This window comes from Ovis aries, chromosome 6 (assembly GCF_016772045.2).
Source record: "Ovis aries strain OAR_USU_Benz2616 breed Rambouillet chromosome 6, ARS-UI_Ramb_v3.0, whole genome shotgun sequence".
Taxonomy (NCBI): domain Eukaryota; kingdom Metazoa; phylum Chordata; class Mammalia; order Artiodactyla; family Bovidae; genus Ovis; species Ovis aries.
In genome coordinates, this window is record NC_056059.1 from 91,933,091 (window position 1) to 92,509,806 (window position 576,716).

At 42.8% G+C, this 576,716-nt stretch overlaps 5 protein-coding genes, 1 long non-coding RNA gene and 3 other non-coding genes across 45 annotated transcripts; 5 read left to right on the top strand and 4 right to left on the bottom strand.

Moving 5' to 3' along the window:
• The first annotated feature begins 18,173 nt into the window (after positions 1-18,173).
• Positions 18,174-26,534, top strand: STBD1 (starch binding domain 1). Its single transcript, XM_004009927.6, has 2 exons — positions 18,174-18,440; positions 21,190-26,534. Exons 1-2 carry the CDS (start codon positions 18,245-18,247, stop codon positions 21,996-21,998), a joined length of 1,005 nt encoding a protein of 334 aa, XP_004009976.1. The 5' UTR covers positions 18,174-18,244; the 3' UTR covers positions 21,999-26,534.
• On the bottom strand, positions 25,616-104,044 carry CCDC158 (coiled-coil domain containing 158). 30 transcript variants are annotated; one of them, XM_060417286.1, is made up of 26 exons: positions 103,962-104,044; positions 98,393-98,435; positions 92,837-92,907; positions 92,420-92,602; positions 89,227-89,370; positions 84,842-85,059; positions 80,252-80,361; positions 79,811-80,138; positions 78,916-78,992; positions 77,888-77,998; positions 76,359-76,473; positions 70,351-70,470; positions 69,250-69,447; positions 67,242-67,724; positions 65,086-65,275; positions 63,103-63,255; positions 60,965-61,077; positions 57,803-57,931; positions 56,722-56,802; positions 55,619-55,744; positions 43,199-43,356; positions 40,046-40,105; positions 37,457-37,524; positions 31,413-31,571; positions 28,005-28,112; positions 25,616-25,823 (listed from the first exon to the last, which is right to left on the bottom strand). In XM_060417286.1, exons 5-26 carry the CDS (start codon positions 89,294-89,296, stop codon positions 25,747-25,749), a joined length of 3,252 nt encoding a protein of 1,083 aa, XP_060273269.1. In that variant the 5' UTR covers positions 89,297-89,370; positions 92,420-92,602; positions 92,837-92,907; positions 98,393-98,435; positions 103,962-104,044; the 3' UTR covers positions 25,616-25,746. The 30 variants fall into 30 exon arrangements, with proteins under 30 accessions (XP_060273269.1, XP_060273266.1, XP_060273262.1 ...); XM_060417283.1 differs by having other exon boundaries at positions 56,722-56,814; XM_060417279.1 differs by having other exon boundaries at positions 57,773-57,931.
• LOC132659971 (uncharacterized) lies at positions 52,487-55,698 on the top strand. The gene is made up of 3 exons (XR_009601085.1): positions 52,487-52,645; positions 55,442-55,483; positions 55,606-55,698. It is a non-coding gene; the product is annotated as an uncharacterized LOC132659971 (long non-coding RNA).
• Positions 62,329-62,435, bottom strand: LOC114115503 (U6 spliceosomal RNA). The gene has a single exon (XR_003589838.1). It is a non-coding gene; the product is annotated as a U6 spliceosomal RNA (small nuclear RNA).
• Positions 104,045-111,301: 7,257 nt separating the features above from the next.
• On the top strand, positions 111,302-442,621 carry SHROOM3 (shroom family member 3). Of its 8 annotated transcripts, XM_060417298.1 has the most exons (12): positions 267,061-267,296; positions 318,556-318,750; positions 320,008-320,112; positions 385,367-385,498; positions 401,727-401,858; positions 408,326-411,530; positions 419,051-419,124; positions 422,672-423,481; positions 424,704-425,210; positions 427,229-427,379; positions 437,428-437,700; positions 441,631-442,621. In XM_060417298.1, exons 5-12 carry the CDS (start codon positions 401,800-401,802, stop codon positions 441,997-441,999), a joined length of 5,448 nt encoding a protein of 1,815 aa, XP_060273281.1. In that variant the 5' UTR covers positions 267,061-267,296; positions 318,556-318,750; positions 320,008-320,112; positions 385,367-385,498; positions 401,727-401,799; the 3' UTR covers positions 442,000-442,621. The 8 variants fall into 8 exon arrangements, with proteins under 8 accessions (XP_042107468.1, XP_060273281.1, XP_060273283.1 ...); XM_042251534.1 differs by lacking the exons at positions 267,061-267,296; positions 318,556-318,750; positions 320,008-320,112 and adding exons at positions 111,302-111,707; positions 231,114-231,268; XM_060417300.1 differs by lacking the exon at positions 320,008-320,112.
• TRNAC-GCA (transfer RNA cysteine (anticodon GCA)) lies at positions 144,399-144,470 on the top strand. The gene has a single exon. It is a non-coding gene; the product is annotated as a tRNA-Cys (tRNA).
• LOC114115333 (large ribosomal subunit protein eL37-like) lies at positions 342,684-343,005 on the bottom strand. The gene is given in 1 exon segment (XM_042251537.1): positions 342,684-343,005. A coding segment is annotated over 1 exon segment (294 nt). The 5' UTR covers positions 342,978-343,005.
• Positions 442,622-513,097: 70,476 nt separating the features above from the next.
• TRNAA-UGC (transfer RNA alanine (anticodon UGC)) lies at positions 513,098-513,169 on the top strand. The gene has a single exon. It is a non-coding gene; the product is annotated as a tRNA-Ala (tRNA).
• A 22,457-nt stretch (positions 513,170-535,626) lies between these two features.
• SOWAHB (sosondowah ankyrin repeat domain family member B) lies at positions 535,627-539,687 on the bottom strand. Its single transcript, XM_027971108.3, has one exon. The coding sequence runs from the start codon at positions 539,411-539,413 to the stop codon at positions 537,077-537,079; it is 2,337 nt and encodes a 778-aa protein (XP_027826909.1). The 5' UTR covers positions 539,414-539,687; the 3' UTR covers positions 535,627-537,076.
• Positions 539,688-576,716: the final 37,029 nt, after the last annotated feature.

Consider the following 576,716-nt stretch of genomic DNA (forward strand, 5'->3'; position numbering starts at 1 on the left):
CAATACAGGGGGCTTGAGTTCGATCCCCGGTTGGGGATCTCCTGCAAGCCACGTGGTGTGGTCAAAAAAAACCAAAATGCAAAAAGGATATTGGTTCCCAAAGTTTTATCAGTTACTGTATGTGTCTTCAAATCCAAAATCTCTGGCTGATGGATGACCTTTCATCCTCTGGGACTGTCATGGTCCCATTTCAATAACCTGTAGCTGTAAATGAGTCTTTATGTGTCCAGACATGTTAGGGTGATGGAGTACATGAGAGAAGCAGTGAGCCCATAGTGTCAGCCTATTGCTGTGAAATGAGTTTCAGTGTTGAGTGGGATACCACAGTGGTGAATAAGCATTCAGGAAGTCTGTGAATGTTGGTGTGGGCAGAAGTTTGTTAATCAGGAAAGCAAATCCAATTCCAGAATTAGTTGCTTTTCTAGCAAGGCCACTTTTCCCAGACTCCCTTGATGTTTCAGCTCATCATACATTCCCACATCATAGCCCATAGGAGCCACGAAGGGAGAGCTGCTCAGCCTGCAAGCCCAGAGGAGGAGGCATCCAGTTGTACTAGGCAAGCTGGGGCAGGATTTTGGCATTCAGTCCCATAATTCTGACTTTCACGTGTTGAGTGGAGGAGGTGTTGGGGGTGGTCTGGAGAGAATTCACTTATTTCCTTGGACACATTGTTCTTGGCTTTGTTACATTCAAGCCTAATTTATATCAGGGACTCAAGTTTGGTTTTAATTGCCAGACAACTATTCTGCAGAAGCTGTAGCTAGATCAACCTTGCTGCTGCTGCTGCTAAGTCGCTTCAGTCATGTCCGACTCGTGCGACCCCATAGATGGCAGCCCACCAGGCTCCCCTGTCTCTGGGATTCTCCAGGCAAGAACACTGGAGTGGGTTGCCATTTCCTTCTCCAATGCATGAAAGTGAAAAGTGAAAGTGAAGTCTCTCAGTCATGTCCGACTCTTAGCGACCCCCTGGACTGCAGCCTACCGGGCTCCTCCATCCATGGGATTCTCCAGGCAAGAGTACTGGAGTGGGGTGCCATCACCTTCTCCGAGATCAACCTTAGTGAATGGGATTTAAGATATTGCATCCAGAGCCCGAATTTCTGCCTCCATGCCCACTTTGCTTATGACATCTCTGGGCAACATTGGTGCTCCTGGAGAAAGAGGGGACTGGCATGCAGAGGCTAGATTTTTCCCTTGATTATTGAGTGCTTCCTCTATAGTGGAGTACTTTGGGTGCATATTCACAAAGAACCAAATCCCCTCATACTCTGATCCATTCTGTGCAATCCCCCGTATACCTCTTCTCCCAAACCTCCTTGTCACCAGCCCTGCATTCATGATCATTCCAAGTCTCTGGCTTCTAAGCTAAGCCATCAGCTGCCGACCATTAATTGGTGACACATGCTCCTCAGGCCATTTCTCCTTTCAGACAAACTGGTCAACAGGATGAAACGCTTACGTTTCTGTCTGCTCGAAAATTCCTCTTCTCAGCTGTTCTTCAGGGCCACCCTTGAGTTGGGCTAGAGTATCAAGGCAGTCCACTTGTGGCTGCTGCCATCATATTGTGGAGGCTGTCTGTTTCATTCCCCGGACTTAAAGAACATCCCCAGGTGAGGCATATAGGCTGAGGAAGATGGCAGTATGGTAGGAGTAGGCACACCGTGTCTTCAATTTCTGGTCAAACCCAGTCCTAAATAGAAAACTGTCACCTGATTATGAGAAGCAAGATAATTTGGTAATTAAATCTGTGGACTTTGGAGCTGGAGAGCCTCAATTCAAACCCAGCTCATTCCTTATTAGCTGTATGACTATGGGGCAAATTGCTTATCCCGTCTCTGCTTCAGTGTTCTCGTCTAACATAGGGATGGTAGCAATAATAACAGTACCATCTCCCAGAATTGGGATGGGGATTAAAAGGAATGTTAGCAGTAAAGTGCTTAGAGCAGAGCCTGGCACACAGTGCGCACGCACTAAATGTTAGCTGACTTTATGGCTTAGGGGATCAGATGACCCCCAGTTGACGATGAGCACCAGTCACTTGGTTACCTAAGGTCTCATGATCAGGCTGCTGTATGAGCCAGTGCCAAGCAACAAGCTGACATTGGTTCTTCTAAAGGAGAGTGGTTACGTGCCACAGAGCTCACAGCTCAGCAGCAAAGCCCTGGGAGCCTGAGCTCTGATTTGTCTTTCTGGCCATGCCAAAGCTCCATTCAGCAGCTCTCTGTGCCACAGGTGCTTCAAGCATTCTGGCTTCTCTGGGTCAGAGGGCAGAGATTTCTGGACCATCTGAAAGCCTCCTCTCACTTCAGGCCACCCTCCAAGCTGGCAGCCTCTCAGATTACTAAAGAAATGAGCTGAAACAGCACATCTAAACCTGGCCTCCAAAATCAAGAGTAGTGTGTGTAGCACGTCATTATATGTTATTTCCAACTCCCAAGTGTAATAGATGTAAATAACCTCAGGAGCGCAGATACTAACAAAGAAGGGGTCAATAGCCAGGAAGTAATGAATTTTTGTGTTTTATTCCATTTGGCTTTAATATAATTTATTTTTATTGTAAGTGTATTTAAGTTTTTAAAATTTATTTAATTTTTGGCTGCGTCGGGTCTTAGTTGCAGCACATGGGATCTCTGTTGCATCATGCAGAACTTTCATCTTGGCCCATGAACTCCCTAGTTATGACATGTGAGCTTAGCTGCTCTGCCCAATGTGGGAATCTTAGTTCCCTGACCAGGGATGGAACCCAAGTCCCTTGCATTGCAAGGTAGATTCTTAACCACTGGACCACCACGGCAGTCCCCTTAAGTCTTAATGATGACTGTGTTTAACAACCAGCTCACTAAATTCTTGAAAATTTAATGATTGGCTTTTGTGAGCTGGGATAAACTGTCTCCTACTGATGGTAGGATTCAAGTCAGTGGCCGGGGGTGGGGGGAAGGTGTTAGGGGTGAAGAATAAAAAGAATTGTCTACCCCAACCTCCTTCTGGGTTATTTCCACAAAAACCAGTTTAGGAGTCTTCATGCAACGTGGGAAAAACCTCACCACAGAGGGAAGTAGGGAGAAATTTTCTGACAAGGAAGGCTGCATTCGTTTGGGTCTTTATTGCTGTTCAGTCACCAAATCGTGTCCGACTCTTTGCGACCCCGTGGACTGCAGCATGCCAGGCTTCCCTGTCCTTCACTATCTCCCAGGGTTTGCTTAAAGCCTTGTCCATGGGATCTACCAAGGAGCAAATGACAAAATGGCATTAGACGTTTGAGAGATTTACTGGGGTTGGGAGCAGGAGAACATAGGGAGTCTTTAGATTCTGATGCATCTGTGTTCCCTGTGGAAGGAAGTGAGTGAGTGAGTGAGTGTCGCTCATTCGTGTCCGACTCTTTGCGACCCCATGAACTGTATAGCCCACCAGGCTCCTCCATCCATGGGATTTTCCAGGCAAGAATACTGGAGTGGGTTGTCATTTCTTTCTCCAGGAGATCTTCCTGACCCAGGGATTGAACCCAGGTCTCCCGCATTGTAGGCAGACGCTTTACCGTCTGAGCCACCAGGGAAGTCCAAAGAGGGAAGGAAAAAGAAGACTTGAGTAGGAAGAATTTTGACCCCGGCACAATTCAAGTAAAGGTTTGGCCAGGCCAATGGGAAGACCTCAAGTCAAGACTGACAAGAGGAGGCGTCTCACATTTTGCTAAAATAGGCCTGCCTTGGTAGGTCGGCATGCTCAGTCATTGGCTGGGAGCAGCCAAAGAGAGCACGACCTTGGTGAGAGGGTGAAAGATCCTGAGGGGTAGCAGCTGGGTCCATCAGTCACTTGTACTCCCTGCAACAGGAGATCCGAGGAACATATTTTCATAGGGTTGGGAGGTGAGGGAACATGAAGCCATCTGAACATTCCCATATGGTCACAGTTTAGCATTTAGGGCCTCACTGCTTCCCATCATTACTCTGCCTTCACATAAGAGACTTTGCAAAGCTGTGAATTCAAATGGTATTATAAATTTTTTTAAAAATTTGCTTTATGAAGATACAGTTTACATATAATAAAAGTCATTTGTGTTAACTGTATAATTCTTCTATATTTAACAACATATGAAATCATGTGACCATCACCACCACCATCAAAATACAGAATATTTCCAACAACATTAAAGGTTCCCTCTCACTCCTTTGCTCTCAGTCTCCTTTCCTTCAACCCTGATCTCTGTCTTTCTCTGGCTCTTAGTAATTCTTTATTACAAGATAATTTCAGCATCCCAGAATACATAAAGAAGTGTAGCTCTTTCGCTCAGGCCCATGGCACCAGCAGGGCGGGTAAGTGTCACGGTCTTCATACTGCCAGGAAGCTCTGTAGCCACCAACAAGTCCAGAAGTAGCATGATAAACAGTACAAGAAAGCCCATTTGGGCACAACCCTGAAGGCCAACTCTTTTGGTGGTGCCAAGGGAACTGTGCTGGAAAAAGTAGGGGTTGAAACCAAACAGCCAAATTCTGCCATCAGGAAGTGTGCCAGGGTTCAGCTAATCATGAATGGCAAAAAAAAAAAAAAAAAAAAACCACACACACACACACACAAAAAACACTCCTTTGGTACCCAATGATGGTTGTTTGAATTTTATTGAGGAAAATGATGAAGTTCTGGTTGCTGGATTTTGTCACAAAGGTCATGCTGTTGGTGACATTCCTGGAGTCCGCTTTAAGGTTGTCAAAGTAGCCAATGTCTGTCTTTTGGCTTTATACAAAGGCAAGAAAGAAGACCGAGATCATGCATTTTGATGATGAAAGCACAATAGTAATCAAGTGTCATATACAAAAAAAAAAAAAAAATGTAAAACCTTGCTCATAAATCATTGCCTGGCTTCATCAGCCTTAGCAACAAATGGTATTTTAATTCAGCAAATTAAAGGATCATTTCTTTTCTTTCTCTCAGTTCATCAGCTCTAAGACATGAGATTTTTATAGAAAAATCCCAAGGACTCTCTGATTTGGCGGGATTGTGTCTGTTTCAAAAAAGGTCCACAAATTATTTGATACCCTCTCTTCAAAATACATTGTCTAATTTCTTTTCCCTTGAGTGTGGGCTGTGTAGACTTGATTTTAAGGAATAGATTGTGGGAGAAGTGATAAATTGTCACTTCTGAGACTAAATCATAAAAGACATTGTGGCTTTCTCCTTGTTCTCCCTTGAGTCATTTGCTCTAGGATAAACTAGCTACCATGTTGTGAGGAAAGGCCCGCATGGCAAGGAAATGAAGCCTTTTGCAAATAGCCGTCTTGTGATCCTCCAGCCCCATTAAAGCCTTCAGATGCAACTGCAACCCCTTCTGACACCCTGACTGCAACCATCCGAGAGATACTGAGCCAGAATCACCCAGTCAAGAGGTTTCTGAATTCCTAACCCATAAAAATGACTCTAATGCTTGTTGTTTTTAACCGATAAACTTAGGGATTATTTGTTATGCAGCAACAGATAACTAATAGATTTTTGTCCTTGGAAGTAGGATGCTATAACAAGAATGTAAAATGTGGAAGGGAAAAGAATTGAGAAATAGGTACAAGCTAGAAGAATTTTGAAGAAATGGTTAGCAGAAGCCCCACAGACTTTGAGGAGGTTGTGGGTGAAGACTAGCAAGAAAATGAGGCAAATGCAATTGGAAATTGGGAGAACTGGTCTCCTTTTTCTGCGGTGGTGGTTTAATCACCAAGTTGTGTCTGACTCTTTGTGACCCCATGGACTGTAGCCCACCAGGCTTCTCTGTCCAAGGAATTTCCCAGGCAAGAATAATGAAGTGGGTTGCCATTTCCTTCTCCAGGGGATCTGCCTGACCCAAGGATCAGACCTGTGTCTCCTGCTTGGCAGGTGGATACTCTGCTACTGAGTCACCTGGGGAGCCCCTTGTAATGCAATTGGAGAAGGCAATGGCACCCCACAATAGCAGGAGGCTTATCCACACTGTCACCTGAAGTAACATGGAAAGTAGAATAGCACCTGATGAATGGTGATGTCTTAGGAATTTTTTATGCAGAGTGTTGAAGGTATTGCCTGCTCTCTTGCTGCTTATAGTAAAATGCAAATTAAGCCAAAAGGACAGTTAAAAGCAATCAGGACTTCATGGTTTTGAAAACTCCTGGCCTCTCACATGACAAGTGATCTTTAAATTAAGAAATGATTTGTAGCAAAGATTAAATCCAAAAGGACACATAAAGGACACAGCTAGGAAAACATGGTCTAAAGATAAATCCAAGGATGTTAAGTCAAATCCCTTGTTAAGATCTCATAAAGATCAAAGATGACGCTTCAGAGGACATTTAGGCAGACAAAATTCTAATTAAATTTTTAGTGTGCCTCACAGTTTTAATCAAACAATGAAGCATCTAAGAAATTGAAGAATGTTGTTCTTCAGCAGACTCTCAAGGTTGAGAAGGGCTTATTGTAGAGAGATTTGCGGATTTGGCTCTTGAATAATGATGTGGACGGAATAAGATTCATAGGAGACCTGCAAAGTTTTTTGAAGAACTGGATTGGAATAACCATTGCCAGCTTGGACTAAAAGTGGGTATGTCTGAAAGGGGGTGAGTGTGTTTTGCAGGTGAGATCAACATATATAACTTGTATCTGAAGGACAGGCTATGCTGGTCTTACACTATGTCCACAAATTATTTGATTTTCTTTCCTGCAAAGGAAATTTGGAGGAGTTAAGCTCTCTTCTTGAAGGTGGGCTGTACTTAGCTGCTTACTTTTTTTTTTTTTTTTGACTGTGTGGTCTAAATAGTTGCAGTATGTGGGCTCTCTAGTTGTGGTTTGTGGGCTTAATTCTGTGGGATCTTAGTTCCCCAACCAGGGATGGAACCTGTGTCTCCTGCATTGGAAGGAGGGTTCTTAACCACCAGAGATGTCCCTACCTGCTTACTTCTAATGAATAAAATGTGTCAGAAGTGGCAAAGTACGGTTTCTAAGACGAGATTATAAAAGGCATTGTACTTCCTCCCTGCCTTCTCTTGCATCACATGTCATAAGGCAGTTTTTCAACCTCAGCCCAACTGATGTTTTGGACATGGTTATTTTTTGTTTTGAGGGGCTGCTGGTGCATTATAGGATGTTTAGCACCATCTCTGATCTCTACTCACTCAAAATTCCCCTAAATTGAATTGTTTTGTCAAAGTTCATGCACACACACACACACACACACACACACACACATTTCCTTATTTATTCTGGCTTTTTTTTAAGGCTTTGTATACCCAAATTGCCCTTCAGAAAGTTTGTATCTTTTCCCACTTTCACAAGTTGAATCTGTAGATTTTTTTTAAAACATTTTTGCCAGTATTGGTTTTGTCTTTCAGAAATCTTTGCCAATATAATAGACAAAAATTGGTATCTTGTTTTAATTTTTTTTATTATTGGTGACTTTGGCCATTTAAGAAATGATTTTGGTCTGTTGTATTTCTTTGTGACTTAGCCCATTTTTTTCCTGGTGCATGAGCAAAAACATAGGACTTTCTTTTTTTCAACTTTTTATTTTATTGGAGTATAGCCAATTAGCAATGTTGTAATAGTTTCAGGTACACAGCAGAGCAACTCCTCCATACATATCTAAGTATGTATGTCATAGTCTAAGGCCAGCAGCTCCCCAAACCCTCCTCCCACCCGGGCTGTCACATAGCACTGAGCAGACTTCCTCGTGCTGTGGGAGGATCTGCTTCCTAGGGCAGGCGGTTCTGCATATTTTGATGAGGAGGGCTGGAAAAGCCCCACTTCCCTCACTACCCCTCCTAGGCAGGTGCCCAGTGTACACAATTCTTCCTTGAAAAATTTATTCCTTTAGTTTGTTCTCCCTCTAGATTTTAAAATATCAAGCAAATCCACTGTTGGGTATCGATGACCCATCAACTTTCTTTTTGACACATTTTATCAGATACCAGTACATGAACAGTGCCATGGTTGGGTGGGACCAGGAGGCAGTTAGAGAAGAATACTGAAAAGAGGAAGAAGACAAGAAACCGGATAATGGTCGCTTCAAACTTTGCCCTAATCATGGTTTTGCTTAGGTATATTCTTTTCTAGAGCTTCCCTGGGGGCTCAGGCAGTAAAGAATCTGCCTGCAATGCAGGAGACCTGGGTTCAATCCCTGGGTTGGGAAGATCCCCTGGAGAAGGGAAAGGCTACCCACTCCAGTATTCTTGCCTGGAGAATCCCTATGGACAGAGAAACCTGGCAGGCTATAGTCCATGGAATCGCAGAGTCAAACACGAGTGAGCCACACACACACACACACACACACACACACACACACACCCTTTTCTAATCTACTTCACTCTCTCCCAAGAATATAACTGTTAATTCTTTAAAAACTTTTTTTCAGGACATTCATCTCTTATATTTTGGTAATACATTCTTGATGTTTCACTGTTTCTGATATTCATTCATTCAATAAATGTATAGTTTGAGGCCTGACTATGTAGGACTTTAGGCACTCTGTAGGACTCCTTAGGGAAAAGTCTATACATTCCCTGCTCATGAGCCTATTCTCTAGTGTGGGAGACACACCATTAACAAGTAATCAAAGAAGATAACATGGTGAGTGATGGATGATCTAACGGTGATCAGTGAGATTCCAGAACTGAGAATAACTGACAGCAGTTCTGCTGGGCTGGTGGTGCAGGCATGGCTTTGGAGGGGGAGGCTGAGGAAGATTCTGATCTATATTTACTTCCTTAACAGTTGGCACCTGGTGGGAGTGAGCATCTTTCATTCCCTACTACAATTATTTGAATTGTTCCCACTTGGGTGGAGGGTCGGCATGTGTGGCATGGCCTGACATGACTGATTAGAAGTGGCAGAGAGTGCCTACTGGCTCTTCCTCTTTTTGTGTTCTGGCCCTACTACCCTGCTCTGGGAGCCCCCAGTGAAAGTGAAAATGTTAGTAGCTCAGTTGTGTCTTTGCGACCCTATGGACTGTAGCCTGCCAGGCTCCTCTTTCTTGGTAGCCATTTCCTTCTCTAGGGGATCTTCCCAACCCAGGGATCAAACCTGGGTCTTCTGCAATTGTGGGCAGATTGTTTACCGTCTGAGCTGCCTGGGAAGCCTGGGTGCCCCAACACCACACTTAATGGTTTCTGTTTTTCCCTTCCTGATCGCCTCTCTTCCTCCTTAAAGCTTCTGAATTAACCTTACTCCTTAGTCTCTTTGCTGCTTAAACTGAAGTCTACACACCAGCAGCATCATTATCAATTGGCAGCTTGTTGCAAAGGCAGAATCCCAGACTTGCTGAATAGGAATCCGCACTTAGCAACATCGCCAGTGCTTTCTCCACTCACTCAAGTTTGAGAAATCCTCGTTCAGAGCTATGCTTCTCATTGGTCTGTGAAGGCCCTTCTCTGGTTATTTACTCATTTATTCCCCTTTATTCCAAAGCCCATTCCTACCCTTTCACCCAACAGAGATAGTCCCTTTAATCTGTTTAAGAACTGGCCTTAGCAGATGAACAACAAGGTCCTACACAGGAAACTATACTCAATATCCTATGATAAACCATAGTGGAAAAGAATATGTATAACTGAACATTTTGCTGTACAACAGAAATTAACACAACACTGTAAATCAACTACACTTCAATAAAATTTTTAAAAAAGAATTGGCCTTAAGCCTACACTTTTAAACCTAAAGACTGTTATTATGAGAGCATATATGTATTTTCAATGTACATAAATGTTATTGTACTAGAAATATTATCACTTCCTACATTTTAGTCACTAATATGTATTTAAGATTTAATTACATTGTTGTATAGATCAAGTTCACTGTCCTAATGATTTCATAGCATTTTATTAGCATCCACTATGTTTTACTTACTATTTGCCCATGATGGGCAGCTAGGTGGCCTTGAACTTACCATTACCCCAAATAACACATGTGTCCCCTTGCAGTCTTGTCCAAAGTTTCTCTGGGCCATACATGCTCAGGAGTGGGATTGCTGGGTCCTGGGGTATACATATACGTAATTTCACAAAATTCTTCCAGATTGTTCTCCAGATTATTTGTCCCTGTTTACCATAGCCACTGGGCTTCCCTGGTGGCTCAGCTGGTAAAGAATCCACCTGCAATGTGGGAGACCTGGGTTTGATCCCTGGGTTGGGAAGATCCCCTGGAGAAGGGAAAGGCTACCCACTCCAATATTCTGGCCTGGAGAATTCCATGGACTTTATAGTCCATGGGGTCACAAAGAGTTGGACACAACTGAGTGTCTTTCCCTTTCATCATTGCATCAATAGCATCACATCTCTCTAATAGCTGCCTTTCAGAGGGATGTAAGATGGTGTAATATCATAGCTTTAATTTGCATTTATCTGACTACTAGTAAATCTGAGCATTTTTGTGTCTTTTTGTTAGTCATTCATTTATTCAACCAAAAATTACCCTGAGTGCCTATTATGTTCCTGGCACCAAGGTAAAGCATCCCTTCTTGATTTTATACTGGATCTCATGTCTTTTTTTTTGGATCAGTTTGTATGAGTTCATCATATATATACATATTAATGCCTTGTCAGTTTTAACAACACAAAAACCTGCTCCCCACATGAATCTATCTGCTGTCTGCTGTCTGCTATCTCATTGACCAGATAGCCTTATTTTGATGAGGTCAAGAAATTTTCTGGCCTCTTCTATTAAGATTCTCTGGGCTTCCCAAGTGGCGCTAGTGGTAAAGAATCTGCCTGCCAATGCGGGAGACAGAAGAACCTCAAGTTTGATCTCTGGGTTGGGAAGATCCCCTGGAGGAGAGAGCATGGCTACCCATTCAAGTATTCTTGCCTGGAGAATCCATGGACAGCAGAGCCTGGAGGGCAACAGTCCATAGGGTTGCAAAAAGTTGGACACGACTGAAGTGACTTAGCACTCAGGCACACACATTACAACCTCTTGGAGAAGGAAATGGCAATCTACTCCAGTATTCTTGCCTGGAAAATCCCATGGACAGAGGAGCCTAGCAGGCTACAGTCCATGGGGTTGCAAAAAGTCAGACACGCCTGAGCAGGCACGCACACACATTATGCAATATTACAACGACAGTCTCTTGGATTTTGTTCTATTAGGAGTAGTTTTAGCATTTACATTTAGGACTTCATTCCATCTGGAGTCCACCATTCTACATGGTACAAAGTAGTAATCTAACTTTATTTTTCTCTATGTAGTGAACTTGTTCTCCTGACACAGGTTTTCCTTTGCTCGCAGGGTTTCATCATTCAACCTAAGAGATCTCAGCCTTGAATCTATTCTGGGAACCAAGATGAGTCAGAGGTTTGCAAACAGTTGCATTTAGAAAATGTCCCTGTGAAATCTGAAACTGGGCAACTCCAATGTTGACTGCTTTGCAGAAAGGTTTGACTTGTGGTTAATGTTATGTGGAGTAGCTGGAGCCAGAGGCTTGACAGCAACGGACAGGTGCTGGTGGAGAGATGTTTCTCCTACAAGGTGAGGGCTTGTGAAGAGGACTTACAAACCAAGAGCAAGGCTGAAATTTACCATAAATGTTGGAATACTACCAGGGGGATTGTCTAGTATCATACATCCAAATTTGCACACTCCTAAAATGTAAGCTTTGAAATTTGGACATGATTTAAAAGTATTAGGGGGCAATGTAGCTAGAGTTTCAAGCATGAGTCCTGGGAGGTCAAGAACACTGGGTTCAAATCCTGGCTTGGTCACTTACCAGCTGTTTGACCTTGGGCAGATTATTCCTCTCAGGGATTTAACATGAGATCATCCTTATAAAGCACTTAGCTCAGGGCCAATATGTACTAGGCATTCAATGAACAAAGACAATAGAAATGCTTATTACATAACAGACTCTGCATTCTGGGGAATACAAAGAATAAACAAACTCTGACCCCTCAGGGGTGTACGATCTAACACAGGGATGAGATAAACTACAAAAATAATTATACCATAAGAGAAAAGCTCAAAGTTTGCTCTAAGAGCATTACAATTTGTAATCAAAGAAAAGAATGGCATACAAATCTGGGGGCTGGGGCTGGGACTAGGATTAGGGGCTGGAAAAAAGTTTCATGGAAGGACTTGGCTTTGGGGAAATGTCTAGACCAATGAGCAAAGGCTCCTGCAACAGAGTGCCCATAGGGCTAGAGTATAGATTAACGGTAAGAGGAAGGCCTGTTGGGTTGTGTCATGGAGACCTTGAAGGCTGAAATGGGGTTGGATTTAACCTGGTAGACAGAGAAGATGCTCTGCTCTGAGCTGTGCATTGAGGATTAAACAGGAGTGGCTGCTGAGTGGATTGCAACCAGAGGGGAGTGTGGTGCGGGAGGATGGTATGGTCTGAATGGGGGCATGGGCACTGGGAGTGACAGGTAGGGAGCAAACAACAGGCCTATGATGGAAGAATCCACAGGACTCCTAAGGCAACCTCTTCCCCAACAGCCACTTTCTTCCTACCAGCTCTCCTTCCCTTAAAACTATGCCTGGATTTCCTTTCTCTCATTTAGCTGATAGATAACCTCACCTATGGCCCCCTTTGTATCTCAAAATGTTTCTTTTGTTCCTTCTTTTCTTTTTTCCTGCCTGTTTCCTCCCCTCCTTTCCTCCGAGGCCGCCCTTTCTACTGGTGTTCTTGACGCTGCCTTTCCTTCTTCACATGGAATTTCCACCAAGGACTTCCTGTCCCTCCTCCTCATGTCTTCCTGCAGGTCGCCCCTGGCTCACTCCTGCTTACAAATGTGCCAGGTGTCTCTCAGGCTGGAAGAGCTTCCCTTGGGTCTGTTTCTCTTCTCAAGTGATAACTTCAATTTCTCTCCTACCCTAAGCCTCCAGGTTTCTCCAGAGAGGGTTCCCTCCAAGTCAGCCTTCACCACCTTCACCCCTCAGCCTTCCAAAGCGAGCCCCCACCTCCACAAACACTGCAGAGCCACCAAGGACATCTTTGAGGCCAAATCCAATTTTTTTTTTCTCAGCCTTCTATCCACGAGGCTCTGCTGAGTGATAACCCCCTTTTCCCTATGCCACCTTCCCCCACTGTTCTCTGTACGTGACTTGGCAAACAAAGCTCCTGAACCTCTCTTTTCCTAGCTTTTCCCTCCCACCCTCTTTTATCCCTGCCCTGCAACAAGGCACTGGGAGTGAGCAATCTTTTCCTATACAAGTCAAAGGAGAAAATTTTATATAAACATGTATATGTTATCCACCCTCTGGAGTCAGGCCCCAGCTAGGATCCTCCTGCTCTGGGTGCTATAGGCCCACAGAATAAGATTGAAAGCTAGAGTCAGAAGCAAAGGGAAATTGTATTCTTTGATCAGAGCATGGGGAGGTAAGGGCTCCTGCTCCAGAGCACAGCTCTCCCGGTGGGCAAGGCAGTTTTATAGGGTCCTGACACTGGAGAGAGGAGAGGAGAGGTAGGGGTAGAGTTCTCATTAGGAAGGCACAGCTGTGCTGTTTCAGATTGCGGTGCTCACTTGGTGTCTCTGCACAAGCCCTGCCACCATCATGCACAGTGGTTCTGGGCTGTGCACTCCTATCGCGTGTGCCAGATGCAAGCTCTTTGTCTGTGGCCCTCCATAGGCAAGTGAAGCTAGGCTAAGCTAGCTTAAGTTAAAGAACAGGTTAGACAGTATCACCTAGATTCCATCTTGTTTTTCTTGGGGATTCCAGTGGGGTTTTGCTGGTGACAAGTATATTTATTTTATATAAACTTAAATATATATTTATGTATATAAAGGATTCCCTGTTGGCTCAGATGGTTTGCCTGCAAAGCGGGAGACAGGAGTTCGATCCCTGCATCAGGAAAATCACCTGGAGAAGGAAATGTCTACCCACTCCAGTATTCTTGCGTGGCAAATCCCAAGGATGGAGGAGCCCGGTAGGGCTACAGTCCATAGGGTTACAAAGAGTCGGACACAACTGAGTTTATATATAAATATATATATATAAACTTAAATATATAAATAACTTTAAAATATCCATCTCTGTCTATTTATACTCCATTTAATAGAATAATAATCAGTTAGAAAATGGGCACTTTATTATGGCCCCTAAAACATATCATCAAGACATAATTGCAAATAGGTAGCAATATGGAGGCAGCCTTTCAATCTTTCTTGCAATTATGCCAAGGGCTAAAGTTAGGCTCATTCTTTTGTTTTCCCTCTGAAACATTAGTGTCTAACCATGATTTAACTGCCACCTCCCTGTGAGGAATTTCCAATATCTCCACCCCTGACCCTCTTCTTAAACTATAGACCCCCCAGTCCCAATGTCCTGATAGTACCTCAAGCTGAACCTGTCTCAACAGAACTCATTCATCTTCCTCCCTCATCCTACTGAAACTGCCACTCTTTTTTCTTTCCATCTTCTTAGGCTTCAAGATCTGTGTAGCAGCAAAGAGCATTATTGTGAAATTATATAGTGATAAATACAGTATTGTTAGTGCTGTAAGAATGTTTTTAGAATATGTGGCTGTAGACTTTTAACAAATATGACAGTGAGTGGAATATATATTTTTTAAAACAGCAACACAGAAATTGATGAGTCATTTAAGTTTAGAAAATCCAAATAAATAATATTCTCTAAAAATAATGCATGATAAACCTAATACAATTCTTTTTACAATGTAAATAGAATTCTGATAAGTTGGGGAGAATTATGTCTTTCTTCCTTATATTTTTAATAAATGAAATAGTAATTGATGACAACAATCAACCTTGACTAAGAACCTTTTATGTATCAGAATTGAATAGCAGGCCTTCTTGCATTCTAGGATTTTATAGATCTTCTGGAATTTCATTCATTAGCACATTGATAAAAAAAAAAACTAAGTGATGAAGCAGTAGTTAAGTTATCAGTGAGAAAAAAAAGAGAAATGTTCAGGGATTTTCATATTATTTGTAAAGTCACTCTATTGGCTTGAGTTTATAAAATTTATAAACAGCCTATGTATGACATGTTTCACTTTGACAAAAGGAGATGAAATAATCCTAAATTATTCTATGAAATTCTATTAAAAGTTTGATCTATAATAGTCTTATAAGAAGCAATTAGTAAGAGTCCATAAAGAGTTCAGTTCATTTCAGTCACTCAGTCATGTCTGATTCTTGGTGACCCCATGGACTGCAGCACGCCAGTCCATCACCAACTCCGGGAGTTTACCCAAACTCATGTCCATTGAGTCAGTGATGCCATCCAACCATCTCATCCTCTGTCGTCCCCTTCTCCTCCTGCCCTCAATCTTTCCCAGCATCAGGGTCTTTTCCAATGAGTCAGCTCTCCGCATCAGATGGCCAAAGTATTGGAGTTTCAGCTTCAACATCAGTCCTTCCAATGAACACTCAGGACTGATTTCCTTTAGGATGGACTGGTTGGATCTCCTTGCAGTCCAAGGGACTCTCAAAAGTCTTCTCCAACACCACAGTTCAAAAGCATCAATTCTTCTGCGCTCAGCTTTCTTTATAATCCAACTCTCACATCCATACATGACTGCTGGAAAAACCAAAGCTTTGACTAGATGGTCCTTTGTTGGCAAAGTAATGTCTCTGCTTTTTAATATGCTATCTAGGTTGGCCATAACTTTCCTTCCAAGGAGTAAGCGTCTTTTAATTTCATGGCTCCAGTCACCATCTGCAGTGATTTTGGAGCCCCCCCCAAATAGTCAGCCACTGTTTCTATTGTTTCCCCATCTATTTGCCATGAAGTGATGGGAACGAATGCCATGATCTTAGCTTTCTGAATGTTGAGCTTTAAGCCAACTTTTTCACTCTCCTCTTTCACTTTCATCAAGAGGCTCTTTAGTTCTTCTTCACTTTCTGCCATAAGGGTGGTGTCATCTGCATATCTGAGATTATTGATATTTCTCCTGGCAATCTTGATTCCAGCTTGTGCTTCATCCAGCCCAGCGTTTCTCATGATGTACTCTGCATATAAGTTAAATAAGCAGAGTGACAATATACACCCTTGACATACTCCTTTTCCTATTTGGAACCAGTCTGTTGTTCCATGTCCAGTTCTAACTGTTGCTTCTTGACCTGCATACAGATTTCTCAGGAGGCAGGTCAGGTGATCTGGTATTCCCATCTGTTGGAGAATTTTCCCACAGTTTATTGTGATCCACACAGTCAAAGGCTTTGGCATAGTCAATGAAGCAGAAATAGATGTTTCTGGAACTCTCTTGCTTTTTCGATGATCCAGCGGATGTTGGCAATTTGATTTCTGGTTCCTCTGCCTTTTCTAAAACCAATTTGAACATCTGGAAGTTCACAGTTCACATATTGCTGAAGCCTTGCTTGGAGAATTTGGCGGGGGGTGGGGGGCGGTTGGGGGGATGGGAAGGGTGGCACTCACTTTGGAGAGAAGAATTTTGAAGGTGTTTTGAAGAAAGAAGCAGACTTTGCTACTGCCTTCTTTGAGAGGGGGTGAAAAGGAGAAATGCAGTTGCCATTTACCGAGATGAGGAAGTCAGGGCAAGTAGTGGGTCTAGGGGTGTTAGATTTGAGTGAACTGGGTTTGAGACGTCTGCTAGCATAGCATCCTGGGGGCTCCCCAGGTGGCCCTAGTGGTAAAGAACGGGTCTGCCAGTGCAGGAGGCATAAGGGACACTGGTTCGATCCCTGGGCGGGAAAGACCCCCTGGAGGAGGGCATGGCAACCCACTCCAGTATTCTTGCCTGGAGAATCCCATGGACAGAGGAGCCTGGCAGCTACAGTCCATAGGGTGGCAAGGAGTCGGACACAACTGAATGACAGCATGCAGCACTAGCGAGGAGCTTGGATTGGTGTGGCCCCCTTCCTCAGCTTTCCTCTCCCCTCTCCGTTTTGATGGCACGGGCTGTGATCTGTGTGCGCCAAGGCACCAGCACCTGTAACTACTAGCTGAGTCTCGCGGCCCTCAGGCGCTGCTATCGGCTTGAGCCTGGGGCGCGTTTGAATGATGTTTTATAAGAGCCACGTGTTAGTAATTATTTCAAGGCAGCTGTCTGCCAGCTGTAGCCTTGGTAGTTGGGTGTGGACTTGTGTGAAAAGTGAAAGTCACTCAGTCGTGTCCGACTCTTTGCAACCCCATGGACTGTACAGTCTATGGAATTCTCCAGGCCAGAATACTGGAATGGGTAGCCTTTCCCTTACTCCAGGGGATCTTCCCAACCCAGGGATCGAAGCCAGGCCTCTCGCATTGCAGGCAGAGTCCTTACCAGCTGAGCCACACTTGCGTAGGTCAAGGAAAAGGCTCACTCTGCAGATACAAACATGGGAACCAATGGCTTGTAGTCAGTGTGTGAAGCCATCAGGTCAGCAGAGGTGTGAATTTAGGAAGAAATGTGTATAACTTAGTTCCATGATCCTTGGTCTGTATGCATTTGTCTATGCATACATTAAATTTCTGGCACACCGACAGCGCTTAATAAAGACGGTTGCTTTTTTTTTTTTTTTAATTAATAAAGCCATCTGTAGAGGCTTGCCTCTGGGCAACCTCCCGTCCGGCCAGGAAGGCACGCATTTTGTGACAACCACGCACCCTAAAAGAAACCGGGTAAGAAAAAATGACTGGATGCCGTAGACGTGACGGGTATATATAATGGAAGGGTGTCAGTCCAACACTTTTCTTTTACAGGAGAGGAGGCGGAGGCTCGGGGAGGTGAAGCGCAGCTAACTGGAGGCAGAATGAAGCTTCCACCGCGCCCGCTGTACTCCGGGTCTTCCCCACCCCACCCGACCAAGCTGCCTCTTCCATCCTAGCCCCAGCCCCGCTGGTCCGAGACATAACACAGCCTCTCCCGATTCTAAGTTCCTGGAAGCGCCGGCCTCTATGCGGCCGCACTGCTACTGTTTGTGAGGAGATGCCCGGCTCAGAGAGTCGGGCCTGACCGCCGCGGGAGCCGGAAGGGAAAGCGGCGGGGCAGGCGCGGGTTTGCGCGCTGGAGCAGTGCGCCCTTGGGTTCTTTGCGCATGCAGGAGGCACTTGGAACTCGGCGCCGTGTGCTCCCAGCCGCCGGCAACTGGCGGGGTCGAAAGGCAGGGAGAAGGAGGGCGCTCGCGGGTCCGCCGCGCCGGAGCCTGGGCTGCAGCCCCGGGGCGGGGAGCGGGGCGGGGCTGGGAAAGTTGAGTCTTAGTGGCGGAGGGCTGGGCTCCGCGCGGCAGCGCCCGCCACCGGGGGGACCGTAAAAGGTTGGAGCGGGCTGGGGAGGTGTGGCTCTTCCTGCGTGACCTGAGCCCCCGTCTCGGTCGCCGTCGTCTCCCGCAGCCGCGGCCTCTCAGTCATGGGCGCCGTCTGGTCCGCCCTGCTGGTCGGAGGGGGTCTGGCCGGAGCGCTTTTCGTTTGGCTGCTGCGGGACTCGGGAAAGGAGGGGAATGCGGAGCAGAGGAAGGACGCCCCCCCAAGGGAGGCTGCGGCTCCGGGCGGAGATCAGGGCGGTGGCGGCGGCGGACTGAGCCCCGGACCTTCTGCCAAACCAGGTATTCTTCCTCCTGTGTCTCCTGGGCAGATCTGCCAGGGGGCTTTGAAGTTCCTCGGGGGAGCGGGAGGGATCCACCTGGAGCTTTTCTAGCAGTCCTTTTCCGGGGACTAGCTTCCTCTACTCGGATCGCGACCCTCGCCGCGCTCCGCATTTTCTCCGGCTGGTGCGCACGCTCGGGGCGGGGTGCTCGCCCCCGCCGAGGCCCTGAAGATGCCCAGACGGTTTGTCAAGGGGCGCGCCCCACCGAGTCGCTGCGCTTGGCTCCTGCCCCTGCTCCTCCGGCGAGGATGGGCTCCTCCGCTCGGCGGCGCTTGGTGCAGTGCAGACGGCTGCAGCGGCGGCGCCCCTTCCGGGCCTTCGGAAAGGGGTGCTTAGGGTTAAGAGATCCTCCGACCCTCCCGCGTCTATCTCAGCAGGGACACTGTCTCATCTCAGTCCCAATCCCATAGCCTCATGTCCTCCTATCCCTTACCCCAGGGAAGAACCGCGTTTGGGAACACCGGAGCACTGACCACCCCCACTCTCTGGACGCCTCTCTCAGGGAGGCAAAGTTCAGGCTGGAGTCTGGCCATGAAGGCCTCGGCTAAAACCCTGGGGCGGCTCGCTGGCAGCAGATTTCGGAGCCGTCCGCCCTCCCCCATGCTCACTGGAGCAGGGCACGATTGTCTAAAACCCCAGGGAAGAGGCACACTTAGTAGGGGCCCCAACTCCGAGGAACAGAATTGACATCTAGGTTTAGACGTCTGCGCTTTAGACCCCATGTGCTGGGCAAATAAGAGACTGGGCAGAAAAACTTACCTTCCAGCGCCCTCCCTTGGCAAGCTGCCCATCCCTGGATTCCAGCCTAGTGAAAATGACATCTGTAAACTTTATTTTTAGTGGAGTGGTGTTCATGTGTAGCCACTTGATAAATCTGCCTCTCTGTCTTTCCTGCAGAGAGCTCATTGGTCTTCTTTTCCCTGAAAGCCAGCTTCCTGTTTCAGGTAGAGAGATTGGGAATTCAGAGTAATTTTTGTTTATGCCTCACTTCCAACCCCACCATTCAGTTCAGTTCAGTTCAGTCGCTCAGTCATGTCTGACTCTTTGTGACCCCAGGAATTGCAGCACACCAGGCCTCCCTGTCCATCGCCAACTCCCGGAGTTCACTCAGACGCACGTCCATCAAGTCAGTGATGCCATCCAGCCATCTCATCCTCTTTAGCCCCCTTCTCCTCCTGCCCCCAACCCCTCGCAGCATCAGAGTCTTTTCCAATGAGTCAACTATTAAAAAGAGACAATTAAACAAGATCTCCCTCTTCCCATTCCCATCCCCCATCTACACTGATTGAATGGCTCTGGAGATCTTGTAGGAAGCTCTTTGGACTATCAATGAGGTGGCCAAGCAGTAAGCTGAGTTTTCGGCTGTGCCTCAGTCGTGTCCGACTCTTTGTGACATCCATGGACTGTAGCCAGCCAGCCAGCCTTCTCTGTCCATGGAACTTCCTAGGCAAGAATACTGGAGTGGCTTGCCGTTTCCTTCTCCAGGGGATCTTCTCAACCCAGGGATTGAACCTGGGTCTACCACATTGCTGGAGAAGGCAATGGCAACCCACTACAGTACTCTTGCCTGGAAAATCCCATGGACGGAGGAACCTGGTAGGCTACAGTCCATGGGGTCTGGAAGAGTTGGACACGACTGAGGGCCTTCACTTTCACTTTTCACTTTCACGCATTGGAAAAGGAAATGGCAACCCACTCCAGTATTCTTGCCAGGAGAATCCCAGGGACAGAGGAGCCTAGTGGGCTGCCGTCTGTGGGGTCGCACAGAGTCGGATACGACTGAAGCAACTTAGCAGCAGCAGGAGCTACCACATTGCAGGCAGATTCTTTACCTTCTGAGCCACCAGGGAAGTTACTTTAACTAAACAGCCTGTGTTTTGTTGAAGAGGCTCCTAATGTACACGGAGCTGGCAAGGAGAATCCAGTCCTGTCCCCCCACCTCCACCCCTTGCCCAGGGATGCACTGCTGTCCTTCATATTCTGCCAGAGTGACAGCTGCTGCTGGCCTGTCCACACTATGATCACCAATGCCTGACCCACATACAGTCCCTGGGAGGGAAGGCGTGCTCTTCTGGTTTGCAGGGTAACTGTGTAGCTCTTCATCACACAGGCTGGACAGCATTTTTTGATGATAGGAGCCAAACAACTTGACTTGAGTGCATGCCAGTATGGCCTGCACTGCAGAGATCCAGGACCACGACAGGGTTACACGTCCGCCTCTACAGCTTGCCATCTTGTTTACACTCTTGTGCTGGTATACTGGCACTCCTGGATACGCCGTTCATTATTGGATGTGCTTTGCCTAGTTGCTCAGTCACGTCTGATTCTTTGTGACCCCAGTGGACTGTAGCCTGCCAGGTTCCTCTGTCCAAGGGATTCTCCAGGCAAGAATACTGGAGTGGGTTGCCATGCCCTCCTCCAGGGGATCTTCCTCACCCAGGGATTGAACCTGGGTCTCTTGCATTGCAGGCAGATTCTTTACCATCTGAGCCACCAGGGAAGCCCCTTGTTATTGGATATGTGTGTTCTTAGAGCATGATGTTAGGAATGCACTAGGTAATTAAGTACTTGATTTTAATAGAGACAAATTTTGTGAACTGCAGATAGATTAGTAGTGGAGTCTTTAATAACTAAGCCTATTTCCTCAACCTAACTTACTAAACTGCCCAAACACTATTACATTTTTCCTTTTTTTTTTTTTTTTTAAGAGCATCTTCAAGAAAGCAACGGATGTTTGGTTTCTGAGACCAAAGGTCCCGGTGACCTGCCGGGAGCAGCATGGAGACAGCAGAGTCCTTCTGGAGAAGCTGGTAACCCTGACAGTTCAAGAGCGCATGTTCCTTCTGGCCCGTTTCCAGACACGGAATCTCTACCTACCTCTGAGACTGGTAACTCTGACGTTTCAAGACACGAAAGCCTTGGATCTCCTATAGGAGAACGGGGATTGCAAAAAGGCCAAGAGACACCTTCCAAAGCAGTTCCATGTTTGGCAGAGAAGTTTCCCTCCAGCAACCTGCTCCTGGGCAGAGCGAAAGAAGTGAGCCCTGCACAGCCGGACAGTCAGACCCGGGCTGACCATGAGGACTGGGAGATGGTGTCTCGGCACTCGTCCTGGGGAGATGTTGGTTTGGGTGATGGTCTTGGGTCTCCAGTGTTAAGCTCTAAGCAGGGAAAGGACTGGGACAGAAGCATGCTGGTGGAAACAAGAGGTCAGAAAGAGCGTCGTCAAGTTAGTGTCAGGTTCCAGGTCCATTATATCACAAGTGCGGGTGTGCAGTTCATCGCCATAACTGGAGACCACGAGAGTCTTGGGAGATGGAACGCTTACATCCCACTCCAGTGCGGCAGGGATGGGTTCTGGTCTCGTTCTGTGTCCCTGCCGGCAGACACGGTGGTGGAGTGGAAGTTTGTGGTGGTAGAGAATGGAGAAGTTGCTCGTTGGGAAGAATGCAGCAATAGATTCTTGGAGACTGGTCATGAGGATAAAGTGGTTCACAGGTGGTGGGGGATTCACTGAATCGCTTTGACAAACGGCCAAGGGGCTATGGGAGAACATGGAAGGGGCTAAGGTCATGGAGCACCTGGAATAGTTTAAAGTGAAGGAAGTCTAACTTCAAATCTAACCCCTCAGACTTGTTTCAAATTTGCTAGTGGCTTTTGTCTAATGTGTAGATAGTGCTTCCAGTGAGCATGGCATTTCCTGTGGCATTGCTGGATGGATTTATGCTGATCCATCATTACTTTAGGGCTTGGTTGTCTTGGGGAGTGGCTTGGCTAAGTGTGCAGTGGTCAGGGAGCACAGAAACCAACTTAACTGTGCAGGGTTTAGACTTGAGCCTTTCAGTGATTCTTAGACCAGGGGAGTAAAACAAGCCTTATTCAAAAAGAGCAGATTTCCTACTGGTACAGCTGGAGAAATGCTCTCTTACACATTTTATATTTAAAAATCATTAGCACCATATGGAACTGTGATGAGAAAATATCTGGTCACTAGATGTGATTAGCCAGAGTATGAAGCATTGCGTTAAGACTTCCCAATGGTTTTTTTTTTTTTTTTTTTTGCTTGGTTTTACTTGCCATGTATGGTTTGAAAGTAGCAAGTATGTTTTTGTCTTAATGATCAAAGGCTGGTGTAGAAACAGGGGCCTAATCAGTCTTTTACTGGGAGCAGTCCAAGAGGAAAGAGAAGAGGAAGGGGTTATGGTGGATGCTGAGCAAGGTGGCCTGATTGATGCCTCTTAGAGGGCTGGGGGCTATGGCACAGCCCACTCGAGGGTGGGGCGCCCCATCATTTCCTGGAAGGGCCTTTGGAGGACTGTCTTGCCCCATTGCTCGTCTCACAGCAGATTTGGGCTCACAGATGGATGGTCCCACAGCAATCATTTCACTGTCTTCCCTCTTCATGTCGGTGACGATCTTGGGTAACAAAGCTGTAACAGGAGAGTGATACAGAAATACATCTTTGCCCTGGGAAGAAACAACCTTTTAAACTTTGCCATTATAACTGAAAAAAAATAATAAAACCTGAGTTTAGTATCTTTATTAAATGTCTAAATTATTTGTATAAGTCTTGGTACCATAACCGATTAGATGTAAAATAAAATACTAATATTTTTCTTCACTGACGACACAGAAAAAAGGGCAAACATCAAGAGGCATATATACTGTTCTCTTCCCTTTAAAGCTTTAGAATATTTCTTTTAAAACTTTGCCTTTGTTTGGGAGGATATTATGCATGCCTGTACTTGAAAATTCTATGTTAAAACAACTTTTTATTAAGTGTAATATTTATTGGCAAAACAACATTTAATCCTGGATGGTCTTTGCTACAAAGAGCATAAACTCAACTGAAAATAGTGTTAGAAAGTGCTTCAGTAACTTTTTTGGCTCAGAATACTTTTCCTTTAATACACACACACACACACTTTTTTTTTTTTTTTTTTTTACAAACTTCATAATGGAACTTTATATTCCTTCCAGTCAGGTCTTCAGAAGACACTGACTTTTACTACATAGAATACCCAAGCATTTCTATTAGGTAAAGTTAAAAGTAGAACAATTTATAGTAAAAACCTGTTGAGAGTTCTGTCACTAGCTATTTTATCATTATCTGAAGTAAAAATCTTTCAGTAAAGCCAGTTGATTTAAGAGAGACATATTAATGCTAAATTTTACATTTTTGAAACTCATTTAAAATCAGATGTGCTTAGAGGCAGAAGTGGGAGGGCCGTGGGAAGACTTGGCATCTGCACTTATCAGGCTGATCCATCACAGGCCCCACAGCGCTTAAGCCCTGCTCACTAAACAGCAGTGGGCGCTCCTGGCTGGAGGGCTGCTTTCCCTGCAGATCATCACCCAGGCCTCTGTCCTGTGGCTCCTCTGTCCCCTTGGACCTCCCTCTCCTCTGTAACCAGTCCGTGGAAAGGGAAATAAAAGACTCCACTAGACCTCAGGGCCAGAAGCTGCCCCAGACAGCTGTGTCCTGGTGTCATTACTGAGGCCCGGTCAGGCGGCTCTGTGTAGATTGGAGGGGGCAGGGGGTTGCTGGGAACAGAGCCATTAGCAGGGCCGCAGTTTCTCAGGGACGTCTGTACTAGGGAAGGGGAACGCAGGCTTTGTTTTTTTTTTGGACAGGCTGGCTTCTGTAAATTGTTTCTGTTGTCCCTGACACAATTTAAACATTTTTGTATCTGTTCTGGTCTCCTTTCATTGGGTTCCCATCCTGTAGCATAATAAATACATTTGGTCTTTGTTCCTGATAATTTTGTTCCTGATAAATTTCTGGAGAGATGGCAGTATCTTCTGTTATTCATTATGCGGCCCCTTAGACAATGCCTGAGTTTCTGCTAGTGAGGTGACTTAGGTGGGGCCCCTAGACAGCCTCAGGTCAGGGCTGGCCACCAGAGAGACCAAGTGGGATCGCAGGCTTGCCACTTTCAGCCCTACACACCAACCTCCAGTCTGGGGAGGGGGCCAGAGATGAAGCTCTGGAGACACTCTTGAATGATGGCACTTAATGAGCTTCTGGGTGGGAGGATCCATCAAGGGGCTGGGAGCCCTGAGGGCACGGAAGTGCCACACCCCCATCCGTGTCTTGCTCTGTGCACCTGTCCTTTGCCTGTTCCTGAGTTACTCCTTTATAATAAACCATAATAGTTAAGTAAAGCAGTTTCCTGACTTCTGTGATCAGTTCTAGCAAATTATTGAAACTTTAGAGGGGGATGCAGGAACTCCCCAATTTATAGCCAGTCAAAAACTACAGGTGGCCCAGGACTTGCAATAAAGTGGGGGCCGTCTTGTAGGTTGTTGTTGGTTAGTTGCTGTGTTCAGCTCTTTTGCAACCTCATGGACTGTAGCCCACCAGGGTCCTCTGTCCATGGGATTTCCCAGGCAAGAATCCTGGAGTGGGTTGCCATTTCTTTCTCCAGGGCATCTTCCTGACCCAGGTATCGAACTCACATTTCCTGCACTGGCAGGCAGATTCTTTATTGCTGGGCCACCTGGGAAGCCCTAGTCTTGAGGGACTGGGCTCTTAAGTCTGTAGAATCGGACACTAACTCCAGGTAGTTAGTGTCAGAATTGAACTGACTCACAGACACCCAGTTGGTGTCCACAGAGAACTGGGTATTGGTGTTGGAAAATATTTCACATACAAACCCCACTCATTTATGAAACACTACTTAAAGCAGACTGAATCCATTCGATCTACAGAAGTTACCCACTGGCTGAAGAATAGCGAGCCTTTTCTCTCTTTCCTTCTAGTTATTAATATGCAAAAAGAAACTTCTCCAAAAGTTTTGATTACAGGCCCCAATGTTCTGTTCTGTGATAACACTCACTGATATTGACAGAACACCGAGTTCAGGGTCACAGAAGGAATCCAGTCAAGACCTTGGAGTTTGTCCTTCTGTCTGGGCATTATACCCCATCTTTTACTTTCATGTAAAAAGAAAATTTTAAGCTGAAAAAAATTGCCTCAGCACCTGTAAAGATAATAATTTAAAAAAAAAGGAATTATTTCAACACACTGGTATTAGCATGGATTGATACCTGTAAGGTACATTCACATCTAGCTAGTACTGCTTTAAGTTTTACTAAGAGAGCATTCAAGAATAGTTTATTTTAAAATAGAGCTTACAGGACAGGACAGGATATCTTTTATTAAATTTTCACATAAAAAGAAAAAAGTACACAGGGCATTAATTATAAGTAACACCACAATTAATTGGGCATCATCTCTCTGTAAAGAATAGGCAAGCAATGTATCATTTTAGTAACATTTTTTCCTGGTCTTTCACTTTCTGTATTCTCTTTTCTTGATTTCTGATCATTGAAGACATTGCTGAAAATGTTGATAAAACAACGTTAGAAAAGCAACATATACTCAGGCTTTAAATACACACTTCTATTATGTATTTCTTAAAAGGTCAGCTTGCTACCATAGAAAAGATACATGCGGAGCTCAAAAAGTTCTTAAAAACTGCAAAGTAGCGCATTTTTTAAAAAGACTTTAATTATGAAACAGAGCTGAGGGTAAATCTTTGCTCTTTTAGTTGTTTTCAATGAACATGATAGGGAATTCCCTGATGGTCCAATGGTTAGGATGCTGTGCTTTCACTGCCAAGGGTATGGGTTCAATTCCCGGTCAGGGAGGCAGCACTGTGTGGCCAAATAAATAATAACATGATAATTATTGTTCCAGAAGTAATACACACTAACTGTAAATAATCTGAACACCTCAGAAGGGTACATAGAGAGATAAAAATCATTCTTTGTTTTTATTCCCTCAGTGTATTGAACCTCCTTCTCCCTAGGTCATCACTATAAACATTTTAGTGAATATCTTCACAAGTACATACGCACACACACACACAGAAGTTTTCTTCTTTACAAAAATGGCAATGTGGTATAAATCATTCTGCAGCTTGTTTTCATTCACTTAAAATGTCAATATCTTTCCAGTTCAGCTCATGTTTTGTTATGACAGCACAGTATTACATTGTGTGGATGTACCAACATGTTAATAAATAAACTTTTTAAAGTTGCTTCCTTATTTTTGCTTATAAACACTGCTATAAGAAATACTTCTGTAAATAGACTTGTGTGTGTGCAACTTTTCTTGCAGAATAAATTGCTGGAAGTGGAGTTTCTGGGCCAGAGAATACATGTACTTTAAATTTTGATAAATGTTCCCCACATTCTCTCCAAAATATGTTTCATAATTTCCAAGAGACATGTCACCCAGACAATGCATCCAATAAAAAGATTAGAAAAAAATTTTTTAACAAATATGACATGTTTTCCACTTGGATTATTACATGGTAGGATTAGTCAGAGAGTCAGAAATATAAGTCAAAGTGTGAATAAAAATGGGGCCAATAAGATAAGGAATCTTCCTCTAAAAAGTTATGATAAACTTAAAATCAAATGTTTTTCTTTATGTTTATATACACAGACATCTGGAGTTATCAAAAAGAATTTGTTGATTTTCTTTAGTAACAATTTAGCTTTTAATACATTAAAAGTGTGAATTTTGGGGTCAAAAATTGCAGAGATACACTACTCATTGTGTGACTTAGAACTTATTGGCTGTGATCTTCAGCTTCCTCCTTACCTAATGACAAGATATTAGCATGCACCTCCCAGTGTTGTGAAGCTCACAAACAAGACACTGCATACAGGGCCTGGCACACAGCGCCTGGCACACAGCTGATAATTGCTCAATAAATGCTAATAACAACTATTATTATAATAAGGTTACATTTATTTTTACACGATTTTTTGAAAGTTATTATCTTCATCTGGCAAGATTGTATTATTTTCTAGAGATGAAATAAGAATAACATGTATACTCCAAAATTAATTTCTCTCTGACAAAAATCTCCTGGATTCATGGATTTATATCAGGAAATCATAAAACATGATCGCCTCCTGAATTCATAGGAATATCCACTTAGAATTCATGTCCCAAAAGTTGTCTATCATCTGTAGAATACAATTTCTCGTTCAAATAGCTCTAGTTTATGTAGATATATGGAAGTCCACATTTAGACATAGTTTATCTTTATTTATTTAGTGATTCATTGGGTGGCACAGTCTGCCCATGGTAATTCAAATCTTCTATAAGGGTAAATACTGTTGTTTTGTTTTCTGGCTATTAACTGCCACCTTATGCTCGCTACTGTCATACAAATGTTCATCTACAGACCTGAAAGGACAAGAAAGACAGTGTATGGTAAAGTGTCATGTGAACTCAGCCACTCAGAACATATGTCCTGCGGAGGGCTGGTCAGCAATATTAGCGTCCCTATTAGATGAAAGAGGAGGGCTAAAGCGACCTGTCCAAGGTCACACTGTTAATCCAGGCATTAGTCGTGGTGAAGACTCTTACATTCTGACTGAGGTTTCTGAATTGCCTGTTGTGTATCCTTTTCAGTGGATCTACAGTTAAGAGGCTTAACCTGAAAGGAAGGCTGAGTATTCTTTTGAGCTAGGATGATCTCTCCAAAAACGTGCCCCGTACCTTGGTTCTTCATCTGTAAATCTTCTACCAGAGTTTGCAAGCTTTCCAGTCTGGTTTGGAGCTTCCTGCATGTCTTTCCGGTTGTTTCTATTGGCTGAGACTGTGAAGCTGTTAGAAAATTGCTTAGATGTGATATTAAAAGTCTATCTGATATTTCATTTTAGAAATCTTCCAATGACGGGCTAAACAACCTTTCTTTTAATATAATGGAAGCTTTAAACCACTATTTTAAAAATAAAGAAATACTGTATCCAAATATTGCAATACTAGCTTACATGATTTTGTTTCAAACCAATCTGATTTACTAGTTTGTAACCACACAGCATTAAGCGGGACGAGCGGTAAGAACACTTCAAGTTTAATGATACGTCCTACATTTTAAATGACAGCTTTTCATTCCAAACCTGTGTAGTCCTAGTAACTTCAGTGTTTGGAAGAGTGAGATTTAATACCGGCGCTGGAAACATTTTTGAATGTGTGAGGCCAAGTGCCCGTTTCGGTTGTTGTCACCTGAATGAGGACAGTATTATATTGCAGGAGCAGTATGGACGCTGACACAGCCACAAGGAACCTAGGAGAAATGTGGCAGCAGCAACTGAGGAGGTGCTAGAAGCCTGGGAACTATTCTCAAATAAGTACGCTATGCTTTGTCAACCTCCAAAACATACTGGCTGTCAATCACAAGATTTTAATTTCGAGCTTAGTCTCTGACTTGCTGTATAATCTTGAAAATATTTTGATACCTCATTTTCCTATCAAGAAAACACCCTTTTACTTTTTAAAGATGATTTTAAAGGCAATCATCTAGGAATTATTTTTGTTCAAGAGAGTAAAAAATAATTTCTCATTGAGAGATTTTTAACGTAAACAACGTAAAACATGTTTAACAAATATCTGACAACAGGGAACGAAAAAGAAAATGCCATGGTATTGAAAGTGAAAGTGAAAGTTGCTCGGTCGTGTCCGAGACTCTTTGCGACCCCGTGGACTATACAGTCCATGGAATTCTCTAGGCCAGAATACTGGAGTGGGTAGCCATTCCCTTCTTCAGGGGATCTTCCATTATGTAACCACAAACCAATAGTGAGGTGCCCAGCAGCACTGTTCTGCTCCTGCAATAATCACTGTTGTCATCAGGATGTAACTGGGCTTCTCTGGTGGCTCAGGTGGTAAAGAATCCGCCTATAATGGGCAAGACCTGGGTTCAATCCCTGGGTTGGGAAGATCCCCTGGAGGAGGGCATGGCTACTCACTCCAGTATTCTTGCCTGGAGAATCCCATGGACAGAGGAGCCTGGCGGGCTACAGTCTGTGCTGTGCTGTGCTTAGTCGCTCAGTTGTGTCTGACTCTTTGGGACCCCATGATGGAATGTAGCCCGCCAGGCTCCTCTGTCCATGGGATTCTCCAGGCAAGAATACTGGAGTGGGTTGCCATGCCCTTCTCCAGGCTGCAGTCTATGGGGCGGCAGAGAGTTGTACAAGACTGAGCAACTTAAGCACAGCACAGCAAATTTTTTTTTTTAATTAAAGAATTTAGAAGTATAAGAGATGAAGGAGGACCCAGATGCAGAAAAAGATGACAAAAAAAGAAAATGTGCTAAAAGGTATGATTAAGTCCTGATTTTTTTTTTTTAAGGATCTAAAAATATGTTAGGCATAGAATTTCAAAAGACCAGGAACTGACTTAACAGTGATGCAACAACTTGGCTAATTTACCTCTTATCAAAGAGAATGATGCCAGAGAGCACTGATGTCAAATATGATGAAAAATATTTCAGGCTCAATTCAGCATTTATATATACTTAATGTCCACTTTCATTTTTTCAGGCTTATTCTAAAGCAAATCATTTTGTTCTTACCTGTCCTTATTAATAATAAATGAACTCAAAATTTTAGAAATGAGGACACTTTGGTAAGTTTGTATAACAGATACTTGCACTTACTGAGACAGAAAACAGACATAATTTGAAGCACAAGCTGGAATCAAGATTGCTGGAAGAAATACCAATAACCTCAGATATGCAGATGATACCACCCTTACGGCAGAAAGTGAAGAAGAACTAAAGAGCCTCTTGATGAAAGTGAAAAGAGGAGAGTGAAAAAGCTGGCTTAAAGCTCAACATTGAGAAAACTAAGATCATGGCATCTGGTCTCATAACTTCATGGCAAATAGATGGGGAAACAGTGGCTGACTTCATTTTTCTGGGCTCCAAAATCACTGCAGATGGTGACTGAAGCCATGAAATTAAAAGACGCTTGCTCCTTAGAAGGAAAGTTATGACCAACCTAGACAGCATATTCAGAGAAGGCAATGGCACCCCATTCCAGGACTCTTGCCTGGAGAATCCCATGGACAGAGGAGCCTGGTGGGCTGCAGTCCATGGGGTTGTGAAGAGTCAGACACGACTGAGCGACTTCCTTTTCACTTTTCACTTTCATGCATTGGAGAAGGAAATGGCAACCCACTCCAGTGATCCTGCCTGGAGAATCCCAGGGACGGGGGAGCCTGGTGGGCTGCCATCTATGGGGTCGCACAGAGTCGGACACGACTGAAGTGACTTAGCAGCAGCAGCAGACAGCATATTAAAAATCAGAGATATTACTTCATCAACAAAGGTCCATCTAGTCAAGGTTATGGTTTTTCCAGTAGTCATGTATGGATGTGAGAGTTGGACTATAAAGAAAGCTGAGCGCCAAAGAATTGATGCTTTTGAACTGGGGTGTTGGAGAAGACTCTTGAGAGTCCCTTGGACTGCAAGGAGATCCAACCAGTCCATCCTAAAGGAGATCAGTCCTGGGTGTTCACTGGTAGGACTGATGTTGAAGCTGAAACTCCAATACTTTGGCCATCTGATGTGAAGAGCTGACTCACTGGAAAAGACCCTGATGCTGGGAAAGATTGAGGGGAGGAGGAGAAGGGGACAATAGAGGATGAGATGGTTTGATGGCATCTCTGACTCAGTGGACATGGGTTTGGGTATACTCCGGGAGTTGGTGATGGACAGGGAGGCCTGCTGTGCTGCAGTTCATGGTGTCACAGAGAGTCGGACATGACTGAGCGACTGAACTGAAATAAGAAAAGGCATTCATTCTCAGCATTTACACCCAAAATCTTATAAAATAGAGAAAAAGATCATTATTCATGTCAGAGAGAGAGATATTTATCTCTAATATCTATGTTTATTTACTAAGGTATATGCATATGTGTGCATTAATAATTATTCTATTTAACTAAGACAAATAAATAAATAAATAAGACCCACTTAAACACACACCCACCAAACAGCATCAATTGGAGTGCACCTATAAGAACACCATGTGAAACTTTATTAAATCCAATTATGAAAAAGAACTTTTAAATCACCAGAGTAGGAAAACAATCTCATCAGTGAAATCAGGTCATTCTTACCTTTAACAGAATCAGGTGAATGAACAGGTTTGGTAGACCTATATTGTGGTGAGGAACCTATGGAATCCTCAACCGAACTAGTTAGGAGTGAGTGGACTGGAGACTTCTTAGGAGAAGAATGGAATGAACGGGAAGCTGAATTTTTCACAGATGGACTTCCTAAAATTTTATAAGGACAAAAGTTAAAGGACACAGTTATTAAAAATAGCATGTTACACCTCTCAAAAAATCAAACTCTCATGAGAAAATGTTTCCAATCATGTGGGTGTGGTGTGTTCTGGTAAAGCCCAAGACTTTGAATTGGAACTGAAATGGGGTACATCCTAGGAATAAGGAACTGAGCCTGCCCTTGTGGGTCCTGAGGTCTATTTTCTGCTGCTGCTGCTAAGTCGCTTCAGTCGTGTCTGATTCTGTGCGACCCCATAGACGGCAGCCCACCAGGCTCCCCCGTCCCTGGGATCCTCCAGGCAAGAACACTGGAGTGGGTTACCATTTCCTTCTCCAATGCACGAAAGTGAAAAGTGAAAGTGAAGTTGCTCAGTCGTGTCCGACTTCATGACCCCATGGACTGCAGCCCACCAGGCTCCTCTGTCCATGGGATTTTCCCGGCAAGAGTACTGGAGTGGGGTGCCATTGCCTTCTCCAGAGGTCTATCCTCAAATTAGCTTAATTCCTGATTAGATTAAATTGATCTGGGATTGCTGGTATGGTTGAGTACCAGAGGCTAGCATGAATTTTCTCTGGAAGAAGGCAATCTTATTCTAAGTCTGAAAGCATTGTCTAAGTCTGAAATAGTTTTTCGTATATGTTCGTATATGTTTGTCATACAATAAAAATAACCAAGCCTGTGAGGAGACCTCCTTCATGGATCACAGCCTTGTTGTAGCAAAAGGGCTTGCCTAACTCAGTGAAGCTGTGAGCCAAGCTGTGCAGGCCACCCAAGACAGATGGGTCATAGTGAAGAGTTCTGACAAACGTGGTCCACTGGAGGAGGAAATGGCAAACCACTCCAGTATTCCTGCCGTGAGAACCCCATGAACAGCATGAAAAGACAAAGAGATAAGACACTGGAAGATGAACCCCTCAGGTTTGAAGGTGTCTGATACACTACTGGGGAAGAGAAGAGGGCAATTACTAATAGCTTCAGAAAGAATGAAGTGTCTGGGCCCAAGTGGAAATAATGCTCAGCTGCAGATGTGGCTGGTGATGGAAGTGAAGTCTGATGCTATAGAGAACAATATCTCAAAGGAACCTGGAGTGTTAGGTCCGTGAATCAAGGTAAATTGGACATGGTGAAGCAGGAGCTGGCAAGAGTGAACATTGACATTTTAGGAATCAGTCAACTAAAATGGACTGGAATGGGCAAATTTAATTCAGATGACCATAATATCTACTACTGTGGGCAACAATCCCTTAGGAGAAATGGAGTAGCCCTCGTAGTCAACAAAAGAGTGTGAAATGCAGTACTTGGGTGTGATCTTAAAAATGACGGAATGATCCCGGTTCGTCTCCAAGGCAAACCATTCATCATCACAGTAATCCAAGTCTATTCCCCAACCACTGATGCCGAAGAAGCTGAAGTTGACCAGTTTTATGAAGACTTACAAGACCTTCGAGAACTAACACCAAAAAAAAGATGTCCTTTTCATCATAGGAGATTAGAATGCAAACGTGGGATGTCAAGAGATACCTGGAGTAACAGGCAAATTTGGGCTTAGAGTACAAAATGAAGCAGGGCAAAGGCTAACAGAGTTTAGACAAGAGAACACACTGCTCATAGCAAAAACCTTCTTCCAACAACACAAGAGAAGACTCTACACATGGATATCACCAGATGGTCAATACCAAAATCAGACTGATTATATTCTTTGCAGACAAAGATCGAGAAGCTTTATATAGTCAGCAAAAACAAGACCTGGAGCTGACTGTGGCTCAGACCACGAGCTCCTTATTGCAAAATTCAGGTTTAAATTGAAGAAAATAGGGGCAACCACTAATCTATTCAGGTATGACCTAAATCAAATCCCTTATGATTTTGTCCCTTACAGTGGACTTGATGAATAGACTCAAGGGATTAGATCTGGTAGACAGAGTGCCTGAAAAACTATGGACAGGGGTTTGTAACGCTGTATAGGAGGCAGTGACCAAAATCATTCCACCCAAAAAAAGAAATGCAAAAAGGCTAAGTAGTTGTCTGAGGAGGCTTTACAAATAGCTGAGGAAAGAAGAGAAGCAAAAGCAAGGGAGAAAGGGAAAGATGCATCCCACTGAATGCAGCATTCCAGAGAATAGCAAGGAGAGATAAGAAGGCCTTCCTCAGTGAACAATGCCAAGAAGTAGAAAAAAAAAAATAATAGAATGGGAAAGACTAGAGATTGCTTAAAGAAAATTGGAGAGATCAGGGGAACATTTCATGCAAGGATGGGCATGATAAAGGACAGAAATGGTAAGAACTTAACAAAAGCAGAAGATATTAAGAAGAGGTAGAGAGAATACACAGAAGAACTATACAAAAAAGGTCTTAATGACCTGACTAATCATGATGGTGTGGTCACTCACCTAGAGCCAGACATCCTGGAGTCTGAAGTCAAGTGGGCCTTAGGAAGTATGACTGCAAACAATGATAGTGGAGGTGATGGAATTCCAACTGAGCTATTTCAAATCCTAAAAGATGATGCTGTAAAAGTGCTACACTCAATATGTCAGCAAGTTTGGAAAACTCAGCAATGGCCACAGGACTGGAAAGGGTCAGTGTTTTCATTCCAATCCCAAAGAAGCGCAGTGTCAAAGAATACTCAAAGTATCATACAACTGCATTCATTTTGCATGCTAGTAAGGTTATGCTCAAAATCCTTCAAGCTAGGCTTCAGCAGTACGTGAACCAAGAACTTCTTGATGTACAAGCTGGGTTTAGAAAAAGCAGAAGAATCAGAGATCAAATTGCCAACATTTGTTCAATCACAGAGAAAGCAAGAGAATTTCATAAAAGCATTTACTTCTGCTTCACTGACTACACTAAAGCCTTTGACTGTGTGGATCATAATAAACAGTAGAAAATTCTTAAAGAGATGGGAATACCAGAACACCTTACTTGTCTCCTGAGAAACCTGTATGCAGGTAAAGAAGCAACAGTTAGAACTGGACATGGAACAACTGAGTGGTTTAAAATTAGGAAAGGACTATGACAAGCTGTATGTTGTCAATGTGCTTATTTAACTTATATGCAGAGTACATCGTATGAAACGCCATGCTGGATGAAGCACAAACTGGAATCAAAGTATCTGGGAGAAATATCAACAACCTCAGTTATGCAGATGATACCACTCTAGTGGCAGAAAGAGAAGAGAAACTAAGGAGCCTCCTGATAAGGGTGAAAGAGGAGAGAGAAAAAGTTGGCTTAAAACTCAACAAGATCCAAGATCACGGCATTCAGTCCCAGCACTTCTTGGCAAATATAAGGGGGAAAAGTGGAAACAGTGACAGATTTTATTTTCTTGGGCTCCAAAATCACTACAGACAGTGACTGCAGCCATGAAATTAAAAGACATTTGCTCTTTGGAAGGAAAGCTATGATAAACCTGCTGCTGCTGCTGCAAAGTTGCTTCAGTTGTGTCTGACTCTGTGCGACCCCATAGATGGCAGCCCACCAGGCTCCCCTGTCCCTGGGATCCTCCAGGCAAGAACACTGGAGTGGGTTGCCATTTCCTTCTCCAATGCATGAAAGTGAAAAGTGAAAGTGAAGTCGCTCAGTCGTGTCTGACTCTTAGTGACCCCATGGACTACAGCCTACCAGGCTCCTCCATCCATGGGATTTTCCAGGCAAAAATGCTGGAGTGGGGTGCCATTGCCTTCTCTGATGATAAACCTAGACAGCATATTAAAAAGCAGAGACATCACTTTGCTGACAAATGTCTGTATACTCAAAGCTATGGTTTTTTCCCCAGTAGTCATGTATGGATATAAGGGTTGGACCATAAAGAAGGCTGAGCACTGAAAAATTGATGCCTTCAAATTGTGGTATGGGGAAAGACTCTTTAGAGTCCCTTGAAGAGCAAGGAGATCAAACCAGTTAATCCCAAAGGAAATCAACTCTGAACATTCATTGGAAGGACGGATGCTGAAGTTAAAGCTCCAATACTTTGGCCACCTGATTCGAAGAGCTGACTCACTGGAAAAGACCCTGATGCTAGGAATGTTGAGGATAGGAGAAGAAGCGGGCAGCAGGGGATGAGATGGTTGGATAGCATCTCTGACTCTATTGACATGAATTTGAGCAAAGTCTGGTAGATGGGGAAGGACAAGCAAGCCTGGTGTGCTGCAAGTCCATGAGGTTACAAAGAGTCAGACACAAATTAGTGACTGAACAATAACAACACGAGGAGTGAAACTGACATGGCGGAAAACCAAGAGAAAAAAAATACAGGTAACAGGCACAGACCTGCAAGGTCTGGATGATGGAGGCACAGACCACCACAGATTCAACGGCATTTACTCCAAACCACAAACAAGTTCTTCTTATACAAAGAAAACCATACCTAGGCGTATCAGTAAAAACTGCCAGAAAATAAAACAAATCCAAACCCGAAGACAAAAAACAATCTTAAAGCTTCTAGGAGGGCAAAATGACAGGTTACACTGAAATCAGGAATAATTAAATTTAGAGCTGACTTCTTAGTGGAGATACTGGAAGCCAGAAAACAATGGAAAACTCTCAAAATGAAAAAAAAAAAAGTTAACCTAGAATTCTATACTTAGCAAAAATACTTCTCAAAAGTGGGGATAAAATAAAGACAAGTTTAGACAAACAGAAACTGGGAGAGTATGTTAAAGGAAACATTAAAGGCTGAAGTAAAATGACAGCAGATACAAGATAAAGTGTGAATATGTGTGTGCATCTAAATGAATTTTAATGGCACAACACAATGGAAATGACCCCTTATGGTATTTTATCTTTATAATTAAAATATGTGACAACGATTCTGTGTAAGCTGGAAGGAAAGTAAATGGAGTTAACATGCTCTAAGGTACTCACAAATTATGGAAAAAGGTAAAAGCATTCACTTATATTAATCTAATAAAGCAAGGATATATGCTGGGTAAATGGTAAAACAAAAGCATAAACATACAACTGAAGTAAAATCTAAGGAAACTGTTCAACTTCAAATAAATGTTCTCTTCTTCAAAATACAGTCTTAGTTCATAAAGATTCCTCACAAGTTGAAAATTTAAAAATTAAGAAGTAGAATTCATTTAAGAATATTGCTTTGATGTTAGATATACATTCACATTCTTCTACAAAAGACAAGAAAACCTGGAAACTTTCCTTCTATTTCACCTCACACCTCGATTTTCTCTACTTACATTACTGTCCAGATTTATGGTAAACTTTTGCTGAATAACCATCATTTTCAGTTTTGTTCTTTTCCGTTTATTTTGTTTTCTTCCATAGGAGGGCTGATTATGTGTCTGCTGGTTTGCCTTCGCCTTCCAAATGCAACCTATACTCTACCATTATCTTTCACATTTCTTAGTTTTAAAACTTCCTCTTCTGCAATTTTCCCTAGGGGTCTGTCATGTCCCTGATTATGATTTCAGCCCTTCCTATCCTAATTTTTATTGTTTTCCATTTCTAGTTTGAGTTGTGCCATTTTGTTTTTCAACAGATTCTGCTATCTTTCAATTTCTTCATTTGTCTTGTTTTATAGAGCACATTTTGTCTTTGCAAAGTGTATGGAGAACAACCTGTCTCGTATCTTTTTCTTTTCACTCATTCAGAAATTATTTACTGAATATTTTTACTGAATAATTTACTGAATTATTTATGGGCCTGCTATGTCCCGGGAAGGTTCTGGATACTGGGGTATTTCCCAACCACTAAAGTCATCTGCCCTTGTGCAGAGGTGTCTAGCAGGAGGTGACACCCAATCAACAACATACCTAGTAAGTTACATAGTATAAAAAATGAGGGGACTAGCAGTGAGTGAAAGGGAATCCACCGTAAGGTTTAAGTAGGCCCAATTTTTGTGCTTTCATTAAAAACTCACCTGCAGATTGGAATACAAAGCAACCAGGTGGCTCTTCCAACTCTCCTACGTGTAACGTGACTGGCTCTCTGGAAACATAAGAACGGTCATGCAAAAACATTCCATTTCCAAATTCAGTGCTAAGATTTATCAACAAGAACAAGCTGGAGAAGGCAAAAGTGATGGCTTAATGTATAAATCCAAGATGGCAGCCATGACCCTAAACTGCAGAAGTCCTAAAATACCCTATGAGGGAGAACCAGAGTTACGTCATCCTTATGTATTCAGTGCCCATGAACATTTTGCAGAATGAAAATGTAGTAACATATAATCTTGGTTGCAAAATTCTTTTTTGTAATAATAGCTATAAAAACCAGTATTTCCCTCATGGATTCTAAGAGATGCACTCTTAATGACTCATTTAAAATTTAAAAACCAAGGAAAAAACTAACCTCTCTTAGCAATAAGTGTCACTTTACAAAACTATCAGACCTATTTATATCAGTAAGCTGAACTAAACCACAAAGTTCTCTGTAGGTTGGATACCAGTCTGAAAACATTAAGACAGCAGTTCTCAAAGCGGTGCCCTTGAAAAGGGGGTTTGTGAGGTCAACACTAATTTTATTAGAATACTAAGATATTATTTTCTTTTTAACTCTTAGTCTCTCATAAGTATATAGTGGAGTTTCCCAGAGCCTCCATGATATCTGATATCACACCAGAAAAATGCAGAGGCAGGTATGAGAACACAGCTACCTTTTATTAAGCCATGAATTAACTGTAAAATGATGTTTTCTTAATGATTCTTGTTTGAAAAGTTATTTTTCATAATAAACTATTTTATTATAGTAACATGTAATATACTTACTTTGCTTATCTTTAAGTATCAAATTGTTTTAATTTTTTTAAAGATTAAAATTTAATTTTATTTTCCAATACTAAAAATAGAAATGACCTATGTAAACAAAAACTCTTTGGAATCCTCAGTGATATTTGTGAGTGCAAAGGGGTCCTGAGACCAAAAAGTTTGAGAATATTAGGAGGAAGCCTTAGAAAAAGTCATGGCTGTGTTGTGTAGTCTTCATTATCAGGGCAAGGTGTCTGTTCTGAGACCAAAACGTTTGAGAATATTAGGAGAAAAGCCTTGGACCAAAAGGTCGTGGCTGTGTTGTATAGTCTTCATTACCAGGGTAAGGAGTCTGTTCTTGCTGCACTAGGCAATAGGGAGCCTTAGAAGGTCTTGGGGCTGGGACCATACTCTGAGGTGTGCTTTAGGCAGAGCAATTTGAAACCGATGCACAGAAGTGACTGGAACTTACAAGAGACTGTAGAGATTTAAGACATCCACACTGAACACTGTAGAGGCTACCACAAAGGTAGAGTGGTAAAGTGGCTTTAAAAGCAGTGTGGTGGGATGAATAATGACTATCAAACATATCTGTCCAAATACCAACAGCCTACGAATGTTACCTTACATGGCACTAGAGACTCTGCACATGTGATGACATGAAGGGTCTTGAGATGGGGAGACTGTCCTGGAGTATGTGGAGATACAGGCTACATTATCTAAATGGCATCACAAATCTCTTTACAGGACGAAGGGAGGGGGAGATTTCACACAGAAGAGAGAAGGTGATGTGACAATCCCAGCAGAAGACGTGAGGATGCCAGGCCAGAAGCTGCGAAGACGGAGGAAGGAGCCACAAGGCAAAGGGTGCAAGAATGAAGCGCTAGAGGCCCAGCTCTAAAAGAGAAAGGGAAGGGAATACATTAATCCCAAGGGCTTCTAAAAGGATTGTAACCTTGCCAATATCCTGATTGTCCAGGTACCCAGAAGCAGAACACAGGAGTGGTTATAAGCCTGAACTCAGAAGCAGGCTACAACTGAGTTCAATTCTGGTTCCTTTATTTACAAGCTGTATGACCTTGGTAAATTTCTTGGCAAGCTGAGTCTTCATTTCTAACCTATATATGGAGATGATAATGCCTATATCATAGATTTGATTAGACAGACTAAAGGAGATAAGTCAAAAACACCCAGATAATAGATGGCTACAGATATTATTAACAGGATCAGTGAGTGTAATGATACACACCCAGGTTAGAAGACAATCAAAACTTCTTTTAGGCTAAGAGAAAGCTGTATTTACAAAGATTCAAGTTCACTGAATATTGATCAAACAGTAGGGACAGTAAGAAAGTATCTGCTTTAATTCATTCATGAACAAATATTTACTGAAAAGTAGGCAAAATGCTTGGTGCTAAAGATACAGTAATGAATAGGCCTTTCTTTGCCTAACTGGAATTTAAACACTAGAATTCATTTTCATATTCTATGATATAAAGAGGACTCTAATATTGCTATTTTTTCATAAGCAGTAAAGATAGAAAGATAAAAGTTTTTCCTGGCAGTCAGTCAATAAATAGACCCTACAACTATAAGCAACTTGAGGACAGGGACCATGTGTGTCTCACCTGCTGTTAACCATGGGCCTAGCACAGAACTCGGCACATCACAGGCAGTGAGCGATATTCTAATGAATGAGTGAATGAAAGACAGTAGCAAAGGGGACATTTTGAAAGTCAGGGGCCGGTCAGATGGTTTCTTACCTGCTAAAAGTTTCACTTGATTTGCTGCCTTCAGTGGATTCCCTTAATGAGTTGTTGCTTCTGTTGGCAGAGGGTGGGAGAAGTTAAAGACTATGTGATGTTATTTTAACTTAGCGACCAAACCAAATTGTTCCTCTGAATCCTGCTTTTAGACAGATGCAGATTCGAAAGAGTGAGACTGGGGTGCTGGCTCTTCCCAGTGGAGAGAATGTATGGAGAGAAGCTTGAAGACAGAAGGACGTGGACCCCTCTGGGAATCAGTAGTAGTCCATTTTGACCAGAGCTCAGTACAGGAGGAAAGCAGGCTGGCGACCAGCTAGGGAGATGCTTCAGTGTCAGTCTGAGAACCGTGTGTTGAATGCAGCAGATGCTGGGAGCTACTGAAGACCTGCAGGCAATGCCTTCTGTGTCTGACTAAGTAACAAACTAGTATTAGCTTTTCTCCTTTTTGGCTAAAGACAGTTCTCAGAAGTTGTTTTTGTTTAGGGGTTATGGATGTAATCTCTCTTTTTAATGGTATTTTAATGCTCTTTTTAATGGTTTCATTTAAACATTCAGCTATTAGATTATTGATAAAAATAGGACTGTTTTCAGTAAAGTTCTTATAACCTTATATTGAGGCTGTTGCAACTTCCTTTGAGACCACCTTCTTCTCGAACGTTATGTAAGCTATTGTAACTGTAGGAAAAGTATTCCATTTTTGGAATGGCATACCACATAAATATCTTCATCTGGGTAAACAGCAGCAAAAAAAAAAAAAAAGCCTATTAAGTTGACTTCTAGAAAGTAAGTTACTTTAGTATATTTCACTAAAATCCTTTTTTGTTTCAGTTAAACACTATTAAGGCTTTCCATCAATTCCCATTTAAACTATCCAGACTTCCCAAATTATCTGGTCACATGTACAATTCGTAGGCAATTAATAAGTTTCAGAATCTCAGATTCCTCTTACCTAAGGCATATGTCTAATCTCAGGCTTGACTCAATAATGGAATCTCTTACTCTACCATCTCTGTATACATAAATATAACTCAGTTAATTATACAAAGAATAATTTCCAGATTCCATGTATTTTTAGAATCAATTGCTCATATGTATTTAACTCTTCTTTAATGCACAAGAGTAGATTTTAGGTCTCCAAGCAAGTTTTGCAAGGGGCTACCCATGGAGTTTGTCAACCTAGAAATGCTTTTGTCCCTGAACCTTTAAAAGAATTAGGTTGAATTTAGGCTTTGGTGACAAGGTCATTTGTAGAACTATAGCAAATTAACATAAATTATCTAAAGGCAGGGGCCAAATATATTCATGTTCAGCAGAGTCCAATATAGTCAAGCACATCTGCAGCGGTTGAAGTGATGGAATTTGATCAGGGAAGTCATGGTGATCTTGTGGAATGAGTTCTGGAAGCCAGGGGCTCTAATGTTCACTTTGTTTACTTCTGACTTTGACTCTTTGACTCATAGGCGGCGGCAACTCAATCTATGTCAATGTAATCATTGGTCAAATGAGCTTCATAAATACTGCCCTAGCTTAGAAAGCACATTATAGAGTTAGGACAAAAACCAAAGTGCTCTGCTATCCATAATAGCCAAGACATGGCAACAACTTAACTGTCCTTTGACAGACGAGTGGATAAACAAGATGTGGCACATAGGTACAGTGGAATACTACTCTTTCAGCAAAAGAACAAAATAACGCCATCTGCAGCAACATGGATGCAACCAGAGATGATGATACGAAGTGAAACAAGTCAGAAAGGGAAGGACAAATGCCACGTGATATCACCTGTATCTGTAATCTAAACTACGACACAGGTTGGCCCATCTATGAAACAGAGACAGAATGACGGACACAGAGAGCAGGCTGCTGGTTGCCAAAGGACAAGGAGGGTGGAAAAGGGAAGGGGTGGGAGTCTGGGGTCAGCAGACGTAAGCGTTTATATACAAAACACATAAACAACAAGGCCCTACTGTATAGCACAGAGAACTATATTCAATATCCCATGATAAACCGTAATGGAAAAGAATATTTAAAACCGAATGTACATGTATCTACAAGTGAATCACTTTGCTATACAGCAGAAATTAAAACAACATTGTAAATCAACTATACTTCAACTTAGAAGTTGAAAAAAATAAGTAAAATGCATAAGAACATTTTTTTTTTTTAAAGTACTCTGCATATATAAGTGTTCTTGGATGGAGTGACAAGAGGATGTTTCTGACATGTGATTCAGAGAATGCAATGTTATGTTAGGTAACCAGACTATCACTAATATTTTACTACTACTATTAACAAATATTATTAGTAAAATAGACAAATCCAATTAATATTGTGCTACCTCAGGTTAATAAACACTATCTGAATATCTTAAAGAAACTGGAGATTGTTTACATATAAGTATTATGTCAGAGAGTATGATTTTGAGATATTTGCTATATAACCAGAAAACAAATGTTACAAAAGCGAGTTGTTATAATACTAACAACATATAACTAATATTGTAATGCTAATAATACAGTATATCTACTGTGCTAAAATGCTCTAAGTAAATTTAGTAATAGCACACATTAAAATTTTAAAACACTATTTGACTTCTGTAAGTACATGTAGGCAGTGGCTGGTAGACTGGTTGAATCGCTTTTTGGATCTGACTTTATAGTAATTTAAGTCACTGGCATGGATGCCTAGAGAGCCAAAGCTTTCCAATTAGTTTATATTTGAAGACTACATAGTTCTCAAGGTTCGTTTTAGCTCCACCATACGTGGCTGTAGGTAAGTCAACCTTTTGGAACTTGTGTTTTTCTTATTTTTAAAATGGGATAAATAAATCCTGCTCTGTCTTGTCTCAAACAGTTGCTGTGATAATCAAGTAAGATTATGAATGTGAAATTTGCTGGCAACTATAAATTACTATATGAATGTACTGTATGAATGTCACACTTTGCCCTAATTTCTGAATAGAACAAATAATATTTTCTCTCAATATCTAGTAGTTTCACTTCTGCTAACTCCTCGACTTTCACATCATTTCTCCTGGTAATGTTCAGATACCCCTCAAAGTTAATGTAACCTCAGCCTCCCATGTAGACAACGTGATGGCCAACCACTGTTGAGGGACACTTTCCCACTCTGAAGCACGTTCAGTCTTACACAGCCACAAAGGAGACCCCCAGAGACGGTGCTCTCCCGTCTTCCTCGCTCTTGCCCAGAGGCACGGCTGGCTCCTCGTTGATCACACTTCTCAACTCCTGGAGAAGCTGTTTCAAGTCCCTCGTTGGATCTTCCTTTGCATTAGGTTTCATAGAGTGCTGAATTAAAACAATTTACAAGACAAGGACACTTTGTTTTTTTCAGATTTGAATGCCATTTCCTATTATAACATTAATTCAACTGGTAAACAAATTATGGAGGAGAAAAAGAGGAAATAAAAAACCTGTAATCTTACCACTCAGAGATAAATCAGTAATATCCAATCAACACAGTGCTATATCTAATTCATAAATGCATATATCTACTTATGGGCTTCCCAGGTGGTGCTAGTGATAAAGAATCTGCCTGCCAAAGCAAGAGACTTAAGAGCTGCAGGTTCAGTTCCTGAGTCAGGAAGATCCCCTGGAGGACAGCACGACAACCCACTTCAATATTCTTGCCTGGAGAATCCCATGGACAGAGGAGCCTGGCAGGCTACAGTTCATAGGGTCACAAAGAGTCAAACATGACTGAAGTGACTTAGCATGCATGTACATACCTATTTATACATATATATATAAACTAAACTATACAGGATTAAACAATACACATCTATTTAAAAGTCTTTTCTTTTACAATTAGCAGGGACTTTATTTTTCAACATAATTAAGATTTATATAATTTTCACACAACAGTTACAAATTCTATTCAAGTTCCCATAGACTATAAACTAGGAGGCACTGGAACATATCCAGGGACATAAAACAATGTGGAAAAATTTCATGGTCTAAAGGTATTGAAACTATAGGGTCTATTCTCTTATCACTGTGGAATTATGGTTAGAAATCAACATCAAAAGGTATTTCAAAATAACTCACATATTTTCAAGTGCAATGTGACATTTACCAAGAGAGATCTTTGGTTTAGCCAAGAGAGATCTTTTGATTTAGATCTTTAATAAAGCAACTGATTGAGCCTTTATTACTCTCAATAAAGTTAGAGGACTGAAAAAACACAGAAGACGATTACAGAGAAGAAAGCATTTAAATGAGAAAGTAATATCAAAGATATTTTTAAAACCCTGTGCATGTGGAAATTAAATGTCCTCTTTTAAATGATGGGTATATCTAAGCAGCTGTAACAAGGAAAATTAGAAAATATTTGTAACAGAAAAAAGATGGAAAGAATTTACCAGAATTTGTTGCATATAGCTGAAGCTACTCAATGCAACTAAATACGATGTGGAATCTTGCATAAGATATGAAAACAAATAATGGACACTAGCATAAAATTTTGTGAAATCTGAACAAAATCTGTACTTTAGTTAATAACACTGTATCATATGTTAATCTCCTTTTTCTTTTTTTACAACATAGTGAAATCATTTAAAAAATTTTTTTAACTTCAACAATATGGTATGGACATCTTACCATGCCATTAAATATTTATAACTATATCCAGGTAAAATAATTTAAATAATTTGTTAAGGGAGTAACTAATTTTATAAAGCTATAGAATTTTAGAAGTAAGGAACCCTCTAGCAATGAGTCAATCTAGCCCCCCCGACCACCACTTTACTGATGAGGAAAGAGACATTTAATATTTTCAAACCATGTTGCTGCTGTTGCTGCTAAGTCACTTCAGTGGTGTCTGACTCTGTGTGACCCCATAGACAGCAGCCCACCAGGCTCCCCTGTCCCTGGGATTCTCCAGGCAAGAACACTGGAGTGGGTTGCCATTTCCTTCTCCAATGCATGAAAGTGAAAAGTGAAAGTGAAGTCGCTCAGTTGTGTCTGGGGAATAATATTAAAAGATTTTTCAGGTAGCTAGTGTTCCTCAATGAATATTTATAATATAAAAAGAAGCACAGATGTTCCCAATAGGCACAAAAAGAGAGGAAACCTGATAATAATCAGAGGTTGCCCTGGTGAGCAGGTGAACTTAGTTGGAGGATACTCATGGCTAGAGAGGCATCAAGCATCATAAAGGTATTTTAGCCAGAAGTGTCTGACCCAAGGCAGTATACCTGCCAGACATACAGGGTGTTGAAGGATGCTGCTAAGTCACTTCAGTCGTGTCCGACTCTGTGCAACCCCATAGACGGCAACCCACCAGGCTCCCACGTCCCTGGGATTCTGCAGGCAAGAACACTGGAGTAGGTTGGCATTTCCTTCTCCAGTGCATGAAAGTGAAAGTGAAGTCGCTCAGTCGTGTCCGACCCTCAGCAACCCCATGGACTGCAGCCCATCAGGCTCCTCGGTCCATGGGATTTTCCAGGCAAGAGTACTGGAATGGGGTGCCATTGCCTTCTCCATGTTGAAGGGTAAACACTGCAATATTTTTGCTCTTTAGGCTTTACTTTTCTAGGGTCCATGCCAATCAAGCGTTGATGCTATTGGTATAACCCTCACATTGTCCTTCCCTTCCTATTCCCACTGAGAAACCAGATAAAATATCCAGTTGAGGATGCCAAGGGTTCTAACTAACTGAATGTGTGGTAAGTATGATTTCACCAGTTTACTGACGGTCATCTTATCGAGAAATTACCATGATGAGTTCAGAGTTTCATAAATTAAGATTCCATTAATTTTGATTTCATTGATTTAAAATATACAAAGATGTGAATCATTTTTAATAGCCTTATTTTTTAGAGAAGTTTTAGGTTCACAGCAAAAGTGAGTAGAAGGTACAGAGAGTCCCATATACCGCACATGCTGAACCAGTTTCTTAATCATGAATAAAAGCATTTGTTGCTAAGCAGATCCAGTTTCACCAAACACAGGCTTTGTTCTTGTCCTAGCCCTGGTGGACCTCATATCTGATGAGGAACAGAACTTCAAAAGACTTATCCTATTGCAATATTCAGTCAGTTCAGTTCTAACCTTCAATATAACACCTGGACCTTCGTATCTTCTGCCCACTAGGAAGTTTACTTAATAAGCTTTGTTATTAAAAAATTTTAAGCCCATGACACTTATTATAAATTATCAGTGTAATAACCTACAAATTCATAAAGTTTATTTCATTATAACAAGGGAAATGCTTCTTTTAGTCTCCATTTCCTAATCTGTAAAAATGAGAAAAATAACTCTTACTTTATAAGGATGGCATAAGGAATGAGAAGTACTTAATGTATGCACAGTAAGTACTCAAAAAAGGCTGGTTTCCACTTCCTTCTTTCCTTAGCATAAAAACACATGAAGTATCTTATACGCTTCATATTTACAGATTTAGAGTAACCAGAAAGGTTAACGTGACAATGTATATAGTGTGTTAGTACCAGGACAGAGTCATGAAGATGTTATCAGGGTTAGCTGTGCAGTCTAGCTACAATGCTCCCCTTGATATATTGACAAACTGATTCTAAAGTGCATATGGGAAGGCAAAAACCTCAGAATAGGAAAGACAACCGTGAGGGCGAACAAAGTTGGAGAACTGACATTTCCCAGGTTCAAGATTTACTGTAATAAGACAGTGCAGTACTGGTGAAAGAATAGATAAATAGACTGATGGGACAGAATAAAATAAAGATCCCAGGAACAGTCCCATACAGATATAGTCAACTGGTCTTCAACAAAGGAGCAAAGGTATTTCAGTAGAGAAAAGGTAGTATTTTCAACAAATGGTACTGGAACAACCGGCCGTTCACATGCAGTAAAAAAATGAATCTAGATGCAGACCTTTTATCTTCCACAAAAATTAACACAAAGTGAATCATGGACCTAAATGTAAAATTCCAGACTATAAAACTCTAGAGGATAATACAGGAGAAAATTTAGATGATTTGGGGATTCATGATGACTTTTTAGATACAAATCAAAAGCATGATCCATGAAAGAAAAGCATCAGTAAGTTGGACTTTTTAATCTTAAAAACTTTTCCTTGAAAATGATAATTTTAAAAATGGAAATAAAAATCACAGATTGGCAGAAAATCTTTTCAAAACATATAAGTGACAAAAGACTGGTAGCTAAAATATATCTCCAGAAAGAACCTCTTAAAACTCAACAGTAAGAAAAAATTATAAACACCCATTAAAAAATAGGCAAAGATTTGGAACAGATATCTCACTATAAAAAATATGTAGAAGGCAAATAAGTATATGAAAATATGATCAACCATATTTCATTAAGGAATTTCAAATTAAAACTATAAGATATCACACTACACTTCTATTAGAACGGCTAAAATCCGAACACTGACAACACCAAATGTTGACAAGGATGGAGAGCAACAGGAACTCTCATTCACTGCTGGTGAGACTGCAAAATGGTACAGCCACTTTGAAAGACAGTTTGGTAGTTTCTTACAAAACTAAACATGCTCATACTATAAAATGCACCAACCATGCTCTGTAGCTTTTACCTAACAGAGTTGAAAACTTACGTCTATGCAAAACCTGCACATAGATGTTTATAGCAGGTTTATTCATAACTTGCCAAAACTTGGAAGCAATCAAGATATCCTTCAATAAGTGACTGGATAAACTGTAGTACCCCCAAACTATGAAATATTATTCAGTAAAAAAAAAGAAATTAACTATTAAAGGATAAAAAGATATGAAAAAATCTTGCAAGCATATTGCTAAGTGAAAGAAGCCAATCTGAAAAGACTATAACTAGATGACTCTGGTTGTATGACATTCCGGAAAAGATAAAAATATGAAGACAGTAAAAAGATCACTGGTTGCCAGGGGTTCAGGGGAAGGGAGCAACAGATGAAAAGGTGAAGCACATGGCATTTTTTGAGCAGTTAACCTATTCTGTATAATACTGCAATGGCGGATATATATCATCATACATATGTCAAAATGCACAAAATGTACAATATGAGGAGCACGTGATGTTCAGTAGTGTCTGACTCTTTGCTCTCCTCTGGACTGTAGCCTGCCAGGCTCCTCTGTCCATAGGATTTTTCAGGCAAGAACACTGGAGTGGGTAGCCATTTCCTACTCCAGGGGATCTTTCCTGACCCAGCAATCAAACTCACGTCTCCTGTGTCACCTGCACTGCAGGTACGTTCTTTACCCACTGAGCCCTCAGGGAAGCCCCACAATATAAGGAGTGAGCCCAATGAAAGCTATAGACTTTAAGCTAATAGCAATGTATTGATATTGGTTTAACAATTATAACAAACGTACCACATGAATGCAACATGCTGGTAATAGAGGAAGCTGCGGGGAGAGAGGAGGACAGCAAAGAGAATCTATGGGAACTCTCTATTTTCTGCAAGGCTAAAACCACTCTAAAAAAAGTCTATTAATTTTAAAACAAAAAGAAATCATGAACTTTGGAAGTAAAAGTGACAACATAAAGTCATATCAATTTATATGTTTATCAGTAGGGTGTGATAGAAGAGTGGCCATTGTACCACACCCTTCCCATTACCATTTGACCATTCTATACACAAAATTGTTTGTTTTATCTTTAATATGTAATAATTATTAACTGATTATAAATGAGCTTGAACATTCTTCATGTTTATGGACTATATGCATTTCTTTTGGACTATATACATGTCTTTTCTATGTTTTTCTTTTAGAATATATGCTATCTTTTTCTAGGTATGTAAAAACTCTTTATATTTTATATTAACCCTTTGTTTACTAGAAATATTTTTCTCGTTTGTGATTTCATTTTAGTTTATGGTGGCTTCTGAATTGAGTTTCATTTACTCAAAATAGTCAATTATTCCTTTTCATGTCTGTAAATCTTATAATACTTTCACTTGTAATACTTTTCATTAAAAAGTTTCTTTTTAATACTTTATTGTTTGATTCATATGGAACAAATTTTGATTCATAACATGAACAAAACACACTTAAAAAAGTAGAAAATAGCTAGGAAATGAATGATTTTAAAACATTCTTTACAAATAACTGGCTGGTTATGTATGGCTGGTTATGACTATCTTGTCTGGCTGGTAAAGAAACAGCTACTTACAAGTTCTTCATGAAGTTATGGAACCCATGAAAGAATCTTGCTCTCCCTCACTTCAATCCTTTGACCCTTAGGATATACATTAAGGCTATTTCTAGGGAACATACATTTTCAGGTTAAAACTTATACAAGCTTTTTGATTTCAAGGGATGAATATGAGCTTATACTGCTATTGTTAAAGTTTATTTTGTGATTTGATTAGCTTCCTATTACATTTCGACTCTGAAATTGTCTTATGTCAGACTTGTTTCCAAAATAAATTGCAAATTATATCTCAAATGCACCTCCATCTTCTCCAAATACTGTTCTCTCTAATGGCCTTGAGTCCATTACAGGCAAACATGAGTTATAACTTGAGATAAGTAATGTCTAGGAGACTGTGTGCTTCTCAACACATTCTATCTCCACTCTCCAAAGATAGAAGATAAATGAAAAAGCTAAAAATAAAAGCTTGATCTCATTCAGTTTGAATCAGACTATTCTATTTTAAGAATGCCTGACCAAATCCATCTCCTATAATACTTATATTCCTGTCAGAAGATTGTAATAAAAATGGAATATGAAATACCATTTAGAATATAAATATATTATTTATATTGTATATTAACAATGGGTGAATAGGAAACCAAAGTTATATAAAGTCTTACTGAAAATCTTGCTCACATCATGGGTACTTCAGTGGCCAAGATCAAGCACAGCTGGCACAAATTACAGTGCATGTGTATGGAATCTGATATATGAATAAAATAAATTATATTATCCTGGAATTATTCATTTTAAATGCTAAAATAATCTTTACCTAAAACTTTAATCTAGAGTGCTTCTGTGTCAGGCTACCAATTATGTGTATCTGTATGTATGTACATACACATACATACATACCTGTTCTTGGTTTCTGAGCTTGGATCAATCAGATAATAAAATTTTTCCAATTCTACCATTTTCTCTTCTATTATTAATAACACTAGGGCAACCAACTGGATAATTTTTAATGTTTTTGGACCTCTGAAATGGTATATAATCCTCAGTCACAAGTACCTAATGAAATACACAATTAGTTCAGGTAGAGTATTTATTTACAGCATCATCTAATTATTTTTTTTATAAACAGCATTCAACTGTGTGGTGTACATAATCAGTACAGCAAGCTAATTAAGACAAATTCTAGACTCAGGCCATCTTGGTTAAGTTTTGGCACAAGTGTATTTTTGGAGTGTGAACTCTGTATTCATTTAGCTTCTCCAAGCCTTAGTTTCTTTCTCTGAAAAATTGTTATAATAACAGCACTTACCTCGTGTGGGTAGTTGTGAGGAATAAATTATATAATGTATAGAAAGAATATCATACAGTGCCTGGTGTTCAGTAAATAATGACTATTGTTAGATTCATGGAACAAGAAGACTAAAATGAAATGAAATAAAGGGGCAATGCAGAACAATTCATGCAGTGATATTCTACTTTTGCTCTACTTTTAAACATTAGACTTGGCATTTATTCCACTTATTTTAGTGTCACTAAAATGACACTAAAGAAATTAACAAGGATAAAGAGGAAAAGAGAGATAATATTAGGTGAGTAATGATGATAAAATCTGGGGAGATGAAAAGCAAATGGGTAATTCACAGCTAATTCCGTGGAACAAAGAAGCTAAAACATTAAGGACCTGCATAGAAGTAGCCAAGAAACAGGGAACTGCTCTGCATCAGAGTATACCATCAAGAAAGATTCAAGTAATAGAGGCCTCGTGCATTTCTGAAGGTCAGGGGAAGGCACAAGGCAAGATGAGAGCACTGGCTAAAAGCTTATGGCAGAAGCTGTGAGAATACCAGATGTTCTCCCCATGTGGTTGGGTAATAATTCATTCTTTTCCTCTAAATAAAATTAGAGGCTTAATCACGGGGTAAGGTTGGACCAAAGGAATTTAAACTCTAAGAGGACACCTGGCACGGCAGAAGTAAGGCTGCAAACCGAAAATATAAGCATAATAAATAAGACTATACAGATACACATGTACCCCAGGCTCCTTGTCCCACTCACCTCTTCAGAACACTGGTAGATTTACATCAACAAGTCAGTAGTAAGAGATTCTCTCTGAAGTGGGATTGACAGGACCAAGAAAAAAGTAAGATGGTTTTGGGGTCCCTTAGTTAAAAAGTAATACCTAACCATCTACTAGTTGACAAGTCCTGTGAACCTTACCAAGTGCTTTTAATTGGTTTTTTAGGGCCTCAATTTAAAAAAAATTTTTAGGACCTCAATTTTAAATATGAATGGATGGCTAGTGATTAGCAAACAATGAAGGAAAAAGCTCCAACATCAAAGACAGACATCAAAACAAACAGAAAAAAATAAATTTGAAGAAACAGCAATAATTCAGGTAACAGAAGAGATTATTGAAAGACTGAAATTAATAGCCTTAAATGGAAATGAGAAAGTACCGCTGCATCCACTAAAGAATATGAAACTATATAAAGAGCAGATCTAAAAAACAAAAAAGTCTCCTGGAAATTTAAAAAAAAAATGATATTCAGGAAAAAAAAATTCAATAGGTATTTGGAAGACGGAATTGAGGAGTCTTCCCAAAAGCTGGGAATAAAATACGAGGAGATAGAAATTGAAAGCCAAAATTAAAGAAGATTTGAGACTAAATCCAGGAAGCCTAATAGGTGACTTAACAGGAATTCCAGAAAGAACTGTAAAAGCGGAGGGAGAAAAGTTATCAAATAAATAACACAAGAAAATTTCTGAGAGGAAAGAACATTACAGTGCCCATACAGTGAAGGGAAAAAGACTCCCAGCAGAGATCACCCTGAAATGAATACTAGGGGTAAAGAAAGGACTCCAAAAGCTTTGAGAAACAAACAGGTCACATACACAGGCCATGGAAGCAAAACAGCACAAGAGCAGTAGCATTTTGTGTATCAATGAAATATAAATGAAGAACAAAGGTATTTTCAGACATGCAAGGTTTTAAAACACTTACTAAATGAAATGCACCCTTTCACAGAAAACTACTGCATTATACAATCTCTGCCAAATGCTGGTGAGGCTGTGGAACAAGAGGAACTCTCACTCGCTGCTGGTGGGAGTATAAAATGGTACAGCCACCCTGGAAGACAGTTTGGTAGTTCCTTACAAAACTAAACAGATTCTTACCATATGACCCAGCAATCATGCTATCTATATTTGCCCACTGAAGTTTAAAACATATGTACACAAAAAAACTGCACGTGGATGTTGACAGGAGTTCTATTAATAATTACCAAACCTTGGAAGCAACCCCAGTACCTTCCAGTAGATGAACAGACAAACTGTGGTACAATGAATTACCATCCCATGCTAAAAATAAATGACTATCAAGCCATGAAGAGACATAGAGGAAGCTTAAATGCACACTGCTTAAATGAAAGAAGCCAATTTGAAAAAACAAGATATGGTATGATTCCAACTCAGCGGCATTCTGGAAAAGGTAAAACTAGGAGACAATAAAAGATCAGTGGTTGCCAGGGGTGGAAGGAGGATAAGGATCAGTAGGCAGAGCATAGAGAATTTTAGGATAGGAAAGTGAAAATGCTGTAAATGATAATAATGGATATATATCAGTAATGACACATTTATAAACACTGGTACAAATCCATAGAATGTACCACACCAAGAATAAACCCCAAGGTAAACCATGAATTTGGGGTGATTATGATGTGTCTATGTAGATTAATCCTGGATAACACACGTATCATTACAGTGAATGATGCTGATAACAGGGAGGCTGTGCATGTGTGGGGGCAAGAAGTATATGAGCAATCTCTGTATCCTCCTTTCAATTTTGGCGTGAATCTAAAACTGCTCTAAAAAATAAAGTCTTGAAAAAAAGAAAGCAGAAAGACCAGACAAAAATATGACTAGAAATCAAGAGAAACAATGGTTACAATTCCACAGGGGAATTCAAACAATGGAGCTATAACATAGCAATTAAAAAAGTAAAGTTATTTAATAGTACAAGTTTCAGAAGGAAACAAGAGAATGGAGCAGAAAAAAATAATCAAAAATATAAAAGACACAAATTTCTCCAAATCAATGAAAGATAGCAATCCACACATCCAGGGAGATCAGTGACCCACAAGCGACATAAAGAAGAACACAGATAGGCACATCACAGTTAAACTGCTTAAACCCAAAGCTTCACAACGGTCAGAGAAAAAAATTACCTTCAAAAAAGCGACAGTAAGACTTAAACCTGACTTGCCAGTAGAAACAATGAAAACCTGTACCCAATATTTTATCAGTACAAAGAATTCATTCATCCATTAGACAAATATGTACTGAATATCTACCACATGCTAGATACTTTTCTAGGTACTCAGAACACATCAGTGAATAGAACAAAGAATGTATGTTATATTTAATGTGTAAAATTATATAATAAACATATTTATAATAACATTTTTAAGGGAAGAAGTTAATTGTATAAAACAGACTTAACAATCTATTCAGAAAATACACTTCATTATTGCTGTTAGAATTATAACTCAAGTTTTTAATTTAACAGACTCATGACTAGTACTTTTTCAGTGATAGATGAGATTCTTTATAATCAAGTATAGTCTAGGTCGGAGAAGGCGATGGCATTCCACTCCTGCACTGTTGCCTGGAAAATCCCATGGACAGAGGAGCCTAGTAGGCTACAGTCCATGGGGTTGCGAAGAGTCGAATACGAATACGACTGAGCGACTTCACTTTCACTTTTCACTTTTATGCATTGGAGAAGGAAATGGCAACCCACTCCAGTGTTCTTGCCTGGAGAATCCCAGGGACAGAGGAGCCTGGTGGGCTGCCGTCTATGGAGTCACACAGAGTCGGACACAACTGAAGTGACTTAGCAGCAGCATAGTCTATGTATTAAAGAGCCGATCTTACTAAGCTCTTTAGGTAATCTTACTAGGCTTTTGGGTAATGAAAAGTCCATGAAAATTTAGAGCTGATCTTCTAGAAAACCCTAGAGATGATCCATAGTCCAGACCCTCATTAGAGATGAAAAGGCACAGTATTATTTAACTCAATTTCCAAGGTCACACAAAGAAGTTAGAGACACATCTTAAGTCCCAGTGACTCCTGGTCAAATATGCTTTGTTGTTGTTCTTTGTTTGTTGTTAAGTTCATGGAGAGATGGGTTTAATTTAATTTTTATTAATGTAACATGCATATAGTTTTAAAAGTAAAATGATTTATGAGACTTAAAAAGCAGCAATTTTCTTCCCTTCCTCTGCCCACCTCCAATTTCCAGTCTCCAGAAAGAACCATGTTTAACTTCTAGTATTAATAATACTGGGCTCCCTCGTAGCTCAGTCGGTAAAGAATCTGCCTGCAAAGGAGATGCCGGTTTGAATCCTGAGTTGGGAAGATCCCCTGGAGAAGGAAATGGCAACCCACTCTGATATTCTTGCCTGGAAGAGTCCCATGGACAGAGGAGCCTGGCAGGCTACAGTCCACGGGGTCACAAGAGGTGGACACGACTTAGCGACTAAACCACCACCCACCACCACCATTAATAATGTTCTTTTGTTTGACAGAATGTTATTGTGTGACAGCTTATCAGTCATATATACCACGTGTATGTGAAAGGAGTCCATTTCAACTTGCTCATTCTGCAGTGCATGTTTTATATTCAAGGCACAGGCAAAATAACTGGTAGGCTACCAGTGACCTTGTTGCTATACATACAATAGGACAATTAACTAATGAAATGGATTTTCATGAGTGATTTATGAAATATGTCTCATTTCTTTGGAGATGGAGCTGAATACTGGTTGCAAGGGATTAGTGGTACGATAAATACATATAACTTCAGAGGAGAGAAAATCTGAATTTTATACTCCGCATATTTTTTCCTAAGCTTTAATAGTACAAAAGGTTAAACTAAAAGAATTTCGAACTCTCTAATATTTTAACTAGAGAGAGTAACAATTTTAATATTAATAGAATCTTTATGATTATAAATAAGTCCACATATAGGTCATGAAGAGACAATATACAGCAAATCATTTTCATCTTAGTAGAGTACTATAATACAAATAATTTGCCTTTGGCATTTGAAGTGATGCCTATTTTAGCCATCTCAACATTGGCTTTGTACACTGAATGCTTATGATAGAAAAATATCAGTACAGGTTACTAAATAATTTACTTTATTTTTTTAAATAATAATGTACTTTAATAATTATTGTTTACATTAATATCACCGAGTATTTCATGTTTTGTTTTTTCCCAGAGAAAATGCCAAACAAGAAAGAAAAACCTTTCTGTTCACCTGGTGGGTATAAATTTAAATTCTAAAAACTGAAAATGTCATAACTATAGGCTTATTTTTTTAATGAAATTCTTCTCAACTTAAAATCATTTACCTATTACGCCATTTGCATCACAAACTATAAGACAAGTGACTCACATGAGACAGGAAGCTGGCTGTAGACTGGGAAGATGGCACGTTGGAATGAGAGCGAGCAGCAGACGATGGCTGTAGAAGGCGTGGCTTCACAGCAGAATTTGAGGTGTATCCAGGACCCTGCAGTTCCTGGAAGACAGTATATATGTGAGCAAAATAACTGTCAACCTACAGCTGGAATTGTGAAATCAAAATGTATTTTTGCAAATAAATTTCACTTACATGTTGAACCCCTACAAAGTTTGAAGCCAAAGTATTAAGCAAGATGCATGTTATTCTTTGGGGACTAATGTTGGGCTTAGCAAGAGGCTTTCACACTTGTGAATGATGTAAGCATTCCAGGTGGGAAGCGGCATCTCCAATCAGAGGCTACTACATTGGTTTTAACTTGGCCAAACACTCCACACCAGTTCTGACATACTACTGAGAAGATTCCTCTCCAGCTATGGGAAGGTATCCAGTACTGTGACTTTGAAGTATGGCCGCACTTTTAAAGTATATTCAAAAAACAAATATATTTTGGTGGAAAATGTCCTATTTTTAAAGCACACCTGATTTGTCATGCAAATTACCTCATTTTTGCTATTCTCCAAACAAGTCAAACATGTTTGACCTCCTCCTGTATGCAAACCTCTGGTTCCCCAAGGTAAGTACTTCTGTGTTTCCTTCACACAATATAAACCTAACATAAAGCATGGTGCTTCAACGTGTTACTATATAGGAAAAGGATAGGTACAGTAGGTACAATGTAAAGATTTTGTAATTGTTAATATCAGATAATGTTAAAAGTACACTTGAAAGCATCTAAGATACATGAAGAAAACCTAAAAGTATATCAGTGAAGTGAAGTAGCTCAGTCGTGTCCAACTCTTTGCGACCCCATGGACACCAGGCTCCTCCGTCCATGGGATTTTCTAGGCAAGAGTATTGGAGTGGGTTGCCATTTCCTTCTCCAGAGAACTTCCCGGCCCAGGGATCAAACCCAGGTCTCCCACATTGTAGACAGACGCTTTCCGTCTGAGCCACCACTTGATCTTAGCCAAAAGGCCAAGACCAAGGCTTAAGTTTTGCTTAAATTGCTATTTAATGAAAACCAAAGACCTTACTTTTACATCCAACGTGTGTTGAAGTTTTAGGCGCACAGATTCTTGTTCCTGACGCTGTATTATATCTTGACATTCTGCAAACTGCAAAGATGCCTACAATCAAGCAACCACATGTGGTTTATCTTCCATTCTTTGTGCAATTTTATTTTATTAATGTATATGTGCAGAGTCGCCATCTCTTCAAGGAAACTTCCCCCCATTCCTAGCACAGTGTATTACATTTATCTATTTACTTATCTGTTTTATTCAGAAAACTGAGAGTTATTGGAGGTCATGTCTTTGTAGCCCCAGCATCTATATAGCGTTTAGTAGGTGAAGGATACGCAAAAGAATGAATGAACTAAGGATGAAATGAGCAAACAGCTTTAGCAATGGTAAAAATATCTGCATAAAGATAACCACAACTGAAATTCGTTGCGCCCATATATCATATTCTAAGTCCTAAGTTTGCATAGGTGGGAACATAGACCATGTTTGTCACCACAGAGGCTCTGTTGTCTCAAGAAGCAAGGACTGGTTTGGGTATACAGTATTTTCAGGTTTCCAGAGTTTCCAGGTGACACAAAGAGATTCCTCCTCTACAACATATGGCAAGGACAAATGTGGTGTCATCACTGATCTTCGCAGTCATTAAGCTGCATTCTCTACCTGCACTTTCTGAACTCCACAAAGTGCCACACATTAGCATTACTTCATCTTTTTATTGATATTATTAACGGACTGTATTCTACCAAGTATTGAAGTCCTTCTTTGAAGGTAAATTAGACTGGTGGTATTTTAAATTATTCAGGCCACAAAGGATACCAGAAGCATCTCACATCTTGCATTACTGCTCTTATGTTCATGTAAGCAAAAAAAAACACAACACCATAATTTTGTAAAAAGTATGCATCATGATTTGTTCTTAAAGCTCAGCCTTCTCTACAGGATATATAGTTCTTCCTTGTGTGAAGTGACTGGGACACAATCCAATTCGACAGATTTGGTGTCTATCAACATGGAGCTTGCCTGTTTAGTTGTTAACTACTGTATTTATTTAGTTAATAACCACCTTATCGAGAGCAACTTCCATATTAGCAACCTTTTCTTTCAATCGGCGCTCCTGAGATCGCAGGACTTCTAGTTCTCCAGCCATCTTGTTTTTCTCTGTTGCAACAGTACTCAATTCCTGGCTTAATTTTGTCTTCTCTTCTTTTAGAAAATGTTTTTCCTACAATTATACAGGAGTGAATATCAGAAACAATATAGCGATGTAGATGCTGAAGCACATACATATCATTTCTCTTAGCCTAGATTTGTTCATTTTACTCTTTCATTATTTGCCTATTTGGAACTTAAGGCAGGAGGGGAGAAAAAAGTGGGAAATAACAAAGACACAGCAAGTAAGTCCATGTAACGAGTGTGTGTGCGTTCAGTTGCTTAGTCATGCCTGACTCTTTGTGACCCCATGGACTGTAGCCCACCAGGCTCCTCTGACCGTGGGATTTTCCCAAGCAAGAATACTGGAGTGGGTTGCCATTTCCTTCTCCCAGGATCTTCCTGACACAGGGATTGAACCCACGTATCTGGTGTCTCCTACACTGCAGGCAAACTCTTTACTGCTGAGCTACCAGGAAAGACCGGTGAGAGGTATAACAAATGTATATGCATATCTGTCAGTGTTTAGCCTCATTCTAAAAAAGCATTTCAGCATTCTGGAAAGGGGAAAAGCAACTGCTTGAGTTGCCCTCATTTTTTGCGTGTGCTGTTTTCCTTCTCATTGGCATTATGATCAGTTCTATTGTAACTCTTCTTCTGAAAGTGCAAGTCTACTCCAAAGACTGACTATTCCCTGACTGACGTTTAAGGGAATATTTGAGCACAACACAGATTTCACCTCTATTAATGCATGGTTTCAATCTATGAGAAATACTAGGTCAGTGCAGAAAACCGCACCCAGCTAAGGAGAGTTGCTCAGAAATACAAAACACAAACATACACACTCTTCAAACAATTAGCTCCCTCCGTTTACCTTGTGTTAATGAGCCACATCCTATGTCACAGAAAAACCTACCTTCTACCCCTTCTTAACAACTATCACACTGCAGTTCTTCAATGCACATGTTCACAAGCGAACTTCAGGTCATTTTTAAGATAAAGGACCATCCTAATTGTCGTATTTATGTGTCTCTTCAACATTTAACGTGCAAAACCGTGCCACCATTTTCATTGGGCACCTATTTCCTTTGTCAGTGATGAAGTTCGTCAGTGTCATGCTCCTAATCCCACTACTCCCACAAGTCCCGTGGTGGGTTTTGTTGCACAATTTTGTATAGCATGATTTTAGGAACACAGTTGTCATATTAGAGTGGAACTGAATATACTCTGCTTATAATCACTCTGTCTCTACCATGAGTATCTTCTTGCAGTTAAAATACTAGCTCTTGGACAGCTACATGTAAGAAAATGAAACCAGAACACTTTAACAGCACACATAAAAATACACTCAGAATGGGTTAAGGACCTAAATGTAAGACCGGACACTATAAAACATCAGCAGAACACTCTGACATAAATTAGAGCAATATCCTTTTCCATCTATCTCCCAGAGTAATGGAAATTAAAACAAATCAAAACTCCAATGGAATTAAATGAATGAGACCTAATTAAACCCAAAAGTTTTTGCACAGCAAAGGAAGTCATAAACAAAATGAAAAAACAACCCACGGAATGGAAGAAAATATTTGCAAATGATGCAATTGACAAAAGATTAGTCTCAAAAATGTACAAACAGCCCATGTGGCTTAATATCATAAAAAGAAACAATCCAATCAAAAAAATGGGCAGAAGACCTAAACAGACTTCTCTCCAGAGAGGACATACAGGTAGCAAGAGGCACATGAAAAGATGTTCAACATCTAATTAACAGAGAAATGCAAATTAAAACTATGACGAGGTAACACCTCACACCAGCAGAATGGCCATCATCAAAAAAATCCACAAACAATAAATGCCTTAGAAGGTGTGGAAAAAAGGGAACCACCTACATTCTTAGTGGGAGTGTAAACTGGTAACTGCCACTATGGAGAACAATATGGAGTTTCCTTAAAAAATTAAAATTAGACCTATCACACGATCCAACAATCCCACTCCTGGGCATATAGCCAGAGAAAACCATGGTTTGAAAGGATACATGCACCTCAGTGTTCACTGCAGCACTGATTTACAATTGCCAGGATATGGAAGTAATCTAAATGTCCATCAACAGATGAATGGATAAAGAAGATGTGATATATATATATGCAATGGAATATTACTCAGCCATTAAAAAGAATGAAATAATGCCATTTTGCAGGAACATGGATGGACCTGGAGATAGTCATACTAAGTGAAGTTAAGTCAGACAGAGAAAAACAAAGGTAGTATGATATCACTTACATGTGGATTCTAAAAAAATGATACAAATGGAATTATCTACAAAACAGAAACAGACTCACAGACATAGAGAACGAATTTATGGTTACTGGTGGGAAGGGTTGGGGGAGGGATAGATTGGAAATTTGAGATCGAATATACATACTACTTTCTTTTTTCTTTCTTTTTAGATTAATTTCTATTGGAGTAGAATTGCTTTGCAGTGTTGTATTGGTCTCTGCTGCACAGCAAAGTGAATCAGCTATATGTATCTACACATCCCCTCTTTTTTAGCTTTCCTTCCCATTTAGGTCACCACACAGCACTGAGCCGAGTTCCCTGTGCTCTACAGGATGTGCTCATTAGTTACCTATTTTATGCCTAGTATCAAAAGCGTATATACGTCAATTCCAAGCTTCCGATTCTTCCCACCCCACCCCTCCCCCTTGGAATCCGTATGTTTGGTCTCACTGATACATTTAAAATAGACAACCAACAAAGACCCACTCTACACACAGTGAATGCTGCTCAATATTATGTAATAATCTCAATGGAAAAAGAATTTGAAAAAGAACAGATACATGTAAAAAATAACAAAAGACGACCAAGGAAGAAAATCATAAAAGTAAAATTCATTCCAGAGTAGTTATTAAAAAAATAAACAAGAAACACTAGCTCTCTCTAGGTCCTGCTCAGATGTTCCCGTGGGAACCTTCTCCGCACGCTCTGTTAGGAGTGGCCTCCGGCCCTGTCCCCACTGAACTTTGCATCTCTGTGTGCCTCACTCTGTGCTGCAGCTCACTAACGGGTAAACACGCTGGTCTCCCCCACTCCAAGCACAGGCACTCACCTTGTTCGCGTTTGTCATTGCCTCTTCCAAAAATTGTATCTTGCTCTGAAGGGCATCTATCTGACCTCTTTTAGCTGTAATTTGTTTTTGCATCCCCATTGCCACTTTCATAGCTAAAAAAAAAAAAAAAAGGAACTAAACTGTATCTTAGTTTTTAAAGTTTCTAAATTTTGAGAGGTGACTCTAATTTTATGTTCAAACACCATGAAAATGTGTAAGATTCCTGGATCATTTCAAGAAAGTTTTCACAAAAGATGTTTTCAGATTTCCCAATATTGGGACATAACAATTTTCAGCAATTACTCAGGGGTTTTGAGCTGAGAAACATATATAAATGCTGATGTTTTGTGATTCCTTGCTAGAATTAACTTCATTGGCCATCGTAATTTGCCATATCTCCAATGGTAATAAATAATACTGACCAAATTCATACTTACACATATAGGAAATATATACACAAAATATACAGTCATACAACGAAAAATGTAACTAGAATTTTCACTAAAATAACTTTCTAGAAACTCATATATAAAATACCACACAAGACATCTACTATTATCGATCTTTTAAAAGATCCCAGTGATAACACAAACCATTCCATTTCCATTGTCATGGGTATTGCCATGTACTCAGAACTCACTATTGTTTCAAAAGTCAAACTGGCCACATAAGCATATATGTGATTATTTTACTGAAACTGGTAACAGGATGAGAATGTTCTAGACAGGAGGCAAGGCACTGAAGACTTAAGACATGGCAGGCCACTGAAAAGATAAGTAAAGCTCACCACTGTTTGGAAATTCAAAGATCCTATGTTGTTTCTTAGAACCAGCTAAGAAAAGAGGTTTGAAAATGCCACTGCTTTTGAGTTAGGTCCAGCTTAGAGGTTAAAAAGAAAAAGAAAATTGGCATTCTTTAAAAACAAACTATTGGAGGATGAAAGGTCTGACTTCTTGCTAACAAGATATAGTTCCTGCAGCTAAAGTGTCCAGACCAGGGTTAATACAGGCACAGTTCATTGGTTTGTTAATAGAGCAAAAGTCTGCTATCATTTGCTCACCACTGTGAAGAATTCTGGTCTGATTAAATGCATCACACTTGGCCTTCAAAGGAAATTTTCTTAATAAATTCTTTATTTTAAGGTGATCCTAATTCGAGAGTGAATTCAGGGTTACCTAGTTAATTTAACAACTGTAATGGGATGGGGGGAGCTGTGGAGAGGCCTGGAGCACATGAGGAGGAGACTGTCTAGTGGATGGGGCGGTGGGAACAGACCCCAGGTGGGCCTCTGGAGTGAGCTCTCCACGCCCCTCCATTTTCTTTACGTTTACCAGCAAAGACAGAGCTGAATCTCTGAGGACTGCACAAAATGTGGACACTTCAAGAATTTCTGTGCCATCTTTGGGCAAGGGCCATGGTAATCTTTTCAGTATCATTCCAATTTTGGTATATGTGCTGTTGAAGTGAGCACAAACATAAATCTCTTGACATGAAAATATATTGAGAAATAGAAAATGTAGTCTTTAGTTAAATCTTTATTCTTATAGTCAGCTAACACAGCCATACTAACAATGATAGGAATAATATGATTTAAACAGCAACTAACCTTCCCTCTGAATTAATATGGGCAGCAAGGTGAAAAGGGAACAGGTGTAAAGCGGTGAGAAGCGACCCCTCATCCTAGCAGGTCAATTCCCAGGGCACCCTCCCACCTTCAACTCAGAGGAGGAGTCAGGAATGGACAAATAGCCATAGGCACACAGTTTACGAAGATAAGTAAACATGTGAAAAATAGGCTGATGAATGAAAATTATTGGTGATCTGTATTTATATCAACACTTCCTCAAAAACAATTACTTGGCATTTATGGACATTGAGGTTTGTTAGAAATTATTGAAATAGCTAAAGAAAAAGAAAGATTCAGATACTTAAGGAATAAATTAAGCAAATGTCAATTTCCCTCAAAAACACTGGGAATTATAACAGCCATATAACAACCATCAGTGATATCTACTGTTGTAGGTCTCTCACACCATGCTTCACTGTGAAGAAGTGGAAGGCAACGAATCCAGTTTGTGTTTTATTAAATCTATACCAAGGGAATTAAAAACAAAAGGAAAAGGTCTTCTGAAGCATACCATGGCCATCAGATCCTTCCATTGACTTTAAAGTATTTCTTGTTTGCTCCAACTCAGACTGTGCAGATTTTAATTGCATTTTCAGCTTATTTGTAGTAGTTTCCATTTCTTCACTTTTGTTTCGAAAGTTCCTTTTTAAGACTTCATAGTCCTCTGTACAACATGATAAGCAATAATAGTTGGTTAATTTTTTTCTACTTCATTGTTATAAAGCTTATTTTATTTGTAATTAATGATCACAGAATTTTGGAGCTCAAAGAGACCCCACTTAGTTACATCATCATTTGTTACAGAAATGAGATGTACACACACTTTTTCAGGGATCTAACTCTTTTTAATCTGCTCGGGTGGGTGGCCCTCTTTTACTCTTATTATTCATTGCTTTTCTTCCAGCCAGTGTAATTGGCTCACATCTATTTCCTCTTAAACTTTCTTGGATAATCATACCCACCACAACAGATTCGGCCACCATGTGTAGGCAGATGGAGCTCATGACTCGGTAAGAAACCTGACACTGCCACGTGTTTTACCTGATTTTTTATCTCCAGTAACTATCAAAATACCTGGCATTCATCATTCATACACAAGAACACACACTCACACATTCAACTATCCATTTATTTACACGTGTCTATTAATATATGATAGATAGATTTACTTATAAAGGGAACCAGCAGAGTCAAGACCTCTCTGCTGAGATCTAACCCTGTCTCTCCAGATACTTTCACGTGGATGCCCTGGTGCCCGAAGACCAATGGTCTCACACTGATTGCCTCACCCTCCTGCCTGTAAGTTAACCCCCTTGATTTCATTTTCTCAGATGTTGGTATCATTGTTCTCCCAATACTACAAATTTAAAATCAGAAGCACACACACAACCGCTCTGATCATTTACTGTTGATTCAATCTCCAAAACCTTGCCTAAGTCTTCCCTCTCCTCTCATTCTCATTATACTGCCTCAGTTCAGGTTCTCATCGCCTTTCCCTGGGACCACTGCAAAATTCTCCTTAGCTGGCTGGCCTCTGTTCTAGGCTTGCCTTTCTCTTCTTACCTGCTGACTCTGTCCTTCTAAAATGTAAATTTGGTGACAACAATCTCTTACTCGGTATCTCTTGCCGGCTCCACGCTGTCTGGCTCTGCCTATCCATTCTGCCTCATTTCTTAGTTCTTGTTCCTTTGTACCTCTACTCCCATAAGTGTTTCTGAGGTTGCACTGTGTTACTTCATGCCTTCCTGCTTTTGCCCATAATGTTCTTTCCACCTGGACTGCCCTTCTACCTCCTTTTCACCTGCCAAATTCCTATTCCTCCATCGAACCCAGATGTCACCTGCGACAGGTGATTCCCTCCCTCTCCCGCATCTCTACCCACCACCCAGCCAGTGTGCTTCACCCACCGCACGTGATACATTCTACACAGGTCTGGCTTCCAACCAACGTGGAGCCTCACCGTTGTCCCCAGGGCCTGTCTCAGCATCTGGCATAGTAAATGCCCAGCCATCACTGACATACGCATGTGCGTGTGTGTGTGTATGCGTGTGAAGTAGATGTCACCTGTACCATACTAACAGTGAACTGAGGGTATTTTCATCTTAAAATTTAAAGCCTTGGAATTTTCCATTCCAAGAAACTTGCATAAGTCTATTTACATGTGTGGCTTCATTATTACACCTCTAATCAAGCTATCTGACTCAGAGGACTCGAGGTTTCCACTTCTCTCCCTCTCCCCTTGGAAACGCAGTGCAGAATTTCATGGACACTGAGGGCTGACTAAAGTTAATGGTTAATGAGTGCACGCTCTGGGAGCACTTCATGGGGAAGTGGCAGGGTTTCGGGTGATGAGGCGTGTGTGCAGGGACAGCATAATTATCCATGTCTGTATCACTGGACGAGGGCCCATCCTGTCACAACAGTCCTAGTATCCTCGTGGAACGCCACGGACAGCACTCCTATTTTCGGCAGAGTTTGAACTGGAGTCACGTACCGGTAAGGCTGTTTAACTCGTTCCTACTAGCTTTCACCTCACTTAATAAATGGTCTCTCTCTTGCTTGATGTCTTTCACTGCACGGAGCCTCTCGGAGCCTGCGTTCACCAGCTTCACCTTTTCCAATTCCAGGTCACTCACTCTGGCTTCAAGCTCCCGTACCTTTGCATCTTTTTTATCTTTCAAAATCTAAATGTAGGGATAAATACAAAGGACAGAGCAAGAAATAAAAAAATAACATATAAAGCAGCAATAAGAAGTGGGAAAACAAAACGAGTATTTTACCTTTCTTTTAACCATAGATACCAATTCCCAGTATCACTGGCTACAGCCCTCCATTATTCCTATTCTATATATTCATTCATTAAAAAAAAACAACAAAAACGTCCTGGGCACCTAACTGTGCGAGACTCCATTTTACACGCTGAGGACGGTGTGCAGGTGAGGCCCCAGGCGAGCACCTACTCGGGTTTTACCCCCACGGCCCCTCCCCCACCCGGCTCCCCCTGCCCTGACCGTGTATCGCAGTAAACAATGTCCTTGTCCTCATGGGACTTTTACATTCTCGTGAGAGGAGACAGACCGCAACAAATATTGAATAACCAGATGACAATGATGATGGGAAAAGAACTGAAAAGGTGAGAGGGTAGAGAATGAACACAGGGAGGGGGCTGCTACTGGAGCTAAGGTGGTGTGTGGAAGAGAGCCTGACCACTGCCCTGATGAAAGCTTCTAGTCAGGGTGGCTGTTGGCGGTACTGAAAACTTGGATTTGGGGAGGGGGTCCCATCAGTCTAACCCACTCTGCCTAAAAACTGTTCTTCAAGTGAAACAATTTATGCTGGACCCTTGCTTTCCTTTCAGAAGGCTGTATTCCCCTCCCTGGTAAGGACAGCCTATACGATCAGCTCCTAGTATAAAAACTCTGCCCACTGAGCCCCTGATGAACCCCCTGGGTTGGCAACATCTGACACATGTTGTCACAACATATTGCTGGCGGGGTTAAGCATCTTGTGCCTGACTGCAGGAGAGGAACCTTATGCTTGGTTTCCTCTGGGTGAATTTTCCCCTTTTCTGATTTTCAGATTCTTTGTCATAAATCATCATAAGGGAAAAAATATTGTTTTTTTTAATCTATATGAGATGATAGATGTTAACTTATTGTTGCACAATATGTGTAAATTAAGCCATTATGCTGTACCCCTTAAACTCAAACAGTATTGTATGTCAATTATATTCCAACAAAACCGAAAGAAAAAATTAATTACATGTGATTTGTTTCCTACTAGTTACCATGGCAGATAAAAGTAATATAAAGCTTGGGAAACTGAATTTTTAAAAATTCATTCAATAGTTTTAAATTCTGACAAACATTTACTGAGCACCTTCTGGGTACATGGCACAAAGTCAGGGGCAAGGGTACAAAGATGAAGATGTGTGCCCTGCTTGAAGAAGTCTTCAGTCTTACAGGGAAGAGGAGAAATTGCTATTTACACACACACACGCACACACCACATACCCACCCCCCACACACACACATGCACGTGCGCATACACAGTGCAATATAGAATGTGACCCAGGCTGTAACAAGTACAAACGCAGTACGATAAGGTTCAGGTGGAGAGTGGAATGGGGGAACGGAACTAATATTTTCTAAACGTCTTCCACAGACCAGGAACCAAGCTAAATCCTTGATATACACTTTCTCATTTAAGCCTCAAATAACCCAACAAGATTCGGGGGTGTTTTGTTTTGCATTCTGGTTTACAGACATAGAAGCCAACATTCAGCACACAGTCCAGGGCTTTACAGCTACTGAGCGGCGAGACGGGGCTCAAAGTTAGGTCTGTCTGAAGGGGGACAAAATGCTTTCTCAAACTACGGGATCATGACAGACTGCGTAAAGAAGCTGGATTTTCTGATTTTTCTCTTTTGTATCAGCACTTCTGAACCATTTGGGGGCCACTCCTTGTGGAATTTAAGAAAAGTGTGGGACCTTCCTCACAAAAGCACACATGCACACTGACAAAAACACTTGCAAACGATTTCGGAGTGTCTACAACTATCTTTACAGAACCTACTTCTGGTCAATTAGGTCAGACTTACGGGAGAAAAGAGATATTTCAGAAGCTAAACCACCAAAACACTCTACAGACCTTAACTTCCTGTAGCTCCAGCCTCCTGTCATTGATCTCCTTCTCCAGCTGAGCTTTCTCCACTTGCATAGCGCCGGCCGTGCGCCCGTGCTGGCCCACCAGCTGCGTCATGTTCTCGATCTGCTGACGCAGGATCTCGATCACTTTGTCCTTCTCTGCCATCTGCAGCCGGAGGGCCTCGCACTCTGTCTGCACGTTTCGGAGGTGATCCCCTTCATTCTTCAGGTGCTGCAGCTCCTGCAACTTCAAGTCCACCCGGGAGCGCAGCTTCGTGATTTCTGAGTTGGTGGCCTCGATGGCTCGCTCCTTTTCTTGGAGGGAAGCTGTCAGGTCCGACACGGTCCTCTCCGAGCTCTCCAGGGTCATCTTCTTGGCTGTCAACTCTTCCACCACTTTGCGGAGCATCTCTTTGGTGGATTCAAGCTGAGCAGTCAAGGAGGACACTTTTTCTAGACTTTCATTCTTTCCCTGAATGGCTGCCATCTGATTGTTAAAGAAGAATTGCATGGATTTAGGCAGACAGGCAGAGGTCTCAAGGGATCTGACAAGTTAGCTCAAGAAGATGAAATCATGAATATGACAGTACCTCAATTGTTTTGCTCTCAGAACTTCATACAGACAGCAGACTAACTTGTGTTAATTAGATCAAGGTGGAGAGGCCTTAATTAAACAACGCTCATCCAGAATGGTGTTGTAGGGTGGGGACGAGCTCGGCAAGTTTTCCACACCAATTTATATTAGGATGACACTGGCAACAGTGGAAAGTGGGTAAGAGTGAAGACAGCTATCCTTTGTTTCCCTCCTCCTTAATTCCACCTTTGAGGGAAAAGTGAATGATGGCTTTTATCCAATGTACATTCACATTCTCTGGTCCTTGTTTGGAAAAGAGTAAGATTCTAATTGGGCTTCCCTGGTGGCTCACACAGTAAAGAATCTGCCTGCAATACAGAAGACCCTGGTTTGATTCCTGTGTTGGGAAGATCCCCCGGAAAAGGGATTGGCGACCCACTCTAGTACCCTTCAGCTTCCCTGGTGGCTTAGATGGTAAAGAATCTGCCCACAATGTGGGAGACCTGGGTTCAGTCTCTGGGTCGGGGAGATCCCCTGGAGGAGGGCATGGCAACCCACTCTAGTGTTTTTGCCTGGAGAATCCCATGGACAGAGAAGCCTGGTGGGCTATGTAATCCATGGGATCTCAAAGAGTCAGACACGACTGAGCGACTGAGCACAGCACAGCGCAAGATTCTAACCGCCAGGTGCTCCTTGCAGCTTTCCTCCTGCCCGGGTTGGACCAGAGAATAGGAAGATGACTTTGCCTGGGTCTAGGCCAAGGCTGGTCCCTTTGGTTTGCTTTTTCATTTGAGGAAGCTCTTTTGGCAATTATGGCAGGCATTGAAACTATGTCCTTCCTGTCTTGAAGGTACACTGGTGCTCACACAGCACTCCACATGTCACTCCTGGGGTGCTGAACTGGAGTGCACCCAGCCTGCATATCTATCATTCCTAATCAGTTTGGGAGGAAAGGAGGGGAAAGCCTCTCTGGGGAAGGGGAAACAAAAAAATCCACTGGAAACCTTCAACCTTGCTTTTCCTTAGATCTCCCTATGCACTTAGTTGCTCAGTCGTGTCCGACTCTTTGCAACCCCATGAACTGTAGCCCACCAGGCTCCACTGTCCATGCGGATTCTCCAGGCAAGAATACTGGAGTGGGTTGCCATGGGATAGAACCCAGGCCCCCCACATTGCAGGCAGATTCTTTTCTGTTTGAGCCACAGATCTCAGATGAAGCCCAGATCTCCCTATGGTCTGATGTTTTTCTATTATTAGGATTATTAGGTTACCAATTTCCAGGTGAAATGAAAAGGCAACTGGATGAGAGTTTCATTACTCAACAATGGACAAAAGTGAGATGAAGTTTAACAAGAGGCCAGAACCACAGAAATAAACACCCAGGTTACATATCTTGCTCTCAGAGCCCACAGCTCTCCCCGGGGAGGCCCGGCCTCACCTGCCGCTCCATCTGGCCCTGACACTCGCTCTTCATGGCCTTGAGCAAGGCCTCCAGGCGCTGCACCTCCATGTTCCTGTCGTCCAGTTCTCTCCGCAGGTGGTCGATGGTGATGCTGTTGCCCGTGTCCCGGTCCCACAGCCTCTTGTTCTGCTCCTTCTCCAGACTCAGCTCCTTCTCTCGCTTATGTAGGTCGGCCTACAGGAAGGGACGTCAGCCTTCCCCCTCGTGTTACACATTGGTTTTCAAACTCTTTTTCTCCTTACATCATCTTTGGAGTTTCTATGTGATTTGACAAGACTTTGATCTTGGAATTGGATTCTTTTTTAATGATTTTAGATAAAGAACTATGATTTCCTAGAAAACTAACATTTTGTTGACTTATAATTTCTAGCATTGCAAGTAACTCTCAATGGACTAGAGCCCAGATTAGATATGAGGATTCTGGGAAACATGGAACAGGAGGGAGAGAAGTGAGGATTATCCCGCAGTTTAGAGTCAGCTCTCCCTTGAGCATGTGCTCATCAAGCCCCGGTTAGCCTGTGAAGGACACTCCGACAGCTGAGGGCCCTGTAGCCTGAGGTAAGGTTTGGTGGGGAGAGAATCCTGTTCTACAGGAACTCTAATAAAGTATCGCATGAAGGGGTACCAACATCACCTTTCCTAAATTTCTCAGCCTGTAGTACCCCTAATGGAGGGCAGAAACTGCTTCACTACCATCAGAATCCTCTTTTCTTCCTAAAAAAATTTTTTTTACCTAAATTTGCATTTAACTTTTCTTTATACATGATTTGTATGTGTTTTGAATGTTGTTTGGTTTTGAAATGAACATTCAACCCTACTTCAGTTTAGCAGAACACAATACCTAACAGAAAGACTATGGCTATTCAAAGATTACCTTCACCCAACTTGTAAGCCCTAAGAGTTGTGCTTATACAATATTATATTTCACACGTAAAACTTGAATAGTGTCCAGGATGCTGTGTTGTGTGTAAATGTACAGATATGTTGTAAAATTTGGAATTTGAAACTAGTTTTGTGAAATACGGTGGTAAAACTTCCCAGAATTAATCTCATTCATATTTCAGAGCACCTTCTTACCAAGAGCTTTTGAAGTTGGTCGTCCAGATTTCCAGATTCCTGACTGAACTGATCACGTTCCGTCCGTGCTTCAGTTAGCTCTGAGTTTGCGAGAACTAACTGCTTCTCCAGCTCTTCTATCTACAAGGAAAGCACAAATGAATCTGACTACGTCAATGAGTAATATAAAATAAATACAGTCTTTGGAAAACAAACAGTATTATTTGGGGCAATGGTATCATTTGGGGGGCAAGAATAAGAGTTCATTTTGTGATGTATTTTGTAGACAAAATTGTGATGTATTTTGCAAAGTTTTCCAAACTTAAAATCTATGTGGAAGTCAGCCAGACAAACTGACCAAAATGAAGTACTTGGTACTGTGAGATTCAGCCGTTGTCTGTAATACGCCACTCTCACCATCACACTACTCAAAATCCATCTTCTGTGAAAATGAGTTCTATAATTTGGTATTTAAGGAAGCTTTATGTGGCATAAAGAACATTCTACAAAGCCCACACAAATTAACTATATTATACTTAGAAGTGCTATTTTGTTTCAGAACATCAGTTTCAAAAATAAAGGCACTGACTATAAAACAATGCATGGTAACAAGCTTATAGTTATCGTCACTGTTAGTCACCCTATTTTGAAAGGATACACAAATTTTCAAATATATGTATATATATAAAATAATACAATCCTCATTTTTTTCCAACTATCAAGTGGGGTAAGAATACTAGTTTAAAGAACTGTATAGATGCAGTTCTCTCTTACAGACAGGCAGCTGTCAGATCTGTGTGACCATGCATTTCTATGACATACGCCAGAAGGGCCATCGCTGTAAACAGGATCTCTACAGCCCTTAACCTGGGGCTGCAGGCTAAGAGGTTAAGATCTCTAACAATGGAGATTCTGAGTTTGTATTTGAGCACAGCTACATAAACTCATTACGTAGACACAGATATTAAAATAATGAAAAACTACTGATACTGAGTGTTATATAGTGATACCTAACCTTTAATGTGATACCTATAATAACATTTCATCACCACTTTCCAATAACAAAAAATCTTTCATGTCTGCATAAATGCTACATATTCCTTACTTCTAAGGCATCTACTGAGTAGGCTTCTAAATCCACAGTCAAGAATAAAACTTAATGACTGGTTTGGATGCAACTGTGATTAAATCTTCTTAGAGAACATACGAGCAAACCTAACATTTTGTGATACTATTTTAAGTTGGTCTAAGTTCATTTAAGATCATCATTTATTAATTTGGTACGTGTATATTAATTTCATTACATATAAACATGTATATGCTACTATCTCTGATAAATGGTAAGGGTGAATACATAGATGGGTGTGTATACATATATATGTCTTTATTTACATATGTACATACATGACTTAAGAGCATACTAATACAGGACTATCAAATAGTTTCACATTTACCAACAGAGTAGTATCACAACCTACAGGAATTTGAATATAAATTTTAATATTTACATTGGATACATTTCAAAACTGACTTTGTAATCGATTCCATGTTTTATACAAAAAAGTATTTCACAGAAATTAGGTAAAACATTAGGTGACCGATAGAAATGAGCTCATAGATACTAATAATCCTATAAAAAAGTGCTTTCACTCTTGTGTTCCTATAACAATTCATCCTCAGGGACACAAGCAGCTTCCTAAGACAAATGAGTACTATCAGCTGAAACAATCTCTTCAGCTCTACTATTATTAGGAAAGACTAACTCAGCACACATAGTAAAGACATTAAAAATACTGAGGGAAAAAAACATCAACTCTTACTTTGGTTAGACAAATGTGATCAGAAAGGCAATATGATCTGGTTGAGAGTCAAACAGCCTGGTTCTGAACCAGCTTCTGTCACATAAGGTCTCTGAGTCTGTAATTTGAGTCTAAATTACACATCTATAATTTGAAAAAAGTATTATAGATGATCTTTCAAATTCCTTTCAATTCTGCTTCTAATATTTTTCCACATAAGATCAGCATTAATAAAGCTGAAATTCTATATTTTCAAAGGAACCATATTTGAGCTCTAAATTTAACAAGAATGCTTTCAATTTTAAAAGTTGCTCATGTGACTAACATGAACATTTTAGACTTCTAGTCTGGGGTAAAACCATTCCTATCTTTGAGCAAAGTATTTGTGTGGTTTAAAAGCTGAAATTAAGACTTGTTATTTTATGTCTGTTTTCACTTTTTAAGAAATTCTGGATAATCACTTAATGTTAAATTCTATGAGACCAAATTTTACAAAGAAAAAAATAAAAGAAAAAAGAAAAAGAATCAACTTGTATCTTTCCATCTAAGTATCAGACATCCCTCCAGACCCCTGCAGGAACATTAGTTTTGTAGTTGTCAGTACTGACTCAACTGCTATAGCTCTGCTTTTACCTTTCACTTTTTAAAAGTAAAAATATTTATATTAATTAATCAATCAAAAAGATAAATAGAGAGTGAAAGGGAAAACCATTGAGGTAGCAGCTGAGCTGATACAAACAGCTGTAAAAACATAAGATGAAGAAAAGCCTTTTAAAATGTCCAGAATAAATACTGACATCTGAGATGTATTAGTTTTTTTCTCTTTTCGTTTCTTTTTAAATAGCAGCACTGGTTTTCCCTTTCACCATCTATGAATCTACTTTTTGTTTTGGATCACTGGACAAATAAGTACTGGGATCTCATTATAATCGTACAGTGATTTTAGATATCACCAATTGTGCCAAATTGTTATCTCGCTTTCTGTGCTCAAAAATACACAGTTCTGGGATAATAAGGAATGCTGCTGGTCAGCATGGAGGTGCATTGGCAGAACTATGCAGAGATTTGCATAGAATCTCCCTGCACAGGGTACAGCTCCAGCCAGTGCTACTACAACTTCACTTTTTGAGTAAGAAATTCAGCCCCAAATGCTTTCAAAGTATGAAAAGTAAACTTAGAATCAAGATTGTGAGATATTTTTGTTATCAAAAAGCGAAAGTTAAGAGTAAAGCCAAATCTACAGAGCCAATAGTGACAGCTTCTACTGGTCCAAATTCGTAAAGGGGAATTCTGGAGGTTCTCCTAAAATGGAAAGAGAAGAATAGAAAAAATATTACAGTAAAACACTTTTGTATGTCTGAAAGCTATGTCTACAGTCTTCTTTGAAACATCACTTTTCATCAGTATGAAAATACTTTTGCTTATCTGAAGGGACACTTGTCTGGCTAAACAAGTTTTCTCTATACTTATGCATTCTAGTTGGGAAAGTTTTGTTCAGCCCTGTCATGCAATCAATTTTTAAAAATAATAAATATTTTTTTCTGAAGGAATCTGACCCTCAGGAGAAAATACTAACACTGCCTGCCTCTCATAAAATATGTTGATGTATAATATCAACATACTCTTAAATAATAAGTCTCTCTTCCCACAAATCTCACTTTTAATCATAGCTGTATTTTTTCCTTGTTATTTGGACAGTATATATTGTATATATTAAACGTACAGCAGCAGTGGAAAAATAAAATTTTAAGATTTTATTTAATTTTAAGATTTTAAGGTTTTAATAGGCTTTAGCCTATTAAATGTCAAGGTAAATGAAAATAAAAGAAATTAAACAAAAGAATCTGTGTTTTTTTAAAATTCTACATTCAATTTATCACAATGAAAATATTTTATAATGATAGAATTTTTCATGAACACAAAATAAAATACTTTCGTTAATGTGTTTGATCTTCTTTGCTTAGTTACACTATGTATTTTTTTTTTACACCATGTATGTTTAATGCTTTTCAGGTCAGAGACATTAAAATCTGTATTTACATAGCAGGATAATCATCTCTCAGTGTTCCTTGACTAAAGCGAGTTACTATAGAGATTCTAGGTGCCAACTCGATTAGGCTTACTACGCTTTACCAAAAGTCTCAGTGATCTGGATTAAAATTAATTAAACTAATATGGCCTCCTTTTTTCCAATAATGTTGACTCTTTAAGACTGTAAAAATTGTTCATGATCAATTGTTTACATTAAAGCAAGGTAAGACAATGATTTTAGTACTGTGTTTGTATCTACATGACCTCAAAACCCTCATATAAAAGGTTTCAGTCATTTATCTGAGGCTAATGCTTCTACAATGCGAAAGAGATAGGTGTTTATAAAAACAAAAATGATTTTTGTACTGTTAAGATGTCAATATTTGTTAAAATTTCCTACCATGCCCAAATTTAGGTTGATCAGCATGGTGTTATACATCAGACGACATGCATATTAGCAAACAACTGGGTGACAGCTTATGAAGAGGCTGTTTCCAAGCAACATTACAAATGGAAAGCTATATTAATTTCAAATGATGTAAGATAGATAGGTGAGTCAAGTCTTAGTATTTAATATTTTGTGGCTTTTCAAAGGGTCTGTCAATAAACAATGAAAATTAAATCTTTTCAGAATGGGTTGCGTATGATGAATATCAGTCATTGTATAGACTTGATCTGCCCAGAATGGGGTGGATATTCCTGTTATCCATCTTCAGGGGAAAAGTCCATCCTGAACTAGAACACAAAAGGCAGGCCTCAGAGAAGCCGGAAAGAACAAATATTTCTGTCTGGGCTTTTGTTTCTTGGATTTAGCCTTTAAGAAGTCTAAGGCTCCTTAAGGCTACTTCTAGGTGGCAGTGGTTGAAATGACCCTGACACAAGAATCAAGGCCAAGAGCTAAGGAAGAGGTTTTCGAGAGCAGTGCTGTTCACACTGCAACCCACCAGGAAAAAGTGAAATCAATTTAGTGGGCGTCAAATCAGTATCTGAAGAGAAGAAAAAGAGCCAGTGTCATATTATTTTGTGAAACATACTTGGATTGTATCTGTGTATACTAGATCATATGGAAAACTACATTTCTTGATGTGGGTAGTGATCAAAAATGTTTGAAAGCCCCTGTAGAGGATCCAAATCTCAAAACTGAGATTATACAGTTTCACGTTACTCTTTATTGTTTAGACCTTATAGCAAGATCATGTCTAAATTTTCTATCCTTTTAGCTGTGCAACAACTAACTAAAGTTGAAGTCTTGAACTAGAGAATCAAGGAGAAAGAGCCCCCTCCTGTGACCAGCATAGGGGTGACAGCGATAATGAAAGGAGGGGTTGCCCAAAGGCAGGAAAATATCTGGAAGAATTAGTGCTGCAATTTTTCAACTGCCTCTTCCCATAAGGAGCTTTTTCCCTTGTACCATTACCCTGTAGAACTAGATTATGTTATAAAGAAAATCTGTCAGCTTTCTTATACTCTATTTTTTCCCAATTAACTAAGGAGTAAAAAAATTGGCTACAAGTGGTTAGACCTGCAGGTTCTCTTATAGGTAGGATGACTATCTAAAGGATTTATCATCCAAACTAGGGCATTTTGGAGGTGAAAGGTGGTATTCACAAAACAGGATACTATTCTGCGTCCTTGAAATCAACAAAAACCTAAGCTCCAAAAAATTGGTTGATAATGAAAATAGTTTCTTTTTAGCTATGGAAACTGAGAAAACAGAATACTGTAGTAAATAATAATGTCTAGTTTTAATAGGAACAGTGTGATAAGAGATGAAGATTTAGCTTGCTAATTTTTTCTTATTCAGACTAATCTTGAAGTGAATTCAGTTTGTAAGCCTCACAATGATTAATAAGGAGGAGTTGAAGTAAGAAATAGCCTAAAGTATTCAGTGGGAGGGGGAGAACAGCTGGTGCCAAGTACTTGCAAAAGCTAAACCTTGTAGCAGTAATTTAAATGATGTTATCCTTTAATTTTTTAGAAACTTGCTTGAAGAATGCAGGAAACTTTTCTAAGAATGAATTGATTTGAGCAAACACTGTGTATAATTAAACATGTAGATATTTAGCACCCATCTTATAAACTGCTTTTAATTTTAAATGATTGCTTTGATTCCTCATTTTCAAATAAACCATTAAAAACTATCTAACTGATTCTGTGTATAACAGTCTCTGGAAGCAGAACAGCAAAATTTAAACTCACCTTGTCTTCATACATCCTTTTGGCTTCCCTTAATTCAGAACGTAGTTGAGAAACAGTAGATTCCAGGTCACTCAGTTGGCGCATGTACATTGAATTTTGGTTTCTTGCTTGCTCTCTAAGAAGGGTTTAAAGAGGGAATAAGAGAAAATAAGATCTAAGGTAGAAGGAAAAGAGCATGACAGAGGATGAGATGGTTGGATGGTGTCACTGATTCAATGGACATGAACTTTACCCAACTCTGGCAGATGGTGGCCTGGTGTGCTACAGTCCACAGGGTCGCAAAGAATTGGACATGACTTGGCAACTGAACTCTTGCCTGGAGAATCCCATGGACGGAGGAGCCTGGTGGGCTGCTGTCCATGGGGTGGCTAAGGGTCGGACACGACTGAGCGACTTCACTTTCACTTTTCACTTTCATGCATTGGAGAAGGAAATGGCAACCCACTCCAGTGTTCTTGCCTGGAGGATCCCAGGGACGGGGGAGCCTGGTGGGCTGCCATCTATAGGGTTGCACAGAGTCGGACACAACTGAAGTGACTTAACAGTAACAGTGGCAACTGAACAACAACAAGGGCAATTAGCAAATTAAGAGTAAGTGTGATACCTAAGGGCGCTCTAGCTTTTAGGCACTTTTCACTAATTATTTAATATAGCCACTAGTCTTTTATCTTTCAAATTGGTTACTAAAGACTTAAGTTCAAAAATGTTAACTGTTAAACATAGATGATGCATACACAGGAGTTCATTTTACAGTTTTCTCCCTGTATGACTGAAAATGTCCATATAAAAAGTTTCAACATGGGAATGCAAATTATAAAATTATTTGTATGTTGTTAGTCACTAAGTCATGTCTGACTCCTTGAAAACCCACTCACTGTATACTTATAATTTATATATATTTACACATATGTGCATGCTCAGTCACTCAGTCATATCTGACTCTTTGTGACCCCACAGACTATAGCCCTCTGGGACCCTCTGCCCATGGGATTTTCCAGGCAAGAATACTGGAATGGCTCGCCATTTCCTCCTCTAGTGGATCTTCCTGACCCAGGGATCGAACCCACATTTCCTGTGTCTCCTGCATTGGCAGGTGGATTCTTTACTACTGAGGCACCTGGGAAGCCCACACACACACACACACACACACACACACACACACACACACACACACACACACACACACACACACACACACACACACACACACACACACACACACACACACACACACACACACACACTGTGTGTGTGTTTTATCCAATTATCCAATTAGTTGAAATGTAGATAAAAATTAAAACATCCAAACCCCAAGAGGCCCAAATACTTGCCATAATACTTCTGATATGGTTATAAAGTATTATCCATATGTTAAATAATCTTTTCTGTTCACTTGAATGTTAGAAAAGTTTCACTTTCTTGTAGAATCAACTATTAAGCATTTTTTTAAAAAGACCTTAGAACAAAAATCAATAAAAAATAAAATGAAGATTAACAGCTATCAACTTCAAACCACCAGGCACACATACTGAATGATCTCCAATTGACTCTGGATACTGTTGGCTTGGCTCCGAGCACTGCTAGCTTTCTCGGTGAGTCCTGTTATTTCAGCTTCATGTTCACTTATTAACTGCTCAATCCTATAGAAAGAATATGGTGATCGTTATTTGATACAGACTTTGCCTGATAATGAATTATTCTAAAGATTAATTATTTCAATACTCACATTTGGTATTTTGTTTTAGCTTTGTCTATATTATTCATTTTATGACAAGTATCTAGCTCTGGGAGTTGGTGAGGGACAGGGAGGCCTAGTGTGCTGCAGTCCATGGTGTCGCAAGGAGTCGGACACGACTGAGCAACTGAACTGAACTGATGACAAGTATTTAAGTTAGATACAGAATCCTTTATCCAAATCCTTTGGGAGCCAGTCAGGCTTTGGAATTCAGAATTTTAAAAAAATGTTATGATGGTATTAAAGCATAGTACTAAGTATCATGTGACTTCCCCAGAGAGATCTATGGAAGTGTCTCAGAAGCCAGACATCACTAATGCAATGGTAGGTTTTTAAATATTCACAGTAAATCATGAAAAGACTATAAAAAGCTTAACATTAGCTCAGATTAGGTTTTGCCAACAAAACTGACATAGTATCTAACCTTGACCAAAGTGTAGTCAGATGCCTCTTGGCACTTAGGAGCCTAGGCTTAGTAAGAATTTTGCTAAGTCAGTTTAGTGAGAACTTCCCACCCCATGCCTCCTCCTAGTAATTTTCTACCTACTGACCCCCTCACCCTGCTTCTTGGCTATGAATCCCCATTTGCCCATGTTGGACTGGGAGTTGAGCCTCATCACTAATTCAATCACCTTTTGCAACAGTCTTGAATGACATCTTCCCTACTTTTCAAATAAGTGTCTTAACATGAGTTTCCTACAAATCTATGGGGGGAAAAAAATCTGTGTTTTAGAGCTTTTTAGATATTGGAATTGCTGATGAGAGATTGTAGACTTGTGCTATAGTTTCACTATGATCTTCTATACCTCAGCCGAAACCTACCTATCTTGATGTTGTTGAAGAAGTAGTTCCATTTTGTTTTGTGATTCAGATTTCAGTGCTTCAAGCTGATCCTCTACCTGTTTATAAAAAAGAAATATTGATTGAGGAACTGGTAAATCTAACCCTTGGAAAATTTAGAGATTTTCTAACTAAAGGAATGCTTTCAGTTCAGTTCAGTCACTCAGTTGTGTCCGACTCTGTGCGACCCCATGAATCACAGCACGCCAGGCCTACCTGTCCATCACCATCTCCCAGAGTTCACTCAGACTCACGTCCATCGAGTCAGTGATGCCATCCAGCTATCTCATCTTCGGTCGTCCCCTTCTCCTCCTGCCCCCAATCCCTCCCAGCATCAGAGTCTTTTCCAATGAGTCAACTCAGGACTGATTTCCTTTAGGATGGACTGGTTGGATCTCCTTGCAGTCCAAGGGACTCTTAAGAGTCTTTTCCAACACCACAGTTCAAAAGCATCAATTCTTCGGCACTCATCCTTCTTCACAGTCCAACTCTCACATCCATACATGACCACAGGAAAAACCATAGTCTTGACTAGATGGACCTTAGTTGGCAAAGTAATGTCTCTGCTTTTGAATATGCTATCTAGGTTGGTCATAACTTTTCTTCCAAGGAAAGATGCAAATAGAAGCAATACTAAAATCAGATACATTCTATCACTGTATTTTATTAAATCTTTTACAGTGGTTACACTCATGAAACTATACAGACAACTTAGCTCCCTTTATTAGGAAAGATCATTCTGGAAGTAACTTCCATTATTTTAGAGAACAAAAATGAGAACTTGGCTTACTTTGAAGAGTTTAAGAAAATTACATGCCTTATATTATTGTCTTAATGGATTTTAATATAAAATTGACATAGTGTTCTCACCACTTACTGGAAATATCCTCCCTTTAAGATAAGAAATCTCTGTGTCTAATTCTCTTAGGATTTTACTAATAGCTGAGGCCATGCTTCTGGAGTGGATGGTAGACATGCTGTCCTGTTCAAATACTTTCTTGCCTGAGGCTTCTTCAAAGTCAACTAGGACTGATCGGATTTCTTGAAGCACTCCCTCATGACTAAGCATCATCTTTCTTAGCTGCTCTATCTGTGTGCTGCTGTCTTTCAGCATATCGTCCTTAAGGCATTTGGCAGCTTCAAGTTCATGAACTGTATTTTGAAGCTGGTTTCGTAAATCCTCCTGGGACTGACTCTCCCTTCGTCTATGAAATAAATGAAAGAAAAGAAATAATATTGATAAAACTCAGATTCACACAAATGATTTTACTCTAGAAAAAGTAAAACTTTAAAATAATTTCAGGTAACGAAGCCCAACCTGATGTCAGCCATGGCATCTCTCTCCATCTGCATCTCTTGAAGTTTTGTTTGCAAATCAATGACTGATTGTCTTAAGTAAAACTTTTGTTTCTCATGCAATTCATTGCTCTGGAAAAAAACGGTCCTGCAAATTAGTCTTCATCAGAGGAACATATTTCCTTATAGCTAGTAATTTCTAAAAATCTATATACCAATTATTTAATTTAAAAAAAAATTGTGTGTCTTTTTAAAGAAATTATTAATATTTATTTGGCTGCACTGAGTCAGTTGTGGTACATGGGCTCTTTCACTGTGGTGGGTGAATTTCTCTCCAGAGCAGAGGCCTCAGTAGTTGCAGCTTGCCAGCTTAGTTGCCCCATAGCATGTGGGATCTTAGTTCTCTGACCAAAGATCAAACCCATGTGCCCTGCACTGAAAGGGAGATTCCTAACCACTGGATCACCAGGAAGTCCCTCAATTGTTTGTTCTTATGTGTACTTCCTTCCCCCTTCACCACTGTCCAGGGCCTAATTAATCATTTCTAACATAGATTTTTGAAATACTCCTTCAATCCACTTACTAAGGAAATGGCAACCCACTCCAGTACTCTTGCCTGGAAAATTCCATGGACTGAGGAGCCTGGTGGGCTACAGTCCATGGGGTTGCAAAGAGCTGGACATGACCAAGCGACTTCACTTTCACTTTCACTTTATAACCAAAACATCATTTCTAGAACAAATCTGACTTATAGCTCAAGAAAGAGATAGGAATAAACTCTATTCCTGAGGACAGAAGTGGTTGAAATTGGGTATACAGAAAAGTCAACCCCTACCTCCAACTGACTTAAAAACTGTCAACTGACTTGGCTGCAGACAACTACCATTAAAAAAATCAAGGTGTTCTGCTACAAGGAAATTCACAAAGATCTCTAAAATCAGGCACTGAGAGGTCTCCCAGAGTAACAGTTGACACCCCATCTAATTATCCCAAAGTAAAGCCATCAAGTTCTGCCCATAGACAGATTGACAACAGTTTTTTTTTTTTCCTACTGTTCATTCTTGAGTATGAACAAAAAGCCAAAAACCACTGAACACTTGAAGGAAGATTACAAAATAAAAAAGAGACCAAGATGAAACAAATGAGAAAATACCCAGAAAAAAAGATCCAAAGAAACAAAAAGTGATAATGCAACAGTGGAAGAGCATTTCCAAAAACTTGTACTAGAGAGAAATTTGAAAGACATTTTTGCTATAAAGGAAGAATAGGGCTATGTCAAATAAGCGATCAGAGGAGAAGAAAGGGTTCCTGGAAATTAAAAATATGGCTGCAAACTAAAAAGTTGCAATAGAAATGTTGGAAGTCAAGATGCCTCTTTAAGTAGAAAAAGTAGATAAAATTTTTGAAAGAAAAAAAGAGATTTAGAGGTTCAACCTAAACAACAGGAGCTTCAGAAAGAGAGAACTGAGAAAACAGAGAAAGAAACTGTCAAAGGAAAAAAAAAATTGAATTCCTCAAAGCCATGAAATTAAAAGATGCTTGCTCCTTGGAAGAAAAGTTATGACCAACCTAGACAGCATATTAAAAAGCAGAGACATTACTTTGCCAACAAAGGTCTGTCTAGCCAAAGCTACGGTTTTTCCAGTAGTCATGTATGGATGTGAGAGCTGGACTATAAAGAGAGCTGAGTGCCAAAGAATTGACGCTTTTGAACTGTGGTGTTGGAGAAGACTCTTAAGAGTCCCTTGGACTGCAAGGAGATCCAACCAGTCCATCCTAAAGGAAATCAGTCCTGAATATTTACTGGAAGGACTGATGCTGAAGCTGAAACTCCAATACTTGGGCGACCTGATACAAAGAACTGACTCATTGGTACAAAGACTCAGATGCTGGGAAGAATTGAAGGCAGGAAGAGAAGGGGATGACAGAAGATGAGATGATTGGATGGCATCACCAACTTGATGGACATGATTTTGAGCAAGCTCCGGGAGCTGGTGATGGACAGGGAAGCCTGGTGTGCTGTAGTCCATGAGGTTGCAAAGAGTTCGACATGACTGAGCGACTGAACTGAACTGAAAGGCACAAATCTACAGGCCAAAAGGGTCCATTGAGTCCCTTTTGGGACTAGCACAGTGAATGAAAAAAAAACAAAAAACCCAAAATCCACACCTATGCACATTACAGTGGAATTTCAGAGATAAAGAGAAGACCCTGAAGTTTCCAAAGATGAACCTCAACTAAGTAAAAAAATATCATCTACAAAGGAACAAGAATCAGATAGATATCTTCTCAGTCTCTGCAAGGGCACACAATATTTTCAAAGGACTGAAAGAAAATAACTTTCAACTTTATCCAGCTTAAGTTATTTTCAGAATGAAAAAAATTCATAAAATGTATGTCCCATATACTTTTTCTTGAAGTTTCTAAGATGTGTTCTGACTAAATGAAGAAACAAATCAAGAAAAAAGAAAATAATAAATCCTGGAAATCATGGCTCCAACCAGGAAAGCAGTGATAATAATCTCAAGAAAATAGTTTTTAAACATTTTTTATAGTTACACAACAGACCTAAGAAAAAACTCATCTAGACTAGACAAAAGAACTAAAGAGTCCTGGGTTAAAGGAAGGTATGATAGAAAACCTATATGATAACTTTTTTAATAAGGATATGATAAAGGTAAATAGTATAAAGGAAAAAGAAAGGCAATTGGGAACCACAGGAAAAACAAAAACTACACAGCAAAGGAAATATAAAAGGTTACTACCTGATTTTGCAGTTCACAATGTTTATATAGTCACTATAAGGGGGGACCCGCCATCTTTTTCTCTAATAGTCCAGGTGAAGGCTAGAGCAGTCTGAACTTTGGAATGTAACAGTGGAAATGAAAACATGTTTGAGAAATATATACAAGGTGCACTGGACGGACTTGGCAGTAAAGTGCATGTCAGGGAAAAGGCAGAGGTATCAAGAATGAGTCAGGTTTTTGCCCTCTGCAATTGTATAAACGTAGCACCACACAAAGCTAGAAGAAAGGTTTGGGGGAAATCAGGTGTGTGATTGGAAATGGTGAGTTTATGGAGCCTGAGAAAACTTTCAAGCAGAAATGTCCAGGAGGAACACGGGTACACTAACTGGGTGTAGAGACCAGTTAAGAGGTCTGACCAGATGTGTAAACTGAACAGGCACTGACATATACACGGCAACAGAAGCCACGGAAATCACGATTACAATCTATGGAGGGTTTTGCTGGAATAACAAAACTGAAAAAGACTGAGCTGGAGGAAAGTTAGGAGAGTGTGCTTCCAAGAGACCTAAGAGAAAAGAGTGCTTCAAGATGAAAAGAATTGCCATGTGTGTCACATGTTGTGGAAGAGGCAAGTAAGATGAAGCGTTGACTAGATTCAGCATCAGCGCTTACCCTACTGAGGCACATCCTGTTACTATCATTTCCCATTTTAAATACCTCAGCCATAAGACTGTAAACATGCACATAAAAACGAGGACATCTTTTCCAGCTTTATATATCCAGTACCTAGTATAATATCTGTTACATGGGAGGTTTGTGATAAATATTATGTCTCCAAATAACCCTGTTATTTACTAACTGATATAACTATTAATAGTTTATTTGGAGCCAGTCAAGTGTCACATACTCTGCCAGAGGACAGATGTGGAAAATTAATTAAGGCATTGTTTCTATTCCTCATTGGTATTTCTGTGCTTCACCCATCTATCTATCTGTCATCAATCCACCTCTATTAGTGTACTTATCATAAAGTATCATCATTGTTTATATGCCACCTCCCTTCGAGACTATGAACTTATGAGTCCTATCTTATTCATCTTTGCATCCTCTGTACATAACACAGTGATACATCTCTTTCAGCACTTAATAAACTTGTAGAATTCTTAACTGATGAGACAGAACAATGCACTGGTGGATACAATAAAAAGCACTAAACACCACAACAGACGTGTGCACAAGGAGTAATAACTGTACAGAGGAGATCACGCCTACCCGTGTCTAGAGGAAAGTTTTCAGAGAAAAATGCTTGAGCTCAGTCTTGATTGAGAGCAAGAACTGCCAGGCAGACAGTCAGAGAAGGGGGAATGATCTGGGCAAAAGCATGAGGGTCTAGAATTGTAGGTACATCTAGGGAAGAGCAGGTGGCTTGATACTGCTAGAATGGAGGATATATATATAAGAAGCAGGTAGCAGAAGAGGCTAAAATGCACAGGGAAAAGATTAGATTAGATTAGATTACAAAGGCATCTGTGTAAGTTTGACTCTAAGCTATAGACTGCTCAGATCCAACATGCAGTTGTAAAGCTGACTAAATCCAGCTTGATTCTACATAAGGTCCACTTGAAGTTTTTATGGATTAATTTCTAAACACTATTCAGCTGTCACGTATACACACACATCTAAAATCCAATCCCCTACCACTGCTTTGAAAAGAAAAACTTGCTATCATGATAGCAGCACAGCAGGCTTGAACCAATTATTAATTATAATTATAGCTGAATGTCATTAAGCATAACACTTTGAGCTATCCAAGTTTCACTAAGATTACACCAAGAGCACAGCAAAAGAATCAATTTGCAACTCACTTCATTTAGTCTTCTCTGCAAATCTTTGACTTGATGTGAATATTCTTCCAAAACACGCTCAATGTGTTCCTTTCCAGGGTAAGGAATGACTTTTCTGTGAGAATCAAGTTCCACTTCATATTTAGGGAAAAAAGGAATTTGTGTTATAGTCCCAGTTGAAGATGTGTTTTCAATTATTGCTCCACGAATAGACGACATAAAAAATGGACTTGAAGAACCTAAATATTAAAGACTTAATTAGCCAATTAATTAACTGAATAATAAAATCATTTTGTGGTGAACAATTATCCCAGCTGATGCCCTTACTGAACCCTGAAGGAGCTCAAGGTCTCATGGGGAAAAGAGACAAGTGATAGTCGCTCTGAGAGAGAAGGGTACAAGATAAATAGGAGGAGCAGGATAGGAAGAAGGCGGCAGTTTTACTTGCTAGTGATCAAGTGATACTTGCATTGAATGAGCCTTGAAGCATCTATGACTATGAAGTAACTAGCCTGTATTGTAACTCAGTATGTATGAAGTAACTAGTATGTATGGTAACTAGTTTATGTAGTAACTCTATGGTACTGTATCTGAATTTGAGTTTTCAGTATGAACTTAAAAAACAAAAAATCTAATTCCAAGTTTTCAGATACTGAACACTCCCAGACACAGTGTTACTTCACCAGCAATAGGCACACGAGATCCTGGTGTGTGATTACTATTTCCTACTAAAAGGAACCAGGGCTCCTTAGCAAACGGCTGATTCCAGGTTTGGTGGAACAGGAAAAGTACAGTGTGAGTTACAATTAAGAACCACTACCTTTATCAGGCAGAAAAAAATAAGTATTGTAGGAATAAGAGAGTGAGAGTGCTAGAAGTTAGCAGGCTGGATTCCAGAAGCCCAACTGTTCTTGGCAATAAGATCCAAGATAGCAAAGTGAGTAGCTGTTAGCAGTTCAGTCGCTTAGTCGTGACCAACTCTTTGAGACCACAAGAACTGCAGCACACCAGGCTTCTCTGTCCATCACCAACTCCCGCAGTTTGCTCAAAATCATGTCCATCAAGTCAGTGATACCATTTAACCATCTCATCCTCTGTTGTCCCCTTTGCCTCCTGCTTTCAATCTTTCCCAGTATCAGGGTCTTTTCCAAGGAGTCAGTTCTTCCATTCAGGTGGCCAAAGTATTGGAGCTTCAGCTTCAGCATCAGTCCTTCCAATGAATATTTAGGATTGATTTCCTTTAGGATGGACTGGGTGGATCTCCTTTCAGTCCAAGGGACTCTCAAGAGTCTTCTCCAACACCACAGTTCAAAAGCATCAATTATTTGGTGCTCAGTTTTATGGTCCAACTCTCACATCCATACAGGACCACTGGAAAAACCATAGCCTTGACCAGACAGACCTTTGTTGACAAAGTAATGTTTCTGCTTTTTAATATGCTGTCTAGGTTGGAGAAGGCAATGGCACTCCACTCCAGTACTCTTGCCTGGAAAATCCCATGGATGGAGGAGCCTGGTAGGCTGCAGTCCATGGGGTCGCTAAGAGTCGGACACGACTGAACAACTTCATTTTGACTTTTCACTTTCATGCATTGGAGAAGGAAATGGCAACCCACTTCAGTATTCTTGCCTAGAGAATCCCAGGGATGGGGGAGCCTGGTGGGCTGCCATCTCTGGGGTTGCACAGAGTCGGACAAGACTGAAGCGACTTAGCAGCAGCAGCAGCAGGTTGGTCATAGCTTTTCTTCCAAGGAGCAAGCGTCTTTTAATTTTCACGGCTGCAGTCACCATCGGCAGTGATTTTGGAGCTCCCAAAATAAAGTCTCACTGTTTCCCCATCTATTGGCTATGAAGTGATGGGACCGGATGCCATGATCTTAGTTTTTTGAATGTTGAGCTTTAAGCCAACTTTTTCACTCTCCTCTTTCACTTTCATCAAGAGGCTCTTTAATTCCTCTTTGCTTTCTGCCCTAAGGGTGGTGTAATCTGCCTATCTGAGGTTATTATTATTTTTTTTTATCTGAGGTTATTGATACTTCTCCCGGCAATCTTGATTCCAGTGTGTGCTTTATCCAGCCTGGCATTTTGCATGATACTCTGCACATAAGCTAAATAAGCAAGCTGACAATATACAGCCTTGACATACTCCTTTCCCAATTTGCAACCAGTCCGTTGTTCCATGTCTGGTTCTAACTGTTGCTTCTTGACCTGCATACAGAGATCTCAGGAGGCAGGTCAGGTGGTCTGGTATTCCCATCTCTTTAAGAATTTTCCACAGTTTGCTGTGATCCACGTAGTCAATGGCTTTGGTATAGTCAATAAAGCAGAAATAGATGTTTTTCTGAAACTCTCTTGCTTTTTCTACGCCCCAACGGATGTTGGCAATTTGATCTCTGGTTCCTCTACCTTTTCTAAATCCAGTTTGAACATCTGGAAATTCTTGGTTCCCGTACTATTGAAGCCTGGCTTGGAGAATTTTGAGCATAACTTTGCTACCATGTGAGATGAGTGCAACTGTATGGTAGTTTGAACATTTTTGGGCATTGCCTTTCTTTGGGACTGGAATGAAAACTGATCTTTTTCAGTTTGTGGCCACTGCTGAGTTTTCCAAATTTGCTGGCATATTGAGCACAGCACTTTCATAGCATCATCTTTCAGGATCTGAAATAGCTCAACTAGAATTCCATCACCTCCACTAGCTTTGTTTGTAGCTAGTGATACTTCCTAACCACTTGACTTCACATTCCAGGATGCCTGACTCTAGGTGAGTGATCACACCATCATGATTATCTGGGTCATTAAGATCTTTTTTGTATAGTTCTTCTGTGTATTGCTGCCACCTCTTCTTAATATCTTCTGCTTCTGTTAGGTCCACACAACTTCTGTCCTTTATTGTGCCCATCTTTGCATGAAATGTTCCCTTGGTATCTCTAATTTTCTTGAAGAGATCTGTAGTCTTTTCCATTCTATTGTTTTCCTGTATTTCTTTGCATTGATCACTGAGGAAGGCTTTCTTCTCTCTCTCTGGAATTCTTTGGAACTCGGCATTCAAATGGGTATACCTTTCCTTTTCTCCTTTGCCTTTTCTGTACAGATCAAAATAACTGAGTAACTAGAGTAGAGAGGCCATGCGTCTGAGACCTTAGATGGATCATCCATGAGGACAATGACACTGCAGGATGATGGTGTGCCTGGGGCGGGAGCGACAGTCCAGCAGCTAAGCGCCCATGCCCCCACTGGCTGAGGGATATCGTGCGGGTGGCGAGGTGAGCGAGGGGAATGAGCAGGGCGGATGGGTCCAGTACGATGGAGGTGCCAATGGCATGAGCATCCTAAGGAGCAGAAGCTTTTACAGAATAAGCATTGAAGATGAGAGTCTGTAAGCAGACAGTGGAACAGCAGGCCTGTAATCCAGACTGAACTCTGGCCGCGTTCTTTCAGACGAGAGACATGAAGGGAAGCAGGCAGGGCTGTATAGTCACCTGCCTGACTGCCAGAAAGCCCCTCTCCTGCCATGTGCTGTGGAGACCATCCTTCCAATACCCCATTCCCAGTGTGTTTCCTGGTAGGTTCGCAATGGAAGGTGCTGGCAAAAGACCAGAAGGCCGGAGGCGGGGAGACCTGAGGGACTCTCCTCTCTCCTGCTTCAGATGGGCTTCTGGCAGTGAGTGGTGGGTCCGTCTTCAGCAGGCAGCCCAGTCCGTGGTTCCAGCTCCTGCTTCTACCCAAGCCTTATAGCAGTTCCTATTCTCAGAGTCCTTTTGGCCCAGAAGCTGGTAGCAGCTTCCTGCTGTGGTTGATCTCTGCACTCTCTCATCTCCCATGAACCTTTTTGGCTCTTCCAACACCTGCGTTATCAATTCCCTGTATTAAGTGCCGCTTATTTATTCCACCTGTTTATGTCTTCTGTCTGCTGACTGACGTAATTTTCATCAGTCGATGGGAGGCCTGAACTAGAACAGTAGCCATGGGAATGGAGAGGTAAAATGCATTCAAGAGACATTTCTGATACTAGAGAAAGCAGGATGTTGTGCTTGACTGGATGTGGCAGGGAGAGGTGTAAGGGAAAAGAAGTCAAAACAATGCAGAATTGGGGCCTGGAGCAGAACAAGGAAGAGAAGGCATTTAGAGAAACGGCATGTGCGGAAGTGCCTCAACATGGAAACAGTCTTCAAACCAGAAAATAATGTAAACACATGCTAAAAAATAGACATGCTATTTTTAAAAGATTAAACAACTTCTTCCTTATAAAGCAGAATTATAAATAATCTGGTAAACATTCATGAACAAGGTCTGTACCCTGCACAGTTAAACCAAAACATACTAAAAAACAGCGGCTTGAATGAATATTATGAAGGCTGCTTAGTTCTAATTTTCTCCCATTTTTGTTTTATAAAAAACACATACCTGCATTGGATGGGATGCCACTGCTTGATAAAAGATGTTCATTTTTGGGTTCACAAGGTTTTTGTTCCATATTAAATATTTGCTACCTCTTCTTAGAGATCTTGAAATATGAATGCTTCCCTATTTAGTTCTTTGAGTTCTTATCTATAAAAGACAGGGATTTAGTCTTTGTTAATAAGGTACTATGTGAAAATAGTTTACAGAGGAGGAAATGACTATATTCACATTTGAAATTTAACAACAGGTTTTCACCAGGGAAATATTTATACAGAAATATTATTACATAAAATTAATAAGTGAACAGAATTTTATTGTAAAACTTATTGATTTTAATGGCCAAGTGGTTTATTAAAGATAACCCAAAATAAGATACACTTTTAATCACTACGATTATTAGCACTCTGATCTGGGGCAGACTTTTTTCTCTTCTTATGTCTCTCTCATCAGTTACATTGTCAAATAATGAAAGAAGGCACTTCCTCAGTAAAAAGTCACAATTAGAAATTCAAATTAGAAATCATTAATAAAAGGTAATGGAGGAGGGCATGGCAACTCATTCCAGTATTCTTTCCTGGAAAATCCCATGACAGGGGAGCCTGGTGGGCTACAGTCCATGGGGTCACAAACAGCTGGACACAACTGAGTGACTGAGCACAATAAATAGTAAAAACTTCTTGGACAGCAAACAGTGCTCGTAAGTTTAGATTAGGCCAAGAGGGGACTTTGGGGTTTGAAGAACACTGGTAGAGGCCTGATTCCAAATCTTCTCCTTATCCTCTGAATATCCATGAAATCAACAACAACAACAACAACAAATAAATAAATAAATAAAAGCACATGGGCTCCCCTGGAGATGTGGCCGTAAAGGGAAGAAGGAAATGCGAGGGGAAATTTTAGGAACCAGCAGAAGCAAAAAGAAGCAAGACATGCCAGTGCTCCTTCTGCCCCTCCCACCTAACATCCCCCACCATCCATAAAAGAGAACGCAGGAAGACTGCTCTCTCAGACCAATAGTCCTGTCCACTAAACAAACAGAAATAGTTAAAAATAGATCACATCCATACAAAACTTCCACAAAGTATCAGAAAATGTGGATAACATCTTTTCTGCTCATGAAAAGTCCACCGAACCCTCCCCAACAACAAACATGAACATGAACTCAAAGAAAGCTGTAACACAGCACTTCAAGCTGAACTGAATATTCTCAAACAAGCATCTGGGAATAATGAAAAGTCACCCTTGAATAAGAATTGTAAAGTGTAAGAACGGAAGTGGACAAGAAACAAAGAAAACAAGCCAGTCATCAGGAAGAAATGAAATGAGAGTTGACCAAAGTAAGGAAAGCGAGAGAAGAAAAACACAAAATTATATCAGAAATGAAGACCAAATTACAAAGACCAGAGAATAAACTGCAGTGTAAACTTAACAAAGGCATTGAAGGAAGTCTGGAAAACAACCAAGAGGATGAAAGTTGAGATAAAGAAGAAAAAAGGGTTGGAGAGGAAGTGAAAGAAACGGATGACAGGCAAAGGAGGTTGAATATAATTGGTGTCCCTGAAGAAAAAAAGTCCAAAAAATGAAATGGAACTATTATTTAAAACTGTAACCCAAGGAAGCTTCCTAGAAATAAAGGAAGATCCAAATCTATACATCTTTTGATACTAAGGAAAATCAGCCAAGAATGATTAACTTTGAAATACATCCTATTGAAACAATATTAAGATGTTAAAGATTATGAAAAAAATCCTTAGGGCCTTCAGGCAAAAAAAGATGAAGTAATTTATAAAGGCAAAAAGATTAGAATGGCATCAGATTATTCAAAAACAACATACAAAGCAAGACAACAGAAGACCAGCATTTTCAAGAAATATAAGGAAAAAGAAAGTACAAACCAAGCCTATTATATCCAGCCAAGATCAAAAGATACAAAGGCATGGAAAAGGAGTTTTGAATGTGCCAGAACACTGTACATAAGTGCCCCTTCTGAGCAACCGGCCAGAGGGAGTGAGGCTTCATCCAACCGATAGATGACCAGCAAATGTGGCAACACGGTAACAGCTGGTGTAAATCTTTGCTTTTTCCAGAGGTTTTAAATTTTTCAAAATAAAACTTGGGAAAAGGGAGGACTATTTAAAAAAAAAAAAAAAAAGATGACTGGGAACACTGAAAAAAAGATTTATGTGAACATTTTAAATATTCAATTGTAGAGCTGAGACTAAAATAAGAGGAGGGTAATGGCACTGAAAAATAATATATAAATATTATATGTGTGACAATAGAAAACAGATACAACTAAAGACGGGAAGAGAGAATAAAAGGGAAATAGAGGGCCACTGGTTGTAAAAGGTACCATTTAAAATGGACAAAAAGCAAAAGGCTAAACAAGAAAAAATGTTGAAGGGGTTATGGGTGTAGTATAGAAAGCATTAAGGCAAAGGGAACAACTGCTGCTAAGTCGCTTCAGTCGTGTCCGAATCTGTGCGACCCCAGAGACGGCAGCCCACCGGGCTCCTCCATCCCTGGGATTCTCCAGGCAAGAACACTGGAGTGGGTTGCCATTTCCTTCTCCAACGCATGAAAGTGAAAAGTGAAAGTGAAGTCCCCCAGTCGTGTCCGACTCCTAGCAACCCCATGGACTGCAGCCTACCAGGCTCCTCCGTCTATGGGATTTTCCAGGCAAGAGTACTGGAGTGGGTTGCCATTGCCTTCTCCAAAAATCTTAAATGCCAGAAGAATTTTTTTTTAAAAAAGAAGAAACACCAAATAAACACATTAATATAATACACACAGTAATTACACCACAAGATAATAATGTAATAACAATGAGACAGAATTTAGGCCAACACAACAGTCATGTCAGTAAGTCTGAAGGGACTTGAATATTTAAAGAAACTTCAAATTAGCTCTTAAAAAAAATTCAACTCTGTGCTGAAAAAATTCAACACCATGATCTGCTAGGTAAATGAATGCAATAAGAAAGCATGGGGTGTCCATACTATCCAAACCAATCTGCAGACTTAATGTGATCCCCATTAAAATTACCCTGGCATTTTTCACAGAACTAGGACAAATAATTCCAAATGTATCAGTTCTGTTCAGTCGCTCAGTTGTGTCCGACTCTTTGCGACCCCATGAATCGCAGCACACCAGGCCTCCCTGTCATCACCAACTCCCGGAGTTCACTCAGACTCACGTCCATAGAGTCAGTGATGCCATCCAGCCATCTCATCCTCCGTCGTCCCCTTCTCCTCCTGCCCCCAATCCCTCCCAGCATCGGAGTCTTTTCCAATGAGTCAACTCTTCACATGAGGTGGCCAAAGTACTGGAGTTTCAGCTTTAGCATCAGTCCTTCCAAAGAAATTCCAGGGCTGATCTCCTTCAGAATGGATATAGAACCATAAAAGACCCAGAACTGCCAAAGAAATCCTGAGGAAAATAAAACAAAGCAGGAGGCATACCCCTCCCAGACTTCAGACAATATTACAAAGGTACAGTAGTCAAAACAGCATGGTACTGGCTGCCCTCCCCCCCCCCCCCCCCCCCGCAACTCCCACCACAGGCATATGGATCAATGGTACAGAACAGAGAGCCCAGAAATAAGCCCACTCACCTATGGTCAATTAATCTTTGACAAAGGAGGCAAGACTATAAAATCGGAAAAAGTCTCTTCAGCAAGTGGTGCTGAAAAAAGTTAGACAACGGCATGTAAATCAATGAAGTTAGAAAACATCCTCATACTATATACAAAAGTAAACTCAAAATGAAAGACTTAAATATAAGACATGACCCCATAAAACTCCTAGACGAGAACGTATATAAAATATTTCTAATAAAAGTCATACCAATGTTTTCTTAGGTTAATCTCCCAAAGCAATAGAAATAAAAGCAAAAATAAACAACTGGGCCCTAATCAAACTTATAAGCTTTTGCATAGCAAATGAAACTATAAACAGAATGAAAAGACAACCTACAGACTGGGAGAAATTATTTGCAAATGATGTGGCTGACAAAGGATTAATTTTCAAAATATACAAAGAGCTCATACAACTCAATAACAAAAAAGCAAACAACCCAATCAAAAAATGGGCAGAAGACCTAAATAGACATTTCTCCAAAGAAGACATACAGATGGCCAACAGGCATATGAAAAGATGTTCATCACTAATTATTAGAGATTTACAAATAAAAACTACAATGAGATACCACTACACACCAATCAGAATAGCCATCAATAAAAAGTCTACAAATAATAAATGCTGGAGAGGATGCAAAGAAAAGGGAACCTTTTTACACTGATGGTGGGAATGTATATTGGTACAGCCATTATAAAAAACAGTATGAAGGGTCCTCAAAAAATTAGAGTAGCATATACCTAGACAAAACTAATTCAAAAAGAGATGAGCACCCCTGTGTTCACAGCAGCACTATTTACAGTAGCCAAGACATGGAAACAACTTAAATGTCCACTGACAGATAAATGGATGTGTGTGTGTGTGTGTGTGTGTGTATACAATTTAATACCATTTGCAGCAACATGAATGGACCTAGAGATTATCATAGTAAGCAAAGTAAGTCAGAAAGAAAAAGACAAATACCATATGATATCACTTATATGTCAAATCTAAAATATTACACAGATGAGCATATCAATGAAACAGAAACAGACTCACAGAAATAGAGAACAGGCTCACAGTGGCCAAGGGGAAGAGCACTGGGAGGGAAGGACTGGGAGTTTGGGATTAGCAGATGCACACTATTATATATTCAATGGATAAACAACAAGGTCCTATTGTATAGCACAAGGAACTATATTCAATACCCTGTAATAAGCCATAATAGAAAAGAATATGAATATATATGTATAATTTTGCTATACAGCAGAAATTAAGACAACACTATAAATCAAACATACATCAATATATTTTTTTTTAAAAAAAGCATAGGTTAAAATCCTGATAACCAGACCAAACAGTCTTCAAGCCAAAGAGGACCAAGGGCATTTAAGTTAAAAGCTTCATCCCACAATAACAATATAATGCCTCTGACTCTGCTACTGCTGCTAAGTCGCTTCAGTCGTGCCCGACTCTGTGCAACCCCATAGACAGCAGCCCACCAGGCTCTCCTGTCCCTGGGATTCTCCAGGCAAGAACACTGGAGTGGATTGCCATTTCCTTCTCCAATGCACGAAAGTGAAAAGTGAAAGTGAAGTCACTCAGTCATGTCCAACTCTTAGCCAGGCTCCTCTGTCCATGGGATTCTCCAGGCAAGAGTACTGGAGTGGGGTGCCATTGCCTTCTCTGCCTCTGACTCTATGTACCATTTTACACAGCAATCATTTAGATAAAACATAAATTACAGGAAATGCAATAAGAACTAGAAACAGTAATAATGACAGGCTTTAACACATCACTCAGCATGAGATAGATCAAGCAGCCAAAAAATAAGTATGAATATAAAAGATTTAGCAATAATCACTAAGGCAGACTTTGTGGATATACATTGAATACTATATTTTAATAATAGAGAAAACACCTTCCTGTCAAGTACACATAGAATATAATATTCACACATAGAATATTCACAAAACTTAATCATACTCTAGGACACAAATAATTGATTATCAGCTTCCATAAACAGAAATGACAAACATCCCCCTCTGGTCACAATGTAATATGAGAAAGTAAAAGTAAAACCCCCAAAGCAAAAAAGCCTTTCCACTTAAAAATTAAAAGGCTTTGTATTAAATAACTCTTATGTGATAAGAGAAATATAAACAGAAATTTTTAAATTTCTAAAAAAATGACAATGAAAGCACTACATATCAGAATCTGAGATACATTAAAGCAATGCAAAAAAGAAAATTCCCAGCCTTAAACACCTATTTTAATTAAAAAAAAACAACATGAAAATAAGTGAATTAGATCTGTAACACAAAAAGATTTCTAATACAAAAAGGGAGGGGGGAATATAACAAAAGCACATGGTAGGACATAATAAAGATAGAAGCAGAAATTAAGAAAACAGAAAAACAATAGATCACATTAATGAATCTGAACCCTAATTCTTTAAAAAATATTGTAAAGTAATTAACCTCCAATTAAAATAAATAAATTTATATTAAAAAAATAGATGTAGGTAAGAACGATCAAAATGGTAGAAAGAGGAATATTACACATACTTCTCATCATTTTTATAATGTAAGCATTGTGTTAAAAGTTATTTTTAAACACTTCTGAGCTAAAAAGAATTTTGCTGTTGAACAGAATTCGTTTTTATTACACTTACAGTTTTGCCTTTTAGATTACTGAGGTGACATCTGTCAAAACAATGATTGAATTCTACCTTAATACATTTGTACTATCATTTTCAGGAAATAAGTGGCAGGGAAACATTAAGGGAAACATTCCATAAAGAATTATAACAAATGGAATGTTACTCAAGATTGCCAGGCAATTTAAATGTTCTAAATAGAAAAAATTGCTATTTGGGGGGGAAAAGAAAAACACCTCTCATTTAAACAAATTTTATCATGAATGTTTGCTGTTTAACTTTGCTTACATATTAAAATGATATATTTGGGGATTCTTCAGGATGATAAAGGTAAGAAAATGTAAATTATTGAGTAACGTAATTATCATAAATTAGATATAGATCCAAAGCATGAAGGAATGAGTAGGGCAGGCGGAATCAAAGCCCAGGATTAGGAGATCATACACTAATCCACTCTGCTTGAAAGCGGACTTTGGGCTATCAAGAAAGAAACAGAATCTACGAGCAAGATAAGCACAACAGGTACGTCTACCTGCCAATGCTGTTAGTTATTTTATGTATATACCTTAGAGTAATGAAATGTCTTTTAAAAATTATTTGTAATCTAGATTTTCACTGTTTTAGACTGATCAAATCATTGAACTGGTCAAATCATTCAGTATTTATTTTCATTGCATTGTAAGAATTGTAACCTTATTCCTATATTCAGGCATAAAACTTATTAAATTACTAAGGATTTCTGGAAAAAGATTTTTTTTTTTTTGTCTCAGTAAGTCATGAAACTGAAAATGCTGCACTTTGTCGATTTGCGGATCAAAACATGAACAAAATCAAACATGTGTTTGATTTAAACCTCTGAGAAAAGCACACAGATGAGATCTTGGCCTCTTCTAGTATGCCCAAGATTTATTAAGAACAATTCTGCCTGGTTTAAAATTATGATCAGGTTCACACTGAAAGAAGCCTAAACTTCTGACAAATAATAGCTAGGTAAAGATTCTACTCTTGTTGTTAGAATGTTGCAGAAAAGGCCTTAAAAAGAGACCAAAGACCACAAAATGAGGACTTTTGGAGGAAAAGAAGGTTACAGGCTTTAGTTTTTGTTACACATCTGAGCTAAGGGACTTAAAACTATCTCCTGGGTTTTCACCTCTTCTCCTTGGCTTCCAAAAGCTGTGGTGACTGTACACCTATACTTTGCCTAAAGTGACCAGTCCTCACCTTGATTTCTTTCTGTATGGCTATGCCAGGTAGCCCTCTCCTGTGACTGTGATAGAATGTGACTGTCTCCATAGTAAGCTGATTCAGAATCCATGATCTATTTTCATTTGGAAAGATTACTTCAAGGGCTTCCCTGATAGCTTAGTTGGTAAAGAATCCACCTGCAATGCAGGAGACCCCGGTTTGATTCCTGGGCCAGGGAGATCCCCTGGAGAAGGGAAAGGCTACCCACTCCAATATTCTGGCCTGGAGAATTCCATGGACTGTATAGTCCATGGGATCACAAAGAGTTGGACAAGACTGAGCAACTTTCACTTTCACTTACAATGTATGTTACATTTAGATTGCTGGATTCATCAATTAATGACTCAAGCCCTTAGGGTGCTACCTTTCACAGAAGCCTGAGATTGGTGATTTTATAAAGCTGGTCCATACTCTTGCAGAACCAGTCTGCAGGTATGTTTTCCCAGGAAATCCTAAGGTACTCTAGTGTGTTAGTCAGTCAGTCATATCTGACTCTTTGAAACCCCATGGACTATACTCTGCCAGGCTCCTCTGTCCATGGGATTCTCCAGGCAAGAGTACTGGAGTGTGTTGCCATTTCTTTCTCCAGGGGAATCGTCCAAACCCAGGGATTGAACCCAGGTCTCTTGTATTGCAGGAAGACTCTTTACCATCTGAGCCACCAGGGAAGACTAAGACTAATCCATGTATCACATGTCCGGGCCAGTACAGTCTGAGAAACACAATGAAGAGAGCAGTTATTGCTCAATAAACCTATATTGCCTAAGTTATTGTTCTCACTACTAACTTCACATCACTCATGGGTTCAAATTCTAGCTCTGTGATCTACCACCTATGTGACCTTGAGAACAGTATTTAACCTCTGTAAGACTGTAAGATAGATACAGAGTATATACCGCAAAAGAATAAGAATTACCTGAGATAACTCATCAGACTTACTATCCTGTTGCCTCAATCTATAGGAAACTAGCACTACATAATGGAATAGTAAACCAAGAATACTGTTTTTGAAATTTAAGCAGTGTATACCAGCTCATTTCCTCATAATAAATGGCCATATCTTTCTGTTTATCTAGAAAGAAGGTACATTTCATATATGTCCTCTAAAGGAAAAAAAAGTGGGTTCAGAATGCACTGAGTAAACAGAGGGGCCATTATAATGTAATAGAGAATTAAGTTACATAAGATTCTATATCACCAGTATATGAGACCGTTTTGGAAGGAGGCAGCCCAGAAGAAAAACAAAACTTAGAATCGTAATTCTGCCTTTGGTCACCTGTGAAAGCATAGGCAAATCTATTCACATCTCTGAGCTTCAATTCCTACCATTACTAAATGAGGTTAGGGGTGTGTCTTCCAAACTTTTTTTAAGGAGTGGAAGCCTTTCGTTGAATCTTCAGACACCTGACTACACACCCTCCTCTCTGCCCTCCAAATACCTTTATGGAATACAGAAGGCTCCACTGAGCAGAGTTTGAAAACCACAGAGATAAACCCCTTATAACTTTATGATATTAGATATTCTAGCCTAGGCATATGATCAAGCTTAAGACCTCAGGCTCTAAAATTAGTTGCAGATATAATAAATTAGTGTTATCAGTTTTATTTAGTCACAATTCTTAAGTATAACCCAAAGCAAAATAAGAAATACCTTAAAATCTGGATATTCTTATTTTCACTTATCCTATTAACACCTGAAAAACAGAAAATATTTTAAAATCTGCTTATTAATATATATACTACTTCATTATCTAAAATTTATTATTTTCAAAAAGTTCAACTTGCAAGTTCATTTTCATCATTTAAGATCTTAACAACACCTAAAACACATACATACAATAGCAACAACAAAAGTTTGAATTCTTCCTTTGGGTTTATCTTGTATATGAAAGTATTGACATTTGACATTTATAGCACTTCAAACGGCACCTGTGGCACTTATCTACACTAAGTTTATACAACAGAACATGTTCAGCTATATGCGCCCTACTTTGCTGTGCTTAGTCGCTCAGTCGTTTCTGACTCTTTGTGACCCCAGGGACTGTAGCCCGCCAGGCCCCTCTGTCCACGGGATTCTCCAGGCAAGAATACTGGAGTGGGTTGCCATGTCCTCTTCCAGGGGATCTTCCCACCCCAAGGCCTGAAGCCAGGTCTCCTGCATTGCAGGTGGATTCTTTACCATCTGAGCCACCACGGAAGTCCATGCTCTCTGTTGGTCTAACGCTAATCTTGTTGTACAGGTCTCATTGACATGATCAAGATAAGGCAGCAAGTAAACCAACAGGCCCATTATCTACATTTCCAACCTTTCTCTGGGTACTTCCAAACTAACTTAAATAGATCCCCTAAACTGCTTTTCACTGCTTGGAGATGCTCTGACGAGGTAACAGCTCCTGCGCTTGGTTAGAAAAGTTACTGAGTAGAGGAAATTCTACCTATAAATTAGCAATAGTTCTATAAATCTTAAGCAATGTAGCTGAGAAAAATAGGAATTTCGGAATATCTCAGTGGAATCTAAGTGAGCAGCTGCCTTACTGGAAAAATGAATGACAACACAAATATTAAATCATAATGTAGTAACCTGAAACTAACTTAATGTTATATATCATTTAATCTCAAATGAAAAAAAGAATGATGACATTCTATGTGCAGAATGGGGACTAACGGACAGAAGTAAAGGGAGACAGGTTCTAGCTCAGAGCAGAGAGGGACATTCTAAAAACTGGAGCACCTTCAATATATACACAGTGGACCTCCTCGTGAGGTGTTCAAGCTGAAAATGGATGAGCATTTGTTGGAATGATAACCGCCACTGGCTTTCCTCTCTTGGCAGAGTGTTGAGCTAGAAGAATCGTAAAATCTTCTCCAATCTGGACATTCTATGATTTCTTTTTTTTTTTTTTTTTTTCATTCTATGATTTCGTATGGAGAAACTTCAGCAAAAAGATGACCCCAAATACAATGACTTCTCACAGGTGATTCCAGTCAGCAAAGCCAGACAGGGATAATTCCACTGCTTCCAGAAAATTTCATGCTTTGTTGTTAAAAAAATTGAGGGGGCTCTAGATTCATCTTTATCCCAAATCTGGTCTCTTTGCATTCCTACCTAACCTATTTCCTAGGATGCTCTCAGATAGTGATACCATAAAGCCAGCTTTCCAAGTCAGACATTTCAGTGTCTTCATCTGTTATTTATTCAAACTCCACCTTCTGTTGAGTAATACCTTTTAACTCAGTGAAGGAGACTTAAATGTGGTCCTAAGTTACAAGGAAGGAATCCTGGCACATGCAGCTTAAGTTAAGTTAAGTTGTATTCTTTCATGCTTTAACCAACTCTTACTAGACCTGCTACAAAATTCCTCACAATGGTCCTCCTAAGTTTCAGTTTCTTACAATCTTCCTTTAACATCAGAGCTATTCTGCCACAACTTGCTCAAATACAACAGCTTAAACTAAGACTAGCCCTCAAAGCCTTTACGATCTGGCCTAACCAACCTCTCAGCCTCATCTCCTTCATCTTCACTCTCCTGACACACACTGTCCATTCAGAGCTGTGTCCTGAGTATGCCCTCCTCTTTCAGGACCCTCCTTTATTTACACTCTTTTTCTTCCTCCTTTCTTCCCTGAAAACCCGTCTCCAGTTTGGTTTTCAGAGAAGTGGAGAAAGAGGTTCAAAACTATGGAGCTGGCAGGAAGGTACACTGATCCAGCCTTAAAATCAACGTTCTAATAATAAGGGAAAGAACACTACCCAATACCTCTGAAAGATATAATTTAATGTGGGGAACTGTATTTGGAGGACATGCTTTCCTCACTCTTCCCACATCAAAAGTAGTAAAATTTAATTAAATCATCCATGCATATAAAACACTTAGCACGGGGCCTGGTACACAGTAAGCCTCTGGTAATTATTAACTGCTGTTAGTAGCATTTTGATGGTTTACAGCGTATTGCCACTATGAATAGTGCCTCTGTAAATACTATAGACAGAGCTTTCGTAAGATCATGACTGATCAAGTTTCTGCCCTTGTGGATCTTATATTCTAACAGAGACAGACATTAACAAAATAAATCAAAAATATAATTTTGGAGAGTGGTCAAGTGCAATGATGAGGACAGTAGAGTAGTAACATACAGAGTTGAGGAGTTGAGGCTACTTAGTAGGTCAGGGAAGGACTTCCTGAAGTGACATGTGAGCTGAATGACAGAGTCAGCTTTGCAGAGGACTGGGGATGATCCTAAGGGGAAGTACCACGGGCAAAGGTCTGGAGATAAGAAAGACTACGTGTTCACTGACTGCCAGGGAGGAGGCTAGGGGAGCCTGCACATAGACCGGGGAGAACGGGAGGTCTGCTTACAGACAGCCGGCTGTGTACTGTGTCCACAGAAACCGTGCTTTTTAGGAGTTCCTTTCCTAAATTATCTTGAGAAGTTGCTGCTGAGGTTGGCTGGTTGTAGAGTTCATGGGAACTTGAAAAAGCTACACTAAGGACTTGGAGGTTTATTCTAATTGCAACAGAAAGCCACTGGAGCATTTTAACCAGAGGCATATGATCTTCCAGCGGCTGGGTGGGAAATATGCTGAGTAGAAGCAGTGGTCAGTTTTGAAGCCACTGGAGTAGTCCCTGCAGAGGAATTAAAACCTTAACTCTAAAGTAGGCCAGTGATCAAAAACAGATTGGTGCTGGGGTTGGGAATGGAGACTGACTACCAACGGGTACAAGTGATCTTTTTTTGGGTGATGGAAATGTTCTAAAACGGAATCATGGTGACTTAACAAAAATCATTGGATTTTATACTTAACATTGATGAATTTTATGGTAAGCAAATTAAACCTCAAGAAAGTAGTTCAAAAATAAAGCAGATTGGCTACTCTTTGTACATTTCTGTAATGCTTTGTGGAGTAAGAATAGGGATGCAAATTAGCTGCCTGGGACCCAGAAGTCAATCAATTAAATCTGAACACTTTTTTTTTTCCCCTGCATCCTAATCCTAAATATTGCAAAGTGTCTTAATTTCAAGATAACTAGAGACTGCTTTTAACTTCCTTATGGAAGCACTTTAGCGTTGCCTCTTTTCTCCTGGATTGAACCTAGAACTCAATTTGCAGGTGTCTGCAACTCTTATTTGATATACACATGATAGACATCCAACAACATCTTAGCTAAGGACCAAACCTAAGTCATTTTGTACCTATATTCTCTTAACCAGAGCAAATGCAGTGATATATTAATAGAAATACAAAGAAAGTTTAAAGAAATTGCTTTAGTACTAGACCATCTCTTTCTAATGCAACTAACTTATTTTCCCTTCTCACCAAATTCTGTTTAAATCTTTTCCTTAGGATGTACAGGGTTCAGGAAATACTCAGTGGTCTCCACTACAACACCTGCCACTGCCCCAGCTGGAAAGATTTAAAACATTCATCAATACAGGCCTGATTCTATGTGACTTATAAGCATAACTGTATGTATTAGTTTCCTATAATCGCCATAACAAGTTACCAAAAGCTTGGTGGTTTAAAACCATAGACATTTATTCTTTCACAGTTCTGGTGCCAGAAGTTCAAAATCAGTCTCACAGGGCTGAAATCCCAGTATTGGCAGGGCTGTGCTCCCTTCAAAGGTTCAAAGAAAGAATCCATTTCTTCCCTCCACCAGCTTCTGGTAGTTGCTGGCATTTCTTGGCTTGTGGCCACATCACTCTGACCTGTGTTCACAATGCAGTCTCCCCTTCCCTGTCTAATCTCTGCCTCCCTCAAGGATTCTACTGTTTGCATTTAGGATCCACTCAGATAACCTTTCTAGTTCAAGATCCTTGACTTAATCATATATGCAAAGACCTTCTTGGCTTATCACATTTATAATTCCAGGGATTAGGATCTGATATTTTTGGGTGGCCCTTATTTATCCTACTATATCAAATCATTTGAGGGCTTCTAGTGTGGGAACAGGTGGTTCACAGAGGCCCTATTTAATGAACTGTGGATGTGAGTGGCCCTAACATACTAAATAGACAACACCGAGTCCTCTTTGTAAATCATAATGGTAAGGAGTCTGCATATACAAAATAAATTGTCAATTTCTGCTCTCAATTCAGGAGTATAAAAATGTCTCCAGGGCATAAAAACCATTTTACCCACAAGACAAAGATAACTGTATAAATCTAAAAACAACAGAGCTGGGAGGACCAGGCATCTCCCACACTCCCCCACGTCCACCCCATGACTTTACACAGAGAAACAGTCCTGCCCCGCTGAGTTCTGGGACGGTGGAAGGTGCTGAGCCTTCCTTTCCTGAAAGGGCGGCTTCGGAGGAAGCAAGAAGTGGATGCCAATCAAAAGACCCTGGCATCCTAAGAAACAGCCAACTTCACTTTTCTTCTACTTTCCCTTGCTCCTAAAGTACACCAAGATGCATGAACACCACAGGGCTCTTAAGGTCTATTATATCTTTCTACTTTTCTGGCTATTCTACGTATTCATTCTATTAACTTTTGAGAGCTTGATGCTGAAACTCCGACTAAAAATCGTAACTTATTCACCTAAAAATAATTATAATATACAGTGGAACTATAGATTACATTTGTTCTGTATTGTCCACGTCTTCTGTAAATATGTTATCATACTTTCATAATTTAAAAAAGAAAAAAATAAAGATGCATGAACTCAGCCCGGAACAGCCTCAGTGGGGACAGGGAGCAGAGTTTTGGGGGGGAGGGTGGACTCATCTGAGAACTCACTGTTTCTGATACTGATATTGATGCAGAACCAGACTCCTCACTTAACAGACAGGGTTCCAGCTGAGAGGGCCCTTGCACAGCATTTAATACAATCTCATTTGGATTAGACTGTCCAAGGTTACACATTACTCATTACATCTCTGTCTTCCCTATTCCCCGCCCCGCCTCCCCCACCCCGAGTCTGCCAGAGAAGCTGGTAGGAACAGGAGTTAGCAGTAATGTTGGAACAACAAGATCCTGTTGTTTCTACCAAAACGAACACTGTAATCCTACAGTTCAGCCACCGTCCCCGGAAGTCTTGTGATTCCTGAAAACAACGGCAGTCCCTCCTGGTAAAGAAGCAATTTATTGGACATCCATCATGTGCAAAACAAACGCAAAGATCTGGAAGGTTCCAGAAAGAAAGGTGCGCAGCCTTGGGTCCTCTGGCAAATGACCCACCTCCTCACCCAGTCCCCAGGTCGCGCCCGCCCTTGTACCTGCTACCAACGCCTCATCCTAAGAGACCGGCCCCATCCCCGCGGGGGCGCCGGCGGGCGCGGCGGCCGCACCTGCGTCGACTGGGCGGCGGCGGTGGCGGCGGCGCAGGACCGAGCCCCGCCCACCCGTGCGCCAGCTCCCCGTGCGCTCCGGCTCGCGCCCTGCCTGCTCCACGCGAGCCTCGGGGGCAACCGTTGGGCACCTCGCCCGAGACGGGGGAGGGGGCGAGGGGGAATGCTGAACTAACCTTGTGGGGGCCGTCTCCGCCCCTAGACGCCGTCGCCCGGGTAACCGAGCGCCATTTCCGCCCCCTCCTCCCGCCCAGCGTCTCCATACTAGGAGCTCTGACCGAGGGGGCCGCTTGGCATCAAATCCTGCCAGCCCTACTCCACAAGCGACCCCGATTCGGGCTTCCAGTTTATACTCTGCCACTCACGGCCATTCTCTTTATCTGCGGCCTCCTAACCGGTATCCACGTCCTGCTCTGCCCCCATCACCCGAACGCCCCAGGCTATTCTCCAAGTTGTTCCGCAGAGGATCTTCCCCAATTCTTTACTGACCCGCATAAATCCTGTCTGTATTTACAATCTAAGAATCAAGCCAATATTGGCGTTGCCAGTCAGGCCTCCCCGCCCTCCTTCTAACAGTGGCCCCTCCCGCCCCAACCTACCTCTCAATTCCCTTTTGTCTATATGCCTTTGCTTATCCTGATCCTCTGTCTGGAATGTTTTGCAAGGTTCAGAAGTGTACTCGGAATAGCTGACCCTCTCGCCTCCGGAGAGTTTTCTTCCTCTGTGATTCAGTTGCTGTCTGTCGTCATCTCTGTAATATAGAACTAATATACTGTGGTGACACACTTAGACTTCTCCGTACTGCCTAAATTAGTGCTCGGATGGAAGAAATCCAGAAAGGGCCTGAGTGTGATGGATGCCACCTGTCAGCGTTAATGCTATTAGCAGTGGCACTATGAGGACACCTCCAGCGAGTAACTTTTTATGTGTGAGTTGATTGGAAATATTAATAAATCCTACATTACATAATGTAGTTTTAGATTTTCATAAAATTAGTATTAAATACCACTAAAGATCACTTTTTATTGTACCTATAATATAAATTTACTGACCTGGACAATCTTGCCTATAGAATCAAGTATTTTAATAGGGAATGAGAATATTTAATGGAAGGGTGAATGGTTTAAATTGTGTGGCTAGACAGAAAGCAATTTTTAATTCTTTTGTTTTAAACTTTTATTCTGTTAAAGCACAACTGTGTTCTTACGGCAAGAAAATGTTTTAGTTACCTAATATGTGATTTCCATTGATGTCTCATGTTTATATTTGGACCCTAAGAACCAAGAAAGTTCCTTTTTTAAAAATTCTTTTTGAAGTTGTTAATTGAAATATGTTTATTAGAACACTATAAAACTATTTAAACCCACATATATGTGTGAACATTATAATTTTATTATAAAATTATTTTCATTTGAAGTGCCTTACAGTTTTACTTCATGGTATGTCTCTGATACTGAATTTAAAAGAGATTCTTAGCTTTTAAAATAAAATATTTAGAGGTAAAGGAAGGGGTCCAGAGTTTCTATACCATTCATCCAGTCATTTGAACGTGTATTCATAGAGACCTGATATGCAATGTGCAAAGGTGTTGAAAATACAGCCATGAACCAAAAAAACTCCTATCCTCATGGAGTTTATACTCTTGTAGAAGATGAGCAATGAGCAGAGAGACAAGTTCAAATACATCAGATGGGGATAAGTGTAGATGAGATAGAGTATGGAGGGTAGAGAGAGTAGGTACCATTTCATGTGTGGTCTGAGAAGGCCTCGTTGATAAAGTTGGATAAGGCAATGGCAACCCACTCCAGTACTCTTGCTTGGAAAATCCCGTGGATGGAGGAGCCTGATAGGTTACAGTCCATGGGTTCTTGAAGAGTCGGACAGGACTGAGCGACTTCACTTTCACGCATTGGAGAAGGAAATGGCAACCCACTCCAGTGTTCTTGCCTGGAGAATCCCAGGGATGGGGGAGCCTGGTGGGCTGCTGTCTCTGGGGTCGCACAGAGTCATACACGACTGAAGTGACTTAGCAGCAGCAGCAGCACTCATTAAATTCTAATTCTCCATTCACCCTCTCTCCAGCCCCTGGCAACCGCTATTCTACTTTCTGACTCTACCAATTTGACTCTTATGAGAACTCATATAAGTGGAATAATACAGCATTTGCCCTACTGTGACTGGCTTATTTCACTTAGCATAATGTCCTCAAGTTTCATCCATGTATGTATCAAAATTGTTGTCTTTTTAAAGGCTGAATTAATGTTCCACTATTATGTGAGATGTGTATATATATATATATATATATATATAAATGATAGTATAAAACCTCACATTTTGTTTATCCATTCATTGATGGGATTCTTGTATTTTTAAAATTTTATTTTATCTTATTTATTATTTTTTTTACTGTGCCATGCAGAATGTGGGGTCTTAGTTTTCTAATCAGGGATTAAACCTGTGCCCCCTGCAGTGGAATCTTAACCACCAGTGGACCACCAAGGAAGTCCCTTGAGTTTTTTTTTAAGCTGACCTTTTGAGGTGTAATTTCTGTTCATTAAACTGCATTTATTTAAAGTGTACCATTTGATGTGGTTTCTAGCAGCAGCAGCAGTAGCATAGATACACATTCAACCCTTGAGCAATAAGGGTTTGATCTACTTTTACACAAGTCTACTTACACTCGGATTTTTTTTTAAATAAATAAATTCTACAGTACTACACAATCTGCAGTTGATTGACTCCTCGACACAAAATTGAGGGAACAGAGGGCTGACCATAAAGTTAAGTATTTTGATTTTTGACTGCATGGGTCAGGGGGAGGGGATTCTGTACCCCTAAACTTCATGTTGTTCAAGGACCAGCTGTACACCTGTGAAACTACAGCTTTGATCAAGACATGGCATTTTCATCATTCCCAAAAGATGTGAACTGATTGTGCTCTGGCAGTTTTGTGACAGCCCTCAGGATGGTGAGTGAAGCTGGTGCTGTAAACCACAAATCCAGCATCCATCGCCCCTCGCTCCTTTCTCAGGGAACCCCACTTTGAGTATCCACATTCTGTAGAGCTAGGACACTGCTTCAGGGGCAGTTCTAGCAGTTGATGATTTTTAACTACTCTTCGGGCTTCCAGTCCTCTCCCAGTCCTCGTTTCAAGTGACTCTTCAGCTGAGGCTTCTTGGCATTTAAGGGTGAGGGAAGGTCGGCTTGGAAGTTTTCCTCACCCTTAAGAAAGAGACACATGAAGAGATCTTTTTTTTTTTTTCATCTGAAAGGTTGCCTAGAGAGACTGTGCAAGGTTTAAAATAAGGTTGATTTTTGTTTATTTGGGATGGTTCTGAGACATTCTAAGAAAATCTAAATAACCTTCCAAAGGTACAATTTAATAACTATGTACGGTTCCTTTGGTGACTATTTAGTAAAAGCCAGAAGAGCCACTAGATGTCACTCTGAGTTTTTTATTTTCGGAGACAACCCAGTGAATTTTCAATCTTTGAAATACTAAATTTAAAGGCATTCAAAACACCCAATAATTTAAAAATTACACTTAAAATGCTAAAACAAAAGAGAAAGACACACAGGTTGCTATGAACAAATCAAGGAGTGAACATTTTGAAAAGAACATATTTTTCCCTTCAGTAATGTTAACAAATAGAGTGATGCATGATTTCTAAGAAATCAGAACAATGATTAGGCAAGTGACATTTAAAAGCACATTTGGAATAGGCGCTCCAGAAGAACAGGAGAGTCAATATGATTGAACTTTTTTGCTCTGGGGCCATATTACAGTAACAGCAAGATGAACAATTACAATATTGGGAATCTTTCATACAGAGATAGAAAGTTGTGAGATATGTGGAATCTATTTATTATGAAGGAAGAATTTGATAAGAAAGTAAAAGTAATTCTACTTTAGAGGCACAAAGAAGGAGAGAAGAAGTAGGAAAATAGAAAACAACATTCAAAGCTACCTCTGTGAGACAGCACTGTGTGTGTGTTCAGTCGTGTCTGACTCTTTGTGACCATAGAAATTTCCAGGCGAGAATACTATAGCGGGTTGTCATTTCCTACTCCAGAGGATCTTCCGCCCAAGGAACTGAACTCACATATCTTGAGTCAGGAGGGTTTTTACCATTGCGCCACCTGGGAAGCCCCCCCATGAGACAGCACTAAGCTTCCCTAAACCTTTTCCTAAACTAGGAAAAACCATGAAGGGTTTCATTGTGTTTACTTGAAACTCTTTCAGTTGCAAGTAACAGAAACCCAACTCCAGCTATTCAGGGAAAAACTACACATGTGTTTATAAGCTCACCAAACTGGTAAAAATGGGATAGCTTCAGGTATGGCTGTACTTGGTTGAGGCCAGCAATTCTCAAAATGTAGTCTGGGTATCCTGGGAAGTCCTGAGACCCTTTTGGGTCTGCAAGGTCAAAGACATTCATATTCACGGTTCCTTCCACTGTCAGCACCTTGAGACAATAGGGTTGTTTTTCTCTGTCTAGAGAGGGGTGAGGGTCCAATTTCATTCTCTAATTAGAGTTTGGGTCCAAGTCACATGCCTTAACAGAAGTTATCCTTATGAATTAGCAATGCTGGCCACATAAACAATTTCCCTTTAGCCATAAATGCAAATACCTACCTTAAACTGAGAGTCCATTCCTAAGGGTCTGACGATTTTAATTTTATGCCCAATTATGCTTTCAAACTGTAGTGCTGGAGAGGACTCTTGAGAGTCCCTTGGATTGCAAGGAGATCAACCCAGTCAATCCTAAAGGAAATCAGTCCTGACTATTCATTGGAAGAACTGATGCTAAAGCTGAAACTCCAATACTTTGGCCACCTGATGTAAAGACCAAACTCACTGGAAAAGATTCTGATGCTGGGAAAGATTGAGGGCAGGAGGAAAAGGGGGGTGACAGAGGATGAGATGGTTGGATGGCATCATTGATCCAATGGACATGAGTTTGAGTAAACTCTGGGATATAATGAAGGACAGGGAAGCCTGTCCACAAGGTCACAAAGAGCCAGACATGACTTAGTGACTGAACAATAAGAAGGCTGCTTGCAGGGATGCTGGTCAGATTATTTAGGCTTCTCATGGCCTCAATGCACTTACCTTTAAAACAAGTATACGTTCTTTGATTGTGAGCAATGGAAGAAGAGGGAAAAAATTATTCTAACCTTGATCTATCAGTTGCTACACTGTGTCCAACAAGTTCTATATGGTTTATTTTTCAAATTATTTATCAAGTTTCATTAAATATTTATGTCAAATACTTTTGGTGATTATATAAAATAGAGGTTTCATCAGTCCACAAGCCCTGAGTTCTTTCTTCACTGCTTAACGTGTTCTTACTTCCCCTCCATCTTGTTTTTGGTTTTATTACTTTTAATATTAAATGTTGATTCTCTGAAATCCCATATTTTACAAAATGAATCAGGAGCAAGACTGTAAATGCCACACACACAAAAATACTTTTCAGAAAGAAACTTCATTTACCTTGGTTTTTATTTAAATATTCTCTCTCTGTATACATATATATTTTAATAATGGAGTGAAAGAAAAGTCAAGATTTCACCTTCTATTCTTTATTTATAAATTAAGTTGTAAAAGGAAACCCCAATAAAAATTGCATAAATTACTCTTAAGACTCAAACAATGTTTACCATTTACTTTCATTTTGTACACCTTTTGTTTTCACTAAAATACTATCATTACATTAAAATGAGATTTTTCTTTATTTTGTCTTTGAGCCCTACAGATGAAATTACTACTGAAAAGCAAATAACACTTGTCATGTGTTGTTGTACATTAAACATCGTATAGACTTCTTTGCATATTATATCTGCTTCTTTATTATATTAACTTTTCATTAACTATAGGTACAAACACCAAATTAAACTGATATGAAAACGTCAGTATCCAACAGAATTCACATCACGTACTTTTAAACAAAAAAAATTTTAGCAAAATATCCCCTGGAAATAATTATAAGTTGTTCCAACTTAATAGCTGGGGCTTCTGGCTAAAACATACAGTTATCTTACACTATTTAAATTTTTAATGGAAAGTTTTGATGTCAAATTTTGTGTAACATTATTACAAAATTCCATTGCTAACCTGAAATCCAAACAACATTCCACCTTGAGTGCTTATTACTTGCCAGACACTAAGTATTTCTTTTCATTTAAAGAATGGATGACCAAGAGCCTTGGAGTAGATAACAATTACAATATAGAAGAAAGCCTGCGACCTGTTTGTACTGAATCAAACAAGGAGAAATTTGATTGGAGAGTCCTGTTTCAAGATGAGAAGCCATTTATAAATTTTACTTGGCATTTTCTTCTAATGAACAAAATAAAGCCCTTCTGCTACCACCTTGACACTTAAATGTTTACCAAAAAGCTCTGCAAACTTGGCCTCAGGGCAGAATTGCCCAGAGGTTTTTAAAAAAATGTCAATGCTTAGGTCTCGCTCCCAGGGATTCTGCTTTAATTGGAACAAGGTGGGGTTAGTCCGTCAACTATTTTACTACTTGCTGATTAGCCGTGAGTACTTTTAACTGTCTACGGTTTATCAAGTGAAAGACTGTTGTGATTGGTCAGGTCTTTGTGAGGAACTGAATTCCACATAGCAGCGCTTACTGTGCAGAAAGATTGTGGTCGCTCTGTTTGCCTTAATCCATTTTCCTCTTACGAACTGAACTCCTTACTCGTTCAGAAAAGGCAAGTACAGCCTTGGCTGCAGTAGTGGCTGCTCATCACTGAAAATACCAAAAGAAGGACTGAGCTGCCGCCTGGAAATTTTTTCCAGAGAAGGTTAATTTACCATGCTTTTTCCCATTTTTCTCTACATCCTGGAAAAACTTTTTTGTTTTCAAGAAACAGATTGAATTTATTGCTGAAAAACATAGACAAATAAGTTTCAGCACAGCTTATCTGTTTGGAACAAGTTAGAAACTTCTGAAGCTAGCAGAAGCATAGTAGCTTCTTTTAAAGCTACTTCTGGGAAGATGGGAGGCTATTGTAATGGTAAATTTCAGAGAGGAAGAAAGGGTTGATAATCAATCAAAATTGAGGTATGCAGTTGAGTTTTTGCAATTTTCTTACTATATTGTAAGAGGACTTTAAGTTTCTCTGTATAATCTACTGGAAAAAATTTGGCGTGGGTATGTGTGAAATAGAGGCGGTCTGGAGAGTGACAGTGAAAGAAGTTTTTTTTTTTTTTTTTTTTTAACGGAGTGGAGAGATATACACCCCTCCGGGGCTTTAGTGAGAACCGGGAATTCCAGGAGGAGAGTTGCATTCAGAAACGTTGAAGTGAAAAATCCTCCTGGCTCAGCATCTTGGAGTTAAGCTCACAAGAACCTTTTACATCTGAAAGAATTAGTTTCTGAAAACGTCTTTTTTGGCCAGCGTGGATTGTGAAGGATGGCATAATGCTAAACACCATTCTCCTGAAACTGCTTCAGGCGTTTAAAATTTAACTCGAGGCATCATGTGTTTGCCATGATGAGGACGACGGAGAACTTCGATGAGACCAGTGCCACACTAACCCCTAACAGGACCTCCAGGGGACGGTACATTTATCTGGAAGCGTTCCTGCAGGGAGGAGCTCCCTGGGGTTTTACTTTGAAAGGTGGTTTGGAGCATGGGGAACCATTAATCATCTCTAAGGTATGTTGCCTTTTCCAATATTTTTTTCCTTAATCAAACTGCTCTTTCAACTTGTCAGATCTCTCAAAAACACAGATAATGCTGAAGATTGTCTGATGCTTAATTTGCTGTTTCATACCCTTCTGATTATATCTGGAAATATTTTGCATAGCTTGGTGTTTAAAGAAAAATGTGTCTGGCGCCTTTATTCTGTGAAATTCCAGGGGAAAATGTGCTTGTCTAATGGATAATCTCTTTTTGTGAATGAAATAGTGTAAAACCAGCTGCCACATGATCTTTTCAGTTGTGAATCAGATTAAAGATTAACCCCATAGTTAAGGTGGTGGCATGGTATATATTTGTATATGTGCATCTTTATTTAACATGTAACACAGCAAACTCCAGGAGATAGTGAAGGACAGGGAAGCCTAGCACGCTGCAGTCCATAGAGTCATAGAGTCGGATACAACTGAGCAACTGGACAACAACAACAAATTTAACATATGGCTAGAGATATATCTGCTCTTTCTCCTTTCAACTGAAAGTGTTATATCTAGCATTCCAAAAGATTTTAGAATTTGTTTGAAATTCTGGATAATTGATTGCATAAAAATTATTTATTTTTCTTGCACACTTAGAATTATAGAATAAAATCAGCTTTCGGTATAATTCAAGAGCAAAACAGTATTTCTGCCTCTTCTATTTATCTATGATTTAAGCCCATTTTTAAACTTCAGTCATTCTGTAACATGCCTCAGTTCTTCATTTCTGTTTGGTGTGGCAAGGTATACCCATTGAATGAATCCTCTTAATGCATTAAGTTTAGTGCTTCTGCTTTTCTCCAAAGCTACAGAGATTAAGAAAGTTTACAGAGGATGCTTTACAGAATTTTACTGGTTTCTGCCAAACATTTCCTTCAATTAAAACATAAATTAAAAAAGAAAGATAACAGAAATTTATTTTACAATTTCAGAATATTAACAGTCTAAAACAACAGAAGTGCTTTACATATCAAAGCATTACAGAATAAATATTTATTTTTTTTAATAAATATTTCTAATTGAGGGGAAACTTCTTTTTAGTTTAAGCGTGGGAAAGAGATAAATATGCATTTTGCCTGAACTCTGTTACCTATTAAGGTCTGTTTTCCTATCTCACCAAAATAGGTGTTTAGAGAGAGACTGAAATGACTTTTGCTTCCCTAGTTCCTCAGCGGTAAAGAATCTGGACCGTGGGTTCGATCCCTAGGTCAGGAAAAGGAGAAGGAAATGGCAACCCACTCCATTATTCTTGCCTGGTTAATGCCATGGACAGAGGAGCCTGGCAGGCTGCGGTCCATGGGGTCACAAAAGAGTCAGACACGACTGATGAACTAAGCAACAGCAGCAAAACAGTTCTTACTGTGGGTGAGCCGGTGGAATTGGCTTCCAGCAGTCAGCCGAGAGTGTGCAAAATAGCACTGTAAGCTGTGTGACTTTTCCTTGTCTTTCCTAAGAAAACAAAAGATAGGTGTACATATATGTGTATCAGGAAGGCTTACAGCTGTAAGTAACTGGAAACCTGATTGATAGTGACCTAAGTAAATTGGGATTCGTTTTTTTCGTCTTATAAGAAGTCTGGAGTTAGGTTGTCCAGACAAGGAGAAGCTCAATAATGTCAAGAACTTCACTTAGCTTTCCACTCTGCCTTCTTCATTGTTGACTTTTATCATTAAAGTTGCAAGATGGGTGCCACACTTCCATCACTGCATCTTCATTCTGGGCAGACTTGTGGCTTTTTGTTTGGAAAGGGTCACCCTCCCTATCAAACTTGTGTTTACATCTCATTGATCCTTAGACCAATTACTGGCCAAGGGGAATGAAACTACTATTACTAGTTTAGACCAATCAGAATTTCTCTCCTGGGTTCTGCAGTGGAAACCTACTCTTCCTGATGTCAAAGAATCTCCACCCACTAGTTGAACAAATTGAGGTTCTGTTTTCAGGAAGAGGGAGGTAACGGGTGCTGGGTGGCTGAGAATGTCTGCCGCAGACATAAATGTCATCTCTGCATTTTAAAACTCTGATTTACAGTCAATTTTCCTGATCTTTAATGATAAGATATTATGTATGGGACTGCCCCGGTGGTCCAGTGGCTCAAACTCAGCACTCGCAATGCAGGGGGCCCAAGTTCTATCCCTGGTCAGGATGCTAGATCCCACACGCCTCAACGAAGTTTGAAGATCCTGTGTACTATGACCTGGCTCAGCCAAACAAACAAACAAATAAATAAGTTTTAAAGGAAGAGGAAATAAAGGTCAAGCTGATAAAAGCTGACTTGAACCTTAAAAAAGAAAAGATATTATGTATCTCTTTCCTAGAATATGGTTTGCTGTTAGATCTAATCCTACCACTAATGAGCCATTTTGGTAAGGCTTCATTTTATCTGCAGAATGGGAATAAACAAATTCTCCCTTATCATTATGTGTGGAGATTAAATGGGATGCAGGCACTTAGAACAGTTAGCACAGGGGCTTGTACACAGGAAAATCTCAAAAAAAAATCTTAGCAAGATTATGACTATTGCTTTTCATTATTGTAAGAGACATTGTGTTAGGATACAAATTTGTCTGCTGTATAAAGATCCAAAATAACAATAGCTTAAGCAATACAGAAATCGACGTCTCTTTCACATGAAAATGTGAGCTTACGCTAAACTGAAAGTTGGTCCTTTCTACTGTCTTACTTCCATCCCTGGGGTGATGTCCCATCTGCTGGTCTGAGGTGACTTGCCACAGCATCTGCTTTCCAGCCAGTAAGAAGTAGAAAAAGAGTAAAGAGAAGACAGTCTCCTTCCTCTTCAGGGGTATAGTCTGGTGCGATCCACTCTGTCCAGCGTGGTAGCCAAGAGCCACATGTGGCTATTTCCAGTTTAATTAAGAGGAACTAAAATGAAATGGGGCTTCCCAGGTGGCCCAGTGGTAAAGGCTCTGCTTACCAGTGCAGGAGACACAGGAGATGTAAGTTAGATTGCTGGGTCATGAATAATCTTTGGAGAAAGAAATGGCAACCCACTCCAGTATTCTTGACTGGGAAATCCCACAGACAGAAGAGTCTGACGGGCTGCAGTCTATGGAGTAGCAAAGAATCGGACATGACTGAACACACACACCTAAAATGAAATGCAATTTTAAATTCTGTTTCTCATATACACTAGCCAGATTGCAAGTGCCACATTGCTTCAAAGCTGTTGAATCTCTCTCTTTATTCTGTCTGTCTGGCAAACTCATATTCATCCAAGCCTCATTTTTTCCTCTCTCTCAAGTTTTCCTGACTTCATTAAGCTGGGTTAGATGGTCTCTCTTCTGTCCTCCTGTACCATACATTTATTACAACAAGTCATACTTTTAAAAAATTTATGTTGACTTCTCAGAAGTTTAACAGAGAAGGCAATGGCACCCTACTCCGGTACTCTTGCCTGGAAAATCCCATAGATGGAGGAGCCTGGTAGGCTGCAGTCCATGGGGTTGCGAAGAGTTGGGCACGACTGAGCAACTTCACTTTCACTTTTCACTTTCATGCATTGGAGAAGGAAATGGCAACCCACTCCAGTGTTCTTGCCTGAAGAATCCCAGGGACAGTGGGCCCCTGTCTATGGGGTCGCACAGAGTCGGACACGACCGAAGTGACTTAGCAGCAGCAGCAGCAGCAGCAGCAGCAGAAGTTTAAAAGCCTGTTGAAAGCCTGGGACTTTTTTTTTTTTCCTTCCATCTCTACCACATCTAACTCAGAGCCTGGGTACACAAATATTTGTTGAGTAAATGAAAAGGCTATGTCTTATTCATCTTGCATTTCCAAGACGTGCCTGGCACAGAGTAGGTATTCAATAACTTTTACTGAATGACTAATCAAAGACAGAACAGAGCAGGGAGCAGTGTGAGCAGGGAGGCAGAGTCCCATGAGGTGAGGATACTAGGCAGATCTCTGGAGATGGAATGTGTGTCAGTTTCCCATTGTTGTTCAGTCGCTCAGTCGTGTCTGATTCTTGGTGACCCTGTGCACTATAGCTGGCCAGGCTCCTTTGTCCATGAAGTTCTCCAGGCAAGAATACTGGAGTGGGTTGCCATGCCCTCCTCCAGGGGATCTTCGCAACATAGGGATCGAACTTGAGTCTCCTGCATTGGTAGGCAGATTCTTTACCACTGAACCAGAAAGGAAATCAAGGGAAGGGATAGTACACGTTAAATCCTCGATATGAAAGACACGTACACTTATATAATTATAAGCTGCACAGTATGACAATATAATGAATGAAGTATCATTTTTCTTTAGGTACAAATGAGATGGAAGGATGAATGGGGGAAGAGGAGCTACAAAAGGGTGGCAATAAAAGAAGTCATTTCCAAATTGCTTTCTTTGGGATTTAATGTCCTTGAAAAGGAAAGGTGGAGTTGAGGAAAGAGCCTCTGTAATCTGTGAACTTCAAAAAGAAAGGGTAGCTTTAAAGAAAAAAAAAAGGATTGTATGTAGAAGCTCAAGTAATTCAATAGTTCAGGAAGTTGGCAGCATGATTTTATTATGACTCAAGCAGTATTGTGGCTGAGAACGGTTCCACCTGCTGTGGGGAAGCACCTGCCCCTAGGATTCAGCATGTCAAGTAACAACCAGACAACAACAAACAACCACAACCAGTAAATGCTTGTACTTACTGAGCGCCCACTTGGTGCCAAGATCTATTCCAAGAGATCCACATGTTAATTCATTTAATTTTCACAACTGCATGAGGCAGGTGATATTATGAAGCTAGTTTTACACATGAGGACTGAGACACAGAATTTAAGCAGCTTTCTGAGCTCTCATGACTGGTAGAAAGTGCTAGAGTTGGAATTTGAATCCAGACATCCTGATTCTCCAGGGTCCTCTGCTCTTCAGTCACCATGGATACCAAATATTAATATCTGGCTCTGTCTAGATTCTAGAGCTATGATCTGGGTAAAATATGGGATTAATCTCTTTATTGTATATGTTTTAAAATGTATTAGAGGAAAACAAAAAATCTTAGTCCTGGAGCTTCCTTGGTGGCTTAGTGTTAAGGAATCCACTTGCTGTTGCAGGAGACACGGGTTCCGTCCCTGAGCCAGGAAGGTCCCACATGCGTGGAGCTACTAAGCCCATGTGCCGCAGCTATTGCGCCAATATGTCACGACTACTAAAGCACATGTGCTTTGCAACAAGAGAAGCCACTGCAATGAGTAGCCTCCACTCACCACAACTAGAGAAAAGCCCACATAGCAATGAAGACCCAGTAGAGCCAAAAATAAATAATAAAATTTTATATATAATGTCAGTCATATAAAGTCCCCTGAAAATAGGTATGGGCTTCCCTGGTAGCTCAGCTGATAAAGAATCCGCCTGATTCGATTCCTGGGTCAGGAAGTTCCCTTGGAGAAGGGATAGGCTGCTAACTCCAATACTCTTGGGCTTCCCTGGTGGCTCAGATGGTAAAGAATTTGCCTGCAACGCAGGAGACCCAGGTTCAATCCCTGGGTTGGGAAGATCCCTGAAGGAGGGCATGGTAACCCACTCCAGTGTTCTTGCTTGGGGAATTCCCATGGACAGAGGAACCTGGTGGGCTGCAGTCCATGGGATCACAAAGAGTTGGTCATGACTGAGCAACTAAGCACAAAATAGGTGTAGGAACTCCTGTAAGCAGTTTCAGAACCCTAAAAGGAGGGGTCACTTGACATTTCTTAGGAAGTGTTGTTGGGTGTCTTCACCTAGAGAGAGAGAGATGTTTTTGTGTGCACTGGTCCTGCTGCTGACAAGTGTTCAGTGGTTTCTGACTCTTTGCAACCCCATGGACTGTGCTGCTGCTGCTGCTGCTAAGTCGCTTCAGTCATGTCCGACTCTGTGCGACCCCATAGACGGGCAGCCCACCAGGCTCCCCCGTCCCTGGGATTCTCCAGGCAAGAACACTGGAGTGGTTGCCATTTCCTTCTCCAATGCATGAAAGTGAAAAGTGAAAGTGAAGTTGCTCAGTCGTGTCCGACTCTGTGCGACCCCATAGATGGGCAGCCCACCAGGCTCCCCCATCCCTGGGATTCTCCAGGCAAGAACACTGGAGTGGGTTGCCGTTTCCTTCTCTCATGTGTGAAAGTGAAGTTGCTCAGTCGTGCCCGACTCCTAGCGACCCCATGGACTGCAGCCCACCAGGCTCCTCCGTCCATGGGATTTTCTAGGCAAGAGTGCTGGAGTGGGGTATGGACTGTACTACAAAGGATTAAAACCTCCACATGTGCTTCGTGTGCTTACATGGCCTAAGACTGTCTAAGAAGACGAAAACATGTATCCCAACCAAAAGGAAGTATGAGCAGACCAGTTCAGCCTTGGGAAAGAAAAGGAGGGGAAAGGAAGCTTATTTTAGTTATGTGGGGAAATCCTAAAGGAAACACACCCTGACTTCAGTGGATCCTTGGGTCCTCTGGAGGATTGATAACTGAAACTGTGTGTGTGCCAAGTCACTTCAGTCGTGTCTGACTCTGTGTGACCCTACAGACTGTAGCCCGCCAGGCTCCTCTGTCCTTTGGATTCTCTAGGCAAGAGTACTGGAGTGGGTTTCCATGCCCTGCTTCAGGGGTTCTTCCCAACCCAGCGATCGAAACTGCTCTCTCACATCTCCTGCATTGGCAGGCAGGTTCTTTACCACTAGCACCACCTGGGGAGCCCCTGAAACAGATTAACCTGAAGGCCACTAGACTATCCTTCGACAAACACAGAAAAGCTGTCACCAGCAGAGAGCTCCTTGAGGCAGTCACACAGAGATCCTCTCAGAAGAGCCTGTGGATAAATGAAGTGTTTCTGAATGGCCCTGTTGTTGGAAATGATTCCACTTGTTCAAAAAAATTGGATACCTCAAAGGGCTGGGCTGGAGGACAGAGTATCTAAGAAGCTACCACAGGCAGGAGTCTTGGTGCTCAACACCTGTTATCCGGGTCCTCTGTTTTTAGCCTCTGATGTCACTTGTAGAAAACAAATAAAGGAAAAAAAGAAAAAAAGAAAAAAAAAAATAAAGGCATTTTTTTTTCATGTGTGTTAAAAGAGTCCTGGGCCTCAGGATTGAAGGTCAGCCATTGTCTCTTATGTCACTGATATGAGGAGCCCACGTTCCTGATTCCTACCCCTGAGAGGTATCTTTGGTCTGACTGGACTCTCTTATGTGCCAGCCACAGCTAGAACTTCTAGAAATGGCCCTGTTACTCTACCAGGCCAGCAGCTCTCATGAGTGACAGAACTGGGGGATCCCATCAACATATGCCCATTGTCAACCCCCTTGATCAGAGGGGTTGTTATGTAGGATCCTATTGAGGAGATCAAACACTTGTAAGCCCCCAAATATCAACGCTGACTGAAGGCTTATGGTTAGAATATGTGTCAGTTCCAGTCCAGAGGAACAGCTGCCCCTTCCAGAGTAAAAAGGTCCAGTGTCATCAACTTGCCACCAAGTAGTTAATTGGTTTCTATGAGGGATGTTGAAACAGGTAAGTTCAGCATTTGTCTCTGTTTGCTGGCCAGTTGAACCTTTGGCAGCATTGATAGCTTAATCAGGCTTGGTGATGGTGGTGCCCATGCTCCTGGGTCCGTACACAACCTCCATACCTGCCACCTGCCTCCTGGGTTCGCGAGCTCACTGTGCCAGTGCCAGGGTGGACTATGACACAGACTTCCTGATATCAACTGGCTGTTGGTTCCATCTTCCACACCATTAGCCCTCCCTCTCTGAAACTGCGTCTACCGCCTATACCACCATCATTCTCTTCCTCTCAATCTAAGTCGCAGCCTTCCTCTACCAAGGCTTGGCTCACTATCCCAGCTCAGCCCCATCTTTCCATTCATGATGTATAAGGGAGTGTGTTTGCTAGGTAACATCAGAGGATAACCTCAAACACATGTCCCCTGGCTTCCTGGTATCTGACACTACTCATATTAAAATGGATTCTTTCATTGGATTTTTCTAGCCTCAGTGATATGAGCTCATCCCTGAATCCTCTTCATAATTTCTTCTCTCAAGACAATCATCTGAAACACCCTAATCAACCTACCATTTTAAGATAAAATGAACTGCTTCACTGCATTGTGAGAAGCCTTGAAAATAGAAACAGTCCATAGGCTGGGAAATAATTCATTGGGAACATACTTAAATTGTCCGGATGAACATGTTGAGATTTCCTCATTGCTGGTTTTTCTATATCCATCTGTCTACGCTGAGCACTCTACCACCTTCTAGCTTCCTTAGTGATCCTCAGTTTCAACACACCATCAGCCAGACAATCTCTCTATGTCCATTTCTTCTGCATTAAAATAAGAATTATCTTATGAGTTTATGAGCCTTGGTTTCTGAATTCATTGTGAAATTGGCTTCTAGGCAGTTCCTCCAGGACCTTGGGCTGGTTGATTTAGTTCATCCCAAAGTCACCTTTTCCATCTTTTTCCAAGAACCAAGCTTGATTAGCTTGTTATTGATCTTTTAAAATAGCCAGTGTTTTCTGAGTTTCCTTCCCTACTGTTCTTGCTCTTTCCTTTAACACCCTTTACCCTTCATACCCTTCATACCCCTCATCTCTCTGCTATCCTTACAGCAGCTTGTCTGGTCTCTCATTGTTCCTTCCTGAATTTGTATCAAGTCCTGAATTTGTATCAAGTCTTCCTCTTGTGTCCCCAGCACCTTTATTCATGCCATCCTCTAGTACAGTTAGTTGTTTGCATTTGGCCAATAAATTGTAATCACTTTAAAGCCAAAAGAGTTTTACTCAGGCTATACATCTTGTTTCTTCTAGTTAAATACTTCCCATTTCACATGCAACAGTTGCTCAGTAAATGTTGAATGGCCTATAGGATGTTAGAGCTGTAAAGAATCTCAGCAATCATCTTATTCAACTTCCTCATTATACAGAGAGAAAACTGAGACACAATAAAGTTAATCTATTTGCCAAGGTAGTTTCTGCCATAGCAAATAGACTGTGTGTGTGTTTCTGGTTAGGCTGCTAACTTTTGGAAGCTGAGGACATTTCTTTCCTTTTCTTTCCTCCCTCCTTTTCTTCCTTCTTTCTTTCTCTTATCCACAGTGTTTAAACTATGCATAGCAATGATGAAAATGAAAATGTATTAATGGAGAAGACAAATGAATATTAAAAAGGATCTTCTTTAGAGTCTTTGTTAGAAAGATGTCAAGGGCAATGTGCAAACATGTTACTAGAACATGCTACTTTATGAGATAAATTGGTTGAGTTTAACATTCAATTTAATGATGTCTTGCACATATGTAATGTTTGGTTCAATGTCTGTTGAATTGACTGGGAGAAAATGGGAAAATTTGTATTTTTTATTTAAACATTTATAAACTATCTAAACTGCTTAAAGTGTTATGTGTTGTTAGACAAAGACCAAATTTGTGATCCTATCAATGTTGTTGGAAATGACTTTTCTTCAAGTAGTCTGCTGAGGTGGTTGTGCCAGATGGCTCTTTGCATCTGTGAGAACTCTGCTTTCCTTTAAAACTGTAGCTTCCCAAGGCACTGCCTCCTATGCCAAGAACACAAAATAAGAAATACTTGTCAGTTTCATCTTAGTGAATCCACAATGTGATTGGAAACACATAACGAGAGACTTTCTATCAATCTTCGAAAAGCAAAACCCCAAAGGACATTCTGGATCTTAACTAACCCACAGACAGATTTTTCCACTTCTCTCTTGAGGTACTTCCAAACATTGAACATCTTGATCTAAAGAGCTGCAGAGTCACTGTTCTTCCACTCCGTTCGTCCCATCCATCTCTCGTGCTCTGACATCCTGGGCCCTTATCAACAAAATGAAGTGACGCAAAGACTCTGCTAAATCTGAGCACTGTTTTTCCTGTCTTCTAATGATTATCCCTGCAAAAGAGAATTTGCATATCTCCATCTATAGAATGGAAGTGGCAGTTCCTTCCTGACTTCAGAGGAGGCTTTTCTAACTTCACAGACTAATGTGAAAAACTCTCTGTCCTGGGCACCTGAGCCTGAATTTCCTCTTACGTCATGTACGTTTCATTCCTCAGCCATTCATACATCTATTCATTATATCCTTCTCGAACTTGAACTGCATTTTACCTTAGAGATTTATGAGATCTAACTAAAGTCTTTATTTTTATTTATTTATTTATTTTTTTAAACTTTATTTTACTTTACAATACTGTATTGGTTTTGCCATACATTGACATGAATCCACCACGGGTGTATACAAGCTCTCAATCCTGAATCCCCCTCCCACCTCCCACCCCATATCATCTCTCTGGATCATCCCCATGCACCAGCCCCAAGCATCCTGTATCCTGTATCGAACATAGGCTGGCACTTCGTTTCTTACATGATAGTATACATGTTTCAATGCCATTCTCCCAAATCATCCCACCCTCTCCCTCTCCCTCAGAGTCCAAAAGTCCGTTCTATAAGTCTTTATTTTTAAATGCCTTTTGATATATCTGTATTGCTTTAGGGTTATAACTTCTATGTTATTTTTTTTCTTTTCATTTTAAGCAAGGCTGTCCAGTATAGCAAAATACACATCCCAGACACTGTAGGGCTTGGAGTGAAAATAAACAAATTTCATTTCTGCCACAGTCTTAAGTGGCTGTGTCACTGTGGCAAGTAACATAGCTTTCCTAAACCTGTGTCCTTATCTTTAAAAATGGAAATTCTCACCTAATGAAATTGTTATAAGTATTCAAAGGATTAAACTATACGACAGTGCTTTGAAATGACAAAACACTTCCAAAGTTTACTTATGATGTGATATTATGGACTGGTGGGAGAGTAGCAGATACTAAAGTTAGCAACTCACATAACAAAGATGATGCTTGACTGACTTTCTGTATCATGGCCTAAATGGATAATTGTTGATAGTTTCTACCTGAACAGATAATTCCCTGCCCCTGTAGAGCTTATAGTCTAGTAGAAATAGACTAGTGGGAAGCATGTTTATACGTGATAATTTCAGAATTGTTAAGTGTTTTTACCAAAAAAAAGAAAAAGGATGGATTCCAGAATGGTAGTGTCCATTGGGTAGAGAGGTATGGGGAACAGGGTTTACTTTAAATAGGGTAATTAGAGAAGAGTTTTCTGATAAGAGGACTTCTGAGTTAAAACCTGGTGGATGCGATACAAGAAATCAGATGTAAAAGAGGTTTATAAGTTAAGCTGAGGAAGGAAGGTCTTGGAATGTTTTAGAAACATAAAGAAAGGCATTTGGGGAGTAGAGTAGGTGTCTTCTTCTGTTTGGACTGTTATAACAGAATGTCATAGACGGGGTGACTTACAAACAGAAATTTGTTTCTCACAGTTCTGGAGGCTGGGAAGTCCAAGATCAAGGCACTGGCAGACTCAGTATCTGGGGAGGGCCCACTACCTGATCCATAGACGGCATCTTCCCACTGTGTCCTCATATGGTAGAAAGGGCAAGGGAGCTCTCTGAGGTTTCCTTTAAAATGGCACAAATTCCATTCATGAGGGCTCTACCCTCATGACCTAATCACCACCCAAAGAACCCACCCCTAAATACCATCACACTGGGGGAGTAGGTTTCAACATATGAATTTTGGAAGGGACATAGTTTTAGTATATAGTAATAGGCAAGAGCAGTACTCTCGCCTGGAAAATCCCACGGATGGAGGAGCCTGGTAGGCTGCAGTCCATGGGGTTGCAAAGAGTCGGACATGACTGAGAGACTTCACTTTCACGCATTGGAGAAGGAAACAGCAACCCACTTCAGTGTTCTTGCCTGGAGAATCCCAGGGATGGGGGAGTCTGGTGGGCTGGGAGCTGCTGTCTATGGGGTTGCAGAGTCAGACACTACTGAAGCAAATTAGCAGCAGCAGCAGCAGCAGCAGTAGGCAAGAGAGTAGTGTGACATCAAAACGCAAAGGAGTCAGGGGTCAGATCAAAGAGGACCTTGTAAGTTACAGAAAGGACCTTGGATGGAATTTAAATGCGGGGGCGTGAAGAGATGGTCTATCATACCATGATTCTGTCTCTACTTATGGTGGGATGGGCCAATTGCATTTAATTAAACTCCAGGTGATTTTTTTGTGCCAATTCCTTTTTTCCCTTCCATTTATTTATTTTTGGCTGCACTGGGTCTTGGTTGCCTTGCACAGGCTTTCTCTAGTTGTGGCAAGCAGGGATTACTCTTCGTTGTGTTGCTCCAGCTTCTCATTGTGGTAGCTTCTCCTGTCCTGGAGCACAGGCTGTAGGTGAGAAGAGAGAGAGATGCAAGCAGAGGTCAGACTGATGGAGGGCACAAGCCAAGGAATGCAGGTGACCTTGAGAAGCTGGAAAAAAGCAAGGGAGCAACTCTTCTCTGGAGCTTCTAAAGAGAACATGATACTGCTGAAATCTTATTTTACTCCAGTAAAACCCATCTGAGCTTGGACCTTCTGTACTGTTAGATGATACATTTCTGTTGTTTAAAGCCACCAATTCCAGGGTACTTTGTTACAAGCAGCAATAAGAAACTAATACAATATGTCATCTAGCCCACTGTTCTTTTCAGAAACATAGAGGATAAAAACATAACACTATAAAAACATATAAAAACATAATATAAAGGGAGAGTGAGAGGAAAGAGGCTGCAAAGGGTGAAAACTGGTGGAGGAAAGATGATGGCTTGACCCCAGGCGGGTCTATGAAAACACCTACATCTGAATCATGATCAGTTTTGAGTTTCAAACTGGTAGAGTGCTGATTTTCTGGGAGGTTTTAAGTTCATGCCACTGCAGCTTGGTAAAGAGACCTGATTATAAGCTCAGTAGCAAAACAGATGGTCTTTCATGAAGGACTATCCACCAAGTGGCCTTAACCCTCACCTGTTCTTGGCTCCTGGAAACCTGGTTTAGACAGATCCTAAGCTCTAAAGATCTCAACATTTTAAGAAGATCTCAAAACACAAGCTAATTAAGTGAAATAAGCATTCTTCAGGTTAGTTTGACTAAGTGCCTAGCACTTTGGGTATTGAATTATATCCTGAGTTACACGTTTGCTGGAAGGTAAGAAGAAAGATTGAACTCCTACAACTAGTGGACTTACTCTTTTCCTTTGAGAAGTTAAATTTTTTATGAAGAAAGTTGTACGGGTATAATTTAAGCTTTTATCATCTTGAGTGTCATCCTCTGAGAAGTTAACATTTTTCAGGGTTTGTTTCATGGAAATTGGGAAATGAGCTATTGGAATTCAGACCTGGGATCTTACTAGATACTTGAAAGAAATATACATGTTGAGTGCTGAGATAAAACCTTAAAAGAGTAGGAGAGTGAGTGAACTTTTGGGAATGAGAAAGCAGAAAATACCTGACGCTTTCTTCTTACTCCTTGATTTTTTTTTTTTCTTCATATTTTCACTTTGGAGTAATTACTGATGAGCAGCAGGTCAAAAAAAGGCAACCACTGACCTCAGTTGTGTCCGACTCTGTGCAACCCCATAGACAGCAGCCCGCCAGGCTCCCCTGTCCCTGGGATTCTCCAGGCAAGAACACTGGAGTGGGTTGCCATTTCCTTCTCCAATGCGTGAAAGTGAAAAGTGAAAGTGAAGTCGCTCAGGCGTGTCCAACCCTCAGCGACCCCATGGACTGCAGCCTTCCAGGCTCCTCCATCCATGGGATTTTCCAGGCAAGAGTAAGTATAAGCAGCAGTCACGTTAAAAGAGTTAGCCTCGATCTTCAAAATGCATTCATAGTTCCATAGTGGTGGTCTTGGCTCAAAACTAACAAGTGTTGGTTCTCTCTTGAAAGAATTGCTATCACAGCTTCCTCTATATATGAAAGTCAATGAATTAGACCTTTAGGAAGAAACCGTTTGTATGGGCCAAGATACACTGCAAATTTCAAAACTCAAGCACTATCAAGTGCTCCGGCCGCCTTTCATTTCTGTGAGAGAAAAGCAAAGCAAAGGAGGGAGGGCCACCAAAAAAGGAAGTGGATATATAATAACTATATTTCTATTTACTTGGTTCCCCCTCTGGGTCAGGCTCTATGTTAGGTTCTGTCATTTATTATTGATAATAGAAGGAGATTTATTTTTACCTATGAGAAAAGAGGTTTTCCAAAGATGATGGTGCTAGGATTAAAGCCGTTATTATCATGTATTCACTAATATGGTATTTATTGAGTGCCTAAAATGTGACACAATCAAGGAAACCACAGCAAACAAGGTCCCTGCACCCCAAGAGGGAATGTGTTCTCTGGTTACTTTCGTGTCACTTGCAGCTGACCCAGGCGCCACCACTCACATTCCCTCAGCCTTTCACTGCCCCCGCACAAAGGCTGGACTTCCCTCTGTGGAAGCTACATGGTGGCTCAGATGGTAAACAATCTGCCTGCCATGTGGGGGGACCTGGTTCAATCCCTGGGTTGGGAAGATCCCCTGGAGAAGGGAATGGCTGCCACTTCAGTATTCTTGCCTGGAGAATTCCGTGGACAGAGGAGCCTGGCAGGTTACAGTCCATGGGGTTGCGACGAGTCAGACAAGACCGAGCGACTAACACTTTCCTACTGTTAGCATCTTGATTTCTCTGCCTGTGGACTTTCTTTTGCCTCTTCCTTTGGTTAATGACTCTGGGAGCAACTCTCAACCCATGACTGAGTGAAGATGAACAGCTCAGCTTTTTCATCCCTTGAATGAGGTAAGAGGGAGGTGATGTTTCCGCTGGAGTTGCCCATGGTGATGCCTGGCTTGAAAATGGGACTGCTTTCCTTCTCTTATCTCTTTTGCCCACTTTTGCTCTGAGCTTTCTTTACTTCCCAAAGAAACTCTTTGCTTTTGAATTCTTTTGTTTTTAATTTTATTTTTTATTTATTTTTGTTTCTTGGCCATGCCGCATGGCATGTGGGATCTTAGTTCCCCCACCAGGGATCGAAACTGTGCCCCCTGCATTGGAAGAGTCTTAACCACTGGACCACCAGGGAAGCCCCTCATCTGAATTCCTGTCTCAGAGTCTGCTACTGGGGAAACCTAAACTAAAACAACCACTGTTTAGGAAATGCTTACTAATGTGAAAGCCAGAACTTAAAATCTAATGTAAATCTCTTTCCACTCTGCTCTGGAATTCAAGCAGGAGGAATCTCATACTTCCTTAGACGTAATATTGTCTTGGGTGCTAAGGAAAGGAGAAATTCATTCCTAGATGTTATGTTTTGCAAGTCTCCCTTTCATCTTCTGCCTGCTCCCCATGGGCCTGCCTTTCTCATTTTTCTCCATTGAATGGGTTGGTGAGCCTCACTGTTTTCATCCTGGCTTCTATTTTCTGTATCAATCAAGCAAGAGACTTTCCCCTCCCCTCTGAGAGGAAGATCCAGTCTGTCTTTTGTTCCATAGGTGCTTTTATTCTTCAGGTTCTATAGGTGAGTGGTTAAAGAAAATGTGGTTCTTGAGCAAAACAGACAGAGAAAATTAGATCTGATCTTTGTCTCTGAGCATAGAAGATTAGTTATGTTGCTTCTTTTCTTTCTCAATTCATTCTATACACACAGCACAAGAAGCAAGGTGAATGACATACTATTTTTCAGTCCAGAATATTTGACAGTATAATCTGTCAGTGGTATGAAGTTTGGCTCCTAAGCAAGCAATAAAATATAATTTCCAACCCACCCCAACCACAAAATATCAGAATAACTTTTCAACACTGAAATGTAGTTTCCTGGCATAACTTGTACCACTGCCAAATTCAGTACCAGAAGCTGCTTTTCTTTTGGAGCTGTGACTCCCTAGGTTGCCCATTCCCAATTTCCTTGTTTTTTGCTTGAGTTCACTGAAGACTGACAAACAGTAGCTCCATGTGACAACCATTAATCTGTCTTAAACCTCAACTTACTCTTGAATGGATAGAATAATGAATGCATTTTATGTCATATAATTCATGTTGTCAGCTATATGAAATTGGCAGCTCAAGATCAACTAAATATGCTTCCAGTCTTCTTTGCTCTGTGTTCCTATTTGAATATAATAATGCAGAAGGCATTGTTACTTCCTTCAGCTAAAGCACTTTTATAGTAGTCTGAACTCTGAGTAAGAGAGCAATAAATACATCATCTATCAAAAAAAAAAGAGAGAGAGAGAAGGTAAGGAAGATAAGTATTTCCTTCTTTGCAGTAGTGGAAATTAGCATGCATTTTAAAAAGTTGTGTTTGTGTGTGTGTGTGTGTGTGTGCACAGGGAGGGGATTTTCATCATAATGAAGGAGGTCTTGGCAAGTCAGTGTTCATTCTAACCCCATGGCATTGATTGCTGAGCCCATGCATGCCCACTCTAGCTCCAGGAAGCCTTGGAATAGAAAATAGATTCAGAAAGTAGTACAGAAGAAAATCAACTCCCAACCTTCCATCTCTCATGCAGGGGAAAAGATGCATCCTTCTTAGAATTCCTTGGTTTGTTCTGTTTATGCCGTCATTTCATAGAGGTTAAATATATACCTTTTCATTTATTGCTGGTAGGAATGTAAAATGGTTCCGTCACTTTGGAAAAACAGATGGCAGGTTCTTAAAATGTTAAACGTGGAGTTACTGTATCACCCAGTGATTAGATGTCTAAGTATTGGCTTGGCCAAAAAGTTCGTTTGAGTTTTCCCGTAAGCTGTTATGGAAAAACCCAAACTTCTTGGCCAACCCAGTATATACCCAGGAGGAATGAAAACATATGTCAATACAAAGACATACTCAGGGACTTCCCATTCTGCAACTGAAAAGATTCTACATGTCGCAATGAAGACCTGGCATGCAAATAAATAAAAATAAAATATAGTTTTGAAAAAAGACATACTCAGATGTTCATAGCTGCATTGTTTGCAACAGCTGTTAAGTGGAAAAAATCCAAATGCCCATGAACTGGATAAACAAAATGTGGTATAGCTATATGATAAAATATTGTTTAGCAATAAAAAAAGATTGAATATTGATACATGTTACAACTGGATTAACCTGAAAAATATTAGGCTCAGTTAAGCCAGGCACAATAAAGCACATATTATATAATTCCATCTATGTGCAACGTCCAGAAGAGGGAGATCTATAGAGACAGAAAGGAGATTAATGAGTGCCTAACCTAGGGGTGGAAATGGAGAGTAATTACAAATGGTATAAAGTTTCTTTTTGAGGTGATTAAATGTTCTGAAAGTAGATGGCAGTGATAGGTGTACAACTTTGCATTAAAAATCATTGAATTGTAAAGAAAAAAAACGCACTTATATTCTGGTTATAGAAAGGAAAAGAAATAAAAAAGGAGAAAGAGAATAAAGAAGAATCACAAAATAGATATTACCATGCTGAGCACTCAGTATTGATCTGATTAACACATTTAAAGTAGTAGAGGAAGACAACCAAATGAAGCTTTATCGAAAACACTGCAGTGCCCGAATTATTTAGGGAGTCAGGACAATCTAAAACGTTGTTTTTGAGACAGCTTAGGAAATGAGATCTAACACGGCATGTTCAGGCTGTGGATTCTAGGATCTTCTCCAAAGGCAGAGTGCCCTTCCTTGTAGTCAGATATCAGGATCTTAAATCTCTAATTCATTGGTTCACCGCGGAAAATGAAAATACATGTTTATAAAAAGACTTGCACAGGAATGTTTGTAGCAGTTGTATTCATAATAGCTCCAAACTAGGAGCAATCTAAATATGTACCAATAGGAAATGGGTAAAGAAATATGGCACATCCACACAAGGGAATTCACTCAACCATAAAAAGCAATAAACTACAGGTATGTGCAACAACATAAATCAACTACAGAAACATTGTGTTGAATGAAAGAAGGTAGAGCTCAGGCGGGTGCATACTGAGTTATTCCATGTCCAGCAATATTTAAAACAGGCAAAACTAAATGGTTGGGGACTGACTGAAGCACAAAGCATCTCTCTGGGTGATTGAAACATTTATATCTTAATAGTAGTGTGGGTTACATGCAAAATAATGAAATAAGTTTCTCCACATCCTTGCCAAGACTTGCTACTTTTCTTCTTCTCCTTCTCTCCTCCGCATCCTTTTAAAAAACAGCTCACCTAACTGGTGTGAAGTGGTGTCTCATTGTGGATTTGATTCCCTTCCTTAATGATTTGTGATGATGAATATTTTTTCATGAGCTTGTTAGCCATCTATATATCTTCTTTGGAGAAATGTCTGTTCAACTTCTTTGCCCATTTTTAAATTAGGTTGTTTTGCTATTGTTCTTCTATAGTTCTTTATGGACTATACAGTTCATGGAATTCTCCAGGCCAGAATACTGGAGTGGGTTCGATTCAGTTCAGTTCAGTCACTCAGCCGTGTCCAAGTCTTTGCAACCCAATGGAGGCACACCAGGCCTCCCTGTCCATCACCAACTCTCGGAGTTCACTCAAACTCATGTGCATCGAGTTGGTGATGCCATCCAGACATCTCATCCTCTGTTGTCCCCTTCTCCTTCCTGCCCCCAATCCTTCCCAGCATCAGGGTCTTTTCAAATGAGTCAGTCCTTCACATCAGGTGGCCAAAGTATTGGAGTTTCAGCCTCAGCATCAGTCCTTCCAATGAACACCCAAGACTGGTCTCCTTTAGGATGGACTGGTTGGATCTCCTTGCAGTCCAAGGGACTTTCAAGAGTCTTCTCCAACACCACAGTTCAAAAGCATCAATTCTTCAGTGCTCAGCTTTCTTCACAGTCCAACTCTCACATCCATATATGACCACTGGAAAAACCATAGTCTTGACCAGACAGACCTTAGCCTTTCCCTTCTCCAGCGGATCTTCCCAACCCAGGGATCGAACCCAGGTCTTCCACATTGCAGGAGGATTCTGTACCAGCTGAGCCACCAGGGAAGCCCAAGAATACTGGAGTGGGTAGCCTATCCCTTCTCCAGCGAATCTTCCCAACCCAGGAATCGAACCAGGGTCTCCTGCATTGCAGGTGGATTCTTTACCAGCTAAGCTACCAGGGAAGTCCTTATGTATTTTGAATACTAATCCCTTATCAGCTGTATGATTTGCAAATATTTTCTCCCATTCTATGGATTGCCTTTTTACCAGGTTGATAGTATCCTTTGATGAACAAAAGTTTTTAATTTTGATGAAGCACACAATTTTTTCTTTTGTTTCCTACACTTCTGGTGTTCTATCTAAGAAATCATGACCAAAGTTAATGTCATGAGGCTTTTCCTTTGTATCTTCTTTTAAGAGTTTTATAGTTTTAGCTCGTATATTATTTGATTCATTTTGAGTTAACTTCTGTGCGTAGTGTAAAGGCCCAACTTCATTCTTTTGCATGTGAATATTCAGCTTTTCCAGTACTATATCTTGAAAAGACTGTCTTTTGAATATTGAATGGTCTTAGACCCTTGCAGAAAATCATTTGGCTGTATTTGTCGTCTATTTCTAGGCTGTTTATTCTATTCCACTGGTCTATATGTTTGTCTGTATGCCAGGACAATACTATTTTGATTACTATAGTTTTTTAATAAGTTTTGAAATCTAGAAGTATGAGATCTATAATTTTGTTCTTTTTTTTAAAAAAAAGATTTTTTGGCCATTTGGGATCCCCTGAGATTACATATAAATTTTAGGTCGGACTTTTCTGCAAAAATTTCATTGGATTTTGATAGAGATTGCATCGAATGTATCAATCTCTTCAGGTAGTATTGACATTTTAACAAGACTAAGTCTTTCAGTAGACAAACATGGGCTGTTTTTCTATTTATTTATGTCTTTGTTAATCTTTCAGTAATGTTTTACAGGTTTCAGTGTATAGTCTTTAGCCCCCTTGGTTAAGTTTATTCCTAAAGAATTTTTCTTTTTAATGTTGTAACTGGAATTGTTTTCTTAATTTCCTTTTTGGGTTGTTCATTGTTAGGTTTAGAAACACAGCTAATTTTTGTGTGTTAATTTTTTATCCTGTAGTTTTGAATAATTTATTAATTCTGTGTGTATGTGTGCGTGTGTGTGTGTGTGAGACTTTTGGAGTTTTCTACATCTAAGGTCAGGTCAAATAGAGATAATTTTGTTTCTTCGTTTCCAGTTTGTATTTTTTTTATTCCTTTTCCTTGCCTACTTGCTCTGGCTAAAACTTCCAATGTTATGCTGAACAGAAGTAGTGAAAATTGGTGTCTTTTTAAAAAAAGCGTGCTGCAATTCATGGGATCGCAAAGAGTCGGACACTACTGAGCGACTGAACTGAACTGAGGTCTTCGTTGTGGTGTGTGGGCTTCTCCTTGTGGTGGCTTCTCTTGTTGCAGAACATGGGCCCTAGACACGCAGACTTCAGTAGTTGTGGCACACGGGCTTAGTTGCCCCGCAGCACGTGGGATCTTCCTGACCAGGGATGGAACCCATGTCCCCTCCATTGGCAGGTGGATTCTTAACCACCAGTCCACCAGAGAAGTCCCAAAAATGGGTGTCTTTGTCTTATTCCTGATCTTAGAGAAAAAGCTTTCAGGCTTTCACCATTGAGTGTGACATTAGTTATGAGTTTTTCAAATATGGTCTTTATTATGTCATGCTTGCTGCTGCTGCTAAGTCGCATCAGTCATGTCCGACTCTGTGCGACCCCACAGATGGCAGCCCAACAGGCTCCTCTGTCCCTGGGATTCTCCAGGCAAGAATACTGGAGTGGCTTGCCATTTCCTTTTCCAATGCATGAAAGAGAAAAGTGAAAGTGAAGTCACTCAGTCGTGTCCGACTCTTAGCAACCCCATGGACTGCAGCCTACCGGGCTCCTCCGTCCATGGGATTTCATATTTTAAAATAAAATATAGATAAATATTTATATAATTTGGAGGAAGGAAAGCATGATAGAAAAGGCAAATACTATAAGGGAGAGAAAAGATAATGCATTTGATTTGAAAATATTTATATGGCAAAAGCTCCATAAACTAAAATGATTTGATAAATGATATGACACAGGTAGGATTCTTAATATAAAAGAACTATTACATATAAATGAGGAAAAAATCCATATAAAAGCTAAACTGGCAAGGGACATGAACATGCAATTCCTAAAAAAAGAACAACGGAGAGTTGTGGCATATTTAGGAAAAACGTTTATTCCCCTTAGCATTTAAAGAAATAAAAATTTTAATGAGATAGAATTTTTGAAAATTGAAGTATAGTTGACTCACAATATTATATTAGTTTCAGACATAAAAAATAGTAATCCAGTATTTTTATAGATTATACAAAGTTATTATATTGACTATATTCTCTGTGCTATACGTTACAAACTTGTAACTTATTTATTTTATACCTGGTAGTTTGCATAAATTGTCTTTACCATTTTGCTCCCTTCCCCCACCCTATTCCCTTCTGTTAACCACTAGTTTGTCCATCTGTGAGTTTGTTTCTATTTTGTTGTATTTGTTCATTTGTTTTACTTTTTAGATTCCACATAAATGTGCAAATATACAGTATTTGTCTTTTTCTGTCTGACTTATTTCACTAAGAACTTTTTTTTTAACCTCTAATTCTGAAGAAAGATGAGACAGAGTAGTAATTTCACACATATCCATGGGAATACAAATTGGTTCAGACCATCTGAGACATCGGGGAAGCCCTTTCTGGAGAGCACCAAGGGCTAACTCGGAAAAATGTGCATCCTTAGCAATTATATAACTCTGCTGCTAAGCTGCTAAGTCACTTCAGTCGTGTCTGACTCTCTGCGACCCCACAGACAGCAGCCCACCACGCTCCTCTGTCCCTGGGATTCTCCAGGCAAGAACACTGGAGTGGGTTGCCATTTCCTTCTCCAATGCATGAAAGTGAAAAGTGAAAGTGAAGTCACTCAATTGTGTCCGACTCTTAGCGACCCCATGGACTGCAGCCTACCAGGCTCCTCCATCCATGGAATTTTCCAGGCAAGAGTACTGGAGTGGGGTGCCATTGCCTTCTCCAGCTGGGTTTATCCTAAAGATAAAATCATCTAAGATGTACGTACAAAGATGTTCACTGATACGTTATGTAAGATAGCAAAAAAAGAGGACTAACCTAAATGTCTAACAACTGTGGGGTCACTAGAAATGATGATTCAGATGTAGTGTGTACACCCACCCACCCACACACACAAATGGTCATCCCTCAGTATTTAAGCCCTTACCTGGTGGTTCAGATGGTAAAGCATCTGCCTACAATGCGGGAGACCCAGGTTCGATCCCTGGGTTGGGAAGATCCTCTGGAGAAGGAAATGGCAACCCACTCCAGTACTCTTGCCTGGAAAATCCCATGGACGGAGGAGCATGGTAGGCTACAGTTCATGGGGTTGCAAAGAGTCAGACACAACTGAGCGACTTCAATTCGCTTCACTTCAGTATTTAAGAGAGAACTGGTTCCAGCACCTTTCCTTGGAACGTTTGGAACCTCAAGTCCCTTATATTTACATATAACCTAAGTGCATCCTCTTGTATACTTTAAATTATCTCTGCTGCTGCCACCACTGCTGCTGCTAAGTCACTTCAGTCGTGTCCAACTCTGTGCAACCCCGTAGATGGCAGCCCACCAGGCTCCCCTGTCCCTGGGATTCTCCAAGCAAGAACACTGGAGTGGGTTGCCATTTCCTTCTCCAATGCATGGAAGTGAAAAGTGAAAGTGAAGTCACTCAGTCATGTCCGACTCTTAGCGACCCCATGGACTGCAGCCTACCAGGCTCCTCCGTCCATGGGATTTTCCAGGCAAGAGTGCTGGAGTGGGTTGCCATTGCCTTCTCCAGATTAATCATAATGCCTAATACAATGTACATGAGGTGTGAATATTATGTGTGCTGTGTGCTAAGTTGCTTCAGTCGTGTCTGACTCTGTGCAGCCCTATGAACTGTAGCCTGCCAAGCTTCTTGATTCTCCAGGCTAGAATACTGGAGAGGATTGCCATGCCCTCCTCTAGAGGATCTTCCCAATCCAGGGATCGAACCTGTGTCTCTGATGTCCCTTGCATTGGCAGGCGAGTTCTTTACCACCAGTGCCACCTGGGAAGCCCTGTGAATAGTTATAAGTACAATGTAAGCGCTAGCAACAAATAGTTGCCAGCATGCAGCAAATTCAAGTTTTGCTTTTTGGAACTTTCTGCAATCTTTTTTTCAAATATTTTGGATCCATGATTGGTTGAACCTGCATGTATGAAAGGCTAACTCTACCTGTAAATCTACTGATCTAAGCACGGAAAGATATATATATGTACTGAGTGAGAAGCAAATTGCTAAATAATACACCAAGTACTACCTGAGTTTTATTTATTTGTTTTTGACAAAATTTGGGAGGCTATTTATACAAAAGTATTAAAAATGGGTGTGTCTAGATAATAGTATTTTAAGTGATTTACATTTTCCTCTTTTTCCATTTCTTTCTCTGGATTTCTATGATAAACATGTAGTCTTGATGTAGTAATTTTTTTTTTACTTAAAATGATGACTTTTTCCTATGGTAAAATATGCCACACATATATTTACCATTGTAACCATTTTTCAAGTGTATAACTCAGGGGTGCTAAGTGCATTCATATGTACTTCAACCGTCACCACTGTCCATCCTCAGAACTTTTCATCTTCCCAAACTGAGATTATACCCATTAAGCAATAACTTCCCATTACCACTGCCCCGTCAGTGCAGGAGCATTCTATATTCAATCATATTTATCTCTCTCTCCCCTTCCCAACTACACATATGCTTAAAAACAAAAACAATTTTATTGAGATATAACTCACACATGAAATAAACCTCCCATCACACACACTTCTGAAGTGCATTTTAGCCTTCCTTGTCTGTCTGGTTTTTTTAAATTGGGAACATTTTAACCATGCATGCAGGACAGTGTTGGAAGTGAATGCTCTTGAATTGCTTTGGAAGAAACTGTAGAGGAAAAAAATATAAGTGAATTTTACCTGCCAGAACCCTGTGCTCTGTGTTTGAAAAGAGCCTCTGGGTACTTTCAAAAACTATTCAAACTGGTTTTAGGCCCAGCTCCCCTTGGAAAGCTGAGATAAACTCAAGAGCAGGAATCTATTAATAGGTCAACAGCAGGAGTAGAAGGGGGGTTTGGAGGAGTCTGAGGCAGCTGCGTCTCATTTGGGACTTGAAAATTGGCTTTTCTTTTATTCTTTTATAGAATCTAGGAAGAGAAGGGATGTTTTCTCCTGCACATTTGATTATTATAACAGGCCAAGATCTCTTTGAACATAACCGGTAAAGAAAAGAAGCCTCCGTGGCCATTGAACTGGCTAAAATAGTAACATAATCTCTGGTTTGTAGTTTGAATCCTATTAATGTTAATGGTGTAGAATTGTACAGTGAGAATGCGCTGGGAGTTTTTAAAGCTCGATTTTTCAAAGGCTGCATTCCTCATTAGACCTTCTCCATTAAAGCATGCTTGAATGATGCTACACAGCCGAATAGTTGGGATTTTTTTCCACTCTTGTCATAGTCTGAAGACAAAGGATTCTTCCGCTTGCCCAAGTTCCTGCGCGCCTAGGTTGAGCGGCTGTGACAGCGCGGCAGCAGGGAGCTTTTTATGCAGGCTTGGGTTTGCCGTCAGGCCTCATTCACTAGACAGGATCAAGCTGGAGCAGTGGATGGAGGAAAAAAAATCAATGGGGGAAAATCTCACGCAGCCAGATATGGTGCCATGATCCGCTTTTCCCTTTCACTGCTGCTGAGTCATGGTGCCGTCTAGGCCGTGGTACAGAAAACTCTAAAATCTCTTCCTACCTGCATTGTGTCTTCTCTGTGCTTTGGCTAAAGTGATGTCCAGACAGTTTAACAAACGCTAGCTTTCTTGACTACTCCTGTGAGTGGCATTAAGAGCGGTGGAGAGGAGCTGGGGGCCCTGTAGCGGGTACCCACAATCTTCCTCATGGTCTCACAGTGTAGCTTGTCCTCAGTGTCTCCTGGCTTCAATTTCCTTATCTGTAAAGCATGGATAATATACTTACTCCTTGTAATTCACAAGGTTTCTGTGAGGATCAAAGAGGGTTAACTAGTATGTTTGTTAGCAAATGGAGGCATACGTCTAATTCATTATCATTGTTGTGTGTATAATTCTTCTGGATTATGTGTGCATGGATTTCAGCCATTACCAAAAGTTTTTAACATTACCCAAGGATAAGCGTTGTGTGTGTGTGTGTGTGTGTGTGTGTGTGCTCAGTCATGTCTGACTCTTTGTGACCACATGCACCATGGCCCGCCAGGCTCCTCTGTCCATGGAATTTTCCAGGAGATTTTCCCAACCAAGGGATCGAACCCACATCTCTTGTGTCTCCAGCATGGCAGAAGGACTTTTTACTATTAGCACCACCTAGGAATCCCCAGGAAAGTGTTAAGGGCTAGATAAATTTAAAAGTGACTTTAGGGATGAGATATAAAATATAAATATCATTACTTTTAACTAGTTCATTGGAATAGAGTTTGGGGGGAGGAAGGAGAAAGAGAGGGTCAAATAAAAACCCCCTCCTTCACAACAAAACAAAACAAAGCAGGAATCATCAAAAGAGGGAAAGACAGTGAGGCATAGGGAGTAAAAACACAGATGCACTAAGGCACCAAAACAGAAACACGGGAAAGACACTGTCGCCCTTGTCTTGCGACCTTATGTCTCTTTCTATTGAAGGTTTTAAAAACCATATTACATCTTTACACCATAAGCTACATATTAGTTTGCTAGTGCTGCCATAACAAAATACCACACACAAGACTGGATGGCTTGAACAATTGAATTTTTCCCTCCAGTTCTGGAGACAAGAAGTCTAACATCAAGGTGGTGGCAGGTTGGGTTCTTGTGAGGCCGCCCCCGTCCTTGGTTTGCAGATGGTGGCCTTTTCACTGTGTCCTCAGGTGGTCTTGTGTGTGTGTGTGTGTGTGTGTGTGTGTGTGTGTGCGCGCGCGCGCACATCCCTGGTGTCTCTTTCTGTGTCCAAATTTCCTCTCCTTATAAGGCATCGGTCATATTGTACTGGGGGTGTCCTCAGTGGTTCAGTGGTAAAGAATCTGCCTGCAATGCAGGAGACACAAGTTTGATCCTTGGATTGGGAAGATCCTCTGAGGAGGACATCGCAACCCACTCCAATATTCTTGCCTAGAGAATCTCATGGACAGCGGAGCCTGGTGGGTGATAGTCCATGGGGACTTAAAGAGTCAGATATGACTGAAACGACTGAGCACTCACACACACAAGCACGCATATTGGATTAAGTGAAAGTGAAGTCGCTCAGTCGTGTCTGACTGTTTACAACCCTATGGAGAGTGTAGCCTACCAGGCTTCTCCGTCCATGGGATTTTCCAGGCAAGAATGGGTGGGTTGCCATTTCCTTCTCCAATCCAATATTGGATTAGGACCCATTCTAACAACTCATTTTAACTTAATCACCTCTTTAAAGATTCTGTGTTCAAATATGGTTATGCTCTGAAGTACTGGGAGTTAGAGCTTCACTATGAATGGGGGTCAGTACAATTCAGCCCACAACATGCTTTTTGCATCATAGACAATAAGAAATTAGTCAAAGGACCAGAATTTACTCCAGAATCATAGAAGGGGGCCAAAAGGAGTTGTGAAGCCAGTGGTAAAATTGGTTTGAATATCTCCTGTGATACTTATAGCAATCATACAAAAGATATCCGAGTTTATGGAGAAACTCAGACTTCCGTGGATAAATAATTGTTTGGTTTAAGCATTTGGTCCATAATTTTTGATTTGGGAAGTGGGATTGGAGTGTCAGATAGGGAACTAGAATCTACACTGGTTATGTCAGCAGAGAAAATTTAATACAGGGAAAAACGTGAAGAGATTTACTACTCTCTGCTCCTGAGGAGCAATTTAACATGGGATCATTCATAAGGGAGTCACATGTGATGTTCATGGGATGTTCTGTGGGATGTCAAGATGGTCAAGACTTCTGGGGACCGTGGAGAGATGATGTGGCACACAGCAGAAGGGTTGGCATAGCCTTGATGCAAGACAGTGAATGCATACTGTTGTCTCTCTTAGTAGAAAGAATCAGTAGAAAGCAAGAGACTTTGATCCTTGATAACTGTTTGAAGGGAAAAAATTAGATCAAGAGCCATGTACTAGATGCCAGATACTTGTGTTAATTTGCTCAGGTGAAGTTACCATGTCAGGAACAGCAATGACAATCAGCATTGCCTGATGAAGTTTAAAATAATCTATAAGCATTATCCAGCATGAGTACGTCTTCTGCACAGGCCAAACAGGAAAGTTAAATGGAACTGTTAGGAATTGCCACACCTGCTTCTTTTAAGTCTCTGATGTTGGCATTAATCTTGGCAATGGGTAGGAAGTCCTGTAAGGTAGATTTGAGCTCAAACCTCAAGTATCACCTGACTACTATAGGTCTTCTCTTTGAATGCTGATCTCCAGTGGTGTTTTAGGTCTTCAGGAATTAGCCTCCATTCAGAACTAGTATCTAGAACATTTCAAAAGATCTGTAGATTCTTTAATTTCCCTTGATAAAAGGCCAAGACTTTACTTAAATCTTATGAGCAGAGTTGATCCATATCACTTGCTTATCCAACCTAGCATGTGTATATATACTAGCTGATGCCTGTTGTTTGATGCCTGCTATGACAGTTGAGCTCTGCTCTGGGGGCTCCCCATCAGACCTTGTCAGAATTGCACTGCAGGCTGAAGCGCCTCCTACGCAGTCATCTTCCTTCCCTGTCTCCTTTCACGGGGGTCAGACCTGTACTGTGGTCAGAAGCCTCTCCCCTCCTACTCCTGACCCTTCTCCCCTTTATCTTCCATAGATGTTTCCCCCAGTGTGTGTCTATCACACCTTGTTCCACTTTGGCATCTGTTTCTCAGGGGATCTGAGCTGACACAGAAATCAACTAATCATGCAAAATAGCCTGAAGTCCATTGAATATTAGATTGCTGACAAGTATAAGACTCCTGGGCTTTGGTGAGCATAATTTTAGTTTTTCCTAATAACTGAAAAAATTTTTAAAATAAATAAATATATCATATATTAAAAAGCCTGAATAGAGTTGGTTTCTTTCTTCTGGAAAAACATCTATTCCTTAGGTAAGAAAATGTTGCTTTTGGAAATAAATTTTTAAAGTGGATCCAGAGAAGAGATTGAATTCAGAGAAGAGATTGGGAGCAGAAACTGGGAACCTGGGTAGCATCTGCCTGTCTCTGCTGTGTGTTTTGCTATTTTATATTAAAAAGTGTTAACCTAAGATCTAACTTGTCAAAAATGAAAAATGTGGGATTCATGTGGTACTCTCAACAGGCTCCTTGAAAAACATTTTTTCCTTCTGTCAAAGATCAGCTAAGTTGAATTTGGCATTGTTTGCCCTCTGTAACCCCTGCATTCAGTTCAGACTCTTGTCTGACCTAAGTGAGGCGGTGATGGACAGGTCTGTAGAGGGTATTATCACAGCCTAATCAGATAAACTGAAAGCAAAATTGTTTTTCTCTCATGGTCTGGCCTAACTTGCTCTGTGAATTTTCAAGGCACAGTACAATTGATTGTTAGGAATGAGACAGAGATTTTGGTCACAGCAGCAATTCTGGGAACCAACTGTCTTCTGCCTAGTAGACTGACTTCCTCAGCAACAGGGCAGCCTAAGCACCATGAAACCTGAAATATTTTTTAACTAATGCATAAAAGCAGCCCCTATTGTTTCCTGGATGCATTAGGCTTTCAGTCGAGGATAATGACACATTTAATCTTATGCTGTGCTAAGTTGCTTCAGATGTGTCTGACTCTGTGACCCTATGGACTGTAGCCCGCCAGGCTCCGCTGTCCATGGGATTCTCCAGGCAAGAATGCTGGAGTGGGTTGCCATGCCCTCCTCTAGGGGATCTTCCCCACCCAGGATCAAACCTGCATCTCTTACGTCTCCTGCATTGGTAGGTGGATTCTTTACCACGAGGGCCACCTGGGAAAGATCTAAAACATTCATTTTGTAATAGTAACAATAAGTCCAAGTCTAGAATCAGCAGAAGCCTTGCGAAAAATACTTAAACTAAATATAATGAACAGCAGCAACCAAAACTAAGTCCTAAAGGCACTAAAAGAATCTTATTAAAATATAATTAAACAAGCAAGCAGACAAAAAGATTCTTTTAGGGGCTGTAGAGGCAATGACAAATAGGCTTAAAGGAAAGTAAAATACTGTTAAAATAGTATTTTGCTTCTCTGCCAGGGGAGTAATAGAAGGAAATAATTATTTGTTACAATTATGCTTTATGATACACACACACACACACACACACACACACACACACACTCACTCTCTCAGTTGCTCAGTCCTGTCCAACTCTTTGTGACCCCACAGGCTGTAGCGCACCAGGCTCCTCTGTCCATGGGATTCTCCAGGCAAGAATACTGGAGTGGAGTGCTATTTCCTACTTCAGGGGATCTTCCTGACCCAGGGATCAAACCCTCATCTCTGGCATGCTACAGTCCATAGTCACGAGGAGTCAGACACGACTGAAGTGGCTTTAGAACCCGTGCTCGCACAGTTTGTGCCTCTTATTTCCCTGCCCCTCGATTCCCCCTCCCCTCTGCCCTCTCCCCACTAGTAACCATAGTTTGCTCTCTATGAGTCTGCTTCTTTTTTGTTGTATTCGCTGCTGCTGCTGCTGCTGCTAAGTCGCATCAGTCGTCAGTCGTGTCCAACTCTGTGCGACCCCATAGACGGCAGCCCTCCAGGCTCCCCCGTCCCTGGGATCCTCCAGGCAAGAATACTGGAGTGGGTTGCCATTTCCTTCTCCAATGCATGAAAGTGAAAAGTGAAAGGGAAGTCGCTCAGTCGTGTGCAACTCCTAGCGACCCCATGGACTGCAGCCTACTCAGGCTCCTCCGCCCATGGGATTTTCCAGACAAGAGTACTGGAGTGGGGTGCCATTGCCTTCTCCGGCTGTATTCACTAGTTTGTTATATTTTTTAGGTTCCACATATAAATGATATCACACAATATTTGTCTTTCTCTGTCTGACTTATTTCACTTAGCATAATGCCCTCTAAGTATATCTGTGCTCCTGCAAATGGCCAAATTTTTATTTTTTTAATAGCTGAATAGTATTCCCTTGTGTATATAAACCACTTCTTTATCCATTCATCTGTTGATGGACACTTAAGTTGCTTCCATATCTTGGCAATGGAAATAATACTGATATGAATATTGATAAATAACTTAACCTTCTACCTAAAGGAACTAGAGGAAGAAGAGCAACAGTTAGTAGAGGAAAGAAATCATAAAAATCAGAGCAGAAATAGCTGAAATAGAGACTAGAAAAAGAATTTAAAAGATCAATGAAAATAAAAGCTGGTTCTTTGAGAGGATAAATAAAATTTATAAAACTTCAGTTGAATTCATCAAGAAAAAAAGAGAAAGGGTCCAAATCAATAAAATAAAAAATGAAAAAGGAGACATTATGACCGACATCACAGAAATACAAAGGATCATAAGAGATTACTACGAACAACTATATGCCAATAAAATGGCCAACCTAGAGGAAGTGGACAAATTCTTAGAAAGAAGTATTCTCCCAAGACTGAACCAGAAATAGAAAACATGAACAGATCAATTCCCAGTAATGAAATTGAATCAGTAATTTTAAAGGGCCTAAGCCAATGCAGGAGATGTGTGTTCAATCCCTGGGTTGGGAAGATCCCTCGGAGAAGGAAATAGTAACTCATTCCAGGATTCTTGCCCAGGAAACCCCATGGATAGAGAAGCCTGGAGGGCTACAGTCAAACAAAACTTAGCGACTAAATAACAATGATAAACAAAAGACAAGGACAGGATGTCTTCATAGGTGACTTCTAGCATACATTTAGAGAAAAGTTAACACCTATCCTTCTCAACCTTTTTTAAAAAAAAGAAATCACAGAGGAAGGAACACTTCTCAGTTCATTCCATGAGACCAACATCACCTGCTAAGTTTCATCTAGTAAAATTCTTAAAAGATCTTGTTTAAACTTCACTCTTCATTGGCGCACATAGATTTTAAAACATTTTTTAAAACAAAAATTTTAGCTTACTTGTGCTTCCCTGGTGGCTCAGAGGTTAAAGCATCTACCTGCAATGTGGGAGACCTGGGTTCAATCCCTGGATTGGGAAGATCCCCTGGAGAAGGAAATGACAACCCACTCCAGTATTCTTGCCTGGAGAATCCCTTGGAGGGAGGGGCCTGGTAGGCTACAGTCCATGGGGTCACAAAGAGTCAGACACGACTGAACGACTTCACTTCAGACTTTATGCTCAGTATTAACTCATCTTTACAACACATCTATGCAGTAACTCCTATCATTAACCCCATTTTGCACCGAAGGAAAGAGATTTAGACTAAGTGATTTGACCCCAGACTCCAAGCTACCTATTGTGCTGTGTCTCTCTGTCTACTTCATTGGGTTTCCATGAGAATCAAGTGAGTTTCTGTGTGTGAAAGCGCTTTGAAAACCACAAGGCACCAGATACTTAAAAGCCAGTTTTTAAGAGATAGAAAAATCTCATTCTCTCTATGGAACAATCCTTTTAATACAATACTTAGAAAGCAAGTTACTGTCCAAACTAAAATAAAATTAACCATGGATTAGAGGAACACTTTTGGATGGCAAAGTAAGTGTTAAGAAAAACACAAAGATAAAAAGAAAAAATTGACATATAATCAAGATAAGTTGTAATTTTAAAAATGGCCTTTTTGAAGGAGTGAGAATTGTTTGCAGAGCTAAACAATGTGATTGCATTGCCACATTGTATAGAACAGTCTCTGTAACAGGTCTGACTTGCTCATAAGAGGATAACTGCATGGTCTAATAGATTGCTCCCACCTTCAGTGGCTACTGAAGCTCTTAGAAAATGTATCCCCACTTAATAAAGCTGAAAATGCCAAGAAGCCTTTTGCTAAAGGATGTGTTCTCTAGGCCCTGACTGAATTCATTATTTTGTTAGAGCACTGCCACCAAGCCAACCATGGGCAATTTAGCATGCCACATTTCAAGCTGAATTTAATTCATCTAATATGTTCGCTTTTATGTACCGTAAATGAGAAAAATTTACCCTATGATCAGGTGACCACTGGTCAGGAATGCCATGAGCAGAAAGTGTTAATTCTGCCGTAAACAGAAAGTCAAGTCTTGGTTGTCCACCTATGAAAAGCTGGTCCAAAAATTTGCCAAGGCTGTCAAGGTCCTATGTTGACAGGAAACATGTCTAAAAAGGCTGTGTCTGTGCCTTTTTAGGGGCTTCCCAGGTGGCACAGTGGTAAGAATCAGCCTGCCAATGCAGGAGATGCTAGAGATCCGGGTTCAATCGATGGGTCAGGAAGATCCTCTGAAGCAGGGAATGGCAACCCACTCCCAATATTCTTGCCTGGGAAATCCCTTGAACAGAGGAACCTGGTGGGCTACAATCCATGGGGTTGCAAGGAAGAAGTGAAAGAGTGTGCATGTGTGTGTGTGTGTGTGTGTGTGTGTTTGTGTGTGCATGTGTGTATGCTACTTTGTTATGGAACATCACTTATCTTCAAACCAAAAAAAAGAATGGGTAAATATCTTGATCGAAGAAAGCACATCTGAGTGACTGTTAATCTACTATGGGAATATTTTTTAAATCACACAGCTCTCAAGTTACCTTAAGATAGCTATCTCTTATAAGCACTAGCTCCTTCTCTCTTTATGGCCACATGCTTTCCCTTAAGTAGCAGATCCAAAAGTGGGGATCATTGGAATGTTATCCAAAGCTGGGGGCTTCCCTGGTGGCTCAGATGGTAAAGCATCTGCCTGCAATGCAGGAGACCTGGGTTCGATCCCTGGGTAGGGAAGATCTCCCAGAGAAGGGAATGGCAGCCCACTCCAGTATTCTTGCCTGGAGAATCCCATGGACAGAGGAGCCTGGTGGATTACAGTCCATGGGGTGCAAAGAGTTGGACATGACTGAGCGACTAACATTTTCACTTTTTACTCATAGTGCCTGATATCCCAGTCACAAAGTGACATGTGAATGGGTCCAAGATCACAGTAAGAAAGTGTGTTACAATACACACCATTTATCAAACACTTCCTTTTCCAAGGAGCTGTAAATCAGAGAGAAAATCTGAGAAAGACAGCAGGAATTCAGTGAGCATCTTTTTTTCTATCAGATTTAGGGCAATTCTCAGGATACTTTGGGACTCAGAATTACTTGGGAAGGGTTGAGGGTTGTATCACGTAGGCTCTGAAGTCAGATTGCCTCATTTTGCTTTCTTTCTCTGATAGCTATGTGACCTGGGGCAGGTTACTTAGTCACTGTAAGACCTGGTGCTCCTGTAGGTAAAAACAAAAGAATGGGGAGTGAAAGATAGGGAGAGTCACAGGGAGAGAGAAAAATACACATCTCACTTAAGAGTGCTGTAAAGACTGACGTGTTGCTTGGCATGGCTTCAGGCGTATGGTAAGCCTACAATAATTATCTATTGTCGTTGTTCGGTCACTCAGTCAAGTCCGACTCTCTACAACCCATTGACTGCAGCACGCCAGGCTTCTCTGTCCTTCACCATCTCCTGGAATTTGCTCGAACTCATTTCCATCGAGTCAGTGATGCCATCCAACCCTCTCATCCTCTGTCATCCGCCTCTCCTCTAGCCTTCAATCCTTCCCAGCATCAGGGTCTTTTCCAACGGGTCAAGTCTTCGCATCAGGTGGCCAAAATATTGGAGCTCCAGCTTCAGCATCAGTCCCTCCTATGTATATCCAGGGTTGGTTTCCTTTAAAATTGACTGGTTTGATCTCCTTGCAGTCCAAGGGACTCTCAAGAGTCTTTTCCAACACCACAGTTGGAAAGCATCAGTTCTTCAGTGCTCAGATTTCTTTATGGTCTGGTTCTTACATCCAGACACAACTACTGGAAAAAACCATAGCTTTAACTAGATGGCCCTTTGTTGGCAAAGTAATGTCTCTGCCTTTTAATACGCTGTCTAGAGGCTTAGTCTTCCCTAGTGACTCAGACAGTAAAGAGTCTGCCTGCAATGTGGGGGGCCCTGGGTTCAATCCCCAAGTTGGGAAGATCCCCTAGAGAAGGAATGGCAACCAACTCCAGTATTGTTGCCTGGAAAATCCCATGATGGGAGGAGCATGGAGGGCCCCAATCCATGGGATCACAAAGAGTTGGACACGACTGAGCGACTAACACACTCACACTCACTAGGTTGGTCATAGCTTTTCTTCCAAGGAGTAAGCGTCTTTTAATTTCATGGCTGCAGTCACCATCTGCAGTGATTTGGGAGCCCAAGAAAATAAAGTCTGTCACTGTTTCCATTGTTTCCCCATCTCTTTCCATGAAGTGATGGGACCAGATGCCATGATCTTAGTTTTTTGAATGTTGAGTTTTAAGTCAGCTTTTTCACTCTCCTCTTTCACTTTCATCAAGAGGCTCTTTAGTTTCTCTTTGCTTTCTGCCATAAGGGTGGTGTCATCTTCTTATCTGAGGTTATTGATATTTCTCCCGGCAGTCTTGATTCCAGCTTGTGCTTCATCCAACCTGGCATTTTGCATGATGTACTCTGCATATAAGTTAAATAATCAGGGTGACAGTATACAGCCTTGAGGTACTCTTTTCCTAATTTTGAATCAGCCCTTTGTTCTACCTCTGGTTCTAACTGTTGCTTCTTGACCTGCATACAGATTTCTCAGGAGGCAGGTAAGGTGGTCTGGTATTCCCATCTCTTTAAGAATTTTCCACAGCTACTTGTGATCTACACAAAGGCTTTAGTTTAGTCAATGAAGCAGAAGTAAGTGTTTTTCTGGAATTCTCTTGCTTTTTCTATGATCCAGTGGATGTTTGCAATTTGATCTCTGATTCTTCTGCCTTTTCTAAATCTAGCTTGAACATTAACTATTTTGTTTTATTATTTTGGATGTGCTGGGTCTTTGTTGTGGCGTGTGGGCCTAGTTGTGGCAAGCAGGGGCTACTCACTAGTTATGGTACGAGGAGGGTTTCTCTCTGTGGTGGCTTCTCTTGTTGCTGAGTGTGGGCTCCAGGCTTTCAGTTGCCACACAAGGGCTCAGTAGTTGTGGCACTCGGGATCCATTGCCCCACAACATGTGGGATCTTCCTGGACCAGGGATCGATCCTGTGCCCCCTGAATTGGCAGGCAGATTCTCAACCACTGGGTCACCGGTGAAGTCTTAACCATTTGATTTTTGATATTATTATTTTTCTTTCTCTACCTAGAGTCAGCCATTAATTGATCAAATGTATCATGTACCTAAAATGAATTGGGGGCAAAACAAAAGACAAAAACAGATCGAGAAACAAAGCTTTTTGCAATAGTTTAAATCTCTTCACCAATCAAAACTTCATAGGAGATGCTATTAGACAATAAGATAACTGACTTTCCATTTTTTTGCTAATTTACTCAGCAATACTTGCTGTCAAGCATTATAATGAATTCTGTTTGAATGCAAAGGTGAATCTGATTTGGGACTTACCTTCAAGAACCACAGTCTTGCCACGGTGTTAGGACTGGGAAGCAGAGGTGGGGCACGAGAAGGCCTTCTTGGGTGCTGGCAGTATTCTGTTTCTTGGCCTGGGGATGGTTCTATAATAATTAAACTATACATTTATGTTTAACTTTTTGGGGTACCGGTTAAATTCACAATAAAAAAGAGTCCCTAAGAATCGTATGTAAATTGCATCTCAATATGAAAAGATTATGAGATATTCCTGACCTTGGATTAGAGGCTGGTGTCTTAAATGGGCACACAAAGCACAAGTGAGCAAAAGGAAAAATAGATAAATTCATTTAACCAAAATTAAAAACTTTTGCTTTCACAAAATTAAAAAGTATCAAGAAACTGAAAAGACAACCCAAAGAGTGGGGGAAGTCTTTTCAAATCATGTGTCTGATAAGGGTCTAATACCTAGAATATGTAGGAAACTATTACATCTGTCAAGTGTATCTCAATAAAGCTGAAATTAAAATATGAAAGAAGGAAAAAAAAAGAACTATTAAAGCTCAACAATGGGGGCTTCCCAGGCAGCCCAGTGGTTAAGAATCCATCTGTCAATGCAGGGGACACGGATTTGATCCCTGGTCTGGGAACTAAGATCCCACATGCTGCAGGACATCTATGCCTGCGAGCCCAGTGTACCACAATGAAGACCCAGTGCAACCAAAGGGAAAAAAAAAACACATAACCTCAATAATGACAAGGAACAAATAACCCCATTAAAACTGAGCAAAAAATCTGGGCTTCCCTGGTGGCTCAGTGGTAAAGAATCTGCCTGCCAGTGCAGAAGACACGGGTTCGATTGCTGATCCAGGCAGATCCCACATGAGAAGCCCACACACCGAAACTAAAGAAAAGCCCATCAGCAACGAAGATCCAGCACAGCCAAAGATGAAGAAGTAATTTTTTTTAAAAAAAGAACAAAATGTTTGAAGACATTTCTCCAAGAAAAATATATAAATGGACAATAAGCACATGAAAAGATGCTTAACACCATTAATTATCAGATAAATTCAAATCAAACTCCCAAAGGTACCATTTCATACCCACCAGCATGGCCATCGGAGAAGGCAATGGCACCCCACTCCAGTACTCTTGCCTGGAAAATCCCATGGACGGAGGAACCTGGTGGGCTGCAGTCCATGGGGTTGCTAAGAGTCAGACACAACTGAGCGACTTCACTTTTACTTCTCACTTTCATGTACTGGAGAAGAAAATGGCAACCCACTCCAGTGTTCTTGCCTAGAGGATCCCAGGGATGGGGGCGCCTGGTCGGCTACTGTCTATGGAGTCGCGCAAAGTCAGACACGACTGAAGTGACTTAGCAGCAGCAGCAGCAGCATGGCCATAATGAAAAAGGCAGACAATAATAAGTGCTGGCAAAGATGTGAAGAAACTGAAGCAGTCATACATTGTTGATGGGATTGTAAAATGATGTAGCTACTTTGGAAAATAAGTGGGTATAGTGCCTCAAAAACAGTTACCACATGACCCAAAACTAGCTTAAAACATAACATTCAAAAAACTAAGATCAGGTATCTGGTCCCATCACTTCATTGACAAATGGATGGGGAAACAATGGAAACAGTGACAGACTTTATTTTCTTGGGCTCCAAATGCTGTGGATGGTGACCACAGTCATGAAATTAAAAAATGCTTGCTTCTTGGAAGAAAAATGATGACAAACCTAGACGTCATGTTAAAAAGAAGAGACGTTACTTTGCCGACAAAGGTGTGTATAGTCAAAGCTATAGGTTTTCCAGTGGTCATGTATGGATGTGAGAGTTGGACCATAAGGAAGGTTGAGTGCTGAAGAGTTGATGCTTTTGAACTGTGGTATTGGAGAAGACTCTTGAGAGTCCCTTGGACTGCAAGGAGATCAACCCAGTCACTCCTAAGGGAAATCAACCCTGAATAGTCATTGGAAGGACTGATGCTGAAGCTGAAGCTTCAGTACTTGGGCCACCTTATGCAAAGAGCCAACTCACTGGAAAAGAACCCGGTGCTGGGAAAGATTGAAGGCAGGAGGAGAATGGGACAACAAGAGGATGAGAAGGTTATATAGCATCACTGACTCAATGGACTTGAGCTTGACCAAACTCTGGGAGGTGGTTAGGACAGGGAAGCCTGATGTGCTGAAGTCCATGGGATCACAAAGAGTTGGACACAACAGAGCAACTGAACAACAACAACAATAGGTATTTACACAAGAGAAATGTAAACCTAAATCTACACAAGAATATGTACATGAAATTTTATAGCTGCACTGTTCAAAATAGTCAAAAGTAGGGGAAAAAACTCAACTGTTCACCAACTGATGGATAAACAGATTATGATGTGTTTACATAATCAATTATTATTCAATCATACAAAAGAATGAAGTACTGATATCAGCTACAACATGGCTGAACGTTGAAAATATGATGCTAAGTGAATGAAACTGATCACAAAAGATCACACTTTGTATGATTCCATTTGTATGGAAGGTCCAGATTAGAAACAGAAAGCAGGTTAGTGGTTGCTGGGGATGAGGGAAGAAAGGGACTAAGGAGTGATTGCTGATGAGTACAGGATTTCTTTGGGGGGTGATAAAAAATGTTATGGAATTAGATAGTGGTAACAGTAACAATATAAAGCATTATGAGTATATACATAATAAAGCATGACTTTCTTCCATAAGAAAGAAGTGATAAATAGAGGACAAAAGCAAGATTTTTGTCATGTTCACTAACACACATCCCTAATTTGAAGAACAGGAAAGGGAAAATAGTCTATTAATCTAGGTCTCAGCATGACATTTGTGTTATGATAATTTAGTGAGAGTTGTTGAGAACTGGGACGGATCTGAGAATTTACCCTACTAACAAGCTATCCTAATAGGTGTGAGGCTTTCCTTGTAGCTCAGTTGGTAAAGAATCTGCCTACAATGCAGGAGACCCAGGTTCAATTCCTGGGTTGGGAAGATCCCCTGGAGAAGGAAATGGCAACCCACTCCAGTATTCTTGCCTGGGGAATCCCATGAACTGTACCCTGCCAGGCTCCTCTGTCCATGGGGTCGCTAGAATTGGACTCAACTCAGCAACTAAACCACAAGGACATAAGACTCCTGGGTCAGAGACAAAGAACTTTTTTACTCTGCATTTTACCATAGTCAGTTGTGAAAGAGTTAACAGTTTATAGAATTTTAAAAAATATAATCAAATTAGTGTTTGGAAACTCTAAGAAATGTATTATAAAATAATATTAAATGCAGAAGGTGTATAAAATCTGTTTATCATATAACTTTTTGAGTATTTGCTTACTGGATGTTTTGGAAGCTTATAAAGTAAATATTAGCTTTTCGGATTAAAAACTACAAGCTAAAATAGAATGTGAAGGAATCCTCAGCAAATTGCTTGAACTTATACATAGCACTTAACTTTCCCAATGAAGTTTTTCAGAAGGACAGGTTCAGTAAAGTATGTTAACTGCAAATTCATTGTTCACCCCAGACGTCTTTCATCTAACAGTGCATGGTGGGAAAAAATTTTACAATAAATGAGAAAACATTCAGTAGTGAATTCTCCTTGTGTTTTCTACAATATTCCCTGCGATCCGTGTCGTTTAATCAACACAAAAAAAGTACTGGTCTTTAAAAAAACCAAAATCTTCATTCTAGAATTCACATGAAACAATCTTGCTTGTATTGCAATTATATTTTGTTTCACTTAAACCTGTTGAACTGCATGGGCATACAAAACAATCTTAGAGCCACTGTGCTAGCAGAGTGAGGCAGTATGCTGAGCACCAGCATATGGAGGAAAATGAGACTTTAGTGGGGACTCTGGGATCTGAATCTGAAGGCAGCAGTTTCTTAGAGTATTTCGGAAAACTTGGTTTTGAAGGAGTCAGTTACCTAAGTAGGTTAGAGAGTCAGTTACCTAATTAGATGTGTTTCATACACAAGGAGAGGTGATCTCTCTAGTCTTTTCCTAGACTCCCAAAGCCATTTCCTTCAATTATAGGACCTCCAACATACACACACAGGAGGTCTGGCCTAGGATCTGTTTCCTATAGTTTTCTAAAGGCTGATCCATCCATTATTAAAGAGACTTGGCCTCTGAGCATCAGATTACCACATTTCTTGTAAAACAGCTTAGTGGCAACAAAATCCATTTCATCTCTAGACATTGGGTTTTTTTTTTTTTTTCTTTGTAACTGAGCCCTTCTATTTTGTTTTGTTTCTTGGTTAAAGATGAGCTGCAAATAAGTCCATGGAACTTTTGGTTATCAGCTTTACTTACTTTCAAATGATCTAACTATATAATCCTTTGTCCTGTCTCAGATATTTGCTGTGTGTAGTTTTTGTTTCGCTTTACTGAGATGTCTTTCTTTTTCTTAAGCAGAAATAGCAGAAGATTAAGAGTTAGGATATGTAGCCTCGTCTTTCATCTCTTAATCCCCCGTGTATAACCTATTGCATCAAGATAATGCTTCTGGGAACATGCTATGAGTTTCTTCGGCATCACTGCTGATGAGCTGGGGTAGATTTGGCTATAGTTTCCGAGTCTGGAGTTCGGAAAAATAAGGATAAAAGAGAATGTTCATAAAATATATCTTAAATAGTTTGTGTGGCTGAAGAGACTGGGAGCGTCATCTCTGAAACTAAATAAGATTTGGTTTAACTTGATATGTGGAAAGATAAAAGGACAGCTCCCTTAGGAAACTCAGACTTGATGCAAGACTGTGCATCACTTGACCTTTTTCTGCCTTTGCCTTGAATTATCTGGAGGCTCAAAACTATTCTTAATGCTCACTGCCTGGTAGGCTACAGTGCATGGGGTCACAAGGAGTCAGACACGACTGAGCAACTTCACTTTCTTTCTTTCTATAGTTCCTTTTGGAGAAGGAAATGGCAACCCACTCCAGTGTTCTTGCCTGGAGAATCCCATGGATGGAGGGGCCTGGTGGGCTGCCATCTATGGGGTTGCAAAGAATCGGACATGACTAAGCAACTAACACATAGTGACTGTATTAAGTTAAAAAAATTTTTAAGTCATTACCATGATCTTTTCTTTCAACTTTATCATATCTTCCTACTCTAACATATATGTGTAAATAGTTGGTATAATTGATATATAGGTGAGTGCATGTGTGCTGTGCTTAGTTGCTCAGTTGCGTCTCTGCAACCCCATGGACTATATAGAGCCCACCAGGCTCCTCTGTCCTTAGGATTCTCCAGGCAAGAATACTGGAGCGGGTTGCCGTGCCCTCCTCCTGGGGATCTTCCCAACCCAGGGATTAAACCTGGGTCTCTCACATTGCAGGCAGATTCTTTACCATCTGAGCCACCAGGGAAGCCCGAGTGTGTGTGTGTGTGTGTGTGTGTATAAAACATATATGTGCATACATATTTTTTTCTTTCTTATGAAGTCATCTATAGTTGTTTTTGGAAAGAAATGAGAAATGAAAGCATAGCAAAGAACACATGAGGTATGAGGAATGATTCTTTCTGTCCATAGCCTTTAGTTAGCATGCTCTTTTATATCCAGGGAACACTGAACTCATTATGAACAGGGCACATAGAAAGATGACATAAATGGAAAGCAAACAAACCAACAAAAAAAGAAAAAAAAAAAAACCAGCTCTTGGGAGAGTTGATTATGATTGCACAGGAGCACCGCTTCAACTTTCCTTTCTATTACCAGGGGTTTTACTCAAACTGCAAAAATGTGGTTGAGCTGTAGTGACCTGGAGACTCAGCATTTGTTAGCAGAAAGTAAGAGGGCCATGATTACAACTGAAGTTTCAGAGCCTGGGCAATGGGCCTGATGTTTGAGAAAACAGGCAGGGCTAGTCCTTTTGTCTCCCTCCCTTACCACCACCCCACCACCACCACTTCCCCATCTAGGACCTAAGTTATGCTGCTCCACCAGGCCTGTCGTATCCAGAAAGTACTCAAGCCCTTGATCCCTTCTTCTCTATCCTCTGGCTAAAATCTAACCATCCAGTGTCCTGTTCCCTCAAGTCTGTTAAGAGAGAGAATCTAATGTGATAAATAAATTCACAGTAAATACTGAATAATAGAAGAACTCTCAGATCACATAGGACACCCACTGTGGTTGCCTTTCTATATTGTTTCAATGTCCTGTGTGTTCTCTGGATTTTGGAACTATGTTGAACTAGCAGTCAACCATCTCTTGCTCCCCTGACCTTGTATACTTCTCTTTTTCCTGCAAATATGGGGTTTTTTTTTGTTTTTGTTTTTGTTTTCCATTGAAAAGGAAGATTTAAACTCTCTTTGAGAGACTTCCCTGGTGGTCCAGTGGCTAAGACTCTGCACTCTCAATGCAGGGGGCCTGAGTTTGATCCCTGACCACAACTAACACCTGGCAGGGCCAAATAAATAAATATTAAAAAAAAAACAAAAACCAACAACTTCCTTTGACTTGAATTGGTAGATGGATTAGAAAGTAGATGAACTCCTAAATGAATATTTTGTTCCTAAAAATAAGTAGAAAAATTTATAGGCCATTTCTGAGAGAAGTGTTGTATGTTGGGAAAATTTCGTTTCAGAAATGAATATTCAGAGATAGAACCACTCATGGTGTTTTCATGGAGCTATCCACTGTGAATGGGAAGGGATGTCCATTCATCTCTGTATAGAAGCTTTGGTGTTTTAGCTTAAAAGAGAACATAGTGGTGAGCATTTGCGACATCCTGGCAGTGTGGATTCCAGGGAGTGGGTTTAACTTTGGACAGGTAATCCCTTTGTATCAGACTCTAAAGGGCAGTATCTTTATTGAATATCAGCTTGGCTGTCACTCATGTTTTGCCCTGCAGTTTCTGAATTATGCGTCACTTTTTTGTCCTTTCCCAACCATTTGAAAATCAAGAATGGAGATAATAATGTGGTCAGGGGCTCCACATGCATTATTGCTGTGGGGTAGTAGTAAGCAATGGGATGCTTCACGATCCTTTATACCTTATATGTCTGAGATGGATTATAATAATTAAATGACTGTAAAATCTAAATAGAGCAGGGACTTCCCTGGGGGCCCAGTAGTTAAGACTCTGTGCTTCCACTGCAGGGGGCGTGTGTTTGATTGCTGATCAGGAAACTAAGCTCACACGTGCCTCGTCGTGGTCAGAGAACAAAACAAAACAAACAAAAGAAACTAAATAGAACAAATGGTTTGGGGAAATTAGTCCTACATAGTCAAATGATTCATTTGCTTAGGTTCTAACAGAGCAGGAGTTGGGCCATTTCCATTTTTTCTGCTTCCCTACCCCTTATACAAACACAAATGGAATTTTCTGGATGTGACTAGTTACTTCCCACACTCAATGACTTACAGAAGAAAATATGTATGTACTGCCATTTGCTTAAAGGTCAGCAGCTTCCATCTCTATGGGTTATGGTGGAAGTGAGCACACAGGTGTTTGCTCAGTAAGCATAAGTATTTGCAATGCTAACTGTATCTACTGCAAAAGCACAGCAAATCGCATATTTAATTGGAAATTCAAAAAAGCCAGAGCAGACAGCAACTAGTATATTTTGAAAAGGATGGTTAAAATATGCAGAAAAAGATTATTTGCCTATAAATAAGATTGACAGTTCATAACTACATGTTGGAACCTTTTTTGTAAACATATGAATGAGATGGGATCAAGATGGAGGTGGGGGGTGGCGGGGGCGGGGGACTGATCATGGAACTCTAAGATCCTCATGAGTGCTGGCAATACCTGTTAAGAATAAACCATTGTCGCCTGGCTGACCAACCACTATCTGTATCCCAATCTGTTGACACATATTCAATAATTCTTGTAAAGTGGAAAAAGAAAAAAGAATTGCTTCTTTGGTGGTGCTGGGGTGGCAGGGGGAGATCCAGGGGAATAAAAGCACATGCTAGTGTCTTAATGGTCGGAGAAGGCAATGGCACCCCACTCCAGTACTCTTGCCTGGAAAATCCCATGGACAGAGGAGCCTGGTAGGCTGCAGTCCATGGGGTTGCTAAGAGTCGGACACAACTGAGCGACGTCACTTTCACTTTTCACTTTCATGCATTGGAGAAGGACATGGCAACCCACTCCAGTGTTCTTGCCTGGAGAATCCCAGGGACGGGGGAGCCTGGAGGGCTGCCGTCTATGGGATTGCACAGAGTCGGACACTACTGAAGTGACTTAGCAGCAGCAGCAGTAGTGTCTTAATGGTAGCCAGGACCACTGTATATGGCTATGCAGAGTTTGCTCTGCATGACTCCAGGAGTCACAATCCACGTAGATTCCAGAATGAATGACCCCTACTGCCACCCCCCCGGTCATAGTACAATACCTCAGCCCTAGTGGTAATCATTCATTTGGCAATTTGGAAATATTTCCAGAATATCACTTGCGAAGGACGAAGGTCTACTGTGTATGTTATATACTGTCTATGTAGTTAATATATACTTCACTATTAACCCTGTCACTTGTATTGAGTAATAAATATCTATTCAGTTAAAAAAAATGAGAGAAAAGCAACTTTAAAAGAGCAGCCTTTAAAAAAAAGGTACAAATGAATTTATTTATGAAACAGAAATGGAGTCACAAGAGGGGAAAAGCAAGGAGGGATAAACTGGGAGGTTGAGATTGACACATACTCACTACTATATATAAAACAGGTAAGTAACAAGGACCTAGGACTTCCCTGGTGGTCCAGTGGTTAAGAATCTGCCTCCCAGTTCAGGGGACAAGGGTTCCATCCCTGCTCCAGGAAGATCCCAGGTGCTGCAGGACAACTAAGCCTGTGTGCCACAACTACTGAGCCTGTGCTCTAGAGCCCAGGAGCCACCACTACTGAAGCCCACGCGCCCTGCAGCCTGTGCGCCACAACAGAAGAAGCCGCCAGAAAGAGAAACCTGCACACGGCAACTCGAGCAAGCCCACAGCAGCAAAAACATAAAAGACCCAGCGCAGCCATTAACAAATAGATAAAAATCAACTGGGAAATTTATTTTCATTATAAAATTAAGGACCTGATGTATAGCACAGGGAACTCTACTTAATACTCTGTAATGACTTATATGGGAAAAGAATCTAAAAAAGAGTGGACATATTTGTATGTAACCCTTATGGCAGAAATTGAAGAGGAATTTAAAGAGCCTTTTGATGAAAGTGAAAAAGGAGAGTGAAAAAGTTGGCTTAAAACTCAACATTCAGAAAACTAAGATCATGGTATCTGGTCCCATCACTTCATGGCAAATAGATGGGGAAACAGTGGAAACAGTGACAGACTTTATTTTCTTGGGCTCCAAAATCATTGCAGATGGTGACTGCAGCCATGAAATTAAAAGACACTTGCTCCTTGGAAAAGCTATGACCAACCTAGATAGCATATTAAAAAGCAGAGACATCACTTTGCCAACAAAGGTCCATTTAGTCAAAGCTATGGTTTTTCCAGTAGTCATGTATGGATGTGAGAGTTGGACCATAAAAAAGGCTGAGCACCAAAGAACTGATGCTTTTGAACCGTGGTATTGGAGAAGGCTCTTTAGAGTCCTTTGGACTTCAGGGAGATCAAAAAAGTTAATCACAAAGGAAATCAATCCTGGATATTCGTTGGAAGGACTGATGCTGAAGCTGAGGCTTCAACACTTTGGCTACCTGATGCAAAGAGCTGATTCATTAGAAAAGACCCTGATGCTGGGAAAGATCGAAGGCCAGAGAAGGGGACAACAGAGGATGAGATGGTTGGATGGCATCATTGACTCAATGAACATGAGTTTGAGCAAGCTTCCAGAAAATGGTGTAGGACAGGGAAGCCTGGCATGCTGCAGTCCATGGGGTTGCAAAGAGTCAGACACAACTGAGCAACTGAACAACAATTTACATATAAAACTGATTTACCTTGCTGTGCACCTGCAACTAACACAACATTGTAAATCAGTTATACGTCAATAAAAAAGTTTAAAAACGAACAGCTTTACTGAAATATAATTTTCATATCACAAAATTCACCCCTTTAATTTATTTATGCAGGAGTACAACCATCATAATCAATTTTAAAATGTTTCATTAATTTCATAGGATTTGGAGACCCCAAATCCTATGCCCATTATCACTTGCTCCCTTTTCTGGAGTTCTGCTTGTGACTTTCCCTGTTCCCTTCTTTTCCTAGCAACCACTAATCTGCCTTCTATCCTTATAAATTTGCTTATTCTGCACATTTCACATAAAGGGAATCATACATAGCTTGTCCTTTTGTGATTGGCTTCTTTCACTTAGCATGATGTTTTCAAGGTTCATCCATGTTTTAGCAGGTGTGACTACTTCATTTCTTTTTACTGTTAAGTTATATTCCATTGTATGGATAAGCCACATTTCATTTATCCATTCATCAGTTCATGGATATCTAAGTTATCTCCACTTTTTGGCTATGTTTGTGTGGACATATATTTTCAGTTCTCTTCGGTGTGTACCCTAGGAGTAGAATTGCTGGGGAGAAAGGCAGGTTTTTGTTTAGAAACCTCTCCATTTTCAAGTGTATTAAAGCCATCGTATTAATCGTATGTCTTTTTATTGAAGCATAGTTGATTTACAATGTGTTTCTTCCTGCTGTACAGCAAAATAACTCAGTCATACATATATATTTTTTCCATTATGTTTTATTATAGGATATTAAATATAGTTCCCTGTACTATATATTAGTACCTTGCAGTTTATTCATCCTATATATAATAGTTTGCATCTGTTAATCCCAAACTCCCAATCCATCCCTTCCAGTCCCCTGCCCCCTTGGCAATCACAAGTCTATTCTCCATGGCTGTGAGTCTGTTTTTTTTTTCCCTAGGTAAGTTCATTTGGGTCATATTTTAGATTTCACATATAAGTGATATTGTATGGTATTTGTCTTTCTCTTTTTATCTTACTTCACTTAGTAAAATAATCCCTAGATCCATTCATGCTGTATGTGAATACATATATACACATATATGTAAGTATAGATACACACACATATATATGCATACATACATGGGTTTCCCAGGTGGCGCTAATGGTGTGTGTGTGTGTGTGTGTGTGTGTACACACCACATCTTCTTGATCCATTCATCTTCCGATGGACATGTAGGTTGTTTCCATTCTTGGCTATTGTCGATAGCGCTGCTGTGAACTCAGGGAAGGGGTGCATGCATCCTTCGAATTATACTTTTGTTCAGATATATGCCCAGGAGTACGATTGCTGGATCATGTGGTAACTCTGTTTAGTTTTTACAGGAACCTCCATACTGGCCCCACCACTTTACATTCCCACCAACAGTGTAGGAGCGTCAGTGGTAGTGCTTCTAGGTCCCACATCAAGCTTCCAGGCCCCACGCTCACACATGTTACGAACCACAGGAAAGCGAATGCACTAAATGCTTAGTCTTTTCGAATAGGTCATACCTACGTTGAATTCACTCTGATTTATTATTTTGCTACTGCACTTGGAACACAGACAGTATTCATTAAGAACTGGACCTATAGAGTGGAAACAGAGGTTCCCTGTTTCCATTGGTCAACTCTCAAAGGATAGCTGGAGCCAATTTCAGATTATTCTAGGGTCTGTGCTTTCTTAGTTCTTTGCCATCCTTCTTTCTTTTGGTCTTTTTTGCTTTTCATTAGTGCCACTTGCTATGCTAAGAGAGCTGAAACACAGATAACTGAGCCAAAGTATTTTTATAGTCTTTAGGTGAAAAGAACTTTTAATAGGTTTGTCATCACGTATTTTATGTGCCTTGTAAATCGCATTGTTTATCCTGAAACTGTGAAGACATTACAGTCTGCTTCTTTCAACCTATTCTTGGTTTCTGGTGTTGGACTGTCAAACTTATTAAAGATGGAAAAAAGAACTTATAGTAAAGGAAGCAAATTGTTTAAGTGTATAAATTATAGTATTTATTTTTTAAGTGGTCACTAAGTGAGAAAAAGTGCCCCTAGAATGACTTTTTAAAATAGATTGTATTTTCATCATAGCAGTATATTTATACATAAGTGTTCCAGTTATGACTTTGATAAATGAACATTACCTTAGGATTGAGATCTTTGGATTAATGAGCTTGTCAGAAGTCTGGTTTTTATTGAGCCAAAGCTATTTGAACTGTGCAGACTTGAACGGTTTTCTTAGGGGCATGTCTATTTGAGTAGGAGGTTTTATAAAGAGTAGGCAGTGAGAGGAATGCTGCTTTACTCTTAAGGAGAACATTGTTTTATTGGAGAGAAATAAAATATGGATTCCCTCTAAGCAAAACAGTTTGCATTTCTGTTGTCCAGCCTTCTGAAGAACCTGATAAAGCATTAGCCCCACCGTATCCAGCATTCCCCAGTTTTCTTCTGGGACTCTTTTCTACAGAATGAAATTGGTTGATTCATAGGCTGGCCTGGAGTTTTGAATAGAGTGCTTTAGGGGAATGTTTAGGAAGTGTTCCAGCAAGCCATCAAGACTGTTGACGGGTGGCCAAGCCAAGGGAAAGAGTATTAGTAATAACAACAGTTCACACTTACGGAGCTCTTAATCATGTGTCAGGCAGTGCCCCAAGCACATTACATATATTAACTCATGTGATTCTCACAGCAATCCTCTGAGCTCACTCAGTTTTCGTTCTCAATGTAAAGGAAGGACTCAGGCACAGATAAGTTAAAGAATTCCCCAAGGTCACACAACCATGGTTTGAACCCAGGCGGTCTAGTTCCAGGGTCAGTGTCCTTAACCACTAAGTGTTCCTGCACAGCCTGGAGAAACAGAGAAACTCGCCTGCCTCTGGAGGCAAGAGGAAAGGCAGGGGCTCGGGTCCCTGCCTGCACTTTGCCACTAATGAACTTAGTGAACTGAGGCATTCTCCTGGACTTTCACTGCTTAGATCATTTCAGAGGGCAAGAGAAGCATTCATTGCATGGAATTCTTTTGTGGCCAGAATGTATAAGCAGGGCATAGGTCCAACTTATCGTTAAAGACATACCTTTAAAAAAAAACAACAACAGAGAATGAGACTGCAGTGTTGCTATTGTATGCAATATTGTCTTTTATTATGGCTGTTATGACAAAAGAGGTCAAATTAAGAGGAGCTGAGGGGGATGGGATAAATTGGGAGAATGGGACTGACATGTATACACTGTTGACATTGTGTATAAAATACATACGGAGAAGGCGATGGCAGCCCACTCCAGTACTCTTGCCTGGAAAATCCCATGGACAGAGGAGCCTGGTAGGCTGCAGTCCATGGGGTTGTGAAGAGTCAGACACGACTGAGCAACTTCACTTTCACTTTTCACTTTCATGCATTGGAGAAGGAAATGGCAACCCACTCCAGTGTTCTTGCCTGGAGAATCCCAGGGATAGGGGACCCTGGTGGGCTGCCGTCTCTGGGATCACACAGAGTTAGACACGACTGAAGTGACTTAGCAGCAGCAGCATAAAATATATAACTAATGAGAACCTACTGTATAGCTCAGGGAACTCTACTTGGTGCTCTGTGAGGACTTAAATGGGAAGGAAATCCAAAAAAGAGGGGATATATGTATATAATGTATAGCTGATTCACTTTGCTATACAGCAGAAACTAATATTGGAGAAGGCAATGGCACCCCACTCCAGTACTCTTGCCTGGAAAATCCCATGGATGGAGGAGCCTGGTAGGTAGGCTGCAGTCCATGGGGTCGCTGAGGGTCAGATACGACTGAGCGACTTCACTTTCACTTTTCACTTTCATGCATTGGAGAAGGAAATGGCAACCCACTCCAGTGTTCTTGCCTGGAGAATCCCAGGGGCGGGAGAGCCTGGTGGGCTGCCGTCTATGGGGTCACACAGAGTCAGAAACTAATATATCATTGTAAAGCAACTACACTCCAATAAAAATTTAAAAAACAAAAAGGGGACTTCCCTGGTGGCTCTGTGGTAAAGAATCCACCTGTTAATGTTGGAGACATGGGTTCGATCCCTGGTCCAGGAAGATCCCACATGTCACAGAGCAACTAAGCCCGTGTGCTGTAGCTACTGAGCCTGTGCTCTGGAGCCCTGGAATCACAACTCCTGAGAGTTGCTGCAACTACTGAAGCCTGCGCGCCCTACAGCCTGCGCTCTGCAGCCTGAGAAACCTCTACAGTGAGAAGCCTGCAAACAGCAACGAAGACTCAGCACAGCCAAAAATCAATACACACATTTTTTTAAAAAATAAGTAAAAAAACAGAAAAAAAAGGAGTTGAAATGTAAAGATGAAAATGCTAAGTCACAAGACCGTCACAAAGTGAGAAGAGTGTAAATTGTGTGTCCATTTAATCCCTGGTGTGACTTTTAATCGCTGATGCTTAAGATTTATGGAAACTAACTGTGGCCTAATAAAATAAAGAGACACCATGTCTTTTCATTTTAGTTTTTCAAAGTTGCATAGATACTGGAAAAAGATAAAGACATACTGTTAACAGCTTCTGAAGGAAGCATAAACTGCTTTGAAAGAATAAATCAAGACATGAGCCAGGGTTTATGGCCTCAGAGCAAATGAAGTTTTTCTTGAGGACAAATTGAAGTTTAGGGGTTTTATTTTATTTGGTGATAGTTAAGTCGCTAAGTCATGTCTGACTCTTGTGACCCCTTGGACTGTAGCCCGCCAGGCTGCTCTGTCCATGGGATTTTCCAGGGAAAAATACTGGAGTGAGTTGCCATTGGGGAGAAGGAAATTACTTTTTAAATTAATTAATTTATTTGGCTGTATCAGGTCCCAGCTTTGGCATGCAGACTCTGGATCTCAAGTGTTCAGTAGTTGTGGCCCTCAGGCCTGGTTGCTCCATAGCATATGGGATTTTTGTTCCCTGACCAGGGATTGAACACATGTTCCCTGCTCTGCAATGTAGATTCTTAACCACTGGTCTACCAGGGAAGTCCTAGTTTAGGGATTTTAGCAGAAGCTTTCTTGAAGAATGAGCTCAGCCCAAAATAGTGCTAACCTTGGTACTTTCCTTGCTGCTGCTGCTGCTAAGTCGCGTCAGTCGTGTCTGACTCGGTGAGACCCCATAGGCAGTAGCCCACCAGGCTCCCCCGTCCCTGGGATTCTCCAGGCAAGAACACTGGAGTGGGTTGCCATTTCCTTCTCCAGTGCATGAAAGCGAAAAGTGAAAGTGAAGTTGCCCAGTTGTGTCCAACTCTTCGCGACCCCATAGACTGTAGTCTCCCAGGCTCCTCTGTCCATGGGATTTTCCAGGCAAGAGTGCCTTAGTCAAGTAGAGAAAGACAAAGAATCCGTTTATAAAATGGCTGTTGAGTGGTGGATTAGAGGTACATTCAGCCAATGGAAGGGTTGAACTTTATTTCAGCAATTGAAATTGGCTCATTGAAGGCAGCCACTGTGTACTACCCACCCATCCATCCTAATTCAGAGTAGAGTGGCTGCTACTTAGTAACAACAAAAAAAATAGTAAAAATAATAGCTACCATTGTTTGACAGTTACCGTGTATGCTGTGTATTATCACCTCCATTTTATGAATGAAGAAACAGAACCTTAGACAGCTGTCAATAGCCAAATCTCACACAAATCATTTAACAGCAGAGTCAGTTTTCTTAACCACTGCAGCTGATCGTGGCTGACCTTAATGATTAGGCTAAATATTTTGTAATATCTTCTGTGGTTAATAGGGACTCCTTGAAAGTTTTCTGAACAAGAAACTTAGTTTTTTAAATGTGGTATATAGGATGAGGGCAGAATAGTCTTGTAGCTTCTGCACTTTAGTCTTGCTGTGAAGTGATAAGCATCTGAGTATTAGAACAAAAAGGAGAAAAGAGATAGAAGACTCTCTGTGAAGGGATGGATGATCCTTAAGACATGGAGACTGATTGGTTGTGGGAATTAGGGAAAGGAAGGAACCCCAAAGAATTGGTGGTCTCCAGAGCAGTGACAGAAAGATTGCTGGTGTCATGACTAAATATAGAGAACTCAGGAGATGAAGCAGTTTGCAAAGACTTTTAGGACTTGGGTGATGTTTGATGGCAGGACACTAGTGTGCAATGCATACCCCTTGATGATGTCAGAGCCTTCATCTCCCTACATAAAAGCTAAAAATTCTGGATTCTTGTTTTCCTAGACTCCCTTGCATGTGACCCAGCTTTGGTCACGGGACACAAGTGTATACCTGCTGGGGGTTTTGAAGAAAGATTTTTCTCTTTGATGATAAAAAAAATATCTAGTAAGGAAAATCTCTTTCTGCTTTGGATTTCAAGCACAAGGTTATCTTACAGGGAGCTGCTGTAGCCATCTTGTAGTATTGAGGCACAGGTGGAGAAAATAGGTGGAAAGTTGACCCAGAGCCCCAACACTGGGGAGGTCCTGAAACAACACCAGGACCATCCATCTCTCGACTTATCATGTGGGAAAACAAAAACAAAAACAAAAACATCGTTCAAGCCACTTTTAAGGGGGTGTTTTGTTTTTGATAGGCAAGTATCCAAACTGATACAGACTTTATGTAGGTCCTGGATGACCTTGGAATCCAAGCTTGGCTGTACTTTCTCGTTTGGACACTAATTTTAGGAAAACACCATATGGGAGTGAACATCAGAATTGTCCACTGAAGCCTTTAAAACTGCGGGAGTTCCTACAAAGGAGAACGCACTTTAGATCTCATTTCTAAAGAATGAGGGCTTTTTAACGAAAAGGTCTCTAAAGATCAAACAGCCTGGCCTAGATCTAGGACCCAGTTTGCTGCTAGGTGAGAGTCCCTGTTAGGTTTCAGCATTAAAATGTGCTTCTCAAATGACAACAGGACTCCTTAGTAAATGGAAGCATTCCCCCAGCCCCTAGATACACACTGGGCAAAGGAAACATTTTCCTTCTTCAGAGCTGCTGCCCTTTTCATTTGCTTCCTCCCACCTTCCTTGCGTTGGCTGGTGTCTGCTGGCAGGCAGGCATTTTCAGCCCAGTGATGGATGTGCTGAAGAGACTCAGCCTGTTTTGTGGAGCTTTTGAATTGGACCAAGTGTGCATTCGGAAGGTCTGGGTGACTGATTGAAAAGTAATTGATTGCAGACTTTCAAAATAAGATTCAAAAGGTACATTATAAAGTTAGATTTCACAAAGGCCTAACCCTTTCTTTATTATACTCTTTTTACTCATTTTATTTGTTTCAACTTTACAAAATTATTTTAGAATTTAGTATCCACTTCACCATTTAGCCCCTGAAGCTTTGTATGTTATATATAAAGTTTATGAAAATAAAATTCTTGTCAGAGAGGAAGGAGGGAGAAAAACAGGCCACATGGATTCTTGTCTTGATTCTGCATCCCAGGAGGGAATCTTGTTTAATGTTTCCAAGCTCCCATATTTGTCAATGAAGATACTGGGTTGGCCAAAAAGTTTGTTCGAGTTTTATGGCATGAACATTTTGGCCAACCCAATATTTGATTAAATCTTGTGTAAGGTCCTGTCCACAGGAGCTTAGGGTTTCTACTATTTAGGTCACGTTCTATGTAAGAATTTTGCTAGAAGTACTTATCAGGTGGCGCAGGTGGTAAAGAATTCGTCTGCCAGTGCAGGAGATGTAAGAGATGCAAGTTTGATCCCTGGGCCGGGAGGATCCCTTGGAGAAGGAAATGGCAATCCACTCCAGTATTACTGCCTGGAAAACCCCACAGATAGAGGAACCTGGTGGGCTACAGTCCATAGGGTTGCAAAGAGTCGGACACACCTGAAGCAACTTAGCCCGCATAATACCAATAAAGTTTGGTTCTGATGGTAGGATTCTGGGTAGAGATGCCAGATAAAACACGACACTTAAATCTGAATTTCAGGTAAACAAGAATTTTATTTCATTTTTTAGTATAAGTATGTCCCAATTATTACATGGGACATACTTCTGCTAAAAAATGCATCTATTATCTTATTTGAAATTCAAATTTAACTGGGAATCATATTTGGATTGTCTTAAATCTGGCAACCCGAATTCTGCAAAAGTCACTGATGGTAATGACATCAGCCTAAATTACTCCGGAGAGGATAAAGAAAGAGCTCCAGGAGAGCTCCAGTGGGTTTGATAGATCTGCTGTCCTGGCCGGGGGCTGAGTGGGTTCAGCCAAGGGTGAGGGGTGTGAAAAGACTGAGGTATATGTGTCCTCCTTCTCCTGGTTCTTCACTTGACCTTGAACATCTCTGCGACCTCCTTCTCCTTTTTCACCCTTAATTGGTTTTCACGAAAATGAAACTATTCACTTTTTTGTTACAGGCTGTAGTCATGTCATCCTTTTTATGGTCCTTGTTCTGAATTTTTGAAATGTGTGGGTGGACCTTGGTTTATTTTTCTCATTCTCTGTGCTCACCACCCCCTCCCTAATTAAATTGATTTCTGCTGGTGTGTGGTCCTGGATTGATTTTTTTCCTCCCTTGTGGACCAGCTCTTTCTCAATAGAAAAATGATTGCCAAATTTCTCAAGCCCACTTCTACATTTTGGGGCCTTTTTGAATTTTATTTATATTCATCCTTCAGTTGTCTGTGCACCTTTTACCCACATGGCGTGTCTCTTCACAACAGACAGACGAAGAGGATTGCAACTGGGGTAGTTTTTTTTGTTTGTTTGTTTTGGTTTTGACAGGTGGATGATCAGTCACTTTTCCCTGAAACACAGCACACATGCCAGGGCAAGTCCAAGGACATCTCTGGAGCAGGGGAAGACCCCACCCCCTCCCTACACATGTACGCTCAGGCACATGTGAGCCAGGGTCCCACGGAGTGTCTGGATCAGGCCTGCTGGTCTACGTGGGACCCTTCCAGGTACATCGCAGTACAGTAACACGACTCCAGTCGTGGTGGGGCCGGGCCATAGGCAGCACTGCCCCTTTCCACACGTGGCTGTGCCTAGTCCCAGCTGAGGGTCATCAGCCCCTCCTGGAGCGCAGCAGGGAGACCTGGATGGGAGATGTACGCACTGCCCTTGGGTTTTGATCCTGTGTGTGGCTGGCTGCCTGTAGCACTGCAGAGGCTGAATCAACGTTGTGAACTGCCGGTTTGTTCCAGTTTGTCAAGCAAGATCACTTAACGCCTCTGGGTCGGGTAACCATGCTTTCCCACGAAGTGAGAGGACCGCTGGGCTGGAGAAATGGAGGTGCCTTGTCCTAGATGGTAAGCATTTCAGGGCCCTGATGTTAAAAGTAGCAAGAGAATGAACAGGGAAAAGAACACGCTGAGACTGCCAGACACGTGGTGTGAGAAGTGGCTGGGGCGGGAGTCTCATGATGAGGGGATGTCCCCCATCGTGGCACAGGGGGAGCAGCCACAAACCCTGGCTTCTTGGTATTTTAGCCTGAGGCTGGGTGCTGCAGGGGCCCTTTGGGGTGCCCTCTGCGTGGTGCTCTCAGTGGTACTTGTGTTATGGCCTTTGAGGCCCAAAATGCCAGACAGGAAATTAGGCAAATGAAGGTCATGGCTCAAGGCCACTTCTTTCTTATTAACTGTTTATCTTATTTTGGAATATAGCTGATTAACAATGTTGTGACAGTTTCAGGTGCATAGCAAAGGGACTCTCAGCCTTACATATACATGTATCCGTTCTACCCCAAACTCTCCTCCCATCCAGGCTGCCACATAACATTGAACAGAATCCCCTGTGCTCTACAGAAAGTCCTGGTTCATTATCCATTTTAAATATAGCAGTGTGTACATGTCCATCCCAAACTCCCTATCTGAAGCGGCTGCTGAAGTTTGTCATCTATGCAATCTGATTGATGAAAGGCTCTTCTTTTTAAAAACAAAAAACACACAAAAAATGCAACAACAAACTCTTATCTGCCTACCTGATTGAAATGCCTCTTACTAGAACCACAAATGAGCCCAAAACCTTTGTTCAGGACAGCTTTCTTTTGTGTACTAGGCACCAGGGATCCTGAGAAGAATGGATGGCCCCCACTGTCTGGAAGCTTATCGAATGAGTTAGCTGATGGTTAAACTAGAGACTGACCATGTAATGAGTGCTATGGTGACAATTCATCTGGGTTAGACCTGTGTGGAGGGGTGGCTGACACAGGAATTCAGCAATGAGAAGACAATAGACATAGGTAAGGTTGTGGGCTTGGATGCTGGAGGAGCTGTGGTGGGTCCTGTGCCCAGGTCCCCTTGACTGGACTGGTGTTCCCCTACCCTGAGCTGCTGGGAGCATTGACTGTCGGGCTCCCTGCTGTAGTTTTCCAGGGTGAATTGCCTTCTGCTGAAAGGAGCAGAAAATGCCCAGGAGTGGCATTTTCAGCCTGAAGAATCAGGCTGAGCAGAGGTCAGAGTGAACCACATCTTAACATCTGTGCCATCCTGCCTCCCTCCCTCCCTTACAGGTTTCTCCCCAAAACAAGGTGTCAATGGACCAAAGATATGGTTCAGTTCAGTTCAGTTCAGTCGCTCAGTCGTGTCCGACTCTTTGCGACCCCATGAATCGCAGCACGCCAGGCCTCCCTGTCCATCACCAACTCCTGGAGTTCACTCAAACTCACATCCATTGAGTTGGTGATGCCATCCAGCCATCTCATCCTCTGTCGTCCCCTTCTCCTCCTGCCCCCAACCCCTCCCAGCATCAGAGTCTTTTCCAATGAGTCAACTCTTCGCATGAGGTGGCCAAAGTACTGGAGTTTCAGCTTCAGCATCATTCCCTCCAAAGAAATCCCAGGGCTGATCTCCTTCAGAATGGACTGGTTGGATCTCCTTGCAGTCCAAGGGACTCTCAAGAGTCTTCTCCAACACCACAGTTCAAAAGCATCAATTCTTCGGCACTCAGCCTTCTTCATAGTCCAGCTCTCACATCCATACATGACCTTAAGATTAAAGAATACATGTGATGAGCACAGCGTAGAGAACATGCGGCAAGATTAGGAGGTAAGGAGGGCGTGTTCAGAGTCTGGAATGCAAGAATTTAAGGTTTAGCGGTTAGAGCATTTCAACATAACAATAGGACAACAGGTCTAGATCTGCCATGAGCAGAAGTGTCTGAATCACGTGGATTCCTGCTAAAGAGATCAAAGCACTGCAACGTTAGGGAGCTGGATGAGGCATCCTCAGGGATGTTGTCAGCAATGAAGTGTGGTAGTGACCCCAGAAATCCACACTGATCAGTTCTTATCTGCCCCCCCCACCCCCCGCCCCAGAGATGTCATTACTTCTTGTACCTGAGCCTTTGTGTAGTAGGCAAACTTAATAAAGACACTGGACAAACACTGGCCAGTGAAGGCTACAGTGGAGTGTTGGAGGCACAGGAATTCCTAGTGAGACCCTTGCTCTTGGTGGTTTATAACCCAAACCCCTTGTTAGCAGCTTGAATAATTCCCACCTTTCAATATTCGTGGTGTCCCACCTCTTCTTGGACTAATTGGCCTTCCTGTTAAATCTCTCAGTTGAGAAAACTCCACTCTTACTTTATTTCTCTTTTTTTTTCTATGTAATTTCACTTGCTATTCTTATCTACTAATTATCTTGCTGACCCAGGCATTCAAGAATAGGGAACACCATGATACCTGAGAAGAGGTTGTAGGGGAAAGGACTCACACCTCCAGTTCTGCATGAAATGTTCCCATTCCCTTCAACATTCAGTGAATTTTCACTTGTCCTTTGGGTATCTCTAAACTGTCTCTTTCTGTTCTCCCCAGACTGTTTCAGAACCCCTCGCCATGATAGACTCTCAAAGTCACCTTATTCCCCTTCATGACTCTTATCACAGTTGTAACTAAACAAACCAAAAAAAAAAAAAAATTCATTGCTTAAGGTCTGTGTCGCCCAATGGAATGTAACCTCGCTAAGGACAAGGGCCATCTCTGTGTCCCTAGCTCCTGGCACAGTGCCATACATAAAGAATGTACTCAGTAAGTGTTCATAGAACAAATAAATAAACACATGGTGAGGTGACAGTTAGAAAAGCTCCAGCTCTCTTCCTAGATCTGGTCCTACTTACTCCGTGACCTTCAACAAGTCATTTCAGCTTTCTGAGCAAAATACGTTTTGATTCATTTTAGCACTCTCTGATTTCTGATTTCACAGCCTATCAGTCAAACTTAACCGCAGCACTATGCTTAGGCTAACTAACATTTCTCCTGGAACTTCTCAAAGTAGCTTACTTGTAGAGAAACTGTTTTTCCTTTGTGTTTCAGTAAGCTGTTGTGAAAGTGAAAGTGAAGTCACTCAGTCATGTCTGACTCTTTGCAACCCCATGGACTGTAGCCCGCCAGGCTCCTTCATCCATGGAATTTTCCAGGCAAGAACACTGGAGTGGGTTGCCATTTCCTTCTCCAGGGGATCTTCCCAATCCAGGGATCAAACCCAGGTCTCCCTCTTTGTAGCAGACGCTTTTACCGTCTGAGCCACCAGGGAAGCTATTACAAGCTATTGCTAAGTAACAAGTAAGTTCTACATTTAGTGGCTTAAACAGTAATTTATTATTTCAAAATAAGTAGGAAGAAAGGTAAGAGTAAAGACCAGAGTTTAAAAAATACAAGCAAACAATGACATAGACATAGAAAGACCAGGAGATAAGGCAGTGCGTGAGGCAGATGTTTGAGGAAAGAACATTCAAGGCAGAGGGTACTGTTAGTTCCAGGGTCCTCTAGTAGGACATGCCAGGAGATCAGGAAAGGGGCCCTGAGTGGGTGGAGCAGAGCAAGCAAGGAGGATGGAGGTGGGCAGCCAGACCACATTGGAACCTGTGGCCAACTCAAGGACTTGGACTTTGCCTCTGGGTGGTATAAAGAACCGCTCAGGGACTTGGAACAAAGTAGTATGATTTGCAGTCTTCAGTTCTTTCCTCTGGTTTGAATTCTAGTTTGTTCTCGTGACTCTGGTCATGCAGATATGTACCTGGGTCGTGAGACATAACAATCTAATATTATATGATCAGAGAGAGGCTGTTTCTTTGGGCAGGTTTTTATTTCACATTTGTACAATGAGTTAGTGGGCTTCCCTGGTGGCTAAGTAGTAAAGAATACACCTGCCAATGCAGAAGATGCGGGTTCGATCCCTGGGCCCAGAAGGTCCCCTGGAGATGGAAATAGCAATCCACTCTAGTATTCTTGCCTGGAGAATCTCATGAACAGAGGAGCCTGGCGGGCTACAGTCCATGGGGTCACAAAAGAGTCAGATACAACTTAGCGACTAAACGACAACAGATTGTGTTTGCACTTTCAGTTCCCAGGGAGTTCACACAGATAGGGGTGACTGCTTTGTACTAATGGCAATTTCCAGCTGTATGCCTACATTGTTTTTTGATGCGGTTGAAGGTTCAAATGGATAGATAGCTCAAGGAATATGGATAGATATATGTGGAAATGGATGGATGGGTGAATGGAGGGATAGGTGGATGGATGGATAGGTGGATGGATAGATAGACAGATATATAGTAGAGAGGAAGAGTAAGAAGGAGAAATCGTCCTTGTTTAGATAGCACTCAAGGAAGACTGGTGAACTTTTTCTTTCTTTGTGAACGACAAACACAGAGTTCAGAAATTGCATAGTTGAATTATTGTTCCCTTAATTTCACCTCCTTAATGATCAAATATATTCTAATTTAACCAAATAGTAATTAGGTTTCTGCTTATCTCCTGGAAGCAGAGGGAACATTAGAGAGATTTGGCGCTGGGATATTACCAGTGGATAAGAGGTATATTTGCTGAATTATGAGACTAACTAACAAAACTGAACTTTGCCCTTTCGGTATGGGAATGCTCAATAATGCCTGGATCTTTTCTTTTGTGTTCTGGTTTTATGCAAACACAAATTACACTCTTGTTGTCTGCACTGTAACCCATGAAACTGAAGAAGGGGAAATCTGAGTCCCATAGAAGGCAGTTTCAGCAAACCTACCTCATGCATTTGTGTGATGGAAATGGAGAACACCTGTACTTACTAACCAGTTTTATGCAGGAAGAAATGTCTCTGGCAGTAATCAGCGCTGGCACATGATATGAACAGACAAAGCTACTTCTTTAAAATCAGACATTTTAAGGACTTCCCTGACAGTCCAGTGGCTAAGACTCTGCGTTTCCAATGCAGGGGGCACAGGGTCAATCCCTAGTCAGGGAACTAAGGTCCTGCAGGTTGCGAGGCATGGCCAAAATAAATAAATAAAATCATACATTTTAGAACTGGAAGAAATCTAAGAAAGCATCCAAGCCTCTCTCATTGCACAAATGAACAAAGTAAAGCCGACAAATGCCTGTTCACAGCTGATATCAGTCTGTACTAATTGCAGGAGGCCACATGGCATCATAGAAACAGCACAGTCGTTGCAGAGGTCTGGGCAGAAATCAGAGCTTGACCACTTACTAGGTGCTGTGGCCTTGGGCAAATTATCTTTGAGACTTTCTTCCCTCATCTATCCCTTCTTCGTGGGCTGGTTGTAAGAATTACGTAACATAATATATAAAGCCCTGGCACAAAGTAGAAAATGGTAGTTATAATCTGCATATTTTGTAGGAATCAGTGTAGAGATCTTATACATATTTTGTTAGATTTATTCCTAGGTGCTTGATTTGCTATAACAAATAGTATTATTCTTAAAAATTGTTTTCTATAGCTTATATTCGTAGAAGGCAAAGGCAACCCACTCCAGCACTCTTTCCTGGAAAACCCCATGGACAGAGGGGCCTGGTGGGCTGCAGTCCACGGGGTTGCTAGGAGTCGGACACGACTGAGCAACTTCACTTTCACTTTTCACTTTCATGCATTGGAGAAGGAAATGGCAACCCACTCCAGTGTTCTTGCCTGGAGAATCCCAGGGATGGGGGAGCCTGGTGGGCTGCCGTCTATGGGGTCGCACAGAGTTGGACACGACTGAAGTGACTTAGCAGCAGCAGCAGCAGTAGCTTATATATATGTCTATATATATATTATACACATATAATTGATTTTTGTATATTGACTCTTTAGCTAGTGATCTTGCACTCAATATGCCAACAAATTTGGAAAACTCAGCAGTGGCCACAGGACTGGAAAAGGTTAGTTTTCATTCCAATCCCGAAAAAGGCAATGCCAAAGAATGCTCAAACTAACGCACAATTGCACTCATCTCACATGCTAGTAAGGTAATGCTCAAAATTCTCCAAGCCAGGCTTCAGCAATATGTGAACCGTGAACTTCCTGATGTTCAAGCTGGTTTTAGAAAAGGCAGAGGAACCTGAGATCAAATTGCCAACATCTGCTGGATCATGGAAAAGCAAGAGAATTCCAGAAAAACATCTATTTCTGCTTTTTTGACTATGCCTTTGACTGTGTGGATCACAATAAACTGTGGAAAATTCTGAAAGAGATGGGAATACAGACCACCTGACCTGCCTCTTGAGAAATCTGTATGCAGGTCAGGAAGCAGCAATTAGAACTGGACATGAAACAACAGACTGGTTCCAAATAGGAAAAGGAGTACGTCAAGGCTGTATATTGTCACCCTGCTCATTTAACTTATATGCAGAGTACATCATGAGAAACGCTGGACTGGAAGAAACACAAGCTGGAATCAAGATTGCCGGGAAAAAATATCAATAACCTCAGATATGCAGATGACACCACCCTTATGGCAGAAAGTGAAGAGGAACTAAAAGCCTCTTGATGAAGGTGAAAGAGGAGCGCGAAAAAGTTGGCTTAAAGCTCAACATTCAGAAAACTAAGATCATGGCATCTGGTCCCATCACTTCATGGGAAATAGATGGGGAAACGGTGGAAACAGTGTCAGACTTTATTTTTGGGGGCTCCAAAATCACTGCAGATGGTGACTGCAGCCATGAAATTAAAAGACGCTTACTCCTTGGAAGAAAAGTTATGACCAACCTAGATAGCATTTTCAAAAGCAGAGACATTACTTTGCCGACTAAGGTCCATCTAGTCAAGGCTATGGTTTTTCCAGTGGTCATGTATGGATGTGAGAGTTGGACTATGAAGAAGACTGAGCGCCGAAGAATTGATGCTTTTGAACTGTGGTGTTGGAGAAGACTCTTGAGAGTCCCTTGGACTGCAAGGAGATCCAACCAGTCCATTCTGAAGGAGATCAGCCCTGGGTGTTCTTTGGAAGGACTGATGCTAAAGCTGAAACTCCAGTGCTTGGCCACCTCATGTGAAGAGTTGACTCATTGGAGAAGACTTTGATGCTGGGAGGGATTGGGGGCAGGAGGAGAAGGGGACGACAGAGGATGAGATGGCTGGATGACATCCCTGACCTGATGGACGTGAATCTGAGTGAACTCCGGGAGTTGGTGATGGACAGGGAGGCCTGGCATGCTGTGATTCATGGGGTCGCAAAGAGTCGAACATGACTCTGTGACTGAACTGAACTGAACTGATGCTATTTATAAAGACTTCCCAGGTGGTGCCAGTGGTAAAGAACCCACCTGCCAGTGCAGGAGACTGAAAGATGTGGGTTCAAACCCTGGGTCGGGAAGATCCCCTGGAGGGATACATGGTGATCCACTCCAGTATTCTTGCCTGGAGAATCCCATGGACGGAGCAGCCTGGCCGGCTACAGTCCGTGTGGTCACAAAGAGTCGAACACAACTGAGCAACAGAGCACACACGTGATATTTATAGAATTTTTGTACATATCCTGTATTAGTTTAAAGAAGTACCTTTCTATTTCTAATTTCCTTACATTTTCTTTAAAACGAAGAGGGTGCTGACCTTTACCAAATGCTTTTTCTGCATCCCTGAAGACATTCACTTCTGTTCTGACTCAGCTTAGAACTCAGTACTAAAGTCTGTTCCCTGGGTTTGGCTCTATCCTACATTCAAAATAGAAACTGGCAAACAACAACTTGTGCCAGGAGAGTGGAAGTAGATGCAGAGAGGAGGAGATGAACAAGAGAAATCTTGATGCTCTGTAGCATAAAATATTGTGTTCAGTAGCCAATTGGTTTAAATAAGATGGAGCCCGACCTCAAATTTTTTAAAGGCAGAAGATAAATTTTATGTGTTTACATAGATAATGTTATTTATTTATTTGTTTTGGCTGTGCTGGGTCTTCCTTGCTGCACGGGCTCTTCTCTGGTTGCGGCAAGCAGGGGCTGCTCTCTAGGTGCTCAGGCGTCTCACCTGCTGGCTTCCTTATGTTGCAGAGCACATGGACTTCTTCAGTAGGTGCAGCTCCCAAGCTCTAGAGCACAGGTTCGGCAGTTGTGATGCCTGGGCTTAGTTGCTCTGCAGCATGTGGGATCTTGTGGGATCAGGCATCAAACCCGTGTCTCCTCGTTTGGCACGTGGATTCTTTACCAGGGAAGCCCTAGACCTCCAATTTCAAAATTCCTTTTGATAACAGGAAAAAGAAACCTCACCCCTTTGTATTATAGAAACAATAAGCAATTTTCCCAGTATAAAGTTTGATTGTATTTTTTTTCAAATTTTATACCCAATAATCCCCATACCCAAAGTCTGATCCATTCTCCCTCGAAGAGTACTCTTTCTCACCACTCTCTTCCTGTTGAAAATTATTAAAATAGCATCCATAGCACATCACTGCATAGAGGTGGTGCTAGTCAGCTGATTATGCAGGCTATCCTCTGTATGTTCTGAGTGCCCTGGACGGTTGGGGTAGGGAGAACTGTATGAAGGCCCTATTAGCAATGAGATTTTGTCACTGAAAGGCACAGAACTGGTCAGTTCTACCCCAGGGTACAAATGGACCCTGTAGAAGAGGGGTCCCCATCCTGTGGGATCTAATGCCTGATAATCTGAGGCAGAGCTGATGAATCGGTAGAATAAAGGGCACAGTGAATGTGATGTGCTTGAATCATCTAGAAACCATCCTCCAGCCTGGGTCAGTGGAAAAAATTGTCTTCCATGAACCGTCCCTGGTGCTAACGAGGTTGGGGACCGCTGCTGTAGAATACACACTTACGGATTTCCAGTTTTACTAATACTCAAACAGTTTGATATTATACAAATGCTTTGTTCTTTGAACACTGGAGTTGAATTGAAATCAGCCGTAGTGCCCTCTTCTGGACATGAGAGTATAATAGTCTTGTTCCATTAAATCTAAGGTGACCCTGATGGTATAAAGACCTCTTAAGTTGTGAAGCCAGGCAGTATGTCGCCACTTACAAGCTCTATGAACTTAAGACTCCTTAGTTGACAAATGGCAATATTAATAGTGTCCACCTTATTAAGGTTATCGAGCACATTCAGTCAGTTCAGCTCAGTCGCTGTCGTGTCCAACTCTTTGCGACCCCATGGACTGCAGCACACCAGGTTCCCCTGTCTATCACCAACTCCCGGAGCTTGTTCAAACTCATGTCCATTGAGTCAGTGATGCCATTCAACCATCTCACCTTCTGTCATCCCCTTCTCCTCCCGCCTTCAATCTTTCCCAGCATCAGGGCCTTTTTTAAGGTGTCAGTTCTTCTTATGAGGTGTCCAAAATATTTGAGCTTCAGCTTCAGCATCAGTCCTTCCAGTAAATATTCAGGACTGATTTCCTTTAGGATTGACTGGCTGGATCTCCTTGCCGTCCAAGGGACAATCAAGAGTCTTCTCCAACACCCCAGTTTGAAAGCATCAGTTCTTCAGCCCTCAGCCTTCTTTACGTCAAACTCTTACATCCATACATGACTACTGGAAAAACCATGGCTTTGACTAAACGGACCTTTGTTGGCAAAGTAATGTCTCTGCTTTTTAATATGCTGTCTAGGTTGTTCATAGCTTTTCTTCCAAGGAGCAAGAGGGAGCGATCCCACCTCTCATGTCTCCTGCATGGGCAGGCAGGTTCCTTACCTCTGGAGCCACCTTATGGAGTATGATGATTTAGTTTTCGCATGGTACTACCATACTCTCCATCTTCTCTGTGTGCGTATGCTACTCTTCCTCATTTATGATCCCATTTATGTAAAAATAATTTAATCACATATTTGTGTATTTTGCCTTCTCCACGAATAACAAAAGGACAGACAAACCTGAAACCATAAGAATACCCTGAGGGTGTGTTCCCCAGGCAGGCCCACTGGCAGGCTCAGCCTTTAGAGTTTCTAATTCAGCTGGGCAATTGCTGCCTGAGAATTAGCATTTCTAACCAGTGTGTGAAGAATCTGCCTGCAACACGGGAGACCTGGGTTCAGTCCCTGGGTTGGGAAGATTACCTGGAGAAGGAAATGGCAACCCACTCCAGTATTCTTGCCTGGAGAATCCCAAGGACTGAGGAGCCTGGTGGGCTGCAGCCCCTGGGGTCGCGAAGAGTCAGACACAAATGAGCAACTAACATACATTCAACATGCGTGTGTGTGAGGGGGAAGCTGCTGGTCTGGAGACCATGGGACCAGAGAGAGCAAAAGGAAGACCACAGGATGCAGACAAGGAAAGGTCGAGAGTAAACGGGCCCTTAGTTGGGGAATCTCTCCTAGTCTGAACTTTTCTTGTGAAGTAAAGCATATGGGGTGACATCAAGGTGATGGATAATGATAAGGAGTTGAAAGCATAGATTTTGTACTGTACAGATCTGAGTTTGAATTCGCTCTCTGCCAGATGTGGCTGTGTGACTGGGCAAATTTCTTAACCACTCTAAGCCTCAGTTTCCTTAAGTGTAAGATGGGGATAAAATTGTTGTGACTTCATAGGGTGACTGGAAGACTTGAGATCGTTGGCACAGGGCTTCACTCAGCTCCTGACCCACAGTGAGTGCCTCTTCAGTGTAACCTCTTATTACTGCTTAGGTGGCCCTGTCACACGTGACTGCAGTCCCTTGGGAATGATGCAGATTTGGACACACTGGTTTTTGCGGCCATGTACCCTGATGGTCTGAATTGTTGAGGTCTTGATCTGAATGCATGTACTGCGAGCGTAATCGTTCAGAGAAGTGGGGTGGCAAAAGGGAAGGAGCCAGGGGTTCTTGTTTCAGACTGAGTCTTATCTCAGACTGAATTTATCTCAGCTTCCTTATCTCTGAATTGAAGTGAGTCAGATTAGAAGATTTCTATGGGCTTGCCATGTGGCACTAGTGGTAGAGAACCAGCCTGCGAATGCAGGAGACGTGAGACACGTGGGTTTGATCCCTGGGTCGGGAGGGTCCCCTGGAGGAGGGCATGGCAACCCACTCCAGTATTCTTGCCTGGAGAATCCCATGGACAGAGGAGCCTAGTGGGCTATGTACAGTCCATAGCGTCACAAAGAGTTGGACATAACTGAAGCAGCTTAGCACTCATCCACACAAGGTCTCTTCTTGCTGGAAAATGCTCATTGCCAAGGTGACTCCATGAGTTTAGACTTTCTTCTCTTAAACACCAGGTGGCAGCAGAAGGCAAGAGTCTTGGCTGCACTTTGCTGTCACAGGTAGAATGTACTATCGCCCAATTTACACCGTGTTACAAGATAGAGGAGGCAAACAGCGTAAGATTACCCCTGCTTCTAGTGGTTTCTAAGAAGCCAAGGTTTAACTCTCCGACATAAATCACAGCAGGATCCTCTATGATCCACCTCCCAGAATACTGGAAATAAAAGCAAAAATAAACAAATGGGATCTAATTAAAATTAAAAGCGTCTGCACAACAAAGGAAACTGTAAGTAAGGTGAAAAGACAGCCTTCTGAATGGCAGAAAATAATAGCAAATGAAGCAACTGACAAACAACTAATCTCAAAAATATACAAGCAACTTACGCAGCTCAACTGCAGAAAAATAAACGACCCAATCAAAAAATGGGCCAAAGAACTAAATAGGCATTTCTCCAAAGAAGACATACGGATGGCTAACAAACACATGAAAAGATGCTCAACATCACTCATTATCAGAGAAATGCAAATCAAGACCACAATGAGGTACCACTTCACACCAGTCAGAAAGGCTGCGATCCAAAAGTCTACAAGCAATAAATGCTGGAGAGGATGTGGAGAAAAGGGAACCCTCTTACACTGTTGGTGGGAATGCAAACTAGTACAGCCACTATGGAGAACAGTGTGGAGATTCCTTAAAAAATTGCAAATAGAGCTGCCTTATGACCCATCAATCCCACTGCTGGGCATACACACCAAGGTAACCAGAATTGAAAGAGACACATGTACCCCAATGTTCATCGCAGCACTGTTTACAATAGCCAAGACATGGAAACAACCTAGATGTCCATCAGCAGATGAATGGATAAGAAAGCTGTGGTACATATACACAATGGAGTATTACTCAGCCATTAAAAAGAATACAGTTGAATCAGTTCTGATGAGATGGATGAAACTGGAGCCGATTATACAGAGTGAAGTAAGCCAGAAAGAAAAACACCCATACAGTATACTGACACATATATATGGAATTTAGAAAGATGGTAATGATGACCCTGTATGCAAGACAGCAAAAGAGACACAGATGTATAGAACGGACTTTTGGACTCAGAGGGAGAGGGTGGGATTGTTCGGGAGAATGGCATTGAAACATGTATACTATCATGTAAGAAATGAAGTGCCAGTCTATGTTCGATACAGGATACAGGATGCTTGGGGCTGGTGCATGGGGATGATCCAGAGAGATGATATAGGGTGGGAGGTGGGAGAGGGATTCAGGATTGGGAGCTTGTATATACCTATGGTGGATTCATGTCAATGTATGGCAAAACCAATACAGTATTGTAAAGTAAAATAAAATAAAAATAAAAAAGAAGCCTAGGTTTAATATCCCTAGAATGATGCTTATGCCTCTATGATCAGGATTTTCCTGTTTTTCCAATATGTACACAGAAGGTTTAGACCCACCATTCAGCACTGGCCTCCCCCATCCACTATCCACATAGACACAGTCAAACACACACACACACACACACACACACACACACACACCACCCTTCCCCAAGGCTCTATCTATCATGGCTGCAGCATCTCAGAAGAATACCTGCCAAGTTCTTGTCTGTGATAAGCTGAGGGCTGCATGGCAAAAAGGCAGCTGTGTGCTTTACAGAAACTTCTTTCTTCTGGGGTCTGAGAGGATTTGAGGTCTAGGGGCCCTGGCAGTACTCACCCAGGAAAATACATTTCAAATAAAACATCTTTTATTACCATTCTGTACCAGTGTGTCCTATTTACAGATAGTGGAAGGAGAGACAGATCCGGTGGTTAGGATACTGATCCTTGGTTGGCTGCTGGCCCCTGGCCAGGCGGGCTGGGAAGGGGTGGGAAGGAGACGGGAGGTGGACCATGGAGTGAGATAGCAACCCAGTTGCAGAAGCAGAATAAGAGATCTGTCTTCAGAATCTAGATAAGGCTCCTCCCAGGACCCCTAGGGGCAAAGGCCAGGGACCTGCTTCATGTGCAGGTTGGATGAACTCTAACAGAGGAATTTCACCCGTAGGCCTAGGGTGGTAGTGTGAGGCCTAAATAGGAAGATCACTGTTCTCCAAGGACCTAGAAGACATCACGACAGAGGTGGTCTGAGTGGGGCAGGTGGACAGAGACTGAACGGATAAAAAGGTAGAGTCAAGGGACTTCCCTGGTGGTCCAGTGGCTAAGACTCCACACTCCCAATGCAGCAGGGCCTGGGTTTGATCCCTGGTCAGGGAACTAGATCCCACATGCCTCAACTAAAGATCCTGCATGCCACAACAAAGATCTAAGATCTTGTGTGCCGCTGTTAGGATCTGGCTCAGCCAAATAAATAAAAATTAAAATTAAAAGGTATGGTCCAGCTAAAGTGTTGGCACATAGTGCTAGAAGGAAGTGGACACGTAAATACCAGGGTGGTTTAGGCATACGCCATATGCTTTGAGCAACTGGAAGCTGTGCTTACCCTCCCCTCTGGCACCAGTTCATTTCCTGAGATGCGCTCTACACGTCGGTGAGGAGTGACTGAAGTGGGGTTGGCCGTGAACTTGCACAGATGCTTGGGGGTGCTCTAGCTCGTCCTGGGGAGGGCGTCTCCAGATGAGAGAAAAGAGGGCAAGCCTTGAACTGGGTTTTGATTTTTCAGTGAAAATCCTTTTCCTTCTTTCCTATGCTTCCTGTTAAGTGGTAGGAACAGAATAAAGAAGGAAAGCAGCAGCTTTTGGAAACTGGTAGATTTGGAATGTGGGCTATTTTCTCAAAACTCTCTTGTTTTCCATCTTCATATGCTTGCTCTAATGGTTATACCCTTTACAGGATGCTTGGGGATCAAGGGACAAAGAGGGAAAATGCTTAACCTTTGAATTTGGTGGCCCTTGGGGGAGTCTCTACCCAGATTACCAAAATAAGTGGAAATGGGGAGGGGAAAGAAACTCTACTGTGGCCTAATGGGCTGGGTCCAAGGAGGCTGCCTTGAATGCTGCGTCACACATTTCTCTTACAAGTGGGTGAAGCATTTCAGGGAGCGAGAATTAGCAGAAAATTCAGTAAAGACCTATCACAGACCTGAACTGTTATTCACTGGGGAAAAATTTATGGAGGGGCTAAGATGAGAAATAGTTGATATTTGGCTAAAATGCAAGGAAGAAAGAAGGGGTATTGATCATGATTGACTTCACTGGCACCTCCTTAAAAGTACCCAAACAGTAACATCAGTGTGAACAAGTCCTATAAAAGGTACTGATGCTTTGCAGGGCATCACACTCCCCAGGCCAGCCTGGTGCTAAGTTACCTTAACGATGCTGAGCCCCCAGCTTCCATCTGGGGAGCTGGAGCAGGTGGGTTGGTTTGGTGTCAGAAACTCATCCTGGACTTCCATTGACCTCAGAGGACCCTCTGTGGGACTGTTGTACTGTAGGGTCTTTCATGGTTCCTTACTAGATGTTTTCATGTGTGCTATAGCCGTGAAAGGAGAGAACCCCCGCTAGATACAAGAGAAAGCTGTGCTGGAGGACTGTGGGAGAAGGGGAAGCTGGTTGCAATTCCAATTCTAACATTTGAGGGAAAGACAATATTTCTATTTCATTGATCACATTTACAGGTGGTTACTTCAAGAGGAACTAAAGAGCCTCTTGGTGAGGGTGAAAGAGGAGAGTGAAAAAGCTGGCTTAAAACTCAACATTCAAAAAGCTAAAATAATGGCATCCAGTCCCATCACTTCATGGCAAATAGATGGGGAAAGAGTGGAAAGAGTAACAGATTCCCTTATAAAAGGGCTCCAAAATCACTGCAGCTGGTGACTGCATCCATGAATTTAAAAGATACTTGCTCCTTGGAAGGAAAACTATGACAAACCTAGAGAGCATATTAAAAGCAGAGACACCACTTTGCCAACAAAGGTTCATACAGTCAAAGCTATGGTTTTTCCAGGAGTCGTGTACAGATATGAGAAATGGACCATAAAGAAGGCTGAGCACCAAAGAATTGATGCTTTCGAACTGTGGTGCTAGAGAAGATTCTTGAGAGTCCCCTGGACTGCAAGGAGATCCAAGCAGTCCATCCTAAAGAAAATCAGTCCTGGGTGTTCATTGAAAGGACTGATGCTGAAGCTAGAATTCCAATACTTTGGCTACCTGATATGAAGAGTCAACTCATTGGAAAAGACCCCACTGCTGGGAAAGATTGAAGGCAAAAGAAGAGGGTAGCAGAGGATGAGACGGTTAGATAGCATCACCAACTCAATGAGTTTGAGCAACTCCAGAGACAGTAAAGGACAAGGAAGCCTGGCATATCCATGGGATGGCAAAGAGTCAGACATGACTTAGCAACTGAGCAACAACAGCTTCAAGAGGGGAAAGAGAGCTGGGTAATTGCTGAAGCAAAGCCTTTAAAAGAAAATGACTTCATTGTCTTTAGCAAACATCCAGAGACAAATCTCTGACCTTACTTGGTAGGCCCTGAAAACGTGCTGAGGATTAGAGGGAAGTTTTGGAAGACTTGGGGACTTCGCTTTTTCTTATCTGGGTCAGACATTGGTCTTTGAAAAATGGTCCACTACTGTCTGGTCATTAACTGATCATTTACAAAGTTCTGCTTCTGCAGTTCCTGGAGCCAGAGAGAACACTAGAGTGGACTGAGGACCAATGACCCACATTAAAATCAACCAAAGAGTGGTGGGAAGCAAGAAGCAACTTAACTGACTTTTTAAAAAGTTTCTGAAAGCAATTCACTGACTAAGTATTTAAGGGGGGAATATGAAGCATAAATGGCCTTCCCAGGTGGTGCTAGCAGTAAAGAACCCGCCTGCCAATGCAGAGGACATGAGACTCAGGTTTGATTCCTGGGTGGGAAAATCCTCTGGAGAAGGAGATGACAACACATTCCAGTATTCTTGCCCAGAGAATTCCATGGACAGAGGAGCCAGGAGGTTCAGGGTTGCAGTCCACAGGGCCGCAAAGAGTCGGGCACGACTGAAGCAACTCAGCACACACATATGCATGAAGCATAATAGCATTTTGCAGCTACTTTGTAAAACTGTATGAAAGTTCCTCAGAAAGTTAATAGAGTTACCCGGAGACTAGGAATTCCACTCTTGGAAATGATATCTAAGAGAAATGAAGACATATATCCACACAAATGTTTGTATGAATGTTTATAGCAGCATTACTCATAATTCCCCAAAAGTGGGGAGGGAAACTCATTTGCCTGTTAGCTGCCTGTTGATGGATAACCTAAGGTTGCATGGCCATACAATGGAATGTTAATCAGCCATAAAATGGAATGAAGTACTGATATGTGCCACAACACAGATGAACCTTAAATACATTACTCCAATTGAAAGAAGCCAAACACCAAAGGTCACATATTGTATGACTCCATTTATATAAAATGTTCGGTAGAGGCAAATACAAAGAGATAGAGAGATTAGTGTTTGTCAAGGGATGGGTGTAAGGGAGCGTAGAGAATGACCAGTAGTGGATATTGGGTCTCTTTTTGGGGAGATGAAAATGTTCTGAAATTAGATAGTGATGATGATGGCATCCAATGTAAGTATACTGAATTGTGCAATTAAAAAGGATGAATTTTTGGTATTTAAAATTGTATGGTATGTAAATTATACCACAATAAAATATGAAGCATGAATTTTTTTTTTCAGGAAACCTGTAATAAATAACCCAATTACAATTAAAACAAAGCATAAGGAAAGACAGAAAAGGAAACACTAGGCAAAAGAAAGAAAATGAGAACCAACCTTTTCTCTCATTCATTCTCTGTTAATCTCTAGCTTGGTCAAATACAACAGCTTTGTAATAAATTTTCTAGTCTCTAATCATGCTCCCCTAAAATCCATCCTTCCTGTAAAGAAACTGTTATTTCTAAAGTCCACATCATGCTATGTCCTTGCCCAATTGCTTCCCTGTGTTGAGAGTAGATGAAGCTATAAGCTGAGATGTTCAAGGGTGAAGGACTTTGCAAGGCCATCAGATTTTGCTTTACCTGAGCCCAAACCTGGTCATTGGAAGAGATCCCTGCACTGAATGGCCTGGGTCAACTGACACTTTTGGGTAACAGTGCTTTGATCACTCTAGATGAAAAAAACAGGAATATTATTTTTTAAAAAAGAAAAAACCCAAACCATCAGCTAATAGACAGGAATTTGAGCAAATTTTGGGAGATGGTGAAGGACAGAGAAGTCTGGCGTCCATAGGGTCGCAAGAAGTCAGATACAACCTAGCGACTGAACAGCAACAATACACCTTATGAAGCAAGCACATCACAGAAATACAAAGCCGCAGAGTACATTCCCCGTGCCAGTCCCTGGGGAAAGTCCAGTTGATAAATGCATTTGAGTTTGATCTTTTCTCTGAGTTTCTGGCCCTGGTCCTTTCATGAATCACATCTGCTATCTCCAATGCCAGTCCCAGCCCCACAAATGAAAGCGAAGTCTATGAAACAAAGTTTTCCAGGGAGGCTTGGAACCTCCTCTGAGCTAGCCACCGCAGGGTTTTATTTCCAGCCAAACTGTCAGTGTATCCAGAATTCAATGATGGCTTATTGATGTTCTCACTGGAGGAAACTCTCTGCCCCCGACACCCTCATGAGACTTCTATTCATTTCATTATCATTATAACTGTCCTCAGGGGAGGGATGAATTGGGAGATTGAGATTGAGGTATATACGCTGTTGATACTATGTATAAATTAGATAACTAACGAGAACCTACTGTGTAGCACAGAGAACTCTACTCAATGCACTGTGGTGTGCTGTGTGTGTTAGCCACTCAGTCATGTCTGACTTTTTGCCACCCTATGGATTATAGCCCACCAGGTTCCTTTGTCCATGGGATTCTTCAGGCAAGAAGACTGGAGTGGGTTGCCATGCCTTCCTCCAGGGGATCGTCCCGACCCAGGGATCAAACCTGCATCTCCTGCAACTCCTGCATTGCAGGTGGATTCTTTACCCCTGAGCCATTGGTGAAGCTCAGATATATCTAGATGATAACTGGTTCACTTTGCTGTAGAGTAGAAACCAAAACATTGTAATGCAACTAAACTCCAATAAGAATTAATTTAAAAAAGATGCATACAACTGTCTTTAAACAGGTTTCCTGGTGATTCCTCACCCCTAATCTTATAAAGGGATTAGACACTTGTACCCAAAGGACCATTGCAACTGTATCAATCAGGTTTCTTCTAAGTGTCAACCACTGGTCCTTCCCTGTTATGAAAGGAGTCAGCTTCCATGAGTGAAAAATATCTGCCACGGGTGCAGGTGGAGAAGAGTTTGTCTGTTTGCCTGTTTTGTACCACACTCTTATTGTCTAGGGACTGGCAAATTACCCCAGTTTACTCGCAGTGGGCATTGAACAGGTGTAGGCAAATTAACTGGACTGTTAAAGACAAATGTCCAAAGAGGCCTCCTCCCTTTCCTCCCTCAGCCCCAGCAGGAAAACTGCATCCCAAGAACAGAACATCCCTAACCCCACATGCCTGGCTGACTGTTCTTGACTCTATTAGTCTAAGCCCTGACTGGGTGGCTTCTAGAATTCCTCTCTGGCTAAACTTATTGTTTCAGATGATGCGCTAGATAAGAAGATAAGACTTAGAACTCTGATTCATGCAAATGAAATTGAAAGCGTTTTTCTTGGTTGAGTTGCTGATTTACTAGAGAATTTTTAGGGTTTATTTTCAGACATTATGGCTGCAAGAGATCTCAGGATCCTAGGATGCTGGAAAGTTCCTTAATTCAGGTTTTTGTTTTTGAAATCCAGAAGGACAACTTTGAAAATGATTTACTTAAGTTACAAGGAAATATCTTCTTGAATAATTCTCAGAAATTGCAAGAGGGTAATTTTGCTATTGTGTGTACATGTGTTCCTACTGAACAGTGAGAGCTACACTCTTAGGAATCATATCAAATATCAAATTATCCCCATTTCTGATAAACAAGAGAAAAAGAACCAATGAACCTGTTAGAAGTAAAATTGGGAGAGTCTCAAACTCGAGAATCCTTTGGGTGCTGAGTCCCTTGAGAACAGGGTCTGTGTGCATTCATGCAGATGGTCTCCTCCATCCCACATGAGCATCTACACAGAATAGGCACCTGGGAAATGTTTGCTGTTGTTAAATGACAGCCTTTTTCTGAAGATTTTGAAAGACAGAGACAAAGGCAGAGTGTAGTTTCATTAATGCTCAGGGTGTCTTTCAGTTTTCCTTTCCTGCTTTCCTTTCTTCCATGGATTCAGTCCGTTCAGTTCAGTCGTTTAGTCATGTCTGACTCTTTGTGACTCCATGAATTGCAGCACGCCAGGCCTCCCTGTCTATCAGCAACTCCCAGAGTTCACCCAAACTCATGTCCCTTGAGTCGGTGATGCCATCCAGCCATCTCACCCTCTGTCGCCCCCTTCTCCTCTTGCCCCCAATCCCTCCCAGCATCAGAGTCTTTTCCAATGAGTCAACTCTTAGCATGAAGTGGCCAAAATATTGGAGTTTCAGCTTTAGCACCAGTCCTTCCAAAGAACACTGGAAAAACCATAGCCTTGACTAGACAGACCTTTGTTGGCAAAGTAATGTCTCTATTTTCGAATATGCTATCTAGGTTGGTCATAACTTTCCTTCCAAGGAATAAGCGTCTTTTAATTTCATGGCTGCAATCACCATCTGCAGTGATTCTGGAGCCCAAAAACATAAAGTCTGACACTGTTTCCCCATCTATTTGCCATGAAGTGATGGGACCAGATGCCATGACCTTCGTTTTCTGAATGTTGAGCTTTAAATCAACTTTTTTACTCTCCTCTTTCACTTTCATCAAAAGGCTTTTTAGTTCCTTTTCACTTTCTGCCATAAGGGTGGTGTCATCTGCATATCTGAGGTTATTGATATTTCTCCTGGCAATCTTGATTCCAGCTTGTGCTTCATCCAGCCCAGCGTTTCTCATGATGTACTCTGCATATAAGTTAAATAAGCAGGGTGACAATATACAGCCTTGACATACTCCTTTTCCTATTTGAACCCGTCTGTTGTTCCATGTCCAATTCTAACTGTTGCTTCCTGACCTGCATATAGGTTTCTCAAGAGGCAAGTCAGGTGGTCTGGTATTCCCATCTCTCTCAGAATTTTCCACAGATTATTGTGATCCACACAGTCAAAGGCTTTGGCATAATCAATAAAGCAGAAATAGATGTTTTTCTGGAATTCTCTTGCTTTTCCATGATCCAGCAGATGTTGGCAATTTGATCTCTGTTGCGGATGTGACTGGTGATAGAAGCAAGGTCCGATGTTGTAAAGAGCAATATTGCATAGGAACCTGGAATGTCAAGTCCATGCTGCTGCTACTGCTGCTTCTAAGTCATGTCAGTCGTGTCTGACTCTGTGTGACCCCATAGACGGCACCCAACAGACTCCTCTGTCCCTAGGATTCTCCAGGCAAGAACACTAGAGTGGGTTGCCATTTCCTTCTCCAGTGCATGAAAGTGAAAAGTGAAAGTGAAGTTGCTCAGTCATGTCCAACTCTTAGTGACCCCATGGACTGCAGCCTACCATGTTCCTCCATCCATGGGATTCTCCAGGCAAGAGTACTGGAGTGGGTTGCCATTGTGAATCAAGGCAAATTGGAAGTGGTCAAACAGGAGATGGCAAGAGTGAACTTCGACATTCTAGAAATCAGCGAACTAAAATAGATTGGAATGGGTGAATTTAACTCAGATGACCATTATATCTACTACTGTGGGCAGGACTCCCTTAGAAGAAATGGAGTAGCCATCATGGTCAACAAAAGAGTCTGAAATGCAGTACTTGGATGCAATCTCAAAAACGACAGAATGATCTCTGTTTGTTTCCAAGGCAAACCATTCAATATCACAGTAATCCAAAACTATGCCCTAACCTGTAATGCTGAAGAAGCTGAAGTTGAACAGTTCTATGAAGACCTACAAGACCTTTTAGAACTAACACCCAAAAGAGATGTCCTTTTCATTATAGGGGACTGGAATGCAAAAGTAGGAAGTCAAGGAACACCTGGGGTAACAGGCAAATTTGGCCTTGGAATATGGAATGAAGCAGGGCAAAGACTAATAGAGTTTTGCCAAGAGAATGCACTGGTCATAGCAAATACCCTCTTCCAACAACACAAGAGAAGACTCTACACATGGACATCACCAGATGGTCAACACGGAAATCAGATTGATTATATTCTTTGCAGCCAAAGATGGAGAAGCTCTATACAGTCAGCAAAAACAAGACCAGGAGCTCACTCTGGCTTACCTCATGAACTCCTTATTGCCAAATTCAGACTTAAATTGAAGAAAGTCACTAGACCATTCAGGTATGACATAAATCAAATTCCTTATGATTATACAGTGGAAGTGAGAAATAGATTTAAGGGACTAGATCTGATAGATAGAGTGCCTGATGAACTATGGACAGAGGTTCATGACATTGTACAGGAGACAGGGATCAAGACCATCCCCATGGAAAAGAAATGCAAAAAAGCAAAATGGCTGTCTGGGGAGGCCTTACAAATAGCTGTGAAAAGAAGAGAGGCGAAAAGCAAAGGAGAAAAGGAAAGATATAAGCATCTGAATGCAGAGTTCCAAAGAACAGCAAGAAGAGATAAGAAAGCCTTCTTCAGTGATCAATGCAAAGAAATAGAGGAAAACAACAGAATGGGAAGACTAGAGATCTGTTCAAGAAAATCAGAGATACCAAGGGAACATTTCATGCAAAGATGGGCTCGATAAAGGACAGAAATGGTATGGACCTAACAGAAGCAGAAGATATTAAGAAGAGGTGGTAAGAATACACAGAAGAACTGTACAAAAAAGATCTTCACGACACAGATAATCACGATGGTGTGATCACTCATCTAGAGCCAGACATCCTGGAATGTGAAGTCAAGTGGGCCTTAGAAAGCATCACTGTGAACAAAGCTAGTGGAGGTGATGGAATTCCAGTGGATCTCTTTCAAATCCTGGAAGATGACGCTGTGAAAGTGCTGCACTCAATATGCCAGCAAATTTGGAAAACTCAGCAGTGGCCACAGGACTGGAAAAGGTCAGTTTTCATTCCAATCCCAAAGAAAGGCAATGCCAAAGAATGCTCAAACTACCGCACAATTGCAGTCATCTCACATGCTAGTAAAGTAATGCTCAAAATTCTGTGGATTAGGTAATCTAAATAATTTGAAGGGATTTGAAACAATGCTTCCTATTTGGCAGAGCTCTATGGATCCTGCCTGAAAGTGAACATATCTCTGAACCCGTGCTATAACAAGTATGAGAGCAGGCATCCAGGCCTCTTTCTGTGGACTCTCTCATTTACCTAGAGAACATTGAGATCAGTTCAGATCAAGAAATCAAATTCCTGAGGGCTGTTTTGAAATGCCTTTAATTGAAAGTGTTTTAAACTCAATTAGCAAAATGAAGATTTCTATTGGGTCATCACAGGGAGGGCAGGATTTTGGTGCAGTTCAGTTACTCAGTCGAGTCCGACTGTTTGCGACCCCATGGACTGTAGTATGCCAGGCCTCCGTGTTCATCACTATTTCCTGGAGCTTGTTCAAACTCATATCCATCTAGGTGGTGATGGCATCCAACCATCTCATCCTCTGTAGACCCCTTCTCCTCCTGCCTTCAGTCCTTCCCAGCATCAGGGTCTTTTCCAACGAGTCAACTCTTTGCCATCAGGTGGCCAAAGTATTGGAGTTTCAGCTTCAGCATCAGTCTCTCCAAGGGATATTCAGGACTGATTTCCTTTCAGATTCACTGGTTTGATCTCCTAGCATTCCAAGGGACTCTCAAGAATCTTCTCCAACACCACAGTTCAAAAGCATCAATTCTTTGATACTCAGCTTCTTTATGGTCCAACTTTCACATCCCTTCATGACTATTGGAAAAACCGTACGTAGCTTTGACAATATGGACCTTTGTCGGCAAAGTAATGTCTCTGCTTTTTATGCTGTCTAATTCGTCATAGTTTTTCTTCCAAGGAGCAAGCATCTTTTAATTTCATGGGATTTTGGAGGCCAAGAAAATAAAAGTCTGTCACTGTTTCCATTGTTTCCCCATCTATTTGCCATGAAGTGATGGGACCAGATGCCATGATCTTTGTTTTATGAATGCTGAGTTTTAAGCCAGCTTTTTCACTCTCCTCTTCCACTTTCATCAAGAGGCTCTTTACTTTCTCTTCGCTTTCTGCCATAAGGGTGGTTTCATCTGCATAGAGGTTATTGATATTTCTCCCAGCAATCTTGATTCCAGTTTATGCCTCATCCCACCTGGCATTTCACATGATGTACTCTGCATATAAGTTAAATAAGCAGGGTGACAATATACAGGACTGTAGCAATTATCGGAACCAGCACAGGATTGGAGCCAGGAATGCTCTCTTCATCTCTCAACACTGCTTCTCTCTGCTTGTTTGTCTTCCTAAAACCTATATACTGAGAACTAGTCTCTGGTTGCAAGTGTAGAAATCCCAGGGGAGGCTTCTGTCTGGACTGTAAGTCACATGCTGCTCTGGTGGCGGCACCCTAGAATCACTGACTGCAGTGGGGGAAGGGCGAAACCCCTCAAAGAAAGGATGCCTTGGAACTTCCCTGGTGATTCAGTGGCTAAGAGTTCACATTCCCAATGCAGGGGGCCAGGGTTCAATCCCTGGTCAGGGAACTAGATCCCACATAGCTCAACTAAGACCCAGTACAGTCAGGTAAATAAAAAAAAAATTTTTTTTTAGAAAGGGATGCCTTTCCTGGAAGAAAGGGTGCTGGATAACCAGTTTGTTTCTAGGGCCCAGAGCATGGACTGAAAGAGAATGACTGCTGACTAGGAAGCCCTGGCTTGCTTCTAAATGTTCAGAGGAATGCACTTACCTTCAGCAACTGCTGCTCTGTGCACTTTGATGAGTAGAAAAAAGGTAAAGAAATAGAAAAATAGCAATATGAATGTTGCAACAAATTCAGCTTGACATTCCACTCACTGAGTATACATCCTAACGTGAGAGCACGTGGGTGACATGAACCTCACTGAATCTCCCCAAGGAACAAATATCTCTTCCCCCTGACTAAGTGAACTGTTTAAATACGTATTTTTTCATAGAACTTGGCACTTAAATTCAAGTCTTTTATTTAGTGCTTAGTCAGAAAAGCAGAGCCCAGTTCCAGCACAGCAGGGGAATACTGTGCGGGGCTTACAAAGAAGCAGTTGCTCAGGTGGTGTATCCCTAGATTTCTTAGCGCAGTTTTGCCTGTATGTAATGTTTGCCACGTATACAGACAGATTTTAGAAATTAAACTCTTATAAGATAGGGTACTTGTTTTTGTAGGTGCATCTGAATGTATTATTCGGTTGAAATTTCTTTACTGAAACTCTTTCCATTGTGTGAGTATCTGGTAGAAATGGGAAGAATGACTAGTAGATTTGGGAGATGCAAGGTGTGACATTGTTGCAACATAGGAGGCTTATTTTAAAATATTTACTTATTTATTTATTTGGCTGTGCTGGGTCTTAGTTGTGGCATGTGGGTTCTAGTTCCTGGACCAGGGATTGAACCCAGACTCCCTGCACTGAGAGCTCAGAGTCTTAGCCACTGGACCACCAGGGAAGTCTCTGAAACACTTTTTAATTTGTGTAGAGCTTCTTATATTTTACTCATTCTTTAAAATTCTGCTTGACGCTTTAATGGTATATTTAAGGATAGACCCACAGGCCTAGGTTCTTTGGGATCATCTGATTCAGTCTTCCAGTTAATTCTTAAATCCCAAAGGACCATCTGGGGTAGGATTGAATATCCTGGTAACCTAGGATACCTCTTAGATAGAGCAAGCCTCTGATCTTCAGACAACTGTAACCACTAAAACGATGTTCCCTGTGTATTGAGCCCGATTCTGAATCCCCGTAGCTTATACCCTTTGATGTAGTGTATGTGCTCCCAGAGCCACATGGAAATCATCTCATCCCTCTTCCTCTTGGCAGCATTTCAAGCCTTTGAAGAGACCAGTCATGTCCCTACATGTTTCTTTATACTGTCCCCTGCTTTCTTCTCACCAGCTGTTCCTGAAGATGATGGTGATAATGATGACACTAGAAATAATAAATAGTCAACATTTTTTGGTTTATATATATATATATATATGTTATATGCCAGATGTCATTTTAAGCAGCTATTAACTCATATAAATCTTATTACAACCCTATAAAATGAACAGTATCCCCGCTTTATAGGTGAGCCACAGAGAGGTTAAATAACATGCCCAGAGTTTGCAGCTAGTAAGTAACAAAGCCTGACTTGGAGCCAGGCGGTTTGGCCCCTAAGACTGCCGGCCTAACACCGTTGCGAGAGGAGACTCCTCTGACGTGATCCCGGCTGGCCGCAGTCTCTGTCAGAATGACGTCTAGTAGAGGATACAGTGCTTCACAGGCTGTCTATGGGCTGCTTTCTGCTCAGTACATTCCTATTAACGCCACCCAAGTGTCCCGAGCTGTACGCGGTACCTTGTAAACAATGAAGCAAAGCGGAGTTCGTCAGCATTCTTTACCCGCGTGGCTATGCCTCTGCCTCATTCAGTGTGTGATACTGACTCAGACTAAGCCAATTAGCAAAATTACTACCGGTTTTCCCCCGGTATCTGGGCGCCTGGAACTAGGAACCACAGATGATAGGAGAGCGTTCTCATTGGATGCGGGCCTTGACCACTTCTGTTAAGCAGCCAGGGTCCACCACTTTGGGATCTGGGGTAGCTTCCTGTAGCTGCTGTTCAACTCAGAAGAGTTGCCGTCACATGGCTTCATTAGTATTTAGTTCTATAACAAGAGCCTTTTATTTTTTAAATCATTCCTGATCGAATCTCTGACATTCCCTTTAGGATTTGATTAAAGTTGAGAATCTTTGTAAAAGTAGTGACCCATGATTAAATATAATGAACAGAAATGGACTTATAGCAGTAAGCCCTGGAAGTTTAAGCAAAGCTGAGTATGTATTGAAAGATAAACATACAATTTTTAGAGTTAAAATTGTATAATGTTGCTATTACAAGCATATTAACTAACTCTGGAAACTGGCCCGAATTGCTGGGACCTACTTAAAATATCTTCGAAGTAAATAATGTTTCTCAAGTCCGTAGGACATCATTTACTTTATTTTTGAGTGTCTCTTACAGCGTCCTAAGAGCTACACTCCAAGGCTCCTAAGCTCCCAGCTGAGTTCTAGATAAGCCAATATCACCCCATCTGCACAACAGGTTTCATGTTTTTGTGTAGAGCACAGCATTGCAGAAGTGGGGATGGCAAAGTCACTGCACCCCGGTGATGACCACAATTAGTAACAGGTGATACAGATGGTTGATAAGAAATTGCATATTTTGTCAAACCTTCAAATTTTCTAGTTTCAGTACAGACCACTGTAACTCACAAGTCTCACTCATTCCTTCAGTTAACAGCTAAGGGCTCACAGGCCTATTGATAACTTTTGGGAATCCAATAAGTCATAATCCTCCACCTTAACCAAGTGTCAAAGTGATAGTGGACATTGGTCATCAAATCAAATGTCACGATGTACCTCCTGATGTGATGCATGAGGAAGGACACAGTATTTCCCTGTTAGTTCCTGCCAAGCTTGTTTAACCTGAATTTAATCATGGGGAAATAGTCAGACAAATCCAGATTTGCGGGTGATACATGAAACTGACCTGGACAATCTAAAAATGTCAATATCAAGAAAAGAAGGAAGAAAAAGCCAGGGAACTCTTGCAGGATAAAGAGATTACAGAAGTGTGGTAATTAAATGCAATGAATGAAACCTGATTGAGTCCTGAATTTAAAAAAAGCTTTTAATGTCATCGTTAGGAAGTTTGGGAAGTTTGAATATCTACTCTATATTATGTTATTACATATTATATTATATATACGCTATGGGATCCCCAGGTGGCTCAATGGTAAATAATCCTCCTACAATGCAGGAGATGCAGGTTTGACCCCTGAGATGGGAAGATCCCCTGGAGAAGAAACTGGCTACCCACTCCTGTATTCTTGCCTGGGAAATTCCATGGACAGAGTAGTCTGGCAGGCTACAGTCAATGAACTTGGACTTAGCAAGTAAATAACAACGTACTCTATATCATATGTACTCTATAATTTATTGTATCAATGTTACTTTATATAAGAATGTCTTTTTTCTTAGGAGACACATATTATTAAAGTTTTTATTGTTCAGTAGCTAAGGACTGCAGCATGCCAGGCTCTTCTGTCCTTCACTATTTCCCAGAGTGTGCTCAAATTCATGTCCATTGAGTCAGTGATGCTATCTATTAAGAGATAAATGTCCTGATGCCTAAAGCTTTCAAATGTTTCATTAAAAAGATTTTGTATGTCTATTAAGAGGTATAATAATATCTATTTCATATTTTCTATTATACATTGATTTTATATTTTATATTAATAGGTATATCAATAGCAATAGTATGTGTGTGTATATATACATATGGTGGTGCTAGTGGTAAAGAACCTACCTGCCAGTGCAGGAGATGTGGGTTCAATCTCTGGGTCAGGAAGGTCCCCTGGAGGAGGAAACGGCAATCCACTCCAGTATTGCCTAGAAAATTCCATAGACAAAGGAGCCTGGAGGGCTCCAGTCCATGGAGTCACAAAGAGTCAAACATGACTTAGCGACTAAACAACAAGAGAAGCAAAACCATACTGTCAGCAAACAGCGATGGTTGCCAGGAAGGAGGGGTTGATTACAAAGGGCCCAGAGTAATTCTTGGGAGAGAGGAATCTGCTCTAAAACTTGCTTGTAATGGTAAGTATACAACTGCATGTGTTCGTCAAAACTTATGTAACTATACACCGAGAAGGGTAAATTTACTGTGTGTGTAAACTACTCTCTTATTTAAAATGGACAACAAGCATAGAAATCTTGGAAAACAGACATTACTTCCAAATTTAGTAATAACAACAGTAATAACAGTGAAGTTAGTCAAGATAATTACACATGGTGCTAACTCAGCCAGGACCCCTTGAAAAGGGTTTCCATGGGAAGTGACACCCAAGAGAATGAGCTTGAAGGCCAGAGTGGGAGTCAGCCGCAGAGTTAAGGCTGCACTCGGGGAACTGCTGGCGGACCAGAAGGGTTGGCACAGAGGGCCTGTGTGTGAAGACAGTGGAGCGGAGCCAGGAGAGACGCAGCAAGCACAGCCTCAAGAGAGCTGTTTTTCACTTGGAAGGCCAGGAAGACCTAGGCGAGATTTTCAGCGAGTATAACCAGACCAAGGCTAGGAGTGTGGAGAAGCCTGGGTACAAACCAGCTGGGAGACTGGTGGAACAAGCCAGATAACAAACAAGGGGCGTCAGAGCAGGGGAGGGTGTTGGGGAAGCTGAGAGAGCTAGCACCTGAAGGGCTTGGCTGCTGAGCGGATGGAGGTTGCAGAGAAGGAAGGAATGGGGAGGAAGAGGGAGCCCAGGGTGACTGGCTGGTTGTTGCTACTCTTCCCTGCAGGACATACAGGAGACAGAGAAGGAAGGGCTGCCGACAGAGGGTGGTGGAGGGGAGAAAGGCTCTGCTCAGTTTTGACGTGCTGAACTTGAAGGGCCAGAGGGAGGCCTTGTTGAAGTGTCTGAAGCCCAGGAAGCAGGCCTGGCCTGGTGACTTGTGGGCATCCTGGTGTTAAGTGAAATCACAGATTTTGAGATTTCCCAGTTACAGTGTAGAGACAAGTAGGAGGCAGGGCGTGGAACCTGAGAAGCAGGGCGAAAGAAAGGAGAAGGCAGTCAAAGAAACGAATGAGAGACAGAGAGGTGGGAGGAAGGCTAGGAGCCAGGCCAAAGGAGGTGTGTGTGCAGAGGAGCGACACACGCGAGACAGCGCTCAGGGCCTGAGGGCAGTGACGGACACGAGGAGGTGTGTGTGCAGAGGAGGTGTGTGGCAGAGGAGTGTGTGTGCAGAGGAGCGACACACGCGAGACAGCGCTCAGGGCCTGAGGGCAGTGACGGACACGAGTCCTTTCCATTCTGCAACTGGGACGTCCCAGGAGTTTCAGGAAGGCATGGGTCAGATGGCCAAGGACCAGGCATTTAACTAGAGGAAGCATAGAGCCAAATAGGGATGAATATTCTTAGCAGACATTTGGCCAGAAGAGTAGAGACATAGTCGTGTTACCAACTCAGCGATCAATGTTCTCCCTTAATTAATGAAACATGAGCTCTCTCTGCCTTGCCCCTCAGGTAACCAGGTTGGAGGTCTGGGTATCTGAGGTCTCAGCCTTATGGTTGCTTCAATAGATTTGTGGCCAGGATTTCCAGAGAACCGTTTCCAGGAATTCCACTCATATGACAGCAGCCCCTGAGAGTTTGTTTGTTTATGAAAGGGTGGAAGCATTTCTCTCCCTGTACCCCGTTAACTGTGAACTATCCAGGTGATAGGGTAAGCCACAAAGAGCTGCCTGCTCTCAAATTTATGAGACGTGTTGGCTCAGAAATGGAACTGTCCAAAGGACACCCACAGGCATGACTGGATGTGGGTGTCAAACAATTTTCTCGGAAATGGGTTTCCTTCTCCATTTCTCACTCACGCTTTCCAGGCTGAGGGGTATTGACAGCCCCCGTGTGTGGTTTCCAGACGTCAACCTTCCAGATCTGAGTCCAATGCAAAGAGCAGCCATCTCCACCCCAGCGCCAGGATAAGTCCAGAACGGCCTGGCTCAGGGGAGCATGCAGGCCCAGGTCACATGTTTTCATGGGAACTTTCTGGGCCGGGAGTGGCCAAAAGGGAAATGTGAGCACAGTGAACAGGAGACCATTGGTGAATGGGTATTGGGGAACCCAAACCACAGAATTCACAGCATCTGCCTCATCTGCCTACCAGAAATCGAGGTAGGGTTTCAAAAAATATATTTTAAAAGAAATGTAGATTCACAGGAAGTTACTAAAAATATTCCAAAGAGATCCATTGAACTCTTCGCCCAATTGCCCCAAACTACATAATTACAGCACGTTATCAAATCTGGGAAATTAACATTGGTACAAATGCATGAGTATAAATCCATCACATTTTACCACATATATAAAATCTGTACTCACCAGAGCAGTCAAGACACAGGGCTAGTCCATGACCACAAAGACCCCCCTCGTTCTATCATATCACTCCCCTCACCCCTAACTCCGGCAACCACTCACGTTTTCCATCGCTAATTCTGTCATCTTGAGAATGTTGTACGCAAGCTTTGTTGTTTTGTTGCTGTTTTGTTTTGTTTTGTTTTGCTGCTGAGTGGTATTTTATGGTATGGATTGTTGACCTTTGCTATATAGAAAAGTGACCTTTGCTATATAGAAAAGTGACTCAGTTATACGTATAGATTCTTTTTCGTACTCTTTCCCACTATGATTTATCACAGTATACCGAATATAGTTCCCTGTGCTATAAGTAGCCCAGTTATGGGCTATTACAAATAAAACTGCTGTGAACAATTGTGTGTACAGGTTATTATGTGGACATAGTTATCATTACTTTGGAGTAGATGCCCAGGAGTGTAATTGCTGGGTCATGTGGTAAGCGTATATTTAGTTTTAAAAGAAACTACCAGACTATTTTCCAGCATGGCTGAAGCATTTTAGATTCACCCCACTAGCCATGTATGTATATTTCTCCATATCTTCACCAGCAGTTGGCATTAGTACTATTTTTTTTTTTAGTTAGTTATATAACAGAGTCTCACTGTGGTCTCAATTTGCATTTCCCTAATGGCTAGCAATGTTGAACACCTTATCATGTGCTTATTTACCATCACATATCATCTTCGTCTGAGTGTCTCTTCATGTTTTTTGTTCATTTTCCAATTGGATCTTTTTTTTTAATGTAAAGTTTTGAGAGTTTTCTCAGTACAGTTTTTCAAGGTTCTTAAATATCATTTTTCCAAGCACAGAGCCTATTCTAATTTAGTTCTAACCAGCAGGGTGTTGACTCTGAACATCTTTGTTTCAATACAGATACTAAGATCCAATCTTTTATTATTCAACAGGGGCATTTTCCCCATAACACTGTTGAAAATACTCTCTAGCATCTTCTGCTCTTTCTGGCAGCCATGCCCTGAGCCTTAGTCCCGTGCTGCCTCCATAGCAAGCAGCCCTGGCTTTAGCCTCAGACATCCTCCGGACCTCATTGTCAGCTTCGTGATCTGAAACGAAGTCTGGACAACTGTACCTTTTTTCCAGGACCCACATGCCCCTTAGTTGTTGTTGTTCAGTTGCTCAGTTGTGTCTGACTCTGAAGTCTCATAACCTGCAGCATGACAGGCTTCCCTGTCCTTCACCAACTCCTAGAGCTTGCTCAGACTCATGTCTATTGAATCGGTGATGGCATCTAACCATCTTATCCTCTGTCACCCCATTCTTTTCCTGCCTTCAATCTTTCCCAGCATCAGGGTCTTTTCTAATGAATCAGCTCTTTGCAGCAGATGGCCAAAGTACTGGAGCTTCAGCATCAGTCCCTCCAATAAATATTCAGGACTGATTTCCTTTAGGACTGATGGTTTGATCTCCTTGCAGTCCAAGGGACTCTCAAGAGTCTTCTCCAACACCACAGTTCAAAAGCATCAATTCTTCAGTGCTCAGTCTTCTTTATGGTCCAACTCTCACATCTGTACTGGAAAAACCATACCTTTGACTATACGGACATTTGTTGGCAAAGTATTGTCTCTGCTTTTTAATATGCTGTCTAGGTTTGTCATAGCTTTTCTTCCAAGGAGCAAGCATCTTTTAATATCATGGCTGACTATGGAGAATGGTGTGGAGATGCCTTAAAAACTGGAAATAGAACTGCCATATGACCCAGCAAACCCACTGCTGGGCATACACACCAAGGAAACCAGAAGTGAAAGAGACACGTGTACCCCAATGTTCATCGCAGCACTGTTTACAATAGCCAGGACATGGAAGCAACCTAGATGTCCATCAGCAGATGAATGGATAAGAAAGCCATGGTACATATACATAGTGGAATATTACTTGGCCGTCAAAAGGATACATTTGAATCAGTTCTAATGAGGTGGATGAAACTGGGGCCTATTATACAGAGTGAATTAAGCCAAAAAGAAAAATACCAATACAGTATACTAACATATATATACAGTATACTAGCATATATATGGAATTTAGAAAGATGGTAATGATAACCCTGTATGCGAGACAGCAAAAGAGACACAGATGTATAGAACAGTCTTTTGGACTCTGTGGGAAAAGGCGAGGGTGGGATGATTTGAGAGAATAGCATTGAAACGTGTATATTATCATACGTGAAACAGACCACCAGTCCAGGTTCGTAGCATCAGACAGGGTGCTCAGGGCTAGTGCACTGGGATGACCCAGAGGGATGGGATGGGGAGGGAGGTGGGAGAGGGACTCAGGATGGGGAACACATGTACACCCATGGCTGATTCATGTCAATGTATCTTTGTCAATGGCAAAACCACTACAATATTGTAAAGTAAGTAGCCTCCAATTAAAATAAATAAAATTTTAAAAAAGAAAAAAAAAGAAATTTGTCCATTTCATCTAAATTGTCATATTGATGTTTATAAAGTTAGTCATAGTAAAAAAATAATAATAATAATAAAATCATGGCTACAGTCACCATCTGCAGTGATTTGGTGACCTCTAGATGCAAAAATAAAGATATGCTAGTAAATCAATCAATAAATAATGCTAGTAGGTTCCTGTGCATTACAACTCTGTGCACTAGACAGTCTGGGATTTATCTGCTATCCAGAAAAGCAAAGAATAATAGGGAAGGGCAGAAACTTAAAAATCTGACATCCTAAAGACAGTGGCCCCCCCTTTGAAGATTGTCAATTTGTAGCCACAGAAAGGAAATAGAAGAATGTGTTCTACCATGTGAAGCAAGCTGGAAAGAAAAAGACACATATCGTAAGATGTCACTTATATGTGGAATCTAAACCATGACACAAATGAACTTATTTACAAAACTTTCTTAAGAAACTTCTACCAAACTGACTCACAGACACAGAAAACAAATTTTTGGCTACCAAAGGGGGAATGAAGGTATGGAATTAATTAGGAGTTTGGGATTAGAAAACTATATATAAATAATTGTATTACATATTATATACTATATTAAAAACAATATTACATACTGTATTATAAACAATGATAAACAAACAACAGGGCCTACTGTATGGCACAAGGAATTATATTCAATATCATGTAATAAACCATAATGGGAAAGAATATGAAAAAGAATATATAAATATATATTATGTATAATTGAATCACTTTGCTGTACACTTTAACACAGCATAGTAAATCAAATATATTTCAATTAAAAAAAATCTGGGACTTTCCTGGCAGTCCAGTGGTTAAGACCCTTGCCTTCCAATGCAGGGGGCACAGGTTCCATTTGTGGTTAGGAAACTAAGATCTCACGTGCTGTGGGGTGTAGCCAAAAAAATTTTTTTTAATAGAGAAGAAGAAGAACGTGGGAGACGAGGCCTTGGGGAGGAAGTCTTGGGTATACCACACAGGACAATGGCCTTCCCTGACGCACTTGGGGCCTTTGGTAGGTTATTTTTAACTGCCACCTTGTAAAGTCAATGTTTGCACTTTGATAAGTGTCCCGCCCAGTGGCTTGTTCTAAACTCTGGCCTGGGAGGTGCCTGGAAGAGCCTAGGCGTGGTACGTGAGAGGGAAAGGAGTGAGTGAGATACAATAATCCTGTAGCTGCCAGCCCTGATATTCCTGAGGATCAAACAGTGTGCATTGAGCCCTGCCTGCATCACCTGGTCATGAGTTGTCGCTGGAATTTGTGGAATGGATTATTCCCTTGGAGTTACCCAATACCCCTGAACAATGGGCTCACACATCTTACTTTTACATAAGAGCTAATAAAGAACGTTCCATGCACATAATCAGAAGCAGAAAGCTGGTGCCTGACTGTCAGCTGGCCTGCCTTCCTCCTCTCTCCTTCCGTTTCTCCTTCTTCTCCCCCTCCCCATTCTGCCTTCTCCACCTCCCTGCCTTCTTGCCCTCCTCCTGTCTTTAAGAAAGAAAAGGAGAGGGAGAAAGGGAAAGCAAGATAGATCCATTATGCAGAGGTCCCTGAGAGAATGATGCCACAAGCTGGAGGGAAGATAAATATGGGAAATTAAGGGATATCCTGGGGTTTTCAAGGGCCTCCCTGGTGACTCAGATATTAAAGAATTTGCGTGCAATGAAGGAGACCCAGGTTCAATCCCCAGGTCAGGAAGATCCCCTGGAGTAGGAAATGGCTACCCACTCCAGTATTCTTGCCTGGAGAATTCCATGGACAGAGGAGCCTGGTGGGCTACAGTTCATGGGGTCCCAAAGAGTGGGACAGGACTGAGTGGCTAACACAAATACACACGCTCACAGTGGGGTTTTCACTTCATAGAATTTGCTTTTATTTCTTTGTTGTTTTTTCTCACTGAATATGCTTCTAAAGAAAAGACATGAAAATACAAGGTAATTGTTGTGAGGCCCTGGTTTACTCATACGTTCAGATTTAGGAGCTGAGAAAGTCCCCTCTCCAACCGCAACATTTCAGGGTTCTTTGGTTGCATGAGATACAAAGCCCAACTCAAACCGTGTCAAACAGAAAAACAGACGGATTGACTCAGCACTTGAAGGTCGGAAGCAGTCGGCTCAGAGTTGATTTGATTTAGTAACTTGTCAGACATCTTTCGGAGAAGGCAATGGCACCCCACTCCAGTACTCTTGCCTGGAAAATCCCATGGACAGAGGAGCCTGGTGGGCTGCAGTCCATGGGGTTGTGAAGAGTCGGACATGACTGAGCGACTTCCCTTTCACTTTTCACTTTCATGCATTGGAGAAGGAAATGGCAACCCACTCCAGTGTTCTTGCATGGAGAATCCCAGGGACGGGGGAGCCTGGTGGGCTGCCGTCTATGGGGTTGCACAGAGTCGGACACGACTGAAGTGACTAAGCAGCAGCAGCAGCAGCAGCAGACATCTTTTCTTTTTTAAAAAATAATTTTATTTATTTCTTTAGTTTTGGCTGTGCTGGGTCCTCAGTGCTGCGCAGGCTGTTTTCTCTAGTTGCGGGACAGCGAGCAGGGACGACTGTCTAGTTGCGGTACACAGGCTCCTCATTCCAGTGGCTTTTCTTATTGTGGAGCACGGGCTCTAGCGCCTGTGGGCATTAGTTGTTGTGGCATGTAGGCTCAGTAGCTGAGACTCCCATGCTCTAGATCATGGGCTTAGTAGCTGTGGCTCAGGGGCTTGGTTACTCTGAGGCATGTGGGATCTTCCTGGATCAGGGATTGAACCCTGTGTCCTGCACTGGCAGGTGGATCCTTTACCCCCGAGCCACCAGGGAAGCCCCAGGCATCTTTTCTTTACCTTCTATGGTGTCAATTTCAAACTTAGGCCAGCTCCCTGTTTCGACGTCTACCTGCAGAGAGAGGAGGCCAGTCCCCACCGCTGGCTGATAGCCCATAACCAACCCTCAGACTTGGGAAACGTCATGGGCTGGCTAGCTGGAGCTTGGCTTTCCTGACACGGTCCCTGCATCGTGGAGGTGGGTTCATTCGGAAATGTAGTCACCGTGGCTGCTTCACAGTGAACGGAGTGAAGGAAGGACGAAGCGGATGCTGAGGCGGCCGCTGTGATGCCCACCACTGCATCTCCTGACAAAGGTTCCTCTGATTCCTGTCCTGAGGATGAAAACTCCTTTAAGAGACCATCAAGCCTCTCAATCTGAAATTTGAGATAAAATCAAAATAGTAACAGTGAATTTACATTAAAACGTATCGAGAGAGAAAATTTTTACTAACACAAATGTCAGTGAGCTAAGAACTCATTTTCTTTCTCCATACTTGAATTAACTCATGAGCCCTAATTTCTACTTGGTAATAGAAATCAAAATTTTTCTAATTGAAGATGATTCAATTACTTCTGGTTTAAATCCTGATCCTTTTTTTAATTGTTATTTTCTGGAAAGCACAGGTTAGAATTTTTAAAATTTATTAATTTTTAATTGGAGGATAATCACTTTACAATATTATGTTAGTTTCTGCCGTACATTAATATGAATCAGCCTTAGGTACACATATGTCCCCTTCCTCTTAAACCTCCCTCCCATCTCCCAGCTCAGATGCTTCAGCTTCAGCAGATCCTATGGACTGCAGCATCCCAGGCTTCCCTGTCCTTCACCATCTCCTGAAGCTTGCTCAAACTCATGTCCATTGAGTCAGTAATGCCATCCAACCATCTCATCCTCTGAGATGCCCCCTTCTCATCCTACCTTCAGTCTTTCTCAGCATCAGGGTCTTTTCCAGTGAGTCAGCTCTTCCCATTAGGTGGCCAAAAGATTGGAGATTCAGAGTCAGCCTCAGTCCTTCCAATGAACATTCAGGGTTGATATCCTTTGGGATTGGTTAGTTTGATCTCCTTGCAATCCAAAGGATTCTCAAGAGTCTTCTCCAGCTGCTATCTATGGGCTACCCCTGTCCTGAGGCTTCCCGGTCCATCCACCATGAGGCTATAAGCCAGCCCACTGGCTTTTTCTCTGCCACACTCTTGCCCCATCTCAGGAAGGAAGAACGGAAACAATGAGGAGGTGTCTGCCTCTTTTCTGTGCTGCTCTGGTGCTGCAGGAAATGTGGAGGGGGGCATAGGGAGTCTGCCTCAGAGGGCTCTCTGGCTGGACCTGCCCTGTGGTCACTGCCACTCTGGTGTAGCCCTGCATGCTGGCACAGGACAGTCTGTGAGAATGTTTCCTTTCAGAATTCTCCAAGGAGAGTGGAGGGACAAGTCTTCCTGCTCCCGGATCCGCAGTTCTTCTGAGGGTTTTTTCCCCTTCTTTCCTGAAGGTTGAACTTTGCATCAGCCATCCTGACCAATGACTTGCTCTTTTGCTCTTTTTCTTGTTTTCCTTCCAGTCCAGCAAAAGCAAAGCTTTTTAAAAAAAAAAAAAAATCACCTCTCCTTCGAGTTTGGAGGAAGGGGGAAGGTTTACATAATTTTCCTTCTTCTAAATCTCTTGGTTATGGCTTGCTGCTGCTGCTAAGTTGCTTCAGTCATGTCCGACTCTGTGTGACCCTATAGATGGCAGCCCATCAGGCTCCCCGTCCCTGGGATTCTCCAGGCAAAAACACTGGAGTGGGTTGCCATTTCCTTCTCCAATGCATGAAAGTGAAAAGTGAAAGTGAAGTCTCTCAGTCATGCCCGACTCTTAGCGACCCCATGGACTGCAGCCCACCAGGCTCCTCCGTCCATGGGATTTTCCACTTATGGCATAAACCTTACTATTCAGTAGTTTTGATCTAGGTCTGGGCATTGACTACCGTCATCTGATTTGGAACCATTTGCCCAACTTTAATATTGAAATAGAACTTTCGTACAGATGAAACAGGACGATATACTCAAATGAATTTCTTATTGGTTTTGTTCTTGGAAACACATTTGGCACAATTTCTCTCTTACTAGGGCTCCTGGTCCAATTCTTTTGAGTTGAGTGATGATATATTGAGATCAAATATTCCCTTTTTTCTTCAGAGATTCACATTTCTTTTCTTTTTTATTACTTATATTTATAGAAATATATTTATTTATTTATTTCTCTTTTATTTGTTTTTGGCTGTGCTGGGTATTTGTTGCTGTGTTTGGGCCTTTCTCTAGTTGCAGTGAGGGCTGCGCTCTAGTTGCGGTGTTCTGGCTTCTCTTTTCAGTGGTTTCTCTCATGTGGAGCCCGGGCTCTCGGGCACATGAGCTTCAGTAGTTGTGGTTCTTGGGCTCTGGAGCTTGAGTTTGGTAGTTGTAGTGCACAGATTTAGTTGCCCTATAGCATGTGGAATCCTCCTGGACCAGGGATTGAACCTCTGTCCCCTACATTGGCAGGCAGATTCTTAACCACTGGGTGACCAGGGAAGTCCTCTTATTTTAATATTGAAAAAAAAAAAAAAAAAAGGTCTTGTCTGAAAAAGCTCCTGCTTGCAAAACAAATGGGAAGGCATTTAGTAGTAAATGAGAAGTATTTCAGCTGCCAGTAGTGGACTGGTTTTCTCAGGTACAGATTAAAGAGGTATTGGATTAACACTGGGTAAAATACTTTTAATAGGTAGTATTGCAACTTTGTGTCCATTCCCCTTTTTTCCCTGGGGAATCAGCTTCATAACAGTTCTAGGCTCCTGAAACAAACCCTGGACCAGCAGCCGTGATGCGCAGCTCACAGCCGCAGCTTACTCTCCATCCTCCATGGTCTTGTTAATAGATGTACACGTCTTGCTTCCTTCATTGCTTAGCTGAGAGTAATACCACTGAAATGGGGGGAGTTGCCATGGGATTAAAACTTGTGTATTGTTCTGTTATCCTTAATATATTTAGTTGCTTTTCCTTGTTTCTCAGTTGACACTGAACCTGACATTCTAGGTGAATAAGCAATAAGCACCCACAGGATGAATCCTAAAAGCTGAAGAAAATACAATCTACTGGGATAACCCAATAAAATGAGGGTGTGTCCAATGTTCCAACACCAGCATCATAGAGGGACTGAGCTATATTCACTCTGAAGATAAAGACAAATATAATTCATCTTTGGAGATATTTGTGAGAATTTGTAACACCGTACATATAATGTGATGATACAGTGTAGTATAAGATTAGGAGCCCAGTTTTTGTAGTCATAGCCTTGGGTTTAAAACAGCTCAGCCACTTTCTTACCCTAGGCAAGATACTTAACCCTGTTCAACTCAAGCTCTCCCTCCAGTGCACCATGAATAGCGTACATGTGGGACTTCCCAGGTGGTCCAGTGGTTAAGAATCCACCTTGCAATGCAGAGGATGCGGTCAATCCCTGGTCAGGGAACTAAGATCCTACATGTCATGGAGCAACTAATCCGTGTGCCTTAACTGAGCCGGCGTGTTCGGAGCCCACTCGCCACAATTAGAGAGCCTGGGCACTGCAAGGAAAGATCCTGCATGACACAATGAAGATCCCACATGCTGCAACCAAGACCCAGTGCAACCAAATAAATAAATGTTTAAAAAAAATAGTGTACATGTGTGCCAAGAGATTGGTCCTCTCAGCCCTGGAGGGGCTCGGAAACATCACCATAATCTGAGCTTTCACATCTGTTCATCATAACCATATTATCCTCATGAGGTCAGTTTAAGGATTAAATGCAGGCAATCTCCCCCCGCCCCAAAGTGTTCAGTAGAGAACTCAGGAAGCGACCACCAGATGATGGCATGCCCTAACCACATGGTCCTCTCCATCTATCCAATTTAGCCAGCATTTGAAAAATGTCTGAAAGGTAATTACTTCCCACTTCATTGCACACAAAGATTCCTGAAAGCCATTTTCAAGGCCGTCAAAGAAATCATTCCTTTCTAGGAAGGTCAGTGTTGATGGCCACTGGAACCAAACCCTGCTCTCTCTGCCAACTTGCTCTTGAAGGCTTCCTTTTTTTTTTTACAGTAAGTAGCTAGAAAGTATAAACACTTCATCCTCCAGTTCCATTGGGAATAAAATAATTTCCTCAAATATGAGAGCCTCCTGCAGTTGATTTTCCATACACAGGAAGCATTAGGGCCCAACTTTATCTTTCTTCATATAGCAGATCCTGATGGCTGTTTTGTTTTGTGTGTGTGTGTAGTCACTCCGTCATGATCCGACTCTTTGTGACCCCATGGACTTTAGCCCACCAGGCTCCTCTGTCCATGGAATTCTCCAGGCCAGAATACTGGAGTAGGTAGCTATTCCCTTCTCCAGGGAATCTTCCCAACCCAGGGATCGAACCCTAGTCTCCTGCATTGCAAGTGGATTCTTTACCATCTGAACCAGGATTTCAGACCTAGGTGGTGCTTTAGGGGTTATTACATCTCCTTCATTTTTCTTTACTTGTCTTTACTCTGACCCATTGTGCATTGATTTTTACAGATTAAACACTCATAAAATATTTCTTGCATTTCCAAGCTATTAGGGGTGGGGCACAACCCCTATTGGAGCTCTCAGGTTCAAATATATATGCTTACTCAGATCATAACACGTAGTGCGTAGCAGATGAATTGTCAGTTTAGCTGTCTGTTTCCCCCTAACTGAGAATTCCATGCCATGTCTCACTTTTGGAGTCCTGTCTCCCTGGGATCTGGCACAATGACTGATGCAAAGCAGACACTCGACAAGTCTTTATGGTTGTCATTGTCAATCGAAACATAAAGATGTAGCCCAAGCCAGTTGGATTTAGACTTGTTTGGAGACACAGTAAGTTGGCCGAAGAATGGTGTCCTCATGGAGCCGAGACTGTGACAGGACATCCAAGGGCAACTTGTCACCATTACCCAGCACGACTGGGATGGTCAGCATTTTTAGCCGGCAGCTTCTCACCATGGTCACAAGAGAAATGCAATCTCTGATGGGTGCTCTGCCCATTGTCCTCAGTCATCATGGCCCTAAGGCCAGTCCTGGTCCCTCCCCAAGGAGGCTGACCCCCATGGGTTTCACTTCTCAGTCTCCTCAATCAGCTGGCTTCCAGGAGGGTGTGGGCGATGGAAGATACCAGTACACAGTAGAAGGAAATTGATACTTTCATTGGATGTTGCCAGCCATAGGAAGGTGTGTTGCCTAATGGATTTGACCTTAAACTAAGTCTAAATTCCCCATAATTAATATTGGACATTGTGGCAAAGTCCAAATATTTCACATTTGTCCTTTGTAAAATGGGGTGCAATACTAATTGACCTCTCAAGATTTTTATTTGCATTAAATTGATTATCTTTAGACTAATTAGCACCTGGGAAATATTTCCAGCTGGAATTTATCATTATACTGATGGCAGTTAATAAGACTTAGAGGACTGCTCCATAGTATCCTGACTGCCATTTAATCCCTAAACTTCAACTATAGGAAGTAGAAACCGGAATGGATAATTTTAAATTAGCTTTTCTATTGAGTTGATTTACTGTTTATAGAAAACCAGCCTACAAGAGAAACCAGCCTCTTGTTGCTGGTTCATGGCCATTTAATGAGTAACTCATCGCTGTTAAATAAGAAGGGAGAGGTTGACCAGGAGGCCTGGTGCAAACAACTCCACCTAAGTCTCTTGGTCGTCACTGCTCCCCACATTCATCTCCCTCCTCACAGTGCAGGTTTTGAGTGACTGAAGTTAGTTTGAGTAAGGATTCCAGACAGGGAAAAGCAAATACTTAAGTCAGAGGTCAGGAGAGAAGAATAAGCCAAGGGGAGGAAGAAATGCCAAGCTGATAATTGAAAGATAATGAATGTGGGGGTGGGTTATGGCAGCATAGTTACAGGGGAGCCAGACACCCCGAGCTTCCTCAGGCATCTGCTGGAGGCCCAGGGTTGCCACTCATCTTCAAAGGCCTATGGAGCATGGATTTCTAAATATTTGGGCCACCCAGCATGGGCTATTAGAAATGGCATTGTGGAGTAAAGCCATTAACAAACTACTTTCCTTCCATTTACTTCATTGACAGGACCTTCTATTTATGCCTCCTTAGCAGCAACTGGAAGGAGTAAATTTGTGGCCAGAGTCCTCATGCAGTGAACCACTTGATGGAATTTTTATCATGCAAAAGTGATCCTAGATGATTAGTTGAGAGATTGCCAGGAATCTCTGGAATCTAATTAACCCACAGTTGAACACACAGAAGTTTCATTTTAGGGTAGAGTCAAGGTGAAGAATTTGTGAAAATAAGCCATATTGATTTCCTTACTATTGCAAATATTTGAATTCCATAATGGGCATCCATTCCCAACCTGTTCTCAACTACATAGGAAGCTGAATATCTGTGATGTTGTGGGCCAAGGAAAGGTTTTGAGGTTGGATTTTTGATTGGATACCAAGTTCCGGAGATTGACCAGAGATTTGTTAGGGTTCTGACATTATCCCTCTGTGTCTCTGTTATCTCATCTGTAAAAGGGATATATAACCATCTTCACCTTGCAGGTTGTGAATATTAAGTCAAATAATAAGTAACAAGACCTTGGCCTTTAGGAGAACCTCCTCAAAGTTTAAATATCCAGTTTCTGTTCTCTTCTTTTTCCTATTCCAACTTCTCCTTGCGGCCCCAGAAAGTTTCTGATTTGGAACAGTCTTTTCTAAGCTTCTGAAAAACACAGGAGACCTGAAGGAGGGGACGGAGTAAACCGTATGGCTGCCTGGGGGAAGGTTCCAAACAAAAGTCTATCAAGCACAAAGACCATGTAGTAGATGGGTCCTGGGTCAATTCATGGTATCTCAGCAAAGGCAAGCTGGCTGAAGTAGAGTAACCCCAAGGGAGAGTGATGGGAGAAAGGACAAGGAGATAGAGAGGGGTAGATTGTGTGATTGTGCAGGGCCTTGAAGGCCTTTAAGAGGACTTGTGCTTTTACTCTGAGTGGGCCGAGAAGGCATTAGATGTTTCTAAGCCAAACAGTGATGTGTTTGACTTAGTTTTTAAGTGATCTCTTTGGCTGCTATGCTGAAAACAACATTGTGGGATACCATATATTAAATCATCGCATTATGCACATTAAGCCATATAAGTCAATAATACCTCCATAAAGCTGGAAAAAATTAGAAAGATAGGATGAAAGAAAATACATTATGTCATAGGGATGTGGAGTAGATGGGGCATAAGGGCAGAAGCAGGAATGCCAGTTAGGATCCCACTAAATATCCAGATAAGGGATGGTGAAATGTCAGAGCTGGTCAGGAGCAGTGTCACTGGCAAGAAGTGCTGATAGAGTCAATGTGTAATGTGAGAGAGACTGCTTAAGCTTCTTGGTTTGAGAAATTGGAAGACAGTGCTGCTATTTGCCATAAAAGAGCTGGTTCAGGGGAACACCAAGAGTTTAATTTTAGACTTGTAATATTTGAGATGCTAAATTAATATCTAACAGCAGGCAATTAAACATGTGATCCTGAAGTTCAAGCTATAGAGAGAAAAGTGAATGTCCTACATCTTCCTCTAGAAAAGCTGGAGGAAGATGTAGGATTAGAAGATTTGCTTTTTTTTTTAAGATGGGAGAAATAATAGAAACTTTTTCAATAATGAAAATAATCCAGTTGAGTGGGAAAATGTGATCATGCCTGAGAGGGAACAGTTGCTGGAATAGAGTACATGAGTAGGTGATAAAGGATGAGATTTGGGGTACAAAAGGGCCTATCACTATTGCCAGTCCAACCCTAGTAACAGAAAGGATGATAAAGTAAATAGAGAAGTCCATGTGGTGGCAAAATTTGGGGGCATTGTCTTCTGATTGCATCTCTTTTTGTGGTGAAATAGGAAGCAAAGTCAGTGTGAGGATGGTGGTGCAGGATTGAAGTTGACAAAGCTATGAAATTAACCAGGGGAGAAGAAGAAAGAGTGACGTTGGGGATTGACAAGTGAATGGATTGAGCATTGCCAAGTAACATTAAGGGCTGACTTGAGGTTGAAGGTCATGGATTTAAACTGAGACCAGCTTCTTGCATCGGTGCAAATTAAAGTGTGACATTGATAGAGAGCTTGATTCAACCAAGCCTGGGGTTTTGGCAGATGAGTATGAGGATGAAAGAGAAGAGCAAAAAAGCTGAGAGTTTATACAAATAACTGATTATATAAATGGTCCATGGACGTTAAGATAGATAGGAAAGGAATTGAGCACTTCTTTGAAATGGGAGAGAAGCAGTGAAAACACCATAGGAAAAATGAATGGGATTAAAAAAAAAATTGTTGGAGTTAGAGTATTAGAACAAACAAGCTAAAAAGAGAGAAAAGGGAATGCAAATCGAAACCACAATGAGGTATCGTTTCATACCCAACAGGATGCCTGTAATAACTGGGATAGACACTAACAAGTGTTGAGGATTGTAGAGAAATTGGAATTCTCATTCACAGTTGATGGGATGATAAGGTGGTAGCAGAAAATTGGCTGTCCGGTAGCTTCTTAAAATGTCAAAATGTAAAGTGACCCTGCTGTGCTGTGCTCAGTCGCTTCAGTCGTGTCTGACCCTTTGTGACCTGTGGACTGTAGCCCGCCAGGCCCCTCTGTCAATGGAATTTTCCAGGCAAGAACACTGGAGTGGGTTGCCATGCCCTCCTCCATATCTCCAGCATCTCCTGCATTGCAGGCAAGTTCTTTACCCACTGAGCCACCTGGGAAGCACTAAAGTTACCATATGACCTGGCAATTCTACTCCTAGGCACAGACCCAAAAGAAAGGAAAGCTTTCATCGCATAAGATATATACACAATGTCCATCAACTAATAAATGGGTAAAAACTAACATATCCATATAATAAAGCATTATTTGGCAATAAAAGATAATAAAATTCTGATACTTCATTCTGCCACAATTTAGATAAACCTTGAAACATGCTAATGGAAAGAAATGAGGCACAAAAGGCCTTGTATTGTATGATATGAAATACTCAAAATAGTTAAATATATACACAGAGATGCCTAGACTGGGAGCAATGGGAGAATTGAGGGGGCATGAAAGCTAATAGGTGTGGTGTATTTTGTGGGGGTAGTGATTAAAATATTCTAAAGTTGATGGTGGTAATGGTTGAACAACTCTATGAATACATTAAAATCACTGAACTGATCACTTGAAAAGGCTGAATCTTATATGAGTGATGTCTCAATAAAACTGTTACAAAAACAAAGAAAGAAAGAGAGGAGGCAGTGGTCAGAGAGTGGGGTGCTTGGAGTTGGGTTATGGAGGGTTTGCAGATAGGTAATGACACAGTTAGAGACTAAGCGAGTGTCCACGATGGCTTGGAGGAGGGAGTGAGGAGGACAGAGGATCATCTGAAGTTGCAAGCATCACGTGTGCTGGCAGGAGTGACGCTGGTGAGAGGCTGACAGTGAGCCTGGGGCTAAAGGTCTAGGGGATGAGGAGGAGGGACCTGAGGTTTGCAGACAATTGTAACAGGGCAGCATCCTAGCAGGTGGGAATCTGGTAGCAGGCAGTTCAAAGCTGGAGTTGGCTAGGGTAGGGTTAGAAAGACTGTTCTGAAATTTGAGTATTTTGTGAAGAACAAAATATCCTATTTTCTTTTTCTTTCTTTTTTTTTTTAACGTGTACATGCATTAACTCAGTTCTCACAACCATCCTATGAAGGATGCTATTAACCTTATCTCACAGACAGAGAGACAGGCAGAGAGGTCAAATCTTAGAGTGTGGCATGCAGGATCTTAGTTCCTGGACCAGGAACTGAACCCATGTCTCCTGCCCTAGAACCGCAGAGTCCTAGTTGCTGGACTGCCAGGGAACTCTCTGTACTTCTCCTTCATTCACTTTTTCACTCAGGCAACACATATTCATATTTTTTCTGCACCGTTATCTATTCGTCTCGCCATCTCTGCGGATGCAGCCAAGCACGGTAGACTGACTCCTGGGAGGGCTGCAGTGCTCCAGCTGATGTTTGCTGGTCCTCCTTCAAGGACTTTCCCTAGAGTCTGTTGCTCACTAGTTGAGCCAAGGGCTATAGTTATCAGCATGTTACTCTCCTTAATCACTGATGTCACATTGGCCTTCTCTGTTGTTTAGCTATAGGAACACAAGTGGCTTTATTATTTTTTTGAAAGGGTGGGGGTGCTACCTGTTTTATAGTTGAGTGGGTGAATGTTTAATGGGTTTTGCATTGGACAGATGTGGGTTTGAACTTGGGCTCTGCTATTTAAAACTTTGTGACCTTGAGCAGCTTATTTTAACTTCTGGGACTTAGCTTTGTGGTGAGCAAAATATCTACCTCATAAGTATTGGTGAGCATTAAGTATTATACAGGGCAAGTTCCTAACAGATAGTAGGCAGACCAAAGATGTTCTTTTCCTTCTTTCTGTTTTTCCTTCTTTTGCCTTTATGCTGATGCTGCGTCTTCTGTTTTATTTCTAGCTTTTAGCAATTCTGGTGTCTGGATTCTAATCAGAAGCTTTCTTTTAGGGATGGTTAAAATTATTGAGCCAACTTCCAGATCAGCATAGAGTCACTCTAATAGTTTAGAGTACCGTGTCTCAAATGTTTTATAAACTTTTTCTAATCTTAACCTTTAAAGTAACCTGTGAGGCATATAAAAGAGGTATTTGTATTCCTAATATTTTGGAAGAGAATATAAGGTATGGAGAGAAATTAAGAATTACTGGGTATTTTCTAAATGGCGTTTTTCTAAACATTTACTTAATCCTGACAACCATCCTGTGACAGGTATTATCAACATTATCGCACAGACAGGGAGACAGGCACAGAGGTCAAATAACTTGTTGAAGGTCACATAGCTTCTAAGCATGGAGGCAGAATTTGAACCTGGGCAGTCTGGTTTTAGAGCTTAACCTCTATATGGCTATGGTAGATGATAAGTAAATAAGTCATTGTTCAGAACTCCTGGGTGAAGAAATTGTTTGGCTGGTTCCTGTTCAGGTATCTCTCTGCCCTCAGAATGTCATGCAGCTTGAAAATGTTTGTAAAAAAAAAAAAAGAAAAAAAAATTGAAAAAAAAAAAAGAAAAGGTTTGTAGTTCATAATAGTGACTAGTAGAATATTATTATTATCAGCATCTTGTACTAGAGGTGAACCTGTATGATTTTTATTACTCAGGGTCCTTCTAGATCAGCCACTCCTGAGAATTATTTTACAGAGACAAGTCAGTTCCTCTAAGATAACAGCAGTAAGAATAGCCACTCTGGTCACGCTACATTTCTGCTTGTTGCAAGCTAAAGCTTTCTTAATATCATAAATCTAAAAACCTAGGAGAAACTTTGAAAAACTTTGGGAAACAAAGTTCATAAGGTTAAATTTAAATGTTTTAAATAGGTTGAATACTGTTTTTTGATGCTGGGAAAGATTGAAGGCAAAAGGGGAAGGGGGCAACAAAGGATGAGATGGTTGGATGGCATCACCAACTCAATGGACATGAGTTTGAGCAAACTCTGGGAGATGGTAAAGGACAGGAAAGCCTGATGGGCTACAATCCATGGGGTTGCAAAGGGCTATTCAACAACTGAATAACAACTGTTTTTCTAATTCAGGTGGAATTTTCTTTGTTTCTTTTTCTTTATATGTGTATTTCCATGTAATAAACATATATACATGGACAAACATGTGAAACATATGAGCTTTATCTGGATATCTGGCCAAAGATTGAACCATTACATCCCCATGAAGCTCACCCTAAAACAGAGGAACTAAGGCATTTTACTAAGTGCTAGAGGTTTGATAGCTATGGCATTTTTTAAGGCATGGATTCTCAAACATTCGAATCATCTAGACATTAGTCATTTTTCTTCTTGCTGCCACAGATTTTTTTTTTAATTAATATATTTATTTGGCTGTGTCAGGTTTCAATTGTGACACATGGGATATTTTGTTGCAGTGACTCAGTAGTTGTGGCTCTCGGGCTTAGCTGCCCCACAGCATGTAGGATCTTATTTCCCTGACCAAGGATTGAATGGATATCCTCTGCATTGGAAGACAGATTCTTTTTTTTTTTTGGAAGGTGGATTCTCAACCACAGGACTAGCAGGGAAGTCCCCTGATTCTAGTTTTTGATCACTAAAATTTCTCCCAGAGCCAGGAGTAGGGAAAAAAAGATGAAACTAAAGCTTGATCATTTTAGTATGTCGGAAAGTTTGATACAAATTTGACAAAGGAATAGTTGGAAATTGTTATCTAAAATGAGACAGGAGACTTCTCTGGCGGTCTGGTGGTTAAGACTCCAAGACTCCAATCCCTGGTCAGGGAACTAAGAATCTACATGTCACACGGTGCCCCTCCCCCCGACAAAAAATTAAATAGAAAAAGAAAAAAGAAAGCAAAAGTAAAATGAGATAAAGCTTGTATGTTTCATATGTATGTCCATGTATATATATTTATTGGCCTTTGATTCTTATTCCTATCTTACTGATGATAAGAAGTGAACTTACTTTGTATACTTATGAAATATTAATACATGAAATACACATGTGATTTGTAGATTTTATTTATTTTCCAAAGATCCAAGCTCCTCATTTATGCGGTTAATGTGAAAAGTTCTCCTCTCATTTGTAAAGTGGTTTATATAAACATTCTCTGTATATGTGCATTTGATGCTAAAGCTGAAACTCCAGTACTTTGGCCACCTCATGCGAAGAGTTGACTCATTGGAAAAGACTGTTGCTGGGAGGGATTGGGGGCAGGAGGAGAAGGGGACGACAGAGGATGAGATGGCTGGATGGCATCACCAACTCGATGGACGTGAGTTTGAGTGAACTCTGGGAGTTGGTGATGGACAGAGAGGCCTGGCGTGTTGCAATTCATGGGGTCACAAAGAGTTGGACATGACTGAGCAACTGAACTGACTGACTGATATGTATGTGTATATTATATACAATATAGTATATTTCCATGAATAAATACAGCAGAATCAGTCTAATGAATGAAAACACTGTAGGTTGAATGTAAACAGATGGGGCAATTAAAAGAATCTTTCTTAGGAACATGGAATAACCATGCTAAGATTCCTGATACTATTTGAGAAATCAGGTAAAATAAAAATAAATGCCTTGAAGTTTAAGACAGTGCTTGCCCAAGTCTTTGATCTGAATGGAGCAGAAACAGGGGACTGAGGTCCAATTAGCCTTGGCCTCTTGTTCTCTGGACAGGCCCAGCGCCTCCCCTCTTTGAAGCTCCTTGGAGTTCATTGGGGTGTGACGCAAAATAACTGAAGGGGCTCAGGGACTTCACTGGGAGGGAGAACAAGCCGAGTGGACTTTCTGAGACGGCTCGGATTCACACGTAGGCACACAGACACCTGTCCCTTCAGGAACTGGAGAGCTTTGCTCTCGTTACAGCCCAGGGGCTCCCAGGGCTTCTCCATGCATTCAAGGGAAACTAGTTTGGGGCTAGAACGACTTCACAAGTCTCTTTCTAAGACGTGAGAGCTAGTTTAGTTCAAACACCGGAAGTTCAAAGGACTCTACTTGGAGGGTAGTAGTCCTTTTGTCGATTATGTTCGTGGTGCTTGCTCTTGCTTCACTTCCCTGAACTAGGAGAGGGCGAAGGAAGGATGGGAGAGAGGCAGGAGGCCAGGCCTCCGGTGTGGCTCATTCTACTGCACGCAATAAGGAGGGGAGGACTGATGTGCATAACCTCTTAACCTACTTCCCCCGTAAACGACGATGATGATGATAAAGGCCAACATTTATGGATCCCTTTTCATTCATTATCATAATTTACTCTTAGTCTCTCAGTAGTTCCTAATGCCATCATCATTACCTTCCCTATTTTTCCAGAAAGTAAACTGATATTTAGAGGAAAGGAATAATTTCGCCTACCATCACACAGCTAGTTAGTGGTTCTGATAGGCAGAATAATGCCCCTTTCCCAAAGTTGTCTACATCTTAAACCAGGGGATATAATACATGGCAAAGGGGGATTAAGATCACAGGTGGGTGGTGGGGCTTTCCTGGTGATCCGGCGATTAAGAATGCAGGAGACACAGGTTTGATCCCTGGTACAGGAGGATCCCACGTGCCACAGAGCAGCTAAGCCTGTGAGCCACAACTACCGAGCCTATGCGTGAGGGCCCAGGAACCGCAGCTCCTAAACCTGTGCGCCTAGAGCCACCGCAGTGAGAAGCCTGTACACAACTGGAGAGTAGCCCCCCGCTCACGGTAACTAGAGAAAGTCCGAGTACAGAAATGAAGACCCAGCACAGACGAATAAAAAAGATTGCAAACAGAATTAAGGTTACTATTCAGCTGAACTTGAGACTGGGGAGATTCTCCTAGGTTATCTGGGTGTGTGCGTGCTTGCTAAGTCGCTTCAGTCGTGTCTGATTCTTTGCAACCGTATGGACTGCAGCCAACCAGGCTTCTCTGTCCGTGGGATTCTCCAGGCAAGAATACTGGAGTGGGTTGCCATTTCCTCTCAGGTCTCCTGCATAGCAGGCGGATTCTTTATTGCTGAGCCACCTGGAAAGCCCCAGGTTATCTGGGTGGGCCCAGTGTAATCACAAGAGTCCTCATCAATGAAAGAGAGAAGCAGGAGAGTCAGTGTCAGAGCGAGACAGCATGGGAAAGACTCAACTTTGGCTAACGCTGGCTTTGGAAAACGGAGGAGAGGCCAAGAGCCACTAGGCAGCCTTTAGAAGCTAGAAAAGGCAAGAATATGGATTCTTCCCTAGAGGCCTCCACCCCTTGAAAGAACATAGCTATGACAACACCTTGGTCTTAGCGCAGTGAGACCCATTTTAGACTTCTGACCTCCACAACTGCAAGTTAATGATCCTTGAGAGGTTCAGGTGGCTTCAGTGAGGCTTGACTTATACCCTAACTTAGAAATCTGTTCTTTCTGCCCTGTGAGCAGTAAATCAAGAGTTGTGGGCACATCTAGGTTTTCAGGGGCTACATCTCATTTGTATGGTTCATAAGGTGTCACTGGGTAACTTCCTGCCCTGAGACCCTTCTCTGAAATAAAAGCTTCCCTCCAAAGGAAAGACTGTCTCCTATTTCACTTATAAATCAAGTTGACTCCTGTTCTTTGACTATAAGTAAATAACTTCTCTCCTCCTCCCAGCAAATGTCTTCCCCTTGGTCTCTGCAGTTGTAATTATATTCTTGTGGTGGAAATAATCAGAAAAGTATTAAACTTGTTAAATAAAAGCTCAAAACCCTATAATTCGGGAAACACTTTGATGTTGCCGTTGCTATGTGTAAGGACACCTCATTGTGTCAGTTCATGTGATCCTTACACTAACTCTGTGTGGTTTGTCTTCTTGCTTCCATTTTGAGCCTAAAGAGATGATGCATATTTTGCTTAGTGCCCATTATCAGGAGGTAAGATTCCTACCCATGTGGTCTACCTCTCGAGCCCCCAGTTCTTACACACCCTGCTTCTACCTTCCTTCCATCCAAGTGATGAACCTTGGAAAATAAAGGATATACCTTGTATTTAGGAAATAACAAAACATGGGGACTTCCCTGGCCGTCCAGAGGCCAAGATTCTGCACTCCCAATGCAAGGGGCCTGGGTTTGATCCCTAGTCAGGAACTATATCCCATATGCTGCAACTAAAGGTCAGAGATCCCACATCCTGCCACTTAAGACCCGGAGCAGCTGAATAAATTAAAAAAAAAAAAAAAGAACAGAAGAAAGTGATTATATAATTTTAAGTAGTAGCTGTTCTATCTGTGTGTGCTCAGTTGTGCCCGACTCTTCGGGATCTCATGGCCTGTAGCCTGCTAGTCTTTTCCCTCCATGGGATTTCCCAGGCAAGAATACTAGAGCAGGTTGCCCTTTCCTTCTCTATGGAATCTTCCCAACCCAGGGGTCAAACCTGAAGCTCCTGCATTGGCAGGCAGACTCTTTACCACAAATCTATCTGGGAAGCCGTTGTATATGTATTCCAATTTAAAATAAAACTGGAATTTTCCTTGTTGGTCATCTTAAGTGGAAATAGATGACCAACAGGTCATGTTATGGATAAGAGGCTCATCCAGGGCCCCACAGATTAAAGGCCAGAGTCTGGATTAGGGCACAGGATTCCTGACTCTTGGGCTTCCCGGGTGGTGCAGTGGTAAAGAATCCACCTGCCAATGCAGGAGACCCAAGAGATTCAGGTTCAATCCCTAGGTTGGGAAGATTCTCTGGAGTAGGGAATGGGTACCCAACTCCAGTATTCTTCCCTGGGAAATCCCACGGACAGAGGAGCCTTGCGGGCTACAGTCCATAGGGTTACAAAAGAGTCTGACACAACTGAGTGAGCACATTCCTGACTCTTAACCTAGTGTTCTTTCTTCTACTACCATACACAGCATTTTATAACTGGAAAAGGGAGATTTCAACAGTATAAACCTAATGATTTGGGGTTAGATGAGAAGCAGGTGATGAGAAAGGGAAGCATCATACGTGTACTCTCATGTCACCCAGGGCAACTCAAGGGGATGTTTCTCTGTTTTAAGTCCTGAGGTTAGTTCTGGGGTTCAAGAAGTGCTTGCTCATTTCATAGGACCTCAGAGCCCCATACAGTTCCTGGGAGGAACTTTTAAAATTTCACTTTATCTGATCGTTCCTATTTTATGTACAGTCTAAAACCAAGAATGTCCACCAAGTTATAACGATAATTCTAAGTGAATAAAAAAACAGTACTCCAACAGCTTTGTCTGAAAGATCCTCACCATATTTCTTTACTTATTTGTTAATCTTTCTGTAGTTTGTTATTCCTTTGATACAATTTTTCCACTTATGAAAAGTTTATGTCTTCTCACAAAACAGCAAACAAATTGTATATTTCACTGGATTGACTGTGAGTTATTGAAGTCCCCTGTTCTCCTCATACTCCTTCCTTGGCACCATCCAGGAATGAAAGTAGTCAGGAGAGGAAAAGAAATCACTTAAGAATTCAGACATTAGAATGCAGGTGAAATTCAACTGTGGCAGATGTCTACTAGAAGAGTTTGATTTTAATTAAAACCCCGGATAGAATTATAAATGGAAACCATTACATGTTCAGCTGCACTTGGCCAGGCCATCTCCCTGCGCTGGGGCACTACAATGCCAACTCTTTCTCCTGTGGAAGCTGTGAACCTGTGAGCTCATATTATAGCTCCAGAGTTCTTGGGATCCCTGAAAGAACGGTCAGGACACAGGAGTGTGGGCTGACTGTTTTCTTGGGCGCATGAAGGATCAGGCAGACAAATGAAGAAGTGTTAGCTTGGGGATAGAGACCTGGGAAATTCTCCTGGCAGCAGGCTGGCGAGTGTGGGCTCTGAATTTCAGCTCCAGCTCTGCTGTGTAACTGAGTCTGCAACCCTGAGCAGGTCATCTGACCCTTCTGAGTCTTTACTGTTTGCATTTATAACAAAAGGAGATCATAGTATCTTACAGAATCTTTGTGACTTTTTGGATGATGCAATAAAGTTACCAAAACACAGAAGGCATGCAACAGCTGATAGCAATGCTGATATTCCCTTATACAGTAAATACTGAGCAGCCCTATGTGCCCCATGCAGTCCTGAGCACTGGGGACATGGCAGTGAACAAAACAGACCCAAGTCCCTGCCCCCATGCAGCTGACATGGGGTACAGACAGTCAACAAGATACAGAAGTTAAAAGTAGAGTGAGTTGGATCATGACCGAAGTGCTGAAGAAAAAACGAAAGATGGGAAGGAAGAGGAGAGGCTGAAATTCCTCCAGAAGCTGAATTAGTGTAAAGACCTGGAGAAGGTGAGAGGATGGGCGAGGGATGACTCGAGGGAAAAGCATTCCAGGCTGAGGGAACAACAGGTACAAGAGCCTGCCTGAGCCAGGAGCTTGCCTGACAAACTGCACCTGCCTCAGGGGGCTTCGGGCTGGAGTTGAGTAAGCAGGAAGGAGAACCACAGGAGGCGGAGAGGTAAGGAGGCCAAATCCAGCAGGGGCTGTGGTTCACAGGGAGAGCTCTGGTTTCTGGTTTCTGGAGGCGAGGGTCTTGCAGAGGAGGGTGACCTGATCTAATTGAAGTTGTAAGAGGATCACCAGGTTGCTGCCCACGGTGTGCTTCTGATCCTAGTGAAGCTGTGGCTGATGCTGTTGTGATGAATAAGATGGAGAACAGGGCTGGGGGGCAGGGCATAGAGTCTCGGGATTTGTGTTTGGAGGGCACAAAGCCAGGAGAAGAAGAACACAGGACCCATCCCCAGAGGGCAGCTTCATGCCTGTGCATTTAGACTGGGCTGCAGGGGTTAGAGTCTTGGGGAGGGGAAAGGAAGGGCCTGACTTTTCTTTTTTAATTAATTAATTTTTGGCTGTGCTGGGTCTCCGTTGCTACGTGGGCTTCTCTCTGGTTGTGGCGAGCAGGGGCTATTCTCTCGTTTCAGTGCCCGGGCTTCTTTCCTGCTGCAGTGGCCTCTCTCGTTGTGGAGCACGGGTTCTAAGGCACGTGGGCTTAGTTGCTTCAGGGTGTGTGGGATTTGAGCTCCCTGACCAAGGATCAAACCTGTGTCTCCTGCGTTAGCAGGCTAATTCTTTTCATTATTATTTGTCTATTTTCTCTCTATATTTTTTTCGGCTGTGCTGAGCCTTCGTTGCTGAGCAGGCTTTTTTCTAGTTGCAACAAGCAGGGGCTACTCTCTAGTTGCGGTGCGCCGGCTTCTCATTGCGGTGGCTTCTCTTGTTGGAGAGCACAGGCTCTAGGGTGTGAGGGCTTCAGGAGTTGCGCGGTTCCCTGGCTCTAGAGCACAAGCTCGATAGTTGTGGCACCTGGGACTAGATGCGTGTGAAGAAGATCCCTTCTCGAATCAGAGATCAAACCCGTAATCTCCTGCACTGGCAGGCGGATTCTTTACCACTAAGTCACCAGAGAAGCCCCTGGAAGGTTAATTCTTTACCATTGGACCACCAGGGAAGTCCCCGGGTCTGACTTCTTGCTCCTCTGCAACACACGTCCAGTTGCTGACACGGACACACAACTCTCCCCTTTACCTATATTTTGCCTGTATCATGTTTTGAATGTGTGAATGTATCACCTGGTATTGTATTTATTTAAAATCAGCTTCTCCAGGTGTGCTCAACAAAGGCTTATTAATCACTTACTATGATTGGTGCTATATGCCTGCAAGTCGCTTCAGTCATGTCCGACTCTGCAACCCAATGGACTGTAGCCCACCAGGCTCCTCTGTCCATGGGATTCTCTAGGCAAGAATACTGGAACGGGTTGCCATGCTCTCCTCCAGGAGGTCTTCTTGACCCAGGGATCGAACACAAGTCTCTTTTGTCTCTTGCACTGGCAGGCAGATTCTTTACCTCTAGCGCCACCTGAGAAGCCCTGATTGGCACTACGTCAGGAGCTAAATGTATTGAAATGTAAAAGACTATAAATGTTTGAAAAACCAACTCCTTACACGGTCACAGGAGGAAAGTTACTTTAATCCTAAAGGTGTGGATGCATTTAGAATTTGAGAAGGGAAGAAGCCTACTAAATTTCCAAATGTATAATCGCCTTCTCCCCTTGTTAGCTTAGGGATTTCCAACCCAGTTGTACAAGGTACATTATCTGAAGTCATTTAACTTGTTGACCATCACATTCTTGGAATAAGTAAAGTCTCTGCAGGTGAAATTGAACAAACAGCGCCAGTGACCTTTTTAGCTGCTCCAGTATTGGTCCAAGGGTTTAAAATAATAAGCTTCATTTTTCACTGAGTCTTGCTGACAGTATCAGCAGGGCATGAGGTTAGAAGTATAATCCTCTTTGATGAATAGTTCAAGTGAATTATTGTTAAACCTTTTGTAAATATAAGTTTTTTTTTAAAAAGTCATAATAATGATTTTAGATAAACAGTATGACAACAAGGTCCTACTGTATAGCACAGGGAACTATATTCAATATCCTACAACAAACCATAATTGATAAGACTATAAAGAAAGAATGTATATTTGTGTATAACTGACTCATTTTGCTGTACAGCAGAGCTTGGACAACATAATTTAATAATATGTTATTAACCACTGTACTTTAATAATAATTTAAAAAATAGGCCAGGCTGTCCACCAACATCAGGTGACCACGATCTTCCCTTGAACCAGTTGCCACATCCTGAAAAAAATACAGGGAGGAGAGAAGTTTTGAATAGGATGGTTTTTAACCAAAATGCACAAAAAAATGATAGAAATGACTGACTTTCCCCCAGAAGTTAGTATCTGACTTAGAAATTGAACTCTATAAAAATAAGGTCTTGTTTTTTACATACCTGAAAAAATACTGTGAATAATTGATATAAATGTAAGATTTATGCATTTAGTCAGGCTCAGTAGATTAGAAATCAATTAGTTATTAGTGCATCAGAAAATGTTTCTCAGTATCTCCATTTCTCATTTGTGATAATAAATGGAGTCAATCATATTGATTAAGGTAATTCAGTCTTGTCTTAGCCAAGAATTTCCACTTTCTTGGCAATCAGGCTTACTACCTGAGTGACCAACAGGTAGAATATCCACTAACACTGATGCTACCAAATAGGAAGGTGGCAGAAGAACCAGCAGCAGACGAGGAAGAGGGGAACGTAGGGGTCCCAGGTAATCCACAGACTGATGATATGGCAGTCCTTAATGTGGTTAGTCAAAAGGCATTAGATGAGGGGGTATGCATTTCGTGCCCAGCTGGCTCAATTCCAGCCTCACTTGGACCAAGTGGGACTCGATTTTTTTTTTGGAATAGAACCCCTGGGTGAATCTTGGAATCAAGCAGAACTTGCTGAACTCCACTGACTCACTGCAAACTGCCTGACCTTCCAGGGAGAGTTATGTACGTAGATGAATTGAAGCACCCAAGGAACAGAGAGAACTCAGCCTTGTTTGGGTCACTATATGTTCTCTGAGGGGGCTTTTCTGGTGGCTCAGCAGGAAAGAATCTGCCTGCAATGCAGGAGGCCTGGGTTTGATGCTTGGGTTGGGAAGATCCTCTGGAGAAGGGAATGGCCGCCCACTCCAATATTCTTGCGTGGGAAATCCCATGGACGGAGGAGCCTGGCGGGCTACAGTCCACGGGGTCGCTAGACACGACTTAGTCACTAAACCACCATTATTACCATGTTCTCTGAACTGCCTCCGTGAAGGCATCAGGCTTTTAATGCAAAGATATGAACTATATTAAAAACTGGATGGACCTAGAGCCTGTCGTATAGAGTGAAGCAAGTCAGAGAAAAACGAATATCATATATGAATGCATAGAACGTGGAATATAGAAAAGTGGGACAAATGAACCTATTCGCAGGGCAGAAATAAGACACAGACGTGGCGAACAGACAAGTGCACATGGGGTGGGGGGGAAGAGGAGGGTGGGAAGAGGAGCTCAGCTCGGGGCTCTGTGATGACCTAGAGGGGTGGGATGGGGGTGAGGTGGGAGGGAGGGAGTGGATATATGTAGACATATAGCTGATTCACTGCCTTGTACAGCAGAAACTAACACAATATTGCAAAGCAATTATACTTCAATTAACAAAAGGAAAGAATATGCTAAAGTGTAAACTCCAGGAAAGGAGAACATAAAGTACGCTTCTTTCCTTAACTTTTCCCCAGGCCTAGAACAGTGCCTGGAGAAGGCAATGGCGACCCACTCCAGTACTCTTGCCTGGAAAACCCCATGGGTGGAGGAGCCTGATAGGCTGCAGTCCATGGGGTCGCTAAGCGTCTGGACACGACTGAGCGACTTCACTTTTACTCTTCACTTTCATGCATTGGAGAAGGACATGGCAACCCACTCCAGTGTTCTTGCCTGGAGAATCCCAGGGACAGAGGAGCCTGGTGCGCCGCCATCTCTGGGGTCGCACAGAATCGGACACGACTGAAGCGAATTAGCAGCAGCAGCAGCAGCAGAACAGTGCCTGACTCTTGGTACGTGCTCAAAAAGTAGCTGTGAACAGAAGTTTCTGACTTCCAGAGTTTAAAACCCAGAAGAAGGGACAGAGCATGGCCAGAAATACCTATGACAGAGGCAGTGCTGTGGCTTGCCTCCAGGCAGGCAGAAATGGTGTGGAGGAGAAAGAGAGCGATTCTATCTGGGTTGATAAGGCAGTTTCATGATGGAGGAGGGGTATTTGGAGGAAAAATGAGGAAGTGGAAAAAAACCTGAAAATATAGGGTGAAGGCTTATGCAAAAGATTAGTGTTAGAGGAAAGGTCCAAAAGTCATATCCAGTGAAAAATCTGAAGAGACCATGAATCAATCAGAGAATATGGAGAGATTTGAGAATCAAAACAAGTACCCAACTAATGCTTGGTAAAAAAAGTGAAAGTGAAAGCGTTAGTCCCTCAGTCATGTCCAACTCTTTGCAGCCACACAGACTGTGGCCTGCCAGGCTCTTCTGTGCATGAGATTTCCCAGCAAGGAGACTGGAGTGGGTTGCTATTTCCTTCTCTAGGGGATCTTCTCAAGACAGGCGTTGAACTCGCGTCTCTTATGTCTCCTGTCTCCTGTATTGCACGTGGATTCTGTTACCATCTGGGGTATAGAAATAGTTTATCAGAACAGTGAACAACAATGAGAGTCTTTAGGCCCTTTTTCTGGTAACACTTACTTTCACATTAAATCAGTCATGAGAAAAACATGATATAAACTGTACAAATGAGCTTTTCTTGACTTCCTTTTTAGTATAAGAAATTGGTTATTTCCTAGGCCTCATTTCATTCTCATCTTCCTGAAAATATTGGCAAATAGTAGAACAGCAGAGAGAGGATTTAATTCTACAAACTGGGACTTAAATAGGACTGTTGTGTTGTGGTGTTCATCACTGCCCCCTCAGCTTTTAGCTCCATACCTGGCGCACAGTAGATGCTTGTGAATCTCGGCTGAATGAATGAACCAGTACAAGGAGGTCCTGTGTGCAAACCTCTGGGGAGGCATTCTGGGCTAAGTAAAGATGGAGTCAGTTCCTCTCTTCAGAGTTCACAGCCCAAGCTGGGGATAAGGTGGGACTGTGGGCAGGGAATAGGCACAGACTTAAATAGCTGTGCCAAGAGTGTGATAACCACAAGCATTGTGTTCAAGTAGTAACACAATACTAAACTATCTGTTTGGTAAATTATCTATTTAGTTTATTATTGCTGTAATGTCATTTCGCAGTTTATGTAGTATTTTATTCATTTGGTTCTCCCACAATGAGGAGGGTGGGGTGGGGCACACTTCTTAAAGGACAGATTGCAGGTGCAAGAGAGTCAGGGGATATTTATGAGAGATCAGAAAAGGCTTAGAGGAGATGGGATTTGAACTTGGCCTCAAAGGATGGATAGTCGATAGACTTCAACTTTATTGAATACATACTATTGAACCCCTGGGTTGGGGAGATCTCCTGGAGGAGGGCATGGCAACCCACTCCAGTATTCTTGCCTGGAGAATTCCATGGACAGAAGAGTCTGATGGGCTACAGACCATGGAGATGCAGAGTCAGACACGACTGAGAGACTGACACACGCGCTGTGTGCCAAGCCCTTTTCTTGATGAACTCACTTGATCCTCATGACAGACTCTGTGGTAAACCCTATCATCTTACAGAAGAGGAAACTGAGGCACCGTAAGGTTAAATAAGCTGCTCAAAGTCACACAGCTGGGAAGCCTCAGAGCCAGACTATCTGGCTCCAGAGCCCCAGCTCTTAACCGTGAGGGAATATTGCAGTTTTTATAGGTGACCTCGGTGCTGCGAGTAGTGGGGAGTGATCCAGGTAGAGGGTGACTGAGCCACTGGGGTAGGGCTTGAGGTTAGAGTGTGCCTAGTATGTTTGAGGGGAAAGCGAATCTACAAGAGGTTGGCAGGGAAGTTTAGTGGGATGAAAAGGGTAGAAAGGCAGGGGGAAATGACCAACAAGAAAGGGTGGCTAAATGAATTGTACCAAAATGTTATAGCAGAATCTGGTATAAAAGGAAGTATCTTCAGGATATATAAGACTTCTAAAAACAATGGCTACTGCTTATAAAATCTTACCATAATCTGGGAGCTGGAACCATGTTCACCAATTCAGGCGGCTTATCTCGTTCATCCTCCCTGCAGAACTGCTATTGCTATCTCCTGTTTAACATGGGAGTCTGAAGACTCAAAAGAATAAGTGACTTCCTCTTACCTAAGTTACCTGTTTGATGCCTCAAACTCTTAACCACCTCAGTTTAATAGCTCTCTGTTAAAAGCCAAAAGATGGTTGAGGGGGTGGGTATAGCATGATGTCATTTTTGTGAAAAGAAAAAATACACACACATATATATATATATATATATATATATATATATATATATATATATATATATATATATACATACAGGTCTTCATTGACTTACATGAGGTTACATCCCAATATCCTCATTGTAAGTTGACAATATCATTAAGTCAAAAATACATTTGATACATCTAACCTATTGAACTTAGCTTCAGTTCAGTTCAGTTCAGTCACTCAGTTTTGTCCGACTCTTTGTGACCCCATGCATGAATCGCAGCACGCCAGGCCTCCTTGTCCATCACCAACTCCCGGAGTTCACCAAACCTCATGTCCATTGAATCGGTGATGCCACCCAGCCATCTCATCCTCTGTCGTCCCCTTCTCCTCCTGCCCCCAATCCCAGCATCAGGGTCTTTTCCAATGAGTCAACTCTTCACATGAGGTGGCCAAAGTACTGAAGTTTCAGCTTCAGCATCATTCCTTCCAAAAGAACACCCAGGGCTGATCTCCTTCAGAATGGACTGGTCGGATCTCCTTGCAGTCCAAGGAACTCTCAAGAGTCTTCTCCAACACCACAGTTCAAAAGCATCAATTCTTCGGTGCTCAGCCTTCTTCACAGTCCAACTCTCACATCCATACATGACCACTGGAAAAACCATAGCCTTGACTAGACGGACCTTAGTCGGCAAAGTAGTATCTCTGCTTTTGAATATGCTATCTAGGTTGGTCATAACTTTTCTTCCAAGGAGTAAGCGTCTTTTAATTTCATGGCTGCAGTCACCATCTGCAGTGATTTTGGAGCCCAAAAACATAAAGTCTGACACCGTTTCTACTGTTTCCCCATCTATTTCCCATGAAGTGATGGGACCAGATGCCATGATCTTCATTTTCTGAATGTTGAGCTTTAAGTTAACTTTTCACTCTCCTCTTTCACTTTCATCAGGAGGGTTTTTAGTTCCTCTTCACTTTCGGCCATAAGGGTGGTGTCATCTGCATATCTGAGGTGACTGGTATTTCTCCCGGCAATCTTGATTCCAACTTGTGCTTTTTCCAGTCCAGCGTTTCTCATGATGTACTCTGCATATAAGTTAAATAAGCAGGGTGACAATATACAGCCTTGATGTACTCCTTTTCCTCTTTGGAACCAGTCAGTTGTTCTATGTCCAGTTCTAACTGTTGCTTCCTAACCTGCATACAGATTTCTCAAGAGGCAGGTCAGGTGGTCTGGTATTCCCATCTCTTTCAGAATTTTCCACAGTTTATTGTGAACTTAGCTTAGCCCACCTTAAACAAGTTCAGAACACTTAACATCAGCCTGCTGCTGGTAAGTCACTTCAGTCGTGTCTGACTCTGTGCGACCCCATAGATGGCAGCCCACCAGGCTCCCCCATCCCTGGGATTCTCCAGGCAAGAACACTGGAGTGGGTTGCCATTTCCTTCTCCAATGCATGAAAGTGAAAAGTGAAAGTGAAATTGCTCAGTCGTGTCTGACTCTTAGCGACCCCATAGACTGCAGCCCACCAGGCTCCTCTGTCCATGGGATTTTCCAGGCAAGAGTACTGGAGTGGGATGCCATAACATTAGCCTACAGTTGGGCAAATCATCTAAAATGAAGAGTGTTTAATAACAGTGTTGAATATTTCATGTAATTTACTACTTGGACTGCAAGGAGATCCAACCAGTCCATCCTAAAGGAGATCAGTCCTGGGTGTTCATTGGAAGGACTGATGCTGAAGCTGAAACTCCAATACTTAGGCCACCTCGTGCAAAGAGTTGACTCATTGGAAAAGACTCTGATGCTGGGAGGGATTTGGGGCAGGAGAAGGGGACGACAGAGGATGAGATGGCTGGATCGCATCACCAACTCGATGGACGTGAGTTTGGGTAAACTCCAGGAGTTGGTGATGGACAGGGAGGCCTGGTGTGCTGTGATTCATGGGATCGCAAAGAGTCAGACATGACTGAGCAACTGAACTGAACTGAAACTGAAAGTGAAAGCAGGATGGTAGTAAGGACACAGAATGGTTTTAAGTGTATCAGTCTTTATCCTAGTGATCGCTTAGCTGACTGCAGACTGTGGCTGCTGCTACTGCCCAGCATCATGAGAGAGTATGCTGCTAGCCCAGGGAAAGCTCAAAATGGGAAGTACCGTTTTTACTGAATGAGTATCACTTTCACACCACTGTAAAGTAGAAAAATCTTACGTTGAACCACATTAAGTCAGGGACCATCTGTATATGACATTCATAAGCTAAACTGTAAATAGTAGTTGCCTTTATTTTTAAAAAAATAATAAATATTTATTAATATTTGTGTGTACTTTTGGCTGTGCTGGGTCTTTGTTGCTTCGAGAGGGCTTTCTCTGGTTGTGATGAGCAGGAGCTACTCTTCTTGCCGTGCTCGGGCTTCTCACTGCAGTGGCTTTCTCTTGTTGCAGAACAGGGGATCTAGGGTGCTCAGCTTTCTTTCCGTAGCTGCAGCACTTGGCTGAGTAGTTGTGTCTAGCAGGCTCCAGAGCACAGTTTCATTAGTTTCGGCACAGGGCTTAGCTGCCCCTTGGCATGTGGAATCTTCCTGGACTAAAGATCGAACTGGTGTCCCTCAAATTGCAAGGCAGATTTTTAACCACTGGACCAGCAGGGAAGGAAGCCCCAACAGTGGTTACCTTTAAAGAGTAAAATGGGATGAGCCAGGGTATAACTTACTTTTCCCTTTACATACTTTCTGTATTATTTTCATCCTTCATTATAAATTAATGAATATAATGATTTAATAATAAATTAATGAACACTATCTTAAAAATGAAGTATAAATTTTAGCATGCTGCTGCTGCTGCTGCTGCTGAAGTTGCTTCAGTCATGTCCGACTCTGTGTGACCCCACAGAGCTAAAACAAAAGTTAGCAAGGACACAATTTACAAAATTTTTATAGGAATTTGGTTTATTTTAAGGCCTACTGAAGGTTTTTGAACATATGGGCAATTCTGGAGAGCAATTATTGAAAAAAGAAAGCTATATGGGTCAGGCTTGTTTACTTGTTTTTGTTTTATTTTTGTCCCTTTTAGTTCTGTTTCATCATTATTGACATGCCATAGGATCAAGCATTCTTTTGCTCTGTTGGTTACCAAAGCACTTTGTCAATTTTTTTTTTAAACCTGCCTATCACTTATTTTATTTTTTAATGTGTGGCTGTGCGGGGTCTTTTGCTGCGCGGGCTTTTCTCCAGGTGCAGGAATCAGGCCCTACTCTCTAGTTGGGGTGTGTGCGCTTCTCACTCAGGGGTCTTCTTTTGTTGTGGAGCACCAGCTCTAGGGTGCGTGTGCTTGTGGCTCGCAAGCTTAGTTGCTGTAAGGTATGTGGAATCTTCCTGGACCTGGGATCAAACCTGTGTCTTCTTCATTGGCAGGCAGATTCTTAACCCCTGGACCACCAGGGAAGACAGCTTCATCAAAACATCATTTACTTGTTTACTCTGTTTAGTGTTTGCTTTCTGCCTCTGCCTTAAGCACCAGAAGAAAGTTTCTGTATGTTTTGCCCACTGTTACACCTTAGCTCCTGGAACAACTTCTGGCATAAAGCAAATGTTGAATTGCTTTGTTGAATGAATTAGGATTTTTAGTAGACTTCATTTATTTTATAAAAAATGCTTCCCTGGTGACTCAGACAGTAAGGAGTCTATCTGCAATGCAGGAGACCTGGGTTTGATCCCTGGGTTGGGAAGATCCCCTGGAGAAGGGAATGGCAACCCACTCCAGTATTCTTGCATGGAGAATTCCGTGGACAGAGTAGCCTGGCGGGCTACAGTCCATGGGGTCTCAAAAAGAGTCAAACACAACTGATGGACTAACACTACTCATGTTAACTCAGTTGCTGCAGTGAGGTAATTTTCTGTTTGGGCTTCCCTGGTGGCTCAGCTGGTAAAGAATCCACCTGCAATGTGGGAGACCTGGGTTTCATCCCTGGGTTGGGAAGATCTCTTGGAGAAGGGAACAGCTACCCACTCCAGTGTTCTGGCCTGGAGAATTCCATCAGTTTTAAAATTCACAGCAAAGTTGAGCAGAAAGTAGAGAGAGCGTCCACGTGTTCCCGCTCCTTGATTGCTTGCATAAGCTCGCCCATTGCCAATCTCCTTGTCCCAGTGGTGCATGTGTTACAGGTGATGAACCTACAACGACACATCCTTGTCACCCAAAGTCCATAGTTGATGTTAGGGTTCACTCTTGGTGTTGTACAGTCTCGGGTATAATGTCATGTAGCCAACCTTATAGTATCACACAGAATAGTTTCACGGTTCTAAACATCCTATGTGCTCTGTCTATTCTGCCCATCTATCTAACTACTGCTCTTTCTATTGTTTCCATAATTTTGTCTTTTCCAGAATGTCATAGAGTTGGAATCATCCCATATGTAACCTTTTGATTGGCTTCTTTCCCGTATTAACATGCATTGAAAGTTCTTCCATGCCTTTTCATGGCTTGTGAGTTCATTTCTTTTTAGTGCTAAGTAATATTCCATTGTCTGGATCTACCACTGTTTATTTATCCAGTGAGTTATAATTTTTTGTGTGTGAGCTAAGTCACTACAGTCGTGTCTGACTCTTTGCAACCCCATGGACCATAGCCCTCCAGGCTCCTCCGTTCATGGGATTCTCCAGGCAAGAATACTGGAGTGGGTTGCTATTCCTCCTCCAGGGGATCTTCCCACCCAGGGATGGAACCTGTCTTTTACATCTCTTCCATTGGCAGGCAGGTTCTTTACCACTAGCCCCACCTGGGAAGCCCCCAGATAGCAGAAGAGGGCTATTTTCATTATTTTATTATTTATTAATTTTAGACACCACCCTCAAAAAAAAAAAAATGAGGTAAGAAGGCAGCAACTTCTAAAGGAATAAAACAGTTGCTTTGAGGGACTTGGAGTGGGTGCTGAAGATGGAGGTTGTGAGTGGCTTTTGGATGGAAATCGAGTTCTTTCAGCCCTTCACCCTCTGTTTCTGAATGCCCTCTGTGGCTGGCTGGGTGCTGGGTGCTGGAAGGTGTGGAAACAGGAAGTCATCCCTGCCTTCTGGATGCAAACAGTGGGAATGGGCGTGGCCCCAGGCAGTGGGCGGGCTCTGCAGGAAACAGGCTGCTCACCTGTGGATCCTCCTCTCTCCAAGCAGATCAAAGAAGGGGGCAAAGCGGACCTGGTGAGCTCCAGACTGCGGGCTGGGGATGAGGTGGTGAACATCAACGAGGTGGCACTGAGCAGCTCCCGGAGGGAGGCCGTTTCCTTGGTGAAAGGATCCTACAAGACTCTGCGGCTGGTGGTGCGCAGGTAGGCAGGACGGGTGGGCGCCAGGTTCCTCCTGCGCCTCCCCCTCCCGTGAAGAGCCTGTTCCTTAATCCTCGCCATGTGAATTTTATGGTACCTCAGCACCCCCCCCCACCCCCATCACCAGGTAACTTTCCTTTTTTCTTGCCCATCTTGTGGCCTGTGAAGACATTTTAGATATGTCTGTCTTGTGAAACCCTAGTTTTCCCAGCAGGTGTTGGCTTGGCAGGGTTCACTGCACTTTCCACATTTCTGGGCCTGATGGAAAGTGACCCTGATCCCCGATATGGTCAGAGCTCTATGAGGTGTTGCCTCCCTGTGGGACCAGAGACAGCCCCAGGCTTGAAGACTTGGAGAGCATTCCACGTACCTGACCTACCCCCAGGGGTAGGGGATATCGTCAAAACAAGTGAATTCCTGCTTTTGTTTGGTTTGTTTTGTTTCTCTGGTTGTGATAGTGATGTTTCCTTTGTTGGAAAAGGTTTGCCTTGTGATTGGTTTATGATGCCTTGAAGTTAGAAGCTTCCTAGTTCCAGGAGAACACCTCTTAGTGGAGGGAATTACCTGTGGAAGGAAGTTAGAACATTTTTTGCAATCATTATGTCAAACCAAGTATTGCTGGAGATGTTTTATATTAACATATATAACTACGTTCATTTAGTCTGCGCAGAATCTGGTGAGATAGCTATCATTATCCTCATTGTATAGGCAAGATGGTTAAGCAGGTCACTGAAGGCTCGTAAGTGGACGAGCCACAGAGGAGTCTAGATGCTGCTGGTCCCAGTTCACCAGGCCACATGAGCCTTATTACCCTGACCTACTAAGTCCTGGGCTTACACATTTAGGTATTTCTTCATTAATCAGGTTTTGGCTACCTCACAAGGCAACTAAATGTTATAATATTTGAGGATGTTTAAGTTGGCTGGAACTTCAGGAGTCATTAATCAAGCCATGCCATTTTTAAGATGTTGACAGTAAGCTGGTCTTTTCATCAGGCCTCACATAGTCTCTTAAGTCAGAGGTCTACAATCTCTGGGCTTCTGAACAGTCAGTGGAGGCATAAGATTAGAAAGAAAGTGAAAGTCGCTCAGTTGTGTCCAACGCTTTGCGACCCCTTGGACTATACAGTCCATGGAAGTCTCTAGGCCAGAATACTGGAGTGGGTTGTCTTTCCTTTCTCCAGGGGATCTTCCCAACCCAGGGTTTGAACCCAGGTTTCCTGTATTGCAGGTGGATTCTTTACCAGCTGAGCCACAAGAGAAGCCCAAGAATACTGGAGTAGGTAGCCTATCTCTTCTCCAGCGGATCTTCCCGACCCAGGAATCGAACCAGAGTCTCCTGCATTGCAGGTGGATTCATTACCAACTAAGCTATGAGGGAAGCCCAAATTAGAAATAAAGTGCACAGTAAATGTTATGCACTTGAATCATCCCCAAACCATTTCTCCATCCCTGGTCCATGGAAAAATTGTCTTCCATGAAATTGGTCCCTGGTGCCAGGAAGGTTGGGGACTGCTGTCCTAGAGTTCCGTTCACTCCTGCATTCATTTATTCCTCTAAGTTCACTGTCTGAGGCTGTGCTGAGGAGAAAAGCAGCTCCTCCCAACCACAAAAAAATAACAGCTGTGGGTATGGTCCCACCGTGTCCCCAGGTTCCAGTGACTCTCTGCAATGTGCTGGGCTGGGTCTGGTTTCTCTTCAGGGCCTTCTAACTAGACCTTGCTTCTCTGGTGGACAGTGATGCAATGTGGCTCAAAGCATAGGCGCCAGAGTCAGATCAGACCTGGGTTCAAATTCTAAGGCTGTCATCTTCTACCCATGTGATCTTGGGAAATTACTTAGCCTGGTTGAAGATTCAGTTTCCTTATTTTTAAACAGGGATTAAAATAGCTACGTTATAAGGTGATTAGACCAATGTAATGAACTATTCTACATGGTTACTCATGGTAATAACAGATACCGCTGCTATTATTTTTATTATTTTTGGCCAACTCTAGGCATTAGTTAGGGCTTCCCTGGTGGCTCAGAGGTTAAAGCATCTGCCTGCAATGCAGGAGACCTGGGTTCGATCCCTGGGTTGGGAAGATCCCCTGGAGAAAGAAATGGCAACCCACTCCAGTATTCTTGCCTGGAGAATCCCATGGACGGAGGAGCCTGGAGGGCTACGGTCCACGGGGTCACAAAGAGTCAGACACGACTGAGCGACTTCACTTTCAGGCATTATTTGTGGGTCAGTATTTGAGTAAAGCAAGCATTCATTCTGAACACAGTGGCCGATTTCTCAAATAGATGGGTAGGAAGATTCAGAACCATTGGCCTATCCCATGCATCCAGAGAGTGTTGAAAGCTTTGAACTCACTTTGACATTGGAACCCAAAGTCAGTTTGAGAGCCCTAGCATGTATCTGTTGAGGATTGATGGCGGAATCCACACTCAGAATGTTTTGACAGGACTCTGGTTATCGATTAACCTCTGGAGAGGGTTGCCTTGTTTCCTGCTATGAACAGTAGTCACGCTGGCTTCCAGTTATGTCTTCTAGTTGATGGTGACACAAGGTCTGAATTATTTTGTCTAGCAGAACAGGCAACAGACAGTCCTGGGATTGAAATCAGGCTTTGTCGTTTGCAAATTGTGTGACCTCAGGCTCTCTTTTATAAAGTAATAATGGGAAATAATAATTCCTGCCTCACAAGGGAATTGTGAAGATTTAATGTACAAAATCTAAGTACATAGAAAATGTGCACTGTTTGCTCATTATTATTCTGAATTAGGTTAGAGGCCAACAGTGATATGGAGTATCGTCCTATTACTGAACATGTTGGGTGCCTGGTTGTCAAGAAGCCCCCACCCTCATCCTCTCATGGAATTTAGGAATGTTAATTCACATCACTGAAAGACATACACCAGAATGTCAACACATTAGCTCATTTTGAAGAACCCAACTCTAAGTGGAATAAATATACCAAGGTGACCAAGAATCAGTATAATTTATCCCCACAGGAAAACGAAATAGGAAGTCTGACCGTAACTAGGTCAGGAGGTTGCATGCTGATCTCAGGCTGAGGAGTGGGTCTGAGGCGCCAGAATGTGCTGGCCTCCCCGATGTTGGCCAGGTGGCCCATCTTTCCACGAGGAATGCGTCTGCCAGGCAGGCCAGATGCCCGTGCTGCTGAATCAGGGCCCTTTCCCCTCTGGACCGCAGGGAAGCGTCCTGCCAAAGTGCTCCTCTCCCATCTCATGACTTCTCTGCCCTCTGCTCCAAATCCCCTTTCTGACTGACACATTCTTTCTTTAGATATGTTAATAGGATCGATAAGGTTACTAAAGAGTCCGTGCACTCTGTGCTTTTGCTGTGGGAAACATTTTGTCTCTAAGATGCCTTTTGAATATGTCTTATCTCGTCTATTATGTGTTGGTTTTTAAAGTTGAACTCCCCGAAAGAAGGTAGTCTTTACTCCTCATACATCTTTACCAACTGAGCTCTCAGGGAAGCACATATTTGGAGATGGGGATTTATGAACGTGCTCTATAGATGTGGATGGACATTCCGCCCCTACATTGCAGAGAACTGAGTAGACGCCCTTATACTCTGGATTAATCCGACTTTGTATTTAGTAGAGCTGTTGCTTTCCTGACGTCTTACCTTTATATCTTGGCACGTGTCGTGTCCAGAAATGTCATCTCCTTTCACTTGATTCTGACAGAGAAACTTATGATATTTCATTTACTTGTGTCTGACTCTTTGCGATCCTATGGATTGTAGCCTACCAGGCTCCTCTGTCCATGGAATTCTCCAGGCAAGTATACTGGAGTGGGTTGCTATTTCCTTCTCCAAGGATCCTCCCGACACAAGGACCGAATCCAGGCCTCCCACATTGGAGACAGATTCTTTACCATTTGAGCTATCCAGGAAGCCCATATTATTGACTAGCCTTTGTTTTTTTCCTAAGTGATCTTTATATTTTTGAAGAAAAGATCTATGTGGCTTCCAGGAAATGTGATCAGGGAATCTGTTTCCTGGAGAAATCCTTTGTGTAGTGAAAATGTTTATTTGTCGGCATTTCCATCTGTACCTGCCTCCTTTTCTCTTAAAGTTAGTTTTGGGTGGACAAGGGCAACACCTCAGGTTGGCAGGCTTTCTCATCTATCATAAATATGTCAAGAATGCAGATCAGGGTAGTGGTGTTTATATAAGTTTTGAGAGTGTCTTACCCAGTGACCAGAAACAATCAAAAGTAAAAACACCTCCTTAAAAGGCTACAGTGACAAGAGAAATGCAGAGTTTCAAGTGAGTTGTGGGTCAGTGGCCTTAGGAGATCTGCTGACCCATAAAGAAGGCAGGGTTTAGTCCTCTGGGAAGAGGGAGTGAAGGCGTGACGTGGATGTTCGAGGACAGAGAATGTGTCTGCTGCTGAGTACACAGAGGTCTGCAGCTAGTGGTGGATAAATGGAGAAGAAATGATGCGATGTGAAGTGAGCCAAAGAAAAGACCTTCGAAAAGGAAAACAAACATCTCCCAGCTGAAGGGAAACTGAAGAAGGAAGGACACTACAAAGGATGTAAATTGGGAAAGCAGACAGGTACGCAAATAAGAGTCAGTACTCAAGACCCTCTCTAAAATCAATGGGGACTTTATTTGGCAGAGAGGTGTGATGCACGTCCTAGAGCCACTAACGGTTAGAATGAATGGAAAGCAAAGACAGAGGAAAGGGTCTTCCGGTTTCATTTAAACCCCTGGGGTGATGCAAGGTGCTTTCAGTACGGGAAGTACTCACTGCTGTTTGCAGATAACCTACATTTTAAATTAAAAAAATCAGAGGCTATATTTTCCTTTCAGAACAAACTGTTAAGTTTAACTGCTGGGGATGCATCTAATCTTGTGTTTTCACCCTGAGTTGGAACTCTGATTCCTGTCCTGAATCAGATCCTCAGAAAAGCCTTGTAACCATTAGATTTATAACCTCAGTAGAATGTCCCCCAACCCTCATTTTTCTTGGCAAATCCAACCTCCCAAACTTCTGCATTAAGGTGCTAACTTTGCCAAATATTATCCTACTCCTAAGTTTGGTATTCATGGTTGGTTTGGCAAAGAAAAGTTTTGGGGATATTTTTCATTGTAAATGTTTTGTAATTTTTTTACAAGGCTCATGTAAGCCATTGGGACGTAGAATGCATCCTTTCTAGGAGAAAGGACATGTGAGATGGTGATGCAGGGTTGATGCTGCCTGAAAAACAAGTCATTTAATTTATCTGATTCTCACCTTAAAGGATTGTAGTGAGAATTAAATGAGAAATATGTACGTTCACTATATAGTGTAGGTGATAGAAGAATGAACACATGAAAAGAAATTGTGTATTTGTTAAACAAATTGCCTCTTTTTTATATTTATTTTTTTTGCTGCCTCCCAATGTCTTTTAAAAAATTATTATTAAACTTTTTATTTTGTATCAGAGTATAGCTGATTAGCAATGTTATGACAGTGCAGGTGGACAGCAGAGAGACTCAGCCATACATATACATGTGTCCATTCTCCTCCAAACTCCTCATCCATCCAGGCTGCCACATAAGCAGAGTTCCCTGTGCTATATAGTAGGTCCCTGTTGGTTATCCACTTTAAATACAGCAGTGTGTACTGGTCCATCCCCAAGTCCCTAACTTTCCCTTCTCCCCATTCTTCCCTCCTGGCAACCATAAGTTCATCGTCTAAGTCTGTGAGTCTGTTTCTGTTTTGCTATAAATTGTCTGTTACAAGAAGCCCATCTTACTGTCTAGAACATAGCACATGATTAGAGGTTCCATTGAATGGGAAGGATTTGTGGGGAAGTGGCCTTTTTGGGCATAGGAGGCAGCATGTATGATTCGGAACAGTAGACCGAGGGTGGAGAAAAGTGAGCCCCTTTTAAAATGAAATCTCACTCCTGAATCTTCCTGCTATCCCTGCAAATTTAGAATAGCTTCTCCCCTTCCCATTCATTTAGTCTAGGAGCCTACATTATTTTACCAACAAAAGTCTGTCTAGTCAAAGCTATGGTTTTTCCAGTAGTCATGTATGGATGTGAGAGTCGGAATATAAAGAAAGCTGAGCACCGAAGAACTGAAGCTTTTGAACTGTGGTGTTGGAGAAGACTCTTGAGAGTCCCTTGGACTGCAAGGAGATCCAACCAGTTCATCCTAAAGGAAATCAGTCCTGAATATTCATTGGAAGGACTGATGCTGAAGCTGAAACTCCAATACTCTGGCCACCTGATGCGAAGAGCTGACTCATTGGAAAAGACCCTGATGCTGGGAAAGATTGAAGGTGGGAGGAGAAGGGGCCAACAGAGGATGAGATGGTTGGATGGCATCATCGGCTCAATGGACGAGTCTGAGTAAGCTCTGGGAGTTGGTGATAGACAGGGAAGCCTGGCATGCTGCAGTCCATGGGGTCGCCAAGAGTCAGACACGACTGAGTGACTGAACTGAACTGAACTGATGAGCTGACATGTTAGAAGAAAACTTTTTTTTGGCTGCGCCATGTGGCCTGTGGGATCTTAGTTCCCTGACCAGGGATTGAACCTGGGCCAGGAAACTCCTGGGACTGTTGATTTTTTATTTGACTGAATGTATATGTTTGAGGAGAAGAAGAAATAGTGAAAGAAGATCACATCTTACGAAAAAGTGAGATTGAGGAGAAAGGAGGGTGATTTTGTAAAACACAAGCAAACAACAGTCATTTGTCTAAAATACAAGTACTCCCAGGCTTTGTGACTTGCCCTGTATTTGGACTCAGATTCCTGTCCTGAATCGAATCATCAGAATTAGCAGGGTCCAGAGGGAAAATCTGGGTCTTGTCCCTTTCAGCCCACAGCGCTGCCTCGAGGTAGACATGATGGAATGCATCCAAAGATGTGCAGGGACTTGCCCGAGGCCACGTGCAAGTAGCCTAAAGGGGCATGGAGGTCTCTGAGGAGGAGGTTTTAGAGCTTTTGGCATCTCAAGCAGTGAGCTAGTGCTTTTCACCTGGCTGCCTTTTCCCTTGGAAATATTTGTGATGCTCAAAAAACAGGCAGTGAGACGTCCCTGGTGGCCCAATGGTTAAGGCTCCTCACTGCCAATGCAAGGCCACAGGTTTGATCCCTGGTCAGGGCATTGCGATGCCATTTGGCACCACCAAAAGATAAAAAGTAAAATAAAAGCCTTTGAGAGTTTAAAAAAAAAAAAGTTGCAAATTAAAAAAAAAAAAAAACACAGGCAAAAAACAAACCCAGAAAAACCAAATAAACTGATTTTTAACTCATCTAGGAAAAACTAGATTCCCTACTGACCTTGAACTTCCTGGGTAGTTCGGAGGAAATGCATTTCACTGCTCTGTGCACCCTGCTGGCTGGAGGCTCTCCATTAGCCTCTGGAAATAAAACTATGTGTTGCCTTACAGCTGCTACCTCCCTCCGAACAAAAATGGTGATGAAATTAAGTTCACCACCACCCTCGACCCACGCTTCCCAGAGCAGACCATCCCACATTTCTGAGGGTTAGCAGCATAATTCTTTTTATAATCAGGCGGATGACTTAATCGGAATGGAATGGGATGGGTGGCTCCCACACCTGCTACCTCCGTGTCAGGTTTCCATGACCTTTTTATGTCTGGATTGAATTGTGAGACTGTAACTCGCCAAGGATTTGCAAGTCAGTGATCTTGTAAGAAGAATCTGGTAATGAGCGCCATGCTTTAAAGGTCCTCTTAAAGAATACAAAATTAGTTCCAATAACTATTCATTAAAAAAGGAATTTTTGCAAATCAGTTCCTTTTCCAACTCATGGTTACATTTTATTTAAAACGAAAGAAAGAAACACTTTCTTCCATATTATCACTATCCCCTCCCCATGTTCTGCACACATTTTTGCCACCTGCCTGCCCCCACACCTGCCCTACTCTTTTCCCTTAAAAACATGGCTATATTCTTAAAGCATCTTAGTCTTACTTTGCTTAACCACCTAACATCTTTTCGAAACTAAAACAGTTTAAAGAAATAGTTCATTAAGAGCTTGGAAAAGCGAATTGAAAAGTAAATCCCTATTTTTAAAGCAACACAGTCTGAAGGGAGGGTGGAAACTTTTCCAGAGCATGAAAAACATCTGTTGTGTTTTTTTTTTTTCTTATATATTAGCTGTCTTTAAACTAGCCTGTGCCGCCTCAAGCTGCCAGTTCTCAGATATGAGATGACAAACAGCTCGGGAAGAGAAGTCCATGTCATGGGGATTCCAGTCGCAGCTCTGCTGTGTGCTGGTCATGGTACCGAGAGCTCAGATCAATCCCTCCGAGGTTAAGTTTCTTTTTCTTTTTTTGTAAATTTATTTATTTATTTATTTATTTTTGGCTGCCTTGGCTTCTCATTGCGGTGGTTTCTCTTGTTGCAGAGCACAGTCTCTAGGCACGTGAGCTTCAGTTAACTGTGGCTCCCAGGCTCTGAAGCACAGGCTCAATAGTTGTGGCGAACAGGATTAGTTGCTCTGAGTAATGTGGGACAACCCAGATCGGCAGGTGGATCTTCAACCAGTGGCCCACCTGAGAAATCCCCGACTGCATTTCCCTGCGTGTCAGTCATTCAGTCGTGTCCAACTGTTTTCGACCCCGTGGACTGTAGCTCACCAGGCTCCTCTGTCCATGGAATTCTCCAGGCAAGAATACTGGAGTGGGTTGCCATTCTCTTCTCCAGGGGCTCTTCCCAACCCAGGGATCAAACCTGGGTCTTCTGCTTTGCAGGCAGATTCTTAACTGCCTGAGCCACCAGAGAAATATTTTCTTATGATTGTCCTATTTAATGCACTAATTTGACTTGTTGGTGTAAATGAGGGCATAGGGATTTTAACTTTCTGATTATACCCTTTTTGCTCAGAGGAAATGTAGTTTGAAAGACAGTACCAACTGGGCCCAAGTTCAGAATGAGGATTCAAAGATAAAGACCATATTCTCTGGAGAGCTTGAGTAGGAAGTGTTCTGATTCCAAAACACATCAGAGCTCCTTGGTGGGAGGCTGAATACGAAAGAGGACCCTCAGACTGCAGAAGGGAGCTCTGAGACAAGTGTCTTTCATCTCCTGGTGTATGAAATTTTACAATGGCTAGTGTAGCACAGGAGTAATTTGAAAAGGTAGTGTTCTTAAGCACAAGGTGTGGCCTTTAGGGAAAATCATGATGTCAAAAGATAACTCTCGGGTGGATAGGCAGGAGCTGAGGACAAATAGAAACAGAACAATAATCTTTTTTAAAAAATTAATTAATTGACTTATTTACTTATTTTTTGGCCACACTGGGTCGTCATTGCTGCGAGCAGGCTTCCTCTAGTTGTGGCGAGCAGGGCTACTCTCTAGTTGTGGTGTGTGGGTTCCTTATTCTAGTGGCTTCTCTTGTTTCGGCACACAGGCTTAGCTGCCCCAAGGCACGCGGGATCTTCCCAGACCCAGGGATCAAACCTGTGTCCCCTGCCTTGGCAGGCAGATTCTTTACCCCTGGACCACCAGGGATGTCCAGGAACAGTAGTCTTTTGATAGACAGTTGCAAAATTGTTCTTAAAGCTCTAGGCACTCAGTGACAACAAATATGGCCTCTTCTATCTCACCTGGACCCAGAAGCCCCATGAGAAAGATTTTTGTCCCTTGTGCCTGTGTTAGTCGCTCAGTCGTGTCCATCTCTTTGAGATCCCATGAACGCCCCTGTCCATGGGATTTCCCAGGCAAGAATACTGGAGTGGGTTGCCATTCCCTCCTCCCTTGTAAGTTCCAAGAATTGTCTCAGGATATAAAAGGGGGCCTCATGCTGTGCTCTGTGGCTGAGTCTTCTGTGGAGGTGGGGGATTGCAAGAACCAGTGCCCCCTGAGGACATCCCTGGACAGCTGGGACAGCTCTGAGCTTCTTATATGCACCTCCAGCCTCCCTGCCTTGCGATGACCCTCTCGCTCTGCTGCCTAATCCCATACTTTACTTGTCCTTTCGCTCTTCTACACTCTGCTCTTTTTCACTTGGGCAAGGGCTGCAGATACCTGGGACATGAACACAAACTGCAAACTGCAGTATGGTTTGCATCCCCTCAGAGGAGCCAGGACTAGGCTTCCCTAGAGGTGGAGTTCGGAGAACTGAGAACTGTGGTAACTTACCCTCTAAGCATTTTTTCCACTTGAGCAAGTGGTTGAGAAGATGGGAAGGAGGCAGCTGCAGTGGCCTTCGACCCCCAGAAACTTTTCCAGGAGGCCTGGCATCATGGGAATTCGCTCAGTATGCTTTGAGGAGGTATTTCAATCCTGCTGGGACCAGACTCAGCGCAGTTTTTGGCTTGCCTGGAGTCTTAGGTTTGAATGTCACTGTCTAGAAGTCTAGTATTTGATTTCCTAACCAGTTGTCCCTTTCTGTGGAAAATTCATCTAACACATTATTAGGTTTCCTAAGAGGTATGCAATAAGACTCCCTTACTGTAATGAGAAAGGGACATTTTTCCTGTGGCACATAATGATAACTGCTATTTTTATTCATTGGGTTACATATGCTCACAGGCTATGCTCTGAACACTAGCCATGTGCAAAGGAATGCTGTATTGTTCCCTATGAAGGAGGTTTGATGATAAAAGACCATGTTTCATTCCTGGGATAACATGGTCTTACTTCTGACAAATGTATTCCAAACAGAAGTCACCCCTTCATCCCCAACTAGTAACTACTGGCACTCAAATATCTGTCTGAGCCTTTGTAAAGGGTATGAAGTCTCAGGCTGAGATCACACAAAAGTTATGGTGGAAATCCCTTCTTCCAGTTCTAAATGTGGGCACATTAGTTAGTACAAATAAGTTTGGATGATGCTGATTTAGAATATGAGCCAATTTGTAGTTCTGCATCCTTGCATCAAAATGGCTTAAAGTTGGGGCTTCCTTGGTGGTCCAGTAGTTAAGAGTCTGTGCTTCTAATGGAGGGGGCATGAGTTCAATCCCTGATCAGGGAACTAAGATCCCACAGGATGGGCAGCATGACCAAAAAACAAAACAAAACAAAAAATGGCTTAAATAGTCCATCTCAACTTGACTACACATTAAAATTACCTAAGGAGTTAATAGCAAATGAACTGATGCCTGGCTCCCCCAAAGATTCTAATTTAATTGATAAGAGAGTATATCTTGGTGTTGGACATTTTCATAGCTGCCCTCGTGATTCTAATGCGCAGTAAAGTTTGAGAACCACTGGCTTAAGCTGTAAATCAAAGTGATAAAGAGAAACAATGAGTAGCTAGAAACTGAGAGGGAGAAGAAAAATATGCAGATATGAAGGGGTCATGAGAATAGTAGCAGGAGGAGAATCAAGAAGGCAAATCAAGGGACTCTCTGGGGGTCCAGTGGTTAAGAATCTGCCTTCCAGTGCAAGGGATTCAGGTTTAATCCCTGGTCAGGGAGCTAAGATTCCACGTGCTGCACAGAGCCCCTAAGCCCAAGTGCCAAAACTAAGCAGAACCCCACATGCCGCAATTAAGACCCAGCACAGCCAAATAATAATAATAATAATAATATTAAACGTAACAAGTGTGATTCAAAAAAAAGAAAAAGTAAATCAAGAAGGGCAGCAAGTAGAGCAGAGCCTCAAGAATGGGGGCAGCAAATGGGGCGACAAAGGATGAAATGGTGGGATGGCATCACTGACTCAATGGATGGAAGTTGGAGCAAACTCCAGGGGATAGTGAAGGACAGGAAAGCCTGGTGTGCTGCAGTCCATGAGATCACAGAGTCGGACATGACTTAGTGACTGAACAACAACACGGTGCAAAAACAGAGCCCCTGCTGAGGTCTCTGGACCTCCCGGGACCCAGAGAGGCCGGCGGGGCATGGCTGCTCCAGCAGGCTCTTGCTGTTGCATTTCTGTGAGAGCTGTTTCTCATGACCGCCGTATGGAGTATCGCTTCTTAAAAAGCTCATCAAGTGACACGTGGGCGTGGGCAGGGGCACACTTGTCTGGCCCTCCTGGGAACACCTGTGGCCCAAGCTGTTATCACGTGCCATCGCCCTGGGAGTTCATTTTTACTGGCAGGTGTTGGGGCCACTGTTTTGAGCGGGTGGCACCATAGCCATCACACTGCAGTTGCTGTCTTCACTCTACATGCCATTTCTGGATGGTGCCCCGTGAAACCAACCGAGAAGGAAAGATGGCTTGATGCCATCAAACTGATTCTACCTAACGAGATTTACAATGCAAAGACAACATCTAGAGGTCCCTAGAGATGGTGCTCCGTGATGACCTAGAGGGGTGAGGTGGGAGGGGTAGGACGGAGGCTAAAGAGGGAGAGAATATATGTATACATACAGCTGATAGCTGTACAGCAGAAACTAACACATCACTGCAAAGCAATTATATTCCAATAATAAAATTCTTAGCAAAGAAGCCCTCAGTGAAACAAGCACTTGAGCTTGTTTTATTGATTTCATCCATCCCTGGTTCTTAAAAATCACGTTATATAGTCTTAGCACCAGTCCCCCGTTTCTTGGGACCCAGCGATAGAGAAATGGTTTCTGGAAAGGGTTGTTGAAAGCCAGTCACCACACATGTCCTTAATGGTACATCCGAGCTTTGAGGGTCCTGGCAGTTTTGTCCTGTTCGGGATAATTCCGCTGTTAGAATACTGTTATGTCTTGTGCCTATGTGCTCAGTTGATTTGGTCATGTCCACCTCTATGGACTGTAGCCCACCAGGCTCCCCCTGTCCATGGGATTCTCCAGGCAAGAATATTGGAGTGGGTTGCCGTGCCCTCCTCCAGTGGGTCTTCCCAACTCCCAAACCCACGTCTCTTATATCTCCTGCATTGGCAGGCAGGTTCTTGACCACTAGCATCATCTAGGAAGCCCAAATGCTAGGGAATTAAATAATGTTATTTCTTATTTAATTATAACTGCTTCAAGATCACACGTGGCCTAGTAAGGTCCTGGCAAGAGGTTTAAAGTATAGGTTTAGCAACACTAAAAACCCCACGCGGGTGTTTAGCTTTCAAAGGCTGGGAATCCCTGGGTCTGTCTGGCTAGACATGACCCCTAAGGTTCTTTCTTCTATAAGGCTTCCCTGGTGGCTCAGATGTTAAAGAACCTGCCTGCAATGCAAGAGACCCGGGTTCGATTCCTGGGTCAGGAAGATCACCTGGAGAAGGGAATGGCTACCCACTCCAGTATTCTTGCCTGGAGAATCCCCATGGACAGAATCCCCATCCTACAGTCCATGGGGTTGCAAAGAGTCGGACACGACTGAGCCACCTGTCTTCTCACGGTTCTGTCAAACCTCTGGCATCCTAGCATGTGGCAGTTTTGAGGAGCCTAGTGTGTCCTTAGTAAAGGGCTGTAAGACCAGCCTTACTCTGCTTCTGCTTCTGTCGCTGACATTTTTTGTTCTGCAGCCCACTGATCTAGAGCCCCCCGTCACTCTTTCCGCTTGCTGCCAGACTGTCTGTATAATTCATCACTGCATTTGAAAGATGCCTTTTCTCCACTCCCCCCTCATTTTGCTGTTAAACTCCTGGCTAATGCTATGTTGGCTTAGCAAGCAGGATGTGTGAAATTATCCCTGGGACGGTTGCTTGATCAGTGTGTTTATGGTTTATATATGGGAGGGTTGCTACACTGTGTTCATGAAGACTGTGACTCTGGCCTGTTTAAAAAATATTTTATTTTTGATTGTAGGATAATTACCTTACAACATTGTGATGGTTTCTGCCATATATCAGCATGAACCTGCCACAGGTATCCATATGTGCCCTCCCTCTTCTATCCCCCTCCCACCTCCCTCGCCTCCCACCCCTCTAGGTTGTCACAGAGCGCCGGCTTTGGGTTCCCTGCGTCATACAGCAAACTCTCACTGGCTGTCTATTTTGAAAGGATTTTTGGAATCTTTCCTTAAAGGTGTCTCTTGGGAATCAGCCATTGGTATTTATGATTATAAATGAGCGAGGTCGACAAATCCTTTGACACGGAAAATCCCCTTTCGTGGAGCTGTCGCTGGAGTGAGATGTTTTTGTAACCTTCCGTTCTTCACCCTCATGACTTTAAAGGAGCAAAAGATGAAAGAGAATCATTGTTTTTTACTAGCAGCTGAGTATTATTTACATTAAAAAAATAATAAGTTAAAAAAATTTTTTAAAATCAGTTTTACCCTTTGACTTATTTTCCCTTGCTTCCTTCAGGTATTTGCTCAAATGTCAGCCTTCCCTGTATAGCCAGTTAAAAATTGCAGCAGCAGCCCCCAAAATTATATTAAATTATTAAAAAAGGGGACTTACCTGGTATTCCAGTGGTTCAGTTCAGTTCAGTTCAGTTCAGTCGCTCAGTTGTGTCCGACTCTTTGCAACACCATGAATCGCAGCACGCCAGGCCTCCCTGTCCATCACCATCTCCCGGAGTTCACTCGGACTCATGTCCGAGTCCGTGATGCCATCTAGCCATCTCATCCTCTGTCGTCCCCTTCTCCTCCTGCCCCCAATCCCTCCCAGAATCAGAGTCTTTTCCAATGAGTCAACTCTTCGCATGAGGTGGTCAAAGTACTGGAGCTTCAGCTTTAGCATCATTCCTTCCAAAGAAATCCCAAGGTTGATCTCCTTCACAATGGACTGGTTGGATCTCCTTGCAGTCCAAGGCACTCTCAAGAGTCTTCTCCAACACCACAGTTCAAAAGCATCAACTCTTTGGCGCTCAGCCTTCTTCACAGTCCAACTCTCACATCCATACATGACCACTGGAAAACCATAGCCTTGACTAGACGGACCTTAGTCGGCAAAGTAATGTCTCTGCTTTTGAATATGCTATCTAGGTTGGTCATAACTTTTCTTCCAAGGAGTAAGCGTCTTTTAATTTCATGGATGCAGTTACCATCTGCAGTGATTTTGGAGCCCCCCAAAAATAAAGTCTGACACTGTTTCCACTGTCTCCCCATCTATTTCCCATGAATTGATGGGACCAGATGCCATGATCTTCATTTTCTGAACGTTGAGCTTTAAGCCAACTTTTTCACTCTCCTCTTTCACTTTCATCAAGAGGCTTTTAGCTCCTCTTCATTTTCTGCCATAAGGGTGGTGTCATCTGCATATCTGAGGTGACGGATATTTCTCCTGACAATCTTGATTCCAGCTTGTATTTCTTCCAGTCCAGTGTTTATCATGATGTACTCTGCATATAAGTTAAATAAGCAGGGTGACAATATACAGCCTTGACGTACTCCTTTTCCTATTTGGAACCAGTCTGTTGTTTCATGTCCAGTTCTAACTGTTGCTTCCTGACCTACATACAGATTTCTCAAGAGGCAGGTTAGGTGGTCTGGTATTCCCATCTCTCTCAGAATTTTCCAGTTTCTTGTGATCCACACAGTCAAAGGCTTTGGCATAGTCAATAAAGCAGAAATAGATGTTTTTCTGGAATTCTCTTGCTTTTTCCATGATCTAGCGGATGTTGGCAATTTGATCTCTGGTTCCTCTGCCTTTTCTAAAACCAGCTTGAACATCAGGGAGTTCACGGTTCATGTATTGCTGAAGCCTGGCTTGGAGAATTTTGAGCATTACTTTACTAGCACGTGAGATGAGTGCAGTTGTGCCGTAGTTTGAGCATTCTTTTGCATTGCCTTTCTTTGGGATTGGAATGAAAACTGACCTTTTCCAATCCTATGGCCACTGCTGAGTTTTCCAAATTTGTTGGCATATTGAGTGCAGCACTTTCACAGCATCATCTTTCAGGATTTGAAAGAGCTCAACTGGAATTCCATCACCTCCACTAGCTTTGTTCATAGTGATGCTTTCTAAGGCCCACTTGACTTCACATTCCAAGATGTCTGGCTCTAGATTAGTGATCACATCATCATGATTATGTGGGTCGTGAAGATCTTTTTTGTACAGTTCTTCCAGTATTCTTGCCACCTCTTCTTAATATCTTCTGCTTCTGTTAGGTCCATACCATTTTTGTCCTTTATCGAGCCCATCTTTGCATGAAATGTTCCCTTGGTATCTCTAATTTTCTTGAGGAGATCTCTAGTCTTTCCCATTCTGTTCTTTTCCTCTATTTCTTTGCATTGATCGACTTGCATTTCTTCTGCAGCAGGTATGGGTTCAATCCTCGGTCGGGGAACTAAGATCCTGCATGCTGCATGGCACAGCCAAAAAAAACCAAAAAGCAAGCTGCAGCTTTCTTCCTACATGTCTCCAACCCTTTTCATTTTCACTTATGAAACATAGACTCGTAAAGTTATTCATTCTGTCTCCTCTCATTGGATGATAAACTCCTCAGTGGCAGAGATTTTGTTCTGTGTGGTGTCTCCGGTGCCTGGAATGGTCCTTGGCACATGGTTTGTACTCAGTGAATGTCTGTGGAGGAAAACATACCCAATGAAAACAAAAATGTGCCCAGTAGCAGCTGTGCAGCCCAGTGGATGCGAGCACAGCTTCTGAGCCAGGTTGCTGGACTTTGAATCCCAGCTTTAGCATTTGCTGGTCGAGTGCCTTAACCTCTGACACAGTTTTATTATCAGTAAAATGGATGTAACTGCAATCTCTCCCTCACCGGTGTTGTAAGTTGCTATATAATCATTGACTGTTACGAATCTTGTCACTGGAGAGGGTGTGCACTCTCTCTCAACTGAAGGTTTCTTTTTTTTTTTTTTTGCCATACCTCACAGCAAGCCAGATCTTAGTTCCCAGACCAGGGATCAAACCTGTGCCCACTGCAATGGAAGGGCAGAGTCTTAATCCCTGGACTGCCAGGGGAGTCCCCAGCTGAGGCTTTTAAATCTCGTCAGCTGCAAGCTTGCCAGCCTCGAACCACCTTTACGGTCACACGGTGACTCACTATCTGGGAGTCAAGGCAACTCAGAGGGACCCCGAAACAAGGATGCAGATGGATTCCTCATGACTTTATTTGAGCCTCGGATCCAGACCAATCCAGTCAGCTGCTGCTGTTTAGTCGCTTCATTCGTGTCCGACTCTGCAACCCCATGGACTGGTAGCCCGCCAAGCTCCTCTGTCCATAGTAGTTTTCAGGCAAGGATACCAGAGTGGGTTGCCATTTCCCTGTCCAGGGGATCTTCCCCACCCAGGGGTTGAACTGGCATCTCCTGCTTGGCAGGTGGAATCTTTTACCACTGAGTCACCTGGGAAGCCCTGATCTAGTCAGATCCTAGCCTTTTGGTTGTGTGACCCAATTAAACCTCTATGCTAAAGAAAGGGCTTCCCAGGCGGCGCTAGTGGTAAAGAACCCGCCTGCCAATGCAGGTTTGATTCCTGGGTCAGGAAGATCCTCTGGAGAAGGGCATGGCAACCCACTCCAGTATTCTTGCTTTGAGAATCTCCTGGACAGAGGAGCCTGGCAGGCTATGGTCCATAGCATCACAAAGAGTTGGACCCAACTGAATCAACTTAGCACCTACACATGCATGCTTAAATCAAGAAAAAAAAAAGAGTTCAGTGCAATGGGCAGGCTGAGCTCCTTCTTGCTTCCATCCCTGTTCCCTTATGGTCAAGGGTCTCATCACCAAACTGACCACACCTTTCACCAAGGAAGGATCCTGTTTGAAGGCTTTCTCCCCTCTGTAAAATGGGATTGACCAGCTCCCTCCTCCCTTTGCGTGCACCCCCGAGTCCGTGCTTCTCTGGGTGAGGTAGCCCTTCTCCAGCCCTCCCTTGGGGTTCGGTCCTGGGAGCCCGACTTCGGGGACACTTCCTGTGTCCCCAGTGAAGCCTCACCGAGTCAGGGCCTCTGCTGTCACCTGTCACTTGGAGGCTGGGGCTCCTTTTTCAGTCCCCTGTTCCACAGCAGCGCTGTGCAGTGGTTATGGGCACTGGCTTCCAGTCGAGCAGGACTTGGTCAGCAACTTCCCCTTACTGGGAGGGCTGGGCCCATTGCCTTCACCCCCTGCTTTCCTTTTGTTTCCTCTGGGAAGTGAAGATGATCATCGTTGCTTTGTATGAAGGCTGGGATAATAAAGACCACACATATGAAGGAAAATCCTGGGCCCTGGGCTTGCCACACTTCCCTTCAGTCAGCCGGTGAGCCAGTGCCTATGAGAGGAGGCATTTGCATCCTTTACTAAGAGAAGTGCTTTCTTCCTTACACGTCTCGCTCAGTTTCCCTGCCCCAGAGTCCAGAAAATGTGGCGAAAGAGCGTGATTCAGGGAGCAGGGATGGGCTTATGTTTCCTGCCAGTGAAAGAAAAACCCAAACCGGACTGAAATCAGATTTGTCAGAAGAAGAAAGCAAGGGGAAAAGGTGACCTGCTGCTGACTGTAGATGGAAGAGAATTTTACGACGGTGGGGGGCCAGAGGTCACTGACAAAGCTCCTCTCCTGACCCCCTGAGGGATCTTTCTGGAGAAATTGCTGCCTGCTTTATGGAAGTCGAGGCACCCAGAAATGGAAGTGAGTGTGAAAGTCACTCGTGTCTGACTCTTTACGACTCCATGGTCTGTCCCTGGAATTCTCCAGGCCAGAATACTGGAGTGGGGTGCCGTGCCCTTCTCCAGAGGATCTTCCCTACCCAGGGATTGAACCACGGTCTCCTGTATTGCAGCTGGATTCTTTACCACCTAAGTCCCAGGACCAGAGACAGACAGTTAGGAAGAGAAGCCAAGCTTGCTCACACAAGTCAGCCGTGTCAGGGCCCCGGTGACAACTCCAACTTTCCTTTCATCTTATGGCTTTTCCTTCCTCGGTGCCAGGAACTGCTAATTTGGTGTGTTCCTGTTTTATGTGATGATTCTCCCCTCTCACTCTTCATCATCTTTCATGTATCATGTCATCTTCCTGTAACAATTCCTCAACATGTGAAACACGTTTAAACAGCTTGCATCAAAATCACCTGTGGTGCCTGTTTAACATGCAAATCCCTGCATCCCCCAGATCAGACTGTCTGGGGCAGGGGCAGGGGAGCCTGTTTTTGTAGCAAACTGGCCAAGTGATTCTAACGTCCGCTGAAGCACACAGCCTGCACTGCTGGGAGACGCACCGCAGCCTTCCTCTGGCTGCGAAGTCATTCCTGTGGATCTTGTTTTTGTCTCTTTGGCCCACACTGAACCTCAAATGATGGGATCAGTGTCAATTTGAGCGATTCCATGGTTATTCCTCAGGAGGAAAGACAAGCTCCATGCCTCTTCTTGGCCGTGGTGTGTAAGTGAAATTCAGAATTCAGATTTTCAGCCTTAAATAGAGACTGGAGATGATTTTTGTCTTCTCGGAGCTCTTTCACAAACATTTTTGAACACAACCCCAGTGCACAGTAATGTTCAAAAATAACAATAGTCTGCCTTCTGTCCAAGGGCATGATGGCTCGCAGCAGTTTCTAAAAATAGGTCTTCCTGGTCCAGGTCACTAAGCAGGAATGGCCTCTGCGTCACTCTGTTTACTCAATTTCCCATCTGACTCCTTCATAACAACAGTGCGGACTGGATGAGGCCTGGGGGCCCGCGGGGGTCTGTGGGAACTCTGGGTGACTGTAGCATCCCCATGAGTGTGTTTGGATTTGGGGCCCTTTCAACCTTTGCTTCATGACTTCTCATCCCCTTTCCATCACTGTCTCAAAGTCAGGGGCAGAGGTCAGAAACTGCAAGTCATTCCACAAGATCCTAACAAACAGAAAAATAAGCTCACGTTCAGAAATGTAAGACCCACAGCGTTTTCCTTTGTTTAATCTGTCTTTCATTTTTCCTCTCTGCACACTTGTGAGTTTACAAGACATCATAGAGTTGCAAATGTAACTTCCAGACCTTTCAGTAGAATGTTCAGAAAAGGCTTGTCTTTGATTTTGTTTTGGAACAGTCCTGCAATAGTGAGAGGTCTCCTCTTTTGTGTAATAGTTCATGGCACCGCTATCCTTTCCCCTAAATGCAGATGACATGAGTGGTATTAGAAGGAAAATTTCTTGGAATTAACATTTTAAAATTAAGGACATGGGATAAAAGTATGGGGACACTTGACACTGAATATACATAAGGTGACTGAACTGGCCCACCGAACTTTCACATTTGTAAGATTCTTAGTAAGTTCTGAAGAAGTGGGTTGCTGCTGCTGCTGCTGCTAAGTCGCTTCAGTCGTGCCCGACTCTGCGCAACCCCAGAGACAACAGCCCACCAGGCTCCCCTGTCCCTGGGATTCTCCAGGCAAGAACACTGGAGTGGGTTGCCATCTCCTTCTCCAATGCATGAAAGTGAAAAGTGAAAGTGAAGTCACTGAGTCATGTCCAACTCTCAGCAACCCCATGGACTGCAGCCTACCAGGCTCCTCCATCCATGGGATTTTCCAGGCAAGAGTACTGGAGTGGGGTGCCATTGCCTTCTCCAGAAGAAGTGGGTTAATTTGTGTCAGATGCAAAATGTTATCTCTAGGAATCAATTTTGATTTACTAGTTAGCCTGCCACCTCTAAAGAAATAATTCTTACAAGCTCTCACCTGTTAGCTTTGGATGTTCTAAGCTAGGGGTCCCCAGCCTCCAGGATCTAATGCCTGATGATCCAAGGTGGAGCTGATGTAATAATAATAGAAATAAAGTGCACAATAAATATAATGTGCTTGAAATAGGTATTATTATTACTCTATTCTATGGAAGAGGAAACAAACTTTTTAATAGGGTAGCTTGACCGAGGGAACACATTTTTTTTTTTAATTTATTTTTTTTTTAAATTTTAAAATCTTTAATTCTTACATGCATTCCCAAACATGAACCCCCTCCCACCTCCCTCCCCATAACATCTCTCTGGGTCATCCCCATGCACCAGCCCCAAGCATGCTGTATCCTGCGTCAGACATAGACTGGCGATTTGATTCTTACATGATAGTATACATCTTAGAATGCCATTCTCCCAAATCATCCCACCCTCTCCCTCTGAGTCCAAAAGTCCGTTGTACACATCTGTGTCTTTTTTGCTGTCTTGCATACAGGGTCGTCATTGCCATCTTTCTAAATTCCATATATATGTGTTAGTATACTGTATTGGTGTTTTTCTTTCTGGCTTACTTCACTCTGTATAATCGGCTCCAGTTTCATCCATCTCATCGGAACTGATTCAAATGAATTCTTTTTATCGGCTGAGTAATACTCCATTGTGTATATGTACCACAGCTTTCTTATCCATTCATCTGCTGATGGACATCTAGGTTGTTTCCATGTCCTGGCTATTATAAACAGTGCTGCGATGAACATTGGGGTACATGTGTCTCTTTCAATTCTGGAGGGAACACATTTTGAATTTGAGCTCCAGTCTGTCTTACGTGAACATCCAGGCTTTTGAGTCAGTAGGGTATTCAGAGGAGCGGGTGAGCTGGTTTGTGGTTGCTCAAACCCCCGTACCAGCATGAATTCTTCAGCCCCTGGGCAACCACGGTTGGGTTCCATCACTACTTTTATTTGTTTTATTTTAAAGACAGTACTCACTGGTGCCTTTTGTTTTCTCAGCATTGTTTATCCACATTCCTTTAAATAAATTAACCCTCCCATCTTGTCTAGCTCATTTGATGGGAGCAAGTCCACATGCCAATAAAAATAGAAACAACACAGCAAGAAGGGAGAAGTGACAGAGGTTTTATGGTTATTATGATATGAATACAGGCATATCATTTTTTACTCTTTCCAAACAAAGCAAAAGACCCCCGCAACTTGATTCTAATCACAGTTTGTTCTATTATATACATATATATATATACATATATATATATATATATATATATATAGGCTGCACAGGGTCTTCATGGCTGCACATGGGCTTTCTCTAGTGGCAGCAAGTGGGGGCTACTCATCATGCATGGCTTTCTCATTGCAGTGGCTTATCTAGTGGATCCTGGGCTCTAGGGCATTTGGGCTTCAGCAGTTGGGGTGCATGGGCTTAGTTACCTCACGGCTTGTGGAATCTTCCCGGACCAGGGATCAAACCTGTGTCCCCTGCATTGGCAGGTGGATTCTGAACCACTTGACTACCAGGAAAGTCTTGTTTTATACTTTTTCAATGGCTAAAATACATGATTAATATTGAGATGTTGGAACATCTACTGTTTTATAAGAGAATGTTTGCGATTTTTATCACCTCTCTCCCAAAATGCAGATGCTTGATAAATGCTGTCGAATGCAAGTGCTAAACTTGTGAGTACTTAGCCATAGCCCTAGAAGACTCTGTCCATTGCAGGGTAGACTAATCCAACTTCCAGAGAAGATGCAGTTTGTGTGTGTTCTCTGTTCTAGCCAGCACCCTAATGAAGCCCCCTGCTTCTCCCCATCTCAGTACCCACTGCTCTCTGCACACCCCACCCCATCTCTCTCAAATCGCTCCTCTTCTCGGAATCGTTGCTCCACACCTCTTTCCTGGCTTGTCATTCAAATTTGCCTTTCCGTTTCTTGCTCCCTCAGAACCTTACAGGGGGATGACTTGCAAAGCTCCAAAGACATAGAACAGTTGAGGTCCTTTGAGAGAACAATACCGTCTTACACTGATACAAAACAGCAGGGCTTCCCAGATGGCCCAGTGGTAAAGACTCTGCCTCTGATGCAGGAGATGCTGGTTGTATCTCTGGATTGGTTGGATCCCCTGGAGGAGGAAATGGAAACCCACTCCAGTATTCTTACCTGGAGAATCCCGTAGACGAGGAACTTGGCAGGCTACAGTCCATGGAATCGCAAAGAGTCAGACACAACTTAGCAACTGGGCACAGCACACAAATAAAGCCATTATTCATATTTTTTAAAGTGATCATGCAGATCATCAGTATCTTATCATAAAGGAATGTGTTCCCAAAGCTGTTATCTCTGTGACAATTGATTGGAACTTCCCTGGGCTTCCCTGATAGCTCAGTTGGTAAAGAATCTGCCTGCAATGCAGGAGACCTGGGTTCAATCCCTGAGTTGGAAAGATCCCCTGGAGAAGGGAAAGGCTACCCACTCCCAGATCGAAAAGAGTGGACACGACTGAGTGACTTTCACTTTCACACGGATAGGTGGGTCTTGTCATTAGAAGGTTTCTAATCATGGACAGAAGGTGACGTCATCCTTGTAAGGTTGATGCTGGCCCTTCAGCCTGTGTGGCTGACTTAGCCCCCTGAAGACTCCTGGTAGTCAGCAGGGAGCCTTGGTGGCCAGTGATGGTGGGCCTTGGGGGTGAGGGTTAGAAGATACATCAGCTCTCTTGACAGTATAATTAAAATGCTCATTTCATGAACTTGTGACAGCCTGGATGGGAGGGGAGTTTGGGGGAGAATGGATACATGTATATGTATGGCTGAATCCCTTTGCTGTTCACCGGAAACTATCTCAACATTGTTAATTGGCTATACCCCAAAACAAAATAAAATAAAATAAAAAGTTTAATAAAAACACTCATTTCACAACTTCGGAAATCATCCAAAAGGTGTATTGTGATAATTCAGATGTGAATATCCTCATTTGAATGTAGTGTAGAGAAAGAGATGGGGTATGTTTCAGGATGGATTTGCCTCTTTGTAGAATTGTCTGCAGGGTGGGTTTTATCCTAAACTTTTTTTCTCTGCTACTTGACTGTTCCTGAAATATTAACATGAGTATATGCAAGTCTGGATTTAGCTCTGTCAGTTGCCCTCAGTTGGCGCAGTAATAAGACTGTTAACGATTAGATTCCTGGGTTGATGTAGGCAGTGTGATGCAGGGACACTCTAATAACTTTATCCCCATATGTATACATGCAATGTTTGTGTGTGTGAGTGAGTCACTCAGTTGTGACTGACTCTTTTCAACCCCATGGTCTGTCCATGGAATTCTCTAGGCAAAAATACTAGCGTGGGTTGCCATTCCCTTCTCCAGGGGATCTTCCCGACCCAGAGATTGAACCCAGGTCTCCTGCATTGCAGGCAGGGTCTTTACCATCTGTGCTACTGGGGAAGTCGTATACATGCAATAGTATGTCCCATGTAGGGTTGGCCGATTGAGCACATCAATAAACAGGATGCCTACTTTATTTGAATTTCAGGGAGCAAATAATTTTTTAATGAAAGTATGTCCCTGATTTTATCTAACAACCCTAGTCACATTACAGCTTAGATATACAGGGGGAAAAAACAGGCAGGTTCTTTAAATTTTTTTTTAATTGAAGTCTAGTTAACTTACAGCAGTGTGCTAATTTCAGGTGTACAGCATAGTAATTCCATATTTTTGCAAACTGTATTGCATTACAGGTTAGTACAAGGTGATGCACATAGCTGCCTGTGCTATTCAGTGTATCCCTGTTGCTTATCTATTTTATGTATAGTAGTCTGTACTGTTGACCCTGCACTCCTACTTTGGTCTCTCCTCTTGTTTGGTAGCCACAAATTTGTTTTCTGTGAGTCTGCTTCTGTTTTGTGAATACATTCATTCATTGGGTTTTTTTTTTTTTTTTTTAGATTCCACTTATGTTCATGCATGCTCAGTGATGTCCAACTCTGTGATCCTATGGACTGTAGTCTGCTACATTCCTCTGTTCATGGGATCTTTCCAGGCAAAAATACTGGAGTGGGTTGCCATTGCCTAATTATTTGTCTTTGTCTGACTGACTTCACTAAGCATAATATTCTCTAGGTCAATTCACATTGCTGCAAATGGCAGAATTTCATTCTTTTTTGTAGCTGAGTAACTATATGTATCTATATCACATCATTTTAATCTAGTCATGTATTCACGTGTTGATGGGCACTTGGTTTGCTTCCATGTCTTGGTTATTTTGAATAGTGCTGCTGTGAACATGGGGATTGTGTGTTTCTTTTCAAATTAGTGTTTGCATTTTTTAATGGGTATATACCCAGGAGTGGAATTGCTGGGTCATCTGATAGTTCTATGTTTAGTTTTCTAATGAAACTCCATACTGTTTTCCATAGTCAGTTCAGTTCAGTTCAGTCACTCAGTCGTGTCCAACTCTTTGAAACCCCATGGGTTGTAGCACTCCAGACTTCCCTGTCCATCACCAACTCCCGGAGCTTGCTCAAACTCATGTCCATCTAGTTGGTATGCCATCCAGCCATCTTACCCTCTGTTGTCCCTTTCTCTTGCCTTCAATCTTTCCCAGCATCAGGGTCTTTTTCAGTGAGTCAATTCTTCACATCACATGGCCAAAGTATTGGAATTTCAGCTTCAACATCGGTCCTTCCAATGAATATTCAGGACTGATTTCCTTTAGGATGGACTGCTTGGATCTCCTTGCAGTCCAGGGGACTCTCAAGTGTCTTCTCCAACACCACAGTTCAAAAGCATCAATTCTTCGGCACTCAGCTTTCTTTACAGTCCAACTCTCACATCCATACATGACTACTGGAAAAGCCATAGCTTTGACTAGACGGACCTTTGTTGGCAAAGTAATGTCTCTGCTTTTTAATATGTTGTCTAGGTTGGTCATAGCTTTTCTTCCAAGGAGCAAGCATCTTTTAATTTCATGGCGGCAATCACCAATCACAGTGATTTTGGAGCCCAAAAAGATAAAGTCTGTCACTGTTTCCATTGTTTCCTCATCTATTTGTCATGAAGTAATGGGACTGGATGCCATGATCTTAGTTTTCTGAATGTTGAGTTTTAAGCCAACTTTTTCACTCTCCTCTTTCAGCTTCATCAAGAGGTTCTTTAGTTCTTCGCTTTCTGCCATAAGGGTGGTGTCATCTGCATATCTGAGGTTATTGATATTTCTCCTGGCAAGCTTGATTCCAGCTTGTGCTTCATCCTGCCTGGCATTTCACATGATGTACTCTGGATAGACGTTAAATAAGCAGGGTGACAATATACAGCCTTGATGTACTCCTTTCCCAATTTGGAACCAGTCTGTTTTCCATAGTAGCTGCACCAATTTACATTCCTACCAACAGTGTACAAGGATTGCCTTTTATTCTGACAAAACTTCATCTGATGTTCCTCACAATCTCACACTCGCTGGTTAGCAAGGAAACAATAAATTTTAGTCCTAGTTAAGTTAAAAGTTATCCTGATCTAATCATTTGAATAGTCAGTCCATTGAGGTACTGCTTTAACATAAAATGCTCCCTCTCTTCGATGTCATCCTCTGTCTTCACTGCCCAACTGTTTCACCAAAATACTGTCTAGGGGTCTGGCAGTGGCAAGTACAGGTCTTTGGACACACTGTAGCCTGCTTGCTCGGCTCTGTCTGCAGTCTTGCGTGTCACTGCTGAACTCCATGGCAGAATTCAGCTGGTGAATCCATCCATGGTCAGTGTTGGCCCTGGCAACCTCCCACTGGCATAGTCAGTCTTGCTTCCATTAGCTTCAAACACCTTAGCATCTGCTAAGTTCTCCATCACAACATCCCCTAGCCCAGGGGTCCACTCCAGCATCATCCCCCCCCATTTCATCCACCATAGCCTTCTCATTCCATACTGGAATGGCATCCAATATCCATCTAAATTGAGCTGAGCCAGGCTCCCTTTACAGTGACCTTCTCCTGGAGTCTCTAGTGGAGCAACGGAGGCAAGATTCCTTCACACCCTGGACATTCCCCTCTCTTTCTTCACATGAATGCTCTGTTCTCCCTGAGACCAGAGACATGAAACCTGAACTTGGTTCTGACAGTATGACCTACCGCCAATCTCTCCCACATTCCCACAATACCCTAGAATGGCAAGAGTTGGACTTTCTTGCTATTTCTTACTCTGCTCTATGCTTCCTTCCTTCTATAATTCCAAGTCTCGTGTCTAAGGCAGGAAAATGCTCATTCAAAAAGATGTATGTACCCAATTTTGTAGCAACACTGTTAATAGCAGCCATGACATGGAAGCAACCCAGTGCCCATCAACAGATGAATGGATTAAGGTAATGTGCCACTATGCTACTTCGTACTCTGGGAAGTCTTTGGTAATTGGAATCCTTCAGGCTCATTCCTGGGGGGATTACAGTGGTTCTCGAAAGTGTGGTCACTAGCCAGGACCTGCTATGCAATGCAAGATCTGGGGCCCTCCTCCAAAATGCTGGGGTTTTAACCTAGTAACTGATGGTTTATCAAGTTTTCCAGGTGGTTCTGATGTACCCTAAAGAACCACAGCTTTAAGATTTCAGCAAATTATCTCATTCCCTCTCTTACAGTTTCCAAGCCTAGAGGCTTATTCAGTGTACACACGTTGAAAGTACTCATGCATGTGTGCTAAGTCGCTTCATTTGTGTCCGACTCTTTGCGACCCTATGGACTGTGAAATGAAATTTGGACATACTACAACACTGAGGAATCTTGAGCATGTTGCGCTAAGTGAAATAAGCCAGTCACAAAAAGACAGATACTTATGATCCCATTTGTATGAGGTACCTAGAGTAGTCCGGTTCAGAGGCACGAAAAGTAGAATAGTGGTTGCCGGGGCCTGGGGGAGGGAGACGGGAGTTATTGTTTTATGGGCACAGAGTTTCAGTTTTGTAAGGTAAAAGGAGTTCTGGACAAGGGCGCTGGTGACGGTTGCATAGCAACATGATTGCACTTAAAACCACTGAACTGTACAGAGTTTAAAATGGCTCAAGTTCTTAAGTAACAGGTATTGATTTGAGGAAAGGTCACATGCCTGACTCAACTGGTTATCCGTGGAATGTAATCCTGGATGTTAGAGTTCAGGTCTCAATCTGGAAACAGATGTTCCTTGTAAATTTGGGTATTTCACCAGATGTTAGTTGAGTTTCTGAACTACCTTAAGTAGATGAAGAAACTGATCCAATCCATCTGACTCTGGAGTTTAAATACGATAGTCAGTCTCACTGTGGCTATTGAGGTAAAAGATTATATATATATATATATATATATATATATATATATATATATATGTATGTATGTATATATACACACACACACACATAGTGTTGGGAATGTTTGCATATAATATCATTCTACGTGAGAAGTAATGATGAACTGTCGGCTTTTCCCCATTTCCTGAAAAATGAGCCCCTGGGAGAGCTTTGTCTGATGATTTGAATAGGTAGCCTTCTAGCTCCCTTTATTGTTGCTACCCTTCCAGTCATTTGGCATCAAGTGAATGAGCCCATCCTCTCTAGAGGCAACAACTCGAGGGTGGTATTGGCAGACAGTGGAGCTTTAATTCCCCTTTCCACCTCCCAATAATTTGTATTAGTCGCCCACCCAATAAAATAATATTCCTTGCTACAAACCATTGATGTTTTCTCAATCTTGTTAAGGATGACTGAAAGGATCTTTAGAAAATGGCTCTGGTGTAAGTGAAAACAGTGAACTTACTATGCAGAACACAGCTTCAGATAAGTTCCATGCAACCTCTACACAATCCACTTGTCACCAGGGAGCCCACCCCCACGTAGCAAATTCTGTAGCTCCCACTGTTCTAATCCCATTTCCACGCTGCACAAATTTCCAAGGAGAGAGAAAAAGTCCAAATCCTAATTTCAACATCCAAATATGTCTCCTGTCTATATTCATACATGACAGTGTTCTCATAAGCCCAGGAAATTAGTTTAGGTAAATAAAGACAGATAAAGTGAAAGTGTCAGTCACTCAGTCATGTCCAGCTCTTTGCTACCCCATGAACTGTAGCCTGTCAGGTTCCTCTGTCCATGGGATTCTCCAGGCAAGAATACTGGAATGGGTTGTCATGCGCTCCTCCAGGGGATCTTCCTGATCCAGGAATCGAACCCATAACTCCTGTGGCTCCTACCTTGGAGGCAGATTCTTTTAACATTAAATTGTTTCAAAAATCGAAGAACCTAGATACTTAATGTCAGCCTTCAAAGCACCACCACCAGTCCTTATAATGCGAAGCATGAATGCCTAGTCAGATACTGAATTCAGTAAGTTTCATTTTGCTCCTGATTAAGAATTGAAATTTATCATATTCTTGCGGAAGAATTAAGAAGTCTTCCCTGGTGGACTCAGTGGTAAAGAATCTGCTTGCCAATACAGGAGACTTGGGTTTGATCTTGGGGTTGGGAAGATCCCCTGGAGAGGAAAATGGCTTCCCATTCCAGTATTCTTTCCTGGAGAATTTCATGGACAGAGAAGCCAGTGGGCTACAGTCCATGGGATTGAAAGGGTTGGACACTACTTAGTGATTAAACAACAAGAAAGCACATTGTTTGCTAATTTTTATGAGGAGGCCCTGTGGTCCAGTGGAAAGGTACCCAAGTAGACCGCACACTGTGCTGACTGCCTGCCTGTATGTGTCTCCTGTCACTTTTTTTTTTTTTAATCTTTTTTCTAGGAGGGTGGGTTGTCAGCCCCAGTGCAATTCAAACTGCCTTTTGAGACTGTAGACAAGATGGAGGGTTAGGAAAGAGAAAGGAAGAATGTTCTCCACACTGTCTGTTTAAATTATGATTTGAAGTAGGTTTTATTATACCAAATTATCATCAGGCTAATTGCTTGACAGCCTCTCTTGTTACTGCTGGCTGGCGCCATTCAACTGATATACTTGGCTGATATGTGGCTGGGGGAGGTATGGCATAGTCTCCCTAGGGAGAAATCTGGCAGCTGGAAAAATACCCCAAACTCCTCAACATTGTGCGTGCCATCCACATCCCACTTCTAAGTCACAACAGATCCAGCATAGACAGTAGTGTTTAAGAGCATGTTCCTTGAAATCAGGCTGCCCAGGTTCAAACCTTGTTATTACCACTTGTTTGTTTTGTGATCCTGGGCAAGTTTTTAATCTCTTGGTGCCTCAGATTCTTCCCCTATGAAGTGGGTATAAAAATAGTACCTCCCTAGTAGGGTTGTTGGAAGAGGTAAAATATGTCAAGTACTTAGTATTCTCCCTGATATAAAGTAAGCACCCTGCTACAAAACTGTTGATAAATACGTATATGTCTGTATTGTTGCCTGTTACTCATTGTTTTTATTTTAGCTGTGTAATTTTCCTGGAGATTTAAATCAGTCATTATGCATGCGGGCTCACGTGTGTCTGATTCTTGGTGACCCCATAGACTGCCAGGCTCCTCTGTCCATGGGATTTCCTAGGCAAGAATACTGGAGTGGGTTGCCAGTTCTTTCTCCAGGAGATCTTTCCAACCCAGGCATCCTGCACTGGCAGCCAGATTCTTTACCACTGAGCCACCTGGGAAGCCCATGATGAGTCTTTAAGGATACCATAATTTGGACTTAGAGAATGAACTTAAGTTACCAGGGGGAAAGGATGCAAGAAAGGGATAGTCAGGGAGTTTGGGATGGGCATGTACACACTGATGTATTTAAAATGGATAACCAACAAAGACCTACTATATAGTACAGGGAACTCTGCTCAATGTTATATGGCAATCTGGATGAGAGGGGAATTTGGGGGAGCACAGATACATGTATACATATGGCTGAGTCCCTTTACTGTTTACCTGAAGCTATCACAACATTGTTAACTGACTATACTACAATATGAAATAAAACATAAAAAATAAAATAAAAATAAAGAATACTGTAATTTGTGTTCAGCATGCTCTTTTCCCGAGTTTTCTTTTTATCCTTGAGGATAAAATGTGAACCCAAATGTAATTCCTCTGCCTGTTATTCTTAGTACTAAATGATAGCTTGGTATTCCCCATTGAGGATATTGGGACTTTGAAGGGATGACCAAACCCAATACCCTTATTTACTACCTTGTGACCGCTAATATTATTGTGATGAAATACCTTGGTTTCCCCCAAAGAATTAGAGAATGTGACGATAGGAGAAAGACTAAGGGTGATAGGATAACTTCAGGCCTGTTGGTCTCTGTGGTCAGAGGCAGCATAATAGGAAGGAGAGATTTAAATGAAAGAAAGGTGACTCTCATCAGTCGTGTTAGTAATGAGAAAACATTATGCTTTCTGTATCATAAATGATTTGTGTCCTGCAATTATTGCACAGGAAAGTATTGCGTTATAACACTTCAGACTTAACTGACATCTTTTAGGACACTCAGAGGCCTATGGGCATTACTCATCAACCTTGATGTCAACATTCGGTCAGATTGGGATTGAAAAATGTTCACTTGAACACAAAGTGAGCATGGCTCAGCTGCCCTGTGTTCACTTCCCTTGGCTTGTCCTTCAGGATCTGACTCCTTTAGACACACTTGGGAGTTTTCTCCACCAAATCCAATTTCCCATGAAGTTGAAGGAAAATGGACTAGAAAAAAGAAATGGAGCTTATTAAGTTTCTCCCTAGGCTCACTGCCCAGTTTTCTTTCAGTCTGGAATCTCTATGTGGGAATTTGCAGAATTGGACTAAACTGCTTCTGAACCCACATTTGTTCACTTTTCTCGCCTTAGCTGTGATATTTTGTATAATGCCTGTTCTTGCTGATGACACAGTGTGATTTCTAAAAAGTGAGATGTATAGAGCACAGTTTAACCTGAATCACTTCCATGATTTTACAAAGTTTATTTATTTATTGAGCATCTAACATATGACCAGTCATTGCTCTAGGTGCTTGGGACTCAGCCATGGTCTGACATAGCCCTGTCCTCATGGAGTTGACATACTTGTGAGCAGAGACAAGGAATAATGAACATTATACATATGCAAAGTATGCAGTATGTTAGGTGGTGAGTGCTCTGTGGAAAGGAAGCAGACCAGAGGACAAGTGTCTGCTTCCATTTCTTCCATTCATAAAATTCTTTCAATTCCTCCTGGGAGTATTGAGGATACATTTTGTGGTGGGGGTAGGAGGGGTAGATTATGGGAAATGCCTTTATTATTTATTTCATCTTATCTTTTATTGAAGTATAGTTCATTTACAATGTTGTGTTACTTTCTGCTGTATAGCATAATTCCATTATACATTTGTAGACATTCTTTTTCATTATGGTTTATCACAGGCTATTGAGGACAAACATCTAATTTTAAAAATCATACTCCGTGAAAAGAACTTTGAGCTTCTGGGCTGTGCCATGAAAGTATAGGCAAGTAAGTGCCCTACAGGGATCAAACCTACCTGACATAGTAGATGAGTCTACCTTGCAACTGCTGGAGAACAATGTAACTGTTACGCACAGACGCAGACACAAAGTTGAAAATAAGAAAACATTTTTTTTTCATTATTTAGTGAGGCTTTCTCTCCATAGACTCCCATCTCTAACCACGAACAAGTACCCTACAAGGACATGTGGGAATCATTAAGGACAAATACCATGGCAGTCTGGTGTTCTGAAATCAAGGCCATCTATTTAATATCTCAGGTCTGCAATTTATCAACAGAGTGATAGAAAACCTCCCTGCCTGTGGGTATTTAAAGGTAATCAGAAGGAAACAGGATGTGCCTGCGGAGGTGAGCTATTAGCTCTTAGAGAAAAGGAGAAAGAAAAACTCACGTTTGTTCAAAAACTCATCTAGTATATTCTTTTTTCCTCCTCACCACAGATACTAGTACTGGGAAGAAACTTGTGGATGTTCTAGGTTAGTGAAGACTAGAACCCAGAGATAATAAATGACTCGTTCAGGGTCACTTAGCAGGTCAGTGGCAGAGCCAGAAGTCAAGCCTCCCACCTCCCGGTCCAGTCCTGTGGGTTCTACAGCTGCGCATCCAGGTTGGATCATCAGTACTTTTCAGCATGGATTGCCTAGCCCTCCACAGCTGATTGCTAAAGAAGCTAAGAGAGGATAAATGAGAAGTCTAAGGTGTCGGTGAAAGTGTTTCAGATTCTCAGTAGAAATCTGAAGTAGAGGGAGCAGGAAATACAAGACGGGGCTGAGAGTCAGATCTGGGGGACCAGCATGGGGTGGAGAGTCTCTCTTCCAGATTGGGAGTGGTGGGGGGCTGCTGCACATTCCAGCGTGAAGGACTTCCTCTTTGCCAGAGTAACCATCACTGACTCTGAAGAGCGACGCTTCTAGATGCAAACACCAAGGCTGCAGTGTCCTTCTGCCCGTGAGTGGCCGCTGTGCCACCGAAAGGTGATGAGAACACGCCGTGCGCTGTCACTTCAGGTCCTGGTGAAGGTGGCAGTCACTGTCCTGTCCCTTCCACCATAAGGAGGCAACATTTGAGCTCTTCCTCTAGGCTATGTGCTTTGCTTACGTCAGCACGCTCTGTCCTCATATCCGCTAAGTTTGTTGTCAATCCCATTTCAGAGGAGAGAAAACTGAGTCTTGGAGTTTAGTAATAATCTGCCCAGAGTCACAAAGCTAGTGAATGCCACAGTCAGAATTCAAATTTTCCTTCGTAATGGGGAGATGGGGGTGGTTCAAAGTATAGGCTCTGTGAGCAGATTGTCAGGGTTTGAATTCCCACTCCAATGCTTGCTAGCTGTGAGGTGTTCAATGCCTTACTTAGCCTCCCCAAGCTTCCCTTGCCTCATCTGTAAAACTGTAACAGTAATCACAGTGTTACATTATAGAACTGTGGTGGTTAGAGAATACAACATAGCACCTGTTGACACATAATTAAGTCCTAGTTATATAGTTTTTGACTATTAGTTCAGCTACAGGTTGAATTACATGAAATTGCCATCATAGTCTACCAAAAATTGCCAAATACTGACAGTTTTGTATGGTTCAGTCTAATACTACACAGGTATTCATTCTTTGTAAATATAACAATGATTCCCTTATCCATCTCATAATTTGTGAACAGACCGGCGATTTGATTGCTTCAGTACGATCTTTCCTCTTTACTTGCCTGCTCTTTTTAGTTTCTCTGAAGAACTATGTAACGATATCGTCTCTCCTAACGCAACGTATCACCCAGGAGGACATATGCAATGACATAATTCCTGGCGCCACTAATCTGTTGAGCATATTGTCACAGGCAGCTTGAATGGAAGTAGATTTGAAGTGAGCTTAGGTTGTGTAGAACTAGACTAAAAAAATTACTGGCAAAATGAAGAGGGGTGGACTCCTGGGTCCTTTAAGCCAGTGGGAATGTCCCATTGGTGGAGGGCATGGCATTCCCATACTAGATGGCTGGTTGTGAAAAACGCATGTCAGGCACAGCCATTTGTCATGGGCACTGGAAAGACCAGCTCCTGGCCAGCAGTAGCAGGTTGTTAAATTTGACACATTCAAAATGAATTTTGTGGCCTGGCTGCCCTTGACCTCTGGTTTGGTGAGAGTAGCTGTGATAGAAGGACACACGAATTAGCTGTGGTATCTGGGGAGGCTGTGGGGTCGAGGAAGAAAACACAAAACTGGGATAAGAATTTTGCCTTCCTGGGGAAGAGGGAGAGTGTGGAAGGGACAGTTAGGGAGTTTGGGATGGACATGAACACCCTGCTACATTTAAAGGGGATAACCAACAAGGACCTACTATACAGCACAGGGAACTCTGCTCAGTGTTATGTGGCAACCTGTTGTGTGAGAGGTGATTTTGAAGGAGAATGGATACATGTATATGTATGGCTGAGTCCCTTTGCTGTCCACCTGAAATTATCACAACGTTGTTAATCGGCTATAGTCCAAAATAAAATTAAAGGCTTTTAAAGAAAATAAAAAGAATTTTGCCTTCTGCAAAGAAAAGAAGGTTACTTTCAAAGGAATGCATCCAGGGTGCAAGGTCTAGAGGAGCTTTCTCTCCTGAAAGAGGGTTCTCTGTTCCACTCCCACCTCTGTTCCGATCTCACACCTGCCTCAATCCTGCTTCCTTAGATTTCATATTACAGGAAGAGAAATAGCTCTGGAACTCAAGTGGAGCATTCTGGAGGGACAGTCCTGCTAGTTAATACAGGAACAATCTCTAAATAAAGTTAGTCTCACCTTCGAAATGTACTGACATCCTCAAGGATGCTTCAGACTTTCTTGGTGTCTGGAGTGGAAGTGACAACTGTATTTAGAGTATAATGCCCCCTGTGATGTCAGAATGGGGTGTGTGTGTGTGCTCCCTTTCCTTCTTTCTTTCCACATCTGAAAAAATAATCTGGAAGTCTTTTAAAGTTTCTGTAGCAAGGAGGTTTACAGATTACACGTGGATCCATGGTTTGTTTTTTCCCACCGTGTGGGCGGTAAACTAATGAAAATGTATTTGCATAACCAGGAATGCAGACACACTTGGAGGCCTTCTCTTTCTGTGTGCCCTTTTCCTTTTCTCTCTCTTTGTGGCTATGGTTACTGTTAAGCTGACCCCTACAGTCTGGGGCAAATACCGAAACTTGAATCAAGCACTGCTTCTCCATACAGCTGCAAAGGCCTGCTGCTTCAGAGGCTCAGATGATCTGTTTAAGTGAAATTCTTTTTGCCAAGATTGCACACACAAAGGTGAGCCGCGTGGCACTCCAGTGTACTGCATTTACTGTTTTTGCTTTGTTTTGTTTTGTTTTTTTTTTTTTTAATGAGAACGGCCTTTTATAAATTTTTGTCTGCCAGGGTTGAACAGTATTGAACATTATGCTTCGGAAACAATAACGGTAGAAAGATAGTCCTTTCTGTTGAGTCTCCTTCCGCTCCTCCTAGTTTCTGTGAGAAACTGTTGCTTACCAAAACTATAGCTAATTAAAAATTGAACTTATTCAGCTGCCCAGAAACCCGAGTGGGGACCGGCAAGGGGCGAGAGGAAGAGTGGACAGGGGCGCCCTGTGAGTGACGCCCCCAACCCCATTTATTCTATCGTCCTTCCCTTCCATTTAACCGTCTTCGCATCGTGGTTTTGTGAGTTGAAGGACCCTAGAGCGACCTGTGGGGACCGGCAGGAGAGGGCTTACCCGTTGCCACGAGCTCTGCTTGCAATAGTGAGCCAGCTTCTGCAGAGCGTGGGCCCCGGAGTGCGCGGGGCCGGCGTGCCCGCAGCCACTCCAGAAACCGGTTCTGTGCTCTGGCCGCGTGGCCTTCCCCTTACATCAGGGTGCCCGCCGCTGTCAGGCAGGCCGGCCGGCGATTGGCTGGGAGGAGGGCAGTAATCCGAACTGCCTTTTGTACTTGGCTAATCAGGGCAGCCGCCTGATTGCAGGTTCCCAGCGGAGGTGCCTGGGTGGTGTCTGACACCTGTGTCTTAGCTCTCGCATTCGCCTTCCTGGAGCTGCTTCCCCGGGATTCTTTCCGGACCGGATTCGTGTCTCTATGTCACCTCCCCCCAGCCCCTGAGCCCCCTCGGGCCGCCGGCTTGGCCCCGTGTCATGCTGGACGAAGATGTTCAACAGATAATCAAGGACAGTGGAAATGCCGGCTTAGACTTCCTTAAGGTAAGCCCTTTTTAAACCAGGTATTTCTCGACCGGATTTCTCCATTTAATTCGACATAAATGCTTGTATCGGGCAGGTAAACTAAAGAAGGTCTGGGGAGTTGTTTTAGTTTAGGGTTTTATGATGAAATTTGTAAGTGATTTGAGTGTCCGATGTGCTGGCAAAATGATACCAAGGCAGAAATAAAGATGTACATGGTGGGGGGTGGGTACTTGACAAACCACTGTCATCCTTGCAGGCAGCTGGGGCCTCACTGTGCACTCCTTCCTATTTGATGAGGAGCTCCAGAGATGGTGGAATAAAGTAACTTTTCATCAAGGCCAACAAATGTATATGCTTGTGCCATAGGCTCCTCCCAACCGTGCAATCCCGGGAGCTATCATTTAATTCTCATCCCATTTCTTTTTAAAGCTGTCTTTAACTTTTTCCTCTTGTGATAGGAAAGCAGTATTTTGTTTGTTTGTTTGTTTGTTTGTTTGTTTTTTTAAGGCTTGCTCAGCACGGAGGAGTTAGTGACTTTCACTCCAGCATGGGGTTTGATTGTACTGCTTGGCTCACTTCCCCTCACCTTTATTTTCCAGAGAAAGTCAGATTCTAGACAGAAGGACTTAACTTTGAGTCACAGTGAGATGCTTTGGAATATTAAGCCATGATTCTGATTAAGCTTAAGCTCTGCCATGACTTCATTTTATGTACTTTTAAGTTGATCGACAGATACTTTGGGGCCATCCTGTCTTCCTCTTGGATTGGTGTCAGCATATTCTTATTGTAGGGTTTAGTAATCCAAGGTTGGTAAAATGACTAGTGATATGGACAAATGCTTACACCCTTGCCTGCTTGTTGTGATAAGGAAGAAAAGTTTTATTTTTTTTAATGAAAACTTTCTGTATATGGGTGAAGATCCATTTATAAATCCAAAGAAGTTCTGAGGCTACTTTCCCCACTATATTAATTTCAAACATAGGAGGAAGCTGTTCCCCACTTCTAAATGATTCCATTTAACCAGTAAACAGGAATAGAACAAACAGAAGTGGTGAAAAGCAAGGCAATAAACATTCAGAAACCATGTACTCAAGATCTATGTTAATCATCCTGAAATATGTTTTTTTCTTTCATTATTTATAGGCAGTCGGAAGTCTCCATCTTTCTCAGCTGTTAGCTAAATATTCTTTATAAAGACATTTTCCTGTAATAAGATCAGCGTATTTGTAATACTAAATATAAATACTAAAAATGCTGCTCTGATGAATAGAAGCATCAGAAATGACATTGCCCACGGGTTGAAATGTGATCATAATGCAAGTCTACAGAAATCATTTAAAATATAATGTATGTGCCCCATAATACAGATGGTTGGTGTTGATTGAAAAATCAGATCAGTTGGTAGGTAGATATTAAGTGAATTATAAATATTGAGGAGATTAAAGGACAAGTAAATGTGGAAAGCTAAATAAATACTGAATATTTAGCATTGAGTTCAAGTTCAAAATGCTACCTTCACCTATGAATTACAAATTAGAGAATGTATAAATCAAAGTTGGTTTCCTGGTTTAAGAATAAGTCATTGCTGTATAGGGAGGGATAAATATCATCTCAACCCTAATCACTATCTTAAAAAAAAAATTTACAGTCCATAATAACCTCAGAGTCCTAAAAAGAAACAGAAAGGAAGAGAGAGCTAGTTTCAAAACCTCTCAGTCAGTTCACTCGCTCAGTCGCGTCTGACTCTTTTCGACCCCATGAAATGCAGCATGCCAGGCTTCCCTGTCCATCACCAACTCCCGGAGTCCACCCAAATCCATGTCCATCGAGTCAGTGATGCCATCCAACCATCTCATCCTCTGTTGTCTCCTTCTCCTGCCCTCAATCTTTCCCAGCATCAGGGTCTTTTCAAATGAGTCAGCTCTTCACATCAGGTGGCCAAAGTACTGGCGTTTCAGCTTGAGCATCAGTCCTTCCAATGAACACCCAGGACTGATTTCCTTTAGGATGGACTGGTTGGATCTCCTTGCAGTCCAAGAGACTCTCAAGAGTCTTCCCCAACACCACAGTTTAAAAGCATCAATTCTTCGGCACTCAGCTTTCTTTATAGTCCAACTCTCTCATCCATATATGACCACTGGAAAAACCATAGCCTTGACTAGACAGACCTTTGTTGGCAAAGTAATGTCTCTGCTTTTTAATAAGCTGTCTAGGTTGGTCATAACTTTCCTTCCAAGAAGTAAGCATCTTTTAATTTCATGCCTGCAATCACCATCTGCAGTGATTTTGGAGCCCAGAAAAATAAAGTCAGCCACTGTTTCCCCATCTATTTGCCATGAAGTGATGGGACCAGATGCCATGATCTTCGTTTTCTGAATGTTGAGCTTTAAGCCAACTTTTTCACTCTCCTCTTTCACATTCATCAAGAGGCTCTTTAGTTCTTCTTCACTTACTTTCTGCCATAAGGGTGGTGTCATCTCCATATCTGAGGTTATTGATATTTCTCCCGGCAATCTTGATTCCAGCTTATGCTTCCTCTAGCCCAGCGTTTCTCATGATGTACTCTGCATATAAGTTAAATAAGCAGGGTGACAATATACAGCCTTGACGTACTTCTTTTCCTGTTTGGAACCAGTCTGTTGTTCCATGTCCAGTTCTAACTGTTGCTTCCTGACCTGCTCTAATTAAAAAGGAAGTAAAGTCACAAAAACCTCACATTTCATATTGAGTGTAGAAAATCCTGTACCTATCTACAGAGTATAAGGGGACCCCTGAAGGTGTAATTTAACACAATGGTTAATAACTAGTATACACACGTGCACATTTCATCCCAAGAACAGCATTGTTAGAGTTAGTGGGACAGGGGATTAAGTATCTTGTATTTATTTTATTCCCCAGTGTCTCGTTTCTGGGGCTGTGGAATGACTGCCAGGCTCCCTCGTCCATGGGGACCATGGGGATGGACCCCTCTAGCATTCTGGAGAACACACAATGAGGCACAGTAGTGTTGCCTGCCAGACACACTGTGTGTGCCCCAGTGGCTCTGCTCAAGAAAGGGTCAGCTATGTAAATGAAGCCACGTCAGGCTCTGCCCTCCCCTCACCTCTCTCTCTCCTCCTCTCCTTCCTCAAAAGAGTTCCAGATTCCAGCCTTTACCCCAGGCTTTTCTGACTCGGGTGGGTGAGGATGAGGGCCCTGTGAGCTCAGAATCTGAACAACTGGGCCAGACCAGACAAATGGAAAAAGTCCTCATCTCCACCCCGCTATAGATGGCTTCATGTAAACGTCCCTGGTTAATAGGAAGGAGGTGCACTTCCTGTTAGGCTGAGCTTCTAAAAGGCATGTTTTGTTTTCTGTTTTTAAATTGCTTCCAGCAATCCTAATGTTCCCAACTTGGAGACGAGAGGAAAGCTTTATGTCTGAACAGATGGGTGATTTTGGAAGGTGGGAACCTAAGCAGTCTCAAGTCGTTTTGCTCCTAGTTGCAGATTGGATTTAAAAATCAACGTCAGATGATGGTGGCGGTGCGGTGTTTGTGGCCTGTCATCTGATATCACAGGGAGAAGTGCTCTTAACGAACGTCTGTGAAATGAAACTGGTAGGATGGCTCTGATGTCCTGTCAATTGATCCAGTGACTCTGGCTTCAGACACTTTGGTAGGACTTTGCTTGTACACTCCAGACATGGTTTTGTGACGACAACTCAGGAGATGGAATTTAAATGAGCCCCACCCTGAAAAGCTGTGACTGTTGAGAATCACTAGTTTTTTTCCAAGTCCCGAAGCTCCTTAGTGACCCATACAGGTACTGGGAGACCTTTTCCACCAAAACCTGTGGTCGGTAATCCAGACCAGCCGTCCAAGGGCGGTGGCCCCTACGATTAGACCCCCAAGTGCCGTCTCTAAGTTCCTTCCTTATCTTCTTCCCTGGAAGCACTGGAGGCTGGTCCTGTGATATTTATTCACTGATATTTATGCAATGGTTTCACAGTTGTTTATTAATCAGGTTCATCAGTTCCTCTCTCTGATGCATGTAGGTCAATATCATCATCCCAGTTTGGAAGAGCGAGAAAAGTGATGATGCAGAATGGTTTGTCCAGCAGCACCAAGAAGTTAGTGTGGATGTAGAATCTGCCCCGCCTTGGTTTTCTCCCTTCCTTTCTGTCCGAGGAGAAATCAGGAATACTTAAGCCTCTTCCTCAGCAACTCTAGAGACTAAAAAGGCTTCAGTCCAAAACTCTGCTGCTCACAACTGGACCACTGTGATGCGGAGGGGTCAGAGGCTTCCCAACAATGAACTGAAGTGGGTGTGGAGTGAGGTGCCTGTGCATGTGTGTGTGTGTGCACGTGCACATATGTTTGAATGTCTGCATACCCATGTGCGCCCACCTGCTCACCTGAAGGACTCAAAACCCCCAGGGGAGTGTGAGTAAAGTTTGTCCAAAGCCTCCGCTGACGGCAGCATCTGTGCTGTGCCCTTTTCCTAGAGAGGCCTGATCATTCATTTATAACAAATCTCAGCCCAGGCCCAGTGGCCAGGGAGGCCGGCCCAGGAGCTGCGGGTGAGCCAGTCTGAAGGCGGCTGGCCCGCATTTGCCTCCGAAAGTATTTCAGGAATGTTAATGGTATGCCTGAGTGGAGGGCTTCAGAGCCCAGAGCTGGGGCTGAGAACTGCTCTGTGGCCATCTGTTGAGGCCCAGGAAGTCTCATAGCAACAGCTTCTCAAGAATGGTGCCCCCCCCTTTTTTTAATTAAAATTAACTAACACAAAACCCCAAAACCAGCTCCACTGCTCAGAAAGACAGAGTTTGAATTCTTTCTACAGAGTGATGAGCTTTTAAGGAAGAAAAGCCCCCACATACTTAATTCCTGTTCTTTAAATGAGCAATTTGTACTTGGTTTGAGGTCTTAATTTTTTTCTCTCCCCTGGGGTGGAATTCTCTTTTGGGAAAGGGTAGAGGTGAAAACAAGCTTTCAAAGCTGTGGCGAAATCATTGGCAAAACTCCGGTTATGAAAAAAAAAGTGGTCAGACTTTTGAGATTTTCCTGGTATTTGCTGCTCTTAGAGATCCTGTCAGCAGCTGCCTTTTTTTCCCTCTGTAATAATGTGAGCCTTATAAAACTCGATGTTTAGTGAGTGAAATGAACTTCAGACAAAGACCATTACTGTGACGATGTAGGGGCTCCACTATGAGTCTCTAAAATCTGTTTGAAGAGTAGACTTTGGGAAAAGAGAGAGGAAAGTAATATATATAGCTTTTAGTTTTTCAGTCGGTGGGCTCTCAGTTAGCCATTTATAGTAACTGAGTTCCTTCCTCAGGATAGAAGCGCCTGTAAAATGTTAAATACCTGAAGCCTAGCCAGCAGCTGTGACTGCGGGAGTGGGCGTTCTAGATGGAGACAAAAGAATTATATTCCATTCTAAATTCTACCCTGTACTGGGCTATTTTAGGAAGGTGCACAACCTGTTAGAGCATAGTTCCTCGTCTGCAAATTGGCTTTCTGCATTATTAGGAAGGTTAAATATAATCACATAAAAGGAACTCCGGAAATGATCCCTGAATGAATGGCATCTATAATAAGCTGTCATTCTTGCTGTCGTACAACTCTGGGAAAATGTTTTCGTGAGAATGAATATATATATACATTTTCAAATCTTTATATATGTAAGCATTTAGACTTTCTTTTCTTAATTTTGATTGGAATATACTCGCTTTACAATGTTGTGTGAGTTTCTACTGTACAGCAGAGTGAATCAGCTTTATGTATACATGTGTCCCCTCTTTTTCATTTATTTCCCATTTAGATCACTACAGAGCCCTGAGGAGAGTCCCTGTCCTCTACAGTAGGTTCTCATTAGTTATCTGTTTTATCCATAAACTCAGGAGTCTATCTATGTCAATCCCAATCTCCCAATTCACTCCACCCTATCCCTTTTCCGTTTGGTAGCCATATTTTCTTTACATGTGTCTCTATTTCTGCTTTGCAAATAAGATCATCTATATCATTTTTCTATATTCTACATATATGTCTTAAGTATTTATATTTTCATTTTAAAACCTGGAGAGGATATAAATATATATCTCCTCAAATCCTGTCAAATAAAATGTTTCTGTAGAGTCAAAAAATATTCTAACAAGTGATTTTTCCTACACATATAGAACTCATGAATATAGTACACATGTGGAATACTTCTTTGCATTTTTGATTGCTAGTATTGTTTGCAAGTATTATTCAGATCTAACATATTGCCCCTGATGGTCAAAAATAATGTGACCAACTCTCGGGAAAAGGATGTATACTCTTGAGTTTAACTTAGTCTTTCTATGAAAAGCATGACCCCTTGCCCTTTCTGTACTGATTGCCTCATGTATAAAATTTAACCAGTAAGTATTTATGCAGTGTCTACCGCGTGCCAGCTGTGTTCCACATGCTGGGGGTTTAGGGTTGTGAACAAAAGTAGACAAAAATCCTTGCATACATTCTGGTCAAAACAGACAAACCCCTAAATAACTAGGTTATAAAATAACTGCTATGGAGAAACCTAAAGCAGGGAATGTAAGCAGAAGCGATACTTTCATTTTCTGAAGGGTGGTGAGAGAAGGCCTACGAGGAAGGTGATGCAGGAAGACGAAATAGGACTTGAAGGAGGTGAGACCCTAAGCCTGGGGATGAGCTGGGGAAGAAGATAGAAACCGAGAGCACAGCAAGTGCAAAGGCCCTGGGGGCAGCATAGATGGCATGTGAAAGGAATAACCAGAGGAGTGCAGTGGGGGCAAAGGTCAGGGCCCTCTGTACCACCACAGGCATTTGACTTTCTCTGAGTGAACCCTATGAGGACTTACTTCACAGAGCTGTCGCAGGGTTTAAATGAAATAACTTGTTTGAAGCCTTAAGTGCCTACCATATAAAAATTCTTCTATAATTGTTAGCCATTGTTCCTAACAATGGCTATTATTACCACCACCTAGGATTTAAAGATAGGATAATGTGAGCATATAGAAGAGAGTGTTGTTCTGATTAAAGCTGATCGTCATTATGAGAATTAAACTCCCACACTCGGCCCCTTAGCTGTTCAATTTTATCATCTAAGAGGGTCCCAATTCTATATCTTCAAACATATGAGGGCTTTTTAAAAACCTTATGACCCAGCAATCCCACTTCTGGGCATACACACAGAGGAAACCAGAATTGAAAGAGACACATGTACCCCAATGTTCATCGCAGCACTGTTTATAATAGCCAGGACATGGAAACAACCTAGATGTCCATCAGCAGATGAATGGATAAGAAAGCTGTGGTACATATACACAATGGAGTATTACTCAGCCATTAAAAAGAATTCATTTGAATCAGTTCTGATGAGATGGATGAAACTGGAGCCGATTATACAGAGTGAAGTAAGCCAGAAAGAAAAACACCAATACAGTATACTAACACATATATATGGAATTTAGGAAGATGGCAATGACGACCCTGTATGCAAGACAGGGAAAGAGACACAGATGTGTATAACGGACTTTTGGACTCAGAGGGAGAGGGAGAGGGTGGGATGATTTGGGAGAATGACATTCTAACATGTATACTATCATGTGAATTGAATCGCCAGTCTATGTCTGACGCAGGATGCAGCATGCTTGGGGCTGGTGCATGGGGATGACCCAGAAAGATGTTGTGGGGAGGGAGGTGGGAGGGGGGTTCATGTTTGGGAATGCATGTAAGAATTAAAGATTTTAAAATTTAAAAAAAAAAAAACTAAAAAAAAAAAAAACTAGCCTTTTAAACTATAGCATTATCTCTTTTAGGAAAACACTAAGTTTATAGTTTATACTCTCTAGGGACAGGTGTCTTTGGATACATTTGGTTTAAGTTTCAGCTACAAAAATCCTGTTGAATTCCACTGAATTCATATGCTCTTGCAATGTACTCATTTTTGAGTTCTGATAAGGATCCCTCCTTCAGGCCACAGGATCCCACATGGGGAGGAACTTGGTGCAGATGTAGTTAAAACAAGGAATCCATGTCTTTTCCTTCTTCCCTGAGCCCAGAAGCAAGACTGGTTTTCCTGGCTGCTTTGAGAACCCTCTTTCAAAATTATCTGCTTGGACACACCTCTGTGTCTCCTCCTTTGAACTTTTGAAGGATTTTGGTAGGAACTCAGGTCAAGTAGTGACTAGCTCAGAAACTAGAAGAGAGGGAATCTTCTTCTCCAAGCATTTGAAGGCCATCATTTAGAATCAGGGTTATCTTATCCTTGCTCCAGAATCAAGGAAAGTGGTTTTGGGGACAATAAAAGGAAATTCTTGATGGTAACTAGAGATGATGGGAAAGGAAGAAGCTAAAAATGTGTACCCTCGGCAGTGGGAACATTCCAGCGGAGGCTGGGTAACCAGTGGGCAGAGGGGTTCTCAAGCATTTGGATGGCAGCTTGGTTTCTTAAGTTTTCCAAATGTGTGATTCTGCTTTCTTTCAAGATATGCTTATTGAAAACTAAATTCTGCAGGGAAAGTCACTGTAAATTTTCTTTAACCGACCTCTTAAATTAAGGATTCTGAGAGCAAGAAATAGATGATTGTGGAACCTCTGCTCGACTTAGGGGTCAGATGGGTCATCCTCCTGCAGTGATGACCCTGGTCCTGCAGTGGTGACGCTGATCCGGGTGCCTGAAGCCCCTATTCTCCCAATGTCGACAGTCCTGTGCTCCCGTTTACAGAGTCAAATATCAGGGTGTGGTCATATCACTGCTACTTGTTACAGAGTTGCTTAGTCATGATCAGCGGGTAGGAATAGACTATAGCTTGCTTTTCCTTTTGAACAAATACTTGTATGAATTTATATTTTAAATAACTGATAAACATGCACTCCTAAAAAGCCTATGGACAAAGCTACAATTTTAATCCCCATTTATCAAATTCTTAAACAATTGTGATACCAGTTCAGGAACTATTCAAGGTCATATGGCGAGAGAGCAGTTGAGAGAGAGAGTTTGAACCCAGGCAGTCAGCCAGCAGGATCTGCGCCCTTAAATCCTATTTGAATGTGCCCCACAACTGCTTTATCTAGTCCTGTGAACCTTTTTCATTTGTGGTAGCACTCCTATTGATTTAGAGGGAAAAAAAAATGATCTGGCATATTATTATACTTTATTGCCCTCTATGAGGTCAGAGAACAAAAACTGTTGATACCTGTGCCTAGAATAGTGCCTGGGGCATGGCGGATACTCAAATATTTGTTGAATAAGTGAGGGAGTGAGGGTGTGACTTGAATAAATAGTAGTAGGGCCAAAGAAATGCCTTCTTAATCTCACAGAGGCACAGAGATGTATGTGAATGCAGGATGCCACTTAATGCAAAAACTTTGAAAAGTTACAAACCAGATAAAATTAGAGGTGAAGATATTAATAAGGCAGTGTCAACAGCTTCATCTTTTGTTAAGTCTCATTAATATTTTAATTAATAAGTCCTATCACACTAGAAACAGTGCCCCTAAAAGACCTCAAACTAATATTGGCCACAAGACAATTAGGGAGGGAGCAAACCAGGGAACCAAGAATCCCACTTAGTGAGGATTTTTAAAGTGGGGATTTGGACACTGAATATTTTACATTTAACACCTGGGGGGCTTTCCTGGTGGCTCAGTCTGTAAAGAACCTTCTTGCCAACGCAGATGTGGGTTCAATCCATGGGTTGGGAAGATCCCCTGGAGAAGGAAATGGTAACCCACTCCAGTATTCTTGCCTGGGAAATCCCATGGACAGAGGAGCCTGGCGAGCTAAAGTTCATGGTGTCTCGAGACTCGGACACAACTTAGGAACTAAACCACCACCACCGTTTAACATATAACAGTACATTTAACAAATGGACCCTGAGACTCACGGAGTTATTAAGGGGCAGAGAAAGGAAGCCCCAGTTTGGCCAATGCTGGTGCCTGGGGGAACATTTGGGTTCAGAAAGGGTAAACCCACTCAGACCAGCTCAAATGAAAAGATGTGTTTTTGGAAGGGTAGCAGTGAAGCTTGAGAAATCTGATTGTAACAAACCAGGAACACTTCCAAGTTTAATGTGATGATTAAGTCTGGAGGAGTCGAAAGTGTCAGTGATTTTCCCACCTTGGCATTACTGGATTTGTGATGTTGGACAAACTCCTCAATGTTTCTGGGCCTCGTTTTACCTATCTGAAAAGTAGAGAATAATTAATGTATCTATTGATATTTTGTTGAGTTGTTGCATAGATTAAATGAAGTAATACATATAAAGCACTTAGAACACTGCTTGACACATAGTAAGATGTGTAACCACCAGCCTTTATTATGATTCAGCAAGTAGGTAGCTCTTCACTCTCTCCTTGGACTATGTAGTCCCTCATTTCAGTTGACTTTGAACATTAGTTCCATTATTCTCCTTTCAGACGGGCTTCCTAATGGACGTGGTTCCAGGGTTAACTGAATGGCCTAGGATGTCATCGAGGTTCCAGCTTTACCTGTTTCCATTCTACAATCCTTTGCATGATGATTTTAATCCTCAGGTTCATCCTCATGATTACAAGATGGCTGCTGTGACTCCAAGCATCATGTCTTTGCACAACTTTGTCCAAAGGCAGGAAGGAGTCCCCGTTTGGTATATTTTAGCAAAACTGAGGAACACCTTCCCCAAAACTCTCCTACAAACTCTCCTTTGGGTCAGAGCTCATTTGCTAGGGTTGTCCTATACCCATGCCTGGAGTAGTCCTGACATGGGAGTCAGAGTACCATGATGAATGTAGATGAAGAATGATTTTTTAAAAATAAACTTTTTAAAGTCTTTATTGAATTTGCTACAATATTGCTTCTGTTTCATGTTTTGGTTCTTTGGCCCCGAGGCATGTGGGATCCTAGCTCCCTGACAAGGGATCCAAGTTACACCCTCTGCATTAAAAAGCTAAGTCTTAACCACTGGACCTCAAGGGAAGTCCTGATGAATGATTTACTTCTTGGGGATGTGGGAGCAACCATCTTTCTGAGCATAGGATCAGAATTATGTTTGTGAGGAAGAAGGACATAGTGACCATTGAATAAAGTCATAAAGACCTGTCTTAGGCAAGAGTGTATCCAAGCCAGGCAGCTCAGAATCTTCCCTGAGATTTTATACAGAATCTAAGAGAAGGCAGAGCTTTCTGTTTTTTGAAATGGTTAATTTGAAAAACATCTACTTCTGCTTCATCGACTACGCCGAAGCCTTTGACTGTGTGGATCACAACAAACTGGAAAATTTTAAAGAGATGGGAATACCAGACCACTTGACCTGCCTATGGAGAAATCTGTATGCAGGTCAAGAAGCAATGTGGAACAATGGACTGGTTCCAAACTGGGAAAGGAGTACGTCAAGGCTGTATATTGTTCACCCTGCTTATTTAACTTCTATCCAGAGTACATCATGAGAAATGCTGGGCTGGAGGAAGCATAAGCTGGCATCAAGATTGCCTGGAGAAATATCAATAACCTTAGATATGCAGATGACACCACCCTTAAGGCAGAAAGCGAAGAAGAACTAAAGAACCTCTTGATGAAAGTGAAAGAGGAGAGTGAAAAAGTTGGCTTAAAACTCAGCATTCAGAAAGCTAAGATCATGACATCTGGTCCCATTACTTCCTGGCAAATGGATGGCGAAACAATAGAAACAGTGACAGACTTTATCTTTTTGGGCTCCAAAATCTCTGCAGATGGTGACTGTAGCCATGAAATTAGAAGACACTTGCTCCTTGGAAGAAAAGCTATGACCAACCTAGACAGCATGTTAAAAGCAGAGACGTTACTTTGCCAACAAATGTCCATCTAGTCAAGGCTATGGCTTTTCTAGTAGTCACGTATGGATGTGAGAGTTGGACTGTAAAGAAAGCTGCATGCTGAAGAACTGATGCTTTTGAACTGTGGTGTTGGAGGAGACTCTTGAGAGTCCGTTGGACTGCAAGGAGATCCAACCAGTCCATCCTAAAGGAAATCAGTCCTGAATATTCATTGGAAGGACTGATGCTGAAGCTGAAACTTTGTCCACCTGATGTGAAGAACCTACTCATTGGAAAAGACTGTGATACTTGGAAAGACTGAAGACAGGAGAAGGGGACGACAGAGGATGAGATGATTGGATGGCATCACCGACTCTATGGACATGAGTTTGAGTTGGGGATGGACAGGGAAGCCTGGAGTGCTGCAGTCCATGGGGTCGCAGAGTTGGACACACTGAGTGACTGAACTGATATGGAATGAAGTAAAACTGAAGTTCTCTGCTCCATGCTTACTTCCTGCATCCATATCCACCCTCCTAGCACACACACACAAACACACTGAAGAAGAGTCCTATTTAGTGTAGAGAAAAGTATATACATGAAAAAGATAAAGAGAAAAACATTGAAATTAAGACAGACAGACAGACACACACACAGATATACACACGTCCAAAAAGATGAGCATGAGGGAGAACCTGAAAATATTTACAATCCCTGGGACTGTCTCCCTCCTTGACCTTCCTGAGAAATTCCCAGTTTTGCTTAAATTTCTCTGTAGGTTCAATGTCACTTGCAATGACAACCACCAAGTCCACCAAGCATTTCCCCCAACTTCCGGGTGTCTGTCCCCCCATATCCGCTCGTGTGTGGTGCTCGCTCACCACGCAGCCTTGGGTCCTGCACCACGTGTCCTCCAGCTCTCCAGCTTTCATCACCTTAGTAACTCAGGCCCTGGGCCCTGGGTCCACCTTCCACGGGCAACAACGTGAATGGCTCTGCTTATGGCCAAGGAAGAGCTGGGCCGGCCTCACACCTGCACAGGGGCTTGGTCAGGGCCATGCTCCATTAGAGGAGTTGTAAGCAGAAAGATAATAACACCTCGGAGTAAAACTGTGTGCTATCTGCCCAGTCCTTCTTAAAATGGCTCGCACCCTATTGAAAACTACATTTTTCACAAATAGAATAGCTAGATTTCAGATATACAAGTGCTTTTGCCAGACATTTTACATTTCCAGGTTCTGCTTCCTGTGGCCTGGCTTGAATAGAGAAGAGAATTCTGGACTTGTGTCAAGAAGGGATACATAAGGGGTTTGAGGAGAGTGTGGGCAGGAGAACTGAGCGGAGTCATACATGACGTCAGCCTGGCCATGAGGGACAGGCCAACTGGGAGAGCCACACAGGACCCATGGAGAAGATCCCAAGAAAGGCGGAAATACAAGAATCCAAGCCTGTGGTTCAGTGAGCATGGCTAACTATTTTTATTTTTTGCCCATATCATGTGGCACTTGGGATTCTTTTTTTTTTTTTTTCCCCTCCAACCCGCCCTCACATGGGATTCCAATTTCCTGACCAGGGATAGAACCTACGCCTCCTGCAGTGGAAACTTGGAGTCCCAACTGCTGGACTACCAGGGAAGCCCCTCTCTATTTAATTTTTAGTATTTATTTTCACTCACTTTTTATTACAGAAACATCCAAACACTAGAGAAAGTAGAAAGTACCACAAATTCCAATTCCCCTACCCTCCAGCACACCCACCCACCATCCAGCTGGATGGCTCTTTGTTAAGTCTGGGAGTGAAGTGAAAAGTTGCTCAGTCGTGTCTGACTTTTTGTGATCCTATGGACTGTAGCCCTCCAGGCTCCTCTGTCCTTGGGATTTTCCAGGCAAGAATACTGAAGTGGGTTGCCGTTCCCTTCTCCAGGGGATCTTCCCGACCCAGGGATCAAACCCAGGTCTCCCGCATTGCAGGCAGACGCTTTAACCTCTGAGCCATGTTGGTTAGAGGATAGGATTAGCAGTACAACATATATTGTGTGTCAGGAATTGAACTCAGGTATCCTGCATTGCAGGCAGATTCTTTACCATCCGAGCCACCAGAGCAGCCCAAAGTCTGGGAAGTGGATATGATAATGATGGTGGAGAATCCAGTAAAAGACATAATGGTGAAAGACAGATGTATTAGTTTACTCCACAGAGGGGACAGGAAGTTGAAATCTAAGATTCTTCTTAATCATAGGTTAATGAAATGATTGCTAAATGAGGTCTGGCTTCTGGTTATTTGAGTAGGGATTATGTAATCTGAGGAAGCAGACTCCCCCTGTAGCCTAATCTCCAAATTGCTGAGGGTCTTACTCGGTGACAAGACTAAGAAAACAAGAGGCATTGTTCATTTGACATTTGGCAGCTCTTGGTCTGCAGTCTCCCAGGCACTGTGCTAGGCTTTCTAGGCACAGAGATCTGAAAGATAGGGTTCTGGCTTTGTAAAATGCAGCTTCTACTGGAGGAAATGGATAGGAAAGTCTACAGGCACACTAGGACAAAATTATCCTGGTCGCATAGGATAGGTGAACGCTTCTTGGAAAAGGATAATTGTCTTGATTATCAGAACAGCAAACAAGAGCTAGGTAGAGAGATTTAGTAGGTAAAGGTGTTCTAAACAAAGTAAACTAAGAGGTGCTTGAAGAGACCCTTAGTCAGAGCTGCATGGCTGATCGTGCACTTGTGACCCGCAAAAGGGATGGGCAGAGATGGGGTGGGAGCAGGGCTGAAATCCCACCTGGGCTTTGCTCCCTGGAGAAGCTGCACTCCCTGGAGTTGGCAGGGACTTTGTCTACTTCGCAAAAGGTGCCTCGTGGGCTGTCTGAATGTATTTGCTGTTTTTTGACTGAAGGACATATGCAAGGACCCTCATAAGTTTTAACAGGACCCTGAAGGTGATGGGAAGCTAATGAGGAATTTAAAAGGTAGATCAGGGGAGATGAAATAATGTCATTTGCAGCAACATGGATGGATCTAGAGATAATCATAGTGAAGTTAGCAGAAATATAAATATCATGTGATCTCACTTATGTGTGGAATCTAAGACAATGATGTAAATGAACTTATATACAAAATGGAAACGACCGGCAGACCTAAAAAACAAATTGATGCTTACCAAAGGGAAAAGGCAGGGGGAGGGATAAATTGGGATTTTGGGATTAGCAGATACAAACTGCTATATATAAAATAGATAAACAACAAGGACTGACTATATAGTACAGGGAACTATATTCAGTATCTTGTAATAATCTATATTGGAAAGGAATATGAAAAAGAATATATATACACATATATATAACAATATAACTATCACTTTTCTATATACCTGAAATATTATAAGTCAACTATGTTTTAATTTTTTAAAAATGGTAGATAGGGGCAAAATCAGATTTGTGTTTGGGAGGGACCATTTTGGCTACATTTTGGAGGGTAGTTTTGAAGATGGCAAGTCTAGAGGAATAGAAACTAGTGGGCGAGGACTGATCCAGGTGAGAAATAGTGATGGCCTGTACTAAGGCTATGGCAAGGAGAGGGGAGGAAGTGGCAGGATGGACATCTAGAAGGTAGAACAGGTAGAGCAGGCAGCAGGCTGGCTCTCTAGATGAGGGAGGAGGAGAAGGTCAGAATCACTCTTAGCTTTTTAACTTCAGCAGCCCAGCAGAAGGTTCTGGCTTCCCAGCAAAGACTGATAAACTCGAGAACTTTGACACGGTGTATAGTAAGGTGTTAACTGTTGAATAACCATGAAAAGTTCCTTATATGAGCCTGTAGTTAAAGATTAAAAAGAAGGCTTTAAGAGTTGCTTTTGTGATTGAGGGAGAGCACACTGAGCTTGAGCTGGGTCCCTTCAGAGAACAATCAGCTGGTATCAGAGGAAATGGTTCCTCTTGTTTCAAGTACAGCACAGCCTCCTGCAGTGGATGGTCAGTCTTTACAAGAAAACAATGCCCAGCTGCAGACAGCTAGTTCATCACTTTTATTCTTTCAAGGGGCTTCCCTGGCGGCTCAGATGGAGAAGAATCTGCCTGCAGTGCAGGAGACCTGGGCGGAATCCCTGGGTTGGGGAGATCTCCTGGAGAAGGAAATGGCTACCCACTCCAGTATTCTTGCCTGGGGAATCCCACATACAGAGGAGTCTGGCAGGCTACAGTCCATGGAGTTGCAAAGAGTCGGACACGACTAAGCACACACACATTCCTTCTAAAGTAAAATGATATAAACCTAGGGTATCTCAAAACCTTTACCCGTTTTAAAAATTTTTTTTTGTTTTTAATATTTGTTTATTTATTTGGCTGCCCAGGTCTTGGTTATAGCATGTGGGATCTTTAGTTATGTCATGCAAATGCTTAGTGGTGGCATACAGGACCTAGTGTCTTGACCAGGGATTGAACCCAGGCCCTATGCATTGGGAGCCAAGAGTCTTAGCCACTGGACCACCAGGCAAGTTCCTCCCCATTCCTTTGGAGAAAGTATTTTTTGTTCTGTTCCTAAGAGTAGACAGGCAAGCAGGGTTCTTTCTGTCTCCCTATGCTTGTCACCATGGGATAATAGCTCAGGCTTTGGAGTTGAATGGTCCTGGGTTTGAATACCAGGTCAGTATTTTCTATCACATTGGGCAGGATACTTACCGTTATGAACCTCATCTGTAAAGTGGGGGAAATATGACTCAGCTCACAGAGCTGTTGTGAGGGTTAAGTGGTAATGAACACAAAGCCTGGCAGGCAGCATGCTGGTCACACGTGGTAGAAGTGGCCTTTGTTGCTGCTGCCATCCTTGTTGTTAATGCCAGTGTTCAAACATTAAGAAAAGATACAGTTTGCTTTTACAGACTTTGATTATTCCTTGGGCTGGCATCTGTTAGGTGGTGAATATATGCAATATTGCTTTCCTAATATTGGCCCAAGGAGTGGAAGGTGCGTGCTACGTGAATCAGAAGAAAGGTCCCAGACACCCCTGCTTGCTTCCTGAGGTGTCTTGGGAGATGAGGGTGACTACGCTGGGGATAGAGAAGCATACCATTAGTCTATAGGAGCCACTGGAAAGAAGGCCGAGCACCGTGGTACTCTTGGTTTTCACGTGACTGAGATGTTTTTCTAGGATATACAGTCAACTGTGAAGCTACGTTTGATATTTTACATTTATTGAATCAATGAAGAATATTTCCTACTAAGCATGTGGTTTTCTCATCCAGTTGCACCCAAAGAAGGTATGCTTCATTTTCCTTATCAAGAAACGGTCTCGATAAGATAGTGATTGTAACTCTGGTCATTGCTCTGGAATGTTCCTGATGGTCGTGCCAGTTTTCAGTGCACATAGGTGTGATATTTTTATAAATGCCTGTATGCTGTGCTTTCACAAATTAATAATGTTTTATGCTGCCCTGTAACTGAAAACAAACAACTAGTGTGCTTCTATTTCTCACCTGTAAAAAGGGGAGTGGTGAGAATTCATGAGTTAACATTGTTACCGTGCCTGGGATAAGAAATACACATTTAGGTGTGAGCTCTTATTGGGCTTCCCTTGTGGCTCAGATGGTAAAGCATCTGCCCACAATGCGGGAGACCCAGGTTCAGTCCCTGGGTTGGGAAGATCTCCTGGAGAAGGAAATGGCAGCCCACTCCAGTACTCTTGCCTGGAGAATCCCATGGACAGAGGAGCCTGGTAGGCTACAGTCCATGGGGTCGCAAAGAGTCAAACACGACTGAGCGACTTCACTTCACTTCACTTCTTATTGGGCTTCCCTTGTGGCTCAACTGGTAAAGAATCTGCCCGCAATGCGGGATATCTGGGTTTGATCCCTGGATTGGGAAGATCCCCTGAAGACGGGAAAGGCTACCCCCTCCAGTATTCTGCTCTGGAGAATTCCATGGACTGTATAGTCCATGGGGTCCCAAAATGTCGGACACGACTGAGCGACTTTCGCTTCACTTCACTTATTGTTCCTGGGCCTTTCCAGGTGGTGCTAGTGGTAAAGAACCCGGCTGCCAATGCAGGAAACCAAAAGATGCCGCTGCAGTCCCTGGGTCAGGAAGATCCTGGAGGAGGGCATGGCAACCACTCCAGTATTCTTGCCTGGAGAACCCCATGGACAGAGGAGCCTGGCAGCTACAGTCCATGGGGTCACAAAGAGTTGGATAGGACTGAGGCAACTTGGCACACCCACTCATTATTGTCCTCGATTGTCACTGAATCCCTGGGAAGCAACCATGAGAATCAGAAACGAGGAAAAGTGGAAAGTCTGTCTTTTGTACTACTCTGAAATCTACTATACCTTTGAGAAAGAAAGGAAAAAGCTTTTTTTAAAGCTACTTTTGTTTATTACTTTATTTATTAAATTTATTCATTGTCTTTTTGGCCACACGGCATGTGGGACTCAAGTTCCCTGACCAGGGATTAAACCCACTCCCCCTGAAATGGAAGTGCAGAGTCTTAACCACTGGACCTCCAGGGAAGTCCAAGAGAAGTTTTTAAAATGTTTAAAATGAACCATCCATAATTTGTTTGCTGTGACAGAGAAAGAAGAGAATTCGGTGGTAGTCACAAATTTAGTGGTTCTCACCTGGTGGCAGTAGTGTGCCCCACCCCGACCCTCAACACCACCCAGTCTGGACCTTTAACAAGGTCTGGAGGGGTTTTGGTTGTCACGCTGGGGTGCTACTGGCTCTAGTGGAGAGAGGTCAGGTCCTACAGGGCTCAGAACAGCCCCCACAACACAGAATTGTCTGGCCTACGTGGCACAAGTTGAGAAATCCTGAGTTAAATAATGCTGTTGGGAATATCAGGTGATTATTATCCAATACTGGACTGTCTCTTTCAGGGAGAAATTAGCCTTCCAATTGCTTTCTGAGAACTGAAATTATTTTCCTCTGCCTATATAGGGAAACAACTGCTAATCCTTTTAATAGGTTTCGTCTGGGCTGTCTTTTTTCTACACAACTCTCAAATTATCAGGCACCTCGGTCCAAAAAATCATCAGGCTGGTGGCTTGGAAGATTGTGGGTGGAAAAAAAACAACAACTGGATTAACTGAGTGTTCATTTTTCAACTAGTGAGGTTTAGCCCTCTGTGGTGATAAGGGAAGGAGCCGAAGAGGGAGGCTGGGTGAGGAAGTGCCGGCACGTTTCAGCACTGTTCTCCAGGGAGAGGGAGGGTGGGCCTTTCCAACTCTTGCCAAGTGTGGAGCCATCCAGGAGTAATCACAGAACTTTCCTTTTGTTCCTTCTTCTCTGCTTTCTTTGATTATCTTAATTTCACAAACTATTTTATCTATTGTTTAATAGTTTTATTTATTTATTTTTGGTTGAGCTCGGTCTTCGCTGTTGTGGGCTTTTTTTCTAGTAGCAGCAAGTGGGGGCTACTCTCTAGTTGCTATATCCAGGCTTCTCATTGCGGTGGCTTGAGAGGGCTCGAGGGCACCCTGAACGCCAGGGCTCTAGGGCGAGAGGGCTTCAGTAGTTGCAGCTCCCAGGCTCAGTAGCTGTGGCTCACGGGCTTAGTTGATCCTCGACACATGGGATCTTCCCAGATCAGGGATCGAACCTGTGTTTCCTGAATTGGCAGATAGATTCTTTACCACTGAACCTCCTGGGAAGCCCATTATTTCAAAAACTATTGATTGAGTATTTTCAAACTCAACTCCTGAGATAAGTGCTGCTCATGATACAAAAAGTCCTCAGTGAGTCTAAGATTAACTCAAAGAAAATTAAAAAGTGAAATAGGAATCATATCATCTCAAAAAAAAAAAAAAAAAGGTTGGACAAAGGGCTTTCCCTGCCATATTTTATTTTATTCATTTCTAAATTGCAAGATATAAAGTTAATCCACATTTTGCTATGAGTTTAACTGTGTTTATTGAAGGCTATAAAATTATATTAATTCATGATAAATGACTGCCACAGCCCTGTGTCAGCTTTCCTGCTTTTGTTCTCTGTCAAAAACTTTTGCTTTGTCTTTGAAAGATTACCTACTAGTATGTAGGCTTCCTGGTGGCAGTAAATTGGTAAATAGTAAGCAGAAGTAAGGAGAAGGCAATGGCACCCTACTCCAGTACTCTTGCTTGGAAAATCCCATGGACGGAGGAGCCTGGTAGGCTGCAGTCCATGGGGTCGCTAAGAGTCGGACACAACTGAGATACTTCACCTTCACTTTTCACTTTCATGCATTGGAGAAGGAAATGGCAACTCACTCCAGTGTTCTTGCCTGGAGAATCCCAGGGACAGGGGACCCTGGTGGGCTGCTGTCTATGGGGTCGCACAGAGTCAGACACGACTGAAGTGACTTAGCAGCAGCAAGCAAAAGTAAATTTAATTATAATAAATAAACTCAACCAATGATACAAAATGGTTTTTAAGTTGAATCCCTCTTGGTCCGGCTGCAGGAAAGCAAATTACTTTTCATGGCGATGAATGTTAGCACATCTTCAGTTAGGTCAGTGGAACTCATTGTGCAACTGTGATATGAGTTTGGAGAGAAGACTCTTAGAAAAGATTTATTTACTTATTTGACTGCGTATTAGTTGTGGCATGTGGGATCTAATTCCCCCAGCAGGGATCCAACCCAGGCTCCCTGCATTGGGAGCAGGGTTGAGTCTTAGCCACTGAACCACCAGGGAGGTCCCTGGAGAGAAGGCTCTTGAGCCAGACTGGCTGGATTCAGATCCTGGCTCTGCCACTGGCTCTGTGTGATTCTCGAACTTTGGACAGATCGCTTCTCTTCCAGCACCTCAGTTTCCTTATCTTCACAATGAGGATGATGGTTTTTTCCTCAGAGGGTGATTGTGAGGACTAAATGTGCCAATGCATGTCACTAGCACAAAGTAAGTGCTTGATGAATGGTAGGGTGTTTTTTTTTTCTGAACTTTTTGTATTGGCATGTAGCCTACTGAGACTGATGGATTGGAGCCACTGCAGCTTGCCTAAATCTAATGTAGTGGGAAAGTGCCTAATCTTGATCACCTCGTATTCCTTGAGACAGTCATCTTTTAAAGACACGTATTTTGTAATTAGCAGAACAGAGCTTTATTGATGTATCACTGAATCCTTGGCTTTCTATGCAGTATGACCATGTGAAATGCTGGAATAAGATCAACATCTTGGATTCCCAGGCCTTGGATGCATCCTGATCTTCAGGCAACATGGGACACATATTAGAATTTGAGTTTCCAGTTGCCTTGAAAGAGGATGCTTTCAACAGTTTTAGCTGGTGTAATACTTGCAGATGACAGTGCTCTAAGGGATGTTGGTATCAAATATATTCTGGCTCTATTTGTGCCAAGTTCCTGACATGTTATATTTATTGTCCCTAAAGCAGGATAGGATCAAAATGCTGTGCATAAACAGGTGGAGATGAGTTCACAGCTTTGGTGGATTTTTTTTTTTTTTTTTTGGCTTCATAAATTTTATTACCAGGTGTGACAGAGTCCTTCCCTCCCCAAAATGAATCACATGCTTCCCTGGAGAGATCTGGGAGAGTCTCCCACCATCCCCAGGGAAGAAGTGAGAAAGACAGGTGCTAGGGACAGGGAAGGCTCTGTAGTTCCTCAGCCTACTTTTTCTTCCCTTCTCAACAGAGGACTTTGGTTTTTCCATTTATTTCCTAGAAACATATCTCATTTGCCCTCCTACATAAAGACACATGATTGCTTTAGAGCCTGACTATATCATTTGGGTACATACTTCCTTATTAGTGAAATATCTATGTTGCCTGTGTGTTATTCCAGTAAACAGAAGCACTTGATCAAAATGATCTCTTAAAAGCCTAAATTTTCTTCTTAAAATGTTAAAATAAGAATGATTCATCTAAGGAATGCCTTGAACATATTAGAAGTCATTATTTTTCAAGGATTAATGTTAGTAATTGTTGGACAGTCTCTGAAACTTGAAATCATAACCACCTAAAATCAGTAGTGGGAAGGGAGATGAATAGAATGTAGAAACACTAAAATTGTAAGCTTTATAAGACAGAAGTGATATTATATTCAAAATAAAAAATCTGAGAATTCTGTTCTATTTGCTCTAGATTGAATTTCAGATTAATGACTAAATACTTGAAAATGTAATGATATGGATTTACTCATCTACAAATTAAAAATATAAACTAGTTGATGTCTCAGGTACATTTTGTCTCTAAAATGTCAAAATCAATGTAATGTGGCTTTGGAGTTGAATTCTCCAAGGGCAAAGTAGATACACATTTGATTCAATGTTCAACAAAGCTTTGCCAATAAACATTAAACTGATTTTGATTTAAGTACCCTCTTCTACAACTGAAACATGGGCTGTAAAAGTCATGTCCCCATGGTGATAAGAGCATCAGTATGAGGGAATGTGTGAAGGGATTGCTGTAGGAAGCTGGCACGGCCCTGTTTCATGCTGATTTCAGCAGTGTGGGTGCTGCCGTGGAGGTGATGGTCTGCATGGCATTATCAGAGTAAACCTTAATTAAAAGCATGAATGAAGCCATGGAGAGCCGAGATTTACCCAGGAAACAACAATGTGTCGGTGACATTCACCTCAGAAAAGGGGTTTTTGAAGCCCCATTTTATTGCCTGATGGTGGGAGAGAATAATTCTCCTTATCCAGTATTCTTGGGCTTCCTTTGTGACTCAGCTGGTAAAGAATCTGCCTGCAATGCAGGAAACCTGGGTTCGTTCCCTGGGTTGGGAAGATCCCCAAAGACTGTCCACTTCAGTATTCTGGCCTGGAAAATACTGTCCATGGGGTCACAAAGAGTTGGACATGACTGAGCGACTTTCACTTTATAGAAATTCTAAGAAGACTTTGAAAAATAATGAACACCATAAATTAGATTTGAATTTGATCAGAATCATAGCCTCAAATTCTGTATCTCATTAACTATGAGGCTACCCTGGTAACTCAGTGGTACGCTGGTGGGGCTACTCTCGTGGCTACCCCGGTGGCTCAGCTGTAAAGAATCCACCTGCCAGTGCAGCAGACCCGGGTTCGATTCCCTGGGTTGGGAAGATCCCCTGGAGGAGAAAAGGTCAACCCACTCTAGTATTCTTGCTGGGAAAATCCCCTGGACAGAGGAGCCTGCTGGGCTGCAGTCCATGGAGTCTCAAAAAGTCAGACATGACTGAGCAACTGAGCAGAGCATCCCATTAAACTATTAGTATGTTGACAGAGAGCAAGTGAGTGTAACCCATCTCTCTAACTTGGTTAAGCAGAAATGGTCACAATCTGATTTAAGATATAAGTAGCAAAAGGAAGGAATAATAAGGAAATGGTCAAACAGAACTGCCCACGTGGCTGAGGCATTGTGCAACTCAGCCAAGTGACACCAGTGAGAAAGCCTAATGGAATTGCTGAAGAAAGGAGCAATATATTTTCAGGGGCATAAATCCCAGAGCATAGAAAAAATAAGGAAACCATGTAGGCTTTTAAATAAATGGCGAATTCTTGTTTTCTGAAGTGTATCTTTAAAGACTGTGCTGTGCTGCGCTTAGTCACACAGTTGTGTCCAACTCTTTGCGACCCCACGGACTGCAGCCCGCTAAGCTCCTCTGCCCTTGGAATTCTCCTGGCAAGAATACTGGAGTGGGTTGCCATTTCCTCCTCCAGAGGATCTTCCCAACCCAGTGATCAAAACTAGGTCTCCCGTGTTGCAGGCAGATTTTTTACCATCTGAGCCACCAGGGAAGCCCGTCTTTAAAGACATTCAGTGGAAATTCTAATAGCTCCAGTTAAATTTCTTTCTAATAAATAACAGTTTAGATGCAGACTCATGCTTTATCATTTCAGATTTCCAAGAATTTGTCAAAAGGACGATACTATATATAAGTGAGTAAATTAAAAATTGAATTTATTCATTTTGGCCTGTGCTGGGTCTTCATTGCTACACCCAGGCTTTCTCTAGTAGCAGTGATCAGGGGCTACTCTCTAGTTGCAGTGAGTCCCATTGCCGGTGGCTTCTGGTTTCGGAGCACAGATTCTTGGGCTCCAGGGCTTCGACAGTTGTGGTGCATGGGCTTAGTTGCTCTGGGGCATGTGGAATCTTCCTGGACCAGGGATCAAGCCCATGTCACCTGCAGGCAAATTGGCAGGCAGAGTCTTAACCACTAGACCACCAAAGGAGTCCCAAATATTTTTAAGCATCATGCTTTCTACTGACTGCTGCTTACCAGTATGGTGCGAGATAACTGCTCCTAATCTTCTTATCTGTAAAATAGGGGTAAAAACTTTGCCTGCAGAGTTACCCACGTTATTAATTAAATATGTATGCATTAAATTAAACACATAGTATTGGACTGGGTAGCTGGCAAGAGTCCGATAAATGCAGGAAGTAGTTTTGGAATGTTAATCTCTACCCAGAGTCTGACAGACTCTGACACAGTGTGAGTATATTTTACCAAATCAATTTATTGAGTCTCAGTATCAGAAGCTGCAAAAATCAGGGAAATACTCTGTGTATGTGTGTTTTGAAGTCTGCTCATAAATTTAAAATGTCTTGGGAGAAACAAAGGATGCCACTCAGATATAAATAATTTCTCTTCATTTCCTCCAAGTTTTCTTGACTAAAAAACATCAGTTGCAACATCTCATCATAATCTTATCCATTTCTGTCTTACAGAATTAAAACTTGATATAAGACATGTTTTGTAGTTCATCTCTGAGTCTAGGAGATGAACAGGCTAAACTGGAAATAAACAAAGCCGGGAATCTTGAGCAAGAGAGCAGAGACCTATTCACTCCCACTGCCTGAAGAATTTATGACCTGCAAGTTGTCCTCTAATGAGCGCAGAATGAGAGCATTGCATCTTCTCTTAATTAGTTTGACAGATATTCATTTAAATTTGAAAAGATTCTCAGGCTTAGGATAGCAAAGGAAGGTTCTGAATTCCTTTTGCATCTTAATTCTGTTTTTGTTGTGGTGGCTCTGGGGAATGTCAACATCTGAAGACGAATAAAGCCCCCCATCTTCATCCGGGGACCCCCACATTTTCTCTTTAGAAATGCCTGCGAACCACCACACTTTTGCTTTGCAGCTGTGAAGTCTAACACAAAGCACCAGGTTTTGCAAGAATATGTTGGGCTTGGTGTCTATGAGGGGTGGATTTTTCTTTTTCTCTCATGCTTAATAAGGGATAGAATTTCAAGGCTGGCCTTGAATAACAAGCTTTACATCAGAATAGGTCACTGGTTTGGGTGTAAGTAATGACATGAAGTACACACCAAAGTTGATGAATTCACTAAACTATGAATTGTTTTTACTCTCAATACTTAGAGCTGTCATGGATATAAGGTTACCACCAGCCCTTGGTTATCCATGGAAGTGAGTAATCAGGAGTCCATATATTCCCTCTCTCTATCTATATATTTATTAATATAGATATTCTGTTTTATATATATTAATAAATATACATATTATATATATACTCCCTTTTGGGCTTCCCTGATGGCTCAGATGGTAAAGAGTCTTCCTGCAATGCAGGAGACCAGGCTTCAATCCCTAAGTCAGGAAGATCCCCTGGAGAAGGGAATGGCAACCCACTCTAGTATTCTTGCCTGGAGAATCCCATGGACAGAGGAGACTGGTGGGCTACATACAATCAGTGGGGTTGCTAAGAGTTGGACATGACTGAGTGGCTAACCCTTAAACTTATACGGCCTTTTAAGCAATAGTAATGTTAACCTTTATCAGGGGTATCTCTCTCTACCTTATCACACTTTATCTCTGGCTGCTCACTGAGTAGTGTCCAGTCAAAGAGGTCTCAGGGACAGAAACTCACCACCCCAGCAGACCTGGCCAGGCACTCGGGTGCTTTTTCTTCCTACACACAAAGAAAGGCCCCTCTGGGCTAGTGATGATCCTGGCTGAAGGCTGCAATCAGGGAAACGTCTAAACACAGACAGCTTTGGGAGGAAGGCACAACACTTGCCTAATCTACCAAAGCCAAACGTCTGGCTCTTGAGCGAGTTCATTCATCAGGTCTGTCTGGTCTAGCCATACTGGACCCCCGTGTCCCACCCCCATCTCCCACCGCTACCATTTTCCTCCTTGCTGTAAAACAGATTCCTTTTGCTTTATCAATTCATCTTAATGAAGCCAGAACATAACATCCAGGAAAGATGTCCAGAAATTTAGTCCTGACTTAAGCAAAGAGAGATAGAGCTTGCAAAGCATCACCTGTTCCAAGTCCATTGTCCTGGTCATTAGAGTGCATTCTCTGGTGAACCTGATTTGACTTACTGTGGCAGAGATGGGTGCAGCATGACGCTAGGTCAGGAGGACTGGGTGCTGGTCCCTGCTTTCCCACTTGTTGGAATAACCCTGAGCAAGTTTTACTTCTTTGAGTATCCATTTCATCTTCTGTAAAACAAAAATGATAATGTGATGTTTAGGTGAGGTTGTGAAGTGTTTAACAATATTGCCTTGGAGCAGTAGCTCTCAAAGTGTAGGCCCCTTGATTGTCAGTGTTACCGGGGAACTTGTTAGAGATACAGATTCTCAGATCTCAAATAAAAAACTCAGGGATATGGGAAAAATATTTATAAATTATATATCTGACAAGGGGTTAATATCCAGAATATATCATATGTGAATATACCTCATATATATATGATATATGGACATATATATATGTCCATATCATATGGACATATCTGGATATTAACCAGAATATATATATATATATAAACCTCCCAGAACTCAACAGCAAAACAATCTGACTTTTAAAAAGAGCAAAAGACTTGAAAAGACTCTTCTCCAAAGATGAAATCCAAATGGTCAGTAAACACATGAAAATATATTCAACATCACTAATTGTTAGGAAAATGCAAATCAAAGCCACAATGAGATACCACCTCACACCCATTAGGATGGTTGCTTTCAAAAGAGCAAAATAAGAGGACCCTTGTGCACTGTTGGTGAAATTGTAAAATGGTACAGCTGCTATGGAAAACAGTATGGTGGTTCCTTTAAAAAGTAAATTTAGGATTATCATGTTGTTGTTGTTCGGTCGCTAAGTTGTGTCCTACTCTTTGTGACCCGGTGGACTGAGACATGCACACCAGGCTTTGCACATATTTTTAAAAAAAGGTCCTGAGGACACTAATGGACAGAACCAAATTCTAGAAATGGTGTATATGGGCTATGAGATCCTGAGAGCCTGGGAAGATGATTTCTTGGTTCACTAAGGCTGAGCACGTTCTCCAGAAATAAGACGACTGTCCTCCATTCAGCTCTCAGAAAACTAACACATCAAGCTTTTATTTTTTTATATGTGCAAAGCCAGATAGTGTTGTAAACTCTTCTTTTCAAGTATTTTCATCAGGACTGGAATAAATGGCAGGAACAGTGTTAGCAGGCAACTGAGTCTTTATGTCCATCTATGACTTTCTAACGCTTAACTAAGTAGGCTGAGTCTAGAATGTTCATATACCTACACCATTCAAGAGTCTGAAGTTAACAACAAAAGAGACAGCATTAATTTTTTTTTTTTCCGGTGGTTTGTACTGAGCTGTGAACATCTTACTAGCCTTGAGTTTAGTTTCTCAAACTTGTTTCAGGCAGCTTTTGCCACCTGGTACCCATTTGGCTTTATTTTTATTTATCTTTTGGAGAGCAGAGGGCAAAGAGCTTTGAAGAATCCGCCAGAGAAGGAAAGAGAAGCATTTTCTGTGAGGAAAATTGATGGTGCGTTGTTTTCTTTCACACAGGGCACTGAGGGTATAATCTCAATGCTACACTTGGCCGTCATCTGTCAAACCAAAGCAAATAAGCCAGTGCAATCTTTCGTTATTGTAAAATGGGGACAGAAAATAACTGCCATATGGTAGTTGTCTAGCCAAAGAAAACCACTCTCATTTCAGAAAACGTTTATTTTTCTGCTCTCATTGAGTAATGGACCATCGAGGTATGAGTTAGATTACAGCATTTTGTGGAAAAGTTGTTTTTGTATAGCAATTCCTCAGGTGTTTGCTTTTGGTGATTTTGGCTTCCTGAAGAGGTGACAGTAGGTTCTGAGGGTTTTCCTGCTCTGAAGATGAGGAAATTGAAGTACAAAAAGCAGAGAGACTGATTAGTATTATATGTATTAATGTGAAATTTGGAGATTAAACATCTTTGTTTGCAGAAATAACTGCACCCCCTTGTTTTATGTCATCTACTTTCATATATTTCTCAAATAGCCATATATCTTGATACACTCTAACAGTGACTCTTGTTTTGTGCGTGTGTTTTTTTTCCAGAGGGATCCACCCCCACTCCAACCCATCTTTGATGTTACCATGTTATTCTCTGTAACCTGGGGTTTTATTTTAAAATGCTCTTGGTAGGGACTTTCCTGGTGGTCCAGTGGCTAAGACTCAGCACAGCCAAATAAATTAATTAACTATTTGGGCTCCCTGGTGGCTCAGATGGTAAAGCGTCTGCCTGCAATGCTGGAGACCTGGGTTTAATCCCTGGGTCAGGAAGATCCCCTGGAGAAGGAAATGGCAACCCATCGGTATTCTTGCCTGAAAAATTCCATATTAAAGAGGCTGTGAGCCACTTCTCAGGAGCAGATGAGCCCCCTCCAAACCTAGCTGAGGTGGGGCTAATATTCTGTTGATTGGTGATGTGAGGTGTTGCTCCCAACCAGGGTCAGTAGCTCTTGTTCAAATGAAAAACTGTTAAGAGGTTTCACCATCTCAACCACTTTGTCCTCTGCCGTAGATGGGGATGGGAGAAGGACTTGCCTGAGAGTGAGTTTTTCCCCATTAAAAAAAATCATAATTGGGACTTCCCAGATGGTCCAGTGGTTAAGAATCTGTGCTCCCAATTCAGGGGGCTCGGGTTCCATCTTTAGTTAGGGAGTTAAGATCCCACATGCTAGGCAGCCAAAAAAAAAAAGCATTAACCCGAAGAAAACAGAACACAGTAATAAAGATAAAAATAAAACAAAAATGTTAAAAAGAAATCATGGTAAATTATCCTGACATAGACTGAATACATGCCCCTCCAAAATTAATATTTTGAAATCTAATCCTCAGTGTGATGGTATTAGGGGGTGGGGCCTTTGGAGGTGAGAAGGTCATGAGAGTGAAGCCCTCAAGAATGGGATTAGTGCCCTTATAAAAGAAACCCCAGAGAGCTCTCTCAGCCCTTCTGCCGTGTGAGATTTTTATAGCCGTCTGTGATACAGGAAGTGAGTTCCCATCAGACACAGAATCCGCTGGTGCCTTCATCTTGGACTTCCTGACCTCCAGGCTGTGAGAAATAAATGTCTCTTGTTTATAAACCATCAAATCTATGGTATTTTGTTATAGCAGTCCAAACAGGCTGAGATATATAGAGAACATAAAATCGGCCATTTGAACCATTTTTAAGTGTACAATTTATTGCTGTTAAGCGTGTTTACATTGCTGTGCAACCACACTGCTATCTGTATCCAAAATTCAAGGTGATTTTTGAAGTCCTTCCTGGCTTCAACTCCCTCATTCCAATTAACTTTGCGGCTCGCTCTCTCTCTCTGAGTCTGTGTTTCTGTCCTGATTATTTTACTTGGAAAGTGGGAAGGATTTATTTTTTAACACTACATGATGAATTGGTTTCAGAGGAATTCAAACGATCTTGTTGTTTGGATTATTTCTTATCGGGAATGCTAGATTTTTTCCTAAGAATGATGGCAGAGGTGAAAGGGCAAAAGGGAAGGACCTCTTCTGTGAGTCAATTTAGCAAAAGAGAGGAGAAGCGAGGCAACATTAAATCATCCCAGGAAATATATTGTGAGTGCTAAAAGGGCATGTTGGCCTTCTCAAAGGACCAAGACCCCCAGGTTTTGCCTAGGAAACCTCCTGGCTCTGCGTTGGGCAACCTGCTTCATGTTTTTCTGTTTGCTTTCCATTGATAAGCACTGGTTAAGGTCATAATGCCCTTGGGTTCCCATTAAGCTGGGTGGAGAGCAGTTCTTTAATGTTTACTTAGCGGGCATGGCATACCGGGAACTCTACAGCAGATATAGAAACATGCCCAGCCTCTTGCTCCACCTGAAGAAGGAGGATTTACTTACAGTGTCTCTTTGCTGCTCCCACCTTCTGGAGTTTCAGAAGGATACCGGAAGGAATGATTACTTTCTTTACCCAGTGTCTAGATACTCGGCCGTGAAAATGTGTTTGTACAATGCAGGCTGAACCAGTCACGTATTGAATATGATACATCCTTTTCCTGGAATATTTTTGGAACAATTTAATTGCATTTTGCCCAAGAGCAACTGGGGTGTGTGTGTATATTCAATTGCTCAGTCATGTCCAACTCTTTGCAAACCCATGGACTATAACCCACCAGGCTCTGCTGTCCATGGGATTTCCCAGGCAAGAATACTGGAATGTGTTGACATTTCCTTCTCCAGGGGATCTTCCCAACCCAGGGATCAAACCTGCCTCTAGGATCTCTTGCATAGGCATGTGGATTTTCTGCTGTGCACCACCTGGGAATAGCCTCTAAAGGGTTTGGAGTCAGGCTTTAAAATGTCTTCTTTTTGCTTTAGTGGGCTTCACATTTTATATCAGTTGCTGTTATTATTAAATTTTCTATACTGAAAAATAATTCAGTGTGGTAAGGCCATTTATTTCAGGCAAGATTTAGTCCCTTGTCACAAAGACTCTGAAAAGTACAAAATTATAAATTTAGGTTCTTCTTAAAACAAACACTGTTGGATAACTGACCAAATTTGAGCCTATTCTTTGTTGTAATATCAGTCATTCTAGCATCTAGTGAGGTGTGTAAATTAAGTCAGTGGGCTTCTAAGTTATAGAAAAGAAAAAAGAAAAAACACACACCCAGAGGGAAAACTCCCAGCATGTGGGGTTGGAGGGGACTCCCACATACTACCCCAGCCCCCACCCCACCACAGTGTCCAATGCAAGAAATTCCTACAGGGCAGAGGCTTATCCAGCCTCTCCTTGCATAGTTTCAGGGTCAGGGAAGTCAGTGCTTGACAAGTCAGCTCATTCCTTCTTGTGTGGCTTTCATTGTGAGAAAAATGAATCTCCAAGTCTTCAACTCTCTACCTTGAGTAATCATTGACCATCCTCTTTGCTAAAGAAAAGAATTATTTAATGCTGTTTTATGCTTTATGAACACTTGTGCATAACTCACATAAAGCATTTACCACGAGCTGTTATTATTTCAGCACATTATGACCTCACAAGTCCTCAGGCAGCAATAATACATGAGAAATGTTTTCTCTGTTTTACTAATGTCTCCTTCCTTGGCTTTGCTAAAAAGCCTTTAGAAGGTCCAGGAAACGTAGTACTGATGGGCAAGCTGGCATGGAAGTTAGAATAATCAGCTAGGACTTGGATGGAAGTCACCATTCAAACCTGAACTTCATCTTCAACTTCCATTTAGCTCGTCTTGTTATGATGGCAAGAAAGAAAGGGCCACACCAAGGTTCAGGGAAAGGCCATATCTGAGAGGAGGGCTGGAGGAGATGGTCATTCAGCCACAGCTGTCATTGGTCATGCTGTGTCTTCCTCCATACATTGAGCAAGTGGAATCAAGAACAACATGACAGTACTTTTGCTCAGCAAGCCACTGAATTATATAATCTTGGAGGTGGAAGGCCAACCTCAGTATTTTACAGATAGGAAAGCAGGTTTGATAGTCTGGCAGAATATCCACCTTGCAAACTTAAATGGCTTTAGAACCAACCAAGGAAGAAACACAAGTGAATGAAGTGGGCCAGTACAAAATGTAAAGAGCCCTTTTCCTGAGAACACAGTGGGGAATGGTGAGGACTAGGGCAAGTATGCATTCTCTAAAGGGAGTAGCGGATGTTCAACTCTGACGGCTTATTATTATGAAGGAATGCAGACCCAGTGTTGCCAGAAATCTGGATTTTTATGTGAAAGATCCCAAATGATGTTTAGGGAGCTCATGGGTGGGTTGTGTCCTGAGCTGGGGGCCTTCAGCAGTGGGGCTGTGAGTGGATCCAGATGGTTTTTCTGCAGTTGACCTCTGCCAATCCCTCCCCTTTTCCAGAAAAGATTGAGTTCATCTCTGTGTCATCCCTAGAGAGATGCCTGTTGGCTCTGAGATGAACTGACCTCATCAGGGTGCCCAGGAGAAAACTGGCCGAGAAGGGGAGCAGGGTGGGGAATGAAGGCTCCATCAAGGGAGAAAAGATCGAGACCACAGGAGGGTCAAGCACATTTGAAAACATGTCTAAATTCATCTGTTGCCTAAAAAAGTTCGTTTACTTAGTGTGTATGGCAAGTGCAACTTTCAACCAAAAGTGTAGTTAATGGATTTGAAGTCTCTGCTGTCCAGTCTTCTAGGACACAGGTTCAGGTCAGTTACCTGTGATTTCGACTGATATGTGCTCTTTGGGGCTTCAGATGAGAAAGGTGCTCAACAGGAATGCTGGGGAAGTTCAGCCCTGCTTTGAAACAAATGATTTATGCCAAGTGATGCTGAAACGCTGTGTGTTTCCATTTAAGAGGACCTGCTAGAGGAATGCGGTTTGGGGGCCTCTCCTCGTTTATCACGGTGTTTACAAATCCTGCTTGAAGTTGAAAATAAATCATCATCCTGCTGCTTCGAGGCTCTTTTACAGCTAAGAATTTTAGAGAGAATTGAGGACGAACTCATTGGTGGTGCCATGTGAAGGAGCAAAGGGAAGGGACCATGGGGAGGCACCCTGGCATAGAGGATCTTTGACCAAGGAAAGGTGTTCATGGCCAACTCTTCTTCTTCCAATAATTATGCAGTCAACTGAAAGATATTGGATAGATATAGCATGAACTGAGTTGAATCTGTAAAATGCAGGATTAGCTGGGATTTGAAGTTTTGATCAGGCAGTAGATTCAAAGAACTGTTTGGTCCCTCAACTTCAAATACCTGTGAGATGTGAGTAGTGAGAATTCCCTGGCGATCCAGTGGTTAGGACTCAGGGCTTTCACTGCTGGGGCCTGGCTTCCATTCCCTGGTTGAGGAACTGAGATCCCACAAGCCATGTGATGTAGCTTGGAATAAAAACAAATAGAAGATAATAAGATGTGAATGGTGCATCAAGTGAGGAAGATGAAGCCTTCACTTTGTGAATCTCATGCTAATCTAAGGCTCAAACTTCATCACAGCTGGGCATATTTATCTTAAAGTAGAGAAAACTCAAAGGGTGGTGCCTCCCTTTCCGTACATCAAGGATTACTGTGCAAAAGCAGGATTAGACTCCAGAGGGCAGAACAAGGACCCATGGACAGGTGCTACAGGGAGGCGGATATCAGGTTTGACCTTAAGAAGACTTTTCCAACAATTACAGTTGTTTAAAAATAGAAGAGGCCTTGAGTCAGGGTCAAACAGTGGCTTGGTGGCTTGTTCTAAAAGGAAACTGGGCATCCCATGGGGCTGTGAGAGTTTATGAGTCTAATATTCTGGCTTGGAATTCTGAAAGGATCAACCCTCCCATATTTCCTGCTTCCTGGATCATAAATCCTGTTTTAAAAACAATAATCTTGTTTCTTTGCCTATCAAATCCATTCAGTTCGGTTTAGTAACTCAGTCGTGTCCAACTCTGCAACCCCATGGACTGCAGCACACCAGGTTTCCCTGTCCATCACCACCTCCCAGAGCTTGCTCAAACTCATGTCCGTCTAGTTGGTATGCCATCCAACCATCTCATCCTCTGTCATCCCCTTCTCCTCCTGCCCTCAATCTTTCCCAGCATCAGGGTCTTTTCAAATAAGTCAGTTCTTCATATCAGGTGGCCAAAGTATGGAGCTTCAGCTTAAGCATCAGTTCTTCCAATGAATATTCAGGACTGATTTCCTTTAGGATTGACTTCTTGGATCTCCTTGTAGTCCAAAGGACTCTCAAGAGTCTTCTCCAACACCACAGTTCAAAATCATCAATTCTTCAGCACTCAGCTTTCTTTATAGTCCATATCTCACATCCATACATGACTACTGGAAAAACCATAGCTTTGACTAGACGGACCTTAGTCAGCAAAGTAATGTCTCTGCTTTTTAATATGCTATCTAGGTTGGTCATAGCTTTTCTTCCAAGGAGTAAGCATCGTTTAATTTCATGGCTGCAGTCACCATCTGTAGTCACCAATTGCCTACCAGTTCACACGCTAGTAAAGTAATGCTCAAAATTCTCCAGGCCAGGCTTCAGCAATACGTGAACTGTGAACTCCCTGATGTTCAAGCTGGTTTTAGAAAAGGCAGAGGAACCAGAGATCAAATTGCCAACATCCACTAGATCATGGAAAAAGCAACAGAGTTCCAGAAAAACATCTATTTGTGCTTTATTGACTATGCCAAAGCCTTTGACTGTGTGGATCACAATAAATCGTGGAAAATTCTGGAAGAGATGGGAATACCAGACCACCTAACCTGCCTCTTGAGAAATCTATATGCAGGTCAGGAAGCAACAGTTAGAACAGGACATGGAACAACAGACTGGTTCCAAATAGGAAAAGGAGTACGTCAAGGATGTATATTGTCACCCTGCTCATTTAACTTATATGCAGAGTACATCATGAGAAATGCTGGACTGGAAGAAACACAAGCTGGAATCAAGATTGCTGGGAGAAATATCAATAACCTCAGATATGCAGATGGCACCATCCTTATGGCAGAAAGTGAAGAGGAGCTAAAAAGCCTCTTGATGAAAGTGAAAGAGAAGAGTGAAAAAGTTGGCTGAAAGCTCAACATTCAGAAAACGAAGATCATGGCATCTGGTCCCATCACTTCATGGGAAATAGATGGGAAACAGTGGAAACAGTGTCAGACTTTATTTTTGGGGGCTCCAGAATCACTGTAGATGGTGACTGCAGCCATGAAATTAAAAGACGCTCACTCCTTGGAAGAAAAGTTATGATCAACCTAGATACTATATTCAAAAGCAGACATTAATTTGCCGACTAAGGTCCATCTAGTCAAGGCTATGGTTTTTCCTGTGGTCATGTATGGATGTGAGAGTTGGACTGTGAAGAAGACTGAGCGCCAAAGACTTGATGCTTTTGAACTATGGTGTTGGAGAAGACTCTTGAGAGTCCCTTGGACTGCAAGGAGATCCAACCGGTCCATTCTGAAGGAGATCAACCCTGGGATTTCTTTGGAAGGAATGATGCTAAAGCTGAAGCTCCAGTACTTTGGCCACCTCATGTGAAGAGTTGACTCATTGGAAAAGACTCTGATGCTGGGAGGGATTGAGGGCAGGAGGAAAAGGGGACTACCGAGGATGAGATGGCTGGATGGCATCACTGACTCGATGGACGTGAGTCTGAGTGAACTCCGGGAGATGGTGATGGACAGGGAGGCCTGGCGTGCTGCGATTCATGGGGTCACAGAGTCGGACACAACTGAGCGACTGAACTGAACTGAACTGGGTTTCCCTAATGCAGAAATTGGGGCTTCCCAGGTGGTGCTAGTGGTAAAGAACCCCACCTGCCAATGCAAGAGACAGAAGAGGCTCAATCACTGGGTCGGGAAGATCCCCTAGAGGATGGCAAGGCAACCCAGTATTCTTGCCTGGAGAATCCCATGGACATAGGAGCCTGGTGGGCTAGAGGTGACTTTGCATGCATGCAATGCAGAAATTAACCTACAACCGAGAGTAAAGCTAAATAGGTAATAGAAACAATATGAACTGGTAGGAAATCTCAGGAAGTAAAAGTCAGGTGAATGTGTATTTAAAAATCACCTTCACAGTTGAATCAGAGCAGTTTTTATTTTATCTAAATAAGAGCACAGACTTTGCAGCCAGTTGACAGTGTTTAGACCTAGTTCTACTTTGGACTAGACCTTGACCAAAATGCCTCAATGTCATCATCTTTGAAGTGAAGGTAAGGCTAGTTCCTACCTCATAGAATTTATGGGATGAGTAAGAAGGTTGAGGGCATATGAGACATTGAGAACTGAGCAGAGCACATAGTGTGAGGTTCATAATGGCAGCTTCTGCAGCTGTTATTATTATACAGCAGAATGTAGCTGTGTTTACAGAACTGACCTGGTGGACCAAATTTTTCTATTTTTCCCTAAATAATTTATTTGCTTCAAATAATAGCCCATGTTGGTGTTTTTATGATATTTAAATATTTTAACTGAATATTTTTCTGTCCAAGCTGGTGACATTGTGAGGATGCTTTGTCAGAATAATAATACACTGATAAAAGGATTAAAGAAAGTTCTTGTTACCTAAGGAAATTTACCTTTGACCACAGTCAGATTTTTCAGACTTCAACCTTATAGACCTGTGCTAATATGTTTGACTACCTCACTGCATTACAGAAATGGAATTTAACTACCTGGGGTCTTTTGTTTGACTTATCAAAGAATTTAGTTCTCTAAAGTATAGTGGCTGGAGAAGGGAAAGGCTACCCACTCCAGTATTCTGGCCTGGAGAATTCCATGGACTGTATAGTCCATGCGGTCACAAAGAGTTAGACACGACTGAGTGACTTCACTTCACTTCAAGGTATAATAGTGTCAGCCTGATGGTATGTTTTGAGTTATAGGAATTGGCTCACATCTGTTTGTTTAACCACCAATTAGCACATAGAATATATATATATTTTTTACAAAACCAAAGTGCTTTATTTCTTTTCTAAAAAATTTATTTAGTTTAATTGGAGGCTAACTGCTTTACAATATTGTGGTCATTTTTGCCATACACTGACATGAATCAGCTACAGGTGTACGTGTATCCCCCATCCTGAACCCATCTCCCTCCACATCCCATCCCTTTGGGTTGTCCCAGTACACCTGCTTTGAGTGCCCTGTTTTATGCATTGAACTTGGCCTTGTCATCTATTTCACGTATGGTAATATACATAGCACATAGAATCTCACAGTTGGGATTTCCCTGGTGGTCCAGTGGCTAAGACCCTGTGCCCCCAGTGCAGGGGGCCCGGGTTCCATCCCTGGTCAGGGAATTAGACCCCACATGCCACAACTAGAACACAGCACAGCCAAGTTAATAAATAATTAAAAAGCAAAAATGATAGCCAAGTTTACAATACCTGGGTAGTCCTGTGGAATGCTAATTTTTTAGCACTAAAATGTGAGGTGTTAGAATGACGATTTAATACTAATAAACGCATATATGTTTGTAGATATATTATTTTCTATAGTAAGTATACATATTTGTATACATAAATGTTGTATCATGAAGTCCTCAAATTTACCTTCACATTAGTATGATTTGAGCTGAATTTAGGAATAGTATGTTCAAAAGCATGGAAAGTTGAATGTCATGAACATGTATGTTACCTAAGTGAAAGTGTTAGTCACAGTTGTGTCCGACTCTTTGTGACCCCATGGACTGTAGCCCTCCAGGCTCCTGAATCCATGGAATTCTCCAGGCAAGAATACTGGAGTGGGTTGCCTCTTCCCTCTCTAGGGGATCCTCCCCACCAAGGGATCGAACCCAGGTCTCCTGCAAAAAGATTCTTTGCAGTTTGAGCCACTAGGGAAGCCTAAGCAGGTACTAAATTTAAGAAGGTTTTTGCATTGGACATTCATTCCTCAAATATTTTTTTATTCTCTGCAGTGTGCAGGGCTTCCATGCTTATCAATAATACAGATATGAGAGTTTAGTTCTTTAAAATCTTGTAACTATTTATTTGAAAATAATTTTGAAATTATAGAAAATTTGCAGGAGTAAGAATAGCTCACAGAACACTCATGTATCCTTTACCCAGATTCATGGATTACTGACCTTTTACCCCACTTGCTTTATCATATGCGCCATCTAAGACCTAAATTAGGATGGTGATACCAGGAATGAAAAGCACCAGATGGTCAGGATAGACCCTGGATTTGATCCCTAATTGGAAGGGATGTTGGAAATGATTGACTTGTTGAATCATGAGGTCGTTAGTAGAAATAGGCTATTCAGGAGGGGGATCTGGGGCTTTTTCATTTGGATACAGATGATGACTTTGCTCTTGAACTGGTGTAAGGCTCAGCTGGTGAAAGTGTCTAGTAAGCAACTGGGACAAAGCCGGAGAAAGAGTCTGAAGCAATGTATATAGATTTGGGAATTATCTACAGAAAGGTGATCATTACAGATGAGAATGATGAGATCCTGCAGAAGGGAGCAGAAGCAGTGGAGAAAGGAGAGCCATGTACCTTGGGATTTAGAGGCCACAAGGAGGAGTAATGAGAACAGGCTATTCTGGAAGGCAAGGGAGAAAGTTGAAGGGGCAGAAGGGGTTAGCAGTGCCCACATTGAGGAGAGGACACTGAGGAGAGGCAGCTGGGTTTGTTACTTGACAAAGAGCAGTTTGAACAACTGTGAACTCCAAAGCCTGCCTGCGGGGGGTTAATAGATGCAAGTGGGGAAGGAGGCAGGGCTGAAAGGACAGAAGACTCTTTGGAGATGCCCAGCGTCAGAAGCAATGAGAAGGCTAAGGAACCCCATAACTCTCTGTCCTTCATCATAACCTGGAGGCATTTCCCCATCTTTAATGAATCTTATTCAGCAGTTACTTCTGTTCCACAAGCAGATGATTAAATGAAGGACCACTCTTCCCTGGGTCAGTCCTCAGCCCTCTTAGCTAAGATTCTGCTAGCAAATAGCACCTTATCTGCACCATTTTGTGATGTGAAGGGACTAGGGTGACCCCAAGGAGAATCCTTCAGCATTCAGCCCTTGAAAGGGAGTGCAAAATGCCAGATAGTCTCTTTTGATGGAGAAAGTCCAGAAAAATAAAGCTGATGTCAATGGGATTTTTGTGGTTTTCTCCTTTAGTTTTTGGGCTTCCCTGGTGGCTCAGCGGTAAAGAATTCCCCTGCTAATGTAGGAGATGCATGTTCGATCCCTGGTTCGGGAAAATCCCCTGGAGCAGGAAATGGCAACCCACTCCAGTATGGACAGAGAAGCCTGGCAGGCTACAGTCTATGGGGTCGCAAAATGAGTTGGCGACTAAACAACAATTCAATTTTGCATCTCCAAGAGCCTCCTATGCTCTCCATGTTTGTTTGTTTGTTTGTTTGTTTTAAGCCTCCTGTCAATCAAGGACGGGGTCTTAGCACCCTGGGAGAGCCTCACACTTGGCCTACACCTGTCACTAGTAAGTTAGGAACTGCAAATGCCAGTTCACGTGAGCTGTTGCAGGCAAGATACCTGAGGATGTCTGACTGATGCTCCCGAAATCTCAGTTCAGAGTTCAACTGACTTACACCAAATGAGACAAAACACCAACAATACAGAGAAGGATCTCTAATAAGAAGCATTTTGCACACTTTCCTAATCCCCAAACCACCGCCTTTGCACCAAAGCTGACTTGGAATGTTGAGTCTTGGGGGTTGTTTATTTATACAGTGGTTTGAGTGAAGCTTCCCCCTATTATTCCTTTTTCCTTCCACCCTAGGTGGGATATAGGTTTCAGATGCCTAAAGAATATAGTTTCAGTATTTTGTTTAGATTTGATATAATTTAGATCTTCTTACATTCTTTGTATCCTGTTTGGTTAGGGACATTTAGATGAGTAGACTGATGAGTTTTCATGGGGGCACTCCGGTACTTAATGTCAAAATTATCCATGGTTTTTCCTAGACGTTTCTTCTTTAGGAATTTGTCATTTAAAGGGTAGTTACATCACAGTGAACTCAGCTGGTACAACACCGCTTTGCAGGACTGTTCCTGTGCTCACTCCCACCCTCTTTTCATGAAGTTGATTCTTACTTGAATGTCAACAAAATGGCAGGCTCTCAGCAAGGGAACATTCTTGATTCCTGAGACAGGGAACGAAGCCAGCACTTGTACATTTGTTTTCAAATGAACTGGTTCTTATGTTGTAAATATTTAACCATTCACCGTAGTCCTCCTACCAAAGTTTCCATTAGGTGTTCAGCTAATTCCCTTTCCCACAGGCAGATAAATCTTCTCTAGCTCTCCAGAACTCTCTTTAAGCAAATAGATGTTATATTCCAGGGTCTTTGAGAAGGAACCAAAAGATGGGACCAGGAAGGCATATTTTTCCTTTGGTGGAGGGAAGGAAGCCGTGGAGAACTGAGTCTGCCAGCAAAGAATGCATGTGAATCTTATTGATGGCTCTGAATATTTTTATAATTCCCTGTGCTGTCTTTGGTCTTCCCAGGTGTCGCAGCGGTAAAGATTCCGCCTGCCAATGCAAGAGACTCAAGAGACTGGGATTCAATCTGTGGGTCAGGAAGATCCCCTGGAGGAGGAAATGGCAACCCACTCCAGTATTCTTGCCTGGAAAACCCCATGGACAGAGGAGCCTGGCGGGCCGCAGCCCATGGAGTCCCAGAGTTAGATGTGACTTAGCAACGGAGCAAATGTTATCTTTGCTTAAATTGTGGGTAATGATGGCTAAAAGCAGAGGAGATTACCCTTCTCAGTTTATGGTTTTGAGAATCAGAATCAGATGGAGGGCCTTCAGCTATTAAAGCTACTGAAGAGGGCCAGGTGATCTTATCTCTCTAATGAAGATGACTCACCTCTGTGGTGTCTGGGTTCCTGAATACCCATTTCTCACTGGCATTTGCTCTCTGAAAGAAACTGGGGGATGCATTAGGCAGAGGGTTTTGATTTACAGTTGCCTTTGTTTACTCTCTTAGTGCTCTATTTGTTTATTTTAGTGGAAAGATCGCTGTATAAGATGTATTTTCTGCTTTTAACTTCTTTAATGACTCAAGTTTGTGATACTTGGTCTTCAAGAAATATATTTTGGTTATTTCTCTTCTTTCCCTTTCCTCTTGCTTCCTTCCTTTTCTACAGCCCATATCTCCTGCTTTCCCACGTCTGCGGACAGCAAAGCAAGAAGTCAACCCGAGTCTGAATGTCTAAGCTTATCACTGAGTACACCATCCTTCAGAATGTCTGATGGCACTTGGACCACAGATGACTGTTAAGGTCAAAGACCATAAGCATGAGTCAAATTAGAAACACTCACTACCTTGCAGAGCCAATCTGTCTGTCTGGTCACTTAGCAGTTTATAAAGCTTAACTCCTAGCTACAGAGCTTATTGGGGAGGGAGAGGGAAGGAAAGCACTGGGGTCCCACTTAGAATTCCTCATATACAGTGTAGTCCAAATGATGACCTGGACCTTTTCAAGGACTTAGCAAGAACATTCTATATTTTCTCACCCCAACGGTCACAAATGTTTCTTTTAAGAATGGTGATATTTTAAAAATTATCCAGTTGAACATTTTTAAAATAAAGACCTTTTTTTCCTGATAATTGACAAACAAGATACAGAACTATGGTCTTTAAATATATGCTTTAAAATCTTTCTTTTTTTTTTTTTTTTTTTTTGCATTGTTTCCTATTTAGCTTCAGATTTGCATGAAACAAAGTGTTTTTGGGCCGGCTGTGTGAGCTGGTAGTGTGAAACTGAAAGAACACTCCTGGAATTTGAAATAAGAGAACTTTGGGGAGGGGCTGGGCAGGAAGGGAGCAAATAATTTCCCTGGATGCTCAGAGGTACCTTCTCTGAGGAGTCTGCATTTTCTTTCTAGGGTGTAGAAAGGTTAGGTCCAGTTCTGAGAGGAACTCTTGTTTAGTTTTGTTTGTTTTTCATTCCCAGACTGTTAATATTTGTAATTCATTTTGATGTTCAAAGGTAGCTAATTTCTGTTTTCCCTAATCAAATATTTTAAAAATATACATTTATGTAGGAGACAAATGGATATTCTAAAAGAGTTACCTGATAGTTTTAATACATAAATGAAAGTATTATAAAACCTTCGATTCTCCCTTTCATGTCTCATGAGACTGCCAGAAGGGTAAGCCGTTGCAGACAGTGCTCCGCATTCGAGGTCTCAGCGGGCTTCTGCCCTCTCGTCCAGGCCCGCCCATCTGTGATGGGCTTGCGAGAGTCCCCGAGAGAGGCTTTCTTCTGGATGCTGTGCTCGCCCTTGGTCTTGTGGCTTTGACACTGAAGCGCTGTTGTCTGCAAAAGAAAGGATATTACAGCCCCAGGGTTCACTCGGCTGCGCGCTTTGTCGCCGTAACTTCATTCTTGGGAAGTTTCTGGGTTTCCCAGGAGATTAAGCGTGAGCCACGTTCGCTCCAGCCTGAGTAACTTCGGAAAAGCCTTGAGTCTGTTTTGTTGTTCAGGTTTCCAAGAGTGGATGAGGGGCATGAGAATTCCCAGCAGGGGCCATTACCACTCCCTGTTAAAATGTGGTGTCCTGGGTCACATTTTCTAGAGGATGTTTCTTAAGTTGGCCTGGGCTTGAAGGAGCTAGACAGAAATGTGAACCAAGTGTTTGACATGAATCAGTGTGTTAAAAGGACATCTGAACCAATATGGAGTAAACTGTATTTGTTGCATGTCTCAGAACCGCCTCACATCCTTTCTGGATTTAATAATAATATTGAATGTTGGAAAGATTGTTTGAATTAAAGCCAGGTGAGAGGTGATATATTTGCAAAAAACAAAAAAGAATTGAACTAGTCTGTAAGGGATTTGTTTTCTGAGTTAAAAAGAATAATAGTATATGATTTATGATATTGTCTCCACATTGACCTCAGTACAGTGACATTACATATACATCATTGTTGGAAATGAAAAGGTCCTCTTGACCAAAGCTGACACGGAAACCTTGCTCAATAATTCAGGCATCCTTGCATGGTGTAGGGAGAGTAGAGAGAAATAGTTTCATGTCACCTTCCTAGTTCATTCAGTGCCCCGGGATGCAGTTCCAGTATTAAATGAGATGATCAGTCAAATCCTTGCCTTCCTAGGAAGCCACAATAATTTGCAAACTATAGTGGTGGTAAGGTTACAGTTCAGTAAGTTCACCCCACAGTAAGTTCTCATTCGTTGTTGTTCATTCACCCAGTCATGTCCAACTCTTTGCGACCCCGTACACTGCAGCACACCCAGCCTCTGGAGTTTGCCCTAGTTCATGTTCGTTGCATTGGTGATGCCGTCCAGCCATCTCATCCTCTTTTCCTTCTGCCCTCCATCTTTCCCAGCATCAAGGACTTTTCCAGTGAGTCATCTGTTCATATCAGATGACCAAAATACTGGAGCTTCAGCTTCAGCATCAGTCCTTCCAGTCAATATTCAGGGTTGATCTCCCTTAAGATTGACTGGTTTGATCTCCTTGCTGTCCAAGGGACTTTCAGGGGTCTTCTCCAGCACCACAGTTCGAAGGCATCAGTTTTTGGCATTCTGCCTTTTTATGGTCCAGCTCTCACAAGTGCTAGCAAACATATGGTTTAAAATTTCCATGAAAAACTGTAGGCCTTAAATTATTTGTTTTCAAAAAAAAAAAAAACAAAGCCCAAATAACCTTAGATAGCTTGCCACTTGGTCATGCACCCATGCCAAAATGAAATACATGAGAGCATTCTTCTTTGGGGGACCTGAGACAAATCTTCCCGTTATCAACAATGATAACCTCTCTCCCTTTCCCCTCTCTCTTGCTCCCCTCCTCCCTTTCCTTCTGGGTATCCCTCTCTTGAATAACTTACTCCACATTGCCTTCGGGATAAAAGTCAAGATTTACACACAGTATGCAAGGTTTTCTTCTCCAGCCTTGTATCTGACCAGCTGCTTCTTTCCAGCTTCACATTCCAATCCACTTCCAGTGCCTGAGCACACATGCTTCCTCTCTCCTATATTGGCACAGGTTACTTCTCTAGAGTGCTCATCCTCCCCTTTCTAAAGTTGGTGAGTATCCTCATCTTTGTTTAACCTACAACCAACCACATGGTACTGTAAATTTGGCCTGCTGCAGTCCATGGTGTCATGAAGAGTCAGACATGACTAAGCAGCTGAAAAACAACAACAAAAAGACTTTGAGCAACTTAGGAGCAAGGACTGTGTTCATTTTGTTCACCTTCCTCCCTCAGAGCCTAGCACAGTGCCTGGCCAGAATATGTGGTCACTAAATCTTTGCTGAAGGCTCAATTGAGTCTGGGTGTCACTCAGATTGCTTTACCTGCAGAAAAACCCCTTGGTCTTTCATTGTATTAAATATATTTATTTGGCTACATTGGGTCATAGTTGCAATGGGTAGGCTCTCTAGTAGTGGCGCACGGGCTCAGTTGCTCCGAGGCATGTGGAATCTTCCCAGACCAGGGATCGAACCCACGTCCTCTGCGCTGCAAGGTGGGTTCTTAACCACTGGACCACCAGGGAAGTCCAACCTTCCTTTTTGTTAATGAAGGAGGTGGAGCAGAGGGGTAGAGTGTACTCAGAGGTGCTTCATAACTGTGTAGGAGTCAACGTCTTATAGTTTGAGGGCAGGGAAGGCATCACGTAGATTTCAGACTAAAGCATAAGAGAGTTATGATGAGGAAGTAGTAGGGCCAACAGTAGCCCCCAGTAGGGCTAATCCTCAATCACGCAATCCACAACACTAGGAAATCCAAAGAAAGAAAAATCACTCCAAGTGAACAGTGCTTCCAGTGGTAAAAATGATCATGGGATTTTCTATCTCTAGGTCGAGATTATTTTAAAATTTGCCTCTTTAGGGACAGTGGATCATCTGTTCCCTTAAAAGTAATCCAACTTGTCTGAACACTAATTGTTCGTGTCCATCCATGGGACTCGGACAAATCTTAACTGCAAACTTTGATACCAACAATACCACGACTGAAGCGACTTAGCAGCAGCAGAGGTCCCCTCCAGTATAGGATTCTCTATTGTTTGTATTCTGTAACTGATGGTGGCAGTAACAAGGATTTAGGATGAATTCCTAAATTATTTGGATTGATTGTTGAATTCCAGTGGGTCATTATATAGAATTTGCTAACTGCTTTTACACTTAGAGATCATTCATTCATTCAACAGATATTTATAGAGTACCCACTGCAAGGCAGGTGTTTCCCTCTGTATGGGAAATGCAGTGGTAAATAAGAAAGGTAAGGTATTTGTTTTTATAGACCTTACATTCTCATGGGATCACGTAGATAATAGACAAGTAAACAAATAAGTAGAGAAGATAATTCCCGATAGTAATTTGTGCTGTGAAAAAAAATAGAACAGGGTCATATGATAGAGATTGGTGGGCTACCTGAGGTATGAGGGTCAGAGAAGATCAGGTGAATTTTGAACTAAAACCTAAATAAGAAGAAGGAACCTGCCATATGGAAGTGTGGGGCATTCCAGGCAGGGGGAGAATTCAAGAGCTAGGGCCTTGAGGGGGGAACAATCTTAGGTTGTTGAAGGAAATGAAAGGCCAGTATGGCTGAAGCCTCGTGAACAACATAGGCTGGGGCCACATGGTGAAGAGCCTCATAGGCCCCAGTAAGGAACTGAATTGTGGTGCAAGTGTAGCAGGAGGCCATTGGAGGATTTTAGGCAAGGCAACAGTATTATCAAATTGATTTCTTTGAGGGACTTCCCTGGTGGCCAGTGGATCAGAATCCACCTGCCAAGGCAGGGGACGTGGGTTCTATCCCTGGTCCGGGAAGATGCCACAGGCCTTGGAGCCACTGAGCCCATGTGCCACAACTAAAGCGTTGCCCCCGCTGTTTTTACACTTAGAAATCATTCATTCATTCTACAGATATTTACAGAGTACCCACCACCAGCCAGGCGTTTCCCTCTATATGGGAGATGCAGTGGTAAATAAGATGGGTAAGGTATTTCTAGAGAAAACCCGCATGTAGCAACGAAGACTCAGCATGGCCAAAAATAAGCAAATAAATAAATAGAGCAGTGTATTAGGGCTTCCCTGGTGGCTTGGATGGTACAGAATCAACCTGCAATGAGGGAGATCGAGATTCAGTCCCTGGGTCAGGAAGATCCCCTGGAGAAGGGCATGGCAACCCACTCCATTATTCTCGCTTGGAGAGTCCCTTGGACAGAGGAGCCTGGTGGGCTACAGTCCATGGGGTCACAAAGGGTCAGACATGACTGAGCGACTTTGCATGCACACATGCATGCGGAAGTTTGTTGTTTAGTCGCCCAGTCATGTCTGACTCTTTGCAATCCCATGAGCTGTAGCCCACCAGGCTCCTCTGTCCATGGGACTCTCCAAGCGAGAATAATGGAGTGGGTTGCCATGCCCTTCTTCAGGGGATCTTCCCAACCCAGGGATCAAACTGCATCTTCCACATTGGCAGGAAGATTCTTTACTGCTGAGTCCCCAGAGAAGCCCATAGCAGTGTGTACATGTCAGAAAACAAACTTTTTAATTGATTCCTTTCAAATAACACTGAGATTCCTTTCTGAGGATTAGACTATATAAGGGCATGTGTAGGCACAGGGAAACCAATGAGGACCCTGTTACACTAATCTGAGGATATGGCAGTGGCTTGTTCTAGGCGGGTGGCCGTGGAGATGGCTGAAGTGTTGAGATTGGAGACAGAGTTCTGAGATAGCATCACCTGACCTTCCCTAGTGGCTCAGCAGTAAAAGAATCTGCCTGCAGTGCAGGAGCCGCAGGAGATGAGAGTTCAATCCCAGGGTCGGGAAGATCCTCTGGAGGAGGGCATGGCAACCCACTCCAGTATTCTTGCCTGGAGAATCCCATGGACAGAGGAGCTTGGTGGGCTACAAGAGTTGGACACGACTGAAGCAACTTAGCATGCACACGCGTGCAACCTACTGAGGGACTGAATAAAAGGTTAAAGGAAGGAATTAAGATGGAGAAAGCTGGAAAGCAGCAGGTGTGGAGGATAGGGGTGGGGGTGCCAGGGAATAGCAGAAGCAAGAGTTCTATTTCAAACATATTATTAAACATATTTATTTATTTGACTGTCCCGGGTCTTAGTTGTGGCGCTCAAGGCATGTGTAGCTGTGGCGTGTAAACTCTTAGTTGTGACGTATGGGATCTAGTTCCCTGACCAGGGATTGAACCTGGGCCCCCTGCATTTGGAGTGTGGAGTTTTAGCCACTGGACCACCAGGGAAGTCCTTTCAAACATAGAATTTTTGATAATCCAATCAGATATCTGGGTAGGTAGTTGTATATAAGAATTTGGAGTCCAGGAGAGAGGTCAGAACTGAGAAGAGAAAGTTGAGAGTCATCCACATATAAAAAGTGTTTGTTTAAAGTCGCAGGACCGGATTCACTCATCAGAGAGAGTATAACTAGAGAAAAGATGTGAAGACCAAACCCCGAGGCACAGCAAGCTTGAGAGGAGGAAGACTCAGCAAAGGCAGGTGAAAAACAACTGTCAGTGAATTGGGAGGCAAAACTCAGTAGGGTGTGGTGTTGTGGAAGTCGAGAAAGGACAGTGTTTCTCAAGGAGCAAACAGCCATGTGTGTTGAATGCTGCTGGGATCCCATGAGACGATCACAAAGCACTGAGCTTGGCAAACAGAGAATGATGCGGCTGTGAGAGGAGCGTGGCAAAGGAGTGCTGAGGATGCAAGCTGGACTGCAGTGGGCTGAAGAGAGGACAGGAGATGATAAAGTGATAAGTGTATCCACGTGGATGGTTTCTTTCTTTATTTTGGGGGGGACTTCTTTCCCTGAGTTGGGAAGATCACCTGGAGGAAGGCACTGCAACCCACTCCAGTATTCTTGCCTGGAGAATCCAGTGGACAGAGGAGTCTGGAAGGTTATGGTCCATAGGGTCGCCAAGAGTTGAACATGACTGAAGCGACTTAGCACACACGCACACAACAATTATTGAAAATTTGCCACATTTTTTAAAAAAGCTTTTATTTTGTTTTGGGGTATAGTCAATTAACAATGTTGTGATAGTTTCAGGTAAACAGTGAAAGGACTCAGCCATGTATATACATGTATCCATTCTCCCCAAACTCCCTTCCCATCACGGCTGCCACATAACACTGAGCAGAGTTCCCTCTGTTATGTATATAGTAGGTCCTTGTTGGTTATCTGCTTTAAATATAGCAGTGTGTACACGTCCATCCAAACCTTTCTAACTATCCCTTCCCTCTATCCTTCCCTCCAGCAACCATAAATTTGATCTCTGTATCTTTCTGTTTTGAGAGCAAGTTCATTTTGTATCATTTGGTTTTAGATTCTACGTATAATGGATGTCATATGATATTTCTCCTTCTCTGTCTGACTTACTTCACTCAGTATAACATGGATGATTTCTATGACCATTTTAGCTGGGGATTTTGTCATGAGGCAGGACCATTACTAAGATTGTTAGAAAGTCTCCTAGTCTCACGTTTTAGAATGGTGAATCAAAACTAATATACATTCCTGGGAAATTTGACCTACAGTGTCTGCTTGGGGGGATTAAGCTTTCACGGGGTCACCTTGATATTATCCATGTTACTCATAATTATCCTTGGGCTTCCCTGGTGGCTCAGCTGGTAAAGAATCCACCTGCCTTGTGGGAGACCTGGGTTTGATCCCTGGGTTGGGAATATCCCCTGGAGAAGGGAAAGGCTACACACTCCAGATTCCGGCCTGGAGAATTCCATCGACTATACAGCCCATGGGGTCGCAAAGAGTAGGACACGACTGGGCAACTTTCACTTCCACTAGTTTCTTGGGTCTGTTTCCTATAGCAGAACCAAGTGGAACACGAGGCAATAATAATGAAAAACCAGCGTTTACAGAGCACTTAGTGTGCTGCTTGAGTTTCTCAGGTGGGACAATGATAAAGAATTCTCCTGCAATACAGGAGACGCAAGAAATCCAGGTTGGATCCCTGGGTCAGGAAGATCCCGTGGGAGAGGAAATGACAACCCACTCCAGTATTCTTGCCTGGAAAATTCCATGGACAGAGAAGCCTGGCAGGCTATAGTCCATGGGATCTCTAAGAGTTGGACATAACTGGGTAACTGAATACACACACACACAGACATACACACAGAATGTGTTTTTAGAGATGTAATATAATAGCTGTCTGAATCCTTACCTCACAAAGTAGGGACTGTCTTGACCCCTTTCAATAAGGTCACACTGCATTCTTTAAAATCCAGGTAACTAACTAACCATTGAAATCTTGCAACACAGTTTGTGCTTAAGTTGGGAAATGCTTGTATTTCAGCAAAATTTCAAATTTTATAGCTCTCTTCACCCAAATAACAAAAATCATGCTTACCTGGCAGTTTAGGTTTGGAACTCAGGCAGTCTGAAAGCTCCAGAAACTAGCTCTTCAACATCCTTTATCACAAGGCATGTGGAAAGGAGATTCCAGAAAAGAAAAGCAGATGACATTTGATAAAACCAGTGCTGGTACAAAAGTGCACAAATGTTATAATGCATAAAACGTGGGCAAGAAATAAAAGAGTATGCTACAGCTCAAATTAATGAATAGTCAAGGGTTTGAAATTGTCACAGAAAGAATCTTAAAGGAAGCGTGAGCTATCCACTCTACTTTGGTTTTAGCATATGCATGTATGTGTGTGTTAACATAGTTTAATAGATCTCTATCAAATTTACATCAACATCATTATTTCCTGCTTATATAATAATATACAGTTGCTGTTAACTCAGAAAATAATAAAGTCAGCCTGTGACAAACTAGTGAACACTTATGAAATATGGTTGGAGGTTGTCTTTAATCATTTTGGAATTTGAGGTTGCTTTCTCTTTTTGAAACACTGCAGAGGAGGAGCTTAGAATTTAATAACTTATAAACCTAATGAAGCTTCTGACTCCTCTAGCCAGTCATTAGCTGCCAGGAAATGATCATTGTTACTTAATTATAAGATGAAACTAAACATTGAGAAATGTTGAAAGTGATCTGATTGGCTTATAGTCCAAGAACTAATTCCACAGGTATGCCTTCTACATACCAATTAAAGCTGCATCACCCATGATAAAATGCTGCGTGCCTGTTGGCTGTGTTCTATGTTGTCATTTTCAGATTAAAACAGCAACAGTTCCAGTCTCGGGCACTTCCAGTGACTGCTAGGCTGTTCTAATTTAGAGGATAAGGACTACTCCTATGAGCTTATTATTCCTCATATTTTCACTTTGACCACACCTAAAATAAGAGTCTGTCTGGAAGGTAATAAAAGCAACGAATCCATCAATCATCGCATTTACTAGCCGTCAGGTCAAAAAATACCAAAAGCTTTCCGAAAGGAAAGTGTAGGTGTACAATGTTTAATTTTGATTCTGAGGGGCAAGTTCATTTGTTGTTTAACAAACACTCTGACCATTAGGAACCCAAGGGGAAACAAGTTAGTAAGTATTTAATGGACATCCTGTGTAGTTATTTTCACAGAAAGTATAGGTAGAGACTCAAAAGCAGGCTTTTACTTCATCCCTGAAATTACTACTAATTTAAAGTCATTTTTCCTAATCTGCCTAGCAATCCCATTTGCCTATAATTTCCCTAGAATTATAGTACTTGTTTTCACTCCTGAATGGGAAAAAATATAGTTCTATATACTATACAGTTTTATTTAAGTAACCAATAGTTTTCGCAAGAAAAAAGATATGACATGGGCATCTTTTCTGAATGAGCTTCCCTTGTGGCTCAGCTGGTTAAGCATCTGCCTGCAATGCAGGAGACCTGGGTTTGATCCCTGGGTTGGGAAGATCCCCTGGAGAAGGGAAAGGCTACCCACTCCAGTATTTTGGCCTGGAGAATCCCGTGGACTGAAGAGGCCATGGGGTCGCAAAGAGTTGGACATGACTGAGCAACTTTCACTGAATCCTATGTCATGGAAAAATGTCCCTGGGAGGGTGGAACCCCAGCAGTTGCACACACACGTGGTAGAGAAGGCCTCTCTGTGTTGCAAGTTTTTCTAGGTCTAATGAAAACAAAGTTTGAGGTCTTGGCCTCACACTAGTAATGTGATCAGGAATGGGACCTTGGTAGCAAAAATGAGGACAATAGAAGTATCATTATGTTTAGGGGAAGGAAACATCTCAAGAAAGAGACTACTATGAATAACTCAGGCTCCTTCTCTCTCTCTTTTTAAAAGCACTTTTTTTAATTCTTATTTTTGGTTGTTGGGCCTTTTGTTCTCTAGTTGTGAGGAGCAGGAGCTACTCTCTGGTTGCAGTGCATGGGCTTCTCATTGCTGTGGCTTCTCCTGTTGTGGAGCACAGGCTCTGGGTGCACGGACTTCAGCAGTTGTAGCACGTGGGTTCAGTAGTTGTGGTGCATGGGCTTAGTTACCCCGAGGCATATGGACTCTATCTGGACCAGGGATCGAACTTGTGTACCCTGTGTTGGCAGGCAGATTCTTATCCACTGGACCACCAGGAAAGTCCTCCTCGTCTCTTTTTCTTGTGTGAAATTCAGTGTTTCCTTTCGCCACGAGGCCTCTACAGAGGTTGATATTAGTTTAAGAAGAAGGACAGGGCTTTAGAAGCTGATGCAGTCTCACAGTCACTCACTCCACTGGCCAATGAGAGATTTGATAAAAGAGAAACAACTATGAAGGTAGAAATTCTGCCCCAAATGATGAACCTGTGTTTTCTAGGATGATTCCAAACTTTAGAGGTTGTGGGAAGTCCTTGATTAGAAGTGAGACAAAACCCTTTCAATTGTGCTGGGGAAACACCCTCATTACAAAGGCTGGGGATGACGAATCAAAGCCAGGGCCTGGAGGAACCTTGCTAAGTCAGTGTGTGTTGCTGAGTCTTGAAAGGAGTATGTAAGGTTCTGGGTTCAGTGTCTCTTCTAATGCCTTTCCCCTCCCAGGTCTCCAGGTCAAGTCTGGCAGGATTTAATGACTCTGAATCTCTGCAATGAGTGGCATCTGGATAGCCCAGGGGAACTAGGCAACACCCCTTAGCCCGCACTGGGATTGGAGGTTGGGTGGAGTGACTGGGACCTGGACACCTAAGAAGTCATCTTCTTGGGAACGTCAGAGAAAGCTTTTGCCAAGCCTGTTAGGTGAGTCAATGAGAGACTTCAAGCTCTACTTTTGTCGATCCTAGTTTTTTTCAAATAGCACTGAATGTATAGAAACTTCAGAAATGAATTGTCTGATATTGCATGTTCTATTTACTCCCCAAAAGAGAGATTGGTTGGATTGCTGGGCTATTAGTTATATTTAGGGCTTGGATTGCTTTCATACTGTGGGCAAAATGTTAAAGAAATTAAAAATTCTTTTAGTCAAAATATTCTTTCAAGGGATCAAGTTAAAGGTTAATTGTCTATCATGCAATGGGACCAAGCCAGGTAGGTTCAACACTTTAAGTACCATGAGTCATCCATGAAGACCATCCTTCTCATTTTCTTGAGTCTTCATTTGCAAAACTTGAAAATTACCTTGAGGAAATAAGGTGACATGACTGAATTTTTTTTTTTAAGGAAATTTAAAAAGGTAGGAGTGAAATGACCCCTTCAGATCTTCTTCCCCTGCAGTCTGATTGTAGGAATGGGTCCCCATGGATCACATCAAGAGAGATGGTATATTTACTACTTCTGAAGATTTTACAGCTTTTGCCAATCCTCAAAGTGACCTAACCTCTTGAGGAGGGAGGAGTTTTAGGTCATGAGTAACGCAGACAACCCGGAACTCTATGAACCTAGGAACACTTGTCCCTGTAGAAACTGGAATGAGCTTTATGGGAAGAGAGTGAATAAGAATAAGGCAGTACCCTTGAAGCAGGGCTTCCCAGGTGGCTCAGTGGTAAAGTATCTGCCTACCAATGCAGGAGGTGTGGGTTCAATCCTTGATCTGAGAAGATCCCCTGGAGAAGGAAATGGCAACCCACTCCAGTATTCATGCCTGAAAAACCCCCATGCACAGAGGAGCCTGGTGGGTTACAGTCCTTGGGATCTCAAAGAGTTGGGATACAACAATTAAACAACAACAACCCTGAAGCAGCCAGAAGCCAGATTTTTGAGGGAGGAGGTCTCAGAAACCTCCATAACTTGGGTCTCAAAGAACTGCTCCCACCTTTGGCAGGAGGTTCTGGTTATAGCTAAGCAGAAGCCCATAGCCCTGTACTGAGTACCTGATCAATCCGTGTATGACTCTCCAGTCCCTGCTCTGGAGAGGTTTACATTTTGTTGAAAAGCCCCTGGAATCGCCACGCCCCCAAGGAAACGAATGTTTCTCTGAGATGTGCTTGGGGTCTCTGGTTTGTTTCCAACCTGTTGGTCATCTCCCCTCGTCCAGCTCTCTTGCTTTCTTGCCCGCAGCACAGCCTGTTACTGCAAATGGGAGCTGAGGCAAGGCTGAGGGGAGGTGCCCCTGCGTGGGGGAGTGCTGTTGTTTTTAGAACCAGTGCCAGCTCTGAGTGGATGGTGAGTAAGAGCCTCTTCCTCTTCCCTCTGGGCTGTCCTCCTCTCCCATCCCAATCTTGTTGCCGGCCTGTTTCGGATATGGTGCTAAGCAAGGGCGGCTGCCTGGCTCTGATGTTCCCCAGGCTTGGGACCCAAAACTCGAGAAGGCGGCAAAATCCGTAAGTGAGGGCAGCCCTTGGCCTCTGTCTCCTATTAGCCAACTTTCCTCTGTGAGGGCTTCTGGGGAGAGGTGGCGAATGAGAAGGCAGTAATGCAGCAGAAAGTACTCTTACTTCTTCCATTAGGTAAATCGAAAGTATTGCGTGGTACACAAGACCAACATGGGGTGTTGAATGCATCTTCCAGCAACCTGGGGGATGATTTTAGGTTAAATGGCCTTTCCTTGAGAAGAATTCTGTTTCTGGAAATTTTCCTTTTTTTTTTTTTAGTAGAAATAGCTGCTTGTTCCTTCTTAAGCTTAAACATCGTAATAGACGAACAACTACGGTTGTCCGTACTCTACTGGACACTGATTTTTGCCAATTGTTATTCCACTTATGAGAGCAGTATTTGTTTTAGATTTTAGCTGCTCTTTTGTGTACATCACTAACATATTTGTCTGCTGCCAGATTATTACAATCAGATAGAAAAGGGAGTTTTCTTTGAGAGGGACTTCCACATTTCATGATCAAAGAATTTGTTTTGTATACTCTGCAGGGGAAACAAAATAATTCATTGGTGTCTTTGTGTGTGTGTGTGGTTTTTGTCTTTCTTTTTGTGGTAGCTGTAATCTGCTGAGATTCTGCATCTTTAAGCATCAAGAGGGATTTCTCATTTTTTAACATGAGTTCTTTCCAAACTTGTAGTTTAATTGAATCCAGCTCTGAGTGACACTTTAGAAAATGTTCTCCCACCTCAGAAGTGCTTCTCCAAATCAGGTGCTGTTCTTGTTCACCTGCTGGCAGTGTTTGATTAGCAGCCAGCTACACCCGGGTGTTCCGATCTGTGCCAAGACCATTCTATATATGGGAGTCTGTGCTTGAGAAGACGAGTTGTGCTCGTTATCCGGACGTCTTCCTTAGAAGTCACGTGCCAAAAATCACAGAAGCAGAAAAGCCAGAAACAGTATGAGACTTGGTATTGATGAACCATAAAATCAGAATTTCACCTCATGATATTGCTTTGTTCTTGGATACATCATCCCTTCCAGTTATGAGCTCACCAACCCTTGCTTGATCCCTGGGCCAGTTGGCCTCATCACCATTCTACAGATGGAGAATGGGAGATACAGCCAGACAAGCCAGATTGCCCTCAAGCCAGGTGATCTAGCTAGAACATGGAGCCAACTCCCTTGACTTCTCTCCAGCCCCCTGCTGTCTGAGACAATTGGGCTTAGAAGGGAGAGCTAGGGGCGAAGTTGGAACTGCCAGTGTAGCCTGAAAGCAATCAGTATTTGAATTATGATTCAGAAGCCTGGAGAAGCCAAACAGTAGGTCAGACAGTAGAATCATAAATGGAGATTGGGAGAAGACAGTAAGGAAGAACATTAAAAATAAGGCAGTTTGGGATCTAAGTTCACGAATGTAGGGGATATGTTAGAAGATCCTTTTTATGCAGGCCATGATGCCTCTGTTAACTATGGGCTGATAACATGTGGCTTCAGAAAGTACAGAATGTTTCCAGTAGGAAATGGTAATCAGAGTAAAACTAATGCATATTCTTAAATCATTAATTCCATAAATATTTCTTGAGTATCTCCCTTGAACCAGGAGGACTTATGTTATATTCATCTTTATAGCTTCACCGCCAATCCCTTGGTAGATAGATAAGAATAAATGGATTGATGGTTAGGTGGACACACGTTGTCAAGGAAATTCTGTTCTGAGGATTTCTGTCTTCTTCATGCTCTTCCTCCCGGAACTGCCCAGTTAATCTGACAGAGGCTCCTACCTTGCCCCTCCCAGAACCACCCACTCACAGGAAAGAGAATTCCCTTAATGAAGGCAAGTAAACACTGGTCTGTGTGCTCATAGGGAGTAAGGCCTTGATGTACTTTTACCCAGATTGAATCTGGGAAAATCATGTCAGGAAGAAGGCCACACCCTAACCAACTCAGTAGAATAATATTTGCATGTGTAGGTTTCACTTCAGCAAGCCCCACAGGTGTATAATCCCTGGGTCAGACAATCAGAACAAATTTGCCGTCGTGGCCTCCAGACTTCTACCACCCTTCATCCACCATCTCTCTTGAGCTTGTCACCTGGGATCCCAGCGCTGTCACAGACCTACTACATAGCCAGGATCTAGGAAAGGCACACCGAGAACCATTATTTATTGAATGCCCTCAATGCATTGGCCTCAGACCAAATGCAGAATTAGATTACTGTACTTGACCAGTTGGTTCACATTTTAAACAAATAAATAGGCAGACAGTGGTGAACTGAGTAGCAGGGAAGGTGGAAATATACTCCAGGGAGAGGCTGGTACCAGAGAGGAGAAACCAGTCAGAGCCTATCATTTGGGGACCGTAAGTAGGACAGGATCTTAACACATTTCAGATCCAGCTGCGTGCTTTTGATCAGAGGAAGGACAAGTTTGGTTGGGAGAGAGAAAGAGAAGCCACACACTTCAAGCCCTTAATGTTGATTCATTCTTTTGTGATTATCTCTCTCTTTGGGAAAGGCAACCCATTCCAGTATTCTTGCCTGGAAAATTCCATGGACAGAGAAGCTTGGCGGGCTGCAATCCATGGGATTGCAAAGAGTCGGACATGACTGAGCAACCAGCACTACTCCTACGGTTTTGGGCCACCGTTGTACCTTGCATATGCCTCTGACAAAGCACGTGGCCACTTCTGGCCAAACGATCGTTTGCTTACTTTCTATCTTCTCTAACAGAACATGGGCTTGGTGAGGATAGGGACTTTGTGTTCTTCACCTCTCAATTCCCAAAGTCTGATCCATCACCGCTTGTTGAATTTACATATGATACCTCCCTCAGTGACTATAATTGAGTTTCCAGTGAGAGTGGACCAGGATGTCAGATGCTCTAAGATTTCAAGATAGAGGTAACCGTGGATGTGAGAGGCCAGCTTTCTTGAATCTAGTATTACTGGCTGGAATCTTGAGCTGAGGTGGTTAACAGGTGAGGGGCTGAACAATGACTTGTGGCAAAAGCTCAGAATCAGGGATACTCTTATGGTTCTGAGGGAACAGTGTGGCTGAAGCAGAGGGTTTGTGTTAGAAATACTGTGTCACAGATAAGAAAGGTACAATGTGAGGTGGAGAGATAAATTAGGAATTTGGAATTAACACTTGGAATTTGGATACACACTAACATCTACAAAATAGGTAAACAGCCAGGATCAACTGTATAACACAGGAAATTATTCCCAATGTCTTGTAATGATCTATAATGGAAAATAATCTAAAAAAGAAAAAATATATATATGTGTAAGGTAGGATGAAGCCAGTGTGTGAAGGGACAGATGAAGATGTTTGACATTTAAGCTTTCAATAGTGGGAAGCTACTGACGCCATTTAAGCCAAACCATAAGAGATAGCAGGAAAGCTCAAAAGAGCTGAATCCATCAGTTCCAGGAAAGATATGTTGGGGTAAGAAGCCTACATAGGAAGATATAACAGCAACATTCTATGAATTAAGTGATAAAATCCCAGTCTTACAGAAGCACCACTGGGGATGAATATCAGGATTCTGGGAGGTTTGCTGTTTTGTTTGGCATAAAGGTATCATTGGAATCCACAGTTTTCTCTAAGTGAGGAATAAAATAATGACAGCCAAACTCTTTATTTAGCGCTTCCTAGAGTATCTCAGTTCATACCTACAGTCCCTCATTGAGGTACTACAGTTGTCCCATTTGACAGGTCAAGTTACTGAGGCACAGTGATTAAGGAACTTGCCCAAGGTCGTACGATTACGAAGACAGAGAGCCAGGATTCAAACCAGGATGGAAGGCAGCACAGCCCACAGTGTTAACCACAAATACCTACTTAACAGGCTCGTGGGTGGACTCATGGTATGATGAAAGAGGTTCTAAAATGCATGTGTGTTGTCATTTTGAAAGAATAGAGAAGCGTTTCCTGTACTTGTTTATCTCATTATAATTACCTGTTCCAGTGTAAGGTGATCAGTATACTGTACATTGTAAAATCTGTAATAGGATAGTATGCTTTTTCTTTTTAAACATTGATTTTCCTAATTTAAAAATAATGTTCTTTATAAACAGATATAGCAGATAACAGACATAGAGTGAATGTCCATGTAATCGTAAATTGCTCCCCAAATCATTATCCATGGTTGGGTGGAAATTCCTCCAGCTCTTCTCTGTTATAGATGCTGATGTGTTACCATTATGTAAGTTAATATTAATCCTTTTTTCCAATAGATGATCACACTGTTCTCTAACATGCATTTTCATTTAATAATTGTGGACACTTCTCCATGTCAGAAAATACAGTTTCATTTTATTTTCCTTTAAAAGTTGTATACGATTCACTTTCCCTTTCAGCATGCCCCAGTCTGGGTTCATGTTATTTTCCAATCAGCAGAGCCACAGGTCTGATGTGACCTAGATTCTTAGCTCAATGCAGCTATTGTTCCTTTTGTGTCTTGGACAGGACTCAAGGAGAGGCAAGTTCAGGAGGGACTCAATTTTCTGCTTCTGTGAACGTAATAGGAGCTATCATTTATCTAGTACATAGGGAGAGCGAGCCACTATTCCTAGTCCCATTTTATAGATGAGGAAACTGAGACCCGGAGAGGTTAAGCAATTTACTTGTTCAAGATTAGAAACTAGAAAGTCAGAACTTGGACCCTGGCTCTTTAAGTGTATTTTAGCAACACACCATCTCTTTATCTCTTTTACAAGTCTTTTACCTAAATGGATTAGTATGAAGTGGTCTCTGTAGCATCATGTGGAGGTCTATTGTGGAGTAAGAGTTAGTCAGTAAAGATGAGCTCTAACTCTTCTCTTTATGATGCACTTCACAAATACCTGTGAAGTGGTGGCTCGGATGGTAAAGCATCTGCCTGCAATACAGAAGGCCTGGGTTTGATCCCTGGGTTGGGAATATACCCTGGAGAAGGGAAATGGCTAACCACTCCAGTATTCTCGCCTGGAGAATCCCATGGACAGAGGAGCCTGGCAGGCTACAGCCCATGGGGTCGCAAAAGTCGGACACTATTGAGTGACTAACACTTCACAAATGCCAGTACGAAGAGGGAGTTGGTGAAGAAACACCTCCCTTTCTGCTGTTTCTCTCTTCATCCCCTCCCTGTAGGTCACTAGGTGGTCTGAGTTTGACCCACTGCCTCTCAACAGTCAGATGATGCTTCTCAGGGCTCAGACCTCATTTAGTTCCTCCCCTGCTGATGGAGGCCCTGAGGGAAGAGCTGCTGAAGGCTCTTTGGGGGAGTGGAGGAGCCTTCTCCACATCCCAGCTGAGTGACATGATGGCTGCATAAAGCCTGCATCCCTCCTCCCAACAGGACCCACACAGACATTTCAAAAGAGCCAATTTAAGTAGACGAGTGTAGATAAACAGTCTCGGTGGAGGAGCCTTAAGAGGACTTTGTTGTTTTGCTTTGTCTTATCTAAGTCAAGTACGGGCTTCCCAGGTGGCACTAGTGGTAAAGAACCCACCCTACCAATGCAGGAGACATAAGAGATGGGAATTCAGTCTCTGGGTAGAGAAGATCCCCTGGAGGAGGACATGGCAACCCACTCCAGTATTCTTGCCTGGAGAATCCAAGGGACAGAGGAGCCTGGTGGGCTACGATCCACAGAGTTGCGCAGAGTCGGACTTGACTGAAGCAACTTAGCACACATGTACAAGTCAAGTAGACTGGTTTAACAGTCAGTCTATTTTAATGGCATAAAATAACTCTTCAGCTTTGTGGTAGGAAAGCCTACACAAAGACAACACAGGATAAATCCTACATCCTGGACCCCTGAAACCATTAGTATTTGAATTATTTGGCTGTACTTAATTTTGTTGCATCAAATAATCTTCCCTAAGGCAGGCGTTTTCATAGAACTTGAGGGTTAGAAGGAAACTGAAAATCCAGGCGGTTCAGTTTCTCCTCTCGTGCATTTTACAGCAGCTCACTAGAGTGGTATGCCAGCCTCTGCTTGAACACCGTCTGGGAAAGTGAACCCCTAAGTACCAAAGCACATGATTTCATTTTCAGACCACTTCAAATTACAGTGATATTCTTCTTTATACTAATTCTATCATAACTTCAGTTCTTTCATCCTTCTTGAACCAAATAGAAGATGTTGAATGGTTTTTCCATTTCACCATCTTCTGACCTTTTGAGGACAGTTATCGTTTTTCTGCCAGATCTTTTCTAGGTTAGTTAGTCTTCAGTTATGACCAAGCTAGACAGCATATTAAAAAGCAGAGACATTACTTTGTCAACAAAGGTCCGTCTAGGCAAGACTATGGTTTTTCCAGTAGTCATGTATGGATGTAAGGATTGGACTATAATGAAAGCTGAGTGCCGAAGAATCGATGCTTTTGAACTGTGGTGTTGGAAAAGACTCTTGAGAGTCCCTTGGACTGCAAGAGGATCCAACCAGTCCATCCTAAAGGAGATCAGTCCTGGGTGTTCATTGGAAGGACTGATGTTGAAACTGAAACTCCAATACTTTGGCCAACTCATGCGAAGAGCTGACTCATTGGAAAAGACCCTGATGCTGGGAAAGATTGAGGAAAGGAGGAAAAGGGGACGACAGAGGATGAGATGGTTGGATGGCATCACCAACTCAATGGGCATGGATTTGAGTGGACTCTGGGAGTTGGTGATGGACAGGGAGGCCTGGTATGCTGTGGTTCATGGGGTCGCAAAGAGTCAGACATGACTGAGCGACTGAACTGAACTGAACTGAATTCATTCACCTGTTATTTCCATGTCATGATCCAGAGATCTGGGCTGTTAAGGTCTCTCTTCCTTGTGTTCCCAAACATCCAAGTCACTCTTTTTTGTGTGTGGATGTAGCAGAACACAGTGCTTGTGCAAACTAGATGAGGACAGTTTTTTATCTTGTTCTTGATGGTCTACTTCTACTAGGTTCACTCAACTTAGAATTCCACCCAATTCTTCAAAAGAAGGGGACAAGAAGGAACTTTATTCTGGAAAGTTTGTTTTTAAAAAATCACTTTGCATGTAAGAATTAAAGATTTTAAAATTTAAAAAATAAAAAACTAAAAAAAAAAAATAAAAAAATAAAATAAAATAATATAGAAAAAAGAAACCTGTGGACCTAGATTTTTAGATGTATTGTAGGTATATTGTGTATTGTATCATCCTTATAATATACTACTTTTCCATAATATGTATCCATGATTCATCTGTAAGATAGGAATTGTGTGGAAATAATAATGCTTAATTTTCATAAGTGTCTGAGTAATGACTCCTGAGGTACCAAATATTGAGGGTTCTTAAGAGTGTCTTGATAATTAAAGAGATGAAATATTGTAGAGTATTTCTTTACATCAGTGAGTCTTTGAAGTAGAAGGCTAGCCCCTTAAAGACTAGGATTTTTTCAGCAGCTCTCCCCCTCCCTTCCTTACTGCTGCCCTGATGGAGTCAAGTTTCTGAATTCTTTCAGATCCTTGAAAGGTTTACTACCTCCTCCTCCACTGCAGGATTTAGGTACCCACTCTAGATCCAGATTAGCTTTTGTAACACTAGAAGTAAGTAAAGTAATCAGGTAGGTTTCCCTCAGAAACTTTCTTTGATGGTAAACTGTGTCCATGTATATGTAAGATTTGATTACACTTTAGACTTTGGAGAAATTACTGCTAGAATATACAAAACAACATGTGGTAGGGAGTTCCTGAAGGCGGAGGATACATCAGATCTATACATTAGATGCCCTTTTATTAGGAGAATACATTAGGTGTCCTTGTATCATTTTCTAAAAAGCCTATGATTGGGATGTCTGTATAGGAGAGTGTCACTGAAAGTTACGACATATAAGGAAAAACCACTGTCCAAATTAACACTGTCCCTTAGCCACTGGCTAAACTAAAAACGGAGAACAAAATCTTAAAGACAAATGAATTTCAAATAAAAGCCAATTAATTGTAACAGGGAATGTGTTGCAATAAAAGTGGGTGTATGTAATTACATGGGACATTACATTGAAAATGTTTAGGAGGTAATCGCATGCCGCCTAAACATTTGCTGGAGGGTGAATCCACCCTCTGCAACCATCCCTGTCTGATCTCAGAGACCCTCACTGACTCTGTAAAACGTATGATATGGCTTCCTTTCCTTGAAACGGTGACCTTTTCCAGGCCAATTAAAAGGTGCTGCTTTGAGGACATTGGAATCCAAGCTCAAAGGGATAAAAGGAAATTGAAACTTCTATTAAGATGAGCTAATGATGCCTGGAGCAGTTGGGATTAAAATAGAACAAAGTCAATTTTAAAAAGATCCCCAAATCAAAGAGTTTCTTCTCTCATCAAATACCAAGAGAAAGCAAAATGATTTTTAATGAAAACTAGGGCAATGGAAATCAGCCTTTTGCCCAGATCCTGGGGCTTCAATCAAAACCAATGAGAAGTTTTGAGAAAAATCCTTTGAACTTCTTGGGAAAAATGTATTACATAAATATAAGATAATGTCATGAAAAATAAACTATCTTTTCTTGCAAATTAGATAAAATGATCCATAAATATATTAAAATGATAATGATGAAAAGTAGTATACATATAAGATTAATTGACAGTTGATTCCCCATCTGACATAAAATAAATCCTGAGTTAAAAGTGAGCATTTTAAAAAACTTAAATATAATAGACATATAACATTGTATTAGTTTTAGGTATACAACATAATAATTTGATATATGTATATTTTATGAAATGATCACGGTAAGTTTAGCTGACAGTCATCACCACACATTGATAACAATTCTTTTCTCGTGATGAGAACTTTTAAATTTTATTTTTCTCTTAACAACTTTCCAATACACAATACAGTATTGTTAACTAAGTCACTACGTAGTATATCACATCTCCAGCACTTAATTATTTTATATTTAGAATTTTGTACCTTTTGACTACTTTCACCCATTTCGCTCATCCCAGACCCCCTATTCCCTGTGCATAGCAATCACCAATCTGGTCTCTGTATCTATGAGGTTTTTTTTTTTTTTTTTTTTTAAGATTTCACATATAAATGAGATTATATAATTATATAGTATTTGTTTTTCTCTGTCTTATTTCATTTGGCGTAACTCCCTCAAGGTCCATCCATGTTGTCATAAAAGGCAGGTTTTCCTTCTTTTTCCTGGCTGAGTGATATTCCATTGTGTGTAGGTATACAACTTCTTAATCCATTCATCCATTAGTGGATGCTTAGATTGCTTTCATCCTTGGCTCTTGTAAATAATGCTACAATGAACATGGAAGTGCAGGTATCTTTTCAAGTTAGTGCCTTCATCTCTTTCAGATAAACACCTAGACGTGGAACTGCTGGGTCCTATGGTAGCTCTATTTAAAATTTTTAAGGGACCTGCACCCTGCTACTCTAACAGGTGTGAAGAGATCTCACTGTGGTTCTGATTTGTACTTTCCTGATAATTAGTGATACTGAGCACTGTTTCATGTACTATTGGCAATCTGTATGTCTTTAGAAAAATGTCTGTTCAGTTTCTCTGCCCATGTAAAAAAATTATTTATTTAGATATATGGCTGGGCTGGGTCTTAGTTGCTGCATGCAGGATCCTCCATCTTCACTGTGGCAAGCGGGAACTTCTACCCTGACCAGAGATCAAACCTGGGCCCCCTACATTGGAAACATGGAGACTTAGCCACTGGACTACCAGGGAAGAGCCTCTGCCCACTTTTTAACTAGATTGTTTGGGATTTTTACTATTGAGTTATATGATTTCTTCATATATTTTGGATATTAACCACTTATCTGATATATGATTAGCAAATATTTCGTCGCATTCCATAGGTTGTCATTTAATTTTGTTGGTAGCTTCCTTTGCTGTATAGATTTTTAGTTTTATATAATTCTGCTTGTTTTTTTCTGCTTTGGGTGTCAAATCTAAAAATCACTGCCATACTGATATGAAGGAGCTTACCCGCTATGTTTTCTTCCCAGAGTTTTATGATTTCAGGTCTTATGTTCAAGTCTTTAGTCCATTTGGAGTTGATTTTTGTGTACGGTGTAAGATACTGGTCCAGTTTCATTCTTTTGCATGTGCCTGTCCAGTTTTCTCAACATAATTTATGGAAGAGATTTTCCTTTTGCATTGTATATTTATGGCTCTTTGTCACAAATTAATTGGCCATATATGCATGGGTTGATTTCTGAGCTTTCTATTTTGTTCCTTCGTGTGTCTGTTGTTACGCCAGCATCACGCTGTTTTGATTATAGTATATTATATGCTATGGTAATAGCTTTGTAATGTAGTTTAAAATCATCAAGTGTGATGCCTCCAGCTTGTCCTTCTCAAGATGGCTTTTTCTATTTGGGGTCTTTTGTGGTTCCATACAACTTTAGGATTATTTGTTCTATTTCTGTGAAAAATACCAATTGAATTTTGATAGGGATTGCATCGAATCTATCAGTGGCTTTAGGTAATTTGGAAATTTTACAATATTAATTTTATTAATTTTTCCAGTACCTGAGTACAGAATATCTTACAATTTATTTATGTCTTCTACAATTTCTTTCATCAGTGACTGTATAATTTTCAGTGTAGGTGTCTTTCACCTCCTCGGTTAAATTTATTGCCAGATATTTATTCTTCTTGATGCAACTGTAAGTGGGATTATTTTCTTAATTTCTAGAATCTAGTATTTTGATGACCTGTGATGTACGCAATAACAGTCATTAGGTGATTGCTGTGGATGGCAATTATTGCAACCTTGGTAGGTTGTTCACTTCTTAATACAGCTCATAATAATCATCTGTATTAGTCTGCTCAGTTTGCCATAACAGAACACCATAGTGTGCATGGCTTGAAAAATAGAATCTTATTTTCTCACAGTTTCGGAAGCTGAAAAGTTCAAGGTCAACATCAAGCTTTCAGCAAGTCTTGGCTTCTTATGAGAGCTTTTTCCTGGTTTGTAGATGGCCACCTTCTGTATCTCCATGTGGCCTTTCCTGGGTACCTGCAAAAGTGTAGCAGAAAGAGAAAGGAGAAATGAGCTCTTTGGTTCTCTTGTTATTTTTGTTGTTATTCAGTGGCTAAGTTATATCTGACTCTGTGAACCCATGGACTGCAGTGCAACAGACTTTCCTGTGTCTTCCCTTGGTGTCTCTTATAAGGACACTGCTGCTGCTGCTGCTGCTAAGTCGCTTCAGTCGTGTCTGACTCTGTGTGACCCCATAGACAGCAGCCCACCAGGCTCCCCCATCCCTGGGATTCTCTAGGCAAGAACACTGGAGTGGGTTGCCATTTCCTTCTCCAATGCATGAAAGTGAAAAGTCAAAGTGAAGTCATTCAGTCGTGTCCGACTCTTCACGACCCCATGGACTGCAGCCTACCAGGCTCCTCTGTCCATGGCATTTTCCAGGCAAGAGTACTGGAGTGGGGTGCCATTGCCTTCTCCATATAAGGACACTAATCCTTTTAAATTAGGGCCTCTGCCTTATGACCTTGTTTAACCTTACTTTCTCAGAGGCCATTATCTCCAAGTACAACCATATTGGGGTTAGGGTTTCAACATATGATTTTGGCAAGGGACACAAACATTCAGTCTTTGACACCACATAATAAGTAAGGAAATGGCAACCCACTGCAGTATTCTTGCCCGGAGAATGCCCATGGACAGAGGAGCCTGGCAGGCTACAGTCTGTGGGGTTGCAAGGGTCAGACGTGACTTAGTGATGAAACTACTACTACTGATAAGTAAGAAGTTAGGGAACTGTTGAGCTGGCAAAGGCTTCCCACCACACTTGCACATCAGTGGGTAATGCCTTTGCCGCTTTGAGGTAGTTGGATGGGTAGCTCACAAGCCATCCAGAAACCTATCAGCAGGCTAGTGCTGCATTTTCTGTTTGTTTAAATTCTAAATGAGCTAATTGCCCAAGCTAAGAAATACCACATCCTTGGCTTAACCAACAGAAGCCTCTTCATTGCACATTTACTTGAACTCCCTTAAGGTAATGTTTAATGGCACTATAGCCAAGGGGAAATTTTCCATCATAACACATCATTTTAGGATGTTGGTTACCTATCCAGCAAATCAGGTCCTTGGCAAGGGAAACTTTACAGAGTCCAGCTTCACCTCCCCTGAACTTCTACCTGGGTATGGTTTTAATGATGGACAAAGCCATTATTTCAGAATTTAAAGGGTTTTCAAGAAAAAGGCAAGTCATTCCTGCTTATATTAGGACTCAAAGCTGCTTTATTGAAAGTTACGGTTTCACCATATGATTTGTATTGGCAGAAGGGGATGCCTCTCTCGTCTCAGCTTGGAAATTCTAGGCTGAGCTGAGTGTTAAATTTAATTACCAAAAAGATGGATTCCACCACTTCTATGCCAGTGTGTATTAAGCAAGGGCAAACATAACCAGCGTTGGCAATCAGTTTTAGCAGTTTAATAATTTGAATAGATAAAGAAAAAAGGGAGTTGGTAAGACAAGAAAAATGGCTCATCTCAAAAGCAAAAAGACATCTGGACTGATAAGAGGACAGCTGAAAGAGGAGCTGAAGATAACCATGAGAAACTGATCATAAATTTGCCTCAGGGTTCAGACAGGAGGTCATGCAGCTGAATTATAAGCAGGGGTCACTCTGGTGAATTTAGAACTTACATCCTGGTTTTGCTACCTCTAGGCAGCCTCCTTCACCATGCACCTCATCTCCAAACTCTCAATAGTGAAATACGCGTGGATGAAAAGAATTGCCCAATATGAATAAGTAATTCCAGTATATACGTCATTGATGGGATGACGTTCCCTGAGAAGTGGGTCAGCCTGTGCCCCATGACACAGGCTACTGCCTCACCTGTGTTGTGTCAGATGGCTAATAAACAAAACTCACCTGACAGCTTGAAAGTTTTCATTGTTACGCTTCCCTTGTGATCCCGGAGAGGCCAGGCCTTATTGGAGAGGGTGTTCAAGTTATGAGTTCACGCAAGATGTGAAATACTTTTGAGTGTGTGTGTGTGTTCCAACAACACCACAGCTGGTGAACTAACAGATATACCCACACGGTCCAGGTATTCTAGCTGGTTGTTTAGGGCTGCAGGCCTGGGGCAGGTGTGTTGTGTATGTGTGTGTTAGAGAGAGGGCCATGTGTCATACTCCACTGGACTTTGCCTTATGTAAAGTGTGTTTGTAAAAGTAGAATGGAACTCCCTCTGGTCTGATGCTGTGAAGTGAGCAAATATCACACAGAACTGCTCGATAAACTGAAAACAGTAAACTGTCCAATTATATGATGTATATATATCATGATTATCATTCCTGGCAATGGTGCCAGCATCAGGAATCCTGTATTGAGATCTTCCGTGTTCCAGATCCTGTTCTGGAGCAGGATTTTTCAGTTTGGGCTCCTATCAATATTAGCAATTGGGGCTGGATAATTCTCCGTTGTGGGTTGTGTGGTAGGGCTGTCCTAGGCTCTGTTAGGCAGCATCCATGGCTTCTATCCACTGGATGCTAGAAGCACATTCCCTCTCCCCGCTGCCACCACCACCGCCCCCCCTCCGCCCCCATCATCGTGATAGCCTGAAGGTTTCCAGGCGCTGAAAAATGTCCCCCTGGGAGCAAAATTACCCCTAGTTGAGAACCAGTGTTTCAGACATAGGGCGTATTTGAGATGGGGCATGGTGTGCACAAAAAGCATGGCCTGGGTCTCACACTGTTGATTTCACTGCCACATTCGCTTTATTTCCTGAGCCCTGGCTGTGTGCCAGGCACAGCGCCAGGTGATGGGGATACAAGGATGAAGAAGACATGCTTTCTGTCCTTACGGAGAAGAGTCTAGTAAGGGAGAAATACTAATAAATAAATAAACTGCCAAACAGATGCAGTGAAATTGACACATGCAGGAGCTGCAAGCTCGTGATAATGGTCAGGAGAGAAAGCGCCTGACCTAGCTTGGGAGGTATCCCAAGAAAGCAGAAGCATCAGAGAAGGCTTTCCTGAGTTGCCTAAACTGAGCTGAGTCTTAAAAGATGAACAGAGGTGTAATTCAGTGTTGCAACACTGAAGCATAAACAAGATGCAGAGATGAAAAGCAGCCTAGAGAGTGTGTGTGTATTGGGCAGGGGATGCTAAATTCGGGATAGACAGACAGGATGACCTTGTTTGCCAGTCTAAGAGCTTATGCTTTATGCTGGGCCTCCCTCGTGGCTCAGACTGTAAAGAGTCTGCTTGCAATGCAGGAAACCCAGGTTTGATCCCTGGGTCAGGAAGATCCCTTGGGGAAGGGAATGGCAACCTACTCCAGTATTCTTGCCTGGAGAATTTCATGGTCAGGAAGGTGGAGAGCCATTGATGGGCTGTTAGTGAGGCAGTACCATGCTTTTGTTTAAACCTATTGCTGTGGTCAATATGCAGAAAATGAATTTAAGGGACACAAGAGTGAAAGCAGGGAGACCAACTTAGGAGGCCAAGGGATGAGGGCTGGAACTAAGGCCATGGAAGGAGGGGATAGATTTGAGAAATCTTGCAGAGATAAGATTGCATGACTTGGTGACTCTTTGGGTGTGAGAGCAGAGGAAGAGGGAGCAAGTCAGGATGACTGCCAGTCACATTTGTTCCAAGGTGCCACTCTCAGGGTCTAGCATGTAGAAAATAACCGAGTGAAGGTAATCCTTGTAATATGCTATCATATCGACAACTTCTTATCTCCATTTTGCAAATGAGAAAATCGAAACCCAGAGGAGGAAAGTTGTTAACCCAAAGTCACACAGCTAGTGACCTGAGCTCTGTTTGGCTGTCTTAACTTCTGCTTTGTCCTGCTGTGTGGCTTTGGCTAAGTGTGGATTAAACTGGTGAAAATGACTTCAGTCAGAAAGAAGTGAACTTTGTTACCATTGGCTTTTATGCTTAGTGGGTGCTTCAGTTCAGTTCAGTTCAGTTCAGTCGCTCAGTCGTGTCCGACTCTTTGCGACCCCATGAATCGCAGCATGCCAGGCCTCCCTGTCCATCACCAACTCCTGGAGTTCACTCAGACTCACATCCATCAAGTCAGCGATGCCATCCAGCCATCTCATCCTCGGTCGTCCCCTTCTCCTCCTGCCCCCAATCCCTCCCAGACTCCCTCAGAGTCTTTTCCAATGAGTCAACTCTTCGCATGAGGTGGCCAAAGTACTTACTAAATAGAGGAGTGACTGATGTCATTGAAAATTAAACCAATGTCTGTGTATCATTTTCGGGCATTCCAAATTGTTTAAGGGAAAAAGAAACAGCCTACCAAGTATTACATGCAAGTGGCACCCACCTAAGTGGCAGCTTTCATCTCAGATTCCTGGCACCTACAAGTGAAGTCTTGGGCCCATAGTCCATTGTCAGTCTCTTCAGATTCATGGCCAGGAACATGAGTATAACTCATGCTTGTTAAATGATTTGGCAATTTTTATATATATAATACATTTATAATTATAAATGTGTAATCATTAACTATATAAATTAAATCACTAAATATATAATAATATAATATAGTATGTGAATATATGTATAAATTCTGGGTCAATAAGATGATCTCCCATCATTTCTATCCCAAAATATTAAATGTGCCCAAGACCAAGAATGACTATGAGCCAGATAATGGGGGTGATGGTTACCGGGCTAAATATTGAGCGGTATAGATGTCTTTAAAATAAACACAAAGAAATTCCTATGTCACTTCTCTCCAGGATTGCTCCCTTAACCTTTCTTTCTCCAAATCTAGACTTCAAGGCTCCTAGAAGAACCAAGACACAGAAGTATAGGATTAGTTGCCCAATTTACTTATATTTTAAGAAAGTGTCCCCAAAGGCCAGTTAAGCCTGCCTGACAGCAGTGACAGGTCTCCTCATCAGAAAACCCCAGAATGATTATAGCCTATGACCTGTGACAGCTCTAAAGACATTAAGAACTGCCAGGAAATGCCACTGGGATTTCTCTCTCTCGGGTCATTGGAAAACAAGGAGGCTTTGATTATTCAGGTTGAGGATTAGAAATTCCTTCCAAAATATTTATGCCAGGCCATTGATATGATGAGAGGTCTCACTCTAAGTATCAGCATATATATTTTAAAAATAATTTTGCACATTGTTTAATTGTGAAATGCAGTCATGTGGAGTGGAAGAAACCCAATATTTGAAGTCCAAGGACTTGGTTTGATTCGTTTTTTCAGCTTTTCCCCCAATAGGTCGGTGACAGACACATTCATCCATAGGTCCCTACTCTGTTCAAAGCTATTTGCCTTAATTTGAATGTTTTGCCTTAACCCAAATGTACCTGCTCATTACTAGCTCTAAAAATTAAAACTGGAATATTACCATCTTTTTTGGCATTCTGAACCCAATTCCAGTATGTGCGTATGTGTGTGGTGGGGATTTCTCCACCCCAAGAAGCAATTCCTTGTCACCAGCAGGAAGTCTGAGAATTCAACTCAATTCTGACACTACACAGAGATGGCATCAAATTCCGTAGATTAAGGGTTCATTTCTACACAAACACACACACTTCAGAACTAGGTGTAGCCCACCTGGTTACCTGTGCTTCTGACCTATACACCACAAATTGGAGGTTGTAGTGATCCCTTCCCACTCAAGCATGACAATCACAAGTCCAGGTTGTTACCTGTGTGTTAGTCTCTCAGACATGTTGGACTCTTTGCGACCCCAAGGACTGTAGTCTGCCAGGCTCCTCTGTCCATGGGATTTTCTGGCAAGAATACTGGAAAGGGTTGCCATTCCCTTCCCCAGGGGATCTTCCCAACCCAGGGGTTCAACTGGGGTCTCCTGCATTGCCCCCGGACCCCTCTTTGGGCTCAGTGAATTTGCTAGAGTGGCTCACAGAACTCAGAAAAACATTTCACTTGTTAGATCACTGGTTTATTGTGAAAGACTGTAACTCAGGACAACTGGATGGAAGAGACACGCAGGGCAAGCTACAGGGAGAGGTTATGTTCTTCCATCCCCTCTCCAGGTGCTCCACCCTCCCCACGGCCCACGCTCAGGCCCAGCCTGAAGCTCTCTGAAATGTCCCCGACCCCCAACCACACACACATGCGCATGCATCCTGTTCTATGGAGGCTTTATTGGATAGGCCCAATTGACTAAACCACTGGCCATTGGTGATTGAAGTCAACCTCCAGGCCCTCTGGGTCTAGGCCTGGGACTGAAAGTTCCAACCCTCTCATCACAAGGTTGTCTGCATTGGCAACCAGACCTCATTAACCTAATAAGAGACACCTGTAAGCTCCTATCAGGAAATTCCAAGAGTTTGGGAGCTGTGAGCCAGGAACTGCAAGTGAAGATCTGAATGATCACATATATGTATAAATCACAACATCTGGCCATCCACTTGAAGTCCTTTCCCTTTGGTTCAAGGTGCTCTCTGCTCTGTTAAAGTAACCAAGCAGTGAGTGCAAGGCTGCTCCAAGTCCCATCAGGGTTGAGATTCTGTTTCCATGGTGCAACAGTGACATCCATTGGCCTGTTGCACTAATTATAGAGGAAGCCTGTTTCTCAGCTCTGTAACTATTGGGTTTCCTGATACACACAAAACACAGAGAACAGACTGTCGCCAAGCCTGACAAGTAGGTCAAGACCGAGTCACACCTGGTCCCCTGCAGACTGTACTGGTTTCAGGACCCTTTCCAAGGACTCACGTTCTCAGATTGTGGCCACCTGGGTCTTTTCTTGTGGTCACATGGGGCAGTCCTGGAATCGGTCCTATTTTTGTAGACTTTAGTACATTCGTGGGGTTGTTTGGAAACCATTGGTTTGCGATTCAGATATCTCCCTTCACCTCTGAACCTTTTCTACATGAAGTGAAACTGATAACCTGTTTTGTAGTGACCAAAGGCTTTTCCTCATACTTGATAATATATCCCCACAGTCACACAACAGTTGTGACAGTTAGGAAAGTTCACATCACGTGGGCTTGGCACCCACCAGACTGTGAAGGAGGGAAGCTGGCCACCAAAATGTCAGGTGTTCAAACCCCAAGCATTGGTGACTTGTGTTCCCTGCCCTAATTGGAATTCACCAGGTTGTTCAGAAACTCTTGCTTCATTTCTGAAAGAACCTTGCTGGGGGGATGGGGAGGGGGCAGGGTCTAAAGACAGAAAAGCCAAGGAAAGGTTATGTGGCTGGATTTGAGATTGAGCCATGACTGTCTTCATGTAGAAAAAGAAAAACCAGGGCTGTTTTTTCATCTCCATAGAGAACATAACAGGAAATAGCAAGACTAAAAATACTTCCATCAACTATGTGTCAGATACTCTGTTAGGTATTAAGAATAAAGGATAAAGAAGACGAACCATTGCATTCACCCAAAGACCTCATTTTCAAGTGAGAGACACAAGCTAGGAACAATGAATTCTAACTGTGTAGTGAGAGTTTAGTAAGCGTTCCTGCAGGAACCCCTTCTAACCCGTGTGTGTGTGTGTGTGTGTGCACACGCATGCACACATAACTGGTAGGATCCAAGTAAATGGCCAATGTTGGCACCTTTGGATGGAAAAATGAATAGTCTCAGCTCCACTCAAAGCCAAAATATCAAATACTGCTTAGTATCAAAATCAATCAGGTTGCAAAACTGACAAGTCAGATACCTAAAACTTATATAAAAGAACAAAACCTGTGGATTCCATGTCACTTTGCATCATTTCCTGGTAAAACTTTTTTAAGAAATTATTAGGGCATTGTAACTAGTTTATAGTGTGTGCGTGCTCAGTCGCTTTAGTCATTTTTGACTCTTTGTGACCCTATGGGCTGTAGCCCACCAGGCTCCTCTGTCCATGGGATTCTCCAGGCAAGAATACTGGAGTGGGTTGCCATGCCTTCCTCCAGGAGATTTTCCTGACCCCAGGATTGAACCCATATCTCTTGGGTCTCCTGCATTGGCAGGCAGATTCTTTATAAGTAGTGCCACCTGGGAAGTCCTGATTTATGGTATATGTAGCCAAAACCATCACTGACTCACTAGTAAAATTTTTCCAAATCATTGTTATGATTAAACAAACAAATGAAAGACTCACCTAAGAAAGAATATCATTGAAATTCCATGCTTCCTTTTCCAATTGACTACCTGAAAATTTGATTCCAGTGCCCACTCTTACTAACTGGTCTCATATTAACTCTCATTGTAAATTCTCAAGGCCCATCCTTTAGCTTACCTCTCCTCTCCCTAGCACAGCTTCCCCATGTGACCTTACTGATTTCCCCTCTGGACAGGGCTGAGTACCAATCACTTCCCACATACCCGTGGAACTTTTTAAGGACAGAGTCCAACAGATCGAAGACACTTTGCCAATCAAGTGGCTCTACTACTTTACACTCCCCCCTCCACACACACACACACACACACACGCACACATACACATGCACACACACACACACACCACTGTATAACCATTAGAGCTCCTTAGAAAAAGTACAGCCCACATTTTAAAACACAGTTTCTCATGTTGGCAATTTTGGTTTAAATCCATGTCAGTCAAACTGAGAAAATTTTAGCTTACAATTGTTGGCTCTGTTTAAAGTTCCTTCCCAAGTACCAAAGTGTAAGTCTGAAGAATCCAGTGACATTTCTATGAGCTTTGAGAAGCCTCTCCACCAACTAAAAAAGATGAGTTTACACGGATACAGAGAACAAACTAGCAGTTACTGGTGAGAAGAGGGAAGGGAGGAAGGGCAGTATAGAAAGTAGGGGATTAAGAAGTAGAAACAATTAAGTATAAAATAAGCTGCATGGATATATTGTACAACATGGGGAATATAGCCAATATTTTATAATAACTGTAGGAGTATAACCTTTTAAAATTTTGAATCGCTACGTTGTTCACTTGTTACTTATACAATATTATATTGATCCATCAACTATAATTCAATAAAAAGAAGACCTGTAGCAGCCCATCACAACATATTGTGTATTCCCCAGTGTGTTAATACTAAAGAGACCAGGAATGCAGGTGTGCAGCAATATCCCCGGAGGCCTTCGAGGTCAGAGTGCTGGCTGTCACATGGAGGCCACCCCTGTGGGTTGCTGACCCTTGGCCATCAGATCTGAGAGCTGGAAGCTCCACCTCCCTCATACGGGAGTCCCACTTGTCCCTGCGCTCTCAGCTCCCTTCAGAGACCTTCCTGTTTGGGTCGCTGCAGCCCCGTTGGCATCTACGCTGTTTGTGTGTGTTTAGTCCCTCAGTCGTGTCCAACTCTTTGCGACCCCCACAGACTGCAGCCCACCAGGCTCCTCTGGTCCATGGGGGTTCTCCAGGCAAAAATACTGGAGTGTGTTGCCATGCCCTCCTCCAGGGGATCTTCCCAACCCAGGGATTGAACCCAGGTCTCCTGCATTGTAGGCAGATTCTTTACCATCTGAGCCACCAGGGAAGCTCATTTTAGCATTTTGGACCTGGACATAAAATAAACTTATAGTAGGTTTTTACAGGATAATTTGAGTCTCTGGAGTGGTTTGAGGTCCTCAGGAGGCCTCATGTGCTGCAGTCTGTGGGGTCACAAAGCATCGGACACGACTGAGCAACTGAACTGAACTGAACTGAAGATAATCCTCACTGCCCAACAGTTTTTCATCCAGCTGCTCAGAGGGCCAAATGCCCTCACCTCTGGATTAATTCTTCCCCCCTGTGCTTTTAAATGGATACACCTAGTGTTAGTTGCTCAGTCATGTTCAACTCTTTGCTACCGGATGGACTGTAGCCCTCCAGGTTCCTCTGTTCATGGGATTCTCCAGGCAAGAATGCTGGAGTGGGTAGCCATTCCCTTCTCCAGCAGATCTTCCCAACCCAGGGATGGAACCTGGCTCTCATGCATTGCAGGCAGATTCTTTGCCATCTGATCCACCAATTAACACCTTAATAATAACCAGTCTATAACATTACAGGCTTGAATTTTTTTAATTTATTTTTCAATATATTTTTATTGAGATATCATTTACAAGCTGAAAGGTATGCTTCAGTATTACAGTTCCATTTTCAGAATCCTGATAAATGTATATACCTGTGTAATCTATACCCCTGTTAAGATAGACCATTTTCATCACCCCCATAAACTCCATGCCCCATCCCAGTCCATCCCCCACCCCCCAAGCATCCAGTATTCTGATTTATTTCACCATAGATTAGATTTGCCTCTTCTAAAGCTTACACATTAAATAACACAGTATGTATTCTTTTGTATGGTATTTTTTTACTCAACATAATGTTCTTAAACTTCATCCATGGTGTTGTCTATGTTCACTGTTTATCCATCCTCCCGCTGATGGACATTTGGGCTGTATCCAGTGTGGGGTTATTATGAATAAAGCTGCTGTGGATGTTAGTGTTCAAGCCCTTTTGTAGACATATGTTCTCATTCTCTTAGATGAGATGCTGGATCATAGGGTAGATGTAGGTTTGCCTAATAAGAAACTTTCATACTATTTTCCAAAGTCATGGCACCATCCTACAATACAGTACCAGTTGCTTCACAACCTTCTTGACATTTGTTGCTGGCAACAAATGTGTTAGTTTCTATTGCTGTGGAATAAATTTACTGCAAACATGGCATCTTAGAGCAGCACAAATATATTAGCTCATAGTTCTACAGGTCAGGAGTCCTGTATGACTCAGTTGAGTTCTATGCTTATGGTCTTAAGGTTGAAATGAAGTATCACCCGGGCTGGGTTCTTATCTGGAGGCTCTTGGAAAAATCCACTTTCGAACTCATTCAGATTGTTGGTTCAGTTCAGTTCCTATGGTTTCCACACTGGCTGTCATTTAGAGCAGTTCTCTGCTCCTAGTGTGTGCGTGCTCAGTTGCTCAGTTGTGTCTGACTCTTTACAACTCCATGGACTATAGCCTTCCAGTCTCCTCTGTCCAAGGAATTTTCCAGGCAAGGATAGTGGAGTAGGTTGCCATTTCCTACTCCAGGAGATCCAACCCGTATCTCCTTCATCTCCTACGCTGGCAGGCAGATTCTTCACCACTGAGCCCCCTGGCTAGCTCATCTGTACCTTTTTCTCACATGGCCCCTTCTATCTTCAAGCTTGCAAAATACATTGATTCCTCACCCACTTCCCTAGACTTCCATGCCCCTAGGTTTAAATCTCTCTGTCTTCCTTACTGCTTTTAAAAAGACTCATCTGATTGGGTCAGACTCACCTGAGTAATCTCTGTATCTTAAGGTCATTCAGCTTGGAAACATAATCGCATCTGCACACCCTCTTCCCAGTAGTACATAAATTAATACTTGATCGGAGTAACCAGGGAGCAGAAGTCTTGGGACCATCTTTAGAGTTCTGCCTATCACAGCAGTCCATGATGAAATTTTAAAACCAGCATCATTTTTAATTATCCAGTTGCTTAAAAACAAAACAAACAAACAAACAAACAAAACCCAGAACATTTATTGCCCGGCTAATCGTGGAAATCTTTAGGATGAACTGAATGCTGCAACAGCCGCTCGCTTGGGTTTACATGTTGTTCCTTCATGGAACCCATGCCTGAATCTGCGGTATACAATTTTTAGGTGCCTCATTCAACCAGTCTCTGTGGTATTTCATCCTTTAGCTTTAGCACTCCACTTACACTTTCTCTTTTGCTTGGTAAGGTAGCCACACTTGCCACAGGTCAACTTCTGAAGGTGGTAGGCTTTAGAGCCACAGCTGTGGCACAGCGTGTGCGTCTTATTCAGATGCTTTCCAAGCAATGATGTTCCATTTGTCATCTTGCTTCTGCCGCTGAGACCAAAGAGCTATCCAGTTCCTTTTAAAGCCAGGGATTTCAAAAATATTTTCCTCCTAAAGAATTGTATTTACTGTGGCTTCAAGAATTATCCCTTGCCACTTGTGTTCTATGCATTTATAAAACTCCCTGCATTTGAAAACACCTAAGTGCTTCTACATTGAGTTTTGACACCCATCCAACATGATCAAGTTCTCTAGCTGGCAACGATAAGACTGGAGTACTTAGACACAGGTTAAAGTGATTTAACCAAGTTGATTTTTGTCATTTCCTAGGGCCTCATAGCTGGTTGCAGAATTGAGAATTAATAGTTTAATTTTGGTAACTAGAATAATGGATCTTAGGGATGAAAAGTCCCAAGAACTTTATAGTCAAACTGAAGATCAGAGAAATTGATTCAGAGAGTTGGTTATTCAGAGATGAGCCCAGAGCTATGTCCCTAGGTTCCTGGGTAGAGCTCTGTTAACTATCCCACAGTGGATAGTTACCCCGTGCTTCTCAAGGGGTATCTTCTCCTGAAAGGGAACTTTGAGGTTTGTTGATTTAAGTCACTGTATAAATCTCTGACGGGCTTCGCAGGTGGCGCTAGTGGTAAGAACCTGCCTGCCAATGCAGGAGACATAAAAGATTCAGGTTTGATCCCTGGGTGGGGAAGATCCCTGGAGGAGGGCATGGCGACTCACTTCAGTATTCTCCAGTATAGAGTTGCAGAGAATCAGACATGACTGAAGCGACTTAACGTGCACATATGCATCAATCTCTGGGATTCTAGAAAGTATTTATCTAAATAATGCATTATTTCAATAAATTTGCATTGCATACATGTATGCTCAGTTGTGTGTGACTCTTTGCAACTTCATGGACTGTGGCCCTCCAGGCTTCTCTGTCCATGGGATTCTCCAGGCAAGAGTACTGGAGTGGGTTGCTATTTGCTTCTCCAGGGGATCTTCCCGATCCAGGGACTGAACCCAGGTCTCCTGCATTGCAGGCAGATTCTTTATTGTCTGAGCCACTGGAGAAGCCCTAAATTTGCATTAGTATATTGGTATATAGTATTAGTTCCAAATCAAAACTTTTCAACTAACTAAATCCATTCCAGGAAAGGTTATCTTCAATTGGCTTGAAACTAATTGAAGGAGGGAAGGAGCCAGTGAAATTGACCTGCTTCTATTCAGATGCTAGGGTCTTAGGAGTTCTTGAGTCCGTGCTTGAAATCTTTTTTGGACTTGGGGACTCTGCATTTCTTCCAACAGAGAATGAAAGAATTGTGTACCTGACTTCCATGAAACTCTCATAAGGCATCTCATATTTTTCAAGATGAATTCCAGATGAACTGATGGCAGAGTCACACAGCTTCCAAGGCAAGACTAGAACCTGGTCACCCTATGGCTTTACACCAAAAGCAAAGTAGCCCAGACTCTCCTAAGCTATGTTTTATTTGGCCCACAGAATGGTGGTGCTTTTTTACTCGAATTCATTTTCAACATTGAAAATTGGAAATTTCCATGTGAAAAATCCAGATGTCCTTAATTTTTTTTTAGAAGTTGGAGCTCAAGGAACAGTGAGCCCACTTTCTCCAAGGCCCTTGAGACAGGGCATGAGCCTTCTAGGCATTCCAATCCCCCAGGTTCAGCTTAGTCCATTTGCCTTCTCGGTTCTACAGGAACCAGAGTCATGACACCTCCAGAGTCATGACACCTGTTTCACCCAAGCTGCCATTCTGAGACACCTTGTCAGACTGTTCAAACAATTTCTTACCTGGGTTACACATACCAAATACGTCTGGCACTTATGTCCTAGCAGTTGAAAATAATGAGCCAGATTTTAAAATAGATGAGCTACTTCCTGGCATTAATTCTGGCCATTTAAAAGAGTGTTTTCTCTGTAAGCCCTTAGTTGCCATGTGGGATGCTCAGCATACACATAATTTCAAAAATTACTCTTTTCTTACTGCGTTTGCTTAGTCATCAGTAGATTTTGACTTCTTAAGTAAATGAAACATTTGGTATTTGTGAAGTCAAAGAATTTATTTAGGATAGCCACTTTGTCATCTGAAGAACTTATGTTATGGACTGAATTGTGGCTCCACCCCTCTACCCCCCAAATTCATTATTGAAGTCCTAACCCCCAATATCTCAGAATGTGACTATATTTGGCAATAGGGCCTTTAAATATATGCTTAAGTTAAAATGATACCGTTAAGGTGAGCCCAAATCCAACCTGACTCCTGTCCTTATAAGAAGAAACTTGGACATGCAAAGAAGCACTGAGGGATACACACAGAGGAAAGACCACATGAGACGCAATGAAAAGGTGGCCTCCTGCAAGCTAAGGAGAGAGGCCCCAGGAGAAAACAAACATGTTGACATCTTATTCTTGAACCTCTAGCGCCCAGAACTGAGAATATTCATTTCTGTTACTTAAGACAAGTATTTTGTTACGGCAACCCTAGCTAACAAATAGAGCTTCCTAAGTTGTATTTCTTGAGAGGAACCTCTGTTTCACCTTATGAAATGTATGCAATACATTGTTGATTGATAATTCCTCTTGAGTTTATGCAGCTAGAAGCCCAAGTTGACTGATGGCTGTGATTCCTTAGCTGCACATAAGAATCATCTGTGGATCCTTTAAAACTAACTATGGGATCATCACCCCAAATTCTGACTCATTGGTTTGGGGTTGGTCCTGGCCCTCTGGTTTTATAAGCCTCCCAAGAGGTTTGCAGGTACAGTCTAGAGTGAGAATTAACTGATTCAGAGGGAATGATCCCCCCTCCTAAAGAAGGGCCTGGGTTTCTGCAGTTCTCCCCTGGGAGTCCACAGCTGACCATGCCATCCAAAGGTAGGCGGGATAGATTTACTGCCTGTATAACAAGACCTCTGAGGGCTTTGCGTGAAAATGAACCTCTGCCCACGGGCCTTATATTAGTGTTGTTGTTCAGTCGCTCAGTTGTGTCTGACTCTTTGAGACCCTATCGACTGCTGCTCTGACCTTCATCTCCTGGAGCTTACTTAAACTCATGTCCATTGAGTTGGTGATGCCATCCAACCATCTCATCCTCTGCCACCCCCCTTTTGCCTTCAGTCTTTTCCAGGATCAGGGTCTTTTTCAGTGAGCTGGCTCTTCACATCAGAACCCCCAAATCTGCAAGTGGCCACAGCTCTGCCTATGAGGCACTTAATTGATGTGTGTGGCCTGGCAATGGTACAGGTTTTAGTGTTGTTTTCTTTTTTAATCTCTTATCTCCCTGCCACTGATACCCTGTGTTTAATTTCTTGTCCCACCTTCCATTCCAGTGGAGGGTGGGGCATTCTGGAAAGTGTTCCAGGAAGTTGTGGCTTTCCCTCTGCACCCTGGGCTTAGAGCTTGGAATCGAACAGAAGGAACAGCCATTGCAGGGAGCATGTTCCCAAGGCGCAGGCCCATGTGGTTTTCCCTCCAGCAATGGTGAGATTGACTCCTTTCCTGGCATGCTGGACTGTTCTGTGGATTTCGCTGCTTTTTGCCACATCTCTTACAATTAGAATGGTGTTTTCTGATGTTCGTGGCTATCTAAGCTTGCTGATTTTATTAACTTGCTGCTGCTGCTGCTAAGTCGCTTCAGTCGTGTCCAACTCTGTGCGACCCCATAGACAGCAGCCCACTAGGCTCCTCTGTCTCTGGGATTCTCCAGGCAAGAATACTGGAGTGGGTTGCCATTTTCTTCTCCAATGCATGAAAGTGAAACTTCCTGGCAATTCTCAGCACTCTCATGAGCTAGGTAGAATGAAAACATTGCCCCGTTCTGTTATTTTCCAAGAGCTGCATGCTCTGTTTGTACGCGGAGAACAATGGTGTTTTTGAGAGTAAAATGCAAGTTAGTGCAGCTAGGACTGTGTTTACCCCTTCCTTCAAAACCTCTCCCTGCAGTTTGCTGGTGTGTGTCTAATCTCTCTCTCTGCCATCAGGTGTGACATCCTGACCCCATGTCATAACTTCATTCCCTGATAAGTGCTGTCTCGGTAAATTCAAGAGTCTCATTGCAGACCGGTCTGACCTGATGAACCACAGAAAACTTTAAGCACTTTATGAAGTGCCCAGTGAATACTTTCATCACAGAAGCAAAGAGAACCGGGTCACTTTCAGGACCCCACATTTCCCAAGTGACTCAGTGGTAAAGAATCCACCTGCCAGTGCAGGAGATTCAGGAGGACATGGGTTCCATCCCTGGGTTGGGAGGATCCCCTGGAGAAGGAAATGGCAACCTACTCCAGTATTCTTGCCTGAGAAATCCCATGGACAGAGGAGCCTGGTGGGCTACAGTCCATGGGGTCATGAAGAGTCGGACACAACTGAGCACAGGACCTCATAGATTATTGGAAAAAATTTTTAAGGAACTTGAGCCTCAAGTTTTGATTTATTCAAGGTGGTATCATCAAAATCCTCCAAAAGGAAAAAAGAACAGTTTGCTGAATTTTAGGTCTAGAGTTTAAGAAAAGTCCAGTGAAACTCAGTATCTCTTAAAGCTGGAGAAAGTTTTGGCCTCACTCAGTGCAGGTGGTATTTGTAATTACAATCTTAACCTGATCACATGAACACCTATGATTCAAGTGATGATGCATTATTACAGCTTTCCTGGGTTAAAGTATTGAAAAGGTATAACCCAGAATGGGACTTGAACCCACTGTCTTTTAACTGAGATCACAGACCTGGTCTCAGGGCTTAAGGCTCAGGTTCTTGATGTCTCATCGAAGAAAGAATTCAGTGAGAGACAAAGGGATGGATAAAAAGTGGATTAATTTAGAAACAATCCAGAGTGTGGGTCATCTTAGAAAGTACGAGTGGCACCAGGATATGGGGTTGTCAGTTTTTATAGGAGTGGGTAATTTCACAGGCTAATGAGTGGGAGGAATATTCCAGCTCTTTGGGAGAAGGGGTGGAGATTTCCAGGAATTGGGCCACTTCTCACTCTTTCACCTTTACTGTTGGCCTTGGAATTGTCATGGAGCCTGGGGGTGTGTCATTTAGCTTTGCTGGCGTGTTACAATGAGCTCGTACCGAGGCTCAAGGTTTATTGGAAGTCAACTCGTCTGCCATCTTGGACCTAGCTGATTTTTTCCAGTTTATGTTGTTTTTCCTCAGGCTATGTCCTTCTTTTTTGTTGTTTGTTTGTTTGTTTGGCTGTGATGAGTCTTCATTGATGCACACAGGCTCTCTCTAGTTGTGGTGAGCAGGGTCTACTCGAGTTGCGGGCTGCAGGCTTCTCATTGCAGTGACTTCTCGCACTTCAGAGCGTGGGCTCTAGAGCACTCGAGCTTCAGTAGCTGCAGATCTTGGGCCCTAGAGCACAGTCTCAGTAATTGTGGGCTTAGTTGCTCCTCAGCATGTGGGATCTTTCCAGAGTGGGGATCGAACCTACGTCTCCTGCAATGGCAGACAGATTCCTTACCACTAAGCCACCATGGAAGCCAGGGCTATGTTATTCTTTTGAAGGCTGTACCCTGCCCACTTCCCGCCTGATTCAGTATGGCAAAGATCTTCCAACTCTTTTATCTTAAAATTTTTTGAAAGTAAATGCCAAACAAGCAGGGACTGGAAGAGATATGTGTACACCCACATTCGTAGGGGTATTATTTACAGTAGCCAAAGGTACAAGCCACTCAAGCAAGTGTCTATCAGCAGATGAATGGATAAGTAAAACGTAGTATGTACGCATAACTTAACATTATGCTCGGTGAAGTAAGCCAGGCACAAATAGAACAAATACTGTATGATTCCACTTCCATGGGAGTGCAAAGAGCTGGACACAACTGAACGACTAACACTTTCACTTTTCACTTTCCACTTATATGAGGTACCGAGGCACCTTCCCCATTTCAGTGAATTATGTCATCATCCAACCAGTTGCTTAAGCCTGAAATCTGGGTGTCTTCCTTGAGCTCTTGATTTTTCTTACCACCTCCTACATTTAATCCAAACTAACAGAGCCTCTGTCTGTCCACTCAAAGACTCATATACAGATTCTTTAGCAGAACTTCAGACACATTATGATAAGAGAAAGAAACCAGGCATAAAAAATTACATACTGTATGATTCCATTTATTTGAAATATTTAGAAAAGGCAAATCTATAGAGACAAACAACAGACGCCTGACATTGGGGGTGAGAGCAGGGATTAGGCATAAGGGAACTTTCTGAGGTGATGAAGATATCCTAAAACTGGATTGTGGCAGTGGTTGCAAGACTCTGTGGATTCTCTAAAAATCCCTGATTTATACACTTTCAAAAAGTTAGCCAGGAAAGCCTGGCTAGCTATAGTCCATGGGATCACAAAGAGCTGGACACGTCTTAGCGACTGAACAATTTGGAAAGTAACTTAGATATTTTGTATTGAGTCAAATATATTTATTATGGGCAGGATGCAAAGAAATATGGCTGCTTATGTCAGGAAAGAGATTTTAAAGAAGGGTCCACACAAAATTAACAAGGCCCATCCACTCCACTTCCTAACTGTTCTCCCCACTGACTGTTCTCTTTAATCCTCTCTGGATTACAACTTAAATGTTTTGATCAGACTCTTCTTACTGTAAATCATTCTGTTACTTCAAGTTGGGAACAAAAAAAGGAAAAGAAAATGTCCTGTTTATCCCCTTCCCCAGCCTGTATTGATAGGAACAGCAAGCTCAAACTGTGTGGGAAATTTCCTGCCTTAAGATTTATTTACTCTCTAAAGAAAAGCTACTTTTATTTCGTTATTTTTTTAAGCATACACGGGTTTTAATTTGGTGAGAAAATATCCTTGCCATTAAGAAGATTCTGCCTCATTACCTCTTATAAAAAAGCCCTCCTCCCCAAATTTGCAGAACTAAAGGAAGCATAAATTAAAACAACATTGTTGTTTGTCGCTTTGATCAACAAACACCCATCTCCAAAAGAAAAAAAAAAAAACTGCAAACCAAGCCAGATTCAAAAACAGTCTGTTCCCAAAGTCAAAGCAGTAAATATAAACAGCTTAGCCTCCCAACTGGATAAGAAAGAGGAAAAAAAATGGGGGAGGGGGGATGTGTTGGGGGATAGGAATAAGAATCGAGAAAGGAAGAAATTTCGATTCCTTACTTTTCCTGTTAGCCTGTCTGTCCTTAATTGTTAGCTCTATGAGTTTCCATCAGACTTTTGTCCGGGAATTGAGTAGTAAGGACTTGATTCTAAAACAAAGTCTGATGGAGACTGGGCTTCCCAGGTGGTGCTAGTGATAAAGAACCCCCCTGCCAATGCAGGAGACAAGAGATGTAGGTTCGATTCCTGGGTCAGGAAGATCCCCTAGAGTGGGAAATGGCAACCCACTCCAGTATTCTTGCCTGGAAAATCCCATGGACAGAGGAGCCTGGTGGGCTACAGTCCGTGGAGTAGCAAAGAGACACAACTGAAGCAACTTAGCATGTTGAGTAAAGACTTAATGTCATCTGTTCTTTGGACTTTAAAAGCTTCTTTGCCACCCCCTATTACACATAATGTAATTTTTAAACTATCCTATTGGCCAGTGGTTCAAAAAGAGATATTCTCCAAAGGCAGAGGAAGACCTCTGTTTCTGCAAATGCCTATGTCTTTCTCTTCCCCCTCCCACTTTTGTCCACATAAAGAGAAAGAATATTTGTGTATAACTACAAGGCTTCCCTGATAGCTCAGTTGGTAAAGAATCCACCTACAATGCAGGACAGCTGGGTTTGATCCCTGGGTTGGGAAGATCCCCTGGAGAAGGGAAAGACTACCCACTCCAGTATTCTGGCCTGGAGAATTCCATGGGGTCCATGGGGTCACAAAGAGTCAGACATGACTGAGCGACTTTCACTCATCAGGCAACTTGCTAAGAGAAAAAAAGGGGGATAAGACAGCCAAAGGAGCTGTAATTTATTTTCCTCTTTGCAATATATTTGGTTGTGTTCTTTTTCCTTTTTGTTCTTTTTTTTTTTTTTTTAAGTTTTCAAAGATTTTTAGTTGTGGTTAAAAAAAACATGACATCAAATTTACCATCTTGGGACTTCTCTGGTGGTCCCGTGGCTGACTCTTCGCTCCTAGTGCAGGGGGCCTGGGTTTGATCCCTGGTTGGGGAACTAGATCCCACATGCCACAACTAAGAGTTTGCATGCTGCAACTAAGATCTGGTAGAGCCAAATAAGTGAAAATAAATAAAATAAATAAAAATAAATATATTTTTAAAAATGTACCACCTCATCCATTATGTACAGTTCAGTAGTTAAGTATATTCATATTATTGTGCAGCAATTCTCCAGAACGTCATCTTGCAAAACTGGAACTCTGTACCCGTGGAGGGACAGCTCCCATCTCTCCCTTTTACTATTGTTTTCTGGCTTCCCTGGTTCCTCAGTGGTAAAGAATCCACCTGTAATGCAGGAGATATGAGTTTGATCCCCGGGTCAGGAAGATCCCCTGGAGAAGGAAATGGCGAAGCACTCCAGTATTCTTGCCTGGAGAATTCCATGGACAAAGGAGCCTGGCAGGACAGCGCATGTGGTCGCAAGAGTCGGACACAACTTAGCGACTAAACCACCATCACCACTGTTATTTTTAAACCGGAATTGAAAAGGTGGAGTCTTCTGGTTCTATATGATGTCTGCATTACCTGGTATGTCAGGAAGTCAAAATTTTCAAGTGTTTCTTAGGTAATGTGAAAGATAGCTGTTTTCCATGAACAGTCATCCCTTGTTTACATTGCTCTAGGTCGTTTATCTTTTCTTCTCTCCTACACATTCTAAGATAGGTGATTGATTGTTAGTGTCTTAGTCAGGTTGCTGTTTCCTTTTTCAGGAGACCTTCCTGACCCAAGGATTGAACCTGTGTCTTTTGCATCTCCTGCACCGGCAGCAGATTCTTTATCAACTGGGCCGCCAGGGGAGCCCTGGTGAGGAAGAAAGCAAATCCAGCTCTTAAACACTTAGCAGGCTGGCCTTTCTGACTCTCCCCCTAACATGGGGATCAAAGGCGTGAGTTGTCCTCTAATCACGAAGAAACATCCTCCTTACCAGGAGCACCCGTAAATTTCCAGAAGCCATGTCCTTCTGTCCTTCCCATCCTCCCCTTTCCCTCCACCCTCTAGCAACTGTGACTCGCTGGTTTCTGGTCTCACGCTTCATGCCAGCTGCCAGGGTCCCCATTTGGGTTGGCTCCAGTTTTCTGAAGCCTGGCAGTTAGTTAATAAGAAAACCAGGATGTAAATCACGGCTCGGACAGTTTCCTGTGGGGGAGCTTTTAAGTTCCCATCAGATCTTTTCATTCATTCCAGCTCATGAAGAGGAGACCAATGCTCCCTTCAGACACAAATGTGAATATAGACCAGATATAAACAAGGCCGGGTGCCGGCAGGGAGCTGGAGGGAAGCTTAAAGACAAGATGCTTAGTATTGGCTTTCATTCTTTTGCCTAAAACTCATCCATTTAATGAACTGATAGAGGAAGTGTTCTCACTTGATAATTAGTAATATGAAATTTCCACTGGTATTTTTTAAAAAACAAATTTTAAAGCACTGTTTTGTTAACTCACTATAGTTCCAAAACTCTGATGGAACATTTATTGAGGATTTATTCTCTACCATGAGGCTTCCCTGGTTGCTCAGTGTAAAGAATCTATCTGTAATGCAGGGGATGCAGGAAACTCCAGTTTGAGCCTTGGGTTGGGAAGATCCCTGGAGGGGAGCAATGGCAACCCACTCCAGTAATTTTGCCTGAAGAATCCCGTGGACAGAGGAGCCTGGCAGGCTACAGTCATAGAGTTGCAAAGAGTCACACGAGACTGGACTGAAGCAATTGAGCATACACGCATGCATTCCCTACCATGCCCTGCGACAGACATGAATAAGAAGGATGTGGTCCCTGCCTTTTAGAATCTTACTGTCCATCTAGTTGTCAGAACCCTGGAGTATATTACACTAGAGAAGGCTGTTACAGCTAAGAAACAGAGTCAGGCAACCCTTGAGTTCTGTAGGGGATGTGATAAGGTATGTGAAGCACTCAGCAGAGAGACATAGTGTTTGTTAAGTGAAAAAGGTTATTAATATCAGTAATAGCATCATCCAGAGAGATACTAGCTCCGGGAGTAGATATAATAGCATACACTCTGTATTAAAACAAATAATGTTTCCAAGCTGTGTATAAGTACCAAAAATTTAGTCTATAAATTCCAAGAGTTGGGGGGAAGGCTAGACAGGTTGGGGAAAGGTTTTAAGAGACTAGGGCTTAACATAAATGAAGAGAACAAAACCAACATGGACTCATAAAAACAAGGTGATGGGCATGGGTATAATGAACTGGAAGCATTAATTCACCCAATACCAGCATGTGCCATGCACCTTGGGCATCTGAGATGAAGGAGTTGTAATCCCTTTTCCTAACACACCTAATCTGAGAGGGGAGATTTTTGTTTAATGACACCAGTGGCTCTGTTCAAGGTAAAATGTGATAAGAGCTATAGAAGATGATTCAATGCTGTATTTTTGAACATTCAGAGGATGGAGAAATTGCTTTTGGTTAAGAATAAGAGATCAAATTGCCAACATCCGCTGGATCATGGAAAAAGCAAGAAATTTCCAGAAAAACATCTATTTCTTCTTTACTGACTATGCCAAAGCCTTTGACTGTGTGGATCGCAATAAACTGTGGAAAATTCTGAAAGAGATGGGAATACCAGACCACCTGACCTGCCTCTCAAGAAACCTGTATGCAGGTCAGGAAGCAACAGTTAGAACTGGACATGGAACAACAGACTGGTTCCAAATAGGAAAGAGAGTATGTCAAGGCTGTATATTGTTACCCTGCTTATTTAACTTATGTGCAGAGTGCATCATGAGAAACACTGGGCTGGATGAAGCACAAGCTGGAATCAAGATTGCCAGGAGAAATATCAATCACCTCAGATATGCAGATGACTCCACTCTTATGGCAGAAAGTGAAGAGGAACTAAAAAGCCTCTTGATGAAAGTGAAAGAGGAGAGTGAAAAAGTTGGCTTAAAGCTCAACATTCAGAAAACGAAGATCATGGCATCTGGTCACATCACTTCATGGGAAATGGATGGTAAAACAGTGGAAACAGTGTCAGACTTTATTTTTGGGGGCTCCAGAATCACTGCAGATGGTGACTGCAGCCATGAAATTAAAAGACGCTTACTCCTTGGAAGGAAAGTTATGACCAACCTAGATAGTATATTCAAAAGCAGAGACATTACTTTGCCGACTAAGGTCCATCTAGTCAAGGCTATGGTTTTTCCTGTGGTCATGTATGGATGTGAGAGTTGGACTGAAAAGAAAGCTGAGTGCTGAAGACTTGATGCTTTTGAACTGTGGTGTTGGAGAAGACTCTTGAGAGTCCCTTGGACTGCAAGGAGATCCAACTAGCCCATCCTAAAGGAGATCAGCCCTGGGATTTCTTTGGAAGGAATGATGCTGAAGCTGAAACTCCAGTACTTTGGCCACCTCATGGGAAGAGTTGACTCATTGGAAAAGACTCTGATGCTGGGAGGGATTGAGGGCAGGAGGAGAAGGGGACGACAGAGGATGAGATGGCTGGATGGCATCACCGACTCGATGGACATGAGTTTGAGTGAACTCCGGGAGTTGGTGATGGACAGGGAGGCCTGGTGTGCTGCGATTCACGGGGTCACGAAGAGTCAGACACAACTGAGCAACTGAACTGAACTGAACTGAAGAATAAGAGAAGTTTCATTGAGTAAAGAATATATTGAGCAGGTCCTGAGAGGTTGGCAAGAATATCCTTAGTAGAAATTGGAGTTGAAGAAGGAATCTCCACCCAGACAATGGAAAATGTGAGTCAAGTGCTAAAGAGGGAAACCAAGGCATGCTTGCAAAATGGTAATTACTGGACTCATTGGCAAAAAAGTCAGTGAGTCAGTATGGATGGAGTCAAGCAAAGTGAAATGTCCTTCATTTGGAAAAATCACAATTTTTAAGGGGAATATATAGTAACTTTCCATTTACGCAAGCAAAAGAACATTTTGGAGTGATCTGAGGCTTTCCTCATATTCCACCAGACATAGAGGCAAAAAGTATTTTTAAGTAGCTTTCTTTATGTTGGTGCTCTGAATGGCACTAAAGCCTCTACCTAAAGAGGATAAATATGCCCATTTTCCTTCATCCTCTACGATAGTAGTCCCCAATGTTTTTGGCACCAGGGACTGGTTTTGTGGAAGACAGTTTTTCCATAGATGGGATGGGAGTGGAGGGAATGGTTTCGAGATGATTCAAGTGCATCACATTTATTATGTACTTTATTTCGATCATTATGACATCAGCTCCACCTCAGATCATCAGGCATTAGATCCCAGAGGTTGGTGACTCCTGCTTTAGGAAACAGCAAGACCTCATTCTCTGATGAAAGTAGCTTAGCCTGCATTCTCTTGGTCAAGCAGGATGGTGTGAGAACAAGGCCTAGGCTTCAGAGTCAGGCAACTGTTTCAACTCTTCATTTCTGTCCCTTCTACATTTTGACCTTAGCAAGTTACATAAAATTTGAGCTTCCTTTTCTCTTCTGTAAAACAGAACTAGAAATGGCTACCCTGAGGGATTGTAAAAATTAGAAATAAGGTATATAAATCCCAAGGCAGGAGTAAAACTAATACTGGGCACAAAATAGATGGTGACTGGTATTATTACTCATAGGCTATGCTCAGCTCTTTCTGGTCTACCACTGAGAAACGGCAGCCGGCAGCCTGCAAGGACCTGCCCAGGACTCTGCTATCTTATTGCCTTTGGTCAATCAACCACCCTCTGGACACCTCCCACAGGTGCTGATTACAAGAACTTTAAAAATAAATTTTCTCCCCCATCTTATCTTCTGGTTCCTAGGCAGGAGCACTAAAGTATGCTGAATAATGCTGACATCCGGCTTGGAGTAAAACAGTTTCCTGAACACCTGCTGGGAGAAAGTTGTGCTTAAAAGCAAATAAGCTAGAAAGCAGAGAAAGTTTTTCCTCTTGGTGGAATCTACATGTGAAAGTATAAAATAAAACTGTGTGACTTGGAGCCTAGAAAATGAACTATCAATCATGGTGCTTGGTGACTAGAATTTTTTTTTTTTAGCACATTGTTTGTAGCTTTTTTAAAAAAATAAGGGGAGACAAATTGGCTTAAGTCAGTAGTTAAAATGAGACTGCCAAAAAAGTAAACAGAAGCCCCATTTCTTTGTTTCTATTTGGAAAGCTAGAGACCCCAGTACTTCAAGAACAATGAAGCTGCCAGCTAGCTAGTGGAAAACTTTTATTTTCAAAAGTTTAAATTTACAAATGAAGATTAGGTTATTAAAAAAAAAACAAACCCAAAACCTAAGGGATTTAACTCCCTTAAAAAAAATATGTAGACATTAAATACCATGCTGCCTAAATTTCATTGACAGTAAATCATCAAAGCAAGTCATTTCCCCATTTTAAAAATTCCAGTTGGTTTTACCCTAATAGCCTTTCTTGTTTTTATCTCTTGAAGTTATACTTTTGAAGCACCTTGGATTGTTCTTAAAGCAGCATCTAGCAATGTTGATGTCATTTAAAAATTTAAAATACTTATGTATATTTAGGGTTCCCTTGTGGCTCAGCTGGTAAAGAATCCATCTGCAATGTGGGAGACCTGGGTTCAACCTCTGGGCGGGAAGATCCCCTGGAGAAGGGAAAGGCTATCCACTCCAGTATTCTGAAAATTCCATGGACTGTGTAGTCCATGGGGTTGCAAAGAGCTGGACACGACTGAGCGACCTCCACTTTCACTTTTCACTGTCAAGACTTCCTATGATACAAACTTAGGAAGAAAACCTAGTCAGTAGAATAGATGTCTTGATGCTATGAATAAGATGTCCTTTTTGAAAGGCCTAAAATTCTGGATATGATAGAAAGACCAAATCAATTAGAAGAATAAGTAATTTGGTTTTGTTGATGTTTTGTATCATTATGAAGAAATAATTGTTGGTGTCTTTGATGAATTCTTTTGGTCAGGGGAGGAGCTTTTTATAATAAATAAGTCAGAGTTTGTAAGCATGGTGACTTTAGACATTAAGACACATTTCTTAAAAAAGAAAAAAAGATTTATTTTATTTGATCGGGGAGGCTGTGCTGGGTCTTCATTGCTACAGGCAGGCTTTCTCTAGTTGTGGTGAGCAGGGGCTGCTATTAGTTGCATGCTCCGGCTTCTCATTGCAGTGAATTCTCTTGTTGTGGAGCACAGGCTCTAGGAGCACAGGCTTCAGCAATTGCAGTGCATGGGCTCAGTAGTTGTGACTTGAGGTCTCTAAAGTGCTGGCCCAGTAGTTGTGGCTCATGCGCTTAGTTGCCCTGAGGCATGTGGAATCTTCCTAGGCTAGGGATTGAACCAGCTTCTGCCATTGCAAGGCGGATTCTTGACCACTGGACCACCAGGGAAGCCCCAAGTCACATTTCTAGAAACCATTTGTTCAATATGTATTCCAGTTTATCCCAGTATCACCTGTCTTTGTGTCCAGTTGTGCTTTGTACTTATTACATATGATAGATTCAGATACTCAACTAGACCATAGAACGCCCCTCCTATGGCCCCCTAGGCATGCAGCTGTTTTCATCCCAAGTCTACTCTGCCCAGTCTTTCTTCCTTTTCCTCTCTCATCTCCTGCACTGTCTCAGTGGTGATTTCTCCCCACCCGGCCACCATGCAGGCACTCAGACAAGGAAGCAGTTCTTATTAAAATACAAGCTGCAAAACAATGGCAGCAATTGCACTGCACTCCATCCCTAAATTGATTATGTCTCCCTTTCTTCACACCTTTCCCCAGTCCTTATTTATCTTCATCTGTATCTTCATTAACTTATTAATATTTTTCTAGAAAGAAAAAAAAAAGGTTTACACCTTTCATCAAAACATTTTGGGTTATGTCCCAGAAAAGATTTCAATCCTCAGTTCTTAGGCTTCTTGGGCACCATCAATACAGACACTCAGCTCCCTTGATAGAAAACAGTGTTCACGCTTGTGCACAGGCTCAGGTTAGGCTGAGAATGCTGGCTGGCTCAGCCCTGATTGCCTTTGGCCACTCCACCTCCCCAGTCTCCTGGTGACAAGGACGTACTGGTATTTGAAAGCACTCCAGCTGAATCCATGCTCTTAAGGACCCGTCAGTTCTAGCGTTTTAACTTTCAGGGTTCTGGGCTGACAGTTCTCATTGTCACCTAGGTCACATGTCTTTTTTTTTTCCCCTTCACATACCAAGCACACTTCACCTTCCTCCGGAAGGTTGCTGCCGCTGATGGGAGGTGGCAGCTGTTCACAGTTCACGTCAATCCTGTTCAGAGCTTTAGGACTTAAAAGGAAAAACCCTTTTGCCAGCACAACTATAGTCACTTTTAAGCTAGTGAGATTTCATTGTTTGAATTGTGCTTGACCTGAACACTTTTTACAAGTGAATTTACAAAGTGGCTTTTCTCCCGTGAAATCTGGACCAAAATTGAAATGAATATCCAGAGCTGAAGATTTTACCATCATTCTCTGACATGGTCATCATTCTCCTCTATGCAAAGTTAACTGTGATTATGAGTACAGCCTAACACTGAATATTCATTGGGAAGGTTGATGCTGAAGCGGAAGCTTTAACACTTTGGCCACCTGATGCGAAGAGCCAATTCAGTGGTAAAGACCCTGATAAGCTGGGAAAGATTGAAGGCAGGAGGAGAAGGGGACGACAGAAGATGAGATGGTTCGATAGCATCACCCACTCAATGGACCTGAGTTTGAGCAAATTCCAGGAGATGGTGAAGCCAAATTCCAGGGAATCCTTGTGTGCTGGAGTCCATGGGGGTCACAAAGAGTTGGACGTGACTTAGTGACTGAACATTGAATAGGCAGGCATTATGCTAGGCACTGTTCCAAGTGTATCATATAAAGCTTTACATTTTAAAGTCCAGCAAGCCTATGACTCAGGTTCAGTTTTTAGCTCTCATTTTATAGAAGAGAACATTGCTTCATTGGAGCTGGTAATGACCAGCCTGAGGTCGCATAGTAGGTGCTGTTGGCCAGGGTTCAAATCTGAGTGTTCTCCTCCCAGAGACTGCGCTGTTAGCCATGAGGCAACGCTGGACCCACAGGAGTGGGAGTCCACCCTAGTGGTAAAAAATCAGTGAGCCCATCACCTCCCATTCAGTTCATCCTTCACGTGCCACCAGCATGACTTCTTGAAGGTGCAGATCCAGGCATGACACCAGCGGAAAGTGCTTCTCACTGCCTACAAGGCAAAGTCTAAATCCTGAAAGTGATCCAAAAGCCTCCCCTGCTACCATCTGCCTCTGTAGCTATGCTGTTTGCCTTGCCACCTGCCCATTCCTGCCATGTTTCTTCCGGTTCCCCAATTGGTCTGTGCTATTTGATACTTTGGGACCTTCAAACATGTTCCATCCTGACCTTTTCCTCCTCTCTTCCTACCCAAGTGAGCTCGTGTACATCCTACAGAACCTGTCTCAAACAGCTTCTCTACATCCTTCCGGGACATAAATCTCCTCTCCTCTATTTGCTACCAGCACATACATCTATTTAGTGAGATAAAAAGAGATACTACGTTTGAGCTCTTGTGTGCTAGGCATGGGGAGAGGGCTGAGCATTTTGCATGGTTAGTGGTTACAAATCTTGAGCCAAAAACACAATTATGGGAGAAATGTATCTGTTTCTTTAAAAAAAAAAAAAATAGACTATAATTTCTGTTTTGAGACCTCATTCAGCAAGGAGACACAAACAATGTCAACCAATCCATCTCTTCCAGCTCCTAAGGTTGCAGCTGAGTTGTGAGGTGCTTAGACAAAGTCCAGGTGTGTGTGTGTGTGTATGTTGTAGGGAAGTTGGATAAAGTTGTCCCTTTGGTCTCCATGTCACCATCTCCCCATGCTGGTATCTGACATGTCTGATCACATTGAAGTTGGGGTAGCAGTGTCTGTAGCCTCCTCAGATCCATCAGGCACCTGTGCCCTCCTTGGGTTTACCAGAAACCTTCTGCCTCTCCTGGACCACTCTGGGTTAGGAGGACTGGTGAAAGCCTGAGCCTCTCTTCTGCCCAGCTGTACTGCACAGACATTTCTTTGATTCCTCCTCTGTGCTGAGTTCCCAGCAACTCTTGGATTGAGCCAATCCTCCAGGCTGTTGCTTGGGATCGGAACCCCCATAGTTTCTGCTCTCAAATCATTTAGCCTACCTGAAGCTTCCATCTTGCGTCAGGTAGCATTTAGAGTGGCTCCAGCTTCTAGCTCACCTTCACTTCCCTTCTGACTCTCCTCGCCCCTCTTTATTCATTCTAGAAAGCTGTAATGTCTTTTGGAGAAAAACTGGCTCTGAGTATTCTTTCATATGTTAAGCCTGGATTCTTTTATGATATAAAAATTCTGCTGAGTCATCCCTTCCTTGGTCAGTGAGTGACACTAACTGGGAGGAAAGACAGGACTATGAGGAAATCCAATGGAGGGAATAAGAACGATTAATATCTCAGGGTTACTCCTGCCTCCCAGAGACACGCACTGAATGATTGGTTCATATAATCTTTGCAAAAACCAATGGGAGGTGTAATTATTCTTATTTTATAGAGGAAAAACTAAGGCTTAGTGAGATCAATTAACCTCACATACTGCTAGCAAGCTCTTGAATCCAATTCATGCTCTTGACCATAAGACCTAATTATCCTTATCACGTTCTACTGAAATAATTTCTTTAGATATCTGAGTTTCCCAGTAAATTGAGCTCCTTGAAGTCAAGGCTATGACCTGATCCATCCTGTATGCTCCATACCCTGCAGTTAGCAGGTGCACTTAGTAAGTGGTGTTTGAACTGAAATGGATGAAGGAGAGAAAAGGCAAAGGCAGAGGAGAAGAAAAGGTAAATGGGAAAATTCTCTTATCTAAGCTCTTCTGTGAGCTTAGAAAGTTCTGAGAATCCTACACAACTTTTAAAGGAAATAAAATGAAACTGTATTTTCTGACATGGAGTTGTTGTTGTTCAGTTGCTCAGTCGTGTCCAACCCATGGACTGCAGCACGCCAGTCCTCCCTGTCCTTCACCATCTCCCAGAGTTTCCTCAAACTCATGTGCATTGAGTTGGTGATGCCATCCAACCATCTCATCCTCTGTCATCCCCTTATCCTCCTGCCCTCATTCCCAGCATCAGGGTCTTTTCTAACAAGTCAGCTCTTCACATCAGGTGGCCAAAGTATTGGAGTTTCAGCTTCAGCATCAGTCCTTCCAGTGAATTTTCAGGGTTGATTTCCTTTAGGATGGACTGGTTGGATCTCCTTGCACATCCAAGGGGCTCTCAAGAGTCTTCTCCAACACCACAGTTCAAAAGCATCAATTCTTCCATGCTCAGCTTTCTTTATAATCCAACTCTTACATCCATACATGACCCCTGGAAAAACCATAGCTTTGACTAGATGGACCTTTGTTGGCAAAGTAATGTCTCTGCTTTTTAATATGCTGTCTAGGTTGGTCATAGCTTGTCTTCCAAGGAGCACACATCTTTCAATTTCATGGCTGCAGTCACCATCTGCAGTGATTTTGGAGCCCAAGAAAATGAAGTCTGTCATGTTCCCATTGTTTCCCCATCTATTTACCATGAAGTGATGGGACTGGATGCCATGATCTTAGTTTTTTGAATGTTGAGTTTTAAGTCAACATTTTCATTCATCTCTTTCACCTTCATCATGAGAGATGTCTGAAATTATTAAGTGAAAATGCATGTTAGAAAACAGTGTGATCATCTATTGGAAAAAATATGTTAATATTAACATACATAATGATAACATGTCACCATCCATAAAAGAGAAGAGCTGGAGGAATTTCCACCCAACAATGGATAATGATTTGGGCAGCAATTTAGGATTACATGGGACATTCACTCTATATCTGTTATTTCTGTAATACTTGAATGTTTATAAAGAATATTATCCATTTTAAAATTAGGAATATCAATGTTTTAAAAGAAAAAGCATGTTATCCTATTACAGATTTTACATTGTACTGTATACTGATCACCTTACCCTGGAGCAGGTAATTATAATGAAATAAACAAGTACAGGAAATGCTTCTCTATTCTTTCAAAATGACTACACACATCGCATCATACCATGAATCCCCCCATGAGCCTGTTAAGTAAGTATCTGTGGTTAACACTTTGAGCTGTGCTGTCTTCCATCCTGGTGTGAATCCTGGCTCTCTGTCTTAATACCCATATGACCCTGGGCAAGTTCCTTAATCACGGTGCCTTTTCTGTGTCACTACGTATAGGTCTACCTCTTGCCTTTCAAATGCTGCACGATATGCTTCACAATTAATTTAACCATTTTCTATATGTACATTTAGGTTGTTTCTAGTCTCCACGATGTGTTTCTAGTCTTTCAACCTAGACTTTCCAGAAAGAATGCTGTCAATCCTTGTCTCCAGTATCACTTGAGGCTGCTGTCTTGTTGCTTAATTAGTGAACCACCTTTCCCTGGTAACATTGAAAATGGCCTTTATCTCTTATATTTCCATGAACCAAAAACTTGCTGTCTTCCTTCCCTAACAAAAACTGTCCTTCTGCTAGTTCTGGTCTTCATTTCGCTTCTGTTTAGACCTATACAGATTTGATACTGGATCCCACATCTGACCCACAGAACCATGCATGCTGCTATTGAGTGCTGTGTGTGTGCTTAGTTGCTCAGTGGAGTCCAACTCTTTGCAGCCCCATGGGCTTCAGCCTGCCGGGTTCCTCTGTCCATGGCATTTCCCAGGCAAGAGTACTGGAGTGGGTTGCCATTTCCTTCTCCAGGGGATTTTCCCTACCCAGAGATTCAATCTGCGTCTCCTGCATTGCAGGTGGATTCGTTACCATCTCAGCCACCAGGGATGCTGTACAGACATGCATTTGTAGTGTTGCAGATAGTAACTGAACTTTGGCCTACCTAGTCCTTCCTTATTTTCCTCGGGTTCTGACCTTTGCAAGATTCTAAGTAGCTTTCTTGGTAATAACTAGGTTGCATAAAGGTCTTTACTTGGGGCCCTGGTCCTGAGGCTACAAAGAACAGCAGGAAACACAGAGGTGCCCTTGTCAGTATGAATCAGCTGCTAGCAGCAGAAGATGCCTTCAACAAAGAGAGAGAGTGAGGAAAGTGTCAGCTCCGAGGACCTGCAGGCTTACTGGGCTATTTATGAGAAAGGTCTCTGTGATAGAGGGTAACTAACTCTGAGAAGCTGAAAGCATATAGGGTTTCCCCCTTTCCTGTTGCAATCATCACTTCATGAAATAAAGTATTTCCCAGGTTTAAAGCAGTCTTAAATGTATTTCCTTACTTTCAATATCCATTTTAACATTTTATTCAATAGGATGGTTGTTCACTTGTTTTTCACATTTTTCTGTGAGTGGTTAAAAAAAATAAAAATATTTGCCAAAGTGAATATTACATTAGAAGTTATGAAAAGTTCACATTAAACCCAAATAAATAGCCATTTGAGAAGGGAGGAGCCCATATGTTCTTCCTAATATTTGCTCTCTGAATCAATCAAGAGTATTGTTTCTTGATTGTATTTATACTGACCATTAAATGATCCTTAGAACTGATTTTCAATATTCAACAGATTTTGACACTGTTTTTCTAAGGTGTCAACATCCAAAAGAAGAACACAGATGAAACAGAGAATTTATTGTATAGCTATGACAAGAGCTTATAATTGCTCTTATTATTATTATTTAGCCAAGAGTCACGTTTCAAATACTTATATTCTTCATATGAAAACTTTATTTACTTGGAATAATAGAAAAAGGCCAAACTGAATTAGTTAGAAGTAATGGTGACTGGACTTCCCTGGTGGCTCAGGTGGTAAAGAATCTGCCAACAATGTGGGACACCTGGATTTGATTCCTGGGTTGGGAAAATCCCCTAAAGAAGGAACCGGCAACCCACTCCAGTATCTTTGCCTGGGAAATCCCACGGACAGAGGAGCCTAGCGGTCTATAGTCCGTGGGATCACAAAGAGTTGGACAGGACTGAGCAACTAACCCCACCTCCACCTGAATAGCTGACTATTCCTAAGTGACATTTAATAAAGTACAATATATATTAAAAACTTAATACCGTAATATAGAAAAGAAGCTAAATTTGTGAAATAAATTCAAATCCAAATCATATATATGATTTATATATGTAGTTTCTTTAAAGATACAACTAAATGTGTTAGACTAATTTAAATTTAAAAATTCAGAGAATAACTGCTGAGATTGGAATTTAGAGACATATGGCAGTAATTCTAAATGTCTTTAAACTTTTTGTTTGAAAAAGACACTCATTCTCACAGGTTTCTCCTTAGTGATAAGACCTGATAATCATAGTGGAAAAACAGACTTTCAAATGTGTATACAGAATGAATCAGACCGTTCGAATTATGTCAGGTCCTTAATCAGTACAGATTAATATAATGTGATTTTAAATATTTTTAGGTTATCATATTTAACTCAAATTGAAATTTGGGTTTGCAGGTTAAACTAATTAAGAAAAGTGGGAAGGGACTTCTCTGGTGATCCATTGGTTAAGATTTCGCTTTCTAATGCAGGAGGTGTGGGTTCAATCCCTGGTTGGGGAGCTAAGATCCCACATACTTCTGGCCAAAAAACCAAAACATAACCAGAAGAAATATTGGAGCAAATTCAATAAAGACTTTAAAAATGGTCCACATCAAATATATATATATATATATTTTAAGGGAGAGAGGTGGGAAGAAAAGGAATTGGCAAAGATTGGGGAGGAAAGGGCAAAAATGTGCCTCAGACCAAGTGTAAATCATATGGTACGTAAATTATGTCACAATGTGTGTGTGTGTGTGCGTGTGCTTAGTTGCTCAGTCGTGTCCGACTCTTTGCAGCCCCGTGGACTGTAGCCTGCCAGGCTCCTCTGCCCATGGAATTTTCCAGGCAAGAATACTGAAGTAGAATTTCCTACTCCAGGGGATCTTCCTGACCCAGGGATTGAACCCTCATCTCTTGCATCTTGTCTCCTGCATTGGCAGGCGGATTCTTTACCACTAGCACCACCTGGGAAGCCTTATATCATAATAAACATGTTTAAAAGAATCATAACTTTAAACAAAAGAAAAAGTATGCAAACAGCAGGTTGCTGAATGGCCAAGCAAACCCTTTCTCTAAGATTAGGTTGTGTATTTTTCATATTTGTTACCCCCTTCATAAAATATTTCAGCATTTTTAAAGCTTTATTTCTTGATCAGTATATCTGTTTTCACTAGAAAAAATAAAACGCTCTGGATTCTAGTGTAATGCACTATTTCTGGGAGTGATCTTGATGTAGGAACTAAAAGGCAGCATGACTTGACAGAAACAGTCTTGGCATTTATCCATATATACACCTGATATGCATTAACTATTTCACAGTCATTTATCATTTATGCTTTGGGAGGAAGGGATGGGCCATTTTGAAGGGGAACTGAAGGACCAAGTGAGGGAACTTACTCCTAGCTCATACAGAGAACAGTTTGCCGAATTTCCTATTGCTGTGTAGATTTTTTCATTTCCAATCTCACCTTTGATCCCAGGAGACAATTTGTTTTCCTTTTATCTCAAGTATCTGGTGATACATCTAAATTATAGGTAGAAGTAAAAAGTGTTTTTCCAGAATCTGGGGTACAGCGGAAGCCCAGGACTTCCTAGCATAGTGATGGATTTCACTGGTGTCATGCAGTCTATGTGGGAGGTAAAAGTTGGATCTAAAGTGTTTCTAAAACATTTTTTCTTAATTGCAGCATAGTTGATTTACAATGTTGTGTTAGTTTCCAGTGTGCGACAAAGTGATTCAAATATGTATATATTCTTTTCCATTATAGGTTATTACAAGATATTGAATATAGTTCCCTATGCTTTTCAGCAGGACCTTGTTGTTTATTTTATATATAGCAGTTTATATCTGCTAATCCCGAACTCCTAACATATCCCTTTCCCCTTTGGTAACCATGCGTTTATTTTCAGTGGCCAAGGTGTGTTTTGAATCACCAATTTAAAGTGATGTTTCGCACAGGAGTGGAGGAATCTGGTCCAGCCTTACAAGGTTTCACCTGACCCTGAGCACTCAGAAAACGAGCGGCAGCAGGGAAGGAGGTCTTATCTCTTCTGCCTGCAGAGCTCCTGGCTGTGTCCTCAGCTAATACGCCTTACTTCCTCGACATGGCGGCAGCCGCAATGTGCTTTCTAAGCAGTAAGGACTGACCACCTTGTTCAAAGCTTAAGTTCTGAGCATCATCTGCTTCCACCTAAAACTAGATCCCCACAGGACATTAGGACACAGAACAGGCAACATTAGCCTCCCTGCTTCTAACACCTAGCAACAATGTGGGTGGGTACCCCTCTGGCAGTGTGGCAGGTGTATATATATTTGTACATGCCTGTGATACCATGATGCAAACCAAATACAACTTCAAGGGTGGAGGGAGGGGGGGTAATACCTTGGGGGAGGGGGAAGCCTGTTCTTGAAGATATCAATAAAGAGGTTTATTTAGTAGTTTTTGAGCCCCTAATGCTTCTGCATTGTGCCAGGATATTATAAAAAGCACAGCCAAGTAAAGGCAAATAATATTAACTCTATGGGAACCGAGGTTTCTAGTTCCTAATTAGACATTCTCTTTTCTGTGTCTATATGTGTGCTTATCACCCTAAATATAGAACCTGATATTTATAAAATAATATATAAAAACTACTTATATATAAATAACTACTACATATAAAATTTTAACAGGCATTCTGCTTGAGGGAGAAGAAAGAAAGCCAATTTCAAACCTTACTGTTAATCTCTGGAGATGCATGTGAAAGTCATTAAGAAACGTACTTTTCACAGAAAAAAAATTTTTTTTCCACCTCTGTTGAAAGAGGCTGGAAGAGCCTTTAAAGAAAGATGAAACTGAAAATAGCACCATACCCTCCTTAAGAATATTAAAGGAGTACCTCTATCTCAATGCAAAATAAATTCAGGTGTGTATACTGCCTAAGACCCCAAAGTTTGCAAAGCTGAATCCAGAATTTCCTGTAAGATTACAGTCATAACCTGTTAGTAATCACCTGTTCCTCATCTAGAGATGATGCTCAGGAAACAAAAGAACTGAGAAGGGATGTTTCAACAGCATTAGCGATCAGAAACAACCTGAATCTCTCCAGTTGATTTATGCTTAAAAAGGACACACGGAGAAAAAGGATGGCTATTTTCCATGTAATGCGAGCTTTGTTTTTTTTTTTAAGAGGTGAACTTTTTACCTTGTTCATTCATGCTTCATTTGATCAATTACTAACTATATAGCCCCTGAAAAGCGAGCGCGGGCTTTTTGAAGCGAGTATTTTGTTCTGGGATCCCCCCTTCATTTCAAAATGGGCGGGGAGGTGGAGTTAAGACACCTTTCTGACTGTGAACCGATCAAGCAGCGCCCGAGTGTGTGAGTCGGCCCCCTAAATACCACGAGGACCCGAGGACGCGGACTGCGGAGGGGCGGCGAGCGGAGCCCGGCTCCTGCAGCCGGGAATCCTTTTTCAAACCTTAGGGAGCCAGCGCTGCCATTGAAATGCAAATCCCGTCCTGACGGCCGGGCCAATCGGCGAGGCTTCCTGTGCGATTACCTGGTGGCGAGCGCGGAGCGAGCGCGGCCCCTCCGGCTCGGCCCCGGCGGCCTGGTAGGCGTGGTGGTCGGGCGCCCCCGCACCCTCCGGGCCCGGCGCCCGGCTTCACCCCCAGCAGCCCCGCGCCCCGGGCTCGCCGCTGTAGCCGGGGCGCAGGGCGCGGCTGAGCCTCCCATTGTTAAGCGCGGCTCGGCCCCGCCGGCGATGCCCCGCGCCGCCTCCTCCGAGCGGCGGCGAGGTTTGAACTTGGCGTCGGCCCCGAGCCCCGCGCGGCCCCGGGGGGCGACCACGGCCCGGCGAGCGGCGATGGTGAGTGTGGGGCTCGGGTCCGCTTTCCCCGCGCGGGGCGGAGGGAGGGCGGGTACCCAGCCGTCTGCTCTCTAAAGGGTGTCTATTTCGGTCCCCGCGGCGACTGTGGAGAACCTTCTCTGCAAGGATAAGTCCTCGGGCGGGCTTTCTCTGCCGGCGGCCGGCCTGATGGGGGGTAGGTGGCGCCCCCCGAGGATCCTCCTGACACTCCTGGACCTTGGCCTTTTTTTTTTTTTTTTTTTAATAATTTTATTAGGGAGGCAGAAACTGCTACTCCAGTTCAGTTCAGTTGAATTCCAAGAGGAAAAGAATTGCAGATTATTGACAGCATGAAAACTTTTCAGGAGAAATGATCTGTGAAATATTTTAATTTTGATAAATTGCTTCTTACGAGGGCTCCTACTGAGTTTAGAACGACTGGCCTTTCTTGGTTTTACTGGATTTGTTTCTGTAGGAAAGATCCCAAGAGTGCTTTTGAGGCTCATGCCTGCCCCTCCCCCCTTCCACTTGTTCCACCTCTTAAGGCAGTTTCTTTTTAAAGGTGTGTTCCACTGTCCTGTTGCAGGAATTAAATCATGAAAATGAAATGATACCTGACACGCTTTACTGTGAGCTGCCAGAGAGAGAAAAGTGCTTTGCTGAGGGGTGGAGAGGTAATGAAATTTCAATACATCCAGCATCCGGTGGGGGAGGTGTGACCGGCTTTTTCTTCTCTCTGACGTATTTTGGCATTACTTTTTTTTTTTTTTAATCGTGTTATTGTTGCGGCGCACTTTTGGGCATGGAGGCTTTTGAGAGGAAGGGAATAGAAGCCCACATATATATAATCTCCATGGAGAGATTGCTCTGAGATGTCAGGGTGAGGCAGGAAATCTTAGCACAGGGGCTTCTAATGATAGTTCTGTGCGTCTCCTATTTCTAACTACTTAATATTTTAAGGCTAGTTAAATTATCATTTCCAGCTAAAAGTACATTGGTCAGACATATGCTTAATCTTACCTCAAATAATCTCACCGGAAGTTGGTTTACATTTTAATTAATTTTGATGGTTAATTTTTGTCTTTAAAAAATTTTGTTTTAATTACAAAAGTGTTTCATGGTCATGGCAGAAAAGTGGCATATACAGAAGTAAACTGTCCTTAACAATAACGTTTATGTTCTATTAGTCAAGGCCTAGTTTTTCATGGAAGCCTAGTTATTTGAAAACTTTGCAGCTGTATTGGAGTTTTTAAAATTGCTAACAAACCTGGTTAGGAATTGATAAGGAAATAAATTTATACTTTAAAAAATGTTGTAACCAACAGGAACTTATTCACATGGTTCATGGAATGGAATTTATTGTGGCAGTTTCTCTTGAATCAACTTCCCACATCTGCTCCAGACAAATGGTTTCTGTTTGTATAGCCTGTTTTGTAAATACATCTCTACCATGAAGGCAAAGTGCCCAAGCACATACGCCTTTTCAGTGCTGGTAACTAGGTTCATAGAGTTAATATTTTTATTGGTTTCTGCCTCAGAACTTCCTTGCTGTACACTTGATAAAACCCTGGAGAAGGTTACCAAGGGATGTTGTAGAGAATTTACTTCCCTGGAGATTTTAAGAATAGGATAAACATCCATCTGCCTAGGATGGCTTCGGTGCAATACTGTTTGGATAAAGGCAGGCAAGGTCACTTCTCAGAACCCCCCAAATAAGGAATTCTAAACAAATTTCAGTCCTCAGCAACCTGGAATCAAGGGAAATAAAGATTGCCTCAGAAGCACCTGAGCTCAGGATGTGGCAAAGCCCTGTTTTAATTTATGTTTAAAAAAAAAAAAAAAAAAAGCTTCTCCTTTGGCTAAAAAGATTTTAAATTTACCCCCAGGACTTGCCAATCCTTTTCTGTTGATGGAAAGAAAATCAATGATTGATTTATTTTCTAAGAAGTTCTAGGTTGACTATAGCACAAGTTCCGTGATTTCAAGTAAATGAACAGACTTATGGAAATTAACAGTTCTGCTTCCCAAGACTTAGAAGGTAGATAATCCGCCTGCAGTGCAGAAGACCTGGGTTCGATCCCTGGGTTGGGAAGATTCCCCTGGAGAAGGGAATGGCTACCCACTCCATTACTCTTGCCTGGAGAATCCTATGGACGGAGGAGCCTGGCAAGCTATATATAGTACATGGGGGTCGCAAAGAGTTGGACACAACTGAGCAACTAACCCTTTCACATCTTATGTGTTAAGTCTGGTTACATTTTTACATCAACATTTTACTTTCTCCTCCAAATGTATTCTTGACTTTCCATTTCCAGTGTAGAAACGGTTTCACCAAAACCAAGAATTCCTGTAACTTGTGTTGGAGGCCATCCTCCTGAACTACTGCTCTGCCACTAGAATTTCATGGGTTGCTGCTTCCTCTGCCCTCCTGTTTGACAGAAGTATCCTGTAATCCTAACCACCATGTGACCTCAATTGCAGTGACACCTTCCTCCCTTGCTGTGGTCACTTGATCAGGAATAGCCACCCCTCGCCCTCCCTGCAGGATCACTGGGAGGGATTTACTTTCTAGGAAAGGTCATGTCAAAAAGAAAAAAAAGGGCAAGTCAGGAGTCTCCTGGCTGGCTGGTTTTTTTACCCCCACCTCACAACCCTTCAGCTTGTCCTGTTTCTCCATGCATGCCAAGCATGTTTTCTTATGCTTTAGTAACACCCAGAGAAGGAATAGGAATATGAACAATGATCGTTCATTTGTTCAACAAACATTTGCTATGTGGGAGGCCCAGCAACTACAGATTGGTCCTCTGTCTTCAAGGAATTTGTCATGTAAGAGAAGAAATCAAACATGTCAATAAGCTAGTGCCATTCTGAGAGAATAGAGTGCAGGGGTTAAGAACTTGTTTGTTATAAAGTTAAACATACATCAACCTTATGACTCAGCATATCCACACCCAGCTATTTACCCAAACTGGTGAAAACAGATGCCCACAAAGAGGCTTGTACGGAGTGGCCATGGCAATGTTATTCATAATCGCCAGCAACTGAGAACAACCCTGTGTCCACCAATAAGAAAACAGATAAACTGTGGTACAGCCACACCAAGGGAATACCACTCAGCAATCAAAAGGGGTGAACTTGTGATAAACACAAGAACCAGGATGAATCTCAACCATTATGTTAAACTGAAAGGAGGCCGACACAAAAGAATATATAAGCAGTTCTATTTATGAAGTTCTAGAAGGAAATGGCAACCCACTCCAGTGTTCTTGCCTGGAGAATCCCAGGGACTGTGGAGCCTGGTGGGCTAACGTCTACGGGGTCGCACAGAGTCGGACACGACTGAAGTGACTTAGCAGCAGCAGCAGAACCGGCAAAACTAATCTATGACCGTGGATGTTAGTGGTTGCTTGGGGGTGGGGATCGAGAGAGTTTGACTGGAAAGAGGTGACTTTCAGAGCCCTGGAAATGTTGTATGTCTTGATTTGAATGATTGTTACACAGTTATCAAACTCCATTGAACTGAGCATTTGAGACATGTATTTTATTGTATTCGAAGCATTAGCTCAGTTCGAAGCAGAGCATAGTTCCTAGAGATAGACAAGAGTACATATCTCATCTCTGCCTCTAGGTGTATGTTACTTTGGCCAAGTTATTAAATGCATCTGAACCTGGAACCATTGGACAGTAATAAAATACCTCCTTCATAGGGTTGTTTTAAGAATTGTTAGATAATCAAAGTATTTAGCTTAGTTAAGAACTCGGTAAGTGTCCCCTCATAATTCCATGTATTGTGATAAATATGTGGTTTTGTTGTTAATGAGAAAGTGATTTCCATTTTTTGTAAAAGCCACCTCATTTATTTAAGATTATCAAGGATCTTATAGTAACAAATATCCTTAGCATTATATATATTTTCATTTTAATGGGTTCTTTTCCCAGGTTGTAGGGAATTTAAATTTAGTTCTTGCTTACCTGATCAAAGTACCACTAGGGCTTTGCTTTGCTATCAAATGTAAACCTCAAAGAGAGGAAATACCCGCTAGGCAAAGCCCTCTGTTTTTGAGGATTTCGGGAGAGTAGTTGAAACTGAACTACCAGACCAGGCTCACAGCATTCACAGAATCCAGGTGAAAGGCTTACATATTATAAACTCTTTCCAAAGAAGTAGAGGGAAAGAAAAATGATCTCTATATAATTAATATTGTGCTTTTTTTTTTTAAGGGACACATTATATAACTGGATTTTTCAGTAAAATACCTTGTACAGAGTGGTAAATATAATACTAGTTTACTTAATCTATTAATCTTCAATTATTTAGGTTCAGCAAAGTGTTTGGGAAAGACAAGGTAAACTTTGCCAAGTCCAAGAGAAGCATTTTGTTGTTAGAATGGTTTAACTCATTCACTAAGCGTTTACCAAATGTTTACTGAGAACATATTAACCCCTGGGAATCCAGTGATGAATAATAAAACATTTTACACCCAAAGGTTCACAGCTGCCCTGATTGTGTGAATGTGTGCCCATTTCTCATGGACTTTTTTTTTTCAGAGCAGAGGCACTTGCTTAGGCTGGTTTGGTTAGTTTTAAAAAAAAGTTTAGGGACTTCCCTGGTGGTCCAGTGGCTAAGACTCTGCACTCCCAATGCAGGGGGCCCGGGTTCAGTCCTTGGTCAGGGAACTAGATCCCACATGCAGTTAAGACCCAGTGTAGCCAAATAAATGATTTTTTTTTAATTTTTTAAAAACTAGTTTAAAAAAGCCTCTTGCTTAAGGTGGAGATTTAAAATCCTGTTTTGTTTTGACGCTGTTTTCTTAGACACCAGAATTTCTTCTTATCCTTACTAAAAATTACAACAAAATGGTCTTCTAGAAAGGCAGTATAGAATTGTGGAAGGGTCTTAGGCTATGAAAACAGAGCAGCCTGGGTTTGAATCCGAGCTCTGAGTGCCTGCGTGCTCACTTGCTTCAGTCGTGTCGGTGTCTTTGTGACACTGTGGACTGCAGCCCGCCAGGCTCCTCTGTCCATGGGATTCTCCAGGCGAGATTACTGGAGTGGAGTGGGTGGCCATGCCCTCCTTGAGGGGATCTTCCCAACCCAGGGATCAAACCTGAATCTCTTATGTCTACCTGCATTGGCAGGCGGATTCTTAACCACTAGTGTCACCTGGAAGCCCAAATCTGAGCTTTATTGCCTAGTAATTTAGGGTAGGTCATTAAATTCTTGAAGCCTGAGTTTCCATATCTGTAAAATGGTGATAAAAGAAGTGTTAATATATATTATCAGATTAGGCTGTTTTAAGGATTAAAATACAAAAATAACTATCTTGGCATCTAGTGAGTATTAATATCTAATATGTATCGAGTCCTTGCTAAGAGTCAGGTACTGTCTGAAACTCTTCCTGTATCTTCCTCGTACTTGTATGAGGTAGGCACTCTTACTGAGCCCTTTAAAGGTGAGAAAACTCCAAAACCACAGAAGAGATGAACTAGCTTGCTGAGGGCATGGAGGTGCCAGGGTTGGAACCCCACAGATCTTGCCTCTCAACTGAGGAGGCTATTAATAGATAACAGTTACTTTTCCCTTCTTGTTGTTGCTATTGTGCAGTTGCTAAGTCATGTCCATCTCTTTGCGACCGCATGGGCTGTAGCACGCCAGGCTTCCCTGTCCTTCACTATCTCCTGGAATTTGCCTTTCCCTTTTAGGTGAAATTATTTTTAAGATTTAATTACTGCAGGTAGAAAGTAACACCAGTAAGTGGCACTCAGGCTACAATGTGGGGCGGTATGCAGGTGAGCACCAGTGATGGAGATTGTGTATATCTTAAATAGTTGATGGGTCTACTTTCTACCTTGTGGAGGGGGACTCGCAGGAGACGCTTGTGAATATGGTCAGGGTCTTTCCCCAGCCCCTCAAAAGTCTTCCTGTCAGCGGCCCTCTGTGACTTGTGAACAAAGAATGTGGATTTGGTTGAGATTTTGTAAAGCCCTAGTAGGGGCTGACATAGATGCAGTATTATCTTGGTCTGTACCAGCAAGGCAAGGTGAGAAGTTTACCACAAGCCCTGAAAGTGAGAGAAATGTAGATCCTTGTTATCTATTTTATATATATACTAGTGTGTATCTGTTAGAATATTGTTATTGGACTCCATGAACTGCAGCACGCCAGGCTTCCCTGTCCTTCACCATCTACCAGAGTTTGCTCAAACTCATGTCCATTTGAGTCAGTGGTGCCATCCAACCATCTCATCTTCTGTTGCCCATATCTCCTCCTACCCTCAATCTTTCCCAGCATCAGGGTCTTTTCCAGTGAGCTGGCTCTTTGCATCAGGTGGCTGAAGCATTGGAGCTTTAGCTCTATTATATATGTTAAAATATGTATATGACTGAATCTCTTTGATGTACACCTAAAGCCAATACAACATTATAAATCAGCTATATTTTTTAAAAATTAAGAGGAACATTAAACTGTTGCCCCGGGATATTTTTTATTCCCCATTTTCATGGTGTTTTTCTCAACTGCCAGATTCTGGAGAACGCTGAGTTAGAACTTTATAAAAGAAAAAATCCCAAGTGGTAGATTGAGAACCCTACTGAGTTAATGAAGACACATGACGTCACATTGGCCAATTAAAATGTGGGTGCCTTGAGGGGAGGATAGTTAAACAAGTATACAGACATGATACCCTACATAGATATGAGCCTTTTCACGAAATTCCCAGCCCATCCCACCAGAGTACAGGTTTTTATGCAAGATGCTCTCTTAACGTTCTCAGCACCCATGGCTGTCTTCTGTAGTGTAGCTTGTCAGCTAACCTCTGGACCAGTTCCTCAACCACCCAGGTCTGTGTAAAACCCACCAGGGAAGCTCCTCAGCAAGCAGAGTGGGTGCTGCAACAGGCTGAAGCCAGGGGGCACGGGAGAAGCCTCTTTGCAAAGTGCTGCTTGTATTTAAAGGAACGTCACCGTGTACCAGTTTTGTCCACCCAAGTGAGCCATGTTATCTCGGGACAAAAGTCCTGGTGGATGAAACTTGGGGGGCATCACTCTGAAGGGGAGAAAAGAAATCTGGAGGGAAACCCTACAGCTCTCTGGTTGTCTCCGACCCCTGGAGGCTGCTTGGCTTTGTTCAGGTTCCACTAGCCTCTTGGTCTGATCCATAGTAACTGTGCTAGGCTAAAGCTAGGAGAATCACAGGACTGACACTTGAAGGTCCCTCTGCTTCTTCCCCATCGCCTCCAGCCCCTTTCACTCAACTTAAGCCCTTTGTGTTGGTTCCCATGGTTACCTCTTCACCACCAGCAGCTGGAATTCAGTAGTGAGAGAAGGCCGCCTCCCCACTGAGCCAGGTCTGGCTGGGGCGGAGGCCGCTGATCCGCCCCTGGTTCGTGGCACGGGGTCACAGTCCAGTACCTTCTCTTTGTCGTGGATTCTGTACTTTTCCCAGGCTTGGCGTGCTGGCATTCTAGTGGGAGGGGAGACGGGGGTGATGTGCGGCTCACAGGGTATTTCCTGCTCTCAGCTGGCCCAGGGTGGACCTGCCAAGCCCCTACCTGCTGCCACCTCCTTCTGTGTGCTGATGCCCAGGCGAGGGGGTAGGACCTGCTGTGCCCAGTACCATCTGTTTATGCCTGGTGGACATTGACAAGACCAGGCTCTGGTCTGGAAGGAATTGGCAGGTTTTCCTTCAGCTTGGAGGACCAGGCTGGCTCAGGAAACCTGGGGATCGTGGGCAGCCCCAGGGTTCAAGAGGAGAGCACAGCCAGCTCAGAGTTTGTCTTGAAGCTTCAAATTAGATGCTGTTTGAGGCCCAGATTCCTACTCAGTGAGAGTTCCATTGGCCCCAGAAACAGGAACTCTAAACTGCAGGTGGAAATTAAGCAGCTCTGTTGGTGAAGGTGAGAAGTTACCTATAGAAGCCACCACAGATCGTGGCTCCTGAGGATGCCAGGACTGGAAGAATTGTCATGCTTTTCCTGGAATCAGGCAGCTCTATTTATTCTATAGTCCACTCCACCTACAAGTATCTGAGCCCCTAGATGACGTGCAGATCAAGGTTAAGGGCATGCTTCCGAGCCTTATAGTGTGTGGGGTCTTGGCTTTACCACTGTCTTTGTGATCTTGAGCAATTTACTTAAATTACCCATTCCTCAGTTTCCTTTTTCTATGACAGAGGGAGAACACTTCATAGGGTTATTATGAGGATTGAATTTGTTATGTAAAAATACTTTGTAAAGCCCTACTCAGGTGCTGGGCTTCCCAGGTGGCGCTAGTGGTAAAGAACCTGCCTGTTAGTATAGGAAACATAAGAGACACAGGTTCAATCCCTGGGTCAGGAAGATCCCCTGAAGAAGGGCATGGCATCCCACTCCAGTATTCTTGCCTGGAGAATTCCACGGATAGAGGAGCCTAGCGGACTACAGTCCATAGGATTGCAGAGCACATAGTAACGGAAGGAAAGGAAAAATGATGGGGATAAGTAGAAACTTAGCCAGTGGAACCATAGTTACAAACACCTTGAAAAGATATATTATAAACCACAGACGATTACTTTTCCACAAGTTGACTGCAGTTTGGGTACCTTGCCTTCCATTTAAAATATACTTCCAAAGAATATAAAGCAACAGCTGTGGCAAAGCTTGGGAGACAGAGTCCCACTTTGGGTGATAGCAGAGGTTGGAAACATTTAGGTTTGAGATTTGGAGGGATGTAAATAGCATGGAATGTCTATTATCTACCCCAAAAAGCAGAACGAATCTTGGATATTGTGGACACAAATGCAGTTGGCACGAGCTTAAAAAAAGTGCATGTGAGCTTCATTCTAAGACCCAATAATCCTCTTGGGCAAAGTAAGGATTAGGCCTCCCCCACAAACAAGGGGGTGAGTTCCATTTTGCTAAGATCCCTCAGCTGTTGCCAAATTTAGCCAGGGACCTATTTTCTTGCAATGAATGACCACCTCCATTTACATTTAGCACGTCCACCATCCCTCTTCTCCAGGCAGGTCTAGGACAGGAGCAACTTATTTGAATGTAGATGGAAGAGAGAAGGGCTTCCTTGATGGCTCAGTGATAAAGAATCTGCCTGCCAACGCAGGAGACCCGGGTTCGATCACTGGATCAGGAAGATCCCCTGGAGGAAGAAATGGCAACCCACTCCAGAATTCTTGCCTGGAGAATCCCATGGATAGAGGAGCCTGGTGGGCTACAGTCTATGGAGTCACAGAATTGGACATGACTGAGCGTACACGGGAGAAAGAAACCTCACCTCCCACAGACTGCAGCCTCCTCCCTTCCAGAGCCAGGGTCTGTCATCCACTCCCACTTGCAGGGGGAAAGGGGGTCTCACTCCCTAGAGCCTGAGGTGAGAGGACTCCAGGGGCTAAAAAGACCTGGGCCTAACCTCACCATGTTTTTAAAACAGCCATGCAGACATTCGCTGAGTCCCATCCCTGCTCAGTGCCTGAAGCTCCCTCTGCTGAAACGAGGCTTGTAGAAGAATCCTCAGGCTGATGCTGTCAGCCCTGATACTCCAGAAACCATTTCTTTCACGCTGGTTGCTGGGCCTTCTGCCCCAGTCTGTTCCTAAGGGGCCCAGGTAACGCCTTTTATTTCCTGTTCTTATATGCAAGAACTTTGACATATCTCTCACCAAATGCTTTGGACATTTGCAGTTGCCCTCTTTAAGGAATGAAAGAGCCAATCGTTATACCCGCATCCTATCACACCCCTTGGGTGCCTTCCCATACTCATCTCATGTAGGCCACTTGGATCAAATGATAATAGCTCCCTTCTTGTGATGGTTATCACGTGCCAGGCTTACCAGATCCCACAGCCGTGTCAGCAGGCAGATAATACTCTGTCCCCTTTTTACAGATGAGGTCCTAGGGCTCAGATGGAATAGTGGCATGAAATCTTTCCATTGCCCAAACTTACTCCCAGGGTAGTACATCCACTGCCATTTCCTGACAAAGATTTTCCTTTAAAACTATGGAGGAATTAGACTGAGATTCATTCTTGTGAGGAAAAAAAAATTAAGGCTGATTTTACTTTTTCTGATAACTACAATGTTAATTGTAAACAATTTGCAAGATACAGAAAAAGGGAAGAAAAATATCACCCTTAATCCTATCACCCAGTAGTAACATTTTGGTACTTTTTCTGGTCTTTTGTCTTCATTCATTGCTTTCTGTCATATATGAATGGCAAAAGGGTCCTGTGGCAGAAATGGTCATGTCGATTGGCAGGTGGCTGATGCCTAAGAAAAAAGCATGCACGATCTTGGGACCCTCAGGCCTTGCGTGAGGGGTGGTGTGGTCTCCGGCCAGACTACTTTCTACTTAATTCTTTTTGCTTTATCTATATGAGGATCATTGCTGTCTCAAATGATAAGATTAATAACCTATTAAAGCACGGTATCTGGTACATACCATGTGTCCAAGAAATGTAAATTTCCTTGCCATTGGTAAGAAGGAAACACTGCCAGGCACCGTTCTAAGTGTGTGACACATATTCATTCAAGCCTCACAACTACCCTTTGACATGGGTATTATAATATTTATAGGGGAGGGAACTGAGGCGCAAGAGGCTGTGACCTGCCCAAAGTCAGACACCTGCTAGGTGACAGAGCCAGAATAGGAACCCAAGCAGCTGGCTGCAGAATCCACATTGTTCATACAAGTTATGCAGCCGGCCACTTACTGTGTTGATTTAAGGTCACACTCTTGAGTGTTTGTGGCTAGGACAATATGCTCCAGTGGTAAAGATGTCACCAGTTTAATCTAAGCCCTTGCATGAGGGCCCTTGGTTTTCTTATGGACTTGCCCTGGACTAGTCTTAGGGCCCCGGAGGTGGTAGCATTGCAGTCAAAAGTAAATATGGAGCAGATTAAGTATTTAATAGGTAGGTTACAGGATCTGGCTAATCATTTGGCTTTTTCCTCTACGCACCCTTTTCCAGATGCAAGGTTGGCATCGAGGTCACTGGCTTAAGATCTGGAGATAGTTAGGCTTATGGTTTCAGAAAGAGTCAGAAATATGCTGAATGTTGGTGGTGTAAGTTGTACACTTGTTCCATTTGGGAGGTTTCAGGGGAAATCAAGTGAGAAAAAGCGTCATCAAGAGGCGCAGGAGGTACAGGTAGACACAGGGCCGAGACCTACAAAGCACTTCTATGCATGGCTGAAGGGTTACACGTGGCCTCCTGTAATGACCACACTGCCAAACCAAGGTGGGTGAACGGAAGGAAGAGCTCTTTTGAGGACAAGTAAAGGGATGCCTGGGTAGCTCAGCTGGTAAAGAATCCACCGGCAGTGCAGGAGAGCCCAGTTCGATTCCTGGGTCAGGAAGATGCCCTGGAGAAGTAATAGGCTACCCACTCCAGTATTCTGGCCTGGAGAATTCCATGGACTGTATAGTTCATGGGGTCGCAAAGAGTCGGACACAACAGAGACTTTCACTTCACTTGCTTTTTAAATTATTACTTACCGTCTAAGAAGTCCAATCTGTGTTGCCTCAGGCCTGTATCCTGTTCAGTGCGTTCCACTGTAAGCATGCCCTTTGCTGTGCTGTGCTTAGTCGCTCAGTCGTGTCTGACTCTGTGCGACCCCATGGACCGTAGCCCACCAGGCTCCTCTGTCCATGGGATTCTCCAGGCAAGAACACTGGAGTGGGTTGCCATTTCCTTCTCCAATGCATGAAAGTGAAAATGGAAAGTGAAGTGGCTCAGTCATGTCCGACTCCTAGCGACCCCATGGACTCTAGCCCACCAGGCTCCTCTGTCCATGGGATTCTCCAGGCCAGAATACTGGAGTGGGTTGCCATGCTCTCTTCCAGGGGATCTTCCTCATCCAGGGACTGAACCTGGGTCTCCTGTGTTGTAGGCAGATTCTCTGCCATCTGAGCCACCAAGGAAGTCCAAGAATACTGGAGTGGCCAGCCTATCCCTTCTCCAGGAGATCTTCCCAACCCAGGGATCAAACCCAGGTTTCCGGCATTGCATGCAGATTCTTTACTAGCTGAGCCACAAGGGAAGCCCCAAGAGAGGGGAAGAAGGAAGGGACAGTGACCCAAAAGGTTCTGTCTAAATATATAGGAACCAAAAGATCAGTAATAGAAACAAGGGGCTTTTCAAGAGAGGGCAGTTCACTGAAGACTTCTGTGACACCTTTGATAGATGCCCAGTCATCAGCAAACGAGGAACAGCTGCGTTAGGCTAAGAGCAGAAATCTGAGCCAGAGGGCATGGGTTCTTAATATCTTCCGCCACACACTGAAGGGGCGGAGAATCCAGACCCCCTCTGCCTCCCAGAGACTGAAGGGAAGAGAGAGGCAGGGGAACCTGAGGTTCTGATACAAGGAGAGGCCTGGAAACAGGATGCAGAGATGATGACACACAGCTTCCTGCATGATGGACCCGGAGCAGCAGAAAGAGAACATAGAGACCCAGGCACCCACAAACGCAACTTCACAGAGCAGATTATGAAAATGAATACATGCAAGCACCCCACCTAAATCCAAAGGAATTTCTCCAGGGGACTCTGAGGACAACTCAGCCCTGTATAAATGCACTTCTGTCTTTAATCTCAAAAAGCATTCTGGTGGCTTCAAAGCATAAGGCAGCAAGATGGTGCTGAGCTGTGCCAACTGTTGGGTGAAGGGTGTGGTCAGTGGTCCCCCAGCACTGCTCCTGTCTACTCCACAAAAGCCAGCTGTTGTGACAGGGACCAACAGTTAGAGCCTAATTCTACTTTATAAAGGAGTCAACTCACAACCTTACATGTTGTTGTTGTTTAGCAGCTCAGTCGAGTCCAACTCTTTGTGACCCCATGGGCCGTAGCCTGCCATGCTTCTCTGTCCATGGGAGTCTCCAGGCAAGACTATTGGAGTGGGTTTCATGCCCTCCTTCCAGGGGACTCTTCCCAACCCAGGGATCGAACCCGCATCTCCTGCATTGGCAGGTGGATTTTTTACTGAGCCACCAGGGAAGCCCTTATAACTTTGTACAGAAAGTGACTAAAAGAGGTCCCCAGCTTTCCCAAAATGCGGAAACAATTTAATGTCTTTAAAAGTTGAAGGGCATAGAGCTCCATTTTGGATGCATCACACAGTTTTTCCCTTTACAGTCAACTGTGATTGTTTCTATAAATCTGTATTATGTGCCTATCGTGAGCCACTCACTGAGGCCCTGGGTATGTACTGGTTTAAAAGCGCAAAACTGAAGAAAAGCCAGCCGTGGACCCTGAGTTGGCTGCACTTTCTGACCAGTGCAATCCGTGTGCAAATAGACGTTTACCTGCGGCCCCAGGTGCAATAACAGGAAAGACCAGGTGCTGGGCAGAGACTGTATGAGGCAGATGAAATGGTCTCTGAGGAGGTGGCGTGTTCCCTGGACCGAAAGGCTGAGGACGAGCCGGTCAAGCGGAGAATCAGGAGGAAGACTGTTCAGGCAGAGGGAACTACATGTGTGAAGTGGAGAGCTTGGCAGGCTTAGGGTGCTCAGGGCAGGCCAGCAAAGACCGCAGGTGAGAGGGGTGATGTTAAAGGGCAGACAGGAACCAGGTCACTCAGGCCTCACAGACAAGCTAAGGAACTTGAATTTTCTCCAGAGTGCATGCGGAAGCTACACAAGTTTTATTATTAGAGATGACATAATCCATTTAGTTTTCTTTTTAAAGGTGCCCCTGGCCCCTGGGTTGGAGGGGGACTGGAGTGGATGTGGCTGGCGAGGAAGCTTCCCCAGGCAAAACAACAACCAAAAGAAGAAAACTGCTAATTGTCAGAACTGAGCTCTTCCTACGGCTGCAACAGCCCATGCTAAGGAGATTGGAGCCCCCTCTGCCCATCCTCATGGAAATGTAGTAGAAATCAGGAGCTAAAGGGATCTGGAGAGATCCTCTCCAGACACCTCCCCTTGGTGTTCAAGACAGCTACAGGAACAGGGCGATCTGGAACTGCTTCTTCAGTATTGGCTGAAGCTCAGTTCAGAAAGCAGTTAAGGACTCTATTAAAATACCAAATAGTAAAGCAGTTAGTATATATTCATAAATTGTGAACTGTGCTGTTATTCAGTGGCTAAGTTGTATTCGACTCTTTGTGACCCCATGGACTGCATCACAGCAGGCTTCCTTGTCCTTAATCATCTCTCAGAGTTCACTCAAACTCTTTTGAGTCCGTTGAGTCAGTGATGCCATCCAACCATCTCATCCTCTGTCGTCCCCCTCTCATGCCCTCAGTCTTTCCCAGCATGAGGGTCTTTTCTCATGAGTAGGCTCTTCTCATCAAGTGGCCAGAGTATTGGAGCTTTAGCTTCAGTCCTTATTCAGGGTTGATTTCCTTTAGGATTGACTAGTTTGGTCTCCTTGCTGTCCAAGGAACTCTCAAGAGTCTTCTCCAGCACCGCAGTTCGAAACCATCAATTCTTTGGCGCTCAGCCTTCTTTATGGCCCAATTCTCACATTCATGTATGAACAGTGGGGGCCGGGAATATGAATGTACTTATCATAGGAAGTAGAAATATGTAGGTGGTTGGCCTGGGTTTCTTGTTTCTTATCTGGTGAAGACAGATGACACTGGGCTAGTGCATCACAATCATTTTGTTTTAGCCCCTGGTAAATCTTTCAAGCCAGCTGTGATTTTTGTTTCCTTGTTCATAGTTTGTGGTACTGAGACTGGACAGTAGTAAGAAACAATATTAAAAACAACCCTCAAAAACATCTCACCAGTTTGGCCAGCAAGATTCACTGTGGAATTTCTTTTCACTAGAACATGTGAGTTTAAAAGTGTTTATTTGTTGTCCTGATTATTCCAGAAAGAGTTTAGGGCAGAGAAGGTATGTTCTGGGTGCTGGTCATCCTTCCTGCCTGCCTTTCAGCCTTGCTTCCTCCTTGGTGTCGAGCATCCAGGCAGCCCACCCAGGGTCAGGGGAGGTGAAGATTGGCAGGGAGGCTGTGCTGTGACTTAGCCTGGTTGTTAACCTCAGCCTGGTCCCCAGAGGTCATTGCTGGGGTGCTGATCTCTGTTAGGGGTGAGAAGAATCCTGCGTGAAAAATCCTTAAAAAGATGAAACAGCCTCCTGTTCTTCTTGCTTCCATCTCTTTCCTATTTGCCTGCTCTTCTTTCTAGCCCTTCACCCCAGACAGCCTGCACCTTGGACCTTCCATCTTTTGGTGCCTCCAGAGAGGGGTAGTGGCTAAGGAGAGAGAAAAGGACTCTGCCATTTCGCAGAGAGGGCAGAGCCAACAACTGTGGTTTAGGCGCAAAATGAGGAAGTTATTAAATGCCGCAAAGGTTTTGTGAAAGCTTAGGCCTGGTCTTTCTTTTTTCTCCCATGGACAGCAGCAGGGTCTAGAGGAGAGCCAGAAAGACAAGCTTGCTGTCGAAATGGATTCTACCAATGGGTGGCTGTGGATGTGCTGTGTCATCTTTACGTTCATGGATTTGATAAGATGCCTTTGGGTCTACTTTCCACCTCAGCTTAAACCAGATGGCTGCTGGGGCAAAAGGAGCCTTTTCCAGAGTTAGCACGTCAGAGCTTTTTCTTGTGGCTTAGGGCTGTAGGAGAAACCCTAATTAGAGACCACATTGATGAATTCTGCAAAAGGCTCTGACGTGCTAACTCTGGACAAGGCTCTTTTTGCTGTTACTTCCAGCATAAATTAGGTCTTTTAGTTGTGTCTGTTTTACATAACAATCTTGGCTGAAAGGAGTTCTAAAATGAAGGTTGAAGACAGTAATGAAAATGATTCATTAATTAAGCAGATACCCCATGTATAGGCAGTATGCGGGACAGTTAACAGATATTATGTAGAAGCTTGATAGCAACTCCTCAGGATACATATAATTATAGGAGCTGATTTGCTAAGTGCTGAGTAGGTACAGACATCATTATTATTCTACGTGCTTTACCTGAATTGGGCTTCTCTGGTGGCTCAGATGGTAAAGCATCTACCTGCAATGTGGGAGACCCAGGTTCAATCATGGATTGGGAAGATTCCATGGAGGAGGGCATGGCAACCCACTCCTGTGTTCTTACCTGGAGAATTTCGTGGATGGAGGCTACAGTCCATAGGCTTGCAAAGAGTCCGACATGACTGAGCAACTAACACAGCGCTTCTCAACAATGCTATGAAAGCCATTGTTCCTTTGCACCTATTTCAGAGATCCAAGAACAGAGGCACAGAGAGGACAAGGTCACAGAGTTTTGCTCAGTGGCTGGGGCCAGGACTTGATCAGACTCCGGGGCCAGGCTCCTACACTGTGGGTTCTGCCATATTCTCAGGTTCCCCATGAGGAGCCCAGGGCTCACCACTTATTGTCCGATGTCATTCGGCTCACAAGTGACAGAACCTCAACCAGGCTTTCAGACTTCCGGTCTAGGGGAATACTGAATATATTCCAAGTCAGCCATCCTCAAATTGTTGAGAAAAGTAAGGTAACACAGGAGGTGATTACGCTTAGATAAAACTAGACAAAAGCTTAGAAGTGGAAACTCCCTGCTGACTGCCTGATCATCTCCCTCCCTATCCTGAAATACAAAGAAATCAATACCATGCCTAATCCCACCACTTCTCACCCAAGGCCTGTGCAGAAGAGAAACCGCAGGCATTTGCACCTTCTTCAGATTCCTGCTTATAGGGTGTGGTGCGGGGGCTACCGGTCAGCTCTCAAAGAGACATGAAAGCATATTACTGGTACCCAGTGTAGTGAACCTGCCTCAGAGTCTGATGCAGGGAACAGACTCGCTGATCAAGAGCAGACCTTGGAGGTGAAGACACAGTGTTTGGAAATTAAGAAGCCAAGACTCCACAGGAGAAGAAACACATCTGTTCCCACGAGGAACTCACTGGCCGCTCGGGGCTTAACGTTTTTCTCTGGCTCCCTGGGTGTATGGAGGAAAAGCGCTAGGGAAATGGTGTTAGGGACTGGGGGCGGGAGGGTGGATTTAAATGGACACACAAAAGGCTTGCCTCCAGCGCAGTGGAATCTAAACAATCTGAAATAGCTTGGACTCGCTTGTGCAAACGGAGCCAGGGCTGGTGCTCTGGGTGTTGCTCTCCTTCCAGCTACCCTGGGTCGGGAGGCAGCAGAAACTTGTTGTCTCAGGAAACCACCTCCTTCAGTGAGTTCAAGTTTTTCACTTATTCACTAACAGATCCTGAATTATAGGCGGGTTTTTCTTCATAATGGTCAATGAGTCTTTCTCCCTGCTTGGCTGGAAAAATCTAGAATTCTGAGATTGGGAAGTATACCTTATTGCTTATTGTAGAAACACAGATAGGGGACGATGACAACCCCCACCAGTACAGAGTGCCTGGGTGGGTGCAGGCTTAGACCTCTGCGCTCAGCTGCACTGCGCTGCGCCAGCTCTAGAGTGAATTCTCAGACCTTGTCCATATTGGATTCGTTTATCCACCCTGCCCGCGAACATCACCACGCTCAACTTCTTGTTTTCCTCCTTTCGCCAGAGATGCGTGTGCAGAACCGGGCCCTGCAGACACTGGCACCTCTGACTCGTTCAGCCCAGAGCACCTCACCTCTGACCCCCAGCACAGAAAAGTAGCATGGTCAGGAGGGGTTAAACCTCGGCTGAAGCACAGGTAAGAGGCACGGAGGACCTTGCTGAGTGGTCTGGAAGGACTTGGCTGCGGGAAGAGGGAATGAGGGCCAAGTCTGGTCACAAATACAGATGAATGAGAGAGGTGAGGAGGTCAGGCAGAAGCTTGGAATTCAGAAGGATAACCATCCTGATGACAGTTTCCAAACCAGGTTCTGAAGAAGCATCAGGTTCCTGGCAGGTAATCTGAGGGGTCCCTCAAATCATTTGATGCAAATATCTTTTAAAAAACTACATTCACAGCCATTTTTAAAACTATAATTAAAAATACTCAGAGATATACCAATGCCCTACACTTTGGAAATGACTCGTACAACAAGATGGATTCGTCTTTGAGCTGATACTCATTGAGAAATGTCCCGAGATTACAAAGTTGGCCTAATGAAAATTTGTAACTACTTATCTGGGCTTCCTGTGTGCTAGGGCTTTGCATACCTCGTCAGATTCTCACCCTAGTGCTGTGAGGTTTGCACTAGTGTAAAGGCATCTAGTTAGGTGGTAGGTTCAAATTCAGACAGTTTGAGCTCACAGCCACTCCACTCAGCAATTAACATAACAGCCTACTTCATAGGACAGTTGTGGGGATTCAAGGAGATGAGATATTCACAGCACTTAGCACAGAGCCTGCTCATTGTCGGTGAAGTAAATATTAGGTGCTGGTATATTGATGATGTTCTCATTCTTATCATCCTTTTCATCGCTGTCATGTAAGTCTGTGTGCCAGCATGAAAGGCAGTATAATATAGTAAGATGGGGTCCATGGAATCAGTCTGCCTAGAATTCACATCTTAATTCTGCCATTTAATATATAATGCAGGGGCAAAGAGGATGGGGTGGGATAGATTGGGAGATTAGGCTTCTCAGGTGGTGCCTAGGGGTAAAGAACCTGCCTATCAATGAAGGAGACATAAGAGACATGGGTTCATTCCCTGGGTCGGGAAGATCCCCTGGAGGAGGGCATGGCAACCCACGCCAGTATTCTTGCCTGGAGAATCCCCATTGACAGAGGAGCCTGGTAGGCTATAGTCCATAGGATCACAAAGAATCAGACACAACTGAAGTGACTTTGCATGCATGCACGCACGTATAAAATAGATAACTATTGAGAACTTACATGAGGAACTATACTCAGTGCTGTCTGGTGACATAAATGGGAAGGAAATCCAAAAAAGAGGGGATATACGTATGTGTATAGCTGATTCACTTTGCTGTACAGCAGAAACTAACACAACATTGTAAAGCAACTATAAGCAATAAAAAAATATGTCTATATATATAACTGCAGGCAAGTTATTTAAGTTCTGTTTCCAATATGTAAAATGGGTTTAATAACTAATCTTCGCCCTTCAGTTGCTGAGAGGATTGAAAATGCTGATGCAGGTAAAACAGAGTAGTACCCATAAGCACTCAGGGTAGCAGTTATCATTGTTGTCAGTTATCCTGATTTCAGTTTGGGGCAGTTCTTTCATGAAGATGTGTGAGCTTGGGTTATAAATAAACATAAATTTAGGTTTATTCAGTGACCCATTTTATGAATATGCTACTGTACATTAAAATATATTTTATATAATCAAACAGTATTTGTATCTGATGTCTATATGAGGATTCTTTGTAAGGTTTCATTTGAAAAAAAGATTCAAAAGCAGTTTGAACATACCAAATGAGGACAGGCTGAGATGTGCAGAGGCCTCCGTCTATGAGAGAAGCCACTGGTGTGAGATTACCCCAGGGACAGTCCAAAGAAACAGAAGCCCCAAGGTTATCTCTATTCCCTTCAGCCTCCTAGGATCTTCAGAGTGTAGAGGATCAGAGCCTTTTATTTCACGAGACTCCATGAGCTGTGTAGGTTAATGTAGCATCAGTGCTGAAGGATTTCAGGCCAGGAAGTCGTAGTTAGGAAGTTACTCTACTGGCCTGAGCAAACAATGATCAAGACTTGGACTTAGCAAGAGGTGATGGGACAAGAGAAGAGACAGATTTGAGATGAATTTAAGAGACATATCAAGAACAGGTGAGGGTGGGAGAAGAGATTAAAGAGTGTGACTCCCAAGTTTCTGCCACCGGACACTTGCGGGCCGTTGTGGGGCCTTTCAAGAGGTAGATGAAGGCAGGTAGAACTGAGACTAAATGGGGGCTGAGAACGTGAACAGTGGAATCACACAGACCTGGGTTTGAGTTTGAAACAATTGAAGTGTTTCATAAAACAACCCTTAACAGCTGGATAAAACAGACAAACCTAAATGTATATCTAGGTGGTGTCCTAACCATGCAGAGACTGTGCTTATAACCATGAAGAGATTATCTTTGAAATAAGCTGGGGTTGCCCTCATCTTCATGGTCAAAACTGGCTCATGATGGTGGGTCTGTATGAAGGGAGACTGTAAGGGAGCAGATAGACTCTTTCCTTTTGAAAACGTCATGCCTGCTCATGTCCTATTGGCCGAAATTTTTCCTCTACTTATCCTCTAAGGATTTCACATGTGTATGTATCTTATCTCCACAGGTATATCGTAAGCCCCTCCAATAGTCCACCCATATTCTTTGCTATGCTCTTAGATCTCTGCAACCCACGTTTTACTGATGTAGGACTGAACTTGGAAATTGGTCTGGTTCTCATCCAATTTATTCAGATCTCAAATCCTGCCTGTTCTGCTTTTTTACTTTTTATTTTGAAATAATTTTAGACTCACAGAAAAGCTGTGAAAATAGTACAGAGGTTTTCTATCCACCCATCACCCAGCTTTCTGTAATGTTAATATCTTTTGAAACCACAGTGTAAATATCAAAACTAAGGACTAGTGTTGGTGTGGTACTTCTAACTACAGACTATAACCCTTGATGGACTTTAGTCAGGTATCACCTCCCCCCAATGTCCTTTTTCCATTCCAGGATCCTACATTGTCTTCAGTTGTCATGATCCCTTAGTCTTCTCGAATCCCTGATACTTCCTCAGTCTTTCCTCATCTTTTATGACCTTGACACTTCGTGAAGAGTATGGACCAGTTTTTTTGTCGAATGTTTTCTATTTCGATTTGTCTGGTATCATCTCATGGTTGGATAGAGGTTAAGCATTTTCGGCAAGAATACCACAGAAACGATGTGTCCTTTTTAGGGGGTCATTTCCAGTGTTACGTGGTGTCAATACATGTTATTACTGGTGATGTTAACCTTGGTTACCTTGGTCACCTGGTTAAAGGTGAGATTTCTTCACTGTAAAGTTATTGTTGGTCTTCTTGCAGTTAACACATATCTTGGGTAAGGGGGAGGTAGTTTTGAGGCTTTGCAAAGATCGTTTCTCCTCAAACTATCTCCCACTGATTTTTGGCATCTGTCAAGGGATATTGCCTGTGACAATTATTACTGTAATGTTCTAAAGATGAGTCTGTTTCCTTCATTCCTTTTACCTTTATTAATTAGATGTCTTCTGTAAGGAAGAGCTCTCTCTTTTCCTCCATTTATTTATTTATTCGACTATATGTATAAGTAAGAACTCCTTCATATTATGTTATTCTGTGTGTTATTTATTTTATTGCTCAAATTGTTCCAGCTTTGGCCATTAAGAGTTCTTTCAAGTTGGCTGTGGTCTGTTAGTTGTTCAGTCACTCCGTCGTGTCTGACTCTTTGTGACCCCAGGGACTGCAGCATGCCGGGCTTCCCTGTCCTTCACTCTCTCCCAGAGTTAGCTCACATTCATGTCCATTGAGTCAGTGATGCTATCTAACCATCTCACCCTCTGCTACCTGCTTCTCTTCCTGCCCTCAATCTTTGCCAGCATCAGGGTCTTTTCCAGTGAGTTGGCTCTTCACATCAAGTGGCCAGAGTATTGGAGCTTCAGCTTCAGCATTAGTCCTTCCAATGAATATTCAGGGATGATTCCTTTTAGGATTGACTGGTTTGATCTCCTTGCTAAGTCCTGTTTTGAAACAGAGGAAGGGGTGAAACGCTGATGTCTTTAGAGAGAGCAGACATGATGTGCTTATCATCTTAGGAGTCTACAGGTTTTGAGGTGGAAGGTTAGTAGTGGGTAGTGAGCAAGTCTAACTCTTAACAGGCCGTGGAAGCCTACACCAATTTGGAAATTGAAGAGGGCTGGGATCATGTCATGAGCCAATTCCAAGTCCAGGGGGTCATGGATATATATAGCTCCTTTTTCATGGAGAAAATAGAAAGGATTTTCTTGCTTATTTATAAGAGAAAGAACAAAAACTCCCTCCTCCCAGGTATATATAGGAACCCACTAAATCATCAAGTTAAAGAGAAGGTGAAGCTCTTAGTGGTCCAGGGCTTAATATTCTCATTGATCCAGTCCTATTCTTTTCCTGGTTGGATTCCTAATTCTCCTGTCCAGCCTGTCAATAGGAATCCTATAATCTAACTTATCTTGGCAGAACTTCTACCTAAATTCTGTCAAGCCTCAGGCTAGAGTAGTCCAGTGAGTTAGTTCAAGAGACAAAATGTTCCAGCTTAAAACTCAAGATTTTCCAAGCCAGTGCTTTCTCCATAAACATCTCGTCCCCTCCTCACCCTCCACCACCAGTCACCATCATCATTGTAATGACCACCTCATCTAATTAGTAAGTGCTTACCATACGTGAAAGTGAAAGTTCCCTGGTGGCTCAGAGGATAAAGCACCTGCCTGCCATGCGGGAGACCTGGGTTCAATTCCTGGGTTGGGAAGATCCCTTGGAGAAGGAAATGGCAACCCACTCCAGTATTCTCGCCTGGAGAATCCCATGGACAGAGGAGTCCATGGGGTTGCAAAGAGTTGGACACGACTGAGCGAGTTCGCTTCACTTACCATAAGTGGTGTTATGTGCTCTGTTGAGATGAATGGGCCGTAGAAACTCAGGCTTTGATTCTTTATTCCTTCTCATTTGGGCAGCAAGTTGAGCTCAGCTGGTACTTTACACTTCCATTGGCAGTGAGTTCTGTCCCCATCAGTGTGTCTCAGGAACCTCAGTGGATGTTTGGTATAGGACCTCCTTCAGTAGTCTCCCAAACTGTGGGAAGCTTAATGCCATTAACATGCATTTTTGCAGACAGTGGCATTTTTGGATGTGGAGGAGGGCTTAGGTTCAGCAGAGAAGATCAATTAAAAAGGAAACTTCCTGAGTACAGTGTGATGCCTTTTATCAGCAGATGGTTTCCTTCCTTCTCTCCTCCTCCTGCCCACAGAATAGAATTCTGGCATTCCTGAGCTGCGTGCTGCTGTCTAAGATACTGGTTCTTCTCAGACGTTACTAAGGGTCAGTTTCTCTTCTTCCCTCTTAGAGAGCAGGAATTGAGTTTTAATTGGCAGTTTACAGAGGTGGCTGGAAATGAGTCCCTCCCACTTGCATGAAGCTTAGTGAGTTCTGGGTAGTTCAAGCTGTCTGATGGGAGATGCTGGCATCATTGAGGAGCCTTGCCAGCCCCAGAAGAAGCAGAAAGAGCAGTAGCAGAGTGCAATGGCTTTATATCCCACTCCTGAGTATGACATGCAGGTGTCCAGAGGGTTGTTATCTAGGATGTTTCTCTTTGCCACAAGGTAAGCCCACGGTTATGTTAGAGTGAGATTTAGAATCTTGCATTGCAGGATTCTCAGCTGACAAGCCTTTCACAGGTATCTATTGATGTTGTGCTATCTTGTATTAAGTTTAAGCCCGTTTCTCTAAATTGTCATGTAAGTTCTCATTATTTGAGCACCTCTGATTATTCTGTGTACTATCAATAGTCCTGTGTGGGAATTTTCAGTCATTCTCTCTCCGACGTGTGCAATCACTGTATTTCTTACGATGTATGCGTTTAGAGTGATTTTTATCTTTTTCAAGTTAGCAATTGCTTTGTGTTGTGTAACTTCATGGTTTTGCTTCCCCATTTCCCCAGGGAATTTCAGAGTAATAATTCCTGTTTCTCACAAGGAATGGCTACTTATCTATGTACTTGTAACCAAGTTCTCTATTCTCTTTGCCAACATTTGTATAAAGAAAAGGAACCTGCAACTATAGTCTCAGTTTTAAAGGAAAGGCGTAGCCTTCTCCTTTAACTTTGAGTTTGCATGAAAGAAGTGTTTATTGAGATTGCTGAGTGTCCCTTATTGACATCCATCACAATGGAAGGCTTAAATATTTGACTATCTTTTCCTTTATTCACAATAATTCAAATTCAGCTTGTATCCTTATACAATCTTTGATCTGAAATTTTTATTCAGAGCTGTGCCAGTGCTTTGCCTCAGGGATGCTTCTACTTGAAAGAAAATATGATATGGCAAAGAACAGGTGGCTGCACCGGTTGTGGTCTTGTTCTGGATCTCAATGTGACTTGAATATTTATCTGTTTTTATTATTGTACCATGTAAAAGGTAAAAAGGAAAATGAACTGCTTAGATTATAAAGCGTGTATATAGAGAGAAAGATCCAGGGCTGGTTTTTCAGGTTTTATTTGGCGTTCTTTCACTTAAAGGTGAATAAGAGAGAGCATTCTTCCAAGTTTTATTATTTTCTCCCCAGAGTGTCAGGTTATGTGTGAATGGTGGTAGCAATTAAATTCCTCCTTGTTGTAAAATTTATCATGGAAATGTTAGCAAGTAGGAACTGAGGGGCTGGAGCAAGTGTTCATAAGGTTTTCAGCCTCTTTGCCTTAAAACTTTCATTATTCTCTTCATTCTAGTTTCAATAATATCTGAAAATTTTAATGAACATTCTTTTCTGGAATGATTTTAAAATATAGATCCTTCTTTTGACCATTGATTAAGGTTCTTATCTAAAATTAATGCTTTCTACTCTTTCGTTTGTTTTATTGTTGCCTTTAATTCCTCATTTGTGTCTTCTTCCTCTAAATAAAGAGAAACTGGTATAGAGAAAAGAAAAACATAATACAACACATAACACTTACTCCAAAAGAGAATCATGTCTTCAGTGTTGGGACATTTGCAGAGCATTTATTTGTTTTATTTTTTTAATTGACCGGTGTTAAGAAAAAAATCACTACCAAAAGATAAGGCTTCTACCTCACACACACCAAAAACCCTCTTTCCGTGTTTTGGCAAATGAAATTTAATTCATACGTTAGCACTGTATAAAAAATAACTCGCTTGCTTTTGAAATATCTTGGTTGGTATTTGATGTAAAGGGTACCCTTTAAACATATTCTATGGCACAAAGAGGTAGTAGGGAAGAAAAAATTTAACTGGTAGTATCTGATATCTGAAGTTCCTCCTTCCTTCCTCCAACAAAAAAATGTCTTGTTCCAAGTTGAGAGTTGAGAAGAAGAAATTGTTGTTAATTAGAGCTTATGCTTATCTCTTTATTCTATGCTATTGTATTGTAGTTGTATTTGAAAGTCAAAGAAAAACAAAGATGAATGCTGTTACAGAACAAAGATCCTGTTAGTGTCAACCTCTGCGATCCCTTATAGGCGGACTGTGAAGTGTGGGAAGGAGAGTTGACTTCTGATTTCTCTGTAGATGTCAGCGTTGAGGGGAGGAGAAAGAAAGAGGGCATAGTGAGAAAAGGCATTTCAGCATTATCACCCATTGGTGACTAAGTGAAAAACAGCCACCCACCCCCTGGCTAGTCCCTCTTTTTGATGATAATAGTTTTGTGTGGTCATCAATAAAATTTAAGCTTAAATATGTTTCAAAATGAAGGGTGAGGAGGAGATAAACTAGTAGTGAAAGGATGTTGGAACAGGTGTGGAAGAATGGGGTAAAACTTCTTACAAGAAAAGATTTTGCTTTTACTTTTTACGCAAATTTTAGATGTTAGACTTCACTCTTACTTGTGATTCAGTTGCCAAAGCCAAAAGTCCCCAGGGCATATTATCAGGATGTGACATTTAAAAAGAACTTCTCTTTCCACAAAGGACTGTGTGTTGCTATGGGGTTATATTACCTAACGCATACCTTTCTACCCACTGAGCCACTTTTTAAAGACACAGAGGTTAGGCAGTAATGAAAGCCTTGGAAATGTTTGCTTGTTAGATTTTTCTATGAATCCAAAAAATCTGAAGTATAGCTTTGAGGAGCCCAGTAGTCACAGAACCTAGAGGTGAGGGATGCTGAAAAGGGCTAAAGGATATCTCAAAAGCAATGCCCTTGCCAAAGAACAATTGCCACCTTTTTTTTTTTAATATTTTGGAAGATGATGGGTTTTGTGTTTGAGGTGCATCATTTTCCCATAAACTGGAAATGCCTGAAAAGCCATTTTTGTTCAAATACAAATAATCTATTCTTCTATACTAAAGAAGATATGATCTCCTCTAAGAATCACTTGCACAGTGACATTTAATTATTCATGTTATTTGTCTCCCCAGAAAAGGGCTTCCCTGCTGGTGCAGAGGTTAAAGCGTCTGCCTGCAATGTGGGAGACCTGGGTTTGATCACTGGGTTGGGAAGATCCCCTGCAGAAGGAAATGGCCGTCCACCCCAGTATTCTTGCCTGGAGAATCCCATGGGCAGAGGCGTCTGGTGGGCTACAGTCTATGGGGTCGCAAAGAGTCAGCATGCCTGAGCAACTGAAAGCAGCCGCAGCAGAGCAACACATAACTCTTCTATTGTGAAGGGAGAGAAAGGGATCTGCTTCTATTTGTTTGTATTTGGGTAACAAATCCCTAGAAAAGATAGATAAGAAATTAACCACAGAGATTAGCTGGAGGGAGAAGAGAAATGGGTGGAGAGGGCTGGGAGCAAGAGTGAGACTGCATAAGTGTCCTACATCATAGAGGATAAAGGTTACGTGAGAAAATATGTCAAGTGCCCAGAATGATACTTGGCACTCAGTAGGCACTGAAGTATTTTTTGAGTGAATGAGTAATACTCTGACTCTGTTTAATACTTTTTCTCCCATTCAAGGCTCCCCAGTAGGATTATAAACTCCTTGCGGCCATCTGTGACCTCCCTGAGGTCCCGTTGTACTACATCAAGGTGGTGGTGGTGTTCAGTCACTCAGTCGTGTCCAACTCTTTGCACAAAGAGGGGTCTGCAGCACTCCAGGCTTCCCTGTCCTTCACTGTCTCCCAGAGTTTGCTCAAATTCATGTCCATTGAGTCAGCGATGCCATCCAACCATCTTATCTTCTGTTGCCTTTTTTGCCTCTCCTCAGTCTTTCCCAGCATCAGGGTTATTTCCTAGTGAGTCGGCTCTTCACATCAGGTGGCCAAAGTATTGGAGCTTCAGCTTCAGCATCAGTCCTCGCAATGAATATTCAGGATTCATTTCCTTTAGGATTTACTGGTTTGGTCTCCTTGCAGTCCAAGGGACTCGCGAGAGTCTTCTCCAGCACCACAGTTTGAAAGCATCATTCTTTGGTGCTAGCCTTCTTTATGATCCCGCTCTCGCATCCATATATGACTACTGGAAAAAAGGCAGGTTAGGTGGCCTGGTATCCCCATCTCTTTAAGAATTTTCCACAGTTTGTTGTGATCCACACAGTCAAATACTTTAGCATAGTCAATTGGCGGATGCTTTTCTGGAATTCTCTTGCTTTTTCTATGGTCCAGTGGATACTGGCAGTTTGATCTCTGGTTCCTCTGCTTTTTCTAAATCCAGCTTGTACTTCTGGAAGTTCTCAGCTCACATACTGTTGAAGCCTGGCTTGAAGGACTTTGAGCATTACCTTGCCAGCATATGAAATGAGGGAAACTGCAATAGTTTGAACACTCTTTGACATTGCCCTTCTTCAGGATTTTAATGAAAATTGACCTTTTCCAGTCCTGTGGCCACTGCTGAGTTTTTCAAATTTGCTGGCATATAGAGTGCAGCACTTTAACAGCATCATCTTTTTTGGATTTGAATAGCTCAGCTTGAATTCCATAATCTCAACTAGCTTTGTTCCTAGTAATGCTTCCTAAGGCCCATTTGACTTCACACTCCAGAATGACCACACCATCGTTGTTATCTAGGTCACTAAGCTCTTTTTTGAGTAGTTTTTCTATGTATCCTTGCCACCTCTTCTTAATCTCTTCTGCTTCTGTTAGGTCCTTGCTGTTTCTGTCCTTTATTGTACCCATCTTTGCATGAAATGTTCCCTTGGTATCTCTTGTTTTCTTGAAGTGATCCCTAGTCTTTCTCATTCTGTTCTTTTCTTCTATTTCTTTGCATTGTTCACTTAAGAAGGCTTTCTTATCTCTCCTTGCTGTTCTTTGGAATTCTGCATTCAGTTGGGTATTTCTTTCCCTTTCTCCTTTGCCTTTCACTTCTCTTCTTTTCTCAGCTATTTGTAAGGCCTCCTCAGACAACGTCTTTGCCTTCTTGCATTTCTTTTTCTTTGGGATAGTTTTGGTCACTGCCTCCTGTACAGTGTTACGAATTTCTGTCCATAGTTCTTCAGGCACTCTATCATATCTAATCCTTTGAATCTATTTGTCACTATTTCCTCTTCTACTGTATAATCATAAGGGATTTGATTTAAGTCATACCTGAATGGCCTAGTGGTTTCCCCTACTTTCTTCAAGTTAAGTTTGAATTAAATTGAATGAAAACCACAGTCACAGCAAGGTAGAAGGCACATGGAAGGAGATGAGTGAATACTGCTCGAAAGACATGAACTAATTTACTGTAAATTTCTCCAAAACATGCTTTGCATTCATATCTCTCTGTGTGTTAGGACAAAATCATCTAAGAAGGACATTATGTCACTTGCCTAGTTCCAGTTTCATCAGCCTACCCATCCCACGCAATGAAGCTTCCTTGTTTGTGGTTAGGAATGCAACACAAGGGCTTTGTTTGAATTACACCCACACACAAAACTTAGTTTGCTCAATTTTAAAATTAAATGGTCCTCTGACTCTTATTGATATGCTCATGATGTAATGTGCTTTAGGAAAATGTTTCCTTATCTTCTTTAAGATCAAAATGATCCTAAAACGTAAAGCATGCTGTGCTCTTTAGGAATGCTTATTAAATTACTTGCATCATTGAAAAGGTCAATAAACCGCTGTTTGACTTTTTTGGTTATCTCCAGGTACACTGAATTTTATTTTTAAAATGAGTTTTTAATACTTGGCTTTTTAATAGGTAACACATGTACATGGTATACAATTCAAAAGTTACAAAAGGAAATACCTGAAAAATAAGTGTTTCTCCCCAGAGGCAGTCATTGATTGGTTCTAGTTTCTCAAGAATTCTTCTAGAAATATTCTTTACATTAATAAACAGAAGAATGTTTTCCCCCATGTTCAGCAGCATACTGTATGCACAGTTTTGTGTCTTAATTTTGTCCTTTTACCATATATTTTAGAGCTATTTCCAAGTCAACATGTATAGAACTACTCAGTTCTTTTAATGGATACATGCATCTTCCATTGTCTGGAGGTACCACATTGACTTAACTGGCCTGCTGTTGATGAGCATTTAGGCTGTGTTTCAATCTTTTGATGAATATGTTACTTAAAAATTATCTTGCTGAATATTACCAAATTGCTCTTTATTCAGACGCCCAATGTTGGTGGGCTGTATTTTGGTCATCTTTTTCATTGTTCTTTTTCCTCATGTCATCTCTAAAATGCATATTTTGGAAGACTGTTGTAAAACAAAGATTTATCTCTGAAACCTCCCAACATATGTTCTGCATCCAAATGAAAGGGCTGTGTTTTTCAGGACCTATTGATTTGTTTGTTTCACAAACATCCTGTTCTTAGTGTGTTACAACTGTGATGAAATCTACGCACCTTCCCCACACACATTTCCACCCCTGAAAGTGAAAGTCGCTCAGTCCTGTCCAACTCTTTGTGACCCCATGGACTATACAGTCCATGGAATTCTCCAGGCCGGAATACTGGAGTGGGTAGCCTTCCCCTTCTCCAGGGGATCTTCCCAACCCAGGGATCAAATCCAGGTCTCCCGCATTGCAGGTGGATTCTTTACCAGCTGAGCCACAAGGGAAACTCCCACCCTTAATCCAAGGCAAACAGTCAACCTCTGCAATCTACTCTGGAGAAGTGTCTTCCCAAGTTGAGTGTCCTGTCTTGGCATTGCAACTCTTGGGCACTTTATCTTCACTGTAAGAATTATTTCTTTACAGTTTATTATTTATTAGAGAAATACTTCATTTGGTCCCCCCACCAGAGTGTAAGCTTAAGAGCAGAGAACATATCTTAGTTATTAAATCCTTTCAGTATCATTAGTTCAGTTTCAGCGCTTCAGTCCTCACCTGTCATGCCCCTTGATCCCCACCCACCGCATCGAGCCTCTCGCTCGGCCCTCTAGAGGACAGTGAGTGTGAAGTTCAGTCCTTTCAGCTGTCCTCTCACCCTCTTTCATTATGAGCACCACCACCTGACCTCCTCCTTTCTCATCCCAGTGGATCTGGCTTCTCTTCCACATAAAGTCACGCCTTTCATGTCCTTCATGCCCTTCGTGTGCTCTGGAATGCTGTCCTTTCCTATTTCCTCATGAGTCTTAAGGAGCGGCAGCCTCTCTTCAGCTGCACATACATCCATGCCCTGTCTCATATAGACTTGCTCGTACTTCTCATCATTTAAAATAAAACAGCAAGAACACTCCTTGGCTCCCTCTAGCCTTCTAGCTGTTCTGTTCAGTCGTGTCTGACCCTTTGTAACTCATGGACTGTAGCCTGCCAGGCTCCTCTGTCCATGGAATTCTCCAGTCAAGAATCCTGGAGTGAGTAGCCATTCCCTTCTCTAGGGGATCTTCCCAACCAGGGATCGAACCCACGTCTCTTGCATTGACCCTGAGCCACTAAGGAAGCCCCAGCCCTCTAGCTACCACCCTCTTTATCTCCTTTAGAGCCAAGTTCTTTAAAGAATTACCTCCCCTTGCCATCTCCATCTTCTCTCTCACTCACCTCTTCAGTTCAGTCACTCAGTCTTGTCCAACTCTTTGCGACCCTATGAATCACAGCATGCCAGGCCTCCCTGTCCATCGACTCCTGGAGTTCACCCAAACTCATGTCCATCAAGTCGGTGATGCCATCCAGCCATCTCATCCTCTGTCGTCCCCTTCTCCTGTCCTCAATCCCTCTCAGCATCAGGATCTTTTCCAGTGAGTCAACTCTTTGCATGAGGTGGCCAAAGTATTGGAGTTTCAGCTTTAGCATCACTCCTTCCAATGAACACCCAGGACTGATCTCCTTCAGAATGGACTGGTTGGATCTCCTTATAGTCCAAGGGCCTCTCAAGAGTCTTCTCCAACACCACAGTTCAAAAGCATCAATTCTTTGGCGCTTAGCTTTCTTCACAGTCCAACTCTCACATCCATACATGACCACAGGAAAAACCATAGCCTTGACTAGACAAACCTTTGTTGGCAAAGTAATGTCTTTGCTTTTGAATATGCTGTCTAGGTTGGTCATAACTTTCCTTCCAAGGAGTAAGCGTCTTTTAATTTCATGGCTGCAGTCAGTATCTGCAGTGATTTTGGAGCCCCCCAAAATAAAGCCTGACACTGTTTCCACTGTTCCCCTATCTATTTCCCATGAAGTGATGGGACCAGATGCCATGATCTTCGTTTTCTGAATGTTGAGCTTTAAGCCAGCTTTTTCACTCTCCACTTTCACTTTGATCAGGAGGCTTTTTAGTTCCTCTTCACTTTCTGCCATAAGGGTAGTGTCATCTGCATATCTGAGGTGATTGATATTTCTCCCGGCAATCTTGATTCCAGCTTGTGCTTGTTCCAGCCCAGCATTTCTCATGATGTACTCTGCATAGAAGTTAAATAAGCAGGGTGACAACATGCAGCCCTGACGTACTCCTTCACTCCCCTCTTACCTGATCCTACTTAGGCCTCTTCCCTGTCATTCTGTCGAAGAGACTTATCAGCCATCAAGTCAAGTCAGTTGGAATGCTTGGCAGTTCCTTGTCCTTGCTCTCCCCACCCTCTCCCTGGGGGATTCTGTGAAACTCCCACGCCCTCCTGGTTTTCCTCCTGCTCCTCTGGAAGCCTCTTGCTAGCCCCCTCCAGCCCCCTTCCACCCCCAAATTGGGACAGTTCTCAGAGGCTTATCTTTAAGGGACTTCCTTTCAGTCTCCTAGACGCTCTGCCCAGGCAGCTTATCTTTTCTCAAAGGCCATGTGTTTCGTGCCTCCTTAGTTTCTACCTCTAGCCCAGACGCCAGTCCTGTGGCTCCCACTGCCTCCTGTCCCCCACTGCAACCCCGCAGGCGCCTCACATTGCATACCCCACTGTCTCCCTCCTTCCGCACTCTGTTCCCACCCCTCATCTCACAGTTCTTTATATAGACGAGGAATATTACCATCCTAGCTCAGGCTACAAACCTAAAGGGCATCCTTCCCCCTGGACTGCACTCTTCTGCGCCAGCCACATCCAAGTGCTCGCCAGGCTGGGCATTAGATCTGTTGTCTGTTTAAGCTCACTGCTCCTGCCTTAGTGCTGGGTCTTTATTTAATCTCTTACCTTGGGCAGTCCAACAGCCTCCAGTCCTCTCTCTCTCTCTCTCAAATTTATTTTCATTATTGGCAGTATCTTCCTGAAACTCAAATTTGAACATGGCCCTCCTTGGCTCAGGTTCTTCAGTGGCCTCCAGTTCCATAGGGTACTGTCTGTTGCCTTCAGTGAGGCCGGTTGAGATCTGGATCCTCTTCGTCTTCGTCTGCTGCCTTCCCCTCACTCATCATCTAGTCTCCACTTATGTAAGCTGTTTGTACCATGTTCTTCTGTATTTTCGTGCATCTGCCATGCTGGCTCTTCCAGGTGGATGTGCTTCCCTTCTATTTCCCACCCCCTTCCATCTGGAGAAATCTTCCATGGCTTAGTTAACAGAAACCCCCAGTGACTCCCTCTCCTGAGTTCACCGAGCACCTTGTACAGATCTCTATCAGGGACCCCATCTCAGTGTGTCACAGTGGTCTGCTTGGCTGTCTCTTCTACTACCCGGTGAACTATCTGGGTCTAATGATGCTTTGTAACCCGAGCGCCAGCATAATGGCTGCCATGTAGAAAGTGTCTGTGGATGCCCCTTGAATGAAAGGGAAGGAAATTGGAGAGAGGTCTGGACAGCTTACATTGAAAACAGCAGTTCCCAACCTTTTTTGGCACCAGGGACCAGTTTTGTGGAAGACAGTTTTTCCCCAAGTAATTGGGGGTAGGGGGTGGTTTCAGGATGATTCCAGCACATTACATTTATTGTGTACTTGATTTCTATGACTATTCCATTGTGATACATAATGAGGTAATTACACAGCTCACCGTAATGCAGAATCAGGCTGTAATGCAAGCAGTGGGAAGCAGCTGTAAACACAGGTGAAGCTTTGCTTGTTCACACGCCACTCACCAGCTGCCATGTGGCCTGGCTCTTAACAGGTCATGGACCAGTAACCAGTCCATGGCACGGGGGTTCGGGACCCTTGATTTAAAAGAGAGCCTACTGTTGTCTTTAAAAGCACAAAGATAATTTTTTTTTTTTTTCACTTAATCTAGATGAGAGAGTTCCACTGATCTTCATTGTTCTCTGCACAGCCTCCTTTCCTGCTTCAGAGCCTGTTGCAAGGTGTCTGCTCCTTTCTGAAGGAGGTGTACCAGCTGATATTAAGCCTGGGTAGCTCCATGCTATTTCAGGGCACCTCCTCTCTTCTTGCCATTGAGATGTCAGTCTAGAAATCCCTGAAGTCAATGGTGAACATTATCTCACTTTTTTTGCCGAAAATAAAGTTCAGCCACTCTGTGACTCTGAACCTGTACAATAGTGTAATCCTCCCTACCAAATTCAACCTCCAGCCTTGCAGTCTGAAGAACACCCACTTTTCCCCTTCAGCTTTGTCAGTTCTGTGTGTACTTAGGGCTTATCTTGGCTATTGTGAGTAATGCTGCAGTGAACATGGGAGTACTGATACCCCTTTACGGTCCTGATTCCAGTTTCTTTGGATAAATACCCAGTCATGGGATTGCTGGATCCTATTGTAGCTCTATTTTACATTTTTTTAAGGAAACGCCATACTGTTTTCCATAGTGGCTGCACCAGCTTGCACTCTCAACAGTGCACAAGGGTTTATGCAGGAATTCTTTAAGTTTGCAATATTTGTATGTAACTGAAATCATGTCAAAATGAAAAGGAAAATAAAAATAATAAAGCAGGAAAAAAAAAAAACAAACAATGGTTGGTAAGAGAAATGAACAGTAAGATGTTTTCCAGTATTTACTCGACTGTGTTCCATCTCTGAGATACAGCATTCTCTGCTTTCAAGTCCATAAATCTCGCTGGTGAAGAAGTCAGTGGAGACTGCTCCTAACGCAGGGTCCCTGTGCTATGCCTCCCCAGACGCACTGAACCTGCAGGCCGGCCTCACTCTTGGCACTCGACCAAACTTGGGGAGAACCAACCCGATGCCAGCATGATGCAGATATCTCAGGGCACGATTGGCACGCCTTGGCCCCAGAGCTACCATTCCAGGTAAGTGACCACAGCTGAGACCTGGGGGTGGGGGTGGGGTTTGCTTTCAAATGCCCTGTTCCCAGAAAGGATTGTTTTCTTTTACTCACCCCAAGTATAAAGTCTCTCTACCCACTATCCGCATCCTCTTAAAAGCCCTGACGCATATATGAGTCATCACCTTCTGGGCTAGACTAGCGTGGAGAGAGGCCAGGGTTATTTTGAACAATGACTAGCCATTTGAGATATTTATGGGGTTTATTGATCCTCAATCAGACCTTTCTCAATTACACACTATAGCAGAAAAACTGACTGCTCCCTCCCTTGATGCTTCACATCCTTTCTTTTAGTCAAATATGTATCTATTTTTTATCTGAATGGTTTTATTTGGTATTTGAACTTCCCACTTGGTTTTTCTCTCTCTGTTAAAGCCAGTTATCCAACTTAGCTCCAATCAAAGCAGTTAACACACTGAGGACTGTTCAGTATGTACATCATCTCATGCGGTCCTTCGTATGCACCCTTGAAACAGATATAGTCTTCTTGACTCCATTTCATAGGACAGGATGTTGAAGCTGGAGAGATGGGTTTGTCCAGGCTCAAACATCTGCTCAGTACCTGAGTCATGAATCAAATCCAAGCCAGGTTTCAAAGCCATTGCCCATAACCTCATATACTTCCTCTATACTAGCTATATGAGTCATCTTTCTTCTGCTTGTCTTATTGCTCCAGCAGCAAGGTCTAGTCAGGAAAAAGCAGAGCCATCACGAGTGATGCAGGGGAAGGGATTTATTATAGTAATCAGACCTGACACAATTGAAGGGGACTGAGGAGAAGGGAGCCAAGCTTGACCTCCCCCCCGCCAGACCTATTAAAGAATGAAGTCGGGACAGCCCTGCATTTACTACAGACTCAGAGCCATGCAAATTGGAGTCCATCTTCTGATGCCAGGGAGGCAGGCCCTGTTGCTTACTACTTTTTGGAAGTACGTGGATATAGGTTATAGTAGAGAGGCAGGGGGGCTTCCCATGTGGTGCCAGTGGTAAAGAATCCGCCTGCCAATGCAGGAGACACAGGACACGCAGATTCAGTTCCTGGGTTGGGAAGATCCCCTGCAGAAGGAAATGGCAACCCACTCCAGTATTCTTGCCTGGATAATCCATGGGCAGGGAATTTTGTAGGCTACAGTCCATGGGATCATAAAGAATCGGACACACAGTGGCCAGGCACAAAGTGCTGGTTAGTATCGGGGAGGGGAGGATGTTGCTGGAAGGATTACTTAACAAACAGATGGTGGCTATGCATTTGGCGAGGCCAAGACTCAGAACCCCCATGACCCACATCTGCTCAGATCAAGGGCCAAATAAATCCTAGAGCTCTGACTGGTGGGCATGGCCTGTTAGGATACTTTTTGGTTGCCCTCCTCGTTACAGACACTCCTTTCCCTTGCCCACAGCCCTCCCCATAACCCTGAAAAAATTTCACCATCTGAACCCTGTGTGCTCCAGGAACACAGCCCCAGTAGGGCCCACATGCCATGCAGGCACAGTGCTTTTGCTCTGTGGGCATGGCCGTGTTACAGGCTTTTAGAAGGTTAAATGCGGAGGCCCAACTGTGGAAGGGACACCAGATGGTGAGGTACTTGGGCTTATAAATCAGACCTCAGTTTCAATCTCAATTTCATTACCTACTGCATAAGCTTGAGCAAAGCACTTAACCTCTTTGATCTTGGTTTCTTTGTCTGTAAAATGAAATTAATAATATATATCTCATTGGATCATAGTGAGGATTAAACAAAGTAACATATGTAAGACAGTGTAGTTCCTGGAACATAGTGAGCACTCAGTAATTATGAAAAGCAATTATAATAATTAAGACAAAACTTGTCAGAGACACAGTGAAACAATAACGAATGAGGTTAATGGCATGAACCAGTACACATTTATAAAATGCAAGAGTGTATTAACAGGGTGTACCCCTCCTAACCACTAACCTTTGTTGATGTTCAGTTGCTAAGTTGTGTCCCACTGTTTGTGACTGCATGTCAGACCCCATATTGGAGCCTGCCAAGCTCCTCTGTCCATGGAATTCTCCAGGCAAGAACTCTAGAGTGGGTAGCCATTCCCTTCTCCAAGGAATCTTCCCAAACCAGGGATCAAACCCAGGTCTCCTGCATTTCAGGCGGATTATTTACCACTGAGCCAGCAGGGAAGCCCATTAACCTTAGGAGGCCCTTAAATCTGAAGTCATACTGTGACCTAAATATACACTGGGCTGAAGGCAGAAATAAGACAGCTGCAATTGGTGCCTAGAATCACTGCCCACAGTAACTATGGTGAGCTCCCAGAGGCCCCAGGAGTGTGGCAGTGTTGACATCAGAAGTGCAATATTCTTCAGGCTCTGCTTTTCCACTTGCTGTTTCTTCCTCACTCCAACCTCCAGAAGGGTTTAGGCAGGTGGAGCCTGCACTGTACCTACCACTCTGCCCTCTACTGCAAGCTTCAGAGCAGCCTTCCCTGACACAATGACTATCAACACAAAAGCTCTGGGTGGGGTACAGGAGGAGAAGGAAAAGCTTGGATTACCCCAAAATGACACATACATGCGGATTTTCTTCTACCCCAGCTCAAAGCATCCTGTGGTCTGTTCATTCCATGCCTCGGGTTCGCAGCTCTGAGTTCTGCTCATAGGGGGCTGCCCTTTGGCAGCTGTAGCTGGAGAAGCTCTCCTGGTACATTTCTGAGGGGCACAGTGGCATCTGGTGGTCTGGTGGGCAGCATCCCTGTGACAGCCTTCACACAGCCTCAGTCCTAAATATGTGGATCTGCTTCTCATTAAGAAGCAGGAAAAGGAGAGGGAGCTCAAGGGATGGGGAGGGGCAGGAGAGAGGGAGAGAGACATTCAAAGAGACAGAAGATACGTAATTTTCACTGCCTGCAAACTGGCTCAGATCTGGAATTTCACTGAAACTGTGTTCCAGCTGCTTTCTGTCAGATCCTTGTCACTGTCTTTCTGCTGTCCTACAGAAATCTCACAATGGTCCTAAAATATTAGGACTTCTAAAGTACATAGTACTTTAGAAAAAAACCTCCAAAAAATCCTGTAGTCTAGTCCCCTCCCGAGAGGCTGAAATAACACCATCAGAATACTAAAGAACCAGCCCATGCTCATTGATTCTTCCTCTAACAAATATGTATGGAATACCTACTATGTCTGAGATAATTTTTAGTTATTGAGAGTGCAAGACTGAGCAAGACATCAAAAGGTAGTATTCATTGTTTCTCCAGGTATGTTCCGTGGAGTAATAATCCATTAGATGCTCCTTGGGGAAAACTTTCTAGGGTCATGTAAGTTTAGAAATCACTGCTTGGGACTTCCCTGGTGATCCAGTGGTTAAGACTTTGCCTGCCAGTGCAGGAGTGACGGTTTAACCCCGGGTCAGAGAACATGTGGGATATTACCCACATGCCTTGTAGCCAAAAAAATCAAAATACGAAACAGAAAGACTTTAAATGCAATAAAGACTTTAAAAATGGTCTACATTAAAAAAAAACTTAAAGCACTGCTTAGTATATTTGCCTTGCAGAATATCACATGAACAAATTTATTAAGGACTCGGATATCTTAAATTACAGTTATTTACCTTATCTAGCCCAGTATTTTCCAGACATACTTTTTCATCTGAGGAATTAATTAATGTTCTGGGAGTACACTTTAGGAAATGTTTTCATATAATTGTTTTGTGCTCTTTGTTGTGTTTTAAGTATTTAGAAAATACTTTTAAACAGAGGTGATGTAATGTCAAGTAGTAGTAAGTGCTGTGAAGATAATAAAGCAGAGTAGCAAGAAATAAGGAGAGAGGAGGTACTTTTAAGATAGTGAATTTTAAGGAAGTCTTCTCCGATACAGTCATGAATAAAGGAAGGGAGTGAGCCAGGTGAAGAGCATTCCTTATGGTGGGAACAGTGAGTACAAAGGCCCTGAGTCCCTCATGTGGGGACGTATTATCATGGGTTTGAGAGGCTATCAGTGACCATTACGCCAGAGTGCAGTGAGCAAGCGGGAGAGCAATGGGAAACAAGGGTAGAGAAGTCATCAGACCACAGTGAGAACTCTGACTTGCTTGACACACTCATCTTGAGAGTAAGGATGTCTCTATGTGGGCTGGAGCTGCTGCGGGATTGAAGACCTGCATGTCAGGTTCTTGTCAGCCATCTGTAAGAGTGCTATCTTGGAAGCAGGAATGGCAGGGGTAATCAGAATTACTGCTTCCAGAATGTGGTAGAAGAACTTTTCCTAGAGGGTGATGTCAGGGCACTCCATGGCATGGCATAGGTCACTGGGTCTTAGTCCCCAGGCAGCTGGGAAATGAGAATTTGGGGAGACAGAGCCCTCCCTGAGTAGCAGTGAAGAGTAAGAATGGTCCTCATGGGATGCATTCCATCTGAGGATTGGTGGGTTAAGTGTCCTTTGGCTGCAAGACGGAACCCACTCTACCGTTGCTCTGCTTGGCTCGAGATATGTTTACCAGTGAGTTCATAGTTCTAGATCCATCTGTGTTTTGCGATGGCATTTCCTCCCATTCAGTAGTGTTTCAGTTAACCCATCAGTTTATTCACTTTGATTTTTTTTTCACATGTTCCTAAATTAGATCTGGATTATCCTTTTAGTGAAAGACTGCTAAAATTCTTAGCAGTCGGGAGGAGGATTAAGTAGTGTCTACCACCTGCATGGAGTTGGTGAGCAAAAACAGCCCTTGTGGGATCTGCTGCTTCTGTGTCCCCTCGGAGTATTAACTCCGAGTCTTCTGTTAGAGGAGATAAACAGGAGCACAAGTGGGTCATAGGGGATTATCCTCAGTCACGTCATGTGCATTTTCAGCACATCCTCTTCATTTGGGGGTGGGGGGTAAAGGCTGGTAGTGACATATGCCTTGACATGGAGTGCCAGGACTGGCTTCCCTAATCTGGTTGGGATTAACCCTTCCTTCCTCCTTGAATTTATACCTGTCCCTGCCAGAGCAAGATGTTCCATTCAGTAAGTTTACTTGCCCTGAAAAAGAAATATTATTTGGGGCGGGAAATTGCTGAAAATGTAATCTTCTTTTCCTTGAATTCTGCTCCAGTTTTGACTCAGAATCTGATCCTTCTAGTCTCTTCCCGTATACTCTGGAGACAGTCCAGCAAAGCATTATCACCTACTCAGCCATGAAGACACCATATTTACTTACACAAGATCTAGAAATATAATAATAGCTCCATGGATTTTAATAGTGTTTAAATGCCTATTCATTTAAAAATGAAAAGCTTCAGGCAAGAACTCTTCGTTTTCTTTATTCTTTTTGTGACCCTATGGACTGTAGCCCACCATGCTTCTCTGTCCATGGGATTTTCCAGGCAAGAATCCTGGAGTGGGTTGCCGTTTCCTCCTCCAGGGAATCTTCCTGACCCAAGGATCGAACCTGTGTCTCCTGCATTGCAGGCAGATTCTTTACTGCTGAGCCATCAGGGAAGCCCTCTTTAGAGAACAGTGAATCACAAATGTTTGAACTATTGAGACTGCTGTTTGATTTTTGAGCTACTTATTCCTTCCTATATCTCTCTTCTCTCTTGCCCACCATGCTGGGTGAAGTATATTTGGGGTTTATAATTAAAGTTAGCTATAAGTAATTCTGTTTTATGGCAACTTTTTGGAGGAGCTAGTGAAGGAGGGTCTTACAGTCCAGCATATGAGGCTTTGCCCGGACTCTGAGAAGCTGTCCATGGGTGATGGTCTCCCAGTACCTCAGAGCCTCCCGTGATTAAGACTTCTTATCCATCCTGCCTCTCCTCTCTCATCCACTTTTTCTAGTTCTCAATTTTTCTCAGTATTCTCTCATTCAGTTTTGTGTTTGGTTTTCTTACCACAAACAAATTGTCTCTTGTACAGTGGAAATTCCAGGACGATTGCCAGGGAGTAGCCCTTCAACTCCATAAAAAGGAAAGATATTAACTAAAACCGGGGACATGTGCAGTCTCCCTCACCCATCCGCGTGCCTGGTCTCTTACTAAACTTTCCCCTTCTTCCCACAGACGCCCCAAGAGACACAAAATGTCAGTCTCTGTCCCTCTAACTCATCTCACCCTCCGCTTTCCTCGCCCACCTCTCTCATTTTTTTGGGCACATGCAGAATGTCACTTCTGGTACAGAGCATAGTACATCATCGTGTTGCCTGAGCCCAAAGGCCCACGTGGCGTCCTCCTGCTCCCCACTTCTCCCCTGGCGATCCTGGGTGATTAATTTAGAGACACACAGGTTACGGTGTTGGGCAGTTACTCCTAGTGACGACACATAGGGAGGCCAAGCAAGGCCCAAATATGGTCCTTTCACCCACCCTTCTAGAAACGAAACGTCTTGCACAACAGTCCATTTATAAGCTAGTCCTGTGCCTGGAAGCCTACTCAACAATCAGGGCTCGCCGCTGACTGCCCTTCCTCCCTTTCTTCCAGCTCCTCCACCAGTGACCTCTCCGGCTATGACCACGCATATCTGAGGCAGAGCCCTGACCGGTGCAGCTCCCAGGGAAGCATGGAGAGCCTGGAGCCCGGTGGGGGATACCCACCCTGCCACTTTCTCTCCCCGGCGAAGTCCACCAGCAGCATTGACCAGCTCAGCCACCTCCACAGCAAGAGAGATTCGGCTTACAGCTCCTTCTCCACCAGCTCCAGCATCCTCGAGTATCCACCCCCTGGTGTCTCTGGCCGGGAACGTTCGGGCTCCATGGACACCACTTCTGCTCGAGGTGGCCTCCTAGAAGGGATGAAGCAGGCAGATATTCGCTATGTTAAGACAGTCTATGACCCCCGGAGGGGGGTCTCAGCAGAGTATGAGGTGAACTCTTCAGGCGTGCTTCTCCAAGGTAGGGAGACCCGAGCCTCAACTGATGGTCAGGGCTACGAAAAATTCCATAATGTTCCTCGGGGCAAAGGCACGCCACCCTCTTCCTGGAGCCAGCAGTGCCCCGATTCCTTAGAGACCACTGTGGACAACTTGCCTGCTAAAGTGGGTGCGCCCCTGCCCCCAGCTCGGAGTGACAGTTACACAGCCTTCCGGCAGCGAGAGCGGCCCAGCTCCTGGTCTAGCCTAGATCAGAAACGGTTCTGCCGGCCTCCGGCAAACTCTGCAGGCACCCTGAAACCTCCCTTCATAGAGGAACAGCTGCATACTGTGCTAGAGAAGAGCCCAGAAAACAGCCCTCCAGTGAAGCCCAAGCACAATTACACCCAGAAGGCCCAGCCCGGCCAACCTCTGCTGCCGACTAGCATCTACCCGGTACCTTCCCTGGAGCCACACTTCGCCCAGGTGCCCCGGCCTTCTGTGAGTGGAAATGGTACCCTCTACCCTGCCCTGGCCAAGGAGGGTGGGTACACACCTCCTCAGGGAGTGTGCGACAGAATGGCTGCTCTTGATGAGAATGGAAACCAAAACGGATCTAGCAGGCCTGGCTTCGCCTTCTGCCAGGCCCTAGAACGGGACTCAGTGTCTCTAGTAGAGAGGAAACCTGAAACTTCAGCCAGATGTGTCCCCTATAAAGTCCATTTTCCCTCAGTGCCTGAGAACGAGGAGGAGACCTCCCTGAAGAGACTTCTCACACCTCTAGAAGGCCACAGCCCACATCCCAGTGAGAGAAAGAGCACCCAGGGCAACAAATATTCTAATTACCGCAGCCTCCAGTCCCCTCAGGCTCAGGCGTGGCAAGTGGGTGAAGACAAGAGATCCTTCCTGCCCTCAGAGCCTTCGGAGGGGGATTGCCATGAAGACCACAATGCCAACCTCCAGGGGAGGCTCCACAGAGGCAGCCTGGGCCAGAGTGTGCCAGGCAGCTTCAGCAAGACTGCAGCTGCCTTCTCCTCCCTCCAAAACATTCCTGAGAGTCTAAGAAGGCAAAGCAGCTTGGATCTCGGAGGAGCAGCCCAGGAAGTCTACCTGGAATGCTCATCCACCTGCGCAGTCAATACCAAGGGAGAAGAGTCTGGAAGGACTACTGTTGCTGATCACAAGAGCCAGCTGGACAGGTCGGTGTCCTATCCAAAGCCTGAGGGGAGAACCTTGGCCTCTTTCCAGAGTTCAGACCCAAGGTATGAAGAGCCGCCCTCCCCATCCTCACAGGAGACCTCCAGTCTGGGCCGGAGGAGGCTGAGTTCCAGCAGCACCTCCGCTCTGCAGGGCTTTCAGTGCGGGAAGCCCCACTGCTCCGTGCTGGAGAAGGTTTCCAAGATCGAGCAGCGAGAGCAGGCTGGTCAGAGACCCCCAAGTGCTGGTGGCTCTACTTACGGCTATAACTACAGGCCCCACAGGACACTCCCAGCCTCCAATACTTTGAGGAATGACTCGGAGGAGACTAAAGGCCATATACATTTTTCCGAACCCACTGAACCCCTAGGCAATGGAGAAGAGCACTTCAGAAACGGGGAGCCAAAGTCAGAAGAGGTTTCCTGGCAGCCGTGTGGTCAACAGCCGAGGCGGGCTGTGGAGGGTGGCCGGGGTGCCCCACTCCGGGGTGGAGAGCCCCCGAGGCGGGACGCCCGTCTGCTCCGCAGCCAGAGCACCTTCCAGCTCTTCAGCGAGACCGAGAAGGAGGCCACGTGGTCCGACGACAGGCCCCGCAAGCCGGAGTCGCCCATGCAGGACGCCCCCTTCAGCCGTGCCTACCGGAACAGCATCAAGGACGCGCAGTCCCGCGTCCTGGGGGCCACGTCCTTCCGACGCCGGGACCTCGAGCCCGGGACGCCCGTGGCCTCCAGGCCCTGGCACCTGCGACCCGCCTCGGCCCACGTGGGGCTGCGCAGCCCGGAGGCGCCGATTTCCGCCTCCCCGCACACTCCGCGCGAGCGGCACAGCGTGACCCCGGCCGAGGGAGACCCTGCCCGGCTTGCGCCCCCCGTTGCCCGGAGGGGCCCGCGCCGGCATCTGACCCCCGAGCAGAAGAAGCGCTCGTACTCGGAGCCGGAGAAGATGCACGAGGTGGGGGTCTCGGAGGAACCCGAACCCGAGCCCGCCCCCGCTGGGCCGCCGAGGAAGGGGCCGCATTTCATGGAGGGCTCAGTGAGCGACCGGTGCCGCATCTTCGAGCGAGACGGCAGGGCCTGCTCTACCCTCAGCCTGTCGGGGCCCGAGCTAAAGCAGTTCCAGCAGAGCGCACTGGCCGACTACATTAAGCGCAAGACCGGCAAGCGGCCCGCGGGCACCAGCTGTGGCCTGCAGGAGCCGGGGCGGCTGCTGGAGCGCACCCAGAGCACCTACCTCCAGCCTGAGGGCCCGGGCCTCGCCGCGGCTTCCAGTCTCTGCTCGCTTCGGGAGCCCAGCCTGCCGCCCCGCAGGGAGACCGCCCTTCTGCCAGCCACTGCGGTGGGGAGCGCTGGGGAGACCCAGCGGGCCCCGCGAGATCGCAGCAGCTCCTTTGCCAGCGGCCGCCACCTTGGGGGAAGGCACCGCGGGGACCCAGCGCCGAGAGAACTGCTCAGTGGAGCTAACAGTGGATCAAAGGGCCCCCAGAGACTGAACAGGACCCCAGGGGAGCCCTCCCCGTGGGGGGCCACAGCTGGGAGGGCCGCGAAGTCCATGTCGGCTGAGGATCTGCTGGAGCGCTCAGATGTCCAGGCTGTCCCTGTCCACATGAGGTCACGGTCATCTCCCACCGCAGACAAGCGCCAGGTACGTGCAGCCAGTGGATCTTAGCACTACCGCTTCAGTCCGCGAAGCCTTAGTGCCGCTCCTCTAACCCCTCCTTCCCCCTTTGTTTTTCTTTAGTGTGCAAAAGAGCAGCATTTGTTTTCATAACGGGATGTCTTTCTCAGTGCCCCTATCTGATGAGATCCTTACAGAAATACAGATATTGATAGGTATCTATAAAGTTGTGTCTTAGTAGAAACATATATATAAGTAGTTGCTGGTGTGCTGGCAAATTCAAGTTTTGTTCTTTGGAACTCTGGAATTTTCCCGAATATTTTCCATTCCAGTGCAAAACCAGAAATGAGGCCTACTATGTGTGTGTATATATATGTATATGTGTGTATCTATATCTATAGATACATATATATCAATATATCTGTATATGTGTGTCTTTCAATATAGATATCTATATATGTGTATCTATAGATATATATACACACACATATAGCTATACATACACACACATAGTAGGCCTCATTTCTGGTTTTGCACTGGAATGGAAAATATTTGGGAAAATTCCAGAGTTCCAAAAAAACAAAACTTGAATTTGCCAGCACACCAGCAACTACTTATATAGCATTTGCATTATGAGTAGGTTATATGCAAATATTATACCATTTTACATAGCATCAGGCAGATTTTGTTATCCATCCCACCAGATCCTGTAGCTGCAGAGTCAAAGGTGACTGAGCTCAGCACTTGAAGACAACTGTATATAATATATATACACACATATGAATATATAGTATGTGCATATTATATTTATTGTTCAGTTGCTCAGTTGTGTCCGACTCTTTGTGACCCCATGGACTGCAGTATGTATGTGTAAAAATTATATTTTAGTGTCATCCACTTCTCAGTGTAAGAATTAGATTAGGAAAAGTTAGGATTATCTTTATCTTTTATGTTTTTTGTTTTGCTTTTTTTTTTTCAAGTGCGTGCAATAGAAGCTCTGTCTTTGGTATTTTTAAAGATTTTTATCTTCGTACCCTCTTTTGTTTCTGTTGGACTTTTGCATTAACACAATAGGTATTGTCATTGACTTTGATCATTGTTCGTTATTGAGTTCCAGACCCTCAACTAAGAATGCTTTTACATTTAGATGTGGGTACATGCATAGTCATGTCTGACTCTTTACAACCCCATGGACTGTAGCCCACCAGGGTCCTCTGTCCATGGGATTTTCCAGGCAAAAATACTGGAGTGAATTGCCATTTCTTTCTCCAGGGTATCTTCCCAACCCAAGGATCGAACCCACATCTCTGGCATTTCCTGCGCTGGCAGGCAGATTGTTTACCACTACCACCACTTGGGAAGCCCCAGTTTTACATTTATTATCTCATTAATCCTCAAAGTAATCCTGTGTAGTAGAGTATATGATGCATGTGCTGTGCTGTGCTTAGTCGCTCAGTTGTGTCCGACTCCTTGCCACCCTATGGACTGTAGCCCAACAGGCTCCTCTGTTCATGGGAATTCTCCAGGCAAGAACACTGCAGTGGGTTGCCATGCCCTCCTCCAGGGGATCTCCCCAGCCCAGGGACTGAACCCATTGTAAGAGGATTCTTTACCGTCAGAACCAGGGAAGCCCATATTTTCCATATCAAATTCATATCTTTCTGTCTCTTTCTTTATACTGTCTTGGCAAGATAGGAAAATGTCAGACTTTCAAATTCTCACATTAAAGGATTTTTCTCATAAAGTCTCCAAACGGTGGATAGACCATGAGGAACTTTCCCCTGGAAATTTTAGGAGAGCTGGGAATAAAGTCCAAGCACTCTGACTCCCAGGACTCTTAGTTTCCCTAGTTCATAGACTGTCTTCAAGCTCTATTGCGCTGCAGCTTGGTGGCCTACCTCATGATTCCCTTCCCAGATCAGAAGATACGAGGAAGTCACATATATGTTACCACAAGGGGAGAACACCCCTCCATTGACCCTTCAGAGAGTCTCTTTTCTCCAGCAGAGAGTACAGTGATTTAGCAAGCATTTGTAGAACCTATGTTTTATGAACAGGACTGCATTATAGGTTTGAAGGAAACACAAAGGAAAATAAAGATCATGCCTTTCAGGGGGTTACAATTGAGCAAAGAATATGTACTTATATACAGATAACACAAATGGTGAGTGCTTTGGGAGTGATCATAAATAACATGCTATGGGAGGGACACTGATTAGTTCTAATTGAGGGGATCTGAGAGAGCATCTCTTGAAAGAGAAGGGATTTGAACTAGGCGGTAAAGGATGGGCAAGATGTTGACAAAAGGTTGCAGGTTGTGTGCGGAGGCATTAAAAGTTGGAGGAAACAGCTTCACAGCCATCACTGCCTGAGAGATCTGTTTGCTGCACTGCTTCTGAAACACACATACACACAGCCTTCTGAGGGAAAATACCACTCCCGTCCAGATACTTTCTCTTAAGAAATATTTTCTCCCCGATATAAACCACCACCACCCCCACACACATATACATAGAATCTATAGTAGCAATCCTCCATAAGCCTCCAATAGCTGTTTTTCTCCCCTTGGAATGATGAAGAGAGCTAATTTCCGGTGCTTATCCTACCTCTAAAAACACTTTAACAATCCATGTATGTAGGTCCTCTCTGGTGGTCCAGTGAGTGGTTAAGACTCCATGCTTCCACTGCAGGGGGCACAGTTTTGATCCCTGGTCCGGGAACTAAGAAAAAACACGGTCCGTATATGTAGCATGCCATTTCAGCTAGTTTAGTAGGCTTCAGAGGCTCATGACATAGCAGGGCAAGCATTTCCATTTCTCTCCCCATGTTCTAAAGAAAACAGAAATGTTTAGGTGAAAACCAAATCATCTTCTGTTGTTTATTCCCCACTACATGTCATTATTCTCTGCTGGGGAAGTGGTTGGATGGTTCCAAATGTTATTTTGTCTTCCCTTCCAAATATTTCTCAAACCTGATAAACTGGGAAATTGAGCTCAAACATAGGCAGTATAGAAGAATGATCCCAATTAAATCCCAATTCTTGGGTATTATTTGAAAAACTTTCTAGAGACAGCTAAATACACAGCATTATGTTCTCTTTAATACAGCGAGTGCCATATTTAGAAGGTGGGGGATGTGATGGGGGGAATGGAATATTTCAATGTGAAATACTGCTACTTTGCTCCTACAGATTCTGAACATAGTTTATCACCCCCAGATGGCAGTTTCGCCAAGACCTTGTTCTCAGGCTTCCTCCTGCATTCCCTTGCTCAGCAGTCTTACCACGCCTGCCCTGAGACCTGTTCCCCGGCAAGGTCTGCCCCGTACATCTTCATATATCCATTGTCTTCCTTGGTTGTAGAGCTAGTTAAAAACAAAACTAGTCTCCACGTAATTATTGTGGTCATTATTTCAAGATACTATTATCTATTTGAATAAAGTCTAGGAACTTTTACCATTATCATTAAGCTTTGGTGCAGGTGTTAAATAAGGATTTTTCTCATCTCAGCTTTAGAGAACTCTGAGAAATTAAGTGACCCTGTAGAGACTAAACCGTCTGCCCGAGTTAAACTGAAAATATGGAGTCTATATCTGGTGCCAGCTCAGTCAATAGCCTCCCAAACAACTGCTGCTTGCTCCTGCCAGCCAGATGCTAATAGCACAGGATTTTGCAAGCTTTGGAGCAGGATTCAGCTCTGTTTCAAAGGTCCATTAGTGAGGATAGTTTCTGTTTCCAAAACAAGGTCAGCGCAGAAATTGATTTCTCTGTTTATAAAATTCGGTCATTCTTGGGTCTGAAATGATGGCTGTAGAAGGCTGCTGCCACTTGGAGCCTAAGACCTGCTCAGACACTCAGCAGACCCGGGCCAGCCCCGTAGCCAGCTGTGGTCATCTCTGAACAAACTGCCTCTTGTTCCCTCTCCTTTAATGCCTCTTAATTTGAAAAGTGTAATTGCAGAACAAATGCATATTAGTGATGGAGCTGAAGTGCCCATCAAATTTTTGGCTGCTTTCTGATTTCTAAGACACTTTAGAAAACTTAACTGATTTAAATTAGGTAGGCCCTGCAAAGCAGCTGGAAAAAATTCAGACATTTTTGCCTTGGAGATGGAAATTTATACCCATTCAATGCATAGATCTAAAATATAGCAGAAGCTATAAAAAGAAATCTTTTGGAGAAATGAGATTTCTGGTTTTTTTTTTTTCCCCCAGATGTTGAGGTAGAGTCTTCTCTGGTTCTCACTGTGTTTTCAAAGATCTTCATTTCTTGTATGTGGCACGTTCACCATGTGAAAATGTGACAAACATCTCATTGCTGAGGAAATTTGCATGGGACCCCACAATGTTGGATGATAGTCTCGATTCTGTAGGATACAGCTTACCAGTCATCTTTGCTTCTCAACAAGCACCCATTCAAGCCTGGAGATAAATAACAATCACTTTCCACAAAATGTAAAGTTGCAAATAGCTACTATTAACTAAATGTTCAATACGTGCTAGTCACTGTGTTTTATAAGCATAAAACTAATCCTACATCTATGCAAAGGAGGAGATACTATTGTTATTCCCATATTACAGATGAGGAAACTAAGGCATAGAAAAACTGAGAAATTTGCCCTACCTGGTGGAAGTGAGGTTTGATTTCCTACTGTACTCCCTATAGTGACTTTAAAACAGAGGTTTTAAGTCACTGTACCGTGCTGCCTCCTGGTATAAAAAAAGACTGAGAGATGAGAGGTAAACATCTTATATTTGAAAACTCTAACCAGTGAATTGGTTTCATTTTAACATTTATCAGTTACTACTACTTGGAGAAGGAGATGGCAACCCGCTCCAGTGTTCTTGCCTGGAGAACCCTAGGGATGGCAGAGCCTGGTGGGCTGCCGTCTAGGGGGTCGCACAGAGTCAGACACAACTGAAGTGACTTAGCAGCAGCAGCAGCAAACTTAAATAATATTTTTTTTAATTTCTAATTCATTTTAGTAGATACTTGAAGTTGATATTCCAAAGTAGATGAATATTGTCTTCATGTTTTATTGGTCATAGAGATGTTAGGATATCTTAATTCCGAGCTCAAGAGTGAGAATCAGAATTTGTTAGGATTTAAGTTTATAGTTTTAAGATAGTATGCCTAATAAAGAATAAGAACTGGTGTACTTCTAAGTCAGTCAAACAAAGTTAGAAACCAAAAAAAAGGACAGTTAATGAGTGTTGGTATTACTCTGTATTTCCCCCATAGCCACTGCTTTTTCCTAAATTGTCATAGAAGTTTATACTGCTTACCAGTTTATAGAAAATCAAGTCGTCTTTGGCAGTGCATGCATACCCAATCAAAGCAAATATGTGCAGCAGGAATGAATCCTCCTTGGGTTTTCTACTAGGTTGGGAAGGAATTTCCCTTCAGTCCAAATGGTGTTTGCATTGACAGGAGATGTAGAAATTCCTCTCAGTTGTCTTATTAGTGGCTCTCAGTTCCTTTATTTTATGCATATCCTCATAAATATCAAGCTCATACTGTAATTTAAAGGAAGTAATAGAATGGAAGTATGTATTTGAACATTACTAGCTTTGAGGGAACCTAGAGGCTTTTCCAGTTAACAACTGGTGAAGCTGAATATTCTTGTCAGTGAGGGAGTGGAGTGGAGAAAGACTTTAAAGAGACCATAGGGTTTGGTTTTGTTTTTCTTTCACTGAACAATGTGTACGTTTTTTTTCTATATTGGAGTATAGTTGATTAACAGTGTTGTGTTGATTTCATGTGCGTAACAAGGCAATTTGTCTTGGACCTATTCTTTTTCAAGTTCTCTTCCCATTTATTTCCCTGGATTTCCCTGATAGCTCAGCTGGTGAAGAATCCGCCTGCAAATGCAGGAGACTGGGTTCGATCCCTGGGTTGGGAAGATCCCGGGAGAAGAGAACAACTACCCACTCCAGTATTCTTGCCTGCAGAATTCTGTGGACAGAGAAGTCTGTCAGGCTGTATTCAGTCTGTGAGGTTGCAAAGAGTCAGACACGACTGAGCAACTTTCACTTCACTTCCTATTTAGGTTATTACAGAATATTGAGCAGAATTTCCTATGCTGTGCAGTAGGTCCTTGCTTGTTATAAATGGCCTGTAAGGTTTTGTGAAGAGTAGGAATTCCCATTCCCTCTAGTGATACTTGAGCAAATCAGAGACGCATGGAATTCTTTTTTCTCAAAGCACTGATGTCTTACTGCATCCAGCTCAGCCACCTCTCAACTTAAGGTTCTAAAGATCACCCTTAGGCTTTGAGGAAATTGCGGTTTGAATCCCAGCTCCTTGCTTAATTGTGGGCACTATACTCACCTGCTCTGAGCTGCAGTTTCTGCCCCACTCCCCACTCTTATAGATTAAATTACAGGAGAAATGTCAGGTGCCTGACCATGACTCCAGGCACGTCACTTGAGGATCATAAGGAACTTGGCAGAGTGTCCAGCATGTAGTAAATGCCCAGTAAGGGGAAGCTGTGGTTATTAATAATATTCAGGTTTGTTTCTTCTTTGGGCCTGCTCCCACCCACCTCTGGCTCTTCTTGCTTTTTAGTACCTCTACCACTGACTGGGGGGAAGGAGCAGGAAAGAAAAAGAGAGAAAGGGGATGAAAAGCAATTAGCCCTTCGGACAGAATAAAGGGGGAAATGCTAAAATTAAGTTTATGGATTACCTGTGGATTTAATTTTCTTGTTTTCTACCTGACTCCTGTTATCATAAATAATTGAGAGTTTTATCAAGAGCAACATCATTGTCTTCATCAAACCTGTATGTATGAACTGATTTTACACTTTCAAAAACTGACCTGTAACCCACCAGAAACCATTATATACCCGTATTAAAAACAGAAACAAATAATGACTACCCTTGAAGTGTCCCCAGGAGAGAAATGTGGATGAGATGTTTTTCCCAGAAAGAATGTATATCAACCTGATTACAAGCCAGATTCCTATCTGATTCTTGGGATTTTGCTAAATTTAATAAACTCTCCTTTTCTTGTCATCTCCTGTATTTCCCTGTTACTATTTTGAAAGTTTTGCCCTTTGAATTAATTTTCATCTTTATACTTCAAGTATAGCAGTTGTTTCTGAACTCTGAAGGTAACGGTTATTGGACTTCTCTTGTTTAGAAAATGCCTTGGTTAAAAGAGGCACCCAGGGAGATAGACTGAGGTTCTACCACTTGTGACCTTGGAAAAATTAACCTCTTGGGCCTGTGTCCTCATCAGTGCAGTGGGGTTAACAGTACTTCCTGAGGCTTTGAGGATAAAATGGGTTCAGTTCAGTTCAGTTGCTCAGTTGTGTCCGACTCTGTGACCCCATGAATTGCAGCATGCCAGGCCTCCCTGTCCATTACCAACTCCCGGAGTTCACTCAGGTTCACGTCCATAGGTTAGTATGTAACAATGCCACCATGAGCCTGACAATAAAGAGTGGACCACCAATAAATGTTCCATCTCCTTTACACCTCCACCCCCTTGGTAAATTTGAACACTGTTTGTTGGTAATAACACTGTGCCTCTCTTCTGTTTTAAGGATGTGCTTTTGGGGGAAAACAATGACTTTGGTCTCATGAAGGATCCGTGTTATTTGACTGGCCCAGGTTCCAGGTATGTATCTATAGTTATGATGCTCTTTGCCTCATGAATGCTGCCGGAGTTAAATGCTTCTGTTCATCTCTACTGGAAATTGAATTAAGATGTTATGATGTTTCATGGTATCTCGTGCCACCTTTTTCAGTGTGTCTAGGCTATGGGAAACCTTTTTATCCACAGATGCCTTTGTCTAAGAATGATACTATTCAGAGTAGGTTTTGAACATGTGCTGTTGAGGCAGTGGTTGACTTCTCGCATGTTTAGGTCAGAATGGTTGGTGATTGTGCTCTTCTCCAGCATATCCTCTGACTTTCTCAAGTGGGTCCTCTCTGGTGGGGCTGATCTCTTTTGGCTGTGACCCACAGGATCAGGTCTCTGAATAAACATGAGCATTCGTGAACAGCTTCACATAACAAGACAAATCATTGTAGGCACTTAGAAGACAGCAAGAAAGTCTTTTTTTTTTTTTTTTTTAATTGCCTTCAAAATCACTTCTCCTTAGAAAAATATAATGGATAATTTTTAGAAGTAGGATCTTTGAACTATTCACTTGGAGCTTAATGAGTAGGAATTTCCAAAGAGAATTTCCTCTGAACCACGTGTCTGTACGTAGTTTTAATGCAGCATTGTAGGACTGTCTACTATAATCTGGTTATTACTAATGGTAATATAGTTAATCTCTCGTTTTTTTTAGGCCAGTTCTTTAATATTTATTGTTTTACTCAGTCATTGTTTCTCTCTTTTTCTGTATTCATCTTCTCAATAATTCAGCCTAGTAACTGCCATCATGGTCAGGAAGTGGGTATTAAGTTACCTCCTTTACTGCCAAGGACAACCTTGCACAGTTGGTTTTGCTCCTGTAGCTCTTCCCAAAGTGAAGCAAGGAGTCAAGGTGAGGCTAAGGGCGTTGGTTAGTTTGGGTGCATTAATTCAAAGCTAGAAAGAAGAGAAGGTTAACTAGAACTAGAGCTCTGCCAAAGGAGCACTATTCTAAAGTCTAAGGTGAAACTAAAGTCAACCACAAAAAATCAAATTGCTCGATTACACAAAGGACTTAAATAGACACTCCTCCAAATAGCCAATGGGCACATGAAAAGATACTACACATCACTAATCCACAGAGCAATGCAAGTCAAAAGCACACTCATTAGGATGGCTACAATCAAAAAAAAACGTAAAAGAACAAGTGTTGGTGAAGATGTGGAGAAAGTGGAACCCCTGTGCACTGTTGGTAGGACTACAAAGTGGTGTAACTGCTATAGAAACAAAAAATCTGTCATGACCAAGCAACCCACCGCGAGTATAAATCCAAAGTATTGAAAGCAGTGTTTTGAAGGGAGATTTTTATACCCATGTTCGCAGCAACACTATTCATGATAGCAGAGAGGTGGAAGCAACTCAGCTGTCCACAAGTGGTTGAGTGGATAAACAAAATGAAGTGTGTGTGCACACTGGGATATTGTTCAGCCTTTAAAAGGAAGGAAATGGTGTCACAGACTGCAACGTGGATGAACCTTGAGGGCGTTATGCTAAGTGAAATAAACCAGTCGGAAATACTTGATGGTTCCGTTTGTATGAGGTATCTAAAGTAGTCATATTTGTAGACAAGTAGAGTGCAGTTACAAGGGCTGGAGGAGTGGGGAAGAGTTGTTGCTTACTAGTTACCTAGCTTCAGATTTGCAAGATAAAAATGTTCTGGAGGTCTATTTTGCAACAATATGGACATGCTCAACTGAACATTTTAAAATGCATTTAAAGTAGTAAATTTTATGTTATAGGGTTTTTTTAACCATATTTTTAAAAAATGCTATGAGGAAGAAAATGAGACTAATCAAACTTCGTTCATGAATACTATGATTCCTGAATACATATCAGTAGATGCTTGTCTCACACTCGATTATAAAAGAGACTGAGACAAAATCTTTATGACATTAGTCTTTATTCTTGGAGAACAATCGCCAGGAAGAAGTATTCTCAATCAAACTAAGCATTTAACTAAACTACTGTCTTCAAAAATATACAGTTTAAGTGTAGTTTCTGTAAACAAAGAAGATTAAGCGTAAACTAAAAACATTATAGCAAGGTTTATTTCTGCTGGATCTTTAAAAGATACGCATTATTTTATTGTGTGTTTTAGTGACGTCTCTCCTTTTTTAAAAAAGCAATATGAAATTACAACATGAATTAGTCCTTAAAACATCAGATTCCAGTTATTTCATGTCCTATTAGAGGATGCTAAGTTCAAAAATATTTCATGGCCTACGATCTAAATAGCAGCGGGCAAAAGAGACATTGTTTATTCAACAGACATTTATTGAGAAGGTACTTTGTGCCAGGATCTGGGGGTCCCAAAATGAATGAGACATGAGAGTCGAGAGCACCCTCAGCGAATCTCCCACCCCTGGGTTTCTCGTGGACCCATTTGGGAACCCGCCAAGAAGGACAGAATAGCCACTCTTCGATACTGAGAGGTTCCCGATAAAGAAGCTGCCTATAAATGAAAAGATCTGCGGTGGGAGGGAGGGTTTGCATCTGAGCGGAAGATGGCACCTTACTACATTTTATATTAGAGAATAACGGCAGAAGAGCTAGTTGGGTTCTTTGTGGTCTTTGCCTTCTTTATGCTGCTTTACTCTTATCTGGCCTTAGATGATTTTGTGGCCAGGACTGTGCTGACTGGGGACTGAGCCACAACCCCCTTAGGACGCGGTCTGTGAAATGAAGAGTGCCATCTGCTCTCCAGATTCACTTGCACACTAGGCAGGGAGCTGCAGATGTGGGATTTACGAACTATGGATGTTTGCTGGAGACTTTTTAAATCCTCACATTAACTCTTGCATGGCAGGGAGGCAGGGCTGCAGACGTGTTTTCTTTGCTTTGTTCTTTTTTTCCTTTCAAACACAATAACAAAAGTACTGGAAATTGTTGGGTTTTCCCTTGGAGCCTAGAGGACAGCTGTTTAAACCACCATGCTCTCTGTTTGCTCATTATTGTCAGTCTCTTTCTCCAGAGGTAACTGCTTATTAGCTCCTTAGGTGAGACACTCCTTTTCTTTCTTTCTTTCCATTTGGAAAAATGAAAACACTGGGAATCCAAGAGAAAGTTGTAAATAAAACCTGCGGATTCAGCAGCCCATGCAAATGCTTTCCAAACAGACCACCCCCATGGGGGCTCACTGGCAAGAGAATGAGGGAGCATTCTTTCCCCGAGAAGTCAGGACCTGGTTCCCAAACTTGGTCTAAAAGGAGCAGAAGAAATGTCCTGAAGCCTGTCCTCAAATGCTGCCTTGCATGGAGGAAGGGGGATGAGAGAGAATTAATGAAAAGAAATGCCCTGTGACCCCAGGCTTGCCCTGTGACATTTTCCTGTAGGAGTTTATGCCTGTCCCGCCGTTGCATTTCAACTTTCAGGTTCTTTGTCTGAGCAGCCAGGGGGAAGCAGTGTATAGTTTCTCCCGGGTCCTTCTCCCATGAGAGGGTTTTCCCGTCTGTGGAATGCACCTTTGGCTCAGCGTTTGCCCCTTTGCATCAGCGCTAACCTGCATGTCTGTATCCCGTTCCAGGCCATTTAGCTGTTCCAGCCGTGAAGAGATGCCAGCTCTCAGACACCACCCCAGCCCTCACTGGGGGGATTCAGGCTGCAAAGCAGGTAGTGGTGATGCCTCTGTACCCAGCGGGGGTCCGGGGCTGCTGGACCCTCCGAGACAGGCCAGCAGAACGCCTTGCCCTCTGCCACTGTCCTCAGGAGCTCACGGGCATCTTCCAGATGCCAGGGCTGCACCCCTGAGCTCGGTCCTGCCTGCCCCTGGCCCTTCGAGCTATTGCTCACAGGCTGCAGCCCAGCCCTCCACACCAGCCGGGACCCCCAGAAGCGGCGACGGCCACAGCCCGGCCCAGCCTCCCAGCCCTGAGCGCAGGATGGAAGAGCACGCAGGGATGCGGGCCTCCCCGCCCTGGATAAAGCGGGCCTACACGGTCAGAGAGGAGAGCCTCCCCGAGGACCCCCCGAAGCACTACCCCAAGCCACAGGATGCCCCCAGCTCGAGCAGCACTTCCGACCCGGATACACCTCTCGGGGCTCCAGGCATTCCGGGCAGGATTTCCCTCCGGATCTCCGAGTCGGCCTTGCTGGCTTCCCCGCCACCTCGCGAGGACTGTGAGGACGACGAGGTGTTTGTGAGGGACCCACGCCCCACCGCCACTTCCAGCCCCCGCTGTGATGAGCTGCTGCTGCCCCCACCACCGCCGCCGCCCCCGCCACCAACAACCATCCAGGCATCCCTGGCCCAGGGCCTGGACCACTTCCCTCCGCCTCCCCCCGAAGCTGTGTGCCCGGCCCAGTGGGAGGAGGGCTACCTGGAGCCCCGTGCCAGGTGAGATCGCAGCCCTCTGCCAGTGGAGAAGGGTCTGCCACCGTGGTAAGATTTCCATGCTCCAGGCTGCCCTGAGTTGCCTCTGCCAGCCCCTGGAGAGCCATGTCAGTTTCACGAGGTGACAGAACTGTTTCATCTCTTGAGCTTAGTAGTCCTTACGCAGGGCTTCTGCAATCGCTCTGCAGTGAAGAATCCACCTGCGATACAGGAGATGCGGGTTCCATCCCTGGGTGGGGAAGATTCCCTGGAGGAGGAAACGGCAACCCACTCCAGTATCCATGCCTGAAAAATTCCATGGACAGAGGAGCCTGGTGGGCTACAGTCCACAGGGTCGCAAAGTCAGACGCAAGTAAGCACAGCAACAAGTCACTATGCTGGCAGCCCTTGGGCGCTGAGGAGTGAGACTAGTGGAAATGGAAACCAGAACCCAGGAAGCCAGGTTTACTTCTGTGGGCATGGCAGCTTCAGAGAGTCCAAATAAACAGCATCCCTCTTCCCTGCCAAGAGCTCTGAATCAGTGAAGAAATAAGGCAAAAGGAAAGGGCAGACAGGAGACAAAAATAATCACTCTTATTACTGAGAGAGCTGATCGTGGAGAATATGGCTTCTGTCTGAGTATAAGTGAGTCTCCTGACACTGAACCTCAAAAAGGGTTGCCCCCCTAGTCACAGGCTGTGCTAGACACACATACGCACACAGCGAGCACGCGTGAGCATGCCAGAGCGAGTCTAGAGGCAGCCTTACTCTAAAAAGAGGCTGGACTAGGAATGGGCTGTGGGCCGCTTCTCTCTGCAGAGTCACTCTGTATCCATAGGAAGGAATGAAGAGGAAGGCTGAAGGTCAGTAATGTTTAGGGAAAACCTCTTCTTGGAAGCCAGAAGAATGGGGAAGGAGCATTTCCCAACACATACCTCCCTATGTATCACTGAAGATACATCAGCACCTTTGTGATAACTTCCTCTAAACACCACTATTATCCTCTGGAATCTGAGAGCAACATTCACCAAACCTGAACTCCTGTTCAATCCATCCCCCTTAAAAAGTTACACATCCCCCTTAAAAGCCTCTCTGTGACCCTTTTGAACCTGCTGTTTGTGTGGATAACAACCTCAGAGTCTCCTGACGTGCTGGAAGTTGCACCCCTGTGCCAGTGTCTCTCTGTTTCTTTCACCCTCTGCTGACTCTTCTCTCACCCCTCTCTTTTTTTATATATCCCTGCCAGCTCCAGCAAACTTGCCAAGGTGACAGTTGCCAAGGAAAGGTCCATGCCTGTTGCAGCCCATCTGGTTGATAATCAGCTGCCGGGTTCCAGATCACAAACTTCAGGCAAGAGTTTCGAGGCCAAGGAGACCAACCCACCCTCCACCACGGGTGCTCCTCCCCAGCCTGCTGGGTCTCTAAGCAAGCAGCCAAGCCCAGGACAGCCACTTCCCATGCAGACCCACAGCCTCATCCACGAGCCAGCCAGTGGGACTCCAGGTTTAGAAAAGAATGTCAGTTCTGGTCCTCAGAAGACCTCAGAAGACATCAGAACAGAGACACTAGCCAAGGAAATTATCCACCAAGACAAATCTCTGGCAGACATTTTGGACCCAGACTCCAGAATGAAGACAACTATGGACCTGATGGAAGGTTTGTTTCCTCGAGATGTTAATTTGCTGAAGGAAAACAGCATAAAGAAGGCGGCCGTGCAGAAAACCATCAGTTTCCCAGGATGTGAGACCAAGAGGTAAGTCCCTGGCAATGTCCCCAAACAGACTTCAAATTAAAGTGCTTCCATGGGGGTGATGATCCGGTGGGAGGATCATGAGCAGTTTGTATTTTTCCTTCTTTTGATTTCTCCTGGGTTACTACAGTATTTGCTTGCATATTTGGTTTCCTTGAAGCTACTATGGAAGAGATTTAGAGTGGTTGTTTTTTTTTTTTATTTTCTTACAAGTTTTCAATGAAAACTATGTGAATCAACAGGCTGGAACTCCACAGCTGGGGGCTTCAAGACCACTAGCAAATAAAACCAGAGAGCATTTCATCTAAATTTGGGCTTGCATTTTAGAAATTTCCAACTGATCCTAACTAAATTACAGGAACACTGTGTTTGGAGTTGAGGGGGAGGGGAGAAAGGGAAGAACTACGTGGTGTTTCCAGGCTGTCCGATATGTTATCAGAGGCTCTGATCACTTTATCCAAGCCTTCAACAGTAACCTTGTCCAGCCTCTCCTCTTTCAGTGTCTTACAGAGACTAACAGGAAGTGACTTATCCAGGGCCATGTGTTTAGCAAACACTTAGGCACCCACAACGTGCAGGGCAGCCCACTGGGTCGCCTGTGGACCCGCAGATGAATTTTTATGGATGTGCCAGTTGTTCACCATGGGTGGTTGTCTTCCAGCCACTCGCAATAGGAAGACCAGAGTAGCTGACATATACATTCTTAGAAAAGCATTTCCTGGCATTATCCCTGAGAACAAAAGTTTAGAAGTGAAATCCTCACGTGGCTTCGGCAGCTTGGAAAGCTTCCTGAAGGATTTCAGAAGGATAACGTACGCCATCTTCTGGTTAAAGTGAGCATCGTCCTGTCGTATGTGAGCCTGCAGATAGCCACTGTGGGCTTCAGATCTGCCCAAGAAGCCCGTTTGTAAGGTAATGAATATGTGAGGAGGCAAGGCATATCAGAAGAACTTTTTACTATTTTTTTCCCCCACCCCCACTAACTGGATTAATGTAACTATATTTTTTAGAGGAATAACCTCACCAATTGGGAGATTAGTGGAAACAGCCTTCTGGTGGTTCTGGATTCCATAGTAAAATGATGATTTAGATGTTAAATAATGTCGCAAAATGATGTCTGAGAAAACTAATTATGCCCACAGAGTTCTTTATTCAGTGAGTAGGTTCTTACCTACTGACTCACTGGAAAAGACCCTGATGCTGGGAAAGATTGAAGGCGGGAGGAGAAGGGGACAACAGATGATGAGACGGTTGGATGGCATATGAATTTGAGCAAGCTCTGGGAGTTGGTGATGGACAGGGAAGCCTGGCATGCTGCAGTCCATGGGGTTGCAAAGAGTCAGACACGACTGAGCAACTGAACGGGACTGAGAGACTTACTTACAGAGTATGAGAGACAGCTTGATTGTAGTAAAACGAAGACCGTAGTTATCAGGTCCACAGCTTCTAGATTGTCCTCCATCATCAAAAACCCCCCCTGCTGTGTAACCAGTGAGTAGGTTTTGCATTTTGTATGTGTTCATTGTTGGCCCGTAGGCTCCAGGTTTCTCAAGTGTTCCTGAAAAAGGAAAACTGGTAAATGTCCAAGCAACAATTATAGCAGGCATCAGACACATTATGGAAACCGAGGAGGAGTAGGAAATGATTAACCTAAAACCTGAGGTTGGTGCAGCACCTTGAAAACACTGTCATGGTGACTAAGTCTTGGCTCCCTGTTGTCTCTCTGTGAAACAGGAAGTCAGTGTCATTCTGGTATTTATCACAAGAGAACCATGCAGAAAGGTTAAATGTCCACAGTCCACTCCCCATCATAATATTGCCCTTGGTGGTTTTGCATCCCAAGTACTCTGGATTCAAGAGCCCCACACATAGTGATCAGTCAATCATAAATATTTATTAGGTCATCCTAACCCCTGGGAAGATATTACACAGATTTTTTTTTTTTTTACACATTTCCAAATGGACAGACGTGTGGTGAAATGAAGCTGCATGTGGCTGTACTCTTGTTCTCTCTGACCCAGGAGTGACGACAAGGAAGCAGTGGGCCTGTTGGTCAACTGTCCTGCCTACTACAGTGTGTCTGCGCCCAAGGCCGAGCTTCTCAACAAAATCAAAGCTATGCCAGAAGCGGTGAGCGAGGAAGAGGAGCAGGCAGACATCAACGAAAAGAAGGTAAAGAAAGAATGGGGGACTTTGTTCTGCTCCCCCAGAAAGGTAGTTCTTGCAGGCTTACTGGTGCCTTACAGCAGCGGTGGGCGGGGGCCAGGGGGAGGCCTGTGACATCACCAACCCCGCTGAGCCAGAAGAGATTCTCCGCGTGCAAGGCCCTTGGAGCAGTTGCTTCACAGCTGTCCTGTCATTGTCCTTTTTACAAATGGCCAAAGTGAAGGGTAGAGGGATTAAGGTGGATTTCCTACAAGTGACACAGCTAGGACTAGAACCCAGGTCCCCTGCTTCCTGGTTCAGCACGGGGATCCCGACACTGTTCTCAGCAGTCGACCAACCAATGCCAATGGTCTGTGTCATTTCCATGTCGTTTTTCATGGTCAAAAGGAAAACTAGGAAGTCTAGGAACTTTAAGGAAAAAGAGACTGATTGTCAAAAGATACTTTGAGAAAAGCAAGTGTTGCTCTTGAGATCCCCTCCCATATACCACAGGGGAAAGCTTGGAAGCACAGTGTTGGAATTGAGTGGTTAGCATTTGCTGCTCCTACAGAAATTTAAAATGTAAAGCACTTTCAGAATGACCGTTATGCTGGTATCTTCCCACACGCCCTGGAGATCTCAGCCCAGCTGTGCCCGGCTGCTTTCCCCACAGCCCCAGAGGGGCTGCCGGCCTCTGTGCTTATAGCTCTTCATACGTCTCAGGCCAGTCTGCTGAAAAGGGCTCTTTGTTAAAACACTCGGCTCGTGCTGAGCCAGGAATGTAAGTGCTTCTCAGTGGTGCCAGTTCCAGGAAATCTTCTCATGTGATTTCTGTTTCATTTATTCCATAGTATGTGTCCTAAGCTTTCTTGTTTATGTGTTGGAATGAGACCAGAGGATATAGACCGTGGGAGCAAGGAGCAATGGGGCAGGAGGATTTAGGGGTTTTAGAAACACCTCCGTCAGTGACATTCTCTCTTCTACCGACTCACAGCGCATGGCTAACATGCTGACATGATGCAGCTGCTGTGGTAACACAGGTTCTCCTAGCCCAAGGCCTCCCTACGTCCATGCCATAGCACATCTCCTGGCCCCCATTCAATGGGATTGGAGGGAGAAAACACCTTGCTATAGTCTGTCTATATTTATCCCTAAGAGGGGGAGCTGTATAAACACCCTTATAAATACTTGCCTGGTGGCTCAGACGGTAAAGCATCTGCCTGCAATGTGGGAGACCCGGGTTCGATTCCTCGGTCAGGACAATCCCCTGGAGAAGGAAATGGCAACCCATTCCAGCACTCTTGCCTGGAAAATCCCATAGACAGAGGAGCCTGATAGGCTACAGTCCATGAGGTCTCAAAGAGTCAGACACGACTGAGCAACTTCACTTTCATTTTCATAAATACTAAGTTGCCATAACATCTTTAACTGAATATTTTACAGTTGTTTTGTTTTTGCGTGTAGACATACCCTGCCCTACAGTAGCAGTGTGGCAAATTATTTGTTGCTTTTTCCTCCCCATCTTAATTTTATTTTTTTCACTGCTTTTTCATCACTTTATCATCACCCTCTCATTCTAAGAATTATGTGACAAGTATTTTTAGACTGAGAACTGAAGGAATAAGGGATTAATCCTCACAAGAAATGATATTAGGTACTATTTGTCAAGCAAGTCTTAGTCCCAGATGTGGGCTGTATTTTTTTTACTTAGTGCTTTATTACCTTCTTTATTTACACAAAACTGCTCTGATGCCTGTATTGTCACATTTTAGGCTGAATTAGTTAGAGTGAGTCAGGAGAGGAAGGCGGGGGGTGGGGGGAGGCTTTCAAGACAAAGGGTATAGCCTGAGAGAAGAGGCAGAGGTGTGAAAAAGCATTGGGAGCTAGTATATATTGAAGGGAGATACTTCCAGGAGGCTTGACATTTCGGGGTGTAAAATAGTCTCATGATTAAATCAGAATTTACCAAATTTAGAGGCTAACAAAGAAAGGCCATGAATGGCAGGAAGGAGATTAAATGGGGAGGATTCATGGGGACAGGAGGTCATGGAGGTCACATGGGGCTTTGTCTGAAATGCTAAAGTTTGGATTTTATCATGTGACAGTGGAGAACCTTATGAGATTGTTTTAATAAACTGCAGATTTATTAATGTGTAATAGAATGTGTGTGTGTGTCTTGCATTTATATATCTGGTCAGGAAACAGGAAATATGTAGGCTTTAAGTGATGTTGTTGAAGGCATTTATTAATAGATTCAGCATGAAGTTGAAATGCAGTTCTCTCCCTGGTGGCTCAGATGGTAAAGAGTCTACCTACAATGTGGGAGACCCGGGTTCGATCCCTGGGTCGGGAAGATCCTCTGGAGAAGGAAATGGCAACCCACTCCAGTACTCTTGCCTGGAAAATCCCATGGATGGAGGAGTGTGGTAGGCTACAGTCCATGGGATCTCAAAGAGTCGGACACGACTGAGCGACTTCACTTTCACTTGTCACTTTCCTGATATATAACAAGCTTTTCTAAGGATAGTTTTAAAACATGATGTTTGGTCAAGATTGTTTTAAGGCCAAGTATAGCCTTCCACCAAATTCTGCAAAGCAATAATGTGCTCCCTAATGTTTAAAGTTAGTAATAACCTAACATATATTTCTTGGCATGGAACTCACTAAGTGTCAATGGAAACTACAGTCCTGGTTTATTTATATTTTAAAACTTAAAAGTATTTTGAATCCATTCCCCTTTAACATACTTTTTATTTATATATCCTGGATGATGAATTATAATATTGCTCAGACAGTAAAGAATATGCCTGCAGTGCAGGAGACCTGGGTTCGATTCCTGGGTCAAGAAGATCCCCTGGAGAAGGAAATCACAACCCACTCCAGTATTCTTGCTTGGGAAATCCCATGGATGGAGGAGCCTGGCAGGCTACAGTCCAAAACACTCACTCTGTGAACTTCTGACAGACATAAAATCTAAAGACAGTTTAATACTTCTGTTTGGCTAAACCCTACCATATCTGTTAGACAAAGATCTGCTTAACCAGATCCCATGATTTTCTGCTCTGAAGGCCAGAAGACTTTGGCTTAGAGACTTGGTAGAATATTTCAAAAAGAATCTGTTGTTCCTTAGAACTGGCTTTCCCCAGGAGACCACTAGTGACCCAGATGACTCTCAGCTGCCTGTCTCTGTTGCTCTTGCTTCATTCTTAAAGTTCCAAGCTTCCCTCTGGTCTGTCTTCCTTTCAGCCTGAACATCTTCCTTTAGTGTTTCTGTTTTTAAGCATTTTTCTGCTGGTGACAAATTCTTTTAGTTTTCCTTCATCTAAAAATGTCCATATTCTACTGTCATTTCTAAAGAATTTTTACTGGATATGGAAGTCTGGGTTGACTATTCTTTTCTTTCAACACTGTAAAAATGTTGTCCCATTTCTTCTTGCTTCCATCGTTTCTGATGAGAAATGCACAGCCGTTGAAGACTTGTTCCTTCTGTATGGAATGTTTTTATCTGACTGCTTTCAAATTTTTCTTTCTTTGATTTTTCAGCAGTTTGGTTATGATGTGTATGGGTCTTATTTTTTTCATTTGTCCTGTTGGGGTTTGCTAAGCTTCTTAATTCTATACTTATGTCTGTTGCTAAATTCAGGATGTTATTAGCCAGTAGGTCAATTTTTTTTTTTTTTAACGTGGTAATCTTTTCCTTTTCTCCTTTTGGGACTCCAGTGACACAAATATTAGACCTTTGGATATGGCCCTGCAAGTCTGAAACTATTTGTTAATGTTTTTAATGTTTTCTGTCCGTTCATTCAAATTGGATTATTTTTATTGATCTGTCTTCAGTTTCACTGACTTCCCTGCATTCTGCCAGTGATTTTTTTTTTTTTTAAATTTCAAATATTCCAGTTTTCAGTTGTAAAATTTCCATTCAGTTACGGTTTTGTAGTGTCTGGCTGTTCATTTCAGGAGTGTTTACTTCTACCATGAAGCATAGTTACAAAAGTTTTTTAAAGGCTTCAATAGTCCCAGTGTTTGTTTATCTCAGCACCTGTCGGTGGTCTTCCCCTGTGAGCTGCTCACATTTTACTGGTTCTTTTCATATGGGGCAATATGGTATTTGAACATTTTGAGTATTATGTTGTGAGACTCTGGGTTCTGTGACAATCCTCCGGAGAATGTGGATTCGGTGTTTTGTTTTAGCAAGCAGTCAGCCTAGTGAGGTTCAGACTGCAAGTTCTATCCCACCCCTGGGTGTTGGTCCCGGTTCGGTTCGGTTTTCAGAACCTCTGCTGTCTCCTGTGTGTCTGTCCCCAACGGGCACCTTTCAGGGCTGAGCTGGGGGCTCGGTGGCTTTCAGTTCAGTCCTGAAAGCCTCAGCTGTGCTGCTTTGGGTCTGTCCCACACGTACAGCCTCTGGGTGAGCCAGGACCTAGGCAGTTCCAACCCAGAGTTAGGGGGTCTCCCTTTCCTGCTCTCTCCTGACCAGTATTCCCATGCCTCCTCCCATCCCCCTCCAGCCTCTGGCTCCCAGAGGCCCCTTTTCCTGCACCTCTGGCTGGAAACAGACAAGTTCTCACAATGTCACAGCAGCCTGCGTGGCCGTACTGTCTACATGGGACTCCCCTCAATAAGAGAAAGAAAGAGTGGGGAGACCCCCTTAGAGTTTCAGTCCATGGGGTCATTTTCCCAGTTCCTCTAGACAGAAAGAAGGGTTTCCTCTTGGAGTTTTAAGTGTGCATGCCCTGCGGCTGTGCAAGGAGAGTCACCTCAGGGAACAGGGCTGGGGAAGGGAGGAAAAAATGAGAAGGAAGGGGAAGAACAGGATTTCCGCCGCAGGCTTTATCCCACAGAAGGCGGGGCTTCTTTCAGCATTTTTGCTGCCATGCCATACCATCTCTGCAGTTCAGTGTTGAGGCTATTCCCAGAGCAGAGCTAGAACATAAAAAGGGGGAGAAACAGGAAACTCGCCCCCGTCTGGGTCATCCTTCAGGCTTGCTCCCTCCCCAGCGAGCTGCCAGTTAACCTTGCAGTTAACAATCAGCCGCCTCCGGGGTTTATCATCAGGGAGAGAGATGTGGCGGATTTACATCCAGGAAAGTCTCTAGTAGCTACGTGCAGACTCAGACAGTAGGAAGAGAGGGTAGTTGGAAGGGTTACAGCTGCCCAGGAACGTGATGATATGGGTCAGAGAGGGAGGTGCAGGAGGAGCAGTGAGAAGCCGATGGATTTTAGTTTTCAAAAGAGGAAGTAAAAATGGACAGCCTGGTAGCAGATTCCACATGGAGCACGGAGGAGAGGAAAGAGGGCTGACTCCGGAGTTCCTGGCTGAGAGGACTGTTGTAACAGAAATAGGAAAGCAGAGGGAGGGAGGAAGATGAGCTGCATTGAATTTTGAGGAATGTAATCATGTTTCTTCTTGTATGTCAGAGATTCCTGTTACCAGGAACCAAGAGATCTCAGAACCAAGAGATCAAACTAGGTAAATGTGACAGCGTTCTAGTCACAAGCCTTCCTGAGAGAAAACGAGAACCACTGTTGACAGAGAGCGTGCTAGAGAGTATCTGCCTCGGCAGTGGGTCCCCCCCGGCCTTTCCGCTTCGTCAGCCACACAACATGGGATGGAGACTTGCTCGGGACAGAAACCGCCCCCGACTTCTCTCTTGAGTGAAACGCAGCTAAAGAGAACAGCCCATGCTGCTGCTTGGATCCTCGAGTTAAATGTCTTTAACTAGTCCCAGTTTTTACCAGCAGGAGCCTAAATTTCCCTCTGTCCTCAAACCCTAGCCATGCAGCCGTGTTAGTTGCTCAGTCATGTCCAACTCTTTGCCATCCCACAAACTATAGCGCGGCAGCCTCCTCTTTCCCTGGAATTCTTCAGGCAGGAATACTGGAGTAGGTAGCCATGCCCTCCTCCAGGGGATCTTCTCAACTGAGGGATCGAACTCAGGTCTCCCACATGGGCAGATGGATTCTTTACCACTGAACCACCTGGGAAGCCCTAAGGGTCCCGAATTACTCTGTTTAGATGAAGACAGGCCATTGGTCGAGGCCGACTGTGTGTGTAGTGATATTATTGGCAACCCTGTCAGCACAAGTCCCCTGTGCAGAAGGCAACACAGTGTTGGGGGTGGGGAGTGGTTGGCTGTCTTCCCCTAGGCTCATCTACGCAAGTGACCGACTGGTACATGTTCTTCAAGGGGCTGTGTAATCTTACCCGTAGCACAAAAGAGGAACAGCTTGAATGTGTAACACTTTTTATATTTTCCAAAGTGCTTGCTTCATCTTACCTGAGCTTCACAACATTCCTCTGAGCTGTCTTAACATAACAACAAAAAGCCTGAATCCTGCAGCTGGGTAACCTGGGCCTAAGCCCAGTGCTGCCCCTTTCTGTCTGCCTGAGCTTGGGCAAGTGACATAACTGCTATCCGCCTCACTTTCCTCATCAGTAAAAGGGGGATAACAGTACCCATCTCACTGGGTTGTTGTGAGTAAAAATTAAAAATAGGAAAATGCCTAAATGGTGCCTGGCATAGAGAAAGAGCTCTGTAACTAAACAGAATGATTATTTGCAGGCAGACATTGGGATGCCTGTGCTGTGGATGAGAAAAACAGATACAAAAAGTCGAGTGACTGGCCTGAGAATGAATTTCTATCATAGCCAGATCTCCTGATGACTCCTGGCCCGGTGTCTGCATTGGCGCTGGAACCATGAGGAGGTGGACAGGGCCCAGCAGGATTTCAGCCTACAGATGGCAAGGTGGGAGGGAGGGACTGTTAAACTATGTTACCAGTGAGAAGCCTTATAAATAGCAGCTCAGGCGGGCAAGTTAACAGTTTATGCCAGATGAGAAGTGGTTAAATGTCGATGATTTTGCAAATTAATTAGCTCCTGAGAGACTAGTAAGTTATTTTTAAAAAATCAAAACACCTCTCCCCTCTCTCTCCATTGAATTCCATGGGTATAAGTTGGTGGGTTTTTTTTTTTTTTTTCCAAAAAGATCTGCCTGGCAGAGAAATGGCTATTGAATACAGCCAACTTTCCCTTGCTACCTTCAGTTATTCAAATCCCTCTTTAACTACATTTTAAAATCCAAATCTCCAAGGGCTTGGTAAAATGAAAAATTCAAATACCATCCAAATGTGCAACCTTTGGGTCAGGAGTGATGGTGTGACTGCTCAGTGATGCTGGTATTAGCCGATCTGGCTGGGCTCTGACGGATCACACTACAGTCCTGCCAATAGCTTTCAGAAATCAAAATGCAAAATGTAGATGGTTCTTCCTGCAGAAGCCTCCCTGCATCACTTCTAGGCATTTTCTTCTCATTCTGTCCATCCTTGTCTCATGAAGCCCAGAGTTCATGTCAGCTCCTGTACAGGCAGACCTATGATTCTTCTGCTAACGTTGATGTCTTTGAAAAACAGAGCAGGCGCCAAGCATTGCCTCTGCTGTCCCAAGAGTGTGCAGACAGCAGCTGCCTGCCTGAGACCTGCAAGCAGGCCCCAAGCACTGCCCCCATCACCCCAGGAGTGTGCACGGGCCTCTGCATCTGCACAGCACGTATCAAGGGGACAGCGGCCAGCACATGCTGCGGAAGGAGACAGCCAGCACCCAAACTAAAAGCAGCCCCTTGGTTCTGGACAAGATGGCAGAGTAGAAGGACCTGAGCTTGCCTCCTCTCACAAAATCACAACTAACTGCTGAGCAACCAATGACCAAGAAGACTGGAATCTACCAGAAAAGATAGTTTACATTCAAAGACAAAGAAGAAGCCTCAGTAAGACAGAAGGAGAGGGCACTTTTACGACATCATCAAACCCCATACCTGCCAGGTGGATGACCCACAAACCGGAAAATAATTATGTCACAGACATTCTCCTGCAAGAGCGAGAGTCCTGAGCCCTCCATCAGGCTCTCCAGCCTGAGGGTCTGGTATCGGGAGGAGGAACCCCCAGTGGGGCTTGAGTTCAGGAGTTCCACAGGCCTAGAGGAAACAGACTCCACTCTTGGAGGGCACACACAAGGTTTCACACACACTGGGACAGTAACGCCACAGTAGCCTGAACTGGACCTACCTATGAGTCCTGGAAGGTGTCCTGGAGAAGCAGGGGTCAGCTGGGGTTCACTGGGGAGCAAGGATACTGGTGGCAGAAGCCCCAGAGACTATTGCTCAGTGTGAGCTCTCCTGGAGGTCTGCCATTATGGTATTACGACCTGGTCCCACCCAACAGCCTACAGACCAGTGCTGGAACACTCAGGCCAGACAACCTGCAGGAACACTGCCCCACCCATCAGCAGACAAGCTGAGCTCACAGCCACTTCTGAACACACCCCTTGATATAGCCCTGCCCACCAGAGGGACAGGACCCATCTCCATCTACCAGCTGGCAGACACCAGTCCCTCCCACCAAGAAGCCTGCACAGGCCCCAAGACCAGCCTCACCCCCCAGGGAGCAGACACTAACAGCAAGAGCAGTTATGATCCTGCAGCCTGAGAAGTGGAGACCACAAACACCGAAAGACAAAACGAGACGATAGAGAAATATGTTCCAGATGAAGGAGCAAGATAAAAACCCACAACTAAGTGAAGCAGAGAGAGGCAACCTGTCTGGAAACAGATTTAGAGTACTGATACCAAAGATAATCCAAGATCTCCGGAGAAAGAATGGAGGTGCAAATCAAGAGGATACCAGAGGTGTTTAACAAAGAGTAGACGATTTAAAGAACAAATAAACAGAGATGAACAATACAGCAACTGGAATGAAAAATATGCTTGAAGGAGTCAATTATTCTGTTGTTAAAGCAAAAGAACGGATAAGTGAGCTGGAAGACAGAGTCGTAGAAATTGCCGCCATGAAACAGGATAAACAGAAATGAGGACAGAAACTGACAGATATTGAAAACAAACTAATGGTTACCAAAGGGGAAACATGGGGGGAAAGGATAAATTAGGAACTTGGGATTAACATATACACACTACTATAAAGTAGGTAACTAACAAGGATTTGCTGTAGAGCCTGGGGAACACTGCTGAGTGTTCTGTGAAAACCTATATGAGAAAAGAATCTAAAAAATGAATATGTTTATGTGTAACTGAAACACTTTGCCATACACCTGAAACATAACATTGTAAATCAACTAGACTCCAATAAAATTAAAGCTAAGAAAGAAAAAACACAAGGCAGGGTAGCAGAGGGAAGACTGAGTGGGCTGGATGCTGACCCTGGTGGCTGTTCAGCCTTCTTTGACCCACCCTTACCCACTGAACCCTGCTCACTTGGTGGCTGCCCTTCTAGTACCGCTGACCTGTCACCTTTAATTCAAGCCAGAACTTGGACACTTCAAGGACATTTGTGAACCCTACTTAAACTGAAGGAGCCTGAGAAAATTAGGCAGCCAAGTTCAGTAGAAGCTCAGAAGAAGAGTGCTCCCTTCTCTTCACCACTCACCCCCACATCTGAGGACAGGCCTACTGGTTAATGCTCATTTGCCGATTAAAACTCAGCACACCCCAATTTCCTCACCTAGTGCGCTGCATAGATGAGGGAGTATCTCCTACAAGACCACTGGGAAGGCTCACGGAGATCATCTGTAGACTTCCTCACCATGTCTGGCTCATAGTAATTGCTCCACAAATGGTATCTGTGATTAATACTCAGTGCTGTAATCGCAGGCAAATCCCTAGTTCCTTTGACTAAGCTGCTCTATTTGTTAAACAAGAATATATACCCTGCCTGCCTGTGGTATTGTTGTGAGGATCAAATGATGAGACCATGTCTTGAAAAGACTTTTAAAAGTGAGCAGTGAACAAACCAGCTGGGAAGGCAGCGTTGAGCACAGCACGACGTGACTGGACAACATTCCAAGGCGACGTGTGATCATGCGTAGCCTGTGAGGACTGAATAGGTTCTGAGAAAGGAGAGGAGACTGTGGTCTAAGGTTGGGGGTGGTCCATACAGAGCAGAGGAGGGCCTTCAGCTGAGCATCGAAAAAGGACAGGGAGGATGCCGGTAGAAGTGGCGCTTGTCACCTCTGACCACTCGGCTGGCTAACTTTTGCTGTGTGTCTCCTCTCTCACGACAGGCGGAGCTGATTGGAAGCCTCACCCACAAGCTCGAGACCCTCCAGGAAGCCAAGGGGAGCCTGCTGATGGACATCAAGCTCAATAACGCCCTGGGGGAGGAGGTGGAGGCCTGGATCAGTGAGCTCTGCAAGCCCAACGAGATCGACAAGTACAAGATGTTCATCGGGGACTTGGACAAGGTGGTGAACCTGCTCCTGTCCCTCTCGGGGCGCCTGGCCCGCGTGGAGAACGTGCTCAGCGGCCTTGGTGAAGATGCCAGTAACGAGGAAAGGGTAGGCGGCTTAGCAGCTCCCTTCAAGTCTCCTCCCTGCCTCCCTCGAGTCCCATGTACACAGAAGTATGGTGAGACAGGAGTCCTAGAGAAGACCACCATCTCCCTGGGGCAGGGAGGGGGGGTCCGGCATACAGGTGTGCAGGGCAGAGAGGGGAAGGCAGCTCCCACGCCAGGATGTCATGTCACAACACCTCGGCCTCAGGGATACTTACAGGAAAGTAAAAACGTGGGCACCAGAGTTCCTTTCCTTCCTTCCTGTCCCAGAAAAAGGCAAAAGGCATAATGAAGATGGACGTTAAAAACAGAGAGTCATGATGAAGCTATTGGGGACGAGGAGAGGGCCCAGGAACATGAGCTCAGGCTCCAGGGAAGCTGCAGGTGAGGGGCCAGGGACAGCAAGGGAGGATGTACCCACTGTCGTCACCGCACCCGTCACTGGAAGAATGGAATGAGAGCGGTGGTGACACAACACAGAATCTAGGGAGCCCTGCGGGTCGGGCACTGTGGGCTTAGATGCTGTAGACACAGCCTCAAAGAGTTCCCACTAGAGGCAAGTAAGTGTCGCAGCCAGGACCGGAGCCCTGCTGTGGTCCCAGGTGTTATCACCTCCTTGAACTTCATTGCGGAGCTACAGAGCATTCTTCACTTGCTCATCTGTGCGGCAGGTATTTCCTGTGTGTCTTGTATGGGCCACCTTCTGGTATAGGCACTTGGGATACTTTGAATAAAGCAGTCAGATCCCCGCCCACACGGGACCGACTTACCAAGGAGGTCAGACAATAAACAGAGCTGTAACTTCACGTACACGCCAACTGACCAGCACTCCAGCCAGTAAGAGGCAGCTCTCTTGCTTCCTGACTCCTGGAAATTAGGGATTTCCCAATCATTTCTCCAAATGCACTGCCTTAAAAGGAAAGGTATGTCTTGGCAAACAGATTTTTGAAAGATTAGAAGAGATCTAGATGGTAAGCATTTAGGAACGGGACTCTGAGCACCCAGGACACCAAACCCCCACCCTGGACTAGTGCCCTGCGGTGTATATGTGCCAGGCCTTTGTTCCCTTCAGACAGTTTCCCTAGAAACTAACTGTCCTTGCCTCCTAAGTGTTGTCCCTCCTGCCAGCCTTCCATCCAGCGAGCAGTGAACGAGAACCTGCCAAATTCCAGCTGCTCTGTGTGCTAGGGCTGACACTGGCTAAAAGCAGCCCCCCACCCACCCTGAAGGCAACACCAGACAGTGAGGAGGACCAGTGTGGAAGCAGCGAGTGTGTCTAGTGTGCTGCTGTGCAGTGATAAACTCACGGCCTCGGGAGCACTCTTCGTGTGGTGCTGGGGTCAGGAGGGACTCCACACGAGTGCCGCTCAAGTGGCGTCTAGAGGGCTTTCTGAATGCCAGGCGGACTGATGGGAAAAGCTTCACCATTTAGAAGGAATGTTATGGACAAAGCCCAGGCAGACCGTGGCGTGTTGAGGAACTGAGTTACATGCGGTTGGTATGTCTAGAACATAGAGTGACATTTGACTTACTTGTTTTTAAGGGAGACCAGGAAGGGCTTCCCAGGTGGCGCTAGTGGTAAAGAATCTGCCTGCCCACTCGGGAGACATAAGATACATGGGTTCAATCCCTGGGTCAGGAAGATCCCCTGGAGGAGGGCAGCAACCCACTCCAGTATTCTTGCCTGGGGAATTCCACGGACAGAGGAGCCTGGTGGGCTCATAGTCCAGAGGGTCGCAAGAGTTGGACACAACTTAGCACACAGGCAAGAAGGGATAATGAAGCTGCTTTGTCCCCATGGGGCTAGCATCAGTGGGGAAGCCATTATCACCTCTGGACCCGGAGAAGCAGAAGGAACGGGCCCTTATCAGAACTGTAGCCAAACCTTTCTGGAGGAAAGGTTTCAGCCACTGCCACCTGGCAAGGAGGGAGCCAGGAATACAGGCCTCAGTGTCTTCTTTCTCCCACCTCCCAGTCGCCCTGCCATGGCTGCTACTGGCCAAACCTAGCACCCAGCAGGGTTCAGCTTCACCAGACATTGAGACAGGCTGAGGAGAGTGGTTCTGGAGGGATAGTAGAATCCAGTGCAGAAAATTGTCACCAAGACCTGTGGGTCAGTACCTTAGCCTGGAGAGCCTTGAACTCATTTCGTTACATGATCGGCCTAGGGAGGTGGGAGAAGGGTGTTACCATGGGGAGACTTCTAGAAAGATGGGTTTAGGCTGTTAATTTAGAACATTGTCTTGGGGATAAAGAACAGGGAGTGAGTTAGAGCATGAGTTTGAATCAGCAGGGCATGTTAGATGAGGGGAAGGACAGAACAGACGGTAAATCCAAGTCTCCTGTTTGGTCACCTGGATGGATGCCGCAGGTCTGAGAGATAGGGAACACTGGAGCAGTACTTAGAGGAAGATGAGCTGTTCCAGAATTGAGCTCAACTTAACACTTAAATGCCGTCTATACTCTTAAGTACACGTAAGTGCTTGCTCACCTGCAGAAGAGATCAGGATTAGTTTTTATTGTTGTTCAGTCGCTAAGTCAGGTCTGACTTTATGCAACCCCACGGACTGCAGCATGCTAGGCTCCTCTGTCCACTGTCTCCCAGAGTTTGCTCAAATTCATGTCTGTTGAGTTGCTGATGCTATCTAACCATCTCATCCTCTGTTGCCTCCTTCTCCTTTTGCCTTCAATCCTTCCCAGCATCAGGGTCTTTTCCAGTGAGTCAGCTCTTTGAATCAGGTGGCCAAAGTATTAGAGCTTCAGCTTCAGCATCAGTCCTTCCAGTGAATATTCAGGACTGATTTCTTTTAGGATTGACTGGTTTGATCTCCTTGCAGTCCAAGGGACTCTCAAGAGTCTTCTCCAACATCACAGTTCAAAAGCATCAACTCTTCAGCACTCAACCTTTTTTATGGTCCAGCGCTCATATCCGTACATGACTACTAGAAAAACTGTAACTTTGACTTCCTTGATAATTGGATTTTTTTTCCCTTCAATTATTTAATTATAGTAAACTACATAAAGGACTTCCCAGGTGACTCAGTGCTAAAAAAAAAAATCCCCCTGCCAGTGCAAGAGACACAAGAGACACAAGTTCGATCCCTGATCCCAACCTGGATTCCTGGAGAAGGAAGTGGGAATCCACTCCAGTATTCTTGCCTGGAAGATTCCATGGACAGGGGACCCTAATGGGCTTCAGTCCGTGGGGTCGCAGGGAGTCGGGACAACTGAGCACACAGTGCCTAGGCTTCCCTGGTGGCTCAGTGGTGAATCCGCCTGCCAGTGCAGGGGTGAGGGTTCAACCCCTGGGTCGGGAAGATCCCCTGGAGGAGGAAATGGCAACCCACTCCAGTATTCCTGCCTGGAGAATCCATAGACCGAGGAGCCTGGGTTCCTACCTCCCCGTGGGCTCGCGAGAGTCGGACACGACTTGGCAACTAAACCATCACCACCACATATAAAATTTGCTGTCTTAACCATTTTTAGCTGTACAGTTCAATAGTATTAAGTATATTTACATTGCTGTGCAACAGATCTCCAGAACTTTTTTCATCTCGCAAAACTCTGTACCCAATGAAACAAGTCCTCCACTCTCCCCTCCCCCCAGGCCCTGGCAATCACCGTCCTACTTAAGGACCCCCTACAAGTGGAGATTGTCTTTTTAACACTAGAAGCCTAAAGTAAAGCCATTACCCCCACCAGTTGAATGTAATGCCTCTCTAATTAAAGCTTGACCATACATAAGCACCATAAGGGTAATAAGCTGATTTTCAAAACACTTGTGCCTCCCTACTTTAGAGTGACAGTTGAAATAGCATCTTAGATATTGTCCCGTCCTATAAAAGAATCTCTGCAGGCAGTGTGGTGCTCTTCCCCCCGCCCCCCCAACACCCCACACTGGCCCTCTGCTGACCCACTCTTCTCGCCCTGGCAGAGCTCACTCAACGAGAAGAGGAAGGTCCTGTCTGCTCAGCACGAGGACGCCCGGGAGCTCAAGGAGAACGTGGATCGGAGGGAGCGCGTGGTGCTGGACATCCTGGCCAATTACCTCTCCGAAGAGCAGCTCCAGGATTACCGGCATTTCGTGAAAATGAAGTCAACGCTCCTCATCGAGCAGCGAGAGCTGGACGACAAGATCAAGCTGGGCCAGGAACAGGTCAAGTGCTTGCTGGAGAGCCTTCCCTCGGACTTCGTGCCCAAGGCGGGGGCCCTGGCTCTGCCCCCAGGCCTCGCCGGCGATGTGACTCCCGTGGGGGGCTGGACTGGCAGTGGTGTTTCCCCAGCGGTGACCTCCCCACTTTAACCTCTTCTCCAGTACCCACCCAAAAGACTACCCCTTCTCTCAACGCTATTTAATCTGAAAAATGTTTCAGTACAAGCCACCCATTAAGCTCTGTGGGTTATTGGGGGTTTTTTCCTGGATAAAAGGAAAAAATTCCATCCAGGAAAAAGCCTGTCCTTCTCCTTCTTGCCCTTCGTGATTGATCTCCCGAGAGCTTGCCACTGGGAGGTGACCCCCTTTCTATTGTTATTTCGTAGTAGAAAGAAAATTAATGAAACTGTGAGAACTGATCGGAGGGTGTCTGATTGATCGTTTAGTTTTTCACAGGCCGAGGCAACACGGATCCGTGGGTATCACCCCCAGGACCTCATCGACAGTGGCCTTCCCTGCCTGTGGGCAGTGCTTCCTGACGACAAGTACTCGTACTTATCAGTGAAGGGCCTGCAACATAATGCCTTATAGAGAAACACATGGGAGAAAATTGTCCAACCTTGAACACTGTTATTTATATTTTTTAAAATGAAAAAGATCATTGTGTGCTAACCACTTACTTGATTCTGTTCTGTGGTGGATGTAGACAGTTATGTTTAAGCTTTGTATTTTGTGAGAACCTTAATGAAACGAAGAATTCCAAAGACAGTCACCTTGAGCGTGGAGACTTTTTTTTCTTAAACTCCTGACATGTGAGTTGAGCTTCAGCGCTTGCTTTAAATTGAGTATGCGGAAGTCCCAGGCGCCACTGCTGGCAGCTCACCACTTACCCCTGCAACAAGCAAAGCATCACACTCCTTCCCAGGAATGCTTTATGCACTGGGGCAGAAAGAAAGCTAAAGTCCACTGATGAGGACAATTCTCCAACCTGTTGACAAGGAGACTGGAACCCAAGTCAATTCCAAACTGAGTTCATGCTGTCCTGCTATGATTTTTGAGCTAAATCCAGCTTATTTAGTGAGATACAGTAGCAGGCTGTCTTAATCATGCTTTTCACAAAAGTTTCTTCTCCTGAAATGTCAAACTCATCAACCACACTTATGAAAAAGTCCCCTCCTTAAACTCTGGAGACTGATTTTGCACTATTCTGCTTCAATAGCAACATCTGAGAGGACACTCGCAAGCCCAAGCTGTAAGTCTGTTAAGATAGACTGGATGATGGACAGGGGTGATGGGCCAGTGACCCGGTTATGTCTTCAGCTGCTGGAGATGGCAACAGCCTGATGCACGGAGCAGGTGGTACGCCCCCAGCTGTGCTTTCATGTTGAATCTTCAGCTGGGGGCCACCTGTGCTGATCTGGGCTACAAGTACAATAGCAAGTCCTCGAGAACTGGGAGAGTAAAATTCATGGAATATCTTGTTACAGTTTAATTAATGAAAAATTTCTGGTTAAGCACTTCAAAAATGTAGTTTTGGTTCCTGACACAGATGTATTTTGATGAACTTAGAATCAATAGCCACCCACAGATTTCTTGTGAACCATCACAAAACCACTGCTACATTCTTTGGGGGTTTTACACTGTCAGACTGCATTATAAGACTGTACCTTGGTTTCCCAGGAATGTTTTCAAAAGCTTCTCTTGCATCTCGAGGCTCCAGATTCCCAGAAAATTAGTAGAACCCGGGACAGCATGCAACAGCCACACTGTGTGGTCATTTTGAAGTAAAAAACAGTGCCTCTTACTGACCTTTCATCAGACTTAGGCCAACACAGCAGCCTGAGAGCAACTCCAGCTGGTAGTTAACCAATCAGTGTGCCTCACTGACACTTAGTGATGTCTTGAGGTCAAAGCAGGTTAAAGGTAACCACCAAGTGTCTCCAGCAGCTAGAGTGAAATTCCCCAGGGGATGCTGGGGGTGGAGGGGGAGGTGTGGTCCCAGTTCCCATCACTTTTAAATTATTTTTGGTTGTGCTAGGTCTTCACTGCTGGCACAGGCTTTTCTCTAGTTGCAGCAATCCGGGGCCATTCCCCAGCTGCAGCATGCAGGTCGTCACAGCGGTGAGAGGCCTTCTCTTGTTGTGGAGCACGGGTTCTAGGGCATGAGGGCTTCTGCAGTTGTAGCTCTAGGACTCTAGAGCACAGGCTTAGTTGAGGTGCACAGGCCCGGCTGCACTGCGGCGTGCGAGATCCTCCTGGACCAATGGTCAAACCTGCGTCTCCCCCACTGGCAGGTGGATTCCCTATCATTGAGCCACCAGGGAAGTCCCCTGCACTCTTCTAAATTCTCCTTAAGCCTTTGGGAACATTGTACACATTCAGTCTTTTTCATCACTTCTCTAACTGATAACATGTCAAAGTAAGTAACCCCCAGAGAAGAGCAGCAGGTGATGCTTCAAGGCACCCCAAACACCCGAAAGTGATGACATTCTGAGGATGGTATCCCTTCTTTTGCTCCACTGAAATGTTCTGTGATGTGAGAGGAGTGAGGAACCAAGTGTGACTATGAAATAAATTTGCAAGTGGTTGTGCTATTTATAACAGGACTTGACCTCTGTGCTCTGATGAGAAGGAATCTCTAACATAGGTTTCATTATTAACTTTCACTAGAAAATAAGCCTATTCTTTATCCCTTTCCTATTTCACATTCTTTCCCCACTACTAAAATATAATCATCTACAGTAGAAGCCACCTTTTCCCTCCAAAGAGTATCCTCAGCCAAAATCATGAGCACAGCAACCATGAGCAAGTTGGTCAAGATCTCGGGACACTAATGACATCATCAGGAATGTTCGTTCAGTCAGTAATTGTCCCTGTGGATGCGATCCTTTCAGACAGAGTAAATCTCATGAGAATCAAGAATGAGCAAGGATGGCCTTGCTGCTAGTAACTCAAGAAGCCTTCAAAGTTCCACGAAAGGACAACACTGGGAGGCCTCTGACTTCCTGGGCCCTTGGAGAAGTGCCTGGGCTCGTTGCTACATGTCATCTGACTCAGCCTTTTCTCATGCTGTTTTGCTTCTTGTGGTGGCTGCTTAACCCCAAAGAATGCAGGGAGGGTCTGTAGTGAAAGTGTCTGGAGTTCCTCCCAGAGGCACTGGCGAAACCAAATATTTTTTTTTTCCCTTTGCTCCAGGGGATCATTTTAGGTTTTGTTTTGCGCAACTGGTTTTCAGACTTGAACATTAGCCAGTTTGGGTTGGCTCCCAAGAGTCTTCAGGTGAGGAATGAGGGCTTAACTGAAGTTCTTTGCGGCATATAAAGCAGAAACCAGCCTGGGACATGCCAGTTTTCCTATTACTCTATTATAACTATCTGATCCAAAGTCATTTCTGAGTTTAAAAGGTAGATCACAGTCATTCCTCATATGAGTTCTACTTTATTTGGGATCTTCCCTGGTGGCTCAATGGTGAGGAATCTGCCTGCAATGCAGGAGCTGCAGGATATGCGGGTTCGATCCTTGGGTCGGAAAGATTCCCTGGAGGAGGGCATGACAACCCATTCGAGTATTCTTGCCTGGAGAATCCCATGGACAGAGGAACCTGGCAGGCTACAGTCTATGAGGTCTCAAAGAGTCAGACATGACTGAAACGACTTAGCACACATACAGCTTATTCAGGCATGTTTTATTAAGATATTGGGCTTTTTATTCTGGAGACCTTGAAACATGCTGGCTTTTTATTCTTCACTCAAGTGTTAGTCACTCAGTTCAGTTCAGTTGCTCAGTTGTGTCCAACTCTTTGCGACCCCATGAACCGCAGCACACCAGGCCTCCCAGCCCATCACCAACTCCCGGAGTTTACCCAAACTCATGTCCATTGAGTCGGTGATGCCATCCAACCATCTCATCCTCCATTGTCCCCTTCTCCCACCCTCAATCTTTCCCAGCATCAGGGTCTTTTCAAATGAGTCAGACTCTTCGCATCAGGTAGTCAAAGTATTGGAGTTTCAGCTTCAACATCAGTCCTTCCAATGAACACCCAGGACTGATCTCTTTTAGGATGGACTGGTTGGATCTCCTTGCAGTCCAAGGGACTCCCAAGAGTCTTCAACACCACACTCAGTCATGTCCAACTCTTTGTGACCCCATGGACTATAGCCTGCCAGGCTCCTCTATCCATGGAATTCTCCAGGCAAGAATACTGGAGTGGGTTGCCATGTCCTTCTCCAGGTGATCTTCCTGACCCAGGGATCAAACCTGGGTCACCTGAGTTACAGGCAGATTCTTTACCATCTGAGCCACCAGGGAAGCTTTTTATTCTTAACATGATTCCAAACTTTTCCCTTTTAATTTTCCATGATATTATTGGCTTTATTCTGTTGGATTGGAATTATTTTCCTTTCTTGGAACAAAATGAGTTTTATTCACCTTACTGCTGGGAGGAAAAAGGAAGAACTTCAGCCATAAATAACTTTTCCATCTCCAGCAAGACATAGCCAGGCGAATAAAACATGAAGGGGCCTTTCTACACAGAAACAGGTTATTGGGGACAGGGTATTCATTACTGCCTGAGCTCTGGGACGAAGCTTAGAGTAAAATGATAAAGGCCATTTTAGTATCAGGGACACATGAACAGTGTTTCGATTTATTCTTATTTCTAAATTAAACTCCACTTTTCTTAAGGGAGCTCATGCAGGCACTAACTCAGTCATGGTTTCTCAAAGTACAGTCAGCATCTTCATCAGAATAAGGGGTACTTGATACAAAGGCCAGTTACTGGGACACAACCAAGTAGCTGGTAACCGGCACCTGGAAAAGTTCCCCAGTTTATTCTAAGGTATTCTAACATCCAAGAGCCTCTTACACCTGTCGTTTAGGGTCACAATTAGACTAGCATAAATGCATGTCATAAAAATCTCAGAAGGTCAAAGCCCCGCCACATTTACTCTCATGAATTACATTATTAGGAGTTAACATTGTCCCTGTGATTATATCATCCCCAGAATTGTGATATAGAGTTTTCGCCCCCCCCCCCCCCACTGTGCCCTTGATTTGTTCTAAACAGTCAAGAACTCCCAACTAGCTCAGTGGTTAAGAATCCGCCTGCCAATGCAGGAGATGCTGGTTTGATCCCAGGGTCAGGAAGGACCCCTGGAGTCGGAAATGGCAACCCACTCCAGTATTCTTGCCAGGGAAATCCCATGCACAGAGGAGCCTGGTGGGCTACAGTCCATGGGGTCACAAAGAGTCGGACACGACTAGGCACACACACATGCAAGTTCTTATTCAGGTTGAAGTGCACTCATTTCTCCCCTGAAGGAGTCAGCTTATCACACAATGTCACTAATCTGAAGAGCTGTCATACCTGTGCGTGCATGCTTAGTCACTTCAGTCATGTCTCTCTGCAGCAATGGACCATAGCTTGCCAGGCTCCTCTGCATATGGGATTTTCCAGGCAAGGATACTAGAATGGGTTGCCATGCCCTCCTCCAGGGGATCATCCTGACCCAAGGATTGAACCCAGGCCTCCTGCATTGCAGGCAAATTCTACCATCTGAGCCGTTGTCCCAAGCACATACATGATACCTATACTAACCTGAAATTATGACTGCCATTTCACTGGAGACCACTTTACCACTAGTTTCATGCTATCTATGAGTCAGAATTTCTCCTTGACTTGAATCTGACAGTCAAGCTGATGAAACAAAACTATGTTCATTTCCTATGAGAAGTAAAAGATGTCATCACCCGATTTCAAAAGCCTAAAATCGAAAGTAGGTAAGAAAAAGTTGTGAATGAAGAAACCAGTTCCCTTATCCCTGTGTCATTCTAAAAATTATTCTCAAATCTGTGCGTCGAAAAGTAGCTGCATTTCTTGCTAAAACCTCAGTATTGCTATTGCTTTACCCGTGGAAGTTTAAGAAACTGTTGAATTCTGATAAACAAGTGTCTATTGAATATAACAGAATTCTGTAAAATCCTTGAGCTAAGGAGGAGTAACCAAGGAAAGATAAACTTGGAAAGCCCCGCCACCTCCCTCACAAAGGCTGGGATTCAGAGCTCCTTGGAGAACTCAGTCCACTGATAGCAGAGAAGTTTGCTGGTTTTCCCAGAACAGAGGCTGGTCTGCAGTCCCTAGGCAGGCAGGAGGCAATCCACAGCATAGCTATGCACAGGGAGTAGGGGGGTCTACAGAGGCGGGGTGGCCACCCAGTGGCCTGTGAGTCAGGTTATCTGCACAGGGTCTGGGGGTGGGTGCTGGCAGAATGCCTCTGGGACATGGATGCAAGCAGAAATCCTTAAGGGTGTGTAGTTTCTAGTCCACAGAGCTGAGACTGAGGCGACCCATGGATGGAGCAGAACTCCATCAAATATCCTCACACCCTCGCCACGCCTGCCCCAGGCAGCAGCCCAGACAGCAGGGTAGTCTTCTCCTGCCCTCTAGCGCCCTCTACTGAGAAAGCCCAGCGTCACACTCACTGTGAAGATGATTAAAGTGACCGCCCACTGACGCAGAGCAAAGGGTGACTGTGAAGCTAAGAGGCAATAAACTGATAACTGGTAACTGGTACAGATTTATTCTTCTAGATTATTGCCCTAACATTATCTTCTGGTATCATATAGAATTTTGTAGTTGTTTCTGTAAGAACTATTCTTCTGATGATAAAAACACATCAATGGACAATCCCTATCTTTTGAAGAAGGTATCAAAAGGAAAGCAGTTTCTCATTTACTTTAAATGTGTGACACACATTCATATTCCTCAAAACACCTAAAGTGTTAGAATGAGGCCTGTTTAAGAGCACGTGGAAGTTCTGTCATGAAGAACGCACTGTGGATCAAGTTTAGAAGGTCTCTAAAATCCTCACATTGCACGGAGACTGCGCTGTGCATGTATTGTTTACTGGAGAACTAGTTTATGTTTTGGGCACCTCCCCAGGGGCTCAGCTGGTAAAGAACCCACCTACCAATGCAGAAGACACGAGACGTGGGTTCGGTCCCGGGGTCAGAAGATCCCCTGGAGGAGGAAATGGCAACCCCCTCCAGTATTCTTGGCTGGAGAATCCCAAGGACGGAGGAGCCTGGTGGGCTACAGTCCCTGGGGTCGTAAAGAGTCAGACACGACTGAACATGCATGCCAGGAAGTTCCGTACCTGTCTGTCTCTGCACGCTTCTGTGAGTCTCTCCATCACCGGATGTGTCTCCGCATGGATACCTTTCTTTCTCTGTGTGTATTTGTCTACCTCACTCTACAGGTGTCATCTCTCTGCTCTTTCATTTCCCAAATGATTCCAATTTTCTTTTTTTGTGGGGGAGGGGCAGTGGGTAACTCAGGATAGTGTGAATGAGTGAAGAGCTAGAAGGGAACATGACCTGAGTGTAAAGTTAAGGATGAGTTTCTTTTTTTCCAGTTTAGGAAAAAATTTTCACCGCATTCAATTGCATACAAAAAGAGAAAGACAGGTACAGGATGACTTTCCAAATCTGTAATATGTATAAGAGTGAGTGAGAGCTCTTTCCCTTCTCTAATGAGAACAGAATATAGGAATTTGCTTTATTTTTCAGGCACTGAGGGGATAGGAAGGAACAGCCCAACAAAGAGGACTCATAGGCACTGAGCTGAGAACTTAAGAACATTAATCTTCTTCCCTGACAATTAAAAAAATAAAATATAGGCCTACCTGGTATGGTATTATTTAGAAGCAGGTTTATTAAAAAGCAAGAAGATGGTCTGAAATCCCTTCCATGGTTAGGATTCTGTGCAGGTAGGTGGGCAGAAAGTAAATTTCAGCTTAGGATGTAAATAGACATTCCCCAAATTTACTCAAAAAGCTTAATGATGACTTCAATAATCAACTCAGTTTATTAGGTTGGTGCAAAAGTAACTGTGGTTTTGGATTGTTGAAATTTGCCATTTGATATTGGAATACATTCTTAAATAAGTATGATTATGTTATACATCATTTTAATGTACATTTATCACTCTACATTTTTTAATTAATGACTTACTCTTTGCTGTTCATTTTATATATATTTTAGACTATGGAAATGTACAGATGTGAGAGTACTCATGTACAGATGTGAGAGCTGGACCATAAAGAAGGGTGAGATCTGAAGAACTGATGCTTTCGAACTGTGGTGTTGGAGAAGACTCTTGAGACACCCTCGGACTACAAGGAGATCAAATCAGTCAATCCTAAAGGAAAAACTTTGAATAATCATTGGAAGCACTGATGCTGAAGCTCCATTACTCTGGCCACCTGATGCAAAGAGCCGAGTCACTGGAAAAGACCTCGATGTTGGGAAAGATTGAGGGCAGGAGAAGTAAGTGACAGAGGATGAGATGGTTGGATAGCATCACCAACTCAATGGACGTGAGTTTGAGCAAGCTCCAGGAGATGGTGAAGGACAGGGAAGCCTGGCGTGCGGCAGTACATGGGGTCATAAAGAATCGGACACAACTGAGTGACTGAACAACAATGATGGAAATGTTAGACAAAAAGCAAATTCAAGCCATTTTCTTATTCGAGTTCAAAATGGGTCTTAAAAGCAGTGGAAACCACTTGCAACACCACCAAAGCATTTGGCCCAGGAACTGCTAACAAACGTACAGTGCAGTAAGAAGTTTTGCAGAGGAGACGAGAGCCTTGAAAATGAGGAGCACAGTGGCTGGCCATCTGAAGTTGACAGTGATTAACTGAGAGCCATCATCAAAGCTGATCCTCTTACAGTTATTAAGAAAAGTTGCCCAAGAACTCAATGTCAACCATTCTATGGTTGTTCGGCATTTGAAGCAAACGGGAAAGGTAAAAAAGCTTGATAAGTGGGTGCCTCATGAGCTGACTGCAAATCAAAAAAATCATTATTTTTAAGTGTCATCTTCTCTTATTCTATGCAACAACAAGGAACCATTTCTCAATCAGATTGTGACGTGTAACAACAAGTGGATTTTACACCACAGCCGGTGATGACCAGCTCAGTGATTGCACTGAGAAGAAGCTCTAAAGCCCATCCCAAAGCCAAACTTGCACCAAAAAAAGGTCATCGTCACTGTTTGGTGGTCTGCTGCTGGTCTGACCCACTACAGCTTTCTGAATCCCAGTGAAACCATTACATCTGAGAAGTATGCTCAGCAAATTGATGAGATGCACCAAAAATTACATCTGCAGCCAGCATCGGTCAATAGAAAGGGTCTGATTATCCTCTATGACAACGCCTGACCGCACATCACACAACCAACGCTTCAAAAGTTGAACAAATTGGGCTATGAAGTTTTGCCTCATCAGCCATATTCACCTGACCTCCTGCCAACCAACCATCACTTCTTCAAGCATCTTGACAACTTTTTGCAGGGAGAACACTTCCACAACCAGCAGAAAGCAGAAAATGCTGTCCACGAGTTCATCAAATCCTGAAGCACAGATTTTTATGCTACAAGAATAAACCAACTTAGTTCTCATTGGCAAAAAATGTGTTGATTGTAATGGTTCCTATTTTGCTTAATAAAGATGTGTTTGAGCCCAATTATCATGATTTAAAATTCGGTCTGAAACCGAATTAATGTAATTTACATTTACATTAATTTAATGTAATTAAATTAATTTACATGTAATTAATTTACATTAATGTAAATTACATTTACACCAACATAATAATACTACATCACTAGACATGTTTTGATATTATTGTTTAATACGATGAGGAAACTTTCCTCAAATTAAGGAATAATGACTTTACTCCATGTTTGAAACCCTGAATAGAAAAGTATTCTTTACCATAAGGATGCAGATCCTTTACATCTTCCATTTTTTTCCTGACCTTTTCTACAAATCTTACCAAAGACTTCTTGGTTTTTGAACAGTAAAACTTGAAGATGATATATTAACAGGGTTGAACAACAAATTGTAAGGCCTTCTTGCAAATGTCAGTTAAAAGCTAACTAAAGAATAATGTGCTTAGGAATAAATAACTAAGGAAATAATTTCAAGATGTGGTTAAATAATGTGCCTCCACACGTAGCTAAGAGAAAAGCATCTTTGAGAAGTACAGCAGGAAGTGTGTATGTGTGCCATTATTCTGGATACGTGCTTTGACATGGCTGAAAAGGTAGATAATGTACCTGCTAACAAAGGCAGAACCACAGCTCTTCAGATCGAATTGATCAGAAATCAGTGGGAGGGGAACTTCCCTGGTGGCCCAGTGGCTAAGACTCCCTGCTCCCAGTGCAGGGGGCCCAGGTTCGATCCCTGGTCAGGAAACTAGATCCCACACGCCGCAACTAAAGATCCTGCATGCTGCAGTGAAGATCCAAGATCCCCCACAACTAAGACTTGGCATTACCAAATCAATACATATTTTTTTTAAAAATCACTGGGAGGTAGCTAACAAAAGGACTTCTGTCCATCACGTACAAATACAAATATGCTTAACACATGAATACAAATCAGCAATAAAAAGATGCCCCAGTTTAAAGAGCTTAGCAAAAGGGAGTTTGGGGGAGAATGGATACATGTATACATACGGCTGAGTCCCTTTGCTGTCTACCTGAAACTATCACAACCTTGTTAATCGGCTATACCCCAATATAAAATCAAAAGTTTGGCAATGTTTCCCTGGTGGCTCGGTGGTCAAGAATCCGCCTGCTTGTGCAGGAGACACGGATCAGAGCCCTGGTGCAGGAGTATCCTGTATGCCACGGAACAGTGAAGCCCGTGCACGGCTGTTGAGCCAGCACTCTAGAGAGCCCAGGAGCCGCAGCTGCTGAAGCCGGAGCACTTGCCCCAGAGCCTGTGCTCTACAGTGAGAGAGGCCACCTCAGTGAGCAGCCCACTCACTGCAGCTAGAGAAAGCCTGCGCGCAGCAGTGAAGATCCAGAACAGCAGAAGTGACCACATAAAATAAACCTCAAAAAAAAAGCTTGGCAAAAGAAGTAATGAGACATTTCACAAAAGAAGATATATGAATGACCAATAAGCACACAGAAAGGCGATGGACATCTACAAATTCTCAGAGAAACAGACATTTAAAACACAATGAGATGTCATTGTCCACTCACTAAAATGACTAGGATCAGGTTAGCGTGTGGGGCAAATGGAGTTCTTACACCCTCTTTTCCTACTTTAGAGAACTGTTCGGTAGTTCTTTATAAAAAAAAAAAATATATATATATATATATATATGCATTTACCCCATGATCTAGCAGTTCTACTTTTAGGTAGTTACTCTAGAGAAATTAAAGTATATCTCCACAAAAAAGATGTTTGTAGCAGCTTGAATCACAATAAATATCAAAAAACTGAAAACAATTCAAACCTCCATCAACAGGTGCAGATGACCAAACTGCAGTATATTAATATGATAGAATATTACCAATCCATTTCTTAAAAAAAAAAAGAATATTGATACACGTAACCATGTGGATGAAAACATTATGTGAAGCAAAAGAAATTACACACAAAGTATATACTGTATGATTCCATTCATATCAAATTCAGGCAAAACTACCAAGAATGGGCACAACTTATCTGTAATGGTAGAAATGATAAAACGATTGCCTGGGGATGAAGAGAAGTTGATGTAATCAAGCTGAACAAAAGAGGACCTTCAAGATGACAGATATATTCTGTATACTGCTTTGAGTTGTGGTTATATAGGTATACGGAATTGTCAAAATTCTTCCAACTAAACATTAAAGATCTATGCATAATACTGATTGTTAATTATACCTCAGTTTAAAAAACAGTGATGAGGAAAAGTGAGAAACTATGGCAGATTTGTTATTTGACACTAATTAAATAGGTAACTGCACTTCCTTCGTGGCTCAGTGGTAAAGAATTCTCCTGCCAATGCAGCAGATGTGGGTTCGATCCCCGGTCCGGGAAGATCCCCTGGAGGAGGAAATGGCAACCCACTCCAGTATTCTTGCCTGGGAAATCCCTTGGACAGAGGAGCCTGGCAGGCTATCATCAGTCCATGGGGTCACAAAGAGTCTGACATGACAGCGAATGACAACAGAACAGGTAACTGGTTTTTATCCTTCATACAATTATTGGAGATCATAATGATAGAAACTCCCAGGGATTATTTTTTATTATGGCTAGGGTGTAGCTCAAGCTGCTATAGCAAATAGATTAAAAAAAAATAGAGTCCAGTTCAAAACAGCAACATAGGAGTCTCCCTAATTTACCTCCTCCCTCTGAATCTACAGCTATGCATAGAACAATTCCCAAACTGGCCGAGCGACTCTTATACACACACACATTGAAACAGGCTGGAGAGGTTGAAACACCATCTCGCCAAACTCCACCCTGGGTGTAGTTGACAACACCTGGGGGTACTGCTGCTGCTAAGTCGCTTCAGTCGTGTCCGACTCTGTGCGACCCCACAGACGGCAGCCCACCAGGCTCCCCCATCCCTGGGATTCTCCAGCCAAGAACACTGGAGTGGGTTGCCATTTCCTTCTCCAGTGCATGAAAGTGAAAAGTGAGAGTGAAGTCGCTCAGTCATGCCCGACTCTTAGCGACCCCATGGACTGCAGCCTACCAGGCTCCTCCATCCATGGGATTTGCCAGGCAAGAGTACTGGAGTGGGGTGCCATTGTCTTCTCTGAACTGGGGGTGGGGGACTCCTAACTCCTAGCTTCTCCATGAAGAGTAAAGGGTATGTATTACACACCTTGTGCCCCAACTTTTAAGACTTTCACTTAAGAAATGGCCCCTCAAAGCACCTACCTCTGAAAGCCAACAGGGCTTCCTGTCCCTAAGATTTATAAGGCTATAGTGAAGGAAGAAGAGTGTTTAAAGCACTTGTACAGACTCACTAGCTACCTGACCCAGGACACAGCACAGAGACAGCAGACAGAAAAGGCCCATCTTTCTATGGAAGAGGCCTATTTGCAGATCTTAAAAGCTGTAGCTTGAGGGTCAGGCTTCTAATTCAACATATGTGGGGGCCTACCACAATCGTCTCCAGAGACCAGTGGGAACCATTCCATGCTCCTCCTCTGCCTTGCCCCAGGCTGCCAGTGTCTCCATAAAAAGGAGGTTGTACACACACCTGGCATCCTGGTTTTCATGGCAGCTGCCCAGAGGACACATCCCACGCTGGCTCTGGTGGCCAGCAGGGTGTCTGTTCATGGGTTCAACAGGATGGTAGTAAACAAGAAACAGTTCTTAACAGCTATCACCATAGGGCTCAGTGCAAAGGGAAGAGACAGAAATTTCCATCTCCTAGTCTTCCCTGAAAGAGGGACTTTTGCATACCTTAAAACAAGAGGAAAAGACAACCCTCAGAATGGGAGAAAATAATCGCAAACTAAAAAAAACTGACAAAGGATTAACCTCCAAAATATATAAGCAGCTCATACAGTGCAAGATCAGAAAAACAAACAGCCCAATCAAAAAAAATAGTCAGAAGACCTAAACAGACGTTTCTCCAAAGACACACAGATGGCCAAAAAACACACAAAAAGATGCTCAACATCACTAATTACTAGAGAAATGCAAATCAGAACCACAATGAGGTATCACCTCACATCAGTCAGAATGGCCATCATCAAAAAATCCACAAGCAATAAATGTTGGAGAGGGTATGGAGAAAAGGGAACCCTCCTACACTATTGATGTGAATGTAAACTGATACAGACATTATGGAGAACAGTACGGAAAGCCCTTAAAAAACAAGGAATAAACCTACCATATGACCCAGCCATCCCACCACTGGGCATATACTCTGAGAAAGCTGCAATTCTAAAAGACACACATACCCTGATGTTCACTGCAGCACTATTTACAATAGCCAGGACATGGAGGCAACCTAGATGTCCATTAACAGATGACTGGTTAAAAATGATGTGTATATGTATACACACACACACACACACACACACACACACACACACACACACACATCTTCCGTGGTGGCTCAGAGGTTAAAGTGTCTGCCTGCAATGCCTGGGTTTGATCCCTGGGTCAGGAAGATACCCTGGAGAAGGCAATGGCAACCTACTCCAGTATTCTTGCCCGGAGAATCCCAAGGATGGAGGAGCCTGGTGGGCTACAGTCCACAGGGTCGCAAAGAGTCGAACACATTGAGCGACTTCACTTTCACTTTCACACACACACACACACACACACACACACATATATAATGGAATAATCCTTACTCATAAAAAAGAACAAATTTGAATCAGTTCTAGTGAGGTGAATGAACCTAGAGCCTGTTACACAGAGTGAAGTCAGTCAGAAAGAGGAAAACAAATATCGTATATGAAGGCATTTATACGGACTCGAGAAAAACGGTATTGATGAACCTATTTGCAGGGAAGGAATGGAGACGCAGATGTAGAGAACAGACTTATGGACACAGCGGGGGAGGGAGAGGATGGGACGAATGGAGAAAGTAGCATCGATGTATATACACAATCACGTGTAAAATGCATAGCCGGTGAGAAGTTACCATGTAACACAGAGAGCCCAGCCTGACACTCTGTGATGCCCTAGAGGGGTGGGAGGGAGGCTCAAGAGGGAGGAGACATACATATTATGACTGATTCACGTTGTTACATGGCAGAAACTAATGCAACATGGTAAAGCAATCCTCTAATTAAAAACAGGATATAGGGATCTTACACATTCTGTTTTCCTTTTTTTATCATAGTGATACTGCTTATCAGAAGAAACCATATGTCGTTTCTAAAAATGTGGGGGCTAGGAAACACAGTCTTCTGTGGGACCAGAATGAAATAAGAACTGTAGACTGTCAAACAAAAATTTTTAATGAGGTAGATTAATGGATTTAGAGAAACAGATGAATGGACAGAGTATGATAAAGCAAGTATATATTAATATTAGTGGTAAAATCTAGTTGATGAGTAAGGGATCATTATAAAAGTCTTTCAACTTTGCTGTGTATTTGGAAAACCTCTATAATAAATGTTTGGGGCAAACTCAGTGAATATACTCTTAAGACTGGTGCATTTTATTGTATTCAAATTTCACATCAAAAGAAAAAATAAATACTGAATTCTGGTTGATAATAGGTATGTTGAAGGGGATGTCTGCAATTTTCTTTGAAACAGTCAAAAACTAAAATAGACAAATGGATGGGTGGAGAGAGAGAGATAGCATGGATAGATTGGTGATAAAACAAGAAGAGTAAAATGTTAGTCGTAGAATCTGGGTCTATGTCTGTTCATTGTAAAATTCTTTTTGTTTTAGGTTTAAAGTGTTTTGAAATAAATTGTCATGGGGCATCGGAGGGGGATCTCAGGGCAAAGGTCCTGTATTACTAAAACTTAATTTAAAAATGGATACTGGAGACAATTAACAGCATTCCTCAGTGGTTAATGTTTACTTGCTAACTGAGGTGGCCTAGTCCCTCCCATCCCACCTTTCCCGGTATCATATTCCACTCTTAGAGAGTCACTCCTTTGACTTAACTTTGACCCTTGCTGAAATTCAAATAGCTTGATTGTTCCTTTCTGTCTCCTTTGGCTTTGTTTCCTTCACTCCCCCTAACCCCTAAGCCATGTCCAACTCTTTGCAACCCCATGGACTGTACCCGCCAGACTCCTCTGTCCATGGAATTCTCTAGGCTAGAACAGTGGCGTGGGTAGCCATTCCCTTCTCCAGGAGATCTTCCTGAGCCAGGGATTGAATTCAGGTCTCCCACATTGCAGGCAGATTCTTTATCATCTGAGCCACCAGGGAAGCCCCCCTACCCCTAAAGCTCAGTGTTATTCTGTCTTTTCCTAAATGATTGAATTTATTCCATGACACTCACTACCAACATATAGTTGGCTCCCAAACCCAGCACTGACCTCAGTCTTAAAGCTCCATCTGCACTTGCCCAGCTGATTCACATCTAGATACTGAGCTTATACCACTGGCCCCTCAGAGCAAGGCTTTTCAAACCAAAATTATCTTCCTTTCTAAACCCATTTCACTTCCTGTCTCTGTTTCTATTATTAACACTGCCTTTCTTCCCAGGGCACAGATTTACCTCATTCATTCATTCATTCATTTATTCAGCAAATAGTTTTTAAAGTTGACTTTGAAAAGCTTTTGCCAGGTGTTGAACAAGACAGACATGATCCCTGCTCTTATGAGACTTGTAGTTTATTACCATCTAGTTAATTATCCCTTCTCTCGTCTTCCAAGTTTAAAGAATAGATGAGTAATATTCATTTTTATCTTGATGACTTCTAGGCCCACTCCCCTCCCCCAGCATCACCCTGAGCTATGCCAAATTTCCAGGGAACTTAAGCAAAAGCCCCAGAGGGAGGGGAGAACACCGTCAATTAATTGTTACCCAAGATACCACTGGGACTCCGTGTATCACTCTTGTTTGCAGGACCCCTTCAGGCCTAGTGGCTTCATGCGCCCATGCCCTGCTTAGGATATTCAGTTCTTTCCTGAGGCAGCCTCTGTTCCCAGTTTATACATCCCAGTTTACCTGGGCCAGGCCAGTTTTGATTCACACTTATTGTGAAAGTGAAAGTTTGCTCAGTCATGTCTGAATCTTTGTGAGTCCATGGACTATAGCCCTCCAGGCTTCTCTGTCCATGGGATTCTGCAAGCAAGAATACTGGAGTGGGCGGCTTCTCCCTTCTCAAGGGGATCTTCCCAACCCAAGGATCAAACCTGGGTCTTCTGCATCACAGGCAGATTCTTTACAGTCTGAGCCACCAGGGAGGCCTTATGCTTACCGCCCTGGTATAATTATTGATAGTACTCCCATCACTATCAAATGTGTCCTAATCGGATCAATAAATTAGAAGCAGGTGGTTACTTTCTCCTAAACCAATCATTTCTAATCAGAGCACTTAACTACTTCTTAGCATGAATCAGTAGGCCAGCAGAGCCACTCTGTTTCTTGAATCTTTCTATTAATAATCCGAGGGATTAGCAAGTTATACGCCTTCTCTGCTCTTTTAGGGGTGAATTTCTGTTCTAGGGCATTTCCTTCTCCTAAGAGTTTGGACTTTTTGACATAAAAGCCAAAACAAGGAACTTCCTGGTGGTCCAGTGGTTAAAAATCTGCTTGCCAAGGCTGAGGGGCACAGGTTCAATTCCTGGTCTGGGAACTAAGATCCCACACGCCACGGAGGAACTAAGCCCTTCTGCAGCCCACAGCTGCAGAAGCCTGTGAGCCTTGAGCCCACGCTCCACAGTTCACAACAACAGAAGCCCCTGCAATGAGAAACCCAAACATCGCAACTAGAGAGTAGCCCCCCGCTAGCCACAATTAGAGAAGGCAGCAATGAAAACCCAGCACAACCAAAAATAAATTAAAAAAAAAAAATTAAGCCAAAAAGAATTACAGCCTCCTTCTACTTTTCACAGTCAGCCATATCCACTTCTTTGGATGAGGGCAGGGAGAAAGGGAGAACATAGAGAAAGGTAAAGAACCTGACTTCTGATCTTAAAATATCTTAGCGTTAGAATTCAGTTTTTTGTGTATATGTGCTTTATCTCCTCTGGGCTTCCCTGGTGGCTCAGATGGTAAAGAATCTGCCTGTAATACAGGAGACTGGCATTCGATCCCTGGGTTGGGAATATCCCCTGGAGAAGGGAATGGCTACCGACTCCAGTTTTCTTGCTTGGGAAATCCCATGAACACAGCAGTCTGGCAGGCTACAGTCCATGGGGTCACAAAGAGTCTGACACAACTGAGCGATTAACACTTTATCTTCTCTAATGACTAAAAGCTCATTGGAGACAAAGGTCTGTCTTATTTCTTTCCTTACCAGTAATTCTTCCTCCCCTTTCTCATATATTATCAAGGTCTTGAAATTTTTCGAACAATCAACAGAAAATAAAGAATTTTGCAGTAAAAACAATATGCTCTCTACCTGGATTATATTAACATTTTACTATTCTTGTTTTATCACTAATCTACCCATTCCATCTATCCACCTATCTATCCTGCAGGGTAGACTCATTAAATGCTTATTGAAAATTAAATGCTATTAGCTATTTGCACCTTAGTATGAATGAATTGAGGAGGGCATGGCACACCACTCCAGTATTCTTGCCTGGAGAATCCCGTGAACAGGAGAGCCTGGAGGGCTACAATTCATAGGGTCGCAAAGGGTCGGACGTGACTGAAGGGACTTAGCACACATGCATGCACGAATGAGTTACAGTTCTGTTTTCAGTTCAGTTCAGCTGCTCAGTCGTGTCCGACTCTGCAACCCCATGGACTGCAGCACACCAGGCTTCCCTTCCATCACCAACTCCCTTCAGTTCAGTTCAGTTCAGCCGCTCAGTTCAGTCCAGCCGCTCAGTCCTGTCCGACTCTTTGTGACCCCATGAATCGCAGCACGCCAGGCCTCCCTGTCCATCACCAACTCCCGGAGTTCACCCAGACTCAGGTCCATCGAGTCCGTGATGCCATCCAGCCATCTCATCCTCAGTCGTCCCCTTCTCCTCCTGCCCCAATCCCTCCCAGCATCAGAGTCTTTTCCAGTGAGTCAACTCTTCCCACAAGGTGGCCAAAGTACTGGAGTTTCAGCTTTAACATCAGTCCTTCCAAAGAAATCCCAGGGCTGATCTCCTTCAGAATGGACTGGTTGGATCTCCTTGCAGTCCAAGGGACTCTCAGGAGTCTTCTCCAACACCACAGTTCAAAAGCATCAATTCTTCGGCACTCAGCCTTCTTCACAGTCCAACTCTCACATCCATACATGACCACAGGAAAAACCATAGCCTTGACTAGATGGACCTTAGTCGGCAAAGTAATGTCTCTGCTTTTCAATATGCTGTCTAGGTTGGTCATAACTTTTCTTCCAAGGAGTAAGCTTCTTTTAATTTCATGGCTGCAGTCACCATCTGCAGTGATTTTGGAGCCCCCCAAAATAAAGTCTGACACTGTTTCCACTGTTTCCCCATCTATTTCCCATGAAGTGATGGGACCGGATGCCATGATCTTCATTTTCTGAATGTTGAGCTTTAAGCCAACTTTTTCACTCTTCTCTTTCACTTTCATCAAGAGGCTTTTTAGTTCCTCTTCACTCTCTGCCATAAGGGTGGTATCATCTGCATATCTGAGGTGATTGATATTTCTCCCGGCAATCTTGATTCCAGCTTGTGTTTCTTCCAGTCCAGCGTTTCTCATGATGTACTCTGCATATAAGTTAAATAAGCAGGGTGACAATATACAGTCTTGATGCACTCTTTTTCCTATTTGGAACCAGTCTGTTGTTCCATGTCCAGTTCTAACTGTTGCTTCCTGACCTGCATATAGGTTTCTTGAGAGGCAGGTCAGGTGGTCTGGTATTCCCATCTTTTTCAGAATTTTCAACAGTTTATTGTGATCCACACAGTCAAAGGCTTTGGCATAGTCAATAAAGCAGAAATAGATGTTTTTCTGGAACTCTCTTGATTTTCCCATGATCCAGCGGATGTTGGCAATTTGATCTCTGGTTCCTCTGCCTTTTCCAAAACCAGCTTGAACATTCATGGTTCGCATATTGTTGAAGCCTGGCTTGGAGAATTTTGAGCATTACTTTACTAGCGTGTGAGATGAGGGCAATTGTGCGGTAGTTTGAGCATTCTTTGGCATTGCCTTTCTTTGGGATTGGAATGAAGACGGACCTTTTCCAGTCCTATGGCCACTGCTGAGTGTTCCAAATTTGCTGGCATATTGAGTGCAGCACTTTCACAGCATCATCTTTCAGGATTCGAAAGAGATCCACTGGAATTCCATCACCTCCACTAGCTTTGTTCGTAGTGATGCTTTCTAAGGCCCACTTGACTTCACATTCCAGGATGTCTGGCTCTAGATGAGTGATCACACCATTGTGATTATCCAGGTCATGAAGATCCTTTTTGTACAGTTCTTCTGTGTATTCTTGCCACCTCTTCTTAATATCTTCTGCTTCTGTTAGGTCCATACCATTTCTGTCCTTTATCGAGCCCATCTTTGGGTGAAATGTTTCCTTGGTATCTCTGATTTTCTTGAAGAGATCTCTAGTCTTTCCCATGCTGTTGTTTTCCTCTATTTCTTTGCATTGATCGCTGAAGAAGGCTTCCTTATCTCTTCTTGCTATTCTTTGGAACTCTGCATTCAGATGCTGATATCTTTCCTTTTCTCCTTGGCTTTTCGCTTCTCTTCGTTTCACAGCTATTTCTAAGGCTTCCCCAGACAGCCATTTTGCTTTTTTTGCATTTATTTTCCATGGGGATGGTCTTGATCCCTGTCTCTGGTACAATGCCACGAACCTCATTCCATACTTCATCAGGCACTCTATCTATCAGATCTAGGCCCTTAAATCTATTTCTCACTTCCACTGTATAATCATAAGGGATTTGATTTAGGTCATACCTAAATGGTCTAGCGGTTTTCCCTGCTTTCTTCAATTTAAGTCTGAATTTGGCAATAAGGAGTTCATGATCTGAGCCACAGTCAGCCAACTCCCTTAGCTTTCTCAAACTCATGTCCATAGAGTCAGTGATGCCACCCAACCATCTCATCCTCTGTCGTCCCCTTCTACACAGATCTAGGCAAAGAGGAAGGAAACAGTTCAGTATCTAAGAGATTAGAAAAATTCTATTGGGGAAATATAAACAACTGTGGGCAAAAACAAACTCCATTCAGTTCTTATTTGTCCAGCTGAATTTGGCCTCACCTCTTTCACCCAGAATATCATTCTGTACAAAGATACTAGAACTTAGTTTTCCCCTTTTTATTCACTGGCTGCCTCTCTGTACTACAAACAAGAGTCCCTGAGGCAGGACTTTCCTGGTGATCGAGTGGTTAAAGATCCAACTTCCAAAGCAGGGGATGCGTATTCGATCCCTGGTGGGGAAACAAAGATCCCATATGCCTTGGAGCAACTAAGTCCACGCACTACAACTAGAGAGAAGACCAGGAAACTAAAACCCAATGCAGCCAAAAATAAAATAAATAAATATGTATTTTTAAAAGGTACCTGCGCCACCTGCTCCAGAATTCAGTAAGACAGGCAATTGGCCCAACTCTCCTGGAACCAGGAATCCAAAACATAAGGGCAACTTTTCGGGGTCCTACTCTCAACTGCTGGAAGAACAGAAATGTGAGGATAAAAGCAAAGATCCTTCATCCTACGAAAAACTCAAGCACTCCCCAATCTCTGAAGGCTTTCCACTCTCCCTGGTAAATCAATTTCTCATTTCACAATTTATTTCTCATCTAGACTTAAAGCACAGGTTTTGTAGCCAGACAGCCTATATTCAAACCCAGGTTCACTACGTGCCCTTGTGCAAGCTACTCCATCACTCCATGCCTTAGTTTGATCATCTGTAAAATGGGGCTAATACGCAATTATGCTGAGGGTCAGAGGACTTCATATATATGTGAACATATATATATGACACACACTAATATATACACACCATACATATATACTGTACATATGTACATTATATATTTCATAGGCACTTAAGTCAGTGGACGCTCCCATTCTAGTTCCCAGCAGTTATTCTAGATGGCAGTAAAACAGCAGTGAGAAGAACGCAGTTGTCCGCCTGCCCTCCTCCAGGTGGTTGGCCTTCCTAGATGATCCTCTTTAAGTAAATAACCGTGGCAACACTGACTTACACTCCTGTGCGCCGACCCCCTCGGTGAATAGGTCTAGAAGGTCTACATTAGCACCCCGACTCCTGGCATAATTCTCTTCGCACCGCCCATCTCCTCCCAGGCCCTAGGATGCCTGCGAGATCCCGCGTTCCTTACCTTCGGGTCCTCCCGCCCTAGCGCGGCGCTGGCAGCGGGCTGTCCCCAGGCCCTCGGGCTAGTCTCCGCGACGGTGACCGGTGACCGCAGGAGCGAGACTGGGGTGGCGGCAGCGACCAGGGAGGGAGGAGACCCTGCGCTTCCCTCCGCAGGCCGCAGTGTCCTCCAGTAACCAGTGGTCCTCTCCAGTAGCCCGTGGTCTGCTCCCACCGGGAACCCCTTGCCCTATCTCCTCGGCTTCTCTCCAGCATCCGAAGATGAAAAGCCGCTATCAAGGTCCCCAACCTCGTTTTCTTCTTTTAGCTAGCCCGCATTTCCTCTGGGCTGCTTGGACGCGGCCGCGAGCCCCCGCTCCATCTAACCCCCTCTGTAATAACCCACCCCAGGCTGGGCACCTCTCCGGGCGTGGGCATTATCTCAAAGGGGAAACAGCCGTGGTTCATCACGTTTCCTTTTAACAAGGGCCGTCTATGGTTGGTGCGGCTGTCCTTCGAGGAGGAGGGAACAGAGAAAGGAAACCCTGCGCCGGCCTGCGTGAGGCGTCGCTGGGCGCGGGGAGGATGGAGCCTGGCGGGGGCCAGCCACCTCGGCACCGAACCCACAGACTCCACTGGCGGCTCCGGAGAAGGCTGTGAAAATAGAGGGCAGAAAATCTTGCTGGAGATCAAGGGTGCGCCTACGACGGAGAGTCCTCTTTCCTTTGGCTTCTAAGTGGAGACGACCATGTAAGACGGCGACTTTCTACCCCCACCCTAGTTCATCAGGGATAGTGCTGTGTGCGGGAACGATTACTCTCTGCTTCTGGGCTTTGGATGATAGTGCACCTCGGTGCACTTTCACAGAGGGTGAAAGAGGCCTAAATTACTTCAGTGAGCGCTCTGAGCCTAGTTTTGAAATGAAGACATGCCAAAACAGTTACAAGAATTCGAATGGTGGTGTGTTTTAAAGATCCTTTAATAAACCAATGCTCTTGACATGCATGCACAAATTCAATGACCCCATGTGGGTACTCATCTGGAGATGATGCCCAAAGGCCGTATGTGAGGCCCTTGATGTCCACGAGGCCAGAAACAAATGGTGTTTCTTCTCCTTGCCCACCCCAAGATGAGCTCTGTGCCTGCAAAAGCCCAGGAGTGGGAGAGGAAGTAGCCTGCGGGGTGGGCGGGGGATTAAACCTGCGCCAGAGGCGTAGTACGCATGCTCAGTCGCTTTCCACTCTGTGACCCCACGGACTGTAGCCCACCAGGCTCCTCTGTCCATGGACTTCTCCAGGCAAGAATAGTGAAGTGAGCTGCCATTTCCTTCTCCAGGAGATTTTCCCGACCCAGGGATGGAACTCATGTTTCCTGTGTCTCCTGCCTTGGCAGGTGGATTCTCTACCCAAGGGCTAAAGAAACTCTCCTTGAAACCAGGTTCATATGGGGACCCAGACTGAAGACTTCACCTTCTTCATGCCTCATCACCCATCTGTAAGCTGAAAGATGTTGAAAGAGGGTATAAAGAGAACAAAGATAAAAACAGAGTTCTAAAGAAGTCACCGGTGAGTGGGTGTGGAAAGCGGGAACGCATTACAGCGTGCCCCCTGAAGAGGCTTCCTTCCTGCCCCTCTCTCTCCCCGCCTTCCTTCCCATCTTCCTGAGTTGAAACCAAAAGGCAAAGAACATCATTCACCCCAAACAAGTAGTTTAGTTTTTTGTGTTTGGTATTTATTGACATCTTGGAATGCCCTGCCTCATATCCACATTTCCATGTGGCCTCTCTTAATGCATAAACAGAAAAAAGGATGCCGAAGATCGCATATACATGTCAGGCAGCAAATCCCAGCGTTCTGTTTTCTGCCTATATTGGGGGGATGGGGGAATACCCCCAAGACCATATGTTCATTCACTAACAAGAGCTTTGCCAGCTTATAATCAATGAAATTAGTTAGATGGTGCAAGTCAAAAATTGTTTGGAAATATTAAGAATTAAATCTGTGACACTTTATTTTTAGATTTCTGAGAAATACATTTCTGACTTGCCACTGCTCAGGCTCTCCACACCCGCTACTAGAAAAGAAAGAAAAAGAGGCACTCTCTCCCTTCTAGTCTATTCTCCCGCCCTCCCCACTGTGAATCACGTGTAGAAGAAACCGTCACAGTTACGGTCACACATGTTTGGCTCTCTAACCTTGAGCTGTGTCGCCGGGCGACCCAGTTGCCGGTCATTTAACCTGCCTGGATGGATGAGCTCCTTAGCGGGCCGCCCAGGGGCTTTTTCTATTGGCGGGTCTCCCAGACGCCAGTCCTCTTCCTCCGTCCAACAGCCTTCACCGGCCGAGATTAACAGGCCCTTGGTGTCCCGCGGAGCGAGTCCTCCCCCTTCCTGGAGGGGAACTCGAACGCGCGGTGGGAGCAGTCATTCCGAGCATCCTGCTGACGTGACACTTTTCACAAAGGCCACCCTTTCTCCCGAACACCGCGAGCTCTCCAGAACCCTCCCCGGTTCTGGGGAGGTAGGGCGAGACTACCAGCAATTCTTGTTCCTTGCTTTGCCAAGGGGCTGCTTCCCCTCACGGGTCAGCGCACCTACCAGGAAACCCTGAATTCCTCTCCTTGTTCCCCTGACCGTGAAGCTGGGTATCGCTTCCAGGGATCTCAGAGCTACCAGAGCTACCTGCCTGCCTGGTGTGAGGGGAGAAGGAAGCGACAGGGCTTTTGTCCTAAAAGAGGGAACTCGGGCTCTCTCTGAGCATCCCTCTAGGGCAGGCACCCTGGGAGGTGCTTTCAAGATTTAAAAAAAAAAAAGTAATAAGACCCTGGCTTTTTATCTTCCCTGGTTTCTCCTTTCCAAGAAACACACACACACACACACACACACACACACATTTGAATTAAAGTCCAGATTTCCTGCTTGTGGACGCAGAGACATGGAACTCCTCCTGTTTCTCCTAGGTCTGGTCTTAGTATGTCCACACCATCTGTGTTTATTTTTTTCCATATTATTTCTCCAACCAAATGTCTTCTGCCTCCTTACCTAAAGGTTTCTTGATCTTTTTTTCCCTTTTTTTTTTTTTTTGGCCACTCCTGGACCTGACTCGAACTTTGGCACTATCTCCACCAGCTTCAGAGAGAAGCCACTTGTGAAGAAACCCCCCAGGTCAACACTGAATAGAATAGAGCAACATGTTTTGAATTCTTCTAACAAAAGAGTTGAGAAAGCCTTCCTCAGCAATGAATGCAAAGAAATAGAGGAAAACAACAGAATGGGAAAGACTAGAGATCTCTTCAAGGAAATCAGAGATACCAAGGAAACATTTCACCCAAAGATGGGCTCGATAAAGGAACGAAATGGTAGGGACCTAACAGAAGCTGAAGATATTAAGAAGAGGTAGCAAGAATACACATAAAAACTGTACAAAAAAGATCTTCACGACACAGATAATCACGATGGTGTGATCACTCATCTAGAGCTAGACATCCTGGAATGTGAAGTCAAGTGGGCCTTAGAAAGCATCACTACGAACAAAGCTAGTGGAGGTGATGGAATTCCAGTGGATCTCTTTCAAATCCTGAAAGATGATGCTGTGAAAGTGCTGCACTCAATATGCCAGCAAATTTGGAACACTCAGCAGTGGCCATAGGACTGGAAAAGGTCCGTCTTCATTCCAATCCCAAAGAGAGGCAATGCCAAAGAATGCTCAAACTACCGCACAATTGCCCTCATCTCACACGCTAGTAAAGTAATGCTCAAAATTCTCCAAGCCAGGCCTCAGCAATACGTGAACTGTGAACTTCCTGATGTTCAAGCTGGTTTTGGAAAAGGCAGAGGAACCAGAGATCAAATTGCCAACATCTGCTGGATCATGGAAAAAGCAAAGAAGCTTTCAGAAAAACATCTATTTCTGCTTTATTGACTATACCAAAGCCTTTGACTGTGTGGATCACAATAAACTGTGGAAAATTCTGAAAAGATGGGAATACTAGACCACCTGACCCGCCTCTTGAGAAATCTGTATGCAGGTCAGGAAGCAACAGTTAGAACTGAACATGGAACAACAGACTGGTTCCAAATAGGAAAAGGAGTATGTCAAGGCTGTATATGGTCACCCTGCTTATATAACTTATATGCAGAGTACATCATGAGAAACGCTGGACTAGAAGAAACACAAGCTGGAGTCAAGATTGCCGGGAGAGATATCAATCACCTCAGATATGCAGATGACACCACCCTTATGGCAGAGAGTGAAGAGGAACTAAAAAGCCTCTTGATGAAAGTGAAAGTGGAGAGTGAAAAAGTTGGCTTAAAGCTCAACATTCAGAAAATGAATATCATGGCATCCGGTCCCATCACTTCATGGGAAATAGATGGGGAAACAGTGGAAACAGTGTCAGACTTTATTTTGGGGGGCTCCAAAATCACTGCAGATGGTGATTGCAGCTATGAAATTAAAAGACGCTTACTCCTTGGAAGAAAAGTTATGACCAACCTAGATAGTATATTGAAAAGCAGAGACATTACTTTGCCGACTAAGGTCCATCTAGTCAAGGCTATGGTTTTTCCTGTGGTCGTGCATGGATGTGAGAGTTGGACTGTGAAGAAGGCTGAGCGCCGAAGAATTGATACTTTTGAACTATTGGAGAAGACTCTTGAAAGTCCCTTGGACCGCAAGGAGATTCAACCAATCCATTCTGAAGATGATCAGCCCTGGGATTTCTTTGGAAGGAATGATGCTAAAGCTGAAACTCCAGTACTTTGGCCACCTCATGTGAAGAGTTGACTCATTGGAAAAGACTCTGATGCTGGGAGGGATTGGGGGCAGGAGGAGAAGGGGACGACCGACGATGAGATGGCTGGATGGCATCACTGACTCGATGGACGTGAGTCTGAGTGAACCCCGGTAGTTGGCGATGGACAGGGAGGCCTGGCATGCTGCATTCATGGGGTCGCAAAGAGTCAGACACGACTGAGCAACTGAACCGAACTGAACCACTAGAGTCTTGCAGGGATCAAGAGCACCCTAGGACTCTTCTATTTGTTGAAACTCCCAGAATATTTTTTAAAAATTTATGAACACCAAATAGCTACAAATTGTAGAATATCTTTAATGTTTACATTAAGCTACACATTCACAAAACAATATAATTGGGTTGCTTTCAGAAGACATCCTCAGAAGCCTAAATGTAAGACTCATTGTGAGTTTGTCAAAATTCAGTGAAAACCTTCGATATCCATTTCCCTTCAGAGAAACTTCTGGCCCAATTATCATCACTCTTCTTATCGAGCTTTCAACCAGCCACTAATGAGTTGGAGCAGAAGAGCAAAGGGTGTTTGATTCCCTCCAGCTATCAGCCCAGGCCCTAGGCCAGGGCGGTCTGAAACATTTCTCCCGGCACTCCCTCCCCACCCCCTAGCCCCATCCCCACCCCACCACACACACACACACTTCGATTCAGTTCAGTTCAGTTACTCAGTTGTGTCGGACTCTTTGCGACGCCATGAAATGCAGCACGCCAGGCCTCCCTGTCCATCACCAACTCCCAGAGTTCACTCAGACTCACGTCCATCGAGTCAGTGATGCCATCCAGCCATCTTATCCTCGGTCGTCCCCCTCTTCTCCTGCCCCCAATCCCTCCCAGCATCAGAGTCTTTTCCAATGAGTCAACTCTTCACATGAGGTGGCCAAAGTACTGGAGTTTCAGCTTTAGCATCATTCCTTCCAAAGAAATCCCAAGGCTGATCTTCTTCAGAAAGGACTGGTTGGATCTCCTTGCAGTCCAAGGGACTCTCAAGAGTCTTCTCCAATACCACAGTTCAAAAGCATCAATTCTTCGGCACTCAGCCTTCTTCACAGTCCAACTCTCACATCCATACATGACTACTGAGAAAACCGTAGCCTTGACTAGATGGACCTTAGTCGGCAAAGTAATGTCTCTGCTTTTGAATATACTCTCTAGGTTGGTCATAACTTTTCTTTCAAGGAGTAAGCGTCTTTTAATTTCATGGCTGCAGTCACCATTTGCAGTGATTTTGGAGCCCCAAAAAATAAAGTCTGACACTGTTTCCACTGTTTCCCCATCTATTTCCCATGAAGTGATGGGACCGGATGCCATGATCTTCGTTTTCTGAATGTTGAGCTTTAAGCCAACTTCGTCACTCTCCACTTTCACTTTCATCAAGAGGCTTTTTAGTTCCTCTTCACTCTCTGCCATAAGGGTGGTGTCATCTGCATATCTGAGGTTATTGATATTTCTCCCAGCAATCTTGATTCCAGCTTGTGTTTCTTCTAGTCCAGCGTTTCTCATGATGTACTCTGCATATAAGTTATATAAGCAGGGTGACCATATACAGCCTTGACATACTCCTTTTCCTATTTGGAACCAGTCTGTTGTTCCATGTTCAGTTCTAACTGTTGCTTCCTGACCTGCATACAGATTTCTCAAGAGGCAGGTCAGGTGGTCTGGTATTCCCATCTTTTCAGAATTTTCCACAGTTTATTGTGATCCACACAGTCAAAGGCTTTGGCATAGTCAATGAAGCAGAAATAGATGTTTTTCTTGAACTCTCTTACTTTTTCGATGATCCAGCAGATGTTGGCAATTTGATCTCTGGTTCCTCTGCCTTTTCTAAAACCAGCTTGAACATCAGGAGGTTCACAGTTCACGTATTGCTGAGGCCTGGCTTGGAGAATTTTGAGCATTACTTTACCAGCGTGTGAGATGAGGGCAATTGTGCGGTAGTTTGAGCATTCTTTGGCATTGCCTTTCTTTGGGATTAGAATGAAGACGGACCTTTTCCAGTCCTGTGGCCACTGCTGAGTTTTCCAAATTTGCTGGCATATTGAGTGCAGCACTTTCACAGCATCATCTTTCAGGATTTGAAAGAGATCCACTGGAATTCCATCACCTTCAGTAGCTTTGTTCGTAGTGATGCTTTCTAAGGCCCACTTGACTTCACATTCCAGGATGTCTGGCTCTAGATGAGTGATCACACCATCGTGATTATCTGTGTCGTGAAGATCTTTTTTGTACAGTTTTTATATATATTCTTACCATCTCTTCTTAATATCTTCTGCTTCTGTTAGGTCCATACCATTTCGTTCCTTTATGGAGCCCATCTTTGGGTGAAAAGTTCCCTTGGTATCTCTGATTTCCTTGAAGAGATCTCTAGTCTTTCCCATTCTGTTGTTTTCCTCTATTTCTTTGCATTGATCGCTGAAGAAGGCTTTCTTATCTCTTCTTGCTATTCTTTGGAACTCTGCATTCAGATGCTTATATCTTTCCTTTTCTCCTTGGCTTTTCCCTTCACTTCTTTTCACAGCTATTTGTAAGCCTTCCCCAGACAGCCATTTTGCTTTTTTGCATTTCTTTTCCATGGGGACGGTCTTGATCCCTGTCTCCGGTACAATGTCACGAACCTCATTCCATAGTTCATCAGGCAGTCTATCAGATCTAGGCCCTTAAATCTATTTCTCACTTCCACTGTATACTCATAAGGGATTTGATTTAGGTCGTACCTGAATGGTCTAGCGGTTTTCCCTGCTTTCTTCAATTTCAATCTGAATTTGGTAATGAGGAGTTCATGATCTGAGCCACAGTCAGCTCCTGGTCTTGTTTTTTGTTGACTGTATAGAGCTTCTCCATCTTTGGCTGCAAAGAATATAATCAGTCTGATTTTGGTGTTGACCATCTGGTGATGTCCATGTGTAGAGTCTTCTCTTGTGTTCTTGGAAGAGGGTGTTTGCTATGACCAGCGCATTTTCTTGGCAAAACTCTATTAGTCTTTGCCCTGCTTCATTCCGCATTCCAAGGCCTGATTTCCCTGTTACTCCAGGTGTTTCTTGACTTCCTACTTTTGCATTCCAGTCCCCTATAATGAAAAGGACATCTTTTTGGGGTGTTCGTTCTAAAAGGTCTTGTAGGTCTTCATAGAACCGTTCAATTTCAGCTTCTTCAGCATTGCTGGTTGGGGCATAGACTTGGATTACTATGATATTGAATGGTTTGCCTTGGAAACGAACAGAGATCATCTATCGTTTTTGAGATTGCATCCAAGTACTGCATTTCGGACTCTTTTGTTGACCATGATGGCTACTCCATTTCTTCTAAGGGATTCCTGCCCACAGTAGTAGATATAATGGTCATCTGAGTTAAATTCACCCATTCCAGTCCATTTTAGTTCTCTGATTCCTAGAATGTCGACGTTCACTCTTGCCATTTCTTGTTTGACCACTTCCAATTTGCCTTGATTCGTGGACCTGACATTCCAGGTTCCTATGCAATATTGCTTTTTACAGCATTGGACCTTACTTCTATCACCAGTCACATCCACAGTTGGGTATTGTTTTTGCTTTGGCTCCATCCCTTCATTCTTTCTGGAGTTATTTCTCCACTGACCTCAGTAGTATATTGGGCACCTACTGACCTGGGGAGTTCCTCTTTCAGTATCCTATTATTTTGCCTTCTCATACTGTTCATGGGGTTCTCAAGGCAAGAATATTAAAGTGGCTTGCCATTCCCTTCTCCAGTGGGCCACATTCTCTCAGACCTCTCCACCATGACCCGCCCATCTTGGGTTGCCCCGCAGGCATGGCTTAGTTTCATTGAGTTAGACAAGGCTGTGGTCCTAGTGTGATTAGAATGACTAATTGTGTCTCCTCGGACAATTCATTTACGTGTATTAGACAAGAGCCCAGTTTCGGGTCCTGGAAGGGGTCTGCCTTCCTGCAACAACTCCAGTATTCTTGCCTGGAAAATCCCTTGGATAGAGGAGCCTGGTGGGCTGTAGTCCATGAGGTCGTTAAGAGTCGGACACAACTGAGCGACTTCCCTTTCACTTTTCACTTTCATGCATTGGAGGTGGCGGCGGCCGGCCGGCTCACTAAGCGTGGCCGAGAGCTACCCCGTGTCCGAGGCCAGGGGCGACGGCCAAGAGGAGCTACCCCGCGTCCAAGGAGTGGTGGCTGTGCGGGCGCAGGAGGGCCTAGAGGAGCCACTCCACATTGAAGGTCAGGAAGGGCAGCGGGAGGAGATACCCCTCATCCAAGGTAAGGAGCAGCGGCTGTGCTTTGCTGGTGCAGCCGTGAAGAGATACCCCCACGCCCAAGGTAAGAGAAACCCAAGTAAGATGATAGGTGTTGCAAGAAGGCATCAGAGGGCAGACACACTGAAACCATACACACATTTCACTCCTCCCCAAAGGATGCTTAGAGTGGGAAACTGTTGATTCTTGCCTTTAGGTGTTCACCACTGATGAGTAGATAATAGCTGCTAAGGTCATTCTTTTCAAACCAAGGCTGGTTTTCCAATATCACACACTAGGGTATTCTTTAATCAACCTAATTGCTTTTAGCCCTTTGTCTGTGAATTAATAAAAGTGTTTGAAAACAGGCATCATTTGAAAAAACAGCAGAATGCTGGTAATTATTGGATGATAGACAGTGTGCCAGTTTCTAGTTGGTGTATATGTGATTTCCTATAACAAAAATAAAACAAAAACAAATAACTCTTCTTGAATCTATATTTACTCTCAAAATTAGCATTTAGAACAAATTATTTTTAATTTTTTTTATAAGTTGAGAAACAACTTTTTACTCCATTCTATTTCCTGTCTTTTATTTAAGTGTCTTGCGGCTGTGTGTTTTTGTTTGTTTTCTTTGGTATAATCTGAAATATAAGGTCTAGTTTATTATTAATTTGTGATTTTTACATTAGAATTATTTTTGTTTAAAGATTTGACCTTATTGAACAACTTTTATTAAGACTTATTAAAGGTACAAACTTTTGATCATAAAACAAGTGATGGGAAGCAATGTATAGCATGGGGACTACAGTTAATAATATCGTATTGCATATTTGAAAGTTGCTAAGAGAGTATATACGGACTTCCCTGGTGGCTCAGACGGTAAAGCGTCTGTCTACAATGCAGGAGACCCGGGTTCGATCCCTGGGTTGGGAAGATCCCCTGGAGAAGGAAATGGCAATCCACTCCAGGACTATTACCTGGAAAATCCCATGGACAGAGGAGCCTGGTAGGCTACAGCCCATGGGGTTGCAAAGAGTCTGACACGACTGAGAGACTTCACTTCACTTCAAGAGAGTATATCTTAAAAGTCCTCATCACAAGAAAAAAATTATTTTGTAACTGTGTGGAGACAGACGTTACCTAGACTTATTGTGATCATTTCACAATGAATACAAGTATCATATTATTATATTGTATGTGTGTGTGTGTTCAGTTGTATCTGACTGCAACCCCAGGCCTGCCAGGCTCCTCTGTTCCTAGGGTTTCCCTGGCAAGAATACTGGAGTGGGTTGCCATTTCCTCTGCTGTGGGATCTTCCAGACCCAGGGATCAAGTTTGCTTCTCCTACATCTGCATTGCAGGCAGATTCTTTTACCATTGAGTCAAAACTAAAACAAAACAAAAACCTATGGAATGGGAGAAAATATTTTCAAATGATGCCACCAAAAAAAGATTAAGTTCCAAAATATACAAACAGTTCACACAGCTCAATATTAAAAAAACAAACAACCCAATAAAAAATTGGGCAGAAACTTTAAATACACATTTCTCCAAAGAAGACATACAGATGACCAACAGTCACACGAAAAGATGCTCACCATTGTTAATTATTAGAGAAATGCAAATCAAAACTACGATGAGGTATCACCTTATACTTGTCAGAATGGCCATCATCAAGAAGTCTACAAACAAACGCTGGAGAGAGTGAAGAAAAGGAACCCTCCTGCTCTGTTGATGGCAATGTAAATTGGTACAGCTACTATGGAGAACAGTATGGAAGTTCCTTAAACTGAAAATAGAACTACCATATGATCCAGCAACCTCACTCTTGGATATATATCTGAAGAAAACTATAATTTGAAAAGACATATGCAGCCCAATATTCATACCATCTCTATTTACAATACCCAAGACATGAAAGCAACTTAAATGTCCATCTACAGTTAAATGGATAAAGAAGATATATATGTGCATGTGTATATATATATATATATATATGAATATTCAGTTCAGTTCAGTCGCTCAGCCTTGTCTGACTCTTTGCGACCCCATGAATCATAGCATGCCAGGCCTCTCTGTCCGTCACCAACTTCCGGAGTTCACGCAAACTCATTACTCAGCTATAAGAAATGAATAATACATTTGCAGCAACATGGATGAACCTGGAGATTATCATACTAGGTGAAGTAAATCAGACGAGAAAGATAAATACCATATGATATCACTCATATGAATCTAAAAAAAATGGTACAAATAAATTTATTTACAAAATAGAAATAGACTCAGACATAGAAAACAAACATGATTACTAAAGGGGCAGGGGGGAGGGATAAATTAGGAATTTGGGATTAATATGTACACACTACTATATATAAAATAGGGCTTCCCTAGTGGCTGGAGAAGAATATAATCAACAAGGACCTCTTGTATAGCACAGGAAGTGAAGTGAAGTTGCTCAGTCATGTCCAACTCTTTGTGACCCCATGGACTGTAGCCTACCAGGCTCCTCTGTCCATGGGATTTTCCAGGCAATAGTACTGGAGTGGATTGCCATTTCCTTCCAGGGGATCTTCCCGACCCAGGGATGGAACCTGGGTCTTCTGCATTGTAGACAGATGCTTTACCATCTGAGCCACCAGGGAAGTCCTATAGCACAGGAAACTATAGTCAATATCTTGTAATAACCTATAATGGAAAAGAATCTAAAAGAGAATATATATATAAAACTGAATCACTCTGCTGTATGTACACCTGACACTAACACATCATTGTAAATCAACTATCTTGCAATGAAAATTGTTTTAGTTACCAAAAAAAAAAAAGTTCAAGCTTTAGTAGGTCTAGGATGGGGCCCAGGACTCTGCATTTTTAACAAGAACCTTAGATAATTTTGATGGAGGTGGTCCAGAGAGCTCACTATAAGAAACGCTATTCAGAGGATGCTCAATGTACTTTGGAGGCAAACATACCTGAGTTTCAGTTTTACTCTGCCTTGTACTAGCTGGCAAATTTGTGGCAGCCTACATAATATGTCTGGAGAAGGAAATGGCAACCCATTCCGATATTCTTGCTTGGGAAATCCCATGGACACAGGAGCCTAGCAGTCACAGAGAGTCAGACACGACTTAGAGACTAAAGGACAAGAAACTGTAACACAGGGTTTTATATACTCCCTAACATCCTCAGTAAGTCCTTGGTCTTCATGCACATATTAATAATATACCTGATTATAGGAATCTGCCTGCAACGCAGGAGACCTAGGTTTGATTCCTGGGTCAGGAAGAACCCCTGGAGGAGGACATGGCAACCCACTCCAGTATTCTTGTTTGGAGAATCCCATGGACAAAGGAGCCTGGCAGGCTACAGTCCATGGAGTCACAAGAGTTGGACACAACTTAGCAACTAAACCATCACCACCACATAATATGTCTAAAGTTCAACTTTCTCACCTATAAAATGGGAATAATAAAGATGCTTGCATCCTAAAGTAGCTGTATTAAATGAGATACTTAGCACAATGTCTGGAATACTGGAAAATATATTAGCTCAAAATATTTTGGTTGCTATTGTTATTTTGCTTAAAAAGTTAACCCTGGCAGCTCTGTAGTAGGCAAAAGGAATTTGGAGAAAGTGACAGAAGACAAATATTCCTAAAATGTCAGGCATGCTATTAAATGTGAAGCACCGATGACACATAAAACTTGAACCTAACCCTCACGTGCAATTCAAAGTGTGCTGGTAAGATTTATCAGGCCCACTAGGCATAGTCGTACAGGTTGTGCCGTGCACCATGATGCCACATCTAAAACGTTATTATGTCCATTTTAGATAGCACACATTTACATATTTACTACCATGATTTTTTTTAAAAGCAGATAACAGTGAAGTGTCTTGTTCCAATAAAATGAATATGCTATAACAATTTTCCAGCAGACGGAAATCAAGTGTCTTGAGAAACTGAATGGTAGCTTGTTACAGTAACAGCTCCAATGAATCATGTTTCCCGGTATTCTCAGTCTTGTGTACTTCTCTGAGCTTGGCTTTAGCCACTGGGATATCAACAAACGTGACATGAAAAAAGCTTGCAGAACTCCCAATTATCACAGCCAGCATCTCTGATTTTCCAGGACTTTCTCTATTAAGAAAAAAAAAAAAAACTATGTATTTATTTGATTGCAGCATGTGGGATCTTCGCTCTTCATTGTAGCACACAGGATCTTTAGTTGCCATATTCAAACTCTTGGTTGTGACGCACGGGATTTAGTTCCCTGACTAGGGCTGGAACCTGGTCCCCATGCATTGGGAGCATGGAGTCTTAGCCACCCGATCACGAGGGAAGTCCCTAGGACTTTTCCTCATCATCAAAATATGGCTGCAGATCCATAACAGCTGTAGGAATCACATCTTCATTCAAAGCAGGAAGGAGAGATATAGATAATGCCAACTAGAGCTTCTTTTATTAGCAAAGAAAAAAAAAAAAAGACTTTTCCAACAACGTTTGAGCAGGCTTTCGTTTGTAGCTTATTGACCATGTCTCTGTCATGTGGCCATCCTTAGCTGCAAGGGAGTCTGGAGAGTGAAATACTTAGCTTTTCCAGCCTCTGTAGTAACATAGGGCAAGCAGACAGGAGTCTGGGAGAGGTTGTTGGGTTGGCTAAACAGCAAAGCCTGCTATAGAACTTAATCATAGGTCCTATTTTCCTATTAATACTATGGAGACATGCAACATGGAGACATGAAGGCACTAATCAATTTCCAAGTATACATGAAAATTTTTTAAAGTTGATTATTCATTTTTGAGGCCAGGATCAATTTATTTCTATCAAATATTCATAGTAGTGCCTCTCCAAAGAGATAAGAAAGCTTCTTGTAAATCAAAGTTACCCCTGTTAGGAAAATAAAAGTCTGAGTTATGTACAACCAACTCCTGAGCTAATGACTGTCAAAGTTTATGGACTTAGACTCATTAGTAAGAATTTTACTTCATATCATAATCCAGAATATATGTATCCACATAGATTTCATAAGACAAGTCCTTATTATATATTTTCTATCATATTTCTTGTTGTTGTTCAGTCACTCAGTTGTGTCTGATTCTTTGTGACCCCATGGACTGCAGCACACTAGGCCTCCCTGTCCCTCACCATCTCCCAGAATTTGCTCAAACTCATGTCCATTGAGTCAGTGATGCCATACAACCATCTCATCCTTTGTCATCCCCTTCTCCTCTTGCCTTCAATCTCTCCCAGCATCAGGGTCTTTTCTAAGGAGTCAGCTCTTCGAATCAGGTGGCCAAAATATTGGAGCTTCAGCTTCAGCATCAATTCTTCCAATGAATATTCAGCATTGATTTCCTTTAGGATGGACTAATTTGGTCCCTTGTGCAGTCCAAGGGACTCTCAAGAGTCTTCTCTAACACCACAGTTCAAAAGAATCAATTCGTCAGGATTCACCCTTCTTTATGGTCCAACTTTCACATCCATATATGACTGCTGGAAAAACCATAGCTTTCACTAGATGGATCTTTGTTGACAGAGTAATGTCTCTGCTTTTTAATATGCTGTCTAGGTTGGTCATGGGGCCTACAGTGCAGGAGACCTTGATTTGATTCCTGGGTTGGGAAGATCCCCTGGAGAAGAGAAAGGCTTCCCACTCCAGTATTCTGGCCTAGAGAATTCCGTGGACTGTATAGTCCATGGGGTTGCAAAGAGTGACTTTCACTTTCACTTTTAGGTTGGTCATAGCTTTTATTTCAAGGAGCAAGCATCTTTTAATTTCATGGCTGCAGTCACCATCTGCAGTGATTTTGGAGACCAAGAAAATCAAGTCTGTCACTGCTGCCGTTGTTTCCCCATCTATTTCCCATGAAGTGATGGGACCAGATGCCATGATCTTAATTTTTGAATGTTGAGTTTCAAGCCAACTTTTTCACTCTCCTCTTTCACTTTCATCAAGAGGCTTTTTAGCTCTTCACTTTCTGCCATAAGGGTGGTGTCATCTGCATATCGAGGTTATTGATGCTTCTCCCAGCAGTCTTGATTTCAGCTTGTGCTTCTTCCAGCCTGGCATTTCTCATGATGTACTCTGCATATAAGTTAAATAAGCAGGGTGACAATATACAGCCTTGATGTACTCCTTTCCCAATTTGGAACCAGTCTGTTGTTCCATGTCCAGTTCTAACTCTTGCTTCTTGACCTGCATACAGGTTTCTTAGGAGGTGGGTCAGGTGGTCTGGTATTCCCATCTCTTTAAGAATTTTCCATTTTCTACAATATTTTTTAAGCTGGTTATGACCTACTAAATTAATTTCACTGCCCACTAATGGGTCATGACCTGTAGTTTAAAAAGTGCTATCATAAGCAGAGGCCAGGGACACTTCTAGGTAAAGGGAATAGCGATGCAAAGGTCCTAAGTTTGGAGTTCTCAGAACCTAGGAAGGCCAGCAGGGTTGGAGCCGGTTGGGTGGGAAATGAGGTGTTAAAGATCAGCAGGAACCTGTCATGAAGTCTGCAGGCCACAGCAGGAACTTTGGGATTTACTTTTATTCTGATGGAACTCCAGTGGCTTCAAGCAGGGAAGTGACATGACATAATCTATTTTCAGAAATAGTTTCTCCTGACCTCATGCACAGACCAAGGATGATTCCAGGATGACCTAATTTTCTCTAAATTTTAAACAAGCTTGGAATGACTTTAAGATCCTCCAGAGGATTTTTCTCACCCCAAATTCATTCCGTCAAACTCCTTCCATGGTTCTTTCCCTTACGCACCAGCTTTTACCCTCTGCTGGGCTCCTCTGGAGACCAGAGTCTTGCAGAAAAGACTGAAGGTTTAAACTTTGCCTTCTATCAAGATCAGTACCTTTATTGTCCTCCCATCCCTAAATACCCACATGTTTGCTCACCACACTGCCTTGCTGACTGGAGTTCTGCCCACCCAGGGATTTGTTTAATTTTCTGATTTGCAGTGTTGACACTTGGAAGGACGTCTCTCTGTTTATGGCAAGGAGCTCCTTGCAGCCTGAAAGCACGTCTCCTCTCCCGGGGGTGGCGGGGGGGGGGAGGGGGGGGTCTCCACCTCTGCAGGGACAGCAGGCACACCTTCTATTGGGAGCTGCCACCAGTGGGCTAAGTCCTGTGTCACACAGGCTGCAGAGGAGGCTGGGAGGGGGTTGTGTAACAGGAGACAGGAGACTAGCAGATTTCCCAGGGCCTGGGCCTCCTTCTTGGCCCGTCCCTAGGAGATGAGTTCCAGCTGCTTTTCTTTCCTTAATCTTCCTCCTCTCCCCATCCCCCTTTCCGGCTCGGCTCCCAAACCCTCCCACCTCTGGCCAGCCCCCACGTCATACAAGATTTTGGGGTAGAAAGCCTGAAAGTCAAAAGGGAGGAGTACAGGGAGTGGGCAGCTGAAAGGCAGAGGGGCATCCACTTCTTTTCTCGAGACCTGGTCCACTGCTCTGGCATCTCTTGTCCGGATAAAGACCACAGGGTGAGGCAGACATGGCAAATGTGCTTTCCCTTTGTCCATTAACCCCCTCACCTCCCTCTGGCCCCAAGTCAGTGAAGAACATCCAACTAGATTTCTTTTATGTACTTGTGGTTTCAAAATAGGTGTTTTCAAGGCCTGGAAGTAAACTTACTTTTAGGAAAGAGATAGAGGGAGGCAGAGGAAGAAGAAGGAAAGATGAGTTTGCTTTGAAAAGTGGAGAGCTGAGTGAGTCAGTAAATGGTAACAATTAAGAGCAGAAGTCCAGATTCACATCCAACCTGGTTTACAATCCTGTCTTTGCAAAGTGTTCACTGTGTGAAACAGGGTTGGCTATTTTCACCTCGCTGAGCCTCTGTTTCCTTATCTGCAAAATGGACATATTTGCACCTACTTTCAAGACTGAGAATTAAATGGGGATTCTATTATTTAATATTTATTTATTTGGCTGTGCCAGGTCTAAGTTTCAGTATGTATAATCTTTAGTTGTGGCATGCTGGATGTGCAGCATGTGGGATCTAGCTCCCTGATCAGGGACTGAACCTGGGCCCCCTGCATTGGGAACGAGGAGTCTTAGCCACTGGACCACCAGGAAAGTCCCTAAACAGGGATTCTTAATGCAATTATTATCTACCTTGGTAAGAACTTGATGAATGGCAGGTTTACTATAGCTAATATTAAAAAGAACATTGGAATAGGAGCTGCCAGTTACTTTTGATGGAAAGAAGACCAGGAGAACACCTGTTGAGGAGTTTCAGAAACATGAGCTGTAAATTTAATATTGTATATATTTTTAAACCATGTTTGGTGTCTTCCCGTGAACTCTGTATCTCATCAGTCATGATCTTTACAAGTGTTCTGATAAGCAGATATGTTTATCCCCATTTCACAGATGAAGAAATTGAGGTCCAGGAGGTGATGATGCAATAATGAATGTAAAAGTACCTTGGGCTTCCCAGGTGGCACTAGTGGTAAAGAATCTGCCTGCCAATGCCGGAGACACAAAAGGCACGGTTTTGGTCCCAGGGTCAGGAGGATCCCTGGGTCAGGAGTAGGAAATGGCAACCCACTCCAGTATTCTTGCCTGGAAAATTCCACGGACCAAAGAGCCTGGCGGGCTACAATCCATGGAGTTGCAAAGAATTGGACAGGACTGAGCCATTGAAAGGCAATGCCAAAGAATGCTCAAACTGCCGCACAATTGCACTCATCTCACACGCTAGTAAAGTAATGCTCAAAATTCTCCAAGCCAGGCTTCAGCAGTATGTGAACTGTGAACTTCCTGATGTTCAAGCTGGTTTTAGAAAAGGCAGAGGAACCAGAGATCAAATTGCCAACATCTGCTGGATCATCAAAAAAGTAAGAGAGTTCAAGAAAAACATCTATTTCTGCTTTATTGACTATGCCAAAGCCTTTGACTGTGTGGATCACAATAAACTGTGGAAAATTCTGAAAGAGATGGGAATAGCAGACCACCTAACCTGCCTCTTGAGAAATCTGTATGCAGGTCAGGAAGTAACAGTTAGAACTGGACATGGAACAACAGACTGGTTCCAAATAGGAAAAGGAGTACGTCAAGGCTGTATATTGTCACCCTGCTTATTTAACTTATATGCAGAGTACGTCATGAGAAATGCTGGACTGGAAGAAGCACAAGCAGGAATCAGGATTGCCAGGAGAAATATCAATAACCTCGATATGAAGATGACACCACCCTTATGGCAGAGAGTGAAGAGGAACTAAAAAGCCTCTTGATGAAAGTGAAAGAGGAGAGTGAAAAAGTTGGCTTAAAGCTCAACATTCAGAAAACGAAGATCATGGCATCTGGTCCCATCACTTCATGGGAAATAGATGGGGAAATGGTGGAAACAGTGTCAGACTTTATCTTTTTGGGCTCCAAAATCACTGCAGATGGTGACTGCAGCCATGAAATTAAAAGACACTTACTCCTTGGAAGGAAAGTTATGACCAACCTAGAAAGCATATTGAAAAGCAGAGACATTACTTTACCAACAAAAGTCTGTCTAATCAAGGCTATGGTTTTTCCAGTGGTCATATATGGATGTGAGAGTTGGACTGTGAAGAAAGCTGAGTGCCGAAGAATTGATGCTTTTTTGTGGTGTTGGAGAAGACTCTTGAGAGTCCCTTGGACTGCAAGGAGATCCAACCAGTCCATCCTAAAGGACATCAGCCCTGGGTGTTATTTGGAAGGAATGATGCTAAAGCTGAAACACCAATACTTTGGCCACCTCATGCGAAGAGTTGACTCATTGGAAAAGACTCTGATGCTGGGAGGGATTGGGGGCAGGAGGAGAAGGGGACGACAGAGGATGAGATGGCGGGATGGCATCACCCACCGAGTCGATGGGCGTGAGTCTGAGTGAACTCCGGGATTTGGTGATGGACAGAGAGGCCTAGTGTGCTGCGATTCATGGGGTCGCAAAGAGTTGGACACGACTGAGCAACTGAACTGAACTGAGCCACTAAACACACACAAAAGTACCTGGTATATTGCAACTTAGTACACAAAAGCAAGATTATTTCTTGTCACACAGACTGACTAGCAGTGAGATAGTATCCAAAACCCAAATGTTCTGTCTTCAATGTTCTCTGCACGGGGTCTCAAAAGATGAAGGACAACTGGCCTAACATGTGAAGAGAAACTGAGCCAAGTTTAGGCGGATGGGGGAAGGTCTCAGGTATGAGCTTGATGATTTATGTGGTTGAATCTTCAAGCTTGCAAGGACCTTGAGAAAGCAGGGCCAGGCAGGAAAGGCCAAGGCCAATCACTGTTCCCAGAAGTAACGTCTGAAGTTTGCAGGCACAGTGATAATAGATATAAAATGGGAGGTATGCATAATCTAAAAACAAAGCAAATTAAATAATAGAAATACCTCCCCAGTGAAAATCCTTTTGAAGGCAAGTCAAGCTTAGGACAAAGAAACCATTCACAATGAGATAAAATTAGGGGGTTGCATTTTATAATGTGGGAAAACTAAAGGGTCTTATTCTTTCCTTTTAAGCCTGAAAATCATGGCTTGGCTTTCAATCAGCAAGACCACAGAACTAGTTCTGGATCCCAATCAGTGATTTTGTTAATGAGAACCAAGAGAAGCAAACTGAGTGTGGATTACTTGCTGAAAATAAACATAAATCAGAAATCAGACTTGTACTGGAAGAAGCCAGAAGTATTCAAGCTGCACATCTGGTCCTATATTCTCTTTGGAAGATTTCTGAACATTACTTTTCTCCTTTTTTTTTTTTTTAGTCTCAATCTGCTCTTCTAATGGATTCTTCTGAGTCTTCTTTGTATAAAATTAAAACTATTTCCTTTAGGATAACTGGCTACTTGGATATCTTGCAAGCCCCTTAAATTCAGCATGTCCAAAAACAGAAAACAGACGTCTTTGTTTCCCCTAAAACTTTTGACCCACTGTAACCACCTCTCAGCAGGAGCCTTCTCATCCACCACGTCACCCAAACCAGAAACCTGGTGTCTGCCTCGAGTGCTCTTTCTCCTTATGCTGCTCTTCCTGTTGGCGACCACTAAGCTCTCGCAAATCTCTACACTTAGCTCCATCTCTTCAACCCCTTATCTGATCCAGGCTCCCATTGTCTCATACCTGCAGTGCTAAATGACAGCTGTAAAGGCTTTAAGCCTCAGCTTCTATGCCTAGACTCCTTGCACTTTGTCCAAGTCCAGACCTCAGCAACCCACACAATGGCTGCAGGGTTCCTACAGCACTGAGCAGTAACCAGCTACCCTTCCAGGCTAACCTCCCTAACAGTCCCCATAGGCCAACACTGAGGGCCAAGAGAAAGGAAAGCTTCCAGACCAGCCAAGGAAAAGAAGCTGAAGAGATACAGTTATCAGTGGACTCAGTAGATGAGCAGATGGAGTTGCTTAGACTTAAGCACGTGGCCTCTTTGCAATCTCGTCAGTTTTGTTGCTTTCAGTACAGTTTCATGTCCAACTCTTTGGGACCCTATGGACTATAGCCTGCCATGGAATTCTCCAGGCAAGAATACTAGAGTGGGTAGCCATCTTCTCCAGGGGATCTTCCCAACCCAGGGGTCGAACCAGGTCTCCTGTGTTGTCAAGCAGATTCTTTACCACTGAGCCACCAGGGAAGCCCTTCTTAGCAATTACAGCTATTTTTTAAGGGTACTATTTTCTAGTAGGTGGCTCAGACCGTAAAGTGCCTGCTTACAATGTAGGAGACCCTGGTTCAATGCCTGGGTCAGGAAGACCTCCTGGAGAAGGAAATGGCAACCCACTCCAGTATTCTTGCCTGGAAAATCCCATGGATGGAGGAGCCTGGTGGGCTACAGTCCATGGGGTAGCAGAGAGTCAGACATGACTGAGCGACTTCACTTCAAGGGTGCAGTTCAGTGGCCTTAATGCAGTCACACATCTGTGCCACCAGTACCGCCATCCATCCCCGGAAATTTTCAATCTTCCCAAACTGAAACCGCTCGCCTGTTAAGCACCAGTTCCCCGTTCTCCCTCCCCCAACCCCTAGCAACCAATTCTACTCTGTCTCTATGAATCTGACTACTCTATGTACCTCAAATAAGTGGAATCTTGTGTGTCCTCTTCTTTGGACCTCATTTCACCAAGAATAATGCCTTCCAGATTCATCCATGTATCAGAATGCCCTCCCCTTTTAAGGTTAAATAGTATTTCATTGTATTTATATACCACATTTTATTGGTTTTTATCTCTTTGGCTGCTTTGGGTCTTAGTTGTGGCACGTGGCATCTTTCCTTGTGGCACACAGCCTCTAGTTGCAGAGCTCGGGCTTAGTCACTCCTCAGCTTATGGGATTTAGCTCCCCAGCCGGGGATGGAACCGGCGCGCCCTGCATTGCAGTGTGGATTCTTAACTACCGGACGACCAGGAAAGTCCCTATATGTACCACATTTTGTGTATCCATTCATCCATCAGTGGACACTTGGGTTGTTTATACACTTTGCCCTATTGTGAGTAATGCTGCTATGAATGTGGGTGTACAAATACCTGTTTAAGTCTGTGCTTTCAATTCTTTAGGGTTATACTCAGAAATACAGTTGCTGATTCACATGGTTTAATTGTCTTTAACTTATCTCCCCACAAAGACTGTCAATTCTTAAGAGACAAAGACTGGTTCTAGATACAAACATTTGTTGAATAACTGATCATTAACCCAAGTGAAAAGGATTTTGTAAGAGACAGAAAGTTACAAAGGATGGGAAGGGCAGGAGGGGTTGGGACCTTCAAAAGGTTCATCCTGGTGAAATTTACAAACCTTTGATCAAGATCTTAAACAGATTAGAGGATGGGTGGGAGCTCCCAGGGAGACCTTATCACTTGTGCCTAAGCTCCATAAGCAGATCTTGGAGCCAGACCACCAGCCCCTTGCTCTACACCCAGGGAGAGAAAAGAGCATAGACCCAGTTTCCAAAAGTGTTTCTTAGCATGGTGTATCTTTCATCATCTTCTTTTAGACATAGGTTGGAAGCCACGGGACTAACAACGTTATTAGTCTGTATACTAGCAGAAAAAAATAAAATAAAAAAACATTGTTTCCCAGGCACCTATTAGGAAAGAAGCCAACTATATAAACTGAATCATTCTAGCTCTGTTGATTAAACAGTGATATGAGTAAAATATTATTCCTAAAACTGAAAAGAAATGTGAATAAATGAGTGCAATTCTTTTAGCTTTCATCTACACCTGATTTTCCCCAGGAAAATAAATGTAATTTTATTTTGCAAGCCTATTGTTAAAGGCCACCCTGTAACTATTTGTTAATGTATTCATTATTTATTCAGAATATACAGTTACTCATTCTTTCATTCAACAGCTCTTGTCAGTATTTCAATAGTCATGCATTCTTTCTTTCAACAACTCTTGTTACTATTTCAATGGTCATTCTTTCATTCAACAGCTCTTGTTAGTATTAAGAAAAAGTTAAAAAAAGAAAACCAAAAACACTTACATAAGACTCCTTTGCGCATCATGCTAGACACTTGAGGAATAAAATGCAGCAAGCTCAGCCCCTGACAGTCCGGAGAAAGGTTTGTTGAGAAGGGAAAAATACACAAGAAGGAACCAGAGCTTATCATTCACGTGCGGCTGAGACTTTCCTGCCAAGAACCGCTCAGATACAGGGCAGAGTTTACATATGTAAATGTAAAGTCTCCATTAAAATACACTAAGTGGCTGCAAATGGGGAGAAGAAAAGGAGGGCCAGTGGGCTGGGCTAGAGGAACAGGCCTCCTCAAACTCACCTTCAAAGTGCCCATCTCTCTTGTGAAAATTCTCCGCATTTTAACGTCTCTCAGTCTTCCAGTGTCTCCCCTCCAGGAAGCCTGCTTCTACCTCCTCTAAAATACTAAACCACGTAGTATTTTGATCCTATAGCATAAAGTTAGGTGTACAGGGGAAGGGTTGATTAAATAACTTCTAAAATCCCCAAAGGTTTAATGATCTAAAATTCACAAGAGGGAATTCCCTGGCAGTCCAGTGGCTGGGACTCTGTGCTTTCGCTGCTGGAGCCCAGGTTCAGTCCCTGATCAAGAAACTAAGATCTGGCAGCATAGCCAAAAGTAAATAAATAAATAAAGCTCACAAGAATAATTATCATTTATTTGAGCGCTTACGAATATGCCAAGTATTTTACACTCATTGTCTCATTTGAGTCTTACGATGGCTGTAAGAGATACACACTTTTTAAACGCCCATTGTATAAAGAAATGGAGGCATGGGGACTTTCCTGGTGGTCCAGTGGCCAAGACTCTGAGCTCCCAGGGCAATGGGCCTGAGTTTAATCCCTGGTCAGGGAACTAGATCCTACATGCCACAGGTAAGACCCGGCACAGCCAAATAAATCAATACATTAAAAAAAAAAAAAAAAGGAGCCATGGAGAGTTCAATATCATGGCTGGGTTTACAGAGAAATGGGAGAACCCAGGACTGTCAGACTGTAAAGCCCATATTCTAGGTGCTTAACAGGTAAGTAAGATCTCGGGTGGTCTTGTCCTCCAGTGGCTTGGAGTGGGGCTTGCATTCCCAGCCAGAGACTGAGGCCAAGGCACAGTGGTGAGAGCCCCAGATCCTAGCCGCTAGTCAGTGACAAGGGCCCTGGTCCTTTGGTTTTGCAGAAAAGAATTCCCACAAAGATGGAAAGTAGTGAAGCAAGTAAAGTATTTATTAGAAGGGAAAAGAGTACAGTCCATGTGGACAGACACATGGGCAGACTCAAGGAGAGAGAGAGTCACTGAGTCGCGTCCTCGTGGCTGTTTGAATCACTTTTATGGGGTATTTCTTCCGGGTTTCCTGTGGCCAATCACTTTGATTTGCCTGGTTCACAGTCCATAGTTGGTATATCTCAGGATCCTCCTGTGTGTGCGAATGCATCTCTTAGCCAAGATGGATTTTACTGAAAGACATCTGGGTAGAACATCCCTTGACATAACTCCCCTTTGGCCTGCAAGGAGCCTTTTCTGGTTATGTGTGGTCAGAGAAGTCTCCTGACTTCAGGGAGAATACGTGGTCTGGGCAGGGCCCAGTCTCCTCCCTTAATTGTCCTATATTGTCTTGAAGTTTCATGAATCTGTAATTGCTTTACCCTGTGGGGGGTGGCATCTGCCTCCTGCCTCAAGTACAGATGCCACTCTCTCTCTCTCTCTTCCACTTCTGTCTCACAGCATTGGCAGCCCCTATACCACATTTATCTGTCCTCCTTGTTATATAACCATTCATATAAACATCTTTTCAAAATATGAGTTCCTTAGGAGTGGGAACATGGCCATCTTTGTAACACTCTCTTCTCAGAACACAGGAACTGGCACATAGGTGCTCAGATGATATCAGTCACCAGAGAGTTTACAACAGTAAGAACACTTCATTCTTACCAAGTATGCATGAAGACCTTGTACCTTTCTCCTGCTCTGTTGTGTCGTTGTTGGAGACTGTCTCTGAACATAACATTAGCTCTTTTTCATATTTACTGAGCATTTCTTGAAAGCCAAGTATTCCGCTATATGCTTTAAAGGATACTGTCCTTCTGGAGCCTATAGGTTACAAGACAAGATAGACACATAAGCAAGTGTTAGTCACTCAGTTGTGTCTGACTCTATGCGACCCCATGGACTATAGTCCACCAGCCTCCTCTGTCCATGGAATTCTCCAGGTAAGAATACTGGAGTGGGTTGCCATTCCCTTCTTCGGGAGATCTTCCTGACCCCGGGATTGAAACTGGGTCTCCTGCATTACAGGCAGATTCTTTACTATCTGAGCCACCAGGGAAGCTCATAAACAAGAAAGTTCACTATGAAGCAGGTTGTGATAGGCAGTAAGGCAGAGACATAAAACATTTCATTGAATTTGATGCCCTTGATTGGAAGGTGCATCCTTATTTTAGATATTATTAAGAAAGACTACTGCTAATTACCCTACACACAGCCTTGATATGAAAATGCACCCTTATTTCAGAGATGTTAGAATGTTTTTAAAATATGCCCCTTGGGTGAAGTAGTGTTGAAAACACTATTCTAATTAAAAGAAGTCAGTTCCAAAATACCGCATACAGTATGATTCGATTTATATTAAATGTCCTGATAGGCAACTCTATAGAGACAGAAAGTAGGCCATGGTTGCTTAGGACCGGAGAAGATTTGGGAAAGTTTTAGGGGTGTGGATTGGTGAGTGACACTTAAAGTGTGAAATGGAGGTAGGTGATGAAAATATTCAAGAATTGATGGTGGAGATGGTGGCACAATTCTGTGACTATGCTAAAAACCATTGAATTGTATGCTTTTTAAATGGATGGTATGTGAATTATAGCTGTATCAATAGCTGTATCAAGAAAGCTATAGTTCAAAATAACATAATAGAAGGGCAGGGGTTTTGGGGAAAGATGAAGTCAGATGGGAAGGGACCAAGGAAAACTTTTAGGCGGGGGCATTAATACATAGAATATAGTCGAGGAACTTTCCTGATGGTCCAGTGGCTAAAAGCCCAAGCTCCAAATACAGGGGACCAGGGTTCAGTCCCTGGGCAGGGAACTAAATCCCCCATGCTCCAACTAAAACCTGGTGCAGCTAACAAATAGATATTTTTTAAAAAGAAAAGAAAACAGTCGAAATTGTGCCATGCAGAGACAGAAGATGTAGTGGGGAAGGTGATTCAGGCAGAGGTAAGAGCCCAAGCTAAGTCCAGGAAGCCAGGGTCCTGGGTAAAGCTCAAGCATTAGCTGAAGGAAGGGAGGGTGGACTGGAGGAAAGACTTGCAGGCAGACTGGCCCTCATGCAGGAAGGCATCGAACATTGGGCTACAAGCTGTGATTTTTTGTTCAGCTTGTGACAAGAAGTCTTGAAATTTTCCCAAGTGCCAGCCTTTAAGATTTTGGCAACCCCATATCCAGGGAAAATGTACTATTAAGGCTTTTCTTCCAGCCACAGGGCATGGTTTCTGACCAGACAAGCAGCAAAATCCCCTTTGGAATTTGGAGCCAGATGACAAAAAGGTTAGAAAGGCAAAGGGCATTGCCACCGGAAGCGTGGTGTTTAAACAGATGCTGGGAAGAAGGGAGGTCTGTGGCAGGAAGCCATGAAATTCCAAAGGTCACTGCAGCAGAGCCAGGAAGCTGAAAGCAAGAAGCCATCCGTGTACTAGGCGTCGCACAGGAGGAGTTAGAATCGCACTTCTCTTCCAAAGAGAGTGAAAACTGAGAACGGAATGAAATGGGGAGGAGGAAGTGTGCAGAGTTACGGGAAAGAAAACAGTGAGCATCTCAAGCCCAGGAGAGTCAGTGCTTTGAAGGAGGCTCCTGGGCTCAAATATTGTTGTCTGAATTTGCCTGCCCTGAGCTAAGTGGCAAGAATCTGGGGCCAGGGAGGACACCGGGGTATAGCAGAAGCACAGGTCAGAGTTTGCAAGGCACTCTTCGCTGGGTGATTCCCCTGCGGGTAGGAGGCAGTCCTGGGTGCCCGCTTCCTGCCCCTGTTCCTGAGAAGGGGACTCCAGGCAGCTCTCCTAATTTAGCCCAACTCTGAAGAAGGAGGAAAAGGAGTGTGGAGAGGAGTGTGCAGAGGTGGGAGGACTGCAGAAGGTGGAGCAGCAGGAAAACCCGGTGGGAAAGCACTGCACTAATAGGCAGAGAAGAAAATGGAGAGGCTGGCAGGGGTCTGTCTGCCTTTCAGCTCCATCTCTTCCGCTTCCGCTTCCGCTTCCAGGAGAGCTTTTGTAAGAGAGCTAGTCACTCAATTTAAATAATATAAACAGCACAGTCCACTTTTTTTTTTTTTTTTTTTTTGGCCACACTGGGCGGCTTGTGGGATCTTAGTTTGATGACCAGTGATCCAGCCCAGCCAGTGAACACGCCAAATGCTAACCACTGGATTGCCAGGGAATTCCCCACCTTCCACTCTCTTATTCTAACCCCAAATGCTGACACAGTTCCCAAGATGGACAGAAGGGGAGTGGGAACTCAGAAAAGCTGCTGTAGAGAGCCAGGGGTGTGCCCAGGCCTTCTTCTTCAGGGGAAACAGCCTTTGATTTAGAACAATCATGCTCAAGCTAACCATTGCAAAGTGGGGTGTCAGGCAAAAATGATAACCAATGGCAAAGTGTTCTAAATAGAAGTGTTTTTTTCTTTACCTGGAATGTAAACCTACCCACTACTATGAGGGTTGGAGGCCATGGAATTGCAGCTTGGGCCTGTCAGGACTCCCTGCCTGCAGAGATTAAGTGCTGACAGAGGTTATGCAGTCCAGGTTTTTTCAAGCAAAATCTGAAATCCTTTCCTCTTGGTCTGTACCCATACCCCCAGGAAGAACCACTTGGCCAGTCCTATAGATCTGATAAGGCTCTTGCTTTCTTCCTTAAGGTCAAGAGAGGCCTTCCAAGGTCAAGAGAGGCCTGTACCCTGCCCATTTCCTGGATCCAACTCAGCTGCCCTTTTCAGCCCAAAGGCCGTGACACCCGGGCTCTGGTTCCAGCCAAAGCCATAAATGTAGGGCAGGGCAGCAGAGGAATCAGTCTGGAAGGGCTATAGACTTTCTGTTTGTTTGTTTTGGCTTTACCCGGCTTTGTTGAAGCACACAGACTTTCTCTAGCTGCAGTGCTTGGGCTTAATTGCACTAAGGCATGTGGGATCTTAGTTCCCCAACCAGGGATAGAACCCAAGTCCCCTGCATCAGAGGTGGATTCTTAATAACTGGATCATCAGGGAAGTCCCAGGGTTATGGGTTTTAAAGTGTAACTGGAAGTGGGTATTTCTGTCAAAACCATGTTAATCACTCAGTCGTGTCCCACTCTTTGCGACCCCATGGACTGTAGCCCACCAGGCTCTTCTGTCCATGGAATTCTCTAGGAAAGAAAACTGGAGTGGGTTGCCATTTCCTTCTCCAGGGGATCTTCCTGACTCAAGGATCAAAATGGTAGGTACGGCTGAATGTGGGCTTGGAGGATGTCCTGAAAACCAGACATAAAGCATTCCGACCTGCTCCCTCAGAAACTCAGGTTCTTCTGGCAGATCTGTACCTGTTGTGGATGGGCCAACCACAGCCTCTGGTTCAAACTGCAATATTCAACAAATAACTTTGTGATGATAACTTCCCCCTGAAATAGTGCCCAAGGAGAAAATGCATTTATCCTATCAAAATTAAAGCTGCACAATGATTTGAGATCTCACCATAAGCAAATGCATTGCCTTTCTGGTTTTATACATCAGGCTCCCTAAGCATGGTTAATTTGAGCTTTCCTCTTGTGCTTTGAGGACAAACATTTCTAGCCCAGGAAACTGAAGGTCAGTTCTCAAAGGATGTTGAGTCATCTTCTTTGCACCATGTGTTCTAGTGTCCGTAATTTATTCTAAAACATTTAACTGTTTACAGGGCTTCCCAAGTGGCCCTAGTGGTTAAAACAAACAAACAAACAAAAAAACCCACCTGCCAATGCACGACATGTGGGTTTGACCCCTGGGTCAGGAAAATCCCCTGGAGGAGGTGATGGCAAACCACTCCAGGATTCTTGCCTGGGAAATCCCAAGGACAGAGGGGCCTCTTGAGCTACAGTCCATAAGTTTGCAGAGTCAGACAAGATTGAAGTGACTTAGCATACCTGTAAGTGTTTACAATGTGATAGTACATGTGTTTTTCTTAAGTTAAGCCAAAATCCTTGGACTAACCAAGAAAGCGCAGTGAAGCATCGGGCAGCTAGCATTTCATCAAAGTGCCCTTCTCTAGAGCCAGTCTCTGGGTTATCATACTTCAATCAACAACCAATTATTTTCCAAAAGTTATACTTGGTGTCAGAAATGGGTTTTTATTAGGAAGGTAAAAGGTAGTGACTTTTTTTTTTTGGTCATGCTGTGTGGCATGCGGGAATCTTAGTTCCCCAATCAGGGATGGAACATGTGTCCCCTGCAGTGGAAGCACAGAGTATTAACCACTAGGCCACCAGGAAAGTCCCAGTAATGATATTTTAATGCACATAACTGATGTTAGAAATGGGCTTTCAGTGGTGAAATTAAAGGAATTCTAAGTAGATAGAATGGCTAGAAAATAATAAAGTAATCCCTATCCTTCCATGAATGAAGTGTAAAAATCCGGTGAGGCCTGCGCCCAGATCTTTACTGAGGGTATCTGAGGCTAACCAGTTCCATGATGGGCCACTGATCTGTGAGAATTTATGATTGTCTGGTGCCCATTAGAAACCATAGATGCCTTCCTGGAACAAACCTTTCACGTGCAACTAGTGGAAACACCTCAAAGGGCTGAGATCTTGGACTTAAGCTCTGAGAACGGTTAGATGAACAGTTGTGTGTATTGACTAGCAAATATTTATATAATTATGTCAGTATATGTGGCAGGACTTGGTCTGAAACTTGGTTTCATTATAACCTTGAAGTGAAATATAGGAAAATAGCCAATCTTTTAAAAAATATATTTATTTATTTATTTATTTAGTTGTACCTGGTCTTAGTCGCGGCATGTGGGATCTTTAGTTATGGCATGAGAACTCTTAGTTGCAGCATATGGGATCTAGCTCCCTAATCAAGGATGGAACCGGGGCCCCATCAATTAGGAGTGTGGCATCTTAACCACTGGATCGCCAAGGAAGTCCCAGAAGTAGCCAGCTTTTACCCTCCTCAAAACTTTTTTGGGGGCTACCATTCTCTATCAACAAGAGCAAGTTTGCTGACCAAAATGTCTCATTTCAAATCTCACCACCAGGCCCTAATTCCCACTCCATACCATGAAAGCAACACTCCAGGCCTTTCATATTGCGAGTTAACGGCTAATGCATAGAAAGTCCCTTAGCAAACACTGGTTAACACATTTGATGAATAAATAAATAAATAAATGATTTAAGTGAACAAATGGATGGAATTGGAAAGCGGTAGAATGGTCATTTCAGTTAGTGAGGCCCTACTCTCCAGTTTCCTTCCTAAAACTTTCCCCTCCTAATCGACTTCCCACCATTATAAAATAGTGAATATCACCCTTTGTGTTAGATCATCTTAAATCTCCTAGGATATAAATTCTTTGAAGGCAGAATTACATATTTCTATGTTCTGTAGAAAACCCAACATGCATTTTTATATTCTATTAGAGAATATTTCTGACTATGTAATATTATATCAGCTCAGTTCAGTTGCTCAGTCGTGTCCGACTCTTTGTGACCCCATGAATCTCAGCACGCCAGGCCTCCCTGTCCATCACCGACTCCCGGAGTTCACTCAGACTCACATCCATCAAGTCAGTGATGCCATCTAGCCATCTCATCCTCTGTCCTCTCCTTCCTCTCCTGCCCCCAATCCCTCCCAGCATCAGAGTCTTTTCCAATGAGTCAACTCTTCCCATGAGGTGGCCAGTGTACTGGAGTTTCAGCTTTAGCATCATTCCTTCCAAAGAAATCCCAGGGTTGATCTCCTTCAGAATGGACTTGTTGGATCTCCTTGCAGTCCAAGGGACTCTTAAGAGTCTTCTCCAACACCACACTTCAAAAGCATCAATTCTTCAGTGCTCAGCCTTCTCCACAGTCCAACTCTCACATCCATACATGACTACTGGAAAAACCATAGCCTTGACTAGACGGACCTTAGTCAGCAAAGTAATGTCTCTGCTTTTGAATTTACTATCTAGGTTGGTCATAACTTTTCTTCCAAGGAGTAAGTGTCTTTTAATTTCATGGCTGCAATCACCATCTGCAGTGATTTTGGAGCCAAAAAATAAAGTCTGACACTGTTTCCACTGTTTCCGCAACTATTTCCCATGAAGTGATGGGACCGGATGCCATGATCTTCGTTTTCTGAATGTTGAGCTTTAAGCCAACTTTTTCACTCTTCTCTTTCACTTTCATCAAGAGGCTTTTAGTTCCTCTTCACTCTCTGCCATAAGGGTGGTGTCATCTGCATATCTGAGGTGATTGATATTTCTCCCGGCAATCTTGATTCCAGCTTGGGTTTCTTCCAGTCCAGCATTTCTCATGATGTGCTCTGCATAGAAGTTAAATAAGCAGGGTGACAATATACAGCCTTGACATACTCCTCTTCCTATTTGGAACCAGTCTGTTGTTCCATGTCCAGTTCTAACTGTTGCTTCCTGACCTGCATATAGATTTCTCAAGAGGCAGGTCAGGTGGTCTGTATTCCCATCTCTTTCAGAATTTTCCACAGTCTATTGTGATCCACACAGTCAAAGGCTTTGGCATAGTCAATGAAGCAGAAATAGATGTTTTTCTGGAACTCTCTTGCTTTTTTCATGATCCAGCAGATGTTGGCAATTTGATCTCTGGTTCCTCTGCCTTTTCTAAAACCAGCTTGAACATCAGGAAGTTCACGGTTCACATATTGCTGAAGCCTGGCTTGGAGAATTTTGAGCATGACTTTACTAGCATGTGAAATGAGTGCAATTGTGTGGTAGTTTGAGCATTCTTTGGCATTGCCTTTCTTTGGGATTGGAATGAAAAACGACCTTTTCCAGTCCTGTGGCCACTGCTGAGTGTTCCAAATTTGCTGGCATATTGAGTGCAGCACTTTCACAGCATCATCTTTCAGGATTTGAAAGAGATCCACTGGAAATCCATCACTTCCACTAGCTTTGCTCGTAGTGATGCTTTCTAAGGCCCACTTGACTTCACATTCCAGGGTGTCTGGCTCTAGATGAGTGATCACACCATCGTGATTATCCGGGTCGTGAAGATCTTTTTTGTACAGTTTTTCTGTCTATTCTTACCGCCTCTTCTTTATATCTTCAGGTTCTGTTAGGTCCCTACCATTTCTGTCCTTTATTGAGCCCATCTTTGGGTGAAAATTTCCCTTGGTATCTCTAATTTTCTTGAAGAGATCTCTAGTCTTTCCCATTCTGTTGTTTTCCTCTATTTCTTTGCATTGATCGCTGAAGAATTCTTATCTCTTCTTGCCATTCTTTGGAACTCTGCATTCAGATGCTTATATATTATATATACAGTTGTCCCTGATTTGGAGAATTGCTTCCAGGGCCCCCTTAGAAACCAAAATCTACAGATGCTTAAATTTCTGATATAAAATAGTGTAGTATTTGCATATAGCACACATCCTCCTGTGTACTTTAGATCATCCCTAGATTATTTATAATACCTAACACAATGTAAAGTGAAAGTGAAGTCGCTCAGTTGTGTCTGACTCTTTGCGACCCCGTGGACTATAGCCCAACAGGCTCCTGTGTCCATGGGATTTCCCAGGCAAGAATACTTTTGCCATTTCCTTCTCCAGGGGATCTTCCCAACCCAGGAATCGAACCCGGGTCTCCCACAATGCAGGCAGACGCTTTAACCTCTGAGCCACCAGGGAAGCCCAGCACTAACACACTGTAAATGCTACATAAATAGTTGTAAACACAATGTAAATGTTAGGTGAATAGTTGCCAACTCACAGAAATTTAAGTTTCAGTTTTTGGAACTTTCTGGAACATTTTTTCAAGTTGTTCTCCCACCCCAACTCCCTAAACCATGTGGCATGCTTGGTTTAGCATGCAGGATCTTAGCTTCCTGACCAGGAATCGAACTCTTACCTCCTGCAGTAGGAGCACAGAGTCTTCACCACTGGACCTCCAGGGAGGTCCCTTTACCAGGTATTTTTGATCTGCCATGAGTTTCGCAGAAGACTGACTATACCAGAATATTTCTATAGCATTCTATAAAAATGAAGGTGCCAAACAGGATTCTTGAGGATTAACTGTTGATGATGTAAACCTAATAATGACAATAATAAAAATAGCTGATGATACTAAGCATCTACTCAACACCAGGCTATCTACGTGCTTTGTTAAGTACTGGGTCATTATTTCACACAATATCCCCATAAATTAGCATTATTATTTCCGTTTGACCATTTAAAATTCCTTGAAGTTGTATTACTTGCCCAAGGTCACATGGCTCGTAAATTCCAGGGCCTGTGTAACCTCACACCAGTGCCCTGGTCATTATGACTGTGGAATCTCTGGCCATGGGATGTTCACCAGGTCAGCAGGTCCAGACTCTAGACTGACTGCTATACTCTGCCTTAAGGAGTCAGTCCCTGCCCCAGTTCTCTGAGGATTTCAAGTGCCTGCCTATTTCTCTCCCTTCCCTGGAGAAGTTCAGCAACATTCACAGACCCTGCCAGGACAACTGTCTGCGTGATCCCTTTTTTTTTTTTAAAGTTGCTCAGTCATGTCCATCTCTTTGCGACCCCATAGATTGTATAGTCCATGGAATTCTCCAGGCCAGAATACTGGAGTGGGTAGCCTTTCCCTTCTCCAGGGGATCTTCCCAACCCAGGGATCAAACCCAGGTCTCCCACGTTGCAGGTGGATTCTTTACCAGCTGAGCCGCAAGGTTCAAAGAGAAGTCCTGTTGTCCTCTCGGAGAAGACCCAGCCTTACTGCAAAGACTAGTATCTTTTATTTTTTCCCTGGATTGCCAGGAACTGATTTGGAAAGCCAACAATGCCATGCTTTCTGAAGGGTGTTACATAGGAAACAGATGTTCAAATTCAGCTTGGGTTCATGTTCCTTTGCGGTGGATAATTCCTTGGCTCACCTCTCTGCCTGAGGCACTGCCACCCAACTGATGGTTGGTGGGGACTGAGTCCCCATCAAGCAAAGGAGGAGGACAACAGCCTGCTGAGCAGGGCGTGTGAGGAGACCACCTCTGGTTTCCTCAGGCAGCAGGCAGAGGCTCTCAGGAGAAGCCAGCCTCGGCCATCGGCGTGTCATTGGCTGCCAGTCCTGCTGGCGGAGAGCCCCGGGCCTCTCGCCAGGGCTTTCAGCATGATGGATGGGGGCAGGCTGGCAGGCCCACTGCACAGCCAGGACCTGAGACTGTGCACGGCCTGGCTCAGACTCTGGGGCTCATCGGAAGCAGGAAATTGGATGGGCAAAACGTTTCCAGTGTTTCAGAACTGGGATGAGAAGCTCTCTTCCTAATTGATTGGAAACTGTAGAAGATAAGCTGTATTTCCTTCCATCTGTGAGCTGACCCAGGAAGCCCTCCGGTTTCCAGCTGCCACTTTTAGCTATACTTTGACTGCTGAACACACATCTTTCTCCCATTGCACCATGAGGTCAACCTTTTCGCTGTCAAGAATTATGTGGGGAAGGGAGTGATGTCAGGGGGTAGGGGGGTCATGGCAAAGGGGACTATGTTACATCAGGATTTGTTTCTTTGCTTTTTTTCCTTCACTTTTTGAAGTTGATTGATTTCCTGTGTTAAACTTAAACTGCCAATAGACTTTGGATTTTCCAGCTGTATTCGTTAATAGTCTATCTTATTGACCAAAAAAAAGCTCTAGCACTAAACCAAAATCTCTAACTCTCATTTAAGCCATCAGAACCAATTATAAGTCTCAATCCAGAAAAACCATTTAAGATTTAAGAAATTATCAAAGCCAACACTTATGTAGCGCTCTGCACAGAACTTTACAAAATAACTCATTAAACCTTTGCAAAAACCCAATTATCCTGATTTTACAGAGGAAGAAACCGAGGCACAGAAAAATTAAGGGATTTGCCCAAATTCACACAGCTGATAAGTGGAAGAGCAGAGTTGCGAATCCTAGTAATCAGACTCTAAAATATCCCATTTCTTGTTACGTTTCCGTTATTTGCATTTTATTTTTAGTCTCACTGGGGTATAGTTGTTTTACAACACTGTGTTAGTTTCTGATTTACAGCAAATGGAATCAGCTATGCTGCTGCTGCTGCTAAGTCGCTTCAGTCGTGTCCGACTCTGTGTGACCCCATAGACGGCAGCCCACGAGGCTCCCCCATCCCTGGGATTCTCTAGGCAAGAATACTGGAGTGGGTTGCCATTTCTTTCTCCAGTGCATGAAAGTGAAAAGCAAAAGTGAAGTCGCTCAGTTGTGTCCAACTCTTCGAGACCCCATGGACTGTAGCCTACCAGGCTCCTCCGTCCGTGGGATTTTCCAGGCAAGAGTACTGGAGTGGGGTGCCATGTATACATATATCCCCTCTTTATTGGATTTCCTTTCCATTTAGGTCACCACAGAGTGTTGAGAAAAGTTCCCTGTGCTACACAGTAGGTTCTCATTATCTGTATACATAGAAGTGTGTACATGTCAATCCCAGTCTTCCAATTCATCCCACCCCACCTCTCCCCCTTGGTGTCCATGTTTGTTCTCTATGCCTGTGTCTCTATTTCTGCTTTGCGAATTGTTTCATCTGTACCATATTTCTAGATTCCATATATAGGCATTAATATATGATATTTGTTTTTCTCTTTCTGACTTACTTCACTCTGTAAAGCAGTGTCTGTATTTTAAAGAATTTCTCAATTTCATCTTAATTGTCAAATGTGCTGGCATAAATGTGCTAAGTCTGAAGTGAAATCCCCTCTTTCATTTCTGATACTGGTAACTTGTGTTCTCTCCTCAGTCCAACTAGAGGTTTATCAACTATATTGATCCTTAAAATAAACCAACATTTGTCTCACTTGATTTTTATATTTTTGCCCAATTTTCATTTCATTGATCTCTGCTCTTTTTATTTCCTACCTTCTAAATTAACTTTGAGTTTAATTTGATCTTTTTTGTTACCTTCTTAAGTGGAATGCTTAGATATTGATTTTAGAATTTTTCTTTGGGCCTAATATAAACATTTAACAGAATGAGTTTTCCTCTAAGCACTGCTTTAAATGAATCCCACAAATTCTAATATTTTGTACTTTCATCATCATTCAACTCGAGATATTTCCTAACTTCTTTTTATAATTTCTTCTTTGACCCATGGGTTACTTAGAAATGTATTTTTTAATTTCCAAATACTTGGAGGTTTTACAAGTATACTTTTCTCATTTAATTACATTATCATGAAAAATATACTCATTTTTAAATTACTGAGACATTTCAGTGAGTATTCTATGTGTACTTTAAAAGAATATGTATTCTGCCACTATTGGGTATAGCATTTCATCTATGCCAATTAAGTCATCTTGACAGTGTTTTCAAATTAATTATATATCCTTACCCATTGTTTATCTGCTTATTTTATCAATTATATAGAGAGGAGTATTAAAATCTCTAAATATTGTTGATTTGTCTATTTCTTCTTTTAATCCTATTTTTACCTCATGCTTTTTTTTTTTTTCTTTTTGGCCTGTGCAGTGTGGCCTGCAGGATCTTATTTCCCCTACCAGGAATGGAACCCAGGCCCCCTGATTTGGAAGCGTGAAGTCTTAACCACTGGACTACCAGTGCTATATGCAAAGTCGCTTCAGTCGTGTCCAAATCTTTGCGATCCTACAGTCTATAGCCCGCCAGGATCCTCTGTCCATGGGATTGTCCAGGCAAAAAAACTGGAAAGGGTTCCTGTGCCCTCCGCCAAGTGATCCACCCAACCCAGGGATCGAGCCCAAGTCTCTTACGTCTCCTGCATTGGCAGGCGGGTTCTTTACCACTACCACCACCTGGGAAAGAAAGAAAGTGAAGTCGCTCAGTCGTGTCCGACTCTTTGTGACCCCATGGACTGTAGTCTACCAGGCTCCTCAGTCCATGGGATTTTCCAGGCAAGAATACTGGAGTGGGTTGCCATTTCCTTCTCCAGGGGATCTTCCTGACCCAGGGATTGAACCCAGGTCTCCCGCATTATAGGCAGAAGCTTTACCATCTGAGCTACCAGGTAAGCCCCACCTGGGAAGCCCAGGACTATCAGGGAAGTCCCTAATTCACATATTTTGAAGCTCTTGTTGCTAAGTGAATAAACATTTAGAACTGTTATGTCTTTGTAATGAATTCACCATTTTATCATTATAAAATGTCCCTCTGTCATTGATAAGGGTCCCTGTCCTGAAGTTCAAATATAGCCCTTAATATAGACTTATTTTGATTAATATTTTGCATGGTATATTTTATTTCATTCTTTCATTTTTAAACTTTGTCCTTATATTTAGAGTGTGTTTCTTTTAGACAACCTATGTGAATCTTGTCCTCTTCCAGTATAACAATTTCTGCTTTTAGTTGATATGTTTAGTCCATTTATATAATTTTTTTGTTTAAAAAAATACTTTATTTATTTAGTTTTGGCTGTACTGGGTCTCTGTTGCTACGAGGGCTTTTCTCTACTTGTGGTGAGTGGGGGCTACTCTAGAGTTATGGTGCGAGGACTTCTCATTGTGATGGTTCTCCAGGGCGCCTGGGCTTCAGTAGTTGTGGCTCCCAGGCTCTAGAACACAGGCTTAATTGTTGCAGTGCATGGGTTTAGCTGCTCCGCAGCATGTGGGATCCTCCTGGATCAGGGATCGAACCCGTGTCTCCTACATTAGCTGGTAGATTCTTTACCACTGAGCAACCAGGGAAGCCCCTTAGTCCATTTGTATTTAATGCAAATGTTGATGTTGTATCTTTTACATGATCCATCTTGCTACTTGTTTTCTAATGGTCCCATCTCTTCTTTGTTCTTTTTTATTCATGTTTCCTACCTTCTTTTAAACTGAGTATTTTTAATATGTCATTTAATCTTCTCTTTTAGTTTGTATACCTTTTAAAATTGGTTGCTGTAGTGTTTACAATATGCATCTTTACCTTATCACAGTTTACCATCAAATTGAACTGCTGCATAAACTTATTGACCCCTAATATATTGATATTACTTTTGCTTTAAATACTCAATTATTTTTAAAGAAAAATTTAATGAAAAAATTTTACCCACATATTTACTATTTTCAGTGACCATCATTCCTTTGTATAGAGCTGGTATTTTTTCCTTATACATAAAGAACTTCCTTTTTTATCTCTTGTATTATAGGTAATAATTATTTTCTAATAATTAGCTGTTTATTTTAATCATTAGCTATTATAATGCAAGCAAGAATTACTTTCTATTAATTAGCTTTTATTTGTCTAGAAACATCTTTGTTTCACCTGCATTTTTAAATTTTTATTTATTTTTATTTATTTTTATTTTTTTAATTTTAAAATCTCTAATTCTTACATGCATTCCCAAACATGAACCCCCCCTCCCACCTCCCTCCCCATAACATCTCTGTGGGTCGTCCCCATGCACCAGCCCCAAGCATGCTGTATCCTGCATCAGACATAGACTGGCGATTCAATTCTTACATGATAGTATATATGTTAGAATGCCATTCTCCCAAATAATCCCACCCTCTCCCTCTCCCTCTGAGTCCAAAAGTCCATTATACACATCTGTGTCTTTTTTCCTCACCTGCATTTTTAAAGGTTATGTTTATTGCATATTAGAGTTCTCAGATAATTTTTTCTCTCTTTCTATGCTACTCTGTGTCTTCTGGCTTACATTATTTTTGATATAAAGTCAGTGGAAAATCTTATCTTTGTTCCCCTGAATGTAATGTGTCTTTCTTTCTCTGGCTGCTTTTAATACAGGTACTTTACCATTGGTTTTCAGAATATTGATTAAGATATGTCTAGATGTGGTTCTTTGTACCTATTTATTCTGTTTGGAATTTGCTGACCTTATTGCATCTCTTGGTAAGTATATATTTTTAAAATCAAATCTGGAATTTCAGTTATTATTTCTTGAAATATCTCTCCCATATTCAATTTACATGTGTTAGATTGCTTGATATTGATCCACAGGTCCCTGGGGTTCTGTTTCTGTATGTATGTTAAGTATGTACATGCGTATTTTCTTTCTCCTTTTCTTTCTGACTTTAGTTTCAACTTTTCAGGGGGCTGTATCTTCAAGTCATTTTTGTTCTTCTGTTGTGTGCAGTCATCTGCTAAGCCCATTCCGTGGATTACGCATCTCTGATTTTTATGTCTAGAAGTTACAATTGTTTCTTTTATTATAATTTTCCATGTTTCTCATTTTGTTCAAGCTTCACAGGTGGCTCAGTGGTAAAGAATCCACCTGCCAGTGCAGGAGATGCAAGTTTGATCCCTGGGTGGGGAAGATTCCCTGGAGAAGAGAATGGCAACCACTCCAGTATTCTTGCATAGAAAATTCCATGGGATCGCAAAGAGTCAGACATGACTAAACACTCACACACACTTGCTCATTGTGTTCACTGAGTTTTTCTTTAGATCCTTAAACATATTTACAATAGCTCTCTCTAAGTCCTTGTCTGCTAATTTCATCATTTCTGTCATTTATGTGTCTGTTTCAACTGACTTGTTTTTCCTGGCTAAGGATCATATTTTACATGTTTTCCCACATATCTGGTAATCTTTTTACCAGATTCTGGATTTTGTGTTATGTTGTTGAGTGTCTGATTTTGGCTGCCTTCCCTTAAAAAGTGCTGAGCTTTATTCTTGGAGGCAGTTAATTTAGTTGGGGATCAGCTTGGTCTTTTTGAGGTTTATTTTCAAGCTCTTCTTAGGAGGATCTAAAGTCCCCTTTATTTTCAAACTACTCTAGCCTTGCTCCTAAGTTGTGGTATCTCTAGAGTCTACTGAGTTCTGACTAATTGGAACTAGAATGCCTTTCAACCCTCTCCAAGCTTCAGTTATTGCTTATTTTGCAAATTATTGGTAATTTTCATTTCTCCGGTAATTATTCTATGTGCCCAGCTAATGGAGTCTCACTTTACACATGTACTGCCTAATATTTGGGCAAAGACTTAAGGGGATCCTATGAATACTTATTGGAGAAAGCAATGGCATCTCACTCCAGTATCTTGCCTGGAAAATCCTATGGACAGAGGAGCCTGGTAGGCTGCAGTCTATGGGGTCGCTAAGAGTCGGACACGACTGAGTGACTTCACTTTCACTTTTCACTTTCATGCATTGGAGAAGGAAATGGCAATCCACTTCAGTGTTCTTGCCTGGAGAATCCCAGGGACGGCAGAGCCTAGTGGGCTGCCATCTATGGGGTCGCACAGAGTTGGACACGACTGAAGCGACTTGGCAGCATGAATACTTATGGGTTTCCCTGGTGGCTCAGCAATAAAGAATCCACCTGCCAATGCAGGAGACTCGAGTTTCATCCCTGAGTCAGGAAGATCCCTTGGAGGAGGGCATAGCAACCTACTAATACTGAAGTATTCTTGCCTGGAGAATCCCGTGAACAGAAGAGCCCGGTAAGCTATAGTCCATGGGGTCACAAAGAGTTGGACATGACTTGGGAACTAAAGAACAACAAAAAAATGAATATGCTTAAAAAGCCCTTTTTCTGTAAACCTTCTTTTGGTCTGGGAGCTTGCCCTGCAAATTCCAGTTGCCTCAACCTGCACAAACTCTGATCTGTTTATGCATCTGTCTCCTCACTTCAGTGAGGCTGCTATCTTCTGCTTGCAGCTTCTCTCCCTGTACCATCATCCAGAAAGCCAGGGAAATCAGAGGGCTCACCAAATTTGTTTTATTTTTCTCAGGAATCAGAGTTCTGAGTGCTTGCTGTTCAATGCCTGAGGATAGTTGTTTTACATACTTTGTTCAGTTTTCTAGTTATTTACTGCAGGGAGGCTAACCAATACCAGTTATGCTATCGTGACCACAGCAGAAGTCAAACGGGTTTTATTAAAATAACAATTACCAAGCCTCACTCTATTAGATATCACATTAAAAGCTTTATCTGCATTGTTTTATATAATCTTCATATAAAGTAGGGAACTTTTTCCCTTATTACAGGCATAAAACTGAGGCTTAGGAAGTCAAAGAAATGCCCCAGGTTATGTAGCCAGTAAGTTATGAAACAGTACTCAGAAACCTGTCAGACTCTCTGCTCCTCTTCTTTTAAAAAGCTCTCCTCCCTTTCAATATTTTTTTTTTGTATAAAAAAGTATTACATGCTTTTAAAATAGATGTTTCAAAATATAAAGAAATGTGAGAGAAAAAATCTGCAGGTCCTGTATTTGCACCGTCAGTTGACAGCCACTGTTAACATTATATATATATATATTTACAATATATAAAATGAACAGAAAGGTTTGTTTTACAAAACTAAAATCCTATGGAATCCTACCATATTCAATACATACTGCTTAATAATTTGTCTTTTCCACTCGATAATACCTTATCAGCATTTTCCATTAGATGTAAGGGCTTTCCAGGTGGCAGCAGTGATAAAGAATCTGTCTGCCAATGCAGGAGATAAGAGATGCAGGTTTGATCCCTGCATTGGGAAGATCAGATCCCCTGGAGGAGGAAATTCTTTGAGAATGTTTTAGCTTCTATTATCACAAATTTCCATCATACCCCCAAGGAATACAGAATACTGTAGTTAATCCTCCTGGACACGTAACTCTCACTTAATTTTAAAATGGACATTTTTCAACCTTTGAATATAATTTTTAATGGCTCATATTCTAACACATAGATATAGCATTTTTAACTCAACCAATTCTGTTGTTGAACCTTTGTGCTGTTTCTCATTATTGTAAATAACACTGCAAAGATCTTTCTGAATAAATCTTGGCACAAATATAAGATTATTTCTTCAGGATAAATTCCTGAGAATAAAATTACTTGATTAAAGAGGATAAATATTTTAAGGCTTTTGAAACATGTTCACAAAATGTATATTAGAAAGTCTGTGTTAATTTACCTCACTTCCTCCCAATAACAGTTTTTGAGTGTATTTCACCACATTCTCAAATAACTAAGCATTAATCTTTATACAAGGAGCTTCCCAGGTGGCGCAGTGATCAAGAATCCACCTGCCAAGGCAGGAGAGACAGGTTTGATCCCTGGGTCAGGGAAGACCCCCTGGAAAAGGAAATGGCATCCCCACTCCACTATTCTTGGCTGGAGAATCCCATGGATTCTGTGTGTCCCATGGACACCAGCGACTGAGCGTGCACACACGAATCTTTAAACATGCATTTGCCTACTGGAAGGCTGATTGACATACTGTCATTCTCTCTGTACAGTCACCATCCCCCACCCTTCAGTTAGCTACAGAGCGACTGGCTCTCATCAGATTTACTTGGAGCTGAACATCAAAATAAGACTAGAGAACAATACCATTCTTTGTTCTACATATTTCTCCTAAAGAAAATACACCCTACTTATCCCACACCTGTGGTCCTGCTGCCTAGAATTTGTATCCACTTAGAAAGGCAAGAATCCCTTATTTGGGCAGCAATGGAGGACAGCTGATGAGCCACAGATCCTGGCAAAAGTGGCACCAGCCGCCTGTCTGGTACTAGACCAAAGCTAACACTGTGCCCAGATTTGCATGTGTCTTCCTGTTTCCTCGGCTTGCATCCAGACTACAAAAAAGGTCTCCACAAGCTGGCTCCAGCACAGCTTACAAGCATGTTTCAGTGGGTAAAGAGTTCAGGACACAAGGATGGCTTATGAGAGAGAAACGTTCTGCATGAACTGAGAGCTCTTCAAGTCATTTCACCCCCTCCTCTCTGTCCTTGGCAGTCAAGTAAAAGATCTGAAAGGATGCCAGGATAGTCCAGTACTAGAAACTGGCTCTGGACAATAAAGAGACACAAGAAACTACAGAAACTAGTCTAAAACCTGCAACGAGGGCATGTGAATTTCAACACAGAAACTTACATTCTCATTAGAAAGCAAGCTTCATACGGACTGAACGTTGTCTTTTGGGTTCACAGATTTATCCCAGAGGTAAGAAAAAATGTTTCACAATGTAGGCACTCAATAATTTTTTGTTGAATGGATTCATCAAATGAGAAGTATTGGGGAAACTATATTCAACAATGACATATTAAGAACTTAATATATGTGCTTAACATATATTGAGACAAGAAGGCAGGGTACAACCTTTAAAAGAATGACAGCCATTGAGGGCATGACATAAACTGGTTAGAACTAACTAGGTCCAAGATGGCAGACAAGTCAACTTCCACTAGAGGGTGAGCCTCAGTATGAGCTCATCGTAACACATTAGCTAAATCATACCCTCGGGTGCCTTCACAGTTCAGAGGTTGATGATTAAAGGTCAAAAAAGGGACAGTGACCCAATTCCAGGAAATCACCACCCCTTCCCCAAAATCAGGGCTTCCCTGATGGCTCACAGGGTAAAGTGTCTGCCTGCAATGCGGGAGCCCTGGGTTTGACCCCTGGATCAGGAAGATCCCCTGAGAAGGAAATGGCAACCCACTCTAGTACTCTTGCCTGGAAAATCCCGTGGACAGAGGAACCTGGTAGGCTATAGTCCATGGGGTTGCACAGAGTCAGACACAACTGAGCGACTTCACTTTCACTCCCCGAAATAGTTGGAATAAACCTCCTACTCATTAGGTTGTGAAGCTGCCCAGCCCATGAAAACAAACCACCCCATATTTCGGGCTTCCCAGGTATGCTAGTGGTAAAGAACCCGCCCATCACTGCAGGTTAAACGTAAGACACGCCGGTTCTTTCCCTGGGGTGGGGAAGATCCCCTGGAGAAGGGAATGGCAATCCACTCCAGAATTCTTGCCTGGAGAATCCCATGGACAGAGGAGCCTGAAGGGCTACAGTTCACAGGATCACACAGAATTGGACATAGTGAAGTGACTTAGCACGGCAAGGCCGTATGTCGGGTCTACTCTCACTTTCTGAGACAGTGCAAACTTCTGTCTGTGGAGTGTGTATCTTCTCGAATAAACACATGCTTTCACTCTGCTTCGGCTCGCTCTGGAATTCCCTCCTGCTTGAAGCCAAGGACCCTCACTTGGCAGCCATCCCAGGAACTCGCCTGAGACCTGGGACATGACCATTCTCTTGCTCTCCACTTTTCCTATAACAACATCACTGAGTTAGGAGATAACCAGAGACTCAAGAAAGGGTTAAAAACCAAACTTTCCCTCTGGAGAAGCTGACACATACACAGTAAAACCCTGAGTCCTCGGGAATGGTGCAGACAGCAAGGATTCTTGGGATTCAGAGGAGGGAGAAATACTTACATCTTAAATGACGAGGGAAGGCCATAGGAAGGAGGCCAGTTTGGGGCCAGGTCTTGAAGGCTAGTATATTAGTTCTTCAGGGCTGCTGTAACAAAGTACCACAAGCTGGGAGATGTGAAAGAACAGAAACTTCTCTTACTGTTCTGGAGTCCAGATGTCTGAAGGAGAATCCTTCCTTGCCCCTGCCTAGTGCTGGTGGCTCCTTGGCAGTGGCAGCCACCGCGAATCTCTGTCCCCATCTCTGCATGTCCTTCTCTCCTGTCTTGTGTGCTAAGTAGATTTAGTCATGTCAACTCTTTGTGACCCCATGGACCATAGCCCACCTGGCACTTCTGTCCATGGGGTTCTTCAGGCCAGAAGACTTGAGTGGGTGGCCCTGCCCTGCTCCAGGGGATCTTCCCAACCTAGGGATTGAACTGGCATCTCTTATGTCTCCTGCATTGGCAGGTAGGTTCTTTACCACTAGAGCCACTGGGAAAGCCCTCTTCCCTACGTTTAGTTCAGGTCAGTTGCTCAATCCTGTCCGACTCTATGTCCCCATGGACTGCAGCACACCAGGCTTCCCTGTCTATCACCAACTCCCTGAGCTTGCTCAAACTCATGTCCATTGAGTCGGTGATGCCATCCAGCCATCTCATCCTCTGTCATCCTCTTCTCCTCCTGCCTTCAATCTTTCCCAACATCAGGGTCTTTTCTAATGAGTCAGTTCTTCACATCAGGTGGTGAAATTACTGGAGCTTCAGCATCAGTCCTTCCAATGAATATTCAGGACTGATTTCTTTTAGGGTTGACTGGTTTGATCTCCTGCTGTCCAAGGAACTCTCAAGAGCCTTTTCCAATATGACAGTTCAAAAGCATCAGTTCCTCAGTGCTCAGCTTTCTTTTTGATCTAACTCTCACATCCACACATGACTACTGGAAAAACCATAGCTTTGACTAGATGAACCTTCCCAACATTACTGTGTCTATTTCTGTCTTTTCTAAGGACATTCATTGGATTTAGGGCCCACCCTAATCCAGTATGATACCATTTTAAGCTGTATCTTAATTACATCTGACAAAGACCCTGTTTCCAAATAAGGTAACATCCCAACCTGAGATTTTGAGCGACCCTATCCAACCCACTACAAAGGAGTAGAACATTAGTAACAACAAGGACTTCCCTGGCAGTTCAGCGGTTAAGGCTCTATGCTTCCAATGCAGGCAGTATGAGTTCAATCCCTGGTCAGGGAACTAGGTTCCTGCAAGCTTCATGGTGAAACAATTTACCTCAGATTGAGACTCGAACCCAGCCAAAACCCTGCTTGGGACTTGAACCCACATGTCTGGGATGAAAACCCAGTCAAAACACACGGTACCTGGTTTCAGGACTTAATGAAGCTCAGGTTCTTGATGTCTCATCACAAAAAAGAATTCAGTGAGAGACAAAGTGATAGGTAAGAAGTAGATTTATTCAGATTCAGAGAGAAGCACATTCCCCAGACAGAGTGTGGGCCATTGCAGAGGGCGAGTGTGCCATGAAATGTGGTGCAGTTAGTTCTTATAGGCTGGGTAATTTCATATCCTCAGTGATCAATGCAAAGAAATAGAGGAAAACAATAGAATGGGTAGGACTAGAGATCTCTTCAAGAAAATCAGACATATCAAGGAACATTTCATGTAAAGATGGGCACAATAAAGGACAGAAATGGTAGGGACCTAACAGAAGCAGAAGATATTAAGAAGAGGTGGCAAGAATACACAGAAGAATGATACAAAAAGATCTTCATGACCCAGAGGACCATGGTGGTGTGATCACTCACCTAGAGCCAGACATCCTGGAGTGTGAAGTCAAGTGGGCCTTAGGAAGCATCACTACGAACAAAGCTAGAGGAGGTGATAGAATTCCAGTTGAGCTCTTTCAAATCCTAAAAGATGATGCTGTGAAAGTGTTGCACTCAATATGCCAGCAAATTTGGAAAACTCAGCAGTGGCCACAGGACTGGAAAAGGTCAGTTTTCATTCCAATCCCAAAGAAAGGCAATGCCAAGGAATGTTCAAACTACTCCACAATTGCACTCATCTCACATGCTAGTAAAGTCATGCTCAAAATTCCCCAAGCCAGGCTTCAGCAGTACATGAACTGTGAACTTCCAGATGTTCAAGCTGGATTTAGAAAAGGCAGAGGAACCAGAGATCAAATTGCCAACATCTGTTGGATCATCAAAAAAGCAAGAGAGTTCCTGAAAAACATCTACTTTGCAAAGAATCAGACACTACTGAGCAACTGAATTGAACTGAGCTGAATTTCATATGCTAATGAGTGGGAGGATTCGGTTCAGTTCAGTTCCTCAGTCATGTCTGACTCTTTGCAACCCCATAGACCGCAGCACAACAGGCTTCCCTGTCCATCACCAACTCCCAAAGTTTACTCAAATTCCTGTCCATTGAATCAGTGATGCCATCCAACCATCTCATCCTCTTTCATCCCCTTCTCCTCCTGCCTTCAATCATTCCCAGCATCAGGGTCTTTTCAAATGAGCCAGTTCTTCGCATCTGGTGACCAGGGGATTGTAGTTTCAACTTCAACATCAGTGGGAGGATTATTCCAACTATTTGGGGGAAGGGGTGGTGATTTCCAGGTTTTGGGCCACCACCCACTCCTTGATCTTTTGACCCCCTGGAACTGTCATGGCACCTCTGGCTGTGTCATTTCACTTGCTGATTGAGGATCAAGGTCTAGTCTTGTCTGCCATCTTTGTCCCACTTGAATCCAACTGGTTTATGTTGTGTCCTTGGGCTATGTCATTCTTCCAAAAGCTGTGCCCTGCCCCTTTCCCTCCTGTTACAATGGTGTGGCCAGAAGAAAAAGAGCATTGACGAAAATACTCCTCCCAAATGCAAAGCATGTTTAAGAACAAGTTTCCCCAAAACCAATATTTAGCCAAAGACTGAAAACTTTCTGAAGTTAGATTATAGAGCAACCCTGATGAATACACAGGAAAACAGAAAACTTGAAATTGAAGGATTCCCAATAGACATGTAATCTCCTGAGCTGAACTTCTAAAAGCTTAAAACAATTTAAAATGCACATGGAATGCATTAGTAATTGAGCAGGATTCTATGGGGTCTTCCTGGAACAGACTCTCCCAACCTCCTTGTCCTCTGCCTGCCCCTAGTCTGTAGAAAAACCGTAGCCTTGTAGGCCTTCCCTGAGGTCCACAAAGTGAGTTTAATCAGAGGAAAGAGAAAACACAGAAAGGAAAACAGTCAAGCAAGACAAAATACTAACAGTGCAGCCACTAAACCAAGTCAAGGACCTTTAGTTCCTCCTCGAGGGCTATACATGATACTCTGAGTCACATCCTTTGAGCTGTTTTGCAAATACTGAAACCCCTACCAGATGGAAGAAGTTAACTGTCTGCTGCCCACAAGGATGAAGACCCCAGACCAGTTGGAACCAGAAGGTTGATGATGCTGACTCCCACAATTACCTCACCGCCAGTCAGAAGCATGTACTTGAGCTGACACCACCCCCCTCCCTTATCTTGTTTTTAAAAACCTTTCCTTGCAAGCCTTGGGGAGTTCAGAGTCTTTTAAGCACTAACTGTCCTTGACTCCTTGCTTCAGAGTGAAGGTGTTAGTCACTCCACTGTGTCTAACTCTTCAAGACCCCATGAACTGTAACCTGTAGGCTCCTCTGTCCGTGGAATTTTCCAGGCAAGAATACCAGAGCAGGTTGCCATTTCCTGTTCCAGGGGATCTTCACGACCCAGAGATCAAACCCAGGTCTCCTGCATTGCAGGCGGATTCTTTACCATCTGAGCCACTAGGGAAGCCAGGACTCCTTGATCGGTGCGCTGCAATAAATGCTTCACTTTCATTCACTACAGGGGCTTCCCTGGCTTAAATTCCTGATTTCTTAACTTACTTGATCTGTAATTCAGAGCCTGTTGCTGCTTTTCTCCAGACCTTTTTTCCCCATCAGTAAATTAGGGATAATAATTATCCCCAGGATAAAACTGTCCTCAGGGGTTATGCAAAAAAAAAAAAAAATCCTCAGTTTTCCTCCTTTGTGTCTCCCTTAGTCTCACACTATTGCCACACTCAGAACATTTTTTAAAAAATATGTTTTTCCTTTAATTCACAATAATCTATTTTGCTTTTAATTGATTAATTTTTGGTTGCGCTGGGTCTTGCTGTTGAGCAGGCTATTCTTCATTGAGGTGCTTGGGCTTCTCATTGCAGTGGCTTCTCTTTTTGTGGAACACAGCCTCTAGACTCACGGGCTTCAGGAGTTGTGCACAGATTTTAGTTGCTGCCCCCACCCCCACCCCCACTGGCCCTGGGATGTGGAATCTTCCTGAACCAGGGATTGAACCTGCGTCCCCTGCATTAGAAGGCAGATTCTTATCCACTGTACCAAAACTTCTGATACCAGATGAGTGGCTGTTTTCCCACACCAAACAATGCTCTGTGACACCAGCTCTGTGTCTTACAACCTAACTCAGTTTTGATACTCTGCCTGGAGATACTTTTGCAGGAAGGGGGACCCCTTCCAGAGCCCGAAACTGTGCTCTTGTCTAACATTTGGAAATGAATTGCCCAAGGAGATACATGTGCTGGGAAAGCAAGAGATTTTATTGGGAAAGGGCACCCGGGTGGAGAGCAGTAGGGTAAGAGAACCCAGGAGAACTGCTCTGCTGTATGGCTCACAGTCTCGGGTTTTATGGTGATGGGATTAGTTTCCGCGTGGTCTTTGGCCAATCATTCTAATTCTGAGTCTTTCCTGGTGGCGCACGCATCGCTCAGCCAAGATGGATGCTAGCGAGAGGGATTCTGGGAAGTGGATGGACATGCGCTGTCTCCTTTTGACCTTTCCCGAACTCTTCCGGTTGGTGGTGGCTTATTAGTTCCGTATTCCTTATCAGGATCTCCTGTCAGAAAACAACTCATGCAAATTGTTACTATGGTGCCTGGCCAGGGTGGGCAGTTTCAATCAGTGTGCTTCCCCTAACAATACTATCAACTCCTGCAGGTGAAGGGCTCAGTCCTGCAAGACTGTCCCAACCCCACTTCAGATGATAATCACAAGTCCAGGTTGTTCCCTGTGCTTCTGACTGATGAACTATACACAACTCCCTCCCCACTCAGAATCAATCAATTTCTATGGCAGCTCAGAGAATTCAAGAAAACAGTTCACTTACTGTTGACCAGTGGATTGTAAAAAGATATGATAAAGGCTACAGATGAACATCCAGAAGGAAGGAATGTGTAGGGCCAGATATATGGGGGCTTCCCTGCCCTCTCTGGGTGTACCCTCCCCCGGCACCACCATGCATTCACCGATGTAGAAGTATCTCAGAACCTGGTCCTTTGGGGATTTTTGTGGAGGTTTCATCACGTAGGCATGATTGATCATCAACCCATTTCCAGCCCTCTCCCTTCTCTGGAGAATGAAGGAGTGTGGCTGAAAATTCCAAACTTCTGATTGTGGCTTGATCTTTCTGGTGACCAGGCCCCATGCAGGAGCCCACCCAGGGCCACCTGATTAGAACAAAAGGCACTGCGGTTACCCAGGAAATTCCAAGGGGTGGGGGGATTAAACAAAAGATGCTCCTCCCAGTGCTTTTATCACTTAGCAAATGTCAATGGTTTTAGAAGCTCTGTGCCAGGAACCACAGACAGAGACCAAAGATGAAAGATGAAAAAAGATAATGCATGTAGAGTGCTTTGTCTAGTACCTGGCATATAGAGGGTAGGGGATGTAGCTCAGTGGTAGAGCACATGCTTTGCATGTATGAGGCCCCGGGTTCAATTCCTGGCATCTCCACATTTTTGGGCTTCCCTCGTGACTTAGCTGGTAAAGAATCTGTCTGCAATGAGGGATACCTGGGTTCAATCCCTGGGCTGGAAAGATCCCCTGGAGAAGGGAAGGTCTACCCACTCCAGTTTTCTGGCCTGGAATATTCCACAGTCCATGGGGTCACAAAGAGTTGGACACTACTGAACAACTTTCCCTTTGAAACTTCCCTGGTAGCTTAGTCGGTAAAGCATCTGCCTGCAATGCGGGAGACTTGAGTTCAGTTCTTGGGTCAGGAAGTTCCCCTGGAGAGGGAAATGGCAACCCACTTCAGTATTCCTGCCTGGAGAATTCCATGGACAGAGGAGCCTGGCAGGCTACAGTTCATGGATTGGCAAGAGTCAGACATGACTATCTATCTTTCTTTCTGGCATGTAAAAACTGCTCTATAAATGTTAACTCATTATTTTAAGATGCTGTTAGCAGTGGAGAATGAATCTGGTGACGGGATGGAAAGAGTTATGAAGCTAAAGACTAAAAGGTTAAGAATCAAGCAAGAAACTTGACGTTTAAGAAAGAAAAATAATTTATGTTTTCCAAAGCCTGGCCTATATTCCTATTCACCGCAATAGCTATAGCAGCAATTCACAGAATGTAGTCTGGGGACATCTGAGAATCCCCCAAACCTTTTGAGGGAGTCACTGAGGCCTTTTTTCACTCTCATTTTTTCACCCGCATTCCCTGGCATTTCCTAGAGCCTTGGACTGCAAGGAGATCCAACCAGTCCATTCTGAAGGAGATCAATCCTGGGATTTCTTTGGAAGGAATGATGCTAAAGCTGAAACTCCAGTACTTTGGCCATCTCATGCAGAGAGTTGACTCATTGGAAAAGACTCTGATGCTGGGAGGGATTGGGGGCAGGAGAAGAAGGGGACGACTGAGGATGAGATGGCTGGATGGCATCACTGACTCGATGGACGTGAGTCTGAGTGAACGCCGGGAGTTGGTGATGGACAGGGAGGCCTGGCGTGCTGCAATTCATGGGGTCGCAAAGAGTTGGACATGACTGAGCTACTGAACTGAACTGAACTGAACTATGCACATATGATGTCATACCTGAGGAATACAGAAGCAGATATGAGAAATCCAGCTGTCTTTTATTAAGCTAGGTATTAACAATGCTTGCCAAAACTGTAAAACAATGACAGTTCAATCGATTAATTTTTTTGAAAAATATTTATGTCGACACTGTTGTTGTTAAGTCATTAAGTCATGTCCAACTCTTTGAGACCCCGTGGACTGTAGCACACCAGGCTTCCCTGTCCTTCACTATGTCCAGGAGTTTGCTCAAACTCTTTTCCATTGAGTGGATGATGCTATCTAACTATCTCACCCTCTGCCGCCCCTTTCTCCTGTTGCCTTCAATCTTTGCCATTGTCAGGGTCTTTTCCAATGAGTCAGCTCTTTGCCAAAGTATTGGATCAGCTTCAGCATCAGTCCTTGCAATGAATATTCAGGGTTCATTTCCTTTAGGATTAACTGGTTTGTTCTCCTTGCAGTCCCAGGGACTCTCAAGAGTCTTCTCCAGTCCCACAGTTTGAAAGCATCAATTGTTCGGCACTCAACATACACATTAACTATTGTTAATTTAAAATGAATAAATAAAATGGTAAAGATTTCTCCTTTAATATCAGGTACAGTAAATATCAATAAATATAACCCACAAAAAAGCTCAACAAAGCTCGTAAATTCTCATTTGTTAATAGTGGGAAGGGTCCTAAAACCAAAAAGTTGGTCTAGAGGAGCACGTAACATGCTGTGGGGCCAAACAGTTTGGCACTGTAGCAGGTAATCACTGGATTGAAGTGGGCTCTACTTTTATATTCAGAGCTTATTTCATCATTGGCAAGACTTTTAGGAATTTTATGGGGATCCTGGAATCAAAGTTTCCATAATGTATCATTTCCTTGGCTTCAGAGCAACTCTTCTGATTAGGGCAGAGCTCCGTTAGTTGTAAAAGTCATCGAACCCCTCAGGACAGCGCAAGCAAAGGGGAACATGAAGTCCACTGCTGAGAACTCAGACTGTGACCTCCACTTGTACTCAGTTTCCAGCACAAACTCCCCTTATTTCACGTCCTGTCTTATTTCATTCATCTTGGAATTGCCAATTTCATTTGCAATAAACTGAAAACCACTCAAACCTTTACTTAGAAGTTAGATTACACCTTTGCTTTTTTCTTTTTTAAAATATTTCTATATTTACTTGACTGTGATAGGTCTTAGTTGCAACATGTGAGATCTTTAGTTGAGGCATGTGGGATCAAATTCCCTGACCAGGGATTGAACTTGCCCCCCTGCCTTGGTGTCTTAGCCACTGGACCCCAGGGAAGTCCTTCTTTTGCTTTTTGTTGTCCTTGTTATGTTCCAGAACTCCTAGCATTTCTTTCCAAGATATAAATGGTCATATTTTATACCATGTGATCCCATCCTAACTGGCCACAGCAGACTGAACTGGAATTGGATACTTAATTCAAAGGTAGCCATTCATGGTTTATCTGTAATGTGTGTTTTCTGCTAGACTGATGATGGCTTCCCTGTCCTTTTTTTTTTTTTTTTTCCAATCATCTAGGAGCATGCTCATACTTTTCTGATGATTAAAAAAAATACACACACACACACACAAGGGGCTGATTTAAAAGACTGATTCCCAGCCCTCTCTGTCTTGGAGACTCTGATTCAGAGATTTGGATGGGGCTTGTGAATTAGTTTGTCTAATAAGTTTCTAGGTGTGTCTTCTCAGTGAAAAGTGAAAGTGTTAATCACTCAGTCATGTCTGACTCTCCAACCCTATGGACGGTAGTCCACCAGGATCCTCTGTCCATGCAATTCTCCAGGCAAGAATATGGAGTGGGTAGCCATTCCCTTCTCTAGGGGATCTTCCCCACCCAGGGACTGAACCCGGCTCTCCAGTACTGCAGGCATATTCTTTACCACCTGAGCCACCAGAGCAGTGTAGAAAGTGATGCCTGTTTTACAAAGCCATTGGAATATCCAAGGTATGGAAAAGGACAGAGATTTTCCATCTTCATGACCACACCAGCTCCTTGAGTCCACTGCAGAGATTCTAAGTAGATCTGGTCTGGGGCCCAGGAATCACCATTTTATGCCCCCAGGTGTCTGATGTGAACACTCAACTTTGAGAACAGCCAAGAATGAGATAGTTTCAGCAGATTATTTTGCTTTTGCAATTCCCTGCCATGAAAGACCGAATTTTTAAATTTTATTTTAATTATTTATTTTTGGCTGTGCTAGGTCTCCGTTGCTTTGAGGGCTTTCTCTTATTGCAGCAAGCAGGGGCTACTCTCTATCTGTGGTGCTTGGGGCTTCTCACCGCGGTGGCTTCTCTTGCTGTGGCCCCCTGGCTCTAGAGCTCAGCTTTAGAAGCTGTGGCACACAGGCTTAGTTGCTCCACCACATATAGGACCTTCCCTGACCAGGAATCAAACCCTGTCTCTTCCACTGGTAGGTGGGTTTTTGTTTTGTTTTGTTTTTATAACCATTGAGCCACCTGGGAAGCCCTGCATTTTTTTTTTTTTTTAAATGAAAGGTCATATTGGAGTGGATACAGTTTTGGAACAGACCACTATCTCTGCTATGGGGGAAGGTCGAGCAGGATGAGGGGTACAGGGAAACCTAAGGATGGCTCTGCAATATTTAGGGCCTGAGGCTGGAGTAGGGGCGAGGCAGGAGCGGCCTCGACAGAGAAGTTCCATTCCTTCCAGTCCTCCTGACAACTGCTCTGTCCAAACTCCACCAAACACCAGCCCCGACCCTGACATTGATCATGTGCCTGACAATTAGAACTGGTTGGAACAGTTATGCAATGTTGTAAATGCCTCTGTAAACTGCAGCACATACTACCTTTGTGAAGACAGCAAATTACACCCTGGATCTTCCCATCCCTGGAATCTCAATAGTAGCTGCACACAGGCCACCCAGAGGATGTCAGCTCTCAGAGAGGTACTTATCTTTACCATCAGACGATCCTATCACTTATTTTCCAAGAAGGTCCAGTTACTCTTCTCCTTTCTGGAAAGAACTTAACCACTTGTACCAGCTTGACTTGGTGTCATAGGTATTCTACTTCTCCTACTAGAAAAGGGTTCTCCATCACCAACTCCTGGAGTTCACTCAGACTCACGTCCATCGAGTCCATGATGCCATCCAGCCATCTCATCCTCAGTCGTCCCCTTCTCCTGCACCCAGTCCCTCCTAGCATCAGAGTCTTTTCCAATGAGTCAACTCTTCACATGAGGTGGCCAAAGTACTGGAGTTTCAGCTTTAGCATCATTCCTTCCAAAGAAATCCCAGGATTGATCTCCTTCAGAATGGACTGGTTGGATCTCCTTGCAGTCCAAGGGACTCTCAAGAGTCTCCTCCAACACCACAGTTCAAACACATCAATTCTTCGGCGCTTAGCTTTCTTCACAGTCCAAGGACTTTAAAAATGGAATTTGGGTTCTATTTTAATATTTTAATTTTTATTTTTGGCTGTGGTGGGTCTTTGATGCTGCACGTGGGCTTTCTCTAGTTGTGGTGAGTGAGGACTACACTCTAGTTGCAGGGTTCGAGCTTCTCACTACAGTGCTTTGTCTTGTTGCAGAACACAGGCTCTAGGTTCGAAGTTTCAGTAACTGTGGCACACAGGGCTTAGTTGCCCTGAGGCCTGTGGGATCTTCCCAGACTAGGAATCAAACTGGTGTTCCTTGCATTGCAAAGCAGATTCTAAACCACTGCACCACCAGGGAAGCCCCAGGATTTTTGTTTTTAATTTATGTTGAGGAGTAGTAATTTATTATAGGCATTAGATCAATCAGTAGCGAAACTTTTAAGTAAGGCATGTTCAAGCTGGTTTTAGAAAAGGCAGAGGAACCAGAGATCAAATTGCCAATTGCTGGATCATGGAAAAAGCAAGAGAGGTCCAGAAAAACATCTATTTCTGCTTTATTGACTATGCCAAAGCCTTTGACTGTGTGGATCACAATAAACTGTGGAAAATTCTGAAAGAGATGGGAATACCAGACCACCCGACCTGCCTCTAGAGAAATCTGTATGCAGGTCAGGAAGCAACAGTTAGAACTGGACATGGAAAAACAGACTGGTTCCAAATAGGAAAAGGAGTACGTCAAGGCTGTATATTGTCACCCTGCTTATTTAACTTATATGCAGAGTACATCATGAGAAATGCTGGGCTGGAAGAAGCACAAGCTGCAATCAAGATTGCTGGGAGAAACATCAATAACCTCAGATATGCAGATGACACCACCCTTATGGCAGAAAGTGAAGAGGAACTAAAAACCCTCTTGATGAAAGTGAAAGAGGAGAGTGAAAAAGTTGGCTTAAAGCTCAACATTCAGAAAACGAAGATCATGGCATCTGGTCCCATCACTCCATGGGAAATAGATGGGGAAACAGTGGAAACAGTGTCAGACTTTATTTGGGGGGGCTCCAAAATCACTGCAGATGGTGACTGCAGCCATGAAATTAAAAGATGCTTACTTCTTGGAAGAAAAGTTATGACCAACCTAGATAGTATATTCAAAAGCAGAGACACTACTTTGCCGACTAAGGTCTGTCTAGTCAAGGCTATGGTTTTTCCAGTAGTCATGTATGGATGTGAGAGTTAGACTGTGAAGAAAGCAGAGCGCCGAAGAATTGATACTTTTGAAGTGTGGTGTTGGAGAAGACTCTTAAGAGTCCCTTGGACTGCAAGGAGATCCAACCAATCCATTGTGAAGATCAGCCCTGGGATTTCTTTGGAAGGAATGACGCTAAAGCTGAAACTCCAATACTTTGGCCACCTCATGCGAAGAGCTGACTCACTGGAAAAGACTCTGATGCTGGGAGGGATTGGGGGCAGGAGGAGAAGGGGACGACAGAAGATGAGATGGCTGGATGGCATCACTGACTCGATGAATGTGAATCAGAGTGAACTCCGGGAGTTGGTGATGGACAGGGAGGCCTGGCGTGCTGCATTTCATGGGGTTGAAAAGAGTCGGACACCACTGAGCAACTGAACTGAACTGAAACTGCTAACAATGTATCATATATTTCTGCTGTCTATCCCTGACAAGTTCACAAGTATTGTGAGACTGAGTTTGAATCTGAGTATTTTTTAAATATATATCACTTTTTATTTTGAAACAATTCCAAACTTATAGAGAAGTTGCAAGTAAAAAAGTATTTCTGTATATCAGATTCCCCAAATGTTAACATATACCATGTTTGCTTACCGTTCCTTAACCATTTGTGACTGAGTTGTATATATAATGTCCCTTTGGCTCTAAAGATTTCTGTATGTACTTCCTAAAAACAAGGATAGTTGGGGCCAGGAGTTAAGATTCCATATTCCCCTGCAGGGGACGTGGGTTCAGACCCTGTCTAGAGAACTAAAGTCCCACAAGCTGTGCAGGGCAGCCAAAAAATTAAAAATAAAAACAAAGACTTTTTTCCCCCATAACCACAGTACAATGATCAAAATCAAGTAATTAACTTTGATTCATTGTTGTTTTTGTTGTTGTTCAGTCTCATGTCCAGCTCCTTGTGACACCATGGACTACAGTACATCAGGCTCCCCTGTCCTTCACTATCTCCCAGAGTTTGCTCAGATTCATGTCCATTGAGTGGGTGATGCTATCTAACCGTCTCATCCTCTGCCACTCCCTTCTCCTTTTGCCTTCAGTCTTTTCCAGCATCACAGTCTTTTCCAATGAGTCAGTTCTTTGAAACTGGTGGCCAAAGGACATTACTATATTCTAATCTACAGACCTTATTCAATTGTTGCCCATCCCCTAATGTTCTTTTGATAAGCATCTTGGAGAAATGGGCCTGCTCAACACAAACACCATCCAGGAATCCAGAAAGACAGCCTGGCCGTGAATTCTCCTTCCGCACCAAGAGGTCTGGATGGTGGACATCTGTGGCTGCCAAAGGTAGTCTTCCTGTGACCAGACAAGAAAGAAGAGTGTCCCAGAGGTCCAGCCTGAACAAGGCTGGACTGTGGATCACTTTGTCAGTAACCCTACCTCTAGACCTCATGCTGAGCCAGCAACATAAACCCCCATACATTTAAGCCATCATAAGCCCCGTCAAGATTTTTGTTATTTATGGCCACAACATTCCTAACTGACGTAATCCTCTAAAAGTGGAAATACCAGATTTTTATACCTACGCATGCACGCACACACAGACACATTCAAACTGCTCTTAAAAGAAATTTAATAAATGAATTATGTCATATGTGAGTGCACCTGTTTCCCCTCAGCATTTCTAATATATTTTATCACTTCAGTTTATTTGGATGACTGTAATAGGCATAACATCTTTCTTTACAACAAATCTCACAGGATCACAGGATTTTAGTTAGAGGAAACCTGATTATCTCATCTAAACCCCTTCACAGTATGTACAATTTTAAGAAATGTATTTATAAGTAACAGAAGTTGTCACAAAAGGGGAAAGGGTGATTTAACAGCAAGGAGAAGAAGCAGGTCAACTCAGGTAAAAAGGATTTCAGTATGTTGGGACTTCCTGACATTCCAGTGGATAATTCTCCATTTTTCCAACGCAAGGGTGCAGGTTTGACCCTTCATCTGGAAATTAAGATCCCACATGCTATGCATGAGACCAAAGATTCTTTTTAAAAAATTGTTTTAAAATATATTTACATTGATAAAGTTTTATTATGTCATTATATGAATATAGTGTGATGGAGAGAAGCAGATTCTTCAATAGCAGACTCAACCAATTTTATTACCAGCTCTGCTGCTTGCTAAGAGTATAACTATGAGCTAACAATTTGTCCTTTCTTTCCCTTAATGTCTTCATCCATAAAATGGGAATGATATGAGTGATTGATAGCCTCCTAAAGTTGTCTGAGAATTAAATGAATTAAGATGTGTAAACATTTAGAACATGCTGTTGCTGCTGCTAAGTCGCTTCAGTCGTGTCTGACTCTGTGTGACCCCATAAACGGCAGCTCACCAGGCTCCTTCGTCCATGGGATTTTCCAGGCAAGAGTACTGGAGTGGGTTGCCATTGCCTTCTCCGTAGAACATGGTAGCTATTAATTATTATTATTATTATTGTGGTATGCTAAGCCATATGCATTGCTATGTCATAGAAATGAACATGGATTGCTATCCTGGCATTTATTGGCCTTGCTTGGAGGATCCACTGCAAGAGTTAGTGAACTCTGGGCTCTGTCTTCCACTGGGTCTAACGAGGCCTCAGCCTCCCTACCTTTCCATTGTTGGGAGGAGACTAGACCTCAGATCTTTGTATTTGAGAACCTTTGAACCTGAAACTGCAACAAAGGGAGGGCAGTTTATTTGGGGATGTTTTACTCCTGTTGCCATGGAAATTGAACACTGTTCCAACCTTCTGTCCACATCCTCCAGTCTGAGTCACTACTGCTTAATAGACTTTAAAAGACATCAGTAACTACCCTCAGAAGCATTTGAAAGTCTTAAACCAGGACCTGAAGCTTTCTGCACTGTCCCTCTTGTAATCTACACAGATTTTTCCCTCTAGGACTTGTGAAATGTTGCAGCTCTATATTAATAAACAGAATGTCTATATACTTTTATCCACATCTTGAAAGGGAATGGCCTGTGATCGAAGCCTCAGGGTCCAGCTGAGGTGTTCACACCAGAAGCCAACAGAAAAGCATTCTCAGTTATTCAAGGGCCCAGAAGATCTACCACCATTATATTATTTCTGTAAAAACTACTCTAAGGCACACTCAGCAAACTGAGGAATAAAGTAAACTTAGTAAAGAAAAAATTGTGGCACAAAAAGCACCAGTGATGAACACAAACCAGTGAATTAAGGCCAAACAGCATCACACTAGGTCAAAAAGTAACTGTTCGATAATTATCTGTGCCATTTGGGCAATGGTGCACACTTTATGGATTGAAAGGAAGAAAGTAATAGTGATCCATAGCGACTTAGTAGCTATAGACTTCCAGGAAAACTTCCTAGTCCACTTAGTAAACCTCATCTGCAATTGACAATAAACTAAGTAGTCAAGAATTGTTTGTTTTTGGCTGTGCCATGTGGCATGTGGTATCTCAGTTTCTGATCAGGGATGGAACCCACATCACCTTCATCGGAAGTACAGAGTCTTAACAACTGGACCACCAGGGAAGTCCCAGTAATCAAGAATTTAAAGAAGTCAAATCAGTTTCTTAACTGACGTTTACTAAGCTGAAACTAAAAGTCCATCAACTGTAAATAAAATGTTACTTCTATCTTAATGGCTTTGGGTCAGATTACCCATCTTTCCCCACTGTCTCTAAAAATAACACATATGATGGAGAATAAATTGTACCAAAAGAACTCTGTCCTTCCCACTCCCTAACCTTTGGGGATACCAAATGACATAATGGAAATAGCAAGTCATACAGGCCAGGTAATCAGTACTGAGTCTACAAATTGTTAGCTGTGTGCACGCTAAGTCGTTTCAGTCTTGTCCAACTCTTTTCAACCCTATGGACTGTAACCTGTCAGGCTCCTCTGTCCATGGAATTCTCCAGGCAGGAATACTGAAGTGGGTGGACTCCTTAGACAAATCACTTTACTTCTGTTTGCTTCAGCAATTTTTGACTTATTCTTCATTCTTCCCAGGTGGCACTAGTGGTAAAGAATCTGCCTGCCAATGCATGAGACACAAGAGAGGCAGGTTCAGTCCCTGGGTCGGGAAGATCCCCTGGAGAAGGAAATGGCAATCCAATCCAATATTCTTGCCTGGGAAATCCTATGGCCAGAGGAGCCGGGCAGGCTACTTACTGCACATGAACACACACATTCTTCATTCTGCTGCAAAGGGAGATAAAGGAGCTTTCCTGATTCCTCATAGTCTAGACTCTGGGGTGAGAGAGACAATTCTCAATAATCAATACTATCTAAAGTGGTACATTGATTGAACAATCAAAAATGATGAGACGAACTCACACACCAGGAAAGGTTAAAGAAGTGGGATTGACATGGGATAGAACGTAGAGAATTGGAATCCTCGCTAACAAAGGACACAGCAATTACATTCATGTGTTTGTGGGTTTCTGTAGCTTCCTCAGTGGACTGATGTGTGTGTGTGTAATTTGATCTTTATGATATTCTGGGGAATTATTATCTTCCTCTTTTCCCAAATGGAGAAATAGAGGTTCAGAGAAATTAAGTGATTTCCTCAAAAATAAATGGCAAGTTAGAAGTGGAGAGGCAGTGACAATAGTGGGGATAGTGGGGGGAAGGACCTATGAAAAGTTGCTCTTCCATAAAAAGCGCATGAACACTGGCAACAACTGTCAAAAACAAGTTTTACAGAACCCTGGCAACTGACCAAAGGGGAGGATTTATTCATAAAAAATGGCTGAATGTCAGTAAACACAGAGAACTTTGTGGAATTTTAACTTGCCTCATTCCTTCCCCTTTTCCCCAGCTCCACAATAGCCTTGAAAACAAATGGCACCACATTCACAGTGAAAACCAGCATCTTGGCAGCCCCTGGAAGGGGAAGAAGGGGGCTGGAACTCCCTAGAAAACCTTTCTCAGGGAATTGTCATTATTTGACATGCCAGGCAGTTCCCTGGAAAACTCTGTTCTAAGGACTTGTCTTTATTTGATCTGACTGAGAACAGCTTTTTCCACAGGAACACTTGGCAAAAACAATCGACAGCAGTTATTTAACATCACAGCTGCCTAAGGTAGTATAACATTTGAGACAAACAAGAAATTGACCAAAAAATTAGAAGGAAAAGCTAGGGAATAAGATATCCACAGGAAGCTTTGAAAAGGTCCAACATATTTCTAGAAACCTAGAAGGATTCAAATGATAGGGTTGGGCTCATGCTTCAGGAAAGACCTAAATAAACTGAAAAACATCTTATGTTCATAGATTGGATATTTTAATATTGTCAAGATGGCGGCGGCTGCTGCTGCTAAGTCACTTCAGTCGTGTCCGACTCTGTGCAACCCCAGAGAAAGCAACCCACCAGGCTCTCCCGTCCCTGGGATTCTCCAGGCAAGAACACTGGAGTGGGTTGCCATTTCCTCCTCCAATGCACGAAAGTGAAAAGTGAAAGTGAAGTCGCTCAGTCGTGTCTGACTCTTAGCGACCCCATGGACTGCAGCCTACCAGGCTCCTCCGCCCATGGGACTTTCCAGGCAAGAGTACTGGAGTGGGGTGCCATTGTTAAGATGGCAATACTCTCCAAATCGATCAATAGATAATGCCTATTGAAATCCCACATGCCTTTTTTTTAAGGTTTTGTTTATTCGCTTTTATTTTATTTTTGGCTTTGAAGAGTCTTTATTGCTGCGTGTGGGCTTTCTCTAGTCACAGCAAGTGGGAGCTACTCTCCAGTTTGGGGTGCTTGGGCTTCTCGTTAGGGTGGCTTCTCTTTGTTGTGGAGCATTAGGCTGTAAGGTGCACGGGCTTCAGTAGTTGCAGCTCACGGACTCCGGAGCACTGGCTCAGTAGTTGCGGAATACAGGCTTAGTTGCCTTGTTGATTGTAGGATCTTCCCAAAGCACGGATTGAACCCTTGTCTCCTGCACTGGCAGGTGGATTCTTACCCACTGGACCACCAGGGAAGTCCTCCCTACCCCATGCACCTTTTTTTTCTTTGCAGAAATTTACAAACTTCCTAAAATTCATATGGAAATTCCAGGGACCCAGAATAGCCAAAACATTCCTGCAAAAGAACAAAGTTAGAAGCACACTTTCTAATTTTGAAAGTTATTGTAAAGCTCTAGTAATCTATTCAGTGAGGTATTAGTGTAAAGATAGATGTATAGATCAATAGAACTGAATCTCGAATCTAGAAATCAGTTATTACATTTCTGGTCAGCTGATTTCCACAAGGGTGCCAAGACAATTCAATGGAGAAAAGAATAGTACTGGGACAACTGAACATTTATGTGCAAAAGAATGAAGTTGGAACCCTATTTACATTAGTCAGGATTCTGCAGAGAAAAAGAACCAATAGGATATACACAGATGTATAGAAAGAGATTCATTATGAAGGATGGGCTCACAAGATTATGGCGGCCACGCTGGAGGATAGCTGGAGGGCTAGGGAAGCCACGGCTGCTGTTCTAGTCCAAACCTAAAGGATTAAGAACCAGGAAAGCTAATGTAAGATTCCAAAGGTCTGAGAGATGCAGGGGCTGATAGTATAAGTCCAATCTGACTTCAAAGGTCCAAGAACTAGGAGTGCCAATGTCCAAGGGCATGAAAATATGGACGTGCCTGCTTGAACAGAAGAGTAAATTTGCACTTCCCTTTTTTTGTTGTTCTATTCAGGGCCTCAGTGGATTGAAAGATGCTCATCTGCTTTGGTGAGGGAGATCTTCTTTTCCCAGTATATCAATTGAAATGCTAATCTCTTCTGGATAAACCCTGACATATCCACCCAGATAGGTTGTACCAGCCATCTAGGCATCCCTTAGCCCAGTCAAGTTGACACATAAAATTCACCATCACGTCATATACAAAAGTTAACTCAATATCAGTCAAAGACCTAAATGTAAGATCTAAACTATAAACCTCTTAGAACAAAACATAGGAGTAAACCTTCATAAGCAATGGCTTCTTTTTTTTCCTGGCCATGCCATGCGGCTTGTGGGACCTTAATTCCCTGACAAGGGATTGAACCTGGGTCCCCAGAAATGGAAGTGTGGAGTCCTAATCACTGGACTGCCAGAGAATTCCTAGCAATGGTTTCTTAAATACAGTATTAAAAGTTTAGCAACCAAAGAATTTGCACTTTGTCTAAACTTAGAACATTTTTGTTTAAAATGATATTATTAAGAAGTGAAAGATAACAACAGAATGGGAAAAAATATTTGGAACTTATATATCTGATAAGAAACTACTACCTAGAATATACCCCATAGACTGTAGCCTGCCAGGCTCCTCTGTCCATGGGATTCTCCAGGCAAGAATACTGGTGTGGGTTGCCATGGCCTCCTCCAAGATATCTTCCCAACCCAGGGATCGAACTCGAGTGTCTTGTGTCTCCTGCATTAGCAGGCAGGTTCTTTACCACTATAATTCTCCACACTTCTAATTATTATACAGTGCCTGAGGAATGTAAAGCAAAGTTTTTCTTCAAACTTCAGTGAGCATAGTAATCACCAGAGCCTTTGGACTGAGAGATTTCCCAGACCATGCCCCAAAGATTTGCCTTTGTTAAATCTGGGGTGGAGTTCAGGCATCCATCATTTTTATTTAACAAGCAATGTAATGATGCAGATGAGCCATAGACCACACGTGAGAAAACCTGCTTTCCATCATCTTCCAAGGTCTTGACTTATTTCTGATTCAGAAGTGGCCAGCTGTAATGAGCTCTGCTATGAAAGATGAATTCTGAAAAATTCACCAAACTGTAATTTGGGGACATCAGCGACCCCAAACTGGAAGGTTATTTTTTTATAATTAATTAGTTTTTTTTAAACTTTTGACTGAATTGGGTCTTCGTTCAGCACTGGGCATTCTGGATCTTTGTTATGTCATGCAGGACACTTCACTGTGGTCAAGAGACCTTCTCCCTAACTGTGGCACAAGGGGTTCCGGAGGGAGTGCATGGTCTCAGTAGTTGCAGTGGGCAGATTTAGTTGCCCTGCAGCATGTGGAATCTTAGTTGATCAAGGTTAATCAACGATACAACCCTCATCCCCTGCATTGGAAGCAAGAAGTTTTAATCACTGGACCACCAGGGACATCCCCAAAGTGGAAGTTTTACAGAGCACTTCACCTTAGTTTGCTGTCCCTTGGACTGCAAGGAGATCCAACCAGTCAATCCTAAAGGAAATCAGTACTGAATATTCAATGGAAGGACAGATGCTGAAGCTGAAACTCCAAAACTTTGGCCACCTGATGTGAAGAACCAACTCACTGGAAAAGGCCTTGATGCTGGGAAAGATTGAAGGCAGGAGGAGAAGGGGACAACAGAGGATGAGATGGTTGCACGGCATCACTGACTCAATGGATATGAATATGAGTAAGCTCCGGGAGTTGGTGATGGACAGGGAGGCCTGGCGTGCTGCAGTCCAGGGGGTTGCAAAGAGTCAGACACGACTGAGCTACTGAACTGAACTGAACTGAGGGAAAAATAGAGAAAATGCCTATGTTTTAATTCAGACAAATGCCTTGTGTCTTGTCATCTTGTGATAATACAATAGGTGAGCAGTCACTTATCATTTCTAAACTGGCTCCTTTGATAAATTTAACATTTAAAAAAAAAAACAAGCTAAAGAACTACTTAAAACCCTCTTTCCTAATTCTGAGAAATTTTGCTATTTAGTTACTCTTTAGACTTAGACTTTGGATAAGCAATGATAACATCTCATCCGCACTTCAGTGTAATTTTATCATCTTAAAACTTGGACAGTGCAGTGAGAATCTGGCTGTCTGGCAGGGACTCCTCTCTCCCAGAGATGCCCTAGAGGTGAGAAAGAGGGACATCCAAATATTCCATGTGATCACAATCCCGGCCCTTGCCAAGTACATGTCCAGCTGCTTGGAGTCGGTGATGAAAGGTAAAGGAAATCTGTGCTGGAAGCTCTCACCTAATTCTAAAGGGAATTTCACTGCCTTTGTAGCCAGCCCGGAGTTCTACTTCTCCAGCAGACATGTAATTCAAGTGCAATGATTGGTCAAGTGTTAGACCCACAAAGAAGAGCTTGTAAGGAAAAAAAAAAAGGCTTCAACAAAATCTGTTTACTGTTAAATCTGTTAACTGCTCTTTGTTGTTGGTTTGTTTTGTTTTTGGCTGCACTGGGTCTTAATTGTGGGATTTAAAAAAAATTTTATTTGAGGTATGTGGGATCTTTAGTTGCAGTATGTGGGATCTAGTTCCTTGACAAGGATGGAACCCAAGCCCCCTGCATTGAGAGCATGGAGTCTTAGCCACTGGATCACCAGGGAAAGTCTCATCTTTTTTGCTGTTCTTGATATATATATATTTTTAACCACAAGCTAAAGCACTGGTCCATGCATGCAGGTCCACCTCTTTCCAGCCCCAGACGGTACCTCTACAAAGTTGGTGGGGTGGGGGAATCATTAGAGAGGAGGTGGTGGGCAACAGACTACAGGGAATTCGGGGTCCTTTGAAAACCGATACCAGAGGGGATAGAGGCTCAAGACACATTTTAAAAACTCAAATGGCTTCTGGGATATACCTGTTGGATGGCACTTGCACCTTTATTTGCCTGGCCAGGAGACATTCAGCCTCTGGCTATCCTTGGTCAGACCTGTCCCCTTCCCAGTTGTGGAGAACCCAGATTCTGCCTAGTAACAGGCCATTTGAGATTCCCATTGGTGGGAACCAATTTTAGTTAATGAAAACAACCTCCCTTATTACATTGCAAGATTAACTATTGGTGAGCAGCTAGGATAGATGTGGTTCCAAAAGAGGGATAATCAGTTATAGTTTTAAATTTCTGGTTTGAAATAAATTAAACTTAGAGAAAAGCTGCAAGAACTGTATAAAGAACTATTTACCCTTTACTCCTATTCCATGTTAAGGTTTTACCATCTTTGCTCTGTACTTTTTCTTTTTTTTTGACTAATGAGCTTTTTAAGAATAGCTTTAGATTTACAGGAAAATTCAGCAGATAGCATATAGAGTTAAAATATCCCCCAACATAGTTTTCCATATTACATAGGTATAGTACATTTATTACAATTAATGAACCAACATTGATTCATTATCTGCAGTCTATAGTTTACTCAGATTTCTTTAGTTTTTACTTCCTTGCTTATGTCACTTTAATTTGACTCAATCCCTTTGAAGTTCAAAGTGGTAAATGTAAGCTATTAAATTGCACCTGGGAAAATAGCCAAGAAATGAAAGGACCTCACAATTATTTTCAAAAAGATATATCAGTACTATTATAGTGAGAAATGATCCGCATGTCAAAAAGTAGAGAAATAGCTAAGCAAACTATTATATATTAACATAGTGATATACCTCCTGGCCATTAAAAATGTAAGCTAGCAAAATTGCTTTAATATATGAAGCATGCTCTTAATGAAAATAGTGGAAGAAAAGATAAAATATGCATGCTAGTTAGCATTAGTCAGTTAAAAGTAAATTAAAAGTAAAAGTAATTAATGGGATTGAAAATGATTAGAACTTATTACTCCCTAGAGTATATCTTTTGTAACTATGTTTGAATTGTTTTTTATTATTATTAATAGAAAATAAAAAACTAGCAGCAAATTTCATCTTCAGGAAATTCTTTAAGTAAAAGATGGCTACAATCAGAAAAAAAAAGCCTTTGGTATAACTATATTCCCTTCTCCATTCTTATGTTGAATGATAAAGTCATTCTAAAATATTCTCCCTAGCTATCAAAACAAAACAAAACAAAACCATACCAGTGATACTGGTAGATCTAGCCCACTTTAAGTAACAATCAAGCGTAGTATTGATAAATGTTCTTTAGTCATATCTGGCTCACACCTGTCTCACGTCTCCACTACCCCACAAGCAAACAGAATAATCACAGGTTTGAGATGGGCAGTAACAGGAGTACCTTCTTGTTTTCCTGCCATAAACAGGAGCAGGCAACCAGTTTCCTGGAGGAGGGCCCTCCTGCCTAAAAAGTCATGCACCCAGAACACTGGGCCAAAAGGAAAAAAAAAAAAATCTGCTGAAAAACAAAAGAAAATCATTGCTTCAAGTCAAATGAATGCAAAGAATGATTTTTAAAATAATTTAAAACTTAATACCTTTAGGATCTAGTCCTATATGGTAAAAGAAATGACACCGAAGCAAAATCTGGTCTACAGATGAATTCTGAACTGCCCCACTTTCAGCCATTTAAAGATCTAAACTTTGACCTTGCACTCAGTATATAATACCCAATTCAAATGGAAAAATAATAACATATTAGGCAATAAAATAGGCTGGAAATTTCTATGCACAGTATAGCTTCATTTTTGTTATAAATTCTGGAAAGATACACACCAAAATATCATCAGTGATTACCCTAAGGTAGTAAAATAGGGTAAGTTTTGGTTTTCTTATTCTCTTCTCTTTATCTGTGTTATCTGATTTTTTTTTTACAATAAACATGTATTGTTTATATGATTTTAAAATTCTTTAAAAATATGAAAATAGACGTAAAATTTATCAAACCCAACCTTTTATCAACTGACTTTAGTTCTGTGTATTTAAATGCAAAGATAATTGATATTTATAGTAATAATCACAAAGCATTATGGATCTTGTATGGCTTTTTGAAACCATAAATTACTTTGTGTTCAGTTTTAGTGCTGAATGTATTTAATTGTAGTTCAATTTTCTTAAACTATTAATTATGTGAAGTACATGAGAGAAATTCTTACGAAATAGCATAATTTATTATTCAAAGCAATCCATTTCCCATACCTACCAGATAATGGGAGTATTGTGGTACCTTGCCACATCACAAAATATAACAACGTCTATGTAAACTTCCTATTGTGGTTTTTTTTTTTTTTTTTTTGAGGAACACCAATAGTTTATTACTGCAAATCCAATTCCCATCATAAGCCAGTATCTGGATGCTGTGGCTTTAAATTTATAAAGGATAAGGATTTTCTCTTCTTAACACATAGAAAATAAAGACATAAGGAATTTTGAACCTGAGGAAATATCTCCAAAGTGGAATTCGAGTCAGATGCTTACCACAATAAAGAGAAAACGTTAACTCTGGTAGAATAAAAACAGTCCTGTGCCCACGATCCGAGATTGCCAGGTAATACTAGTCCCACCTGTTCTCTCACTCTGCTTTTCCAGGTGGTCTTAAAGAAGCTTTTAGCAGGAAAGCACCTGGACGCAAGAGACCGCAGAACGTGTACGGTGACACACACATAAGGGACATAGAGTTGTGGTGAGGTGGCACCCAATGCAACGTCTGTCTGTGTCCTGTGTTTAGAGAACTAATCCTTTTCTCAGAGAGTCACAGATCACTCCCAGGATTAGGAGTTTTCACGGTCACTTGGTCAGCTGCTTCACGCAGATGCCTTCCTTTATTAAGAATCTTGGATACATCTCAAATAAAAACACTAAATCTTATGGCATAAGAATATAAACTGAATTGGTTTTATTTAAATAAAGTTCTGTAAGAGTAACAATTATGGTTTCAGAAAGTGTGATGGCATTAACATGCCTACTAATAGCTGCTGGATTTGGGAATATTCACTCTTCCCTCGTAGCTCAGTTGGTAAAGAATCCACCTGCAATGCAGGAGATCCCGGTTCGATTCCTGGGTTGGGAAGATCTGCTGGAGAAGGGATAGGCTACCCACTGCAGTATTCTGGCCTGGAGAATTTCATGGACTGTATAGAGTGTTGCAAAGAGTCAGACCCAACTGAACGATTTTCATTGTCACTTCATTCTTAAAAGGAGAAATGGAACACATGGGAGAATCAGACCCTCTGAAAACAGAATTCTAGCTTTGACGCCAACATGTAACTTCAAAAATATCCTTCTCCTTATTTGTCCTGTCATTTTCTTGTTTGAGGCATAACTTACATAGAGTAATGCCTTAAAAAAAAAAAGTCTTAAAAGTAGAAAAGAGGAGGCCAACTTGGGAGCTAAGAATCAAGAAGTGCTAGAGTAAAGAGGAAGAATATTTCAATACGTCAATAATTTTTAATTCAAATCAGTGAGACTTCATCTTGACCAAGTTAGTGGAATTTTGGTAAAGTTTACTGCATGGTTGAATTTAGATATTTCAGATTTCCTGAGTGATGGTAGCTTTACATAGACACACACTTGACTCCCCATAAGCCTTACCCCTTCAGATCTCTGCCTGGGTTTCTATTCCACACTAAACCAGAGCTGCTAATTTGACTGGTGCTAATAATAGTTTACATGACTTCAATTAAAACCTAATTTTGTTTAATGACATACCATAATAGCTCAGGATTGTTACACAGGAGAGATAGTTGAAAAGTCTTTTTCATTTCAAATGAGACATAAAAGCTCTTTTTGTATCTGAAACAAGGAAAAGTGTTTGGTTTTATCAGCAAATCTTATTCTTGTAGCACCTTTTTAATCAACTAGAGAATTCTTTGTCTTCAGCATAGATGGAAAATTTAAATGAACTGTATATTTTGAATGGTGTTTAAAATAATAATAGCTAACATTTATTGAGGATTTACTATGTACCAGATACTTTCTAAAGACTTTGTGTTCATTCACTTGATCTTTAAATTAAAAAAAAAAAAAGTCTTAAAAACGAGAAAACCAAGTTGAAGGCTGTCCAAGCCAGAACAGGAACCCAGGTACCCCAGCTCATTGCCACGACCCTAAATACTACACAATCCACTGTTTCATCACACATTTTTAATTATTTGTTTGATGTCAGCGAACTCAAGCACACACACTAATACTGCTGTGCTATAACAGCCTCTACAGAGATTGCATTCATACTCCTAGGTCAGTGCCAACTTGAACCTAGACCATCTTCACAGTAGTGAAGAGGTCTGCTGCAAGGAGATCCAACCAGTCCATTCTGAAGGAGATCAGCCCTGGGATTTCTTTGGAAGGAATGATGCTGAAGCTGAAACTCCAGTACTTTGGCCACCTCATGCGAAGAGCTGACTCATTGGAAAAGACTCTGATGCTGGGAGGGATTGGGGGCAGGAGGAGAAGGGGACGACCGAGGATGAGATGGCTGGATGGCATCACAGACTCGATGGACGTGAGTCTGAGTAAACTCCGGGAGATGGTGATGGACAGGGAGGCCTGGTGTGCTGCGATTCATGGGGTCACAAAGAGTTGGACACGACTGAGCGACTGAACTGAACTGAACTGAATCACTAAACTAGGGCATTGAGATGAGAGGAAATGGAGAGATCCTTTTGGAGCTTATTTAATTTTTTCTGATTTTATTCAACTAAGGCAGCCCCTCCAACTAAAATTTTCTTTCCTCATCTTAGACATTCAAACTCACTCACCTCATCCAGCTGATGGAGTCAACAATCCTATTTCCAGTATGAAACTAGGACACTACAATAGCTTAACTGATCTCTGCGTCTAGTTTGTCTCCCTGGCTGCAGCAAGAGGGATCTTTTTTTTTTAACCCCAGTCTTTGTGTCTACATTAACTGTCAGTGGCTCCTCATTCCCTGGGTCAGTAGTTCTCAAACATATATAGGAATTTATTGTGGTAATGGTTGCGCAACTCTATGAACATACTTGAAACCACTGAACTGTATACTTTAAATAGGCGAATTATATGGTATGTGAACTATTAAATATAGATCAAAATTGTTACTTTAAAAAATGCATTAAGAAAATAAAATCCTCTGGAAGTCATGGCATGCTGTGTGGAACATCCTGAAATGTTGAACCAAAAGCAGTTTTGCTAGCAGAAAATAACAGTATAGTAGATATTAGATATAAAATTAAAACTCACCACTTTACAACTTTATCTACAAAAAAGCAAGTGGTTGAGCTAAGATTATCACGTTTCTAATGTTTGCCTCTAATAATAAATTTTTATTTCTTAAATTATTTTATTGTCTCCCCCTATTTGCCAGCAAAGCAGCATTAACATCAAAGGCAAGGAAAATCTGAAAGGGAAACTTCAAAATTGAGTACATCCTATACAGTACTTCAATTTATATGTCTACTTATTTGCTTTCAAATTAAGACATTAGGAAAGTCTCCATACTTGTATTACACTAAGGTTTTCTGGAGGAGATTGGACAATCCTTGGCTTTCTGGAAAATGCCTATTTTTCTTTTTATCTTTAATAGGCGTTTTTTGGTTTGTTTTTAAGAATTATTTACTTATTTGGGTGCTCCAGGTCTTAGTTGTGGCATGTGGAGTCTAGTTCCCAACCAGGGATCTAACCTGGGCCCCCTGCATTGGGCACACAGAGTCTCAGCCACTGAACTATCAGGGAAGTCTCTAAAATGACTATTTGTCTTGACATATAAAATCGGGGAAGCCTAATGGCTCAGTGAATAAAGAATCTGCCTGCAATGCAGGAGACCTGGGTTCAATCCCTGGGTTGAGAAGATCCCCTCGAGGAGGAAATGGAAACCCACTCCAGTATTCACGCCTGAAAAATTCCATAGACAGAGAGGAGTCTGGTGGGCTGCAGTCCAAAGGGTCACAGACTGGGACACGACTGAGCGACTAAGCATACACACACATACACACACCATAGAAGATCTTTTTCAGGTTGACCTTAAATTCCCTTTCCATCCTCACCTTATTCCGCACCACCTCAGGCTGCCACACTGCAGATGCCACATACCCCGCACAGTCATGAGCCCCTAAGTGTCCTCCAAATACATCCCTAAGCTTTGCCTTCACGAAGGCATCAACCTCTGAGCTGTCCTCTGAAACACACAATATCTCCAGGAAAGGAGCAAAAGGGATTCTAAGCTGAAAGAATTCAGCACCAGGACAGAAATTTTGAGGGTAAGAGCATTCGCACTCTGGTAGTTTGGCGAGGCCTCAGTGTGGGGTGCGTGGAAGGGAGAGGCTGGGAGGAGATTGGCCCGGGCAGTCCTCCTAGTCTGTGCTTTACAACATGAGCAAAAGAGTGACTCCAGCAGGTCTGTGCTTCGCTCTCAAAACCCTCTTCTGCCCCCACATTCTTCCCAAATACATGTTAGCCACGTTGGAAAGTTGATCAGAGTCAGAGGTGTGATAGTGGACAGAGGGACCTGATGGATCCTCCTAAGAATGAACCTGGGACTGTGTTCTAACCATTGAGCAATCAGTCAATGCTGTGCTAAGAATTCACACGTGGCAACCAGTCAAGAATGTGGTAGAACCAACACAGCTGGTTTCTGTGGAAAGCCAAGATCATTCACCTAAAGATGCCTGGCCTTCCAGCAGCCTGCCCTGATTTTCCTAGCCCAAAGGAGTCTCTCCTCAGAAATCCTCTGGAGCACTTAATTTTGTACTTACAACACTTAGAAAAAAAAATTTCTTCTTGCATTGGAGTGGTTTTGTCCTCATTCCTGGTAGTATCTTTTTGTGTTTTCCTTTGTCTCAATTTCAAAAGCTTATACCTAATATAATGCAACTTTAAAAGACACTTTGAGAGAAAGGTATGGTATCAATCAATCAGTAAAAAGTCTTGTTAGATCTTTAAGTTCAAGACGGGAGAAGTTGTGTCCCACTCGCCTTTATAAATCCCAAAGCACTAAGGAAAACATACTTGTTGAATAAATTGACATTGTGATAACAACATGGTAAAGTAAAAACATTTCCTTGACTTTTAAAAGAAGTTGACATTTCTGTGATTTTTTTCCACCCTTGGAGACCACCAGGTTTACTAGAGTATTCACATAAATGTTTATCTTTTATCTTTAAAAATTTCATTTCTTCTAACCATACACCTACCATCTGTGCCTGTAGCTTTCTTGATTTGATTTGCTAAAGTTTCATCCCGAGTATAGGCCTTTTTGGAGCAAAGCAATACTTAGATTTATTTATTCTGCCTGTTTTTTGTTTTCTAATAGAACAGAAAGATATTTATTTCAGCAAAATTATAAAGTAACAAAGAAACAAAAATATTTGACATTCACTGAGACACAATTTTGTAAAGAAGAAAGTTAACAGTAATCAGCATAAGAACAATAAACTACAAATATCTGTTGATATTTTAATGGGGTGGGAAGCCAGAAGAAACACAAAAATACGTTAAAAATACAACATCATTGCCACAGCACATAAAAATATCTCCATAAAAAATTAACTATTTCGATTTGGACACTTAATCTTGCAACTCTCTTTGAACTGACATTCTGAAATCTTGATGTCCTACTGCAGTTTATTAACTAGTCATTATTTTATTCCATGGATCCACAGAGATCAGTCTCATCACAAATAAAAGAGCACTTACTGTTAGAGACACAGCACTAACTCAAGGCTAATATTTAATCTTAATTGGCAACGAGTTTAGTGCAAATAAAATTATATTTAGCAGCTTAGAGAATTCCTGGTGGGGATGCATTCACCTCATAACCCTTATTGCATCCCCAGAACAAAATCATTTCTCCTTTCATAAGTATGAATATTGGCCATTCAGACCCACTAAAAACTACTAATGCTAATTCTGCCGTTTGTCACAGAAGGAGTTTCCATAAAAGACGGTTTCAGTCACTATGCAAATGAGCCATACAGTTTTTACATTTGGAAAGTTCCCCTTAGTTTTGATTTTTTTTTTCTTAAAGCCAGGCCTGAATGTCGTCACAACTGGATCTTACCCAACTGCTTCTCTGAAAAGAGGCATTAATCTTTTCTTACACTGGCCACCAAAGGTCGCCTTCAAAGGAAAACCTGAGGATAGGGTAGATGAATCTCTTAGTGAAACTTCTACTTCCCAGTAATAATTTTATTGCACCGATTTGAATGCAAAAAAAAAAAAAGAGAGAGAGAGAGAGAAGAAAGAAGAGGAACCATCTGATTTCAAACCTGGTACTTTTCCTCTCAGCCAAGATTTATTCTCCAAATGAATGGAAGCCAGAGAGCGCCTAGCCAGTGAGAGGATTTTGTTTGAGGCTTGTCAGTTCCCTGAATTGCCTCTCTTCTTGTTAGACATCTGTTCCCTCCCTAGCCAAGGCCTGGGGTGGCTGCTTGGGAGAATGGCGTGGCCACCTGTGCCCAGGTGGCAAAGGAAGGGGAAGAACACCCCGGTTTAGGTACCTTGTCTACATTCACTGTTAGAAAGCTTGGATGACCTTGAAGGCCCAGGATGCGCTGACACAGAATAAAGGGAGGTAAACAGGCAGGCCATCTCACTTGACCTCTCAACCCACTCCTCGGCAATTTTTCCACTCTCCCTGGATTCTCTCACTGAATAGCTCAAGGATGGGGGTGTGGAAGCCATGTTGGAGAGAGGGGCTCCCCTCAGTCACTGTCCTCTTCTCTTTCCCTCAGATTGGGGCATTTCTCATACTGGTTGGCCAGCTTCCATTTGGTGTGCTGACTTTTGAGGAGTGCAGCTAAGGAAGTCTTTCGGGTGACATGTCGAGATACTTCCCGGCTCTTGGCCTTCCTGGTGGGGGAAGAGCTACGAACCAACGAATAGGCGGGGAAAATGGGCTTGCCCCGTGGGGCCTCCAGTAGCTGCCATATTTCCCCAGAGGTATTACTGGTCAGATACTGCCAAGGCTTCTTCCCACTGCTGTCTCGGATGTTTACACGAGATGCCAGCCTTTGCACAAGCAATTTGATGATTCCCTGGTGGCCGTGAATGGCCGCAAGGTGTAGCGGGGTGTACCCACAGCTGGACTTCACATTTACATCAAGAGCAATCCCTGCTTTCTGTGCACTTGAGACCAAGTCCTGAAGGGCCCTGAGAGCACCGTGTTTGGCTATCCAGTGCAAGGCAGTGTACCCGGTCAAGAAGTCTTTGTGCAAAGCCAGCTGGGGGTCCTCCCAGAACAAACTCAACACCCGAATCCAAGAGCCACTGGCCAGCTTCACGATCCATTCATGCTCCCTGGCATCGAGGGGGACAAGGGATGACTTGTGCTCGGAAGATCTGTGGGGGACCAAGGCCGCGGGCCTGTCCCCTCCAGGGGCCCACCAGCTGTGTGGACGATGCTGCTCAGCGGCAGCAGCAGCCTTAATGTCTGCATGTCCTACTGTCAATGAAGCATCCACCCTTGGGCTGGACGTGGCTCCCACTCTGGAGGGTCTCCTGGGCCGCGGTGGGCGACGGCTCCTTTTCAGCAAATCCTCCTGAAGGCACTCTTCATCAGAGGAGGACAATTTGGCTCTCCCCGCTCTGGAGCTCCTCCTTAGGGATCTCCTTAGTTTGGGAGCTGGCCAGGATAAAGGTTGGGAGTCGCCTGCAGGACCATCAGCTCCTGTGGAGACCGGCTGAGAGGTGTGAGCATCTCCTACATTCCTGAGGCCCTGGGGGCTCCTGGTGGGCCTGGCCTCCTTTGGAGAAGGGGCCCCAGCTGGATTCCTGAGCCTTCTCCCATCTGGGGCTCCCAGGGCCAGACGCTGCCCGTCTTCGGAACCTCCAGGGGACTCTTTGGGGCCGCTGCTGCTCTCCTCACTGCCATGGCTCTCCTGTTCCACGAAGTCCTCCAAATCCTGGAGGGACAGCTGACAACGAATGCTGCGAAAGACTGCCAGCGGAGAATCCCCGGGCCAGACTTCCGAAACAGTGGGAACGACGAGGGACTGAGAAGGAGGAGGGGGTTCCGCGGACGCTGACTCAGATTCCTGGACCCAGGAGCCCTGCCCCGAGGGCAGCCGAGGGAAGTCGTCTGGCAGCACCGACCAGGCTCGGACTGGGCCGTGGTCCCGGGTCTCGGGTACCTGGGGGTGTCTGGCTACCCACTCGCGAGTGCGCTGCTGCTGCTGCTGCAGAGTGGAGTAGTGCACGGAGCCCGGGGTCACCGGCGCGGGCGGATCTCCTGCGGGACTGGGACTGGACGAGACAGCGGGCGGTGCAGCAGCCTCGACGGTGGCAGGAGGCGAGCGGGGCGCGGCAGGCCCTGGCGGGGGCTCCGCGGGCGCATCTTCCAGCTGCGGCCTGAGAGCCCCGCGGTCGTCCTGGGCCGGCTTCTCCGCGGCGCTGGCGCTGGCGGTGGCGGGGTCCTGGAGCCCCCCCAGGCCGTTCTGGAGGCATTCCCAGCAGCAGCGGCCCTGCGTCTCTGCCGCCGCGCACCTGGCTCGGTCCGGAGCAGCCGCCGCCACCGCGGCCGCGGGCACCGGCGACCGATGTCCGGAGCGGCCCCTCGGCCTGCCGCCTCCCCGCGCCGCCTCCCGGGCGCCGCCCGCGGGGAGTCCATTGCAACCTGCGTCCGCGACCGGGGCTGCGGCACCTGCTGGCGCCTCCTCACGCCGGATCCGCCTCCCCGGCTGCGGTTGCGGCGGGTGTTCCCCCCGGCGCGCGGGGAGCGGGGAGCCGGGCGCAGCTCCCCCTGCAGGGGCGGCGGCCGCGGGCGGGTCGCGGGGTCGCCGCAGCCCCTCCTCCTCCCCCACAAGGTCCCGGTACCTCCTCTTGAGCACCACGTACTTGGTGCCGTCGGGGTCCTGGCGCACTGCGGCGACCGAGTTGACGAAACCCTTGAAAAGCTCGCGGCGGCGCTGCTGCTGGCCCGGGGGCGCGTCGGGGTCGCGGAGGAAGCTCTTGAAGTGGCTCAGCAAGGCGGCGTTGGTCACCCGGCCCCCGGCCTGGCACAGAAAGTCCAGGAGCGCCTCCTGGCTCAGCTCCCGGGCCATCGCGGCCCCGTCGTCCCCCGGCCCCGAGGTGTCTGCGTCTCGCCCTCCCCGCGCTCTCCCGCGCCGGCGGAAACCCCGGCCTGGAGTGTGTCACCTGCGCCCAGAGTGGCGCCACCCGCCTCCATCAGCCGCGGCCTGCGGGCAGACCCAGAACGTGCCGAGAGGGTGGCGGGCTTCCCCCGGCCACAGGCCCCGCGCGCCGCCCAGGTGGGAGAGGGCGGCTCCCTGGGCGGGCCCTGCGAGCCGCGCGCCGCGAGTCCCCGCGGCAAAAGTTCCCGGGATCGGCCGGAGCCGGCTTCACCTGCGCCCTGGCAACGCCTCCTCCCCGGCTCGGGGGAAGGGCCTGGCCCGCCTCCTCCCGTCCCTCCGCCCTGCGAAGTCTCCCCCAGCCCTGCCACCCATCCCAGATGAGTCAGGCGGGTCCGAACCGGGAAGAAAGCGCCATAGGTGAGGTGGCCGGCGACCCGCGTGGCCGGTCGCGCAGCCGCTCCCGGCCCGGGCAGGGAAGGCAGGTAGGCGACCCGCCGCTCCTCTGGGTTTCGGCCACGTAGGAAACGAAAACAATAGGAGAGCTGTTCTCAGTCCGGGCTGAAGTCGCTGGGTAGAGAAAAAGGTGCAAATTAACCAGCGTCTTGCGGTCTCTCCAAACACACCTTACTTTAACGCTGTAGGCTAATAATTTCAGATACCCGGAGGCAGCATCGAGGTGCGGGGGGTGGGGTGGAGGACAAATTTCGCATCCAAAGCAAGCCCATCTGGATCTCGGGATAAACCCTGGGGCGACTCCTCCGGACGCTTGCTCCTAGGGGTCCGAATAAGCCCAAGTCTGCACTGAAAAGAGAACTCACTCTGAAGGTTACAGGTTGGTTACAGGAAGAAGGCCTTTTTCCTCCTAGTAGTCTTTGGAAGGACTGATGCTGAAGCTGAAACTCCCAATACTTTGCTCACCTCATGCGAAGAGTTGACTCATTGGAAAAGACCCTGATGCTGGGAGGGATTGAGGGCAGGAGGGGAAGGGGGCGACAGAGGATGAGATGGCTGGATGGCATCACAGACTCGATGGACGTGAGTCTGAGTGAACTCCGGGAGATGGTGGTGGACAGGGAGGCCTGGCGTGCTGTGATTCATGGGGTCGCAAAGAGTCTGACACGACTGAGCGACTGAACTGAACTGAACTGAGTCTCACTCTAAGCTGCTGAAAAAATCAAATTTGATGTGTGAATTCCCTAGTAGCTGAAATGGACAGTTAAGTTATCTGGTGCCCTTGCTCTTATTTACTTCAAAATTTAGGAACAGAAGAGATTTGTACAGTCTCTTTTGTGTTGGCTTAAGTGGTGAAGTTGGTTCCCTCCAAATGTCACATTTCCTCCAGGCGTTCAGAATGTGAAAGCAGTGGCTTTCACATGGCTGGAACCAGCGTCTTGCGGTTGAATTCAACCAGGTCGTCTCCAGCATTCAGCTTGACTCTCATTCTCCACTTAGAGTCTGTAAACTTCCTGATTCCACCTGCGCTTGTGGACTGCCTGTGTGCCTTTGTGGTTGTTAAATCGTGTCCAACTCCTTGCGACCCATGGACTGTATAGCCCACAAGGCTCCTCTGTCCATGGGGATTCTCCAGGCAAGAATACTGGAGTGGGTTGGTTGCCATTTCCTCCTTCAAGGGATCTGCCTGACCCAGGGGTAGAATCTGCATTTCCTGCATTGGCAGATTCTTTACCAGTGAACCATCAGGGAAGTCCCATTTGTAGACTAGAGCTTGACAAACTCTAATATGAAAATCTTGGCCTCTTCAAGACAGTAGAATTACAGCACGTTTCCTAACAGTTGCTTCTTCTACATTTCACCTGTCCACATGTTCATCCTGAAATAATCCTTCTGGTCCTCTTCTGTTTCTTTATTAGTCTATACACAGGCCCAGATACTTTTCTTGTTTTATCTACTTACCTATCTGATACCCCGCCCTCTCCCATTCTTTTCTTTAGCTGCCTTCTTATTTCCTTCTGTTGTGACTGTTTATCCTCACCCCAAATATGCTTATTTTTTATATCCTCTGCTGGCCGTATTTCCTATTTTCTCCTTCACGTCAGTGCCAGTCTTCCTTCTTGTATTCCCTTCATTTTCCACTTTTTCTTCTTTTGCTCTACTATTTTTAATTGTTTCATGAGCCCCTGTCCTTTTTGCTAAGGAAAGGTATTGAAAGTATCTTGGCCTCACAATTGTCAACTTGTGTTATCGAGGGCCAGTTTTACTGACTGACACAAAGGTCACATTAGCTGAGCTTCATTTAAGTCTCCAATATACCCTGGTACTTTTCCATGAATGAATTGGAACCCTTGGCTTTAAATTATTTAGGTCAGAAAGAACTGGAAAACATTTTTGTCTATTTTTGGCATTTTCTTGAATCTGAACCCAAATCAGGGTTAAGAGGGGGTAAGTGTTTCCCACTGAGGTCTCTACACTAACATCAAGCTTTTGAAAGAGAAAGTTACTCAGTTGTGTCCGACTCTTTGCGACCCCATGGACTGCAGCCTGCCAGGCTCCTCTGTCTATGGGGATTATCCAGGTCAGAATACTGGAAGGGGTAGCTTATCCCTCTCCAGTGGATATTCCCCACCCAGGAATTGAACTGGGGTCTCCTGCATGGCAGGCGGATTCTTCACCAATTGAGCTATCAGGGAAGCCCAGATATTCAAGCCTTTAGAATAGTTATTAAAATAAAGGTTTTATATTACACTTTAGTTTCTTTTCATTCCCCGCCCCCCCCCCCCATGGAGTCTTGATGGACCTGCCAGGTGTATCCACACCTGGGACAAGAGGGAAGCCAAACAGAAAACTCAGATGGGCACTGAAGAGTGGCAAGTGAAAAGAATCCCCCTTTAGTACTTTTTGAAACTGGATAGGGTACTTGTGGCAAGAGAGGGTGATGACATAGAGGTCTGAACTTGAAGCACTTAGACTAGAAAAAAAGGAAGGGGTCATCAAAGTCATGGTTGTTGAAATCAGATTCTCTTTGGTTGAGGGTGGAACTAGGTCTAGAGGAGTAGAAAATGGGGAAAAGGAAGAAAATCCCCATTATTTAGCTTTCTGGGTGCCCAGGTGGTTTAGTGTCCAGACTTTCTCTCCCTGCTCTATTCTTTTTTTTTTTTTTTTAATATTTACGTATTTATTTGGCTGTGCCAGGTCCTGGTCACGGCATGCAAACCCTTAGTTGAGGCATGTGGGATCCAGTCCCCTTACCAGGGATGGAACTCAGGCCCTCTGCATTGGGAGCATGGAGTCCTGGCCACTGGACCACCAGGGAAGTCCCCCTTCTCTCCTCCTTTTTCTCTCTTGTCCCAGGTTAAGGTGATGGTCTATAAGAATGCTCTCCACCATATCTCAGGGAACATTTTTATGCTTCCCTCATATACAGTTCATTATTTCCAGAAATATTTATGCGGCGCTATGTTGGGCTTTCCTAGTAGCTCAGAGGGCTTCTCTGGTGGCTCAAATCTGCCTGCAAGGCAGAAGACCCAAATTTGATCTCTGGGTCAGGAAGATCCCCTGGAGAAGGGACTGGCAACCCACTCCAGTATTCTTGCCTGGAGAATCCCTTAGACAGAGGAGCCTGGCATGGTCAGTCCATGGGGTCGCACAGACTGGACACAACTGAGCAACTAACACTTTATGTTGCCCTGGCACTGCTGGAAATGAATATAAAGAAGAACACGTACTTGAGAGCTAATGATTTATTGGAAGAAACAAGTAAAAGAGGCTTAAACCTGTGTGTTAAGAAACTTAACAAAGACATGCATCTGATGCTGGAGAAACTGAGAGACAGTGCGTAAAGGAAGAACTCAGACTTAGCTTGCAGAGGATCGGGGACAGTTTTCCAATAAGAGGCAACTTGGAGTAGAAGAGGTGAGGAAGAGGCAGAGGAAACAAAGGCGCAACAGCACCAAGATCTGGCTCAGCAGAGTCTATTTGGAGAACTAACTGCAAATACATATACTTGACTTTGAGGAAGAGGATGTGTGAAGATGTGCTGGAAACAAAACTCGCAAAAGTAGGAGAGAGTCAGATGATGAGGGGCCTAGGAAGAGGAGGTGGGGTAAGGAGGGGAAGCTTTGAAGAATTTGGGGGAGGGTAGTGACCCAACCAGATTTGATGTTTAGAAAGATCATCCTGGAGATAAGTGCTGGTTTGGAATGCTGACCCATATTAACAAGTAAAAATAGCACATTGCAGAGCAATAATGTATTTAATCAAATCTTAGACAACACTGACTGTATGATACAGTTTGATTTCAGAGATATTAAAATATGAGGGGGAAAAAAGTGCCTCTTAAAATAGAAGAGGGACTTCCTTGGTGGTCCCGTGGTTAAGAATCCACTGCAGGGGACGTGGATTCGATCCCTGCTTGGGGAACTAAGATCCCACATGCTGCAGAGTGTGCTAAAAAAAGAAAAAAGTTGGAATAGAAGAAATGCAAGTGTATTTGGGAGTAAGATTTGAGGACTGGATCAGGGTAACTTTTTCTTTACAGCCTTATAAGCGATTGGCTATTTTACAATAAGAGTATACTCCTTTTTAGTTTGAAAAAGACACTGAAGGAAAAAAGACATAACTGAATAACAATGGCAAAGGGGGAAAAAAGCAATATCAAATCTTTAGGCTGGAGGAGGGAGATGGAGGCCAGCAGGAAGAACAGTCTGGAAATGACTGAGATAATCCAGAAAAGGGAGCCAAAAGTTCTACGTTCACCAGTGTCAGAGAAAGAGACGAATGGATGGATTGGAGAGATGGGGCCATGTCAATAGCATCCGGAGCCAGAGGAGTCGGAGGTGAGGAACAAGCCGGCTCCTTTCACGTATCTGGCCAACTCACTAGATGGATGTGTTAACCATACACTCAAACAGTAAATGTAGAATGAAAAGTCAGATTTGGAAACAAGAAAGATGATCGATTCGGCTTGGGTCACACTAAGTTTGAAACGGCCACAGGCCTTAAAAACAGGAATGTTTAAAAGGCAGTTGGCCATATAGATTGGAGTCTCCAAGAATGTATGCAGTCATTTAAGCCACAGGTGATGATAAAACTGCTTAGAAAGAGATATGCCAGCAGTGGGAAGGGAAGGGGGTGGAGGGTGAAAAAGGGAAATAAACCTGTTGGGAGACTTGGAAGGAGCAGTTAGAGGGGGCAGGGGAACACCACTGAGTGGCATCAAGGAAGCACAGAGCTAGAAGGGGGAGCAGCCTTCTAGAGTTGATGCCAAGTTAGATAAGAGGTGAAATATGACCGTAGCATGTTAGGTCACTGAGGCCAGGTCTGGAGCAGTTTCAGGAGAATGGCGAGGACAGACCTCAGGTTATGGAGGGGTGTGGAGTGATTAGAGGGGAGAAAGATTTGACCCTGAAAAAGGGAGGAGAAAGAGAATTCTAGATATGGAGACTATCAGATCATGTAATCTAAGATCTTTTTGGTAGTTGTTAGAAGAGATATGATCGTGTCTATGTGCTGAGGGAAAAAAGCCAAGAAAGGATAAGTTGAAAGACCTAGAGGAGAGGGTAAATAATTGATGAAACAGGGTGTGGGGGTGGGGCTGGAGTCCAGAGTCCAGATGGAGAGATTCTCTGGGGGAGGATAGAGAGCCACTCCTCCACTGAGAACAGAAAGAAGAAAAATGGCTATTGCATTAATTAGGGGGCTAAGAGATGGGGAGGAGGTATTTGAGGACGTCTTGGTGGGGTTGAAAATTAGGTACAAGGCAGTAAGCGTATATAGAGCTAGAAGTTTAGGTTACTGTAAGTAGGACATCAAATATTCTTAGGTCTTGAGGTTTAAGGCTTTCAAAAATAAAATGATTTAGACGTGATGACAAGATTAAGAGCCTGACCATATGTAGTGGAAGTGAGAGGCTTTGGAGGAGATCCATCACAGAACTGTGACTTGGGGTGTTGAATGAGGATAGTGAAGTCATCTAGGAGTGAGAGGATACCATGGAATCACTTACGTAAATCTTTAGTACTACGGTATGAGTAACACAGATGGCATTTTGCCAGGAGCAATCGCTCAGCTAACAGTGTAGTATAGTGACTCACGAATACGTGTCACATTCCAGCTTATTCTCCTTTATTTGATCCTCAGAACAAGTATGGGAAGTGTGTAGGACAGAGATCATTGTCTTGCAGGAAGTAGCTCTCCTTGCTATTAATATATATGTATGTTTTGTAGGATGTATACTGATGGGCTTGTTCTTTGCCTTCTGTCCAAACTTCTACTGTGGCTGTAGAGTGGAAATCTCCACCCAAGAGGGTGGAGCTGCCCAGTATCAACCCTCCAGGTAGGCGGACAGCTCCCCAGGTAAAGCTGGAGCTAAGGTTGCACCACAAAAGGCAGGAGAGACACCCAGGGTGCTAGCCCACCCTCCCTCTTTCTCTCTCTCCTCCTTCTCCCCCTCCCCTTCTGCTTCTCCTCTCTCTTCTCCTCCCCACAGCCCCCACCCTTTCTCCTCCTTCTCCTCTGTCTCTCTCAGATTTGGACTTGCAGAAGCCTGGGTACTCCCCCAGGGTGCTCTGAAATAGCCAGAGGAAACTATTTTTATGCTGGACTGCAAGCTGAGGTCAAGGGCACTAATTTACAAGTCAGATGATCTAATGATATGGGGCTCACTGCATTTATTTCCCTTCTCCTGTCCTGAGCCTTTAGTCATTAATTTATTCATCAATATTTATCAAGGGCCTACCATGTATGCACTTTTCTGGAGCTGGAATGCAATGATAAACCAAACAGACAGATTCTCTTTTAGGAAACCTAGATCCAGTAGGGAAAAGACAGAAAATAAACATAAAAATAAATAAGAAAATGTCAGTGATCAGGTACAAGAGCCAAATGATAAGATATTGACTGGCGAGCTATTCTAGCCAGGATGGATGAGGAAGGTCTCTCTTTGAAGATATCAATCAATGGAGACCTCAGTGATGAGGAGACAGTCAGGTGAAGGTAGAGGAGAGGGGAGCAGGATGGGAAAGCATTTCAGACAGAAGGACTAACTAATGTTATGTCAGAAATGAGTGTGATGTGGGACTTCCCAAATGGCCCAGTGGTTAAGAGTTTGCTTCCAAAGCAGGGGTTGTGGGTTCGATCTCTAATCAGAGGCCTAAGATCCCACATGCTGCTGGGTGTGGCCAAAAGATTTTAAGAGTCAAACAAGAACTGAATGTGATATTATAGAAAGCTAGCAAAATGCCATGAATTCCATATGAATTAGCATGATGTGTTTATAAATTAATTGCCCAATAAACTTCTATGACAACTTTTTCTATTTAGTATACACTCTTGATCATTTGGACTTGCCTGGTGGCACAGATGGTAAAGCATCTGTCTACAGTGCAGGAGACCCGGGTTCGATCCCTGGGTTGGGAAGATCCCCTGGAGAAGGAAATGGCAATTTCCTGGAGTGGCAATCCACTCCAGGACTATTGCCTGGAAAATCCCATGGACAGAGGAGCCTGGTAGGCTACAGACCATGCGGTCGCAAAGAGTCGGACATGACTGAGCGACTTCACTTCACTTCACTTCACTTGATCATTTAATCAGAATTTTCAGAATGAAAAGATAATTCATTTTCTTTTCTTATTTACTCTTTATGATTGATAGTTCTGATGCTTAAAGCATATCACTTCATACACAAAAATGCTGGTTGGTTGTAGAACTGCTACAAATTTTTGTCATATGAGCACAAGAATTCTGATACATTTATCTCACAAAGCTCTTCTTTCAAATTTATTTTATTGAAGTATAGTTGATTTATAATGTGTTAATTTCTGCTTTACAGGCAAGTGACTCAGTTATATACATATATATATTCTTTTTCATACTCTTTTCCATTATGGTTTATCACAGGATATTGAATATATAGTTTCCTGTGCTGTAAAATAAGACCTTGTTGTTTATCCAGTCTATATATAATAGTTTGCATCTGCTAATCCCAAATTCCCCATCCATTCCTTCCCCACTGTCCCCCTAGCAACCGCAAGTCTGTTCTGTCTTATTTCACAAAATTCTTATCAAAAAAGAAAAAAAATGTGTTTATAATTGTTTATGCTTTATTATCAAGTATATTCCTAACAAGGAAAGAAACTTTTTTTTTAGTTGGGGAGAGTTGCCCAAGCATACACTATTTTTAAAAATATTTATCTGTTTGACTGTGTAGGGATCTTTGTTGCATCATGCGGGATCTTTTGTTGCAGCATACAGATTCCCTAGTTGTGGTGTAAAGGCTCCAGAGTGCTCAGGCTCAGTTGTTCTGTGGCATGTGGGATCTTAGTTCCCAGACCAGGGATCAAACCCACATCCCCTGCACTGAAGGCAGATCCTTAACCACTGGACCAACAGAAAGTCCCATCAAGCATTCATTATATTCCCCCAGCTTTACTGAGGTATAACTGACAAATTAAAAATTATATATATGTTTCAAATTAAAAGACACTTGCTCCTTGGAAGAAAAGCTATGACAAACCTAGACAGCATATTAAAAAAGAGACGTTACTTTGCCAGCAAAGGTCTGTATAGTCAAAGCTATGGTTTTTCCAGTAGTCATGTATGAATGTGAGAGTTGGACCATAAAGAAGGCTGAGCACCAAAGAATTGATGCTTTTGAACTGTGGTGTTGGAGAAGACTCTTGAGGGTCCCTTGGACTGCAAAGAGATCCAACTAGTTCATCCTAAAGGAGATCAGTCCCGGGTGTTCATTGGAAGGACTGATGCTAAAGCTGAAACTCCAATACTTTGGCCACCTCATGCAAACAGTTGACACATTGGAAAAACCCTGATGCTGGGAGGGGTTGGGGCAGGAGGAGAAGGGGACAACAAAGGATGAGAGGGTTGGATGGCATCACCGACTCGATGGACATGGGTTTGAGCAAGTTCCAGGAGAAGGTAAAGGACAGGAAAGCCTGGTGTGCTTCAGTCCATGGGGTCTCAAAGAGCTGGACACGACCGAGCAACTGAACAACAACAAATGGTGTATTTGAGGAACAGAGAGAAAACCAGAAGCTAAGCTAGAGCACAATGAGAGAGGAAAGTGTGAGATGAGAAGCCTTAGCCATGAGCAGGATCTGAGTCTTGCAAGGCTTAGTGGGTTTGGGGTTTTAGTTTAAGTGTGATGGGAGACTATTGGGGGTTTATAATCAAGAGAGCTGCATGTGATTTATGTATAACAAAACATCTGGCTGGTGTGTTAAGGGTAGATTATCGGGGATGCAAAGTAGAAACAAAATTAGGAGACAGTTGCAGAGGGCCAGGCAAGAGATGGTGGCAGCTTGGAATGGCAAGGTATTGGATGTAGAGGACTGAAATCTGGAGAATGTGCTGGTGGGTTGAATATAAATTCACCAAGATTGGAACTATCAGGGTAAGATCTGATTTGGGGACAGGAAGTCAAGCATTCCCTTTTGGAAAGGTTAAGTATGGGATGAATATTAGCCACCTAAGGAATGATCTAGAATAGGCAGTTATTCAAGGATGGGGTCAGAGCTGGAGATATAAATTTAAGAGTCTTGGGCATTGAAATGGCATTTGAAAGTTATGGGATTATTTGAATTTTTCTATGGAGGAAGCCTGGGCTTTCTCAGGTGGCTCAGATGGTAATGAACCTATCTGCCAAAGCAAGCGACCTGGGTTCAGTCCCTGGATCAGGAAGATCCCAGAAGGGAATGGCAACCAACTCCAGTATTTTTGCCTGGAGAATCCCATGGACAGAGGAGCCTGGTGGGCTACAGTCCATGGGGGTCACAAAGAGTTGGACACGATGGAACAACTAACACACACACACACACACACACACACACACAGAGGGAGCCTAGAAAGAGAAGAAAAAAGATCTATAACTAGCCCCAGCAGTAGAGATCTTGCTTAAATATTTGACGCATCTCAGCCATACAAAGGCAATGAGAGGGACTGTAAAATCTTGGTTTGTCCTGCTAAGGCCAGTCTGCTCTTGTGGCTGTAATTTACCTTAGGGTGAGACACCCTAAGAATGAGGTTAATTTCAGGGTCTGGAGGAAGGTCCACTGAACCCTCCCTGATTGGAAAGTCTCCCTCCATTGCCAACTTTACAAGATACAGGCTAAAAGTTTGTTAAAGGAGTCAACAGATTTTCCAAGTATATTCTGATTTTCTGTGTATAGGAAAATCAAGTTTCAGAGCTCAGTGTCTTGTGGAACTGGTGCTCACATCAAGTTGACATCAAGCCTAGCATTTTGTACCAGGGGCATAATCTTTCCTCAACTCTCTGGAGTACTTGACCCCGTTGCCTATTTCCTCCCTTTGAAATCTGTGTCTCGGCTTCTACAATCTTTACTCTTTCCTGGTTCTTCTCTTACCTCCCAGACCCAACTCTGACTCTCCCTTGTTAACTCTTCTTTCCATGTTCTTTGCTTGTTCTCTGGGTTCTACCTGAAGGATGTTGTCTATTTTCCCAGACTCACTTACCACCCGCATTCTTAAGATTCCCAAATCTGTCTGTGATGCTCAGCTAGAAAAGGCACAGACTTCCAAGTAGCTGCTGTAGTCTTGACTCTGCCTTAATTTTTAAATTTTATTTATTTATGTATGGCCACACTCAGCAAATGGGATCTTAGATCCCCAACCAGGCATCAAACCCATAGCCTCTACACTGGAAGCAGAGTCTTAACCACCAGACCACCAGGGAAGCCCCATGTAACTATCTCTAAATTGGCCAATGTACAGACTTTTGGGGCCTCCATTTCTTTATGGGGAAATTAGAACAGATAATTCTGAAGTTCTTTCCAGTGCTCACATTCTCACTCTAAATTGGTGTTTCTTCTCATGATCTCAGTAGTAATAATGGCATTGATTGCATGCTCTGTGCCAGAAATGGAGCCAAATACTTCATACCTCTGAATATATTTATTTCTCCCAACAGATTTCTATGAGGTAGGAGCTAGTAGTATCCTGATTTTTTAGTGGAGGGCTTCAAGATCCAAATAATGTAATTTCGTACTATTTCGTCACCAGTAAGTGGCAAAGCCAGGCTTCAGACCCTGAAAGTTTGAGTAGAGCCAGCATCATTTAGCCCCTGCTCTCTTCTTACTGTTTCCCTTCAAAGCCCCTGACCCCTGATCTGCTCTCTCACCTGAGCCCCACATCCCCCCTGCCTCCACGGGACCTTTACTGCTTATGTTGCCCCTCTCCCTTGTGTCTTCATCCTCTTCCTCTCTTCATCCCCAAGGGCTGCTTTCCTTCCTAAAACAAAATAAGACCTGAGCACCTTGCTCTGAACCACTCGCCTTTGGTCACCATCTTAGCTCACTCTCATCATTCCTACAGATGTCACCTCCTCCCTACAGATGTCACCTTCTCCCAGAGGACTTTCCTGACCATGTGGATAAATCAGCTTCCACTTCCAGGTACTTCTGTTTGGGGAAAGTGAGGTTTGAGATGCCCATTAGACATTTAAGTAGAGATGGCAAGCGGGCAATTGGATACACAGTTCTGGCACTTAACTTGCACAGCACCTAGCACTCTGCTATTGACAATAACTTCTGTATTTGTTCATTTCCTTGTGGTCCCCTCAACAAGAACGTGGGTTCTGTGAGAGGTAATACTGTGTTCACCACTGACAAAGAATTAGTTGTGCAGAGGACTCAGAATAGCAAGATCTATTCATTTCCTGGGGCTCCTAGAATGCATTATCACAAACTGGGGTGTGGGTGTCATGAATTAACAGATTTATTCTGTCACAGCTCAGGGGCCGAGACATTGGAAATCGAGGTGTTGGCAGGGCCACCCTCCTCTGGAGACTCTAGGAGAGAATCCTCCTTTCCCTCTTCCAGCTCCTGGTTGTTGCTGTTCAGTTGGACTCTGAGACCCCATGTACTCCAGCATGCCAGGCTTCCCTGTCCTTCACCATCTCCAAAAGTTTGCTCAAACTCATGTGCATTGAACTGATGATGCCACCCAATCATCTAATCTTCTGTCACTGCTTTCTCCCCTTGCCTTCAATCTTTCCCAGCATCAGAGTCTTTTCTAATGAGTCAGCTCTTCATATTAGGTGGCCAAAGTATTGGAGCTTCATCTTCAGCATCGGTCCTTCCAATGAATATTCAGGGCTGATTTCCTTTAGGATTGGCCGGTTTGATCTCCTTGCTGTCCAAGGGACTCTCAAGAGTCTCCTGCAGCACCGCAGTTGGTAACTGCCTGCATTCCTCGGCCTGTGGCCACCTCACTCCCATCTCTGGTTCCATCTTCACCTGGTCTTTCTTCTCTGTGCCTCTCCTCTTCCATCTCTTACAAGATTTGGATTTAGGATTTAGGGCCCACTCAGATAATCCAGGATGATCTGATCATAAGAACCTGAATGTACTTGCATTTACAAATCCTTACCTTTTTACAAATAAAGTGACATTCACAGGCTCCAGAGATTTGGACATAAATTTTGGGCAGCCACTATTCAACCCATTACACAAGGAAACAGGAAGATGTTCAGGCAGGTCTTTGCTTATCCTGGCTAGCTTAAATTCCCCTCAAGATTCAGCTCAGTGGTTGCCCAGTCAAGGGAGCCACACCACCAGCCCTAGTATATGCCTCTCCTATAATAATAATAGTTATTGCATATTCAGCACCATTTTAAGGACTTTATGTGTATAAACTCACTTAACTCTTGCCACAACCCTATGAGATCATCCCTGTTCCTATCCTGATTTTACTGAAAGCTAATGGTCTGTTTTGGGCTTCCCTGGTCTGGCTCAGACAGTAAAGAATCTGCCTGCAGTGTGGGGGTCCTGGGTTCAGTCCCTGGATTGGGAAGATCCTCTGGAGAAGGGAATAGCAACCTACTCCAGTATTCTTGCCTGGAGAATTCCATGCACAGCGGAGCCTGGCAGGCTACCGTCCATGGGGTTATATCTTTATATAAAGTTGGACACAGCTGAGCAACTACGTGCCTATGTGCCTATGTGCCTACATTTTAGTGTCTCTCTTCCCCAGTAGACCCCTGCCTCCTGCCAAGGCAACAACCAAGACTTATTATCTCTCTGTCCCTAGCATATACCATGGTATAGCCAGGCTCTTTATGAAGACTGGTGGGTTGAATAAATGACTGAGCAAGAGATACGCTGGTACTAGACTGGGCAGGGTTTTGACTATCAGATTGAGACATTTGGATTTGGGAAGTTCCCTGGCCCTTCAGTGGTTAGGACTCGACACTTTCACTGATGTAGCCTGGGTTCAGTCCCTGGTCAGGCAATTAAAGACCCCCCAAGCCATGCAGCAGGGCCAAAAAAAAAGAAAGGAATTTGGCTTTAATCTTTTAGATCACAGGTGGCCAATAAGTTTAAAGCTAAGAAGTGATAGGATGGATCCCTCTTTCAAATATATCCTCCTCTTGGGAGAAATCTTGAGTGAAGTTGCTCAGTCGTGTCCGACTCTTTGTGACCCTATGGACTGTAGCCTACCAAGCTCCTCTGTCCGTGGGATTTTCCAAGCAATAGTACTGGAGTGGATTGCCATTTCCTTCTCCAGGGGATCTTCCCGACCCAGGGATTGAACCCGGGTCTCCCACATTGTAGACAGACGCTTTACCATCTGAGCCACCAGGGAGAAATCTTATCAAATATCATTTTAATTATCACCTCCAAATCACCAACTCCCCCGGGCTTTCCTCCTGAACTCTAGTCTCACACTACCTTCTTCTTGCTGGGTCTCTCCAGGCTCAAATTCAGCGTGTCCAGACCAGCCTTCATCATCCTTCCCCCAAACTCACCCCTCCTGTGTTATTGAGCTCACAAGCATCCAAACAAGACAATTTGAATTAATCCCAAACACTTTCCTCACCGCTTGACTCTACTCCAGTTAGTCCTCAGGTGCTGTCAACCCCATTTCCTGAACTTTATCTCATATCCACTCGCCTGGCCTCTGCCCTAGTTCAGGTTCTTGTATCTTTCACCTGGACCATTGCATTAGCCTCCTTACCAGTCTCCTGGCCTCTACTCTTCCCTCTCCAACTCCAGTCCATTCTCCACTCTGCTGCTCACTTTATAAGCCTAAAAACCAGATCTGATAATTCGCTTTCTTGCTAAAATGATAAATAAATAAACAAAGCTCCAAAACAACTCAGCAGTGGTTCTTAATTGTTCATAAGATCTAGATCTTTGAGACCTGACTACAAAGATCTACTTTTTTTCTCCTTTTGTTTTCACTCAACACATGTGTTTTGAATGTCTACTGTGTTTCTGGTACTGTGCCCACTGCATTCATGTACTGGTGAGGGAGATGCCCCACAAGCTACAGATGGACACAGCTATTTTCACTTGGGTGACCTCATGTCATGGGCAGTAAGGGAAGTACCCTAAGGAATATTCTACAACTGGAAGAGGCTAAGAGAGGCATCCTTGCTGTTTGCTTTCAGGTTATATTGTCACTTTATTGCTATTTACATGCCTGTGGAGTAGCTTTACAGATGATATTTATCTAGTTTCAAATTAATCTTAACCAAGAAGGAAAATAATTTTAAATAATCCTCACTGGGCCTTCTCTGGTGGTCCAGTGGCTAAGACACTACAATCCCAATGCAGGGGGCCTGGATTTGATCTCTGGTTGGGAAACTAGATTCTGCTTACCACAACTAAAGATCCTGCAAGCTGCAAGTAAGATCCAGTGCAGCCAAATAAATAAAAATAATAGTAATTCTCACAAAGCAACTGCGAATTAAAGACAATAGTAAACTTTAAGCCAAGAACATAATACAGTCAGCCCAAGGGACTGGGGCTACATCTAATGTGAGCCTTCAGCAATGTTAGGCTTAAGACAATAAACTAACCACATATGACAAAAATTGGCCCTCAAAATTTAAATTATGGTAAAGAACCTTTGAAATAGAGATTTACCGTCTCCATCTTTAATGACAGGCTCCTGCTTAAGCATATATTGGGGTTTGAAGTTTTAGTTGATTAATGCCATTATGATTAGCCATATCTTTTTGTGTGTGTGGGTGTGCAAAGTATAAATAGAATCTGATGTGACTCTAATTTTTGTGTTTATGGAGGGGATAGCTCATAAAAATTCCCGAGTAGAGTATCATGCTTTTATTAGTTCTCACAACCTTTCCTAGTATATCTCTCTCCTGGAAAAAATAAAGTACCCAGACGAGTACAAGTAAATCGCTCAGTTTCTTATTGTTAAACATTGCAAGGTTAGAAAACAAATTAATGAGCTTTTAGTTCTTACTCTTTTTAAACTACTTAATTTTACCGTGTTCATGGTTCATGATTGCGTGGGTGTTTGCAACCCCATGGACTGCAGCCCGCCAGGCTCCTCTGTCCATGGAATTTTCCTGGCAAGAATGTTGGAGTGAGTTGCCAGTGCCTACTCCAGGGGATCTTCCTGACCCAGGGATCAAATGCTTGTCTCTTGCGTCTCCTGCATTGGCAGGCAGATTCTTTACAACTGAGCCACCTGAGAAGCCCATGTTCATAACTAGCAGTATCTTTATACTTGCTTATTTTTTCCTTAGAAGTTCTATTTGTGTTTGTTTTCACATGTTCCCTGCTGGCTCAGATGGTAAAGAGTCTGCCTGCAATGCGGGAGACTTGGGTTCAATCCCTGGGTTGGGAAGATCCCCAGGAGAGGGAAATGGCAACCCACTATTCTTGCCTGGAAAATCCCATGGATGGAGGAGCCTGGCAGATTATAGTCCACGAGGTCTCAAAGAGTTGTACATGACTGAGTGACTTCACTTTCTTTCTTTTCTTTACAATGTCATTAGTATGGTAGTACATGCATATAACTTTAAAGAAATAAATTGCCCTGAGTTACTTGTCACTCTCGAATACTGTTCCATTTTTCCTACAGCTTTGTGCTTTTTTTGTTTTAAAACTTTTTTTCTCAGTGTGTTTTCTCTCTTCTCCATTTGGCAGAATTCTAAGGATTATTCAAGCCTTCTCCAATATCGAAAGGCACAAATAATCACTTTTCCCTCTCTCCTTTTAGAACATACCTTCAGGGTCCATCTCACTTGGTTCCACTTGTCTTGTTAATGTCTCCCCTAGTGGACTGTGAGTTTCTAGATGATAAGAATCATTCTCACTCATCATTTTATCCCCAGTGTCCCACAGCTGCAAGTAGGGGGTGTTGCAAGTGTTAACTGAATTTAATCCTCTCACAAAATTCCGTGTCCTAAATTTCAAACTAATCTGAGAGATATAGAAATATATGAGACAACTATGAGACGTAAAGAAATAGAGGCTACAAATTTCAAGCAAGAGGCTTCATTTCGCATACAGCATTTTATAAGAATGATTCTCAAGGTAACGGTATGTAGGTCCTCTTGACAGACTGTAAATTTAACAAATGCACAATCCTCATTCATTATACGTGAGGGATGTATAATTCTACAGATTTTTGTTTTTGCATACAACCAAGGGCTGCTTAGTAATCTACTAAATGACTTATTAAAATTTGATATTTATAAACTGTAATTGTCACAATGCTAAAGATTCTAATTTAGCGTTCTACTCAAAAGTCTGGCAGTCACAAAAATGCTTGGCAAATGCACACTTGCAGATAGTTGGATTTCCCCCCCAAATTCAAAAGACCTATTTCTTATCATGCCTGGTCACTGTTCGCAGAAGGCAATGGCAGCCCACTCCAGTACTCTTGCCTGGAAAATCCCATGGACAGAGGAGCCTGGTAGGCCACACTCCATGGGGTCGCAAAGAGTTGGACACAACTGAGCGACTTCACTTTCATTTTTCACTGTCATGCATTGGAGAAGGAAATGGCAACCCACTCCAGTATTCTTGCCTGGAGAATCCCAGGGATGGGGGAGCCTGGTGAGCTGCCATCTATGGGGTCGCACAAAGTCGGACACGACTGAAGTGACTTAGTAGCAGCAGCAGCAGCAGCAGCAGCAGCATGGTCACTGTTATACTGAGATAGCTGAGGTTCTGATTATTAATTATATATTGCTGTTATTTGCATTTTCTCCTCATCAGTGTATTCTGGGAGTCATTCATTTGTTGGTTTCTCAGTGTGATAGTTTCAGACATGGGCTCTGGAGGTTGTGTCTTGCATGTAAAATCTGTGATGAACTTGGGCAAGTTTTTAATTTTTCTGAGCCTCAGTTTTTCCATCTCAAAATGTGGCTTGTAGGTTGAAGTACTTATCTCATTGGTTTGACATGAGAAGACATTGAGTTAATGCGTGTAAAGTGTTTTCACAGAATGGTACTTGGTGCACAGAGAAAGTGCTGGCATGTAGAACACGGTTATATTAGATTAGCTTTGGTTCAGCTAAGAATGACAGAAAATAGTGACTTATTAAGATAGAAGTCTAAATCTTCCCATATAACCACACTCAGCCCAGAGTGTGTATGACAATCTCTGATCATCCCTTTCTTCTCATCTTGTTCCACTGTTTCTTAAAATGGGATTTCCATTCCATAGTCTGATGGCTGTTCCAGTACCAGCCATCATATCTGCATCCCAACTTGCAGGAAGGAAGAATGGCAAAGAGAGGGCACACTTTTTTGTAAGGACTCTTCTCGGCTGCCACACACATCACTTCCATTTCCATGTCATTGACCAGAACTTGATCACATAGCTACATCCAGTTACAAAGGCAGGCTGACAAATAAAATTTTGAGTAGGCATGTTCCCAACTAAGAAAATGACGAGTTTGTTAATACAGAACTGAGTTGACCACCTGGAACATTATTGGCCTTCGGGCAGGACAACTCTTTATTAAGTGAGGCTGTTTTGTTTCAGGGGATTTATGCTTCCAGGCCCCAGATGCCACCTAAACCTCAGAGGCATCCTCCCAGTCATTGTATCAACCCAGTGCTCCCACACAGTGACAGTTCCCCTTGGGGTAACACTGTTTTTATATCTTAGGTTTCTGTGCAGGCATTTTTTTTTTTTAAGATATGTATTTATTTATTTGTCTGTGCTGGGTCTCAATTGCAGCATGTGGGATCTGGTTCCCTGACCAGGGATTGAATGTGGGCCCCCTGCATTGGGAGCAGAGAGTCTCAGTCACTGGACCACCGGGGAAGTCCCTGTGCAGGCCTTCTGTATGGCAGTACATCCCTTTCCAGGGAAACACTCCTTCCCATGGCCATAAGCTGGATAACCATATTTTTACATGACCCTTTTCTAACAACAGAGATGAGAAAACAGGTCAGCATCTGACCTAGGCCAGGCCAAATAAAATCTTTTCCCAGGTTTTAAAAAATTGGACCTAGGGCAAGAGTTTTAATTTCTTCATGGGTAGGGGGAGATACAAGATCTAGTGTTCTTCATACACCACTGGTGGGAATGTAAAATGGTGCTCCTGTTACAATCTTGAAACTCTTCAAAAGATTGAATATAGAAATACCAGATGACACAGCAACTTTATTCCTGGGTATATATCCAAGAGAAATGAAAACACATTTCACATAAAAGCTTGTATGTGAAAGTTCATAGCAGCATTATTCACAGTAGCCAAAAAGTACAAACAGCCCATGTCCATTAACTGATCAATGGATAAATAAAATGTGGTATATCTATACAATGGAATATTATTTGGCAATAAAAAGGAATGGATTACTGATAATGTGCTACAACATGGATGAAACTTGAGAGTATTGTGCTAGGTGAAAGAAGCCGATCACAGACACGTATTGTATGGTTCCATTTATATGTCATCGGCAGCATGGGCAAATCCATAGAGATAGAAAGTAGATTACTGGTGGTTGAGGGGAGCGGAGAATGAGGAGTGGTAATGGTTTGGGGAGACTGAGTCCAACCATATGACCAATGATTTAATCAATAATGCCTCTGTAATAAATCCTTGATAGAAACTCTAAGGAGGTTCAGAGTTTCCTGATTGGTGAGTATATCAATGTACCAGGAGGCTGGCACAAGCTCCCCAGGCTTCCTTCATTCCAGACCTTGCCTTATGTGTCTCTCCCATTTGGCTATTTCTCAGTTGTATCCTTTATAATAAAATAATAATTCTAAGTATAGTGCTTTCCTAAGTGCTATGAGTCTCTTGATCCAGTTGTCAAACTTGCAGAGGGGTCGTAGAAACCCCCACATTAGTAATCAGGCTGGCCCATAAGAAGTGCAGCCCCCTGCATTTGTAGCTGGAGTCTGAAGTGGGGGCAGTCTCTGGGGGCTGAGCCCTTGACCGGTGGTGTCTGTGTAGCGTCAGATTTGAATGGAATTGTTGGACATGCATTTGGTGTTGAAGATTTGCTGGAGAGCTCTGGGGAAGGTAGCATTTGTTAAATGGGACATTATCTAAGAAGTCTGAGAACACTGCAGAAAGGTACTTAGTACAGAATCTTGACTACAGATAGAAAGTAGCAACTGTGTTACTTTGAGGCACTTCTCAAAGTGAGAGATAAAACGTAACATTTTTAGAGTTGAATTGTACTTTATAATACAAATGTTTACTAAGGGTACTTTTCAAAAGACACTTTCTCTTCTTACCAACCTTTTCACAAACAATGAAGTCTGTCTACCCAAAATGACTTAGGGATAGGTCTGCCTGAAGATGAAAAGATGAAATTACAAGCTCTCTTTTAGCCATATGATTATGTATTATATATTTCCATCAGGGGAAAACTCATCCCTGAATCCTGAAACAAAGAAGCTGCTGCTATCCAAATATGTAAGAATGTAACATATTCTATTTCTTTAAATAAATATTTTTACTCTGTTGATTCTTTTGAAAATGCTTTGCACCATCCTCTCCTCTTTGGTCTTCTTTTTTTGTCCCCTCTTCTCCTACATAGGAAGAAGAACATTCCTGGAAATTCACATATAAGATAGCAGAAATACTCAAGACTATACAGGGACATCCCAGGTCGTGCTAGTGGTAAAGAACCCACCTGCCAATAAGAGACACGGGTTCGATTCCTGGGTTGGGAAGATCCCCTGGAGGAGGAAATGGCAACCCACTCCAGTGTTCTTGCCTGGAGAATGCCATGGACAGGGGAGCCTGGCAGGTTATATTTCATAGGGTTGCAAAGAGTCGGACATGACTGAAGTGACTGAGCGCACATACATACAGGGACAAGAAAAAGCCCACTATGAAAAAATTATATCACTCCGATGAGATAAGAATGAAGAATGTTACATCCTGCTCTTTGTGGCACTGGGTCAGGGGAAAGAAGAAGGAAGCTTCAAAGCAATTCATGTTGCATAGTATAAATTAAATACTTATAAGATGAGTAAAAATAATATGAGGGTTTAAAAAAACTGAAACAATAATAAAGAAAATAACTAGTCAGTGTCTGTGGATTCCTTATGGGGAATCGTATTGTTAGTGTGACTTTGCATTAAATCAGAATCCCCACATATGGCATTAATTTTCAAGGTAAAATTTTGATAAAAAATTTGTTTTCCCCTAGATACAAGCAATGTGTCTAATTTTAGTGTAATTTTAGATAAGAATTACTGTGCTTCCTTTTTTGTAAAAAATAATTAACTTTTGGCTGCACTGGGTCTTCAATGCTGCCTGCAGGCTTTCTAAAGCTGCGGTGAGCAGGGGCGACTCTCCGGTTGCAGTGTGCAGGCTTCTCAATGTGGTGGCTTCTTTTGTTGTGCAGCATGAGCTCCAGAGCACATGGGCTCCGTAGTCGTGGCACACGGGCTTCATTGCTCCGTGGCATGCAATCTTCCCAGACCAGGGATTGAACTCATCTCCCCTGCATTGGCAGGTGGATTCTTAACCACTGGACCACGAGGGAAATCCCACTGTGCTTCTTTCAATTAGTTCATCAAATGATAAAAATGGTGTAATGACATCCCCCCCCCCCATTTTAAATGGTTGCCATTAAGAAGCACAAGCTGAAATCAAGATTGCCAGGAGAAATATCAATAACCTCAGATATGCAGGTGACACCACCCTCATGGCAGAAAGTGAAGAGGAACTAAAAGCCTCTTGATGAAAGTGAAAGTGGAGAGTGAAAAAGTTGGCTTAAAGCTCAACATTCAGAAAACGAAGATCATGGCATCTGGCCTCATCACTCCATGGGAAATAGATGGGGAAACAGTGGAAACAGTGTCAGACTTTATTTTGGGGGGCTCCAAAATCACTGCAGATGCTGACTGCAGCCATGAAATTAAAAGACGCTTACTCCTTGGTGTGGGGCCCTAAATGGGAAACCTTGAAAAAGAAGGGCTAGCTTTGCGGTTTACAGCTAAGATGGTGCCTGGCGGAGGAGATGAGGGCGTGGCATAAGTTGTTTGTCAAAACTTTTGATTGGCTCTCTTGATTTGCGTGCACGTGGACAGCACGTGATCACTATAGACTCCTGTTACAATGAAGGCGCATGACGATTTGACCTTTAATGTGATTGGTGCAACTATGGCATATTATGATTTGACCTTTAACATGATTGGTGCAACTGTAGAAAGTCCCTCGCAAAACCCCCTTGCTTGCTTATATAAACCAAGAGTTTGTGGCAATAAAGCGGAACTGCTCAGAGGGAACCGTGTTGCGTTTGATTGTCTCTTGCTCCCCAGAGGGGCTGGGTTGGTGGACAGCAGGCTCACCTCTCCTCGGGACCCCTCGGCTTTGCCGAGGGAAGTTCCACTGCCTCTCTCTTTCTGTGGAGCGCCCCCGCAGTTGGAAGAAAAGTTATGACCAACCAAGATAGCATATTGAAAAGCAGAGACATTACTTTGCCAACAAAGGTCTGTCTAGCCAAGGCTATGGTTTTTCCAGTAGTCATATATGGATGTGAGAGTTGGACTGTGAAGAAAGCTGAGTGCCGAAGAATTGATGCTTTTGAACTGTGGTGTTGGAGAAGACTCTTGAGAGTCCCTTGGACTGCAAGGAGATCCAACCAGTCCATTCTGAAGATCAGCCCTGGGATTTCTTTGGAGGGAATGATGCTAAAGCTGAAACTCCAGTACTTTGGCCACCTCATGTGAAGAGTTGACTCATTGGAAAAGACTCTGATGCTGGGAGGGATTGGGGGCAGGAGGAGAAGGGGATGGTAGACGATGAGATGGCTGGATGGCATCACTGACTCGATGGACGCAAGTCTGAGTGAACTCCGGGGGATGGGGATGGACAGGGAGGCCTGGCGTGTTGTGATTCATGGGGTTGCAAAGAGTTGGACATGACTGAGCGACTGAACTGAACTGAACTGACAGTCTTATGATGGGTCTTTATAGTTTGCTGTTGCACTAGAGAAAACATCTTAGATTAGTTTCCTCATATTATAAAACTACAGAAGTCCCTGTTCATAGCACCTGAGGAAATGGTGAATATGAATAAAATTATACAGGTGATTTTTAGTTTGCTAAATGAATAACACTTTAGTTCATACAAAGTGGCTCCTAGAGACTATAGCAAGTAGTTCATTTATTTTTAATTGCTAATTTAATTTCAGCTATAACACTTTTATTTGGGAAATGACTTCCTAGGAGAAAGTATGAGGCAGCAAGAAGAGGAATAATCAAATGTGGAATAATCTTTAAGATTCCATTAGACACAGGGCTCTTGATACTACTTAGAAGAAATGAGGCCATTCTGTAATATTAACTTTCAAATGTATATTAGATTTGAAATAAAAGTAGATCTGTATCTTTTAATTTTCTTAATGAGTTAAATATATTTACAGAGCGGGGCTGTGCATTGTTGTGGAAGGAGCAGTGTATGGCAGTCTGCAGGGATGATCCTACTCTGAAACCATCCAGCTCTACAATCTCAGACTTAGAGGCTAATAAGCCTTCCTGACTCCTGAGTTCTCGTCCTAAGGAACGGACTCAAAAATGTCTAATGTATTTCTTAGCTCCAAATTTCTGGGATTAACTCCAAAGTGTCCAGAGTGTACATACAACGTTAACGTGATTTAGAAAGAGCAACAAGTATGGGACTGTAGTCACACTAAATGGATCCCCAGTTCTGCTGCTCACTTACAGTGTAACTTTGAGCAGGTAACCTTCCTGAATTCCAGTTTGTTTAACTTTAAAACTGGGTTAGGGACTTCCCTCTCAGTCCAGTGGTTAAGACTCCACTTTTCAATGCAGGGGATAATAGTTCGATCCTTGGTCTGGGAACTAAGGTCTCACATGCCAAGGGAAGTAGCCAAAAACTTAAAAACAAAAACATAACATAAAACCAGCTTAGCAATACTACAGCAGACACTGTTGATGCCATCCTCCAGAGCCCCTCAGCTCAGTGCAGCTAGAGGGGCAATGCTCACACCCAGTCAGCTGCCCACTTCTGCCTGCCTTTATTTCCTTCCCTGCCCCTGGGCTTCCTCTGGAGCATAGGAACTTGCAAAGCCCACAAGAACCAGGGATATTTCTACAACACTTCTGAAATGTAGAGGGAGTTATTACAAAGCCCTGGAGGCAGAGAGAGATGGCTGAAGATGAGGGGTTTTCTCAAGTCCCTACAATATTCATCAACATCACTACTTGGAATATATTCTAAGGAAATAACTAAACGAGTAGTCAAAGATCTATGTGCTAGATTATTGCCCACAGGCTTATTTATACAAATGAAATATAGGTATAATCTAGATATCAGTGGGTAGTTGTGCTTGTCAAAAATGTCATGAAGGCTTGTATGCATTAATATGGAAAGATGCTCTGATATACTTTTAAGTGAAAAGGTGACTATAAAACAAAATACCCCTTTTGTTTTTACAAATCTATATTTATCTGTATAAAATGGCAACCCACTCCAGTATTCTCACCTGGAGAATTCCATGGGCAGAGGAGTCTGGCAGGCTACAGTTCATGGAATCACAAGAGTCAGACATGGCTTAGCACTGTATTTATCTATATATGTAAATATGTGTAGAGAAAAATCTAGAAGTGAATATACAGAAATACTGACAATGGGTATGTGAATGGTAGGATTGTGAGTGATTCTTGTTTTTGTATTTTTCAGAAATTTCCAAATTTTTTGCAGAGGTCATAGTACCTCTGCAATCAGAAATAATCAAGGGACTATTAAAAAAGCAATGTTCTTAAATCTTCAACAATATAAAAATGTTAAGTAGGAAAAAAAGATAAAGTACTATTTTTAGCATCACCTTATTTATACAAAGATATTCACTGTTTTAATGTAACTAGAGATTATCATACTAAGTGAAGTAAGTCAGAAAGAGAAAGACGAATACATGATATCACTTATATGTGGAATCTAAAATATGGCACAGTGAACCTATTTGCAAAACAGAAACAGACTCTTAGACATAGAGAATAGACTTGCTATCGCCAAGGGGATGGGGAGGAAGAGGGATGGACTTACTGGGAGTTTGGTGTTGGTAGACATAAACTATTTCATACAGAAGGATAAACAACAGTGTCCTAGTGTATAGCATAAGGAACTATATTCCATATCCTGTGATAATCATAATGGAAAAGAGCACAAAAAAGTTTGTCTGTATGTGTATAACCGAGTTGCTTTCAGTCAGTCAGTTCAGTCGCTCAGTCGTGTCTGACTCTTTGCAACCCCATGGACTGCAGCACTCCAGGCTTCCCTGTCCATCATCAACTCCTAGAGCTTACTCAAACTCGTACATTGAATGTGTGATGCCATCCAACCCTCTCATTGTCTGTCGTCCCCTTCTCCTCCCGCCTTCAATCTTTCCCAGCATAAGGGTCTTTTCCAATGAGTCAGTTCTTTGCATCAGTTCTCCGCATCAGGTAGCCAAAGTATTGGAGTTTCAGCTTCAGTATCAGTCCTTCCAATGAATATTCAGGACTGATTTCCGTTAGGATGGACTGGTTGGATCAGACTCTCAAGAGTCTTCTCCAACAACACAGTTCAAAAGCATCAATTCTTCGGTGCTCAGCTTTCTTTATAGTCCAGCTCTCACATCCATACATGACTACTGGAAAAACCATAGCTTTGACCAGATGGACCTTTGTTGGCAAAGCAATGAGTTGCTCTGCTGTACACAAAGACTGGCATAATGTTGTAAATCAACTATACTTCAATTTTTTAAAAAATTCACTGTTTTAGGAGAAAACATAACAGCATATTAACGTGCTTTTCTCTGAGAGGTTGGATTATTAAAGATTCTTATAAATAAATTATATATATACACATGTAATTTATCTAAACAAAAATTAAAAGTAAAAAAAAAGTTTTCAATTGAAACACAAATATAAACTTTGTCATTGCATAGAACCAGAGAAGAACTGATTACACATTTAAATTCAGTCACATTCTGGTTAATCTGTTTTATCTGATAGGGAAGGCTGATGATAATAAAGATCAGAGAAAAACAGGTGATCAGACTCAGTTTTGGATTAACCCTAAAAAGAATTGATGGACTTAGCTTCTTTTTCCTCCTCAGTCCTCTCCGTGAGGGTCAGTCTAATTCTTGTCCAATCACTCCTCCAGTTCCCTTAATAATGATAACAATTATTAATATAATTTTCTACTGAAACTAGAATATCAATTGGGCATGCATAATAGCCATGCCGAAACTTTGTAATAAGGGTGTTAATTCTTTTACTTTTAAAAGTTACTCTGTTGGATGTATATGTAAGTAACTATTCACTTAAGGTCTATCATATGTATAGCCTTATAAGAAAACTGAAAAATTACAAAATAATTAAACACTAATTTAATGGTGACAAAGCAATGTGAAGTCATTCTGAGGTAGTATGTCAGGGGCAGGATGACATAGAAACCAGTGAAAGTCAGCCTGCATTGGCTTCCCATCAGCATCTACCAAATTCTTATAAAATGTGCGACTTTAACATAGCTATAGACTCTACAAGCATCAGTTTTCTCATCTGTGAAATGGAGACAATTACAGCTACATCAGCCACCAAGATAGTCCCTACAATTCTTGCCTCTTGGTAACCTCTGTGTGGTCACCTCCTATATTGAATAGAGATAACTTGATAAAGACAAGTGGTATGTTGCAGAGTGTGTGTGTGTGACTTTCCTAACTCTCTACCTCACAACTTCCACTTGGCTCATTTCTCTGCTGTGGATTACTTATTTGGGGAAAGCCAGCTACCATGTTACAAGGATATTCAATCAGCCCTATGGTGACATCTACATGGGAAAGAACCGCATCATTTCACCAACAACCAGTGCCAACTTGCCAGGCATCTGAGTGAGATGCCTTGGGAGCAGCCCCTTCTGCCCTTGCCAAAGCTTCAGATGACTGCAGCCCCAACCAACAACACCATGATTGTAATGTCATAAGAGACCCTGAGGCAGAACCACCCAGATATGCTGCTTCTGACTTCCTGACCTGCAGAGACTGTGAGATAATCAGTGTTTATTGTTTTTTTTTTTAATAATCATATATTTTATTTATATATATATATATTTTTTATTTTAAAATCTTTAATTTTTACATGCATTCCCAAACGTGAACCCCCCTCTATTGTTTTAAGTCACTATATTTTGGGTAATTTTTTTATGCAGCAATACATGGGGGAGCCTGGTTGGCTTCCATCTATGGGATCGCACAGAGTCAGACACGACTGAAGCAACTTAGCAACAGCAGCAGCAGCAGCTAACCAATACTTCATGTCATGATATATTAGTGTCTTTTTGCTTCTTTTACTTTGTGCTTCACCACAAGACAATTGACAGGGCAGGGTCTGGGGACCAGCATCTTTGGAAAGGAAAAGGGATGATGTGAGCTATAGATACATGTGCCAATTTGTATATTAGTGGGGATAGGACACTCCTGGGCTTCCCTTGTGGCTCAGCTTTTAAAGAATTTGCCTGCAATGCGGGAGACCTGGGTTCAGGTTGGGAAGATCCTCTGGAGAAGGGAACAGCTACCCACTCCAGTATTCTGGCCTAGAGAATTCCATGGACTGAATGGTCTTTCGGGTCGAAGAGTCAGACACAACTGAGCAACTTTCACTTTTTCAGGGCACTCCTGCTGGGAAGATTTGGTTTTCTCTGTCAGTAGAAAGCATGGAATAGCAGCCAGAGGGAATGACAGGCACTAGAAAAATAAAAAAAATAGGAGTAGACAGCATGAATATGTATTGATCTGGTCTTTTGCCATCAATTCTCTGTGATCTAGGGGTAGAAATGAAAATAGCCAGCAACTGGGAAAAGCCTAAGGGAAAGCTGATTAATGGCCACGCTTATTCAGGGCTTTGGCATGGGAGTCTGATGAGCCTAGTAATGTGTGTAACTTATGTGTAATTTCTTCTACGTGAACACTGTGTTTAGTGTTTATACTGAAAAATTGCCAATATTTGACCATCTTGACCCACAAAAATGTCAGTTTCATATAGTCCAGCCTGTATTAACTCTGTGAAGTGTAAATCCATATTTTCCTTGTAGAGGAGTTGGGATGGTTGACCTCATTGAGGAGAAACAAGCAAATCTCTTAAAGAGATTTTAAGGTTAAAGGGCACTTGAATACTCTCTATTTCTCAATGCCTGGGACACAGTAAATTCTTACAATCTTTTAAAATAGATGTACATGCACATGATTTAAAAAAGAAAAGATAGAACGTATATAGAAGGGAAACAGTCTCCATCTCATTAATTGTTTTCAGCTACAAGTAGCAGAAACTGGACACTTGACCAAAACTGGCTTAAATGATAGGGAAATGTATTAGCTCATTTATCAAAGAAATGCAAGATAGTATTCAAGAGTTAGTTGAGTTAGCAGCTTAACAGTATCATCAAGGACCAGATTTTTCCTGTCTTTCTACTTTGCTCTCTAGTTCATGGGCTTCGGCCTGAGGCTGATTTCTTGCATAGTTGTAAAATGGAAACAGTTGGCTTCATTCTCCCTAGTTTGCGTCCAGCAGAAGAGAAAAGCTGATGAAAAGCAAAAGTGATTATTGCTCAGTCATGTCCAATTGTTTGCAACCCATGGACTGTAGCCTGCCAGGCTCCTCTCTCTGTGGAATTCTCCAGGTAAGAATACTGGATTAGGTTGCCATTCCCTTCTCCAGGGGATCTTCCTGACCCAGGAATCGAACCTGGGTCTCATGAATCAGCAGGCAGATCCTTTGCTGTCTGAACCACCAGGCAAGCATCGTGTTAATCCCTTCTAAGAGTGAAAAAGCATAATTCCAGAAGCTTGCAGCAATACTATCCTCTCATTTCACCAGACAAAATTGGGTCACATGTAACAGGTCAAGAACATGGAACCATATTTATATCAATCAGAGACATCCCTGGAGAAAAAGTCAGTTTTCCAAATACATTTGGGTAAAATGGATATGGTTGAGGTGCCCACAGTGTTTATTAACTTGGCCCACACCTGCCCCATATGCCCTCTCACAGAAGCAAACACTATTAACAATTTCCTGTGCATCCTTCCTTCTGAAGACATTCTATGCCCATTTGCTTTAGGAGCCTTTCTTTTTCTATCCTCCTTTTAACAGAAATGATATACTATACACATGTCTTATAGTGAATAATTTCTTCTTCCCATAATATATGACTGATAAACATTTAATTAACAGATGATAAGAATATTTTGTAAGTCAGATGGTTTTAATCATAATTATCCACTTTGCTTATTTGCCTTTTGTACTCCACTAGCATTAAAGTGGAGAAGGCAATGGCAACCCACTCCACTACTCTTGCCTGGAAAATCCCATGGGCAGAGGAGCCTGGTGGGCTACAGTCCATGGGGTCGCTAAGAGTAGGACACAACTGAATGAATTCACTTTCACTTTTCACTTTCATGCCTGGGAGAAGGAAAGGGCAATCCACTCCAGTGTTCTTGCCTAGAGAATCCCAGGGACGGGGGAGCCTGGTGGGCTGCCGTCTATGGGGTCGCACAGAGTCAGACACGACTGAAGCGACTTAGCAGTAGCAGCAGCACAATTAAAGTCTTTTTTGTATGTTTGTTTTAAGTTTTGTTCAGTTCTGTTAGGCTAAAGGGGAACAATATGGCTCGGTGGGTAAAGAATCTGCCTGCAATGCAGGAAACACAGGAGATGCAGGTTTGATCCCTGGGTCAGGAAGATTCCCTGGAGAAGGAAATAGCAACCCACCCTAGTGTTCTTGCTTGAAAAATCCCAAGGACAGAGGAGCCTGGCAGGCTACAGTCCAAGGGGTTGGAAACAGTTGGACATGGCTGAGCGACTAAGCCCACATGGAAAAAAAAACCAAACAAAAAAGCATGCAAAGGGGTACTAAGGAGGGGCTTTGTCAAGATTGGGATCAGAGTATTAAAAGGGATCAGCAGACCCTGGGTGTGATATGATAGTGGCAGCAGGAAGGAAGGGAGGAGTCTCAAGGGTCAGGTGAAATAACCTAACAAAACCACAATAGTGAGGCATGTTGAGTGCATATATGGAGGTGTTCCAAGTTGTGATAAACATACCCTCAATAACAACAGAATTAGGTTTGCCTAACTGTCTCCTCACATCTGAGGATTCTCCTTCAAATGCAAAACCTTATGTTTCTTAGTGTTTCAGTAATGCTGGTGATTCTCTTACATTTGGTAAGTAAAATTTCAAAGAGCTGCATGAAGAATGATGTGAGTGTTAAGGCAGGAATGGAGTTTCCGCCACTTCCTAATGTCACAATGATAACTGGACATTAGGCAATTTTCTTAAAGTCTCTGTGCTTCATTATCTTCATCTGTAAAATAGAGCAGTTATCAGATAACTTGGGCTTCTCCAACGGCTCAGCGGGAAAAGAATGTGTCTGCAATGCAGGAGACACAGGGGGCACAGGTTCAATCCCTGGATCGGGAAGACCCCCTGGAGAAGGAAAATGGCAAACATCTCAAGTGTTCTTGCCCAAAAAACTCCAGGGATAGAGAAACCTGGCAGGCTACAGGGCAAAGTGTCACAAAGAGCCGGACACGACTGAGTGACTAAGCGCTTTGTGATGACTAAATGAAATGTGCATGCAAGATACCTTGCCTGCTGTCTAACCGAGTAGATATTCGATAAATCTAAGTAGACAAAAGAGCCCTGCTCTTACAGTTTTTGATATAACAAGAGCTACCTTGGTACAGCAATTTAAAAAAAATTTATTATGCATAATTGATAGACAATAATACACGTCCATTTTAAGTATAGAGATCAGTGAACGGTGACAAATTAATTCACTCATGTAATCACCACCACAATCATAATAAAAAGCACTTTGGGGATGTCCCTGGTGGTTTAGTGGCTAAGAATCCACCTGCCAATGCAGGGGACATGGGTTTGATCCTTGGCTAGGGAAGATCCCACATTCCATGGAGCAACTAAGCCCGTGGGCTACAGCTATTGAGCCCGTGCTCTAGAACGAGAGAAGCTGCAATGGGAAGTCTGCGTGCTGCAGCGAAGAGTAGCCCCTTCTAGCTGCAACTTTTGCAATGAAGACCCAACGCAGCCAAAAGCAGATTAATTTAAAAAAAAGATCCATCAGTTTGGCTATAAGAAAACAATTGAAAACATATTTTATCACTTCAAAAATTCCTTTTGTGCCCTTTCAAGTAAATCCACTCTTCTATAAGTATGTTTTTGGTTTTTAGAATTTTATTTAAATGGAATCATATTGTATGCACTTTTCTGTGTCTAGCTTGTTTCATTTAGCATAATGCTTTTGAGACCTATCCACATTTTGCATTATCTGTGGATTATTTTATTTTATTGTGACTATGCTAAGTCGCTTCAGTCGTGTCCGATTCCTTGGGACCCTATGGACTGTAGCCTGCCAGGCTCCACTGTCCGTGGGATTCTCCAGGCAAAAATACTGGAGCAGCTTGCCATGTCCTCTTCTGGGGGATCTTACAACCCAGGGATCAAACCCACGTCTCCTGCGGCTCCCACTTTATAGGTGGATTCTTTACCACTGAGCCACTGGAGAAGCCCCTATTTTATTGTTGAGTAGTATCTAATTGTATAGATAGCCCACAATACAGTTAACGATTAAACTGTTGAGGGACTCTTGGATTGTTTCCATTTCAGGGCTACTATGAATAAAGCTGCTATGAATATTCTTTTTGTGGGTACAAGTTCCTATCTCTCTTGTAAGTACCTCTGAATGGAATTATTGAATCATATGACTTATTATTTAATGTTTGTAAGAAATTGCCAAGTTGTTTCCCAAAGTAGTTGTATATTTTACATTCTCATTAACAATACATCAGAATTCGTTACTCCACATCCTCCCTAACAATTGGTATTGCCAATTTTTTCTAACTTTCACCATTCTAGGAGGTGGTAAATAATTGTGGTTTAATTTGGATTTCCCTAAAGACTAGTGATGTTGAATAGCATTTCATGTGCATTTGGCCAAACATATTTTATGATGTCATGTGGCTGAACTACACTGACTCCACTCTGTAAACTGCAGTCAACTGCATCTTCGGAGTACAGTCCTACCCTCTCCCCTTCCCACATGACTGAACTTTCAGTTCAGTTCAGTTGCTCAGTCATGTCCGACTCTTTGCAACCCCATGAACCGCAGCACGCCAGGCCTCCCTGTCCATCACCAACTCCCAGAGTCCACCCAAACCCATGTCCATTGAGTCGGTGATACCATCCAACCATCTCATCCTCTGTCGTCCCCTTCTCCTCCTGCCCTCAATCTTTCCCAGCATCAGGATCTTTCCCAATGAGTCAGCTCTTTGCATCAGGTGGCCAAAGGATTGGAGTCTCAGCTTCAACATCAGTCCTTCCAATGAACACCCAGGACTGATCTCCTTTAGGATGGACTGGTTGAGCAATGCCCTCTAGCCAGATAAATTAACAAAAGGAAATGAAAGCAATCCAATAGATATTGATAGATGAGGAATCAAGATATTGATAGATGATTGAAATAGGGAGAGAAAATTTTACCTCATTCAAAAGGAAGGAGTTGACAAGAAGAGAGATGGTAGTGCAGAGGAATCTCATGGGCCAGAGAGTTATTCAGCTGGTAGAAATTGATAATGGTAGAATGATGAACTGCAAACAGGTTGAGACAAAAGGTGAAAATGTAGAAGAGATATTGTTGCTCGAATATATAGGTATGTATGTATGAATCTGTTCCAATCCAGTGTCAATATCTAACGGTCGAAGGGACTTCAACTACGTAAAGTTTTAGGCTCACAAAAAAGGAGTAATAACTGATATTACAATAAATGGTTACAGGGAGAAAGGAATTATCTGAGAATTAGAGATGCCAGAACTATGGGAACTGACCCAGCTGCTCCGGGGCTTGCTGCCAAAGAAAGTGACCACCAGGCCAAGTCATCATACTCCAGGGAGCAGATCATTTCGCAGCATGCTCCTTAATAAGATCAGATTTTAAAAAGGAGCATGTATTAAGGAGTAGCACAAGCCTACAAGGATTGACACTTACAGACTTAATTTTGCTTTTAAAAAGAAAATCAAGAATTTTTCAAAAATTGTTTCTTGCTTTTTAAGTAATACTTGTCATAAGAGGGTGAAAAGGAAGAATAAAGTCACCTGTTGATGCTGATGATATAATGCTATCAGATGACAGAGAAAAGTAAAAGCTACTCAACTTTAATTTCGCTTCCTCTCTCAGAATAATTTTTAAATGAAAAATGTAGTATTAACGTGATTAAAAGGTTACTGAAATCCAATGTTGTAAGTGAGCAACCAATTGCTTTCTTTAAGTGAGTTAAACTTTGCAGGCCTCAATGAATTATCCATGAAAGACTTTGCATAAGTGATTGTAGATTAGTGTCAGTCAGCTTTGGAAAACCAGAGAAAAATAAGAAATGCCAGGGACTGAAATATTGTCTTTCAAACAGTAAAAAAGCAACAGGAACAGGGCAGAGTTTGAGTTACTGGTAAATTTAACATTGCCTAGAATGAATTTTTAACCAATTGTTTCAACAACAGGGAAAGAAATTGAGCTTATGAATGACAATATCAACTTTTTTCTTGTTTCTTTATATAGTGACCAGAGTCTCCATGGGGAAAAAAATTATAGCAGATGTTTCAAATAAAAAAAAATTAATAAACAAAAAACCTCTTAAATAAAGGGTAGAACTGTAAACACTTCCTAGTCTAGTATAATCACCAAATCAGCAGCGTCAGCATCACCTGGGAGACTGATGGAACCAAGGAGCACCAGCTCCTACGCCAGACCTACTGAGTCTAGAATCTGCATTTTAACAGGATCTCCAAGTGACTCATATGTACTAAAACTTGAGAAGCACTGAAGTCAAACAAATAAGGGATGGCAAGGTACCCAAAGACTAATAAAATTAGGAATCATTATCATCCTTAGGACTGAAGGAAAACAAAGAGAGGAAATTGTGAGACTGGAACTGGTGAATCTATTAAAAAAAAAGTTGAATTGTACACTTTAAATGAGTAAATTGTATGATATGTGTATGTATGGACGTGAGAGTTGGACCATAAAAAAACATGAGCGTTGTGGTGCTGGAGAAGACTCATGAGAGTCCCTTGGACTGCAAGGAGATCAAATCAGTCAATCCTAAAGGAAATCAACCCTGAATAGTCAATGGAAGGACTGACGCTGAAGCTGAAACTCCAATACTTTGGCCACCTGGTATGAAAAGCCAACTCATTGGAAAACCCTGATGCTGGGAAAGATTGAAGGCAAGAGGAGAAGGGGACAACAGAGGGTGAGATGGTTGGATGGCATTACCGACTTGATGGACTGGAGTTTGAACAAATTCTGGGAGATAGTGGAAGACAGAGGAGCCTGGTGTCCTGCAATCCATGTGGTCACAAAGAGGCAGACACGACTGAGCAACTGAACAATAAGATGGCATGTGAACTGTATTTTGATAAAACCATAGGGAAAAAAAAAAACCAAAAAATACATGTAAAATCTGTATTCTGAACATAAAATATTAATAAAAAGCAAGCAGGGGGAATAAATATCATGTTCATGGGTTGGAAGATTCTATAGTGTTAAGATGTTAATGCTCCCAAGTGATTCTATAGATTTAATGCAATCCAAAATAAATCCCATCATGATTTTTTGGTATGATTTTTACAAGCTTATTATAAAATGTATACAGAGGCAAACAATTTAAATTAGCCAAAATAATTTTGAAAGAGACTAAAGTTGGAGAGTTCATATTTCCTTATTTCAAGACTTATTAGAAAGTTACAGAAACCAAGGCAGTGTGGTGTTGGCAAAAGGACAGACACATTGACCAATACACAGAATAGAAATTAGTCTTAGTTCAGTTCAGTTCAGTCGCTCAGTCGTGTCCGACTCTTTGCGACCCCATGAATTGCAGCACGCCAGGCCTCCCTGTCCATCACCAACTCCCGGAGTTCACTCAGACTCACGTCCATCGAGTCAGTGATGCCATCCAGCCATCTCATCCTCTGTCGTCCCCTTTTCCTCCTGCCCCTAATCCCTCCCAGCATCAGAGTCTTTTCCAATGACTCAACTCTTCGCATGAGGTGGCCAAAGTACTGGAGTTTCCACTTTAGCTTCATTCCTTCCAAAGAACACCAAGGGTTGATCTCCTTTAGAATGGTTTGGTTGGATCTCCTTGCAGTCCAAGGGACTCTCAAGAGTCTTCTCCAACACCACAGTTCAGAAGCATCAATTCTTCGGTGCTCAGCTTTCTTCACAGTCCAACTCTCACATCGATACATGACTACTGGAAAAACCATAGCCTTGATTAGATGGACCTTTGTTGGCAAAGTAATGTCTCTGCTTTTTAATATGCTATCTAGGTTGGTCATAACTTTCCTTCCAAGGAGTAAGCGTCTTTTAATTTCATGGCTGCAGTCACCATCTGCAGTTATTTTAGAAATTAGTCTAGACAAGCATATATATGCTTGATCAATTTTTGAGAAAGGTAGAAAGGCAATTCAGTGGAGAAAGGATAATCTTTCCAATAGGTGAAGCTGGAAAAATTGCATATGTGAGAAAATAAACTTTCATCCATATCTCACACCATATACAAATATTAACTCAAAACAGTGCACAGACTTAAATGTAAAGACAAAAACTACAGACTTCGAGAAAAAAACAAAGATTTGACAGATTTCTTAGACACCAAGAGCTCAATCCATAAAAGAAAAAAAATCAGTTATACTCCATCAAATAAAATTTTCTGCTCTATTAAGAAAATGAACTATGGACGAAGATTCGGGACATTGTACACAAGACAGGGATCAAGACCATCCCCCTGGAAAAGAAAGGCAAAAAAAGCAAAATGGCTGCCTGAGGAGGCCTTACAAATAGCTGTGAAAAGAAGAGAAGTGAAAAGCAAAGGAGAAAAGGAAAGATATTCCCATTTGAATGCAGAGTTCCAAAGAATAGCAAGGAGAGATAAGAAAGCCTTCCTCAGCGATCAATGCAAAGATATAGAGGAAAACATCAGAACGGGAAAGACTAGAGATCTCTTCAAGAAAATTAGAGATACCAAGGGAACATTTCATGCAAAGATGGGCTCATTAAAGGACAGAAATAGTATGAACCTAACAGAAGCAGAAGATTTGGCAAGAAGCAGAAGCAGAAGAGGTGGCAAGAATACACAGAAGAACTGTACAAAAAAGATCTTCATGATCCAGATAATGACGATGCTGTGATCACTCATCTAGAGCCAGACATCCTAGAATGTGAAGTCAAGTGGGCCTTAGGAAGCATCACTACGAACAAAGCTAGTGGAGGTGATAGAATTCCAGTGGAGCTCTTTCAAATCCTAAAAGATGATGCTATGAAAGTGCTGCACTCAATATGCCAAATCGGAAATCTCAGCAGTGGCCACAGGACTGGAAAAGGTCAGTTTTCATTCCAATCCCAAAGAAAGGCAATGCCAAAGAATGATCAAACTACTGCACACTTGCACTCCTCTCACACGCTAGTAAAGTCATGCCCAAAATTCTCCAAGCCAGGCTTCAGCAATACGTGAACTGTGAACTTCCTGATGTTTAAGCTGGTTTTAGAAAAGGCAGAGGAACCAGATCAAATTGCCAACATCTGCTGGATCATGGCAAAAGCAAGAGTTCCAGAAAAACATCTATTTCTGCTTTATTGACTATGCCAAAGCCTTTGACTGTGTGGATCACAATAAACTGTGGAAAATTCTGAGAGAGATGGGAATACCAGATCACCTGACCTGCCTCTTGAGAAACTTATATGTAGGTCAGGAAGCAACAGTTAGAACTGGACATGGAACAACAGACTGGTTCCAAAGAGGAAAAGGAGTATGTCAAGGCTATATATTGTCACCCTGCTTATTTAACTTCGATGCAGAGTACATCATGAGAAACGCTGGACTGGAAGAAGCAAAGGCTGGAATTAAGATTGCTGGGAGAAATATCAATAACCTCAGATATTCAGATGACACCACCCTTATGGCAGAGAGTGAAGAGGAACTAAAAATCCTCTTGATGAAAGTGAAAGAGGAGAATGAAAAAGTTGGCTTAAAGCTAAACATTCAGAAGACAAAGATCATAGCATCCGGTCCCACCACTTCATGGGAAACAGATGGGAAACAGTGGAAACAGTGCCAGACTTTATTTTTTGGGGTTCCAAAATCACTGCAGATGGTGATTGCCGCCATGAAATTAAAAGACACTTACTCCTTGGAAGGAAAGTTATGACCAACCTAGATAGCATATTAAAAAGCAGAGATAATACTTTGCCAACAAAGGTCTGTCTAGTCAAGGCTATGGTTTTCTCCAGTGGTCATGTATGGATGTGAGAGTTGGATTGTGAAGAAAGCTGAGCACCGAAGAATTGATGCTTTTGAACTGTGGTGTTGGAGAAGACTCTTGAGAGTCCCTTGGACTGCAAGGAGATCCAACCAAACCATTCTAAAGGAGATCAACCCTTGGTGTTCTTTGGAAGGAATGAAGCTAAAGTGGAAACTCCAGTACTTTGGCCACCTCATGCGAAGAGTTGAGTCATTGGAAAAGACTCTGATGCTGGGAGGGATTGGGGGCAGGAGGAGAAGTGGACGACAGAAGATGAGATGGCTGGATGGCATCACCAACTCGAAGGACATGAGTTTAGGTAAACTCTGGGAGTTGGTGATGGACAGGGAGGCCTGGCGTGCTGCGATTCATGGGGTCACAAAGAGTGGACACGACTGAGCGACTGAAATGAACTGAACTGAACTGAAGAAAATGAAATGACAAACCTTAGAAATATGTGTGAAACATACATCAAGCATAAGAATAAATAATAAAATAACTCAGTTTAATAAAAAAAAAAACAGCAAAAAAACCCCGCACATAACCAAAGAAGGTTTGAAAGTGAAAGTGTTAGTCACTCAGTACTTGTCTGACACTTTGGGACCCCATGGACTGGAGCCCACCAGGCTCCTCTATCCATGGAATTCTCCAGGCAAGAATACCTGAGTGGGTTGCCTTGCTCTTCTCCAGGGGATCTTCCCAACTCAGGGATTTAACCACAGTCTTCCACATTGTCA

Coding starts and splice junctions, on each gene's coding strand:
- STBD1 (XM_004009927.6), top strand. CDS start 18,245: ATGGGCGCCGTCTGGTCCGCCCTGCTGGTCGGAGGGGGTCTGGCCGGA. Junction 18,441..21,189: donor CGGACCTTCTGCCAAACCAG/GTATTCTTCCTC, acceptor TTTTTTTTTAAG/AGCATCTTCAAGAAAGCAAC.
- CCDC158 (XM_060417265.1), bottom strand. CDS start 89,296: ATGGAACAAAAACCTTGTGAACCCAAAAATGAACATCTTTTATCAAGC. Junction 80,362..84,841: donor TGCAGAGAAGACTAAATGAA/GTGAGTTGCAAA, acceptor GTTTTTTTCCAG/AGCAATGAATTGCATGAGAA. Junction 67,725..69,249: donor AGGGCCAGATGGAGCGGCAG/GTGAGGCCGGGC, acceptor TTTAACAATCAG/ATGGCAGCCATTCAGGGAAA.
- SHROOM3 (XM_042251534.1), top strand. CDS start 111,540: ATGATGAGGACGACGGAGAACTTCGATGAGACCAGTGCCACACTAACC. Junction 231,269..385,366: donor CTGCGGCTGGTGGTGCGCAG/GTAGGCAGGACG, acceptor TCCTTTCGCCAG/AGATGCGTGTGCAGAACCGG. Junction 419,125..422,671: donor TTGACTGGCCCAGGTTCCAG/GTATGTATCTAT, acceptor ATCCCGTTCCAG/GCCATTTAGCTGTTCCAGCC.
- SOWAHB (XM_027971108.3), bottom strand. CDS start 539,413: ATGGCCCGGGAGCTGAGCCAGGAGGCGCTCCTGGACTTTCTGTGCCAG.